This window comes from Syngnathus typhle, linkage group LG19 (genome assembly GCF_033458585.1).
Source record: "Syngnathus typhle isolate RoL2023-S1 ecotype Sweden linkage group LG19, RoL_Styp_1.0, whole genome shotgun sequence".
NCBI classification, from domain to species: Eukaryota; Metazoa; Chordata; class Actinopteri; order Syngnathiformes; family Syngnathidae; genus Syngnathus; species Syngnathus typhle.
This window is the reverse complement of record NC_083756.1, coordinates 9,267,501-9,730,174: the sequence shown is the minus strand read 5'-3', so window position 1 is coordinate 9,730,174 and position 462,674 is coordinate 9,267,501. Positions and strand designations below refer to the sequence as shown.

Here is a 462,674-nt window from a genome sequence, read left to right as displayed (position 1 = left end):
AACCCTAACCCTAACCCTAACCCTAACCCTAACCCTAACCCTAACCCTAACCCTAACCCTAACCCTAACCCTAACCCTAACCCTAACCCTAACCCTAACCCTAACCCTAACCCTAACCCTAACCCTAACCCTAACCCTAACCCTAACCCTAACCCTAACCCTAACCCTAACCCTAACCCTAACCCTAACCCTAACCCTAACCCTAACCCTAACCCTAACCCTAACCCTAACCCTAACCCTAACCCTAACCCTAACCCTAACCCTAACCCTAACCCTAACCCTAACCCTAACCCTAACCCTAACCCTAACCCTAACCCTAACCCTAACCCTAACCCTAACCCTAACCCTAACCCTAACCCTAACCCTAACCCTAACCCTAACCCTAACCCTAACCCTAACCCTAACCCTAACCCTAACCCTAACCCTAACCCTAACCCTAACCCTAACCCTAACCCTAACCCTAACCCTAACCCTAACCCTAACCCTAACCCTAACCCTAACCCTAACCCTAACCCTAACCCTAACCCTAACCCTAACCCTAACCCTAACCCTAACCCTAACCCTAACCCTAACCCTAACCCTAACCCTAACCCTAACCCTAACCCTAACCCTAACCCTAACCCTAACCCTAACCCTAACCCTAACCCTAACCCTAACCCTAACCCTAACCCTAACCCTAACCCTAACCCTAACCCTAACCCTAACCCTAACCCTAACCCTAACCCTAACCCTAACCCTAACCCTAACCCTAACCCTAACCCTAACCCTAACCCTAACCCTAACCCTAACCCTAACCCTAACCCTAACCCTAACCCTAACCCTAACCCTAACCCTAACCCTAACCCTAACCCTAACCCTAACCCTAACCCTAACCCTAACCCTAACCCTAACCCTAACCCTAACCCTAACCCTAACCCTAACCCTAACCCTAACCCTAACCCTAACCCTAACCCTAACCCTAACCCTAACCCTAACCCTAACCCTAACCCTAACCCTAACCCTAACCCTAACCCTAACCCTAACCCTAACCCTAACCCTAACCCTAACCCTAACCCTAACCCTAACCCTAACCCTAACCCTAACCCTAACCCTAACCCTAACCCTAACCCTAACCCTAACCCTAACCCTAACCCTAACCCTAACCCTAACCCTAACCCTAACCCTAACCCTAACCCTAACCCTAACCCTAACCCTAACCCTAACCCTAACCCTAACCCTAACCCTAACCCTAACCCTAACCCTAACCCTAACCCTAACCCTAACCCTAACCCTAACCCTAACCCTAACCCTAACCCTAACCCTAACCCTAACCCTAACCCTAACCCTAACCCTAACCCTAACCCTAACCCTAACCCTAACCCTAACCCTAACCCTAACCCTAACCCTAACCCTAACCCTAACCCTAACCCTAACCCTAACCCTAACCCTAACCCTAACCCTAACCCTAACCCTAACCCTAACCCTAACCCTAACCCTAACCCTAACCCTAACCCTAACCCTAACCCTAACCCTAACCCTAACCCTAACCCTAACCCTAACCCTAACCCTAACCCTAACCCTAACCCTAACCCTAACCCTAACCCTAACCCTAACCCTAGCAGCACTTTGAGCAAAACAACAGCACTTTGCATGAGCAAAACCCTAACCCTAACCCTAGCAGCACTTTGAGCAAAACAACAGCACTTTGCATGAGCAAAACCCTAACCCTAACCCTAGCAGCACTTTGAGCAAAACAACAGCACTTTGCATGAGCAAAACCCTAACCCTAACCCTAGCAGCACTTTGAGCAAAACAACAGCACTTTGCATGAGCAAAACCCTAACCCTAACCCTAGCAGCACTTTGAGCAAAACAACAGCACTTTGCATGAGCAAAACCCTAACCCTAACCCTAGCAGCACTTTGAGCAAAACAACAGCACTTTGCATGAGCAAAACCCTAACCCTAACCCTAGCAGCACTTTGAGCAAAACAACAGCACTTTGCATGAGCAAAACCCTAACCCTAACCCTAGCAGCACTTTGAGCAAAACAACAGCACTTTGCATGAGCAAAACCCTAACCCTAACCCTAGCAGCACTTTGAGCAAAACAACAGCACTTTGCATGAGCAAAACCCTAACCCTAACCCTAGCAGCACTTTGAGCAAAACAACAGCACTTTGCATGAGCAAAACCCTAACCCTAACCCTAGCAGCACTTTGAGCAAAACAACAGCACTTTGCATGAGCAAAACCCTAACCCTAACCCTAGCAGCACTTTGAGCAAAACAACAGCACTTTGCATGAGCAAAACCCTAACCCTAACCCTAGCAGCACTTTGAGCAAAACAACAGCACTTTGCATGAGCAAAACCCTAACCCTAACCCTAGCAGCACTTTGAGCAAAACAACAGCACTTTGCATGAGCAAAACCCTAACCCTAGCAGCACTTTGAGCAAAACAACAGCACTTTGCATGAGCAAAACCCTAACCCTAGCAGCACTTTGAGCAAAACAACAGCACTTTGCATGAGCAAAACCCTAACCCTAGCAGCACTTTGAGCAAAACAACAGCACTTTGCATGAGCAAAACCCTAACCCTAGCAGCACTTTGAGCAAAACAACAGCACTTTGCATGAGCAAAACCCTAACCCTAGCAGCACTTTGAGCAAAACAACAGCACTTTGCATGAGCAAAACCCTAACCCTAGCAGCACTTTGAGCAAAACAACAGCACTTTGCATGAGCAAAACCCTAACCCTAGCAGCACTTTGAGCAAAACAACAGCACTTTGCATGAGCAAAACCCTAACCCTAGCAGCACTTTGAGCAAAACAACAGCACTTTGCATGAGCAAAACCCTAACCCTAGCAGCACTTTGAGCAAAACAACAGCACTTTGCATGAGCAAAACCCTAACCCTAGCAGCACTTTGAGCAAAACAACAGCACTTTGCATGAGCAAAACCCTAACCCTAGCAGCACTTTGAGCAAAACAACAGCACTTTGCATGAGCAAAACCCTAACCCTAGCAGCACTTTGAGCAAAACAACAGCACTTTGCATGAGCAAAACCCTAACCCTAACAGCACTTTGAGCAAAACAACAGCACTTTGCATGAGCAAAACCCTAACCCTAACAGCACTTTGAGCAAAACAACAGCACTTTGCATGAGCAAAACCCTAACCCTAACAGCACTTTGAGCAAAACAACAGCACTTTGCATGAGCAAAACCCTAACCCTAACAGCACTTTGAGCAAAACAACAGCACTTTGCATGAGCAAAACCCTAACCCTAACAGCACTTTGAGCAAAACAACAGCACTTTGCATGAGCAAAACCCTAACCCTAACAGCACTTTGAGCAAAACAACAGCACTTTGCATGAGCAAAACCCTAACCCTAACAGCACTTTGAGCAAAACAACAGCACTTTGCATGAGCAAAACAACAGCACTTTGCATGAGCAAAACAACAGCACTTTGCATGAGCAAAACAACAGCACTTTGCATGAGCAAAACAACAGCACTTTGCATGAGCAAAACAACAGCACTTTGCATGAGCAAAACAACAGCACTTTGCATGAGCAAAACAACAGCACTTTGCATGAGCAAAACAACAGCACTTTGCATGAGCAAAACAACAGCACTTTGCATGAGCAAAACAACAGCACTTTGCATGAGCAAAACAACAGCACTTTGCATGAGCAAAACAACAGCACTTTGCATGAGCAAAACAACAGCACTTTGCATGAGCAAAACAACAGCACTTTGCATGAGCAAAACAACAGCACTTTGCATGAGCAAAACAACAGCACTTTGCATGAGCAAAACAACAGCACTTTGCATGAGCAAAACAACAGCACTTTGCATGAGCAAAACAACAGCACTTTGCATGAGCAAAACAACAGCACTTTGCATGAGCAAAACAACAGCACTTTGCATGAGCAAAACAACAGCACTTTGCATGAGCAAAACAACAGCACTTTGCATGAGCAAAACAACAGCACTTTGCATGAGCAAAACAACAGCACTTTGCATGAGCAAAACAACAGCACTTTGCATGAGCAAAACAACAGCACTTTGCATGAGCAAAACAACAGCACTTTGCATGAGCAAAACAACAGCACTTTGCATGAGCAAAACAACAGCACTTTGCATGAGCAAAACAACAGCACTTTGCATGAGCAAAACAACAGCACTTTGCATGAGCAAAACAACAGCACTTTGCATGAGCAAAACAACAGCACTTTGCATGAGCAAAACAACAGCACTTTGCATGAGCAAAACAACAGCACTTTGCATGAGCAAAACAACAGCACTTTGCATGAGCAAAACAACAGCACTTTGCATGAGCAAAACAACAGCACTTTGCATGAGCAAAACAACAGCACTTTGCATGAGCAAAACAACAGCACTTTGCATGAGCAAAACAACAGCACTTTGCATGAGCAAAACAACAGCACTTTGCATGAGCAAAACAACAGCACTTTGCATGAGCAAAACAACAGCACTTTGCATGAGCAAAACAACAGCACTTTGCATGAGCAAAACAACAGCACTTTGCATGAGCAAAACAACAGCACTTTGCATGAGCAAAACAACAGCACTTTGCATGAGCAAAACAACAGCACTTTGCATGAGCAAAACAACAGCACTTTGCATGAGCAAAACAACAGCACTTTGCATGAGCAAAACAACAGCACTTTGCATGAGCAAAACAACAGCACTTTGCATGAGCAAAACAACAGCACTTTGCATGAGCAAAACAACAGCACTTTGCATGAGCAAAACAACAGCACTTTGCATGAGCAAAACAACAGCACTTTGCATGAGCAAAACAACAGCACTTTGCATGAGCAAAACAACAGCACTTCGCATGAGCAAAACAACAGCACTTCGCATGAGCAAAACAACAGCACTTCGCATGAGCAAAACAACAGCACTTCGCATGAGCAAAACAACAGCACTTCGCATGAGCAAAACAACAGCACTTCGCATGAGCAAAACAACAGCACTTCGCATGAGCAAAACAACAGCACTTCGCATGAGCAAAACAACAGCACTTCGCATGAGCAAAACAACAGCACTTCGCATGAGCAAAACAACAGCACTTCGCATGAGCAAAACAACAGCACTTCGCATGAGCAAAACAACAGCACTTCGCATGAGCAAAACAACAGCACTTCGCATGAGCAAAACAGCAGCACTTGTGGCACATAGAAAATAAACAGCAGCACTTGTGACAAGAAAATAAACAACCGCACTTGTGGCACGTAGAAAATAAACAACCGCACTTGTGTAGAAAATAAACAACAGCACTTGTGTTGAAAATAAACAACAGCACTTGTGGCACTTGTGTAGAAAATAAACAACAGCACTTGTGGCACTTGTGTAGAAAATAACCAACAGCACTTTTTGCACTTGTGTAGAAAATAAATTACAGCACTTGTGGCACTTCTGTAGAAAATAAGCAACATCATTTGTGTAGAAAATAAACAACAGCACTTGTGGCACTTGTGTAGAAAATAAACAACTGCACTTGTGTAGAAAATAAATGACAGCACTCGTGGCACTTGTGTAGAAAATAAACGACAGCACTTGTGGCACTTGTGTAGAAAATAAACAACAGCACTTGTGTAAAAAATAAACAACAGCACTTGTGGCACTTGTGTAGAAAATAAACAACAGCACTTGTGTAGAAAATAAACAACAGCACTTGTGTAGAAAATAAACAGCACTTGTGGCACTTGTGTAGAAAATAAACAACAGCACTTGTGTAGAAAATAAACAACAGCACTTGTGTGGAAAATAAACAACAGCACTTGTGTGGAAAATAAACAACAGCACTTGTGTGGAAAATAAACAACAGCACTTGTGTAGAAAATAAACAACAGCACTTGTGTAGAAAATAAACAACAGCACTTGTGGCACTTGTGTAGAAAATAAACAACAGCACTTGTGGCACTTGTGTAGAAAATAAACAACAGCACTTGTGGCACTTGTGTAGAAAATAAACAACAGCACTTGTGGCACTTGTGTAGAAAATAATCAACAGCACTTGTGGCACTTGTGTAGAAAATAATCAACAGCACTTGTGGCACTTGTGTAGAAAATAAACAACAGCACTTGTGGCACTTGTGTAGAAAATAAACATCAGCACTTGTGGCACTTGTGTAGAAAATAAACATCAGCACTTGTGGCACTTGTGTAGAAAATAAACAACAGCACTTGTGGCACATAGAAAATAAACAACAGCACTTGTGGCACATAGAAAATAAACAACAGCACTCGTGTAGAAAATAAACAACAGCTCTCGTGTAGAAAATAAACAACAGCACTCGTGAAGACAATAAACAACAGCACTCGTGTAGACAATAAACAACAGCACTCGTGTAGACAATAAACAACAGCACTCGTGTAGACAATAAACAACAGCACTCGTGTAGACAATAAACAACAGCACTCGTGTAGACAATAAACAACAGCACTCGTGTAGACAATAAACAACAGCACTCGTGTAGACAATAAACAACAGCACTCGTGTAGACAATAAACAACAGCACTCGTGTAGAAAATAAACAACAGCACTCGTGTAGAAAATAAACAGCAGCACTCGTGTAGAAAATAAACAACAGCACTCGTGTAGAAAATAAACAACAGCACTCGTGTAGAAAATAAACAACAGCACTCGTATAGAAAATAAACAACAGCACTCGTATAGAAAATAAACTACAGCACTCGTGGCACATTGGAAAAAAAACAGCACTCGTGGCACATTGGAAAAACAACAGCACTCGTGGCACATTGGAAAAACAACAGCACTTGTGGCACATTGGAAAAACAACAGCACTTGTGGCACATTGGAAAAACAACAGCACTTGTGGCACATTGGAAAAACAACAGCACTTGTGGCACATTGAAAAAAAACAACAGCACTTGTGGCACATTGAAAAAAAACAACACCACTTGTGGCACATTGAAAAAAAACAACACAACAGCACTTTTGGCACATTGAAAAAAAACAACACAACAGCACTTTTGGCACATTGAAAAAAAACAACACAACAGCACTTTTGGCACATTGAAAAAAAACAACACAACAGCACTTTTGGCACATTGAAAAAAAACAACACAACAGCACTTTTGGCACATTGAAAAAAAACAACACAACAGCACTTTTGGCACATTGAAAAAAAACAACACAACAGCACTTTTGGCACATTGAAAAAAAACAAAACAACAGCACTTTTGGCACATTGAAAAAAAACAAAACAACAGCACTTTTGGCACATTGAAAAAAAACAAACACATTACTTTTGGCACATTGAAAAAAAACAAACACATTACTTTTGGCACATTGAAAAAAAACAAACACATTACTTTTGGCACATTGAAAAAAAACAAACACATTACTTTTGGCACATTGAAAAAAAACAAACACATTACTTTTGGCACATTGAAAAAAAACAAACACATTACTTTTGGCACATTGAAAAAAAAAAAACACATTACTTTTGGCACATTGAAAAAAAACAAACACATTACTTTTGGCACATTGAAAAAAAAAAACACATTACTTTTGGCACATTGAAAAAAAAAAACACATTACTTTTGGCACATTGAAAAACAACCATTACTTTTGGCACATTGAAAAACCAACCAGCACTTTTGGTACATTGAAAAACCAACCAGCACTTTTGGTACATTGAAAAACCAACCAGCACTTTTGGCACATTGAAAAACAGCAGCACTTTTGGCACATTGAAAAACAGCAGCACTTTTGGCACATTGAAAAACAGCAGCACTTTTGGCACATTGAAAACAGCACTTTTGGCACATTGAAGAAAAAAAACAACAGCACTACTTTTGGCACATTGAAGAAAAAAAACAACAGCACTACTTTTGGCACATTGAAGAAAAAAAACAACAGCACTACTTTTGGCACTTGTGTAGGAAATAAACAGCACTTTTGGCACATTGAAAAAAACAACACAACAGCACTTTTGGCACATTGAAAAAAACAACACAACAGCACTTTTGGCACATTGAAAAAAACAACACAACAGCACTTTTGGCACATTGAAAAAAACAACACAACAGCACTTTTGGCACATTGAAAAAAACAACACAACAGCACTTTTGGCACATTGAAAAAAACAACACAACAGCACTTTTGGCACATTGAAAAAAACAACACAACAGCACTTTTGGCACATTGAAAAAAAACAACACAACAGCACTTTTGGCACATTGAAAAAAAACAACACAACAGCACTTTTGGCACATTGAAAAAAAACAACACAACAGCACTTTTGGCACATTGAAAAAAAACAACACAACAGCACTTTTGGCACATTGAAAAAAAACAAAACAACAGCACTTTTGGCACATTGAAAAAAAACAAAACAACAGCACTTTTGGCACATTGAAAAAAAAAAAACACATTACTTTTGGCACATTGAAAAAAAACAAACACATTACTTTTGGCACATTGAAAAAAAAAAAAAACATTACTTTTGGCACATTGAAAAAAAACAAACACATTACTTTTGGCACATTGAAAAAAAAAAAACACATTACTTTTGGCACATTGAAAAAAAACAAACACATTACTTTTGGCACATTGAAAAAAAACAAACACATTACTTTTGGCACATTGAAAAAAAAAACACATTACTTTTGGCACATTGAAAAAAAAAAACACATTACTTTTGGCACATTGAAAAACAACACATTACTTTTGGCACATTGAAAAACCAACCAGCACTTTTGGCACATTGAAAAACCAACCAGCACTTTTGGCACATTGAAAAACCAACCAGCACTTTTGGCACATTGAAAAACCAACCAGCACTTTTAACCAGCACTTTTGGCACATTGAAAAACTCAACCAGCACTTTATTGGCACATTGAAAAACGAGCAGCACTTTGGCACATTGAAAACAGCTTGGCACATTGAAAACAGCACTTTTGCACATGAAGAAAAAAAACAACAGCACTTTTGGCACATTGAAGAAAAAACAACAGCACTACTTTTGGCACTTGTAGAAAAAGCAGCACTTTGGCACATTGTAGGAAATAAACAGCACTTTTGGCACATTGAAAAAAACAACACAACAGCACTTTTGGCACATTGAAAAAAACAACACAACAGCACTTTTGGCACATTGAAAAAAACAACACAACAGCACTTTTGGCACATTGAAAAAAACAACACAACAGCACTTTTGGCACATTGAAAAAAACAACACAACAGCACTTTTGGCACATTGAAAAAAACAACACAACAGCACTTTTGGCACATTGAAAAAAACAACACAACAGCACTTTTGGCACATTGAAAAAAAACAACACAACAGCACTTTTGGCACATTGAAAAAAAACAACACAACAGCACTTTTGGCACATTGAAAAAAAACAACACAACAGCACTTTTGGCACATTGAAAAAAAACAAAACAACAGCACTTTTGGCACATTGAAAAAAAACAAAACAACAGCACTTTTGGCACATTGAAAAAAAACAAAACAACAGCACTTTTGGCACATTGAAAAAAAACAAACACATTACTTTTGGCACATTGAAAAAAAACAAACACATTACTTTTGGCACATTGAAAAAAAACAAACACATTACTTTTGGCACATTGAAAAAAAAACAAACACATTACTTTTGGCACATTGAAAAAAAAAAAAACACATTACTTTTGGCACATTGAAAAAAAACAAACACATTACTTTTGGCACATTGAAAAAAAACAAACACATTACTTTTGGCACATTGAAAAAAAAAACACATTACTTTTGGCACATTGAAAAAAAAAAACACATTACTTTTGGCACATTGAAAAACAACACATTACTTTTGGCACATTGAAAAACCAACCAGCACTTTTGGCACATTGAAAAACCAACCAGCACTTTTGGCACATTGAAAAACCAACCAGCACTTTTGGCACATTGAAAAACCAACCAGCACTTTTGGCACATTGAAAAACCAACCAGCACTTTTGGCACATTGAAAAACCAACCAGCACTTTTGGCACATTGAAAAACCAACCAGCACTTTTGGCACATTGAAAAACAGCAGCACTTTTGGCACATTGAAAAACAGCAGCACTTTTGGCACATTGAAGAAAAAAAACAACAGCACTTTTGGCACATTGAAGAAAAAAAACAACAGCACTTTTGGCACATTGAAGAAAAAAAACAACAGCACTACTTTTGGCACTTGTGTAGGAAATAAACAGCACTTTTGGCACATTGAAAAAAACAACACAACAGCACTTTTGGCACATTGAAAAAAACAACACAACAGCACTTTTGGCACATTGAAAAAAACAACACAACAGCACTTTTGGCACATTGAAAAAAACAACACAACAGCACTTTTGGCACATTGAAAAAAACAACACAACAGCACTTTTGGCACATTGAAAAAAACAACACAACAGCACTTTTGGCACATTGAAAAAAACAACACAACAGCACTTTTGGCACATTGAAAAAAACAACACAACAGCACTTTTGGCACATTGAAAAAAACAACACAACAGCACTTTTGGCACATTGAAAAAAACAACACAACAGCACTTTTGGCACATTGAAAAAAACAACACAACAGCACTTTTGGCACATTGAAAAAAACAACACAACAGCACTTTTGGCACATTGAAAAAAACAACACAACAGCACTTTTGGCACATTGAAAAAAACAACAGCACTTTTGGCACATTGAAAAAAACAACAGCACTTTTGGCACATTGAAAAAAACAACAGCACTTTTGGCACATTGAAAAAAACAACAGCACTTTTGGCACATTGAAAAAAACAACAGCACTTTTGGCACATTGAAAAAAACAACAGCACTTTTGGCACATTGAAAAAAACAACAGCACTTTTGGCACATTGAAAAACCAACAGCACTTTTGGCACATAGGGGAAAAAAACCAACAGCACTTTTGGCACATAGGGGAAAAAAACCAACAGCACTTTTGGCACATAGGGGAAAAAAACCAACAGCACTTTTGGCACATAGGGGAAAAAAACCAACAGCACTTTTGGCACATAGGGAAAAAAACCAACAGCACTTTTGGCACATAGGGAAAAAAACAACAGCACTTTTGGCACATAGGGAAAAAAACAACAGCACTTTTGGCACATAGGGAAAAAAACAACAGCACTTTTGGCACATGGGGAAAAAAACAACAGCACTTTTGGCACATGGGGAAAAAAACAACAGCACTTTTGGCACATAGGGAATAAAACAACAGCACTTTTGGCACATAGGGAATAAAACAACAGCACTTTTGGCACATAGGAAAAAAACAACAGCACTTTTGGCACATAGGGAAAAAAACAACAGCACTTTTGGCACATAGGGAAAAAAACAACAGCACTTTTGGCACATAGGGAAAAAAACAACAGCACTTTTGGCACATAGGGGAAAAAACAGCACTTTTGGCACATAGGACAAAAAAACAACACTTTTGGCACATAGGACAAAAAACAACACAGCAAATGAAGTAACATGAGATCTATTCTCATCTACACATAGCACACACAGACTGTGTTAATACTAGGTATAAACAGAAAATCTCCTGCACAAAATGCCCAGTTTACTTGTTTGAAAAGGTGTGTGAACAAGTAATCTATCTAATTTAAGACAATTGTAGTTATCTCTAACAATGTGTTACTTTAGCTATTGTTCTCTTTCCCGTGAATAAAAAGGAAGGAAGGACTCACCGGAGACGTCTTCGCCAACGTGCAAACGTTGTACTTTGTATTTGTATCCTTCAAACATACAGGCAACGAACACTGTGGAACCTAAATGGAATGAAAGAAAACTTTATCATTTGGCCTCAACCAATAATCGCAGATACGGCACCAATGGCACCAATGGCACCAATGCGCCTTTAGCTTGCTATGTGCTAAAGGTGCTTTTTATAGCGCACCTTTAGCAACATAGCAAAATAGCGCACCTTTAGCAACATAGCAAAATAGCGCATCTTTAGCAACATAGCACATAGCAAAATAGCACCTTTAGCAACATAGCACATAGCAAAATAGCACCTTTAGCACAAAGCAACATAGCGCACCTTTAGCAACATAGCGCACCTTTAGCAACATAGCGTACATAGCAACATAGCGCACATAGCAAAATAGTACACATAGCAACATAGCGCAGAGCAACATAGCGCAGAGCAACATAGCAAAATAGCGCACATAGCAACATAGCGCACATAGTAACATAGCAAAATAGCCCACATAGCAACATGGCGCACATAGCAACCACCAACACCGCATCACTGACAAAGAAAGCCCAGCGCCACCTGTACCTCCTGCGGAAACTCAGGCGAGCGAGCGCTCCTCCGGCCGTCATGACTACATTTTACTGCGGCACCATTGGGAGCGTCCTCTCCAGCTGTGTTGCTGTTTGGGGTGGCGGCTGCACTGATAGTGAACACGGCTGGTAAGATTATTGGTGCTTCGCTCCCCTCTTTGAAGGACATTTACACCTCCCATCTCACCCGCAAGGCGACCACGATTGTGAATGATGTGAGTCACCCCGCTCACTCTTTGTTCGAGCTTCTGCTTTCTGGGAAGAGGTACAGAAAAAGCACAAGAGCACAGCGCGCAAGGCAGCACACAGCGCGCAAGGCAGCACACAGCGCGCAAGGCAGCACACAGCGCGCAAGGCAGCACACAGCGCGCAAGGCAGCACACAGCGCGCAAGGCAGCACACAGCGCGCAAGGCAGCACACAGCGCGCAAGGCAGCACACAGCGCGCAAGGCAGCACACAGCGCGCAAGGCAGCACACAGCGCGCAAGGCAGCACACAGCGCGCAAGGCAGCACACAGCGCGCAAGGCAGCACACAGCGCGCAAGGCAGCACACAGCGCGCAAGGCAGCACACAGCGCGCAAGGCAGCACACAGCGCGCAAGGCAGCACACAGCGCGCAAGGCAGCACACAGCGCGCAAGGCAGCACACAGCGCGCAAGGCAACACACAGCGCGCAAGGCAACATAGCAAAACAGCACCTTTAGCACATAGCAAAACAGCACCTGTAGCACATAGCAAAACAGCACCTTTAGCATTTTTAACACATAGCAAATTAGCACCTTTAGCACATAGCAAATTAGCACCTTTACCACATAGTAAATTAGCACCTTTAGCCCCTTTAGCACATAGTAAATTAGCACCTCTGGCACCTTTAGCACCTAGCAAAATGGCACCTCTGGCACCTTTGGCACCTAGCAAAATGGCACCTCTGGCACCTTTGGCACCTAGCAAAATGGCACCTCTGGCACCTTTGGCACCTAGCAAAATGGCACCTCTGGCACCTTTGGCACCTAGCAAAATGGCACCTCTGGCACCTTTGGCACCTAGCAAAATGGCACCTCTGGCACCTTTGGCACCTAGCAAAATGGCACCTCTGGCACCTTTGGCACCTAGCAAAATGGCACCTCTGGCACCTTTGGCACCTAGCAAAATGGCACCTCTGGCACCTTTGGCACCTAGCAAAATGGCACCTTTGGCACCTAGCAAAATGGCACCTCTGGCACCTTTGGCACCTAGCAAAATGGCACCTCTGGCACCTTTGGCACCTAGCAAAATGGCACCTCTGGCACCTTTGGCACCTAGCAAAATGGCACCTCTGGCACCTTTGGCACCTAGCAAAATGGCACCTCTGGCACCTTTGGCACCTAGCAAAATGGCACCTCTGGCACCTTTGGCACCTAGCAAAATGGCACCTCTGGCACCTTTGGCACCTAGCAAAATGGCACCTCTGGCACCTTTGGCACCTAGCAAAATGGCACCTCTGGCACCTTTGGCACCTAGCAAAATGGCACCTCTGGCACCTTTGGCACCTAGCAAAATGGCACCTCTGGCACCTTTGGCACCTAGCAAAATGGCACCTCTGGCACCTTTGGCACCTAGCAAAATGGCACCTCTGGCACCTTTGGCACCTAGCAAAATGGCACCTCTGGCACCTTTGGCACCTAGCAAAATGGCACCTCTGGCACCTTTGGCACCTAGCAAAATGGCACCTCTGGCACCTTTGGCACCTAGCAAAATGGCACCTCTGGCACCTTTGGCACCTAGCAAAATGGCACCTCTGGCACCTTTGGCACCTAGCAAAATGGCACCTCTGGCACCTTTGGCACCTAGCAAAATGGCACCTCTGGCACCTTTGGCACCTAGCAAAATGGCACCTCTGGCACCTTTGGCACCTAGCAAAATGGCACCTCTGGCACCTTTGGCACCTAGCAAAATGGCACCTCTGGCACCTTTGGCACCTAGCAAAATGGCACCTCTGGCACCTTTGGCACCTAGCAAAATGGCACCTCTGGCACCTTTGGCACCTAGCAAAATGGCACCTCTGGCACCTTTGGCACCTAGCAAAATGGCACCTCTGGCACCTTTGGCACCTAGCAAAATGGCACCTTTGGCACCTAGCAAAATGGCACCTTTGGCACCTTTGGCACATAGCAAAATGGCACCTTTGGCACCTTTGGCACATAGCAAAATGGCACCTTTGGCACCTTTGGCACATAGCAAAATGGCACCTTTGGCACCTTTGGCACATAGCAAAATGGCACCTTTGGCACCTTTGGCACCTTTGGCACATAGCAAAATGGCACCTTTGGCACCTTTGGCACCTTTGGCACCTTTGGCACCTTTGGCACCTTTGGCACCTTTGGCACCTTTGGCACCTTTGGCACCTTTGGCACCTTTGGCACCTTTGGCACCTTTGGCACCTTTGGCACCTTTGGCACCTTTGGCACCTTTGGCACCTTTGGCACCTTTGGCACCTTTGGCACCTTTGGCACCTTTGGCACCTTTGGCACCTTTGGCACCTTTGGCACCTTTGGCACCTTTGGCACCTTTGGCACCTTTGGCACCTTTGGCACCTTTGGCACCTTTGGCACATAGCAAAATAGCACCTTTGGCACTTTTAGCACGTAGCACCTTTGGCACCTTTAGCACATAGCACCTTTGGCACCTTTAGCACATAGCAAAATAGCACTTTTAGCACATAGCACCTTTAGCACATAGCAAAATAGCACTTTTAGCACATAGCACCTTTAGCACATAGTAAAATAGCACCTTCGGCACATAGCAAAATAGCACCTTCGGCACATAGCAAAATAGCACTTTATAGCACATAGCACAATAGCACCTTCAGCACATTGCACAATAGCACCTTCAGCACCTAGCACAATAGCACTTTTAGCACCTTTAGCATCTAGCACAATAGCATTTTTAGCATCTTTAGCACAATAGCATTTTTAGCATCTTTAGCACAATAGCATTTTTAGCATCTTTAGCACATAGCACAATAGCACTTTTAGCACATAGCACAATAGCACTTTTAGCACATGGCACAATAGCACCTTTAGCACATAGCACAATAGCACCTTTAGCACATAGCACAATAGCACCTTTAGCACAATAGCACCTTTAGCACCTTTTGCACATATGCACCTTTAGCACAATTGCACTTTTAGCACCTAACCACATCAGACCTTAGCACCTAACCACATCAGACCTTAGCACCTAACCACATCAGACCTTAGCACCTAACCACATCAGACCTTAGCACCTAACCACATCAGACCTTAGCACCTAGCCTCTTAGCACCTAGCCTCTTAGCACCTAGCCTCTTAGCACCTAGCCTCTTAGCACCTAGCCTCTTAGCACCTAGCCTCTTAGCACCTAGCCTCTTAGCACCTAGCCTCTTAGCACCTAGCCTCTTAGCACCTAGCCTCTTAGCACCTAGCCTCTCGCACTTTACTTGTTTGAAAAGCAGTGGGAAGTAAGACTTATTTCATTTATTTAAAGGGAAGAAGACGTCTTTATTTAATGGGAAGAATGGATTTGCTGGGATTCCAAATTTCCAAAATGGTTGAATGAAGTAATTTCAAATGTGATTTCTGATAAATACTAGGTGTGAACACAAAAACTACTGCACAGGATGGCCAGTTTAATTGTTTGAAAAGGACTGTGCAGAAGAGAGACTTATTTCATTTATTTAATGGGAAGGAATAAGACTTATTTAGTTTGTTTAATCTATTTTTGTTCCCAGGCAAAATTGGATTTGCAGCAATTGCAAATTTCAACAAAGCACAGTGCCAAGCCTTGACTTGAGACCTGATAGGACGTATTAAACGCTTGGATAAATTGATAGAAGTTGGTCGTATGAGCGAATGGAGTAACATGAGATCTATTCTCATCTACACATAGCACACACAACTTTGGATATTTTGAATGAATGAGTGAGTGAGTGAGTGAATGAATGAATCTTATTTGTTCATTTAAATGATGACTGTATAAATACTAGGTATAAACAGAAAATCTCCTGCACAAAATGGCCAGTTTACTTGTTCGAAAAGGTGTGGGAACAAGTAATCTATCCAATTTAAGACAAATGTAGTTACCTCTAACAATGTGTTACTTTAGCTATTGTTGTCTGTGACTTTCCCATGAATAAAAAGGAAGGAAGGACTCACCGGAGACGTCTTCGCCAACGTGCAAACGTTGTACTTTGTATCCTTCAAACATACTGGCAACGAACAGCGTGGAACCTAAAGGAATGAAAGAAAACTTTATCATTTGGCCTCAACCAACATTCACAGATACAACACAATGTGACGTGCGAGGTTAGGGTTAAAGATTGAGGGAGGGGCCCTCGTTTTAAACTACTTTTTTGAAAAGGAGTGGGGAATAGCAAGACTTATTAATTTATTTAATGGGAAGAAGTAAGACTTATTTAGTTTATTTAATTTATTTTTGTTCCCTGGCAAAATTGCATTTGCTGCAATTGCAAATTTCAACAAAGTATGGTGCCAAATCGTGACTTGAGACCTTATAGGATGTATTAAATGCTTAGTTTAATTGATAGACGTTGGTAATAAGAGCGAGTGGAGTCACGGTGGTTGAATGGATGAATGAATGTTGAAAGTAATTTAAATTATGACTTTGTATAAATACTAGGTATTAACAAAACATCTACTGTGCAAAATGGGCAATTTACTTGTTTGAGAAGGAGTGGCAAGAAGAGAAGTAAGACTTATTTAATCTGTTTGTTCCCAGGCAAAATTGGATGTGCTGCAATTCCAGATGTTACCACATGATGGTGCCAGATTTTGACTTCAGCTCTGATAGGCCATATTAAACACTTAGTTGAATTGATAGAAGTTGGTAATAAGACCGAGTGGAGTAACATGAATGTTCTGAATTAGACAGTTTGAATATGCTTTTGAATATTTTTAGGTAAACAGTTTAGGTTCGCTTTGAGCATCATTTGAGTAGTCTGATAATCAACCAAATCTTTGAATTGAAGAATTTAGGATTTAAGAAATAGCTTGTTATCATGTTCAAGGTAATCAGATTTGTTGACAATTCGAATGGCCTTCTTTTCAAAACTATTCTGGATTACTACTTTGGATCTTTCTTGAATGGATGAATGAATGTTGAAAGTAATTTAAATTATGACTTTGTATAAATACTAGGTATTAACAGAACACCTACTGCGCAAAATGGGCAATTTACTTGTTTGAGAATGAGTGGCAAGAAGAGAACTAAGACTTATTTAATATGTTTGTTCCCAGGCAAAATTGGATGTGCTGCAATTCCAGATTCCACCACATGATGGTGCCAGATTTTGACTTCAGCCCTGATAGGCCATATTAAACACTTAGTTGAATTGATAGAAGTTGGTAATAAGACCGAGTGAAGTAACATGAATGTTCTGAATTAGACATAGTTTGTATATGCTTTTGAATATTTTTAGGTAAACAGTTTAGCTTCGCTTTGAGCATCATTTGAGCAGTCTGATAATCAACCAAATCTTTGAATTGAAGAATTTAGGATTTAAGAAATAGCTTGTTATCATGTTCAAGGTAATCAGATTTGTTGACAATTCGAATGGCCTTCTTTTAAAAACTATTCTGGATTACTACTTTGGATCTTTCTTGAATGGATGAATGAATGTTGAAAGTAATTTAAATTATGACTTTGTATAAATACTAGGTATTAACAGAACATCTACTGCGCAAAATGGGCAATTTACTTGTTTGAGAAGGAGTGACAAGAAGAGAAGTAAGCTTTATTTAATCCGTTTGTTCCCAGGCAAAATTGGATGTGCTGCAATTCCACATTTCACCACATGATGATGCCAAATTTTGACTTCAGCCCTGATAGGCCATATTAAACACTTAGTTGAATTGATAGAAGTTTTTTGAATATTTTTGGGGTAAACAGTTTAGCTTCGCTTTGAGCATCATTTGAGCAGTCTGATAATTGACCAAATCTTTGAATTGAAGAATTTGGGATTTAAGAAATAGCTTGTTATTATGTTCAGGGTAACCAGATTTGTATATAATTATAATGGCCTTCTTTTGAAAACTATTCTGAATTACAATTTTGAATCTTTTCTTGTATTACTTTGCAACAATATACTCGGTGACAGATTACACAGTATAATCACATATGTTCATTTGAGAGTGCCCACACTCAATTTACTTATGGTTATGTGTTACATTAATTACTGTTAGACATGAAATAGTGTTGAACATAAATGGAGGAAGAAAGGGGTACTCACGGTTGTGATCAATGAAGCAAGCCTCCAATTGATTTGTATAGTCATTCTTCTTACATTCTTTTTCTTCTTCTTACAGTGGAAAACATACAGCAAACAACGTTGAACCTAATGGAATAAAATTAAACGTTAACATTAAACCTCAACCAACATACGCAGATACAACGCAACTACGTTTCAAATAGGGTTAGCTACTCAGCTACACATAGCTATTACACTGGACGCTAGCTACATCGACAACTTTAGTCAAACTACACAAGAGTAAATCTCTTTAAACACTACGGCCATCTGCTCCTGGTTCGGCCCTCCGATCCAAATTTAGAACCCGGTTCCGCCGGCGAGTCAAAAAGTTTGCCCACCCCTGCTCTAGACGGTCCAGTTGCAAGCAGAAATTAAAGATATTTCTGTGGATAATCGCCGAGTTTGTATTCGCGCCCACGAATTATAATCTCGGCGGGAGTAGCGCCAATTGAAGTCACATAGGCGTCACATGACTGCAACGTAATATTATCTAAAATGGTAAATTAGAGTTAAATAAAGTTCACTTTTTTATTCAACGCGATCATTTACAACCGTTGACCAGGGAGAATCGTCGAAATTCGGCCTCTGTGGTAGGCCGCAGACGCAGAGTTCGACGTAGCCGGCGCACTCACTCGCTTTTCAGGGCAACAAAAGTACTTCTTTTTAAAACCAATGAGTTGTATTTACCGTGTACGCTCTAGACGGTCCAGTTGCAAGCAGGAAATAAAAATATTTCTCTTGTTAGTCGTCGCTGTGTCGCGTTTCTCGGCATTGCCGCCTTCCTACGTCCAGCTGCAAGCCGCGTCCTCGGATTTGAATTTTGGCGGAAGCTCCACCCACCAACGTCACGTCCGCGTCACATGACTGCGGCGTAATATTATCTAAAACGGTAAATTAGAGTTAAATAAAGTTCTCTTTTTTAATCAACGCGATCATTTACAACCGTTGACCAGGGAGAATCGTCGAAATTCGGCGTCTGTGGCTGAAAGCAGACGCCGAACTCGACGTCCCCCCCCAACCGCCACACTCACTCGCTTTTCAGGGCTACAAAAGTACTTCTTTTTAAAAACAATGGGTTGTATTTACCGTGTGCGCTCTGGACGGTACAGTTGCAAGCAGAAAAAAAAATATTTCTCTTGTTAGTCGTCGCTGTGTCTCGTTGCTCGGCATTGCCGTCTTCCTGTCGCGAGCCGCGCGCTCGGATTTGAATTTTGGCGGAAGCTCCGCCCATCGACATCATGTCCGCGTCATGTGACCACAACATGGCTGACATCCTATAGCAACCGCTGTTTTGTTTAGTAGACTTACAGTTGTTATGCGTTGAAATAATGGCGCAAACTCAAAATAGATTTAAATACATTAAAAAAGTCTTCCTATTTAATGACCAGCTCAGTGGCAAGATCCGCCCTTCAACGTCACGTGACCACGGTGTGGCAGACGTCATGACATGAAAAATGATGAATCATAACACACACGACATGTCATATTGTACCAATACATCAGAATGATGAGTTAAAAGTTAAATTCCCAATGATCGTCACACACACATCTGGGTGTGGTGAAATTTGTCCTCTGCATTTAACCCATCCCCGTGTGATCTTAATCCATCCCCGGGGGAGAGGGGAGCAGTGAGCAGCAGCGGTGCCGTGCTCGGGAATCATTTGGTGATCTAACCCCCCAATTCCAACCCTTAATGCTGAGTGCCAAGCAGGGAGGCAGTAGGTCCCATTTTTATAGTCTTTGGTATGACTCGGCCGGGGTTTGAACCCACAACCTTCCGTCCGTCTCAGGGCGGACACTCTACCACTAGGCCACTGAGCTGGTCAAATAAGATGATCCTTTATTATTCCCTCAATGGGGAAACTCCTGTGTAAGCAGCAGTACACTTAACATATACACACACACACGCATGTGGAGAAGGGGGTAAAAGATTTTAAAAAGTAAAAGATATATATAATTAAAAAAAATATGGACAGTATATACACAATATAAATAAATATTAGATAGAAAAATAGTGCAAAGGAAGAAAAAAAACTGTGCAAAAAATAAAGCAGGTAAAAAGAGTATGAGGTAGACAGATATTGCACGTTAATATTCTTTGTGTGTCTTGACATGTGAAGAGATTGACAATAAAGCTGACTTTTGACTTTTTTGACTTTTTGATTATTGCACGTAATTATTGTCCGTTAGCTACAGTGATAAGCCTGGTTGTCCAGTCTGATGGCAGCAGGGAGGAAGGACCTGCGTGCGATGCCTCTCGGTGGGTCATCGTGGGTGACGAAGCCGGTCACTGATGGAGCTCTCCAGGGCTCTGACAGTCTCATGAAGGGGGTGGGAGATGTTGTCCATGATGGAGGACAGCTTAGCCACCCTCCTCCTCTCCCCTACCACCTCCACACGGTCCAGACTGCAGCCCAGGACAGAGCCGGCTTTTTTCACCGCCTTGTCCAGCCTCTTTGTTTGCTACTTGGCACTATGATCATTTAGTAACTGCGTAGCTAAATTCCCTTGTCTCCTAAACATACGCATGGGTCACTGTTTATCTTGGCAATTGGCCGCACATTGCTGCAGGCCGCATTTTGTGTGTGTCGCTGGAATTACCAAAGCCGTGTGTTATTATTTAATAAATGCACCCTGTGTTCTATTTCCTGTCTTACAGTCTTAAGTCACCGAAGCGGAATCCAAATGTGAGAGACCTCCTCTGCTTGCGGTTGGAAGTCACGTTATGAAGACGTCACAGCTTGGCTTTGGCCAATTGATCCCTCAGCTCCAGCCAGGCGAGGGTGGAATAGCTGCAACTGATACTGAGTCCGACGTCAGCGCCACATATACTCCCTGAGTCGACAGCGGCGGAGGCCGAAGATTTCGATGCATTTAATGATTTGGAGTGACGCGGATGTTTTGATCAACGTGTTATTTATGTTATATTTATTTGAATAACTGTTAATTTTACGTCAGTTCCTCGTTTGTGTTTATGTAACGTTACAATACCGTATGCGTATCGTTTAGGCTGTTGTTGCCTATTCGTGTCTGTTCTTGATGTTGGATTTTATCGAATTAAGTTCCGCCAAACATGCGACTTACGTTTTTTTTCTTTTTTATTATGCATTTTATGGCTGTTGTTGCGACTTGTACTCCTGAGCGACGGAAAACACTGTAGTTAGCAATCAGTAGACCAGCTTAAAAAAAATGTATGTTGATGTAACAGAACATATGTCTATACACGCGGTTGAAATGAAAGAGTGGGTTGTTAACACAAATGAACATTGAAATATTAAACATTTCTTTGTAGTTATGGACCTTGTGCGTTCTCCATTGAGCCTCTGACCTGGCCAAGCTGTTTCAGAACTCCAGGTCCCAGCCTGACTCGTCATCAGGGGGAGGGCCCTCGGTGTCCAGGGGGAAGTCATCAAAGTTGCTGTTGTCCAACGGGCCGTCCACCTGATGGCAAAAGCGTACAGCGCCGCAGAGCAAAACACCTTCAGCGGCGGGCGGTTTGTCACGCTCGGCATGCCGCGTCTTTGACGACGTCACAGTTGCTCAGCTGTGATTGGGTTAACTGAACAACCGTGACATCATTTTTCTGCAAGCAGCAGCAAAATGCACAAAGCCCTCCGATGGATCAAAGATTTGGCTGTCGCGTCATATTCTTCGAGCTGACTGCCTCTCGGAGCTCACGTGCAATCTTGGCTGGGGCTACCGTGGCGAGCCCTGCAGACGGCAAAGCGCTTCCAGCCCACGCAACCGAGGTGCCTCTAAAGGGGCGCCAACTCACCCTTGGCATAAAGGGACAGTCCAAGGTTCCCTGGCGGAGGCCATCCCAGTTGAAGCCCTCGAACCACCTGATTGCAGGAAGAAGAGGAGGGACAATGAGGGCGCGGACGACCGCCGGCCTGCACGTTATGTTACTCACTTGTGCTTCTGAATGTCCTTTACGCCGTTCTTCTGGTTCCCGAGACGTTCCGAGGGGTTGTCCCTGACACACACACACGCGCTTGCTTACGACGGCCATATTCAGCACTCGAATTCTATCATCTCCTCTACGTCTGCTCCCTTCTCGCCCAAACAGCTCTGACGTGAGCCGACTGTGAACGAGCCGCAGTCGACACCAACTGGCGCCCCGATGAGCAATTGGACGTCAATCCAAACGGAGCGCGGCGGGCGAGAAGAGCGCCCTAAGTGTGCCTTCTGTGAGCGCACAATTTGGGGCCGCTGCGCAAACTGGCCCTCTTGCGACCCCACCTCTCTTAACTAAGAAGGGCAAATACTTGGTAGCCTTTGCTGGGCCACAACCTGCAGAGTCTCTTGATGAGGTTTGCGGCACTCTTGGTGATCTTTTTGGGGAATTCCACCATGTCGATCCCCCTCAAGATGATGTTGTACGTCTTCATGGGGTCCGAGCCGGAAAACGGCGGACTGCGGGACCGACCGGGAAGGGATCAACGCGCTGCCGAAGCCCGCACGATCACGCCAATGCGCACAAGACCGCCCGCCCACCTACCTTCCGCTGAGAAGCTCAAAGACCAGGATCCCCAGGGACCAGCAGTCGGCCGAGCTGTCGTGACCTTTGTTGAGGATGATCTCGGGGGCCACGTACTCGGGGGTCCCGCAGAAGGTCCAGGTCTTCTTCCCCAAGCCCACCTTCTTAGCGAAGCCAAAATCCACCTAGCGGCCGGACGCACGCACGCACGCCCGCGCCGCGCCCTCCGTTAGCGTCACGCCGCCGCTGTTGACGAGCGCCTTGAAGACTCACCAACTTGGCGTAGCCTCTGTGGTCAAGGATGATATTCTCCGGCTTGAGGTCTCGGTAGATGATCCCTTTACAGTGGAGCTCCGCCAGAGCCTCGATAACGCACGCCGTGTAGAATCTTGTGGTCCCGTCGTCAAAGGAGCCCCTGGTGGCACAGAAAGGGACAGCACGCTTGCGACGTCGGCGTTTGGGCCCATCTTTGTGACTTTCAAAGAACGCGGCCGGCGGTGCCTTCGCACACAGCGACAACGTGCTCATCCCGACCCGACACCCACCTGTCTCTTAAGAGCGTCCACAGCTCTCCGCCAAGACAAACCTCTAGCAGCATATACAAGTATTTGGGGTCCCGGAAGGTGCGGTACAACCTGCGGACAGGGACGCATTACTGTGCTTCAGAACAGCTGGCGGCGGCCACTTATGAGTAGGGGTGTGACGATGCATCGATATAATTCTCTACGATTTGTTGGCATCGATGCTAAACGTAAACATCGATCTATACCGCCCGTTTTTGACCTCAGACATTAGACGCGACTTTATTTTGAAATCCAGTTCATTGTTGCTTGCTTCCTCTTTCCGGGAGCAGCGCGCGGCGTGTTGTGTTGTGAGCAGAGCAGGCACGTGAAAGGGGAGCCGACAACTACGCGGCTCCTGGGCTGGTGCTATGGCTAGTGTCCAAGAAGACAAGGACATTCGTTCCCCTTTGGGCTTCAAGTCATTCATTTGGAAGCACTTTGTAATTTCCTAAATAAAGAGTTTGCAGTACCTTGTTGATTTTGCGTATGAATTGTTATAAATCAGGATATTGTTCTATATTTATCGTAGAGCACTATATCGTGATGTATCGTGAATGAATCACAGCAGGCTTTAAGATATGAATTGTTATAAATCAGGATATTGTTCTATATCGATCGTAGAGCACTATACCGTGATGTATCGTGAATGAATCACAGCAGGCTTTAAGATATCGGCAAATATCGTATCGTGGTTCTTTGTATCGATATATCGTATCGTGACAAAACCCGCGATTTACACCCCTACTTATGAGGGGAAAAGAAACAATGGGCTTGAGGCCGCTGGCACGCGGGCACCTCAAACCTGCGCTTGGCACCCCACGAGCTGGACTTGTACTTTGCCTGCTTTGGACATGAACGGAGGGACTAAACAGTGACCTGATGATGAAGGGGCTGTTGACTTCCATCATGATGCGGCGTTCCGACAGGATGTGCTCCTGCTGCCTGGTGTCCAGAATGTGGCGCTTCTTCAACACTTTGAGGGCGAAGGAGCGCCCGGCGTCTCTCTTGAGCTGCACCTGAAGGCGACGCGGCCACACGTCACCACGCGTCGGCACCACGGCCGCCGGCGCGGGGACCCACCCACCAGCTCCACGCGGCTGAAGCCACCCATGCCCAAGGTGCAGACCACGGCAAGGTCGTCGAGCGTCACGCCGGAGAAGAAGTCGTCCTCAGCCGGGCACCTGCGCACGTGCGTTAGTGCATCGTTGCCTCGACGTCAATAGAGAGTTCGTCGGCGATGTACACCACTTACTTGGCTTTGACGTGCTCGTCGTCTCCCTGCTGGCGGTCCACTTCCTCTAAGCCGCCGATCAGCTGCTTGAAGGACCTGCGGAACAAAGGAGAGTGCCGTGAGGCAGCAAGAACCCGACTGAGGAGCGGCCTCACTCCTTCAGATGACTCTAAATATTCTTTTGATTTTGCTTTGTGTTGAGCAAGTTTCTGCAAGTTTCTGCCGCATTTGCTTCCGTGAAGGCATGACAGTGGCTGCTGGGATAAACAATGACTACTCAGGCATGCACGATGTTTGCCTTGTCTGATGTGAAAGGATGGAACTTGGGGGGGGGGGGGGGGGGGGGGTTGTAGCCTTTGCATTGCCTGTCTGGAAGAGGGGAATAATGACAGCTGGAGGGAAATGTTCATCTCGGATTCCCAGCCCTGGCCACCCCGGCTTCAAACAAAACCACCAATGCTCACTCTCTGTCTACCACCAGACAGGTGACGGCGCCCTCTGCTGTCACGCTGGCCGTACGCACATCTTCCCTACGAGACAGGAAAGGCAGCACGTTAAATGGATGGCGGGAAGGCACGGGCGACAGCGACGTGAACGGCGTAGCGCGCTTTCACCCTTTCAGCGCTTGCTCGCCAAACCAGTCGCCTTTGGACAGCGTCTTCACCGGCACCTCCTGACCACTGGGGGCGGTCTGCTGCCATACCGTCACCTGCACATGCTCACAAGTGAGATTTTGCACGAAGGAAGCCAAAAGTCATACCTTGTGAGGCCGTGCAAAGTAAAAGTGAGCAGACTTTGCCCAATCCACTTTGGCAGCGCACCTTACGGGCAGGCACGGAACGAGTAGAAAAGCTCACCTGCCCTTCACTGATAATGAAGAAGGTGTCTCCCGTGGCGCCCTGCCGGATGATGTAGTCGCCATTGCTATAGTGAGTCTGATGTGCGCAGACACACACACACACACACGGGGGGTCAGATGACCAGAGAGTGACACGTGCAGGCGGGTCTGGACTCACCTCCTCCAGAACATCAGCCAGCTTGCTGAGAACGTCCTCTGGAAGGGCCTGGAAGGACGGAACGCTAGCGACAGGGAGACGCCACGTCATTTGGACGTCAGGCTGCTGCCATGTCACGACGTCAAGGTTACCTGCGCAGGAAGTCCGTGTACTGGGAATGCTTGATGAGGCCGGTCCTCATCATAATGGTCTGAAAGCCCTGGCGATCAATGGCCCACAACTTGATGTCGGTCAGAGCTGCACACACGCACATGTGCATGCGCGCACACGCACGCACGCACACGCACACACACACGCTGGAAGATGACGCCTGGACTCCGGTCCTAGCTTCAGGGGGCGCTGTCGTGTGCACTGTGGTGTACCCGTCACTGTAGCCGTGCGCGTGCAGTTGTACAAGATGGCGAGCTCGCCAAAGACTTTGCCGGGGCCGATGGTGCACAGCTTTTTGCCTTCTTTGCTCACCTCCACCATGCCCTCTGTGGACGGACGCAAAAGGGAAAACGGGAGCCGTGACTCGGAAGCAAAAGCTGCAGTGACCCACCCTCCAGAACAAAGACGCTAGATCCGTCGTCGCCCTCCTGGATGACGCAGCAGCCTTTGTCCAGGCTGGTGGGCCGCATGCAGTCCAAGATGGTGAGGATCTGGAAACGGGGCGGACGTCAAAGCGTGAGCAAAACAGACGCCAAGTGGGGGGTGAGGGTGGAGGTGTGGTGGTGGGGGGGGGGTCTTCTCACCTGTCCATGTTCCAGATGCTTCATGAAGTCATTGTCCATCAGCGCTCTCTGGATCAGCTCGCTGGACCTGCACGCAAACACACCCTGGCTCCAATGGGGCAGGCACCTTTCTCAGGGCCGGCCTTCTCGGTCTCCCACGACCCCGACCGAGAGGCAGCCTCGGCTTGAGGTAGGAAGCGTCGCCTCTGCGCAACACACACTCCTCACGGCTCTTTTTTTTTTTCACAGCGGAAAGGAATGGTCCGAACCGCAGATGTAACGATTGAAAAGAGTCTGCAAAACACAGAACAAAAATAACATAAGCTCACTCTTTGCTCTTGCAGTAGCTGGTGAGCGTGACGTCGGTGAGTCGGGCAGGATCCAGAGCGCTGGGTTCTGCCGATATGGCCTGTCTCTTGGTGCGCTGAGGCTCATCGAGTGACGGTGCTGGCATTGCTGGAGCGCCACCTGCTGGATGCAACAGAAAAAGGTGAAGAAAATGTTAAAAAAAAACATAACCTCCGCCCGGGCGGACCTCAACAGTTCAGTGACTCAGGAGAACGTTTTGTCACACCTGCGTCGGGTGTCTGTGCAGCGGCAGTATCGTCGGTGCCCGGCATCAAACTACGATGACGGTCCAGCTCGGCCCGCAAATGGCCAATCAGGAGATCTTTGGCATCCAGTTCTGACTCCAGCTCCTCAATCAGCGCGTCTCGCTCCGTCAGCTCCTCAATCTTCCGCTGCAACGCCACCTGCAGGTCACGCAGCATGCCGCCGCCTCTCTTTGTTGCCGCCATCAGCCGAGTGCTCGTGCCCTACAAGAAAGAGACTCTTTGTTGCCGCCATCAGCCTAGTGCCCGTGCCCTACAAGGAAGAGACTCGTGTGCAGTCAGACGCGCGCAGACGTGGTTGCACAGGTCAATCCACGGTTTCCATACAAAGGAGCTGATGAGGAGAGCTTAAGTGTGGCTCGGAATAAAACAACTTAGTGTAGGCGCAAAAATAATAAGAATGCATTCAATTCATATAGTGTTTTTCAAGGATCCAAAGACGCTTCAATGCTCTGTCTGTTGGTTTTCATTCAGCCTGACCAATTCCGGCTTAAAAACAGCCCAGTTTGGTTCTAAATTGGACCAACCCAAGTACAGTGAAACCTTGGCTTACGAACATCTATGTATACTTGGCAACTTTTTGGGGTCTTGAGATGGTTTTCCCCCTCTGAGTCATTGTCTCCTTTTGTCCTCCCTCTATCGTTCACAGAGTCCTTTGACCATGTGTTGGTTGTTGGGTTTCACTTTCAAAGAGGACTAAGTAAAAAAAAAAAAAGTTTTTTTAAAGAGGACGAAACAAACGCCTGCCTTACCTCCTTGTTGTGACTTCAGCACGCTTCTGGAATGAGGATTTGGAAGAATGTTCTGTCGGCGCGTCCTCGGATGAGCTACTCACACGTGCATGCGCACAGGTGACTTTGACAGCTCCTCCTCAGAAAAAAGAGAAAAAAAAGAGCAAAGAATCTGCCACAAATCTTTGCGTTGAAGAAACCGAAGAACTGTGAGCGAAACATTTAGCTTGTGTCAGAATTCATCAAAGATACAAAGCGTGTATGATTTGGCAAAGGATAAACATATCAACCCACCCCGAACTATAGGCCTGGGACCGAGGTCCGCCACAAGCTCACACAACTTCATAGTACATACATTTGTGGTCGGTCACTCAACCGCGCAGAAGAAATAAATATCCTCCGAACCCGATGGTCGACTTTTGTGCGCTGTCTGCTCTGCCGCTAGGGGGCGGCCGCGCGGGAGGGCGAGCAACGAGTGTGCTCCGATTACTCGGACGAAGAAGGCTTCCGCAGACAAATAACATGGCGGCGCCCGAGAGCGGCGAGCAAGCGAGCCAATTGGAATTGTATCCTTGGATTGCAGTGATGTTGAAGCGTCGAGAGTTCTCTTTGCAGTTTCAGCCAAACTAGCAATAAGGTTATCGCGTCTCCGACGTCTCTGGGCCTGATTCTCCGCGAGCGAGCATGGCTTCTTTCCTGAGCGCTGACGTCGAGTCACTCGCACACGTTTCCTTGACCCTCCCCTTTTCTAGCTCGCTGCAAGTTCCCTTCCAGTCGGCGCGCCAGGCCACTGTGGCTCTGCGCTCGCTGAGTCCCGACCGCGAGCCCCGGCGAGGAGGCGTCCGCAAGCGGCTGACGCTCGCCGGGAGTGTGCTCAGCGCGTGAGGAGCCTTCGCCCGGCCCCGCTGCCGTCGCCCGCACGCCCACCCGCCAGTGACCTCTTGTGACCTTTTCAGGAAGTGGCGTGCAGAGCAAGCTCGCGTCCTTCGCGTATCCGTCAACTCCTTCCTGGAGCACCTCGGCCTGGTCTTGGAGACCATGCGTGCCTTTCCTGCCGACGTCGGACAGGATCCTCACAGCGTTCTTGGTCGTCCACCTTCGATGGACACGCGAGGGCCCGCCTTCATGGAAAACTTCAGCGAGCCGATGCTGCGTTCTTGATTTAAAGTTTTTAGCGTTAAGCATGTTTATCCTTTTTTTTCCTAAGTTGATTTCATCGCGCGCTTGATTACTGGCGTCAGCTATTGCCCAAAATGTCGCCACGAGCTGCTGTAGACGCAAGGCAGCCAAGCCAGCGCTCCGTTGGTTTTGCTCTGACCATTGTGCTCGTCTGCGTTGGGGCAGGGTATTTTTGGTTCTTATTTAAATGTTTTTCCCCTGATCTCACGTGTGCTTCATGTGTAAATGTACGTATCATTTTGCTTTGAATAAAAACAGAAGTCGCCTGCCTTTTTCTTTTTTTTTCTGGTTTGCTTCCTTTGTTCAGTTTGTGTCAAAGTACAAATGAAATCGCAGGGGTGTGACGGACCTGCCGAACCGCAAAAGGTGACACCTGGCTTCACTTGAAGTGTCCTGCCGTTTCTTCCTTGGGTCCTTCCCCGTTTCCTTCCGTCCTGGATCAAAAGTCGTCGTCGTTGCAAATGTCCAAGTAGACGTCAAAGGCTTCTCGGTTGCAGTTTCCGTCGGGCGTGAAGACGTACTTGTGGAAGGTGCCGTCCACGCAGATGGCTGCCATAGAGAGCAAAGGAAATGTTAGAGGCGAAATGTGGCCGGTGCGCAGCAAACAACGACCCCTCCCTCGGACTGATGACGGAGTTGACGTTCTTGGATGTGTTCTTCCCGAAGGCGCAGATGCAGGCGCACTCGGCGGGCACGGTGAAGCTGGCCAGCGACCACTGGCTGTCCACGTACTGGCCGATGACGGGGCCCACCTTGTCCACGCGCGCCAACCTGGCAGGCGCACACGCACGTTGAAGAGGGAGTGGGCGAGGGAGCGGGGCGGCGGCCTTACGCGGAGCGGCGGTCTTACGCGGAGCAGCGGTTAAGTTTGGTGTCTTTCAGGGCGAAGATGTGGACCGTCCCTTTGTCACTGGATGCGCACAAGAAGGACGAGTCGTGACTGAAGTTGAGGCTGTGCAGGTGCGGGGAGGGGACATGGTCAGCGGTGAGCAAACCGACAATTAAAAAAAATAATAATAAGGGGGGGGCACGCTTACCAGTAGAGCGTGGCAGGGTCGGTGCCTCGCCGCAGCTCCACCAGTTTGTCGCGGCTGCTGGTGTCAAAGAGGCGTATGAGCGTCCCCTTGCGAGAGGCCGAGGCGGCCACGCTTCCCGGCTGGTTGAGCGCCAGGCAGGCGATCTCGCTCTGGTGCGCGTTGATGGTGAACGGCGCCGACGACGTCCCGGGCTTGCTGTTGGACAGGTCCTGGAGGGCGGGAGCGGACTAATGACGGCGACGCAGGCTCTCCCGCGTACGCTTGGAAGTGTGAGGGGCAATTTACCGCCAGCTGCAGACTTCCACATTTGTGTCCCGGGAAAAACAGCAGCTGCTTGTCCAGACTCGGACACAAGTCGCACAGACCTGGTGGAAAAGCAGACGCTAATAAAAGGAAGCCGCGCGACTGACTGGCCGAGCGCTCGCTGGCTCACTCGCTCACCTTTGGGGTTGTCGCGCGTATCAAACTCAAAGAGCTTGAGCGGCTTGTCGGGAAAGCTGTACACATAGATCCTGTTCTTCAACACCATGACGATCCTGGGAGGAGGCAGCCCGCCAATTTGTTTGCTTTCAACGTTTGCGCTCCTCTCGGCCAGTTTAGCGAGCCGCCGCCACTCACTTGTCGTGTCGCATCCGGACCGCCAGCACCGGCTTGGTGAAGGTGAACTCCAGGACCAGCTTGTCTTTGGCGTCTCGGGAATCGCACGCGTCATCCCAGATCAGCACTGAAAAGTCACACCGGTTGGCTTCATGGTCGTGCTCGCCCAATTCAAAAGGCACCCACCGGATATCTCAGAGAACTTGGGGCTGACTCCGCCCCCGACCACGGCCAGCAGGTTGGAGCGATGCAGCATGGAGCACGACGCCACGCTGCCCACCTGCTCGTGATCTGCAAAGCAGACGGCGGGCCACGTTAGCAGGCGCCCGGCCAGCGCCGAGCAGCAAGACGCTCACCCAAGTGGCCCTTCTCCATCAAAGTAAATGCGCACACCAGACTCCATGGAGCAGCAGAAACAACCTAAAAGCAAAGCAACGACTGTCACATCTCCAATCGGGTCATGCATTTTCAACATGGCGTGTGGCGTTCAGGACTCTCGGCCTAAATTGTCAGTCTGTGGGAATGGCCCGTTGTCTACTTGGTTTCCAGTCCTTGCCCAAAGACAGCCGGGCTAGGCTACAGCGATACCTGTTCTGCGGATGGACGAGTAGGGGGCACACTGCAAACGATTTTGGAGCGATCTGGCAAAAAATGCCCGTCGCATGTTGATCAAATTTTCTTTGAAACATTGCTCGTGCCTGCAAAGACTGGCTGGAAGCGCGTTACGATTTATAGACCAGAAATAGACGTCTAAAATAGGTTGATTTTTAGATCTAAAATAGGTTGATATATAAGACCTAAAATAGACGCCTAAATTAGGTTGATTTATAGACCCTTAGGTTGATTTATAGACCTAAAGTAGACGCTTAAAATAGGTTTATTTTTAGATCTAAAATAGGTTGATATATAGACCTAAAATAGACGAATTATAGACCAGAAATAGACGTCTAAAATAGGTTGATTTTTAGATCTAAAATAGGTTGATATATAGACCTAAAATAGACGCCTAAATTAGGTTGATTTATAGACCCTTAGGTTGATTTATAGACCTAAAGTAGACGTTTAAAATAGGTTTATTTTTAGATCTAAAATAGGTTGATATATAGACCTAAAATAGACGATTTATAGACCAGAAATAGACGTCTAAAATAGGTTGATTTTTAGATCTAAAAGAGGTATATATATAGACCTAAAATAGACGCCTAAATTAGGTTGATTTATAGACCCTTAGGTTGATTTATAGACCTAAAGTAGACGTTTAAAATAGGTTTATTTATAGACCTAAAATAAGTTGATTTATAGACCTAAAATAGTCAAAACTAAACTGTCGAGGTAGGGTCATTCAACAAAGTTTCCCAACCCTTATTAATTTGCAAAATCTTGATCTTGGCTCAATTTACTAGACGTTTAAAATAGGTTTATTTATAGATCTAAAATAGACCAGAAATAGACGTCTAAAATAGGTTGATTGTTAGATCTAAAATAGGTTGATATATAGACCTAAAATAGACACCTAAATTAGGTTGATTTATAGACCCTTAGGTTGATTTATAGACCTAAAGTAGACGTTTAAAATAGGTTTATTTATAGATCTAAAATAGGTTGATTTATAGACCAGAAATAGACGTCTAAAATAGGTTGATTTTTTAGATCTAAAATAGGTTGATATATAGACCTAAAATAGACGCCTAGATTAGGTTGATTTATAGACCCTTAGGTTGATTTATAGACCTAACGTAGACGTTTAAAATAGGTTTATTTATAGATCTAAAATAGGTTGATTTATAGACCAGAAATAGACGTCTAAAATAGGTTGATTTTTAGATCTAAAATAGGTTGATATATAGACCTAAAATAGACGCCTAAATTAGGTTGATTTATAGACCCTTAGGTTGATTTATAGACCTAAAGTAGACGTTTAAAATAGGTTGATTTTTAGATGTAAAATAGGTTGATATATAGACCTAAAATAGACGCCTAAATTAGGTTGATTTATAGACCCTTAGGTTGATTTATAGACCTAAAGTAGACGTTTAAAATAGGTTTATTTATAGATCTAAAATAGGTTGATTTATAGACCTAAAATAAGTTGATTTATAGACCTAAAATAGTCAAAACTAAACTGTCGAGGTAGGGTCATTCAACAAAGTTTCCCAACCCTTATTAATTTGCAAAATCTTGATCTTGGCTCAATTTACTAGACGTTTAAAATAGGTTTATTTATAGATCTAAAATAGACCAGAAATAGAAGTCTAAAATAGGTTGATTGTTAGATCTAAAATAGGTTGATATATAGACCTAAAATAGACACCTAAATTAGGTTGATTTATAGACCCTTAGGTTGATTTATAGACCTAAAGTAGACGTTTAAAATAGGTTTATTTATAGATCTAAAATAGGTTGATTTGTAGACCAGAAATAGACGTCTAAAATAGGTTGATTTTTTAGATCTAAAATAGGTTGATATATAGACCTAAAATAGACGCCTAGATTAGGTTGATTTATAAACCCTTAGGTTGATTTATAGACCTAACGTAGACGTTTAAAATAGGTTTATCTATAGATCTAAAATAGGTTGATTTATAGACCAGAAATAGACGTCTAAAATAGGTTGATTTTTAGATCTAAAATAGGTTGATATATAGACCTAAAATAGACGCCTAAATTAGGTTGATTTATAGACCCTTAGGTTGATTTATAGACCTAAAGTAGACGTTTAAAATAGATCTAAAATAGGTTGATTTATAGACCAGAAATAGACGTCTAAAATAGGTTGATTTTTTAGATCTAAAATAGGTTGATATATAGACCTAAAATAGACGCCTAGATTAGGTTGATTTATAGACCCTTAGGTTGATTTATAGACCTAACGTAGACGTTTAAAATAGGTTTATTTATAGATCTAAAATAGGTTGATTTATAGACCAGAAATAGACGTCTAAAATAGGTTGATTTTTAGATCTAAAATAGGTTGATATATAGACCTAAAATAGACGCCTAAATTAGGTTGATTTATAGACCCTTAGGTTGATTTATAGACCTAAAGTAGACGTCTAAAATAGGTTGATTTTTAGATCTAAAATAGGTTGATATATAGACCTAAAATAGACGCCTAATTTAGGTTGATTTATAGACCCTTAGGTTGATTTATAGACCTAAAGTAGACGTTTAAAATAGGTTTAATTATAGATCTCAAATAGACCAGAAATAGACGTCTAAAATAGGTTGATTTTTAGATCTAAAATAGGTTGATATATAGACCTAAAATAGACGATTTATAGACCAGAAATAGACGTCTAAAATAGGTTGATTTTTAGATCTAAAATAGGTTGATATATAGACCTAAAATAGACGCCTAAATTAGGTTGATTTATAGACCCTTAGGTTGATTTATAGACCTAAAGTAGACGTTTAAAATAGGTTTATTTTTAGATCTAAAATAGGTTGATATATAGACCTAAAATAGACGATATATAGACCAGAAATAGACGTCTAAAATAGGTTGATTTTTAGATCTAAAATAGGTTGATATATAGACCTAAAATAGACGCCTAAATTAGGTTGAATTATAGACCCTTAGGTTGATTTATAGACCTAAAGTAGACGTTTAAAATAGGTTTATTTTTAGATCTAAAATAGGTTGATATATAGACCTAAAATAGACGATTTATAAACCATAAATAGACGTCTAAAATAGGTTGATTTTTAGATCTAAAATAGGTTGATATATAGACCTAAAATAGACGCCTAAATTAGGTTGATTTATAGACCCTTAGGTTGATTTATAGACCTAAAGTAGACGTTTAAAATAGGTTTATTTATAGATCTAAAATAGGTTGATTTATAGACCTAAAATAGTCAAAACTAAACTGTCGAGGTAGGGTCATTCAACAAAGTTTCCCAACCCTTATTAATTTGCAAAATCTTGATCTTGGCTCAATTTACTAGACGTTTAAAATAGGTTTATTTATAGATCTAAAATAGACCAGAAATAGACGTCTAAAATAGGTTGATTTTTAGATCTAAAATAGGTTGATATATAGACCTAAAATAGACGCCTAAATTAGGTTGATTTATAGACCCTTAGGTTGATTTATAGACCTAAAGTAGACGTTTAAAATAGATCTAAAATAGGTTGATTTATAGACCAGAAATAGACGTCTAAAATAGGTTGATTTTTAGATCTAAAATAGGTTTATATATAGACCTAAATTAGACGCCTAAATTAGGTTGATTTATAGACCCTTAGGTTGATTTATAGACCTAAAGTAGACGTTTAAAATAGGTTTAATTATAGATCTAAAATAGACCAGAAATAGACGTCTAAAATAGGTTGATTTTTTAGATCTAAAATAGGTTGATATATAGACCTAAAATAGACGCCTAGATTAGGTTGATTTATAGACCCTTAGGTTGATTTATAGACCTATTGTAGACGTTTAAAATAGGTTTATTTATAGATCTAAAATAGGTTGATTAATAGACCAGAAATAGACGTCTAAAATAAGTTGATTTTTAGATCTAAAATAGGTTGATATATAGACCTAAAATAGACGCCTAAATTAGGTTGATTTATAGACCCTTAGGTTGATTTATAGACCTAAAGTAGACTTTTAAAATAGGTTTAAAATAATTAAACATTAAATATGATCATATTTTGGAATTTTGAAGTCTGAACAAGCCGTAAGTTGTATAAATAATGCACAGAAGTTGTTTGGGTTTAACAAGCATATTGATCCGTACATGTGAATTGGTGATTCCTGTACCACTGATAAAGATAAAATTAAGTTCATTTTCAGACCAATAATAGACGTTTAAAAAAGGTTGATTTTTAAACCAAAAATTGACTAAACAAGGTTGATTTTTAAACCAAAAATAGACGTCTAAAATAGGTTGATTTTTAAACCAAAAATAGACATCTAAAAAAGGTTGATTTTTAAACCAAATCTAGACGTCTAAAATAGGTTGATTTTTAAACCAGAAATAGACGTCTAAAATATGATGATTTTTAGATCTAAAATAGGTTGCTATATAGACCTAAAATGGACACCTGAATTAGGTTGATTTATAGAACCTTAGGTTGATTTATAGACCGAAAGTAGACGTTTAAAATAGGTTCATTTATAGATCTAAAATAGGTTGATTTATAGACCAGAAATAGACGTCTAAAATAGGTTGATTTTTTTAGATCTAAAATAGGTTGATATATAGACCTAAAATAGACGCCTAGATTAGGTTGATTTATAGACCTAACGTAGACGTTTAAAATAGGTTTATTTATAGATCTAAAATAGGTTGATTTATAGACCAGAAATAGACGTCTAAAATAGGATGATTTTTAGATCTAAAATAGGTTGATATATAGACCTAAAATAGACGCCTAAATTAGGTTGATTTATAGACCCTTAGGTTGATTTATAGACCTAAAGTAGACGTTTAAAATAGGTTTATTTATAGATCTAAAATAGGTTGATTTATAGACCTAAAATAAGTTGATTTATAGACCTAAAATAGTCAAAACTAAACTGTCGAGGTAGGGTCATTCAACAAAGTTTCCCAACCCTTATTAATTTGCAAAATCTTGATCTTGGCTCAATTTACTAGACGTTTAAAATAGGTTTATTTATAGATCTAAAATAGACCAGAAATAGACGTCTAAAATAGGTTGATTTTTAGATCTAAAATAGGTTGATATATAGACCTAAAATAGACGCCTAAATTAGGTTGATTTATAGACCCTTAGGTTGATTTATAGACCTAAAGTAGACGTTTAAAATACATCTAAAATAGGTTGATTTTTAAACCAGAAATAGACGTCTAAAATAGGTTGATTTTTAGATCTAAAATAGGTTGATATATAGACCTAAAATAGACACCTAGATTAGGTTGATTTATAGACCCTTAGGTTGATTTATAGTCCTAAAGTAGACGTTTAAAATAGGTTTATTTATAGATCTAAAATAGGTTGATTTATAGACCAGAAATAGACGTCTAAAATAGGTTGATTTTTTAGATCTAAAATAGGTTGATATATAGACCTAAAATAGACCCCTAGATTAGGTTGATTTATAGACCCTTAGGTTGATTTATAGACCTAACGTAGACGTTTAAAATAGGTTTATTTATAGATCTAAAATAGGTTGATTTATAGACCTAAAATAGGTTGATATATAGACCTAAAATAGACGCCTAAATTAGGTTGATTTATAGACCATTAGGTTGATTTATAGACCTAAAGTAGACGTTTAAAATAGGTTTATTTTTAGATCTAAAATAGGTTGATATATAGACCTAAAATAGACGATTTATAGACCAGAAATAGACGTCTAAAATAGGTTGATTTTTAGATCTAAAATAGGTTGATATATAGACCTAAAATAGACGCCTAAATTAGGTTGATTTATAGACCCTTAGGTTGATTTATAGACCTAAAGTAGACGTTTAAAATAGGTTTATTTATAGATCTAAAATAGACCAGAAATAGACGTCTAAAATAGGTTGATTTTTAGATCTAAAATAGGTTGATATATAGACCTAAAATAGACGCCTAAATTAGGTTGCTTTATAGACCCTTAGGTTGATTTATAGACCTAAAGTAGACGTTTAAAATAGGTTTAATTATAGATCTCAAATAGACCAGAAATAGACGTCTAAAATAGGTTGATTTTTAGATCTAAAATAGGTTGATATATAGACCTAAAATAGACGATTTATAGACCAGAAATAGACGTCTAAAATAGGTTGATTTTTAGATCTAAAATAGGTTGATATATAGACCTAAAATAGACGCCTAAATTAGGTTGATTTATAGACCCTTAGGTTGATTTATAGACCTAAAGTAGACGTTTAAAATAGGTTTATTTTTAGATCTAAAATAGGTTGATATATAGACCTAAAATAGACGATTTATAGACCAGAAATAGACATCTAAAATAGGTTGATTTTTAGATCTAAAATAGGTTGATATATAGACCTAAAATAGACGCCTAAATTAGGTTGAATTATAGACCCTTAGGTTGATTTATAGACCTAAAGTAGACGTTTAAAATAGGTTTATTTTTAGATCTAAAATAGGTTGATATATAGACGTAAAATAGACGCCTAAATTAGGTTGATTTATAGACCCTTAGGTTGATTTATAGACCTAAAGTAGACGTTTAAAATAGATCTAAAATAGGTTGATTTATAGACCAGAAATAGACGTCTAAAATAGGTTTATTTTCAGATCTAAAATAGGTTGATATATAGACCTAAAATAGACGCCTAAATTAGGTTGATTTATAGACCCTTAGGTTGATTTATAGACCTGAAGTAGACGTTTAAAATAGATCTAAAATAGGTTGATTTATAGACCAGAAATAGACGTCTAAAATAGGTTGATTTTTTAGATCTAAAATAGGTTGATATATAGACCTAAAATAGACACCTAGATTAGGTTGATTTATAGACCCTTAGGTTGATTTATAGACCTAACGTAGACGTTTAAAATAGGTTTATTTATAGATCTAAAATAGGTTGATTTATAGACCAGAAATAGACGTCTAAAATAGGTTGATTTTTAGATCTAAAATAGGTTGATATATAGACCTAAAATAGACGCCTAAATTAGGTTGATTTATAGACCCTTAGGTTGATTTATAGACCTAAAGTAGACGTTTATAATAGATCTAAAATAGGTTGATTTATAGACCAGAAATAGACATCTAAAATAGGTTGATATATAGACCTAAAATAGACGCCTAAATTAGGTTGATTTATAGACCCTTAGGTTGATTTATAGACCTAAAGTAGACGTTTAAAATAGATCTAAAATAGGTTGATTTATAGACCAGAAATAGACGTCTAAAATAGGTTGATTTTTAAACCAAAAATAGACGTCTAAAAAAGGTTGATTTTTAAACAAAAAATAGACGTCTAAAATAGGTTGATTTTTAAACCAAAAATAGATGTCTAAAATAGGTTGATTTTTAGACCAAAAATAGACGTCTAAAAAAAGGTTGATTTTTAAACCAAAAATAGACGTCTAAAAAAGGTTGATTTTTAAACCAAAAATAGACGTCTAAAATAGGTTGATTTTTAAACCAGAAATATATGTCTAAAAGAGGTTAATTTTTAAACCAGAAATAGAATTCTAGAATAGATTGATTTTTAGATCTAAAATAGGTTGATATATAGACCTAAAATAGACACCTAAATTTGGTTGATTTATAGACCCTTAGGTTGATTTATAGACCTAAAGTAGACGTTCAAAATAGGTTTATTTATAGATCTAAAATACGTTGATTTATAGACCAGAAATAGACGTCTAAAATAGGTTGATTTTTTAGATCTAAAATAGGTTGATATTAGGGGTGTAAATCGCGGGTTTTGTCACGATACGATATTATATCGATACTAAGAAACACGATACGATTATTGCCGATATCTTAAAGCCTGCTGCGATTCGATCACGATATATCGCGATATAGTGCTCCACGATCGATTTTTTTTTTTTTTTTAAATAAAAAATATAGAACAATATCCTGATTTATAACAATTCATACGCAAAATCAACAAGGTACTGCAAACTCTTTATTTAGGAAATTACATTTAGTAGTATACAAAGTAGATAAAGTGATATGATAAAGTTATGATAAAGTGCATTACTGAACAAAACAAAAACAAGTTCTTTATAATGAAAGTAGTAAACATTACAACTTGACCATCCAACTCTTTACTCTTTGAACTGTTCAATATGGCCAATAATACAACATGTAGTAAAAAATCAAAAGTAGTTTGTCACATGTTTGCTCAGTGCATTGGAATTTATGATAAAGTGCATTACTGAACAAAACAAAAACAAGTTCTTTATAATGAAAGTAGTAAACATTACACTTTGAGCACCCAAATGCAAAAAAAAAACCTTTGCAATACCAGAGAACTATACATAGATAAAATATGTATGTTGTCATTTAACTCTTCTATGAAACAAAAATAACTTAATTTATAACTCTTTATATAGAATTTTAACATTACACGCTGTTTACTCTTTGAACTGTTCAATATGGACAATAATACAACATGTAGTAAAAAATCAAAAGTAGTTTGTCACATGTTTGCTTAGTGCATTGAGATTTATGATAGTGCGTTCTTTGTTAGGTTCTTCTTCAAGAAAATCAAGTGATCGACATGCTCAGGTGTCAAAACACTACGTTCTGAGCGGACAATGTCACCTGCAGTGCTGAATACACGCTCGGAGGGCACGCTTGTTGCAGGAATACAGAGATAGGTTTTGGCTAGATTTGCAAGGAGGGGAAACTCCATTTCATGACTTCCCCACCATTCTAACAGATTACCTTTGAGTGTTAATAATTCAGTCTCTTTGTATCTATTTACTTCCATCTCTGCCAGCTGCTTGGATGTTTTCACGAAGTTGCTGCTCGCAGTGTATGTGTCCCCAAACAGATCCTCCATTGCTTTGTTTTTTTTTGAGACAGGAACATATTCTAAAATGACACAAAAACACAAACATCGTTTTAGGGCTCAGGTTTATAATAATTATGCAGAAAACAAACACCGAATTACTTACAATAATTAGGTGTTATTTAATTATGCAGAAAATACACACCTGAAGCATGGAACTCATCATCACATGCCTCTTCAGATGGGTGTGTTGTGTGAGTTTCCTCCATTGCAGTGGCATCATGAGCCTGTGTGTCTTCCTATGAACCGATAAAAGATGTGCATTGTTAATAATTATCTGGTAATACGTTTATCATGTGCTAGTATTTAATCTTACTTACTTTTTGGTCCCACAAGTGTGCAGCCTCATTTATGATATTCTTGAATGTGGCATCCCTCTCCTCTTTGCACAGAAAGGGCAGGGTCTTGAATCTTGCATCAAGGGCAGCTGCAGTGTTTAATACTTCTTGGACATCTGTGTAACGATGCTTGAGCTCTTTGGCCATTGTTTGTTTCATTTCTTTGATCAGTGGCATGCCATCCTCACAGAAACTGAAATGTTCAATCAATTTACTTTTCAGTGGAGCAATGACTGAGATAGTTGGTTGTGCCTCCTCACACATTATTGTAGTTGCAGTTTTCACAGGCCTCAGTAACTGTATAATTTCTTCAGCTGTGGATATGTCATCTTCATTTAGTATTTGTAAATCATTCTTCATGGACTTTGATTTTTTGATCAAGCTGTGCAGCACACACAGCAGCCTGTTGCTCCAAAAAACGCTCCACCATATCAAACGAGCTGTTCCAACGTGTGATGACATCTTGGATGAGTTTGTGTGGTGGGAGATCAAGTAGTTTTTGTTTCTCTTTTAACACAGCATTGGCCAGCGTGCTGCGGTGAAAAAAACTCACAACACGGCGTACTCTACCTAAAAGACAGGCAGCATCATTGCATTTGAGTCCTTTTTGAGTTGCCAAGTTGATAGTATGTCCAAAACATTTTATGTGCGGTGACAGATGCGCCTCTATTCCTGCTACGGTCATGTTCCTGGCATTGTCAGTTACAAGAGCTGGGTTTTTATCTGCAATGTGCCATTCTTCACATGCTTCGTTTAGGACAGAGGCTAGGTTCGGTCCTGTGTGAGAGTCACTTAAAACGCAAGTCTGAAGCACGTAGTTTTTTAGCGTCCATGCTGTATCAATGTAGTGGCAAGTGACCTTAATGTAGGCTTCAGTTGAGCGAGAAGTCCATCCATCTGCAGTGATAGCAACCCGTCCTGCTTCCTTTAGTTCGTGTAATACCTCCGCTTTAACACGGGTATATAGACGTGGTACACATTAAAGTACTGTCTCGATGGTATTGTATATCTGGGCTCTAGCGTATTCATTAACTCGGAAAATCCCTCACCCTCCACGCTACTAAACGGTCTCAAGTCTTTACAGATATGATATGAAATTGCAGCAGTGATGGATTTAGCTCGTTTAGAGTTTTTACTTAGCATTTGGGGGAAAAATGTGCTCACGGAGGGCGTCGTGTCTGTGTTGTTTTCGCGGCCGCTGCTTGAGGGAGAGATGTCGTGTTTTCTTTTTAGATGTGCGGCGAGATTTGTGGTGTTCCCAGAGTATTTTATCACCGCATGGCAGTATTTGCAAACAGCACGCCTCTTGTCCGTTGATCCATCTTTTTTCTGAAATCCGAAGTGCCTCCAAACGAACGATTTTAAGCCTAAGGGGGAGCAAATGTTCTCGTCACTAGCCATTGTAGCACCAGGCCAGGAGCCGCTTACTAGCTAGCGCCTCCCCTTTCACCTGCCTGCTCTGCTCACAACACAACTTGCCGCGCCCTGCTCGCGGAAAGAGGAAGCAAGCAACAATGAACTGGATTTCAAAATAAAGTCGCGTCTAATGTCCGAGGTCAAACACGGCGATATAAATCGATGTTTACGTTTAGCATCGATACCAATATATCGTAGAGCATTATATCGATTAATCGATGTGTATCGATGTATCGTTACACCCCTACACATTACTTTTGGCACATTGAAAAACACATTACTTTTGGCACATTGAAAAACACATTACTTTTGGCACATTGGAAAAACAACATTACTTTTGGCACATTGGAAAAACAACATTACTTTTGGCACATTGGAAAAACAACAGCACTTTTGGCACATTGGAAAAACAACAGCACTTTTGGCACATTGGAAAAACAACAGCACTTTTGGCACATTGGAAAAACAACAGCACTTTTGGCACATTGGAAAAACAACAGCACAAGTTATAATTGTGTTGTGTATTGAGTTACTTATCAGGTCTTGCTCTTCTTCCCCCCCCCCCGCCAACAGAGACTCTGACCCCACAGAGTCAAGCTCCTTTTTCCCCCAGAACTCTCCGAAGTCCACAAGGTACAGATTTATTATGGATATATCATTAAATGTTGATGTAATCAATATTGTTTTGAGTTAGCTTTGCAAAGTGATATTTTATTTATTATTTGAATGTATTTCAATACTTATGTTAAATTTTACAATCCAACACCACCCTTCCTCCCCCCGCTCCCAGAGACTCGGGCCCAACAGAAATGCATCCGTCCTTCCTTGCTTTCTCCAACAGGTACATATTTACTTTAGGATGTTTCATACTTTTACAAAGTTTTTGATAATTGGAAAATGTTTTACTTTTACTGATATTTTTGTTTTTGTTTCATTCTTTGACAGTGAGAAGGTTGCAGAGATATCCTATGTCGCTGCAAAGTAAGAAAATAAGTTATTTGAAGGTATGAAACTAATTGGTGTCTCTGACTAGGTAATTTTTGTATATTATTTCTGTTTCTGTTCATCTCAGAGTTTGAAAAAATTATGATTGAGAGTATGGTGTATTTAATACAAATAGTGTCAAACGTCCACAATGTTGTGGAGACACATAAAACATGGAACTATCCGATTGCCTCAAAAGACGCCCTAATCTTAAGGCAATTTGAAATAAACCAACCGCAAGTACGACGGTCCTTGGTAAGTAATAATGCTATTTGCTTTCAACTGGGATATAATCCACTCTTAATTCATATCATAATTTCTGTTCATAATTTGTCATATAATAATAATAATAATAATAATAACTGGGATTTATATAGCGCTTTTCTAGGTACCCAAAGTCGCTTTACATGCGTGTGTGTGTGTGGGGGGGGGGGGGGGGGGGAAATAAGAAGAACAAAGAAACACCAAGGGCAGGGTCAGTTAGGAAAGGCTAATGTGAAGAGGTGGGTTTTTAGGGTGGTTTTGAAGGTAGGGAGGGAGGGGGCATCTCTGATGTGCCTGGGGAGAGCGTTCCAGAGAGAGGGGGCAGCCACGGAGAAGGCCCTGTCGCCCCAGGTTCGGCGCCTGGTCTTGGGGACCTCCAGGAGGCCGGCATCACTCGACCTGAGGGAACGGGATGGGACGTGTGGCTGGAGGAGGTCAGAGAGGTAGGGTGGAGCCAGGTTATGGAGTGCCTTGTAGGTGGTGAGGAGTATTTTAAAGGTGATTCTATATTTGACAGGCAGCCAGTGGAGGTCATGAAGGACAGGTGTGATGTGCTCTCTGGAGCGGGTTCCGGTGAGCAGGCGGGCAGCGGAGTTCTGGACATATTGCAGTTTGTTGAGGGTTTTGGAGGTGATGCCGTAGAGGATGCTGTTGCAGTAGTCTATTCGGGATGAGATGAAGGCGTGGATGAGGGTTTCGGCAGCAGAGGATGTGAGGGAGGGCCGGAGACGGGCTGTTAGGTTTTTACAGACAGAGTGAATAAATGTTAAGAGAAACGCACCAACGGACAGACCACAAGTGAGGCAGAATATTGAGTCGTAGCTTGCGCAAGGAGTGCAGTACAGACAGCTTACAATGCCCAACCTACACTAAAGTCTGTCTGCATCCTTGCTCTCTTTATTTGGGGAATTTTCCTCATCACATGTGTAGCAGAAACCAAATAAGGGTAGGGGGAAGCGCAAACGGTTTCTGCTTTTGGTAAGCGCAGGAAACTTCTGGTGTGTGTAGATTACTGCAAACGTTATGCTAATGTGGCGACATAGGAAAGAGCAAACAGAGTTCATCAAGTTCAATGGGTTCAAGCAGTCTTATCAGCAAGGACCAGGGGCGCTCCCAGCGCTCCATTTCTTGAGGGTGTGAGGTGCCGAGTCAGCCACTTGAGGAAGGCTGACACAATGTCGTTGCTGCTGTCTCTCGCTGACCGAGACAAGACCTCACACCTTGGCTGATGTGGTATTCTGTGGTGGACATAAGAACAGCAAAGCAGAACAACGAACGCACGTACGCAGATCTAATCTAACGGTAGATCTAACGAGACATCATTTACTGTAATATAGTAATATAGAAACTAAAAGAGAACGCATGATAACATATATATACAATTTTCCAACAATTCCCCCCTGTTTATCATAAGTTCTCAGAGACCCTCAAATCACCCAAAGGCTACTTCAAAAGATTTTCAGCCGCAGGATCATACGTCATAAGAACAAATTTACACCCGGGAGGCGACCGAAGCCAATCAGACAACGTCGGACTCAGGAAAAAGGTCGGACAGGTCCACAGCGGGGGCCTCATCAATGGAGTCAATGCGAAGATGACAACTCGGGGGCCGTGGGAGCTCAAAGTCGTCCTCAGGGAGCAACGGAAAAGCGTCAGCCGGCGGAGAGATAGCGGTCGTAATCAATTTATTAATTAGGGACCGGAGACACGGAATGCAACAACATCCACACAAGGTCAAAACAGCAGAAAAAACGGCAAGGGAGACTAGGACCGAGGAAACCAGGGTGCGGTACTTGCCGAACACATTCAGCCAGCTGTTCCAAACCTCCGTGTTCACACCACTGTGGTCCTTCATCTTCCCATTCAAGGTCCTCAAACCCTCAAGGGCCAGGGACAGGCTTCCGCCGGCTGCAGTGTTATTTGGGATAAAAGTGCAGCATTGCTCACCGAACATGGCGCAGACACCGCCCTCCTTAGCGAGTAGCATGTCAAGGGCCATCCGGTTCTGGAAAGCCATGAGGGAAGTCGCGGCCAGCTGGGAGTGGACCGCTCTGAAGCCCGCCTCGGTCCAATTTCCAAGCCTCTGCACGTTGTAGTGGATGTAATTGATCCTGTCAACATTTTTGTTAAGGGTGCACCACCAACAAATGGAGGATTCGAAACCAGCTGCTATCTGGTTCACCAGCTTATACTCATCCGGCACTCCTCTGGGAACTCCAATGGCATCTATATAGGTCGGATCCGCCGCGCCTTGCCACTCGGCACTCCGCTTAGCCCTCGACCAGGGTCGGGGCACAAAAGAATCAATAAAAACGTCTAGCTCATGAGTAGATGCGGGCATTAATAAAACGGGAAGCAAAAGGGTCACCAAAGCGCAAGTACCAGAGCTATTAAAAGGGAGACTATCATAAAGTTTGTCAGTGTTGCACCAAAACCAAATATCACTACGAGCGATGGGTGAGAAAAGGCAGCGCCATAGAACAGGGAAGTGCACAAAGGAGCTGACAAAACGCCTAGGCTTGCGCCGGTACCGGGCAACTTGATGCACGTGAAATTACCTTTAGCAACATCAGTGGAAAAAAGGGGTTTGGACTTTGCCAAGGAGGAAACGGGATAGACCTTGTCCCAACTGGAGCAAGGATGAGCAGACGGAATGGAAGGGGTAGACATCACAAAAATCGCACATTCAGGAGCCACACTCGCGGGAATGATTCTCAAGAGGGGCCGTGGGCCCATACACACAACGCAACTGGTGTTAGTCACATTAGCAGCTTGCTCGGCCATGAGGAGCCAATTGTTAGTCTGGCCACTCATACCTGTGGAGGCCACAAAGTGACTGTCTACATCGGTGAGGGCCACGCTCGTAATCACCGCCCCAGATGTTTTGGAAAAGTCGCTCAACACGGGACTGTCAGCGCCCCGCATAGTTTTGTTAACGCAAAGGACAATAGGAAACTGAGGATCCTTCCCAGAGGACCAAGCCCACAACTGAAAACCCCAACAGGAAGTATTGAGCAGGGTAGCGTGAGGGGGCCGAACCGTGTCATCAGGGAGTGTAACGGTCAAAAGAAGGCTTGAGCCTTGGTTCTTCAAAGTGATACGTTTAGCAAAAAACACAGCTTCTTCACTGGAGCCAGGAGGCCAGTAACCTGGTACCTGCGAGGTGATGAAGGCGCTCCAGTCCGAAATGTCTGGATTGACAGTCAAATACCACCAATACCCAGGCCATTTGTCACCCGTAGTGAGCCAGCCTTGTCGGGTACCTTTCAAACTCTTCAAGGGCACGGTGATAGTGGAAGCCGTGTTTGGGGCCACGGTGAACGCCAATGAATGTAGGTACGCGTTGGCTATGCGCCATGGCACGCAGGAAATACCGTCGTGAACGAGAGCAGGCGTGCAGTGTTTAAAGGTGGGCCTAATGGACGAGACCTCACGCCTATGTCTACGCGAAGCAACATCATCCCATGGACAATATCGGGAACCAACGGAACTATCGCGACTGTGCCTAGGATCGTTATCCGTCGAACAAAGTTTGTAAAACTCATAATCAGAAATAGTAAAAACATCAGGTGAATCAGAAACAGCGGAAACTACAGGTAAATCAGGAACAGTGGAAACTCCAGGTGAACTGTCTGGAGTCGTGTGTTTTATAAAAACAGGGCCGATGCGCATATAGCACACTGTCCCAACTACAGTGAAACCAAAAATGACAAAAATCCAAATGAATGCTTCCCAAGGTTTGCAACCATCCCGCACCTTCGCAAGACATTGTTCCAACGGCATTTTAACACCTAGTTTTAGATCTCCTCAGAGTCAACTCCCTGAGCTTCGGGTTGGTGGCTTGGAATGCTTCTGCTGGCTTTCGTGTCAACCCTGGATCTTGGCACCAGAATCAGGCACTATTACCAGACTTGCACACCTTCCGTACTTAGGTTGGGTCTGCGGAGATCACCTTTTTACAGTGTGACAAATGAATCCACGTGTTACGTTCGGCTATTTTTAAAGCGTTAGGTGTTGTGAGAAGCACTAAAAAGGGACCTTCCCACTTGGGCGAGTGCCAATTCTTCTTCTTGATGCTCCTGATCAAGACCCAGTCTCCCGGAACCACTTTGGGGTCCTCCTGCGGAGAGATGGGTTGGTCAGTAATGTTACTGGTCTGATTTTTAGCATGTTCCAACATTTTTCTCATGTAGTCGGCCAAAGTGGCCTCTTCCGGCACGTCCCAAACATTTTTAAACTGAGGAAGCCTGTACGGCCTTCCAAAGATGGTTTCATAGGGAGTCAACCCAGTCGTACTTGTAACATTCATGTACATTTTCACTAAATCTAGACACTGAGTCCATGGTCGTTTAGTTTCCTCCATGCATTTTTTTAGTCTATTTTTTATAGTACCATTAAAACGCTCAATCAAGCCAGCTGACTGTGGATGGTAGGAACAATGGTTCTTTATATTTATGTGGAACAATCTCCCAATGTTTTGCACCACTTGATTGACAAAATGTTGACCATTGTCACTATAAATTTTTTCTGGAATGCCATATCTTGGAATAATGTCTTTGCACAATGCTTTTGCTACTGTTAGTGCGTCCGCATGTCTAGTGGGAAAAACTTCTACCCATTTAGAAAACGCATCGATGATGACCAAACAATATTCTTTTCCCTCGCTCTTATTTAATTGGATGTAATCCATATGTATTGTGTGAAATGGATACAATGGAGTCGGAAATTTTCCTCTCCGAGGTCGCAAGTTACCTTGTGGATTGTGTTTAGCACAAATCAAACATGCTCTGCAAAATTGTTGCGAAAAACCAGCAAACCCGTATGCTGTGTAAATGGACTCAATCTGTTTCACCATCCCCCCTGTCGAGACATGGGTGACCCCATGACTCGAAATAGCAGCCCACTTATACAAGTTCCGAGGCAAGACAGGCTTGCCCAGAGGTCACACAAAAAGGCCATTGTCATTTTTAATGGCGCCCCGTTTCTCCCAAGAGAGGCGCTCCTGGGAGGGGCTTTGAGATTGCATGTCAAGCAGCACGTCAGGAGAAACGTGAGACACGGAATCGCTATCAGTACAAGAAGAGAGGACATGGAGCACGCCTTCAGCGGCAGCCTTGGCAGACCTGTCCGCGAAGGCGTTACCCAAAGAAACAGGATCAGTCCTAGTAGTATGAGCAGCACATTTGCAGACCGCCACCTTGGAGGGCAGTTGGACAGCGTCCAAAAGTTGGGGAAGCAATGTCGAATGGGTGACGGGCTTGCCTGTAGATGTTACCATGCCACGGTTGCTCCATTGTTGAGCAAAGACGTGCACTGTGGCAAAAGCATACTGACTGTCAGTCCAAATGGTGACAGGCTTGTTCGCGAAAAGAATGCAAGCTTCCGTGAGAGCAATGAGTTCAGCGGCCTGTGCCGACATATGGGAAGGCAGTTTCACAGCTTTCAAAACCTCGTCAGCTGTAACGACAGCGTAACCAGAGAGGGTCACGCCAAGAGCATTTTTCTTCGAAGATCCATCAACAAAAACCACGTGACCGTCAGACAAGGGTGTGTCCTCCAGATCGGGCCGAGCCTTGGCTACTTGTTGGGCCGCATCGACACAATCATGGAAATCACCGTCATCCGGAAGAGGAATGAGAGTAGCAGGATTGAGTGTTGTGCACCTCTCAACGGTCAGATGCGGTTGGGAAAGCAAAGTAGCCATGCACGACAAGTGACGTGCAGGCGACAAAAAGGTCATGTTTGTTTGTAGCAAAAGAGCTGACACTGCATGCGGAACTTTCAGCGTTAAAGGATGAAACAACACAACGCTGGCGCTGCTTTCCACAGCCATGGAGGCCGCCACCACGGCCCTCACACATGGTGGGAGAGCGCAAGCAACACTATCCAATTTAGAAGAATAAAAGGCAATAGGGCGAAGTTTCAAGCCATGCGATTGCATCAAAACAGAGGTCATATAATGACCTTTGCAATCAACAGTCTGGACAAACGGTTTGTCATAATTGGGCAAGGCTAGAGTGGAGCTAGAGACCAATGCCTGCTTGATCAACACAAATGCATCCTCCGCCTCAGGAGTCCATTTTAGTGGAGTGGACATCGAGATGTCCTCAACATACATTAATTTGGACAGAGGAGCGACAATTTGGGCATAATCAGGCACCCAGCTCCTGCAATAACCAGCAAGACCCAGAAAAGACATCATTTGTTTCTTAGTGAGTGGTTTAGGGGCCTGCAAAATGGAAACTTTCCTGCTCTCAATTATAGTTCGACCTTGGGAACTAAGATTGTGTCCTAAATATTTAATTTCCTCGGACCACAGTTGGAGCTTGTTTTTGCTGACCTTGTGGCCTTCCTTCGCCAAGTGATGTAACACTGCAAGTGTGTCCGTCTGACAAGAATCAAAATCAGGAGAAGCAATCAAAATGTCATCAACATAGAGCAAAATCTGACTTCCCTTTGGCGGGACAAATTTTGCCATGCTGGCCGCCATCACCTGCGAATAGATAGTTGGGCTTTCGCAGTACCCTTGGGGCAGTCTGGTAAAGGTGTACCTCGAGCCAGCATAAGTAAATGCAAACCAAAACTGGCTTTCTTCAGCAACAGGAACAGAGAAGAAAGCGTTGCTAATATCAATTACTGAGAACATCTTTGCATCAGGCGTCAATGAATTCAACAAGGTGTGTGGGTCAGGGACACAAGGTGCCCTCTGAATGACGGCGCTGTTCACTGCTTGCAAATCTTGCACCATTCTCCACCCGACAGAAGGAGGCGCTTTCTTCACAGGAAAAATCGGAGTATTACAAGGAGAATCAGGACAGAGAATAATGACACCGGCTTTTAGCAAATCCGAAATAACAGGTGCGATGCCTTGCAGGGCATCGGGTTTCAATGGATACTGTCGCACACAAGGACGGTACTCAGTCTTAGGTCTAATGACAACAGGAAGTGCACTTTTCACCAACCCAACGTCAGAGGGCCCTGTTGACCAGAGATCAGTCGGGACCTCAGCGAGGACCTGCTCATCTCCTGGTGACAACACAAAATGTCAAGCTGAGGGTGCATTCTCAGAACAAGTTTTAGCATGCACACCACAAGAAAGGAAAAAGATGTGGTTCAAGACACTTCTGAAAAGCTTGGTAGAAGGACTGTAAAGAACACCAGAACTATCTCGAGTCCAGTCAAGGGCAGCCAATCCGTCTTTGGCCATGAATCCCACGCTTTGCCATGTGGATGAAAAAGGTCGGAACAAAGAGATATGGAGCGGGGTGGCCGTCTTGTGTAAATTTTCGATTCTAGAGGGAGCTGGCTGCATGACTACACAAGCGCGGCTTTCACCATCATGTAAGAGGAAAGCTGCTCTCAAGATGATAGGCGTAGCAGCCTTAAGCATGGCTTCGTAGTTTTGGTCAGGACCGGGCGTGTCCTTGTGCCACAAGGTCACGTGCAAGTCGTTTGGTTCCATTGCCTGCTCAGGGCATCGCAAAAGGCTTCTGGCCCGTGCCAAAAGAGGAGACCCAAATTGTCTCACCTCGGGGTCAATTAAATCCAATGAATAAAAATAGTAGCAATGAAATTGACCAAATATTTGTAATTGGTGACGCCTTTTGACAACGATTTTGTCATCAAGAGATACTAGAGAAAGACCAAGAGCAGTGAGAGCATCTCTTCCAAGCAAGTTAATAGGGCAATTTGGCATCAGCAAGACAGGAATGCAACAACTTCCTCCTTCAGGGTCCCGTATCCAGACTGGATGAGACTGAGGAACTGGAGTTGTCATTCCATTTGCTGCCCTCACCCAAAAGGATCTCCCGCCTTCTCGCACATCCGCAGGAATGTCGTGACAAGTAGTGATGCACGCTCCTGAATCACACAAAAAGGTAATGGGAGTACCATTCACAAACAAAGTTATCACAGGTTTCTCTACATTGTTCATCAACAAGTCCTGAATGTTCAAATCTGCATCAATAGGGGGAGCTGTTGTCAAAACAGCTCCTTCAGTTCCATGCTGACTGTCGGTTAGTCACAAGGGAGGGACAGCCCCGCTTTTATGGGGGTCCGGACAATATTTTGCTATGTGGCCCTCCTTGCCGCACGCCCAGCAGACAGGAGGCTGAGTGCTAGGTTGCTTCGGTTGACCTGTCGGGCCATAACCGAGAGCACCATGCCGGTAGCCTCCCCTGCCCTTGCCGCGGAAGTTTCCACGACCATGCTTCTTCTGGTAAGGTTCAAAAGTTTTGTTTTGATAAAATGCATCATGTGAGTCTTTATCAGCAAAAAAAATGGTAGCCACTTTCCCTTTTTCTTTTCCTTTTTTCAAATTAACAACTTTCTCAGCATGCATGGCATGATCAATAAATTGTGGCAGTGTGGAAGTAGGGAAAGTGATCATATGTTTCACAACCCAGTTTTGAATTGCTGGTCGCGAATTTGTATGTAGAGCATTTTTGAACTGCTGGTTGTAAACCTCAGTTCCAGGTACCAAGCCGCTATTGGCTTTGAACACTTTCTCCAATCTGTGTCTATAATCTTCAAACAATTCATCCTCTTTTTGTTTGGTTCGACCAATTTCTGCATAATTTGCTCTACGTTGAAATTTAGTTTTTATCCTGCCCAAAAGTTGCTCAATTTGATTTCTCAATGGCAGCCCATTATATTCCAATGGGCGGCCATTTTCATCAAAAGGATCCCAATTGCCCTTGACACTGGCCCAGTCTTTGGTCAAAGTTGCCATAAAAACTTGTTGCACCTCATCTCCTCTTAAATTATAAGAAGCAATGAGTTGCATCATGTCAGTACAATATTGCTCAACATCTTCAGACGGCACTGCTATTCCCTCAGTGGCTGATTTTACATCAGCATGAGTCCACGTTCTGTAGACTAAAATAGTGGGCCCTCCGTCATCATGGGGGTTTGCCACTTGAATCATTGGGTAGGCCTCGGTTACTCCTGCGCCCATGTAGTTCGGGCTGCCGTCTGCTACGGGGGCCGATGGAGAGGGAGCTTCCGCTTTTACGCGGCTCCGCGTAACCATGGCGTGAGCAAAATCACTATATTTTGGAGGGTCATCTACGACCGGCAATTGTGGGTACAATCGCTCGCGCTCCACAGTACTTCTCCTAACAATCTGTTCATCTTTCTCATCTGAATCCACCCCCTCCTCGGGCACGGCTCTCAAGCGAGGCCGCGCTACCGAAGTTTCATCATCTTCTCGTCTGTGCAATAAAAGGCTCTCTTTGGAGACGGACTTTTCTTCGCTCCTTTTGTTCTTTAATTTTTCTTTTATTTGTCCACATTTTCTTTTTTCTGCTTCCAATTCCCATTTCACTATTAAATGATACCCATCTTTATTCTTTTTATTTGCACCATGTTTGGCAATAATCGATTGTTTGAGATTGTTTAATGAGTTTGCACTCAATTGACCATCGAAGTTATAATTCGTTATCCATTTATCGAGATATTTCACATTTTTAGGGTCGACCCATTCCATTAATTTCCAATCTTTGCATTTTAATTTATCTCGAGGTAAAGAGTTTCGTTTGCTGTTTAAATTTCCCATGGTTTTATTTTCTAAATTTCGGAGTTGGCGGTTCGAATGGCACCTACAGTGTCCTAAAGCCAACTTTATTCACAGGACAGTGGTTAAATATTCGATGTGGAGTAAGTCTCCTTTCACCTTCCCAGCAGGGAAGCGGAGAGTTCTCTAGCCTCTGCACCTCACACAAAGCCACTGTTTACAATCCTGTGTTTTTATATAGAGGAGAGCTCAAATGAGATCACTCTCAGTCAAACCGCACACAAACACACCACACGCGTTTTTCACCACTTTTAGGAATAACAGAGGAGTCCGCACCTCCTTGCGGAATTTAACTAACAATTAATCGCTAGGTTTAACTAACAATTAGTTAGGGGGCTCCGCACCGCCCCGCGGAATTTAACTGTTCCTATTTCACTTGACAGGGTCTAGAATTCCCAAGGTTTTAGTGACTTCTCGTCACTTTTCTCTTTAAGTGACCTCTTGTCACCGCTCATTCATTCCTTTTAGTAGAATCAATATTCCTACTCACAGTCCGCTGGTCCTTTTCCTCGGGTGATTTCGGCAGTCCCCCCAGCGTCCAGCCGAACCGCTCGAGGCAGTCCCGTCAAAGGGCTTTTGTTTACCTTGGCCAAGGATTTTTCCTGCGTCGAGGAGTCCCGCCGGAGCCGCAAGGACGTATAGAAATCCCGGACGAGCCCCCAATTTCTGTTAGGTTTTTACAGACAGAGTGAATAAATGTTAAGAGAAACGCACCAACGGACAGACCACAAGTGAGGCAGAATATTGAGTCGTAGCTTGCGCAAGGAGTGCAGTACAGACAGCTTACAATGCCCAACCTACACTAAAGTCTGTCTGCATCCTTGCTCTCTTTATTTGGGGAATTTTCCTCATCACATGTGTAGCAGAAACCAAATAAGGGTAGGGGGAAGCGCAAACGGTTTCTGCTTTTGGTAAGCGCAGGAAACTTCTGGTGTGTGTAGATTACTGCAAACGTTATGCTAATGTGGCGACATAGGAAAGAGCAAACAGAGTTCATCAAGTTCAATGGGTTCAAGCAGTCTTATCAGCAAGGACCAGGGGCGCTCCCAGCGCTCCATTTCTTGAGGGTGTGAGGTGCCGAGTCAGCCACTTGAGGAAGGCTGACACAATGTCGTTGCTGCTGTCTCTCGCTGACCGAGACAAGACCTCACACCTTGGCTGATGTGGTATTCTGTGGTGGACATAAGAACAGCAAAGCAGAACAACGAACGCACGTACGCAGATCTAATCTAACGGTAGATCTAACGAGACATCATTTACTGTAATATAGTAATATAGAAACTAAAAGAGAACGCATGATAACATATATATACAATTTTCCAACACGGGCAATGTTTCTGAGGTGGAAGAATGCAGTTTTGGTGATGTGGTTTACGTGGGGGAGGAATGAGAGGGTAGGGTCGAAAATTACACCTAGATTGCGGATGTGGGTGGAGGTAGTGACAAGGGAGCCGTCGATGTTTAGTGAAAAGTCCTGAGTGGAGCGAGTGAGGGAGTCGGGGCCAATGATGATTATTTCAGATTTTTTGCAGTTGAGTTTTAGAAAGTTATTTTGCATCCAGGTTTTTATGTCTGTGAGACAGGTGGTGAGGGTGGAGTGGGTGGCTGTGGTGATGGTTGTGGTGGAAAGGTATAGTTGTGTATCGTCGGCATAGCAGTGAAATTGAAGGCCGTGGTGGCGGAGGATCTGACCGAGGGGTAGGAGGTAGATGGTGAAGAGTAAGGGGCCAAGTACTGAGCCCTGGGGGACACCGTGGGTGACTGGGGCAGTGGAGGAGGTGCAGTTGTTGATTGAAATGAATTGCTGACGGTCAGAGAGGTAGGATTTCATCCAGGAGAGGGCAGTGCCGGATAAACCAAGGGAGGAGTGGAGGCGAGATAGGAGGATGGAGTGGTTGATGGTGTCGAAGGCAGCACTGAGGTCGAGGAGGATGAGGATGGAGAGGGAACCAGAGTCGGCGGAGAGGAGGATGTCGTTGGTGACCTTGAGGAGGGCAGTTTCTGTGCTGTGGAGTGAGCGGAAGCCGGATTGGAACGTTTCGTATAGGTTGTTGTGGTGAAGGTGGGATTTAATTTGGGAGGCAACTGCACGTTCGAGAATTTTAGAGAGGAAGGGGAGGTTGGAGACGGGCCTGTAGTTGTTGGGGGAGTTGGGGTCGAGACCGGGTTTCTTGAGAATGGGGGTGATGGCAGCCAGCTTGAGGGCAGGAGGGACAGAGCCAGTAGATAGGGAGGAGTTAATTATAGTGGTGATGAGAGGTGAGAGTGAGGGGAGGCAGGCTATGACTAAAGTGGATGGGATTGGGTCGAGGATGCAGGTGGAGGCTTTCATACCAGAAGTTATGGAGGATAGGTCAGCTGTGGCGATTTCGGAGAAGAAGTTGAGTGGGTGGTTGGAGAGTAAAGGGGGGGCATGGTCGGGGGTAGGGGAGGAGGTGGGAGAGGAGGCGGCCAGTTCAGTGTGGATGGTGTTGATTTTTGATTGAAAAAATGATAAAAATTCTTCACATTTGCTGGTAGTGAATGAGGTGGTGGTGGTGTCCATGGGTTTGAGGAGTTGAGTTACGGTAGAGAAGAGTATCTTGGGGTTGTTGCTACCAGATTGTATGACGGAGGAGTAGTGGGAAGTGCGTGCATTGTTGAGGGCATCTCTGTATTCCTGTTGGTGTAGTGTGTAGATGTCCAGGTGAACAGTGAGACCGGTTTTCTTTGAGAGCCGTTCAAGCTGCCGGCCCTTGGCTTTAAGGTGACGGAGGTGGTCAGTGTACCAGGGGGCGGTATGGGTGTAGGAGACAGTTTTGGTTTTTATGGGGGCGAGTTGATTGAGACAGGAGGAGAGTACACTGTTGTAGCTGTTAACCAGTTCAGTGGGGGAGGCGTTCAAAGTGAGGGTGTGATCGGAGATGGTGTTAGTCAGTAGGGCGGAAAGAGAGGGGGGGTGGATTGATTTCGTGTTCCGGTATGACATGGAGCGTTGCTGCTTGATCAGGGGGGTGGGGATGTCTATGTCCAGGGTGAGGGCCAGGTGGTCTGAGAGGATGTCTGTGAGGTTGAAGCTGGTGAGGTTGCTGATGGAGAGTCCAGTGGTGCAAATTAAGTCCAGGGTATGTCCTTTTTTGTGGGTGGGGAAGTCAACGTGTTGAGTGATATTAAATGAGTTGAGAATGTCCAGAAATTCAGTGGCAGTTTTGCAGGTGGTGGAATCGACATGAATGTTGAAATCTCCCAGTAGGATGACTGAAGGTGAGATGGCACAGAGTTGGGTGAGAAATTCAGAGAGATCGGAAAGGAATGCAGGGTTGGGTTTGGGGGGGCGGTAGATGATTGCAGTGACCAGGGGTTTGGGGCCAGGCAGCTTGAATGACTGGTGCTCAAAGGAGGAGGGGGTGGTGATGGTTACAGCAGTGGGTTTCAAGTGTTGGCGGTATATTGTGGCTATACCGCCACCACGACCGTCACGTGGTTTGTCCATGTAGGTGTATCCTGGGGGTGTAGCTCTGTTGAGGTAAATGTATTCCAGTGGTTTTTGCCAGGTTTCGGTTATGCTGAAAAAGTCTATGTTGTTGTCAGTTATGAATTCACTGAGTATTGGTCCTTTTTTATTGAGTGAGCGGGTATTGAGCAGAGCGAATTTGAGGGATGGGTGAAGTTGGATGGGTGGGGGAGCTTTGGTTAACGGTTGTAGATAGGCAGAGCGCACATGTGGTTTGTTATTGTGATGACGTGTGACGTCACTGGGGGTGGATCGGTTGCGTGACCAGAGTGATGGGATGCAATGTTGTTCAGTCCGGGAGTAAATAAACTTTCTGCGGGAGCTTCTGTGGATGTATCTGGGTCGGCGAAACAGTCCGTGTGTTTTGATGGTTGCTGTGATGTCTGGAGGTATGGTGGCGTGGTTGTTGAGTTTGAGGAGTTGCAGAGCGGAGTATTTGAGTAGCATGCTGGCAGTGGTGGATGTTAGCCTGGGATCGTTGGCCGACGGCTGCACACTTGTTGGCCAGAGATGGAGAGACAGGCACAGCGCGACGATCCACAGCATGACAGAGGAGAGGAGAGAGGAGTTGGTGGAGGGACAACGGTCCGTGATTTGCGGGAGTTAGCAGGGAGCTAACTGTGGCTAGCTGTTAGCCACCAGCTGCGGAGCGGCGGCTAGTTAGCAGGGTAGCAGTCGGCGGGTAGTCAGGAGGGCTATCCGCGGTGCGATCCGGGATAAAAGTCCGGGAAACAGCTCGTAGCGGCAGGTTGTTGCTGGGCAAAGGTAGCCAGGGGAATCAATGGAGAAGCGGGTGAGTGAAACATCTGTGTCTGTCATAAAATAATCTAAGCTGAGGCCAGGTGACGAAGTGGGTAAAAGTTGACAAATAAAAAGCTACACACTTAATACACACTTAGTATAAAACAAAACAAACAAAAAAAGATACTAAATCGCATAAAAACTAGAACTAAGGAAGGAGAAGCGGCGAACAAGCGAGACGCCAGCGTCCTCTCAGACCGGAAGCCAGGTGAGGTTGGCTTATGACGTCATCGGTTTCATATACAGATTAGAACGCTGTCTCTAACTGGAGGAAAGAATTTGAGGGCATGCACCAACACCCCTAACCCCAACCCCCTAGCCCCAAACCCCTAGCCCCTAACCCCGACCCAAACCCTGACCCTAACCCTTTGATTAAGAAAATATAAAATAAAAAATTAAAATTTATACAATTTAGTTGATTGGCATGTCGTACAACCACGACAAAGAGTGGACGGTTGTCCGTCGGGGACGACAGCGCCAGCTGTTTAACCAGAGTCAGAGTCAGAGTCAGCTTTATTGTCAATTCCTTCATGCACAAGACACACAAAGAAATCGAAATTCCGTTTCCTCCATCCCACGGTGACGAGACACAGTACACGAGTAACATACAAGTAAACAACGGGGGAGAGAGTTCAGGACGCCAAAAGCCTGAAGATCACAAACTTCGCCAGAGGCGAGCAGTGCTTGCATCCCACCACAGAGTCCCGGCACCATTCGTCACGGATGTAGACACGCATTCCACCTCCTCGCGATGTTCCCCCTCGTACAATGGCCCGGTCCGCCCGATAGCACGCTAGCCGCTCCAGATGCACAGCAGTTACGCACTGTCCGTTTCATAGATCTCAGCAGGGGGGGGGACTCAACGATCCAATCCTAAACCTAACCCCTAACCCCAATACTTATGTTAAATTTTACAATCCAACACCACCCTTCCTCCCCCCGCTCCCAGAGACTCGGGCCCAACAGAAATGCATCCGTCCTTCCTTGCTTTCTCCAACAGGTACATATTTACTTTAGGATGTTTCATACTTTTACAAAGTTTTTGATAATTGTAAAATGTTTTACTTTTACTGATATTTTTGTTTCATTCTTTGACAGTGAGAAGGTTGCAGAGATATCCTATGTCGCTGCAAAGTAAGAAAATAAGTTATTTGAAGGTATGAAACTAATTGGTGTCTGACTAGGTAATTTTTGTATATTATTTCTGTTTCTGTTCATCTCAGAGTTTGAAAAAATTATGATTGAGAGTATGGTGTATTTAATACAAATAGTGTCAAACGTCCACAATGTTGTGGAGACACATAAAACATGGAACTATCCGATTGCCTCAAAAGACGCCCTAATCTTAAGGCAATTTGAAATAAACCAACCGCAAGTACGACGGTCCTCGGTAAGTAATAATGCTATTTGCTTTCAACTGGGATATAATCCACTCTTAATTCATATCATAATTTCTGTTCATAATTTGTCATATACAGATTAGAACGCTGTCTCTAACTGGAGGAAAGAATTTGAGGGCATGCACCAACACCCCTAACCCTAACCCCAACCCCCTAGCCCCTAGCCCCAACCCCCTAGCCCCCTAACCCCCTAACCCTAACCCCGACCCAAACCCAGACCCTGACCCTAACCCTTTGATTAAGAAAATATAAAATAAAAAATTAAAATTTATAAAATTTAGTTGATTGGCATGTCGTACAACCACGACAAAGAGTGGACGGTTGTCCGTCGGGGACGACAGCGCCAGCTGTTTAACCAGGGGCGGGGGCTGGGGGCGGGGTATGGCCACGGGTGGAAGGACCGTGCGTTGTCCTCTTCTGCCGGGGGGGGGACGTCAGTTCCCCAATCCTGGCAGGGGGTGGACTCAACGGTCCAATCCTAAACCTAACCCCTAACCCCAATACTTATGTTAAATTTTACAATCCAACACCACCCTTCCTCCCCCCGCTCCCAGAGACTCGGGCCCAACAGAAATGCATCCGTCCTTCCTTGCATTCTCCAACAGGTACATATTTACTTTAGGATGTTTCATACTTTTACAAAGTATTTGATAATTGTAAAATGTTTTACTTTTACTGATATTTTTGTTTTTGTTTCATTCTTTGACAGTGAGAAGGTCGTACAGGTATCCAATGTATATGAAAAGTAAGAAAACAAGTTATTTGAAGGTATGAAACTAATTGGTGTCTCTGACCAGGTAATTTTTGTATATTATTTCTGTTTTTGTTCATCTCAGAGTTTCAAAAAATTATGCTTCGGGGTATGTCGTATTTAATTAAAATAGTGGAAAACTCCCACAATGTTGTGGGGACACATAAAACATGGAGATATCCGATTGCCTCAAAAGACGCCCTAATCCTGAGGCAATCGGAAACAAACCAACCGCAAGTACGACGGTCCTTGGTAAGTAATAATGCTATTTTCTTTCAACTGGGATATAATCCACTCTTAATTCATACTTAATTCATATCATCATTTCTGTTCATAATTTGTCATATACAGATTAGAACGCTGTCTCTAACCGGAGGAAAGGATTTGAGGGCATGCACCTACAACATAATGGAAAGGTTTGAATACACATACAAGCTTAATATATATAGCATATATTGGAACGGACAACAGTGGACTTTAACAATGTGGCGGTGCATTTTTTTTTCTTTTTCTTTTTTCTCCTGTTGCAGACTTTTCACCAAAGAAATAATGGCGCTTTTTAATATGCAGGGTGGTGGCCGTCATGGGAAGATGGCCTTCCGAAAGACGGCCTTCTTTGACATTGTGAAAGATAACTTCAAAAGAAATAAAAATCTCGATTGTTATTAGAATTGTGTCATGTTAGTGTGTGACTGAACTGGGTAATTGTCCCATTCTGACAGGAACTTAATTAATATGGTTTGTCTCATTAAAGTTCTATATAGTCTGACTTTATTTCTTAATTACTTACAGCGTAACCCAGTCAATAATGGGCGGTGCCATTGAGCTAGGTCCCTTGAAACCATGTTTAACGTTAGGCTTACATTGAAATGTTATATACATCAAAATGTGGTCGCAAAAATGCCTTGAATTGTTTTTCTGTGGCTTAGCAAATTTCATGCGTCATCTAATATTAATATCGCTAATTTACCCTTTATCCTCGGTCTGTGTTTGCAGAAGCAAACCAAATAAACCTGGTGGTGGTATTCTATTACTAGTATACAAACTATATGCACACACAGTAACCCCAATCACAACAGAAACTGAAACAATGCAACTGGTCATCAGCTTTACCAACCAACATGCAATCACAGTTATTGCCAGTTACAGGCCGCCAAACTCAAACCCCACAGATTATATTAAAAATCTATCCAACATTATAAAAAATATAAAAACAAAGGAATATATCATAATTGGCGACTTGAACCTAGACTACAAAGACAAATCATCCAAACCGCTAAAAAGCATGGCAGAAAAATTAAGACTCCACCAACTGATAAAAGAACCAACTAGAATATGTCACACTCGCAGCTCTAGTCTTGATCTCATCTTCACTAATCAACCCGCAAAATATAGCATAACAGGAGTCATCCACGTAGCTGTATCAGACCATTGTCTCATATACACAGTTAGGAAAAACCCGAAACCTCGGAAAAATCATCAACAGTGCACTATTTCAAATATACCAAGATCTAAGCTACCACAGTATGAAACCGAAATAAAGAATATTGATTGGAGCAATCAACTAGCACTCACCGACCCAGAACAAATCTCAGCAGATTTCCAGAATCTTATAGAAGCCATACGGAAAAAATACACTACTACCAGAAAACTCAGTCTACGACGGAATAAATTACCATGGATAAACTCAGATATTCTCAATCTAATCGCACAGAAAACCACTGCACTGAAATTGTATAGGTCAATAAAAACTATTGAAAATAAAACAGCTCTCACACATCTTAGAAATAAATGCACCTTAGAGATAAGTAAAGCTAAAACCACTTACTTCCAGAAGCAAATCACTCAGGCCGCCACGAACCCCAAAATCCTCTGGCAGACACTAAAATCCATCACTGGGCAAATTTATGAAAATACAAATAACAACATACAAATATCTTTACAAAATACACTCACTACTGATCAGGAACAGATTGCAAATGCATTTAATAATTACTTCATCACCTCTATTAAAGAACTAACAGAACACTTTGATCCTCCGTTTCCACCCACACCTATAACTCCCTCATCAGACAAGCTAACCTTTTCTGAGATTACGCTCTCAGAGTTATCCAGTATTCTCAGCTCACTCAATAACTCAAAGGCCAAAGACATATATGAACTAAACACAGACTTCTACAAAACCCATGCCAGTAGCTTCCTACCCCTAATCCTCCATTTAATCAATCTCTGCATAAGACATTCCATATTTCCGACTGCGTGGAAAAAAGCAAAAATTACCCCCATATTTAAATCAGACGACCGAACAACCCTATCCAACTACCGTCCCATATCAATCCTCCCACCTATATCAAAACTTTTAGAAAAAACCCTGTCAAAACAACTTATAGAACATCTTGAAACAAACAACCTTCTCAACAACTCACAATTTGGCTTCCGATCAGCTCGTTCTACACTATCTGCACAGCTACTACTCACAGAATATATACGCACTTCTCTTAATAAAGGCCACATCACAGGAGCAGTCTTTGTCGATTTCCGTAAAGCCTTTGACACAGTTAATCACCAAATACTCCATAACAAACTAGCTTCCTTTCATCTCTCCCCCTCAGCGTTAACTATACTCTCATCATACCTCGCGGATAGAATCCAGGTTGTTAATATTGGTCAGGCCACATCTACTCCGTTACCATCTCCCACGGGTGTCCCCCAGGGCAGCATACTGGGCCCATTATTATTCATCATGTACATCAATGACATGCCTAACATATGCAAACAAACTCAAATCATATTATATGCTGACGACAGTTATTTTCATCTCAGATCCGAACATCGAAACCATAAACTCCAAACTTACTTCTGATCTCCAGCTCCTACATGACTGGCTAAAAGTAAACCATCTGACGATCAATATAAAAAAAACTGAAATAATGTATTTCCACTCACCTAGGAAAAACATCTCCATAACTGTCCCCATTACTCTATCCGATCAAACTCTAGTAGTCACAAACACATATAAATATCTTGGAGTGCACTTAGACTCCCACCTCACCTACAAAAAACATGTTAACACTCTCACTAATAAGCTCAAACAGAAAATGTATGTCTATAACAAGATCAGGCCATATCTCACCCATAATGTCTCAAATATTTATCTACATTCTATCATACTGTCTAACCTATCATACTGTCTTCCCATTTGGTCTCTAACCACAAAAGAAACTCTGGATCCTATAGCCAGACTATACAATAGGGCATACAAAATACATGGCAGACTATCAATCTGGACCCATCACTGCAAGTCACTTGCACGCTCCAATGCACTAACCTTTCAGAATTACACAATTCTCATGGCAATAAAACTCTTCCATCAACTACATATAAATTCTTTCCCACCTATAGTTAATTCACTCATCCCAGGCCGTAATGAAAGACAGGCCCGCATCACCCGCTCAGTTACACAGGACCTCATCCGAATCCCAGCATACCAAAACAATTTTGGTCATAACTCATTTATCCGCACATCTATTTTAATCTGGAATAAGATACCCCTTCAAATCAGATCCGCCACCTCTATTATGCAATTTAAACGGCTATACACATATTTCTTAATAACAAATCAAACTTGCACCCATTAACAATAAGATATATATATATATATATATATTGTATATATTGTATATATTGTATTGAAATGTATGTAATGTTATAGGAACCTGCTGTAAAACAGTTCTTGAACTGAGTCAGGCCAGTCCATGAAACTTTGAGGTTACATGTCGACCTTTCCTTTGAATAAACAAAAAAAAAGCAGTCCAGGTATCGTACCCGGCGGCAAAGGAGGATTTGTTGAATAAATATATTGCGCTGAAACTTAAACAGGCCCCAGGGCGTTGTGGTGGGGGTCATGTTAAAAAATAAACAAAAATAAACAAATTCTCTGTTGAATATTTACTTTTTTGAATTTTGGCCTTTATGTAAATAAAAATATATTTTCACATTTTGTTTTTGATAATGTTTTCAAAAATGCATTTATTTGATCCAATCCTAAGCCTAACCCCTAACCCCAATACTTATGTTAGATTTTACAATCCAACACCACCCTTCCTCCCCCCGCTCCCAGAGACTCGGGCCCAACAGAAATGCATCCGTCCTTCCTTGCTTTCTCCAACAGGTACATATTTACTTTAGGATGTTTCATACTTTTACAAAGTATTTGATAATTGTAAAATGTTTTACTTTTACTGATATTTTTGTTTTTGTTTCATTCTTTGACAGTGAGAAGGTCGTACAGGTATCCAATGTATATGAAAAGTAAGAAAACAAGTTATTTGAAGGTATGAAACTAATTGGTGTCTCTGACCAGGTAATTTTTGTATATTATTTCTGTTTTTGTTCATCTCAGAGTTTCAAAAAATTATGCTTCGGGGTATGTCGTATTTAATTAAAATAGTGGAAAACTCCCACAATGTTGTGGGGACACATAAAACATGGAGATATCCGATTGCCTCAAAAGACGCCCTAATCCTGAGGCAATCGGAAACAAACCAACCGCAAGTACGACGGTCCTTGGTAAGTAATAATGCTATTTTCTTTCAACTGGGATATAATCCACTCTTAATTCATATCATAATTTCTGTTCATAATTTGTCATATACAGATTAGAACGCTGTCTCTAACTGGAGGAAAGAATTTGAGGGCATGCACCAACACCCCTAACCCCAACCCCCTAGCCCCAACCCCCTAGCCCCTAGCCCCAACCCCCTAACCCCGGCCCAAACCCAGACCCTGACCCTAACCCTTTGATTAAGAAAATATAAAATTAAAATTTATACAATTTAGTTGATTGGCATGTCGTACAACCACGACAAAGAGTGGACGGTTGTCCGTCGGGGACGACAGCGCCAGCTGTTTAACCAGGGGCGGGGGCGGGGTATGGCCACGGGTGGAAGGACCGTGCGTTGTCCTCTTCTGCCGGGGGGGGACTCAACGATCCAACAGGAAGTAAGATGGCGGCGCGGCCTCTCTCTGTCCCGAACGGTGTTTTGTTTTGTCGTTTAATGTGGTTTTGTCCGACACTTTTGTGTGTTCGTCTCGTCGCACCGGGTTGTGCTACAAGTACAGCGGGCTGGTTCAGCTCGACATCGGCGGAAGCGAGTTTTGTGGCGATCTGGACTTTGAAGCAGGGACATTAAAGGCGCTCGGTCTGCTCCGTCCTGAAGCGAGAGCGGGGGCGTCCGGGCCAGGCTGGCGGCCAACCCAGCTCGACCGGCCGTGCCTTCCTTTCTTCGGGCGAACGTTCGATCGCTGGACATCAACATGCCTGCTGAGATCTGTGAAACGGACAGTGCGTAACTGCTGTGCATCTGGAGCGGCTAGTGTGCTATCGGGAGGACCGGGCCATTGTACGAGGGGAACATCGCGAGGAGGTGGAATGCGTGTCTACATCCGTGACGAATGGTGCCGGGACTCTGTGGTGGGATGCAAGCACTGCTCGCCTCTGGCGAAGTTTGTGATCTTCAGGCTTTTGGCGTCCTGAACTCTCTCCCCCGTTGTTTACTTGTATGTTACTCGTGTACTGTGTCTCGTCACCGTGGGATGGAGGAAACGTAATTTCGATTTCTTTGTGTGTCTTGGCATGAAGGAATTGACAATAAAGCTGACTCTGACTCTGACTCTGACTCTCTAAACCTAACCCCTAACCCCAATACTTATGTTAAATTTTACAATCCAACACCACCCTTCCTCCCCCCGCTCCCAGAGACTCGGGCCCAACAGAAATGCATCCGTCCTTCCTTGCTTTCTCCAACAGGTACATATTTACTTTAGGATGTTTCATACTTTTACAAAGTTTTTGATAATTGTAAAATGTTTTACTTTTACTGATATTTTTGTTTCATTCTTTGACAGTGAGAAGGTTCCAGAGATATCCTATGTCGCTGCAAAGTAAGAAAATAAGTTATTTGAAGGTATGAAACTAATTGGTGTCTCTGACTAGGTAATTTTTGTATATTATTTCTGTTTCTGTTCATCTCAGAGTTTGAAAAAATTATGATTGAGAGTATGGTGTATTTAATACAAATAGTGTCAAACGTCCACAATGTTGTGGAGACACATAAAACATGGAACTATCCGATTGCCTCAAAAGACGCCCTTATCTTAAGGCAATTTGAAATAAACCAACCGCAAGTACGACGGTCCTTGGTAAGTAATAATGCTATTTGCTTTCAACTGGGATATAATCCACTCTTAATTCATATCATAATTTCTGTTCATAATTTGTCATATACAGATTAGAACGCTGTCTCTAACTGGAGGAAAGAATTTGAGGGCATGCACCAACACCCCTAACCCCTAACCCCAACCCCCTAGCCCCAACCCCCTAGCCCCTAACCCCCTAACCCTGACCCAGACCCTAACCCTTTGATTAAGAAAATATAAAATAAAAAATTAAAATTTATAAAATTTAGTTGATTGGCATGTCGTACAACCACGACAAAGAGTGGACGGTTGTCCGTCGGGGACGACAGCGCCAGCTGTTTAACCAGGGGCGGGGGCGGGGTATGGCCACGGGTGGAAGGACCGTGCGTTGTCCTCTTCTGCCGGGGGGGGACGTCAGTTCCCCAATCCTGGCAGGGGGTGGACTCAACGATCCAATCCTAAACCTGAAAAAAAAAGATACTAAATCGCATAAAAACTAGAACTAAGGAAGGAGAAGCGGCGAACAAGCGGGACGCCAGCGTCCTCTCAGACCGGAAGTCTCCAATGCCAATGTTTTTGTTTCATTCTTTGACAGTGAGAAGGTTGCAGAGATATCCTATGTCGCTGCAAAGTAAGAAAATAAGTTATTTGAAGGTATGAAACTAATTGGTGTCTCTGACTAGGTAATTTTTGTATATTATTTCTGTTTCTGTTCATCTCAGAGTTTGAAAAAATTATGATTGAGAGTATGGTGTATTTAATACAAATAGTGTCAAACGTCCACAATGTTGTGGAGACACATAAAACATGGAACTATCCGATTGCCTCAAAAGACGCCCTAATCTTAAGGCAATTTGAAATAAACCAACCGCAAGTACGACGGTCCTTGGTAAGTAATAATGCTATTTGCTTTCAACTGGGATATAATCCACTCTTAATTCATATCATAATTTCTGTTCATAATTTGTCATATACAGATTAGAACGCTGTCTCTGACTGGAGGAAAGAATTTGAGGGCATGCACCAACACCCCTAACCCCTAACCCCAACCCCCTAGCCCCAACCCCTAGCCCCCCGAGGGCAACTTTAGCACATAGCAAATAAGCACTTTTAGCACTTTTAGCACATAGCAAATAAGCACTTTTAGCACTTTTAGCACATAGCACCTTTAGCACAATAGCATCTTTAGCACAATAGCACCTTTAGCACAATAGCATCTTTAGCACAATAGCACCTTTAGCACAATAGCATCTTTAGCACAATAGCACCTTTAGCACCTTTAGCACAATAGCACCTAACCACATCAGACCTTAGCACCTAACCACATCAGACCTTAGCACCTAACCACATCAGACCTTAGCACCTAACCACATCAGACCTTAGCACCTAACCACATCAGACCTTAGCACCTAACCGCACCTAGCCTCTTAGCACCTAGCCTCTTAGCACCTAGCCTCTTAGCACCTAGCCTCTTAGCCTCTCGCACTTTACTTGTTTGAAAAGCAGTGGGAAGTAAGACTTATTTCGTTTATTTAAAGGGAAGAAGTAAGACTTCTTTATTTAATGGGAAGAATGGATTTGCTGGAATTCCAAATTTCCAAAATGGATAAATGAAGTCATTTCAATTATGATTTTGGATAAATACTAGGTGTGAACACAAAAACTACTGCACAAAATGGCCAGTTTACTTGTTTGAAAAGGACTGTGAAGAAGAGACTTATTTCATTTATTTAATGGGAAGGAGTAAGACTTATTCATTTAATGGGAAGAATGGATTTGCTGGAATTCCGAATTTCCAAAATGGATGAATGAAGTCATTTCAATTATGATTTTGGATAAATCCTAGGTGTGAACACAAAAACTACTGCACGGAATGGCCAGTTTACTTGTTTGAAAAGGACTGTGAAGAAGAGAGACTTATTTCATTTATTTAATGGGAAGGAGTAAGACTTATTCATTTAATGGGAAGAATGGATTTGCTGGAATTCCGAATTTCCAAAATGGATGAATAAAGTCATTTCAATTATGATTTTGGATAAATACTAGTTGTGAACACAATAACTACAAAATTGGATATGCTGCAATTGCAAATTTTAACAAAGCACAGTGCCAAATCTTGACTTGGGACCTGCTAGGACATATTAAACGCTTAGCTAAATTGATAGGTTGGTCGTATGAGCGAGTGGAGTAACATGAGATCTATTCTCATCTACACATAGCACACACAACTTTGGATATTTTGAATGAATGAGTGAGTGAATGAATCTTATTTGTGCATTTAAATGATGACTGTATAAATACTAGGTATAAACAGAAAATCTCCTGCACAAATGGCCAGTTTACTTGTTCGAAAAGGTGTGGGAACAAGTAATCTATCCAATTTAAGACAAATGTAGTTACCTCTAACAATGTGTTACTTTAGCTATTGTTGTCTGTGACTTTCCCATGAATAAAAAGGAAGGAAGGACTCACCGAAGACGTCTTCGCCAACGTGCAAGCGTTGTACTTTGTATCCTTCAAACATACAGGCAACGAACACGGTGGAACCTAAAGGAATGAAAGAAAACTTTATCATTTGCCCTCAACCAACATTCGCAGGCAGATAAAACACAATGTGATGTGCGGGGTTAGGGTTAAAGGTTGAGGGAGGGGCCCTCGTTTTAAACTACTTTTTTTGAAAAGGAGTGTGAATTTATTTAATTGGAAGAAGTAAGACTCATTTAGTTTATTTAATCTATTTTTGTTCCCTGGCAAAATTGCATTTGCTGCAATTGCAAATTTCAACTACCGTATTTTCCGCCCTATAAGGCGCACCGAAAAACCTAAAATTTTCTCAAAAACCAACAGTGCGCCTTATAGTCCGGTGCGCCTTATATATGGACCAAATTCCTAAATTCAAACTGGCCCGAAGTATTGTGTCATGAAATCAATCATAAGTGGCCCGCTGAAGACTATGAATCATGACTCAAAAAGACTATGGATCATTATTTTATGATTATAAAGTAATTTTTTCCGTCTGAAGTTGAAATAAAAAAGATAAAATGGAGAATGATTTGATTTGGATTAAAAATCTGACATGATGCAATAATGGTGCGCCTTATAGTCCGGTGCGCCTTATATAAGGATAAAGTTTTAAAATGGGCCATTCATCGAAGGTGCGCCTTATAGTCCGGTGCGCCTTATAGGCCGGAAAATACGGTAAGTATGGTGCCAAATCTTAACTTGAGATCTGATAGGATGTATTAAACGCTTAGTTAAATCGATAGAGGTTGGTAATCAGAGCGAGTGGAGTAACAGTGGTTGAATGGATAAATGAATGTTGAAAGTATTTTAAATTATGACTTTGTATAAATACTAGGTATTAACAGAACATCTACTGCACAAAATGGGCAATTTACTTGTTTGAGAAGGAGTGGCAAGAAGAGAAGTATGACTTATTTAATCTGTTTGTTCCCAGGCAAAATTTGATGCGCTGCATTTCCAAATGTCACCACATGATGGTGCCAGATTTTGACTTCAGCCCTGATAGGCCATATTAAACACTTAGTTGAATTGATAGAAGTTGGTAATAAGAGAGTGGAGTAACATGAATGTTCTGAATTAGACATAGTTTGAATATGCTTTTGAATATTTTTAGGTAAACAGTTTAGCTTCATTTTGAGCATCATTTGAGCAGTCTGATAATCAACCAAATCTTTGAATTGAAGAATTTGGGATTTAAGAAATAGCTTGTTGTCATGTTCAAGGTAATCAGATTTGTTTACAATTCGAATGGCCTTCTTTTCAAAACTATTCTGGACTACTACTTTGGATCTTTCTTGAATGGATGAATGAATGTTGAAAGTAATTTAAATTATGACTTTGTATAAATACTAGGTATTAACAGAACATCTACTGCGCAAAATGGGCAATTTACTTGTTTGAGAAGGAGTGGCAAGAAGAGAAGTAAGACTTATTTAATCCGTTTGTTCCCAGGCAAAATTGGATGTGCCGCAATTCCAAATTTCACCACATGATGGTGCCAGATTTTGACTTCAGCCCTGATAGGCCATATTAAACACTTTAGCAGTTTAGCTTCGCTTTGAGCATCATTTGAGCAGTCTGATAATCGACCAAATCTTTGAATTGAAGAATTTGGGATTTAAGAAATAGCTTGTTATTATGTTCAGGGTATTACAGATTTGTATATAATTCTAATGGCCTTCTTTTGAAAACTATTCTGAATTACAACTTTGGATCTTTTCTTATATTACTTTGCAACAATATACTCGGTGACAGATTAGGCAGTATATATATATATTATACATATGTTAACTTGAGAGTGCCCACACTCAATTTACTTATGGTTATGTGTTAAATCAATTACTGTTAGACATGAAATAGGAGGTGTTGAACATAAATGGAGGAAGAAAGGGGTACTCACCGTTGTGATCAATGAAGCGAGCCTCCAACTGGTTTGTATAGTCGTTCTTCTTACAGTGGAAGACATACAGCCAACAAATACCGTGGAACCTAAAGGAATGAAATTAAACATTAACATTTAGCCTCAACCAACATACACAGATACAACGCAACGCAACTACGTTTCAGCTAGGGTTAGCTACTCAGCTAGACATTGCTATTACAGTGAACGCTGGCTACATCGACAACTTTAGTCAAACTACACAAAAGTAACTCTCTTTAAACACTACGTCCATCTGCTCCTGGTTCGGCCCTCCGGTCCAAATCTAGAACCCAGTTCGGCCCACGAGTCAAAAAGTTTGCCCACCCCTGCTCTAGACGGTCCAGTTGCAAGCAGAAATTAAAGATATTTCTGTTGATAATCGCCGAGTTTGTATTCGCGCCCACGAATTCAAATTTCAACGTCACGTCCGCGTCACATGACTGGACGTAATATTATCTAAAACGGTAAATTAAAGTTAAATAAAGTTTTCTTTTTTAATCAACGCAATAATTTACAACCGTTGACCAGAAAAAATTGTCGAAATTCGGAGTCTGTGGCTGGAAGCAGATGCAGAGTTCGACGTCGCCCCCAAACGCAACACTCACTCGGTTTTCAAGGCTACAAAAGTACTTCTTTTTAAAAACAATGAGTTGTATTTACCGTGTACGCTATAGATGGTCCAGTTGCAAGCAGAAAATAAAAATATTTCTCTTCTTACTCGTCGTGTTACTATCCGCTGTGTCTCGTTCGCCGCCATCGCAGGTTTCGGATTTTAATTTTGGGGGAAGTTCCGCCAATTGACGTCTATCAAATGTAAATTAGAGTTAAATAAAGTTATCTTTTTTAATCAACGCGATCATTTACAACCGTTGACCAGGGAGAATCGTCGAAATTCGGCGTCTGTGGCTGAAAGCAGACGCCGAGTTCGACGTCCACCCCCAACCGCCACACTCACTCGCTTTTCAGGGCTACAAAAGTACTTCTTTTTAAAAACAATGGGTTGTATTTACCGTGTGCGCTCTGGACGGTACAGTTGCAAGCAGAAAATAAAAAATATTTCTCTTGTTAGTCGTCGCTGTGTCGTGTCGCGTCGCGTCGCGTCGCTCGGCATTGCCGCCTTGCTACCTGTTGCGAGCCGCGCTCTCGGATTTGAATGTTTGCGGAAGCTCCGCCCACACGTTACGTCCGTGTCACGTGACCACGACGTGGCAGACGTCTATAGAGGTGATTTTATCACGTGATTTTGTGTTATGCCGCCATCTTGGCGGTCAACCTGTCAGCTCGTTCCTACGTGTTCGTACGGATTCAGTTTGATTTCGGCGCTACATTTTCACCGATTTCATCCGAATTATGGCTGATTTGCTATCCAATGAAGAAATCTTACCAAATGCCAGGTAAAATATGCATAAGTTGACAGTAAGAGGTCTAGCCTTGTATATTATATCCAAATTAGGGACTGATAATAATATAAGGTATGTGATATTATCTGTTTCAGGTCAAACACTCTCAACGGATGAATGATCCTCCCCTCAGACCTTGGGTAGCAATAGCGAAAGATGGTCAGATCCTGTGATGCCACTGTACCTGCATGGCTGGATTGGGTGAAACATGTTCACATTCAGCAGCATCATCCCTGTTCGCCCTGGAGACATTAATACGTATGAAGACGGCCACTTCATGCACATCACTACCTTGTCAGTGGCTGAAACCATCCGCGTCGCACATAGAATATGCTGAAGGATGCAATATCGATTTTGCCCGTCCAGCCCAGAAACGAAAGTCAGAAGTTTCAACTCCTGAGGAAAGTGCTGCGAGAAAACTGCTGAATGTTCCTCCACCAACTGAAGAGCAGAAAGCTGCCTTTTACAAGGCTTTGTCTGAATGTGGTGGAAGACTAGCAATTTTGAGCATTGTCCCTGACTATGCTGACAACTTTGTGCCAAGGGCAGTGAAGCGAAAGCTTCCTGTACCTCTCTCACAGCTGCACGATTCTGGCAATACGAAACTCAGCACAGATGAACTTGCACTAAAATGCCGGTCAGAGGTGGGAAAGTTACATTCCATTACCAGAGAGCAGGTTTGTATTTTTTTCGCACTTAGTAATTAATATTTATATCATAAATAATGGATTGTTCTCCAACCTGTTACAAATAATCTAATCATAGTGACAACAATTTTTATTCAAATGTTTTTCAGATATCTGCGGTTGAAGAAGAGTCCAGGGGCCAAGCAACATCAACAACTTGGTTTCAACAAAGAGCTGGGCGAATTAGTTCATCAAGTTCCGCACGCAGATTTTTACACTCTGCAGTGAGGGAATCCATTGCTTCCCCAGTGATATCCGTCTGTGTGGCAGTAGTCACCATGCCTTCTTTTCGAATCTCAGCGTGCACCACATCTTCACCAGCGGGTAGTTGATCATTTTCACAAGGGACAGACTGGGAAATATTGACAAGTGCTGCTGCTGCTGCTGCTGCTGCTGCTGCTGCTGCCAATGCCCTCTCGCGGTCACTATTGCGCTGCTTGAGATTTTGTCTTCTCTCAAAGATCTTCATTGATCATTTGAGTTTTGGTTTTTGAAGTGACTGGGTATCCTCAAACATACTTGGCACATAGTCTGGGGATAGTGGATCTTCGCTTTTTGCACCTGAAACAATTAAACAATAACATTATTCATAGTGACTACCATAAATAATTAAGCACGTTGTTGAAGGGGATATACCCAGTTCAATTTGTTTCGTAATGGCATTTCATGACTTGACATATTCAAAAACTGAATAGAGTGAAATCATTTAGATACTGTACCTGTCTGTTCAGGTTGCTATCATTTTTATTTTTTGTTTATTTTTGCATGATGCCTCATCTGATTGGCTTGAAAATTTTTAACCTTGTGCCAATGGCTTAAATTTTATCAATGTGGATTTTACCTTGTGCCAAATGAAGTAACAAAAAGCCTCTTGTTCAAAAATGCTTCATTAAAAAAAAATTGTTTCACAAGGTTCATAATTTTTTTTGAAATTTCCTAATGCATTCACTCATGAGAATTAATTGTTAATTCCAATATGAAGTTCAATATTTACATTGATAACGTTTTCAAGCCAATCAGATGAAGCATCATGAAAAAATAAACCAAAAATAAAAACGGGGGGGTGAACTGAAGAAATCATCCCATTCCCTGCCTTGCTGCTCTTGCTGCCTTTCTAAAAATGCACGCAGCATTTTCAACAATCATATTTGTATCATCCCATATTGTATTATTTCACATTTTGTGAAACAAATCAAGGGTGAATAGTTTGTTTACATACCTGATATGAAGTGCTCATTGCATATCCTTGTGTAAATCGTAGGTTTCCATTGTTCACGACGAATCGCCCCGATCCATTTATCGCCTTTTTGGATGTTTGCCGGAAATCTATAAAAGCTAAGATTTGGTTTATCAAGCTCAAATAGCAGCAGATGTAACAAGAAAGCGTGTGAGTCGTTGACCGGCAAGATGGCCGCCAAGCTAATGTGCGCGGCTGCTGACGTCAGCTGCAAAGCAACTGCTGTTCTGTTTATTATACTTACAGTTGTTATGCATTGACATAATGGTGCGCACTCAAAATAGATTTAAATAAATGGAATCGTTTTTCTGCCCACTCCCTTTTAAACAAGCTAACTATGCCCACGGATTTGAATTAGGGTGGACGTTCCGCCCATCGACGTCACGCACACGTCACGTGGCCACGATGCGGCAGACGGCATATAACCACCGCTGTTTTGTTTAGTAGACTTACAGTCACAAACTTTATGCAGAGGTGAGAGAAACTTGACAAAGTACAGCCCAAGGGCAGGTCTCGACACTGGGCAAACAGCACAAAATAAGATTATGAATCATAACACACACGACTTGTCATATTGTACCAATACATCAGAATCACTGGTTTGCTACTTGGCACTATGATCATTTAGCAACTGCGTAGCTAAATTGCCTTTTCTCCTAAACATACGCATGGGTCACTGTTTATCTTGAGAGGTCACAGGAAATTGGCCTCACATTGTTGCAGGGCGCATTTTGTGTGTGTCGCTGGAATTACCAAAGCCGTGTGTTTTTATTTAATAAATGCACCCTTTGTTCTATTTCCTGTCTTGCAGTCTTAAGTCACCGCAGCGGAATCCAAATGTGAGAGACCTCCTCTGCTTGCGGTTGGAAGTCACGTTATGAAGACGTCACAGCTTGGCTTTGGCCAATTGATCCCTCAGCTCCAGCCAGGCGAGGGTGGAATAGCTGCAACTGATACTGAGTCCGACGTCAGCGCCACATATACTCCCTGAGTCGACAGCGGCGGAGGCCGAAGATTTCGATGCATTTAATGATTTGGAGTGACGCGGATGTTTTGATCAACGTGTTATTTATGTTATATTTATTTGAATAACTGTTCATTTTACGTCAGTTCCTCGTTTGTGTTTGTGTAACGTTACAATACCGTATGCGTATCGTTTAGGCTGTTGTTGCCTATTGGTGTCTGTTCTTGATGTTGGATTTTATCGAATTAAGTTCCGCCAAACATGCGACTTACGTTTTTTTTCTTTTTTATTATGCATTTTATGGCTGTTGTTGCGACTTGTACTCCTGAGCGACGGAAAACACTGTAGTTAGCAATCAGTAGACCAGCTTAAAAAAAATGTATGTTGATGTAACAGAACATATGTCTATACACGCGGTTGAAATGAAAGAGTGGGTTGTTAACACAAATGAACATTGAAATATTAAACATTTCTTTGTAGTTATGGACCTTGTGCGTTCTCCATTGAGCCTCTGACCTGGCCAAGCTGTTTCAGAACTCCAGGTCCCAGCCTGACTCGTCATCAGGGGGAGGGCCCTCGGTGTCCAGGGGGAAGTCATCAAAGTTGCTGTTGTCCAACGGGCCGTCCACCTGATGGCAAAAGCGTACAGCGCCGCAGAGCAAAACACCTTCAGCGGCGGGCGGTTTGTCACGCTCGGCATGCCGCGTCTTTGACGACGTCACAGTTGCTCAGCTGTGATTGGGTTAACTGAACAACCGTGACATCATTTTTCTGCAAGCAGCAGCAAAATGCACAAAGCCCTCCGATGGATCAAAGATTTGGCTGTCGCGTCATATTCTTCGAGCTGACTGCCTCTCGGAGCTCACGTGCAATCTTGGCTGGGGCTACCGTGGCGAGCCCTGCAGACGGCAAAGCGCTTCCAGCCCACGCAACCGAGGTGCCTCTAAAGGGGCGCCAACTCACCCTTGGCATAAAGGGACAGTCCAAGGTTCCCTGGCGGAGGCCATCCCAGTTGAAGCCCTCGAACCACCTGATTGCAGGAAGAAGAGGAGGGACAATGAGGGCGCGGACGACCGCCGGCCTGCACGTTATGTTACTCACTTGTGCTTCTGAATGTCCTTTACGCCGTTCTTCTGGTTCCCGAGACGTTCCGAGGGGTTGTCCCTGACACACACACACGCGCTTGCTTACGACGGCCATATTCAGCACTCGAATTCTATCACCTCCTCTACGTCTGCTCCCTTCTCGCCCAAACAGCTCTGACGTGAGCCCACTGTGAACGAGCCGCAGTCGACACCAACTGGCGCCCCGATGAGCAATTGGACGTCAATCCAAACGGAGCGCGGCGGGCGAGAAGAGCACCCTAAGTGTGCCTTCTGTGAGCGCACAATTTGGGGCCGCTGCGCAAACTGGCCCTCTTGCGACCCCACCTCTCTTAACTAAGAAGGGCAAATACTTGGTAGCCTTTGCTGGGCCACAACCTGCAGAGTCTCTTGATGAGGTTTGCGGCACTCTTGGTGATCTTTTTGGGGAATTCCACCATGTCGATCCCCCTCAAGATGATGTTGTACGTCTTCATGGGGTCCGAGCCGGAAAACGGCGGACTGCGGGACCGACCGGGAAGGGATCAACGCGCTGCCGAAGCCCGCACGATCACGCCAATGCGCACAAGACCGCCCGCCCACCTACCTTCCGCTGAGAAGCTCAAAGACCAGGATCCCCAGGGACCAGCAGTCGGCCGAGCTGTCGTGACCTTTGTTGAGGATGATCTCGGGGGCCACGTACTCGGGGGTCCCGCAGAAGGTCCAGGTCTTCTTCCCCAAGCCCACCTTCTTAGCGAAGCCAAAATCCACCTAGCGGCCGGACGCACGCCCGCGCCGCGCCCTCCGTTAGCGTCACGCCGCCGCTGTTGACGAGCGCCTTGAAGACTCACCAACTTGGCGTAGCCTCTGTGGTCAAGGATGATATTCTCCGGCTTGAGGTCTCGGTAGATGATCCCTTTACAGTGGAGCTCCGCCAGAGCCTCGATAACGCACGCCGTGTAGAATCTTGTGGTCCCGTCGTCAAAGGAGCCCCTGGTGGCACAGAAAGGGACAGCACGCTTGCGACGTCGGCGTTTGGGCCCATCTTTGTGACTTTTGTTAGGATACGGATTTTAGCTATTGATCTGACTCCAAATTGGGATCAACACTTAACACATAAATTGCAATGTCCTAATCCACACACTGGCGCACCTAACAATTTTGCAAGTTCGTTCTGTCAAAGAGAAGACCAGTAGATCAATTAGACCAAATTTACCAATTATTTATTCCTGACAAAGCGCACTAATACAGGCCTGGGTCCCGGGTCCCTCACACTAAAACTCGTGCGTTTTTGTGACCACCAAAAGACGACACATTCTTCCGGGTTGCCCAGTTTTAAAGAAACACAATATGAATATTAAAGCATGCAAAATATTGTGAGATGATTGGTGGATGGCCATCTCCTCCCCGTCCAGGTGTCGCTGAGGTCAGACGGTTTGGTTTTCCCCTCGAAGTCTGGTTTCATATAGTTGCTCGTTGTTCTCGTAGCTCACCGACCTTGAGATTATCTCGTCCGGTACTCCCTGTCTAGAACTATACACAACACTTCCGAGAAAACAAGTTCATACAGTTTGCCTGCACATTCCTCGGCCCCACCAATCCACACGAGCACTCCAATACTAGATATTAATATGATTATAAGTTTAACACAACCTTAAAATATGTTTGCAAACTCCCAAAAGCACATTTCCCTTTATTCCCTCTCATGACCTCATTTATGAGGTCATCACCCGTTACCCTAGCAAACAGCCACCAGCGTGGTGTCGATCCTTCCTTCCCCCTGCGGCTCATGTTGAGTCAACAGGACATATTGCCCCATCGGTGGCAACGGGCCAACGGTTTTCTCGATCAACCGGACAGTGAGTGATCTAATACATGGAATACAACAACAACCGCATAATATCATGATTGTAGTGAAAATAGCCACAGCAACAAGCACAGACATGATGAGCCCTTTCCAGTTTCCAAACGCTTTCATCCAATCATACCAAATATCGGTGTGTACACCTGAATGATCTTTCATCTTTTTGTTCAGTGTCCTTAGTCCTTCCAACGCCCTGGTCAGTCGGCCCCCTGGTGCCGTGTTGTTTGGGATAAAAGTACAACATGCGTCACCAAACATTCCACATACACCATGTTCCTTAGCCAATAGCATGTCCAACGCAATTCTATTTTGGAACGCCATTAACGACGTTGCAGCCAATTGTTCATGAACTGCGGCGAATGATTCAGCTGTATAATTACCCAGTCGTTGGACATTGTAATGAACGTAATTAATGCGGTCTACATTTTTATTGGGGGTGATCCATAGGAAGATACTTTCGAATCCCGAAGCCACTTGATTAGCGAGTTTATACTCATCTGGTACACCCCGGGGCACTCCTATAGCGTCAATATATGTTGGATCGTCGTCGTTCAACCACGGGGGCAAAACGTCTCTTTTGGCTCGCTTCAGGAGCTCCGCCAGTGGGAACTCCAGGTCCCAATTGAGATTCTGTATTTCAATGGGGACAACCACCACAGGCATTATCAAAGACACGAGGGCACAGATACCTGATGCGTTCTTCGGCAAGCGATCATATAATTTGTCATCACCACACCACAACCAGATGTCTGCACGAGAGAGAGGAGAGGTTACATTCAGTGACAAATTGACTTTGCACCATGTGGGATCTATTGTCCCAATACTTATGCCGGTTCCGTTTAACTTTAAACATGTCATATTTTGTTGAGTCACATGGTTGTCAAAAATAGGCTTTCTTTTTTCCGAGCCTACGACTGGGAAAATATCCTCATAAATAAAACAATTACCACTAGTACTGGGCTGGGTCAACACCTGTAGGATACAAGATGATTCTACTGCCGCTGGTACAATTTTCAACACTACTCTTGCCTTAAGACAGACCACACAATCTTCACCAGTAGTATTAGCAGCTTGTTCTGCCATCAAAAGCCAATTATTATTTATAGCAGTGACTCCCGTGGTGATCCTAAACCAATCATCTACGCTCCTGACTGCTTTTGCGAGGATTCGAGGGTTTGTCGAGGGACTCAAGGATATTTCTTGTTCGGCATCCTCACCTTGACATAGGAACACCTGCCAATACGGGTATCCATACATATATATGTTTAACTGGAAACCCCAGCATCCAATTGTGCGGCTTCCCAAATGTAAATCGTGCGAAGTATTAACCCACAAGGTGATGCCTGTCTGTGTTTTGTCCCCTCTTATCATTTGCTGATGCTGTTTCGCTTGGACACTAGTCCCCCATGATTTATACCAATCTTTGGTGTCCCATACCAAATTTTTCCAACCCCTGTTTACCAACTCATTGGTCAAATACCAATCATAATCCCGATAATCTTGTCCTCTAATCTGCCCGTTGACCAAACTATCAAACGGTATGGTAATTTGTACTGTCACATTTTTAGGGATGCAAACCTGGATCCCCCATTTGAATGATTGAACCGGTTCGCAGAGCCCGCGGTGTGTCTGAGTGACTCCAGTCACCACTTGTCTTTTGGACCGGATGTTTAAATGGTACTCAGACACATTGTAATATGCTGTGGGGCACCCTGTTCCATTACAGTACCACAATGGTTCCTTGATTGGGGCGGGGTTTTTCAATTTATCGTTCAACCTCCCTTTACTTACCTTCACCGCCATCTGCGTCATCTGAGTGGATAATTGTATGCCGTGACTCTCCAATGCCCTCTCAACCGAGAACAAACCAAACTCATTCTCTGAGCATTGAGAATAAAACAACCACATTTCTCCATATGTTAACTTCTTTTGTCCATGACACGAAGCAACAACAAACTGTCCATCTTCTTTACATTGGTAAATACATGTCCCTTCTCTATCGGGTGGGGCTAAATCCAATACTCTCTTTACTTGTTGAATTTGGTTCCTCCACACCCTTCTCTGGTACTTTTCCAATTTGTCATGTAAGGTTTGGTTGGTCTCTGTCCAATTAGACAACGTGACATACGTTTGCCAATTTTTGCTGTCACATCTCTGTCTCAAACCTTCCTGTTCCTCTCGTGAGAGCTCTTCTGTTGTGTTCACCTCAGCTTCATAGACTACTTTTCCTCTGCATCGGTATTGTTTGTTGGTGGGTGAATTTTGAATTTGGGACGTTTTCTGCTGGATGGTCTCATCAATTGTCATCAATGCCCACACAAAAAGACAACTCACACATAGCACTCCTACTAAAAATAATTCTGAAAATTCCCAAAAACCTTTCCTTTTCCGTATTGTTCCTTCTGTTCCCCCCCTTTTGGCCGGGTCCGGGACACGGCCAAACAGGAATACCTTCATCCTGACGGAACAAACTCTGGGGCCGGACGGAGTTGTGAGTAGTGATACCACCGGCGTCCTTTGAAGTCGAGCTGGGCCGCGTGAGACGTCCTGGCCAAGACACGAAAGGGGCCCTTCCACCGGGGGTCCGTCCACTTTCTAGAGATGACTCGGACGTACACGTACGGCGTGAGCTGTTTCTCCGCTGACACGCCTTCCTCCGCCGCAGCCGCAGCGGATTTCTCTCCAATCTGTGCAGAAACACTGGACACCAAAGCAGACAAATAGGACCAGTATGCTGCATGAGACAAATTTGGTACCGTAACATCCTCTGGTGGGACGAGCGTCGTTGCTGGTCCCGGCATTAGACGACCCGTCATCAATTCAAATGGTGCGAATCCAGTGCGCCTGTTAACGGATTGCCGCACAGACAACAAGGCAAGCGGGAGCGCTTGGAGCCAATTCATTGTCGTTTGAGCCATAATTTTGGCTAATTTCTCCTTCAGTGTTCGATTCATACGTTCAACTCCGCCCTGACTCTGAGGATGGTAGACACAGCCGAATCGATGCTTCAACCCCAAAATTGATTCTACCTTGGCCAAGGCTTTGTTGTTAAAGTGTGTACCATTGTCAGAGCGGATCAGGGCCGGGAAACCATGCGTGGGGATGTAATGGGTGATCAAAGCCTTGATCACAGCAGTAGAATCTTCTTTCGAGCACGGATATGCCTCAGGCCAGCCTGAGTAAGCGTCAACCATCACAAGCAAAAAGCGTTTCCCATTCACTCTTGTACTCATGTCGGTAAAATCAATGATCACCTCTGCCCCCGGCCACGGGGCCGGCTGAAACAGGCCGGGCTTTGGTTTCAACGTAGGGCGTGCATTGAACGTCTGGCAAGACTCACAATCTGCAACGAATTTCCAGACCACATCCGAGAGTTTGGGATGCCACCAACTTCGAAGATGGATCATCATGGCATGGGGACCCACATGGGAAGGTGTGTGAGCCTGTGTCAGGATCTCCGACATCAGCCTTCCCTCCGGAAGAGCTGGCTGTCCTTTGGGTCCTACCCACAAGCCATCTGATCGTTTGACAGCCTTTGCTGCCAGCCAAACCGATTTTTGTTCCGGGGAGGTGGCACCCTGGGCGGCACACAGATCGGCATGCGAGAGTGACAGAGGCAAACAGGAGTCGGGGTGCTCCCCGTCCACAATTAGTGGACCGCGGGACACCATCATGTCCTCTGCCCCGCCGTACCCGGCCGTCTGCTTGGCCAATTCATCAGCCGCTCGATTCCCCCTAGCCACTAAAGTGTCAGCTTTGGAGTGACCAGGCACTTTGACAATGGCCACCTCGCTCGGGTACTTCAACGCCTCAAACAACTGCAACATCAAATCCTTGTGCGCAATCTCCGAGCCTCTGGCCGTCGTGAACCCATTCTGTAGCCACCCTACCAGATCGATCAAAGCCGCCGACACCGCATAAGCGGAGTCAGAATAGATGGTCACGGCCTCCCCCTTGCATTGTCGCAAAGCTAACACCAGAGCAAAGACTTCCGCCGCCTGGGCTGATGGGTGGGTGTTGAGCTTCATCACTTTAAGAGGCTGGAAGGAGCCATCCCTCCACTCGACCGCCGCCGCGGCCGCATGGAGGGAGCCCATCCTGTCTCTCCAACAGCAGCCATCTGTAAACGCCACCCGACCGTGCCCGAGCGGAGTGGAATAGAGGTCAGGTCGGACTTTCGTCACCGTCTGGACCTTTGATGCACACTCATGGGGTCCCACCAACAATTGATCGGCCATGTTCACACCGGAATGGACATAGTTGACATTTGGGGCAGTCAATATTTTCAACAATCGTGTTTGTCGCAGCGGAGTCAACGTGAATGCCGCCGATGCGACAAACGAGGAGACCGCATGATCAGTTAACACATAGACTGGATGCCCCATGACCGTGTGGGCTGTTTTGAGTAAGACCTTCGCCAGGCCAGCCGCATACCTGGAACAATCGGGTTGTCGTTGCTCAATGTTGTCCAAGGGGACGCTGCAATACATCAACACTGCACGTCCATGCTGCATTTTCTGGTACAGAGCTCCATTCACAACTTTCCCTGAAATAGAGACATCTAGATGGAAGGGCAGAGTGTAGTCAGGAGTGGCCAAGGTCGCAGCAGAGGCCAGCTCCTGCACCAGTGACACAAAGACCTCGGTAGCCTCCGGTGTCCAGACCAGGCAAGCCTTGAGATTCCTGGCCCCCTGTTCGCGGATCAGGGCTCGGAGGACACCAGTTTTGTCGGCAAAACAGGGTATGTAATGTCTGCTGTAGCCACACAACCCCAGGAATGATAGCATCTCCTGGACGGTGGCGGGCCGTGGGTGCCGGAGGATGGAGTTTCTATGTTCAGGCGACATGGCGAGGCCACTAGGGGTCAACACTCGACCTAGAAAAGTGACCTGTTGGCGACAGCATTGCAGTTTCTTCCTTGACACCTTGAACCCTTTCTCTCCTAACCACAACAACACTTTCTTTGTTCCTGCAAGACACGCCTGCTCGTCCTTTGCTGCAATCAACAAATCATCGACATATTGCAACAACAATGTGCCATCCGGCATTTGGCATGGTTCGAGGAGTTCTTTGAGGACCTGATTGAACAATCCTGGCGAATTTTTGAATCCCTGCGGCATGCGAGTGTATTGTAATTTCATCCCTTTGTAAGTGAATGCGAACACGTGCCGCACTGAGGGGGAAAGCGGAAGGCAGAAGAAGGCATTAGCCAAATCAATCACGGTGAACCACTGATAGGCAGGGTTCAATGATGCAAGGATTCGGTGCGGGTCTGGCACAGGAAGAACAGGAGTTATAGTGACATCATTTACTGCTCTCAAATCATGCGCCATGCGCCATGTTTTCCCATCTGCTTTTTGGACTGGCCTTAACGGGGTGTTCCATTCGGAGCATGACACTTCCAACACCCCTGCGTCCCAGAGGCCGCAGAGAGTGTCTTCCATGCCTTGGTTCGCCTCACTCGGCCAACGATATTGGGGTCGTTTGATAGGCTGCGTCTCATCCATTTGGAGATCAATAGGGGCCATCGAGTGACAAAACCCGACATCAAATGGACCTTGGGACCACAAGGTGTCGGGCAAGGCCGCGAGCATTACTTCAGCGTCCTCATGATCAGTTAATTCCCTGCCATGTGTGCGAGATACCAACATCATCTCCAGCAGCCCTGAGTCTACCATGGGTTGTTTAATTTGGTAAGCTTTCTGAGACTCTGACCAGTACAAATTAGGGATGTGTGTCTTCCGCCAGTCGGTTTGCAGCAACAAATGTTTGACCATTGAGCCCAATTCTCTGGCTTCATGACCTGGGGCAAGAGCTAGTGAAATGTGTGGTACCCCTTTTTCTGTCATTTTGAACCACTGCATTTGTTCTGGTGTTAATTCAGTAGCTGCTGCAACTCCCTCTTTACCAATCAAAATGCATGATGAAGTTAAATCCCACATGTGCCCTTCAATTTCTTCAAACAAATCCCGATAAACATCATCACTTTTTCGGTCATAATATAGCGTGCAATGCAAAGGATCAACAGGTGGGTGGTATGGCGCCAGTGAGCAGATCCAGGGCTTCCACAGTAGGTAGGTCGAGAACACACCGCCACCAGCAGGGGTCTCTGGCTCCAGCCTGGCCCAGTAGATGGTTGCAGTTTCTGCTTCTGCCGGTAGGGGCGCCATCAGCCACTGACCATGTTGTTGTAGCTGCTGTGAGCACTGGATGCTGATGCCATCTGGAAATTGAATAATCACTCCCTCTGGCCCACACAGAATTCTGGCTTGAACGGCTGACAGCAAGTCCCTTCCCATCAAATTGATCGGAGTGTCTGTGGAATGGATGTATTTGTGCCACAGTCTACACCCTGTTCGGGTGATCACAGTTTCAAGTGGTTTGGTGAAAGGCAGAGTACGTGGTTGTCCCGAGAAGCCGACTAAAGTCGTTGTTTTCTTTGACAGTGAGGATACAGGAAGGGCAGTGTTTATTGATGAATAAGTTGCTCCCGTGTCCACCAGCATCTTCACAGGTTTTCCTTCCACTGTCACATGAAGCATTGGCTCCGCCGGGCCACTGCTTTCCTGGCTCCCCGGGCAGCCCTATTCAAATTGTCCACACCAGAGATCATCATGTTGGTAGTACTGACCTCCGTGCGTTTGTGGCTGTTGCCAGGGCCGTCCACCGGGTGGAGCTGTTCCTGCCTGTTGCATCGGCGCTCCGGGTTGGTATGGCGGGCCTTCGGCTGGGTGGGTGGCTCCGCGTGGTCGATACTGTGGACATCCTCTTGCCCAGTGATCGGTTTCGCCGCAGATGAAACATGCATTTGTTGAATGGGGCTTGTATGTTGCCCTCCCCGGGTAAGCAGGTGCACTCCCTCCCCGGCCTCTGTATCCGCCCCGGAACTGGCCCCTTCCGCGCCCCACCACCTGAGGAGCCTGTGACATTTGCATTTTCCTTTTTTTTGTGATTTAGACTGTTTAGCTTCACCATGCATTTTTGCCAACTGTAATTTCAACAACTGTTTAGATAATGCATCTGTCTCGTTTTCAACTTTAGCTTGTGACTCAGTGAACATTCTGCAGTGATGCAAAAGATGACGTTTAAATCGTTCTTCGGTACAAACCAGAATGTCAGGATCTGACATTAGCTGCTTCTTCACATCTGGCGGAAGTCCATCCAGCAGCGCCGTTCGGAAGAGCACCTCTGCCTCGTGCGTGAGAGCTGGATGTCGACCTGTGGTTTCAATCCAACTTTCCACACATGTTACATAATGTTGTGCAGGTGACATTTTCACATCATAAGGAAACATAGTGGGGGCCAGATCGGTGGGTTGTGGGAAAGTCAATTTAATGTTTTCAAACAGGGGCGCTGCTACTTGTGGCAAGGGCACCTCCCTCCCCAGCCTCGCTGTGCCTGCTGCTTCCTCAATTGCCTGCAATTGCACTAGAGAGCATGCTCCTGCCAACATCTGGCGCATGTCACCGAGTGTACAGCTCTGCCCACTCATCAGAGCTAAAAATTTGTTCAGCCACACCTTGCCTCCTCTGTGAAGTGGGGGCATCTTTTCCATCATCGCGGTCACATCACGGAGCACCATGGGCTCGTAGTGCTGACCGCCCGATGTGGTCACCAGCGGACACATCAATTCATTTTTCTGCACCTCGGCCTGTGTCATCTGTCCCTGACCACTCCGCAAATTATATTTTCTCCGTGTCTCTCTCTCTCCCTGGCTGCACTTCTTTCTACTGTCCTGATTCGCGCACTCCAACATTTTTCTCTGTTGCATCACAACATCATCTTCTTCCTCCTCACACGCCCGCAACCACACATGTACACATAAACGCACACACAGCGAGCGCGCACACAACCGCACATACACACACGCATCCGCACGGCACGCACGCCAATACACAAAGTGCTCGCGCAGAGCTCAGACGAACGACGATAGACTGACACAAACTTTTACAGAGATTACGCACATACACAGAACACACAGACAAAGGGATTCGAATCCATCTCTCATGTAGCTCACAATTTGCACTTCCAGCATACATTCCTCTCAATCTCACTCCATTCATTCCTCTCATCACACACACACTCCCCCCAATTTGGTTGCACATTTTGGATATTTTAGCGGTCTGGTCTCTCACAGGAGGAACTGTTACCACCGGATATTTTTTGAGGAGGCCTCACTTCCCCTCGGGGATCTCTTTATTAACCCCAGCTATCTGAATACGATCGTCACCGTACCCTTGTCCGCCACGACGAAGCACTAGGTCCCTGACCTATCCGTAGTACGCGTAAGTCCCTGACTTTACCGTACACGTTACACACGTAAGTTCCAAACTTATTCACCGTATGTATATTCACTTCATGCACACCTTATTTGATCTGAACGACAGTCTCCTCTTAAATTTCCTCTTTCAATTTGCAGAATTTCGACATATAGTAACAGGTATTCTGCTTACCTTATCATTGATGAGCTCAGGGTTTAGGAGACGTCGTACCAGCTCAACGTTGTGCGCTTATTCCTTATTCAAACGGTACGCCGACCGGGAGACAGCTGTCCCAGACTAACTGTCCGATGACTTGGACACAGACCACGAGTTTGTCAATTACCCTTCTCTTGACATCACGTACGGGGTCACCAAGAAACTGTTAGGATACGGATTTTAGCTATTGATCTGACTCCAAATTGGGATCAACACTTAACACATAAATTGCAATGTCCTAATCCACACACTGGCGCACCTAACAATTTTGCGAGTTCGTTCTGTCAAAGAGAAGACCAGTAGATCAATTAGACCAAATTTACCAATTATTTATTCCTGACAAAGCGCACTAATACAGGCCTGGGTCCCGGGTCCCTCACACTAAAACTCGTGCGTTTTTGTGACCACCAAAAGACGACACATTCTTCCGGGTTGCCCAGTTTTAAAGAAACACAATATGAATATTAAAGCATGCAAAATATTGTGAGATGATTGGTGGATGGCCATCTCCTCCCCGTCCAGGTGTCGCTGAGGTCAGACGGTTTGGTTTTCCCCTCGAAGTCTGGTTTCATATAGTTGCTCGTTGTTCTCGTAGCTCACCGACCTTGAGATTATCTCGTCCGGTACTCCCTGTCTAGAACTATACACAACACTTCCGAGAAAACAAGTTCATACAGTTTGCCTGCACATTCCTCGGCCCCACCAATCCACACGAGCACTCCAATACTAGATATTAATATGATTATAAGTTTAACACAACCTTAAAATATGTTTGCAAACTCCCAAAAGCACATTTCCCTTTACTTTCAAAGAACGCGGCCGGCGGTGCCTTCGCACACAGCGACAACGTGCTCATCCCGACCCGACACCCACCTGTCTCTTAAGAGCGTCCACAGCTCTCCGCCAAGACAAACCTTTAGCAGCATATACAAGTATTTGGGGTCCCGGAAGGTGCGGTACAACCTGCGGACAGGGACGCATTACTGTGCTTCAGAACAGCTGGCGGCGGCCACTTATGAGTAGGGGTGTGACGATGCATCGATATAATGCTCTACGATTTGTTGGCATCGATGCTAAACGTAAACATCGATCTATATCGCCCGTTTTTGACCTCAGACATTAGACGCGACTTTATTTTGAAATCCAGTTCATTGTTGCTTGCTTCCTCTTTCCGGGAGCAGCGCGCGGCGTGTTGTGTTGTGAGCAGAGCAGGCACGTGAAAGGGGAGCCGACAACTACGCGGCTCCTGGGCTGGTGCTATGGCTAGTGTCCAAGAAGACAAGGACATTCGTTCCCCTTTGGGCTTCAAGTCATTCATTTGGAAGCACTTTGTAATTTCCTAAATAAAGAGTTTGCAGTACCTTGTTGATTTTGCGTATGAATTGTTATAAATCAGGATATTGTTCTATATTTATCGTAGAGCACTATATCGTGATGTATCGTGAATGAATCACAGCAGGCTTTAAGATATGAATTGTTATAAATCAGGATATTGTTCTATATCGATCGTAGAGCACTATACCGTGATGTATCGTGAATGAATCACAGCAGGCTTTAAGATATCGGCAAATATCGTATCGTGGTTCTTTGTATCGATATATCGTATCGTGACAAAACCCGCGATTTACACCCCTACTTATGAGGGGAAAAGAAACAATGGGCTTGAGGCCGCTGGCACGCGGGCACCTCAAACCTGCGCTTGGCACCCCACGAGCTGGACTTGTACTTTGCCTGCTTTGGACATGAACGGAGGGACTAAACAGTGACCTGATGATGAAGGGGCTGTTGACTTCCATCATGATGCGGCGTTCCGACAGGATGTGCTCCTGCTGCCTGGTGTCCAGAATGTGGCGCTTCTTCAACACTTTGAGGGCGAAGGAGCGCCCGGCGTCTCTCTTGAGGTGCACCTGAAGGCGACGCGGCCACACGTCACCACGCGTCGGCACCACGGCCGCCGGCGCGGGGACCCACCCACCAGCTCCACGCGGCTGAAGCCACCCATGCCCAAGGTGCAGACCACGGCAAGGTCGTCGAGCGTCACGCCGGAGAAGAAGTCGTCCTCAGCCGGGCACCTGCGCACGTGCGTTAGTGCATCGTTGCCTCGACGTCAATAGAGAGTTCGTCGGCGATGTACACCACTTACTTGGCTTTGACGTGCTCGTCGTCTCCCTGCTGGCGGTCCACTTCCTCTAAGCCGCCGATCAGCTGCTTGAAGGACCTGCGGAACAAAGGAGAGTGCCGTGAGGCAGCATGAACCCGACTGAGGAGCGGCCTCACTCCTTCAGATGATGTGGAAAACACACAAGGACGCCAAAGACTCTGTTTTTTAGGACTCTAAATATTCTTTTGATTTTGCTTTGTGTCGAGCAAGTTTCTGCAAGTTTCTGCCGCATTTGCTTCCGTGAAGGCATGACAGTGGCTGCTGGGATAAACAATGACTACTCAGCCATGCACGATGTTTGCCTTGTCTGATGTGAAAGGATGGAACGTGGGAGGGGGGGGGGGGGGGGGGTTGTAGCCTTTGCATTGCCTGTCTGGAAGAGGGGAATAATGACAGCTGGAGGGAAATGTTCATCTCGGATTCCCAGCCCTGGCCACCCCGGCTTCAAACCAAACCACCAATGCTCACTCTCTGTCTACCACCAGACAGGTGACGGCGCCCTCTGCTGTCACGCTGGCCGTACGCACATCTTCCCTACGAGACAGGAAAGGCAGCACGTTAAATGGATGGCGGGAAGGCACGGGCGACGGCGACGTGAACGGCGTAGCGCGCTTTCACCCTTTCAGCGCTTGCTCGCCAAACCAGTCGCCTTTGGACAGCGTCTTCACCGGCACCTGCTGACCACTGGGGGCGGTCTGCTGCCACACCGTCACCTGCACATGCTCACAAGTGAGATTTTGCACGAAGGAAGCCAAAAGTCATACCTTGTGAGGCCGTGCAAAGTAAAAGTGAGCAGACTTTGCCCAATCCACTTTGGCAGCGCACCTTACGGGCAGGCACGGAACGAGTAGAAAAGCTCACCTGCCCTTCACTGATAATGAAGAAGGTGTCTCCCGTGGCGCCCTGCCGGATGATGTAGTCGCCATTGCTATAGTGAGTCTGATGTGCGCAGACACACACACACACACACACACACACACACACACGGGGGGTCAGATGACCAGAGAGTGACACGTGCAGGCGGGTCTGGACTCACCTCCTCCAGAACATCAGCCAGCTTGCTGAGAACGTCCTCTGGAAGGGCCTGGAAGGACGGAACGCTAGCGACAGGGAGACGCCACGTCATTTGGACGTCAGGCTGCTGCCATGTCACGACGTCAAGGTTACCTGCGCAGGAAGTCCGTGTACTGGGAATGCTTGATGAGGCCGGTCCTCATCATAATGGTCTGAAAGCCCTGGCGATCAATGGCCCACAACTTGATGTCGGTCAGAGCTGCACACACGCACATGTGCATGCGCGCACGTGCATGCGCGCACACGCACGCACGCACACGCACACACACACGCTGGAAGATGACGCCTGGACTCCGGTCCTAGCTTCAGGGGGCGCTGTCGTGTGCACTGTGGTGTACCCGTCACTGTAGCCGTGCGCGTGCAGTTGTACAAGATGGCGAGTTCGCCAAAGACTTTGCCGGGGCCGATGGTGCACAGCTTTTTGCCTTCTTTGCTCACCTCCACCATGCCCTCTGTGGACGGACGCAAAAGGGAAAACGGGAGCCGTGACTCGGAAGCAAAAGCTGCAGTGACCCACCCTCCAGAACAAAGACGCTAGATCCGTCGTCGCCCTCCTGGATGACGCAGCAGCCTTTGTCCAGGCTGGTGGGCCGCATGCAGTCCAAGATGGTGAGGATCTGGAAACGGGGCGGACGTCAAAGCGTGAGCAAAACAGACGCCAAGTGGGGGGTGAGGGTGGAGGGGTGGTGGTGGTGGGGGGGGGGGGGGGGGGGGGGGGTTGGGGTCTTCTCACCTGTCCATGTTCCAGATGCTTCATGAAGTCATTGTCCATCAGCGCTCTCTGGATCAGCTCGCTGGACCTGCACGCAAACACACCCTGGCTCCAATGGGGCAGGCACCTTTCTCAGGGCCGGCCTTCTCGGTCTCCCACGACCCCGACCGAGAGGCAGCCTCGGCTTGAGGTAGGAAGCGTCGCCTCTGCGCAACACACACTCCTCACGGCTCTTTTTTTTTTTCACAGCGGAAAGAAATGGTCCGAACCGCAGATGTAACGATTGAAAAGAGTCTGCAAAACACAGAACAAAAATAACATAAGCTCACTCTTTGCTCTTGCAGTAGCTGGTGAGCGTGACGTCGGTGAGTCGGGCAGGATCCAGAGCGCTGGGTTCTGCCGATATGGCCTGTCTCTTGGTGCGCTGAGGCTCATCGAGTGACGGTGCTGGCATTGCTGGAGCGCCACCTGCTGGATGCAACAAAAAAAGGTGAAGAAAATGTTAAAAAAAAACATAACCTCCGCCCGGGCGGACCTCAACAGTTCAGTGACTCAGGAGAACGTTTTGTCACACCTGCGTCGGGTGTCTGTGCAGCGGCAGTATCGTCGGTGCCCGGCATCAAACTACGATGACGGTCCAGCTCGGCCCGCAAATGGCCAATCAGGAGATCTTTGGCATCCAGTTCTGACTCCAGCTCCTCAATCAGCGCGTCTCGCTCCGTCAGCTCCTCAATCTTCCGCTGCAACGCCACCTGCAGGTCACGCAGCATGCCGCCGCCTCTCTTTGTTGCCGCCATCAGCCGAGTGCTCGTGCCCTACAAGAAAGAGACTCTTTGTTGCCGCCATCAGCCTAGTGCCCGTGCCCTACAAGGAAGAGACTCGTGTGCAGTCAGACGCGCGCAGACGTGGTTGCACAGGTCAATCCACGGTTTCCATACAAAGGAGCTGATGAGGAGAGCTTAAGTGTGGCTCGGAATAAAACAACTTAGTGTAGGCGCAAAAATAATAATAATGCATTCAATTCATATAGTGTTTTTCAAGGATCCAAAGACGCTTCAATGCTCTGTCTGTTGGTTTTCATTCAGCCTGACCAATTCCGGCTTAAAAACAGCCCAGTTTGGTTCTAAATTGGACCAACCCAAGTACAGGGAAACCTTGGCTTACGAACATCTATGTATACTTGGCAACTTTTTGGGGTCTTGAGATGGTTTTCCCCCTCTGAGTCATTGTCTCCTTTTGTCCTCCCTCTATCGTTCACAGAGTCCTTTGACCATGTGTTGGTTGTTGGGTTTCACTTTCAAAGAGGACTAAGTAAAAAAAAAAAAAGTTTTTTTAAAGAGGACGAAACAAACGCCTGCCTTACCTCCTTGTTGTGACTTCAGCACGCTTCTGGAATGAGGATTTGGAAGAATGTTCTGTCGGCGCGTCCTCGGATGAGCTACTCACACGTGCATGCGCACAGGTGACTTTGACAGCTCCTCCTCAGAAAAAAGAGAAAAAAAAGAGCAAAGAATCTGCCACAAATCTTTGCGTTGAAGAAACCGAAGAACTGTGAGCGAAACATTTAGCTTGTGTCAGAAGTCATCAAAGATACAAAGCGTGTATGATTTGGCAAAGGATAAACATATCAACCCACCCCGAACTATAGGCCTGGGACTGAGGTCCGCCACAAGCTCACACAACTTCATAGTACATACATTTGTGGTCGGTCACTCAACCGCGCAGAAGAAATAAATATCCTCCGAACCCGATGGTCGACTTTTGTGCGCTGTCTGCTCTGCCGCTAGGGGGCGGCCGCGCGGGAGGGCGAGCAACGAGTGTGCTCCGATTACTCGGACGAAGAAGGCTTCCGCAGACAAATAACATGGCGGCGCCCGAGAGCGGCGAGCAAGCGAGCCAAATGGAATTGTATCCTTGGATTGCAGTGATGTTGAAGCGTCGAGAGTTCTCTTTGCAGTTTCAGCCAAACTAGCAATAAGGTTATCGCGTCTCCGACGTCTCTGGGCCTGATTCTCCGCGAGCGAGCATGGCTTCTTTCCTGAGCGCTGACGTCGAGTCACTCGCACACGTTTCCTTGACCCTCCCCTTTTCTAGCTCGCTGCAAGTTCCCTTCCAGTCGGCGCGCCAGGCCACTGTGGCTCTGCGCTCGCTGAGTCCCGACCGCGAGCCCCGGCGAGGAGGCGTCCGCAAGCGGCTGACGCTCGCCGGGAGTGTGCTCAGCGCGTGAGGAGCCTTCGCCCGGCCCCGCTGCCGTCGCCCGCACGCCCACCCGCCAGTGACCTCTTGTGACCTTTTCAGGAAGTGGCGTGCAGAGCAAGCTCGCGTCCTTCGCGTATCCGTCAACTCCTTCCTGGAGCACCTCGGCCTGGTCTTGGAGACCATGCGTGCCTTTCCCGCCGACGTCGGACAGGATCCTCACAGCGTTCTTGGTCGTCCACCTTCGATGGACACGCGAGGGCCCGCCTTCATGGAAAACTTCAGCGAGCCGATGCTGCGTTCTTGATTTAAAGTTTTTAGCGTTAAGCATGTTTATCCTTTTTTTTCCTAAGTTGATTTCATCGCGCGCTTGATTACTGGCGTCAGCTATTGCCCAAAATGTCGCCACGAGCTGCTGTAGACGCAAGGCAGCCAAGCCAGCGCTCCGTTGGTTTTGCTCTGACCATTGTGCTCGTCTGCGTTGGGGCAGGGTATTTTTGGTTCTTATTTAAATGTTTTTCCCCTGATCTCACGTGTGCTTCATGTGTAAATGTACGTATCATTTTGCTTTGAATAAAAACAGAAGTCGCCTGCCTTTTTCTTTTTTTTTCTGGTTTGCTTCCTTTGTTCAGTTTGTGTCAAAGTACAAATGAAATCGCAGGGGTGTGACGGACCTGCCGAACCGCAAAAGGTGACACCTGGCTTCACTTGAAGTGTCCTGCCGTTTCTTCCTTGGGTCCTTCCCCGTTTCCTTCCGTCCTGGATCAAAAGTCGTCGTCGTTGCAAATGTCCAAGTAGACGTCAAAGGCTTCTCGGTTGCAGTTTCCGTCGGGCGTGAAGACGTACTTGTGGAAGGTGCCGTCCACGCAGATGGCTGCCATAGAGAGCAAAGGAAATGTTAGAGGCAAAATGTGGCCGGTGCGCAGCAAACGACGACCCCTCCCTCGGACCGATGACGGAGTTGACGTTCTTGGATGTGTTCTTCCCGAAGGCGCAGATGCAGGCGCACTCGGCGGGCACGGTGAAGCTGGCCAGCGACCACTGGCTGTCCACGTACTGGCCGATGACGGGGCCCACCTTGCCCACGCGCGCCAACCTGGCAGGCGCACACGCACGTTGAAGAGGGAGTGGGCGAGGGAGCGGGGCGGCGGCCTTACGCGGAGCGGCGGTTAAGTTTGGTGTCTTTCAGGGCGAAGATGTGGACCGTCCCTTTGTCACTGGATGCGCACAAGAAGGACGAGTCGTGACTGAAGTTGAGGCTGTGCAGGTGCGGGGAGGGGACATGGTCAGCGGTGAGCAAACCGACAATTCAAAAAAATAATAATAATAAGGGGGGGGGCACGCTTACCAGTAGAGCGTGGCGGGGTCGGTGCCTCGCCGCAGCTCCACCAGTTTGTCGCGGCTGCTGGTGTCAAAGAGGCGTATGAGCGTCCCCTTGCGAGAGGCCGAGGCGGCCACGCTTCCCGGCTGGTTGAGCGCCAGGCAGGCGATCTCGCTCTGGTGCGCGTTGATGGTGAACGGCGCCGACGACGTCCCGGGCTTGCTGTTGGACAGGTCCTGGAGGGCGGGAGCGGACTAATGACGGCGACGCAGGCTCTCCCGCGTACGCTTGGAAGTGTGAGGGGCAATTTACCGCCAGCTGCAGACTTCCACATTTGTGTCCCGGGAAAACCAGCAGCTGCTTGTCCAGACTCGGACACAAGTCGCACAGACCTGGTGGAAAAGCAGACGCTAATAAAAGGAAGCCGCGCGACTGACTGGCCGAGCGCTCGCTGGCTCACTCGCTCACCTTTGGGGTTGTCGCGCGTATCAAACTCAAAGAGCTTGAGCGGCTTGTCGGGTAAGCTGTACACATAGATCCTGTTCTTCAACACCATGACGATCCTGGGAGGAGGCAGCCCGCCAATTTGTTTGCTTTCAACGTTTGCGCTCCTCTCGGCCAGTTTAGCGAGCCGCCGCCACTCACTTGTCGTGTCGCATCCGGACCGCCAGCACCGGCTTGGTGAAGGTGAACTCCAGGACCAGCTTGTCTTTGGCGTCTCGGGAATCGCACGCGTCATCCCAGATCAGCACTGAAAAGTCACACCGGTTGGCTTCATGGTCGTGCTCGCCCAATTCAAAAGGCACCCACCGGATATCTCAGAGAACTTGGGGCTGACTCCGCCCCCGACCACGGCCAGCAGGTTGGAGCGATGCAGCATGGAGCACGACGCCACGCTGCCCACCTGCTCGTGATCTGCAAAGCAGACGGCGGGCCATGTTAGCAGGCGCCCGGCCAGCGCCGAGCAGCAAGACGCTCACCCAAGTGGCCCTTCTCCATCAAAGGCTCCACATTGTAAATGCGCACACCAGACTCCATGGAGCAGCAGAAACAACCTAAAAGCAAAGCAACGACTGTCACATCTCCAATCCGGTCATGCATTTTCAACATGGCGTGTGGCGTTCAGGACTCTCGGCCTAAATTGTCAGTCTGTGGGAATGGCCCGTTGTCTACTTGGTTTCCAGTCCTTGCCCAAAGACAGCCGGGCTAGGCTACAGCGATACCTGTTCTGCGGATGGACGATGTGGTAGATTGGAATCGAGCACTCGGTGCTCGGGGGTGTGGTCTGTCTGTATGGCGGGTCTAGGAGATGTTGACTGAGCGGGCAGTAAAGATCGACTCGTACTGCATCCTTGCCTCCGTGTATTATTGGTGAAACAACCAGTAAGCAACCCACGGTTAGTGACAACACTACAACAGTGTATCAGAGCATAAAGCCACAACATGGTGTCAGAAGACGGAGTTACGGAGTAAGTCAAGGACAGTATTCAACACGTGTTGACCGAAGATAAGCGGCAAGCTAACGGGAGCTAACACAGCCGACATGGAGCAGTTCAGGCCACCGTCTCCGTTGATAATCACGGGGAACCTCGCTGAAAACTGGCGCAGGTGGGAGCAGCGTTTCCAGCTCTATATGGTTGCTTCTGGCGCGGTGGATAAAAATGAGGGGGTTAAAATTGCCATCCTGCTCCACACTGTCGGCGAAGAGGCGCTGGAAGTGTATAATACACTTGCCATTACCCCAGAAGGGGAGGAAGCAACGATGGAGGAAGTTTTGGAAGCATTCAGAGGCTACTGCAGTCCACAAAAGAACGTTGTTTTTGAACGCCATCAGTTTTGGTCACACACAATGTCATCAGGAATATCGGTGGACAGATTCATCACAGAACTACGTCAAAGGAGCAAGAACTGTGAGTTTGGAAGACATGAAGATGACATGATAAGGGATAAATTGGTGTTCAGCATTAGTGATACTCATCTGAAAGAGAGACTGTTACGTGATAATGCACTTACTTTACGCAGAGCAATGGAAACATGTAGATCAGCAGAACTCGCCAAGTCACAAATACAAGCGATGCAAGCGTCACCTGTTGTCCATGATGCCTCAGTGGATGCATTGAATAGAGCAAGAGTGCAAACACGCAGCTGGGACAAGAACAAACCAAGCTACAAGAAGCAGGTAACGACTGTGTGCCGTAAATGCGGAAACAAGCATGAGCCTCGTCAATGCCCAGCTTACGGCGCTGTGTGTCATAAATGTGGAAAAAATAACCACTTTTCAAAGGTGTGTAGGGGTGGCTATGAGAAAAATAGCCATTGTAAGACAAAGACTGTAAACAATTTAGAAAAAGAAATGGACTGTTTATACATAGGCATGATTGGAAATGGAACCAAGAATTCAGCACACCAAACAAGGGACACTGTATGGCACGAAACAGCCACGATCAGAGGTGTTGCAATCGACTTCAAGCTGGACACTGGTGCTGACGCTAATGTGCTGCTGTTAGGTCTAAATACCATCAGACATTAAACCACACACTGGAAGGAAGAGGAGAAAAGAACCAGAACAGGTTTACTCGCGAGGAGAACGATAGAGAGAGGAAACTCGGTTACAATCTCCATCAATTCTGAGTTCTCCCTCCACGTGCTCCTCTATTTAATGTTTTGGTTTCCCTGGTTACAGAGGCGTTGCTACACTAAAGGGAGGGGAGATTGTGTCTGTAGCAACGCTGATTAGCAAAAGAATGTAGTGTGGTGTGAATTAGCACTTCATTGTCGACCCGTGACCCCCGCAGAGTTTGCCCGTCTGTTCTCTTCCAGTTGTTGGCCGAGTCGTCTCCGAGCGAGATCAGATAACTCCTGTGGAACAATGCAACTAAACCTTGGCTAGACTTTATCTACTTAGTAAAGTAACACGCAATAAGAACGAGTGACTTGTCCTAAACACTTTAACAAACATTGAGTAAATATGGGATAACTTGTAACCATCTATGAACCAAACCTACAGTTAACTAAAAGGAATGAAGTTTCTTTCAACCAAATAAGAACATTTCGCCTATGTAAATAAGCTCTGCTCATTGTTAGTGAAGGCCTCTTACAGAAACAAAAACACACAGATAACATAAGGACAGGAAGGATAAAATCCACAGGGATCAAAAGGAATCCCTGTCACTCAAGAGAAAAACCTAGATGAAAGTATAGCCATAAACTAATAAATGACAAGGCTTTACTTAAATTATTCCAACATTTCCCTCCTGTTTATCACATATTTGCTCAATATTTACATCACCAAAAACAACCACTTTTCGGTTGTCGGATCACAAGTATGGCACAAATAAGTTTACACCAAAAAAAAGATAAATGTTGCGATATTATCATTCGGAAACACACAGATCTGGGAAGAAGTCTGTAAACTCAAGTGCAAAAACTGCATCATCATCATCGTTATCATCGACATGTTGCTGTTCAGACATTAGGCATACCCGGGCCATCTCGTCGTCCATGGGCGAGATTGCTGTAGTGATAAGACGATTAAACAGAGCACGGAGACATGGAATATAACAACATCCACACAAGGTGAGTATAGCAGTAATTGAGGACACAAGGGCTTTATACTTCCCAAAAGCAAGTCATCCACTCGTTGTGCTCTTTCATCCTCGTGTTGAGGGCTTGCAAGTTTGCAATCATCTTCGTCAGGCTCCCATCAGGGGCGGTGTCATTCTGGATGAAGGTGCAGCATTGTTCCCTGAACATTGCGCAGACCCTTCCTTTCCCAGACAACAACATAACAAGAGCATTGCGGTTCTGGATTGACATTAGGGAAGGCGTGGCTAGCTGTTCGTGCACCGCCTCAAGTCCCGCTTGTGTCCGTTTGCCCAATTTCTGCATGTTGCAATGGATGTAATTTATCCTGTCAACGTTCTTGTTCATCGTCCACCAGCAGCAAATGGAGGACTCCCATCCCGCTTCAATTTGGTCAATTAATTCTTATTAATCAGGAACTCCTCTGGGGACTTTAATTGCATCAATTTTAGTCAGATCATCGTCGCCTCTCAAATTTAAAGACATTATATTTTTGTTTTTTCCAGCTTTTTCCCAGATCTTGGCATGTCGATACATATACAATTTTGGTTGACTACTTTCTCTAAAAACAATGGTTTCTTTTCTTTTTCTTCCATTCAACGGATATTATATAGAACACTCTGTCACACATTTCACAATCAGTAAACAAACTATCCACATTCATTTTCGAGATATTGATTCCATTCTTCATTCATTCATCTACAGCAGTTGTTGACAAACTATTATTTCTTTACATAACGTTTTTGCCACTGTTAAGGCATTCAGTGTATATTTTGAAGCCAATTCAATCCATTTTTAGAATGCATCTATTATGACCAGGCACTATAACCCTGTGGATTGCGCTAAGCACATGTTAAACAAGCTCTTCAAAAAAAAATTTTTATAACTGTTTAACTGTTTTGAATATGAATCAAATTCACATGATGTATAAAGCTGACTGAACTGCCCCATTATCCCTCCTCTTGAGCCATGCGACACACAACCATGGCTCAATATTGCCGCCCACTTGTATATGTTTTTTGGAGGATAGGTCAGTCTTCTGGTCATTTATAGATACCATTCTCCACTCTTGCTCCTCTTTTCGTCCATAATTGAATTTCAGTCGATGGATTTTGTTGCTGCACATCTTTAAAAATATTTCAGTAATTTAATCTGCTTCTTCTGTGTATAAAATTTGAAGCGTCTTTTGCACTACAGCCATGCAGTTCCGTCTGCAAGCTTGTTACGTCTTGGCACCTAATCAGTCTCGTGTGTGCCCTGCACACGTGCATATAGCTATTTTCGTGGCAATTGGACTGCTACTAGCTTAGTTGTAGTTTCTTTTCAATCATTTTCTCATCGTTTATCACAAGAATCTTAGCAATTTGAATAAAAATCAAAATGTATGTTTTATGTAACTCAATAGTACAATTTAGGGAATCCATATGTAGTAAAGTGTTGTATTACTACATATGATTTCATCTCCATTCAATTTGACACACCTTTCAAAATGCTTCTCAGTGTCCCAGTGCACACATGTTTTGCGTGTGTAACTGGTTGTCTAAACCCGTGTTCCACATCCTAATCTTTCCTTCCTCAAGGTGTCAAACCAATCCACTAATTGGAAAAGATAAAAATCAACAAAATAACCGTCGGTAAATTAGTATAATAGTTAATTGTTGTTGTTTCTTAACTTCAACTCGATCGCTCTCTTATTCTCAAATGTAAAAACTTAAAAGTCTTGACACAACCAATTGACTATACCCTTTAAATTTAGCTTCAAAATGTCATTATTTTATAATTTTTCTTCATCCAATTCCAGAAAGCAAGTTCTTTCCATCTCTCAAATTTTGTTTCATCAAGGCTAGGCATTAATTCCTAGCCTTAATGCTAGTTTCTAATTAAGTTTCATTAATATAGTTTCTGCCCATAACCTAATTGCTTGCTTTTTTTTTTACTTCCTATTTTTACAAAATCGTTTTTGTTTTGCGGTGCAAGTCAGATAGACTACAGTGTAGGAAATTCTTTTTTGCACCTATATTAGCCAATTTCCCCCTTTTAACACATAACACCTACAGCACACAGACAACACAAAAACAGTAGAGACACAGCTCACAAACAATACCAACAAACAACGCTGCGCAAACGTCATCCTCCTCTGACGTTTTGGTTATACCTTTTTTTTTTAATCAGTGCCTTTCATCCTTAATGCAAACATTGTCATGTCTTCCTTAAGCATCACCCTGCTTCAAATATTCAAACATTCTCTGAGAAACGCACACTTTCTCTGCTTCGTCCGCGGCCATAGCACCCCTCGTGCGAAGGGGGGGCGCAGCATCAATGTTGATTGGTCACAGGCTGGCCATTTCCTGCAACAATCATGATGCCGGCCCACCACCCACACGAGCATAGCACAGGCCCATGCGGACAGCCCCGCCCCGCGACAACGCGCAAGCGCAGGCACGCTTATCAGTCTCACCTTCTCAAAGGGCAGGCCAACTTTGCTGTTGCCCCCTTCATCATGTTCACCTTCAACATCTTTCAGTCTTCTACACAACATTTGCTGTCTTTTATCCTCGTCCTATCAACCCACCATTCTAGTCACTTTCTGCCAAACACGTCTTATTTTCTCTACTTCCACACACTGCTCATCTTAGTTTCTCCAACCACCTTAAACACACCATCATCCACTTCTCAATTTCCCTATTATTGCTCAACAGCCTCCAGAACATTCTCCATGACTGATTTCTTCCATAGAACACACCTCTCACTCGCACTCGTACACACCCATTCATGAGGATCCTCTGCGCGCACACGCACACACACCAGCACAAAAGCATGACGCACAACATATAAGAACACATAGAAGCACTAAGAACACCTTTTTGCTCGTATTACTTGTCAGATTTATTCTCTATTTTACTTTTAAAAGCTATTTGTAATTCCTTTCCATTTATTTTGCAAATTTTAATTTAAGTGTTACTTTGTATTACTTTATCCTTTCAACACAAATATCTCTTGTATATTTAAGATAATTTCTCTTTAATTTTGGCAGCCAGGTTCCCACTTCATTACATGGAAATCTGATTTGATTTGATTTTGGCCTCGTCATAACTGTCTTTGTTCATTTGTGCAGTCACGTGTCATGTGACCGTTTTCTCCGCAATTCCAGCATTTTATTGGAGGTTGCACAACTCCTCTTCCTCGGCCTCTAAAGCCTCCTTTAGACATTGCTCGCCCTCTCTGGCCTTTCTGTCCTCTGCCTGCATTTTGGTAAAAAGTGTCACTATCCTGGTCTACCAGAAAAGTGTGTTTTGAAGCTTTCATTTGTTTTCGTTTTTGTTTGTCTATTACTACTTTTTCCGCATGGAGGGTGTGATTTATGTATACCTCCCGCTATGATCTTTAGTTTTGAATTTGTAGCATGTGTTTTCTCTACATGCTTCTCTACTTTCTCTAGACCTCCCCCTTCTTCTCTAACTCTCTGTAAATTTTGGTTTTCTCTTGCCTGCCTACTGTTAGGCCCAGTCTCATCATCTTTCTACCTGCAATACAGTGCTTTCTGAGCTCTCTCTCTCTCTCTCTCTCTCTCTCTGTCTCTCTCTCTCTCTCTCTCTCTGTCTCTTTCTCTCTCTCTCTCTGTCTCTCTCTCTCTGTCTCTCTCTCTCTGTCTCTGTCTCTCTGTCTCTCTCTCTCTCTCTCTCTCTCTCTCTGTCTCTGTCTCTGTCTCCCTGTCTCCCTGTCTCTCTCTCTCTCTTTCTGTCTTTCTCTCTTCTCTTTCTCTTTCTTTTTCTCTTTCTCTTTCTCTCTTCTCTTTCTCTTTCTTTTTCTCTTTCTCTTTCTCTTTCTCTCTCTCTCTCTCTCTCTCTCTCTCTCTCCATCATCAGATGCCTTCTTTAATTTCTTTAACATTTCTTTTTGTTGTTTCGTTTATGGCACCTCTAAGTCCTAATAATTTGGTTGTTTTTAGTTGTCCCTCAAATTTATATTCTTTTTAACCCATTTATCGAAATTTCTAAGTTGGTCGAGATCCTGCCTTTCAATTATTTTCGAACCGTTACATTTTAGAGTATCTCGGATTTTAGTTTTACTCTTCTCGTTCCCCATTTTAATCAATTTGGTCCCAACTGTAAAACCATAGGGGTTTCTAAAGTCGGGTGTTTCCAGTGGGATAACGAAAAGATCCTGTGGTGATTCTCACTTCTACCAGCGTTCTGGTGGCTGGTGGAGAATCCTTGCCTACTGCGTCCACAGAACCACGTTATGTGTTCCCCACTGCTTTAATATGGAGTACTATATCTAGTGATACGTATTCCCATTCACACTCTCAATCATTCAGTATTGCGTGACTTTCGGTTTAACTTCCTGTTTCCCGCGGACTACGCTAATCCTACAAACGGACCTCTCCGCCGGACACCTCTGTCCTCTTATTTAAACGGACCTTTCCGTTTAGTTACTTCTCCGTTGAGTAACTCTTATTTAAACGGACCTTTCCGTTTTGGTACCTTTAGAACGGACCTCTCCGTTCTGTCCTAGGACTCTTATAGGGCGACGAGCCCTCGGCCGCTCATTCTTTTAAAAAACAAAACAAACTCACCCTCTGGTTCTCCTCACCTCTGCACCTCGGATTGCCTTCAACCTTTGGACTCCAGCTGGCGGAGCAGACAGCCAGCCCTTGAAAAGGATTCTAGGACCCCACCTAGGGAGGTCCTGCCACGCGCAGTCTTTCTGGATCTCCGCTGCTGCCCGCTGGAATCCTCAGGTGTTTTGGCATCCGGCTTGAAGGACCAATTAAATGTTAGGTCTAAATACCATCAGACATTAAACCACACACTGGAAGGAAGAGGAGAAAAGAACCAGAACAGGTTTACTCGCGAGGAGAACGATAGAGAGAGGAAACTCGGTTACAATCTCCATCAATTCTGAGTTCTCCCTCCACGTGCTCCTCTATTTAATGTTTTGGTTTCCCTGGTTACAGAGGCGTTGCTACACTAAAGGGAGGGGAGATTGTGTCTGTAGCAACGCTGATTAGCAAAAGAATGTAGTGTGGTGTGAATTAGCACTTCATTGTCGACCCGTGACCCCCGCAGAGTTTGCCCGTCTGTTCTCTTCCAGTTGTTGGCCGAGTCGTCCCCGAGCGAGATCAGATAACTCCTGTGGAACAATGCAACTAAACCTTGGCTAGACTTTATCTACTTAGTAAAGTAACACGCAATAAGAACGAGTGACTTGTCCTAAACACTTTAACAAACATTGAGTAAATATGGGATAACTTGTAACCATCTATGAACCAAACCTACAGTTAACTAAAAGGAATGAAGTTTCTTTCAACCAAATAAGAACATTTCGCCTATGTAAATAAGCTCTGCTCATTGTTAGTGAAGGCCTCTTACAGAAACAAAAACACACAGATAACATAAGGACAGGAAGGATAAAATCCACAGGGATCAAAAGGAATCCCTGTCACTCAAGAGAAAAACCTAGATGAAAGTAAAGCCATAAACTAATAAATGACAAGGCTTTACTTAAATTATTCCAACAGCTGCCCAGGCAGCTATACCAGCAGCTACCAGGTCCCGTTCAGCTGCGTCCAACAAAGACTATGTTGATAGCTTTTGGAGGGGCACGCCTGACAGCAGATGGTGTTGCATCTTTAGAATGCAGAACGTCTAAACGCAAGGCTGTGCTGGACTTCCACGTGAGTAGCCAAGCAGACAAGCCAATTCTAGGAGGGGAGGCTTGTGAAGAGCTGCAACTGGTGAAGAGAATGGGGTCGCTCGCGGCAAAGGCTCCACAACAACAACAACCGCCAGCCACCAAAGAGGAGCTACTACTGAGATATGCTGATGTATTCACAGGACTGGGGGAATTTCCTGGAGTTCATCACATACACGTTGACCCCAGCGTCACTCCTGTGATTCACGCATGCAGGAATGTACCCCTCTCCATCATGGATGCGCTGAAAGTGACAATCAAAGACTTACAAAACAGAAAAGTGATAACACCGGTGAATGAACCAACAGAATGGGTGAACAGTCTTGTTGCCACTAAGAAAAAGAACGGGTCGCTGAGGGTGTGTTTGGATCCTTGCAACCTGAATGAGGCAGTCAAGCGCCAGCATTACTCCATTCCTACTCCTGAAGATGTGCGCAGCAGACTGGCTGGAAAATCCATCTTCTCCATCTTGGATGAGAAGGATGGGTACTGGCAGATCAAGCTAGATGAGCCATCATCTAAGCTCTGCACCTTCAACACGCCGTGGGGACGCTTTCGCTTCCTCAGGCTACCATTTGGGATTAAGTCGGCCAGTGAAGTCTTTCAACAAAAGAATTGTGAGACCTTCGGCGACATTCCAGGTGTGTACGTCATAGCAGACGACATGATTATAGCAGCATCATCAGAGCAAGAACATGATGAAATCCTGCAGAAAGTAATGGAGAGAGCAAAGTCTGCCAATGTGAAATTTAACAAAGACAAAATCCAGTTCAAAGTGAACACAGTAAAATATATGGGACACATCATCACGGCAGCAGGACAGAGGGCTGATGACGCCAAGATCAAAGCGATTGTCGACATGCCGACCCCGGACGACAAACAAAGTCTCCAACGCCTGCTGGGAATGACAAAATTCCTGGCGCAGTACATACCAAATGAAGCCTCACTCACGGCACCCCTCAGACAGCTGCTAAAGAAGGACGTAGCATGGCAGTGGTGCCCACACCACAGCGCAGCACTACAGACGCTGAAGTCTACCCTCACACAAGCGCCTGTGCTGAGGTACTACGATCACAAGCAGCCGCTGACTCTGCAAGCAGATTCCTCAAAGGATGGACTGGGAGCCTGTCTGCTGCAGGATGGCCACCCGGTGTGCTATGCATCAAGAGCGCTCACGGACACTGAAAAAAGATATGCGCAAATCGAGAAAGAGTTACTTGCCATAGTGTTTGCTGCTAAAAGGTTTCACCAGTATGTTTACGGAAGAACAGTAACAGTGCAGTCTGATCACAAACCTTTGGAGGTCATTGTGCGCAAACCACTGAGCAAAGCGCCAGCACGGCTGCAAGGGATGCTTCTACAACTGCAGAGGTATGATTTGAATGTGACATATACACCAGGCAAACACATGTACATCGCGGACACGCTCTCACGCGCCACAGCGTGCAATGACAGTGGCAATCTCAATGAGAACCCTTGTGATGAGAGAGTTGTATATGCCTTGGAAGCCACAGACGCGCTGAGTAGCGAAACACTTAGCCAGCTGAAATCAGCAACGGCAGCGGATGGCGTGTTACAAGCTGTATGTGAGAAACACTTGAAGGGTTGGCCCATGAAAAAGAAAAGTCTGGACAGTAAACTACACAGTTACTGGCCAATGAGGGACAATATCAGCATCGTGAATGACATTGTGATGGTCGGAGACAAAATCATAATACCCGAGTGCTTCAAGAGAGTGATTTTGGAGAAGCTGCACCTTGCACACCAAGGCGTGCAGCGTACTAAAGCTAAAGCGAGAAAAGTCCTTTACTGGCCTGGCATGACACGAGACATAGAGACAATGGTGGAAAAATGTGTGCAGTGCCAGCAGCTACAGCCCAAACACCAGGCTGAGCCACTAATTCCACACCAGGTTCCTGAACTGCCATGGATGAAAGTTGGAGCTGACATCTTCGAGCTGCATGGTCAGTCATACCTGCTGTTGGTGGATTACCTGACAAAATATCCAGAAGTGCTCAACCTGACTGATAAAACAGCTCGCACGGTGATTCAGAAGATGAAGTCTGTCTTTGCCAGACATGGGATACCTAAGGAGGTAGTGAGTGATCATGTCCCATTCGCCAGCTATGAGATGCAGTCATTCGCAGCTTCATGGGAGTTCAAGCTCACACACTCCAGCCCAGGTTTTCCCTCTTCGAATGGAATGGCGGAGCGGGCCATTAAGACAGTAAAACACGCGCTGAAGAAAGCAGTGCAGACTGGCACTGACCCACATTTAGTGTTGCTGTCGCTGAGAAACACACCGGTGACAGGACTAAACCTGACACCTGCACAAATGTTGATGGGTAGAGTCCTGCGCAGCACACTTCCATGTTCCAGTGCTGTGCTGAAACAGTCATCCCCACAGCATATTCTCGAAAGAATACAGGACTTGCAGTCCCGGCAAAAGCAACGCTACGACCAGCGTGCAAAGCAACTGCCAGTGCTGACCCCAGGAGACACGGTGCACATGCAGACGCGACGCGGCTGGGAGCCAGCGGTTGTCATCAGGCAGCGAGATGAACCACGCTCCTACACTGTACAGACGCCGGCAGGGAGGACACGCAGGAGGAACAGGCGACATCTGAGGAAGATACACCCAAGCCTGTTCAAAGACTCTCACCCTGATGAACATTTGGACTCTGAGTTTCAACATACTCAGGCTACTGCAACAGTGGACTCACCACCACTGGAACCGGTACCACGCAACCCTAGTCCTGTGCCTGTGGACGGCATGCCCACATGCTATACCAGGAGTGGCAGAGCAGTTAGGCGCCCTGCCAGGTACACTGAATGACAAAGTGATGTTGTTACTCCATGTTAAGAAAGAAAGAGATGGAGAAATTAAAGTGTGGATGTTTTGTGTTTATCGTGAAGTGTTATAAACTGTTATAGGTTCAAAAGAAAAAAAAAAAGAAAAAAGATTGTTGAAAGCCATTTGGGTTGTTGAAACATGATTTGTTTGTAATTGATATATGCATGTCAAAATTGTGATCAATGTTGATACCAAAGAGTTAAGGTAACCGATACTAGATAAGCTACTTCTCAGTTGGAAAAGAGGGATGTGGTAGATTGGAATCGAGCACTCGGTGCTCGGGGGTGTGGTCTGTCTGTATGGCGGGTCTAGGAGATGTTGACTGAGCGGGCAGTAAAGATCGACTCGTACTGCATCCTTGCCTCCGTGTATTATTGGTGAAACAACCAGTAAGCAACCCACGGTTAGTGACAACACTACAACAGTGTATCAGAGCATAAAGCCACAACAGACGAGTAGGGGGCACACTGCAAACGATTTTGGAACGATCTGGCAAAAAATGCCCGTCGCATGTTGATCAAATTTTCTTTGAAACATTGCTCGTGCCTGCAAAGACTGGCTGGAAGCGCGTTACGATTTATAGACCAGAAATAGACGTCTAAAATAGGTTGATTTTTAGATCTAAAATAGGTTGATATATAAGACCTAAAATAGACGCCTAAATTAGGTTGATTTATAGACCCTTAGGTTGATTTATAGACCTAAAGTAGACGCTTAAAATAGGTTTATTTTTAGATTTAAAATAGGTTGATATATAGACCTAAAATAGACGATTTATAGACCAGAAATAGACGTCTAAAATAGGTTGATTTTTAGATCTAAAATAGGTTGATATATAGACCTAAAATAGACGCCTAAATTAGGTTGATTTATAGACCCTTAGGTTGATTTATAGACCTAAAGTAGACGTTTAAAATAGGTTTATTTATAGATCTAAAATAGACCAGAAATAGACGTCTAAAATAGGTTGATTTTTAGATCTAAAATAGGTTGATATATAGACCTAAAATAGACGCCTAAATTAGGTTGATTTATAGACCCTTAGGTTGATTTATAGACCTAAAGTAGACGTTTAAAATAGATCTAAAATAGGTTGATTTATAGACCAGAAATAGACGTCTAAAATAGGTTGATTTATAGACCAGAAATAGACGTCTAAAATTGGTTGATTTTTAAACCAAAAATAGACGTCTAAAAAAGGTTGATTTTTAAACAAAAAATAGACGTCTAAAATAGGTTGATTTTTAAACCAAAAATAGACGTCTAAAATAGGTTGATTTTTAGACCAAAAATAGACGTCTAAAAAAGGTTGATTTTTAAACCAAAAATAGACGTCTAAAAAAGGTTGATTTTTAAACCAAAAATATATGTCTAAAAGAGGTTGATTTTTAAACCAGAAATAGACGTCTAGAATAGATTGATTTTTAGATCTAAAATAGGTTGATATATAGACCTAAAATAGACACCTAAATTTGGTTGATTTATAGACCCTTAGGTTGATTTATAGACCTAAAGTAGACGTTCAAAATAGGTTTATTTATAGATCTAAAATACGTTGATTTATAGACCAGAAATAGACGTCTAAAATAGGTTGATTTTTTAGATCTAAAATAGGTTGATATTAGGGGTGTAAATCGCGGGTTTTGTCACGATACGATATTATATCGATACTAAGAAACACGATACGATTATTGCCGATATCTTAAAGCCTGCTGCGATTCGATCACGATATATCGCGATATAGTGCTCCACGATCGATTTTTTTTTTTTTTTTTAAATAAAAAATATAGAACAATATCCTGATTTATAACAATTCATACGCAAAATCAACAAGGTACTGCAAACTCTTTATTTAGGAAATTACATTTAGTAGTATACAAAGTAGATAAAGTGATATGATAAAGTTATGATAAAGTGCATTACTGAACAAAACAAAAACAAGTTCTTTATAATGAAAGTAGTAAACATTACAACTTGACCATCCAACTCTTTACTCTTTGAACTGTTCAATATGGCCAATAATACAACATGTAGTAAAAAATCAAAAGTAGTTTGTCACATGTTTGCTCAGTGCATTGGAATTTATGATAAAGTGCATTACTGAACAAAACAAAAACAAGTTCTTTATAATGAAAGTAGTAAACATTACACTTTGAGCACCCAAATGCAAAAAAAAACCTTTGCAATACCAGAGAACTATACATAGATAAAATATGTATGTTGTCATTTAACTCTTCTATGAAACAAAAATAACTTAATTTATAACTCTTTATATAGAATTTTAACATTACACGCTGTTTACTCTTTGAACTGTTCAATATGGACAATAATACAACATGTAGTAAAAAATCAAAAGTAGTTTGTCACATGTTTGCTTAGTGCATTGAGATTTATGATAGTGCGTTCTTTGTTAGGTTCTTCTTCAAGAAAATCAAGTGATCGACATGCTCAGGTGTCAAAACACTACGTTCTGAGCGGACAATGTCACCTGCAGTGCTGAATACACGCTCGGAGGGCACGCTTGTTGCAGGAATACAGAGATAGGTTTTGGCTAGATTTGCAAGGAGGGGAAACTCCATTTCATGACTTCCCCACCATTCTAACAGATTACCTTTGAGTGTTAATAATTCAGTCTCTTTGTATCTATTTACTTCCATCTCTGCCAGCTGCTTGGATGTTTTCACGAAGTTGCTGCTCGCAGTGTATGTGTCCCCAAACAGATCCTCCATTGCTTTGTTTTTTTTTGAGACAGGAACATATTCTAAAATGACACAAAAACACAAACATCGTTTTAGGGCTCAGGTTTATAATAATTATGCAGAAAACAAACACCGAATTACTTACAATAATTAGGTGTTATTTAATTATGCAGAAAATACACACCTGAAGCATGGAACTCATCATCACATGCCTCTTCAGATGGGTGTGTTGTGTGAGTTTCCTCCATTGCAGTGGCATCATGAGCCTGTGTGTCTTCCTATGAACCGATAAAAGATGTGCATTGTTAATAATTATCTGGTAATACGTTTATCATGTGCTAGTATTTAATCTTACTTACTTTTTGGTCCCACAAGTGTGCAGCCTCATTTATGATATTCTTGAATGTGGCATCCCTCTCCTCTTTGCACAGAAAGGGCAGGGTCTTGAATCTTGCATCAAGGGCAGCTGCAGTGTTTAATACTTCTTGGACATCTGTGTAACGATGCTTGAGCTCTTTGGCCATTGTTTGTTTCATTTCTTTGATCAGTGGCATGCCATCCTCACAGAAACTGAAATGTTCAATCAATTTACTTTTCAGTGGAGCAATGACTGAGATAGTTGGTTGTGCCTCCTCACACATTATTGTAGTTGCAGTTTTCACAGGCCTCAGTAACTGTATAATTTCTTCAGCTGTGGATATGTCATCTTCATTTAGTATTTGTAAATCATTCTTCATGGACTTTGATTTTTTGATCAAGCTGTGCAGCACACACAGCAGCCTGTTGCTCCAAAAAACGCTCCACCATATCAAACGAGCTGTTCCAACGTGTGATGACATCTTGGATGAGTTTGTGTGGTGGGAGATCAAGTAGTTTTTGTTTCTCTTTTAACACAGCATTGGCCAGCGTGCTGCGGTGAAAAAAACTCACAACACGGCGTACTCTACCTAAAAGACAGGCAGCATCATTGCATTTGAGTCCTTTTTGAGTTGCCAAGTTGATAGTATGTCCAAAACATTTTATGTGCGGTGACAGATGCGCCTCTATTCCTGCTACGGTCATGTTCCTGGCATTGTCAGTTACAAGAGCTGGGTTTTTATCTGCAATGTGCCATTCTTCACATGCTTCGTTTAGGACAGAGGCTAGGTTCGGTCCTGTGTGAGAGTCACTTAAAACGCAAGTCTGAAGCACGTAGTTTTTTAGCGTCCATGCTGTATCAATGTAGTGGCAAGTGACCTTAATGTAGGCTTCAGTTGAGCGAGAAGTCCATCCATCTGCAGTGATAGCAACCCGTCCTGCTTCCTTTAGTTCGTGTAATACCTCCGCTTTAACACGGGTATATAGACGTGGTACACATTAAAGTACTGTCTCGATGGTATTGTATATCTGGGCTCTAGCGTATTCATTAACTCGGAAAATCCCTCACCCTCCACGCTACTAAACGGTCTCAAGTCTTTACAGATATGATATGAAATTGCAGCAGTGATGGATTTAGCTCGTTTAGAGTTTTTACTTAGCATTTGGGGGAAAAATGTGCTCACGGAGGGCGTCGTGTCTGTGTTGTTTTCGCGGCCGCTGCTTGAGGGAGAGATGTCGTGTTTTCTTTTTAGATGTGCGGCGAGATTTGTGGTGTTCCCAGAGTATTTTATCACCGCATGGCAGTATTTGCAAACAGCACGCCTCTTGTCCGTTGATCCATCTTTTTTCTGAAATCCGAAGTGCCTCCAAACGAACGATTTTAAGCCTAAGGGGGAGCAAATGTTCTCGTCACTAGCCATTGTAGCACCAGGCCAGGAGCCGCTTACTAGCTAGCGCCTCCCCTTTCACCTGCCTGCTCTGCTCACAACACAACTTGCCGCGCCCTGCTCGCGGAAAGAGGAAGCAAGCAACAATGAACTGGATTTCAAAATAAAGTCGCGTCTAATGTCCGAGGTCAAACACGGCGATATAAATCGATGTTTACGTTTAGCATCGATACCAATATATCGTAGAGCATTATATCGATTAATCGATGTGTATCGATGTATCGTTACACCCCTACACATTACTTTTGGCACATTGAAAAACACATTACTTTTGGCACATTGAAAAACACATTACTTTTGGCACATTGGAAAAACAACATTACTTTTGGCACATTGGAAAAACAACATTACTTTTGGCACATTGGAAAAACAACAGCACTTTTGGCACATTGGAAAAACAACAGCACTTTTGGCACATTGGAAAAACAACAGCACTTTTGGCACATTGGAAAAACAACAGCACTTTTGGCACATTGGAAAAACAACAGCACAAGTTATAATTGTGTTGTGTATTGAGTTACTTATCAGGTCTTGCTCTTCTTCCCCCCCCCCCGCCAACAGAGACTCTGACCCCACAGAGTCAAGCTCCTTTTTCCCCCAGAACTCTCCGAAGTCCACAAGGTACAGATTTATTATGGATATATCATTAAATGTTGATGTAATCAATATTGTTTTGAGTTAGCTTTGCAAAGTGATATTTTATTTATTATTTGAATGTATTTCAATACTTATGTTAAATTTTACAATCCAACACCACCCTTCCTCCCCCCGCTCCCAGAGACTCGGGCCCAACAGAAATGCATCCGTCCTTCCTTGCTTTCTCCAACAGGTACATATTTACTTTAGGATGTTTCATACTTTTACAAAGTTTTTGATAATTGGAAAATGTTTTACTTTTACTGATATTTTTGTTTTTGTTTCATTCTTTGACAGTGAGAAGGTTGCAGAGATATCCTATGTCGCTGCAAAGTAAGAAAATAAGTTATTTGAAGGTATGAAACTAATTGGTGTCTCTGACTAGGTAATTTTTGTATATTATTTCTGTTTCTGTTCATCTCAGAGTTTGAAAAAATTATGATTGAGAGTATGGTGTATTTAATACAAATAGTGTCAAACGTCCACAATGTTGTGGAGACACATAAAACATGGAACTATCCGATTGCCTCAAAAGACGCCCTAATCTTAAGGCAATTTGAAATAAACCAACCGCAAGTACGACGGTCCTTGGTAAGTAATAATGCTATTTGCTTTCAACTGGGATATAATCCACTCTTAATTCATATCATAATTTCTGTTCATAATTTGTCATATAATAATAATAATAATAATAATAACTGGGATTTATATAGCGCTTTTCTAGGTACCCAAAGTCGCTTTACATGCGTGTGTGTGTGTGGGGGGGGGGGGGGGGGGGAAATAAGAAGAACAAAGAAACACCAAGGGCAGGGTCAGTTAGGAAAGGCTAATGTGAAGAGGTGGGTTTTTAGGGTGGTTTTGAAGGTAGGGAGGGAGGGGGCATCTCTGATGTGCCTGGGGAGAGCGTTCCAGAGAGAGGGGGCAGCCACGGAGAAGGCCCTGTCGCCCCAGGTTCGGCGCCTGGTCTTGGGGACCTCCAGGAGGCCGGCATCACTCGACCTGAGGGAACGGGATGGGACGTGTGGCTGGAGGAGGTCAGAGAGGTAGGGTGGAGCCAGGTTATGGAGTGCCTTGTAGGTGGTGAGGAGTATTTTAAAGGTGATTCTATATTTGACAGGCAGCCAGTGGAGGTCATGAAGGACAGGTGTGATGTGCTCTCTGGAGCGGGTTCCGGTGAGCAGGCGGGCAGCGGAGTTCTGGACATATTGCAGTTTGTTGAGGGTTTTGGAGGTGATGCCGTAGAGGATGCTGTTGCAGTAGTCTATTCGGGATGAGATGAAGGCGTGGATGAGGGTTTCGGCAGCAGAGGATGTGAGGGAGGGCCGGAGACGGGCTGTTAGGTTTTTACAGACAGAGTGAATAAATGTTAAGAGAAACGCACCAACGGACAGACCACAAGTGAGGCAGAATATTGAGTCGTAGCTTGCGCAAGGAGTGCAGTACAGACAGCTTACAATGCCCAACCTACACTAAAGTCTGTCTGCATCCTTGCTCTCTTTATTTGGGGAATTTTCCTCATCACATGTGTAGCAGAAACCAAATAAGGGTAGGGGGAAGCGCAAACGGTTTCTGCTTTTGGTAAGCGCAGGAAACTTCTGGTGTGTGTAGATTACTGCAAACGTTATGCTAATGTGGCGACATAGGAAAGAGCAAACAGAGTTCATCAAGTTCAATGGGTTCAAGCAGTCTTATCAGCAAGGACCAGGGGCGCTCCCAGCGCTCCATTTCTTGAGGGTGTGAGGTGCCGAGTCAGCCACTTGAGGAAGGCTGACACAATGTCGTTGCTGCTGTCTCTCGCTGACCGAGACAAGACCTCACACCTTGGCTGATGTGGTATTCTGTGGTGGACATAAGAACAGCAAAGCAGAACAACGAACGCACGTACGCAGATCTAATCTAACGGTAGATCTAACGAGACATCATTTACTGTAATATAGTAATATAGAAACTAAAAGAGAACGCATGATAACATATATATACAATTTTCCAACAATTCCCCCCTGTTTATCATAAGTTCTCAGAGACCCTCAAATCACCCAAAGGCTACTTCAAAAGATTTTCAGCCGCAGGATCATACGTCATAAGAACAAATTTACACCCGGGAGGCGACCGAAGCCAATCAGACAACGTCGGACTCAGGAAAAAGGTCGGACAGGTCCACAGCGGGGGCCTCATCAATGGAGTCAATGCGAAGATGACAACTCGGGGGCCGTGGGAGCTCAAAGTCGTCCTCAGGGAGCAACGGAAAAGCGTCAGCCGGCGGAGAGATAGCGGTCGTAATCAATTTATTAATTAGGGACCGGAGACACGGAATGCAACAACATCCACACAAGGTCAAAACAGCAGAAAAAACGGCAAGGGAGACTAGGACCGAGGAAACCAGGGTGCGGTACTTGCCGAACACATTCAGCCAGCTGTTCCAAACCTCCGTGTTCACACCACTGTGGTCCTTCATCTTCCCATTCAAGGTCCTCAAACCCTCAAGGGCCAGGGACAGGCTTCCGCCGGCTGCAGTGTTATTTGGGATAAAAGTGCAGCATTGCTCACCGAACATGGCGCAGACACCGCCCTCCTTAGCGAGTAGCATGTCAAGGGCCATCCGGTTCTGGAAAGCCATGAGGGAAGTCGCGGCCAGCTGGGAGTGGACCGCTCTGAAGCCCGCCTCGGTCCAATTTCCAAGCCTCTGCACGTTGTAGTGGATGTAATTGATCCTGTCAACATTTTTGTTAAGGGTGCACCACCAACAAATGGAGGATTCGAAACCAGCTGCTATCTGGTTCACCAGCTTATACTCATCCGGCACTCCTCTGGGAACTCCAATGGCATCTATATAGGTCGGATCCGCCGCGCCTTGCCACTCGGCACTCCGCTTAGCCCTCGACCAGGGTCGGGGCACAAAAGAATCAATAAAAACGTCTAGCTCATGAGTAGATGCGGGCATTAATAAAACGGGAAGCAAAAGGGTCACCAAAGCGCAAGTACCAGAGCTATTAAAAGGGAGACTATCATAAAGTTTGTCAGTGTTGCACCAAAACCAAATATCACTACGAGCGATGGGTGAGAAAAGGCAGCGCCATAGAACAGGGAAGTGCACAAAGGAGCTGACAAAACGCCTAGGCTTGCGCCGGTACCGGGCAACTTGATGCACGTGAAATTACCTTTAGCAACATCAGTGGAAAAAAGGGGTTTGGACTTTGCCAAGGAGGAAACGGGATAGACCTTGTCCCAACTGGAGCAAGGATGAGCAGACGGAATGGAAGGGGTAGACATCACAAAAATCGCACATTCAGGAGCCACACTCGCGGGAATGATTCTCAAGAGGGGCCGTGGGCCCATACACACAACGCAACTGGTGTTAGTCACATTAGCAGCTTGCTCGGCCATGAGGAGCCAATTGTTAGTCTGGCCACTCATACCTGTGGAGGCCACAAAGTGACTGTCTACATCGGTGAGGGCCACGCTCGTAATCACCGCCCCAGATGTTTTGGAAAAGTCGCTCAACACGGGACTGTCAGCGCCCCGCATAGTTTTGTTAACGCAAAGGACAATAGGAAACTGAGGATCCTTCCCAGAGGACCAAGCCCACAACTGAAAACCCCAACAGGAAGTATTGAGCAGGGTAGCGTGAGGGGGCCGAACCGTGTCATCAGGGAGTGTAACGGTCAAAAGAAGGCTTGAGCCTTGGTTCTTCAAAGTGATACGTTTAGCAAAAAACACAGCTTCTTCACTGGAGCCAGGAGGCCAGTAACCTGGTACCTGCGAGGTGATGAAGGCGCTCCAGTCCGAAATGTCTGGATTGACAGTCAAATACCACCAATACCCAGGCCATTTGTCACCCGTAGTGAGCCAGCCTTGTCGGGTACCTTTCAAACTCTTCAAGGGCACGGTGATAGTGGAAGCCGTGTTTGGGGCCACGGTGAACGCCAATGAATGTAGGTACGCGTTGGCTATGCGCCATGGCACGCAGGAAATACCGTCGTGAACGAGAGCAGGCGTGCAGTGTTTAAAGGTGGGCCTAATGGACGAGACCTCACGCCTATGTCTACGCGAAGCAACATCATCCCATGGACAATATCGGGAACCAACGGAACTATCGCGACTGTGCCTAGGATCGTTATCCGTCGAACAAAGTTTGTAAAACTCATAATCAGAAATAGTAAAAACATCAGGTGAATCAGAAACAGCGGAAACTACAGGTAAATCAGGAACAGTGGAAACTCCAGGTGAACTGTCTGGAGTCGTGTGTTTTATAAAAACAGGGCCGATGCGCATATAGCACACTGTCCCAACTACAGTGAAACCAAAAATGACAAAAATCCAAATGAATGCTTCCCAAGGTTTGCAACCATCCCGCACCTTCGCAAGACATTGTTCCAACGGCATTTTAACACCTAGTTTTAGATCTCCTCAGAGTCAACTCCCTGAGCTTCGGGTTGGTGGCTTGGAATGCTTCTGCTGGCTTTCGTGTCAACCCTGGATCTTGGCACCAGAATCAGGCACTATTACCAGACTTGCACACCTTCCGTACTTAGGTTGGGTCTGCGGAGATCACCTTTTTACAGTGTGACAAATGAATCCACGTGTTACGTTCGGCTATTTTTAAAGCGTTAGGTGTTGTGAGAAGCACTAAAAAGGGACCTTCCCACTTGGGCGAGTGCCAATTCTTCTTCTTGATGCTCCTGATCAAGACCCAGTCTCCCGGAACCACTTTGGGGTCCTCCTGCGGAGAGATGGGTTGGTCAGTAATGTTACTGGTCTGATTTTTAGCATGTTCCAACATTTTTCTCATGTAGTCGGCCAAAGTGGCCTCTTCCGGCACGTCCCAAACATTTTTAAACTGAGGAAGCCTGTACGGCCTTCCAAAGATGGTTTCATAGGGAGTCAACCCAGTCGTACTTGTAACATTCATGTACATTTTCACTAAATCTAGACACTGAGTCCATGGTCGTTTAGTTTCCTCCATGCATTTTTTTAGTCTATTTTTTATAGTACCATTAAAACGCTCAATCAAGCCAGCTGACTGTGGATGGTAGGAACAATGGTTCTTTATATTTATGTGGAACAATCTCCCAATGTTTTGCACCACTTGATTGACAAAATGTTGACCATTGTCACTATAAATTTTTTCTGGAATGCCATATCTTGGAATAATGTCTTTGCACAATGCTTTTGCTACTGTTAGTGCGTCCGCATGTCTAGTGGGAAAAACTTCTACCCATTTAGAAAACGCATCGATGATGACCAAACAATATTCTTTTCCCTCGCTCTTATTTAATTGGATGTAATCCATATGTATTGTGTGAAATGGATACAATGGAGTCGGAAATTTTCCTCTCCGAGGTCGCAAGTTACCTTGTGGATTGTGTTTAGCACAAATCAAACATGCTCTGCAAAATTGTTGCGAAAAACCAGCAAACCCGTATGCTGTGTAAATGGACTCAATCTGTTTCACCATCCCCCCTGTCGAGACATGGGTGACCCCATGACTCGAAATAGCAGCCCACTTATACAAGTTCCGAGGCAAGACAGGCTTGCCCAGAGGTCACACAAAAAGGCCATTGTCATTTTTAATGGCGCCCCGTTTCTCCCAAGAGAGGCGCTCCTGGGAGGGGCTTTGAGATTGCATGTCAAGCAGCACGTCAGGAGAAACGTGAGACACGGAATCGCTATCAGTACAAGAAGAGAGGACATGGAGCACGCCTTCAGCGGCAGCCTTGGCAGACCTGTCCGCGAAGGCGTTACCCAAAGAAACAGGATCAGTCCTAGTAGTATGAGCAGCACATTTGCAGACCGCCACCTTGGAGGGCAGTTGGACAGCGTCCAAAAGTTGGGGAAGCAATGTCGAATGGGTGACGGGCTTGCCTGTAGATGTTACCATGCCACGGTTGCTCCATTGTTGAGCAAAGACGTGCACTGTGGCAAAAGCATACTGACTGTCAGTCCAAATGGTGACAGGCTTGTTCGCGAAAAGAATGCAAGCTTCCGTGAGAGCAATGAGTTCAGCGGCCTGTGCCGACATATGGGAAGGCAGTTTCACAGCTTTCAAAACCTCGTCAGCTGTAACGACAGCGTAACCAGAGAGGGTCACGCCAAGAGCATTTTTCTTCGAAGATCCATCAACAAAAACCACGTGACCGTCAGACAAGGGTGTGTCCTCCAGATCGGGCCGAGCCTTGGCTACTTGTTGGGCCGCATCGACACAATCATGGAAATCACCGTCATCCGGAAGAGGAATGAGAGTAGCAGGATTGAGTGTTGTGCACCTCTCAACGGTCAGATGCGGTTGGGAAAGCAAAGTAGCCATGCACGACAAGTGACGTGCAGGCGACAAAAAGGTCATGTTTGTTTGTAGCAAAAGAGCTGACACTGCATGCGGAACTTTCAGCGTTAAAGGATGAAACAACACAACGCTGGCGCTGCTTTCCACAGCCATGGAGGCCGCCACCACGGCCCTCACACATGGTGGGAGAGCGCAAGCAACACTATCCAATTTAGAAGAATAAAAGGCAATAGGGCGAAGTTTCAAGCCATGCGATTGCATCAAAACAGAGGTCATATAATGACCTTTGCAATCAACAGTCTGGACAAACGGTTTGTCATAATTGGGCAAGGCTAGAGTGGAGCTAGAGACCAATGCCTGCTTGATCAACACAAATGCATCCTCCGCCTCAGGAGTCCATTTTAGTGGAGTGGACATCGAGATGTCCTCAACATACATTAATTTGGACAGAGGAGCGACAATTTGGGCATAATCAGGCACCCAGCTCCTGCAATAACCAGCAAGACCCAGAAAAGACATCATTTGTTTCTTAGTGAGTGGTTTAGGGGCCTGCAAAATGGAAACTTTCCTGCTCTCAATTATAGTTCGACCTTGGGAACTAAGATTGTGTCCTAAATATTTAATTTCCTCGGACCACAGTTGGAGCTTGTTTTTGCTGACCTTGTGGCCTTCCTTCGCCAAGTGATGTAACACTGCAAGTGTGTCCGTCTGACAAGAATCAAAATCAGGAGAAGCAATCAAAATGTCATCAACATAGAGCAAAATCTGACTTCCCTTTGGCGGGACAAATTTTGCCATGCTGGCCGCCATCACCTGCGAATAGATAGTTGGGCTTTCGCAGTACCCTTGGGGCAGTCTGGTAAAGGTGTACCTCGAGCCAGCATAAGTAAATGCAAACCAAAACTGGCTTTCTTCAGCAACAGGAACAGAGAAGAAAGCGTTGCTAATATCAATTACTGAGAACATCTTTGCATCAGGCGTCAATGAATTCAACAAGGTGTGTGGGTCAGGGACACAAGGTGCCCTCTGAATGACGGCGCTGTTCACTGCTTGCAAATCTTGCACCATTCTCCACCCGACAGAAGGAGGCGCTTTCTTCACAGGAAAAATCGGAGTATTACAAGGAGAATCAGGACAGAGAATAATGACACCGGCTTTTAGCAAATCCGAAATAACAGGTGCGATGCCTTGCAGGGCATCGGGTTTCAATGGATACTGTCGCACACAAGGACGGTACTCAGTCTTAGGTCTAATGACAACAGGAAGTGCACTTTTCACCAACCCAACGTCAGAGGGCCCTGTTGACCAGAGATCAGTCGGGACCTCAGCGAGGACCTGCTCATCTCCTGGTGACAACACAAAATGTCAAGCTGAGGGTGCATTCTCAGAACAAGTTTTAGCATGCACACCACAAGAAAGGAAAAAGATGTGGTTCAAGACACTTCTGAAAAGCTTGGTAGAAGGACTGTAAAGAACACCAGAACTATCTCGAGTCCAGTCAAGGGCAGCCAATCCGTCTTTGGCCATGAATCCCACGCTTTGCCATGTGGATGAAAAAGGTCGGAACAAAGAGATATGGAGCGGGGTGGCCGTCTTGTGTAAATTTTCGATTCTAGAGGGAGCTGGCTGCATGACTACACAAGCGCGGCTTTCACCATCATGTAAGAGGAAAGCTGCTCTCAAGATGATAGGCGTAGCAGCCTTAAGCATGGCTTCGTAGTTTTGGTCAGGACCGGGCGTGTCCTTGTGCCACAAGGTCACGTGCAAGTCGTTTGGTTCCATTGCCTGCTCAGGGCATCGCAAAAGGCTTCTGGCCCGTGCCAAAAGAGGAGACCCAAATTGTCTCACCTCGGGGTCAATTAAATCCAATGAATAAAAATAGTAGCAATGAAATTGACCAAATATTTGTAATTGGTGACGCCTTTTGACAACGATTTTGTCATCAAGAGATACTAGAGAAAGACCAAGAGCAGTGAGAGCATCTCTTCCAAGCAAGTTAATAGGGCAATTTGGCATCAGCAAGACAGGAATGCAACAACTTCCTCCTTCAGGGTCCCGTATCCAGACTGGATGAGACTGAGGAACTGGAGTTGTCATTCCATTTGCTGCCCTCACCCAAAAGGATCTCCCGCCTTCTCGCACATCCGCAGGAATGTCGCGACAAGTAGTGATGCACGCTCCTGAATCACACAAAAAGGTAATGGGAGTACCATTCACAAACAAAGTTATCACAGGTTTCTCTACATTGTTCATCAACAAGTCCTGAATGTTCAAATCTGCATCAATAGGGGGAGCTGTTGTCAAAACAGCTCCTTCAGTTCCATGCTGACTGTCGGTTAGTCACAAGGGAGGGACAGCCCCGCTTTTATGGGGGTCCGGACAATATTTTGCTATGTGGCCCTCCTTGCCGCACGCCCAGCAGACAGGAGGCTGAGTGCTAGGTTGCTTCGGTTGACCTGTCGGGCCATAACCGAGAGCACCATGCCGGTAGCCTCCCCTGCCCTTGCCGCGGAAGTTTCCACGACCATGCTTCTTCTGGTAAGGTTCAAAAGTTTTGTTTTGATAAAATGCATCATGTGAGTCTTTATCAGCAAAAAAAATGGTAGCCACTTTCCCTTTTTCTTTTCCTTTTTTCAAATTAACAACTTTCTCAGCATGCATGGCATGATCAATAAATTGTGGCAGTGTGGAAGTAGGGAAAGTGATCATATGTTTCACAACCCAGTTTTGAATTGCTGGTCGCGAATTTGTATGTAGAGCATTTTTGAACTGCTGGTTGTAAACCTCAGTTCCAGGTACCAAGCCGCTATTGGCTTTGAACACTTTCTCCAATCTGTGTCTATAATCTTCAAACAATTCATCCTCTTTTTGTTTGGTTCGACCAATTTCTGCATAATTTGCTCTACGTTGAAATTTAGTTTTTATCCTGCCCAAAAGTTGCTCAATTTGATTTCTCAATGGCAGCCCATTATATTCCAATGGGCGGCCATTTTCATCAAAAGGATCCCAATTGCCCTTGACACTGGCCCAGTCTTTGGTCAAAGTTGCCATAAAAACTTGTTGCACCTCATCTCCTCTTAAATTATAAGAAGCAATGAGTTGCATCATGTCAGTACAATATTGCTCAACATCTTCAGACGGCACTGCTATTCCCTCAGTGGCTGATTTTACATCAGCATGAGTCCACGTTCTGTAGACTAAAATAGTGGGCCCTCCGTCATCATGGGGGTTTGCCACTTGAATCATTGGGTAGGCCTCGGTTACTCCTGCGCCCATGTAGTTCGGGCTGCCGTCTGCTACGGGGGCCGATGGAGAGGGAGCTTCCGCTTTTACGCGGCTCCGCGTAACCATGGCGTGAGCAAAATCACTATATTTTGGAGGGTCATCTACGACCGGCAATTGTGGGTACAATCGCTCGCGCTCCACAGTACTTCTCCTAACAATCTGTTCATCTTTCTCATCTGAATCCACCCCCTCCTCGGGCACGGCTCTCAAGCGAGGCCGCGCTACCGAAGTTTCATCATCTTCTCGTCTGTGCAATAAAAGGCTCTCTTTGGAGACGGACTTTTCTTCGCTCCTTTTGTTCTTTAATTTTTCTTTTATTTGTCCACATTTTCTTTTTTCTGCTTCCAATTCCCATTTCACTATTAAATGATACCCATCTTTATTCTTTTTATTTGCACCATGTTTGGCAATAATCGATTGTTTGAGATTGTTTAATGAGTTTGCACTCAATTGACCATCGAAGTTATAATTCGTTATCCATTTATCGAGATATTTCACATTTTTAGGGTCGACCCATTCCATTAATTTCCAATCTTTGCATTTTAATTTATCTCGAGGTAAAGAGTTTCGTTTGCTGTTTAAATTTCCCATGGTTTTATTTTCTAAATTTCGGAGTTGGCGGTTCGAATGGCACCTACAGTGTCCTAAAGCCAACTTTATTCACAGGACAGTGGTTAAATATTCGATGTGGAGTAAGTCTCCTTTCACCTTCCCAGCAGGGAAGCGGAGAGTTCTCTAGCCTCTGCACCTCACACAAAGCCACTGTTTACAATCCTGTGTTTTTATATAGAGGAGAGCTCAAATGAGATCACTCTCAGTCAAACCGCACACAAACACACCACACGCGTTTTTCACCACTTTTAGGAATAACAGAGGAGTCCGCACCTCCTTGCGGAATTTAACTAACAATTAATCGCTAGGTTTAACTAACAATTAGTTAGGGGGCTCCGCACCGCCCCGCGGAATTTAACTGTTCCTATTTCACTTGACAGGGTCTAGAATTCCCAAGGTTTTAGTGACTTCTCGTCACTTTTCTCTTTAAGTGACCTCTTGTCACCGCTCATTCATTCCTTTTAGTAGAATCAATATTCCTACTCACAGTCCGCTGGTCCTTTTCCTCGGGTGATTTCGGCAGTCCCCCCAGCGTCCAGCCGAACCGCTCGAGGCAGTCCCGTCAAAGGGCTTTTGTTTACCTTGGCCAAGGATTTTTCCTGCGTCGAGGAGTCCCGCCGGAGCCGCAAGGACGTATAGAAATCCCGGACGAGCCCCCAATTTCTGTTAGGTTTTTACAGACAGAGTGAATAAATGTTAAGAGAAACGCACCAACGGACAGACCACAAGTGAGGCAGAATATTGAGTCGTAGCTTGCGCAAGGAGTGCAGTACAGACAGCTTACAATGCCCAACCTACACTAAAGTCTGTCTGCATCCTTGCTCTCTTTATTTGGGGAATTTTCCTCATCACATGTGTAGCAGAAACCAAATAAGGGTAGGGGGAAGCGCAAACGGTTTCTGCTTTTGGTAAGCGCAGGAAACTTCTGGTGTGTGTAGATTACTGCAAACGTTATGCTAATGTGGCGACATAGGAAAGAGCAAACAGAGTTCATCAAGTTCAATGGGTTCAAGCAGTCTTATCAGCAAGGACCAGGGGCGCTCCCAGCGCTCCATTTCTTGAGGGTGTGAGGTGCCGAGTCAGCCACTTGAGGAAGGCTGACACAATGTCGTTGCTGCTGTCTCTCGCTGACCGAGACAAGACCTCACACCTTGGCTGATGTGGTATTCTGTGGTGGACATAAGAACAGCAAAGCAGAACAACGAACGCACGTACGCAGATCTAATCTAACGGTAGATCTAACGAGACATCATTTACTGTAATATAGTAATATAGAAACTAAAAGAGAACGCATGATAACATATATATACAATTTTCCAACACGGGCAATGTTTCTGAGGTGGAAGAATGCAGTTTTGGTGATGTGGTTTACGTGGGGGAGGAATGAGAGGGTAGGGTCGAAAATTACACCTAGATTGCGGATGTGGGTGGAGGTAGTGACAAGGGAGCCGTCGATGTTTAGTGAAAAGTCCTGAGTGGAGCGAGTGAGGGAGTCGGGGCCAATGATGATTATTTCAGATTTTTTGCAGTTGAGTTTTAGAAAGTTATTTTGCATCCAGGTTTTTATGTCTGTGAGACAGGTGGTGAGGGTGGAGTGGGTGGCTGTGGTGATGGTTGTGGTGGAAAGGTATAGTTGTGTATCGTCGGCATAGCAGTGAAATTGAAGGCCGTGGTGGCGGAGGATCTGACCGAGGGGTAGGAGGTAGATGGTGAAGAGTAAGGGGCCAAGTACTGAGCCCTGGGGGACACCGTGGGTGACTGGGGCAGTGGAGGAGGTGCAGTTGTTGATTGAAATGAATTGCTGACGGTCAGAGAGGTAGGATTTCATCCAGGAGAGGGCAGTGCCGGATAAACCAAGGGAGGAGTGGAGGCGAGATAGGAGGATGGAGTGGTTGATGGTGTCGAAGGCAGCACTGAGGTCGAGGAGGATGAGGATGGAGAGGGAACCAGAGTCGGCGGAGAGGAGGATGTCGTTGGTGACCTTGAGGAGGGCAGTTTCTGTGCTGTGGAGTGAGCGGAAGCCGGATTGGAACGTTTCGTATAGGTTGTTGTGGTGAAGGTGGGATTTAATTTGGGAGGCAACTGCACGTTCGAGAATTTTAGAGGAAGGGGAGGTTGGAGACGGGCCTGTAGTTGTTGGGGGAGTTGGGGTCGAGACCGGGTTTCTTGAGAATGGGGGTGATGGCAGCCAGCTTGAGGGCAGGAGGGACAGAGCCAGTAGATAGGGAGGAGTTAATTATAGTGGTGATGAGAGGTGAGAGTGAGGGGAGGCAGGCTATGACTAAAGTGGATGGGATTGGGTCGAGGATGCAGGTGGAGGCTTTCATACCAGAAGTTATGGAGGATAGGTCAGCTGTGGCGATTTCGGAGAAGAAGTTGAGTGGGTGGTTGGAGAGTAAAGGGGGGGCATGGTCGGGGGTAGGGGAGGAGGTGGGAGAGGAGGCGGCCAGTTCAGTGTGGATGGTGTTGATTTTTGATTGAAAAAATGATAAAAATTCTTCACATTTGCTGGTAGTGAATGAGGTGGTGGTGGTGTCCATGGGTTTGAGGAGTTGAGTTACGGTAGAGAAGAGTATCTTGGGGTTGTTGCTACCAGATTGTATGACGGAGGAGTAGTGGGAAGTGCGTGCATTGTTGAGGGCATCTCTGTATTCCTGTTGGTGTAGTGTGTAGATGTCCAGGTGAACAGTGAGACCGGTTTTCTTTGAGAGCCGTTCAAGCTGCCGGCCCTTGGCTTTAAGGTGACGGAGGTGGTCAGTGTACCAGGGGGCGGTATGGGTGTAGGAGACAGTTTTGGTTTTTATGGGGGCGAGTTGATTGAGACAGGAGGAGAGTACACTGTTGTAGCTGTTAACCAGTTCAGTGGGGGAGGCGTTCAAAGTGAGGGTGTGATCGGAGATGGTGTTAGTCAGTAGGGCGGAAAGAGAGGGGGGGTGGATTGATTTCGTGTTCCGGTATGACATGGAGCGTTGCTGCTTGATCAGGGGGGTGGGGATGTCTATGTCCAGGGTGAGGGCCAGGTGGTCTGAGAGGATGTCTGTGAGGTTGAAGCTGGTGAGGTTGCTGATGGAGAGTCCAGTGGTGCAAATTAAGTCCAGGGTATGTCCTTTTTTGTGGGTGGGGAAGTCAACGTGTTGAGTGATATTAAATGAGTTGAGAATGTCCAGAAATTCAGTGGCAGTTTTGCAGGTGGTGGAATCGACATGAATGTTGAAATCTCCCAGTAGGATGACTGAAGGTGAGATGGCACAGAGTTGGGTGAGAAATTCAGAGAGATCGGAAAGGAATGCAGGGTTGGGTTTGGGGGGGCGGTAGATGATTGCAGTGACCAGGGGTTTGGGGCCAGGCAGCTTGAATGACTGGTGCTCAAAGGAGGAGGGGGTGGTGATGGTTACAGCAGTGGGTTTCAAGTGTTGGCGGTATATTGTGGCTATACCGCCACCACGACCGTCACGTGGTTTGTCCATGTAGGTGTATCCTGGGGGTGTAGCTCTGTTGAGGTAAATGTATTCCAGTGGTTTTTGCCAGGTTTCGGTTATGCTGAAAAAGTCTATGTTGTTGTCAGTTATGAATTCACTGAGTATTGGTCCTTTTTTATTGAGTGAGCGGGTATTGAGCAGAGCGAATTTGAGGGATGGGTGAAGTTGGATGGGTGGGGGAGCTTTGGTTAACGGTTGTAGATAGGCAGAGCGCACATGTGGTTTGTTATTGTGATGACGTGTGACGTCACTGGGGGTGGATCGGTTGCGTGACCAGAGTGATGGGATGCAATGTTGTTCAGTCCGGGAGTAAATAAACTTTCTGCGGGAGCTTCTGTGGATGTATCTGGGTCGGCGAAACAGTCCGTGTGTTTTGATGGTTGCTGTGATGTCTGGAGGTATGGTGGCGTGGTTGTTGAGTTTGAGGAGTTGCAGAGCGGAGTATTTGAGTAGCATGCTGGCAGTGGTGGATGTTAGCCTGGGATCGTTGGCCGACGGCTGCACACTTGTTGGCCAGAGATGGAGAGACAGGCACAGCGCGACGATCCACAGCATGACAGAGGAGAGGAGAGAGGAGTTGGTGGAGGGACAACGGTCCGTGATTTGCGGGAGTTAGCAGGGAGCTAACTGTGGCTAGCTGTTAGCCACCAGCTGCGGAGCGGCGGCTAGTTAGCAGGGTAGCAGTCGGCGGGTAGTCAGGAGGGCTATCCGCGGTGCGATCCGGGATAAAAGTCCGGGAAACAGCTCGTAGCGGCAGGTTGTTGCTGGGCAAAGGTAGCCAGGGGAATCAATGGAGAAGCGGGTGAGTGAAACATCTGTGTCTGTCATAAAATAATCTAAGCTGAGGCCAGGTGACGAAGTGGGTAAAAGTTGACAAATAAAAAGCTACACACTTAATACACACTTAGTATAAAACAAAACAAACAAAAAAAGATACTAAATCGCATAAAAACTAGAACTAAGGAAGGAGAAGCGGCGAACAAGCGAGACGCCAGCGTCCTCTCAGACCGGAAGCCAGGTGAGGTTGGCTTATGACGTCATCGGTTTCATATACAGATTAGAACGCTGTCTCTAACTGGAGGAAAGAATTTGAGGGCATGCACCAACACCCCTAACCCCAACCCCCTAGCCCCAAACCCCTAGCCCCTAACCCCGACCCAAACCCTGACCCTAACCCTTTGATTAAGAAAATATAAAATAAAAAATTAAAATTTATACAATTTAGTTGATTGGCATGTCGTACAACCACGACAAAGAGTGGACGGTTGTCCGTCGGGGACGACAGCGCCAGCTGTTTAACCAGGGGCGGGGGCGGGGTATGGCCACGGGTGGAAGGACCGTGCGTTGTCCTCTTCTGCCGGGGGGGGACGTCAGTTCCCCAATCCTGGCAGGGGGGGGGACTCAACGATCCAATCCTAAACCTAACCCCTAACCCCAATACTTATGTTAAATTTTACAATCCAACACCACCCTTCCTCCCCCCGCTCCCAGAGACTCGGGCCCAACAGAAATGCATCCGTCCTTCCTTGCTTTCTCCAACAGGTACATATTTACTTTAGGATGTTTCATACTTTTACAAAGTTTTTGATAATTGTAAAATGTTTTACTTTTACTGATATTTTTGTTTTTGTTTCATTCTTTGACAGTGAGAAGGTTCCAGAGATATCCTATGTCGCTGCAAAGTAAGAAAATAAGTTATTTGAAGGTATGAAACTAATTGGTGTCTGACTAGGTAATTTTTGTATATTATTTCTGTTTCTGTTCATCTCAGAGTTTGAAAAAATTATGATTGAGAGTATGGTGTATTTAATACAAATAGTGTCAAACGTCCACAATGTTGTGGAGACACATAAAACATGGAACTATCCGATTGCCTCAAAAGACGCCCTAATCTTAAGGCAATTTGAAATAAACCAACCGCAAGTACGACGGTCCTCGGTAAGTAATAATGCTATTTGCTTTCAACTGGGATATAATCCACTCTTAATTCATATCATAATTTCTGTTCATAATTTGTCATATACAGATTAGAACGCTGTCTCTAACTGGAGGAAAGAATTTGAGGGCATGCACCAACACCCCTAACCCTAACCCCAACCCCCTAGCCCCTAGCCCCAACCCCCTAGCCCCCTAACCCCCTAACCCTAACCCCGACCCAAACCCAGACCCTGACCCTAACCCTTTGATTAAGAAAATATAAAATAAAAAATTAAAATTTATAAAATTTAGTTGATTGGCATGTCGTACAACCACGACAAAGAGTGGACGGTTGTCCGTCGGGGACGACAGCGCCAGCTGTTTAACCAGGGGCGGGGGCTGGGGGCGGGGTATGGCCACGGGTGGAAGGACCGTGCGTTGTCCTCTTCTGCCGGGGGGGGACGTCAGTTCCCCAATCCTGGCAGGGGGTGGACTCAACGGTCCAATCCTAAACCTAACCCCTAACCCCAATACTTATGTTAAATTTTACAATCCAACACCACCCTTCCTCCCCCCGCTCCCAGAGACTCGGGCCCAACAGAAATGCATCCGTCCTTCCTTGCATTCTCCAACAGGTACATATTTACTTTAGGATGTTTCATACTTTTACAAAGTATTTGATAATTGTAAAATGTTTTACTTTTACTGATATTTTTGTTTTTGTTTCATTCTTTGACAGTGAGAAGGTCGTACAGGTATCCAATGTATATGAAAAGTAAGAAAACAAGTTATTTGAAGGTATGAAACTAATTGGTGTCTCTGACCAGGTAATTTTTGTATATTATTTCTGTTTTTGTTCATCTCAGAGTTTCAAAAAATTATGCTTCGGGGTATGTCGTATTTAATTAAAATAGTGGAAAACTCCCACAATGTTGTGGGGACACATAAAACATGGAGATATCCGATTGCCTCAAAAGACGCCCTAATCCTGAGGCAATCGGAAACAAACCAACCGCAAGTACGACGGTCCTTGGTAAGTAATAATGCTATTTTCTTTCAACTGGGATATAATCCACTCTTAATTCATATCATCATTTCTGTTCATAATTTGTCATATACAGATTAGAACGCTGTCTCTAACCGGAGGAAAGGATTTGAGGGCATGCACCTACAACATAATGGAAAGGTTTGAATACACATACAAGCTTAATATATATAGCATATATTGGAACGGACAACAGTGGACTTTAACAATGTGGCGGTGCATTTTTTTTTCTTTTTCTTTTTTCTCCTGTTGCAGACTTTTCACCAAAGAAATAATGGCGCTTTTTAATATGCAGGGTGGTGGCCGTCATGGGAAGATGGCCTTCCGAAAGACGGCCTTCTTTGACATTGTGAAAGATAACTTCAAAAGAAATAAAAATCTCGATTGTTATTAGAATTGTGTCATGTTAGTGTGTGACTGAACTGGGTAATTGTCCCATTCTGACAGGAACTTAATTAATATGGTTTGTCTCATTAAAGTTCTATATAGTCTGACTTTATTTCTTAATTACTTACAGCGTAACCCAGTCAATAATGGGCGGTGCCATTGAGCTAGGTCCCTTGAAACCATGTTTAACGTTAGGCTTACATTGAAATGTTATATACATCAAAATGTGGTCGCAAAAATGCCTTGAATTGTTTTTCTGTGGCTTAGCAAATTTCATGCGTCATCTAATATTAATATCGCTAATTTACCCTTTATCCTCGGTCTGTGTTTGCAGAAGCAAACCAAATAAACCTGGTGGTGGTATTCTATTACTAGTATACAAACTATATGCACACACAGTAACCCCAATCACAACAGAAACTGAAACAATGCAACTGGTCATCAGCTTTACCAACCAACATGCAATCACAGTTATTGCCAGTTACAGGCCGCCAAACTCAAACCCCACAGATTATATTAAAAATCTATCCAACATTATAAAAAATATAAAAACAAAGGAATATATCATAATTGGCGACTTGAACCTAGACTACAAAGACAAATCATCCAAACCGCTAAAAAGCATGGCAGAAAAATTAAGACTCCACCAACTGATAAAAGAACCAACTAGAATATGTCACACTCGCAGCTCTAGTCTTGATCTCATCTTCACTAATCAACCCGCAAAATATAGCATAACAGGAGTCATCCACGTAGCTGTATCAGACCATTGTCTCATATACACAGTTAGGAAAAACCCGAAACCTCGGAAAAATCATCAACAGTGCACTATTTCAAATATACCAAGATCTAAGCTACCACAGTATGAAACCGAAATAAAGAATATTGATTGGAGCAATCAACTAGCACTCACCGACCCAGAACAAATCTCAGCAGATTTCCAGAATCTTATAGAAGCCATACGGAAAAAATACACTACTACCAGAAAACTCAGTCTACGACGGAATAAATTACCATGGATAAACTCAGATATTCTCAATCTAATCGCACAGAAAACCACTGCACTGAAATTGTATAGGTCAATAAAAACTATTGAAAATAAAACAGCTCTCACACATCTTAGAAATAAATGCACCTTAGAGATAAGTAAAGCTAAAACCACTTACTTCCAGAAGCAAATCACTCAGGCCGCCACGAACCCCAAAATCCTCTGGCAGACACTAAAATCCATCACTGGGCAAATTTATGAAAATACAAATAACAACATACAAATATCTTTACAAAATACACTCACTACTGATCAGGAACAGATTGCAAATGCATTTAATAATTACTTCATCACCTCTATTAAAGAACTAACAGAACACTTTGATCCTCCGTTTCCACCCACACCTATAACTCCCTCATCAGACAAGCTAACCTTTTCTGAGATTACGCTCTCAGAGTTATCCAGTATTCTCAGCTCACTCAATAACTCAAAGGCCAAAGACATATATGAACTAAACACAGACTTCTACAAAACCCATGCCAGTAGCTTCCTACCCCTAATCCTCCATTTAATCAATCTCTGCATAAGACATTCCATATTTCCGACTGCGTGGAAAAAAGCAAAAATTACCCCCATATTTAAATCAGACGACCGAACAACCCTATCCAACTACCGTCCCATATCAATCCTCCCACCTATATCAAAACTTTTAGAAAAAACCCTGTCAAAACAACTTATAGAACATCTTGAAACAAACAACCTTCTCAACAACTCACAATTTGGCTTCCGATCAGCTCGTTCTACACTATCTGCACAGCTACTACTCACAGAATATATACGCACTTCTCTTAATAAAGGCCACATCACAGGAGCAGTCTTTGTCGATTTCCGTAAAGCCTTTGACACAGTTAATCACCAAATACTCCATAACAAACTAGCTTCCTTTCATCTCTCCCCCTCAGCGTTAACTATACTCTCATCATACCTCGCGGATAGAATCCAGGTTGTTAATATTGGTCAGGCCACATCTACTCCGTTACCATCTCCCACGGGTGTCCCCCAGGGCAGCATACTGGGCCCATTATTATTCATCATGTACATCAATGACATGCCTAACATATGCAAACAAACTCAAATCATATTATATGCTGACGACAGTTATTTTCATCTCAGATCCGAACATCGAAACCATAAACTCCAAACTTACTTCTGATCTCCAGCTCCTACATGACTGGCTAAAAGTAAACCATCTGACGATCAATATAAAAAAAACTGAAATAATGTATTTCCACTCACCTAGGAAAAACATCTCCATAACTGTCCCCATTACTCTATCCGATCAAACTCTAGTAGTCACAAACACATATAAATATCTTGGAGTGCACTTAGACTCCCACCTCACCTACAAAAAACATGTTAACACTCTCACTAATAAGCTCAAACAGAAAATGTATGTCTATAACAAGATCAGGCCATATCTCACCCATAATGTCTCAAATATTTATCTACATTCTATCATACTGTCTAACCTATCATACTGTCTTCCCATTTGGTCTCTAACCACAAAAGAAACTCTGGATCCTATAGCCAGACTATACAATAGGGCATACAAAATACATGGCAGACTATCAATCTGGACCCATCACTGCAAGTCACTTGCACGCTCCAATGCACTAACCTTTCAGAATTACACAATTCTCATGGCAATAAAACTCTTCCATCAACTACATATAAATTCTTTCCCACCTATAGTTAATTCACTCATCCCAGGCCGTAATGAAAGACAGGCCCGCATCACCCGCTCAGTTACACAGGACCTCATCCGAATCCCAGCATACCAAAACAATTTTGGTCATAACTCATTTATCCGCACATCTATTTTAATCTGGAATAAGATACCCCTTCAAATCAGATCCGCCACCTCTATTATGCAATTTAAACGGCTATACACATATTTCTTAATAACAAATCAAACTTGCACCCATTAACAATAAGATATATATATATATATATATTGTATATATTGTATTGAAATGTATGTAATGTTATAGGAACCTGCTGTAAAACAGTTCTTGAACTGAGTCAGGCCAGTCCATGAAACTTTGAGGTTACATGTCGACCTTTCCTTTAAATAAACAAAAAAAAAGCAGTCCAGGTATCGTACCCGGCGGCAAAGGAGGATTTGTTGAATAAATATATTGCGCTGAAACTTAAACAGGCCCCAGGGCGTTGTGGTGGGGGTCATGTTAAAAAATAAACAAAAATAAACAAATTCTCTGTTGAATATTTACTTTTTTGAATTTTGGCCTTTATGTAAATAAAAATATATTTTCACATTTTGTTTTTGATAATGTTTTCAAAAATGCATTTATTTGATCCAATCCTAAGCCTAACCCCTAACCCCAATACTTATGTTAGATTTTACAATCCAACACCACCCTTCCTCCCCCCGCTCCCAGAGACTCGGGCCCAACAGAAATGCATCCGTCCTTCCTTGCTTTCTCCAACAGGTACATATTTACTTTAGGATGTTTCATACTTTTACAAAGTATTTGATAATTGTAAAATGTTTTACTTTTACTGATATTTTTGTTTTTGTTTCATTCTTTGACAGTGAGAAGGTCGTACAGGTATCCAATGTATATGAAAAGTAAGAAAACAAGTTATTTGAAGGTATGAAACTAATTGGTGTCTCTGACCAGGTAATTTTTGTATATTATTTCTGTTTTTGTTCATCTCAGAGTTTCAAAAAATTATGCTTCGGGGTATGTCGTATTTAATTAAAATAGTGGAAAACTCCCACAATGTTGTGGGGACACATAAAACATGGAGATATCCGATTGCCTCAAAAGACGCCCTAATCCTGAGGCAATCGGAAACAAACCAACCGCAAGTACGACGGTCCTTGGTAAGTAATAATGCTATTTTCTTTCAACTGGGATATAATCCACTCTTAATTCATATCATAATTTCTGTTCATAATTTGTCATATACAGATTAGAACGCTGTCTCTAACTGGAGGAAAGAATTTGAGGGCATGCACCAACACCCCTAACCCCAACCCCCTAGCCCCTAGCCCCAACCCCCTAGCCCCAACCCCCTAACCCTAACCCCGGCCCAAACCCAGACCCTGACCCAGACCCTAACCCTTTGATTAAGAAAATATAAAATTAAAATTTATACAATTTAGTTGATTGGCATGTCGTACAACCACGACAAAGAGTGGACGGTTGTCCGTCGGGGACGACAGCGCCAGCTGTTTAACCAGGGGCGGGGGCGGGGTATGGCCACGGGTGGAAGGACCGTGCGTTGTCCTCTTCTGCCGGGGGGGGACGTCAGTTCCCCAATCCTGGCAGGGGGTGGACTCAACGATCCAATCCTAAACCTAACCCCTAACCCCAATACTTATGTTAAATTTTACAATCCAACACCACCCTTCCTCCCCCCGCTCCCAGAGACTCGGGCCCAACAGAAATGCATCCGTCCTTCCTTGCTTTCTCCAACAGGTACATATTTACTTTAGGATGTTTCATACTTTTACAAAGTTTTTGATAATTGTAAAATGTTTTACTTTTACTGATATTTTTGTTTCATTCTTTGACAGTGAGAAGGTTGCAGAGATATCCTATGTCGCTGCAAAGTAAGAAAATAAGTTATTTGAAGGTATGAAACTAATTGGTGTCTGACTAGGTAATTTTTGTATATTATTTCTGTTTCTGTTCATCTCAGAGTTTGAAAAAATTATGATTGAGAGTATGGTGTATTTAATACAAATAGTGTCAAACGTCCACAATGTTGTGGAGACACATAAAACATGGAACTATCCGATTGCCTCAAAAGACGCCCTAATCTTAAGGCAATTTGAAATAAACCAACCGCAAGTACGACGGTCCTCGGTAAGTAATAATGCTATTTGCTTTCAACTGGGATATAATCCACTCTTAATTCATATCATAATTTCTGTTCATAATTTGTCATATACAGATTAGAACGCTGTCTCTAACTGGAGGAAAGAATTTGAGGGCATGCACCAACACCCCTAACCCTAACCCCAACCCCCTAGCCCCTAGCCCCAACCCCCTAGCCCCCTAACCCCCTAACCCTAACCCCGACCCAAACCCAGACCCTGACCCTAACCCTTTGATTAAGAAAATATAAAATAAAAAATTAAAATTTATAAAATTTAGTTGATTGGCATGTCGTACAACCACGACAAAGAGTGGACGGTTGTCCGTCGGGGACGACAGCGCCAGCTGTTTAACCAGGGGCGGGGGCTGGGGGCGGGGTATGGCCACGGGTGGAAGGACCGTGCGTTGTCCTCTTCTGCCGGGGGGGGGACGTCAGTTCCCCAATCCTGGCAGGGGGTGGACTCAACGGTCCAATCCTAAACCTAACCCCTAACCCCAATACTTATGTTAAATTTTACAATCCAACACCACCCTTCCTCCCCCCGCTCCCAGAGACTCGGGCCCAACAGAAATGCATCCGTCCTTCCTTGCATTCTCCAACAGGTACATATTTACTTTAGGATGTTTCATACTTTTACAAAGTATTTGATAATTGTAAAATGTTTTACTTTTACTGATATTTTTGTTTTTGTTTCATTCTTTGACAGTGAGAAGGTCGTACAGGTATCCAATGTATATGAAAAGTAAGAAAACAAGTTATTTGAAGGTATGAAACTAATTGGTGTCTCTGACCAGGTAATTTTTGTATATTATTTCTGTTTTTGTTCATCTCAGAGTTTCAAAAAATTATGCTTCGGGGTATGTCGTATTTAATTAAAATAGTGGAAAACTCCCACAATGTTGTGGGGACACATAAAACATGGAGATATCCGATTGCCTCAAAAGACGCCCTAATCCTGAGGCAATCGGAAACAAACCAACCGCAAGTACGACGGTCCTTGGTAAGTAATAATGCTATTTTCTTTCAACTGGGATATAATCCACTCTTAATTCATATCATCATTTCTGTTCATAATTTGTCATATACAGATTAGAACGCTGTCTCTAACCGGAGGAAAGGATTTGAGGGCATGCACCTACAACATAATGGAAAGGTTTGAATACACATACAAGCTTAATATATATAGCATATATTGGAACGGACAACAGTGGACTTTAACAATGTGGCGGTGCATTTTTTTTTCTTTTTCTTTTTTCTCCTGTTGCAGACTTTTCACCAAAGAAATAATGGCGCTTTTTAATATGCAGGGTGGTGGCCGTCATGGGAAGATGGCCTTCCGAAAGACGGCCTTCTTTGACATTGTGAAAGATAACTTCAAAAGAAATAAAAATCTCGATTGTTATTAGAATTGTGTCATGTTAGTGTGTGACTGAACTGGGTAATTGTCCCATTCTGACAGGAACTTAATTAATATGGTTTGTCTCATTAAAGTTCTATATAGTCTGACTTTATTTCTTAATTACTTACAGCGTAACCCAGTCAATAATGGGCGGTGCCATTGAGCTAGGTCCCTTGAAACCATGTTTAACGTTAGGCTTACATTGAAATGTTATATACATCAAAATGTGGTCGCAAAAATGCCTTGAATTGTTTTTCTGTGGCTTAGCAAATTTCATGCGTCATCTAATATTAATATCGCTAATTTACCCTTTATCCTCGGTCTGTGTTTGCAGAAGCAAACCAAATAAACCTGGTGGTGGTATTCTATTACTAGTATACAAACTATATGCACACACAGTAACCCCAATCACAACAGAAACTGAAACAATGCAACTGGTCATCAGCTTTACCAACCAACATGCAATCACAGTTATTGCCAGTTACAGGCCGCCAAACTCAAACCCCACAGATTATATTAAAAATCTATCCAACATTATAAAAAATATAAAAACAAAGGAATATATCATAATTGGCGACTTGAACCTAGACTACAAAGACAAATCATCCAAACCGCTAAAAAGCATGGCAGAAAAATTAAGACTCCACCAACTGATAAAAGAACCAACTAGAATATGTCACACTCGCAGCTCTAGTCTTGATCTCATCTTCACTAATCAACCCGCAAAATATAGCATAACAGGAGTCATCCACGTAGCTGTATCAGACCATTGTCTCATATACACAGTTAGGAAAAACCCGAAACCTCGGAAAAATCATCAACAGTGCACTATTTCAAATATACCAAGATCTAAGCTACCACAGTATGAAACCGAAATAAAGAATATTGATTGGAGCAATCAACTAGCACTCACCGACCCAGAACAAATCTCAGCAGATTTCCAGAATCTTATAGAAGCCATACGGAAAAAATACACTACTACCAGAAAACTCAGTCTACGACGGAATAAATTACCATGGATAAACTCAGATATTCTCAATCTAATCGCACAGAAAACCACTGCACTGAAATTGTATAGGTCAATAAAAACTATTGAAAATAAAACAGCTCTCACACATCTTAGAAATAAATGCACCTTAGAGATAAGTAAAGCTAAAACCACTTACTTCCAGAAGCAAATCACTCAGGCCGCCACGAACCCCAAAATCCTCTGGCAGACACTAAAATCCATCACTGGGCAAATTTATGAAAATACAAATAACAACATACAAATATCTTTACAAAATACACTCACTACTGATCAGGAACAGATTGCAAATGCATTTAATAATTACTTCATCACCTCTATTAAAGAACTAACAGAACACTTTGATCCTCCGTTTCCACCCACACCTATAACTCCCTCATCAGACAAGCTAACCTTTTCTGAGATTACGCTCTCAGAGTTATCCAGTATTCTCAGCTCACTCAATAACTCAAAGGCCAAAGACATATATGAACTAAACACAGACTTCTACAAAACCCATGCCAGTAGCTTCCTACCCCTAATCCTCCATTTAATCAATCTCTGCATAAGACATTCCATATTTCCGACTGCGTGGAAAAAAGCAAAAATTACCCCCATATTTAAATCAGACGACCGAACAACCCTATCCAACTACCGTCCCATATCAATCCTCCCACCTATATCAAAACTTTTAGAAAAAACCCTGTCAAAACAACTTATAGAACATCTTGAAACAAACAACCTTCTCAACAACTCACAATTTGGCTTCCGATCAGCTCGTTCTACACTATCTGCACAGCTACTACTCACAGAATATATACGCACTTCTCTTAATAAAGGCCACATCACAGGAGCAGTCTTTGTCGATTTCCGTAAAGCCTTTGACACAGTTAATCACCAAATACTCCATAACAAACTAGCTTCCTTTCATCTCTCCCCCTCAGCGTTAACTATACTCTCATCATACCTCGCGGATAGAATCCAGGTTGTTAATATTGGTCAGGCCACATCTACTCCGTTACCATCTCCCACGGGTGTCCCCCAGGGCAGCATACTGGGCCCATTATTATTCATCATGTACATCAATGACATGCCTAACATATGCAAACAAACTCAAATCATATTATATGCTGACGACAGTTATTTTCATCTCAGATCCGAACATCGAAACCATAAACTCCAAACTTACTTCTGATCTCCAGCTCCTACATGACTGGCTAAAAGTAAACCATCTGACGATCAATATAAAAAAAACTGAAATAATGTATTTCCACTCACCTAGGAAAAACATCTCCATAACTGTCCCCATTACTCTATCCGATCAAACTCTAGTAGTCACAAACACATATAAATATCTTGGAGTGCACTTAGACTCCCACCTCACCTACAAAAAACATGTTAACACTCTCACTAATAAGCTCAAACAGAAAATGTATGTCTATAACAAGATCAGGCCATATCTCACCCATAATGTCTCAAATATTTATCTACATTCTATCATACTGTCTAACCTATCATACTGTCTTCCCATTTGGTCTCTAACCACAAAAGAAACTCTGGATCCTATAGCCAGACTATACAATAGGGCATACAAAATACATGGCAGACTATCAATCTGGACCCATCACTGCAAGTCACTTGCACGCTCCAATGCACTAACCTTTCAGAATTACACAATTCTCATGGCAATAAAACTCTTCCATCAACTACATATAAATTCTTTCCCACCTATAGTTAATTCACTCATCCCAGGCCGTAATGAAAGACAGGCCCGCATCACCCGCTCAGTTACACAGGACCTCATCCGAATCCCAGCATACCAAAACAATTTTGGTCATAACTCATTTATCCGCACATCTATTTTAATCTGGAATAAGATACCCCTTCAAATCAGATCCGCCACCTCTATTATGCAATTTAAACGGCTATACACATATTTCTTAATAACAAATCAAACTTGCACCCATTAACAATAAGATATATATATATATATATATTGTATATATTGTATTGAAATGTATGTAATGTTATAGGAACCTGCTGTAAAACAGTTCTTGAACTGAGTCAGGCCAGTCCATGAAACTTTGAGGTTACATGTCGACCTTTCCTTTAAATAAACAAAAAAAAAGCAGTCCAGGTATCGTACCCGGCGGCAAAGGAGGATTTGTTGAATAAATATATTGCGCTGAAACTTAAACAGGCCCCAGGGCGTTGTGGTGGGGGTCATGTTAAAAAATAAACAAAAATAAACAAATTCTCTGTTGAATATTTACTTTTTTGAATTTTGGCCTTTATGTAAATAAAAATATATTTTCACATTTTGTTTTTGATAATGTTTTCAAAAATGCATTTATTTGATCCAATCCTAAGCCTAACCCCTAACCCCAATACTTATGTTAGATTTTACAATCCAACACCACCCTTCCTCCCCCCGCTCCCAGAGACTCGGGCCCAACAGAAATGCATCCGTCCTTCCTTGCTTTCTCCAACAGGTACATATTTACTTTAGGATGTTTCATACTTTTACAAAGTATTTGATAATTGTAAAATGTTTTACTTTTACTGATATTTTTGTTTTTGTTTCATTCTTTGACAGTGAGAAGGTCGTACAGGTATCCAATGTATATGAAAAGTAAGAAAACAAGTTATTTGAAGGTATGAAACTAATTGGTGTCTCTGACCAGGTAATTTTTGTATATTATTTCTGTTTTTGTTCATCTCAGAGTTTCAAAAAATTATGCTTCGGGGTATGTCGTATTTAATTAAAATAGTGGAAAACTCCCACAATGTTGTGGGGACACATAAAACATGGAGATATCCGATTGCCTCAAAAGACGCCCTAATCCTGAGGCAATCGGAAACAAACCAACCGCAAGTACGACGGTCCTTGGTAAGTAATAATGCTATTTTCTTTCAACTGGGATATAATCCACTCTTAATTCATATCATAATTTCTGTTCATAATTTGTCATATACAGATTAGAACGCTGTCTCTAACTGGAGGAAAGAATTTGAGGGCATGCACCAACACCCCTAACCCCAACCCCCTAGCCCCTAGCCCCAACCCCCTAGCCCCAACCCCCTAACCCTAACCCCGGCCCAAACCCAGACCCTGACCCAGACCCTAACCCTTTGATTAAGAAAATATAAAATTAAAATTTATACAATTTAGTTGATTGGCATGTCGTACAACCACGACAAAGAGTGGACGGTTGTCCGTCGGGGACGACAGCGCCAGCTGTTTAACCAGGGGCGGGGGCGGGGTATGGCCACGGGTGGAAGGACCGTGCGTTGTCCTCTTCTGCCGGGGGGGGACGTCAGTTCCCCAATCCTGGCAGGGGGTGGACTCAACGATCCAATCCTAAACCTAACCCCTAACCCCAATACTTATGTTAAATTTTACAATCCAACACCACCCTTCCTCCCCCCGCTCCCAGAGACTCGGGCCCAACAGAAATGCATCCGTCCTTCCTTGCTTTCTCCAACAGGTACATATTTACTTTAGGATGTTTCATACTTTTACAAAGTTTTTGATAATTGTAAAATGTTTTACTTTTACTGATATTTTTGTTTCATTCTTTGACAGTGAGAAGGTTGCAGAGATATCCTATGTCGCTGCAAAGTAAGAAAATAAGTTATTTGAAGGTATGAAACTAATTGGTGTCTGACTAGGTAATTTTTGTATATTATTTCTGTTTCTGTTCATCTCAGAGTTTGAAAAAATTATGATTGAGAGTATGGTGTATTTAATACAAATAGTGTCAAACGTCCACAATGTTGTGGAGACACATAAAACATGGAACTATCCGATTGCCTCAAAAGACGCCCTAATCTTAAGGCAATTTGAAATAAACCAACCGCAAGTACGACGGTCCTCGGTAAGTAATAATGCTATTTGCTTTCAACTGGGATATAATCCACTCTTAATTCATATCATAATTTCTGTTCATAATTTGTCATATACAGATTAGAACGCTGTCTCTAACTGGAGGAAAGAATTTGAGGGCATGCACCAACACCCCTAACCCTAACCCCAACCCCCTAGCCCCTAGCCCCAACCCCCTAGCCCCCTAACCCCCTAACCCTAACCCCGACCCAAACCCAGACCCTGACCCTAACCCTTTGATTAAGAAAATATAAAATAAAAAATTAAAATTTATAAAATTTAGTTGATTGGCATGTCGTACAACCACGACAAAGAGTGGACGGTTGTCCGTCGGGGACGACAGCGCCAGCTGTTTAACCAGGGGCGGGGGCTGGGGGCGGGGTATGGCCACGGGTGGAAGGACCGTGCGTTGTCCTCTTCTGCCGGGGGGGGGACGTCAGTTCCCCAATCCTGGCAGGGGGTGGACTCAACGGTCCAATCCTAAACCTAACCCCTAACCCCAATACTTATGTTAAATTTTACAATCCAACACCACCCTTCCTCCCCCCGCTCCCAGAGACTCGGGCCCAACAGAAATGCATCCGTCCTTCCTTGCATTCTCCAACAGGTACATATTTACTTTAGGATGTTTCATACTTTTACAAAGTATTTGATAATTGTAAAATGTTTTACTTTTACTGATATTTTTGTTTTTGTTTCATTCTTTGACAGTGAGAAGGTCGTACAGGTATCCAATGTATATGAAAAGTAAGAAAACAAGTTATTTGAAGGTATGAAACTAATTGGTGTCTCTGACCAGGTAATTTTTGTATATTATTTCTGTTTTTGTTCATCTCAGAGTTTCAAAAAATTATGCTTCGGGGTATGTCGTATTTAATTAAAATAGTGGAAAACTCCCACAATGTTGTGGGGACACATAAAACATGGAGATATCCGATTGCCTCAAAAGACGCCCTAATCCTGAGGCAATCGGAAACAAACCAACCGCAAGTACGACGGTCCTTGGTAAGTAATAATGCTATTTTCTTTCAACTGGGATATAATCCACTCTTAATTCATATCATCATTTCTGTTCATAATTTGTCATATACAGATTAGAACGCTGTCTCTAACCGGAGGAAAGGATTTGAGGGCATGCACCTACAACATAATGGAAAGGTTTGAATACACATACAAGCTTAATATATATAGCATATATTGGAACGGACAACAGTGGACTTTAACAATGTGGCGGTGCATTTTTTTTTCTTTTTCTTTTTTCTCCTGTTGCAGACTTTTCACCAAAGAAATAATGGCGCTTTTTAATATGCAGGGTGGTGGCCGTCATGGGAAGATGGCCTTCCGAAAGACGGCCTTCTTTGACATTGTGAAAGATAACTTCAAAAGAAATAAAAATCTCGATTGTTATTAGAATTGTGTCATGTTAGTGTGTGACTGAACTGGGTAATTGTCCCATTCTGACAGGAACTTAATTAATATGGTTTGTCTCATTAAAGTTCTATATAGTCTGACTTTATTTCTTAATTACTTACAGCGTAACCCAGTCAATAATGGGCGGTGCCATTGAGCTAGGTCCCTTGAAACCATGTTTAACGTTAGGCTTACATTGAAATGTTATATACATCAAAATGTGGTCGCAAAAATGCCTTGAATTGTTTTTCTGTGGCTTAGCAAATTTCATGCGTCATCTAATATTAATATCGCTAATTTACCCTTTATCCTCGGTCTGTGTTTGCAGAAGCAAACCAAATAAACCTGGTGGTGGTATTCTATTACTAGTATACAAACTATATGCACACACAGTAACCCCAATCACAACAGAAACTGAAACAATGCAACTGGTCATCAGCTTTACCAACCAACATGCAATCACAGTTATTGCCAGTTACAGGCCGCCAAACTCAAACCCCACAGATTATATTAAAAATCTATCCAACATTATAAAAAATATAAAAACAAAGGAATATATCATAATTGGCGACTTGAACCTAGACTACAAAGACAAATCATCCAAACCGCTAAAAAGCATGGCAGAAAAATTAAGACTCCACCAACTGATAAAAGAACCAACTAGAATATGTCACACTCGCAGCTCTAGTCTTGATCTCATCTTCACTAATCAACCCGCAAAATATAGCATAACAGGAGTCATCCACGTAGCTGTATCAGACCATTGTCTCATATACACAGTTAGGAAAAACCCGAAACCTCGGAAAAATCATCAACAGTGCACTATTTCAAATATACCAAGATCTAAGCTACCACAGTATGAAACCGAAATAAAGAATATTGATTGGAGCAATCAACTAGCACTCACCGACCCAGAACAAATCTCAGCAGATTTCCAGAATCTTATAGAAGCCATACGGAAAAAATACACTACTACCAGAAAACTCAGTCTACGACGGAATAAATTACCATGGATAAACTCAGATATTCTCAATCTAATCGCACAGAAAACCACTGCACTGAAATTGTATAGGTCAATAAAAACTATTGAAAATAAAACAGCTCTCACACATCTTAGAAATAAATGCACCTTAGAGATAAGTAAAGCTAAAACCACTTACTTCCAGAAGTAAATCACTCAGGCCGCCACGAACCCCAAAATCCTCTGGCAGACACTAAAATCCATCACTGGGCAAATTTATGAAAATACAAATAACAACATACAAATATCTTTACAAAATACACTCACTACTGATCAGGAACAGATTGCAAATGCATTTAATAATTACTTCATCACCTCTATTAAAGAACTAACAGAACACTTTGATCCTCCGTTTCCACCCACACCTATAACTCCCTCATCAGACAAGCTAACCTTTTCTGAGATTACGCTCTCAGAGTTATCCAGTATTCTCAGCTCACTCAATAACTCAAAGGCCAAAGACATATATGAACTAAACACAGACTTCTACAAAACCCATGCCAGTAGCTTCCTACCCCTAATCCTCCATTTAATCAATCTCTGCATAAGACATTCCATATTTCCGACTGCGTGGAAAAAAGCAAAAATTACCCCCATATTTAAATCAGACGACCGAACAACCCTATCCAACTACCGTCCCATATCAATCCTCCCACCTATATCAAAACTTTTAGAAAAAACCCTGTCAAAACAACTTATAGAACATCTTGAAACAAACAACCTTCTCAACAACTCACAATTTGGCTTCCGATCAGCTCGTTCTACACTATCTGCACAGCTACTACTCACAGAATATATACGCACTTCTCTTAATAAAGGCCACATCACAGGAGCAGTCTTTGTCGATTTCCGTAAAGCCTTTGACACAGTTAATCACCAAATACTCCATAACAAACTAGCTTCCTTTCATCTCTCCCCCTCAGCGTTAACTATACTCTCATCATACCTCGCGGATAGAATCCAGGTTGTTAATATTGGTCAGGCCACATCTACTCCGTTACCATCTCCCACGGGTGTCCCCCAGGGCAGCATACTGGGCCCATTATTATTCATCATGTACATCAATGACATGCCTAACATATGCAAACAAACTCAAATCATATTATATGCTGACGACAGTTATTTTCATCTCAGATCCGAACATCGAAACCATAAACTCCAAACTTACTTCTGATCTCCAGCTCCTACATGACTGGCTAAAAGTAAACCATCTGACGATCAATATAAAAAAAACTGAAATAATGTATTTCCACTCACCTAGGAAAAACATCTCCATAACTGTCCCCATTACTCTATCCGATCAAACTCTAGTAGTCACAAACACATATAAATATCTTGGAGTGCACTTAGACTCCCACCTCACCTACAAAAAACATGTTAACACTCTCACTAATAAGCTCAAACAGAAAATGTATGTCTATAACAAGATCAGGCCATATCTCACCCATAATGTCTCAAATATTTATCTACATTCTATCATACTGTCTAACCTATCATACTGTCTTCCCATTTGGTCTCTAACCACAAAAGAAACTCTGGATCCTATAGCCAGACTATACAATAGGGCATACAAAATACATGGCAGACTATCAATCTGGACCCATCACTGCAAGTCACTTGCACGCTCCAATGCACTAACCTTTCAGAATTACACAATTCTCATGGCAATAAAACTCTTCCATCAACTACATATAAATTCTTTCCCACCTATAGTTAATTCACTCATCCCAGGCCGTAATGAAAGACAGGCCCGCATCACCCGCTCAGTTACACAGGACCTCATCCGAATCCCAGCATACCAAAACAATTTTGGTCATAACTCATTTATCCGCACATCTATTTTAATCTGGAATAAGATACCCCTTCAAATCAGATCCGCCACCTCTATTATGCAATTTAAACGGCTATACACATATTTCTTAATAACAAATCAAACTTGCACCCATTAACAATAAGATATATATATATATATATATTGTATATATTGTATTGAAATGTATGTAATGTTATAGGAACCTGCTGTAAAACAGTTCTTGAACTGAGTCAGGCCAGTCCATGAAACTTTGAGGTTACATGTCGACCTTTCCTTTAAATAAACAAAAAAAAAGCAGTCCAGGTATCGTACCCGGCGGCAAAGGAGGATTTGTTGAATAAATATATTGCGCTGAAACTTAAACAGGCCCCAGGGCGTTGTGGTGGGGGTCATGTTAAAAAATAAACAAAAATAAACAAATTCTCTGTTGAATATTTACTTTTTTGAATTTTGGCCTTTATGTAAATAAAAATATATTTTCACATTTTGTTTTTGATAATGTTTTCAAAAATGCATTTATTTGATCCAATCCTAAGCCTAACCCCTAACCCCAATACTTATGTTAGATTTTACAATCCAACACCACCCTTCCTCCCCCCGCTCCCAGAGACTCGGGCCCAACAGAAATGCATCCGTCCTTCCTTGCTTTCTCCAACAGGTACATATTTACTTTAGGATGTTTCATACTTTTACAAAGTATTTGATAATTGTAAAATGTTTTACTTTTACTGATATTTTTGTTTTTGTTTCATTCTTTGACAGTGAGAAGGTCGTACAGGTATCCAATGTATATGAAAAGTAAGAAAACAAGTTATTTGAAGGTATGAAACTAATTGGTGTCTCTGACCAGGTAATTTTTGTATATTATTTCTGTTTTTGTTCATCTCAGAGTTTCAAAAAATTATGCTTCGGGGTATGTCGTATTTAATTAAAATAGTGGAAAACTCCCACAATGTTGTGGGGACACATAAAACATGGAGATATCCGATTGCCTCAAAAGACGCCCTAATCCTGAGGCAATCGGAAACAAACCAACCGCAAGTACGACGGTCCTTGGTAAGTAATAATGCTATTTTCTTTCAACTGGGATATAATCCACTCTTAATTCATATCATAATTTCTGTTCATAATTTGTCATATACAGATTAGAACGCTGTCTCTAACTGGAGGAAAGAATTTGAGGGCATGCACCAACACCCCTAACCCCAACCCCCTAGCCCCAACCCCCTAGCCCCTAGCCCCAACCCCCTAACCCCGGCCCAAACCCAGACCCTGACCCTAACCCTTTGATTAAGAAAATATAAAATTAAAATTTATACAATTTAGTTGATTGGCATGTCGTACAACCACGACAAAGAGTGGACGGTTGTCCGTCGGGGACGACAGCGCCAGCTGTTTAACCAGGGGCGGGGGCGGGGTATGGCCACGGGTGGAAGGACCGTGCGTTGTCCTCTTCTGCCGGGGGGGGACTCAACGATCCAACAGGAAGTAAGATGGCGGCGCGGCCTCTCTCTGTCCCGAACGGTGTTTTGTTTTGTCGTTTAATGTGGTTTTGTCCGACACTTTTGTGTGTTCGTCTCGTCGCACCGGGTTGTGCTACAAGTACAGCGGGCTGGTTCAGCTCGACATCGGCGGAAGCGAGTTTTGTGGCGATCTGGACTTTGAAGCAGGGACATTAAAGGCGCTCGGTCTGCTCCGTCCTGAAGCGAGAGCGGGGGCGTCCGGGCCAGGCTGGCGGCCAACCCAGCTCGACCGGCCGTGCCTTCCTTTCTTCGGGCGAACGTTCGATCGCTGGACATCAACATGCCTGCTGAGATCTGTGAAACGGACAGTGCGTAACTGCTGTGCATCTGGAGCGGCTAGTGTGCTATCGGGAGGACCGGGCCATTGTACGAGGGGAACATCGCGAGGAGGTGGAATGCGTGTCTACATCCGTGACGAATGGTGCCGGGACTCTGTGGTGGGATGCAAGCACTGCTCGCCTCTGGCGAAGTTTGTGATCTTCAGGCTTTTGGCGTCCTGAACTCTCTCCCCCGTTGTTTACTTGTATGTTACTCGTGTACTGTGTCTCGTCACCGTGGGATGGAGGAAACGTAATTTCGATTTCTTTGTGTGTCTTGGCATGAAGGAATTGACAATAAAGCTGACTCTGACTCTGACTCTGACTCTCTAAACCTAACCCCTAACCCCAATACTTATGTTAAATTTTACAATCCAACACCACCCTTCCTCCCCCCGCTCCCAGAGACTCGGGCCCAACAGAAATGCATCCGTCCTTCCTTGCTTTCTCCAACAGGTACATATTTACTTTAGGATGTTTCATACTTTTACAAAGTTTTTGATAATTGTAAAATGTTTTACTTTTACTGATATTTTTGTTTCATTCTTTGACAGTGAGAAGGTTCCAGAGATATCCTATGTCGCTGCAAAGTAAGAAAATAAGTTATTTGAAGGTATGAAACTAATTGGTGTCTCTGACTAGGTAATTTTTGTATATTATTTCTGTTTCTGTTCATCTCAGAGTTTGAAAAAATTATGATTGAGAGTATGGTGTATTTAATACAAATAGTGTCAAACGTCCACAATGTTGTGGAGACACATAAAACATGGAACTATCCGATTGCCTCAAAAGACGCCCTTATCTTAAGGCAATTTGAAATAAACCAACCGCAAGTACGACGGTCCTTGGTAAGTAATAATGCTATTTGCTTTCAACTGGGATATAATCCACTCTTAATTCATATCATAATTTCTGTTCATAATTTGTCATATACAGATTAGAACGCTGTCTCTAACTGGAGGAAAGAATTTGAGGGCATGCACCAACACCCCTAACCCCTAACCCCAACCCCCTAGCCCCAACCCCCTAGCCCCTAACCCCCTAACCCTGACCCAGACCCTAACCCTTTGATTAAGAAAATATAAAATAAAAAATTAAAATTTATAAAATTTAGTTGATTGGCATGTCGTACAACCACGACAAAGAGTGGACGGTTGTCCGTCGGGGACGACAGCGCCAGCTGTTTAACCAGGGGCGGGGGCGGGGTATGGCCACGGGTGGAAGGACCGTGCGTTGTCCTCTTCTGCCGGGGGGGGACGTCAGTTCCCCAATCCTGGCAGGGGGTGGACTCAACGATCCAATCCTAAACCTGAAAAAAAAAGATACTAAATCGCATAAAAACTAGAACTAAGGAAGGAGAAGCGGCGAACAAGCGGGACGCCAGCGTCCTCTCAGACCGGAAGTCTCCAATGCCAATGTTTTTGTTTCATTCTTTGACAGTGAGAAGGTTGCAGAGATATCCTATGTCGCTGCAAAGTAAGAAAATAAGTTATTTGAAGGTATGAAACTAATTGGTGTCTCTGACTAGGTAATTTTTGTATATTATTTCTGTTTCTGTTCATCTCAGAGTTTGAAAAAATTATGATTGAGAGTATGGTGTATTTAATACAAATAGTGTCAAACGTCCACAATGTTGTGGAGACACATAAAACATGGAACTATCCGATTGCCTCAAAAGACGCCCTAATCTTAAGGCAATTTGAAATAAACCAACCGCAAGTACGACGGTCCTTGGTAAGTAATAATGCTATTTGCTTTCAACTGGGATATAATCCACTCTTAATTCATATCATAATTTCTGTTCATAATTTGTCATATACAGATTAGAACGCTGTCTCTGACTGGAGGAAAGAATTTGAGGGCATGCACCAACACCCCTAACCCCTAACCCCAACCCCCTAGCCCCAACCCCTAGCCCCCCGAGGGCAACTTTAGCACATAGCAAATAAGCACTTTTAGCACTTTTAGCACATAGCAAATAAGCACTTTTAGCACTTTTAGCACATAGCACCTTTAGCACAATAGCATCTTTAGCACAATAGCACCTTTAGCACAATAGCATCTTTAGCACAATAGCACCTTTAGCACAATAGCATCTTTAGCACAATAGCACCTTTAGCACCTTTAGCACAATAGCACCTAACCACATCAGACCTTAGCACCTAACCACATCAGACCTTAGCACCTAACCACATCAGACCTTAGCACCTAACCACATCAGACCTTAGCACCTAACCACATCAGACCTTAGCACCTAACCGCACCTAGCCTCTTAGCACCTAGCCTCTTAGCACCTAGCCTCTTAGCACCTAGCCTCTTAGCACCTAGCCTCTTAGCCTCTCGCACTTTACTTGTTTGAAAAGCAGTGGGAAGTAAGACTTATTTCGTTTATTTAAAGGGAAGAAGTAAGACTTCTTTATTTAATGGGAAGAATGGATTTGCTGGAATTCCAAATTTCCAAAATGGATAAATGAAGTCATTTCAATTATGATTTTGGATAAATACTAGGTGTGAACACAAAAACTACTGCACAAAATGGCCAGTTTACTTGTTTGAAAAGGACTGTGAAGAAGAGACTTATTTCATTTATTTAATGGGAAGGAGTAAGACTTATTCATTTAATGGGAAGAATGGATTTGCTGGAATTCCGAATTTCCAAAATGGATGAATGAAGTCATTTCAATTATGATTTTGGATAAATCCTAGGTGTGAACACAAAAACTACTGCACGGAATGGCCAGTTTACTTGTTTGAAAAGGACTGTGAAGAAGAGAGACTTATTTCATTTATTTAATGGGAAGGAGTAAGACTTATTCATTTAATGGGAAGAATGGATTTGCTGGAATTCCGAATTTCCAAAATGGATGAATAAAGTCATTTCAATTATGATTTTGGATAAATACTAGTTGTGAACACAATAACTACAAAATTGGATATGCTGCAATTGCAAATTTTAACAAAGCACAGTGCCAAATCTTGACTTGGGACCTGCTAGGACATATTAAACGCTTAGCTAAATTGATAGGTTGGTCGTATGAGCGAGTGGAGTAACATGAGATCTATTCTCATCTACACATAGCACACACAACTTTGGATATTTTGAATGAATGAGTGAGTGAATGAATCTTATTTGTGCATTTAAATGATGACTGTATAAATACTAGGTATAAACAGAAAATCTCCTGCACAAATGGCCAGTTTACTTGTTCGAAAAGGTGTGGGAACAAGTAATCTATCCAATTTAAGACAAATGTAGTTACCTCTAACAATGTGTTACTTTAGCTATTGTTGTCTGTGACTTTCCCATGAATAAAAAGGAAGGAAGGACTCACCGAAGACGTCTTCGCCAACGTGCAAGCGTTGTACTTTGTATCCTTCAAACATACAGGCAACGAACACGGTGGAACCTAAAGGAATGAAAGAAAACTTTATCATTTGCCCTCAACCAACATTCGCAGGCAGATAAAACACAATGTGATGTGCGGGGTTAGGGTTAAAGGTTGAGGGAGGGGCCCTCGTTTTAAACTACTTTTTTTGAAAAGGAGTGTGAATTTATTTAATTGGAAGAAGTAAGACTCATTTAGTTTATTTAATCTATTTTTGTTCCCTGGCAAAATTGCATTTGCTGCAATTGCAAATTTCAACTACCGTATTTTCCGCCCTATAAGGCGCACCGAAAAACCTAAAATTTTCTCAAAAACCAACAGTGCGCCTTATAGTCCGGTGCGCCTTATATATGGACCAAATTCCTAAATTCAAACTGGCCCGAAGTATTGTGTCATGAAATCAATCATAAGTGGCCCGCTGAAGACTATGAATCATGACTCAAAAAGACTATGGATCATTATTTTATGATTATAAAGTAATTTTTTCCGTCTGAAGTTGAAATAAAAAAGATAAAATGGAGAATGATTTGATTTGGATTAAAAATCTGACATGATGCAATAATGGTGCGCCTTATAGTCCGGTGCGCCTTATATAAGGATAAAGTTTTAAAATGGGCCATTCATCGAAGGTGCGCCTTATAGTCCGGTGCGCCTTATAGGCCGGAAAATACGGTAAGTATGGTGCCAAATCTTAACTTGAGATCTGATAGGATGTATTAAACGCTTAGTTAAATCGATAGAGGTTGGTAATCAGAGCGAGTGGAGTAACAGTGGTTGAATGGATAAATGAATGTTGAAAGTATTTTAAATTATGACTTTGTATAAATACTAGGTATTAACAGAACATCTACTGCACAAAATGGGCAATTTACTTGTTTGAGAAGGAGTGGCAAGAAGAGAAGTATGACTTATTTAATCTGTTTGTTCCCAGGCAAAATTTGATGCGCTGCATTTCCAAATGTCACCACATGATGGTGCCAGATTTTGACTTCAGCCCTGATAGGCCATATTAAACACTTAGTTGAATTGATAGAAGTTGGTAATAAGAGAGTGGAGTAACATGAATGTTCTGAATTAGACATAGTTTGAATATGCTTTTGAATATTTTTAGGTAAACAGTTTAGCTTCATTTTGAGCATCATTTGAGCAGTCTGATAATCAACCAAATCTTTGAATTGAAGAATTTGGGATTTAAGAAATAGCTTGTTGTCATGTTCAAGGTAATCAGATTTGTTTACAATTCGAATGGCCTTCTTTTCAAAACTATTCTGGACTACTACTTTGGATCTTTCTTGAATGGATGAATGAATGTTGAAAGTAATTTAAATTATGACTTTGTATAAATACTAGGTATTAACAGAACATCTACTGCGCAAAATGGGCAATTTACTTGTTTGAGAAGGAGTGGCAAGAAGAGAAGTAAGACTTATTTAATCCGTTTGTTCCCAGGCAAAATTGGATGTGCCGCAATTCCAAATTTCACCACATGATGGTGCCAGATTTTGACTTCAGCCCTGATAGGCCATATTAAACACTTTAGCAGTTTAGCTTCGCTTTGAGCATCATTTGAGCAGTCTGATAATCGACCAAATCTTTGAATTGAAGAATTTGGGATTTAAGAAATAGCTTGTTATTATGTTCAGGGTATTACAGATTTGTATATAATTCTAATGGCCTTCTTTTGAAAACTATTCTGAATTACAACTTTGGATCTTTTCTTATATTACTTTGCAACAATATACTCGGTGACAGATTAGGCAGTATATATATATATTATACATATGTTAACTTGAGAGTGCCCACACTCAATTTACTTATGGTTATGTGTTAAATCAATTACTGTTAGACATGAAATAGGAGGTGTTGAACATAAATGGAGGAAGAAAGGGGTACTCACCGTTGTGATCAATGAAGCGAGCCTCCAACTGGTTTGTATAGTCGTTCTTCTTACAGTGGAAGACATACAGCCAACAAATACCGTGGAACCTAAAGGAATGAAATTAAACATTAACATTTAGCCTCAACCAACATACACAGATACAACGCAACGCAACTACGTTTCAGCTAGGGTTAGCTACTCAGCTAGACATTGCTATTACAGTGAACGCTGGCTACATCGACAACTTTAGTCAAACTACACAAAAGTAACTCTCTTTAAACACTACGTCCATCTGCTCCTGGTTCGGCCCTCCGGTCCAAATCTAGAACCCAGTTCGGCCCACGAGTCAAAAAGTTTGCCCACCCCTGCTCTAGACGGTCCAGTTGCAAGCAGAAATTAAAGATATTTCTGTTGATAATCGCCGAGTTTGTATTCGCGCCCACGAATTCAAATTTCAACGTCACGTCCGCGTCACATGACTGGACGTAATATTATCTAAAACGGTAAATTAAAGTTAAATAAAGTTTTCTTTTTTAATCAACGCAATAATTTACAACCGTTGACCAGAAAAAATTGTCGAAATTCGGAGTCTGTGGCTGGAAGCAGATGCAGAGTTCGACGTCGCCCCCAAACGCAACACTCACTCGGTTTTCAAGGCTACAAAAGTACTTCTTTTTAAAAACAATGAGTTGTATTTACCGTGTACGCTATAGATGGTCCAGTTGCAAGCAGAAAATAAAAATATTTCTCTTCTTACTCGTCGTGTTACTATCCGCTGTGTCTCGTTCGCCGCCATCGCAGGTTTCGGATTTTAATTTTGGGGGAAGTTCCGCCAATTGACGTCTATCAAATGTAAATTAGAGTTAAATAAAGTTATCTTTTTTAATCAACGCGATCATTTACAACCGTTGACCAGGGAGAATCGTCGAAATTCGGCGTCTGTGGCTGAAAGCAGACGCCGAGTTCGACGTCCACCCCCAACCGCCACACTCACTCGCTTTTCAGGGCTACAAAAGTACTTCTTTTTAAAAACAATGGGTTGTATTTACCGTGTGCGCTCTGGACGGTACAGTTGCAAGCAGAAAATAAAAAATATTTCTCTTGTTAGTCGTCGCTGTGTCGTGTCGCGTCGCGTCGCGTCGCTCGGCATTGCCGCCTTGCTACCTGTTGCGAGCCGCGCTCTCGGATTTGAATGTTTGCGGAAGCTCCGCCCACACGTTACGTCCGTGTCACGTGACCACGACGTGGCAGACGTCTATAGAGGTGATTTTATCACGTGATTTTGTGTTATGCCGCCATCTTGGCGGTCAACCTGTCAGCTCGTTCCTACGTGTTCGTACGGATTCAGTTTGATTTCGGCGCTACATTTTCACCGATTTCATCCGAATTATGGCTGATTTGCTATCCAATGAAGAAATCTTACCAAATGCCAGGTAAAATATGCATAAGTTGACAGTAAGAGGTCTAGCCTTGTATATTATATCCAAATTAGGGACTGATAATAATATAAGGTATGTGATATTATCTGTTTCAGGTCAAACACTCTCAACGGATGAATGATCCTCCCCTCAGACCTTGGGTAGCAATAGCGAAAGATGGTCAGATCCTGTGATGCCACTGTACCTGCATGGCTGGATTGGGTGAAACATGTTCACATTCAGCAGCATCATCCCTGTTCGCCCTGGAGACATTAATACGTATGAAGACGGCCACTTCATGCACATCACTACCTTGTCAGTGGCTGAAACCATCCGCGTCGCACATAGAATATGCTGAAGGATGCAATATCGATTTTGCCCGTCCAGCCCAGAAACGAAAGTCAGAAGTTTCAACTCCTGAGGAAAGTGCTGCGAGAAAACTGCTGAATGTTCCTCCACCAACTGAAGAGCAGAAAGCTGCCTTTTACAAGGCTTTGTCTGAATGTGGTGGAAGACTAGCAATTTTGAGCATTGTCCCTGACTATGCTGACAACTTTGTGCCAAGGGCAGTGAAGCGAAAGCTTCCTGTACCTCTCTCACAGCTGCACGATTCTGGCAATACGAAACTCAGCACAGATGAACTTGCACTAAAATGCCGGTCAGAGGTGGGAAAGTTACATTCCATTACCAGAGAGCAGGTTTGTATTTTTTTCGCACTTAGTAATTAATATTTATATCATAAATAATGGATTGTTCTCCAACCTGTTACAAATAATCTAATCATAGTGACAACAATTTTTATTCAAATGTTTTTCAGATATCTGCGGTTGAAGAAGAGTCCAGGGGCCAAGCAACATCAACAACTTGGTTTCAACAAAGAGCTGGGCGAATTAGTTCATCAAGTTCCGCACGCAGATTTTTACACTCTGCAGTGAGGGAATCCATTGCTTCCCCAGTGATATCCGTCTGTGTGGCAGTAGTCACCATGCCTTCTTTTCGAATCTCAGCGTGCACCACATCTTCACCAGCGGGTAGTTGATCATTTTCACAAGGGACAGACTGGGAAATATTGACAAGTGCTGCTGCTGCTGCTGCTGCTGCTGCTGCTGCTGCCAATGCCCTCTCGCGGTCACTATTGCGCTGCTTGAGATTTTGTCTTCTCTCAAAGATCTTCATTGATCATTTGAGTTTTGGTTTTTGAAGTGACTGGGTATCCTCAAACATACTTGGCACATAGTCTGGGGATAGTGGATCTTCGCTTTTTGCACCTGAAACAATTAAACAATAACATTATTCATAGTGACTACCATAAATAATTAAGCACGTTGTTGAAGGGGATATACCCAGTTCAATTTGTTTCGTAATGGCATTTCATGACTTGACATATTCAAAAACTGAATAGAGTGAAATCATTTAGATACTGTACCTGTCTGTTCAGGTTGCTATCATTTTTATTTTTTGTTTATTTTTGCATGATGCCTCATCTGATTGGCTTGAAAATTTTTAACCTTGTGCCAATGGCTTAAATTTTATCAATGTGGATTTTACCTTGTGCCAAATGAAGTAACAAAAAGCCTCTTGTTCAAAAATGCTTCATTAAAAAAAAATTGTTTCACAAGGTTCATAATTTTTTTTGAAATTTCCTAATGCATTCACTCATGAGAATTAATTGTTAATTCCAATATGAAGTTCAATATTTACATTGATAACGTTTTCAAGCCAATCAGATGAAGCATCATGAAAAAATAAACCAAAAATAAAAACGGGGGGGTGAACTGAAGAAATCATCCCATTCCCTGCCTTGCTGCTCTTGCTGCCTTTCTAAAAATGCACGCAGCATTTTCAACAATCATATTTGTATCATCCCATATTGTATTATTTCACATTTTGTGAAACAAATCAAGGGTGAATAGTTTGTTTACATACCTGATATGAAGTGCTCATTGCATATCCTTGTGTAAATCGTAGGTTTCCATTGTTCACGACGAATCGCCCCGATCCATTTATCGCCTTTTTGGATGTTTGCCGGAAATCTATAAAAGCTAAGATTTGGTTTATCAAGCTCAAATAGCAGCAGATGTAACAAGAAAGCGTGTGAGTCGTTGACCGGCAAGATGGCCGCCAAGCTAATGTGCGCGGCTGCTGACGTCAGCTGCAAAGCAACTGCTGTTCTGTTTATTATACTTACAGTTGTTATGCATTGACATAATGGTGCGCACTCAAAATAGATTTAAATAAATGGAATCGTTTTTCTGCCCACTCCCTTTTAAACAAGCTAACTATGCCCACGGATTTGAATTAGGGTGGACGTTCCGCCCATCGACGTCACGCACACGTCACGTGGCCACGATGCGGCAGACGGCATATAACCACCGCTGTTTTGTTTAGTAGACTTACAGTCACAAACTTTATGCAGAGGTGAGAGAAACTTGACAAAGTACAGCCCAAGGGCAGGTCTCGACACTGGGCAAACAGCACAAAATAAGATTATGAATCATAACACACACGACTTGTCATATTGTACCAATACATCAGAATCACTGGTTTGCTACTTGGCACTATGATCATTTAGCAACTGCGTAGCTAAATTGCCTTTTCTCCTAAACATACGCATGGGTCACTGTTTATCTTGAGAGGTCACAGGAAATTGGCCTCACATTGTTGCAGGGCGCATTTTGTGTGTGTCGCTGGAATTACCAAAGCCGTGTGTTTTTATTTAATAAATGCACCCTTTGTTCTATTTCCTGTCTTGCAGTCTTAAGTCACCGCAGCGGAATCCAAATGTGAAAGACCTCCTGTGCTTGCGGTTGGAAGTCACGTTATGAAGACGTCACAGCTTGGCTTTGGCCAATTGATCCCTCAGCTCCAGACGGGCGATGGTGGACAAGTGCACCTCATCTGGTCCGTCAGCAACACGCAGAGTTCTTGCGTAGGAATACCTGGAAAGGGAGGGGGGGGGGGGGGGGGGGGGTCACTATACAAATTAACTTTGGCTGCTTAATCAAAGTACAAGTTCACATCTGCGCCAGAGGGAAGTCTCCAGAAACACCGGCACCCCCAAACACTTGGATGGCACAGTCCACCACTTTGCACGCCATTCTGCCCGCTGCCACTTTGATCAGCGCAATCTGCACAAATGAAGGGAATTGAATGGCTAAATGGGGAGGGGGTGCAAAAATTCTCCCAAAAATATGTAAAAAAAAAAAGAAGAAGAAATGAACGTCGAATAGTGACTTTTCTTTCACCTGCTTGCGTGCGGCACGGCTGCCGAGCGTGTCGAGCGCATGTGCGGCACAGAGTGTGAGGAGGCGCGTTTGCTCAATCAGGAGTCGGCACTCTGCGATCCAGTGAGCGACCACTTCCTGCACGCACACACGTCATGGCACGTGATGTCCACTAGGGTGCGACAGAAGCTTTTAAATCAGCATCGCTGGCCTACGTGTTGATAGAGCTTCTTGCCAAAGGCTCGCCTGGAGGCTGCGCGTTGGCACAGCAGTTCCAGCGCCCGCTCCGCCAGGCCCACGGCTCTCATGCAGTGATGCAGCCGGCCCGGACCCAGACGTCCCTGAGCGATTTCAAAGCCTCGACCCTCGCCTGCCAACAAGATGACATTCAGAGAGAAAAGCACACATGACGGCAGCAAATATGACAGGTGGCTTCATTTATGTCCATTTAAAAACTACAGCCATACTTGAGTCGCCGCCACTTACCGAATATAATGCTGGCGGCGGCTACGCGCACGTTCTCAAAGTGCACTTCAAAATGGCCCCCGTGGATCGCGTCTTTGGAAAAAGAGACGGAGATATCCGCTTCATAAAAATCCCAGCGTCGACATTTCACTCACGCTGTGCATTTGTCCAGCGAGTGGCCAACACGCAGTAGCGGTTTTTGGTCCGGGCGCCACGCTGTGTTCGTACCCTCTTGTCCAAACACTGTGAGAGGCCTGATCAACTTCACGCCCGGCGTGTCCATTGGCACCAGGATCATAGTGTGTCTGGCATGTCTGCAACAAGTGTTAGACGACAGGAAACAAAAAACATCCATTATCTCTTAGCCTTAGCTCTCATCTCTGAGCACCAAATAATGACATTTGACAAAACAATCGGGGGGGGTGTACTGGGAAGACGATGAATGGTCCGCCGACCTGCTGCCGGTCTCCTCGGGGGCGCTCCTACACATCACAATGGCCACTTTGCATCGAGGATGCCCCGCACCTGAGAACCACACAAACAATGATGAATGACTGTCTCACCACTGTGACCTTTCTACAAGTGCTAGGAAATGCGGCCCCAGCTGGAAAGCACAGCCGAGCCAGTCCGTGAGGGACTGCTGAGCGACTAGACGCTGATTCATATTTCCTGAAATGTTTCCATTTTGTCGCTCGGGGTGACAAAACAAGACTATTTGAAGGGGTCAGATCAGGGCATCTTGACGCAGATTGGATTCTGGAAAAAGGCCCGTCTTCCTGTTTCCACTTCCATGAAAGGGGCTCCGCCTAAAGACGCCTAAATTACCGTTTTTTTTCCGTGTATAGTGCGCCCCCATGTATAGTACGCACCCCTAAAAATGGCATGCTGATGCTGGAAAAAAGCTTGTACCCATGTATAATACGCACCCAATTTTTATGAGTTTTAAAAAAAAAATATATATATATATATATATATTTTTTTTTTTTAAGTCCCAATGATCGTCACACACGCAGGGAGGCAATGGGTCCCATTTTGATAGTCTTTGGTATGGTCTTAACTAGGCTGGATGTAATTTTTTTTGGTTGGCGTTGATTTCTCCGACTGCCCGTAAACGCACCACCGCGCTCCGTGCGCATGGAGCGTGTTTGAAGTGAACAGCAGAGAAGAAAGGAACAAGGCAAAGTGTTGTGAAATAAAATATTACCTGTAATACGGATTTAGGTAGAGAACTGAACTCTCGCTCTTTATATAGCTGACGTGTCTTGCTCATCCGTTCTGCGCATCTGTAATGGCGGCCTCCTTATGATATCCGGTTTGCGTGTGTGCGAGAGCGAGAGAGAGCGAGAGAGAGAGCGCGCGAGAGAACGCTCAACCGTAGCGCGCCGCCGACCGCCCAACTGCACCGGGCTGGTCGATTATTGTGACAGAGCCGTCGCTGAAATTTAGAAGATATTTTTAAAGTCCTGATGTACTTTCTAAAATTTAAGTGGACCTCAGTGCGCACTGCGCAGGGAGCTTAATTTGGTGCGGTCGCGCAACCGCAGCGCGCCGGGCGCTCACTGTCGCATTGCTTAAAGAGCGCCTTTGTGTTTTAGGATGAACAGCAGAGACCAAAGGAACAAGGCAAAGTGTTGTGAAATAAAATATTACCTGTAATACGCATTTTGTTATTTGCTGATTGAAACTGCTAATTAAACTGTGAGTTGAAACTAATAGGAAGAAAACAACTCTCGCTCTTTATATAGCTGACGTGTCTTGCGCATCCGTTCTGCGCTTCGGATCCATAGTGCGCATGCGCAGTCATACTGCCTCCGTATGACGTCCGGTCCGCGATGGAGATTAAAAAACAAACAATATTTGACAATAACACACCATCAAGGATTGCACCATCGCATCAAACGATGTGTCGTCAATTATGAATTTTACTGACTGTGTTGGGCAGGATGGCTGAATGCGATGTGCGATTGACAACAAAGAAGAAAGGCTATACAAATAAACTTGACTTGACTTGACAAATTGCGCGTTGAAGTCCACCTCGTTCACTTTCACCTCCGTTGGCTGCAAACGGAAATGATGAGCACATATTCATGTAAAAGTGACATTTTAATGGTTGGTTTAAAAATTGGAGGGTTTCTAGACAAGTGATTCCCAACACCTCAGGTGTGATGCGGCTCCACTTTTACATAATTGTTCTACAAATTATTTAGTTACTATAAGTAATGTATTTGTCCGTCTATCTAGGCTAGGGTCAGGCAAAACGTTACTTTTATATACTATTCGTCGCTAAGCAATGCGTACTCATATTTTCAGGAGTTACGACCGTTATGTGTAACTTACTTTAATAATATGAATAACAGCAACCAAAACAAATAGCAAGCGGGGTCTATTGCGGTTTGTTAATAGTAACAGCAACCAAAACAAATAGCAAGCGGCGTCTATCGCGGTTTGTCCCGCTTTCGGTTCACGTTATTTTTTACCTTGATTAGCAGCGGGTATCCGTTGGTGACGCCCTTGACGTGAGAAGTCAGCATGTTATGCGTAAGAAGCTTCATGTTAACGCAAATCAATTTTTTTTAAGAGATAACGTTGAATAAATTCAGTAGTATGTCGGAGTGAAGTCAGACATGTGGACCGGAAATCACGTCGCTTATACGTTTCCCATGAACATTTGCTCGTATAGAAGGTTCCGTGTAGTAAATTAAATAACTGACAAAATGAAATTATAAAAGAATAAATGAATTGGATTATCACTACACACATCAATGTGAATCACAAAATGGTAAAGAAACGTAAATTACTTCCAATAAATCTGTTAAGATTTTGTAGCAACAACATTTCGACGTCTAATAGACGTCTATATGCTAACCAGACGTCTCGGCTAAATTTAAAAGTTTATTGACTGACTGACACTATTAGACGTCTAAAAGACGTCTATATTATGGACATCTTTTATGTGAAAGTTTTTTAGACGTTTATTGAGTAGACGTTCGAATGATGGCTAATAGCTATTAGCGCGATTTGAACATCTAGACGTCTATTCAACTTCAATACATTTAACCTGTAATCCTCTCCTTCGTGTAGTTCCAGGATGTTTTGGAAAATATACAGTGTGTTTTTGGACTTCTAACTTCATTTCAGTTACAGAGATATGCATATATTGGTGCTAACTGCAAATCTAAATAAATGCATTTTTGAAAACATTATCAAAAACAAAATGTGAAAATATATTTTTATTTACATAAAAGGCCAAAATTCAAAAAAGTAAATATTCAACAGAGAATTTGTTTATTTTTGTTTATTTTTTAACATGACCCCCACCACAACGCCCTGGGGCCTGTTTAAGTTTCAGCGCAATATATTTATTCAACAAATCCTCCTTTGCCGCCGGGTACGATACCTGGACTGCTTCTGCAAACACAGACCGAGGATAAAGGGTAAATTTGCGATATTAATATTAGATGACGCATGAAATTTGCTAAGCCACAGAAAAACAATTCAAGGCATTTTTGCGACCACATTTTGATGTATATAACATTTCAATGTAAGCCTAACGTTAAACATGGTTTCAAGGGACCTAGCTCAATGGCACCGCCCATTATTGACTGGGTTACGCTGTAAGTAATTAAGAAATAAAGTCAGACTATATAGAACTTTAATGAGACAAACCATATTAATTAAGTTCCTGTCAGAATGGGACAATTACCCAGTTCAGTCACACACTAACATGACACAATTCTAATAACAAATCGAGATTTTTATTTCTTTTGAAGTTATCTTTCACAACGTCAAAGAAGGCCGTCTTTCGGAAGGCCATCTTCCCATGACGGCCACCACCCTGCATATTAAAAAGCGCCATTATTGCTTTGGTGAAAAGTCTGCAACAGGAGAAAAAAGAAAAAGAAAAAAAAAATGCACCGCCGCATTGTTAAAGTCCACTGTTGTCCGTTCCAATATATGCTATATATATTAAGCTTGTATGTGTATTCAAACCTTTCCATTATGTTGTAGGTGCATGCCCTCAAATCCTTTCCTCCGGTTAGAGACAGCGTTCTAATCTGTATATGACAAATTATGAACAGAAATGATGATATGAATTAAGAGTGGATTATATCCCAGTTGAAAGAAAATAGCATTATTACTTACCAAGGACCGTCGTACTTGCGGTTGGTTTGTTTCCGATTGCCTCAGGATTAGGGCGTCTTTTGAGGCAATCGGATATCTCCATTAAGTGTCCCCACAACATTGTGGGAGTTTTCCACTATTTTAATTAAATACGACATACCCCGAAGCATAATTTTTTGAAACTCTGAGATGAACAAAAACAGAAATAATATACAAAAATTACCTGGTCAGAGACACCAATTAGTTTCATACCTTCAAATAACTTGTTTTCTTACTTTTCATATACATTGGATACCTGTACGACCTTCTCACTGTCAAAGAATGAAACAAAAACAAAAATATCAGTAAAAGTAAAACATTTTACAATTATCAAATACTTTGTAAAAGTATGAAACATCCTAAAGTAAATATGTACCTGTTGGAGAAAGCAAGGAAGGACGGATGCATTTCTGTTGGGCCCGAGTCTCTGGGAGCGGGGGGAGGAAGGGTGGTGTTGGATTGTAAAATTTAACATAAGTATTGGGGTTAGGGGTTAGGCTTAGGATTGGATCGTTGAGTCCACCCCCTGCCAGGATTGGGGAACTGACGTCCCCCCCCGGCAGAAGAGGACAACGCACGGTCCTTCCACCCGTGGCCATACCCCGCCCCCGCCCCTGGTTAAACAGCTGGCGCTGTCGTCCCCGACGGACAACCGTCCACTCTTTGTCGTGGTTGTACGACATGCCAATCAACTAAATTTTATAAATTTTAATTTTTTATTTTATATTTTCTTAATCAAAGGGTTAGGGTCAGGGTCTGGGTTTGGGTCGGGGTTAGGGGGTTAGGGGGCTAGGGGGTTGGGGCTAGGGGCTAGGGGGTTGGGGTTAGGGGTGTTGGTGCATGCCCTCAAATTCTTTCCTCCAGTTAGAGACAGCGTTCTAATCTGTATATGACAAATTATGAACAGAAATTATGATATGAATTAAGAGTGGATTATATCCCAGTTGAAAGCAAATAGCATTATTACTTACCGAGGACCGTCGTACTTGCGGTTGGTTTATTTCAAATTGCCTTAAGATTAGGGCGTCTTTTGAGGCAATCGGATAGTTCCATGTTTTATGTGTCTCCACAACATTGTGGACGTTTGACACTATCTGTATTAAATACACCATACTCTCAATCATAATTTTTTCAAACTCTGAGATGAACAGAAACAGAAATAATATACAAAAATTACCTAGTCAGAGACACCAATTAGTTTCATACCTTCAAATAACTTATTTTCTTACTTTGCAGCGACATAGGATATCTCTGCAACCTTCTCACTGTCAAAGAATGAAACAAAAACAAAAATATCAGTAAAAGTAAAACATTTTACAATTATCAAAAAGTTTGTAAAAGTATGAAACATCCTAAAGTAAATATGTACCTGTTGGAGAAAGCAAGGAAGGACGGATGCATTTCTGTTGGGCCCGAGTCTCTGGGAGCGGGGGGAGGAAGGGTGGTGTTGGATTGTAAAATTTAACATAAGTATTGGGGTTAGGGCAGTGCTTCTCAAATAGTACTCAAAAGTACTTCTTTTTAAAAACAATGAGTTGTATTTACCGTGTACGCTATAGATGGTCCAGTTGCAAGCAGAAAATAAAAATATTTCTCTTCTTACTCGTCGTGTTACTATCCGCTGTGTCTCGTTCGCCGCCATCGCAGGTTTCGGATTTTAATTTTGGCGGAAGTTCCGCCAATTGACGTCTATCAAATGTAAATTAGAGTTAAATAAAGTTATCTTTTTTAATCAACGCGATCATTTACAACCGTTGACCAGGGAGAATCGTCGAAATTCGGCGTCTGTGGCTGAAAGCAGACGCCGAGTTCGACGTCGCCCCCCAACCGCCACACTCACTCGCTTTTCAGGGCTACAAAAGTACTTCTTTTTAAAAACAATGGGTTGTATTTACCGTGTGCGCTCTGGACGGTACAGTTGCAAGCAGAAAATAAAAAATATTTCTCTTGTTAGTCGTCGCTGTGTCGTGTCGCGTCGCGTCGCGTCGCTCGGCATTGCCGCCTTGCTACCTGTTGCGAGCCGCGCTCTCGGATTTGAATGTTTGCGGAAGCTCCGCCCACACGTTACGTCCGTGTCACGTGACCACGACGTGGCAGACGTCTATAGAGGTGATTTTATCACGTGATTTTGTGTTATGCCGCCATCTTGGCGGTCAACCTGTCAGCTCGTTCCTACGTGTTCGTACGGATTCAGTTTGATTTCGGCGCTACATTTTCACCGATTTCATCCGAATTACATTACATATCCTTGTGTAAATCGCAGGTTTCCATTGTTCACGACGAATCGCCCCGATCCATTTATCGCCTTTTTGGATGTTTGCCGGAAATCTATAAAAGCTAAGATTTGGTTTATCAAGCTCAAATAGCAGCAGATGTAACAAGAAAGCGTGTGAGTCGTTGACCGGCAAGATGGCCGCCAAGCTAATGTGCGCGGCTGATGACGTCAGCTGCAAAGCAACTGCTGTTCTCTTTATTATACTTACAGTTGTTATGCATTGACATAATGGTGCGCACTCAAAATAGATTTAAATAAATTGAATCGTTTTTCTGCCCACTCCCTTTTAAACAAGCTAACTATGCCCACGGATTTGAATTAGGGTGGACGTTCCGCCCATCGACGTCACGCACACGTCACGTGGCCACGATGCGGCAGACGGCATATAACCACCGCTGTTTTGTTTAGTAGACTTACAGTCACAAACTTTATGCAGAGGTGAGAGAAACTTGACAAAGTACAGCCCAAGGGCAGGTCTCGACACTGGGCAAACAGCACAAAATAAGATTATGAATCATAACACACACGACTTGTCATATTGTACCAATACATCAGAATCACTGGTTTGCTACTTGGCACTATGATCATTTAGCAACTGCGTAGCTAAATTGCCTTTTCTCCTAAACATACGCATGGGTCACTGTTTATCTTGAGAGGTCACAGGAAATTGGCCTCACATTGTTGCAGGGCGCATTTTGTGTGTGTCGCTGGAATTACCAAAGCCGTGTGTTTTTATTTAATAAATGCACCCTTTGTTCTATTTCCTGTCTTGCAGTCTTAAGTCACCGCAGCGGAATCCAAATGTGAAAGACCTCCTGTGCTTGCGGTTGGAAGTCACGTTATGAAGACGTCACAGCTTGGCTTTGGCCAATTGATCCCTCAGCTCCAGACGGGCGATGGTGGACAAGTGCACCTCATCTGGTCCGTCAGCAACACGCAGAGTTCTTGCGTAGGAATACCTGGAAAGGGAGGGGGGGGGGGGGGGGGGGGGTCACTATACAAATTAACTTTGGCTGCTTAATCAAAGTACAAGTTCACATCTGCGCCAGAGGGAAGTCTCCAGAAACACCGGCACCCCCAAACACTTGGATGGCACAGTCCACCACTTTGCACGCCATTCTGCCCGCTGCCACTTTGATCAGCGCAATCTGCACAAATGAAGGGAATTGAATGGCTAAATGGGGAGGGGGTGCAAAAATTCTCCCAAAAATATGTAAAAAAAAAAAGAAGAAGAAATGAACGTCGAATAGTGACTTTTCTTTCACCTGCTTGCGTGCGGCACGGCTGCCGAGCGTGTCGAGCGCATGTGCGGCACAGAGTGTGAGGAGGCGCGTTTGCTCAATCAGGAGTCGGCACTCTGCGATCCAGTGAGCGACCACTTCCTGCACGCACACACGTCATGGCACGTGATGTCCACTAGGGTGCGACAGAAGCTTTTAAATCAGCATCGCTGGCCTACGTGTTGATAGAGCTTCTTGCCAAAGGCTCGCCTGGAGGCTGCGCGTTGGCACAGCAGTTCCAGCGCCCGCTCCGCCAGGCCCACGGCTCTCATGCAGTGATGCAGCCGGCCCGGACCCAGACGTCCCTGAGCGATTTCAAAGCCTCGACCCTCGCCTGCCAACAAGATGACATTCAGAGAGAAAAGCACACATGACGGCAGCAAATATGACAGGTGGCTTCATTTATGTCCATTTAAAAACTACAGCCATACTTGAGTCGCCGCCACTTACCGAATATAATGCTGGCGGCGGCTACGCGCACGTTCTCAAAGTGCACTTCAAAATGGCCCCCGTGGATCGCGTCTTTGGAAAAAGAGACGGAGATATCCGCTTCATAAAAATCCCAGCGTCGACATTTCACTCACGCTGTGCATTTGTCCAGCGAGTGGCCAACACGCAGTAGCGGTTTTTGGTCCGGGCGCCACGCTGTGTTCGTACCCTCTTGTCCAAACACTGTGAGAGGCCTGATCAACTTCACGCCCGGCGTGTCCATTGGCACCAGGATCATAGTGTGTCTGGCATGTCTGCAACAAGTGTTAGACGACAGGAAACAAAAAACATCCATTATCTCTTAGCCTTAGCTCTCATCTCTGAGCACCAAATAATGACATTTGACAAAACAATCGGGGGGGGTGTACTGGGAAGACGATGAATGGTCCGCCGACCTGCTGCCGGTCTCCTCGGGGGCGCTCCTACACATCACAATGGCCACTTTGCATCGAGGATGCCCCGCACCTGAGAACCACACAAACAATGATGAATGACTGTCTCACCACTGTGACCTTTCTACAAGTGCTAGGAAATGCGGCCCCAGCTGGAAAGCACAGCCGAGCCAGTCCGTGAGGGACTGCTGAGCGACTAGACGCTGATTCATATTTCCTGAAATGTTTCCATTTTGTCGCTCGGGGTGACAAAACAAGACTATTTGAAGGGGTCAGATCAGGGCATCTTGACGCAGATTGGATTCTGGAAAAAGGCCCGTCTTCCTGTTTCCACTTCCATGAAAGGGGCTCCGCTCCCTGAGGACGGGGGACATATGGACACCAGACAAGACTGGCAGCACGGTGCGACACGCTCAAGCGTTCATAGTACCCATTGTCAGTATTTTACCAAACGAGCCAAGCGTAGTTACACTAGACGGAATGTCAGAAGCTGTCAGGTCCAAACGTGTTCCAGCTGCACCGGAATGCAACGACAAACTTGCCGACATATTTTTTTGGTTGTTTTTAAGACACTCCTCTCGTCTGCTAGACCTTTTCCCTTTTAGGTGATATTCGGTCGCTAAACGTAGCCTCGTTTTTCTGCGCCGCCCAGGAATGTCATGTTGTGTAAACTGGCCAGCCAGAGTCGCAAGTTACTGTTCTCTACACACACACACACACACACACACACACACACACACACACACACACACACACACACACACACACACACACACACACACACACACACACACACACACACACACACACACACACACACACACACACACACACACACACACACACACACACACACACACACACACACACACACACACACACACACACACACACACACACACACACACACACACACACACACACACACACACACACACACACACACACACACACACACACACACACACACACACACACACACACACACACACACACACACACACACACACACACACACACACACACACACACACACACACACACACACACACACACACACACACACACACACACACACACACACACACACACACACACACACACACACACACACACACACACACACACACACACACACACACACACACACACACACACACACACACACACACACAAATCGCTAACGGTGGGACGCCCTCCAACAGAGGAGGGGTGGTGTGCGTGTTTTTTTTTTTGCGCTCCGACAATTTGCCTCCACAGACACACAAGCGTTGCAGTGTGCGTGAACGCTGGACATTTGATTACTGGGCATCAAAGAGAGCATAAAAAGAAAGAAGGTAAGACTTTTTTTGTTTTTTTTGGCTGAAGTTGGTATGCCCATCGTATGTTAAGTCTATAAATGTTTATTTGGCTTCTTTTGTAATGTATTCTGTACTTTCCTGTTATGCTATCGAAATGGAATTGTTGTTTACCCCTTCAGAGTTTAATAAGTCAAGGTCAATTTTTACAATCAGATGTTAACACGTGAAGGATAAAATTTGCTTATTTGTTCACATACAAAATGAATGTATTAGAGAGATGTTAATTACATAATGCTATTACATTAAGAGAGATAAAAGGAAACATTTAGAAATTGCATGAAAGCCTAAAACGACTTGTGGTTGATGTTAGGCTCTTGTTAGATTCTGCTGCAATTACAACATTTTCTTATGCATTCCTTGAACAAAATCCTCTTCAATCAGTCATCTTAAGGTCTCGTTTCCAAGCCATATTGGCAAAAACAATGAGCGGTCTCGCTTATCCCAACCTTGAAAACGCGGCTGGGGAAATTCTTGTCTTGTGTTTCGGAACGTTCCGTCCGTCTCATCTATTGCGTCGTAAACCTGGACTCGAAGGCGCTAAATCACCGGTGGTGCTTCGCGGTTACTTTCTATGTTTTGACAACGTTCGTGTTCTGATGAATTTCCGGCGGTTGAACGCTGCTCGTCACTGCGAGGAGAAAGGATGAGTTAAAAATGCACTAGCTCATTGAGGGGTTGTGAGGATTAAACCGTTAGGGAAGCCACGCAGGAGACATTCCGCTTTCCCTGTTCAATTCTTCATTCCCCCACCCCCACCCCCCACCCCATGCAGACAAAGATGGAGGATTACTCGTACCATGACGATGAGGACCTCGGCCACAACGACAGCTACGACTACAGCTACGACCACTCGGTCTGCGACAAGGAGGCGGTGCGCTCCTTTGCCGGCGTCTTCCTCCCGGTCATCTACTCGTTGGCTCTGGTGGTGGGCCTGGCGGGCAACGCCCTGGTGGTGGCGGTGTACGCTTCCCGCTCACGCCTGCGCACTTTCACCGACGTCTGCATCCTGAACCTGGCCGGGTCGGACCTGCTCCTGCTAGTCACCTTGCCCTTCTGGGCGGCTGACGCCGTTCACGGCTGGAGGTTGGGGCCGGCCGCCTGCAAGCTCACCTCCTTCCTCTACAGCGCCAACTTCAGCTGCGGCATGCTGCTTCTGGCGTGCATCGGCGTGGACCGCTACCGCGCGGTGGCTCACGCCGCGACCGGCAGGTCCAGCAGGGGCGCCCGGCTGCGGAGGCAGTGGATTCTGGCGTGCTTGGCGCTGTGGGGGGCGGCTATCTTTCTGGGGCTCCCGGAACTGCTCTTCTCCACCGTCAAGCATTCCCATTACAGGATGTACTGCACCGCCGTGTACCCGGCAAGCATGGGACGGCCCGCCAAGGCTAGCCTGGAGCTGCTGGAAGTGAGTCTTCGCTTTGCGCTGCCGTTCCTGGTGATGGCGGTGTGCTACTGCCGGGTGGGCCGGGCCCTGGCCCGAGCGCCCGGGGTGCGGCGGGACAAAAAGTGGCGGGCCTTACGCGTTCTCTTGGCGGTGGTGGCCGTCTTCTTGCTAACGCAGCTTCCCTACAACGTGGTGAAGCTTTGCAGAGCGCTGGACATCATCTACATGCTGGTGACCAACTGCGAGGTCAGCAAGGGCCTGGACCGTGCCTTGCAGGTGACTGAGAGCCTGGCGTTGACCCACGCCTGCGTCAACCCACTCCTTTACGCTTTCATCGGGTCCTCCTTCAAGGGCCGCGTCCTCAAAACCGCAAAGCAGCTCGGACGGCGTTTCGGGAGACGCGCCGGACGAGAGGAGGGCGAGCCGGCGGTAGAGATCTCGCTCAACGTGCGCAACCAAAACCAGTCGCAGTCTGGTTCAGAGGAACCGGACACCAGCACATTCAGCGTGTAAAGGTACGACAACGGCTAGTTGCTAATCAGCAACAGTTGTAGCGCTTTAGTCCCGAAAAGGATAAATACTATTATGCTCCCAGATAGCTGGAGCAACGTGTTCAAGTAATACATATGACCAGGTAGCCATAGCTGAAGTGGTAAAGCCCGTACAGTTAACCATCGCTACAGATGGGTTTTGAAAACCACACCAGATGCGCGCGCACGTGCTACATGCAACCGCCACTAACAACCCAGGCTGAACTTCTCCCCGGCATTCCGCTACCCATTCGAGATGTATTAGTTACGCAATACTACTTCCTTTTCAGCCAGGGCTTTGGCGCCATCTGTAGAGCACGACAGAAAGAGCGCACAAATTCATGAAAAAGGTGAATAGCGAACCGCAAATAGGAGGGCAGTCATTGTACACATGAATTCTGATTATGTCAGAACACACAAAATCACTGCACAGCACACACAAAGCTAGCTGTTGAGGCACAGACCTGCAAGAGGCAGAATTGTTCCACAGTGAAATGTTATGAGATGGATGGATGGATGGATGCAGGCTATCTAATGTGGAACATTTGACGTCAAGCTTTTGTGGGCAACCGCGTATATTGGTATTTGATCTTGTTTGTACATTAACTTGACTGAATTAAAAGGACATTGCTCTACTGTGCTATTTCAATGCTTTAGGTTTGAGAAAGAAATATTTTTAAAGCTGTTTACATAAAAAAATTAAAGAAAGCCGGAGTCTGCTCAAGCCTAATGCCATTAGATCAATTTTTCCAATGCTCAGTACCTGTTAGTCATCCTCTTTCCACCACACTGGCTAAACAACAAGGGGAGACCGCAAGCATTTGGAAGGAATCATCTCGTGTCCTGCGTGCTGTTTACGGCAAGACAATGGAAACAAAGCTGCCGGGTCATAACAGGGGACGTCATTCTTGAAAGCACATGAGGGAGGACCCATTTGGGGGAAACCCCCTCGAGACGACGCTCGGTCATTGTCAACAATGTCTACTTTTGGGTTGTTGTTTTCTTTTTTTTTTGATTGGGTCGGATTGAATAACAGAGACGTTATGACTCCCTGTGGACCAAGGGCGGGGTTAGGGTACAAGTATCTATCATTAGTTGTCATCAAGTCTCTCAAGGGCCTCGAGCGATTTCACAGAGCAAGTGAGAAAAGGATTACTCCGATTCAAACACTTCCAATAAACAAAGTATGTTTGCGCAGCCAAGCTGCGGCGAGGCAAAGCACGCACGGGACGGCACAAGTGTGCAAGCATGTCATCTGTCCAGGAAATAAACCCACGTCACGTGTGGCGCGGTCACGTTCAATGACTCATCTTCTGAAGAAAAGAAAAGAAAAGAAAAGAAAAGAAAAGAAAAGAAAAGAAAAGAAAAGAAAAGAAAAGAAAAGAAAAGAAAGAAGGGTGGACTCACCGCTGCTCCACCACTTCTTTCCGTTGATGACAAACTGGTCCTCGTCACGGTGGAGACTGCAAGCAATGTTGGTGGCATCGCTGGACGCCACCTCAGGCTCTGAAGAAGCACAAGTGCCTTTTGAGTCTCACAGGGTGTGTTGGATGGCATTTGAAAAGTTGGTACACTTGCATTCTTTTCTCCTCACTTTCATTGTGTTGTAGTGAGTCACTTTTACAAGGTCCTTCCAAACATCAAGTCTTGTTTGTACACATTGTTCTTACGTCATGTTCCTTCCCTCTCGAAATTTGGCAACATGTCCGGCAAACGCCAGAGGCAATGGGAAAAGCCCGAGGGGCGGGTCCACGCCCACTGTCATTATCTCTGGCCTGCAGCTGTTTGCACGCAGCATAGCAAGCGCACACTGGGAGAAATGACTCACCGCCGCAAAGCGAAAAGCTTAGCCAAAGAGAGCTCTGCTTTATCCTCCTAAATAAAGGCGCCACTCTGGTGTGCGTGGAGTGTACCTGTCATGCAGAAGCAGGAGCGTATCTCTCCTCTGAGCAGAGGTTCCAGCCACGTCTTCTTGTGTTCCTCGCTGCCAAACATGTGCAGCACCTCCATGTTGCCTGTGTCTGTTGACAGGAGAGGGAAAGTGTGACTGGTGGGAATATGCAACACGCAAGGGACTGCCAGCTTTGTGTAGGTAGATGGCTCCTCCTGTTGAAAACGGATGCACCTTGTTTGCGTTCGCCTGACCCCTGGAATTGAGCCTCAAATGACAGACTTACTTCCTGCGTCTTTTCAGGCAAGCCCCAACCTCGAATAAGAACGACTACTTGTCAGTGAGCAGAAGGGCGGTGAAGGGGTTAGGTTTACCCGGCGCCTGGCAGTTAAATACTTCCGGAGCAAAGAAGCAGCGTCCGGTCTCCTCGGCGATGTGGGCGTAGTCCAGCTGAGAGAGGCCGCTGGCCGCCGGCAGGAAGAGATTCCATAATCCTGCCTCTCGAGCTTTCACCTGGCCACACCCACTTCCAATGTAGTGCTCTGAAGATTGCTCCGAAGTGAGGTTCCCCTCTAAAACCTACCTTTAGAGCTTCGATTATTTGGGGGGTGTTCCACCTCAGGGGCGAGTGAGCATACTTGATGTAGTACTCCGCTACTTCCTGCAAAAACAAAGCTGTCGTGAAAATCTTCTATTTGCTTTCCTTTTGACAAGCACAACAGAGAGACAGCGGGGCCAAAGGTGACAACTGGGCAATTTGTATGATATGTGAAATCAATAGAGCTTTTGTTCTTTCGCTCCACTAACCAAAGGTTTCGTGGGAAAACGGCGAGCGGACAAAGGGAGGCTTTGTGTCAGCGCTGACCTTCTGTGCGGGAAGCACGTGCTGCCTCATAAAGTCCTTCACCTGCTGGAGCACTGCCTGGCCTTTGGCCGTCTGCAGAAACAGCCGGGCTTCCTGCGCGGCCTCCGGAGGCCTGCGGAGAGGACGAGACAAAAGTCAGTCGACACGAGCGGCGGCGGCTGGATGCCGGATTCCAAAGGCGAGATTCCAACGTTTGCCGGCAAAGGCGAGATTCCAACGTTTGCCGGCAAAGGCCAGATTCCAACGTTTACCGGCAAAGGCCAGATTCCAACGTTTGCCGGCAAAGGCGAGATTCCAACGTTTACCGGCAAAGGCGAGAGTCCAACGTTTACCGGCAAAGGCGAGATTCCAACGTTTACCGGCAAAGGCGAGATTCCTACGTTTACCGGCAAAGGCGAGATTCCAACGTTTACCGGCAAAGGCGAGATTCCAACGTTTACCGGCAAAGGCTCCAAAGAGCAGGTGGAACTCATGTCAAATGGACTAGACACAACATTTATACTGGTGTGAAGGGAAACACGTTAACAGAAATAACCAACCTCTGCGCCAGCTGCAGGGCGAGCACAGCCAAGGGCTCGACGCACTGGCCTAACTCGGCGGCATTGGGAGCGCTGGCATTGCCCAGCAGGTGGCGGGCATAAACACCCTGGACAGAGAGAGAAAAACAGAGTCAATCACAGTGGCCTTCATATGATGACAGAAGGATTGTAATGATTTCAGATTGTCAGATTGATGAGGGTCAGATTGTGAATCTTAGTGAAAGTCATACAAAGGCTTTGATGCTTTTTAAACCTAGTTCAAATGTTTTTGAGCATTTGCAAACAACGATTGCTCCTGAACCAAAACCAGAATGCCGACTCACTTTTAATGCACACGCAGAAAGTTCCCATTCAAGCCTTACCTGAGCGATTCCTGCCATTTTGAAGAAGGACAGCGCCAAGTAGAAATTTAGGCAGGGCAAAGGTGACGGGACCCCCCGGCAGCATTTATAAATGGAAATCAAATCGTCCACTGAGGGGATACCTGCTCAACACACAGAAAGAAACGTCTCATAGGCGCAGGCCGGCCTTGTTGCTTGATTTCAACGTCGAGTGTTAGCCGAGATCACACCTTCTATTCCTTTCAAGCTACCCATAGAGCTCAATATGTTGAGGCTGAAGGGCCAGTAGTGAGGCATGAGGAAGTAGGCCAGGTCCGCCAGAGGCTGCCCGCTGGTGGACAACTCCCAGTCCAGCACCGCCAGCACCCGAGCCTAAAGGAGCCACGACGCACGTCACTCCTAACGGTCACGTGAGCGAAAGAGAAGGCGTACGGTACCTCGCTCGGATGGAATACCAAGTTGTCCACTCGGAAATCACCGTGGACCAGCGTGACCTCCTGATCCTCAACGGGCAGGTTGCTCATCAACCACGAGGAGAGCTCGTTCACGGCAGGGATGTCTCGGTGAGCCGAGGCCGTGTACTGCTTGGTCCATGTGGACACCTTGAAGAAGAAACACACCGCTAATGTCATTCAAGGGGACATATTGAACATTTGTTAATTGCTTAGGCCTCAAGAAGGAAAGCATGAATTTGCAAACCTGTCTCCTACAGTATCCCGCTCCTTTCCCGTAGCCGTCTAGCTTCAGGGACGCCAGGTCCAATGAATGCAGTTTGGCCAAAACTTCCACTGCTGCCACGTACAGAGCCGCCCTCTCCGCCGGGATCACTCCGGGCAGACGAAGATCCCGAAACACGCGGCCCTGCTCGGTTATCACTGCCGTTACCCGATATATCACACTTTATATTTCAGGCATACTTTTGCAAACTCACCACAACGTGCTCCATCAGGTAGAACTCTGTTCCCATGACGTCCATGTCGGTGCAGTGGAGAAGGGGCTGAGGCACGGGGAAACCAGCGGAATGCAATGCCTTCTGGACACGATATTCCCTGTCCACCTGTAAACAAATGTATATTTATCTTTATACTATCTCTTTCTGTTTAAACTCTCTCTGTCTTGAAAATCGAGCTCATGTAATATAGTAATTCGTTTCCTGAGACAGTAATTTTTGCTTTTCCTTTTATGTGAACTACAGCCATCAACTTGCAAGGGAAAAACGCAGAAAAATGTTCACTCTGTGTAATGAATGATATTGCTCTAATGCTCTGAAATGAGTGACAAAAATATTGAACTTGTATGTATGTATGCATGTTGCATTAAGTCAACAATGATGTGATGGCTCGTAATAGAAATAGGTTGAATGAAATGAAATACAGCGAAATACAGCGGTTTCGAATTAAATAGCTCTCCCTGCTGGACAAACATTAGTACTACATACCAAATAATTGGTGACAAAGTACGGTACTTTATGTCGTGCTTTTTTGAGTTGACTTATACCTTGTGTGCGCCAGGTAGCAACGCACCGGGTGGCTTCTTCCTTAGAACATAACTTTTGGAAGGTGTTTGAATCAGGAAAGTGGGATTCGACTGCCCCGCACTGGAAAGACCTTAGCATGTTAGCCCAACATAGTTGTCAACCTGTGACCCAAACACTAACTCACCTGTACTGCCTGACATCTAACGTGTCGTCGTTTGACACGAACAAATTGGTGCACAGATACTTTTTGAGTCTATGCTCGTTGAATTTATGCTGCGGACGCACGGGAGTCGTCAAGTCGTCCATGCTGAACAGAGTTGACTAATTATTTCCCAGCTGTTGCTCGCTCGCCACCTAGCTCGATGTCTAGGTCTGGTCGTTTATAAGATAAGATAAGAGGAACTTTATTAATCTCACGTATGGCGACGCACATTGGATCAAAACACAACCACAAACAGTCAATCAATCAATCAATCAATCAATCAATCAAAGAATTGGCGGTGCGCACAGTAATATTTGAACGCAAAAGAGTAAAAAAAAAAAAAAAAAAAAAACCTAATTTACTTGATATGTTTTGGCAAGTTATCTGAAACGTCCTACACGCCCACATTTCCACACGGACTGTGTTTGCTGTAACACACTTCCTGACAGCTGATTGGACTTGTGAAGACGTGTACTTTTTTTCCCGTGACAGTTGTTGCTGTCTGGGCTTTACGTTTTTACGCTTTTTCTTTCTTTCTCTCCATTGTTAGTTTTAGCGTGACCTTGACCTCATGGCGACGCTGGAGGAACTGAAGCTACGGGTGAGGGAATTGGAGAACGAACTGATAAAGTGTCAGCAAAAGCAGTGCGCCGCCGAGCAGCAACACAGACCCAAAATCGAAAAGATGAGCGCAGAGGTTGTCGATTCCAACCCTTACAGGTAACGTTTCATGAGAATAATCGAAATGTATTTCGAAGGGTGCCGCGCCCATCGGGAGACGAGTGACTCGTTTTGTATTTTTGCTGTTCTTGCAGTCGCCTAATGGCGCTGAAGAGAATGGGCATTGTTGATAACTACGAGGTAAGCTCACGTCGCCAATTGACCTAAATGATTCATGGTTTGTTACCATAGTTTTCTTCGTTGTGTGTGACAGCGCATCCGGACGTTCACGGTAGCCGTGGTTGGGGTCGGGGGAGTGGGCAGCGTGACAGCCGAAATGCTCACTCGGTGTGGCATCGGTAAGGTAATGATGCAAAACTATTTTCCTAATATAAGTTGGTCAGGATATTAGATACACCTGCACCGTTGAAAAATAGCCGTAAGTCCGGTAGGTATGTGAAACGTGAAAGCAAATTGACTTCTTTGCAACAGGAGAATTTGACACATTTTTACAGTACGTATTTTACCTACCTAATACTGTTTCCACAGCTGCTGCTGTTCGATTACGATAAGGTGGAGCTCGCCAACATGAACCGACTCTTCTTCCAGCCGCATCAGGCAGGCCTCAGCAAAGTGGAGGCCGCGGAACACACGCTAAGGTAACACTTGTTATTGGCCTATTGGACAAAGTAGTAGTAATAATCGTAATTGCTTTTTCTTACTGATCTGTTGACCAGAAACATCAATCCGGACGTGCGGTTTGAGACCCACAACTACAACATCACCACCTTGGACAATTTCGACCACTTCATGGAGCGTCTCAGGTGGCTTTTGCTCACTCTTCCGCACTCAGCCAAATTGTCCTTCCTCACTTCTCCTCTGTCTTCTCAGTCACGGAGGCCTGGACGACAGCAAGGCTGTGGATTTAGTCCTGAGCTGTGTGGACAACTTCGAAGCCCGCATGGCCATCAACACAGTGAGGAATGACTTTTTTTTTCTTAAGCTTTTGTTACTTCCTGCGTGTGATCGTTGCACTCTTTTTTGCAAAGGCTTGTAATGAGCTCGGACAGACCTGGATGGAGTCTGGTGTCAGCGAGAACGCCGTGTCGGGACACATACAGCTCATCAACCCGGGAGAGACGGCGTGCTTCGCTGTAAAGACACACAAATGCAACACGCGCGCTTTTTTGCGGAGGCTTATATCTGCATCACTGCAATTGTTTCTACCGAGTCAGTAATTGACGTGTCCTTGCGCAGTGCGCGCCTCCTCTGGTGGTGGCTGCCAACATCGACGAGAAGACACTCAAGAGGGAGGGCGTGTGCGCCGCCAGCTTGCCCACGACCATGGGCGTTGTCGCTGGCATCCTGGTCCAAAATGTCCTCAAGTAAATTTTACACACAGCTCCATCAAAAATGAGCGTTCGCTAAAAAAAAAAAAAAACTCTTGTTGTGGAAGATTATGAGAGTAAAGTATTTCGAGTAATTAGTTCCAAATGTTATTTTATAAGCAAATTACAGTCCATTTCCTTCATTTGGAGATGGATTTTGTCGGTTAAACGTGACTTTGTCGACGTTGCAGGTATTTGTTGAAGTTCGGTCGCGTCACTTATTACCTGGGCTACAACGCCATGCAGGATTTCTTTCCTAGCATGGCTATGAAGCCCAACCCGCAGTGCAACGACCGCCACTGCCGAAGACAGCAGGAGGTGTACGAGGTCAAGTTGAACTCTGCGCTGGTTTCCAATTTAATATCTACCATCGCAACATGGGCTAGCTAACATGGCGTCCCAATGTGTCATGCCAGAAGCGGGAAGCCGAGCGACCCAAGACTGAGGTCGTCCAGGAAGAAGAGGAGGTGCTGCACGAGGACAACGAATGGGGCATCGAACTGGTGGTGTCAGAGGAGGCCAACGGGGAGGAGGAGACGGCGGCCGTCGCCGACCTCCCCGAAGGCATCACCCTCGCCTACACCGTCCCGGCGGCGGCAGCGGTCAGTTCACAACTAACAAACGATTGAGGACTGTTGCGGCTGGCATGTTGTCAATTTAGGCTTTTCTTTTTCATTGTCAACGACCAGGGCGACGGGGAGATGGTGGAAGAGACGGAACAGAGTCTGGAGGACCTGATGGCGCAGATGAGAAAGTTGTAAGCTGCACGGCGGGCAAATTGAAAGAAAGGTTCATGGCGTACATTGGATGACAACCCACGACTGACCATCAATAAAAACACAAAAAGCTGCATGCATGAACTAAGCTTACAATGCTTGGCTAACATTAACATCTCAATAAAGTATTTATTAGCAAGAATACATGCGCAATATTGAATGGCAACGAAGCGAACACTATATTACGACACATACGTACATATCAAAACACAAGTCACTACAACTGCTGCTTTTTCAGGAATGTAAGTGAGTGACTAGAATTGGACATTGCTGTGAAATTGGACTTTTTTTGGTAAAGCAGTCATATTTTAGCATTAAACATACTTGGGCTGAAGAGCTTCTCTAGACCGGTAGAAACATAACATTTGTTTGGTTCGGTCATTGCCAACTTTGCAATAGAAACATTACACTGGAAGAACAGATTTCAAGAAAGCCTGTGTCGAACACATTATTTGGCAAAGTCACATCTTACACAAATAAGAGATTTTCGCACTTGTTAACACTTCACTTGTATCCAAAATACTGCAATCATGTCATTAGAACTTATTTCTTTGCAATTGATCTCATCTCTCCAACATAATGCTTTTGTTCTATTGCTATGTGCAATTATCTGCAGTATTTATGAAGGAGTTATCGTCGTTTTGTGGGACAAATGACAGCATATTCTTATGGGAATATTTCATCCAACATTTTACTATTCCAACATACGAAGTAGGTCCCGGAACAAATGAAGTTTGTACATCGAGGTTTTCTTTTTCCCAAGCCATAGTGTACCTGCGCGTACTCACCTGGGGCCTTGAGGAAGGGGGGCCGGTCCCCTCAGGCCGAAGGTGTCGGCAGTGGACGAGTGGCGCGACGGCGCCGCGTTACCGCACGCCGACGGCGGCGGTTCCGTCTCTTTGATCTCCATGGCTCGCTTGTACAGCTCGGCCGCCGTCTCAAAGTCGCCCTCTTCGTAACTGCAAAATGGAGAGCGTCGCGCCGAGAAGAAAAAAGCGCTTGGAGGAGAAGTGTTTTTCCAGGTTGCGTACCTCAGCACTGCCAGGTTCTTGAGCGTCTCGCCGACACGAGGATGCGAGCGTCCCAGGCTGTCCTCATACACTTTGAGCGCTCGTTCGTAAAGGGGCAAGGCTTCGTCGTGCTTCTTCTGACAAACCAACCCAAACGCAGCCTCTCGTGACCGTGCGCAAGAAATATATATACAGATGTATGTATTGAGGGGAAAAAGGGGCGTTTACCAGCTGACAGTAGATGACCGCCAGGTTGACCAGTGCCGTCGCCACGCTAGGATGTTTGGGCCCAAAACTCTTTTCCCGGATGTCCAGCGAGAGCTCGTAGAGGGGCACCGCCTTCTCCAGCTTCCCCTGCGTAGACGGAATGTTTGATTTGACTCTCTGATTTTCTGTGCCAGCCACAACGTCTTCATCCCTCCCTGGCATTTGAAGTGAGGCATCTTATCTCAGCTGGGAGAAACAAGCGCCGAAGGAATGTTTCCGCCTCACCCGGCGCTTGTAGAGCATGGCCAGGTGTTTGAGCGTGTAGGCGAGCGAAGGGTGGTCCGGCGAGAGGGCCCTCTTGCGGATGTCCAGCGCCCTCTCGTACATGTCCTCGGCCGCCTGGTAGTCCCGCCTCTCCGTGTGCAGCGCCGCCAAATTGTTGAGGGACTGCGCGCAGTCGGGGTGCTCCGGGCCCAGGACACGCTGGCGCATCTCCAGCGAGCGCGTCAGGAACACCTTGGCCGCGCTGGTGGTCAGAAGACACAAAGAGGATGGGAAGCGCTTCCGGAAGGATCCACGTGCGCTAAACGTCGGCGGCTGAGACTGACTCCAGGTTGTTCTGGAGGTAGTAAAGCACTCCTAGTTCATTGAGGGTCCGGGCGCAGTCGGCCGAGTCGGTCCCAAGGGTGAGCTCTTCCAGCTGGAGGGCCCGGCGACGCAACAGACTGAAGCCGTACTGCAGTGCGGAGAGCACGCAAGTCTTGTGACACAATCTCACCTACAGTGTAGTATATGGATATGGAGAGGCCCGTTATATCTATAGTCACCATGTGGCCTTTCTGGCGAGCTGTTTTCTGCCTTATCTTCATGGACCTCTTCCTGAGTTTCTCCGCCTGATCGTACCTGACCACGACAGTGATAAAAAGTAGATGGCCCGGCTGCGGCAATGACGGGGGCAACGACGGCAGCACTTTTGTACTTGTTTTGTTTCTGGTAGAGGGCGGCGAGGGACTCCAGCTCTCGGGCCACGCTGCCGTGCTCGGCCCCGTAGGCGTTCTCGCTGATCTCCAGCGCCTGCTTGTACAGCTGCTCGGCGTTGCCGTACTTCTTCCACTGGACGTACACGGCGGCCAACTGGTGCAGGGAGCGTGCCACGCTGGGATGGTCGGGGTCCAGCGCCGTCTCTCGGATCTCCAGCGACCGCTGGAGAGGACCCACCGCCTGGCGGAGAACCAGCTGGCTTTTACGCTTCTTACAAGCCACGAAGCTAAAACCCATCAGCTCACCTGACTGGGCAGGCCCAGGTCTTTGAGGAAACGTCCCAACGTCTCATAGAAGTCGGCCAGCTTGGTCACGCCGTCCTCCCTCTCGCAGTTCTTCTCGTAACGCTTGAGCGAGTCAAAGTACTCGGTGGCCATGGAGCTTTTGTCCTTGCCCACGTACTGCCAGTAGGCCAGCAACTGGGAGAAATGACCCCTGGAAATCCAAACTCAATTAGCGGAAAGTTTGGCCGAGGGCCGCCTCGGCCTGGGGTTTACGACCTCTTGTACAGGTTCTGGGAGACAAAGAGGTTCAGAAGGCTCAGCTGCAGTTTGCTGCGGTCCTCCTGCTGCTGAAGCAACCAGGGCAGCTCGTCGGCGACGCGCCACGTCACGCCGTCGTGACTAGCACCAACAAGACATCCCGCATCAACGGAGGGAACGGGGGAAAAAAAGAAAGACGGACGTCCGGCCTCGCGGCCGGCCGCACCTGAGCTGCCGGCTGAAGTAGTGGATCAGCTTTTCTCGGTAGGAAGCGCAGCCGCGGCCTCCGCTCAGAAACTCCAATCGCACTGCTTCCCATGCCTGGTGAGGAGACAAAGGTCAAGACTTTTCCCACTAGGCAAAAATCATTCCAAATACCGGATCACATCCTTTCAATTTCCTCCTGGGTACCTAATAAAAAGGTACCTGCAGATGGCGGAACCTGATGAGGCCGCAGCGGAGGGTGAGCACGCAGAGTCGACTCAGACCAAAGAGCAGCGACGCCAGCGCCGGAAATTGCAACTCCGGGAAAAGGTCGAGAACCTCCGACTCGCTCACGCCATTGTGGCTGCAATACACCAGGCAGAGTATCTACGCGCCAGACAAAAAAACACAAGAGGTGTGTCACGTTCCCGACGAGTGCCCGTTTGCCACTTTCCGACCTAGTCGTTCGGGCACCTCTCTGGCGACGTGTCGCTCTTTGTCCGAGCCGAGGGAGTCCAGCGTGGTTTTGAGCGCCAGGCGGTACAGCGACAAGGTGTCCTGACACTGCAGGCACCGCTCCAGGCTCTTCTCCAACCACCATCCGCTACACACAAAAAACAAATAGGTGACGTCAATTTTTCAAATCCTAACGACACACACACAGACAAAAAAAAAAAAGAAAAAAGGGAGACATCAAAGGAACCTGGCGCTCATCCTGGCGAGCAGCGTGACGTATAGAGCGTTGCAGGTGGACGCTGAGCGGCAGTGCTTTTCCAGCTTCTTCTCCTTGAGAACAAACGGTCAAGTCACTCCCACAGCACTCAGATGATGACTTGCTCCTTCCTACCTGATCCTTGCCAAGTTGGAGGTCCGCGCTGAGGCGCTCGGCGTTCACCACACTACCGACTTCCCTGGGACTCAGCGGGTCCAAGTGGAGAGTGGGCCACAACCTGGTTATCACAAATGCGTTGAGAGGCTCATCGCTGCTTGCGATGATTTGTGCAAATACTGAATGGATGTCCGCCACGTGGGACCCACCGCCACGCTTGAGGACACGTCTCCACGTTGACGGACACAACCACTCTGACGTTGACGGGCAGCGGGTCGATCAGCCACTTCATGTGTCTTTCCGCGTGCTGTGGAAAGATGACGCCAATGTCGTCGTCGTCAACTGCAATCGCCGCCCTCCCTCACCTGTATTTGGTCGATGGAGTCAATGATGATGATGATATTGCCCTGGTGGCGCGCCGAGAGCCTCTCCAGCCAGCGTGGGAACTCCTCCAGGATCTTGCTGGGCTCCATGGACAAGCCCGAAATGGACCAGAAATGTTGCAGCAGCTGCATTCGGAGGACCAATGAAGTCACGGGGTTTGACTTGAGACAATTCAACAGAAGGGAAGCCATCTCTCACTTTCACGGTCAGGCGCTTGATGATGAGCACGGGCTCAGAGCTGGAGGAAAAAGGTTGCCCGACGAAATGGGAGAGGAACAAGGTGTTGGGGGACTGCTTCTGCTGCAGCTCCATCCTACCGAGGAGGACGGCAAATAGTCACGCTGCTTTTCTCACCGACAAACATGACAGCCGCAAACAAAAAGGAGAATTACACTTGCCATTTGGCGAGGAGAAGGGACTTCCCCGAGCCCGGACCGCCCGACACCAGCAGAGGCGGAGTCGGAGGAGGGGCGGCGATCATGTCGTCGAGCCGCTCCACGTACTGAGAAGAATAACCTCGTGGGGATTCTGAAGTTGACCAGGTAGGAGGTAGAACTTGGCAAAGAGGGTGGGAGGGAAGCTCACCTTTTGGAAGCCTAGCTGGGAGCCGGTGCTGCCGCACGCCTGCTGGTAGGACTCCAACTGCTCCTGCTCGTCATGAAGGTCCCACAGGACGTCGCCTGCGTCTTCCTCGCGGCCCTCCTCCATCCCGGAGTCCTTCGGGTCGCCGTCCGCTCCTTCCAGACCGAGTAACTCCTGCACCGGAATAATCAGCGCGACTTGAAAACGAGACGTGCGTACCAAGGCAGGCATGGGTGGCCAAGAATGGAATAGAATAGATCTTTATTTGTCATTGTCACATGTCACTGGAGGACCTACACAGAACTCGCTGAACATCAACTCAACTCAACACAGAACATTCTGAAGGACACTTCGCACCCTGGCCACTCCCTTTTCGAACTGTTGCCATCAGGCAGACGCGACAGAGCAATTAGGTCAAGGACTAGGAGATTTGCCAATAGTTTTTACCCTACAGCGGTAGTCGCATTGAATGCAGCTAAACGTAAATGATTATGTCTGTGTATGTTCTTCCGTGGGTTTTAGCTTGTATTTTTTTTTTTATTCTATTTATTTTTTATCTCATGCGCGGATCGGTTGGCACTTTTTAAATTTCGTTGTACATGTGACAATGACAAATAAAGATCTATTCTATTCTATTCTATTCTAAGTACCTGCTTGATGACTTTCTCCAGCTGAGCTGAAATGAGGCTGGCTCCATCTTCAGCAGAACCGCTGTGATCCAAGACCTGCTCGCATGTTCAACACAAGTATCAAGGTCTGCATGTGCCAATACTGACAATGCGTCAGCAAATGGGACCTTAATTTTAGCAGCCTTGTCCGCAACGTTGACCCTTTCCAGAAGCTTCCTGGTGGGCCCGGACAGGTTCCCATCTCCTTCCGTCCTGAGGTAGAGCACTAATGGATGGCCATCTGGATTCTTCACAAAAGCCTCCTCACAATCCTCCACCACGGAGCTGTGACGTCACAACAGCAAAGGGAAGCTTCAGCCCGAGCGGGAGGGAGGGAGGGAGGGAGGGAGGGAGGCAGGCAGGCGCGTGACCTGTTGACGGTAGATTTGAGAAGCAGCACGCACACGGAGCTCCTCTCAATCTCCCGTTTGCGTGCCGACGCAAACGAGGCGGCGGCGGCGTCTTCGTGGAAGCAGACGTTAAGGTAGAAATGTCCTAGACCTTCACACAGCCTCCTCAGCACCAGAGAGTGCTTCTGCATTCGAGTCATTTGTGCAAGGTTTTCATTTTACAGATCATTTGAATGCAACCGATACCATACAGGTTATCTTTTGGGGCGACATCATCAGAACACTCGTCGCACCTTGGTAAAAATGTCCATCTCAGCTTTGGTCTCCGGTGCGCAAATGAAGTAGCAGCGTACCGTGTTGCTCCACAAGGCCTGAGGCACGTGAGGCGACACCTGCAGCAGACTGGCCACCGCAGCATCCCAGTCGTCTAGCATTTGACAAGTTCTCGTTAGCAATCTGCTTTTGCGCTCTTTCCACTGAAGTCGCTGTGGCGTCAGCACACCGACTGCTAGCACGCTACCGCTTGAACACGTGCTACGCTACTGGTGACATCCCACTCGCTCCCTTACCTCGGCTCACGTTTGCGAAGGGGCCCTCGACGTCGATGAGGCTATGGGCCAACTCGGGTCCCCGGAAGGTCTGCTGCAGCTGCATCATGCTGCCCATAGAAGGCTCGCTACCCAGCACCCCCCCGGTCCAGTACTCGGACTGGGTTCCCGCAGCTAGAGACGTGAAACGTCACTGGCTACAGAGAGCGCATCTTGCTGGCAGCTTTACTTTTTAGAATTCAACTTGGGTTCCTTACCAGTCACAGTCGTTTGGTTGTCGTCCGAATCGGAATCGTCGGGAGAGTACACCTGGATGCCCTGGGCTTGCAGTTGTTGCATTTTGGACTCCAAGTCCCTCTTAGCGCGAAGGAGATCCTGGATTTCCTTTTCCTTCGTCTCTCTAAAAATCTGGTGAACAAATCCAACAAGATTAACGTGACGGACAATATCTGAATCACTGAGACGTACCTTAAATTGTCTTTTCACTTTATCCCGGTCGTGCTCAAAAGTGGAAGCCCTCTCCATGGCTTGGTATTTGGCCTCCAGGGCGCTCTCCTTTTCTCTCAGGATCTTTTGGTAGGTCTTCTGCAAAGCCTGGGGACACATGGAAGACGCTTAGAGCAAAAGAGCAGATTTCTTCAGAATATTATAAGGACTTGCTACGTACTTACAAATTATTATTTGTTTTCTTTTTTAAGAGTTAAGCACAGAGCTTCTACTTTCTTTCAGCAGTCTTGTAATACCTGCAACTCAGCTCTCAGCCTCTTATTCTCCTCGTCCAGCTTGGACTCCTTCTTCTGCATGGACGTGATCTCGTTGTTCTTGCTTACGCGGAAGATCTCGTACTCTTTCCGCAGCCGCTCGTACTCGGCGGCGTACTCGAGGTCCACGGAGCCAGTCGACTTGAAGCTGGCCCCAATCGCCCGAGGTCCCCGGCGGAAGGAGCTGCGCAAGAGTCGGGCTTTTGGCTTCACCTCTACGGGAATCTCGCACGCTTCGCCGCCCTCGCCGCCGTAGCCATCCTCGATCACCTCCCCGGGGCTGACCAGGGAGGAGGCCGTTCCCATGTTAGCAAAGGGCCCCCCGTTAGCCTTTTGGGGGAATATGTTGCAAATTGTTGCCGTAAAAATGTCATTAAACTAAACTTGTCTTAAAATATTCCACATACACAAGTCCCCACTATGCTACATGCTAATTAGCACCTACCGTTTATACAACCTGTTGCTGGTTTAGTTAGCGTTAGCATCACGAAGATGGCTCTCGAAGAAAACAGTAATGTCACGAGTGGAAAATATTTTTTAGGATAACGGGGGAGAGCGTTTTATCTACACTATAGCGTCCGCAACGTTGTCACGGTGAAAATGTTGGGTAAAATGTGCGTTCTGCAATCAGACTCACTTGGGCTTCTTCTGGGCTACCTTGGTAACATAAGGGGACTCGTAAGGGACAAACCGTGTAAAAGTCGCATACGGGGAGGCGCCAGGGACACACAGTGTAGAAGGCGCTTTTTAAATTAAAAAAAAAATCCACTGGGTAAATTGCCACTTTTGATTAGAATGTGCTTATCTTTTACCTACAATGTAACTTTAATTCAAGTATTAAGACGCAAAATTGACTTTCTGGTCATTTTCTCACCTGTGAGGCCTTGATGCAGAAGTTTCAGGGAGGACAAGTCATGTCGACATCTTTCACTCCTGGACAACCTTTCTTTGGCATAAAAATAACACGCGTGCATGCACGGACGCACACACGTAAACAAAGACAGACAGAGACTGACAGAGACAGACAGACAGAGACAGACAGACAGAGACAGACAGACAGAGACAGACAGACAGAGACAGACAGACAGAGACAGACAGACAGAGACAGACAGACAGAGACAGACTGACAGAGACAGACTGACAGAGACAGACTGACAGAGACAGACTGACAGAGAGACGGGACTTTTTTTTAAACCTTTTATTTAGAGAAAAACAACAACTATGGAAGCTCACAATCCAACAAGAGTGGGGAACCTTTTTCCTTATTTAAATGATGAAAACATAAGATGAAACAACCTTTACAAGGTTATAGAGATGACAAGAACGTTTGTGAGGCGTTTTATGACAGGTTGCCCACTCCTGCTTTATAAACAGGCTTCAATGTCTGTGGCTACCCAACATTGAGATATGACTTAAAGCTTTACAAAAACAAAATATATTTACAAGGTCTCTCTGTGCAAACATTTTTCTCACACCACTCTCCTATAATGTCTGATGAAGTCAAGCAAAAAAACTTTGGTGTGCTAACAAAACTTCTTACTACTTACTTAGTACACCGATAGGCTTTCACTGTTTACAGCGCCCGCTTTGATTTGTTTCGAGTAGTTTCCGTGGTGGTACACGAGTCCACAACCTGGACAACTTTGGCAAATAGGCACACTTTCTTTTTTTGTCCACGTGTTGCTACTTTATCGATCCCCCCACAAAGTGTTGTCAGTTGAGACGCGTTCACGTTTATGAGAAAATACTCGATCTGTATACAAGGCATTTACAAGGGTGAATAAACATCAACAGATTAAATATACTACGCTTACCCAAAGTTCTGGTACGAAAAATAAAACAATCTGTACACCGTCTGTGTAATACACTACATCTGATTTGAATGCCGTTGCCTTTTTCAAAGTGCCCGTATATTGTTTTACTTTTCTATACGTACAAATGAGGATGAAGCAAGGCAGACTAGAAGAAAGCGACAAGAGACGGGACAGCGGGGTCACTCGTTTCTACTGCTCTGTAGCGCTGAAAGCAAGATTCAACTTTTTTTTCTTTTTTAAGGCAGTAGTTTGCCAGGAAGGCAATCGCTGCTGGTTGAAAACGGATCTTTTTCAAACTTATGAATTCCAGTCTATGGTCAATGGACTATTGGATTTACAGTATTCCCTACAATCTACTTTTTTCATTTTGGACATTTCTTTTGGCTACATTTTATTTGTCCAATCACATTTCCCAGGGCCTTCAGCAGCAGGGGTGCTTGCTGATGTAACTTTAACTATGGGGAATTTTGTGGGGTTTTTTTGTTTTTTGTTTTTTAACCAATCAGATTTCAAATTTGCTTCGCAATTACATGATGTGATTGTCTTAAGAGGTGGGTTAGTCCATGGCCACCCACTAAAAATGTTGATGCGGCCTTTTCACCTGGTCTCTGTGTAAAAAAAAAATATATATATATATATATATATATGATGGGGGGCCGCGGGGAGGCTAAAGCGTGGCTAGTCCTTAGCCGCCGAGGCTGTCGGGATGCAGGATTTGCCGCCGCTGCCGTTGTGGGCCCTGTAGCTGGTGAAGCTGGGGGTGTGTATGGTGCGGATGCTCTTCCCGCCCGGGCCCAAAGGTGACAGAGGGGAGGTGGAGGAGGATGAAGAAGAGGCGAAGGAGGAGGAGGAGGGGGAAGAGTGCACTCGACCATTGGGGGTCTGCGAGGAGGAGGAGAAGGAGAGAGCTTTAGCCGCGTGCTGCGAGGGGGGCTTCAGGGAGCCGTTGGACAGTGAGGGGATGTGCGAAGAGGGCAGGGAAGCCGAGCGAGCGTTGTGGGGGGGAGGGAGGGAGGACTTGGAGGAAGATGAAGAGGAGGAAGATGAAGAGGAGGACGGGTTAGCGGCGTCTTTAGTAGCGCTAGGATAAAAAGCGGGGATTTTAGAGACAGTGGGGGAAGTGCTTTTATGATCCCCTCCCACTCTTTTAGTACTTCCGTTAGCCTGTGAAAAGAGATGCCAAAACACAAACTGATTGTCAAAAGAAAAAAAGGTTCAACTATACACATGAAAAGTCTATACAAACTGAAACACAACAGCGAAGACGAAGAATGCTACGCAGACAATGAACACTATCGGTCTACTTGGATTGCATGAGGAAAGACAGCAGTCACTCTTGACATCTGCACACGATCATCTTTTTAGGAAGTTTGAAACCAAGGCAACTGGACAACAAGGGACTTGGAGAAGGATTTTGGGCATTTTGAAGTGCATCACACTCGCGCTGCCTAAACGTTGCTCGTTTACTGCTAATGCTAGCTCAGTATTGCTAGCACCGCCGAATTGTCCTTGCAGAATTGTATCTCGTCCCCCAGCCGGCCACTCAATGGAACATTTTTGACTGGCGTGCTCCAACTGCAATTAAGTAGTCCAGTTGCCTTTGATTCAACTCCTTGTCCGGTACGCATCACTTGATCCACATGGACACTTGGAACAGAGAGACGTTACCAGGAAACAGGATGCAGCGTAGGTTAGACTGGAAGGGGCATCTCTTCAGCTTCCTTTGTTAGTCAGAGTGTTAGGTTAGCTGTACGGAAGGTTTGGGGGGGTGGAGAGATAACCCAGTTAAGGGCTGTGTTTGTGCGTGAGCAGGCAGGACGTGGTGAGTTGAGTTTCAAAATTGGATAGGGGAGGAAACCAGTCGGAGTGAGGTTAAGAAGTTGTCAAAGCAGTTGTTTGGGGGTGTACAGTGAGAAGAAAGGTTGGGGGCAAGTGTGAAATGGAAGCATCCTGGAAGGGGGGTGGATGGCGGGGTTCGGCGACACTGTTTAGGAACTCAGCTGTGGTGGGAACTGGAGATGCGATGAGCATTTTGCAGGTGTGTTCCGCTTTTGGTTTTTTTCAAGTCACCAACACAGTGAACACCATGAGCAGTGTGGACATGCAGAAGATGTTATGGGGTAACAGTCAAGAGTCAATCATGCCTTCCCGTGAAAGCGGGGGGGGGGGGGGGGGGGGGGTTCCGCAATAGAAACACTTTGGTCGTGGTGTGGCCCTAGAGTAAAACTACCTGTCGGAACTGCCTTTGAGCGTCCTGCAGTTTTTGCTGTTTTGTTGCTTTGTCAGTAGTAGCCGGCGACTGCCTGGACTTGGCCGACAAAGGGACGGGCATCCGACTAGTGGGGGAACTGGTGTTCTGCAGGGGGACCCAAACGGAACAAAAAAAAAAACAAACAACAAATAAAACAAAAGAAGAGTGAGGGAGGGAGGAACAACAAAACACGTAAGAAGAGTCAGACATTAAGGCACCGAGAGTTGGAGCAAGAAAGAAAAAAATACAACAACAACAACAACAACAACCACCACCACCACCACCACCACCACCACCAGTGACAGATCATGCAGCCATGTTGAACCTCACACTCATGCAACCATTGAGATTGAGGTGTCTTTGATTATTGATTGCTGAAAACCTTTCAGCAATGAAGTAAAGGAGTGAGGTGGGAGGCAGGAACCCAACACAAAGCCAAGGTGGACTTTTCCAACATTTCCTGCGGAGTGGATTAACGCTTTTGTCATTTGAGCGAGGAAGCGCGAAGTGAAGGGGGGTGGGGGGAAAGAGAAGGACCCGAAGCCTTTGTGGAGCGGCAAGAGCTAGAGAGAGACCTGTTGGATGGTGCCGGGGGCACCGGGGGAACCCACGGTGCCGCTGCCGGTGGTGGGGATGACGACAGGGCGCGGGAGGAGCAGAGGTTTGCTCTTCTTCTGGAAAGAACCTTTGCTGGCTAGCTTAAGCGCCGAGGCCTTGGAGGTCGGGAGCGAGGCCGACCTCCTCAGGCCTTCGGACACTTTCCCGTTCTCTCCCTTCTTCTCCTCAGCGGAGACGGGCCCTATCTCGTTAATGGTGCTCTCCAGCTGCTTGATGGTCTGTTCTAAGCTGTCCAGCGTCTTGTACGTGTTCTTGCGGATCTGGTCGGTCCTGCACAGCGGCTCCGAGTTCGGCCTCTTTAGCGGAGCGGGGCTCGGTGCCTCCGCTGAGGGCTTTGGGCGCGAGATCTCAAATCTCTTGGCCTCTTTGTGCCGCTTGACCGTTCCGTCCGATTCCTCCTCGTCCTCGTACACGACCACCTGCAGCGTCTTCTTTCCCGACTTGGTGCCCGCGCGGATGGCCTGCGTGAGAGCCGCCAGCTGCTTCTTGGGGAATTTGAACTTGAACTTCTTCTTGCCGTCCTGCTTGGCGTCTCCGTTGGACGCTGCGGCGTCCGCGGATTCCGGAATTAGGGACGACGACAGGCTGGTGCGATCTCCTGCGGCTCGAGGGGACGCGACCTTTTCGCCTTCGAGCGCTCCGGCTATCCCCTGCGGCCCGCCGCTCCCGTCCGTGTCCGATTCTTCGCTCTCCTCGTCGATGCGCTCCGCCGCTAGCATCCGGTCCAGCTCCTCCTCGCACTCAAAGATGGTGGAGAGGCGCTTGTAGGCGGCCCGGATGTCCATGGGTTGGTCGAAAATAATGATGACGGGCTTCTTGTTGAAGCCGTTGTCCAGCGGCGTGCGGGGATCCCCCGCGTTGTTCCCTCCGCCGACAGTCACGGTCTGGACGCTTCCTTTCTTGGCATTGACCAGCTCCTTGTACTCCCCGCACGAAAGGGCTTGAACCTTGGTGTTGGTGATCATAAAGGCAATGTTGTCCGGCGGAGGAGGTGCCTCCTCCCCTGGCAAATCAGGACTAAGAGTGGCTTCTTCGTCAAAGGTAGCTTGGGCTGGATGGTGCTCCTCACTTGATGAGGACCTCCTCTGCGGCAGCGGCGGCGGAGTGGAACTTTTCGAGCCCTCTTTGGCACCGCCGGCCTCTGTTTTGACATGCTTAGTAGGAGGAACGGACTCCAGGACGGTCTGACTCTTTTTCTCTGCCTTCTCAATTTCCGCACTGGTCTCGGAGGACTCCGAGCGCTTAAGGGCCTTCCCGGGCAGTGGGAACGCAGACAGTCCCACGGGCTTGGGCGAAATTGGCGGCGGGGACTTGAGCGCCGGTGAGTTGGACGGCCGCTGCTCCTGCTGGCCTGGGGAATCGTCATTAAGAGTGACATTTGACACCTGTGTCGGAGACTGGGCGGGCTCCCGGTGTGCGTGGCTTTCCTCTGTTCCGGAATGGGGCGGATGCTCTTTGGGAATCTTTCCGGTCACGTAGTATATGACCTGCAAAGTTTGCCGTCGTTAAAAAGGAAGGGCCCGGCAGCATTTGGAAGTCAGCCAAAGGTGACGCGGTACGTACCCCTTGGCTTTGCCGCCGCACCGTCGTGTTTCCATTTTCGTCCGTGTCTGGATCTTTTTCGTCCCGTTTTGGCTCTGAGCTCTGCAGTTTAGGAAATGATATCACCGTGTTGTAAGCTAGGCTCTACTCTCGATTTTGGAACCTACTGTACCTATCTTCACCGTGCCGGCGATTATGATTGAGAGGTTGAAGTCGTGAGGCCGAGAAAAGTTAAGCAGAGACGGGGAAAAAAGGCCAAGCGACCGAGGTGAGAGAAGCATGCGCGCCAGGCCGCACGGACAGAGTCTGCACGACGAGGTTTTTGTCCAATTGGGGATGATGATGATCAAAGTGCACAGTTTTTTTGTTTTGGGGTCGATTTGGTGAAAGCAAGGTCGGAAGACATTATCCGTGTTGGCGTCCAGAGGCTTCCTGTCATGCAGACTTCATCCTTTCAAGCGGCAGAATCCAAAGAGGGAAGCATGATGAGGAGGCAGCAGAAGGAGGCTTGGAGGTTAAAAGTGTCGGCGACGCCCAAGTGAGTGTTAGGAGGTGCAGGCAGCGTGCACAAGAGGGGGGTGTTACCTTCTTTTCAGCTCTTAGCTCTCTGATTTGAGCTTCCATGTGAGTAGCGGGCTCCACCGTGTTTGGCGGGCCTACTTCTTGAATAGTGCACTTCTGGAAAACCTGGTGCAGGAAAGTTGCAGGGACAAGAGATTTGAGGGAAAACTGGATTTGTTGCGATGACCAGCACTCACCGCATTGGGAAGGAAGGCAAGCCCGACACCAACAGTGTGGAAATCAGCCACCCAAGTCAAATCACACGAGAAAGAAGTGTGTGCGTGCGCGTGTGTGTGTGTGTGTGCGCGTGTGCGCGCGCGCGCGTGTGCGCGACCAACCTCAAGTTGTGCCATGATCCTGTCACTATCGTCCTCCTCCTGCCTGGCAACAACAGGAGGTGAGGTGGCGGCCTTCTTGGGTTCCGGCGGGGCGCTTTTGTTGGGCTTGATTTGAGCGGCGGGAAGGAGTCCTTCCTCTTCACCCTCCTGGAAGAAACAAAAACAAAAACTTCAATTGTAGCATTTGTGCTTTTTGCGTGCTTTGAATCTACAAGACTCACCTGAGAGTCCCTCTTGTTGGTGTAGACCACCTCTCCAGAACGCGTGGTGGTCATGCCAGAGGTGGCAAAGGTCTTCCTGGGAGGGGGCGGCGGCGGCGGGGACTTGGCGGCCTTTTCAGGTCCCGGCTTGTTCAAAGAATCCGGGGATGCGGGTTTTGCGGCACTCTTGGAGGGTCTTTCCGGTGGCACTTTGGCAGCGGCTTTCTCCATGGCCGGCTTGGGAAGAACCCTCTGGGCCGGTTTGTCCGACCGAGGCTCAGGTTGCGACTCTAAGATGAAGCAGAAAAATGTTTATTAGTCACTGAACATCATACGCGTTGATTATTGCAGACACCTGTTGGGGACTCCAAAGGGCTTTTCGTTTGCTCTCTGCAGACAGCAGGGGGCAGTATTGGGTTACTTTCCACCTCAGCACTGGGAAGGCCCTTGATCATGTTGGCCTCAGCCTCCTGCAGGAGCTTTTCAAACTCTTTCTCATCATACTGCCCCATGTTCTGCCTCCTCTCCTCCCACTCTTTCTCTGCTGCCTACGGGGAGAAAAAGAGAAAAGGCTGAAACGTAGAGCACCAAGGCTGAACATTAGTCATAAGGTTTGGAATTTTGACAGCCATTAATACACCATTATTTTTTAAAAACAAAGGGATGAGGAAAAAAATAATAATAATCAAGCCCGACTGCCTCGAGCATTTATTCTGTTTTTTATGAGATGATTACTTTGGACTGTTTTAAAATCGAATTGGAAAAAGCCTTTCAGTTGTTGCCTGCTATTTATTCATCTGATAGTTATCAACTAGGGGTGTGACGATTCATCGATACACATCGATTAATCGATATAATGCTCTACGATTTATTGGCGTCGATGCTAAACGTAAACATCGATTTCTATCGCCGTGTTTGACCTCGGACATTGGACGCGACTTTATTTTGAAATCCAGTTCATTGTTGCTTGCTTCCTCGTTCCGGGAGCAGTGCGCGCCGCGGCGTTGTTGTGTCGTGAGCAGAGCAGGCACGTGAAAGGGGAGTCGACAACTAGTACGCGGCTCCTGGGCTGGTGTTATGGCTAGTGTCCAAAAAGACGAGGAAATTTGCTCCCCTTTAGGCTTCAAGTCATTCGTTTGGAAGCACTTTGGATTCCAAAGAAAAGATGGCTCAACGGACAAGACACGTGGAGTTTGTAAATCCTGCCATGCGGTGATCAAATATTCAGGGAGCACAAATCTCGCCGCGCATTTAAAGAAAAAACACATCAAAGTTCAGTGTTAAAATAAGGGCCTTGTATACTACAATACTCTTGTCATTTCCTAAATAGTTTGCAGTACCTTGTTGATTTTGCGTATGAATTGTTATAAATCAGGATATTGTTCTATATTTTTTATTTAAAAAAAAAAAAAAAAAAATCGATCGTAGAGCACTATATCGTGATATATCGCGAATGAATCGCAGCAGGCTTTAAGATATCGGCAAATATCGTATCGTAGTCCTTTGTATCGATATGATATCGTATCGTGACAAAACCCGCCATTTACACCCCTATTATCAACATATAAATTCATTTGAAAAACAATAGCTGCACGTACCTCGATGGACATTGCTCTGTTTTTGCATTTGTCCTTACTATGCTGCAACTCTTCAATGACCAGATCCTGTCTGGCGGTCCCGTTGCCGTGGTTCACCGGGCTCCCGTGCGCCCTCTTGGGGTGGGCCGGGCTGGGCGGGTCCGCGGGCGTGAGAGGCGAGCTGGGCTGAGCCACAGACAAGCTGGCCGACTGCCGCACGGGAACCGGGGGGCTCTGGACGTGATGGATCAGCGGCGGCGAGGAGGGCTTTGCGCTGGAGCTCTGGGACTCTGGCAGGGCGGCTGTGACTACCGACTTCTCCGCTGGAGATGGGATGTTGTCCAGCAAGATGTTAGAAGAAGGATGGCCTACTCTCTGATTGTTCTCACTTGCAGATCTGCAACCATGAGAGGAACCTACTGAACGACTTATACGCAGCTCCTCGGTAAGTTCCAGCCGTTCTTGGCAGAGGATAAAGAATAGACACCTGCGCGTGCGTGCGTGCGTGCCTGCGTGCGTGCCTGCGTGCGACAGACCGACCGACCGACCGAGATCACTCCTAATTCTACTCCGTACAAAAAAGGAAAGGCGGCGCTCGTGCATCCACCCACTGAATTCAGCTCATGCTTGAGCAGAGGTGATGGAGACAAGTCGCGCTTTGTGCCTACGGCCGGCCGGCAAGTCGCCCTGCCAGCTCAGTGGCTTTGTTTTCCACTTGTCACTTTAGCCCCCCCCCTTACCTTCTCAGACCGCTCAGCGTGTCAGTCAGGCTCCTGACCCTTTTCAGCATGCTGTCCAGTTTGTGAGGCTCCTCCTTGAGAAACTTGACGGCTTCCACCTCCACGCGGAGAACGGCGCGCATCCTGGTTTGCAGGGCTGGAAACTCTCCTGGTCCAAGACAGAAAAAGAAAGACATTGTTGTCGACGATTTGAGAATAATTGTCCATTTCTGTCTATGTGAAGCCCTTTGAGACTGCTTGTGATTTAGGGCTATACAAATAAACTTGACTTGACTTGCCGTACACAACATGGCGGCGTGCAAATCGTGCCATTTCGCATTGAGTGATGTCATTTGTAGGTGCACTGTGAAAGAGCAAGCCAAGAGTCACCTTTAAGCCCTGCGAGAGACTCTCCGACCTTCCTCAGCCTCACCGCGCCATCCTCCACGCCCTTGAGGGTCGCCGCCGCTCGGTGAGGGCCCGGCGAGTCCTTCTGCAGCGTGCCCACGTATTGCTCCAGATCCCTAGAGACCAAAAACATTGGAAATGACACACGGTGTTCAAAGAGGGCCCATAAAACTCAGACAATTAGCGTTGCACTTTCCAGACTGCTTCGACCTGTTTTAGTGTCAGACCTCACCCGCAAATGTTTACACGCCGATGGCCAAATTGTGCTCGTCAAAAGGCTTCAGCTGTCCTAGGCAAGACAGCGCACGTGGAAATAAGAGCTCGGCATAGCTTACCTGTCCTAACCTGCGTCTTGAAAATCGGGGCTCGACATAAATCAAGCTTCGGAGATATTTGACCGACAACACGAGCGTGGGCGTGCGCGCGTGCGCGCTCGGCGCGGCCTCCTTACCCCAGTTGCGTTAGTACACGCTCCTCCAGGCCCAAGTACTTCTGCCGGTCCTCTTCCACCAGAACCCTCTGCTTTTGGACCGGGTCCTCCAGGCGTCGCACGGCCTCCGCCAGTTTAGCGCCGAGCTCCTGCTCGGTCCGCTTCAGCTGCACTCGCATGATCTCCTGGTTTTGCAGCTGAATGGGAAATATTGAAAAACGTTGGGGATGGGTTTTTTTTCATTTTCACATACAGTTGTTTACCTGCAGCTGCCTCATCTGATGCAGCTGCATCCGGAGGTCTGACACATTCTTCCTGAACTGCAGCAGGTTTGCTTTGAGAGGAATCTGGCTCTGCTGGTCTTGCGTTGCTGCCGCCGCCGCCGCCGGAGTGGAAGCGTTGCACTTGGGTGCCAAAACGGGTGAGCCACCTGAAGCGGGAAAAATCACAAAATAATAAACAAACATAACTTAGGACACTTCAGGCAAGTTATAGTGTGCTTCTGAAACTTCACCGGGATATCTTTCAGAATTGCGCTAGCAATGAGAACATTTGCTCAATATTGTACGTGACAATTGACAGAGCAAATCCAAATTTTGGCCAGCACTGCGACCTGTGTTCCGCGCACAAAATGACTCCAGCACACAAACCTGCTGCAATAATAAGGCATTCTTTTTTTTTTTTCTCAAAGCAACACTGATGAGCACCATAAAACAATGTTATCTCCCTGCCCAGAGGCAACACAATCATTCAGGAAGTGGGTTGGTAAAATCTGGCTCCGTCTCTGGGGAATAAACTCGTGTCTCCACCACAGATGATGCCCGCTTATCTGCTGACTGGCTGACAGCCATCCTGACTTGAAGTGCAGGTTAGCGTGCGCACGAGCTCACCCGGTGTCAACCAAAGTTCAGCCGCCACTCGAATGAGAGAGGGTGACCGCAGTGTTGGCTCGTAGGCGACGAGACCACTTGCAGATTATACAGGCCCTGATTTGAGCTCGATTGTCGAGTCACATCATCACATAATCACTGTTGGCAAGCAGTTTAAAAGGCGCGCACGCGCGCGCACACACACACACACACACACACACACACGCACACACACACACACACACCTAGAAAAAGTCCAAAGAAAACGTTTTGGATACTCACCGGAGCTGTGCGCGCTGTGGGCTGGAGACGACGTCTTTGAGGGTCTTTCACTGTGACCACAAAAAGACATTTGTCAGCAATTTTGAAAGCAAAACATTTGCAGGCATTTCGAAGGCATGGGGGGTTAGTCAGGACACGGCAAGACCAAGGATGACGGGCGGGAAGAGTCGGACAAAGCCGGGTTAAAATGACGCGCGCGTCTGTCTGCCGAGCAGGCAAACGTCTGCTTGGAAAGCGTTACAGCCAAAGGATTTTCCAATTTCATTTTGAGCTATTGATTCTGGTGGTTGCCTTTTTTAATGCCCTGATCCCCGTCCTGATGAGTCTTCTACTTACCTGAGAGGCTCCTTGTCTGGCCCCTTTAAAAGTGCATGCTGAACAAGACCAGTCAAGCTGGCAATCTGTTGCTCCATTGCCTTCATTCGCTCTCTGCAGAAGACAGCAGAAAATTCTACTTTCAGCGCCTGAGGCCTGAGATGCGGGAGGGAGGAAAGAAGGAAGGGAGGGAGGGAGGAAGGAAGGGAGGGAGGGATCGAAGGGAGGGATCGGAGGGAGGGAGGGAGGGAGGGAGGGAGGGAGGGAGGGAGGGAGGGAGGGATGCCCCCGCCTTAACCCCCCCCAACTCAGTAGGCTTGGTTTTGAAATCACTTTTCCTTACGGAAAGACGCCGGGCCGTCTTGACAAAGCAAACTATGTCAAGTCTCAGGAATACAGGGTCAAAGCCAAGTAAGAGTCTAAGCCAAGAACTACAACGAGCTAGACAATTGAATGGATCCGAGTCTCCCGCTTCTGTTTTTTCCACAAAGCAAAGTGACGATCCTGCGCATTAGCCGGGGCGGCACCTCGCACATCTCGGGCGGGTGAGGGAGAAGACGTGACGTGACATGACGTTAGCTTGAAAACTGGGATGCAGAGTTAGTTAGCCCATGCTGCGGCCGGCGCACCCTTTTGCTTTACCGTGTCTGAATGTCACTCGGCGGCGGGTGGCCCTGCGGCTCTGACGGCGCCACGTTATTCCTGGCTTTGCTCCCCGCCGCATCCTCTTTGCGGAAGGACTGGCGCAGCGACGAGCTCCTCTCCACGGGAACGTGGATGTCGACGAGCCGCGCGTCGGCCATCCGGTGAGGGGACGGCGGCGGCGTCTTGGAGCCCAGCGTGGGAAGTTGGCTGTTTCTCGACTTCTGCCTGTACAGGGAAGGGTGGTCCACCGAGTCCGTGGGGCTGGGCCCGCTGTAGGAGCCGGTGGAACGGATGGACACCCGGTGGAAGCCGTGGTCGGGACCGTCGGGCCCCGGGTTGGGGTGCGCTCCGTGGGCCGTGCGTCCCTCCTGCAGAAGGTACGGGTCAGCGTACGAGCTTTCGTTCCCCCTGGTCAGGCCGTGAGCCTTGCCGCTCACGTCGCTGTCGGGCTTGACGTCCCGCCTCTCCAGGATGGCGCTGGGGCAGGGCGAGCTGGAGCGGGCCGGGGGGTTGGACAGGCGCTCCCTGGGCACCGTGCCGTTGCCGGGCAAAGAGCCCTGCCGCGGGCTAAACGGGATCCGGGAGGGCGAGTGCGGAGAGGGCGGCACGGCCGTCTGTAACGGGTGCTGCGCCGCCTGTAACGGGTGCTGCGCCGCCTGTAACGGGTGCTGCGCCGCGGTGGGAATCTGCCTCAGAGGATTCACCATGTCGCTGTGCATCTGGACAACAAAAATGTGGAACTTCGGTGGAATGTCACAACAAGGCAAAATGAGAGTGCAAGAAAATTGAGACTAGTTTGAGTAGTTTTCCCTCCCACTTTTGTCAACCCGTGATTGATTCACAAAATTCTGCCTGCCAGTCGGCGCCCCTCCAAATTCTGCTCCTTACGCTTGCCGAGTGCCGCTCTGGCTTGTGTCCCGTATAAATCCGGAGTTTCCGGAAACTGCCCTTGAAACAAAAACATTCACCCAGCTCATTTTTGACACTGTTGCTTTTTACGACAAAAGCGCTGTTGTCAGCACATTTTCCAGACACGCTGGCAAAGCTCCCAGCGGCCGGCCGGGTACGCGCTCGCTCGCTTGCGCCCACGGGCCCCGGCCAAGCAATAACACCGCTGCGGCCCGAGAGGTTAATCTGCGACAACATTTCAGCCGTCAGCTAATTTGGGGCCGCCGGAGTGAGGTTGCCCTCAAACAGGGCAATAGATCACACCCCGTGCTCGGGCTGGTAGGGGTAAAAAAAAAAAAAAAAAGGGGGTCGATTATGGGCGGGAACAAAATATTGAGCAGATGGACCTGAAAAAAAAATACAGCAAGTCTTCATGTGAAACTTGAGGGAAGTTATGTGGAGTGCCGAGCAAAAAATAAATAAAAAAAACTAGAATTGTGTCGCAGTGCAAAGTCAACACTCTTCCTGACAGACAGACAAACAAACAAGCTATTAATCACACATACTAAAAGCCCGACTCATAGGAAGCCAAAGCCAAATGCAAAGTTCACTTGGGCTCCAGGTATCTTTTCGGTTTTGTTTTTTGAGGCCTCCATTTCTCATGAGATTGACAAAAGGGAGAGGTGTGACGAGCACAGCGGCCGACGCCTTTTAAGTTGCTGCTTTTACCAGCCTTGTTTTCCATTTGTTTGTACTTCAACTTAAGTGCTTTTCAAATTGTCAGGAAAACTCGCATGCAGGGAGAGAGAGCGGACAACACATAGAACACAACAAATAATGGTAAAAAAAAGATTGAATTTCCGAGCCGTGTTTGGCTACCTCGCTGCACAATACGCATAAATCTCTCAAAGCTTGGAGATCACAGAAAGGAGCAGCGCTTGGCAAATGACAAACATTTGCTTTCAATTAGGGCTTCTCTTTCAACTTACCAGTGTCCCCTTGGATGTACGACTGTACGTGGTACGAAATGCCGGTTAGTATCATGATGCAATGCATTGACACACACGCACGTCTCATCCACACGTAACTTTTGCATCTGGTTCAAGCGCACACGGGTTAAAGAGTGACAGAGCTATCGCGACACCCATCTTCCAGTGAATGAGGATAAGAAAGTGTTGTTTGCAAGCTGCCCTACCTACCTGCCTGCCTACCTGCCTGCCGGCCTGCCCGCCTGCCTTTTACGTAACCATTACTGCCTGCTGTAAAATATAGTATGCAATTTTCTTTCACAATTTAAACTTGCAGGACAAGAGGAAAGGAGTACAGACACCATGAAATTGATCACATTTTCCGACTGAAATGAATTGAAATGGCGATCCCACCCCTCAAAACAACAAAGAAGAAACAAGCAGCGTATTGTATCAAGATACGTATGAAAGGATCAGAAAATCAGTTCCAGGGAAGAAAATGGGCCGGGCGGGCGCCCGCTCACCCTGGCGTCGCCATTGGCCGGCCGGGGCCCGTGGCTGAAGGCCTGCGCCGGGTCCTTGTGGTACACCTTCAGGCAGGAGTGGTCCGTGATGTTCCTGTAGGGGGAAGAGGCGCGCAAGGGTAAGAAGGCGGCCCAGGCGTCGCCGTCGGAATAGGGCCGACGCGGTGGCAACGGCCCGCTCCTCCTCGTGACCAGCCCGGCCAGCGGCACGTAGCCCGAAACGTGCGCAGACCATCGGCCGCTGCCGCCGCCGCCGCGCTCCATGGTGCTTTCAAATGCAGCCCCGACACCTCGGCTCCGCTCCGCTCCCTACTGTCACTATGTGGGGCGGAAGGGACACCTGTGCCAACCTTCAGCAAGCGCAAAAGCCATTTTACAGCACCTGATAAACGTGTCGGGCCCAAAGTACACACGGCCTCAAAGGTGGAAGCGCTTATCGTTTGGAGATAACAAAATGGCCGCTTACGGAGAGTGGGCCGGTGCTGGTGCGCTCCGAGCAAAGAAATTGTACAATAGCTTCTTTGTTTTGAAATGTCAATGAAAAATCGGATGAATTCTTTTCAAATCATTCTCACGGTTACTGCCGGAGCCCGACTAATGGCTTGTTTTTTAAGGCTATATTTGGCAGAATCAAACGGCGACTGCCCATCAATCAGCCAATGATTCCAAACCCCGTTTCATTTCCGGCACACGTATCACCTGACGTCGCTGAGCTCGTAGTAGACGTTCCTCATGTCGTCCTTGACGTAGACGGCCACGCTGGGCGACTCCAACATCTTCATGGTGAGCATCTGCGGGAAGGCGCCGACGAACAAGGCTCGCACCGTGTCGATGCCGGTGATCTCGTTGGGCATGCGGATCTGCTTAGTTTCGTCGCCGTACTGCAAGTAGAGCACGCCTGAGGGGGCGGGCGGGCGGTCGTCCGGCCGGCCCGGGGTGGCCGGCCAGAATCAAAGTCAGACGTGGGAGGATTTTGGAAAAAGCAGCTGCAGTGCGACTGTCTGGACACGGCCACTTGTGCAAACAATAGCGGACAGAAACAAAATGTCTGGTGAAGATTCCACGCCAAAAGAAAGTAGCTGAACTGACTGCAGTGACATATTTCCAGACGAAAAGATTTGGCGCGACAGGAGGACAGCAAACAAAGCGCGCTTTTACTTGGTGCGAGCTGGTAAAAGCTACCAGATGTCGGTGAGGTTCCCCTTCCTGGCGGCTAAAGGCTTCCCCCCCCCGAGAGCCGCTCTGTCGGTCGGCACTCTGCATCCAGATGTTTGACGGAATAGGACAAAGGTGAACGAACAGAGTCTGCTTGCCATCGCAAATGGCCTTGCGACTTTACATACCTCCCATCCAAGTTAAAAACACAAAAGCTCCATACTCACATATTCTCTCTCAGAGCAGAAGTCGTGCAGACATTTTTCGATGAGCGTTTTGTGTGCGTGTGCGTGCGTGCGTGCGTGCGTGCGTGTGTCATCATGGGAGGGACAAGGCAGTAAAGCCCCGCTTCACTCCGCCCCTCCCTCTTGTCACGCCATTACAACCCCCCTGCCCCCCCTCCCAAATGACGTAGAGCACCTCTTTGACAACTGTCAGAGGTAATAAAACTACTACCGTTTTTTTCCGTGTATAGTGCGCCCCCATGTATAGTACGCACCCCTAACAATGGCATGCTGATGCTGGAAAAAAGCTTGTACCCATGTATAATACGCACCCAATTTTTATGAATTTTTTTTTTTTTTTTTTTAAGTCCCAAAGATCGTCAATGGGTCCCATTTTTAAAGTCTTTGGTATGGTCTTAACTAGGCTGGATGTCATTTTTTTTGTTGGCGTTGATTTCTCCGACTGCCCCTAAACGCACCACCGCGCTCCGTGCGCGCATGGGCTGCGGACGTGAAAAAGGCGGCTCTGTATGGGAGAGACGTTGAAGAGGAATAAAAACAACCTTGGAAACCAAAACTTGCCCCTCGTCGTGACTCGGAGCCGCAACAAATGTTTCGGATTTGTGTAGGGTACATTGTGACAGACGGCAAAATAGCAGGTGATCGAGCGAGCGTCTGATACAAGAGCATTGCGGTCGTATGGAGCGTGTTTGAAATGAACAGCAGAGACGAAAGGAACAAGGCAAAGTGTTGTGAAATAAAATATTACCTGTAATACGCATTTTGTTATTTGCTGATTGAAACTGCTAATTAAACTGTGAATTGAAACTAATAGGTGGAGAACTGAACTCTCGCTCTTTATATAGCTGACGTGTCTTGCGCAACCGTTCTGCGCATCTGTAATGGCGGCCTCCGTATGACGTCCGGTCCGCGATGGAGATTAAAAAACAAACAATATTTGACAATAACACACCATCGAGGATTGCACCATCGCATCAAACGATGTGTCGTCAATTATGAATTTTACTAAGTGTGTTGGGCAGGATGGCTGAATGCGATGCGCGATTGACAACAAACAAGAAGAAAGGTGAGTTTTATTTCGGGGGAGATTTGTCATGTCTCGTCCCCAGTTTTGCTATGTGTCTAGGTTGCCATAGTTTCTGTTCGTGTCACCCCGCTCTTCCTGTGTCACCTCAATCGATGTAACGTGTTTTGTATTTAAGTCCTGTCTGCCCCTCGCTCACCGTTGGATCATTGCATGTGTTACTGTCATTCTGTTCCTGTCTTTGGTAATGTCACCCTGTCTTTTTGTTCCACGACTTTGTCGGTCAGTCCTGTTGTTGGTTTTGTTGTACCATGACTTTATTTAAAAAAAAAAAAAAAAAAAATTTAAAAAAAAAAAAATTTTTTTTTTTTTCTTTGTACCCATGTATAATACGCACCCCAGATTTTAGGACAATAAATTAGTAAAATATTGCGCACTATACACGGAAAAAAACGGTACTCAAACGCAAAAAAAAAAGAAAAGAAAAGAATGATTTTGGTCAAAGCATACAGATATCGCCAACGTACCGAGCGAGCGATCTTTGGTCTGGTTGGCGGATCGCACCACGGGCAGGCTGGCGCGGACCCGGCTGCCCCGGGTGAAGCCCATTGGCGCGTCTGCCTCGGACATGGCCTCCAGCGAGTCCAAGGAGGTGAGGGAGAGGTGGTCGGCGTCCACGCCGGGCTGCGGGCTGGGGCAGTGCTTGGGGCTTCTGCTCTGGAAGACCAAAAAAAAAAATGCAATGTAAGAATCTGGAACAAAAGTTACTATTGTAAAAAAAAAAAAACAATAGATCTAACTCACGCAGTGCAAGTTTGTCAAGCCGTGCTAGAATGTTAAGTCCCATTCCGACTCTGTCGGCTCTGCCTTCGTCAACATGCGATAACATCGGACAAACGATGCATTAAGTGGCAAAGTTTCTCACGCACACAAAAAAAAAAGCCGCAGCCAGTCCTCGCGGAGTTACGAGACGTGACCGTCGTTTGAAATCGGATCGGGCCTCGGTTAAGCGAAGCTTCCATACGGCCGTGTGTGGGACGGGACCAAGGAGCTCGCCCAGCTTTTGTGCCGTCGGTAAGACGATCTGCGCCGCGAGGACGAAGTGGGGGGGGTCGTGGAACAGTAGGCTCTTTATGCACTGAACCTCTATTGCTCCCATTAACCATGCTGCTACTTTGTCACACATGTTTGCATTTGAAATGTTTGTGATAAAATAGCCATTCGTTACAAGACACACACACGCCACACGGCAAAATGCAGAGACCCCAGACGAGCCGAGCCGACTAACTGTGCGAGCGGGCGAGCGGATGGTCATCAGGTAGCTCTGAACGTCCAGCTCCGAGCGCAGGGAGGAGAGCATGGCCTGCAGAGACTGACGGGAAGGAAAAGGAGCAAATTCAAATGCCGGCGGGAGGGCGGCCCGAGATTGGAAAACAAGGCGCTCATCGGACCAAACGGGGGGCGCCGTGGCGACGACAACAACAACAACAACAATTTGATGGGGGGGGGGGGGGGCTGGCGAAAAGTGCTTCGCCTCACGTTTAACAATTTGGTCACTTGGAATCATCCCTTCCAGCTCCATTTGTTTGGCTTTGCCAACAGAATCCATGACTCCTTCAAATATGGGATTAAAAACATGCTCTTCTGCTAAGAGGAAGAGGCGACCCCGCGGTCCACGGCTCACCCGAAACCACACGTGCGATGCGCTTTGAAAGATTCATGTGCGTCCATAGCAACGCCTTGGAATTTTCTACAACAGGCGGGCGTCATGGAACCTTTTCTTTTGGGTGTGCATTGCTGCTAGCGTCTCTTCCCAAATTCACGGCCGGCCAGGCCTTGCCTCTTGCTCGGAAAAAAGGGCATCTGGTGGCGGTAGCCCTTGTGTGGGCTGTCGCCAGGTACATTACACTAGAATAACCTCGCAGCGGGCTACTCTCGGCAATTTTCTTTAATCGCGCCATCTCGGCCGAAGGCTGACGGGTCGTCGGCTTGAAAGCTTTTTTTCTTTTTTCTCATGCGCGTGGCGATATGTGCTCAAAAACAAGCCCTTGCGCTGACCTGTGAGATTTGACTAGCATACAAATAAGGCGGCGGAAATGTTTCCAGGATGTCCTGGGCTGGGGTCACATTTTCTGGAACAATGGTTCCTACTCCCTCATGCGTGTCCTTCTTTGTGAGCCTCCTCGCTCCAAAACACACACGGGACGAGACGGGACGGGACGGGACGGGACGGGGTGCATTGCAAAACACACATTTTCGCTTCCTTTGATCTGCTTTCCCTTCAGGCGCATTTAGTTGTCTTTTGCAAAGAACTCAATAATGGAGGTGTCTTTTTCCAAGGTAGCGCCAAATCGCTTACTTTCAGCACATCACAATCTAAAAAAAGATTTGCATGGAGCAGAGCAGTAGAACGTTTCTTTCTCTCTTCCTTAATGGACGACGGCCATTACGGCCCCGGTCGTCCATTCCCTCCTCTGATGCATTCCTCTTTGAAACTCCGCCGATGAGTTTTCTGACTTGCGCCAACTCGTTCATTTAAGCGGGCCGGAATGACTCTTTGGTCAAACGTGACTTTTGGAGGCTCCTTTTGTTTTTATTTTTGTCCTAGCCATACGACATCTGAGCAGTAACAGCTAAGACAATGAATGACGTGCCCGTCCGTCCACCTGGCTGACATTTCTGACGTCTGAGCGGTCCGATCGATTTCACCCTCGCAAGCGTATCCAAATGAGTCGCGGTAAGCACGGGCAGACATCAAGCGCGCGCTCTTCGCCGAACGAGCGGCGTTCAAGAGTCAACTAACTTTGCCTAAGCATCAGACACGGCTGTCGTCGGGAACAGCGAGCACGCCGTGGCTCTGACATTTTCATTTTCTGCTTTTCTATTCAAATAAAAAGTTCATCAAAAAGTACAAATGGATGACTTGTTAACACTCTCGGCACTTGACACTGCAAGTTACGTCTCTCTCACACGCTAAGTCAAATTGTTCAAATGCTAACATGCTAATAACATTTACACACAACAGCACAGCACTCAAGGGCTCTGCTATTTTCATTTGGGGTTTTCTATTCAAATTTGCTCATAAAAGTTGATAAAAGTTTTTGTCTCCTGAACAGAGCAAGACAGTAACTCGAGTTGCATCTCATACACTATGTCAAATGGGGAAAATGTTGACATGCTAACATTGGCTATTGCTTTAGCATGACAAAATTCACATCAAGAATAGAGGAAAGAAAGAAACATGAAACTCTGCAGCATTTACCGTATTGGAAACGTGTGGCACTCCAACCAACATGTGCAAATGGAAAGCCCCTGGTCCAGAGGAAAGCAGTTCTTCCTCTGGGTGTTGTTTTAGCCCTTGTAGCACTTTCTCTGTACAACTGTTCCTGACTCTATTCCTTTCTGGTCCACCTCAACCCGCTGCCCTGCTCTGCTCTGCTCTGCCCTGCCCTAACCCTTCTTATGCATTTTCAAAAGGCCTCTCAACACTCGTGCCCGCCTTCAGATCTCCCGTGTCGGAAGATAAAAAGATACTACTCGGAGATAAGACGGCAGTCTATGCAAGACACTCAGCAGGTGATGGACTAAACACACACGCACGCACACACACACGCACACACACGCACACACACACGCACACGCACACAGGCTTTGGTCCAAACTGCCTCTCTTGCCACCTCCAAACTATTTGCTGACGGGGTAACACTGCTCCAATCTGCCCAGACTTGCCCTTTAATCGGCCAGAATAACACACAGCACCGATGGCGGAACACAAAGAGGAGGAGCGCTTCTATCCAGTCAGACTGGCTGAAGATCAAATTTCACGTGGGTTTGTTGATGTGAAAAGGTCTACTCAGGTGAGAACATCTCAAGACGCTAGAATAAGGACTCCTGCAGGAAACAATCATTTATTGTCCTCCTGGAAGGATTGTCACTGCAGTTCCTAGCAGAGCTTCTGTTTCCAATCATCGGCCAAATTCGTAGCCGAGGCCGTCCGTCTTAATGACTCGGAACGAGCGAGCTAGTTGGCGGCGTGCACCGTGATTAGCCCCCCCCCCCCCCCCCCGTTGGAGTTTCGGGGGCAAGCGGCGCGCGCAGTGGCGCCGATGCCCCCTCGTCTCGTCTAATCCGCCGCGTCTCTCGGGTTAAGCGCCTCCCGACAGAAGGCCAGATGATGGCCTGCATCTGATCGCCGCCGATAGCCACAAAAGCCAGGCGGCGCTTTTCATTGTTTTTAACACGACACAATACAAGTGTCTTGATCAGAGCAGCTAACCGGGGCTGAGCTACTTCCAGCGGGCGCTTTTTTACACTCTTGATAGCCCGACTTAAGCTTTGCAATACAAACGGAGATGAGCTGACCTTGTGTCTCGGGCAGTTTGGAGGCAACCGACAACAAATTAACTCGACAGCTTTCACTGGAGACACAAAAAGCGGTCCTACCTAAGTGACGTTCATACCCAACGCATCGATATTTGATCATGCAAAGTTACAAGGAAATGTGAAACGGTGGCAGTTTGCAGGAGGGAGGGAGGGAGGGAGGGAGGGAGGGAGGAAGATAGGAAGGAAGGAAGGAAGGAAGGAATTGTGCGCGCGTGTGTTTGCGAGGGGTCAATGTTGCCAGCGTAGATGTTATCTCATCTCCAGCGATCGTGTCTTTCACGGCCCCGGAAATGAAACGACTGGCTTTTGTGAGGCAGACAGATACAGAAATGGCATATTCAGTCAAACACTCTGGAGGTGACAATTCAGGAAGTTAGGCATGAGATAATATCTTGGGCTTTTCTCAATCTCTCCGCCTCCAGTAACTCAAACCTCCTGAGAGCATTTTGTTTTTTGACACCCGCGAGGCACGCACTCTCGCCAGCGGGGTTTGCTCTTCCTGTATGGTGGGGGGGGGCACAGCGTGGGAAAAACTTCCATTCAGTCTTGCTTGAATACCACTTACTGCTGTCCAATTCGTTTGGAAGATGCATTATTCTTTTAATTGATTTCATATCAGAACAATATAAGAAATAATGATAAAGTGGAAAAAAATAAACATGATAGTATTATAAAAATATAACTGCACAATATATGAAATAGAATACAAAAAAGGTGACCCACAACTAGCATATCACAATAAAATGATTTTATGATTAATCACGCAGTGAAAGGTGACTCATTTCAGCCCACCCAAATATCCGCAAAATTCGGAATAACGTGCAAAAAGGCCAAGAAGGAAAAAGAATGAGACTATGATAATTCTACTTCCAATGTTGCAAACTATAATACAAAACAAGTCGATAACATGCATTTCTGCCACTAGGAGGTCATTGAGCATAAGAGCATTACTACGGCACAACACAAAAGCATTGCCACCCAACAGTCAAAACAAATATTGAGCTTGGCAATGGCAGACACAACTATTAAATATGACTTCCAAAATATTTCTTCAACAAGTAGGACTGTTGAAAGGACAGCGCATTGGATTTCACTTCAAATGGCAACACTGTCGCAATATTGCCAAAACACATGAGAACAGGCTCCTTTCTTTTCTTGAACCGATGCAAAACAATTTGCGTAAAAACGACGCCCTTATCAAACGATTAAATAGATTATGTTGCAACACCCACAAGCACAGTTTCCCCACGAATAACCCCAAACAACTTTTGTTTGTTTTCTTGGTTGTTTTGCAATGGAGCCAACAAGCACCTGCCCAGCGTGCAAGTTGCCAAACGAGTCTGCACACGTCTAACAAATCCAACTTGGACTCAGAGGAAGGGAAAAGACTCGCAACCTACCTCAGTGGTAAACAAATAATTGTAGTCGGAGTGTGGAAAAAGTTGTCGTGCGCATTTCAAAGAATGCGATAATCCACGCGCAAGCTCTGCCGAGCGACCGTGGCTCGGCTCAGTCTCGACATCTCTTTCTCTTGCAGGCAGGCAGGCAGGCAGGCAGGCAGGCAGGCAGGCAGGCAGGCAGGCAGGCAGGCAGGCAGGCAGGCAGGCAGGCAGGCAGACAGGCAGCCAGGCTGCTGCAACTCAAGCTCCTAACCAGCGAGCCCCCTCCAGTGGTGACATCACACGGCGTCGCCATGGCGACCGGCCGTGACTCCACCCATCCCAGCCAAGCCAAGCCCAGCCCAGCCCAGCCCAGCCCAGCCCAGCCCAGCCCGGCCGGCCCAGCCAACCCAGCCGGGCTGCAGCTGACTGAACCTACCTGTTTGACAAGGTCGCGACAGCAAAGTGAATTTTGCCAGACACTAGGTGATGCAAAACAAAGGCAGCACTAAAAAAAAAACACCTTCATACCGTATTCTTCAACAGTTAAGATTTGCTCTCTTGCTTGGGAAAAAATACGATGTCAGATTTATGACGATGGGATGCTACATCACAATCAGAGTGATTTATTTAGTGTTTGCCGCGTACCACCAGTGGCTCCCCCTTGTGGTAGGTGAAATAATCACTCAATTCAATGTTCAAACTGTACAATTGTTTTACATCCAGTGCACTGCCTGCTTATGGTTAACTTGCATGCATGTCATCTTTTACAAGTGTTTGTTGTCAAATAGTAAGAGGAATTGTTTTATGACACCGTGGGCACCGAGTGCTTCGCAAGCCACCACCAAGGGGTACACGGCCCGGAGCGTCCATCACGGCCCGGAGCGTCCGTCGTGGCCAGATGCCAAAGTCGCCATTACCTTCATTGTTTTGCCTACACACAGTCCCTTTGTCAGATTTCTTTCATTTAAGTATCGGTGCACAGCATCGGCAGCCTCCACGAGTCCCCGATGCAATTTCAGCAATAGTCAAAAGTCAAAGTCGGCTTTATTGTCAATTTCTTCACATGCCAAGACGCAAAGAAATCGACAATACGTTCCCACTATCCCACGGTGACAAGACATAGTACAATATGCCCCCCCCCCCCCCCCCCACACACACACACATACACTCACATTCCAGAGCCAATCTTACCTGCTCCCGCAGCCTTTCCTGGTGGCCCAAGATGGCCGACGCGTGGTGGGGGTACTTGTACTTGAGGTGCTCCAGGAAGGCCTCCCTCTTCTTGTCCATGTCAGGCGGCTGCATGGCCAGGATCTCTCGGCTACCGCGGGCGCCCCCTAACGTGTGTCTCCGCGGGACGGTGCGATCTTTGGCGTCTGCTGCCCTGGAAGCGGGCAGCCCATTTGGCGAGGCCTGCCTGCGCGCGGCGTCCTCCGGGGAGGTGACCCTGAGGTTGCTCTTGGTCTGCTCTGAACGTACAAAACACACAAGGTCAAGACACATGAAAGGGGATATACTACTACTGCACACAACAAATCTGTCCGTCCGTCCGTCCGTCCGTCCGTCCGCCCGCCTATGGCATTGCACCGTTTGGCTTAGAAATTTCACATCAAATCTGCTCTGCACCGTATACGGTGTATGCTCTGTTTGACTTGTTTTATTCATCTCACCATACAATGACAATAAAGGCTTCTTATCTTATCTAACTGTCAAGTGGTGCTACTCAGGGAACAGATGCTATTTCTCCTTTTTCTGTTTATGACAATTGTCACCACAGAGCGCCACTTGAGTTTTCCACTTTTGTAGCGCCGAGTTGTCTCCTCGCAGTCGTCCGAGCGTTTGCGCGCATAAACAGCGTCTCCGCTTGACAGCGCAAGAAACACATCATCATCCTCATCATCATCATGGCCCATTTCTCCAAAAATACCAGATGTGGATTGATCCTTGTAAACACAAAATGTCAAAGCATAGAAAGGGGAAAATAAACTCAAGATGACAGAACGAAGCGAACGTGCCGATGGGTTCAAATTTACATTTGCAGAGGTCAAGTGGTGTACGGGGAAATGTTTTGCAGACGCCATGCCGTTTGCGCTCAAGCAGCCTTTGAACTCAAGCAAATCGGAGGAAAACCTGATGCAAATTTGATGATCCCGCTTCTAACTGCAAATCTTTTGAGGAATCCCAGCTTTGATGGGCAAACACACAAAAAACAGACACGACGGTGCACAAGCATGCGGCGTCTGTTGCCAGCCGGCCGGCCGGCGCCGTGGTCCCGAACCCCCCGCGCAGCACCTCCCGCCCGACTCCCTGCTCTAATTCGGGGCCACGGCACGTCTGGTGCACTTGGAGTGCTATTTTTAACACCCAAACACTTCCCCCTCACCGCTCACTAAATTACACTCAGCAGACAAAAACAAAGTCAAAGTGTACCGGGCTCACCGGTAGGTGGCGCTGGCTGGCTGGCTGGCTGGCTGGCTGGGGTGCTATGGGAAAATTCAAATAACAACAACTCATTACCTTCCACAAAGGAACAATCTTCATCGGGCATTTCTTCCTCCATTGCGGGGGCACGGATCTCCGGTTGACCCTCTGACTGGCTGCTCGCTGGCTGGCTTGCTTTGAGATTCCAGGAGCAGCTCACGTGGACAAAAAGGGGGGGGCTTGAGATAGGCCCTCCCCCCCCCAGCCTCCCTCGCCCCAGGATAGACTGCTGGGGGATTTAGAAAGTCAACTGCATTCCAGGACAAAGTGCGACCGGCCTCCTCGCGCTCCTCGGAACATCTACGGCGTGTCAACACCGCCAGAGCACTTGCGACAACAACAATAATGAACAAGTGTCATGTTAAATCCTTGGACTTTGATTCTCGAGCCCTATCCTCTGAGCTAGAACCGAGCCTAAGCAAATCCTCTCCCAAGCCGACAGCGCTTGTTCCCAATTAGGAACCCACCCGGTAGGAGAAGAACCCAGCCGCTGCCGTTTCGGTCACGTCTGGTCTTCAATGCAATATTATCTTTCTCTGCCAACCCTCATGAACTCATTGGCCCGTAGCGGCTGGGAATCGATCCGACGCCGCGACATTGGCGCACCTTCACGGTGGTCCGTGGAAAGCAACGCGATCAATAGGAGGGTTGGGTTGGGGGGGGGGGGGGGGTTGGCCGAGCCGTTTAATTGGGAGCGCTGGTCCCAGCGCACGGCCGACCCGACGGCTAATGTCCAAATGCGAGAGGGCGCGTCCGCTCCGGCGCCACTTTCAGCCCCGGCGGGGATCTTTGCCAAAGTGTTTTTGTTGGCCATGGAGTCTTGCAATGCCCTTAAAAGCTCCGGAGAACAGGCTCCGACCTGTTGCTTTGCAGATGATGCCTAGCTAGCATCATAAAATGAGCTTCACAGCTTCTAGGTCAGAGCGGGCTTACAGAAACGTTGGGATTTTGCTCTTGCTTTTGTTTTGGGCCTTTTTAATTCAGTCTTAGTTTTTAGAGCAGATTGGATTTTTTTGCTGAGGTATGCTTTTAGTTAAGTTTGTATCCGTTTTAGTATCAGTTCTAGTTTTTTCGAGGGAGGCACAGTTTTAAATGCTAAACTATAAAGACCTTTTTTTTCTACCCCAGTTTTGACAAGCGCTGTCCTAAAGAGTAAAATGTATCCAACCACAACCAAAATTACAGCCTGTAGTCCAAAATCTCCCCTTAACATTCCACATGTTAACCCCCCCCCCCCCTTTTCTGACAGCATCACAAAGGTTCCACGAGTAAATTATGCAGTTTGAACATCCAGCTTGGCGAGCCTCCACCTGTCGGCCGGCCGGTCGTACGCAGGAATGAAGCCAGGCCCGTGCTCGTGCCAAACTCTGCCGTGCAACTAAGCCTCTAGATAAACAAAGTGCTGAGTCGGACCTAAAAAAACAACAAAAAATGCTACTCAATGTTTTAGCTCAGAGGAAATAAAAAAAACAAACAGCCCTATTATGATGAGGATTTATTTTTACACAGCTGAATTGCTCTGTATGAAATAAAAGCTTGAAAATGAGCAACCTGTGCTACAATGCAGCAGCTCCAATGTGACTTTCAGTCAGTTTGGGCACAGGTAAGCCACACCGGAGATGTCGCAAAGCCCAATGCCAAAGGCCGCATTCATTTCTTACACTCGCAACTTGCAAACCCTCCTCAGTCCACGCGCTTTGAAGCGATCAGGGAGTCGGTCCAGTCCGTCTTTTGCCGTTCATTAACTAAGCCGAGCCGAGCCGAGCCGAGCCGAGCCGAGCCGAGCGTGTGTTAATGTGCACTTCATTAACTTGGTCTCTGAGTGTGTGGAGGGAGACTCGAATGCCTCGCCGGTCTCCCGTGGCAACGGCGCTCTCTGGGCCAACTAAGAGGGGGCGTTAAATGCACGGAACAGCTGCCGCCAGGTGAAGGAATTGGAGCCCAGTTCTCTCACCTGAAGTCTTCCTAAGCTCCTCAAGATGGAGGGCTGAAGCTTGATATCCGGATCTTGGGGGGGGAGGGAGTCAGCTCGGTGTAGGAAAATGCCTTTAGGAAAAGGTCAGAACTTCTATGCTACCAACAGCACACACAATAATTAGGATGTTTTCAAATGTTCACATTTTCAAAGTGTGATCTTAGGGGCTCCGCAACTCAGGAACAAGTCTCCTAGGTATGCTCCGATTGGTTATGGATGACATCATCCTCAGGGGACAGCCCCACCCTCCCAAAACTCCACCAGTGATGTCATTGGGGCTGCCGTTCAAGTGGCCTTTCTTTTCTCCCTCTTCTTCCGTCACAAGTCACCTGATGTTGTGATGTTCCAAATGGGTGGCAAGGCACCAAAAGTTGCACACGTCAGCGTTAGGTCACTTCCGATTCCAACTTTTTCTTGGGTGCGGCCTGTGCAGCTGTTTTTTTAATCACAAGTCTGTGTGTCCCGGGGAAACATCCACAGCTCAAGAGGATTAGCGACGGGACTCAAAGCGGCGGTGGCGGCAGCGATTTCAGCTTACCGAAGGGAGGACACGACGCGGCCTTACGAGCCAGCGCTGCGCAAACACGTCACAGCGAGAACATGTCAAGTTAGTTTATTTATTTACATCTCGCTCCAGCGAGAACATCTCAATACAAAACCTCAATTGAAACTTGGCACACTTGCACCCGCTTGCTGCACTCGCCGAGCCGATTGGAACAAAATCGCCACGTTACGATGCAAGCAAATGCTCCTTTGACATCTGGCAAAGCTATCAAAGAAACCATTTGTGCGTGTTTTCATAAAAGGCAGGAAAGTAGAACGCCACCGTCACTCTTTAACGAGGTACGCCTCTAAGCCCCAAGCTGGTCTCACCGCTCCCAATTCAATCCATTGTTTCTTGGAATCTTGATGTCTTTTGTCGGCGCGCCGTCCGACACGTCCTTCCCTCCTGGTTGTCCGAAAACCATCGGCCCGTATTGATAACGATCCGATTATTCTAACGACAGGCCGATCTGTGTACAAATGGCTTTGCTTGCGCTCACCGGAAACGATGGCCGGCCGGCCGGCTTGGCTTCAAGATGGACAGCGCTTTAGTACCTTTGGGCGGTTTTACGAGCCACGACTTTGCCTCTAAAACACGTGGCTCATTAAGCCTCGCCAGCTGTAACAAGCAACCCGCCCGAAAACAAAGCAGCAAGCAATGGATTGAGTCTCCATACGGACAGAAGAGTTGAGCAAAAAAAATCTTCCGGAGGTCAAATGTGGCCGCCACCGGTTAGTTTGCCGTGACTCTGCAATTACGCGCCCCCTAAATGGGATTTGGGAACAACGGCGACTTTGGTTTTGGCGTAGCGACACCGCGCGTCGGAAAGACGTGCCCAAGCTCGCGAGCGTGATTGCGAGGAAGCCATGCATGATGGATACGCTAAAGCCAAAGTGCGATAGCGACTATATAATGAAGTCTGTCCGCCGCCCCGCACAGCAAGTCCTATCCGTCGAGCCGTCAGAGCTGACCCTGGGATACGTCGATTACCAAAAGCTCCTCTTCAACGAGCCACGACCTGAACGGACCGTTTGTTTTGCTGGAATTCAATGATCTATTTTTAGAGGTTTACGTGCCATTTTCTTTCCCATAACCCACAAATTGGATTAGGCATACATATTTGGCGGCTCAGGACTGGAGTAGTTCAGCAGCTGCACTGCTGCCGAGAAGACCGTTGCGGACGGAAGGAAGAAAACCTCGAAAACAAAGGTGATAAAGTACACCGAGATCCCGTGATGTGTTTGCGAGGCCTTTTTCCTGCCATTCTGAAAATGAACGGAAAGGTTACGGAACGGACTGTTGCGTAAGGTAGCGCCGTCGCCATCTTGGGGGAATGAATGGAGACGCCGAGCCGGGGTCTTGGCTTTCTTCCAAGAATCCTAATGAGCCAATACCTCTGGGGTACACTTTGCCAAAACGTCTCGTGAGGGAAAAGGTACGAGAAGCCCGTCTGGGTTCTGATCTCAGTTTGCGCCCGCAAAAAGCAGACCTAAACATTGACACGCTGGGGAATCGTTTCGCTTTTATTAGCGCCGGGAACTGTAGCGCGAGCGGGTGAGGCGAGGCGGGAATGGCTCAAGATGTGCTCTGGGGTGCCGTCTGGACTTGGAGAGCGACTTGGAGACCGCAAACGCCTACTGTGGAAACAAAGTGGAGAGCCCCCAGAAGAAGTGAGGCTCAGCCAATGGACGCCATCTTCTGGCGCCCAGGTCTTTACGTAGCGCCCACTCCAAATAAACTACTGCGGCGCTAGCTACGTGGCGACGCTAAACACCGCCGTTCTCTGGAATGCACGAAGGCGCACAAAGGCGCAGCTGCGCTTCAGGGCTTGCTTTGGCCTTTGAACGACACGTTTCTGGGCTGGCCGCGTGCGTCAAAACAGACGGGAAGCCAAGAGGTTTGTATATACACTATACTTTGCATCAAGTTGGGTATTTACACCATGCTGTCTGTCCAGTTATCAGTCAGAGCAGGAAGGAGTTCTCCAAACACATCGCGCTCAGACACAAGGCAGCCTTGGCCAAAAATAGCTCTCGCGAACAAAAACATCCCCGAGTCGGCGGAAAAGGGACACTGCATTCCAATGGTAACTTTGCTGAAGATTGTTTCCTTGACCTTCATCTGTTTGCGAAGAGGCGAGCAAGAACTACTCGCTACGCTTCTAAAAGGGGCTGGCTTCGGTTTACACTCCAGGAAAAAGAGCTTGGCAGGTTAATAGCGCCAGAAGAGCGCCAGGCGGGCCACCGTCCTTTCACGCCCCAGGACATTTGTCTCGGACCTCCGTTCCCGTCAAAGGCAAGCGACAAAGGAGATGAAGTCTGAGAAGCAAGTGGGTGGCGGCCGAGCGAGCGAGCGAGCGAGCGAGCGAGCGAGCGAGCTCATAAAGATCCAAAGAAAGCGCAATGCTAATCCAAGTATCTACTACACAAGCTAATTCAAGCAGCTCCAGAAGCAGTGATGCGATGTGAGCGCGAGTTGGCTCGGCGCCACGATGAGAAACAACAGCGCAGACAAACACCTGGACTACCAGCCACCCCACCCCCACGCAAGACAGAATCTGCTGCCGTTTGCTCATATGATGGCATTTCAAGACAGGCTCGGGCGGACGGCTTGGCCGAATACCACTTGCAGCCGTCGCCTTCCATTTCGTAACATCAGCTCGCAGGAAACTCGGGAGAGACGACCACGGCCAATGTTCTGTGTCATTGATAAGAAGAGACCGTCCTGCATCTGCAAATCCACTAAAGGGTGGAAAAGAAGCGGAAATTTGGAGATGAGTTTAATTGACAGTAGCGGGAAAGCGCTCGGGCCAAAGTCCCTTTCACAGATTGTGGCAATAAGTAGAAAACACAGGACATTGCTGGAACTTCCGTAACGACATCAGTGCCGCCGTCAGAGAAGGAGAGAGCGAGTCTCCCCTCGTGGGAAAAACCTCGCTCGCCCCCCTGAGCAAACTCGGACGTCCAAATCTCACGCGCGCCTGAGCCGCAGTCAGCCGTTGACTGTGGGCTTCCTCGTGATCCACGGAAGGAGGGAGGGAGGCAGGGAGGCAGGCAGACAGGCAGGCAGGCAGGCAGGCAGGCAGGCAGGCAGGCAGGCAGGCAGGCAGGCAGCCAGGCAGCCAGGCAGCCAGGCAGGGGAGGCAGCTTCTCAGGAGGGATGACTATGCGGCGGCCGACGCATGCACAAAAACGCTTAGTTGACTTCGCACAATCGCTTGTTTGGAGCCCCCCGCCCAACAACCCCCCTTTAGACACAGCCAGAAAGCAGCGTCACTGAACAAACGGTTGGCTGCAGTTCAGATCAAGGCAAAATGACAACAACCCAAATGCAAAACAAGCTTTCAGCGGCAGGTATATGGAAGCACGGTTGCAGGGAGAGACAAAGATCCCCAAAGGAAATGACAATGAGTCATGTTGCAAGATGTAGACAATTGACGGTAGCAGCGAGGTGAGGCACTCACCTTTAAGATTAAGCGTCCAAACGCAACAGTCCCAAAAACTTTTTCCGCTTCTTTTCCCAACTTCCACTGCCTCCCCTCTCTCTGTCTGTCTCTCTCTCTCTCGCTCGCTCGCTTTCTTACTTCCTGGGCTGCTGCTTATGCTCCAATCAGGTCATCCATACAAAAGTGCTCACCCCCCACCCTCCCTTTCGCTCGGCCATTGTTTTGGCAAAGGCTTGTCACATGTATGCCCGCAAGAGAGAGCGCGCACCAAAAACGGTGCTTGACTCCCAGCTTGAATGTCTGACGAGGACGCATCGTTTTTTTGAATTAGGAGGGGGGAGCACACTGAAGATTTTTTTTTTTTTTCATGCATCTGGAAATTTCTCTCCAAAGCCAGCAGTTTGCTGTTACAAACCTCAAGTTGAGAGCTGCCCTATTCCAAAGACAAGGCGCCTGCTTGCTTGCCTGCCTGCCTGCCTGCCTGCCTGCCTGCCTGCCTGCCTTTTAGCGGCTTTTCTGCCTCCACCCAAGCGTAAGTCGGGTGGCCAGTTCCGAGGTGTGATTTGGGGCTGCGGGACCGGGAGGTGACGAGTGGGAGGAGGCAGTTTGACGGGAGCACACTGAGCTTTTGTTTGCTCTCGTCAACACCTTCATCATTGCGCCAACACCTCCTGACCTGACCTGACCTGACCTGACGAGAGTTCAGCTCGAACCTGGTCCCAGTTCAGCTCAGATGTGCTCAGTTATGACCTCATTTGTAATTCACTGCAATTATCTTAGCGGTGAAACCAAAAAGAGCCTCTCGTTATCTTTTCGAGCCACGTTTTTGTTCCAAAAGCCGTCCTTAATTGTTCCCGAGCGCACGTCAGCAGAGCCACGAGGCCCATCGCGCCACCTCGCTTTCCAACTTGGATTCTGCAGACGTTCGTCTTGGTGTTTAGTCTGGGCACCACATGTTGGAGTGAGGAAAGGTAGGGGGGGGGGGCTGTACCCTCCTGTACAGACCCTCTTCTCGCTACACAAAATGCGCTTATTCCTAAAGATGCTGGTGACCCCTTAGCAAGCTGGAAATCCTTCCTCGGCTATTTGTGTTTCATACCCAAATAGATTTCAAAGGCGTGAGAAAGAGCCACAAGTCAGGCTCTACCTGGCTCACGTTAGCATTAGCTTGCGGGCCATGTTCTTAGCAAAGTGATATGGAGAGTGAGAGCGGGGGGGGGGGGGGTCGGGGGCTAAAAGGCCCGCCACCCCCCCCTAGAGCTGCCGTTTCCGTATATTGAACCTCCGATGGGCCAAAGCCCAGAGTGAGCTGCTCTCCTCTGCTCTAAAGCCACTTTTGTAAAAAATGACATCACCGTATGTTTCTCAGTTTTCTGAAGCAATTTAAAGCCCCGGCAGGCTCAGCAGAACCCCTCCCACCCCCCCCATCCTCTCCCCCGCAGCTTAGCGACGCGGCCGGGCTGAGCCGTCTCGTTGACAAGCTCGAATGTCTAACCGCTGACTTCATCGCCGGGCCAAAGCGCATTATTCCCTTTCTCCAAAAAAATCCCCCTGATCTGAGAGCAAACGGAAGGGCGGCACTTATCCCCAAATCAATGATTCAATCAATGATTGGAGCGGTTTATACAAAAGCCATGAGAGAAGCCAAACCATCTGGGCATTAAGTCAGAAATTCCTCATTGAACAAGTCACGCTCGGAGGGATAAAAGTGGAAACGTCACGTGACTCACTGACGTAACGCCCGCCACATGAGTCAGATGAAGGGTTCAAGTTCAAATCCCATGGCCTTGACAGCAGGGGGCGCCAGCTGCCTGCCAAGTGCTAGAAGAGCAAGGAGCCTCCAGGAGCAATTATGTGAAGGAGCTGACAAAGAGAGAGATTCAAAGGTGGCCGGGAAGTGGATTTTGCTCCGAGTGCAATGCGTCGGGAATAAATCTGACGCACAGCCCTGCCTGCCTGACTGCTTGCCTGCCTGCTTTGACGCATCCCTTTTGGTTTTCTCAGCGGCCTCAGGACTTGTAAAAACTTGTTGGCTTTTTGACACCAGCTTTGGCGCCCAGAACAGTTCAAGGACACTTTCGCAGGCAGGCAGGCAGGCAGGCAGGCCGGCAGGCAGGCAGGCAGGAAGGCAGGCAGGAAGGCAGGCAGGCAGGCAGGCCCTCGTCTCAGGTGGCTTTTTCCCCCCCAACTTGCTATCAGAGAACCAACGAGGCTGTAGTCAATACTTGCAGATTCCGACATTGGATCAGACCAAACAGAGGCGGTGACGAGCATGTGACGAGCAAAAGCCAAAAATTAAGACAAAACGCCTGCAGTCCAAAAAACCTTAAGCGGTTCTCTGAAACCACACGGTACGTGTGAACAATGTTCACAAGTCCGCAGCCAAAATAAAAGGTTACGGTGATGGTCCCGGTGGAACCCCAAACAAATTCTGGGACTTCCTTTTCAGTTTTAATGAGACTGAAGAAAAAGAAGCAATTGAAGAGCTGCCTTTGAAGAACAAACACAACTTTTGACAATTCAGAAGATGAAATTCAACAAATGGAGCTGCAACACCATGGTGGTCTTCCGTTAGATGACCACTTTTCTTTTAATTCATTGTCCAGCTGCATCCAATCACCTCAACAGGCTCCCGCCTCTGCAGCCGAGGAGCAGAAGGGAAGAAAGAAAAAGACTGGAACTTATACCCACGGATGAGAAAAAACACTGCAGTCAGTCCCTAGTGGGAAGAATTTACAATCCACACTTGTTTGGAGGGCTGAGTGAGGTCCGCTCATTTGCAAATGTGAGACTGCGGGCCACCAAGCAAGCAAGCAAGCAAGCAAGCAAGCAAGCAAGCAAGCAAGCAAGCAAGCAAGCAAGCAAGCAAGCAAGCAAGCAAGCAGGCAGGCAGGCAGGCAGGCAAGCAAGCAACGCACCATTAGTCCGTTGCGTCTCCAATGACTCAGAGGGGTCGCATTTGGAATCAAAGCTTTTTAAAAGGTCTCCTTTGTTGCACTCCTCACAGGTAGTGCTGAAGATGTGGCCAAGTCAAAAGAATTGTCCAACAAATTCAAAGAATGCAATTCATCTTCTCATTTTCATTCTCTCCCAATATTTGTCCCAACAAAATTAAGGAATGGAAATCCTTTTGTCATCTTCTTGCACAAGCAAGAGCTGGTATCGCGCCGCGACACGCTCGCTGAGCTTTTCGTGAGTCATCACCCAAAGAGATGGCGGGCCCGGGTCTCGTGAGCATGACGGGGCACGCGTTTTCAAACGCTACGAGCCAAGCGAGCGTGAATGAAATGAAAAGCCAGATCCTTTGGTCAAGGTCCTATTCTATTGGATTCCACTTGCAGGTGTGAAATTGGGCTCAGTGCGGAGCGGCGGTCAGTTCCGAAACTTCGGTAGGCCCGGTGCAAATGTCACCTGTCACGCACGCTTATCGTCTTTGCCTCGTCTCGTCCCTGACCCCCCGTGGCCAGGGTTTGGTTCTGGCTCAGAGCCTCACAAAGAGACAGCCACCTAATTTGCCTTCCCACAAACATCTGGTTTCCAGTAGAATGCTGCCCAACCCCCACCCTTCTTGTACCCCACAAGCGGGCTTTTTTTTGGGCCTGTTGATTCCCCAGCATGCCCTGCTCGCATTCCTGACCTCCTTGTGTCAACTCTCTTCACCAACTAGTAAGTTCAGCCCCTTTTGGCCGGCCTCTCGGAGCCAAAGACTAAAATGGCCCTTCCTCCGCTGACAGGAAGCTATAGCAGACGTTTGGAAAGGCGCTACCATTCCCGACGCCAGCGTGAAAGTCGGCGCCCCGCCGAGTCGAGCGAGAGTCAAAAGGGAACGATGAGAGTCCTTTGTTCGGTCGGACCTATTTGCCGCTAGTTCTCGCGACAAAAAAAGCAATTGTCTGTTGCGATTTGTAAAGGTAGTATCTTGGAAGAACCCGGAGCAGCAAGTGCCTTTCCTTCGGGCTAAGAAGATGGCCAGAGTTAAAGGTAGCCTTCATGCCCAGATTGAAGCAACAAGAAAAGAACACGTGAAAGACGAGAAGGCCCCACTTCAAAGTGAGCCAATACAAGTTGAGGATTCCACTTACTGCTGTGATGGCGGCTCCACGCTTTGCTTCCACTCTTCCCAGGGACGACGGACTCCACGGTGTCGGCGGCTCCGGCCTCACCCGGCGGGCCCTTTTGGCTCGGCGCTTTGTGTCTGCTTAAGAGGCGGCCGGCGCCCGCCTTCGTCGGCTTCTCGCCCACGCTCTGCGCTCGAGCGGCCGTGCCGGGGCATTCCTTCCTGGGGGAGGGCAGCTCGGACCCGGCCCCGGTCGAGGGGGGCCGGGCCGGCCTGGAGCTTTTGGACATCATCTGGAGTCGGTCTGTGCGCCCGCGTCCTCTCGGAACTCCCCGCGGCTCTCCGGCGTGTTGTGACTGGCGCAGGCAGGCAGGTAGGCAGGCAGGCAGGCAGGCAGGCAGGGGGGAGGGAGGCAGGGAGGGAGGGAGGGAGGGAGGGAGGGAGGGAGGGAGGGAGGGGAATTTGGGGGTGGGGGATGATTAGCTCTGTGGAAGGTGCTCTCCTCTCCTGGCGTGGCCTGCTGGGCTCATTCTCCAAAACAAACAACGGGTGTGTGCGCGCGTAAACCTGCGGAGCAGCTTTGCCAAAACTAACAGAATGTTTCTAGCCAGTGACTCTTGATTCGTCCTCCTTCAGCATCTCATTCCGACCTTGCAACTTTGCTTCCTCTTCTTTTTCTGACCAGATCCCGCTTTCAAGAGGTCAATGTGGAAAAAGGAGCCAACGTCCCGGTTCAGGTGCAGCCGCCCAAGCTGTTCCAGATGTGCCGCTCGGCGTCATCGGCCGGCGCGTGCGTGGCTCGGGTTCAGTGGCCGGGCTCGGTCTCGTGCCGCTTTCTCTCCTTCCGCTTGCTTCCCTCCCTCCATCATCTACTCTTTGGTCTCTTGTCCCCGGAGACGCTTTGCGCTCCTCCGCAAATGTCAGGTGGCGAGCAGCGTCGGGAATGGCGCTCCGGCGAGCGAGCCGAGAATGAAAAAAAGGAGAGAGCGGAGCGCGCGTGTGCGCTGGCTGTGTGATTTGCTGCGCCCGAAACATCAGCTGTGACAAGGGGGGGGGGGGGGGGGGTGAAGGAGGGGGGTTGCAAGCACAAGTTGGCTCACAAGGAAGAGAAGATGACAGCTTCTCCGAGAGGGGGAGAAAAATGACAACACCACATTTGACTGGTTTGACAAATTGCAATGAGCCAGCGACACGCAAAGCCACGCTTGCCAAATGATGTGGCTTTCCACGCCAAAAGAGGATTTCATAGCAGTGGCTGGACTCTGGACGGACGGGTCGTGACAGGAGGCACCTGGATACCTCTCGACACTTTGCTCATGTGCTACATTACACGGGCGACGCCGTTGCTGTGCGTTGCTTTGCTTTGCTTTGCATGCTCGCTGACCAAACGGGAGAAAAGGAGTTAACCTCAACACTTTGAGAAGAGCCACATTTTGTGTAAGCGATTTATCAAGCCAAGTTTATTTGTATAGCCCTAAATCACAAGCAGTCTTAAAGTCAAAGTCTGCTTTATTGTCAACGTCTTCACATGCCGAGACACACAAAGAGATGGAAATGACGTTTTCTCTATCCCACGGTGACAAGACATATTACACGATAGACATACAAGTAAACGATGCAGTAATAATAAATAAACCGATAACACAACAAATAAGAGCCAGTGTGCATACAGACAGTAAAAGTACAGGACGCTACGCAGAACGGGGAAGCGAGTTCAGGATCCTAACAGCCTGGAGTATGATCCTGAACTCGGTCGGGCTTCACATAGACAAAAATTGACAATTCTTCTCAAAGCATCCCCTGATCTTATTTTCCAGAATGCGCAACAACTGTACGGATGTGTCATATTAATATGATGGCCACATACGTGTATCTGCATGGCTTTAGATGAGGCAAAGCAGATTGACCTACATACGTTGGTTCCCTGGCCATGACACACTGGGATTCGAAAAATGCCAGCAATTCATGGGACTTTTTTTGGGAAGCAAGAGGATAGAGCCACGTGCGCGCCATTAGCGAGCCGTTGGATAGCGGAAACGGATTTGGGCGCGTGCGTCACCGGCGGGGATTGCTTTTGCTGCGCTAGCAACATGCTAGCTAGCGGGGATTAGCTCCAAACTGAGGACTGCATATGGGTTTTACGCCGATGGTTAGCTTGCGCTTTGTGGGCGTTACGAGTAGATGAAAGCGCTGCGTGCCGTGCGCTGGAAGGCTCCCAGCCACCTCTTACTGTACAGTATAGGAAAAGTCGGGCAGAGCCCACTTCAAATCCTTTAAATAGCAGCGCCTTTTGAGAAAGAAGCTTGTCATTTCAGCCTTCCACACAAGACTGTCGACAGATCGTGAATTGGATCTTGACGGCAAATCATACAGGCTAGTGTTGACATATTACTCCAGCCTGCCACATTACGGTGTGTGTATTTAGTTTTGAATTGATTGTACGCCAGTCGATTTTTTAGCTCCGTGCTTATTTTTGAAAATGCGAGTTTTTGTTGTTGTTGTTGTTTTTCAACTACTCATACCGTGTTTGTCCGCACATAACTTCCAAGTTATGGGGATAAGATGTGCCAATAGCACTTTCATTTCAAATCTTAAAGGTACGCAGAGCTGCAGCGTTGGCTTTGATTAGCAACGGCGTCAGCTTGGGACACTTGTAAATACCGCCGCGATGTTGATCAAAATAAGTTAGGGTTGATGTTTTGGTATACGGACATGGGAAAGTTTGGAAACCACAACCAGAGTATCACAAAATAACTGCGAGCGCGATATGTAATTAGCGTGATGGGCTTGTGTGTTGTCAAGGGTGCCAGCGCGGCATTCCTGTAACTGACCTTTCAGTCGGTGAGTTATCAGCTTCTAATTGACTCGCCCCTTACAGACAAAGGAGAGGAGAGCAAACAGAACATCATGTGATCAAAGAAGCTGAGCTCGAGGTTCTTCAAGATCGAGAACAAGACGGCTGACTCGTGTCAACTCGAGTTCACTCGAGTCCTCAACCATTTTTGTCATGAAAACTTACTTTGAGCAAAGCCCAGGCTAACAGGAAAGTAGTAGCAAGGGTCAAGGAATCGTGCCTCGGTTGTTAGTGGAAGTGTTGGATGGTAGGACGTGGCTCGAGGAAACAGTCTGCGGCTTTTCCAGAGCCAACATAGCAAAAGCGCTATGTACGTACATCTTTGGTGTCCTACTCCAGTGACAAGCCCCATTGTAGCTGGTAAAAAAGGTAGCTTACTTTGTGAGCATGTCAAGGAAGCATCTGGATGTGCGGGTGGGGGTGCTCGTCTGGAGGCGCACGGTCCCCGCTGAGGATTCAAGTCGATGTTTTGCCTGCCCCCGGCCGGAGCAGACATTCCATCCCTCAGCCATATCATGAGTCATTGCTCACCAGCAGCCACTCAAACAGTTAAAGATGGCCAACGACAGTGCTGCGTCTAAGACGACAAAAGTTTCAATCGCCGTCGTTCCCTGCGATGCGCTACGGCAGGAAAAATAAATAAAAATCGATACTCTAAAGACGCTATGGGAAATTGCTGGCTGATGAGGTCATTTGATTTGATGCAGCGGCAAAACAACTCTCCAGAGCACCTACAGTTTCTCAGCAGAACAAGCAATCAATATTCTATCAGCGACTTTTCAGTGTACACTAACTCTCTTTTTCTTCTTGTTGTTGTTGTTTTTAAATACCAATTGGGTCACGTTCGCTCAGTCACAGTCGTGTCGCCGTTTGAATCCAAAGTGAAACGGGCACGTGAGAGTCATTTCCTGCTGACTGAACAGAAACTGGAAGAAAATCAAGTTGCTGGGGGGACTCTCCCAGTCTTGTCAATGAACAGTCAGCTGATAGCCAGAAGCAGAGCAGGAAGTAAGACCATTGTAGTAGAGGATAAACAAGAGCATGTGGAAAAGATAAACATTGATGTTTGGATGGCATTGTCCTTTCAATCCCTAATTGTGTGTCGCTGTCGCTGGCATCTCTCTCTGGGGCCCCCGTGTGGCCTGATTAGTCACTCCTGCCTGCACCGCCTCCATTTGACATGGAAATGACAACGCGAGTGAAATAAAGACATTACCACACGAGAACGAAAGAGGAACACTTGGATGCTGGGAAGCAAAGAACAAGCGACCCCGCGGCACCGATCACGTGTCAAGTGCGCCGACAGCAAACGCGGGGCATCGGTGTCACAGGGAAGGACAGGAAGTCCAGCAAGACGCGCAGGCAGGCAGGCAGGCAGGCAGGCAGGCAGGCAGGCAGGCAGCAGCCAAAATGTGCTGAGCCAACAGCGATTGGGTTCGGTCGGGGCCTACGCAGGACAGGGCAGGGCAGGGCAGATAAGCATCTGACGGGGGAGGAGATTTAAAAGCGCTTCTCGGATAGATTGACACACGCGCGCCCCAAAGACCCCTTTTTCCACTTGCCTCCATTATGATCTCTGGTGGTTTAAGGCAAAGAAAGGAATGAAGAGCGCTCGACTTGAGGTGGATGGCGACGGACGAAAGACGGTGTGGGGAACAGCTGCAGCGGGCTCTGCTTTGGCCGCCCGCCTGCTTCCTCAGGGGAAAGCCAAAAGACTTCATTTCTGCCCTCGGCGAGTCGTAACATCCGAAGACAAATCCAAAATGAGAGAAAAGCCGAATTACCCCCATTTTTTTTTTTCATCTATGCTATTTCCCACCACAGTGGCTCTTTGTTCCATTCCGTTAATACATCAAATGTGTCTCGGGAAAAGTCAAACACACATGTTACTTATTCACCTTCAAAACCTGGGTCAGGGATTAGTCTGGCCCGCCCCTTGCCTGACATCTGACCTCATCACAGATTTGCGTACACACGTTTCTCCGGCTGGCCCTTGCGTCCGGAGCCATACGAGACCCCTCCCCCGGCCGGGTGAGTTTTCAAGGCCAAACCTTATCTATGTGCTGAGGGCCGGAGGAGGTCCCTCCAAAAAGTCTACAAAGCCCGACTCATAGCCACCGACGAAGTGGCCGGATGACGCGGAAGGCGGTGAGAAGGCCGATTGAAGACAAGCAAAGAGATGATAAAGCTTTAAAGCGAGGGAGGCGAGCCTTTTGCCCGCTGAGGTCCTTCCACCGCCGCTGGCCGCTTTGGCCCCAACCTGAGCCTCGTTTGGAACATCAAAGACCAAGCGCAGAGCTCCATCAGTCAGGAGCAAGCCACTTTCCTTGCCACATTTCAACTTTAAGAGCTGAGCTTAAGTCATGACCGCAAGGTGCTTGCCTCCGAGGCGCAATGGACAAAGTGGGGGATTGCAGGTACACCTCCCAGAACAACATTTTAGTCATGCAAATAAACGACGGCCTTTTATTTCATAAATCCGCATCATGCTCAACCAACCAAGCCGTTAGCTAGCTAGCTAACTGAAACTTATCTCTTATCAGGTTCTACCACAACAAAGTGTATTTAGCGTACACATTTCCCTGCTCCAAATATGCATTGAGTTGAATGAAATGTGATACGGTTCTAATGGGGTTAGAAAAGCCTCGTTGTCTTCAGATTAGAGTCAGGAGTGATGGATCAGCCAGCCCTTAGCATGCTGCTCAGTAGCAGACTTTCCAAAGTCCTACAAACTTTGCCAGGAGGTGCTGGATATTAAAAAATAAATAAATAAAAATGAGTGATTTTGTTTGCCCATTTTTACACATTGCTGCGAAAAAGTGCTACGAATGACTGTGCCACGGCACTGCTGGGGTTCAAGGGGTTCCTCTCAGGGCGGAAGAGAAAGTGGGCCTTTTCTCAGCAGCACACGTCTTCCCACACACGTGCGCCCGCCTGCTTCCTCATGGTGAATGAACCTCATTTGTACTTCATCGCTGTCACTAACCCGCATGTTTGCTGACTCAGCAAATGTCTGTATTCTGTCTGTCATGTCAAACGCATAGCACAGCCGTCACGCTCTCAGTAGAGAGCAAAACAGAGAGCAAGCCAGGACTGCAAATGTGGGAGGGAGGGAGGGAGGCAATTCTTTGGTGTCTGACCTCTGTGGCGGCGACCCAGATCTTTTGATTGATTTGGAAAGTCATTAAAAATCATGGTGGGCACCACGCTGGCCAATGTGGCATTTGAGGACATGCCGACGGTAGTCCTCGTTCTCAGCTATCATCTGGGGCGGCGTCAAGTCATCGACGGGTTCGCACGACAACGCAGTTGTTGCGCAGGCGGCGGACTTCCCTCCCTATCCAGACACAAATACAACCTGCTCGTCTCTAATTGCCTATAAAGCGGGCCAGGTATTTCAGGGCTACGGCTCGGAGGCCAGACGGCATCCGTCACTCGCGCGTTAACAGGCTTCGGATTCTCTCGGTCTTGAGGCGACCGTAAACGTGATAGAAGAGTTTGTTTACTCCTCTGCAAATCCCGCCGGCAGCCGGACTGCGGCGGCCCGGAGCCAGAAACATTTTTTTATAAGTCACTTGTTGCTGGCTGAACAGGTGAGCTTCATCGTTCCCCTGACATGGCTCGGAGGGGGACTAAAGCATCTGGTTCCTCTCAAGCTAGCTGTTGACGCCGCCCGTCGTCCAATCGCTGGGCGAGTGTCTGGGGCTTGAAGCGGGTTTAAGCGGGCGGGGAAAGACATCATAGCCGCTTTGCTCAACACACGCGCAGATCTAAAGCCCGTCGATCCCCCGCCCAAGCGGCGCTTCCGCGCCAAGCCAATCGTTCACCTTTACCGGACGAGCCAGAAAAAAGGTCCACTCTGGCACCTTGCTCACAAACGCATTTGACGTTAACGAAATATTACGAACAATACATCAATATTGACTCGCTTCTTTCATTTCCCACTCGACGGCTAAGCGGGCACTCCGGGGAGCCGAGAAGTCGGAAAGGAGCAATCCAAAAAGTCCGCACCTCCATTTTCTATACCAAGACCGGCCGCTGTGTCTCATTTCACATGTTTACTTTAAAGGCTGGAAGTGAGATGGCAGTATGATGTCAGCTCACCTCAGCCATGAAGCCAAGCGCTGCATGACACACAAACACATCCCTGCCGCCGGCCGGAGATGACATCGCGCTACGCAATTTTCCATTGCGTCGCGGCTCAACCCGTCACCGTGGAGACGGACGGGCTGGGCCCAGTTGGCCCGTTGCAGCTATGCTGCAGCACGGGGGCAAAGATCACGTGCGCCTCGTCCAAAACACTTAAGACATTTGGATGGCTGTACAGTACGGAGGCGACGGTCTTGAGAGGAACGTCAACGTGAGAGGACACCTGAGGAAGGCGGGGGGGAGGGAGGGAGGGAGGGAGGAGCACGTAAAGGCCAGCTGCCACTTCCGATGAGCGTGCATGTGCACCGTGCATCCGGGATGCTTGCGCCAGCCAGTGCTCACTTTTAAAAGGATGGCGAGCAAGGAAGATTCTCCGCTCGGTGGCCTCCAAACTTGAATGATTTGATTGTGCTGAGAAGATTGCACTTAGATTAACTGAAAGATGCAAGTGCAATTTAAATCAAAACGTCCATCCCTAGTACCGAACGCAACATCATGACTATTTCACCTCAATGGACAAAGCAGCAATCAAAGATGTCTCACTTTATATTTGTCAACACCACACAGGGAAGAAAAAGAAAAAAAGGCCAGAATTGAGATTTGAACCCCGCAACTGCGAGGAACATGTGCCAACTAACCACCGAAGCACCCCGAGGCCAAGGATAATACAACCATCATTAAAACACTGCCTGTTTAGTTCATTAAAGGTGTGCCCGGTGAACATTCATTGACATACTAATTTCTCATGGGAGACATCAGAACGAGTTCAAAGTCAAGCAGCGCCCCGTGACTCGCTGCATAATTATATATACTAAATATATCATCCCAAACATTCATTTCCTCTGGTCTGCCAAGAGCAGCATGATTGAGTGCATGCGCTTCAACCAAATGAATAGGATTTCACATGATTGCCATTAGGAGTCTAAAGCTCAGAAGAGATTTGTTTTCACAGGGTTGATTTGATTGGTGCATCTCGAACAATCCACAAAGTATTAGCGGATAACAAGAAAAGCAGTGGCTTACTGTAACATTTGCCGTCGCCGCCGCCGCCGCCGCCGCCGCCGCCGCCGCCGCTTCCTCGGTGCTCGTTCGTGGCGGGGACGTCCGCGAACTGCACGCGGTGCCGCGACATGTCCACTGTCTTCTACCGCCGGCTGCTTGCTTGCTGCTCTTGGTGTCCCTCTCTCATGTCTTTCACCGCCGGCTGCTTGCTTGCTTGCTTGCTTCTCTTGGTGTCCCTCTCTCTTCTTTGGAGACAAGTGAAGTTCGGCAGCCCAGCGCAACTGCGTCGCGGGGGCGGGCGGGTGGTTGGCTGCGTTCCAATTAGCTCGATCGCCGCCACCAGTGTCTCGCCGCTCCAAGGGGGGGGGGACGTCGCTCGTCCTGCAAATACAGATTGCACGTCAGACTTTTTTTTATATATATAAAAAAATATATAAATATATATGTAACGTTCACGCAACCAAATATCTCACTTATCCAATGACAAAAACTTCCCAATTGACGCAAAAGTTTGAAAAAGTCTACGCGGCCCACTTTAATTGTGAAACGATTCTTTTTAATTCAGTACATTACTTTCAGAACAGTTCCGTTGCCTTTTAATTTAAGGTACAATATATTTCAATGTAATCATTCGAACGTGTTTGTTTAAACATTTGATTGGGGAACAATTTGATTGACACTTTCTTTGAACGGCTGCTCTGCGCATCTATTATCTGGGGTCAACAGCACCATCTAGTGGAAGGACAGTAGAGTGATCTGATGGAGTCAACGGTTGCCAATGCGTTGGTTTGATTGATCATTCATTTCTCTCTCGGCTTGGAATTGTTTTTCATCCAGAAAAAAATGACACCAGATCGAATCCTTGTCCCTCTAAATATTTCACCTTTGAGGAAACCTGGAAAAAATTGATTTGTTGATGGATTTGTCACAGACAAAGAGCACTCCAAGTGAACAGCAATTTGTCAATAAAGAAATAAATGAGTGAGAGTCGCCAAACGTTTTCTCGCTTTGTCACAAGTTGCTTTTTTTACCCCTCTTTTCTTTTGTTTAAATACAGTCGCTTGAGTTTTTCCTGGCCCTCTTGGGAGTTTAAGATCAGTGGAGGCTGTGATTTCCCCAAGTCAAATTCCTTGTTTGGCATGCTCAAACATGGCAAATAAAAACTCTTGAATCTTGAGCGTTTTGGGAAAAGTGGCCAAGTGCTAAACTTGCACCAAAGAGGCCAATCGCAGAATTGTGGCATTATCCAAAAGCTTTTCAGTGGCGTCTTAGCAGAGTCCCCCAGGTTGGCAGTGTTTATTCATTGAGGTTAAAAATACACACACGAACAAAAGCCTCAAACTTGACAAGCAGTCTGACCCAAAAACCGCCTGCGAAGATTCCACGGAGACACGCAGTGAGTCACATCACGTGGAAGGACACTTTTATTTTTTGTGCAACAATTGCAGAAAAAGGCTTTCTTGAACTTCTGCAGCTCAAGACCCCCATTGGAAGTGAATCTTTGCAAAGTACAGCAAATATATCTATATAGTATTGTATATACACATTGAATGTATTGCAACAAACCTGAATACCAAAATGCACTTTGCCACAAAAAGGCGCACTTGCTTGGTTGTCATCTGTGTTTTAGGTCTCAAGCATTACGTAAAACAGTGCAGCAATAAGGCCATTCTTTCTTCCATTCTCAACTTTCTACCGAAGAGCAGACTTTTTTTTTTTTTTCTCCTCTCCAAAATAAGACATTTGCTTCTACTTTGAAAAACAACAATGAGCATTTTTAGTGCTACTTGCAGTAGCAAAGGAGTGATTGAGAACACAGCCACACTAGCAACCACTAGAAAGAGTCAAGTATGTGCACAGCACTTGGTTAAACATTTTATAAAAATTATATGCGTCCGTCCATCCATCCATCCATCCATCCATCCATCCAACCAACCATCCATCCATCCATCATTTAAGGCACAAAGCAAAAAAAGTGCTTGTGTTTACACTGCTCCTTTTTTCTCAATGTACATTTTTGACAAGGACGCTGCCATGGACTTGGCCAGCTCCTCGTCCCGCCTCCTCTGCATCCGGGACCGTCGACACCAATCCTCGTACTCGGGGTTCTCCACGCGGGCGTCCACGAGCACGTCGTAGTGTCCGTTGCTCAACCAGCTCAGCCAGACGGCCGGCTTGGACGGGTCCTCCTCGCCTAGAAAGTGCACCATGGTGGCCACGGTGGGGCTTTCGGCGCTGCCCCCTGTGGTCAGGTGGATGTTGACGTTGAGCATTTGGCTCATGGCCAGAAGCTCGGGGTAGCCGGCCCAGGCGCCGTCCTGAGCCGCGTTGATGAGGAACTCGCCGGCGTCGCCCTCGATGATGGGGTTGAACTGGTCCAGGCGGTCGGCGATGTGGTGAACCGTGCGCTCCCGCAGCTCGCCGTGCCCAGCCTGCTCGCCGTAGGTGGCTTTGCACACGGCCCGGTACAGACAGTTCCCGTCCGGGATGATGTGGTAGCGGAACTTGTGTCGCTCCCGGAGATACTTATTCTGAGTTTCCACCTCGGCCAGGTAGCGGGCCACCTTGTCATCTTTTGCCACCTGGTTGTGCTCCTGTAGGACGCTCAGCTCAAAGGTCGCATCTGACGGAGGCTCCTCTTCAGGTACCAAAATGTTACCCCTTGCCCCATCCTCCTCACACAGAAGACTCTCTTCCGGGTAGAGACCTTCCGTCCGGTTCCCGAGATCGTCGCTAAAGTCGTCAGGGGACGGAGGCTTGAGCACCCTGCTGATTTGGACCGGCACCGTCCTCTCCACCCTGCGCACGAGCAACTCGGCAGTAGATGAAAAGTAGACAGGCCTCGGGGACGAGGCTTCGTAGCAAGAAAAGGCAGGCATGTTTGCGGAAGTCGCGCTCGCCTCTGGCTGGCTCGGATCCGGGGCGTCTTCGTCAGGTGTGCTGGCGCTTGGGCGGGATAGAGTGACGGTTAGTCTGCTGGATGATCTCGGGTAGTGCGTCAAGGCGCTGTTGTAAAGCTGCATGTCGAAGGCTTTATAGCGAGCCCGCCCGCCCGCGGCCAGCCAGTCACAGCGCGATGACGGCCACAGCTAAAAATACCGCCGCTTGTCACAGACATCGACGCGGCCGAGTTGCCGAGGAAGTTTCGGGGGGGTTCTTCCGCCGCCGGCGCCCATCTGTTCCCGATGGCAGATAGGGAGGGAGCGGGACGGGACGGGACACTATAAACGTCGCTCCGACACGGGGTGCCTACCGACAAGCTGACACGGAAGTTTGGCTGGCTCTTGTACAACACCGTCAAGTAGGACCGGGTGACGGCTGGGGGTTTCCCTTTGGCGAGCCTTCAAAAGAAAAGATCCACGGCTGAATGGAGCGAACTGTTTCTTAGCGAAAGGTTTGGCAGCTTATTCTGCGTATTTCCAAAGATTGACCTGGCAGACCCCGGACTTGCCTTGTCATCGAAGCAACACTTCTCCAAACGACACTTGATTCTGGAGAGTTATTTCTTTTGAACGCATGACTGCACAAAGCCTCAGGCACTTGACTTCCGCTCCAGCGGGAAGGAATGCCAAAGTATGGGGCCAATGTGAACTATGTGATACGTTACGGCACTCTGGGTGTGGAATAACGCTTCAAATAAAAACCGCTTGTTATTACAAACTTAAGCTCTTAGTTATCCATTACTTCAGCGATTGAGTCGTTGAAAGTGGAACTAGTAATTGGGCACCTTCTTTCCGTGTCCTAATTTGAAAGGAAACCGTTTTTTTGTGTTTCTATCTCTATAGTTAGAGACCATTTTCCAGGACATTAACTGGTTGCATGACACGCGTACCAGCTTTAACCGCACAGTCCGAGATTGAATGACAGCTCGTGTTGTACAGACACGTCTTCTAAATATAGAAGTCACCACATTCTCTTAATAATACATGGATGTGCTCATTCCCTTTTCGTAAGAGAAATGTAATATGTACTACGGTTCACTCCAGAATAACTATGACATCTTTACATGTTGCACTGACCGCATCATGTGGATATTTGTTAGCATTTCATCGGGGTGTATCTGGGTGTTCCAGTAACGCGGTAGTTTCACCCGGTCTTAATTAGAGTGAATAGTTGTTCACAAAAGAATAAGGCCAGGCATATTTATCAAATAATACATCGCTGACTGACTACAACAGATGCAAGTAAAACACCTTCAGAAACATAAAACAATCAAGTACAATACGGATACCCCAATTGTACCTTAGTTACGGATTGGTCATTTGTAAATACATTGTACTGGCTTCCCTTGCACCTCCACAATTATCCACTAGAGGAGGACGTTTCGCTGCAAAAGAGCTCGCCGCCAGCTTTTCGGAGCAGCTGTCGCATCGCGGACTCTGCGGCGCATACAAATACAGGCATTGATCTTTCACGGTGTTTTTTACGTGTTACGTGTTGACGATTGCACCAACCTCGACTGCACACATAAACGCATACTTGCCAATAGGATTCGAGAACAAACCAAACCCTCAATGACATGGGGTGAAAGCGAGAGCGCGAGAGAGAGCGGAAACAAAATATCCCTAATGCTGGTTTTTCCCTTCTTGCTTTTGTTTTTGTGCGTCAGTGGAGCGCGCTGAACTGATGTCAGCGGGCGGTGGGGAAAGGGAGGGCGCATCCTCCGTGGGTTGAGTCACGCAGCTGTCAAAGATAGCTGTCACCCAGTTCCCCCCATCAAACACGCAACGCAGTCAATGAGCAAAAAGCCTTGCGGAGAAAGAGAGAGAGACATCTCAGGTGACCCCCCCCCCCCCCTCTCTTCGCCCCCCCCCTACCACCACCACCACCTCCTCCTTCACACAGCCTGCTTACTTACCTTCGCTACGGACCAGCAAACGACCCCCCATCCCCCCCCCCAAAAAAACGGGATACATTTTCTCTCGTTTTTCCTCCCCGTTTGATGCGTAAGTTTTCTTCCTAAAATTTGGATACACGCTGCGAGGCTGCAGATTACCAGCGCGCGGACGTTTGCTTCTTTTCTTCCACGCGAGGATTAAAAGCGGGTTTTTAAGGGTCGCGATGAAGACGAAAAAAGGTAAGACGTGGTGATGAAATACAGCTAGCCTATACTGGCCGTAACTGCGATCATTCTGTTGCCTTTTCCCTCCTCGGAGTCTATTGTCTGCGGTGCAGACGTGACAGACAGGCTGCGAGCGAGTGCCATGTGCTGCATGGCGAGACGTGACAGCCGGATTGCACTCGTTTGTTCTGCGCTTATTTACAGCCGAATTGACCAGCGGAGCGAGGCGAGAATAACGCAGAATGTTCCACCCGTCCTCCCTCGACTTGAACTCGTCGTCCACGCGCGGGTTTAGCCACTCTTTGTTGGGAAGTTTGGAAGCGGTGCGGGAGTGGGCCACTTTTCCGTTGAAGTTTGGTCGAAAAGTTGTTCCGATTTTTCTCCGTTAACAATGAGTTCGAAATATCGCTTGAATGGGTGTATAACACTCAGCGCTTGCGGCTTTTCTTTGTTAAAAAGTGTCACGGGGCCACTAGAAGTCGTGTTTTGGCGGGGGGGCTGACCTCATTGTTGAAGTTTGTTCACCGCGTGTTCTCCACGCACACACAAAAGAACACAAGTTTTAAGTTGCCTAACGTACACGAGCCAAGTGTCAAATTGTGTTTTAACGTGTTTTCTGGCTACTATGGGATTAGGCTTTTGCCTCGGAGAAGCGCGGGAGAAAGGCGTTTGTTAGTTTTGCTGCAAAGCGTATACAAAGAAAGGCGAGCAGCCCCAGATTCTTTTGTTTAGTCTGGAGACGCTGATTTGCAACAGGTCTTCCTCCCTCTCCCCCCCCTCTCTCTCTCCCTCTCTCTCTCTCTCTCTCCCTCTCTCTTCCTCTTCCTCCTCCTCCTCCACTCGCACCACCAACATCTCCCCAGCCCACGTAATTACCTCATCCTGTTGGCTGCTCCACACTTTTCCCACTCGAGTTCGGGCCCCACGGCTGTCCGCGTGGTGAAGCTTTATGGAGGTTAGCTGTGTGTCGGGCGGACCCCTTCACCTCGCTCTCGTTCCCGTAAAACCTCCGCATTAAGGTGAGCAGCTCACGTGACCAGGGGCCATTTAAAAGAAGAAACCCGGAAATGGCTTTTTAAAGGCCTCCCAAGATGGCGGACGTTTGACCCACATCTGTCAAACAACGTATCAATCCGCAGTGTCCTATATTGACGCTCATGGATTGTAGTTATTTTGGGGGGTCAAAAGTAAAGTACCGAGAATGACACTTTTTGGTTTTAAAGATAAAAAGAAACGCACCTGCTTGCTTGACGCAACATAAATGCTATTAAGCCATTTATGTTGTGATTTAAAGCTTACGTATCACGTTAATCAATTCTTCTGTTTCAGGTTTTACTCATTCAGTTGTGGTCTGTATAAAGTGGATCAGCGATGCTTTTGTTTTTTAGCCCAGGTAGCGTTTACTTGCGCCGCAAACCTTTCATACAATAAGCTGAGAAGAGTTCAGGAATCTCAAGGACCAATATATTTGTCCATCTTGCACTGACAACGTGTTTTCCATACAAGTTTTTACCATGACGTTTCAGGGTCGTGACCAACACTATCAACTAGTTTGTTTGGCGGTATAAGAATACGTAAAGCTGCGGCACAACACGGCACGCTGAGTTACCACACAACTTAGTCTTTCATTTGTTTTGTATTGATGGCCTACAAGTGTTTTTCATACAAGTATTTACTGCCAACGTGGCGTTTCGAGGCTACACATGGCTTGTCGTTGAATCACTGTAAATATGAAACGGTGTACTAAACGATTGGTGTAAGAAAATGTCATCTGCCATCGGATGGTGTTTGGTGAGACTTTTGAGCTTTTGCGACTCCTTTTGCACACGTTCCGTCAAACGACGGGGCCTGGCGCGGTCGGTCATCCTGAGTCACACGAGCCAAGCGTGCGAGTGAGGTGCCATGTGCGCGAGCTGCTTTGACGGCCGCCGAGCCAGCAGCGCCTTTGTGATGTCCTGGCGCCCGCTCGCACATTTCCCGACTCCGCGGATGAATCACGTGGCAGCTGGGAAAACCTAGCTCCCTCATTCCTTTCCTCTCTAAGGTTTGATGATGCTGTCCGGAAGCGAAACGGATGACGACGACGGCGTGGATGCACCGCTGGACTTGTCATCCGGCGGCGGCGGCGGCGGGAAAAGGAAGCGCCGCGGCAACCTGCCCAAGGAGTCGGTGCAGATCCTCCGGGACTGGTTGTACGAGCACCGCTACAACGCGTACCCCTCGGAGCAGGAGAAGGCTCTCCTCTCCAAGCAGACGCAGCTTTCCACACTGCAGGTACTTAAACGCACACACAGACAAAGGCTACACTCCAAGCAGAGGGAGGTGGGAGGAGGTAAGGGCTGAATCATTTCCTGTCAAAACATGACACTTTACTGCATTGGAGGTCGTCTGCTTTTGTGGAGCAACTCTGCAGTGACTGGGGAGGAGGAGGAGGAGCGAGTAAGTGAACGCTGAGGAATTTCCCTCCCCGCAGCCGTTCCCAGCCCAGCTGTCTGGGAACAATGCGGAGTCATTTACATAGCTGCAGCCAGTTACGACTGGCCTGCCCGCGGAAGCAAAGAAAACAAGGCGGTTGACCCCCCCCCCCCCATTGTTGCTATGACAACCAGCCTTTTATTGCCGCGCTTTTTTTGCCGCACCCGAGTCAAAATCGAACCTGAATCACAACATAGAGGGAGAGCGGCGGTAAAAGTGCACTCGTCAGCAAAATAACCTTTCATAATCGCTAGCGCGGCTGTCGAATGGCTTTGAAATGGGTGTGCGTCCAATTCAACTACTTGCTTGTTCCGTTTTCCAGGTATGCAACTGGTTCATCAACGCACGCCGGCGCCTCCTCCCCGAGATGTTGCGGAAAGACGGCAAGGACCCCAACCAGTTCACCATCTCCAGGAAGTGCGGCAAGGCGGGCGACAGTTTCTCTGACAGCTCCCAGTCGCCCAAACACAGTGGTGGTGGCGGCGGCGGCGGCGGCAGCAGCGGCAGCTGCAGCCCGGCCGGAGGACACCACGATGACGGCGGCTACGACAAACGGGTTCTGCACCCTTCCTGCTTCGAGCCGGGCATCCTGAGGAAGGTGGTGCCGCCCTCGGCTCCCTCGCCCACCTGTTGGTCGCCCTCGACGGGCGCCGCGCCCACCCGGCCGTCCGTCATCTGTCACACCACTGTCGCCAGCCCGAGCGGGCCGCACCCGTCGCCGCTGAACTCTGACAAGGGGGCCGAGCGGCTGCAGGCGGCCCAGGCGCTCCTCAGGTGTCTGGATAGGGGGGCGGGCACCCGCCTCCCCGCCGCCAGCACCGTCCTGGAGGGAAACCTGAGCCCCCGCAGCGGGCTCTTCAACACCCCTCCCCCGACCCCGCCGGACCTCACGCAGGACTTCAGTGGCTTCCAGCTCCTGGTGGACGTGGCCCTGAAGCGGGCCGCCGAGATGGAGCTGCAGGCCAAACAGTTAGTCTCCTAAAAGGGGGACCACCAAGTTCACAGACTGAGAGCAAGCTCATGGTTTCTATCTTTTCTAAACCAATCAAAATTGTTTTGTTTTGAATGACAAAAACAACAACAACACAGTATCACGGTGCCTTGGCTCAAAGATGTTTATCCATTTCATATTTGTATCCACTTGTATCTTATTTGCACCCCGGGGACCAAAACTACAGGACCAATGCTACCCACCCGTCTTACGTCTTTTCATCCAAACGCATTTCAGGTCCTGACGGATGTCAATGTCTTAACACTTTGTTTGGTTTGGTTTTGCTCTCGGCCTCAACGTATTCACTACTGTAGTTCATGTTACACTATAGTTTGTCATTTAGCTGTTTTTACCTCCTTATTGCCCGCACAAGGGACATACGTATTCCAGATGAAAAATGTAGCAGCAGGTGAGGCCAGTGGACTGGACGACGACGACGACACTACATGGTGTTTTTTGTTGTTGTTGTTTTTTTACGATGGCCAAAAACAAGCAGAATCATGTACAATAGGACCATGTGTATAGTTATTGTGACGACATGACGCCCCTCTGATGTGATTTCTTTCCATTCTGTGCAATGTTTGTGGCGAGCAAGAGGTCACACGGGACTTTAATAAAGTTTTGGATTTTTTTTTTCTACATTTCATGGCCTTGTTGTGGCGTGTCAGCTAATGAGCATAATCCTGCATCAATTAACAACGATCGTGTGTGTTGAGTCACGCCCCGGCACGGTCGTGCGAGGGAGGCCACTTCCAGTCTGGCCCCGACAGCTGTTGCACGGGCAAAGCCTCTCAATAGGATTTGTCGTCTGTTTGCCTCTTTCATTCATCAGTCCGCCGCGGCGTATTTATGCTTGTATGACAATCGAGAATGTCAAAAAGTCATTGAAAGACCCCAACCTGCACCCGAATCATGTCAAAGCGTAATTGCGGGTCCAGCCACGCAGCGAGCGGCCTTTCCACCTCGGCGTGTTTCGGATTGCGGCGCCATGAAAAACATAGGCGGAGAGAGCAGACAAATGGCCACAGGGTTCACTTTAATGCTCGCGCGCACGCGTGCCGCCGTCACATCCGTTAAACACGTAGCAACATTAATTACAAAAAAGGTCTGCTTCATTAACTTATCGGATTCCGTTTGCACAACATTCATTTAAGTACAATTGAAGGACGTCACGCACTCCCTGCTACACCAGGAGTTGATGTGTTCTTATCAAGATGATCAAGAGTGTCATTTTGGGGACGGGACGGAACGCACACACGCACACAATTCAATCCATAAAAATAGAAAAACATAAAAATGAGCAATGGCATCTAAAACACGCACTCTCTTTCGGAACGTCAGCGAGCCAAAAGCCCCGACCGAGTTCAATGGCACAAAACACGAGCAGGTGAGTTCCAACAAGCCGACTAGTCACGCCTCCTAAGTGATGGCAAATTCCACTTGAATGACAGCAGAGACAGCGTATGCAGTCACACGCGCGCGCACACGCACCGGCACCGTCGCCTGAGACGCCCTTTGGGCTCGACTGTCCAAATTAAGGCGCAAAGGGAAAAGCCAAAAGACGAAAACACAGTAAAAGGGCCTTGAAGTCAGTGCGCCGGTTAACAGTCCCCCTACTCAATAAATAGTTAAAATATATATATAAAGAAAATATTGGAAAAAAATGATGTGAGGAGGAAAATGTCCAGTTGTCTTGTCTTAATACTGTCAATCAAGATGTTATAAAATGACATTATAAAAAAGATACAAGCAGTTTATTAAAAATAACCCGTCAAACTCATCTGAGGGCGCCTGACTCAGTGTCGACCTTTTCTACACCCACAATATTAGGTACACCCAAACAATCATATCCTGTGTATATTCTGCCTAAACAATGACAAAGGTATTAACTTATTATATTAAAGTAACACAAACTATTAAACTGAGTGAACTTGAACTGAATCCCCCGTCAAGGACTAAAATTTGCATAGTTATAATTGGATCATCAAAAAAGCGACTACAAGAATAATCCTGTGTTTTGAAGCAATAGATTAGGGTGCAATCAAATGATTGTAATAATATACAATAAAAAATAGAACAGAGTGGAATTAGACAGAACAACTTGACTTTTAGGGGTTTGCTCAATTATGTAAATACTTGTCCGTGGATCAACAACTGTCGCCGACAGAAGTTTAGAGCAGTGCGGTTGTACGAAAGTAAGACTCAAGGTAACATATTCCGTTCAACTACAAGGCAAAGGCAGGATCGTCTTTGTCGCTTTAAATTGTGCGGGTGTACCTATTGTTTTGAATGGGGCTGCTGACTCTCATAGGAAGGACTTGACTGAATGATGTCAAAACACGCACGCACGCACGCACGCACGCACCGCACGAGGGGTGTCTTCAAAAACAAGACAAAACAAAAACAAACAAACAAACAAACAAACAAACACGATTTCATTTTCCGAATAAGCTGCACAACAGCGCAAACAAAATGTAACCTCTTGACCACTGCAAGAGACTCATTTCATCGCACCATCGTACAAGGGTGAGCCGCCAAGCCAAAGACCTGCGCTTTGATTTCACCATCTGTTGTTACGCTACAACGCCGACAAGCTCATTATATAGCCGAAGAGGTCGTGTACAGACAGGTGACATGGAATATTAAAACAAATATATCATTGCCATGAACAACTTGGAGGTCTGGTTATGCGAGGACCGCTAGCTACAGCGTTGCAGCCTTGAGTTTGGCCACAATTCTATAAATAAGTTTATCATGTCTGCTGCTGCCTAACCTACGTATAAAGGACACATCACGAGTGAGAGCCATTGTGAGCGTTTGGACTTGAGGGACATGGGCGCTACATAAAAGCTGAGGTGGAAAGACCAGGGAACGGGTGCTCCGTGGTGAATCAACGGAGAAATAAATCATCCACTTCTTCCCATGGCGACAGTGATGCGGTAAAGTTTGTTAGCACCCTTGCCATCTCCCGCTACTGCGGCCGGCCGGAGCGTCTCATAATCGCGTCTGCGCCTCGGGGATGTAAATCTCGATGCTGTCGGCGCTCTCCGTGGCGGAGCTCTGGCGCACCGAGGCGGCCCGCTTGGCGGCCAGCAGGCGCTTGCGGGCCTCCAGACGCTGCCGCTCGGAGCTCTCCAGAGAGCGGTCCCTCGCCAGCGGGGCGTGGCCCTTCTGGGACCTCTTTGGCACGGGAGGTGGCACGCCTCGCACCTGGACAGGTGGGAAAACACACTTCAGCGCAGCCACCTCATCCGTGAGCCCGAGCCAACATTTGGGGGGGTAAAGCTGAGAAAATGACCTTTCTTTGAGGGGGGCGGGGAGCGAGGAGCATGCAGTGAATGTTTCTGCTGTTACGGTGGACGTAGGCAGCCATTTGTGAGGTTAAAACAAAACAAAAAGCACGAGTGGAGATAGGCAGGCTCTCCAAAATGGCGGCTCACTGTCAACAAAGCAAAATAAAACATAAAAACAGTGTAGCAACATCAGAATGAAATTCATGCAAACGGCTAATGGCGCTCTCATACAAACATTTGTATCCTTGTTTGACGTTTCCTCATAGATATTGTGACTCCAGTAAACGGCACAAACGCAACGGCAGCAGGGGTCTCGCGGCAGCCACGAGCCCTTCCCAAAGCTAAAAATAAGGGGCTCACCTGGATCTCTGGAGGCGTCAGAGGCTTCCAGTCGTTGGCTTTGAGCTGGTGCAGCTCGTCAAACTTGAGGCTGATGTTCTCGATGGACAGCTGCAACATGTCCCAGAAGCCCGCCAGGTCCTGGGAGACGGGCCGCGGGTGCGCGTCAGGATTCTGAAGGACGGCAACGCAGACCCAAAACAATTAGCAGCAGCAGCAAGAAGAAGATCAATGAATGATGTTAGTACTTATACCAATCTCTGATCAATATCAATGATGTATCGTCATGAATATGATGCACTGCTAAGCAGGACTTCATCAGCTCCGTTTCTATTTGACATTTGCTTGCTTTGTGAGCAAAATAGCTTTGACCGACCGCCACGTTCCATCTGCAACTGCCTCCCCGAGACAGCTTGGCTGGCTGCATGCATAGTCAATCGGCGCCAGCCAGCCAGCCAGCCAGCCAGCCAGCCAGCCAGCCAGCCAGCCAGGCAGCCAGGCAGCCAGGCAGCCAGGCAGCCAGGCAGCCAGGCAGCCAGGCAGCCAGCCAGACAGCTAGCCAGCTAGCCAGCCAGCCAGCCAGCCAGCCAGCCTCCCTCCCTCCCTACATCCCAGCCCTCCCTCCCTCCCTCCCTCCCTCCCAGTCGGGGTGAATTGTGCAGGATGACGTCAGTGTCGCCATCGTGGAGGTGGGGGGCGTGCAGAGGATGAGGTGACATACCAGATTCTCCTCACACAGCTCCCGAAACTGCTGGAACTTCTGGGACATGAGCAGCTGGGCGCTCCCCACTGCACTGCGGATCTTGCCCATGACTGCAGATGCACACGCACGCACAATTACTCACACTACCTAGCGCACACTGCAGGCATGTTGCAGCAGTGGCAGGGAGAACGCACGAGTGAAGCAGCAGCGTGACAACGGCAAGGCGATGACATCATCACGGGAAATGCTGCTCCATCCACATCCTAACGCAGCAGTGATGTCATGCACTTTTCCAAGGTCACCTTTCAATGTGCAACTACTCCACACAAGGGTGGCAAGTTACGTTCAAATATATCTTTCATTTCGTTTACTTGTATGTCTATCGTGTAATATGTCTCGTCACCGTGGGATAGAGAAAACGTAATTTCGGTTTCTTTGTGTGTCTTGACATGTGACGAGATTGACAATAAAGCTGACTTTGATTTCATACGACGATTCATAATCTACATGTCATATCATCTAGAATTCGTATTCCTATTTATTTAGATAGAATGGATATACGTATTCTTCATGATACTTTCCAAAAGGAAGCGCGACTCACCGTCCTCCGGCAGTTGGTTGTCCGTCTGGTCCCGCTCCATCTGCCGACACCATCCCTGCATCCGTTCCGTTTCCGCTTGCAGCAGTTTGAGGAACCAGCGGCCATCCCGAGGGCAAACCGAGCGGCTGACGGCCTGGAGGGCCGCCGGCTCCGGCTCGGTCGCGCCGTCCATCCACGGGTCCGGAGGGGGCAAGATGGACGGGTCCAATCCCGCCTCGCCCGAGTCGCAGGCGTGGTAGTGGTTGCCCGAGCCTTGGATGCGGACCGTGGAAGCGGCGGCCGAGGCGTCGCGGGAGTGTTGGCGCGGCATGGTGGCGCAGTGGCGGGGCGGCGCCGGCGGCCCGTCCGAAGGGTCGTCCAGGTCGGCCTGGACGGCGGCGGTGACGCTGTTGGAGCGGGTCATGCGGCGCTGACTGCCGACATAGAGAGCAATGTCACCAAAATGGTTTGTCTCAACTCTATACTTGCTTACAAGTCAAAGCAAAAACATCTCAAAATGGGGGGTTAATTGTTTACTACTAATGAAGAAGAAAGAGGCTGTAATCTTGGCAAAAACATCTCAGACGACCCTCAGCTTGACCTGCCCGATAAACGCACGCAGAGGCCCGTCTCGCCTCGCCTCGCCTCGCCTCGCCTCGTCCTCCTGAAAGCTCCTCATTCATCACTTCCTCCTTATTCATCTCTCTTGTTGCGTGGAAGGAGGTGCACACACGGGAGTGGCGTTTGCCTGACATCAAACGCAGCAGCGCCGTTAACTCCTCCGACCGAGCAGGTGTTCAACCATAATGACCTCAGGCTATCGGCCGCTCGCTAACAACACTTGAAAGGCCCTAGAACCTTCAATATTTTGTCTTTGGACCTATTCAACAAGGGCGGCTAACCGAGGCCACGGCGTGGAAAGAGAAGCGTGTGCTGTTTGCTCAATGGCTCCTTCCGCTTCAAACAAGGTGACGCAAAGGCTCTTAACTGAGTGCATTTGTCGTGCTTCAAATTCCCCAGGTGGAAATTTGCATGCGGGACGGGGGAAGTCCCCCAGCCCCAAAAGTGTCCGACTGCAACAGATGGCTGTCAAACGGCGCCCCCACCCTCCTCCTCCTAGTCGTACCTCCACCTTCCTTCCCACTAGCTGCACCACATCCTCCGGGCCCAGCTGTCCCTTTGGGGGCCCCTTGTTTGAGGAAGACCAAAAAAGGGCAGGGGGGGGGGGGGGGGCTTTTCTCTTTGACGCCAACCATCAGTGAGCTGAGACAGCTGCTGCACATTGGACACAACAAATCCTTCTCTGTTTTGCTAGCTTCTCTTCCCGGAAAAAAGGCAACGCAGCAAGATTTGTTTCCGGTCCGCAATGGCCTTTCACTCCATTGTCGCTCACTCACCAGCGCTCATCTTCCACCTGAATTCCTACGGAGTGGAACTTGGAGCGCTCCTCCGCCGGCCCCTCCTCCTCGGGCTCCACCTGTCGGCAAGGGAGCGGCGGTCAATCAACGCGCCAAGCACGACAGACGGGGTGGCGATCTGGAGACGCGTTTGCGCGCAGTCAGCTAAGCGCTAAACGGGAGCCTTCTCGCTCAGGTCAAGTTCCGACACGTTCTATCGACACTTCTCGTGGCGAGAAGTAGGATTCCCAATGCTGCCTGCGTTCTTGAGCCCCCCCCATCTGAAATTCCAGCGTAGCACGTATGGGCTGCTTCTTTTTTGAGCCCACCTGGATCCCGATGGAGAGGCACTTGCGGAGCGCTTCTTTCGGCGCCTTGGTGTCGGTGGAGACGGCGGCGGTGACTTGCTGGCTGGCCGGGCCGTGCACCTGAGCGTTGGCCGCCTCGATGGCCGCCGTCAGGGCCTTCATGCTGTCGATGCTCTCGGTGGAGTTGGACAGGGTCGGCTGCGAGCCGATGCCCTTGCGCGGGCCCGAGCCGCCGCCGCTGCCGCCGCCGTCCATGTAGGCGTCCTGGGCCGACTCGGTGCTGCTTTGCGCCGTGATGGATATGAAGGGCTTGGACGGGGTGCTCCGCGGGGGCACCGGCGGGGGGGTCTTCTTGTAGGTGCTGACGCATGACGACACTAGAACAACGACAAAAACAGGGGGATGACTGCATGTAGAAGAATGAAGCCATCAAATGGCCAAGCGTAGTGTCATCTTTGCCAGCACAGTGACACCAAGGGACAGTCGGCAGACGAGGGCCCTTTTCCCCAAGAGGAATTAGCGCGTTTAGTTTAGTTTCTTGATCTAAGTGGCTGAGCCCGACTGCACAAAAAACTGTCGAATCCAGCGCGTCACAATGGAGTGATAGGGAGGCGCTTGGAGTTACACTTAAAGGAGCCTTCACACGAGTGCTAACATGCTAACAAACTCGGTGGGAGTATTTTCAAAGCTTTGGCACAATGTTGTCGCTTCATTTAAAGCTCTTGACAAAACTAAAGACATAACGTTTGTTTTGTTGACGGCTTGTGTTGGTTTTGGAAAATTGTTCAGCCCGACTTTTGAGTCAATCGAAACAAAAGAAAGGCTGCAATGCGATGCCGTTCAACCACAGCCATGCCCAGAAAACCATTAGAGCGAGGCCCGCCCGCGCTCTCTCCAGAGGTCAACCGAGAGGGTGACATCATCCTCATCCGCCGTGCCGCCGCCTCGCCCCATCCAAGCCAGCTCAGCTCAGCTCAGCTCAGCTCAGCTCAGCTCGAGAGGCCAGCGGATCTTCAAACGGGACGATGAACGGCACGGCGGCGGCTGCAGGCGGGCTGACATCAGCGCTCTGAAAAGAACACGCGCATCACACGCGAGCCACAAAGCAGATGGGAGACAGCTGACTTCCTGCGTTTTCCTGTCAGCCTGCTTTTGCTTTTTAGACTCACCAATAACATTGGCTTCAAGCATTGACTCCATTTCATCAAAGGCGCAGGCAGCTACAATCTCCACCAACGGTCCAGGGGGAATAAGACAGACGCCATCTGGCTGGGCAAAAGGTCAGCGAGTACACGTCCACGAGGGAGAGGCGCAGGGCCAGGTCCTGCCCCCTCCATTCGCCGGCCGGCCGGTTCAACGGATAGAATGTCAGACGCTTTCGGGGCTTCAAGACATCTAAAAGTCACTCCGATAACAAAGCCGGAGAAGCTGCCAGCCAGCTGTTTGGAAAGCCCAGACAGGTTAAGTCAACACAAAAGCCAGCCAAGCAGCCAAGCGGCCAGCCAGCCAGCCAGCCAGACCCATAGGAAGGCACTAACCCACATCAATGGGGACCACAGACTTCCTGCCGCCGATACGCTCGCCAACCTGCACCGGTAAACCAGATACTACTACGTTCATCAGCAACAGCACGTGGATTGGCATTTGAGAGAGAATTTCACTCGGCTCTCATACATCACAGGCCACGGAAACGATAGTGTTATGTTAGCTCCATCAAAATGGCCTCCTCCCGCAAAAGGGAACTTATGGACTCCCAGTTTGGGCTGCAGGCATTTTGACCAGTGAATGACCAGTCTCCTGGCTTCAAACGCCCGCCCACGCATGGGTGTCAACTCCCCCTGGCCTCTTGCGCCGGCCTATCAAAGAACGAGACGGCGCATTTTTTACACTTCCTCTTCTTTGAGCCTCAACCGAGTGTGTCGGTGTTCATGCTGGTGCGGCTTTGTGATGGGCCACTTGAAAAAAAATGCTAGCAGATGGCGCAGCTCCCTCGTGCGGGGACCGAGGGAAAATCCAGCCCTTCCGAATACAAAGTGTGTGTGTGTGTGTGTGTGGGGGGGGGGGGGGGGCGTCGAGAGCCCAGCTGCACCATGTTTGGGCTGAGGAACCGCCATTTGCCCGTGTCACACAAACGCATCCATTTGTACGTCCCTTTCTGCCGCACGTAAACACGGCCCGGGCCAGCTGGACGGCTTTTGTGATAGCGTCGCCGTGGCGACAACGTGAACTTTGCCAGCGGGCTTGGCGTCACAGCAGAAGGGCGGGCGGGCGGTCTTCAAGGGGCGGGGCCGAGCTTCTGTTGGCCATTTGTTTACCTTGACGCAGCTGCAGCCGGCGACACCTCAACGGCAGGCGGCCAGCCCGTCAACCGTCACCGAGGGAATAATAGGGCGTTCAAAAACACACGCACGATAGCCATCGCCGGGGAAACGCGCACGTCGCTGCTTTTTCTCGGGGCATATAAAAAGCCTGAGAAAGTCCACCGACAGCTTGGGCAAAGGCGTGGGTGGCTTTCCCGAGCTGGGCGGTTCACGGCGTGTGACATTACACGGCCACAATGCAGGCCCGGCCGGGGTCCGTGTCACCCACAACAAAAGACGGTGTGGCGACATCACAAGTCTGGCTTTTTGTCTATCTATGTATTTAAGAGCTATTTCTCCACAAGTCCAAAGTCACAATGGCCCGCTCTATGCCACTATATTTAGCTGGTGGGCCGGAAAGCACGTGTAAAAACACACGCTGCTGCGACTTGTGGATTTACAGTAAGTGTTAGGCCTTTCTTCCTGCGAGGCTCTGTGATTTCTTTTTCTCCCGACCATGACAGGCAACCGGAGGGACACGTCAGGCTTTTGTTGGCTGGGCCGCTGCCCGCAGGAAGCGAGCGGGAGGGAGGGAGGGAGGGATGGTGGGAGGTACAGCGTTGCTCATTCCACACAGATAAGCAGGAGGTGAAAGGAGCAGGAGGGGACTTTTGCAGCCTCCTCAATGTCCTTGCGCATTCCAGCTGTTTTGTGGTGCGGAAACCCGAGCGTGAGCTAAGCCCACGCGTCCGTCCCACGCATGCTTTGTCGACGTCGGCGACAATGCCGCAGCCGTGACGCGGGGTAAAGTCAGCCAAAGTGAATGCGTGACTCAGCGCTGACTCGGTTGTCGTCGTTGCGTGAGCGATTGATTAACTACATTTCGATTCATCAACCTTAAAAAGGTTCCTTTCGAAGAAGATTTGGAGGCTGTGCACACTTTTGTGACCACTTTATCTAACTGAACATGTTTTTCCAAAGAAGTTGTAAAGATCATTAGTCACCTAATGGCGGAGTCGCTGGACCTTTAGGTGCAAATTGTCACGTGAGGGACAGATGGACGGCCTGCTATTTCCATTTAAGAGCATGTGGTCAAAGGTTCATAAGTCTCCACCCCCCTTCCAACTAAAGAGCGCTCTCGTGATTCAACTGCCCCCCCAAAAACATCCTCAAAAGGAAGACTTTTTGGACAAAATTAACAACAGTCATTGAGGAATGCAGCTCAACATCAGCCTCAACTTGTTGCAGCCTCCCCCCCCCTTCATCTTTTTTTCGGGTAGTCTTGACCACTTGCACATGGTGCTGAGTGGGGGTTGTAGAAAGGAGACACTGCAATAGCGGCTTCTTAATCCACAGCCGGAGGCACTTGAAAAAAAACATCTGGGCCTGTGACATCAGAAGGCTGGCTGGCTAACTGGCTGGCTGGCTGGCTAACTGGCTGGCTAACTGGCTCTTTGTGTGTGGACAGGATTGGGGGAAATAACCCACCCACGGTGGTGAGGGGGGTCCGGGAAAGTTGAAAAAGCCGGCAGGGGCTGCGTCTAGCCACTTTACATCCTGCTCACAGGATAGAGTACGTCAGCCTCTCTCAGGTGTGACTTTTGGCACCCACTTTTTTGGGGGAGGGAGGGAGGGAGGTCCCAGAGGAGGACAATGTTCTCGCCGGCCGACATTCCCACTCTCCTGCCGAGAGCGCTTGTTTGTCTCCCGCATTCCTTTGCCCATTCATCTCTTTCTCCTTGGACAGGGAGGTGGGGGTCTTCAAAACTCCCTCCCTCACACACACACACACACTCGCTTATTTTTCCCCTCGCTTGGTTAGTGAAGCAGCAAAGTGGGAGGAGGAAGGAAAAAAAAAAAAAAAAAAAAAAAAAGGAGACGCATTCTTGCTTGCTGGGGCTGGCTCTGAATGTGCAACGGGGGTGAACTGTGGCTTATTTTTAATGATGGGTTCAAAAAGAGAGAGGGGGGAAAAAGAGGGCCGGGCTCACCCGAACACCCACACACGCACGCGCACACACACACACACACACACACACACACACACTACTGTGAGCAAAGTGTGGGACCTTGACAGAGAGGTCTTTAATTTGCCAGCCCTCCCACACTGCGACGGCTCCAAAGGAGCGACTAGAGATCTCTCCAGACCAGCGGAGAGGCAACTTTGTCACCAGAACAAAGTCTGAAAAAGTCGAGTATTGTGTACAGGTTCCAAGTGCTTGAAAATAGAAACCGTGCCGACTGGGCTCGCCGCTGTTTACTTGGACTTCCCTTAATCCGTGTACATTTTTAACTCTGAGTCAATACTATTAGCGCTCCTGACAACTTTGCTGCTGTCCAGAGGAAATCCTTTGTTTTTCCTTTGCCAAAACATGAGCGAAAGACAAGGGGGAGGAGGAGGAGGAGGAGGACCAGATCCAATGCAACATTTGTTTTTTCTTTGGCAGGAAAGCACCCTGCAAAGCAATGCGGGCAAAGAGCGACCGTTCTTTTGTGTCAGCTCCCTCCCCCCTCCAATCTGACAGCAAGACAGAGCGAGGGAGGAACAAGGATGAGTGACGTTGCGCTTCCTGTGTCAAAAGACGTCCAAACGTCAGCCTCCCTCCCTCCCTCCCTCTCTCCCTCTCTTAATGGCTGGCATCAAAGTGCAGGCCACGTAAAACTTGAAAAGCCAACAGTCTGGATTTTTTTCTCTATTCCTTAATCACAGACAAGTCTCAAAGGGCTTCACATGGGCCAAGTTGACAATTACTCTCAACATCCCCTGATCTTAACTCTAAATTGTAACTATTGATGCTTGCTTTTAGCATGTGAATGGGCTTTTCCACGATGATGTTAGCATGAAGCTAGCGGGCAAAATTGTTCACTTGTTTTAAATACTGTACAATGTTGATTAGTTCCTTAAGTTGAATGTTTAAGTTGGCAACTAGAAGGGGCGCCAAAGAGCTCCATGCCTCTTCTGAATGTTTCGGGGCTGTTGATTTCATTGTATTAAAAGAAACTGTTGGAAGAATTACTCGGCTCAACTTTTACTTGACTTTAAAATTGCACGCTAGGTTGCACGCTGCTGGTGAAATCATTTAGTCTTGCATTTTCGTGTCCTTTCATTGAAAAGTACAGTTTGTGCGCGAGTTCCTGTGTCCCATGGCTTTTATACCAAGTTGGCCACGGCTGAGGCTATATTGACCTCTACTGGAGGAATCGATCATTGCAGGTCAGGTCAGGTCAGGTCAGGTCAGGTCACAACACTACATTGAATTGGAAGCCTGGCTAAAAAAGACAATAAATAAACAATATGCCCGATGCGGTCATGGATCTGGCAGCAAAAGACGTGCCGATGCCGAGTGTGAATGAATCCAGGCCACTGCAAGTTCCCACTGGCTCGCATTCTCACACTGCCGTGACAGGCAGGGCGACGTCATTACACAGATACACATGCGCACGCACCAGCGTAGGACGAGGGTTTATCTCCACAAGCTTCCCGTTGAGGCTTGATGCCCGCAGCGACAAACGCAAACACCAATGGAGGTATTTTGATGAGGGTTTTTTTGCCGATGACGCAAAACCTACTAAAAGCTGTTAGGAACTTTTGTATTGTGCATCAAGTGTGAACACCCCTGTGGACTTTTCTTTTTTTTTCAAATGCTGAAGAATGAGGATTGGAATATTGTCTGTCTCCACGTGTTGCTTCACCACTTGTGTTCATGTACAGGAAATATTCCTACTACTTTTTTCTTTCAACGTGCAGTATTAACATTTTGTAAAAGGGGTTGCACACACATTTGTTTTGTTGCTGCTCCTCTATATTAGCATTGCTGCATGCCGATCCGATGTGCTTTTCTCTTCTCTCTCTCTCTCTCTCTCTCCCCCCACGTGTCTTCACCAGGCCCCTTTTCTCCCCTCACACCATCAAAGCCAACGGAATGACAACATTAAGCCGGTGTGATTGGAAGCGAGCTGTTTAATTCTTGCTTTGAATAATAATTCCACCCGGGGGGCTTTGATGGGCTGACACACAGGTGCCGCTCGCTCACATGTACGGACGGACGCCGCTGAGATCCGGCCGGGCCTGTAATTAAAGTCAGACGAGGAAGTGAGAGGGACTGACTGCAAGGGGGAGGGGGGGAGCGAGAGAGCGGTGGAGGGACAAAGACGTACGTATTCCTGCACTGCGCTATTGGACGCCGTTTGATGTGAATGACTTGCAGCTAGTTGCTCTACTCGTGTCTGTCCACCACAGCGTGACGTGTTGGCGCTTGGCAGCCAGCACACCAAAGTCTTGAAGTTTGGCGAGAGGCGTGACTTGTGCCATGTTTCACTGACTATGCTAAAATGTTCAAAGTGACGTTAGATTTGTGTTGAAGTCAATTCTTCTGCCACTAGGTGGCATTAGCGTCTGATGTTGGACATTGGACCGGACCACTAGAGTTTTCTTTTCAACAACCAGAGGACTGACTATAGTGTATTGGAATCACTTGAGTGAGTCAGACAGATCAGTGGCAATTTTGTCATGCTGAGCTAGGATGTGTGACGCACGCGCTAGCACACTTCTTCCTGGCACCTGTCACAGGCGCACACCAAAATAGCAGCAGGCGGAGGCTGGAGAGGCCGCTCAACAATTCCCAGCAACCACCACGTACAAAGCGCAAGTAGGTTGAGCAAATAAATCAGCTAGTCATATTGTTGGACTTTTTTTTATCTTTGCTTGGTTCTAATCAGATACAATGATTGGAAAAATAGGCGGTTTAATAATGTGAATATTTGATATTTAAGATTTAACGATGCTTTCTCATATTTTAAATAGTTTAAGGTGCCATTATGCCCAGTTTGAGGATGAACGAGCACAATAAAACAGGGATGGGCACGGCATATGTGAGGTTTGAAGCCAAGCACAACAACACATCCGTGCGTTTGTTTTCGGAATAAAAGCATGAAGCGTTTAACTACTACGGCAGCGCTCTGTAAAGCACGACACCCAGTAGCAAAGTGTACCATGTTTAGAATGCTGTTTAGTCAAAAAGCTACCTTAAATTGTTAAATAAACTGGCGAGCGGCCAAGCCCACGTGGCTGCCTTTTACTTTGAAGGCTGCGCGTCACCCCGCTTCCTGTTTTCGTGTGCTCCACGCCGGCAGCTAGCCACATCAACAAGCAAAACAGAGCGACTCGCTCGTCCCATTTACTTCATTTTTCTACTCACAATAGCGAACCCAGTCATCGCACATGCCGTAGAAACAGCTGAAAAGGGCCATGGTGGCTTAGCTCTCGGGGCCACCGTCTGCAGCGACCAACAGAGTCCTGACCAACAGAGTCCTGAGTCCAGAGTGGGACGGACCGACCGACGGACGGACGGACGGGGAAGTGGGCTCATGTGTCAGAACTCGGGACGCGGTACCTAACCCAACCCCCTTCACCCCCCATCCCTTGAGGCACGGACCCGGATCACAGATTCGACAAGAAGGATGCACGCCAGCCTAAATCTGAATGATTCTAATTATTTACATTCAGGATTTATGTTTGACCAAGGACACCTTCTTCATAACCCTAATGCCAAAGGCACTTCAACACTAAAAGATGTTGGGTTTTTTTTTTCCGGCTTTGAACGACGACAAAGCATTGAGAAAACAGAAACGACATCATTTCTAAAAGCGAGCTAATAAATAAATGGGGGAAAAGTGAGGGTTATTTTCATCGTGGTACCCATGCTCCCTCCAGTGGTTTGAAAAAGAATCGCAGGACAAATGCAAACTGAATTGTATTGAACGTTTTCATAGAATCCCTTGGCATTTCATTCTTAAAACGTAACGAGGTTTTACTTGTGGTTTATCTCGATTTGATTTTGTGATTATTTTTCAGTCCTATAGTATTGATATACAGTATCGATCTTCAAACTGTGTATAATGTCGGAATCCCTGAACCTAAAAAGTGCAACAGAACATGAGCAAAAACTTACTGTGCTGTTACACATAAGCCCTGTGAGGGGCGCTGTTGTCCAGGTTAGGGTTTAAAACTCAACGAAAGCAAGAACACGCAATGAGGTGAATTTCCTCAAATAAACAAAAGTTTCATGAGAATAATTTTCGTTGTTGTTGTTGTTGTTGTTCTAAAGAGTTTGTGAGTGTGTTGAAGGAAATATTTCTGACTGCATTATATTCAGTATGCTTTTCGAAACCTAAAATAGATATTAAAATGCATTTTACCAACTGAATGATTATATGATTTCATAATGTAGGTCGTATTTCTATACTTAATCCATTGATTGACTTCATTCTTCATTTCTGACATTTCTTTTGTTATCGCTTATATTTTTGGGGTGGACGACCGATGCAAGCTGTTTGCATTTTTTACCTTTGAGTCACTGCACAATGAAAGGAAAGGAAAGCACATCAAGTACGCCGGCGCGCAGCCACACATGCGTGCTCCTAATATGATAATTTGCCCATCCATATATTGTACATGACGTTCCTGAATAGACAATTGGGGCTTTCTGTGCAAAAAGGAAAACACTCCTCAGACTCCACTTATATTTTGATGTTTTGTCTTTCTAGTTTTTGAAGCGACTTTGATGGTTGCTCTTTCGACGTCAAATGGACAAAAGTATCGAGACAGCTCTCGGCGGCGTCGCCGTTCTTACATCATCTTCCTGAAATCTTTCTCGAGCTGACCACGCATGAACGTTTAACCCGTCTGTCCGTCCGTCCGTCCGTCCGTCCGCCCGCCCGCCTGCCCGCCCGCCCGTCCGTCCGTCCGTCCGTCCCTGGAGAGTGTTGAAGACCAACCTGTGCTGCTCTGGATGGTTCTGACAGTGGTGGTGCGCGGGGACGATCCTGCCTTGCGGTTGGCTCCGCCTCCTCCACGCCCCGGGGCCTCTTCCTCCTCTTCGTCCTGCGAGCAGCCCTTCTCGATGGCGCGCACGTAGCTGTGGCTGCGCACGCGGAAGCAGCCGGCGGGCACGGGCAGATCCAGCGCGTCCACCGCCTGCGACTCCATCTCGCTGAACACCGCCTCGCACAGCGCTTCGATCTGCCCGTTCACCTCCACTTCGCTCAACTGTCAACCACGAGGACAGAAGAAGCAATAACGCAACGATATTACTTGTCAGTGACTTCAGCATGCGCAAACAATAATCGAGTGGATATTCCTGGGTTATTATAAAAAGGTTCCATTGACCGCGTTGAAAAATGCAAGCCCCTGGCCGTACTCGAGCATCTTCACGACGGATGGCGCACTTGGCTTTGTCACCCGAGGCTCCGTAGGTGCCAACGTACGTAATTGGCGTGAAAGCTGGCGTGCATTTAGCAACCGAGACTCTCACCATGTCACTCTGCCACCGGGACCGCCGGGTACATGTCGACGCTTTGCGTTCGGACGCCCAGAACACTGCATGCACTTTTGGTCACAAATCAAAAAGAACGCTTGGTTATCAAAGAAAAACTTTTCTTACACTTGACAGTATCTTTTATCAGCCCTCCATCGTGTAATCAAGGCCTATGCTCATCACAATTTGGATTCCATTCCAGTTTGAATTATTCATAACCACAAGACTGCTTGGGTTTTTTTCCATGTCAGTATGTTGGCCATGGAAAATTCCAAAGAGAGGGATGCGGAGGTAAACTAGGGGCCTTCCGTGCATCTTGTCTAATTAGCCATTCCAAGTTCCAGCAGGGCAGCACATACGTGCACACGCACGCACGCACAAAGGGTCCAAGTGGGAGATGTTAGTTTCTATTCAAACTTTGTGGAAAGATGACCTGATTGTGAATTCAAGCCTCGGGAAAGCTTGCGATGGGGAAGATAGCATTCCCGCCCTGACTGGATATAGCAAAAGACAGCAGCTCGCTTGTAGGTCCAGGGAGGATTTTCCCAAGGATCCAACATCTATTAAACATGAGTAACATGTGTAAAGACCAAATGAATTCCAAAAAGTGGTGCCAAGAAACCAAATTGAGGAATTGCCGTGGCCTTTTATTGGCGCCATTTGTCACTGAGGACTTTTCAAAGGAATTCGTTGCAAAGGATTTTGTGGACCCCCCAATTTGAGAACCAAATGGCGTGGGAGGACGACGTGCGTAAGTGTGTGTGAGTGGGCGCGCGCGTGCACGTCTAACCTGGCTGATGGTGCTCATGGCTCTCATGTAGCTTTCGTTTCGGGAGCGGAACTTGGGCGAGGCCAGCAGCCCCGCCGGGTCCAAGCTGTCCAGGCTCCTATTGATAGAAACCTGGCTCACCGCCCGCAGATAGCTGTGACTCCTGATCTGCAGCTTGGGCGAGTGCTCCGTGGAAATCCTGAAGCAGGAAGAGAGCAGAAAAGAAGAAGAAGAAGAAGAAGGAAAACAAAAAAACAAAAAGGCATCAGTACACAACGGCTTGATGAATCCTTTTTGAAACATTGGGGTCCTTCAACCGAAATGGTTTTCTCCATAGCCAAAAGGATGGAAAAACGTGTTATGAGAAGGATGTACTTTGAATACGGACGGCGGGGCTTTTCCTTCTGGTGGACAATTGGCCATTTTCTCGCCCGCTTTTCTTCTCTCTCCTGATTTGATTGACGGAAAATCAGGTCAAAGAAGAATCGATCCAGCGCCACTGATTATGTACGGGCCGGCCCAATAATGTCCATTGAGGCCACCTGCATGGCGCCAGCGCTGGACAATCACCTTGGCCTCAGCCGCTCGCAGTTAGAGGGGAGGAGGGCGGGGCTGGCTGCTCTGCGGACGGAACAAGTGGCGATGAGGAGGATCGGCCAATGGCAAATCAAGCTGGCAATTTGTGGTCCATTCAAAGCCCCAAAGGGGAGGCAAAGTAGGCGCTTACTTGAGCGTGGTCATCTCGGTGAGCGACGGCTGCGTGGCCTTCAGGTAGCTGGCCCGCCGCGCCTGCGCCTTGGGCGAAGGTTCGGGGCCGCAGTCCGAGTCGTCGCCGCCGCCGTCGTCGTCGTCCTCCTCCTCAGCCATGGCTTTGACGTAGCTGCCGCTTCGCATCCTCCGGCAGGGGATCTGCTGGTCCTTGCCCAGCGGGCAGAAAGCGCCCCAGTCATCCTGAGGCACCTGCGCGCGCGCGCGCGCAGCGGGAAGGATGGCATCAAAATCCCATCGATGCTAACCCGTGAGGCCCCAACTAACCCTGAACACCCAAAAGTATTTTGCTCATAGTTTTTGCTCCGTCCTCCCAACGCGCTTCAATTATTGATGGTCCTCGGGCGCCGTCTCCCGCTCCACTGACAAAGGTAAGCCAGATAACCAAGGACAAAGGATGGGGAGGAGGGGGGGGGAATAAATGAATCAAAATAACCGCATTGGCAGTGTGAGCGAGTTTCACCAAGTCAATGAGACGCTGAGCCACGAAGATCGGAGCTCGGCTAAGACTCCACCGTCGGCTAAATAAGGTCCACGCTCGGTAATCAGATCGACACGCCGTCCGAGCGCAGCCTGCAACATCTCGGCTCAATTTCTCTGGTTGCCCGAGTGACTTTTGTTCCCTGAACCGGGCTCTTAAAATGCGGTTTCCCTCAATCTTTTCAGACGTCCTCCTCAGCGGCCGCCCTTTGCTCTTTCTCAGAGAGCCGCCGCTAAGGTTTTCATCTTCACCGCGCCTTTGTGGTTTTGCTCAAGGCCCGACGAGCACACTACAAACGGCCGCCGGCGTATGAATAGCTCCTTGCAAAGAGATACGCGCGCTTGCACGAGAGGACAAAACAATGAGTTTGATGAGAAACGTCCTGATGACCATGAGGTCGAAAGACGACTGGAGACATGCAAGAGGGGCGTCGCCCGCCCGCCCGCCCGCCCGCTCGCTCGCTCGCTCGGTCCTACCTGCAGGAAGTGGCAGGAGGCGCGTCCCCGCTCGCCTTTGGCTAGCTCTTGATCTAGGTTGACAGAGGCCTTCTGGTAGACCTCCCGTGCCCGGCTCACCGTCAGAGTGGAAGACCACGAGCTCTTCTCCGTTAGCGGGAGTGGCGGGCGGGAGCAGGACGAGCACTTGACGTCGTTGTTGCTGCGGGACGTCTCGAGAGATTGGGCGCTGATGGTGTTGTACGACTCCATAAAGTACTGCGACCGCGACTTTTCCGGGCAGCGGCGCCCCACCGTCATGACGCCCGACGGTTGGTAGAGGCGCATCTCCCGGTCCAGGGTGTCATCTGAGCTCCAGTAGCCGGAGATGGCGCTCCGCATCTTTGGCTCCGACTTGGAGCGGTCTTTGTTTTTGCCGCGCTTGTTGTGTTTCTGGGTTCCCGACGAAGACGGCGGCTCGTCGGGGCTGGATTTGCCGCCGCCGCCGTTCAGCCTCCCGCTCGGGGCGGATCCCGAAGGCCCCTCCAGGGAGTGGGACTTGGTGAAAAGCTTCTGGACCGTGTGAACCAAGTGGCGGATTCGCCCGGGGCTGTCGCTGCGTTGGTGTTCCACCACGGCCGTGCGCTTGTACTGCAGCGTGTGGTAGCCTTCCCGTCGCACGGAAGCTCGCTGATCCGACTGCTCCGGCGGGTTACGGGAGAGCCGCTCGTTGTTATTTTTGCCCTCCTCGCTCGCCGCCGCCGCCGCCGCCGTCATCGTCAGAGCCCCGCCGCACTGCTCCTTCAGCTCGTGATGGGAGCTGTAATGTCTGCGAGGGAAGGTGCAGCTGGCCAGGTCCGGCGGGTAGCCGCCGCCACATTCCGACTGGAAGGAGCTGCGCTGGGTGTAGCACGGGCGAGGCTCGCCGGCCGGGTTCAGGAAACGGGGCTGACCATCCAAGCGAGCGAGCGTCACCGAGTCGTAGGAAGCGCCGCCGCCGTGATGGTGAGCGTGGCTGCTGGACAAGCCTTTCGTGGTCATGGTAGCTGGATTAGGGTAACGATTGAGGAGGACACAGAAAGCAGAGTTAGAAATATCAAAACAGGACATCCTGTCAACTTTTTATTTGTGTCCTTCCACACTTCAACATAGCGCAGATTGATCTGCCTCCCCGTTTCCGCTCCAGCGTGTTTCGCCCGGGTCGAGGAGCATTCCTTATTTTCCAACAATTAACAATGCACTGAGGAAAAAAAATGGCCTCACCTCGGGTTCATCCGAGCTAAAATCCGCCGCTTTTTTCGGAATAGCGTCTTGCTCTCTCGCTCTCTCGCACACGCACGCACGAAAAGGCATTTATTTTTCCGCTCCTCCAATCCACCTTCTCTGAGCGCACGCAAGCAGAGAAGATAATCACTTCGGCGGTGGTTTCCGCTCCGAGAGAAAACTAATAGGCCAGCAAAAAGCATCTGACAGGGTCCCCGACCTGGCCAGGCACACCCGGCGATAAACGACCCCGGCCGGCCTCGCCACGACATCCGTAGCCGACTGGAAGCTGTGCCGGGCTAACGAGACAATGACAAGAAGGTCATTACCCCCATTTATAATGGCCTTTTGCTTGGCCACCGTGTTACGGCGAGGAAGCATAAAGAGGGCAAAATGAGACAGAGTAGGGCAATAAAAGACCCTGTTTTCACAAATAGCGAGCGGCTGGCTGACTGGCTAGCTGCCTGGGGACACTCACTTGAGCAATTTTGGCTCTCACCCCGAGATGGTGCCAAATCCAATCCAACAAGTCAAGTGTTGATTAGCAAAACCAGTCAACTAGCCAAAGGAATAAGCGGAACCGTTTGGTGCCGTTTTGTGGCATTGTCGTGGTGCTGAGTGGAACTTCATTTCGACAAAAAGAGTGCTTTGTTCCTGCTGGCATTTACAGGTCATAGGCCTACAACCTGTACAATTCACAAAAACAAACTGAGCTGCCTGCACAAGTGTGCGCAGCACCCCCTTATCGCTGGGATGTTCTACCCGTCGTGTTCCATCCCTCGCTCTCACACACGCACACACACACACACACACACACACGCACACACACGCACACACACACGCGCACACACACTTCTAGCGCGGCGCTAGCTACCGAGCATGTCCGGCCGAAGGTATTCATTGCGGTGGACAAGGGCTCCCTCCCTTCTGCTGGCCGCTGGAGCGGAGAATGTGACCTAAATAAAAGGGCCCTCACGGTGATCCGCCAAGCAGCTGTCCGCACACCGCTGCGCTAAAGCTGAAAAGCTGAAGGTGGGTCATGCTGGCGTTACACACACCCACACACACACGCACGCACACACACCAAGGCACAAACTGCGATGGCCCCTCCGCCTGGTAAAGTTGCTCAAGCAGAAGAGGAGGACCTGCTGCTTGCGTTGCGCTCGTCATACAGCCACCGGTGACGGACTGGGCGGACAGCTGCGCCTCCGTCTATGGGACGGATTCACGCAGGCGTGAAACGAGAAAATCCTCGAGAGCGGCCATTCCCAACCACTGTGCCGCAAGAAATTAGCCGCGGGAAAATCCCCAATTGACTTCATTAAAAATGATTGTTTATTTACTCATCATCGCCATGCTGCTGCTGTTAATAAATGCATTTGTTTTCAAAAAACTTGTTTGGAATATCCATGCTTTACTACCTACCAAAATCTTTTATGCAATGACCTTTACAGGTCGCTTATATTACTTCACACAAACACTACGTCCATCTGCTCCTAGTTCGGCCCTCCGGTCCAAATTTAGAACCCAGTTCGGCCCGCGAGTCAAAAAGTTTGCCCACCCCTGTGATAGCATCATCGCCATGCTGTTAGCATCATCGCCATGCTGTTAGCATCATCGCCATGCTGCTAGCATCATCGCCATGCTGCTAGCATCATTGCCTTGGATCAACATCTCCCGCCGGCCAAGAGGGCAAAAAGCTAGAGGCAGTCATTAGCATTTCCGAGGCCTCAGGCCACAGCGAGGCAAACTGGCCAGTTCGAACGCCACGTGGTCACGGCCGCCGTTTGACACCTAGCGCACGCACGCACGCACGCACACACAATCTGGTCACGTCGCCTTCTCTCAGTGCGGAAACACTCGGTACTAAATCATCTTTTAGACTTTGTTTGTAATTAGCGCGCCAAATGCACGGGACCGACGGGGGCAAAATTGTGCGTACGGAGCAGAAAGGCAACACTAACGCTAAATGGGTCCCCCAGTGAATATATTTGCATGGATTAGTGTTCTACGTGGATTGCCTTTAAAAAGTAAACAGCAATCAAAATGCAGAATTGGAAAAGGTGACTTTTCACACCTGATTAGGGAGCCTTTTCAAAGCATAGCAATCTCACCGCACACACACTGACCTGCGTCAGCGTCTCAACTTGGGCATCTTGTCGTTGAATTGTGCCGCCTTTGCTCAGCGCTCGCTCATCTCTCCACCTGCAAAGCCAACCAAAAGACCAGAGTGGGTGACTGAGGAAGCCGCCAGCGTCAATCAAAACCACACGTGGTGGTGGTGGTGGTGGTGGTGGTGGTGGCGGCGGTGGCTTGTTTTCTTTCAGCTTTCCCGCTGTTGAATTCTCATTTGGAGGATTAAAAAAAAAAAAATCCCAGACGAAAAGAAATCAAATCGCTCCGTTTTCAAAGTGGTGAGATTAGACCACCTGAAAATGTGGCTGTGAGAAGAACGAGCAAAGAGCAGTCCTGTTTGGCCACGGCGCTTTTGTTCTGTTCTCAATATCCAAGCAATCCACAGGCAGTTTGCGGGAACAACTGTACCAAACCAAAACAAAGAGAGATGTAACAAACTCCACCAACTAAAAATCAGGGCAAAAAAAATGAGTGCAGGATAAATAAGTACGTGTGTGTGTGTGTGTGTGTGTGTCTCCATATGCTACAGCACGATACGAAATAGGCCTCTCTGTATTCATAAATCTCCTGAGGCACAATCAATGGTTGAAAGCAATACATAAAAGATGAGCTAGTTTGACCTCTGCTCTGGAAAGGAGGAGGACACAGAGAGACAGACAGACAGAGAGACAGACAGAGAGACAGACAGAGAGACAGACAGAGAGACAGACAGAGAGACAGACAGAGAGAGAGACAGAGAGAGGGCGCGCTTTGAAGTTGAGGCACATGAGGATGGATGGATGGATGGATGGATGGATGGATGGATGGACGGATGGATGGATGGATGGATGGATGGACGGACGGATGGACGGATGGACGGACGGACGGGGGCTGCTCGCTATGAGTCGTCAGCAAGCGACAACAGCCCGGCCCGGGGCCCCGCCCGGCCCGGCATGATGCATCAGGAGAATGACACAGAAGCGCAATTTCAGAGCTCCCGACCTTGGCGATGATGTAGAAATGAGTTCCACTTGCAATGACACTTTGGGCTGATTTCATTCATGAATTTGAATCCAAGTCCAAAACATCCGTACATTTGCTCTTACCCTGGCCAGTGAGCGATCTGTCCCTGGATGCACATGAAGCCTTGCCAAAAGCAAAAGTGCCCAGCAGACGTGGTGGCAGAAGCGCATGACGTGCAGCTGTGTTCATGTTAGCCAAATGGATCCCAACAGCAATGAAGGAGTTCCAAAGACGGTGGCCCGCTCGCTCAGTTCTTAATGATCTGGCGCTCGCCGTCAGTGGCGCCCGGCAGCTCGTAAGCTAAGCTAACTTGAGCCTGGCTTGGCTAAAAAGGCGCCATTGTGGCACTATTCAGAATGGCGCAGGATTATAAATAATGGCAGAGAATGCTGTCCAGCTTCAGCAAAATAGCGCCGTTAGCCATGCTAAGCTAGCATTAGCGCTGTAAAGTGCTTTATTTCCCTCCTCCTCTTTGCAATAATATGACGAGTCTCTCTGTTCTGTTCCTTTGTCCCACCCCATGCTTAATCGGTGTTCCTCGCCTCCCTCACTATATCTGTATCTATCCTCCCTCCCTCCCTCCAACCCATAGACAATCTCGCCGCATCTTTCCACGGCTCATCACTCTTGCCGGCTCGGTCAAAATAACAGCCGCTATCTATCAGAAATTTTTTTATAACAGGGGGACAATTTTGCGGAGGAGCCGGGCGGCCGGCTGGGCCTCTCGCCGTCTTGTAGTGCAGCCAAGCGCTGTCATTTTAACAAGAAATCTGATGCGGGCCGGGTCGGCCCATTCATCTGAACACGCGGCGGATGAGGGAGGGCTGTACGCTAAACAGGCCGGAAAGAAGGAAGCGGGCGAGGCGGGGCGAGGCGGGGCGGGGCGAGGCGGGGCGAGGCGGGGCGGGGCGAGGCGAGGCGAGGCGAGGCGAGGCGAGGCGAGGCGAGGCGAGGCGAGGCGAGGCGAGGCGATGAAGCCCGCTCACAAGCTCATCAGGCCAAATCAATGCCAACTAATCCTGAGCCAATTACGCAACGTCCTCCGAGCGGCTGCAACCCGTATCAATTTCTTTCCTACTTGTCGCTGTGAACTCATTGATTTGAGCGCCCGGCGCGGAAGGCAGACAAATGAGGGAATGTGCTTTGGTTGGAAGTTGTTGTTTTTTTTCTTTCCCATTTCTAAAACCTCTTTCAAAACTACTTGGCCGGGGATTTGCACAAGATGATGAAAAGGTTCAAGGTAGTGGAAACAAAAATGGCGGATTGTACTTTAGTCTCCTGTTGACAGTCTTAATGAGATGAACATTTAAAAAAAAAAAAAAAAAAAGAACACTGAGTTTTTTCCAAAAGAAGCACAATGTTAGTGTTCCAAAGGTATTTGATCAGTTGAGAGTGTTGAAGCTGGCTGGGCTGGCTCCCGCAACCCGCAAGGCAGGGCAGGGCAGGGCAGGGCAGGGCCAACAAAGGAACAATCGGATTGAAGTCAATGAAGGAGAGGAGAGAAAAAGGAGCATCAATCTTGAGGGATTTAGCTCAGATTTAGGGGGGGGGGGATGCTTTTATAATCTGTATTTAAATACAAATCAGAAGGGATCAAGCTGAGCGACTTTAAGAGCAGAAGCAAGCCAGCCAGCCAGCCAGCCAGCCAGCCAGCCAGCCAGCCAGCCAGCCAGCCAGCCAGCCAGCCAGCCAAGAGTCGCTTGCTAGGAGATTCAAAACACGGCCGTGCGAGTTTGAGCCCGGAACGGACAAACTCCATCGTCATGAGGCGCTGCCAAGGTGAGCCGGCTCAGATAGGGCGGCACGGCCCGGCCGGCCGTGCCGGCCTATCTGAGCTGGCCGAGCGAGAGCGCTGCGCAAGGTTAAAAGTTCACGGCGTACTGCTGCCAGGTAAGCAGATTAATAAAACATGAGCGCCCATTTTCTGGCTGTGCTGAGGTTCTTTTTTTTGTTTTGTTTTTTGCACTAGACCACAAATGTACTTTGTACAGTGGCTCCAGCCTGGAGCGGCGCAGTCCTGCACGCCTGGCTTCTTATGTGGAGCCTTTGACAGCTCCTGGGACGCAAAGACACGCACAGTCACAAAGGAGGGAGGGAGGGAGGGAGGGAGGGAGGGAGGGAGGGAGGGAGGGAGGGAGGGAGGGAGGGAGGGAGGGAGGGAGGGAGGGAGGGAGGGAGGGAGGGAGGGAGAAGTGGGGGGATGTAAACATCATTTGGATGCGGAGGCACGTTCCTCCCTCCATCTGCTCTCACATATGAACATGAAAATGATTCTCGTTTCAAAAAGTTCTTTTAGCACGCTCGAAACATCCGCTACGTGGTGATCTACATCGAGCACGGAGAAACATCTGCATCTCGAGCAAAGGTTGTCAAAATGAGGCTGAGAGGGACAACGCTGCTGCAAAAATAATGGCACCAATTAACATGGAAAGGGATGGAGATGATGAGGATGATGAGGATGCATCCTTTTTTAATTGAGCAATTTCAACTCGTCTCGCTAGAGTATGATCTGATCTAAAAGCAAGCCATCCGTCACTCCATTAGGGACATTTGCGCCCTATTCATAGAACTAACAGAAATAAGTTGTAGAATTGTCAATTGTGGAGGTTCACTCCATTTTCTACGTCACATTCCTCCGTTGTAAAAACGTCAGAATGAAGAGTAGCCAGCCGCCTGCCGTCCATGCTTAACACAGGCGCAAGGACGTACTTGCGTATGCGCGCGCGCCGCTTCTCCCGCCTACACAGCAAATCATGATGACAGTGACTGCTCATCCCGCCGGCTGCCGCGAGCGACGTCAACGCTGGCCCAGATTTCATCCGATTATACAAATGACATCATCAAGTGTGTTTGGCTGCCCCGCCCACTCGCGCAAGCAAACATGTTTGCGTCGCTCCACATCAGGGCTGTGGACTCGGTCGGATTTTTGCACCGAGTCCGGCTGTCCATTTTTTCTGTTAATTCATGTGACTGCTTAGTCTTTATTCAAGGCTAATTTAGATCAAAATCCAAATAATTACAACAGTTTTGTGATGGCTTTGTCTTTATTAAACATATAAACGAATACAATATACAGATACTTTCAAGTTTTAATCATTAATTACACCATTATAGCTCAGACATTTATCTAAACACAAATAATTAGTGACGACCCCACAACTATCGAAACACATCAATGATATAAGCTGGGGGACATAATCGTCCTTGACATTGGTGCATAATGTAAACATTAGCCTAAGTGCAACTCAACGTGGCCGCATTGATCGTAACTTACGCTCCGTTTCCCCCCCAAATCTAGAGGCAAAACATTGTTCTCGCGCTGCTTCCGGGTTCTTCCATCTTGGCTGCGCGCAGGGCATTGTGGGTCTTGTACGTGCACGCACGGAGGCAGGCAGGCAGGCAGGCAGGCAGGCAGGCAGGCAGGCGCGGGCGCGCACGCAACAACTAAATTTGTCTTCATAACAAGCAAGCAGGGCTGTGGACAGTATTCCTACGCGCATTCTCAGCAGCGTGATGAAAATAAAATTGAACGTATTTCTTCGGTGGACTCGGTCAAAATCAGCACCGAGTCCGAGTCCGCCAAAAATGACCGAGTCCGACCGAGTCCGAGTCCCCGAGTCCACAGCCCTGCTCCAAATCTATTGTAAAAAGCACCCGAGTGCGTGAAAGTCACCAAGAAGCGAGCGAGCGAGCAAGCGAGCGAGCGAGCAAGCGAGCGAGCGAGCAAGCGAGCGGCTTTGGCCCTGCCTGCTCACAGAAGGTGGCTGCATCTGCTGATCTGCAGGCCGCTCCAAGAACGTGGCCGTGTGCTTCTTCTGCGTATCTATCTGTCCGGGAGAGACAGGCAGAAATGAGCCTCCCTGCTTGCTCTGCAGTATAACAACAGGGATTGGTGCGCTGCGCTGCGCTGCGCTGCTCAGCTTAGCTCAGCTCAGCTTAGCTCAGCTCAGCTCAGGTGGCTGGCGTGCGTGCGTGACTCCCACTGTCACTGAAAATTAGCACACTTTGATGATCTTTACTGTCATGCCAAGACAACTTATCCTGTATGTTTGGAAATCGGTCAACCAAATAAGACGGGGAAAAGGCTAGTGATGGCAAAATAGAAATATATTGACTTTTTTTTTTTTTTAACATGGCGTTCAGCAAATAGTATGAAAACAGTCCAAAAATGGATTTTTTTTTGGGCTCGGCAGCGGACTTGCGTACAGGAGGCGTCGTCGAGATACTACAATCGCCCGCCACCATAAAAACGATCATTACAGCAGACGAAGCCTTGAGGGAGGGAGGCAGTTTGGCGTTCACAGCCCTCCAAAGCTATTGGCGGCTGCCGACCCTGACTAAGCCCTCTCCCTCCCCCCGCCCGCCTGCCTGCCTGCCTGCGCACTCTTTTGTCGCTGCTACGCCGGTTTGAATGTCCTCACGGTTTTCATGCTTTCACGGTCTGGCAGGGGCTGGTGAGCATTTGGAGGAATGAAAACAAATAAGGGCATCTTCTCAACCACGCGCCAATTGCGCAATAAAGGCCTTGAAATGACACACGCCATCAATTTGGTGCGCGGGTGGGTCGGCTTGGATTTGAAAAAGATTTCTTTCAAAGTTGCATTTCAATGGGAAGGTGCTCTTCAGAAAGGAAGAGACAAAGTATTCACCACTTTTTCTTCTCGGAATCCGAGCGGGACACCAGTTGAGCTCCCACCTGAGCCCGGATGTCAGCTTCAAAGCTTGTCCCGGATGAAAATGAATATTGGATCGACATTTGAAAATGATCTGCGCCGATCTCGCGTTAGTGCTTTGATGTTGTCGTCAAAGCTACCGAGTCTGATGGCGACCATCAACGCAACGCCTAAGGCCGTTGGGAAAGGAAGAAGAGAAAGAAAGAAGCAAGTGCCGGCCAGCCTGGATGGACAACAGATTGGATGTGCCAGCCAGCCAGCCAGCCAGCCAGCCAGCCAGCCAGCCAGCCATCCGCTATGTCAACTGTAGTAAGATAACTTGGCTAGGGAATCTCAATGAAAAAGGAATCAAACCTGCACACAAACACGCAGAGCAGTGCAAAGGATGGGGCGCTGTCCTTGGTCCTGAACTCGTTTTCCAAGTTCATTTGCCCCTTGATATTTGAGACACGCAAAAAAGGCACAAAACCTGCTTCCCCGAAATCTCTTGTCCTGAACTCAATCCAAAGACACTTTCATCACGTAGATGGAGATTATCCATCCTAAAAATGCCGCATGTCTCAGTGAAAGCACAGACAAAAGCGGTGAATGAATCTATTTTGTTAAACAATAAGCCGGCTAATTGCCAACCTGCTCGCTCAGGACACAGACGGAAGGAAGCCTGACCTCCAGATGTCTATTTTCTGCTTACATTTTCAAAAGGTATCATTCGTGTGCGAGTCTGAAAGTAGCAAAAGGGACCTTGATGGCACCAGAAGAGAACATGAAGAAGATTGCCAGCCGTCTTTTCGTCAGCGAGAGCAGCAGCAGCCACCCTCCCTCTCCCTCCCTCCCTCCCTCCCTCCCTCCCTCCCTCCCTTTTGCCGGGGAAGCAAAGAGGAGGGGTGGGGAAGAAAAAAAAAAAAAAGTACTCTCAGAGGATAGCCCATGTGGGAAAGACACTCCGTGCAGGTGCAAAGTGAGCCATTGCACCAATAAGACAAGTTGGCTTTCAAGCCAATGAACGGATGCTCGGGGGGGAGGGGCCGCTCCCGATTCTTCTGTACAAAATACAAACAAAACAATGCATACACCAATTAGATCTTGAGACCTTAGCGTGAACTGATTTGCTGGTGGTGGAGAGCTAAGGCTGAGGCTCATAGGAAATTGCGGATGGCTAATGCTATAACGATAGCTGCTATACGCGCGAGGCTATTTCGTGTCAAAATAGGCTGCTCTGTTAATGTTTCGAGTAAATCTACGGATCGATATGGAAGGGAAACATAGGTAAGTAGTACCAATGCGTTAGATCGAACTTTAGTCAGTTCCAATCATTTTATAGGAGATTGTTTGAGAAACGCGATTGTTTACGTTGGTTATTGGCTAGTGGGTGCATACCGCAACCCTAGTCAACCTCAGTTTGTTGCAGTAAAGCTTCTATTTTATGCGCCTTATAGTCCGGTGCGCCTTACATATGGACAAAGTTTTAAAATGGGCCGTTCATTGAAGGTGCGCCTTATACCCCGGTGCGCCTAATAGGGCGCAAAATACGGTAATTGATGGGATTTGCTGACGGAATGAACATTGGGGATGTACGCGCGCGCTCGCTCGCTCGCTCCCTCCTCGGCGGGCCGACCGGCGCCTTGGGCCCGCAGCAAAGGCGACAGAGGCCCATGTAAATGTCAGCGTCTCTGAGGCGCACCTCTGCCGAGCGTGAAATGAAATCTGGCAGGCAGAGTTTGGGGGGCCTGGCCTTCCATCGCGCTTGCCCAATAACAATCTGGACCGGACCCCCTTCCATTATTGCCAATCCCAGCCAGCAAGCCCCCCAAAGCTGGCCTTTACTTTCAAATCAAAAAGCATTATTATTATTGCTGCGGTGGAATCTGCTATCTTTGATAATGCCATCTAATCCTTGGGGGGCTCATACAATCAGGATTATTGTATGTAAAACAATCAATATACATAGGTGACTGCTTTGGGCTTTTGCTGTGATAGGGCAGTTGGAGTAAGGTTCCCAACAATCTTTACTGCCGCACAGAGAGCGAGTCAAGAAGAGCCACACTGGGCGGATTTGACAGCGTGCCGTCAGCATCGGTGTTATTTCCCGTTGAAAAAGTCAAGGGATCAATGAAATGGCTGCCATTGCAAAAGACTTGCCTTTAGTCATTGTTAGCAGCCAAGCGCTTACTACAGCAAGGGCTCTTCGTCCCCTTCGTCCGTTCCATTGGGGGGCGGCGGCGGTGGCGGCGGCAGCTTAACTCAGCTAAGGGCTTCTTAAATAAAACTCCTGGCTTTAAATAAACCCGAGCGGCGGACGCACACGGCGGTGACTTTCTAGGATGCTTGCGCACGTGACGGTCCGGCCCTCCCGTGCCAATGGTAGAAGGCCGCTGGAAGATTCAACATTGTAGCTTCCGAAAAAAGTCAGCCCTGTGGATCGTGCAGTGTCTTTGCCAAACGACACTTTGGAACTGGCAGTGGTGCCGCCCGCTCGCATGCCCGCTCGCACGCCCGCTCTCACGCCCGCCCGCCCGCCCGCTCGCTCGCTCGCACGCCCGCTCTCACGCCCGCCCGCCCGCTCGCGCCCGTCCGCCCACAGCTCACGTCAGGCCTCTGCTTCAGGCAGATGTCTGTCACGAGCCCAATGGATTGATCAAAGGCCTCCTCGTCGTCCAGCAAGAGCCGGCGAGGTATTTGAGGCCTGGCTAATTAAAGGGACATCCGGCAAGGGGAAATCTAGCGCATCTGCTCGTCATACAGAATCTGTTGCCACTCAATATGACTTTGCGTGTATCCCGGAACCTTTATGAGCTGCTGTCAAAAGCGTTAGATCCCGTCAGCGCCCTTTCACCACAAATGTCAGCCATCTCCGACCATCACGCTCAGGAGAGGAGACAGGCCAATCTCAAGGCTTCCTAGCGCTCGGTCGGCTCTGCGTGGAGATACGTAGATGCGAGCCGGCGGGCGGGCGGGCGGGCGGGCGGCTCTAAACACGCAAACGGTGTCGGAGCCAAAGAAGTGGAACAAAGCGCAAACTGCTCGCTCCAAATGCAAAGGGAAAAAGGAGTCAAACCAGGAATATTGACTTGCGCCAGGAACTTCTGCAATGGCTTTTTTCTTCTTTCCTTTCGCCGTCCCGTTGTCAATAAGGCCGAGCCACCGAGCCACCGAGCACTCGCACGAGCTTCAAGTGCTGTGGCAAAAGTGCACTTAGCATGCAGCAGCTGATACACACGTGGCCTCCCGCCCCTGGTGGATTGGCTTAGCTAGCCAACAATGCTAGCGGCCTTTGGCAGTCAGAGCATGCTCCAGGAGCTGGAGGCAGGGCAAACAAACACGGCTGCCAGCCATTAAAGCAGCCTGCCGACAGCTCCCGTACGACCCGTCTGAGTGCGCCCTACGTGAGCCACGTCGGTCTCAACAGAACGCGCCCTGTTGTCGGCCGCTCGCCACTGCAAATGCAGCCAAAGTAGGGAAGAGACCCGGAAGCTCGGCCGGCTCGCTGGCACTCTGGTCCGGCTGACTCATCGATGCTGTTCCCCTCAGCATCATTACAACACCGCTGCGACTCGTGGCCTTGAGATAATCAAATCTGAGGCCGGACAAGTTGTGACTAATGACTATAACGGGAAGCAACAAAAAAAAAAAACCCACAGATGTCGGTCAATAGCATCTCTTCAGCCGATTCAAATGTGATTGATGCTGTGCAGCTTCTTTGACAATAAAAACAGGATAAGAAGAATTATTCTAACCATCGTCACTGATGGCGGGCTGCTTTTTTCCCATTTAAAAAAACAGGCAAGAAGAAGAGGCTTGTGGCTCCACACCTCATTAGCCCAAATGTTCAGTTCAGCGTTCCCGCTATGTACAACTGCAAACGCGCGCTTGCCTTTGCTAATCTACTCGAGCTTACGCGGCTGACCCCTTGGCCTCCGGCTGACCTCTTGGTCTTCGTCCTTCCTTGACCCCCCATGCGCCATGTGAGCTCATCGGGTACGCTGTGGGAAATGATCCGATTTCACTTAAGTGGTCTGAAAATGATTTTGTTACAGCAAATGCCGGGTACATACTAAAAGGCAGAGCCATTAAATGGCCACCTTTGCCTTTCAACTCACAAAAGACATCCATTTTCCGTCACAGCTGGAGTCTTTTTACAGATGTGGCGTTTGCGGGCGCTGGTCATTTGCGCCTGATGAATTTCCCACGCTACCCCTAGTTTTTTGTCTTTCTTTCCTTCCTTTGACAACGGGAATCACACGAGATGCATGGTTCAGGCAATTGACAAGGCCCGGGGCGCTGGTGGGAGATGAAAGGGGGATTTTGCTTGACTCAACATCACAATCTGTGCTCTGTCACAAGGCAAGCGGCAAAACTACCAAAAGAAACGGACTTCTTCCACCAGATTAAAAAAACAAAACCCTGAGCTTTTTTTCTGTTCTTAAGTGCCAAATCGCCAAAACACACATTTCGGACCAAAAAGCGGCAAAAAGAAACATCAACTTGGACTTTTTTCTGCTCTGCGATCAACACCTAAATTTCTACTGCAATATGATTGAAGTATTAACTGTATGATTCATATTATGTTGTATCGGTGTGACCTTCTCAACAACCCCCGCCAGGCAGGCAGGCAGGCAGGCAGCACATCCATCCCTCGACTGCCCTATCCATCCATCTATCTATCCATCTATCCATCTATCTATCTATCAAATTCCCGAAGCACGGCTTGATTGGACGGATGCATTTAGTCGGTGGCTCATTATGGCTTCACACTTAGTGGCTAATAGGGAGGAAATGAAACTTTCAGGCATGCATGCATACGCGCAAAAAGCTGCGTTCGCACGTGCACACTCGCCCTGAAAAGGCTTTGCGCGGCGGCGGCGGCGGCGGCGGGCAAACATTTGGCGCATTTGTCTTGCTTGCTTCTCTTACCTTGGCAACGCAGCTCGGCGGCGTCCGTCTGGCGAGCAGGAAGCCCCGCACGATATTCCTTCGCACTGACCTGACTGCATGCGGCGTGGATGCGGTAGTAGGACGTCACTCGTGTGGCCGGCTCCAACACGCCGCCGTCCAAGTGTCGCCCAGCATGGCTCCGTGTGTTCGGCTGCATTGGCATCACGGAGCACGTGCGTGCCGATGTGTTTGCATGCGTGAGGGCGGGAGGGAGCGAGCGAGCGAGCCAGCGAGGGAGGGAGCGAGCGAGCCAGCGAGGGAGGGAGGGAGGGAGGGAGGGAGGGAGGGAGGGAGCGAGCGAGCGAGCGAGCGAGCGGACACAAGCGGCACATGATGGGGAGGAGGCAAACCCTGGCTTGGACTTCCGGCTCAGATCCAAGCAAGCCTAAGCGAACGTCAAACTGACCGACCGACCGACCGACCGACCGACCTACCGGTCAAGTGGTACTGGAAATTGGAAAATCAAATGCAATTGGAAGTTATCTTTTCATTTGTCTTAAACTGGAGTTATCTGGAAAACCAGAAGCGAGGCCTGCCCGATTCAAATCCAGAACCCTAACCGCTGTTAAAGCTGACTTTTCTCATTCCGCTGACCTTGTAAAGGTTAAGAAAAAGGAAAGACCCAAGGATTGTCACACACGCAACTGGGTGTGGTGAAATTGGTCTCTGCATTTGAGCCATCCCCGAGGGGAGCAGTGAGCAGCAGCGATGCCGCCGCTGCCCGGGAATCATTTGGTGATGTAACCCCCCAATTCCAAGCCTTGGGCCGGGGTTTGAACCCACAACCTTCCGGTCTCAGGGCAGACACTCGACCGCTAGGCCACTTGTGACACTTGATTCAGGGCCGCCAGAGATGCTTTTCCGTCTGGCCCGTCCGTGGGGGAGCTGCGATGCTTCTTGAGTCCCCCCCCCCACACCCCCAGTTTGTGTTGCGCATCCTGCGGCAAAACATCATCAATGTGTGTCTGTGAGCTGCAGTATTGGAGTGGTTCTCCGCAGACGACAAACAATACATGCCGGCACTGGGTATTGTTTTGTTGACATGGCACGTTTGTGCTTGGATAGCTGTTGTTTGAAGCGTCATAGCATTGCGACGCCGCGCCGATGCCATTTGTGTTTTGCATGCTTAGCTAGCAGGAAGCTAAATGGATGAATTGACAGTAAAGCAAGCTATGGCTATGGCTATGGCTATGGCTATGGCTATGGCTATGGCTATGGCTATGGCTATGGCTATGGCTATGGCTATGGCTATGGCTATGGCTATGGCTATGGCTTTGGCTTTGGCTATGGCTTTGGCTATGGCTATGGCTATGGCTATGGCTATGGCTATGGCTATGGCTATGGCTATGCGCTTGCTTGTGTCTCCACGCTTCACTTTGATTCGCAACCCACTCCGTATTTTGAATGTGACTCTGGCTCAGCATGCAACAGCCGGCTCGCTCTCAATAATTCAGATGAAGGAAGGCAGTTGAAAACACATGAAAGGTGACATGGTAGTGTTGGCAGTAAGTGGCTGCCATAGTTCCAATCCAATTGAGTGGCGGGTTTGCTCTATTGTTTATAAGAGAGCGTCGTCGTCGTCACAGCTCAGATGTTTGCTTGGCATCGGGTGGGTGCAGCGCGATTGGCCGGCTGGCCGCTGACTTCCCGAGTTCCGAATTACCTACTTGGCTGTTTGGAGGGAAGCTTCTGCAGGAGACGTATGAATTATGCATCGTCCTGCCTTAATCGAGAGACAACTGCCTGCCTGCCACGCACACACGCACGCACGCACGCAGACAGACACATCAATACTGACTGACTCAATTCATTATGAGTCCCGAGGTGGAGAGAGCAGCCAAATTAAGCTTATGCTAATTCAAATCTTGCTCGACAACCACTCTAAAATGTTGTGATAACGTAACAGAAAAGGAAGGCGAAGTACGCCACGCACACACACACACACACACACACACACACACACAAAACATTTGCATTCGCAGGCTGAGATCTTGGAGGCTGAGACGAAATGACAGCGCATGCCTGCATTACACTTGATAAAACCCAAATCAAAATAACAATATTATCAACCCCGCCTCTTAACAACCGCACGTATCAAGTGTTGGCCTATTTTCTGTGAAGACAACGACTGCTCCATTTTTTGGTGATTTCAAAACTGATCAAAGAAAAACAAGCTTGTTTTGAATGTTTTTTTCCTCTGTGGCTTTCACACGTTTTACTTTACATGTGCTTGAGTGCGAAAGGCAGGCCCCCCCCAAAAAATTGCCCAAAACACTTCCTCTGCAGGGGCAGCGATGCACGATGCTTAACGCTTCCTACTCGCCGAATGCTCCTCCGGCCGGGGTCCTCTTTTGCTTTTCGCATGCACCTCTCTAAACTTGACAAAGGAAGGTCATGGGGAAACACGAAATAGGTCGTAGGATGTATGAATTCAAGCAAACGTGCATGGGCGGCATTTGAAATGTGCAAAATGAGGTCAACTAGAAGAAGACAATTGGTGGAGAAGGCTGACCGCTCGCTAGAAGGTGTTTGGCATGAGCGAGCCCCCTCGGCATGAATTTCAACATTTCTTCTTTTACCTGGCTGAGTCGCAGCCCAAGTGACAGGTGTCATAAGGGCTCCGCTGATACTGGCTAAAGGAGCCGCCGACCCCGGAAAACCAGTCGCCTCGCGTTACGTTGGCGGTGACAGAGCGGGGAAAGGGGGGGAGGCAGCAAGGAAGCAAGCAAGGAAGGAAGGAAAAGCCGCGCCTTGGGACGGACGGATGCGCACTTGTCCGTTGTCATGACCTTTTCGTTTTGCTCGTTTCGCACTTCCAGTTTCAAAACAGGAGGCCCGAACCTCGGAGTCATTCCTCGCCACGACGTACCGATGACTCAATGATGAGTCAAATCAAACATTTCATTTGGGCCTACTTTGTCATTCGCTGGAGTTGCCACTAAATGTGGAGTCAACGTGCTGCGCTCGTTCGTGTCTTTTTCGTACATTGCGAGCGTGCCGTTTGAAGATCTCTTTTGTGGCATAAATCAGACTCGCTGGCACACACACTCAAACATGCAAATTGAACAAATGGCCAATGGCCTCTCTTTAGTACTGGCACGGAATCCTCCTCAAATGAAAAAGTGGCTCATTTCAAGAGGCTGTCGTATGATTATGATGGCAATGGCAAAATGGTGTCACCCACGTTGTCCGTTTCAGGAAGGTGATGTTTGGGGGGGGGGGGGGAAATAGTCGCAGGAGGGCTCACTTTTGACCGCTTTTGTGAGCTAGCTCTTCAAGTACCGATGACTGTCAATGACTGTCAATGTGATGTAAGTAGCGGAATGGCTAATGAAAACTGACATGAAAGGCCATCCGAGTGTCTCCCTGCCTGCCTGCCTGCCTGCCTGTCTGCCTGCCTGCTTGCCTGCCTGCCTGCCTGCGTGGCTGCCTGCCTGCCTGCCTGCCTGCCTGCCTGCCTGCCTGCCTGCCTGCCTGCCTGCCTGCCTGCGTGGCTGCCTGCGTGTCTCCCTGCCTGCCTGCCTGCGTGGCTGCCTGCCTGCCTGCCTGCCTGCCTGCCTGCCTGCCTGCCTGCCTGCCTGCGTGGCTGCCTGCGTGGCTGCCTGCCTGCCTGCCTGCGTGGCTGCTTGCCTGGCTGCGTGCCTGCCTGCCTGCCTGCCTGCCTGCCTGCCTGCCTGCCTGGCAGCCCGCCCGCCCGCCCGCCTGCCGAGGGTTCCCCAGCCTGCCTTTATCCAAAGTTGACTTCATTATCATGCTAATCCTGGCATCTAGTGAGACCCTAGCATACTAATGGAGTCTGTCTGCGACTTTCCAAGCACGTCGTTGAAGCGCCGCCGCCGCCGCCGCATGAATAATGAGAGCGCGAAAGTCGCCGTTGTCCTGCTCGAGTTCCCGTCTGACTTGAATGATCAACGAGATGACTAAAGGCACATTGACAAGCTAACGGATACATTTAGCATTTTTCCCTCTCTGAATTACACTCAGCAAATGGCTTCTCTTTTTTTAACAGCACGGCCATTTAGTTTGATTTCCTCTTTCAGTTTTAATGACCTCGCGACAGCGGCACAATCGATTTTGTTTCAAAGAATCGACGCTCCCTACCTCCCTCGCAAACGACATCATTCTGATGTCAATCTTGACGCGTAAGCTACTCAACGGGAGCGATTGAGAAGGGGATCGATGGCGATTACCGACGGCCTTACCTCTCAAAAATGCCATTCCATGGTCCGATGCTCCGCCGTCGGCGCCGCCTCCCTCGGCACGCTGGCTGCATCCGAGGCTTGAGTGACAGCTGAGAAGAGGCCTTGACAATCCAAACAACAACATCCAAAGAGAGAAAAAGTTCACCCTGATCTCTCACCTTCCTCGTCCTTCATGTTCATTTGTAATCTATCCAGAAGCGGCCGCGGGTCGCCCGCCGACGTCCGGAGCGCCTGCGACGACGGGCCACAAATACAGCGTGAAAGTCACTCACACGGCCTCAGCGATAAATCCACAGAGAGAGTACAAAGAGCTTGTTAGTCACGCTCCCTAATTACGTTGGTAAAGGAAAGGCCAATGAGGAAAGCGTGCCGGGAAAACGGCGAGCCTTTCTCCCGGCGCATATTTGCATTATTGAGGCCAGTCACGTTACGTGACGCGTTCATGGTCTTCTTTTGCTTATCTTTGGCTTCAAGGTTATTGTGTTTTCTCGGGCAAATGCAACGCTAACGTTAGCACGCTAACTATGCTGACTCAGGCGGCCTGGCTTGGGCGCAATCATCTGACGTTGATTGTTCCTAACACACCCATGAAAGACGGGCAGGGCAGGGCAGGGCAGGGCAGGGCAGGGCAGGGCAGGGCAGGGCAGGGCAGGGCAGGGCAGGGCAGGGCAGGGCAGGGCAGGGCAGGGCAGGGCAGGGCAGGGCAGGGCAGGGCAGGCGGGGCGCGTCTTTGATTGTTAGGACAACAAATTGTCCCCTTATCGGACAGATCTCGGGTGCAACAGGGACACTGTGTGGAACAGCCGTGTGACTGTCAACTCGTTCTGAGGCGGCGAGATTTGGTGCAGGAATAAAAGGGCTCAGACCTTGAGCAGAACTTGAGAGACCCCATCAGAGTCGGCAGGAGACGTCCGTCCTTTGTCATTCCAATTTCGTGCTCACTCTGGGCCTCTTTAATTAGCTTGATTAAGCACGGCGGCCCCGAGTACCGATGAAAGTGAGGCCCAGCCGGTTGGGGTCCTGAACTCTCTCCCCCGTTGTTTACTTGTATGTTAATCGTGTGCTGTGTCTCGTCACCGTGGGATAGGGGAAAGGTAATTTCGATTTCTTTGTGTGTCTTGGCATGAAGGAATTGACAATAAAGCTGACTCTAACTCTGACTCTAACAAATAAAGCCTTCATAAACAGCGTGTTTTGTTGTGGCCTTCTCCTGCGTCACGATGCCAGATCATCCGTGTCCACTGCCTAGTAATGGATTTTTTTCTTTTTAAAAAGGTCCATGAATCAAGTTGGAAGTTTGTTTATCAAACAAAAAGTCTGCTGCCCGGAGCAGCTTCTCTTCTCTTCTCTTCTCTTCTCTTCTCTTCTCTTCTCTTCTCTTCTCTTCTCTTCTCTTCTCTTCTCTTCTCTTCTCTTCTCTTCTCTTCTCTTCTCTTCTCCAAATAACTCCCAGACTCATCAAAAAAAACACACTCTCATGCAAACACACACAAAATGTCTTTTTCACCCAAAAGGCTCGTGCTGAAACAAAAATAAATAAATAAATAAATAAATAAATAAATAAATAAATAGATAGATAGATAGATAGATAGATAGATAGATAGATAGATAGATAGATAGATAGATAGATAGATAGATAGATAGATAGATAGATAGATAGATAGATAGATAGATAGATAGATAGATAGATAGATAGATAGATAGATAGATAGATAGATAGATAGATAGATAGATAGATAGATAGATAGATAGATAGATAGATAGATAGATAGATAGATAGATAGATAGATAGATAGATAGATAGATAGATAGATAGATAGATAGATAGATAGATAAATAAAGCTCGTACAGTCAAAACCCAACAACTCACACACCAAAAGTCCGCTAAAGCAATGTCCGAACTAGATGAGAGGAAAGTCCCCTTATTTGCATCCCTTGATTCCAAGTGTGCACCCCACGGTATCTATCAAAAGGGGGCAGCATCAGTTCACTATACGCCGACAATCTCAAATGCTCGTAGTTTGCCACTAGGTGCCACTGTAACTCAAGCAGCTCCAAAGTTCAAATGACGTTTTCATGTGCGTGATTGTGTATTGGAGTGCTCTTGCGGAAATTCAATTCCTAGCTGACAAGTGCATTGGTTGTTGTTTCAAAAACAAGTGCGACAATACAGTGATTGCTAAAAAGGGGCGCTTTTTGCTACGGCGCTAAGCATGAGCCTATAAATGATGTCTTCCATTCTTTGTTAGCACGAAGCAAAGTGGGCTCACGTTTGTTGATTGCATTTTGGAACTGTTGGTTTTGCAACATCCATTCTTTCCTTTTGAATCTACGGACGTGCAATGCATTCCAATTGACTGCGTGAAAAAGTTTGACAACCGCTGCTTGTGTGAAGGCACTGAAGTTTGAACATAAGTGCAGGCAAGTTTGCAAATGAGACGCACCATGATGACATCTGCTGAAATCACAGAATGGGGGCGAAAAACCTTGATTGAAAACCTTTCTTATGAGGCAATGAAGGAATGAAAGCGTCCACGCTTGTTTGTGCAGATGACTTTCTGTATTCTTTGTTTCCGGCGGAATGACTAAAGCAATTGAAGGCAGAATGCTTCTCCGGGGGCAGAGGACAGACTGCTCTTTCACAATTGCTTGTCTCATTTAATAGCTTGAGGATCAGTGGTAGAAATGCAGCGAGCCAAACAAAGAGCATTTTTTTCCCCACATTTGCTCAATTGTTAGTCTGGTCTTAGCAGACAGGCAGGCAGGCAGGCAGGCAGGCAGGCAGGCAGGCAGCCGGGGGTTGATGTCCCAAAGCCTGATCATAAATTCATATTGGCAATCGACACAGCGGCGGCTGCTGCCGCTGCTGCCGCTGACTCGTCATTATCACCGTTTTCATAAAAAGGATGCGTTTTCCAGCACTGAGGGAAAACAGGAGTGGAAAATCATTCATTACAAATCAGAATCATTTCCTGTTGCCTTTTGATGTGAACGGATTGTCGACACGCTGCCAAAGCACACCGGGCAGGCTACTTTAGGAATACTGATGTGACGGACGGATGGATCTTCAGTAGAATCCTCAGTACCGTAGCACATTTTCCCCCCACATTGGGGGAAAAAAGAGAAATAGCAGAGCATCTGATATTGATCTGGGGTTAATAGGTGGCAGTTTAAATGGTGGCAGGGGAGCGCTGGCTTCCATTTAACATGACCGCTTCATGAAAGTTTGTTGCCTTTAATTTGAAGTCGAAGGCTAATATTAGCCTATATGTATATATATACGTGTATATATATATATATATATATATATATATATATATATATATATATATATATATATATATATATATATATATATATATATATATATATATATATATAGCAGCTAGATAAAATCCCATTATTTCTTTTCCCAAGGTGCTGGGACCAAACCCTCCCGCTGAGAAAGGGAAAAAAAAATCAGGCAGACGTGGAGGAGTCGGACTGTCTGACGCCTTGTAATCATTTCTTGCCTCCCGATAGACTTTTACAGAGAAATAACCCAGATATGCAAATATGCGAGCCTCAATTAATTGAATTCATATAATTACGCGGAGAAAAGATTGGCTCGGAAAAGTCATTTTACCTTGTGTCAACTTATCCTCCCACTTTCGGGGCCTTCAATTCACTGCCAAACATCATTTATCCAAAATGTCTCTCACGTATGGTCAAATAGGGGACAGAGTGGGATTTTCTTAATGCAAAAAAAAAAGAAGGGTAAATGAATCAGCCCAAGAGCTGTTTTTTTTTGTTTTTTTTTACCCGCATTGTAAGCAGGCAATAGTGACGCAATACAATGAATTGAAGTTACCATGTCATTGGATTGAATTCAATGATAATAGAATACGACCCGAGGAACTCAAATTACGATTCGCTTCAATTGCAATGGAACACGATGAAATGCAATTAGGAAAAGAGTCGGTCATTACTATTTATTTGAATTTGGACTAGGTACCATTGAGTGGTTTATGCACTCTGACAAGACGACTGACTCATTTGGTGTCAATAATAGATTTGCAATCTGTTTTTTTGCATGGTGCCTGAAAATTCTTTCAGAGAAATGCAGCCGCACGTGAGTGAGTGAGTGAGTTTATCCTGCCAGGCCAGCCCGGGCCGGGCCAGCCCAGCCCAGGCCAGGCCAGCCCAGCCCAGGCCAGGCCAGGCCAGGCCAGGCCAGGCCAGGCCAGGCCAGGCCAGGTCAGGTCAGCCCAGCCCAGCCCAGGCCAGCCCAGGCCAGCCCAGCCCAGCCAACAAACAAAACTAAAACAAGGGAGACGAGTTGATGCAAATGAGCCTGCCACTGTGACAATTAGGCAGCAGACATGTAAATGTGCCCAGTTAATTAATCCAGCAGCCGCGCTAATTAATCCCCAACTCCTCCGTATTTAAAACAAGAACGCTCGCTCGCTCTCAGTCCACATATGACGGACGGCCCAAAAAAGTGAAATAGATGTCTGAAGAGTAATTACAACTTTGAACTGACAATGCGCTGAAAATGCAGATGGGCGGGCATTAGAAACAGCCTGAGCAGGATCATGGCAGGGCAATTCAAAAAATGACTTGCACTCCTAATTACGGAATCATTCAGGGGGATGTTTCAGTAAATCATTTATGACTTTGCGCCACATTTGGAAGCAGTCGGTGGAACCCCGTCAGGAAGTCCCAAGACGCCAATAAATCACTTTACTCATGCTGAGATGTGCAAAAAAAAAGACAAATCCAATGTCGAGTGCACGGCTTGAGAAGCAGCCCTCGTGCATTATGATGAACGATCCAAGATATGACTTTTACAAGTGTGGCGCCAAATCACGGCCTGGTGCGGTTCAGTCGCATTTTTTTCACCCTTCAAAAAAGCACTTTCCAAAAGCAGGCAAACATCTTTGGGAAAAACAAAATCCCCCCAAAATCATGATGGTAGGTGACAAAAACATTTCAAGCAAATATTCAGAAAACATATGTTGGTTAAAGAGAATAAAATGCTTGTTTTCAGGAGAGGGAGGGGGTGCTCACCTACAAAGCAGAGGACAAAGCGGGGCAGGAAAATGCGCACCCCCATTGCGCCATGCACGCAATTTCAAGATGGTTGACGACGGCCACGGCGCTCTGATTGCGGCCTTAACGAGCACCTCGGAGCTCCCCCGTCCGTCCGTCCGTCCGTCCGTCACTGGACACTTTTCCAAGCAGACTACACTGCTCTGTCACATGTCACATTCATGGAAGTCGTGGATTTTTGGAAAACACAACGGCATTCTTTTCCACACAAAGCGTACTCTGTCGCTAGCCATCAACATCAACACTGGTACGCCAATGATCCATTTTTGCGGATCTAACCTTCACCTGCGTCAAGCAAGCGCTATTCAAGAAAGATGGCTGTCTCTCCAGTTGCACGATGGAGCGGCTCCTCCAGCCCAACTTTCTCGCTCGTCGTTTGTCCTTGAGCGCTTCATTAATTCCCCCCCCCCCCCCCCCGTACTTTTTGGAGGACAGCACCTGGAGGCCATGGGCCCTACCAGATGAGTGCTTTGAAATTGCTGCAATTCCCAGTTAAATCTACGCTCCCATTGGTTATTAAGCTTTTCAATTAGAATTCATCAAGAAAGAAAATTAATGTGCATTTGAGGAATAATTAAATTATAATGATCAAATGAGATTTTTTACGTTTAACGAGCTAACTAGTGATTTCAATTATTCCAATTCTTCATTGTCATTATTATTTAATGGATTCAGTCCTTCCAGTTGACATGTGCTGTTCCAACTGATTGATCCTATTAAATCTATTTGGGGGACGGATGGATGTTGCCTTTGAAAGCTTGCTAAAGACCGTTCTAATCATATCCGGAACGCTTCGGGGGGTTTTCTTTTTTTTTTGGATGGGTCATTTCAATCAGGAGTTGGTTTTTGCTCATTTGCTCGGTTTCTTTGTTCGGGGTCTTTTTTTGGACGGGTCATTTCAATCAGGAGTTTCTTTGTCCACTGCAAATGGCATCTCGTATATTGTCCATTTGTATTGATTTAAAAGCCCTTTTCTTTTTCTATTCCTATGATGCTCCACATCATCGGCGCCAAGGAAGTCTTTTGAAATAAATTTAAAAGAAAGAAATAAACTTGAACTTTGAAGCGACTAAACCGTGAGGCGTTTGACTACTACTGTCATGCGGGCAAGCTTCCACAGGAAAGGGTCCATTTTTTGGACACCCTGGAGTCTTTTCGAAAAAGAAGTCACTAGATCACAACCCTCACGACTATGAATGATAATAAGACACTTGTTGTTGCTCCAATTGAAGACAAGCAGAGTTTGGATTCCCATTTTTCACCCGAGAGCCTCAGGCAGGGCAAAGACGTCGGTCGGAGTGTCGTCGTAAATCGCCGGGAGGAGTACGAGCTTCTGGGCTATTTGCGGCCCAGGCGTCGAGAGAAAGAGAGCGCGAGCGGGACAAGGTCGCCGTTATAAATTACTGCGGTGAATTCGATGTAACGACCACGACGCCTCGGGCCGGCGAGGCGAGGCGAGGGGCGGTGCGGCGCGGCGCGGCGCTCGTATTTCACTTTTTCTTAAGTAACGCGGCGCTGTACAGGACTGGCTGTTGAGCCAGAAGTGCCTCACTGCCTGCCGCTATTTGGCCTTTTTATTGTTGTTGCCTCAGACGCTAAAAAAACTCTTGCCTATATACTCCTAGCAGATGGCATGGTATCTGGCAAAACAGAAAATCCACATCATTTTGGCTTTGGTTGGCTTGTCCCTCGGTTGAAAGGTTCTAGAAAGGAGGATACACGCTTCAGAAAATGAATGGATGAATGGAAAATAGTAGCATTCCAAATAAAAAGATTGCTGTACAACACACTTCCACAACAGCAAGAACATGGGGGGGGTACCGTTGCAGGGCAATGACAATCTAGCGATTTGAGACTCGAGTCTCCTTGACTCGGTTAAAGCAAATCCCTCGGATTAGCCCGGGAAGCCATCATCAGGCAATATCGCTTAAGTGAAGGACCATGTTAACAGTTGAGTGGCTTTATTTGGCATCTTTTCAAATTGCTGCAGCAACTACGTACATTGGAAAAAAATTAAAAAATCACAACTACTAACTGCTCCCTTTATGATTATTTTTCAAAAAAGCAGCAGGCATATTTAGTCATGTTTTCAAGTAAGCTCGGAATGAGCTTGAGTAAAAGGGAGCCAATGTTAACCCAGCAAGAAGGCTGGAAAATCAGCCAGCCCAGCATTGTTTTGTGACAACAAGCGGCCACGTGCGCCAACAGCGATCTACAGGAGACCCCCCCCGCCCCCCCCCCCCCCACTAAAAGAGGCGTCAACGTTGTCTAAGAAACAAGCTGAAGACGTCATCTGCATCTGCTGTTGCATCCTTGCTTGCCTCCGATAACGCAGCGAACAAAATCCGTGCATCCTTCTTCTCTCTGCTCAGAAGAAATGGACTCAGAATCCCCCTCCCTGCCTCCTTCCCTCCCTGCCTCCCACCCCCTCCATGCCAACCGACCGACGGGGTTCGTCCCTCACGCTGTGTATGTGTGTGTGTAGTCAAGCCACAGCAACACACTGAGCCATCAGTCGCCCCCCAGGCGACGATGGATGCAAGCAAAGCACGCACGGAGGAGCACCTTCTGCCGCACTATTACTTGACGCTGGATCGCTAAACGGGGTGAGTGTGCACCTTTCTCGCTCCTCTCGGACCGACCGACCGACCGACCGCTGTGGACTCAAACATGGAACAAGTGTCTCGTGGCACCCACCGGAGCGAGTGTTGAGGAATCCTCGCGGGGACGCCGAGGAATCCTCGCGGGGACGCCGGCAAACCGCCGGGATTATTTTCAAAGTTGTCGCGTGGCAACTTTTGCTTCCATTTGGGGGAGGGATTGGGAAAAAAAAGGAAAAAAAAAAAAGAGAAATGAAAAGCATCACGCCGGCAGCTGCGCGAGGTGACGAGAAAACTGCGCTGCAAGAACCAAAAGACCGCATTTTAGAAGTCAAAGGAAATCTTCCCTTCATAACTGCTTTGTGAATTTGGCTTTAGGGCGATTGAAAAGTCCAAATTGTCCCAAGGACTGAATTGGCTTGTTTGGCTGTGCGCCGCTCGCTCATCAGGACAAGAGCTCTCAAAACGGACGCATGTGCACTTGGCAGCAGTCAACAAGTGCAGAGCATTCCGCTTTACAAATAGCGATCAAAAGCCTCCACCTTGCGCCCGCCATTACGGCCGTTTGCGGACAATACCGCCGTGGCATAGATTCGTTATCCTCTGCAAAAAAAAAAGAAAAAGAAACACTCACCACGTCACAGCAGCTTACTCGTCTTTCGGGTAAAAGGTATTATTTGTCATAGTGACCCCTGGTGGCCAAGAAAAGGAATGATCTTTACGTAGCCCAAAGAAGAAAAGGCGTCTAAGAACGGCGCCTTCATCCAATCCAAAGAAGACAGAGTCGAGCTTCCGATTGGCTATGGTTCCGTTTCTCCGTCCGACGAGCGATCCGTCGTAAGTGCCCCCTGGAACATTTACGATTGTTTGCCCTGCCTGTTTTGTCGCTCACTATTTGGGAACAAATGGCCTTTTGGTGTCTTTTCACATCAGTGGCCGGCCCAGGGGTCCCCGTATGCAAAGGCGTGGACCCGATTACGAGATAGGGACAGATTCTTTTACTGTCGGCTTCTCCCCTCACGCCACGCACGGCCGTCTATTCTTAATACCCCCTTATGGACGAGGCCCACTGAGCGATAGCCAACAGATCAACGAGCCACCTGAAAGATACATGAAGCTTCACCTCAGGGAGCCAGCCAGCGAGAGCGACTTTAGAATTTTTTGCCAAAAATGATTCTCCTGATTTGACATTCAGCGCGGGGGCCAACAATTATTGGGTAACAAGCAAAACAATGAGACCCGATTGATGCCAATTCGATCCAAACCAAACCTGATGAGAATAACACCCAGTGGGGCTCGTTTGCAACAAACGTGTTTGTCAGTCCAGTTTTTGCGTGTGGCGTTTGGTTCACCGAGGCTATTCTCTTCTACTCATTTCATTTGCATGGAGCGGTTGGCGACATTTGAACGGCCTCTTCCGACCTCCTTCAACATTTGAGCCATTGACTTTCAGGGGTAGGTGGGTGCTCATGGAGGCTGCAGACACCAGACAAAGGCAAACCAAAAAATCGGCTTTTGTCGTCGGTTCCATAAAGCACGTTCACAATCAATACGTATGTCGTTGCGTTCATTGAAACGTCAGGCAGCCAATATAGCCTAGTTGCCATCATGAATAAAACACGCTAGCTGTGTAGCTAACAGCTAGTGAGATGGAGACGGCGTTCCAATACTTGTCATTCTATTTTGGCTTTTCGAAAAGGTCTGCCATTGTCTTCAGCATTACCCCAATACGCTTAGGTCTCCTAAAGGACAACTCGTAAACCAATAGCCACGTCAATGCAAACGTGGTGGGATGATAAATAGGAATGTTGCTTTTGGTTCCCATGGTAAAAGAAGTCCCCCCGCCCGAGTAGCGCCGCCAGGCATCTGAAATTGCACTCGAAAGCCCGGCGGATGAGACGCTCGAGTGGCTTCTCCGTCATTGCGAGATCATGGCTAAACGGCCTCTTGAGCCAACGCGTGTACTTCAAACAGCCATGCGGAAGGTACCGTTGGACCTTCGCTGGCACTTTGTCATACCATCCGCTCGGAAGGCCACCGTTTCACGTCGCCCGAGTAAACGTGCAGCATTCAAAGCGGCGAAGCCTGGCGAAGCCTGGCGAGCTTCACGCTCATGCGAATCCACGTCAAGTCATCGAATATTAGCGCCGTACTGACGAGGCCCAGACGTTACCGTAGAGCCTACTTTCGCCAGCGCCATCCCATCCACTGCATGTGACTTACTCCAGCCTTTCTTCCAGATGCAGAATGACTCGACGGCCATTTTGGAATGGTCAAACATGACTTATCCCAACGTCAGCGCGGCCGACGTCAGCGCGGCCGACGCGGGCGCGGCGAACGTCAGCGCGGCCGACGCGGGCGCGGCCGACGCGGGCGCGGCCGACGTCAGCGGGCCCGCCGGCTCGGCGTATCGGCCGTACGCGCTGTTCAGCGTGCTGACGCTGACGCTGTTGGCCATGCTGGCCGTGGCCACCTTTGTGTGGAACCTGCTGGTGCTGGTGACCATCCTGCGGGTTCGCACGTTCCACCGGGTGCCGCACAACCTGGTGGCGTCCATGGCCATTTCTGACGTGATGGTGGCGGCGCTGGTGATGCCGCTGAGTCTGGTGCACGAGCTGAACGGACGGTTGTGGAAGCTGGGCCGGGTGCTCTGCCAGGTGCGCACGATGACCACGGTGCTGATGATGCTGACGATGATGCTGATGATGATGAGGATTTTGCCAGGTATGGATCTCCTTCGACGTGCTGTGCTGCACGGCCAGCATCTGGAACGTGACGGCCATCGCTCTGGACCGCTACTGGTCCATCACGCGCCACCTGGAGTACACGCTGAAGACGCGCAAGAAGATCTCCAACGTGATGATCGCCCTGACGTGGCTGCTGTCCTCCATCATCTCGCTCTCGCCGCTCTTCGGCTGGGGCGAGACGTACGCCGAGGGCATGAAGTGCCAGGTGAGCCAGGAGCCTTCCTACACCATCTTCTCCACCTTCGGCGCCTTCTACCTGCCGCTCTGCGTGGTGCTCTTTGTCTACTGGAAGATCTACAAGGCGGCCAAGTTCCGGATCGGCTCGCGCAAGAGCAACGCCGTCACGCCCATGGCGGAGGTGAGCAAATCTCGAGCCGCTAACGAGCCGGGTTATGGCGGTCGGTCGGCCGACTCCATTCGAGAACGTTGCGCCGCCCTTTGCTCCTCGCGAGCCTCAAACGGACAGAAGAGCGCTGGGCTTTCGACGCCCGACCGACCGACAAATGTCCGGCATCCAAACGGGGAGCCGCTCAGCAGCTCGCGCACGTAGACGAGGAAGAAGGTCATTGGTAGTTCTTTCCGTCCAATCCCGTATTTGACCCGTGCAGGCAAAAGAGGAGGCCGGGCGGCCCCAGATGGTGTTCACGGCGCGCCACGCCACCGTCACCTTCCGGACGGACGGCGACACGTGGCGCGAGCAAAAGGAGAAGAAGGCGGCGCTCATGGTGGGCATCCTGATCGGAGTCTTTGTGCTGTGCTGGATCCCGTTCTTCATCACCGAGCTGATCGTGCCGCTGTGCTCCTGCGACATCCCGCCCATCTGGAAGAGCATCTTCCTCTGGCTGGGCTACTCCAACTCCTTCTTCAACCCGCTCATCTACACCGCCTTCAACAAGAACTACAACAACGCCCTGAGGAATCTCTTCTCCAGGCAACGTTGAGCCAATGTCCTCGTGAGGAGGGAAAAAGTGCTTTGGAAGGAAACGCTGGGACGCAAGCGGGAGGGAATCCGATCAAAGGAGACATACGTACGACGACCACGGACGTACTGCGGGAGGAGGGAAGCCTCCGCCCGGAGAGGGCAGAAGCGCTGGTGGCTGGCGTTTACCAAATGGCTTGGACTGGCGCCGCTTCCGAGGCAATTAGCCGCTGGGAGCTGACGAATGAAGGAAATCGGACGCCGCTGGCAACTCCGTGAGATCACAGCTGGAGGTACGCCTGCACTATCGGAAAAGTCTGGCAAGCAGACTCTAGGCAAACGCTATGTTCCCCGTCAAATTGGAGTCGCCTGACTGACTGACTGACTGACTGACTGACTGACTGACTGACTGACTGACTGACACTTTTCCAAGGGTCCAACCTGGAGAGATTTTGCCTGATTCCTACCAAACAAATGATGAACACTTGCGCCTCCTGAGGTCACTTTTGGCATGCGTGGCGTGTAGTGTACTCGTCTTTGACGAAGCGTGGCAAGGTGCAGGTGTACTTCATGTTGGGACGGGCTTTCGGGGCTCTTCCGATCAAACGTACGTCATCGGATCGGAGATGAAAGAAAGTCTAGTACGTCCCGCAGACTGTGTTCATCCGCTTCACTTTGTTATTCCCAAGACGGTCTTTCTCTCTCTCTCTCGCACACAGTTAACTCTTTTGCAAGTCACGGGAATTTCCCATGCGCCCTGACTGATTAAAAAAGTTTTGCATGCTGTTTCAAATGACTCCTCTTTCTTCTCGTTCTAATCTGCCATTGAGCCTAACAGGGGCAAGTCGTTGGACAGCAAACGTCTTCGTAGTGGGCTGTGACGACAGCATTCTTGGAATTGGCGCGCTGAGCTTTCAGATGCAGTTTTGCGCTAAAGCCACCCACAAAGCTTCCCCTGGAATCCTTCCATTAAAATGAGTCGCCCAAGGAAAAGCAAGGTGCACACAGTGCCGAGCGTTTAAAAGAGAGTGGCCGATTTGGCTCGACGTACGCGACGTGACGTTCGGCCACATGAACGTCAACATCAACCCGTCACAGATCGAGGTAAACGGACCAACACCTCGGATCTCTCCTAACAACAAATTTTACTCCAGACTATGAGGCACGAGCAAAAAAGGGAGACCAACAACACTGTTCCCACTGAATATGAAGGGGAGGCATTTTGAATATGATTTGTACACATAGCAGGGATTGAAACTAGCGACCATCCTCATTTTCAAACAATGCAGGATGCTCAAGGAGATTGATGCCCCACCTCTTCTTTGTCATCACCGACACAATGATGGAAGTCAACCCGCCGTCGCGGCGCAGGCAGGTGATTGAAGATGAGCTTACTCGGGCTTCGTTGCCATGGCACCGGGGCGACAGGAGAACATTCTGTAGGTAGGTAGGTAGGTAGGTAGGTAGATTGATAGTGCTGTGAATTTTTATTCTGGTATCATGCAATGTATATCTCACTAGTAAGCCTAAGTGTGACCGGGTCATGTTCGGGTCAGGTTCGTGTGGGATTGTTTGGGGCTTGGTCCAGGAATGTAGGCTCATTGGCACCAGACACATCTGCTTTCCATTAACAACTGCTAAGATATGCACCGTGTAGAGTTAGGGAGGCGGACTGCGGGGTCATAGGTCACCCAAGAGCCCCATGTGCGCTTGGAACGTCCAGATAGCCGACCGATTCCAATCATCGTGGGAGCACTGAGAACGTCTTGCGACATCTCAACCTGTCAAAGCAGAATGTCTTCTCATGGCACGGACAGATCTCAAGCAAGCTAGCAAAAAAGAGAGCCGAGCAGATTCGCAAGGTGAGTGAAAACAATTGGCCCTGGCTGACGCATTTCCCTAATGAGCACTTCCATCTCACTTAGAGCACTTCACGGTTGGTAATGTCAGGAAGGTAAGGCGCCCCATCCCATTTGATTTGGCCATGTAGCGTCAAAAGCTCTACTCCGGCCTGTGTCCTCGGGGGGGCATGTTGGAGAGTACAAATTCTGCCGTTCAAAATGATGAGAGAAATTTCTATCTTTATATTGCATGAACTTTGCGTGGTACAAACAAGGAGCCTCACTGGCAAGCGCGCTAATTCCAAAGATGAAAAGTCATTCGATTCAAAGCCGTCAAATGAGGAAAAAGCAGAAAGCAAACGTAAGATGTTTCGCTCCAAATGAACACGTTGCCATTTGATGCAAGCTTTTATTCAGCTTTGAACAACGAGGCCAATGCTACAGCAAACACAATCCTATTCAAAAAACTGTTGAAAAAATAGAGTTGGGGAAATTCCACTTTTATTTTGCCATCCAAAACAAGTCGCTTAAAGATGCTAACGCTTTAAGAAACGGCGCAAACGCCAAGCCAATTAAAAGCACAGCAGTTGGTAATGTTCAGTGAATGTCAACAGCCAGATGTCTGTCGGTCTGTCGGTCTGTCGGTCTGTCGGTCTGTCGGTCTGTCGGTCTGTCGGTCGGTCGGTCTGTCGGTCGGTCGGTCTGTCGGTCTGTCGGTCTGTCGGTCTGTCGGTCTGTCGGTCGGTCGGTCGGTCTGTCGGTCTGTCGGTCTGTCGGTCTGTCGGTCTGTCGGTCTGTCGGTCGGTCTGCTCACACATCAGCCATGATAGTCAAATATTTTGAGTCCGTTCATGTTTGACAGCTACGCTGCGTTTTATGGATTGCACATTTTCGGGTGACAATCTGGCATAGCTTTGCCCTAGTTCTGCTCAGCACAATAATGAGCTAGCAGCAACTCCAAATTCTTCATTAAGCCATTGGCAACCCATTTCGGCCTCAGGCTTTTTCTTCTAATCCGGCCGGGAACACCAAAAGGAAAATGGAGAAGCAAACAATGGATGTTTGCGACAGCAGCAGATTGGATGCTGAAAAATTCACCGTCAATTTCACAAGTCGCCGACCAGAAACAAGATGAGAACCTAGTCAGGGAATGCAATTTTTTGCATGTGCAGATACTCGCGCTGGCAATTTTGCCGCTAATGAGGCTCTCTCATGCACATTAGCTTGCTTCTCCTGATGTTTGTTTTGCTCCGAGCAACAACCAATATCGGCGTGTTTCTTTTTCTGTCTTTCGGGGACTAATTCGACCGTGGCGAGGCGGCTGGGAAAAGCCCCTCTTAATCAGACGTGTTTGTTGGGGAGCTGGCCTGGAGAAAGACGGCCACGCCGCTCGCTCGCTCGCTCGCTCGCTCGGCCACTCAAACCACCGCATAGATCTTTGCCTGTCCTGCCGGATCAATTGCTGCGATGCCTCTTTGAATAAAAGAGCACGCGCCCGTCGTCCGCATAGGTGTCCTTGTGAATACGAGCCGGGGCGATTAGATGGCGCCGAAAATAGACGCCAGGTCGGCGGAGAATGAATCAAAGGCGGGCGAGCTTGAGATCATCGCAGCAAGGCACTCTGCGTGGAGATCAAAAGTAGAATATTTCTGCACCTGTTGCGGGGCATGCTGGGAAGCTTCCCCACAAGCTAATAATAATGCAGACGCTAAATCCAACAACCTTTCCGAGTTTCCCAAAAATCCCTCCCAATGTCAATTCATCTTATAAACGGATGAAAATTTGAACGGGTGGGGTGTGGATGGATGCTACCTGAACATTTTCAAAAATGTTTGCGTGTCAATATGAAGCAGCAAAAAAAAAAGAAAAAAAGCCGCAACCGTGACCAAGCAACATCCACAAATGCCAGGCCGGCCTCCCACTTGAACTTTTGCGGCAAGCGCAAATGTCAAATCCATGACGCGGATTCGTTTCGGATGAGTAAATAGTCATTGAGCCATTGATTTGCTCTTCTTCTTTTATTTCCTTTTCCTGCGGGCGACAAATAACGACACATTCTGAGGCGTCAGTTACTTGCATTTTCTTTCTTTCTTTCTTTCTTTCTTTCTTTCTTTCTTTCTTTCTTTCTTTCTTTCTTTCTTTCTTTCTTTCTTTCTTTCTTTCTTTCTTTCTTTCTTTCTTTCTTTCTTTCTTTCTTTCTTTCTTTCTTTCTCTCCTCGCAAACAACGCACCTAAATGGATTAGCGTTCTTAATAAAATGATGAGGAGTTCCGCCTGCGCCATTTCTCCAGACTAAATCGTCCATCTTGTGAAATAATTGCGTTACTAGGGAGAAGAAACTTTGATTCCCAGTCTAGTCCTTAAGGCTATTTGATGGCATGGCATCTTTTTTCAAACAAATGCATCTTTTTTTCAAGCAAATGTGTACCAAAGCTTCCAAGAGGATTTTTCTAATTGACCCAGTTGGCTTTCGAGAACAAAATACACGGCGGCAAAGTGTCAAACATGAGATGTAAGAAGCCCAGTTGTGCTCGCTTGATTGTTCTTTGTCATGGGAGGATTTGTGCTCATGTTACTAAGAGCTCTTTTCCCAATCAACACGGCAGACGTCGGCAGACGTCGGCAGACGTCGGCAGACGTCGGCAGACGTCGGCAGACGTCGGCAGACGTCGGCAGACGTCGGCAGACGTCGGCAGCCGCACTTCACGCTGGCTGGCTTTTTCATATGTATATCATTGTCAATTATCATCCCGGTTTCACTCTGCCATTATCCGCAATTAGACCATAAGAGAACTTTTGTCATAATTGCCCGCCTCGCCGGATAGATGAATTTGCATTTTGGCTCATGATGCCCCTGCTAAGCGTCAACTCGGAGACAATTGCTTGGTTGCTGATGACCGAGTGCTTGTACTCGTTCCTTCCTTCCTTCCTTCTTTCCTTCCTTCCTTCCCTCTTTCCCTCCTTCCTTTCTTCCTTCCTTCCTGCTCTCTATGTGTGTTTAGCTGTAAATGTGGCTGTGTTATAACATGACAAAGCGTGGCGAGCACATGACTGACTAGAGAGGGACACAGACTGCCAAATGCAAGTACAAAAGTAAGACATCAAAAGCCATTTTTACCGAGAATGACATCAAAGTAAAACTCCTCCACTCACTTTGGTGTATTTCACCAAGATGCCACTAGGTGGCAACATGTACAACAGGTTTTCTTGTTGAAGTAACTGGCAGTGGGAAAAAACTAAGTTCCAGGACTACTGCCATAAACAGTGGAGGCGGCGGCGGCGGCGGCGGCAGGCGATATGTGCCTTTTCTGAAATATGTGCCTTTTCTGATAATGGCTATTGATTACAAAAGCACGCATGTCGAAGGCACTGTGCCCTCCTGTGGCTTAAGTTGGCGTTGGCAGCCTCTCCTGTGCGCGCGCGCACGCACGCACGCAGGCACGCGCGCAGACACCCACACGGGGCCACATCCTCCTCCTCCCTGACCATTCTGCCATGTTTTTGTCAACAAGCGCACATGATGGAATCTTTACTGGGCACTTATAACAAATGCAGGCACGCAAACACGCACTCACTTACGCCCAAAGTGTCCTCGTTTTGATTCCATGTGTCATCTCACACGCTGTTGGAATCATTTGTATTGTTTCGATACGTATAACTCATCTATATTTTGCATTTTTATTGAAATCTTCTTTTGATTATGTTCTTCTAGTTATACAAAACTGACTGTCAGTATTTCTACTAATAGATGACAAGTTTTGAAATAATTCAATCTGGGTTTTCTTGAGTCTATTTCCATTGCTTTTTTTGAATACAACACAGTGTTATTGTTATTAGTCTGGCCCGGTATGTATTTATTTCATGTGATTTTTCATCAACCTTTTTCTGCCCTATTTTTATTTATGAATGTGTGTGTGCCCTCTGCTGGTGGCTTGTACGTTGCTGCACACTGACTGCATTGGCGTCACAAACCGCAAGTTGCTTCAAGTTGATAACCAAAGTCCCCATGAAATGCCCTTCTTCCTAGTTGTACTAGGTTCATCTTGTTTTTTCTTTTTCAATTACTTCTCTGGTTCTTCTATATCAAACAAATTTGTTTTAGGTTCATTTACCTGACATGTTTCGGCGGAATCTTCCGCCTTCATCAGAGTGTCACTGATGTGTTTGTGACGCGTCTTTATCAGCTGATGGATGAAGGCGTGGCTCACCTGTCAGATTTGACAGGTGAGTCACGCCCTCTGCTGTCAGTTCACCTCTCCAAAACACTGTTCCAGGTTGTAGAGAGCATGTATGCTCCCTCGTCCCTGTTGATGGTCCTCGGGCCCCGCTTGCGGATCTCAATGGCCTCCCTGATCCAACGCTGATGTTTGTTTTCTTCAGTGCGGATGACTCTGGCCTTCTCCCAGTCCATGATGTGGTTTTCCCTTTTACAGTGGTCGGTGATGGCTGACTTGTAGTGTTCCTGTTCTGCTTGTAGTTTTATTGCTCTTGTTTGTCTTGTTGCTGTCTCCTTCTCACATTCCTTCTTGTGTTCCATTTTTCTTGTGATGAAGTTCCTCCCTGTCTCCCCGATGTATGATTTATTACATGATTTGCATGGAATCTCGTATATGGAATTGCATTTATTTTCCGGATTTACTCTGTCCTTTGGGTGGACCAGTATCTGACGGAGTGTTATATGTGGTTTGATAGGTGTGCTTATGTTGTATTTTTTCATGGTTCTTTTGATGCGTTCCGTAATTCCTCTCACATACGGCAACGTCACCATTCCGCTGGGTTCCTGTTTCCTTGTTTGTTTCTTTCTTTGCTCCTGTGTTTTGTATTTTTTGTTTTTTACCTGTTCTGCACCTTTGGTTATTGCCCATTGTGGATACTGACATTTTTTGAGTGCGTGTTGTATGTATTTTTCTTCCTGTGTTATGTCGTCCGGATCTGTGATTGTTGTTGTACGTTCGTATAGTGTTCTGACTACTGACAGTTTGTGTATAGTGGGATGTTCTGATGTCCAGAGGAGGTATTGGTCGGTGTGTGTGGGTTTTCTGTGTACTTTTGTTCTTATGTCACCATTGTCTGTGTGGTGTATGTTAATGTCTAAAAAGGCTATGGATCGAGCTGTTTCCTCTTCATGGGTGAATTTGATGTTACCCGTGGTGTCTATGGTGTTGAGATGGTCTGTGAGGTGTTGTGTATGTCCTGTTTTTACTTTTTCCAGAATGTCGTCGACGTAACGTTTCCATAGAGTGGGTTTGTATGTGTCCGGGGCTGTTAAGAGTGCCTTCTGTTCTAAATCTTCCATAAAAAAATTGCACATGATGGCAGAAAGTGGGTCTCCCATGGGGAATCCCTCTTTTTGCCTGTATATTGTGTTTCTGTATTGAAAGTATGTGGAGGTAGCGATGAAATGAAGTAGTTGGGTGATGTCTTGTGCTGTTAGATTTGTCCGTTTCTTGAGTGTCTTGTCTGTTGATAGTCTGTCATGTACTATGCGTATGGTAGGTTGTGTGGGCGTTTTTGTGAAGAGTGAAATGACGTCGTGTGATATGAGCATTTCATCTTTCTGTACTTTTATGTGTGTGAGTTCCGTGGCAAGCTGTCTTGAGTTTTTGCAGTGTTGATCCGTGTGTCCTAATAGTGGTTTTATTATTTCTATGAGTGCTTTTGAAAGGTTGTATGTGACTGACCCTATGCTGTCTACAATGGGGCGGAGAGGTGTACCTGGTTTATGGATTTTTGGTGTGCCATAGATTCTGGGGATGATGTTTGCTGTGGGTATTAGGTGATTGTATGCCTGTTTGTCTATTTTATTTTCCATGAGTAGTGGTTTGAGTAATGCTTTGAGTTTATTTTTCTTGTCTTCTGTTGGGTCTTTTTTTATTACTTCATAGGTATCGTCCTGTAGTAACTGTTGCATTGATTCTTCGTAAGTGTCCGTGTCCATAATCACTGTTGTTCTGCCTTTGTCCGCCGGGAGGATTGTAATGTCTTTATTTTTCGCTAGTGTGATCATTGCGTTTGCTTCCTGTTTTGTAATATTACTGGGTGGTGATTTAGCCGTTTTTAATATCCCTGCAACTTCATTGCGTAGTGCTGCTTTTTGACCTGGGTTATGTATTTTTTCGCATGCTAACTCCGTGGCTAAAATGAAATCATCGTGGGGTATGTTTTTGGGTGTGATTGCGTAGTTGAGTCCTTTTGCTAATATGCTGCGTTCTGCCTGGGTGAGTTTATGGCGTGACATGTTGTGAATCCATTTTTCGTTGATGTGTGTGTGATCCGGTTGTGTCTTCTTTTGTGCAATGAGTCTGTCCAATTTCCCGATGTGTCGGTTTTTTGTGGCGACAAATTCCTGTTCGTGTATATTATCGAAATGTTCGTGTAGTGTTGTTTCCGTGTCATTGTCCAGGACATACCGGTGTTTGAATTGTTCCGTCCGTCGCTGTAGTTCATCGTTGATATTGTTGAGTTTGTTGTTTGTGCAGCGTATCCTTTCTTTGGCCAGAGCCATCCGCACTCTCCTTACAATCCTTTCCGCATTCCTGGTCGGAATTGGGTTCTTGATTGTCAGGCTGGCCGGCGTTACTTCTTCATCTCGGCAGCGTAGATTGAACCTCAGGTGGTTCCTATAGCGAGCTCGTTTTTTCGTCAGTTTTTCAAGGAGGCGAAACTCTTTGACGCAGTTCTCTCCATAACTTCTTCGTAATAGTTGTACTAGGTTCATCTTGTTTTTTCTTTTTCAATTACTTCTCTGGTTCTTCTATATCAAACAAATTTGTTTTAGGTTCATTTACCTGACATGTTTCGGCGGAATCTTCCGCCTTCATCAGAGTGTCACTGATGTGTTTGTGACGCGTCTTTATCAGCTGATGGATGAAGGCGTGGCTCACCTGTCAGATTTGACAGGTGAGTCACGCCCTTCTTCCTCTTCGGCTTCTTTTTGGAAATGACTTCTTGTTCTTTTCATTGGCGGCCGATAGACAAAGTGGATAGGCAAAAAGAGCCTTTCCCACAAAGCGGCCACAAACAGCAAGTTGTTAAACATTAAACCGGACAAGGCCCATTCGACGATCACGCCAATATGGCTCGGTGAATATGACTTGTGTTGCCACAGCTGCCTTGAAGGGTAATCTTATTACTCTTTACTCCTTGAAAATATCAAGTGAGTTACTTGACTGATTTTAAAAGTGCCTAACTTACTTTGTTACTTGGAATTTCAAGAAATCGTTCGAGTATCAGCACATTCAGCAGCCGTCGAACGTAAATCAAGCAACGTATTAGCAGGCACAACTTCCATCCAATAACACAATAAGAGCCAGAATGAGGTAAGAATTACGGAGAAATGGTAGTACTGGCAGTCTTGGCAGCATGCTAACTTAGCGCACGACAAGCCATCATTTTCAATCTTAGCATCCAGCTAGGTGAAGCAGGATTAAATGACAGCACATTGAGCAGTCGGCCGGTGATGAGCCAGGATAAGCATTGGCCGTTTGGGAGGCGTTCCGTTCCCGTCTTTTACGTCCGTGCACTGGAATAGAACGGAGCTTTTGTGTACACAGGCTGCGCAAACTCACAGAGGTTCCTGATGGCATGTATCAGCTGCATCTTATGCAACACTTCGCTCGCACAGGAACCACTTTCGGCATGGGCGCTCCTAAAAGCCGCCTCTCTCCATTCAAATGTAGCTTTGTTGCCAGAAGAAAAATGCTTTTCTCTTCAGGCATCAGACGCTCTGGGAGACGAGCAGCTTGATGTTTCGCACCGAAATCTTTCCGCAATTTACGATGCAAACGATAAGATAAACAGCTGCTACCCATGTTACACTTCACACAGTGTGAAAAGTACCGCAACGAAATAGGAGATATGGTATCACTAGTTGCTGTCGTCTGCCTGTCTGCCTGTCTGCCTGTCTGCCTGTCTGCCTGTCTGCCTGTCTGCCTGTCTGCCTGTCTGCCTGTCTGCCTGTCTGCCTGCCTGCCTGCCTGCCTGCCTGCCTGCCTCCAACATTTCTGTTTTCAAAATAGCAAGCTAATGAAAGGGAAATAGATATTTCGTGAGATTGAGCCATTTTTTGGTGTCACGCAAGCGTGAACACCAAGTACAGATGACACACTAATGTGATACAATATGATTGTGTTGTTTTAAAACTAAGAACTAGCTAGCTCGCTAGCTAGCTATCTTAGTGCCAATGTACCCAAAGGATGGATCATCTTGACACCTGAGTTTACTAAGACGTTTAGTAATCCACCACGCTTCACGACGGATTAGGATGTTTTCCTTCCCAGTTCACTCGCAGCGTTTAGGTGGAGAAAAAAAATGACTTTGATAGATCAATTTAGCAAAGCTTCCTCGGCAGGCAGGCAGGCCGGCTGGCAGGCAGGCCGGCAGGCAGGCCTCCCTGCGTTAGCGACATCTCAATCCCCTGCTAGTCTTGGCCAAATTGGACATGCTACCCATTCCAAGCATGCCGTCTTCCTGCCTTATCTTTCTCTTGTTGATCACCCCTAAGGGTTAGGCGCAAAACATTGAGCATTTTCATGCTAATTGGAATGTAGCATGAGATCATTGGGTCCTCAGCCACCTTTCCATATTCTTATAGCCATTCTATATTTTGCACACGCTTTTGGTTGCTTTTGAGGCCGTTACAGTCAAATGAAATACTTGACACATAGTCTACATGCGCCAACACTGATAAGCAATCATTCTCCGAACTGCCAAGTAGAAGAGCGAGGGAAACGGATTCATGAGGGCAACACTTACTTACCCTTCCAGTCCAAACACATTTGGGTTGGATCGAAGCTTTTCTCTCGCGATGCACCACATTTTCCACCTTTTGTCAGGCTCCAGCGAATAATCCGAGTGAGCACACGGGCAGCTGAAATGGGGGCAAGAAAGGAAATATGAGCGACATGGAAGATTTACAAGAAAAGTAGTGTTTGAGAAAAGGCACTGCCAAGCATTTCTCTCATCAAAGCTGAGCCATAAGAGCTGAAAATAAACCCGTTTGTTTGGTTAAAAGAGCGTGTATTCAAGCAGCACAAAACGGCGCCATTTATAGTTGAGCTCCCGTTTCAAAGAAAAGTCATTGGGTTGGGCCTGGAACAAATCGAAAGCGCTCCAACCAAATGAGACTCCGGGCTCGTCGGCTATGCGCCGCAAACATCCAAAATTCCATTGGGAGAGCGAGCGTACCGCACGGAATCAAATGGCAGATTTATCTGGAAAATGGAGTGATGACACGGTTTACGACTCCAACGACAAAGGTTGGCAGAGTGAAAGAAGCTCCCTCCCTGCCTCGCTTGAGCAGGCAGCCTCCTTTGAGACCCCATATCCTCCAATGCTAATACGTGCTCGGCTAAAAATGGACACACTTCCACGCTTACGTTTGAACTTTGAAGTGGGAGTTATCTTGACTCTTGCTCTTCAAGCCTCTGACAACAAACACCGTTTTATTGAGGTGCTGGCACGTAGGCACTGTTTGGGGCGGGGCAGTGTCTTGTTATCATCTAGAAATGGGCCATCGTCGTCGGGAAAAAAACACCTTTCCATGTTATTGCTGAAAAAGGACACAGCCTGGGCATTGAACTCGTGTGTGGCCTACGTTAATGTTATCAAGCTGACGTGCGGCTTAACACGCCACGCCTCCCCGTGAACTTTGGTTCAACAACACGGGCAGCTTGACAGCACATCGTACCACTGACCTCGTTCACAAAAGGCCGCTAGACTATAAAATGACACGCAATAGTTGCTCTGCAGAAGGATAGGACTGTCTTTACACCGGTAGGTGCACTCTTTCTCTGTTTTTAGCGCAACTTGGCCTAATTCATTGTTTGGGAAAAGAATTGAAAAAAACAAATGATACGGGTATTTCTCAAATTTTGCAAATGTACAATATGATTCAAGTACAGTACAATTTCAAGTGGAATGATTCAGTGGTCGGGCGGGCGCACCGGTTAGCACGACCGCCCGCCTCACAGTTCAGTGGCGTAGCCAAGCCGGGGGGAGCCGAAAAATCGAGCTTTTTCGATTCTTCATTTTCATGCCGTTTTTCTCTTTCGGTCTTGCGCGAATGTGCTTGCGCTATGCTATGTGCGCGATGTTATCCGTTCACCGTTTGCCTCCCGGACCCGGATGTTGTTTTAGCGATCAGCGAACGGCGTGGGTGATGTTCGATTTTTTTTCCTCCCGGACCCGGATGTTGTTTTAGCGATCAGCGAACGGCGTGGGTGATGTTCGATTTTTTTTCCTCCCGGACCCGGATGTTGTTTTAGCGATCAGCGAACGGCGTGGGTGATGTTCGATTTTTTTTCCTGTGGGCGCGCGCCCCTACTGGAAAAATTCCTGGCTACGCCACTGTCACAGTTACACCACAAAACTCACTTTCGCCGATGTCGAGCAGAACCAGCCCGCTGTACTTGTAGCACAAACCAGTAGGACGAGACGAACACACAAAACTGTGGGACAAACCCACATCAAACGACAAAACAAAACACCGTTCGGGACAGAGAGAGGCCGCTGCGTGTGCACGTGCCGCCATCTTACTTACTCTCTCCCCCCTTCTGCGTAGCGTCCTGTACTTTTGCGCTTTGTTCTGACTGTCTGCTGTGCACTCTTGCTCCGTTTTGCTCCTCTATTTACTGTGTGATTATTTGTTTATTTAGTATTTATTCATCACTCTTATTATTCCTTATTCATTGTTTGTGCCTTCTCGTTTTTATTTTGCGTTGTTTGACTTGTATGTTTATCGTGTGCTGTGTCTTGTCACCGTGCGATAGGGGAAACGTAATTTCGATTTCTTTGGGTGTCTTGGCATGAGGGAATTGACGATAAAGCTGACTCTGAGTTAGGAGGGTGCGGGTTCCATCCCACCTCCGGCCCTCCCTGTGTGGAGTTTGCAGGTTCTCCCCGAGCCCGCGTGGGTTTTCTCCGGGCACTCCGGTTTCCTCCCACATCCCAGAAACATGCTTGGTAGGCCGATTGAGCACTCCAAATTGTCCCTAGGTGTGAGCGCAAATGGTGTTTGTCTCTGTGTGCCCTGCGATTGGCTGGCGACCAGTTCAGGGTGTCCCCCGCCTACTGCCCGATGACGGCTGGGATAGGCTCCAGCACATCCGCGACCCCCGTGGGGACAAGCGGTACGGACGCACGGATGGATGGATGGATGGATGGATGGATGGATGGATGGATGGATGGATGGATGGAGGAAATGTTGAACAGAGGGTGTGTTTTTACCCAAGTCAAATTCCTTGTTTGGCACGCTCAAACATGGCGAATAAAAACTCTTGAATCCTGAATTACAATTCAATTCGATATGGTACGGCTGTAGTTTTTATAATTTCAATGTGTAACAACTGTACTGTATCTTCCTTTTTTTTTTTTAAAGTGGGAAATATGAGAGAACTCGTGGTGTTCCCGCTACTGCATTTTCATAGTCAAACTTTTCAGGAAAAATCTTACTTTTAGCAACTTTTGAAGGAACATTTTTGCATTGCATTTGGTGGCGTGTCGTGACTACTTCCGCTTCCCCCGCTCGCTCGCTCGCTCCCTCGCTCCCTCCCTCCTGTTGTTGTGGCGCATGGGGAGGTGGGGTGAAGTGGCGTCATAAGACACACCGCCCTCTGATTGGCCGGCGAGTCTCACCCGACCCAGCTGTCTGGTTGTTGTGTTGTCTGTCCGAAAGAGAAGCTGTTTAGCTATTTAGACCGCGCCGGGTTTTTAGCTCCCTCTTCTCTGCTCTGCTCTGCTCTTCTCTTCTCTCCTCTCCCTGCCAGCGTGCTGATAATAATGTGAAGAAGCCACTCTGCAGTGGTGGGGCGTAAAAAAAAAGCCAAGTGACCGGTTACACCATCTGGCGAGTGGGAGATTGGAGCGAGCAAGCGAGAGAGAGCGAGCGAGAGGTAAAGTAGAGACGGTGACGTCACGGCTTTTTTCTAACCTTTTTTTTAGTGCCAAATGTCCGGCCTGGATGAGCAGTATTGGAGCTGCTCCCGTGCACCGCAGTTGGAACGCAATCTTACGTCGTCGTCGCCGCCACCGCCGACCAACTGGTTGGTGTCCAAAGGCGAGGAAATGATGTCCATCATCACGTCGGTGCTGGGAAGCGCCTACAGCTCGCTGCGCCGCCACCGGACATTCAACTTGATCCGTCGCGGCTTGGTGCTTTTCGCCGTGGGGGTAATCCTCGCCCTGGTGCTCAACTTGCTGCAAATTCAGCGCAACGTCACACTCTTTCCGGAGGAGGTGATGAGCACCTTGTTCTCGTCCGCCTGGTGGATCCCGCCGTGCTGCGGCACTGGGGCAGGTGAGCGCCACCGAAAACAACTGCACATTCCAATCACCTGGCTGGCTAGCTCGCTTGCTTGAAGTGTTGTTTTACATGTAAGTGGGCCATTATTCAACAGTGTGCGTGGGGTGGGGGCAATCGTATGGGAATGATTCATTCGTTGGCTATGATATCACTTGTCCCTGCGGCGGCGGCGGCGGCGGTGGTTTATTATGGTGGGCTTCTATCATGTTTATGACACACGTGAAGTAAAGGGTTCAATGGAGCCAAGTTTGTGCTGCTTCAGATATCCTCGCGCGCGCTCCCATTGGCTGCCAAGAGCAGGATGCGAGGCGAGAGGAGCCGCGCTTTCATTGGTCTGAGTCATAACGGGTGACTGGAGGGGCGGGGCTTTGAGAGGAAAGGCTTTGTTTGAAGGAGACGTGACGGCAAGTGGGATGGGACAAGACGAGAACATTTGAACGCGTTGAAAAACAACAACAATTAGTGGATCTGTTTTAAGTCCCTATTTAAACATGTCTATTCAAGAGATTTTTATTAATTGCTTCCCTTTTGTCAAACTATACTAACATGAAGCTTTTTAAAAAGCATGAATGTATTTCCTCCTTTCATGTGTGCACCCTCAGCCAAATAACAGTACTTTTTTTTTTGTCTTTTCTTGTCTCTCCTCGCCGGCCGGCAGCGGTGGTGGGCCTGCTGTACCCGTGCCTGGACAGCCATCTTGGCGAACCGCACAAGTTCAAGCGAGAATGGGCGAGCGTCATGAGGTGCATCGCCGTCTTTGTGGGCATCAACCACGCCAGCGTTGTATCCTTACAATAACTGCCAATCAACCGGAATGTCCTACAGTCGCCGTAAGTGTCCAAATAGTTGAGGATCAACTTGTCCCTAACTTGGCACTTGAAACAGAAACTGGACATTGACAACAGTGTGCAGCTGTCGCTCACCCTGGCCGCTCTGTCGCTGGGCTTGTGGTGGACCTTTGACCGCTCGCGTAGCGGCTTCGGCTTGGGCGTCACCACCGCCTTCCTCGCCACCGTTTTTACTCAGCTGCTGGTCTACAACGGCGTCTATCAGTACGTAAACGCACCGGGAGGCACATTGTGACATCGTCATTTCTGAGCAGAAAACACACAGTAGAGCTTTGGATTTTGCCAGAAGAGAACGCGCAGGTGAACGCCACAGATAGTGCAGGAAGGGAAACAATCTCATCGGAATTCGAAAGATGCTTGAGAAAAGAGCACCGTCACGTCACAAGTTGAACTTTATGAGAAGAAGAAAACACATTTACCACCAGGTGAACGTAAATAGCAACATCATCGGTGACAAGAGACAGTACGAAAAATGTTCACATTTGTGAGGAGGAGGAGGAGGAGAAGAAGAAGACACGAGACAGGTTGAAATGTAGAAACTGCACAGCCAGAATTGTCAGTCATGAGAAGTCAATGGCTTTCAGCAAGTTTGGAATTGTGTGATGCAGGTATACGTCTCCCGACTTCTTGTACGTGCGCTCCTGGCTGCCGTGTATTTTCTTTTCTGGCGGCGTCACCGTGGGAAACATCGGACGCCAACTGGCCATGGTACGTCCACCATATTTGTTGAGACCGACATACGTACGCTTGCTTGTCCATTTAAATTGAGAACGCCACTCGCCTTCAAGAAGGCCTTTTGGACTCCATCAATTGAGGCACTGCATTGCACATTCAAATGATTGCAGTCGTTTTTCAAAGCAGTTGCTAGAGCTGCGAGTGGCAGGCACGGACGGCGTGGCGTGCGCGTTTGCCACGTGACCATTAAGTGGGAAACATTTCAAGTTGAGGATTTGACCTCGCTCATTTGTCAACGTGCAATGAAAGGTTTAACAGAGCAGCCGAGGGGGAAAGAAAGAAAGAAACAAACAAACAAACAAACAAACGCTGGCCATTTTCAGTCTTTTGTCTGGGTTTTAAATAGAAGACCAGGTGAAACGAACACGCAAAGACACTTAGTATGACTTGGTTCTTTCTTCATGACCACATTTGAATGTCCTCCCCACAGGCTAGTGTTGAGAAGCCGCACAGCGACTGAAGGCAACGGACCCCGTCCCGTGGCCACCCCAGCAGGACAGTGTTTGCCTTTTTTCTTATTTTGACTTCATCGCTGGTTTGACTTTGACTTTTAAGACAACAGTCTTTTGAAAGGGAAACTTTGTGCATTTTTGTTATTTTAGCATGCCGTGAATTGAGACCCTCCCCCCCCCCCCTCACTTTTTGCCTGCCTTCTTTAAAGTGACTCTACCGCATTGTGGAGGGAGGAATGAGGAGCAACAGGAAATGTCCCCGGGAGTGCCAATTGGGCTAGTTGCTAACTAGCATGACGTCCGCAAGATATGATTATCTTCCTTGTGTGCTTAAAGCTAATGAAGCCAATTAAGCAATGGAATTAGGTTGCCACATTTCTGTTGTCAACCAACTGACAACATGTTCTTCTCATAAATGGAAAACAACTTAGATTTTAATATCTGATTCTGGAGAAATAATCAGCTAGTGTCATTGTCATTCAGACACCAGCAATTAGCCAGTATTAGAAGAACAGCCTCCAGAATTCCTCCAGTATAATCCAAACAGGAGTCAGAGCAGAAAAAAAACCCCGAATTGAACCATTACCAGCGCCATGAAAGTCATGCCTTAACAGGTCTGGGCGTCACGGAAGCCCCAGATATGAATTAGTATCAAGATGCAAAATGCAAGTCCGAAATGAGCTCGTGCGGCAGTTGGGAGAGCAAAAACTCCGGGAACGAGCCAGTATCCAAAGAATGGACAGACGGAGGAATTGGTCTGTCTGTCTGTCTGTCTGTCTGTCTGTCTGTCTGCGTGCGTGTCAAGCGTTTCGGGAAGGGGCCGAAGAGGAGCTTTGCAATCTGTGATTGCCCGTGTATTGTCTGTCACATTGTATTTTTGCTTTTGTCGCTATCAAGCATTGTGTGGGGGTTGTATAACAAATGACACTAGCATACATACATACATACATACATACATATTCAGGTGTTACGACTGTCAGTATGGGGTTAACTTGGGGAGAGGTGAAGTGCAATCAGGACATGCATGCGCAGGCCAATTCTTATTTATTATCATTTCTGATATGTCAGAAGTCGGGATGCATAATTGATCCGCTCGGTGTCAAGGTGGATTCAGAAGCTTTACTTTGGTTTTGAGGTGATGAAGCACCTCGTTTGTGATTTAGCCTTTTTTCAACTTTACCGGAAATAAAATACGTATGGAAATGATGACTGCTGTGTTTATCGTGGGATCCTGGATGGGGGAATGAGGCGGATGATCAGTGCAGCTGCCTGCCTGCCTGCCCGCCTGCCTGCCTGCGTGGCTGGCTGCCTGGCTGCCTGCCTGCCTGCCTGCCTGCCTGCCTGCCTGCCTGCCTGCCTGCGTGCCTGCCTGCATGCCTGCCTGCCTGTCTGTCAGGGTCCCCACTCACTTTTGTGGAGCTGAAAGTGGATAGGAGGAGAAAATACTCAGGGTTAGCTAGAGCGAAGAAACAATCACATGTAGTGATGTGCTATTACCACAAGATGTCAGCATCGATCCTTAGCTCGGCCCCTGACACTTAACGCGGCCCTAGTGGAGAGACGAAGAATAGCACACAATACATTGACTTTACAATACAGCATCCACATGTTTTGAATGCATCAGAAGTGCGACTGTAAAGATTTGACCCTTGCTGTATGATGTGACTAAAGTGCTGCTTCAGAAGCACTCTTAAAAAAAATCTTTTTCGTGTCTAATGACACCATACGGAATGATTTCACTGTGTGACATCATTTTATTTCTTTTACCTTGCTTGCAGTAAATGTTTCAAACTTCATTTAATTGACTTACCCACATCACTTATTTGATGTACGATAGCTCCATTTTTGCTTTCTTATTGACTTGTGCCTATTAATTGACTTTACCTAGGGAGATTGTTAAAGTAAGTATACAGTTACAAGATCATTATTAAACATTTATTCCAACAAGGGTATGTATGATAAGAGCATCATAATCCATTATTCAATTAGACAGCAGTTTTCAAAGAACCAGATGTTGCTTGACAAAAAACGTCACATCAGGAACGTTTGCAAAGGCTCTTTTCAAAAACTCTACACAACTAATGTGGATTGGTTTTCATGCCGCGCTCAATTCAACCTGGCAGAAGTGAGCACGCACGCACGCACGCACGCACGGACGGACAACATATGCGCCGCGCCCGGTGCAGCCAAGGTGGAAGGGCCGGCCGGGGGGGGCTGCATGCGCTTGAAGGGAGGGAGGGACGGAGGGAGGGAGGTGGCGACCCTATTTTAGCCGGCAACGAGCGATGCCACACAGGGAGAGCGCGGCTCAGGTGACCGAACGCCCTAACGCCCTAACGCCCGCCCTGCGACGGAGGAGGAGGCGCCACCGCCACCCGGCCGGCCGCGGCCCGACTTCCAGCACGCAAATAACATAAGACGCATTGTTGTCATCCCATACGCCAAACAAGGTCACATCATTAGAGCCAACACCTAACTATTTGTTTTTCGCAATGGGGGGGGGGGGGGGGGGGGGGGGGGAAGCCGGTATTTTTAGACTAGAATGCCATTCACAATGGATGAATTTCCGTATCAAGTTCATATCATTTTATTGCGACTTCATCATCAGTATTTTCTTGGTTACTGCAAAACACCAACCCTTTTCAAAACGAGAACATGATCATTTTGTTGAATAATTTGCTGAAAATCGCTGGCTTTTGGCATACCTTTAGCCACTTCATAAGGTGCAGTCCAAGAAAGGAAACGAGAACTCAACATTTTCCATTATATTAACAACTAAAGGTGGGCAATTTAACCGACACTAGTCGGTACAATTGAATGAAATCCCCCAGCCAGAAACAAGAATCTGCCTGGCAACAGCAGCTAAAAATAAACACGAGTGTAGAATGTTATTTTAGTTGACTTTTGTCACTGTTTTTCTATTCCAAATTCCATGATGCACACCTGGCCTGGCGGGTGCAAAGTTTACGTGAATGGAACAAGTGCTTTTCCACCTGCCCCGCCCGCCGAAAACGGGGCGCAGGAAGTGGGGGACAGACAGGTGCACGAGGTATGCGGACCATCCCAATCGCCAAAGCTCCAAAACTCCAAAACTCCAAAGCTGCAAAGCTGCAAAGCTGCAAAGCTGCAAAGCTGCAAAGCTTGGCACCCACCACCACCGACCGACCGACCGACCGACACACAAGCATGCACGCACGCCTCACGGGCCACAGTGCAGCGCTGCAAGTGGACTTTGGACATAGAAATGAAAAAAGAAAAAAAAAAAAGTCACTATTTTTTGTTTTTGACTCTTCGAGAAATTAAAAAAGTAATTATTTTGGGGTTGTGACTCAAAGTCCTCGATTTCTATTTGTTACAATAAAAATAAACTTGTTTTTCGATGTGTAATGCATCAAAACTTAAATACAATAGCAATCGTTACATGTTTCACTATCAAGTCGTTTTTCCACTGTTAATCAATTCTGTTGAGCTCGAAGGGTTTTCTTCTTCTTCGGCCATGTTCTCTTAATAATGCACACACTTGGTTGGTTGATTACTTTGCCCGTTTATTTTATTGTCCGCAACACAGGAGGGTGAACATATTCGCACATCGCGATTTGTATGCAGTTTTCGCTACATAACCCGGAACAGGAAGTGAAGTCTTCCATGACCACAAAACAAAATCACCTCCAAAATAAAACGACAATTAAGAAGAACATCTTTCCACAACAAAAGATAAACCAACACATTCACACAGGAGAACATAAATCCAACACCCCCCCTTGTTCTCATGCTGTTAACCCATAGCATCTTGTGCATTTCCAAAGAACCATTTTTGAAACTTTTTGAGTCTCACTTTTGTAACTGGTTTTGTTAGTATGTCTGCAGCCATTTCTTCTGATGGACAGTATTCAGTGTGGATTTTTCCTTCATTCAACGCTTCCCGAATGAAGTGATACTTCACATCAATGTGTTTCGACCTCTGTCGGTTCACTGGATTTTTACTCAAAGCAATGGCCCCTTGGTTGTCCCCAAACAGTTTGACACACGTGTACCTTTTTCTGTCCATCCCGTTTAACAGTTGGATTAAGTACATGCATTCTTGAGTAGTGGTTGCAAGACCAATGTATTCGGCTTCACATGTCGAGAGTGCCACTGTAGGCTGTTTCTTTGACTTCCAGGATATTACTGGTCCCTCTTTAGTAAGTGCAAAACAGTACCCTGTTGTACTGCGTCTATCTTTTACAGAGGATGCCCAGTCAGAGTCACTGTAAGCAATTAGATCTAGATCCTCACTGCTTTTCTTAAAGATCAGTTCAAAATCATTTGTACCTTTTAGGTATCTGAGGACTTGTTTTGCTGTTACTAAGTCCTCTCTCGTGGGTTGAGCTAGTGTTTGAGATAGTCTGCTAACAACCCAGCTTATATCTGGTCTCGTACACGTCATGGCATATATCAGACTGCCCACTATTTCTCTATACTCCCTTGGGTTAACTGTCCCATTTGTATCACTTCCTCTACATATAGTAGTGTCAGTTTTTAATTCACACGGTGTGGATCTGGGTTTACATTCTGACATCCCAAAACGTTCCAACATTCTTTGAATGTACCTCTTCTGACTCATCCTGATTTCAGCCCCTTTTTGTATAAACTGGATACCAAGAAAACTGGATATTTTCCCCAGGTCTTTCATGTTAAACTTTGACCTCATTGTTTCTTTGAATATGTTCAACATGTTAATATTGCTAGCCGCAATGATCAAGTCATCTACCCAGATGATAACCAGCAGAGTTTCATGGTCAATGTCTTTCCTGTATACACAGTGATCAGAAAGGTTTCTTTCAAAGTCATTTTGTTCAAGGTAGTCATTCAAGAGTTTGTACCAATTTCTCCCTGATTGTTTTAACCCGTAAAGGGATTTCTTTAATTTGCACACCAAATTTTCTCCTGACTCTGTTTGCTCAAAACCTTCTGGTTGGTCCATGTATATTTCTTCCTCAATGGGAGCATGCAAATATGCAGTTTTAACATCCATTTGGTGGATAATAAGATCATTCTGGACTGATATTTGCATTAGGGTTCGTACAGATGTCATGTTTGCTGTTGGTGCAAATGTCTCTTGGTAGTCTATTCCTTGTGTTTGGTTGTAACCTTTTGCTACAAACCTGGCTTTAAATATTTGTCCTTGTTCATTTTCTTTGAGGGCGTAGACCCATTTTCCTCCAATGGTATTTCTACCAGTAGGTAAAGTAGTCAGTTCAAATGTGTCATTCTCTTTCAGAGATTTGATTTCTTCTGTCATTGCCTGTTTCCACCTTGTTGCCTCTGGTGACATCAGTGCCTCTTTATAGGTTTGGGGAATTCCACATGTTGCTCTGTAACAATAATCAACACTTAAAGAATTTACATTATCTAGCACTCTGCAGTTAGATATGTAATCCTCTAAATATTTAGGAGGTTTTCTTTCTCTGTTAGGGTATCGTTCAGTTTGGTTTTGATCATCACCCTCATTTCTTTCTGTGTCAAGGTTTGGTTCATTTGTGTTGATTTCTTCCTCTCGAGGAGTTCTATTCTCTGCTGCATTTTCATTTTGCTGTTCTGTACTTTCCTTTGAAGGCACTACATGCTCATAAGTCTGAATTTCTGTGTCACATTCATCAGTCTGTGTTTGTTGTTCAACCGTGTTCTTTTTGATAAATCTCACGAGTCTGTGTTTTGACACTTTTCCGGTGTGGGGGTAATAAACCAGGTATGCTGGGCTATTTTTACTATACCCCACAAATATTCCTTTTCCACATCTGGGATCAAGTTTCTTGTGATCATGTATGTATGCATAACAGTCTGACCCAAATATCCATAGTTTTGAGAGATCTGGTCTTTTCCCTGTTAACATCTGATATGGTGTACTTTTAGTCCTGTTACTGTAGCATCGGTTGCGAGTGTGTGCTGCATTTTGAATGGCATAAGGCCATAGTTCTTTTGGCAGCCCCTTTTCTAGTAAAAGACACCTCCCCATTTCAAAGAGAGTTCTCCATTGTCTCTCAGCTGTGCCATTCTGATGAGGAGAATATGGTGCAGATGTCTCATGCTTTATACCTTTTTCCCTTAAAAGAGACTGGAAGGAACTGCTTGTGAATTCAGTGCCATTGTCAGATCTAATGCATTTAACATTGCCATATGGTGCACAGTCAGCTAGAAACTTTGCTGTGGCCTCTGTGGTGTCACTTTTCTGTTTTAGAAAGTAAACTGACACTGCCCCTGAATAATCATCTGTGAATATTATAGCATATTTGTGACCACTTTGGCCAATTGGTTCAATGGGGCCGGCTAGATCAGTGTGCACCAACTGTAATGGCACACTCGCTTTTGGGTCACTTTTTCTGTTTCTGTCGTTAGTGAATTTCCCTTCTGTGCACACATTACAATCTAACATGTCACTGCCTGTGATTTTCATGCCCTTCACAACATCAGGTAGCTTTAACACATCTCTAACATTACAATGTCCTAAAATTTCATGCCATGTTTTCACATCACAAGTCAGATTAACAGTGTCACAGGACATCATGTCATTGAATGATGTTTCATTATTTACCGTTTTCAAATAGTAGAGTCTGTTGTATTCTTCGATGTAGAAGACTGTCCCATCTTTGTTCACCAGTTCACTCTGTCCCTTCTTGAAGATCACCTGTGCTCCATAGGTTGTAGCTGCCTTCACTGAAAATATGCTCTGAGGGTAGGATGGGATGAACAGAGCATCTCTCAACGTGATGGTGGTATAGTGTCCTTGTACGTCCTGTAGAGAGACGTTGGCATCTCCCCTCTTGAGTGCGACGTTATTTGTCCTGGATCCATCAGCAAGCTCCATGTAGTGTTTCTCAGGATCAAAAGTCTCATCAAACTTTATGAACTTGTTCTTCTCCGTAATGATGTGTGAAGTAGCACCACAGTCCACCATTAGTCCCTCTCTTATTATGTCATTAGGCAGAAGTCTTTGACTAACTTTAAATACAAAAGTCTGCTCTTCTTTCTTGTCCTCTTGTTTTTCTACAGTTAGTTTTGCATCATCTGTGTACTTGGTTTTTCTTCTACATGTTTCATCACTGTGTGTCGAGCTTCTATGGTAGCTACACCATTTAGGTGTTCCCTTTTGGCGACAATCTTTTACAAAATGTCCTCGGTTTCCACATCCATGACAGACGATTGAGGTTAAATTAACCTTCATCACATTATCTGTTTTTACTTTGTTGTCGAATTTCTCGGTTTCCTCATAACTTCGCAGGTTGCTTTTGAACTGTGTGAATGTTAAATCTTCACTGCTTTGAGTTGTGTGAATAGCAAATGGCTTGTAAGCTTCAGGAAGCCCCTTTAAAATCATAGCGATAATAAGTCCATCACTGATGACTTCTTTTGCATTTCTTAGGGAGGTCACTGCTTTTTCAGCTCGGATAACATAATCTATCACTGTCTCCTCAGGTTTCTTTTGTAAAGACGTTAGCTCTGTGTACAGTGCGATGATTCTAGGTTTGCCTTTACTATCGTAGTGGTCTCGGAGTATTTTTAAAGCTTTTCTTCCGTCGTCAGTTGCATCTCTCATTACCAGTGAAAGGCTTTTATCATCAAGGAACTGAATCAGTTCAGCGTAGCATTCAGCATTCTTCTCTGCATCTGGATTAGTGTCCGATAATATAGTGTCCTTTAGGCCAATTATCCGCATGTGGCCTAGCAACTTTGTCTCCCAGAGTTCGTAACCGTTTTCGTCTCCGTTGAACACTAACCTCTGCCATCTTCCTCCTGTTGTGTCACGCCTGGGCCCATAACCTGTTGAGCTCGAAGGGTTTTCTTCTTCTTCGGCCATGTTCTCTTAATAATGCACACACTTGGTTGGTTGATTACTTTGCCCGTTTATTTTATTGTCCGCAACACAGGAGGGTGAACATATTCGCACATCGCGATTTGTATGCAGTTTTCGCTACATAACCCGGAACAGGAAGTGAAGTCTTCCATGACCACAAAACAAAATCACCTCCAAAATAAAACGACAATTAAGAAGAACATCTTTCCACAACAAAAGATAAACCAACACATTCACACAGGAGAACATAAATCCAACAAATTCAACGTGTTTTTCGATGTGTAATGCATCAATGCATAAAAAATGTGTCAATGTATAAATTCAATGTGTTTTTTCAAATGAATGAAGCCACAATGTTAAATTACAAGATACGAATGATACGTATTTTTCCTCTTAGAATATTGTTAAAACGTTTAGCATGAATTGAGATTGATTGTTCACAATCATTAAAGTTTATTTATTTTATTTTTTTCCATTGATAGATTTAACGTTGGGATTTTGCCATAAATGATGGGTGTACACAGCAACACATTAAACATGTTAAAATACATATTTATAGAGTGATATTTAACTTCCATTTAGTATATTTACGTTTTTCCAACATTATAGTTCACAATTTCAAAATGTTGCAGGACAGTCGAAAACTGTTTATATATAATATATTTCTCTTCCGGTACATTAATATGTTGACTCAAATAAGTCAAATCACTTTTTATCATTTAAGTACATTACTTAAACACTTTAAATAGGCATTTTTCATTATTTTCTTTCAACCTTTCTATACTGCTTCAAAACGTGACCACTTTTCTTTTTTTTTAAATCTTATTTTAAATAGCATCACATTCTGAATCTAAGTTTCCTTTTCCAACGCTTAGACTGCGGTTCGCTGTTCATGCTCTTCGCTTATTGGCTGGAAACTCTCACGCGGTTCCCCTGCCTTATCTTGACCATGTTGACTTCGTTGCACTATAAAGCTGGAATAAAACGATTTTTTCCCAACGTAGTGACGTCACGACTGTCTGATGTCTAAATATGCACGAGCGAGTTTGCAATACGGTAAGCGGAGAGGGAGGGAAAAAAAGGCAATTCCTTCCGGCCCTTTCCGTCTTCTGATCATTTTTGAATCCCTGTGATTGCTGTGCCGCCGTGGTGGCGGGCGAAATCGAGATTGTCACTTAAGTGCATGAGCACAAACGCCTGCCTGCCTGCCTGCCTGCCTGCCTGCCTGCCTGCCTGCCTGCCTGCCTGCCTGCCTGCCTGCCTGCCTGCCTGCCTGCCTGCCTGCCTGCGTGGCTGCCTGCCTGCCTGCGTGGCTGCCTGCCTGCCTGCGTGGCTGCCTGCCTGCCTGCGTGGCTGCCTGCCTGCCTGCGTGGCTGCCTGCCTGCCTGCGTGGCTGCCTGCCTCCACCATCCATCCTGCACGAGCAATTAAGGCCTTGTTGGGAAAAAAATAAATAAATAAGGAGCCTCGCACAGCAACAGCAGCACAGCGTCACTAATGACGGCACAAAACAATCATTCATTGTCGCTTCCAAAATAAATGGCGTGACCTTTTATCTGTTTGAGATACTTTTGTCACATTAAATCGATGTTTGTACTAAACGAAACAAATACGTCATCATATTTTGCTAAGAATGCTAATTTGCAAATCATTTATTTTCATATTTTTCTTTCCTATTTTTTCTTCTTCCTAATGATGATGGGTCTGACCCCTGATCGTCACAAAACTTCCAGGTTTGAACAGGCACAAAAACAAATCATACACGAGGGTCAACCATAGAGAGAGGGGTGATGGGGGGCTGTCTTTCACACTGTGTCAAAGGCACCGGAAGCAGCAGGATCTGTGTGCGTGCGTGTGTGTGTGTGTGGGACTGAAATGGGGATATCTTACAGACCCCCCCCCCCCATTTCTTTAGCACGGGGTGGGGGAAGGATTCGCCCTGTGATTTGGCACACATGGCGTCCATTCACAAATCTTCCTTGTGTGCATCATTTGTCGTGTACCGTTACTACAACACACACACACACACACACACACACACACACACACACACACACACACACACACACACACTTCTGAAAGTGGGTTATGGGAGCTGAAGGACACCGCACATGCGCACGAGATGTGTATAGTATCGCAGCGAGTGGGGCTGCATGCCAATTGGCTGCACCCAAAAAATATTGGAACGCACATTTGGAGGCGCTGACACACTAACACACACACGCGCGCACACACAGACACACACACACACACACACACGAGAATGTCACTCTGTATTATTTTTAACAATCACTTACAAATGCTGCAGATTTAACTAAAGCTAATAGTAATAATAATTCAACCAAGCGTGAAAAGTGGCAGTCTTGCACTCATAATGCTTCATTAAAGACTGCGTGTCTTTATCAGGTTGTTAAAAAAATAAAATAAACACACCTTAGATTTCCAAGTACTAGCATAATGATCAAGATTAGAAAGCAATGCTAAGTGCTGAGCCAAGAGGTTTTATCCCAACAAAGGCTATTTTCTCATGAAATCACCTGAGTGAGATCATTTGTACGTAACTAAACATTGGACATTGAAAAAATGACTAAAAGCCATGCAGAATGGAAAAGAAGCCATTTCAATGTCAGATTTTTTTGCTTTGCCATTATATTCCTTTTGTGATTCAAAAGTCTACTTTTGGATGACAAATTTCTACCTTGACAAATAGACGTTTCAAGTATACTTTGGAGTCTTTATGTTGACACCAAGTTGAGCTATTCAATTTAGAATAGTCCTGCTGTTCTTTTTGTTTTTCCACCTGGCTAGAAATGAAAGTGCATGTGTGATTGTAGCAATATGTGCACTGATGAAAAACGGCGAGGTTCAAAACTGGACTAGCAGAACATCATGTGCATGTGTGTGATTCTCTTTTCTGTGGAAGCAAGCCCGGCCCGCCGGCAGCTCGTCCCTCTATTGTGTCCTGCTCATTTAGCGCCTTCCTTCCACTCACAGCATGACAACGGTGTGTGTGTGTGTGTGTGTGTGTGTGTGCGTGTGTGTGTGTGTGTGTGTGTGTGCATGTGTGGTGTGCAATCAGAATTGAAATGGCGTGCTCGTATGGCACTATTCCACATTATTTTGGCAAATTCCAGGCCCCAAAATACAACAATTTGTTTGGTAAACATCCACAGGTCCTTGAAGATTAATAATAAAATAAAAATAAATAAAAAGTACAATCCAGTGATAGACACTCACCACCCTCCCTTCCTTCCTTCCTTCCTTCCTTCCTTCCTTCCTTCCCCCGAAGTGCGCTCTCTCCTCGGCTCCACGGGTCCGGTGCGGCCCCCGCCCCGGGCGAGCATGTGTCGTCTGTCCTGAGAGGAGAGGAGGAGGACGAGGACAAGGACTCGGTCGGCACAGAAAGTTGCTCAGCAAAAGTTAGGCCCAAAAGTTTTGTCTTTGGCGGGGGCCCCCCTCCCCGAATGTCGGTGTGCATCAGTGGTTTTCTTTTTAAAGGGGATATGGACCACAGGCCAGCGTGGGAACACTTAAAGGAGAGAGAGAGCGAGAGAGAGAGAGAGAGAGAGAGAAAAAAAATAGACACATGTATATTATACTGAGAAAGAATATTGCACAATATACAACTGCGTTGACTATATTTATCAAAAAATATAGAACCGTGTTTTTCCATCCATCCAGTTTTGATTGGCCATGTTTGAGCGTGCCAAACAAGGAATTTGACTTGGGTACATCACAGCCTCTGTTCAACATGGACGTGATTACAACACTCAATTGTACCCAATTTGGCTTTATTTCACTTATATATATTTGCCTTGCTGTCTCGCCACTATTTATTTAGCCCAACGTCAATCATCGATAGACAGGCCATGTATTTAATTCATGTGTATTGTTTTGCAAAGCTTTCAAAATGCAGGTGTCCTTTAATAGGTTCCTGTTGTGCTTCAAGTAAAAAATGCATAATCTGCAGTGTCTTAGTCCAATTTGAATTGATTTGGGATATTTTGGTTTTCTGTCCTGGACTATTTCGGTTCATACATGACATGAAAGCTGGTGGGCCAGATAAAGCGCCCCCCACCAAGCTACAGAACCATGCAATTTTAAAAAGAAAAGCTGCCAAAAGTTTCTATTTCAGTGCATTCAAATGCAGAATAAAAGTCTGATATTAAGACAGGCTTTTTTGTTCGTTTGCCCCTTCCTGTGTTTTGAGGGAAACATTTTCCTATTTCAACATCCTAAATTGGGTACAACACAGGTTTATTATTGGATAGATAGTATATCTACTAGTGTAAGAATCGTTGGCGAAATAATGATATTTGACTGCCATTTAATCTTGTTATGAAGACTGTTGAGAGAAGGGACTTGGATGACTTTTTTGGCACCTTACTGACATTTTTCCATCCTTAGTTTATGTGATCCAACTTATGTGTAATAATACATAAAAAAAGAAAAGAAGTATTTCTTCATATATTTAAGTGCTTACAATATGATTGAATGAATATACGTTTAGCGAAAAGAGAGCCTGGAAGTGCAAGAAAGGAGGGAGGCGTGCGCGCTGAGCTTGCGAGCCCACGTCACGTGGCCTGGCTCCTGGCCTGCTATTGGTCGGAGGCACGTGTCTGGGAGGACGGGGGGAAACGTCACTCAAGGGGGCTTCTCGTATGGAAAATAAGAAGCAAACTCCAGAGTGAGTATTAAGCGCATCACTTTTTTTTCCTCGAGCCTCTTTATTTAGTTTAGTCGAGGCTGTTCGCCGCGCGCGGACGTCTCCGTTAATGTGCGCTAATGTCTCGGGCGCACTTATAAGGGCAGCAGCGCCAGCGCCAGCGCGGGGGGCTACTTATGTCCAAAAAGTATGCTTTTTTCCCTGGACGCTACCGCGAGGCTGTGCATGCCGCTCTCTAGCCATTGTTAATTTGTCATTTTTCTTTTTTTTAACATTAAATCGCCCCCCGAACTTGCGCGCCGCCGGCCGAGGGAGCGCGACAAAGGGGTTAACGTGAAGAGCGCATATAAAAAAAGAAAAAAAAAAAAAAAGACGAGATGGAAGAGAACGAGCGCGGCAGCAGAGACGAGGCGGATCGCCACGAGTCGGCGGAATCGAACAGAGCCATCCTGCCGCTGCTGCAGGTGCAGGGCATCGCGCAGAACCCGCACCGGGTCACCAACTTCTTCATCGACAACATCCTGAGGCCGGACTTCGGACGCAAAAAAGACACCGGAGCGATCCAGCAGCACCAGCACCGGCGCGGGGAGAGTACTTTGTCGCCGCCGCCGCCGCCGCTGCCACCGCCGCCGCCGCCGCTGCCACCGCCGCCGCCACCGCCGCCAGAGCGCCTCGGCAGTCCCGCAGCGCCTCAGACAGAGCCGGTCGGCAGCACGGTGCCCACGGAGGGCACCTCCACGCCCCACGCGGACACCGGCGCAGCCATAACCGCCGAGGAGCCCTTGAAAGCCCGCGCGGAGAGCGGAGACCAGTGCCTAAGCTCGGACTCGGACAGTTCCCAAGCCAGCGCCAACGCAGCCCCGGTCCAGCAGCCCATGCTGTGGCCCGCCTGGGTGTACTGCACCCGCTACTCGGACAGGCCCTCTTCAGGTGGGTGCACACGCGAACCCCGAGCAGCCCCGGAACGCTGCCCGCCGACATCGCGCTATATGCGTTAGGGCCTCAACCCAGCCGTGTTTACCTTTTCGATTTCTTCCAACAAAACCAGATTTTTTATTCGATTGAAAAATATATATATAGGGCGTCGGGGCATAATACACGCGAGTCGCCTCTCTCTCTTTTTTTTTTTAACAATTTCAACACGAATTATTGCGCATTCCTTGTCTGGCAAATAATTCAGCAAGATATTTTTTTTTCCTCTCATACATGCGTTATTTGATCATCGTCCACTTTTTTTTCTGTGTCAAGTTGCGTAGAACAAAGTTCACTGAAAAGCAAACTGTATACGAGTGTCGTGCGTGGATCAAAACGAGTGTAGTACAACTTGTTCTCATGCATTATGTAGCTGGAGGTGGCGACTACTACGAGTTGTAGAGTTTGCGTGCGTGCGCGCGCGCGCGCGCGAGGAGACACATACATCGTGATGTGATGTATGCGTGTTTAATATTTAGCATCAGAAAGAAAGCATTGCGCCACAGCACCAGTAGAATATAATCCTCTGAAATAAAGTACAAATTGAGCGCTAAATATGTGCATGTGAATGATTGCAAATAAAATAAATTTGCAACATGCATTCCAAGCGCTTTGGCTGGATTATAATCCAACATAAGCGGTAGATTGCTTGGGTTGCAGGTCCCAGATCCCGTAAACCAAAGAAGAAGAGCACCAGCAAGGAGGACAAACGACCGCGCACGGCCTTCACCGCCGAGCAGCTGCAGAGACTCAAGACCGAGTTCCAGACCAACCGCTACCTGACCGAGCAGCGGCGCCAGAACCTGGCCCAGGAGCTGGGCCTGAACGAGTCCCAGATCAAGATCTGGTTCCAGAACAAGCGGGCCAAAATCAAGAAAGCCAACGGGGGCAAGAACACGCTAGCCCTGCACCTGATGGCGCAGGGCCTCTACAACCACGCCACCGTCACCAAGGACGACAAATCCGACAGTGACTGAACAGCGACCGCCCTCCTCTACACTGTTGAAAAAAAAAAAAATACAATTTGTTTTTAGGCTAAAGCAATCATTTACCTTGGAACAACTTTCAAATATGGCTTGATGATGAGCACCACAAAAAAATGCTTTTGTTTTTTTTACTTCAAGTGACAATTCTGCAAAGTGTCAAATGGCCCAGTTCCAAACTCACCCAACGTTTTTTTTTTTTTTTTGGCAGTGTAGGGTTAGGGTTGAATTTTGAAATCTACACAGTATAGAGAAGCCAGTCCACATGATCCCACTAAAGAAATATTAAGATGCAATAATATCAGCCAGCAAACAAGGGCCAGTTTAAGAGAGACTATACCAGCATAAATCCAGAGTCAGCAATATCACGTCGATACACAAAGATGCTGTATAAAGTTGTCACTGTCCCCCCCCCCCCCCAACCAAACAGGAGCTCCTAATTAATCAATTACTTATGAATGCCAGTACACAGTATACATATATATGATGTAATGATTGTCATTTTTACATCCGGCACTTCTATGAAAAGTAACAAGTCCAAAGAATGTTTTTTTGTTTGTTTGTTGTTGTTGTTGTTGTTGTTGTTCCTGCTGCATCAAGGCTACTGTGAATTTATAATCAATGCTAACTAACATCTTGTTTTTAAATCATGTATAGATATGAAGAGACAGACAGACAGACAGACAGATGGCATTATTTTCTAACATATGTGTGCGTGTTGTTTTGATTCTTATTTTAAATAGCAATATCAAATGACTGCTGCCTGGATAGTGACCGTGTAGCATTCAACCGCAAGCGCTCGCTCACGCGGCTTGTGTTCCCGTTCATTCTTCTATGAGGACTTATCGTGCGTGGCAAAAGAAGGCATCCGTCCGTGACTGTATTTAAAAAAAAAAAAAAAAAAAAAAAAAAAGAAGAAGAAGAAAAGGACTTTGTGTATTTATATAGATTCTATTGAGGAAAAAAAATGACTATTGTTGCTTTAGAGTAGGTATCAGAGGTGTTTTACACTGCTTGTTTATCTTGCAATAATTGTTTTTTTTTTTTGGTGAATGGAAAATGTGTCTACGAGGCCTTTTGCATGAACGCTGCAATTTTTATTTGTGGGAAAAATGGACAGAACAAATGTGAGCGAGCTATTAGGCTGTATTTGGGTTTCGGGGCGGGGGGGTGGGTGGGGGGTTAATCAGGGGCCAGGCAAAATGAATGCAAAAGTTATTATATATTATAAGCATTTTTTTTGGGAGGGCTTTTTATAACACCGTTTGTAGAATTGCTCTCGGGCGGTCTGCGTACGGGCCGCCGGTCGCAGGTTCCCCAGCCCTGCCATGCACCAAATTTCTTTTTGTTTGCCTTCCATGTGTTTTCGCTTGTGCATCTGCAGGGGGGGAAAAAAGTGTGTGTGAATTAAAAACAAACAGAAAATATGATGACCGAAACACACTTTGCCTTAAAAAGTCCCCACATGGACTTTTTTGTGAAACATAACTGTGCCGAATCAGATAAGCAGTATTCCTTCAACAACAACAAAATGCAGACTATCCTAGCTGAATGCCTTTTTCAAACACTGCTGGTATACGACGTCATGAATTTACTCATCAGCGTAGAGCTATCTATATCTATATAAAAATGTTGAAATAAAACCACAGCACAGAGTTGTAGAATACAATGCTATTTTTTATTTTACGTTGGATGCTATCTATCCTTTGGTAAGGAAAATCAAACTCAACAAAAAGTGTACATAATTTGTATCATGTATTGATTGTGTCATTAACTGCCTCCTGGAAATTGCAAAAGAGTAAATAAACCTTGAAGATTATCAACACACAAAAAAAAAAATAACCCAGCATTTGTTACATTTTGTACGAGCCGGGATGTTTCGTGTTCAACGATGGGAACAAAAAGGTTTACGTTTTGATTGGCACAATAATCCTCCCTGCCACGCAAACACCCACTCAGCAGGCAGGATGAAATTCAGATGAAAACATTGGCCCGAGCGGTAGAACGTTACGCAAGAGAAAGCCTTGGACTGTCCCCAGCCGTGTCCCCCCCCCAACACCGCCCCGACTACAACAATGGCCTATCTGCATTTTCATACTCGAACCGCGACTCTTTGTTTGCGCGGTCGCTGGCCTGTCTTCGCCACGGTCGGTCTTCCTCGCACCCTGCTGGAAAAGAAAGAAAAACTTCCATCCAGAAAAAGGGTTAGTGGAAGGAGAGAGAGAGAGAGATAGAGAGAAAGAAAGAATGAGAGAAATGAAGGTCAAAGCCTGTCATGGCTGCAGGTGGCTGGTTTATACCTCCCCTTTCTTCCTCCGCCCACCCTTCGCTAACCCATTCTCCACACGGAACCTTCCCACCCAAACTCGCTTCCCCTTCTCTCACGCTCACACACATCTTACTATCACCCGCCTTTATTATTTTGCTTCTTGCCTGACACACACACACACGCGCGCACACACGCACACGCGCACGCGCGCACGCGCGCACACGCGCACACGCGCACACGCGCACACGCGCACACACACACACAAAGAAACACTAAGACACACACTCACACACGCACACTTCATTCATTTGTGCATGCTCTCGTGCTGCGTGAAAATATCCACAGGGCACAGGAGGCTCCCAAAAAGTTCAGGCCGGGACGCGTCGTCGAAGGAAAACCCGATCGGTTCGGACAAGTCGGTTCGACGTATGTAAATGCGACTTTAAAATCACGCCAGGTGGGTAAATAAAGGTGCAATTGTTTTCAAAAATCCATTGTGGCGTTTATTGTAACTCTGTGACAAAGACTCGTCGCGCCTTGCTTTCTATCCAAATAATCAATCAATCTAGTTTAAAACGATCCCTTTTCACAGACACAAACTGGTTAACCGTGGGGAGCTGTTGCTAACCACAACAGCAGCACCCGCAATGGACAGTCTGGATTTCATAGGAAATCACCATTGACATGTGGTCAATACAACAGATCAATGGTGAGAATTCTGTTACTAACTAAAGCAAGAGCATCTATTGAGGCACTCTGATGAGTTGATTGGAAATTCATTCCATATAACTTTTTCTTTCCCCTCAGTCCAACTCTTTGCTTCCAAAAGATTTTGGTCATTTTTGGTAAGTCCCCCTTTGGACGTTCCATTGTCTGTTAAAAACCACTAAAGGCCCGGCCGGGACCCCCTGCTCCCCAATCCCCCCTCCACGGTGTCATTTACACACATGCTTGGCGGTGGAATCTGCTCCGAGGTGCGCTGTGGCGGAAACATCATTAAAAGTGGTGAAAGACGTAAAAAGGTGAAGAATGGGGATGACATCAGGCCAATTTCACACTTGGCACTCGGACGGCCAGGTCCAAGCCAGGAGGACTTTGGCCTCGCAACGCAGATCAAAGTCCACTGTGGCGAGGTGAAAAGACACCAAAGTATGCTAATCCCCAGGACCAATATATTTTAATCTTGTTAGAATACAAGTTAATGCCGCCGCCGTTCAGTGGCAAGAATGAGAAGCGAACTTGCGAGGCGCCTCCGTTTGGTGCCGGATAAAAAAAAACATAAAAATGCCTACTGTACAAGCAGAAGATGGCGACGAGGTTGTTTGCATTCGAGACGGAAACGGGGGGGGGAACAAACCCGTGTCGGTGACCCCGACTGAATCCCCACTCCAACAAGCTAGCGTGCAAAGGAAATGAGTATTTTGTGGCTGGCATTGAGGCCCGGGTTCCGGCAAGCACCTTGGTAACCCTTGATCTCTCAAGTATGGCCGGCCAGGGCAGGGCAGGGCAGGGCAGGGCAGGGCAGGGCAGGGCAGGGCGCTGGTGCCTGGCTGGCTGGCTGGCTGGCTGGCTGGCTGGCTGGCTGGCTGGCTGGCTGGCTGGCTGGCTGGCTGGCTGCCTGCCTGCCTACCTGCCTACCTGCCTACCTGCCTGGCCATAATAGACATTATGATTGTTATTATTGTTAGTGTGGTCATTATCATCATTATTGTTGTTGTTGTTATCATAACAATAGTGAAGCATTGTCATGTGTTGATGTTAGCATGATAAACATTGCATTTACTTTCTGGAAAGTATTTTGGTGGGGGTGGAAAAGTGGAGCATGTTTGTGGTTAAACGCTCTCCCACATGGATCGTTTCTTGCTTTTGTTTTACAAATGAAAATGTAGAAAAGTTGTGGCCATTTGGCGAGTGAGGGTCAAGGATGGATCAGAGTCGGTAGGTTGTCGCCACTCACCTGGTGCTTCTGCATCACGGCTGCATGAGAGAAGCACAAAGCGGGAGCTCGGTGCTGCTGCTGCTGCTGCTGCTTCTGCTGCTGCTGCCACGGTGGCGAGAGCATCGGCACGCGCAGCAGCCCATCCCGCGCATGACATCTTTCTCCAAGCCTTCTCCCAGCTCTCTGCACTGTGAAAAGGGAAGGGAAGGGAAAAAAAAACCAACAAGACGTTCATCACGGCAAGGGCCAATGGCAAAGTGTCACTCAGCATGAGTAGGTAGGGCTAAAAATAGATTGTTTTCTTCCTCAGCAAACAATTGACTTGTTGTCAAGTGTGAGAGTCATCTGAAAGTGAGTCAACTCATTTAGTGAAATGGGAAGCCAGTTCACCGAGAAGGAAAGCGCTTCAAATGGCAATCAAAGATGAGCGAGCGCTTAAGCGGACAAAGCAAGCTAGCGCAACAATGGGGCGTGTGGATAGTGAGCGTGTGTTCAGGGCTAAGCACGGGCTCCCATCATGCGTGGGCCTAAAGCTGACTTTAAAACGGCAGCCGGCCAAAGACGGACGGGCCTTTAAAGACGCTTAATGCTGGCCAGGAAATTGCAATCAAGACAAGCGGCACTTTTGCCTGCATTTTGCACACAGAGCTGGGCTGGAGAAATAGTCACTTTTTCGACAAATCAAAATGGCTTTTATAACAGCAGTAGCCTGGCTGGGGTGCAACTGGTGGTCCATTAGCTTGCTATCTTTTGGATTTAGATCCAAGTGGCGCAATTCAAGAGAGGTCCATAAAAATAAGCCAAAAAATAATCGGGCATACAAGGAAAGTCCCAGCTCAGTCGAGCATGCCCGAGCTCAGCGTGTCGGGCGTCTCCCTCCCTCCCTCCCTCCCTCCCTCGCTGCCATTTTAACCGCTGCTGAGTGACGGGCCAGAGAGGGCGGGGTCAACGGCAGCCATGATGGCGGCGGCACAACACTGGCAAAAAGAAAAGAGAATGCTTGATGAGGAATCCACATAGAACAAGACAGACAGAGTAAATATTTCTAAAAACAAAGATTTGCAACTGACATATGCTATTGAATCAAAAGTGGCTGTCCGTGAGAACATTAAATCACCACTTTTCATTGACTGATATTTAAAAAGTCATCAAAAGCAGCTCTTAAGCAACATGATTGTCTGAAAATCTAAACTTGAAATTTCAAACAATCCTGCGACTCGTGTTTCTGAGCAGGTCAGCGCTGACTGACCCACTCCGCTTGCACCTCGGCCTCTGAAAATATATATTTAAAAAAAAAAAGGGAGCGAGGGGGAGAGCGAGAGCACAGTGGCTCCTTTCCAACTATATTTGAGGTCAGAGTTCACCACGTCCTCTCGGCAACGCCGGGGCAACGGCCGAGGGCGTCTAGACAGGTCACGGTATCAAACCGGCTCCCTGCAGTTGCTTCCGGAAGGAAGGCGGGAGGGAGGGAGGTAGGGAGGGAGGGAGGGAGGTAGGGAGGGAGGGAGGGGTCAGCCATAGCTAGCCAAGTGCGGGCAGGGTAAACACGGATTCGGGCGCCTCCACCCTCCGCTGATCAAAGAGCGGGGATCTTCCTGGGAGAAGAAGAGAAGAGGGGGCTGGCTCGGAAGATGAACTCTACGTTTGTGTAATCGAGACGTGTCCGAGACCCCGATTGTCTCCTTTCACACCCCCAAACGGACCCTTCCGGTGCCACTGATTACATTAGGCAGGACAGACGCTTTTCACAAGGGGCGCTCGGACAAAAGAGGCGCTTCCGCGGCCCTCGCCATCTGCTCCCCAAATAAGGAAGCTTGAAGGAGAGAGAGAGCGAGAGCGAGAGCGAGAGCGAGAGAGAGAGAGAGAGAGAGAGAGAGAGAGAGAGAGAGAGAGAGAGAGAGAGAGAGAAAAAAGCCCAGCCAGCGAGAGAAGAAGCTGAATAGAAGGAACGCTGTTTGAATAGACACACGGGATGGATGGATGGATGGATGGATGGATGGATGGATGGATGGATGGATGGATGGCCAGCCGGACAAATAAGCAAACATACAGTGAAGCCTCAAAGACGGCCAGCGCAAATAAAGCCATGGAACGCTGACAGATACCTATAGGCCGAAACGCAATAGTCATGTCAATGGAGCCCGTACACCTACCTACCTACCTACCTACCTACCTACCTACCTACCTACCTACCTACCTACCTACCTACCTACCTCATGATCAGATCTGTGACCCAGAAAGAAATCATCAGAAAATAGCAATTGTTTTTAGTGAGCGTCAGTGCACATACTACGTTAGCACCCAAAATATTTGTTTTGCTTCCTGACTCAAATCTGTTGATTTTCTTTCAAATGTTCCAACAGGGAAGTCAGTCAGGTATGTTTGAAGACGGCGTTCCGCAATGCGTGCGTGGCAAGGCAAAAGCTGGGAGGAAATGAACGGGCGCATTTGTGGCAAAGGCCCTTGATGTCAGGAGATGTGCACGTGTGTGTGCCAAGTTGGTCCATGTGGACAATAATGAAATGAACGATATTGTCAAATACATATACGTAGTATATTGTGAGCATAATTGCCATTCATTGCGAACTGAATATCCCAATACCAATACTGGAGCGAGTGGCTGATTTCTGAAAAGATTCCAAATGAAATCTGCTACGAAGCAAAGCACATGCTAACACTTTCCATTCTGTTGCCATTAAAAAGACCTTATTTCAGTGTGGTGAGCACCGTATTTGGATTTGTTGAGCCCCGTCCGTCACAGACATGATTACGAAAAGAAAAGTCTCCACCCAAACCAAATGGAAAGCGATTCATGAATGGGAAAGAGCACAGACGGCTTGGTAGAAAAATGGCATGAAAATGCTGGGGGGGAATTTGACAAGTCCCGAGGGGCGCAAATAAGTCCGCCTTTTTATCTGCTCTTTTACGGTCTTCGCAACGCAACGCAACGAGCGTCTCGGCAGTGATGCGCAAAGATGGCTGCGGCGTTTGACGTGAAGCTTTTCATCCGTCAGTCAGCGTTCCGCCAATCAGGCTCACCTTGTCCAAATAAAAGCAGATCATATAGACTGGCGACGTGACGCCTGCCTCATTGTACACATCCCAGCCTGCCCGCCTCCGAGCGAGTACAACGCGCACAAGCGTGGTTGCTGCGGCGTCCGTCATTAGCCATTGAAGCTTCCGGAGGCAGGAGCAAAATTGGACAGCTCCACTCAATGGGTCATTGCTGTTTTAGTCGACACCGTTATTATTCATTATGTACATCAATGACATGCCTAACGTATGCAAACAAACTCAAATCATATATGCTGACGACACAGTTACTATTTTCACCTCAGATTCGAACATCGAAACCATAAACTCCAATCTTACTTCTGATCTCCAGCTCCTACATGACTGGCTAAAAGTAAACCATCTGACGATCAACATGAAAAAAAATGAAATAATGCATTTCCACTCCCCCAGGAAAAACATCTCCATAAGTGTCCCCGTTACTCTATCCGATCAAACTCTAGTAGTGACAAACACATATATCAATATCTTGGAGTGCACTCAGACTCCCACCTCACCTACAAAAAACCTGTTAACACTCTCACTAATAAGCTCAAACAGAAAATGTATGTCTACAACAAGATTAGGCCACATCTCACCCATAATGTCTCAAATATTTATCTACATTCTATCATAGTGTCTTCCCATTTGGTCTCTCACCACAAAAGAAACTCTGCGTCCTATAGCCAGACTATACAATAGAGCAGCGGTCCCCAACCTTTTTTGCGCCACGGACCGGTTACGTGTCAGAAATATTTTCGCGGACCGGCATTTATATAAATAATACATTCATAATAAATATATAAATACGTTGAAATAAAATGATATGACTGACATAAAACCAAGTACAAATGACAAAAATAAAACTCACCATTACGTTGAATTAGTGGGAGCACTGAGTTTGTTTCTCAGAAACGAGCTGGTCCCATCTAGACGTAATCGGAGACAATGACACCCGGAGTGATTAAGGTTCGTCTTTTATTGCAGGATGCTTGGTCTCCATGTGCGGCGGCCCGGTACCAAGTGACCCACGGACCGGTACCGGTCCGCGGCCCGGTGGTTGGGGACCACTGCAATAGAGCATACAAAATACATAGCAGACTATCAATCTGGACCCATCCCTGCACGCTCCAATGCGCTAACCTTCCAGAATTACACAATTCTCATGGCAATAAAACTCTTCTATCAACTACACACAAATTCTCTCCCACCTATAGTTAATTCACTTCTCCCAGGCCGTAATGAAAGACAGGCTCGCATCACCCGCTCAGTTACACGGGACTTCATCCGAACCCCAGCATAGCAAAACAATTTTGGTCTTAACTCATTTATCCGCACATCTATTTTGATCTGGAATAAGATACCCCTTCAGATCAGATCAGCCACCTCTATTATGCAATTTAAACAGATATACACATGTTTTAATAACAAACCAAACTTGCAACCATTAACAATAATTATATATATATATATATAGTATACATTGTATTGAAATGTATGTAATGTTATAGGAACCTGCTGTAAAAGAGTTCAGGCCAGTCTGTGAAACTTTGATGTTACATGTCGACCTTTCCTTTAAATAAAATGAAACTGACAAACTGAACTGAATACTTAGATCCAGTTTGAATTGAATTGAAAATCTATACTGGGCAACAGAAGGCAGGCTGTTAGGATTGATAGATTAGTTTGATCCTATTATGATGTTGGAAAAGGGCATACTGTCTCCCGTGTGGTTCTTGCAAAAGAAGTTAGAGTGAGCACTCGAACACAGGCTCATATGGAGCATTCAAGTGGAGTGCGCCGCCCGCTTCCGTACCAACGGCTGCTGTCATGAGTTCTCGGTCGGTCTTCGGGTGATGTCATCAGGGCCTTGCTCATTATTTCGAAAAATCCAATCCCAGACTAGACGAGAGCGAGCGAGCGAGCGAGCGAGCGAGCGCCGCCGCGTGAATCCGAGGAGAAGCGAGCAACACCTGGCGTCTCAAAGCATTGCGGCTGCTTTCACTCCCACGTGACTTCTCTTTAACAACGTCGCTAATAGCTACGACCTATTCAACCAAAATGGACGCTGGCTAACGCTTACAGACGTCATTGACGGCTAACGGAATCAGCATCCGGAAGGAAGGAAGCGCTTGCGCTAAGGAACGGACAGAAATAACGAGTGTGACAAATGCCTCATATTATTGCAGCCAAACTCATCTTTGTATATTTGTTGGATGTCTCTTATGGTGGCCAAGTGGCGCCGCACGCCAGCAAGAAGACGCTCCATGGGCAGTGGAGCATGAAATGAACTGAAATGAGTCAGCTTTATTTGTACAGAATGTTTATATTGCTCATGGCTCATTGTCCTTACTTGAAAACTTTTGGCAGCAAACGCAGGCGTGAGCCCCTAAAAATTGCCACCCCCACAGCGAGTCTTACTCACATTTGGGAGACAGCTCGACCCAGTAGATTCAACGCAAGGCACAAACGATGTCATTTAAGTTTGAAGGGACCACGGTATATACTTGGTACCTTGGTGGTTATTATTTGAAGATTCCCACCCGCACAATGTGGGCGGAGCACGGCAGCGGCTTGTCACAAAGGCCAAAATTCAAGAACGCTTTTCTTCAATCTGGCATGAAAAGTGATTTAAGTTAAGGAAGGCACCTGCGGCGACTTGAGAGGCCTCGCCGCGTTCACACGTTTGCGCTCGAATGGCAACCCAAATGCTCCGACAGAGGCTCATTAGCTAGCAGTTAGCCAAACAGTCTTGGGCCAGCCATGAAGATGAAAAGGACCCGAGGGAAAACGGTACTCTGGTGGAGTTTCCGGGGGTCACGTGCTAAGTCCCGTTAAGAGCCTCAAAGCGCTCTTCAGAGTTAAGCACACACAAACAAATGTGGCAGAATATCAATTTCACATTTGGCCTAACGCTTTCACACTTGGCGTTAGGAGGAGACAAAACACAGCTCTTGGATAAGGATCATGTTAATGCCTATCAATTAGGATCAAACGGGGATTAAGCGGCACGGTCGCGGCGGCCGAGGGACGGGGCCCGCGCCGAGCTACTGAATACCAGGGGTCGCACCCCCCGACTTCATTAGGGCTGACCTTTCCACGCCATTGTGTGAACTCATCCAGCCTGGACGGAGGCTCAAATAAATAGCAAACGTCCGGGGAGCGCCAATAAGGAAGCGTTGCTCGGGCCAGGTGCTTATTAGCCGTCAAGCACGCTTTCACTTCAGAGAGATGTATGATTTACTAATTAGTCGTGGGGTCAAGCGGCTCCAATTCTGCCCACCCATCTAAATTGACTCAAAGGTCAAAGAGGAAACAGGTAGTCCAGGTGCCCAAATAGGAGATTTGCATGCAAAATGATGAAAATAGGGCAAGGAAAAAATAAATTCATCCAAAGAAAAAAAAAGAAAAAAGAAAAGCCACTGGGACCTCTAAATTGAGGTTAACAACATTTTGAGGCGCCACATGTTTTAGTGAACCACAAATCACAGCACGTGCAGGATTTTGCCCATACAATAGAAAAAGGAAAAGGGCCAAAGGAACAAAGAGAGCCTGGCTTTATTAGCAATGATTGCAATTGTGCATTTCGGTGACAGACTTTCTCTTCACGCTTTGCTTTTTAGACACGGGTTCAAAACAGCGATTCAGCAAGCTTTGAAAATAGGAAGGAAGGAAGGAAGCTGCTCTACTTTCCTCCAATCTAAAGGTGCTGGAACGTTAACACCCAAAGTTGCCCAAGTTCATCTGAGGCTAAAAGTTTGGGCGCGCAAAGTAAGCGGTGTCAAAACCGAGCAGGGAGCCAGGGAGCAAGAGAGCGAGAGAGGAGTCAAACAACGCTCGCTCGCTCGCTCACTCGCTCGGGCCCGCAGCCGTCTGTCGCCGTGTTCTCGATGAGCTCACGGCATTTGCAAGGAGTGGAGTTTGGGGGCTCGGAGGTTATTTGAAGATGAGAACAGGAAGTAATACTGCGGCTGTGTGCCGTATCGTGTTCCGCGCGCAGCTCCGTCGCAAACAAATAGAGTGAAGAACTTGAAGTGAAGCCAAGCTTTTCATATGTACACACACTTTCATTGACAAGTTTGGGCAATATTTCATGAGCACAGGTCATTTTTGGCACAGGCATGTAGTGTCGGAGCTGAAAACCATTGTCTTCATTTCCGTTTCCACTCTTTCAATTGAAGTCAATTAAAAGCTCTAATCTATTCTATTCTAGCGGCTTGCAATCCGCCGATCAATTCAGTCAATTTTGGACTCCTTAGGAACAAAAATGCAATACAATTTCCTCTTAGATTACTAAACTAATAACACCTCAATTATATGTGACCAACATAATACATTACATGGGGAATATATCCTCCCCATTTTTTTTTTCTTTGCAATCATACTGAATTAAAAAAAATATGTAAACAGGTTGGCACATAAAATTAGCTTTGCATGAAGTAATTAAATCAACAGCTAAAAGTTTGCAGTTTTATACACACATTCTCCTCTGAAAATATGTACAAAAATATTTGTCATAATAGCAGGGATGGAAAACGCGACTATCAGAAGAATCTAAACACAATTGATTGACAGTAGTATAAATTGAAACATTTGGTTACACTATGCACACCCTGAACAAGTACAATGTCATTGATTGCTTGTAAAAATAAAATAACAAACGTATGCATTGTACCAAAAAATAGTATCAAGCCTCTCCCTGTAGTAATATATGCAGAAGAGAATTCAAATGGCTCTGCACGACAGCAAAGAAATTGTGGAGAAATGATTGGAATCAAACTTTCACGTGTGGAATTTATCTCATGTTTTGAGATGCAGAAAAATTTGGTTGGAATATTCAGTCAAATGTACATAAATTAACAATCCACTGATAACGAACGACTTTGCCAAATAACATCTAAATCGTCAGGTTTGAGTATTCACTCAAATGTGTAGAAATAAACACCACCTTGCCAAATGACATCTAAAATCCAACTGACGGCTCAAATTCCAAATGCAATATTGACATATCTTTTGAAGCCAATTTCTGAATTAAAAACACACACACGGAGGGAGTTTTAGTTTGAAATAAAAAAATGAACGCAATCAGCACTCGGAGTCTTTATTTTAGGGTTGCGGCCTTTTGTTTTCCCTTCTTGTCTCCAAACTTAAAATGGAGGCCGCCTGTTTTTTTTCCCGGCACCATCAACAACACGGCGTAGTCGCACAATACAAAAAGTAAGAGCAACAAATGGCCGCCTGCCGGGCGGGAAACACCGTAAAATACAGAGCGGGCCTTCATTTCAAATGAGCAATAGCGATTTCTTAAAAAAAAAAAAAAAAAAAAAAAAGACAGTGACAGACAATGGCAGCTGCAGCCGGGGGAAAAGAAAAAAAAAAAAAACACATTGAAATGTGCTCTTGTGCTGTAACTCAGCTGCTTTCATCCAGACACCATTATGGCATCACACCTCGTGACTGCACCGTGGGCGGAGACTAAAAAGACAGCGGAAAGACCCAGCGTTTTGGACGTGAGCCTCCAGTGCAATTGGCAAAAAAACAACAACAACGAAATACAGTTAAAATTCTCGGAACGGATGCAACTGGGGAAAAGACACACCTCCAGCAAGGCCAAACAAACTAGACACTAAAGTGCCATCCATCCATCTCAACATTTCTAAGCAATGTGCGGTCATCAGGTGCACAATGGGAAATGATCTCATTTCACTTAATTGATCCAAAACTGATACCACCTGTGGTACGCAAGCACCCTCTAGTGGTACTGCCCAAATGTAGTACGATTGTATTGCTAACTGCTTGCTAAGTTGCTTGTTGTCGTTTCAAACTTTCATTTTGGTACACCCCGAGATTTAAGTAACAGCGTCAAAGGAGACAGATTCATCGGCCGGCCCATTATATTTTTCTTTTAAATCGGAAAAAAAAGAAACTGTCGTCGAAAAAGTCCAAATAAATCCCAAGTACACCAAATGTCATTTTTGCAGCCAGTTTTACACGGTGACACAAAACTTCAACGAGAAGGAAATGGCTTACATAACGTTACTTGAGCAATGGGCAACACAAAAACATTTTGTCAGCCACCCATATTTTTGGCTTCCGAGATGAAAGTTTGAGAAACTCTGCAGTGGAGCAGCAACTACCTACCTACCTACCTACCTACCTACCTACCTACCTACCTACCTACCTACCTACCTACCTACCTACCTACCTACCTACCTACCTCCCTCCCTCCCTCCCTCCCTCCCACGCCTGCCTGCCTGCCTCAGGCAATCATTCCTGGAATTGCTTCTCCCCACTTTACATGTAGCCAAAATGCTCTTGAAAGAACGGACGGACGGACGGGTCAGCGGAGCTCTTACCAGACGTAAGGAAGGCCGGGGCCAGGTAGATGCCGAGCGATGCCCGTTCCAGCGAACACGCCGGCTTTTCCTGAAGATAAAATGGAAAAACATGAAAGAAACTTTTGACAAAGAGCAATCTCTGTGGGTGGAATTGAAAGCCAAATCAATGAACCTGAAGCAGCCGCGCCCTTTCTCACCTTTTCAGCAACTTTTCAAGCGCGTCGGCCATCGCCAAGTAAAGGCCTATTAAAGGAACACCACCGCAATGTGCGTATGCGCGCTAAGTAAGTGATAATCAAGCGATCCTGTCTGGGCCGGTCACCGATACGGCAAACAGATAAACCTCAGCAGAGAGCCGCTCGCGGGGCATTGGTGACAACATGTTTTGTTGAAACAATTCACTTTTCACACGTGTTGCCAAAATTAACTGTCAACCCTTTTTTGTAACGGTACTGGACGTGATAAAGATTAGACATAAAAGTAAAAAAAAAATAACTAAGAAAATACTAGATGACTAAACAAAATGTCATTCTAAAAGCGACATGACTACAGTCTATGTTGGCTATCTGCTGTTCCTCCGCATATTGCAAAGAGCAAAGCAGATATTATTTTTAGCCAGACTTCTACAGCTTATTTTCAATTTGAGTAGTGATGGTAAAATGATATCCCTTTGTTATTTATTGCGCCCCCTTAAAAATAGTATAGTAGTTACCTGAAATTAGCAGAATGAATTGAATAACGTTTCACTAAAAAGTGCCGCACAAATGCTGAAGCTAATTTTGTTGGAAAATGTGTTGAATTAGTTTGACATTTTTCACAACAACGCGGCCGGCGGTGGCAGAAGCGACCAGTCAAAACACTTTGCCGCATATTGATGTGGTCGAAAATTGCGTACGCAGAAATCCGAGCGCATGAGACAAAACGGCGACGTGGATGGCGTTTTTAGCTACAACGCGGAGTCGGCCATCTTGGCCCCCTAAAAGGAGGGAAGACTGCAGTGGTGGAGCACAAATGTCTAGACAGGCCTGAGGCGGCAGACGAGCAGTGGGGGGGTTACACATTACACTCTTGGATCCTGTTCTGGGCAAAATACTGCATGCAGGGAAATGTTAAATAGATTCCTTTGAACCTTATTTGTGCCCCGTGGATGGAAATTGTGCATAAAAGCTGTGAAAGGCTACAACAATTGTCAAACTATACTGATCATTGGGTAACACGCTGGCATCGTGGCTTAGTTAGCTAGCTCGTTGAGGTGTTTGCACGCTAGCTTCGACTAAAAACACGAGAAAGATTCTATGTTGTACTTAGGTGTGGATGCGATGGAAAAGCCACCAAGCCAATTTGAGGACACGTGATATAGTAAATGGATGGAAGGATGGATGGAAGGATGGAAGGATGCATAAATGCTGATGGAGTTCATAGACTCTTCAATGACTCAAGAGGAAATTGTGTTTGATGAAAAATGTATGCATGTCAACGTAAAAAGGTTTGTTTGTTGATTTCGAACATTAAAGAAATACAAGAAAAAAAGTAAAAAATACAGAAAATGATAACTCCATAGTACAATAGAACATAACAAGAAAGAAGAAAAAAATATTGCATTATAATTTTCTCTTGATCGTAAATTCATATTTGTTCAAAAGGGAGTAGAAGGAAGCCTAAGCTTATTTGACTCCACCCCTTGTAAACTACATGTTTCTCTTTGATTCTGTCAAAAATTTGACCATAGTCGAGTGTTTGGGGACATCTTGTTAATTGCAATAATTAATGTGGAAAGGTTTGGAGACTCAACGTGGCAGACTAAATTGTGTATTTGAAGAGAAATACACAATATTCTCTCACTCCAAAACAGGTTTCCAAACCAAACCAAACCAACCCAACCAACCTTTTCTCCATGGTTGCTGCAGCGCTGCTCTTTCCATGAACCCTGAACGCAACACGCAGACCCTCCTGAGCATAAAGAAACAGACAAAAGACATAAACGTTCATCGACAACTCTTGAACACCATGGCCGAGAACACTCGGTGACACAAAGCGTGTTCTAATTGCTAGGAGGGACATTTTGGCTTTACGCGAGGAGATGAGAAAAAGTTTGAGTGGCGTGACGTGGACTTGCGTGGGACGCAAACGTGCCATCTCGCACCTGGTTCGCGGGAAGTCAATTAGCGCCAAAGTCCGTGTGCTCATTAAGCGTCGTGTTCGTGTAATTGGGTTCGTTAAAACTCCATTCAAGCGTCGTCCAAAAGACCATTTGCTCAAATGGAGCATTCCAGCGGCGCCGTGTTGGTGGTGCACGTTAGCTAACTCACCTACCTGTCAGTGCATTCAGCGAAATCTGCTGACGCACCAAACTTTCACGTCTCTTCCTCCTTCGCCACCAAAAATACCATTTCGCACAAAACCACAGTCCAGTGGCAGTGAAATAAAATTCCACATTCCACGGCCAGGTGTCCTCGGTGAAAGGAGTCGAGCTAGAAAATGGGTAAAGCTCGGGGGGGGGAGAAATCCGTGTCCTATTTTGTCAATTTCAGACACACTCCAGACAGTCTCAGAGCGGCGACGTGCGCGTTCCCTTCCGCGCGTGCACGTCGAATGGCGCGGGAAGCGGCGACGAAGCTTGATTGACAGCGAGTCGGGCCAGTGGCCGCGCGAGCCACGGCGCGTCGCCCAATCGCGGGGGTGGATGTTAAAAGGTCTCCGCCCACTCAGCCTCCTCGCTGGTGATGAGCTTGAATAAAACAAGCAAAAATGTGGGTCACAGACGAGCTAAATTGTCTCCCGGCAAAGAGGATGAGCTGTACAAGGCGCCATATACCGTTTGGAAATAATACATACACATTAAGAAACATAATATACCTGCCCACCAAAATAAATAAATAAATAAATAAATAAATAAATAAATAAATAAATAAATAAATAAATAAATAAATAAATAAATAAATAAATAAATAAATAAATAAATAAATAAATAAATAATCACATCGAGGGAAAAGTATTGCTATTTGTCTGTCAGGTTTCTTCAAGCAGTATTTATACTAAATGTTAGGCTTATTTCACAATAGTTACCATATTTTTTCACTCTCGACACTTTTGTTGTAATACAGATAAAACAACACTAGGCCGCATTATTGCCACCTGTCTGCCATGTGTCTTCAAACAATGAGTATTTTTACTATTTTTGCTTTGCAGAGGTTAACTTGCTTACGATTTTGTGCAGGCAACCATTTTGAGCCTGAGTTGAAGGGATTCACTTTCCTATGGGAAAAAAGGCAATTGTCTCGCGCATAAAACCACTTCAAAGACGTTTGGATTTCGTCAGGCGTGTTTTTCCGTCCATCGGGGGAAAATAACAAATCTTGTCCGCTTTGGCTCTGCACCCCTTTTCTTTTTTATTTGCATTGTTATGGAAAACCGCTGGATTTGGACAGGCCATAATAGAGTGTGACAGCTCTCCCTTTTCACCATTTATTTGGGAGAGAAATAAAAAATCCTGGGAAAGTGAATCTAGAAAGGAGGGCGATAAATACACTATATTGCTTTCAGGAACAGCTGTACGGAGTGAATATGTACATATGGTATCCATTGCCACGGACAGTCACAAAAAACATATTAGCAAAACAACTGATTGTCTTGAACGCTGTTTTTCTTGCATGCCATGAATATGCATCATCTGCTCCCTTGATCCCCTCCATCAGCCATCTTTGCAGATATTGACCTGGTCGGTGCCACAAAATGGCTTCGTCCTCACAGCGGCAGCTCATAATGAGGCAATACAATGAGGTTTCACTTCACTGCTCACCTCTCTTTGGTTGTCTCGCACCTTCTTTGTTGACCTTTTTCAGCCAGGGAGGAATTTCAAGGGGGGCTAACGAATCGTCTGATGGAAACGACGAATGATGGGGAAGAAGGATGGATATGCGCTATTGTGAATTGTATGACTTGAATTACCCCAAATATTCCGCATCAACGTTCTATATATTCGTGACCGCTTTGTATTGCGGATTGAATGATTAAACAAATGCAGGACTCCATCCTTCTACCAATCAATGCTCTGTACAGTGCCTAGTCTTCCATTGGTACTGTGGTTGAACAAGTGTGCACGCACACACCCTCTTAGAACTGAGAATAATATGGCTATGTTCATCATTGACTTGCCACGTACATTCCATACATTCATATAAAGTGCTTCTGATTAACAAATAAACGAAGAGTTGTTTCAATGGATTTTTCCTTATAGTTGTTATTGATTCATTCCAGCAGAAGACGCCAACTTTTGTTCGGAAAACAGTTGTTTTCGGTCTTGTATTTCCTCACCTCGCCGAGCGAGGTCACTGTTTTTTTTTTTCCTAACCCGCAATGAGAACGGATGCGCACAGCGCTGCCATGTTTGTGCTCGGCTAGTTAGTTAGCTAGCTAGCAACTTAGCGCGGCGGAGGGCACCGAGCAGCCGCGCGCTTGTTCTTTCCTTCGTTGCTTCGAAAGCACTACTTGCTCAAATCGCGCATTTCGCCTTTCCGACCTTGTAATCAGTTGCAAATGTTCCCCCGAGCCCCAGTCTAGTCGCACTCCTCAAACGGAAAGCGCTCGCGCACCATGTCGGCCAATGACGAGGGTAAGCGGCTCTTGCTTTCCTTACTGGTGCTAGGCTAACTAATTTAGCCGAGCGGCTAACGTGAGGCGTGTTGGCTCGCTGCTTTTGTACATACCCCGAAATGGAGGTTTTCCCAATCAAACTGTAGTCGGACGTTTGGGTGGCGTGTAATTGTTTGGATTTTGCTTAGCTGATTCAAGTGGCTGGCCGAGATTTGGCTTCGTGTAACTAATCTCGATTTCTTAGTTTGGGTTAGATGCGTCGCTAAACGCGAAGGCTACAGCGATCAACCAAAGTGCAATAACATGACTGTATGGCAACAAATCCCCCCCCGAGGTCGTTGTTTTGTTACCTCACTGCCGCATGTAATGATCTCGCTCCGGCTCACAACTAAATGGTATTTAATTTGCACTGACACATGTTATTGTTTTCTGAACGCGATGTCACTACTGTTCGCTGTTTTTGTGCTCGTTTCAAAATGCCGTAAGATGCTTCTAAAGCTTGATCAAAGTAGTAGAGTACATGGCAAGGAAAATCGCTGTCACCTTTGCAGTGTTTTATTGACCTATTCACGGTTTTGTGCTTAGGCATCCATCCCGGTGTTCAAATACTGTTGGCGTTGAGGATCTTTATTTAGACTAAAGTAGTTCTTCGCCGCCCTCTTGTTATCTGTCTGCAATTAGTGTAAAGTGTTATCGAATAGCAGTGGTTTCTGTTAGTGATGCTAATTGCTCCAATTTGCAGATCGGGTCAAATTGGAAGCCTTTGGATTGTCACGGTTGTGAACTCTTGATTTCCCGAAGGGATATTGCATTCTTCTTTTCTCTCATAGATTATACCTTTGATGAATACGACAAGCCTGGAACGGAGCGTTCGCGGAGGAGGAGGGGCGAGGATGATGATCTAGAGAGGTAAGTCGTGCTCCCGGTTTAAAAAAACAGTCGTACAAATCCGAACCCACCTGTGTTTTCTGAGAAGTGTCCAAATACTTGTCTTTTCTCCTCCAAAGCGATTTGGAGGAGGATTTGTTAGAAGAATTTTCACCGTCGGGTAAGAAGGTAAGTGGTCCTCCCAAACATAGTCACCTTTTCTTTCCATGTTTTGACTTTTCCCTCTCCCCTCCAGAATCTGTCTGAAGATGAGGACGAAGAGCTGAACGATGCTCTTCTACAGAGCGATGAGGAGGAACACATGAGGTAAGGCAGCTCAGCAATCCCTCCTTTTGCTTCTTCATGACGTGAAGTGACGTGTGTGCAGTGGTCAGGAAGTGAGCCTCAACGCCACGTACGGATTCAACTACTCGGATGACGCTGTCAACCTGGGCGCCGACGACTACGATGACGCGAGCGCGGAGCCGGGCTACCCGCGGGACCGCGACGACTACTCCGACGACTACGCCCGGGACATGGTGGCCGAAGAGCAAGTAGATTACGCCGCAGACGAAGTGCTCGACATCCAAATTACTGAGCCCATTGATGGAGAATTTCAAGTGAGTTGAGAGACTGCATCCGTATCAATTAGTCAGCGATTTGACCCATGACCTTCACCATCCATCTATTTTCCATGGTCTGCATCCTCCTTGGGGTCTTACGTTTGTATATTAGGATGTCCCGCCGCCCGCCTCTTTAATGACCTTCTATATAGTTGACCACTTTGGAGTTCTATTGTGTCCGAAAGATATCGCTTCCCTTTTGGTGACTGTGAGAATTGGAAATCTGTTCAGGGAGAAAGAGATGTAGGTCTTTTTTTTTTTTACAACCCCTCTGCTATCGCATCATTTCTCCATCACGCTGACAACATTTTCGCTGACGGCTTGTTTGGCGGGAGGCGACGCTCCGCCGAGCGCCATTGTGACCTTGGGCCTCGCTATCTCCGGGCGATTACGGAGACGCTTTGTGCTGCCACTCGCCGAGGTTAACGCGTGCAGGCTGGGCGTCCGGCCGGCCGGCCGGCTGTTTGATGGAGGCTTTTATCCGCCGCATCTGATAACGGCGTCGTGCAGGTGAAAAGATTATTGACCTTCCTGAGGACAGTCCTATACACGTCCCTGGTGATTGATGGTGAGCTTCTCTTTATTTGCTGGCCTCAACGCTAAGAGGATCAAAGATAGGCGTCGGCCAACGTGCCATGCTGTTGGGCACCTGATAGATATGGACAAAACTATGGGGACACCTGGCCTTCACGTGGGCACGCGTGCGTCCGTCCCATCCAACTGATTTTGTGGCTGGCCCTCCACTGTTTGTTGCTTTGACCTTATGTTGCCAACCGGAGTCAGATTCCTTGTCTGGCATGCACAAACTTGGCCAATGAAGTTGATTCTGATTTTTGTTTGAATTATAAGCAAGCAAGCCGTACGCCACTTGAATGGCGCTCGCTCATTGTGGCGCCTTTGCCACGTGGGGGTGAAACACGCATTTCAAAGTGCTTGTCATCCATCTGCTACCGTTTGCGTGGCAACGCGTTGGACTCGCTTACGCAGCGAGCACTTGCTTTTACACAGCGATGCCACGATCAGATCGTTCGATCAGTGTTCCCCCTCACTCGTATGTGGTTGGAATAGCTGGCTCTAATATGGCCAAAATGGATTTGATTGAAAAAAATCTGACCAATGAAGTCAGTTTGCCCCTTCGAATCATCATATCACAGTTATTTCATATTGGAATCAATCCGTCTCCTCCTTTACCGGGAATTATCGGCAAATGATGGCATCTTGAGTTAGTCTGCGATTGTCGTATGCGGACTGTGATGGAGTTCTTGCCCACGTTTCTCTATACGATCATGTCCATCATTTACATCTCATTGACTTTCAAATGCTGTCAGGCATAGTAATGAAGCCATGCTCCCACTGTTATGCTAATTTGCTAGCAGAAGAGGGGGTGCTTGGGCTTTCCCCTCGACACCATTTGTATTTGCCTCTCTGCAATTAGTTCATCTTGTTTTTTGTCCGATGTAGACTTTTGAAGGACGGACCGAGAGACCTTTTCCGTTGGCACAAATTCACGACAGTCCCCCTTTTCGACCTTTTTGGCCGCCGGCCGACAGGACAATGAATATCAAACCTATGAGGATGAAGAAGGAGTGGAGCAGGAAGTGGCCCCCGAGGAGGAGACTTTGGGGGATGAACAGCAGGCCGAGGCGGAAGGCTCCCAGCTCTTTGAAAGGCAAGAGGTACAGTGCGGGCGGGATATGGTAGCAGTCATGAAGCAGAAGCACCTTTCTGCTTCTTTCCCTTCCATTGCCAAATGTTTTGCCCCCAGGTCGGAAGCGAAGCCATGCCCGAAGAAGCGCCAAAGGAGGATTCCGACGACGACGAGGAAGACGACGGAGACTCCGGTCGTATCCGCTTCAAGTCGGAGAGGAAGGACGCCGTTGTCGTGCGCCTGGCCGATGCCGGCACTAAGCGGAGGAATATCCCCGAAACGCTAGGTAGCAAAAAGGCCTTTTTTGAAAATTGCCACAAAAGCTTCAATTGAGTGCTTTTATTTTGCAGAACTGTCGGAGAAGGCCAAAAGGGATCTCATCGAGCTGGAGCAGCAAGAACGGTATAAACGGCAAAATCGCTACGGGGGTCGAGGAGGAAGAGGCGGCGGCGGCTATGCTGGATTCGGAATGCACAACGTGAGAGGTGGACACAGAGGACGAATGAATGAGCACAACTTCCACCCAAGGGGCAACATGCGGGTAAAAGTCCAAAATAGCATTTGTATCCCAAATTCTGCCTGAATGCTTTGCTATTAATTGACTGCTTAGTAATGACACAGCTTACGGTCTGGTTCTTTCCTCCTCCATCCCATCCTAAACATCAGCAGTCCTCTCGAATGCCTCTCCTCCATTTTCCCCACCAACAGCAGCAGCAGCAGCCGCCGCCGCCGCCGCACCACCCTCTGTCCCGGCCGCGGGGACCCCACCCCTTCCAAGAGCGCTTGCACGGGCACCGGCCCCTGCAGCCCCTCATCACCACGCACCGCTCACCGCTGCAGCCCCAGATGGACGCGCCGCCACGACTTTTGGGCTCCCCGCCGGCCACTTTCGGCCATCAACACGACCAACAGCAGCAGCATCACCACCACCACCACCACCACCACCATCAGCAGCAGCTGGCGCACCCCAAAAACATCCACATCAACCCCCATTTCAGAGGCTCGGCACCATCCACTGGGCCAGGTTGGTTCCCCAAAGTGGAAAAATCATGTTTATGCAGGCGTCAGAGCGTGCTGTAAAGATGATACATGACTACATTTCTGCCGCTTGAGCGGGAGCGAAGCAATTCCTCCTTATTATATCTAGCGGCTGCCTCGGGCTCTCTGCCGCCACGTTTTGCATTGTAAATGGACCCCGCCGGATCACCTTTTTTTTTTTTTTCTCCCCCCCCCCACGCAATTTGAAATCTGGCTGCCGGTTTCCCGCTGTCCGCACAAGCTGTCTGGATTCGAAATGTCATTTTGTCGGCAAGGCGAGTGACAAGTGAATAGCCCTCGCTACCATTAATAGGGTCGGGTTTTTTGGGGGGTCTGGTGATATTTCATTCCCCGCGATGGGTTTATCTGGCCTGTCTGTCCGGTAAAGTTTTGCTCCAACCAAAGCATGTTAGGCTTATTTGATTGATTGATTGATTGATTGATTGATTGATTTGCTCCTTTCCTCGCCTTCCCAACACAACCTCGGTGTTACTCGATTGAAGAAATGGTTGTAAAATTCCTTGTAATGATCTGGTTCTTGTCTTCCTTTTCATCGCAGTGCCCTTGATGCCTCCTGCTCCGAGCCAGCCTCGGCCTGCGCTGGGCCCTCAAAGGTTCCCTGTAAGTAGCAGCTGCACTTTGCCGCCGGCCGCCACCGCTCCACACTAGCCAGCTTCTCCGTGCAAAAGTAGCATCAGTCCGAGCAGTGCCAATTTGTAAACACCGATGGGCGCGGTGGCGGCGACATAACTGGGAGGGCGCGATAGGAGCCGGAGGTGGGAGCGGCCGGCGGGACTCGGTTAGCGGCGGCTCGTCACGCTCGCTCGGGCTGGGGCTCAGACCGGCCGTCTCCACACATAATGGAAGTGGGGTTACGCCGCCCGCCGGTTCAAATTCCCTTTTCTCAAAGTCCTATTTGACTTAATGAAACATGGTGGTATTTTCACGGGGCTGGGTGGGCCTCTCGCCATCACGTATTTGTTCCCAAGCGCAATTTCACGTCGAGTCTTCCTGGCTTGATTTCACTCTCAAAGGATCTGAGCCAGGGATGACTCTAAAGTCATTACGCTTCGGGGAGGGAGCGGCTCGCCCGCTATAGTCGCTGATTGGATTGGCGTCTTTGCTCCTTTTTCTACACTTATCCCAATCCATCCATAAGTATGTTTTGATGTTCATTTGTGCGCCGTTGATAGCACAGCAGCTGTTTATTTCTTTTGCCAGTGGTGCCGGCCGGACGGCCAGGCTCAAAAAGGCGTTTTGTTAAAGAGCGCGGTGTCCATTTTCCATGCTCCAATGAAATTGAGGCTGCGGTTGCCACGGACACCGTTTGAAATGCACGTGGACGTGCGCTGGCTCGTGATTATCATACATTATCATCCCATGGCAGGCGGGTAGGGGCTTTGGCCTCCAGAGTTATTGAACGGAATTTTCATGAGTGCTCTTGAAATTCCTGCTGCTTAATTATCGGGCTCAAATTAGACATTTGCTTCCTCGCCGACACCCAAACATCTCCACACGCAGTACATAAGTGATAAAGATCACTAGAGGCGTGAATTTCACGCAGCTGAATACGGTTAATTGACAGGTCGGTCGGTCGGTCGGTCGGTCGCAGAACAATAACACAAACGCGACGCCGTTCCTTAAACTGAGTTGACGTTCACCGTTTGCATTCTTTTTTTGACCTCTCATTACGATTAGTCTGTTATCCCTGGGGTGGCGAGGGCTCAGCATCGGCGGCGCATTGAACAGCCCCCCAAGCCAATTTATGGAAGATTAGAAGCGAGAGGATGAGCCGCGCTCTTCCAGTCGTCATTGTGAAATGGTGCCTGTCTTGACCTTTTCAAACACTCTCCCCTACCTCCCTCCCTCCGGTCCTTAATCCATCTTCGGCGAGCCAGTCCCCAAAAGTTGCTTAACACAAAGTTAATCAAAGAGGCTTAAGCCTCGATAGCATCTTAAGTAATTGACAATGAGCTGGGAGGCGGCGGGCATCCCATTTGTGCAAGTGGCACGTGTTGAACAGCAGGTTCATTTTTCAACAGAGATGAAGGTTTGGAAGAACAATGCAGGCGCTTATGAGAGCTAATTGAATTCCAACGAGGGAGGGATTAGACGCTTGTTATCAGCTTCTCCGACCAAGCTAGATACCAGATGGAAACGTATGCAATGGACGGACCGAAAGCTTAAGTGCTTGAAACGATGATGAGGGCACTTTGAAATCCTCCCGCCCTGTTAGGCTCGACTTTATCAAGGCCCAAGTCGCATTAACGTGGCTTAGACTGATTGGCACGCATGTTCAATTACAAGGAGCGGTTGGCAACCTACCCAAAAGTCCTCACAGCTTTCTTCAACGGAGTGTGAGTTTTGCAAATGATGGCCCCGGGTGCATTTATTTACTCATTTACACAGGAGGAGAGTCATGGAATCATTTTCAGCAATTAGGCTGCTATGTAATGAGGGGGAAGAATGTACCCTTACGGAGAATGGCAGAGTAGTAAAGCAGATCAAATAAGTTGCGTAGTTCCCAGAAAACATTGTTATCGATCGATCGATCGATCGCCTTAGCGTTAAACCCAGCACGGACGGACGGACGGCCCATTTGTCTGATCCTCAACGCGTTGTTTTTTGCAAGGCACCGGGAGACTTCCATCATCAGCAAATGGCGAATAATTTTGGTCAGCCCCAGCGGCCGCCTCATCACATGGAGCCCTTCAGGAACCAGCCGCGTCAAGGCCCCCCGGACAGGGAACCCCTCTTTATGGGAGGTGAGTCTGGTGCCAAGCTCGCACAAAGGTCACCGTGCTTTAATCGTATTGCACATCAGCGGTGCCCAGCGCTCATGTTAAATGCATGTTGGTCCATATGCTTTGCATTCATTTCAAGGAGCTGTGGGAAAACGCCAGTCAACACCTATGTACATTCTTTTTTATTTACACTCAGTAGTGCTATTTTAGCCTTTCACTTTGATAGCACGTTGACACACCTGCAGAGGGATTTACCTAGCCAAGGTTCAAAATTCTGACATCTGTGTTGTTTTCTCGCTTCTGCATGTCACGCAGGCCCGGAACGCGCGGATCCGACAAGCTTTCCAGGGCAGCTCATGTTTGATCCCAACCCGCTCCTGAACGCCAGCCTGCATCAGCAGCAAATGCCCGCTCAGGGTCACATGAGTTTCGGAGCGCCGGCCTTCGGCCAGCGGGGCCCGCTCGGACTGTTCTCCAGAGAGCCGCCGAGACCCGGCCTCCCCCCTCCCCAAGGCCACCAGGGGCTGGTCAGCTTGAATCAACCAGCTCCCCCTCCCAACCAGTCCAGGCCCTTCCTCAACCCTCGTCAGCCCTTCAGTCAGCAGGGAGGCCTCTTCCCTCCGCCGCAAGCCCAATTTGGCATGCAGGTACGAGTGAGAGCGACCGACATTAGTCTGTTGTTTTTTTGCTCTGATAAGATCCGCTTTTCTTATCATCATCAACAACAAAGTTTGTGATAGTCATCTTTGCACTTGATTATTTAACTGATTGCTGTACCTGAGCAGTATTTACACCATAACAACACCGGCAATGATATTCAGTGCAAGTGAAGCGGAAAGGCAAAGGCTCCAGGATTAATGGCACATTTGCAGTCTGTTGAGACTGAGACAAGAGCGCCCTCTAGTGATTGAAGCACTCACCATTAACGCTCACATCGCATGGTGGTAAGGCAAGGATGGATGGATTTGTAATCAATCAACCTTGTTGAAATGATTTGTTATAGGGCTTGATACCCGGGCCCCCTCAGCCTCCAATTCAGGACTCGCTACCCTCCCACCAGCCCATCCACCAACAGCACCACAGGCAGGAGCTCCTCCACCACCATCATCATCAGCAGCAGCAGCAGCAGCATCATCAGCAGCAGCAGCAGCAGCAACGGCTCAACCTCAACGAGCCTCCCCGCTTGCTGCACCACGGACAGAATCTCTTCCAGCAGCAACAGCTGTCGCACAGCGGTCCGAGGCAGGCCAGCCCCCGCCTGCAAAATGTACAACAGCGCAACATGGCCAACAGGCAAAGGATGGTGAGACTTTAGTTGTGTGTGTCGCTGTTTGCTGACCCCCTGATGCGTAGTAGCAAGAAAATGGTTTGTTTTCTCCTTTCTGCAGACCGCACCTGCTTCCAAGCAAATCCACCCTCAGCGCAACAGCAACCTACGGGAGCTCCCCGTAGCACCTGGCAACGCAACCGTGGCTTCCCTCGGCGCCAATGTCAGGCCCGTTACCAAGGCAACGCAGGGGGTGCGTCCCGTGCAGCGTGCTCACGCGCTGCTGCCTGGAGGCGGCGGCAGAGGAAGGGGCCAGGTTGCTGACAACAACGCCAGCCCGCAGCCCGCGGCGGCCCCCGGCAGGACGGTCATTTGCAAGGAAAGCCCTAGCAGCGCCGAAGCGCAGGTCAGATTTTTCACCCAAAAAGCTTTGGACTTGAGTTCGATGTGTAGTCAGTCATCTTCCCCCACGGAATTTGTTTTGAGCATTTCCTCAGTCTTCCTGGCCAAACTACTAAATGATTGTGTAAGTAATGAGCTCCATTGGCTTTCTCTCCACTCCCGGCCGCCATCAGTCAAGCACATTAGCGACTCCCATTCATTCAAAAGCTAATCGCATGGTCGTTAATGACAGCAGCCTGGGGAAGCGATCGATACGATCGCTTCATCGTCCGGGGTTTTATCTCTGATTACATTTCAATGTCACGACCTCGCCGATACTCCACGGTAATGTTTGCCACGCGGCGTTCCTCCCCTCGCGACGCAGGACGAGGACGAAGAGACCCGGCAGTACCGTCTGAAGATCGAGGAGCAGAAGCGCCTCCGAGAGGAGATCCTGAGGAGGAAGGAGCTGAGGCGGCAGATGCAGGCTGGCGTCAGGAAAAAAGAGCTCCTGGACAGGATCAGCACGCCAGCGCCAACACAAAGCCAAGCGCCTTCACAGCAAGAAAAGCAGCCGGCAGCGCCTCCCCCGCAGGTCCTGCTTTTACCGCCGTCGCAGCAGCAGCAGCAGCAGCAGCCGCCGTCGCAGCAGCCGCCGCCGCAGCAGCAGCCGCCGCCGCCGGAACAACGTCAGCCTCCTCCGCTGCAACAGCAGAGACCGCCGCGACCCCAGCAGCCCTTCAATCAGTCGCTCGGTAATCCCAACGGCGCGGCGCCTCGCCCCAACGTCAAGTCACGCTTACAGATGGGAACGGCAAATAACCAGCAGCCACAGACTCTCCGGCCCGGTCCGGAGCAGCAGTGGAGGCAGCCCCCCCCGCAAAGCCCCCTGCTGCAGCAGAGAAGGACGAGCGGGCCGCTGAATGTCAACAAAGCCGGCGCTCCCGACCAGTTGGCTCAGATCCCTTTAAAAAACATTCCCGCGCTGGGGCCTGGCCAGCCCCAGGCTCAAGGACTTAAACCTGGGGCGAAAAGAACGGTGATGCAGCGCGCCAAGCTCGCTGACGGCGAAGGCCAGCAGTTGCCACAAAAAGTCCGAGTGGTGAAACTTTCCGGCGCGGTGAGCAAAGCTTTTCCATTTACTTGCTCCCAATTTGACACGCACGCACGCACGCACGCCCACACAGTTATGTCCAGACACAGAAAAGCCCCGCAATTCACGGGGGACAAGGCTAGGTGGGTTTTTTCGACTCAAAAGGTGAGGATGATATTTAGGGCACTGCGTCTTAACGAACACCCGCTACGGCGACGCGTAAAGGAGAAACTCGTGTGACATTTATCTGCAAACTTGCGGGACACCTCGTCACGGCTCTTAAAGGTTGACGTCCTCTTATAAGGGCAACGTGTAGAAATTGGGGGGGGTGGCCTTGGAGAGTGACAGTAACCCCAAGAAAGCCAAGCAGCATTAGCGCCATTTTCCGCTCGCTTGAGTGCCTTTAATTAGCCGGCAATCTTTATTGAAAACTCACAAAAGGCCGGCATGTTTAACACTCATAAGCTCTCCCAATCCTCCTCCCCATCCCGGAGGATCACGCTGGCTGCAGATGAAGATAACCGCGTGTCAGCGCCTTAATGGAAACCCGCGTCGCGGTTATCAGACGCGCCGCCGCATCTTTGGGAGGGAGGGAGGGAGGGAGGGAGGGATGGATGGGGTGATAACGAGAGATGGAAACGGCGAAAAGATTCTCTCCCTTCCTCATTGTTCCGCTGTCATCAAGGAGAGCTTGACAATGTTATCTGGCGCCTTTTCCTCCTTGCCGTCATCCCTCCGTCAGCCGCCCCCCTCGTGGAGCCGTCCCTCAGGTGCGAGGCGACAAAGGAACGCCAATCCAAGACCCTTGTAATTAATCTTTGCTGCTCGAAAAAGCAAAGAGGCGGCGGGGGTCGCCGGATGTGAAGCATAATACCTGTGCTAAGCAAGTTGCCACTTTTGAGGATTTGGATGGCTTAGGCAAAGTGATAGGAGGCAAAGTATATTTTCATCAGGGATAGTACAAAGCATGGCATGCCATGGCAAGACACAAAGGAGGCGGCGGCGAGGCGAGGCGAGGCGAGGATGTGAAGGGGGGGGATGGGCCGCGCATCCACCTGCTGTCGTTCCAGTGTAATGCAGTTTAGGATTTGATGGGCACCATCGCGAGCTGGGATTTCTAATCCGTTTACTCCAGTCGGGGCGGGTCGCAGATAGGGCCTCTTTTCTTCCCGCGTATTGATCTGTCACGTCTCGGCGTAGAGTCCCGCGCAGGAGATGACCTTCAATTCCTCCCCGCGCGTCAAAGCTGCGACTCGATTTGCTAATGAGACCATCACCTTGCCGAGTCGATGGTTCCGCAGGAGCGGCGACACGGCGTGTAAAGTCATCTTTATATTCATTGGGTGGGAGCTTTTCAGCTCAAAACTTCCCACAAAATGCCGCCAAGGCCCTGCTGCCCTTTTGGCTTGCGTGTGAAGCGTGATCAAATAGTGCAAGTCAACTTGGAGAAAAAGAATGAAAAGGAAGCTTTCAATGACATGAACGTGTCAATGGGATGGATATAAGCAATGAGGCCGTTTCTCCTGTTTGCACCAGGGCTCAGTCCCATCCCGTACCTGCAGCTTCTAAACTCAATGTGTTGTGTGTCATGCATTGCCTTGCAGCCTGGGAAAGGCCCGGAGGCCACGGCTTTCCCTATGCAGCAGCAGCCGCCGCCGCAGCCGCCGCCGCCGGGCCCCTGGCCAGACAACCCTTTCCGGCAGAGCATCCAAAGGAAAGTCACCATGGCGGGACAACAAGTGCACGGCGCGGGAGGGATGCAACATTTGGGCCCAGGGGGCATGGGCTACCCGCAGCAGAACAGGGTCCGTATATTGTTCACGTTGCCTTTTGAATCCAACTGATGATTGGAAGCAAAGCGTCGACCGAATGCGTGCCCGGTGCAGTGACAAGCAGAAAGGCGTGTTTCACGGGTGGGGGCCGCCTGGGATCCCCCGGCCTCTCTGCACGCCAGCGGGGCTGTCAGCGCCAGCCAGGCTGCCGACACGCTCGCTGATGCTGACAGGCTGAGGCAGCCACCAGCCCGCATCTGATGCAGTATACCTTTCGCTCACGGGCTCGTCGTCGTACGAAGACGGGTGCCGAGGCGTGCGTGCGCTGACGTTGATGTTCTCTGTAGAAAAATGATAAGTCAATCACAGGAAAGTCAGCCATGACTGAGGCGTGCACGCCCAAGAAAGACTCTCCTTTCACCGTTGCTCTTCTCCACGCTGTTGGATTCAAGATTGAAACGTCAGCGTGGCTGAGAGCAAAGCGTTTTAAACTCCGCCTGCGCCTCCGTCCGTCGCAGGTGGTCGTGTCGGGCCGAGGAAGAGGGGGCGCCCCTGCCGGTCGAGGAGGTCCCGCGGGGGCCCGACAAGGCCAGAGGGTCGGCGAGAGTCTACGGCGCACCGTCACCATCGAGGGCCTGTCGTCGTCCACCACCGACGTGCAGCTGCAGAGCCTTTTAAGATCCATCGGTCCGATCGAGGTAAGCGTTTGGAGATGATGTGGATTCTGCGTTTGTTATATCGGATGAAAATAGAAGAGGTCCTTTTATGGTATAAACCCTCATTGTTTCTGCTTCTATAACAACCAATCCAACCTTCAATCGTTGAGTAATGACGTTTTCCTGTGCGGTCTCACAGTGCCCCCTGTTGCTCATTTAGTAGCTCTACATACATCCAGCCAGGAAGCCAGCCCCCCCCCCCCCTTCACGGAGGGGAGCTTTTTGCCCTCTTGCGTGGGTGAAGTGAATCTTCATCCCCGCCCCTAACCTATCTGTGTCACTGCATCTATCTATGGCAGATGTTCCAAATGATACCTCAGCAAAGGAAAGCAATCGCCGTCTTTTCAAGTCCCCAACACGCTGCAAGTTTTCAAATGAGCTTCCATAGGTAATTTGCTTTCTTCCTTTCGTACTCGTCGAGTGGAACCTCCGCAGTCAGAGTTTGGCCGAATGATCAGGGGACCTTGCCGTGAATGTATTGTAGATTGATAAGAATCGAGTCATCAAATTGTACCTGTGCTCGTGACATAATTTTGCCACTTGAGTCATTCTTGCGTGTTTGACTGCGGAGGTTCAGCTCGCCGCCCGCCGCCATATGTTGTTAATATGTTGCCGTGCAATTTATTTTGTCGGAAGCCCCTAAACACCATTGTTACGCTCGCCACACAGGCACATGATTGATTTGTCCCACATTGACGTGAAGCTGATTGACTGATGAGGGAAGCGCGCCGCTGCCGCCGCCGCCGCCGCAAAGTCAAGGAACGTCAACGTTCTACCCGCCCGCACCCCACTTCGTGCCCCCCCCCCCCCCTGTCGTACGATACGCTGCCGTTTCGGCGGGCGGTCGGTCGGCCGGCCGACCGTCTCGTTTGCACGCAGGTGTCGGCCTTGGAACTTGGAACAATCCAACACTACACCGCATGCTTGATTAGCCATTTTCATATAGTAGGACGCCCAAGATGAAAGTTTGTGTTGTATGGTACACGTGGACACTAAGACTGGATAATGGTTGACCCCCCCCGAACGTGACCATTAGGTTATGACATGGAGTTTAGATTTAGGAAGAGAGCTCGCCGCTCATTTGGTTGTCCCGGCTGAGGTTGCAGTAGCGTGGTCTCCGCTCTAGGTGGCAGCATCGCATGGCGTGGCGTCAATGATTTGAAGCGAATGGCTGGCTCAGTGTCTGTCCTCGTGTCCCTTGAAATTGCGGCCAACATGCGTGCGGCGCTGGTCACTTTGATTCCGTTTTAACTGACTTTCCACACCAAGAGAGCGAGCGAGCGAGCGAGCACCTTTTGCGATGTCAATTTTAGTTCCACAGAAAGTAAGCGTCATGAATTGGTACTTTTTTAATTTCTTGCTCTTTTTTGTCCAAATGTGTTGAACCCTTGTCTTCCCTCCACTCGTCAGGTTCAAGTGAAATGGACCAATTGATGAACGCCTGGGGAAAGGCCCTTTTTAACATTTTCCTTCATTTAAGGCTCAGAATAGCGACGTCAGCTGCTAGCAGCAGTTTTTAACCGACCTACCTGTAAGGTTCCTAATGATTTCAGGCAGGGGTCTCGCAAATGCGTACTTAAGTAAGTACCATTCAACCTCAGTTTTGTTTTGTTCCGCAGACTTTCCAAAAGTGTCACTCACTTTGAGGGGGCAGCCATTATCCGTGTAGAAATAGGAATGACGTACCGACCGGGCTGGGCATTGACGGGTGAAGAAGGCATTTGTAGGTCAAATGTCCAGGCGTCGTAAATAGCTTTTACTATGAGTTTGTGTCTGAACGTCAAATGATAAGCGCATTTGTGTTGGTGAGTGGGGAAAAGCAAAAAAGGATTGCTTGAGGGTTAAAAAATAAAAAAGATGGCCAATATAACCGTGAGCGAGCGGGTATGTGAAGCCGCTTCAACTTTAGCCTGTGTGACGTCCATGTTTGTCCTGCCTTTGAGCAGGTACCTGCTTGTTCTATATTTGTGTTCCCTCCCGTGCATTTTTGCCTAACTCTGGGACTGTTTGCCAAATACTACCTCACAAATTGGAAGGGAAGTGCCACTGAATGTTGCAAATTGAAATACTAGCAAGAGTGCTCAGCTCGGAGAGCCCCGCAGTTCATTTGTACGTTTCACACAGGAAACAAACGGGCTGACCCGCGAAGGACACAAATATAATCGGTCGCTCCTTACGTACGCTAACGAAGGATGCCCGCGTCGCGGCGATTGGGCCAGATTTGTGCATTTCAGCTCCTTTGTCAGCCGCCCGCCTGTATCCAAACGATTGTCTTGTGCCGTGGGAAGGCTCGAGTTCTTTACGAGCTAAACATAAATCTTGGCCAATCTGGATTGGGTGTGGCAACGTACGGACGGGTGGGTCCCTCTTGCTACTCCAACTGATATCTTGCTTGCTATGTGTCTATGTCCTTTTAAAGTTAGTCAAGGCACTTTGCCCGTCGTGCCTGTGTGAACCGACGTACTTTGAGCTATGAAGAATCAATTGGCTTAAACAATTTAGTGGTATTTCCCCTCGGTTACAAAAAACGCGCGCGCGCGCACGCACGCACGCACACACCGAAGAGCCTCAACCCAAGTGCAGCGTAGCCAAGTTGATACAATTGATTTGTGGATTGTGCATGCAAAAGTTGACTTGTCTGTTGTACATTTGTTGTCATGAACTGAAGCCTTCTTTTTTTATCTTTTCTATTGCGTTTGTTTTGGGTTGAAGTGACATTCCAAAGGTTCAGCCCCCCCATCGCCGCCCCCACCCCCCCTTTGTTCTTCTGTTGAGTGTTTGTGCTAAATCCAGTGGATTTTTCTTTTTTATGATCAAGTACTGACCATGCCAGTCGTAATACTTAAGAATAAGTCAGAAGCTCAGATTCACATTGAATCTATTTGCACCTTGTTTATTGAGGTATTGTATTTGTGTTTTTATATGTACACACACACACAAAGCACTTTTTAAATGTTTTATTTTTTTTGGAAGATGTTCCACATGAGCAGAGAAACGCTACCTCGTAAGGTTTTTGAAACGGAATGATTCAAAGGTTGCACGCAGCGTTAACACTTTGAAGTTGATACAATGTGCTTTAACTATTTGTTTTCACAGGGCCATTTGATGATGTGAAATTTTGCTGAACTATTAATCCATATTTGATTTCTTTAGGTGGCTGTCCCGCACAGATCGGCAGGCTGCTGGTCTGGTCTTTGAGATACCGTATTCCCTCAAATAGTGAGCCCCCCCCAAAGGTCTCCCTTTTTTGACATGTAGGGAGTTAACTGAAAGCTATTTGCATTTTTCGATTTGTTGCTCATCAGAAGAGCAACCCTTTTTGCAACATGTTAAATCTCTTGGATGAATTAGTGATGTCAATACCCCCCCAAGCCACTATATGAGGAGTTACGGTAGTCATGAAATGCCTCATTTCAATGTTTTAACAATGATTTAAACTATGGGTCATCAATTGTGCTAGTAACACACTTGAGCTTTGTTCCAAATTTGTAGTCACATCACCACATCAAAAGTTGCTTTAAGATGCACTGAACTATCGGACGTAATGTTTGTTAAAGCGAGACAAATGTTAAAACATTTGTTTGGTGGTTTCCTAAATTTACGATGAGTATTTGACGCCCCGCTAAAAATGGTCTTCGTTGTTAAAAGTAAGTGTCCCACAAATGCCAAAGCAATATTAAACGCAACATTCCAAATAAATAGCTTTGATTTGATTTTGAAAATGCCAGTGCGAATCAAATAGGCATTAGGATGGACGCATTTGAAATGGCTTCCAAATGATTTGATTTCCTTAACAGCAATGGAGCATTTCCTGGGCTTACAGCAGCCCCTCTCTCACTACTAACAACCCAGGCTCAACTTTGTGGCATCTTGGAGTATTATGCAAAACTAAAAGCAGATCGTTTAGCCACGTCATTTTGCATCTTTTCTCATCATCTCTTTTTGATGTGATGGCATGCATGGAATGTTGACAACCCAAAATCCCAAGTGATGTTGAAGGCAGCTTCATTATTGGCAATCAAACAGAAGCATAAGATGTGTTTTTCATCTTGCATTTTTTCCCCGGCCTAACCCTTCCTCACTTGAATTTACGGCCTGTGGCCACAGGTGTCGCCGTTTCCTCGCCCTCCAATAATGTGACCTTTTCCCTCAGCCATTTGCACTTTAGTCATCTTAACCGTGCCGTGCCACTCGGTTGACAGACAGCAAAGCTTCGCCAGCCAGCCAGCCAGCCAGCCAGCACCTGGTGTGAATCGACGATGCACTTTTAATCTTTCACTCCTTCCTTGGTTTCTTTCCTCCCTATCTCCCTCCCTCGCTCGCTCGTCGTTGTCCTTGTTCAAGACTTGTATTGAGCAGGGTGGCGGGCCCGCCGTGGATGGCCACACTGGATTTGGAGCAAGCCACTGAGCGAGCGCTTGACGCACGCACGCACGCACCTTTTGATATTCGGCGTTAGGGTGGTTGGATTTTTTTCTTCTTCTTTTTTTGTGAACCGTAACACACACCTCACTTTGTGCAAAACCAACTCTGAAGCATCCCATTGCCAAAGCGGCTTGCTGTGTATGTTCAAACTGTGATGTTGTGACATGCAAAACATCAAATCGAATGTACCCATTTTTGAATTGTGGGGATTTGGCTGTAGCCAAAGATGTCTCTTTTTAAAACCAGATGGGGAGATTGTCAGTTTGAAATAACAAAGTGGAAACAAAAGAATTAAAAGGCTTTGACACAAGAACATTTGCAATCATGAGCTTTATTAATCACGCCGTGTGTGTACTGTGCTCAATGGACGACGGACGGATCTGTTTTTGTACTTTTTATGGTCTTTTCTCACACAATAAATGGAAGTAGCAACATCAACATTTTTCTTGCTCAACAGTCAATTTTAATCAGAGATGCTTCTTTCCTAAATCTATTCCAAATGACTTGTTAGCAAGTTGACTGGTTGTGCCGCCGCCGCCGCCGTATCTAAGGAATTTCAAGCATGCACTTTATCATTGATTTGCTTTATTATCAATTGTAAGGGTTAGGCTGGTGCAAAACGAGATAAAAGACACAAGAAGAAACGTGCATCATTGCAGTTTTCCGGCGCAATGTCTTTCCTCCAAAAAAAAGTCCTCAACATCTCTCTCTCTCTCATCCTAGCGACCCCTAGCTCGGTATACGGAAGGGAGGTTGGGCAAAGCGCAAAGGAGCTCTTTTGTGACACTCTGCGTTTGCAAAAGTCAACATTTGTGACAGTCTGTGGCACTCAATTTCTCGTTGAGCTGCGAGGCAGACTCCAGGGCCCCTGGAGGGATTAGACGGGAGGGAGGGAGGGAGGGAGGCAGGGAGGGAGGCTGTGTTTACCTGCGCCCAGGAATGCCGCCTCTCGTGCGCGTACGCTTTTGTATCCGCATGCAGGGACCCCGGCCGGCCGGCCGGCCGGCCGGCCTCGGCGCTGGAGACGGACCACCTCGCCCCCACCCAAAAAAAATCCCACCTCACAATATCAACAAGTACACACAATGTGGGCCAACTTAGAGCAGGATGTGGAATTCCTGCTCGTGTTGCAACACTTCTTGGTTCGAGCCTTGTCTTCAATCAATCATTTTAGGAATGCTCCTTCCATTACTATTAAAGCTGACTTATAATGTCAACCCAAAAGAGTCGTCGAGCAAAGATATTGCTTTTGAAATTTAGAGAGCAAATGTACACAGCGTCGCTTGTTTTTTTGTTATTCGTTTTATAAAATGTTATTTTTTCCCCCATGTTGCACTACCATTATCTTCCACATGGTGTCACGTTCGGCAAACTTTTAACGCCATACGCTCCTCAACGCAACGGCCCTTTCATCGACTTTGCAGCCGATCTGGTGACGTTTGAGGTCGTCACGTCGGTTTCAAAGAGCCCGTAAAGCGTTCCGACGGATCCAACAAACACGCTTTGTGTGTGTCGGGAGGGAGGGAAGGATGGAGGGAGGTTATTTGCAGAGGGCAAAACTCGTCACATTTGACGAGAGCGCTCCACATTTCACAAGCACGCGAAAGGTTTCTCCAAGTGCAATATGTCCATTTTTGGAAGCCACACGTAGTTGTTGTTGTTGTTGGCTTCTTTTATTTATTTATTTATATTTATTTCTTTATTTATTTGCCCTTTCTCGCAGACCACCGTTCCGACGTCCATTCAAACAGAGACATATAACAACTCCCAAGTTTGAACACGTTTTCTTTATCATATCTTTGTAATAAACATATAAATAATAAACTCTAGATATTTGTTGTCAACACATTGCCCTGTCATCAAAGTTGTATGCGCTGTCTATATATATATATATATATATATGTGTGTGTGTGTGTGTGCGCGCGCATATATTTATATATATATATATATATATGCACACACACACACCATCGGTAGAAAACTATTTCCCTATGATCACTATTGAAAATATGGTGGAAAATAATCAAACTACATTTTAGTACATGTACATGAGTTACTTATGAATTTATTCAATGAAACAGTACGACTTGTAACTGTTACCGAATTGTCAGAATCTGCATTTAATGGTTCTTTTTCCACCAAGGAAAACGAACATGATAAGAATAAAAACAAAAATGGTTGCAACACAAAATAAAGAATGCAGACACGAGGCAGAATATCTGCCCCTCTCTGACAACCCCCCCAAAAAGTTTTTTTTTTAGTCTTCCAACACTTCCCCAATACTACTGTATTTAAATTAAAATATATTCTCATATCTTTACACTATTTCAAATTCGGTAGCGATCTGTCAAAATCTAATTTACAATTCTGTGTATAAAAATATAATTTATGGAACCCCAGCAAGTTTGTTCTTCCCCCAAAATATAACAGTCAGTGGCGCGCACACACACACAAACACACACACATACTCGTATATATATATATATATATATATATACATATATATATACATATATATATATATGAACATTACAACCTGTCAAGAGTTAGCGTCATCTTCTTTCTCTTTGCTATTATTGACTCTGTTTTTTCTTTTCTTGTTTGTTGGTTTTGCATTGGACACTTACAAAAATAGATTATGCACTTTTCACCGCAGCCATCAGTTCATGTGAGAATAAATTATTCAAACGTTTTTATCTCTCTCTCTCTCTCTCTCTTTCTTTTTAAGGCTCCGTTCGTTCTTTGAAAGGGGGGGCGCGTCGTCGTCGTCATCATATAGAAAAGTCACAGAAACAATAATAATAAATATCCCATCATCAACTCCAACTGCATGGGGCCTTTGTCGAAGTTTTTTTTTTTCTTCTTCTTCTTTTTTCCTTCTCTTTTAATCGTTATTTCATCTACTGAAGAGTCCTACGTTTATTTTGACTTGTATTTATGTTTTTGTGTGTGGAAAAGTCTGCTTTCAGCTGGACACGCCGCCGCCGCCCCCGCCGCCCCCGCCGCCGCCGAGTGGATGCAAGGCGCGGGGGTCCAAGAGCCACGTTGCCAAGTGATAGAGCACTTTGGAGTACCAGTGCACGCCGTCCTCGTGCGTAGTGTTCGGGGCCTGCGCGCAGGAGAGCACCGATGACAGCCAGTAGGTGAGCCGGAGCGGCGCCAGGGCCCAGTGCGCCAGTTCGTGGCTGTTCACCACGGCGTAGCAGGAAGCGAGCACCCGGTCCACCACCAGCGTGCCCTGCGCGGTCACCGGCGCGTAAGAGCCGACGTGTACCTCGGTGGAAATTCGCGCCACGGTTGCCGGTCGGAGCCGCGCGCCGTCCGGCACCAGCACCTCCTGACCCGGCCGCACCTGGCTGGCGAACACCGCCGAAGCTCCGCGTGTGGAGTTGTCGACCACGAAGAGGAGATGCGCGGCGGTCAGCGTGATCCGGTGGCCGGCGTCGGTCTCCACCACGTGGAAGAGACGCCGCGTGCTCGAGTCTCGGTCGATGAACGTGAGGAAGTCCGTGAAGAGGAGCTTGCCGCTGGCGTCCGCCGCCAGGACCTTGTCCCCGCTCTGGAGGTCCTCGACCGGCTTGGTGGAACCGTCCTGGAGGCTCACCGTGGAGGTAGCCGGGAAGCAGCCTCCGGACTTGGCCGCCACCGAGTTTTCTGTCAACGTGCACACCGTTCGTTGGTTGGTTGGTTGCTTGGTTGCTTGGTTAGTTGGACATGACTTTGAGCGTATTTGCTACATTTACTCAACTGCAGATGGACGGAGGGAGCACTTTGGAAAGCACATGATTTATTTATCAAGTGAAAGCAGAATGTAGCCCGGGGCGGGGCGGGGCTGGAAGAGCTCATTGACAGCATAGCGCGCTACGCTTTGCAGAGTCGCTACTGCTGTTTTGGTTAGCAAGAAAATAGCATCAACAGTAAATCTTGAATCGCCAAAGACCTCGTTTCGATTCCCATGAAGCGGCTCTCGTGCATGGTAAAAGGTACCTGGACCTCCTGAAAATCACCTCTGCTCAATTCAACTTCAATTTGAACATTTTCCCCTTGAAGCCGACACGCAAGGTTTATGCGCAATGTTCCTGAATAAAGTTGAAGAAAAAAAAAAAGAGCATTCCCTCCCTCCGTGCACGATGCGTATTGGCCCGCTCCACACAGTCTGAGCCCCCAAAAGCCCAGGCTCATCTATTCTTAATTAAAAAGAAAACCAATAAAGAGCAGCCATTGTCATTCAAAATGCGCTTCCCCCCCCCCCCCCCGCCCCCTCCCCTTCTATATTTGCTCAGGTGCAGGGACCTCTATGTGACAATTCACACAAACAGGCGACTCACCACTGACTATTTACCCTGCGAGGCTCCCCACTTGTAGATTTGAATTTAAATGAGGGCCCCCGGACTCCTTAACTGCTCGCGCCCATGTCCCCCTGCCTGCCTGCCTGCGCGGCTGGCTGCTTTGTGACTCGTCTTGATGACAATCATTTTGGCCTTGGTGGGAGCTCTTCACATACCAGTTTCTAGGAGGAGGGAAAGTGAGGGGGTGGGGGGGGGGGGCTGGAGTTGTGCTCAGAATTTGGGGGCCTTTTAATCTTCTTTGGAGATTGCCAGACACGAAATAAGGTGGCAACCCGCAAACCAGATTTGGCCCTAGCGATTGGACATTGTTGGATAGATGGCAAGTGGCCTGACCCCCAAATGACACGTTGGTGCCCCGCCCACATTATGATCTCACAGAGTGTGTTCTGAATGATTCATAGGGGATCCATCAGGTCAGCAGGTCAGTTCAAGACTTCAGACAATGAAAAAAACAACAGAGTATTGGCCATTTTCTTTTTTCACCGCAACCGCAGTGTGAAACTCCGTGCTCCTAATGATAACAACAACGACGATAAGAGTTTGGTGCGATTTCAAACGCGTGCGACGTACCTGCTTTGACCGAGCAGTGAATGTGGGCTTTGGATTCGTAGTAGACCCAGTCGAAGCCGGCCTCCACCGCCAGCCTGGACAGCGTGCCGTACTTGCTCTTGTCTCGGTCCGACGTTGTGATGTCCACCGCCCGGCCCTCGTAGTGGAGGGACTCCTCGAAATGGTGGCCGTCCTCGTCCCAGCCCTCGGTGACCCGCAGCTTGACGCCGGGCCACTGGTTCATCACTGAGATGGCCAGCGAGTTCAGCTTGTCTTTGCACCGCTGAGGACGAGACAAAGGATGGATGGATGGATGGATGGATGGATGGATGGATGGATGGATGGATGGATGGATGGATGGATGGATGGATGGACGGACGGACGGACGGACGGATGGATGGATGGATGGATGGATGGATGGATGGATGAGTTGTCTTTATTAACCTGAACCTTCAAATGTCAGCATCTGGAGGAGCCCAAATAGGCACCCACCAGCTGTGCCCTATAGTGTATCATACCGTAGCGTCGCTAGCTAGCCTCTTTGGGGTTTACAGCTTGGGAATGTACTTACAGAAAAGGGGCTGTTGGTAGCCTTGTCATGCCTGTAACAATTTGGACTGGAAAATGAAGCTTGTGCAGTTAGAAACCCGTGCATGCGTGAATGGTATCCAAAAGATGTTCCTTTCCTTCCCTTCTCTGTCTGCATGGATGAGCTGCTGGTGTGATGTTTAAATGTGAGCTTGCATTTTCATTTCTCGGCGTCAGAGGGCACATCTCGGATACAGGGGCGGGGGGAAGCCCACGATGAAATATTGATAAGAGCCCACATTCGCTTCACTGCTCTATAACGTGTCGGTCTGCATGAGAAGGTGCGAGCGACCTTTTTTTTTCTTCTTCTCTATTTCCCTGTTTATGTGCCACTGAACGCGGCACGACTCGTTTTATAAGGGCAGCAGGTATACATTTATAATCAATAAATAAAGGCGAGGATGCTTCTCCAAGACAACTCTTTCTTCTTTTTTTTTGCATAGTCGAACGATATGTCAAATTAAAACATCACAAAGAGGCTTTTCAGGGACCACTTTTATTCTTCTGGCCGGGGGGGGGGGGGGGGGGACGCGCCTCCTTAAGTCGCCTGCTGACTGACAGAGTGTCCACAAGGTCCCTTTCTCTCCAACAGTCCGCACACTTCTATCACCTTTATGAGCATATCACACTTGTAGAATGCACTGCATATAAACGCAGAAGGGGGGGGGGGGGGACACATTCCCTATTTATTAATTCATCAGGTCGTGTGCCGCAAATCAAGCCAAATTCTGCTCAGCCACCGTAAGGACTTTGCGCTTGCATGGGAAAGGAGGGGGTTCAAGTTGTCCAACAGCCAAGCTCTTAATCTGCTTGACAAATGATTTGGTCGGAGGAAACCCTTCTCAGCTATACCTGTCAGCGCAAACAGCCGTTTTGACAAGCCGGGCGAGATGATCTCACGCTTAATTAGCTCCTGTCAATGAAGCTCGACTTGATCATAAAACAAGAACGCAAACGAACACTTGTGTATAGGCTGAATGACTGATGACTTCATTTAGTGCGCTCCTTGTGTATAGGCTGAAAGGAAGCGACTGATGACTTCATTTAGTGCGCTCTGTTCAGCAAGCTTACGATGACCGTTCCGCTCGCGTCCGTCCGCGAGCGAACACAAAATGCACTGATAAGCTCTCCTACGTTCATGCGTAAATTCCTGTGCATGCGCAAACGTCCCACTGCGAGCGGCTCCGTGCGTAAAGCCGCGCAACACCGCCACTGTAGCCTTAATAATCCCCATGTGACCGCGCTTATGCCGCGGACAAACAAAGTAGCTCCTTTTTGCTCTTGACTGCAACTATTCAGCGGGAGAGGCCCACTCGCGGCTTTAGTGGCTGGCTTTCCACCGCAAAAAGCGCGAGAACACGCAAAAGCGACAGATATCGCAACCGTCAAATACGCCCAGCGTGGAGTTGTGCTCTTCTCATCAATGATCGCAGACACTCAGATCGTGGGCCACAATTTTGCGTCCGTCCCGGGATGGGGCGTGCGTGCGAGCGTGCGTCCGTGCGTGCGTGCGTCCGTGCGTGCGTGCACGGCTCCTGCGCCGAGAGGAGTCGCGATGATGGGGGGGTAGAACCGCGGGAGTAAGACTAGAGGGAGCGACCGAGCGAGCGCATGCACGCACGCACGCACGCACGCACAGTGAATATTTCATCTCGACTCCTTAGCTCGCGTGTGGCCCTCATCAGGACCATCAGCATCCCCATCAGGACCACGACGAGCCAAATCGACCTCGTAAATAATTCACCAGCAGGAAAAACACGTCCCCAAAAAATGTCCTTTTCTATCAATTTGCGCCTTGATGCATGGTGACCCGGACCCGAGAACCGCCCACCCCCACCCGTTCAAATGGCGCAAAAAAGGAAAAGAAAAAAAAAAGCCACCTTTACTCTAAATCTCCGCGCATTTGACTCCAAATTATGCCCACCTTGCTTTTATTTTAATAGGGAGAAGCTGGAGGAGGATACAAATATAGATACGAGGAACAAGGCTTGCGCATGAATATTTTAAGTCCACTGTCACCAAGCATGAAGGCCGAGCGTCCCTGACTGTCTGCATGCGCGTTGATACTTTTTTTCATCTCTCTCTCTCTCTCTCTCTCTCTCTCTCTCTCTCTCTCTCTCTCTCTCTCTCTCTCTCTCTCTCTCTCTCTCTCTGTCTCTGTCTCTCTCTCTCTCTCTCTGTCTCTGTCTCTGTCTCTGTCTCTGTCTCTCTCTCTCTCTCTCTCTCTCTCTCTGTGTATATATGAATATATATATATATATATATGTGGGGAATAAAATGAGATATGATATAAATAAATAAAAAGTGCGGGGTCGGTTTCGGCTGCGCGTAGCCGTGGATAATGCGTAGAGTTCACCAGGGGGCTAAAAGACTTCACTTTGGAGGTGCGCAATCAAGCTGACAGGGGATGGTGCGTTCACGGAGTGGGGAGAAAAGGCGGCTCGGTGGCGCCGCGCCGCGCCGCGCTGCAGCGTGCGTGCGTGCGTGCGTGCAGCAGGGCGCGCGCGTGCACCCACCTTACCTGAGTCATGAGCCGGTCGGCGCCGGTGTTCTCCTCATCCTTGAAGATGATGTCCGTGTTGTAATTGGGCGTGAGCTCTTTGAATCGCTCCGAGTTGCGCGTGATTTTGCCCTCGTAGCGGCCGCTCGCCCCCAGGGTCTTCTCGGCCACGTTGGGGATGAACTGCTTGTAGGCGAGAGGTGTCAGCTTCTTGGGGTGCCTCCTGCGGCCATAGCCCCGGCCCGGTCCGCATCCCATACCGGGTGACACGGCCAAGGACGAGCAGACGACGGCGACCAGGACTATTCTGATCCACAGCAGCATGTTGATGAACAGGGTGGGGAGGGGGGGAGGGAGGAGGAGGGAGAAGGTGTGTGTGTGTGTGTGTGTGTGTGCGTGTGCGTGTGTGTGTCCTTCAGGAGGTGGCCGGCCGCCACTCGGTGCGCCTTTGCCGGCTCTCTCGGTGCCCTTGTCGCTCGCCCCCCTCCGGTTCTCTTCTACGGCAGCAGGTGCGGAAATGAATGGCACGGGAAGGGGAAGAACATCCAAGGAGGCTTTTTTTTTTTGCCCTCTTCTTCTTCTTTGCTCTTCTAAAGGAGCAAGCTGAAACCAAATGAAATAATGAGGAAAAAAAAAACCAAACCCGTCGGATGTTCAAGTCGAGCTGCAGCCGCTTGTGTGAGGCGACCCGCTTTTTACTGCTTTGTATTATAGCAGCGATCTATAGCAAGGGAGGGAGGGACTTGATTGGCTCGCCCTCTGCATGTTAGCCCACACCAACCCACTCACAAAAAGCAAAGATTCCTTCCTTCCTTCCACCTGCGTGTTGCGTCGCTGGGAGGGAGGGAGGGAGGGAGGCAGAGAGGGAGGGAGGGAGGGAGGGAGGGAGGGAGGGGCTCCTCCATGGGAAAACAGCAATTATAAAAAAGCGCCATTTTGCCGCTCTACCCCCGTGAACCTTCACGCACGGCTCTTTTTGGAAAGCCCAAAATGTTCCAAATGTTGCAAAAGTGGCAGAACGGGACAACTCCAAAGCTGCGCGCGCCCTCGTTGCGCACGTACGCGCGTCAAAGCCACCCAAAAAAGCAACCAAGTCTCTCTCTCAATCCCCATTAGCGAGCACTTGATTCATTTGCTCTGAATTCTACTTGTGGTCTACACCAGTAGTTGTCCTCCTCCTCCTCCTCCTCCTCCTCCTCCTCCTCCTCCTCCTCCTCCTCCTCCTCCTCCTCCTCCTCATCATCATCATCCAATTATCTCAAAGCAGATTAAAAGAACATTCACAAAAAGACTTTATTTATTTATTGTAAAAGCCCATTGAATTAAGGATCTTGACTCAATGTAAGCCAATACTTATAGGCTTGGCTATAGCCAAGCTATACTAGCATAACAGGAAGCGTGTGCATGATTTGGATGGCAGTCTTTGCGTCTCATTAAAGCTCACCCTGGCCGACCTCCACGTTGGCTCGCCGACCAACCTGCCACTCGCCCACGTAGTCCGCCGCCGCCGCCGCCGCCAAAAGATGGCGCACGCTTGGCAAGCGGTGGCTGGATTGTTGGATTTCTTATTCCCCTCCCTCCATCCCATTGAGACGCTGCAGTGATGATGCCCTGGGGGACAATGGAGTGGAATGAAAAGCAATTTCAAAATGTTCATGATGTGATGAATCCATTGGCGTTTTCCTTCTGCCTTGGCGGAGGTCTGCCAGGTTGTGGCCACATTCGACCCAATGCGCTACTTCTCCTTAATATGAAAGTTAGTGCTGGCCGCCTGGAGTAGAACCTTCTTTATTGTAACGTGTGACTACGTCCAAAAAGTACATAGCAAATGCGCCTGACCTTTGAAGCAAAAAGTGCTAGCTCACATTTATCTCCTGGAGTTGGAGCATGGGTGTAATTCCAGTGCTCATTGTTGCCACCTATTGGGCTGGGGTGCAACCCCCACTTTTGTTTTGGAGGCTGCTTCCCCACAAACACTCGTTGAGGGATTGAGGTCGGATTATTACACCGTTTGTGTGTGTGACGGCTAATCCACTTTTGCTTCTTTTCTCTGAACGCATCTCTTTTCAACTTTTTAACAATCAGACAAGCAAGCATAGTATCAAGTCAACCAATGAACATTTGAGAGGGCATGGTATGGAAACTGGAGAAACTCGGCACTGTCATGGCCCCCACACGCAGTTTCTCCGCCCGTGATCAGCTCGGTCGGGTGAAGATCCAAAGGCACTTTCGAGCAAGCGCGGGGCGGGGAAATGCAGAAGAGCAAAGGTAAGAAGAGCTGCATTGAAATGTGTCCTCATTAGCATTGGCTAGCAGTGTTGGCTTGTGATTGCCCGCCCGGTGCGGTGGCTGAGCTCGCTGACATTTTGAGCAATCATTTGTTTGAAGCTAGCGCTGTTGACATGACTTGAGTCGTCTTCACCTCCTCCTGCTCCCAATTAGCACCTTAAAGCCTCCTCGTGTCGGAATGTTTTGGAACATTGTTAGACGGATTAGGAGTGCGGCAATAATGGCGCGCAAACATGGTAGTGGTATCGGGCTTTCCGGGTTGTTTGTCTTGGCGGCAAATAGGCTTTCCTCTTTGTCTTGTGAGAAGTAACCGAGTCGAAATACTGTACTCTTTCCAAATGAGCATTTAGCAAAGCCGTGGCTATTTCATTTTTCCCTCATTTTGAATCGAGAAATCAAATGACATCACCCATTTCTTTTTAACATCTGCCGTGGAGTTTGAGTTGCCGCTTCTGCTTTTCACCTTGCCCGAACATTCTTTTGCCCCTGGAGAGTTGAAGGCAAAAAGGACGGCGGCGGCGGCGGCGGCGGCGGCGGCGGCGGCGGCGGCGGCGGCGGCGGCGGCAGCAGCGGTGTGCGCGCGCCCCTCACAATGGGAATGTCACAATACAGTAAATGTTGGAATCACAGCTATCCGGCATGTGTAAAGGCTTTTTATTTGCTCTCCTCGGGGCCGCTCCCAATACTTAAACATTAAACGCCAAGGCTAGACAGCCACAGCCACTTTGAACCCAGGTGAAAGAGGGCCAGGGGGTTGGGCTACAGAGTGTGTGTGTGTGTGTGTGTGTGTGTGTGTGTGTGTGCGTGTGTGCGCATGTGTGTCTGTGTGTGCACATGTGTGTCTGTGTGTGCACTCTGTAAGTGAGTCAGCCCATGACTGACACCTGTTACATTTGACAAAAAACTCTCAAACATTCAAGAGTAGAATTTTCACCAAAATGTACGCAATCGAAAATGTTTCTTGGTTCACAAGCTAGCCAGCGTTTCGTTAGGTAGGCTCCATATGAATCGTCAAAATCCTTTAGGAATACGCAAAGTGTTTTATCTATAGACATTTCATTTTTACAGTAGAGGGTAAATATGACTGGGATGTTCTATTCAAAGTCAAATGGTGCTAGGTAGCAAGCTCCCGCGGGACAAAATGCAACCGCATATTTATGATCTGGAATTGATGTTGATTTTTTTCCAAATAAAAAAAGCCAACACATGTGAAAAGGCAAATGCTAGGCTAGCTCACACGCTAGCCACATTAGCCGCTCACCTGCACTATTATGAGGCTTAGCGAACAATGTTTTAGCCACAAAGCAGGAGCAATCTTTGCAAGCTTCCAGGGCGCCCTAACAAAACATTGCTTTTCGTGGCTTCCAATAGCGGCGGTGGCGGCGGCGCGTCAAAAGGATGTTGACTCTAAATTAGTTGTAACACGCCGTCTTGCGAGTGTTTTTGCTTCAGCGTTGCGCTCTGTAAAGCGGCACTAATCCCAAAGCGGCTTTCCTCCAAAACAACACACAAGCTTTTGAGAAGTTGGTACAATTCAAACAAGAAATTGCGGCTACGCGAGGCGCGCTAGCTGGGACGGACGGGGCATGTCGGGGCAAGTCGCCATATTTGTTGGCGTCATCCGCCAGAGGTCAGCTACAGCAAATAGGAAGGAAGACGAGGGAGGGCCTCTTCATCTCGTCTTCAAAGTCGCTCCAATGCTGACATTTAGCCACGTAGCAACGAGTTGTGATCGTTACATTGGAAATAGGCTCGGGTCTGGGCTACGCTGGCAGCGAGCGGGCCGATAAGAAACGCCCGCCCTGTTTCGGACCAGGTGAACGTCTGCTGCAGCTGGGAAACTCCTCACACGCACCCTTTATCTTTCCTGCCTCCAAGCTAAAGAAAGAAAAGGGGAAGAAAAAAAAAGAAAAAGCTCGAAGGTTTTCCCGACTGCAGGGCAGGGCAGGGCAGGGCAGGGCAGGGCAGGCCAGGGAAGTTTAGCAAAGGCAGGCAGAGGACATCAGAAGCCAGAGGTAGGATCACAGGAAGGCGGCCGAGCACGTGCAGGTGTTTGACGTCGTAAGGTGATCATCAAAAGGTCATTTCTATTACATTGCCAGACTTTGCCTGATTCAGGATTACAGCCTAGAGCGCCACCCTGCTGGTTGGGCATGCAGCGCGCACGTTAGCATCCGCTTCTTTTTTTGCCTGCCCTGGGAGCTGCTGAAAAGGTCAAAGGGTTATTTCCCCCAAAATCCCCCGTTCAGCATTCGGTGCCTTTTTGCAAAAATCCTCCCGCTTGCCCCGAAAAGTGACACGGGGGTGCATAAAAGCTCACCCGCTTGCTAGACTGGAGGCTGAGCACACAAAAACCTGTTGAATGTTCTGACTTTGGTGCTTTTGGAGAAAAGTGCTCGCTGGGTCGGAATGCGGCCAGTGACAGTGAAAACGCTGGCTCTTGAGAATTGTGATGGCCAGTCGCTACGTTGAATCATATCATCTTGGACTTTCTGCTTGCGCTTTCCCTCTTATCTGCTCGTACTCTGACCCCGGCCGGGCGCTCTGCCCGTAAAAAGAGGAATTAAGGCCGCCGCCGTCGTCGCTCGTCATTGAAGTGGTGCGTGTGCGGGCGGCAATTTCTTCTTCTTCTTCTTCTTCTTCTCCTTCTTCTCCTTCCTCCCGTTCTGTTACGAAACGCTATCATTTTATTGCTGATGTTGAATTGATCTGTTGACACTTTGTTTCATGATTATTTCTCCGTTTGTTTTCATGACGCTTGCTAGCAACACATTCGAAGCCATCGAATGACTATTTCAGTTAGCCAAGTGCGATTTTCTTTGGGTTGCCGACTTTTATTGAGAAAAAAAATGATATCATTTCCATTGCTCTTCAGTAGCAGCGCCGTATTGGTAAGCTTGACACGGATCTTAATATACGTGCCGTTCGATTTGTAATTTGTGCGCAGTCGAAAAGGAGCGTTGGTCGGCTGGCTATGTAGCCCAGCCCACGGCCACTAGGGGACATCGTTACACATGCCCATAGATCTGAGGCTTGCTTGTTGTGATATGTTGTGATGATTCTCATGGCCATTCCGTTGAAAATGAGAGAGCACGGTATTTGTTCGTGTCAAAGGGTGCACGGGGTCCGTGAGGCTTTTTGTCTTTATTGCAGCGTGAATGCTAATTGCGGCTCAGCACTCAACTATGTTAAGAGCATTAGCGTGCCGTAGAAGGAGAGGCAATTACCGCAATGATAATATTCCCATATTTTAGACTGCATGGGTATGCAAAGTCTACACACCCCTGTTCAAATGCCACATTCTTGTCATAAATCAGATGACATTTCACAAAGGTTCAGAGTTTCAAAAATAGACATTCCCTCTTGTAAGAGGGGGTGTACACTTATGCAACCCGCTTATTCCTGCACTCGTTTTTCTGCCTTTTTCTACCGCGCTCTTTGTCGGAAAAGATTTTGCCCTGACTCATATTTTAACATAGCAAACGCCCAGGCGTGTGTACGAACGAGGCGAGGTAGCGAGTGACTCGATGACGCGCCTGCCCGGACGGACTCTCGGCAGATAGGTACATCTTCCCGGGTTAGGCCTGAGCTTCCGGTGGCGTTTCTGTCCAGGCACACCATGGAAGCAGAAAACCATCAAAGTGTCTTAAAAGACAGGGATGTGGTATGTCGCTCCCACGCAGATGATTTGGGGGGCCTATAGGGGGCACCGGGGGCCCAATTTAACGTCCTGCTCCTCCCGTGCGCTTTCCTTCACATCCCGAGAGTCAAAGTGAAGTAGGCTTTTTTTTTTTTTTCTTATTTTTCCGCAATCAAAAAAGAGGCGAGTACTAGTGAGAGGTCCGCCTGCCGCCATCAGCCAGCCATGTCTAATCACGGCTTGATTGGCACCCCGCGTGGAAAGGGCCTCGCACTTGAGCAGCATGCAGAATAGGAATCACGTCAATTGTTCTTTTGCGTGGTGTTTTGTTTTTTTTCTCTCATGCTCTTCCTGCAGCTTTTTTCCCCGACTCATTGCCCTGCCTGCCTGTTATTTGTACTATCAAAAGCGGAATGACACGGCTTGTGTACGTGTTTGGAAGGCACACGTTTTGAAAGACTTTTGGGGCGCTAACTTTATATTCCGTACCTCGATATGGATAGCGCATGCGCTTGCACGAGAATGGAGCATTGGTTTGCGATATGCTAATGTGTCGTTTTTTGATCGATTGTGCAACCCTAATAGATATGTATATGTGAGCGTATGAGCTCAGGCAAAAGTAGCCACGCTCCGTAAGCCAACAGAAGCAAATGTCATCAAGGCACGTAGCAAACTATTTGTCGTGGCCGCCGCCGACGAGGCGAACTTTGCTCTTGCTCTTGCTCTTGCTGAGCTTCGGCGGCGCTCACCGACGGAAACCAACATTGAGCCTCACCCTTGTGTATGATTCATGGCACGGGGAGGAAAGAGATGAACAAAGGCCGCCGCTGCTGCTTGTGTGCACGCTAATGCAGCGTGCCGCCAGTCAGCGTGACAGAGATGAACGAGCCAACGAAAGAGGAGGGGACGCTTCAGCAGCGGCCGACCCTCCGACACCAATTAGCCCATTGATTACGCGCCTGAGAGACGAGCGGACGCGTGTCACTCGGCACCACGCAAGGCGAGCCACAGGAAGGAGGCCCGGCTTTTCTCTCTCTCTCTCTCTCTCTCTCTCTCTCTCTCTCTCTCTCTCTCTCTCTCTCTCTCTCTCTCTCCTCCGTGTACCTGGAATGTTAAAGCCGGGCGGGGAACAAGAGGCTGCTCCAGGCCAGCCTTACAGAGGCGCTGATCCGTGCGGCGGTGGCGGCGGGCGGATGTAGAGCGCCACGCCGACAGTCTGAACAGGAAGAATGGCAGCATATGTGCCTAACGAATCTTGCTTTTCCAAAAATACATCTGGAAGGTGTGAGCAAATCTGCCTTTTTCTGGCTCTGCTCATCATAGACAACCAAAAATGTGGCTAAACCAAAGCCGACGACTCTTCTCGGGCCTCGGCCTCAAACCCTTTTGCAACCTGGACCCATATGGAAAAGCTCAATGCAGCGTTTTCACGTTTCTGCGGCTGGAATCGGGTAGCGAGCTGTCGGACTCGCTCGGGAGAGAGCGCCGTGATTCGATTTGGGAACCATTAGGTGCCGCTTCCATCCGTCCGTCCATCCCGTACCATATACGGCGTGGCGTGGTGGTGCCTTGCTAAGAGGATGAGACGGTGACATCACCTCCCGTTCCGACCGAGTGTGTGAGAGAGAGAGAGAGCTAGAGAAGACACTCGTGGGCGGAAAAGCAAAGAAAGCAATTTGTGAGATTAAAACATTTGCGGCGCGTGATTTAGAAGGTCTGTCGTGTGACGCAGCACACACACACACACGCACACACACACGCACACGCACACTGGCGCTGTGACTTTCCTATTGTAGTCTGCAGACAAGGTCAAAACCCCAGCGTTAACGTCGCCACCAGCACCTCCTCCCGGCTGGCAATTATTTGCCAAGTCATGACGGAACGCTGAGCAACGTTTCTGATGAGTCACGGCCCACTTGCGCCTTTCCGCAACTCGAGTCACACCCAGATCGATCAATTGGAGTCAGTCAGTCGGTCGGGCTTGATATTCATTTGAAAAATGAGCATTGTTTTTGTTTTTCGCCAGCTGTGGCTAATGATTTTTTTCCCTCTGCGTGTAAGCTAGCCTGCAGACACGGCGAGAGGTGCTTTTATCAAATGAAGGCTTCTTCTCATTATTATGATTGAGGATGGCTGTTTTCCTAAGAAGAAAGTCAGTTTAATTGCAAGGCGCCTGCCTGCGTGGCTGCCTGGCTGCCTGCCTGCGTGGCTGCCTGCCTGCCTGCGTGGCTGCCTGGCTGCCTGCCTGCGCGGCTGCCTGGGTGATTGTCGGTCGGGGGATTGCCGCCGCTAAACTTTGCTACATGTGGTTTCTTCTCGCTGACGTCAGATGGTCACGGCGGGTGAATTATGAGCGTGCTCTTTCTTTAAGTGGCAGCGTGGCAGCTCGTCCACACGTCGAAGCGCTGTCCCGAGCGACCGCCCGAGCGCCCGACCGCCCGAGCGACCGAGCGGGTGCCTTGCCTGCGCTTTCCTGCGATGTTCATTTGTCTTTCCGGCGCTTGAGCATCTTGTGATCATCACTGCTTATGTTTGACTTGAAATTGTAATCGGTAATCTTTTGATGTAGTCTTCCATGAAGGAGGGAGGGAGGGAGGGAGGCAGGTAGGGAGTGGCCCAATTACAGGAGGCCTCCTCCTGCACACCGTCAGCCACACTTTTCTTTGGGGGGTGTTTATTTTTTTTCTTTGAAGGGCCGCTGTGAAGTTTTCACACAGATGATCATTTTTGAAGCGCCAGTCTTTTGAAGACAGGATGCGTTTTGGTTCGCTCGGGGCACTCAAAACTCTCATTAGATGTTGCGCGATGACAATAATTCAACAACATTTGCAGGAATATATTCTTTATCCTCCTGTTTCACCAAGTTGTATTTCTGTATGTGTATTACTGCCCCCTAGTGGCCAAGGTACAAACATCAGCTAGAAAATCACAAGACGCAAAAGACTATATTTGCGACATTTCATTTGTTTGTAGTCATTTTGAGCAGTGCTATTTGTCTTGTTTTTTTCTTCTTCATTTTTCACCATTGGCTTTGCTACTTATGAATATTTGTGATGAAGCCTGTCGTCCATCAGAAAACTGGATAAGTCACATTTTGAATGACATGAACATTGTTACCTGTCATTCCAAATGACTCAATAGGGGCCCCCGGACCATCCTTTGGAGTCATGGGACTCTCTCTTTGCTGGTTCACTCGTCTCCACCTCGCTCGCTCGCTCGCTCGCTCGCAATGATGTAATGCTCATCTTGAGATAAAAACAGTTTGGATATTACATCATCGCCTCTTAAACCTGAGTGCACATGCGCACCACACACACACACACACACACACACGCATTTGGTATAATTAAGCATCTCAGCCTCCATTGTTGCAATTCCGCAACCTTTCACAACTTTTGAATGTGGCGCTAATTTAGATTTTTTTTTTCATCATTTTGCTTCACACTCTAAATGTGCATCTCGGGATGGTCTCCCTTTTTTTTTTGCATCAGGCTGCATGCAGGAAAGAAGCAATTACAGAGCGTCTTGGTCTCCATCCTCCGTATCACACATCTGGCTTCCTGTGGAACTCGCTCAATAATGAATGTTGTGCTTTTTCTTGGGCAGTGGGCTGGGAAATCACGGGAGGTTGCCAGCTCTGCCGTCACAAGGAAAGCCTGTGTTTTCATAACACCCGACGTGTCCTCGCACGCCCCCCCCCCTCCCCTTATGACACACGTCCAACATCTTTGATAATTCTATATTTGGCTGGGTGTAATTACAGGTTAACTGCCTCCCCGTGATGGCGCGATGAATATTGACTTGTCTTATTTGATTTTATCCGCCAAGGTATTACATAGATAGCGTTTGATTGACTGAGCGTTTTTGGTTGCACGAGGAAATGAAGCCATATGTCATTTGTGTGCGTGTATATGGACTAACTCAAATGTCTGTGCACTCGCCCTGATGAAATGTATTGGCGGGCGAGGAGGTGCTTTTTGCAAGTAGTGAGAGTGGGCCCGGCCCGGCCCGGCCCGGCCCCGTAATATTAGTCGTTGTCACCGGCAATTAGAGATTCCCTCAATGACAGGCCAGCGTTTTACGAGCCTAAAGTGCTGATATTGACGGCGGGGTAATGCTGCTTCCGTCCCGTCCCGTCCCGTCCCGTCCCGCAGTGTAAATAGCATTTGAGCTAATGAGCTGAGGTAACGCTTGGGAACGGAGAGAGAGAGAGAAAGAAAGAAAGAAAGAAAGAAAGAAAGAAAGAAAGAAAGAAAGAAAGAAAGAAAGAAAGAAAGACAGAAAGAAAGAAAGAAAGAAAGAAAGAAAGAAAGAAAGAAAGAAAGAAAGACAGACAGACAGACAGACAGACAGACAGACAGACAGACAGACAGACAGACAGACAGACAGACAGACAGACAGAAAGACAGACAGACAGACAGACAGACAGACAGACAGACAGAAAGAAAGAAAGACAGACAGAAAGAAAGAAAGAAAGAAAGAAAGAAAGAAAGAAAGAAAGAAAGAAAGAAAGAAAGAAAGAAAGAAAGAAAGAAAGAAAGAAAGAAAGAAAGAAAGAAAGAAAGAAAGAAAGAAAGAAAGAAAGAAAGAAAGACAGAAAGAAATTTGCCAGCATCCAGGTCCTTTTTAGAATGAGCTGAATTGATATCCCAGACAAGTTTTTCGTACAAGCGATCCTCAGGGCTCCATCCCGAGGCCCCTGTATTTCCCTTCGTTATAACAATACGCACCAAATGATATTCTGTGCACGCTATAAATACCATTATTGTTTCATATTTGGATGACGTTGATAATCGAATTGTCTTTTCCAAAGATATCGGCTGCTCGAGTGCTGACTATCAAACGATGCGTTTATGTTTGTAGGTAATTCCACCGCTCTTCCCTCTCTCTCTCTCTCTCTCTCTCCCTCTCTCTCTCTCTCTCTCTCTCTCTCTCTCTCTCTCTCTCGCGCTCTCTCGTGAACAACTTTTTGCCCCATTCGGATTTCCTCCTCCTCCTCCTCCTCCTCCTCCTCCTCTCTCGTGTGTGGATGCGAGCGTATGGCTGATATCTTTCAATCGAGGGCTCCGCCGGCCGCGCTCGCAATCACAGTGTCATTGTTCGTCTCATGTTGTGGAAAGCTCCTTTGACAGAGCGCCGTGATGAATCACCTGCGCCGAGGCTTGTGGGAAAACGAGGCCTCTGATCCCATCGGCCCTCCTTTCCTTTCCTTTCCTTTCCTTTCCTTTCCTTTCCTTTCCTTTCCTTTCCTTTCCTTTCCTTTCCTTTCCTTTCCTTTCCTTTCCTTTCCTTTCCTTTCCTTTCCTTTCCTTTCCTTTCCTTTCCTTTCCTTTCCTTTCCTTTCCTTTCCTTTCCTTTCCTTTCCTTTCCTTTCCTCCTCCTTCTTCAATGGAAAAAACAACAACATTCAATTCATTTGCGCGGCTCTTTCATGTCATCCTGCGCACACACACGTTTTGAAAAGTCCTTTTTCCCTATTGTGGCAAAACAAATAGGAGGCGGCTTTAGCTCATAAAAGCCAAATGCTTTTACTCGCTCAAGGTGCTGATGGCCCCGCCGCACTTTGTTGTGTTGGCGGCTTAGACAAACAAAACCATGCGCGAGTATTTCAAAAAAGAAAGGCAAAAAAGGCGGCCGGCCGACCGGCCGGCAAATGAAGTGGCAAAGGATCCCGATTCCTTTCCCAGCCGGTGGAAAAACCGATCCCAAAACCCCTCCGCCCTTTTTTGTCCCGGAACTCTTTCAAGTCGCTGGATTTCTCCCGCCGTCTTACTTCGGGATCCCTTATATCAACTGGAAAGAGGCAAATATAAACTTGCAGACATGTTGGCGTGTGAGCACACGACCTCCTCCGAGATGTTTTGTTCCCAAGCCGCGACACTCCCTCCCTCCCTCCCTACCTACCTACGAGTGACTAACATTAGCATTTGGGTGAACACGCTAATAGCAGCATGCTATAAATCCACTGACAATAGAAGCAGATAGACAGACAAGGCTCGAAAGCAACGGTGCGGCGGAACGCGTGGCTTGCTCGGTGCCAATCGGCGCCATCTTGGCCCCAAATGCTTAGCCAAAAAAGGCCAGACGGAGTTCAGGGACAACCACCAAACAAGCAGCTGTGTGTGCAGCCATCACTCAGCCCAGTGCTCCAAATGCAGACATAACAAGCAGCCTAATACGTGCACACACAAAGCAAAGAGTGAGAGCGCCGTCAAAGCACGTTTATTTTTGATCGCGACCTCCAACAAAACACACCTTGGCTAGCTAGCTAGCTAGCTAGCTAGCTAGCTAGCTAAAAGCAACAACCACAACACGAGGTACATCTGCACAACCTGTTACATCCTAATTGACTTGCCAAATAGTGAGCTTGCATCATGTCACAAAGGACTGCACTATTTATAAATAGTTTAGCGGCTAACGAATGGCAATGACTTTATAAAGTTATAGCGAGCGGCTACACAATAACACGGACAGTCATACCCACTTGCCAAATAGTGAGTCAAGTGGTTTCTGGGGCATTTTTAACTGATCAGGCCACGAAAAGTGTAATAAGCACATTTTTGATAGTTATGGACTCATTGTGAAGGCTTAATAATCCAATGAAATAATGAGGCTAAATCATAATTCATCATGCCATACAAATGTGCAAACTTATTTAAGCAAAGTTGCCACGTAGCGAGCGAGTCTTTTGTGGAGGAGAATCATGGCATAAAATGGAATAGGCAATTTATTAACAGTTTAGAAAAGCCTTTTATAAGCCATTGCGGATCCTGTATTGGATGGAGGTGGTTAAATAGTGCAGGTGTGCCTAATGAAAAGGCCGCTGAGTGCACATCTTCCTTTGGTCTTCCACTGAATGCGCGCTTTTCCTTTTATTGCTGCTGCTGCTGCTGCTGCTGCTGCTGCTGCTACATCACTTGAATGCAGGGGGGCATGTTTCAACATCTCAACAAGGGGCGCCGCTATTTAGTCCCCCGTCCGATGACTTTTTTCGGAATTCTTTTCCCAGCCGCCTTGAATGAAGGCGCTGTGTACAATTAAGGCCCTTTTTTTTTGCCGTGCGCTGTCTGCAGAGCGGGGAGGCCTGACACCTGGGCAAACACGCGTCTGTCAACGGCCGCGGAAGCCGCCGAGCAACCTGCTCGTTCCTTTTTCTTTTTTTTTGTCAGCGCACAAAAGAAAATGCCTGAAATTAATTTAGCACTCAGCATTCATCTTGCGGCGAAGGGCTTAAGGCCTCATTGGGAGCTTGCGAAAGAAGCAGAAAAGGGGGCTTCACGGAAGAATTCGCAGCCAAGCGCGGCTAAGACGTGACATGTCAGCCAAACTATGCGCATCCTGTTAATTCAGACGTGGGAGCCTCCCTCCTCTGATCTCTCGCCGGCCGACTCAATGCCAGGCCTCTCCAGCCAGCCAGCCAGCCAGCCAGCCAGCCAGCCAGCCAGATAATTGTCAGGCCACCGATCCGACACGCGCTGCTTCAGACGCTTCGCCGTGGCGCTTTGGGATGGAGCAAATATTCGGAAAATGTCCGACCAAGCCGTTACTAGCCGAGCAAAATTGCATTCAGAAAAATGCAATATATATATTCAGAAAGCTTCTAACGTTGAGGCGCTGGCTGAAACAAATGCTAGATCAGAACGCGTATTAGCCACCCTCTGAAAATATGATCATTATTAGGATATGAAAAACAGCGTGAGAAATGAATGAACAATATCTTTTTACAATAGACAAAGTATATATATATATATATACATATTGTTTTTATTGTTTGTCACTCGCTGATTTTTCTATGCTCACGTTTGGATGCAGAGCTAGCCAATGAAAAGCAGAAAAAAAAGAGACACATGTTAGCCTCTCTATGAAAACATTAGCATGATTAGCATATGAAAATAGCAGCATGAGAAGCCATTGCCATTTGTCGGCTCCAAAAAACGGCGATAGGAAGCTTAGCGAGGATTCGCGTCATTGTCCGGGAGGTAATTGACTAATTAAGAATTCTGTCCTTCAATGCGCCACGTCCGGGACCCCCTTTAGCCAGATTAAGCCCCCCTTCCCGGCCGATGGTGGGCTAATGCGGTCCGCTTGTATGGAGCCCATGTCGGGTCGGGCCTGTTGAATGGTGGCTTACGGCGGCTAAAGAGCTGGAGAGGAGGGAATCCTCGGGGGATTACTCTTCACCTTCTCCCTCAAGTGGGAAATCAAAACAGTCTGGAGCGTCTGGGGATCATCCCCAAACACATTCCACGACATCTCAACTTTTGGGCAATATTTGACGCTCCCACTGACACTCGGGATTCTTTGCGGACGCTTGCGACAAGGGCCGCTCACTCGGAGAGGATTAGTGCCAGTCAATGAAATCGGAGAGGATTTTCATACAAAAGAGATCCCGATTACTTTTGCTTTTTGTCTCTTTTTTCTGTTGCTCTCGATTGGTGAGAACGGAAACAAGAGCATGAAAACGACGCAATCCAAAAGAAGTCCATTGTTTGCAGCTTTAGTATTGGGGAAAAGAAATCACATGGTTTTGGTGAACAAAATTATTAAGAAAAAAGAATTGATATGAAAACCCTTTTTAAATGTGTTGTTGTTGTAATATGCCACTTTAGTGACACTGAGCTCTCATTAAGAAGCATGTGAATAGCCAGCCAGGCAGGCCCTCTCCTCAGGGTGGGGTGGGGTGGGGTGGATTGGACGTCACCCCCCCCCCCCCCCCCTTCCTCCCTCCCTCCCTCCCTCCTCCCATTCGTGCTCTCCTCAGCAGCAGCGGAACACATCTTGGTGGCATTAATGTGCATCTTCTCTTTAGGATTACACACACACGCATTTAGTGTCCCATGTCTTCATCATGTGTTTGGTGCTTTGATTTGGCTAGGTTTCTACTTCCTGTTGTGCTATAGCCAAGGCTAGGTGTCGCTAATGACTTCCTTCCTTCCACCTCACAATGTGGAGCTTCAGCAAGTTGGCGTGGCATTCCACAGGTGGGCTGGAGCGCCAGCTCCGAGGAATGTTTGCAGCCCGCGCGCGCAGGATTAATATTTAACACTTAGCAGCAGCAGCAGCAGCAGCAGCAGCAGCACCATAACACAGTAGTTGTGGCGGTCGCGTGCGTGATTGATGCGTGTTGTCGCCCGCGATCACGCTCAATGTCACGACGGAATATGTGTCACCACCACGTTCAAAAGCAACCGAAAAGCTTTCTTTCTTTTTTTCTTCTTCAATGATAAGCTGAACAGAAAAGATCATTTAGTGCTTCAAAATGTGTATTATTCCCCAAATATATATTTGGGAGGCAAACAAGACCTTTTATTATGAAGAGCAAATCTTTTATTATTGATTTTTTAATACAAGAGAAAAAGAATAAATACCCTAATCCCCCCCCCAAATATATATTTCCATGATTCCAAATCTATAACTCTTCTAACGACATCCGGGATCTCCCCTTTCCCTTTTGAATTGAAGATAATTTGACAAAGAAAAGCAAATCTTTTGCAAAGCCACAAAAGCGAATGCTCTAAGTCAGAATAAATGAGGCGAGGGCTTGCAAACGTAAGACGGAATGATGAAAAAGAGGCCTTTTCAAAACGGATTCCCCCCCCCTCCTCCATTGCCCCCCAATCCTAATGTTTGCGCTCCGTGTTGCCCCGGGTGCGTGTGAAATGCTTGGCGTGGACAAAGTAGAGCGCGGCCTGTGCCCATGCGCCATTGTCCCGCCGGGCCGTTAAAGGGCTCTCTTCACGGGTCCGGCAAACACGCTCTCCAGACTCTTGGCATATCTCTGAAGATCCTCCTTTTGTGTGCCAAAACACGAGTCTCTCAAGGAGAAACAAGGCAGGGCCGCTCCAAAGGCTCAAGTATCTCACGGAGCCCCCCCCCCCAACGCACACCTCCTTGCCGCATGATAATTGGGCCCTGAGACACTTTTCTCTAATTCACTGAGTAAATTGCAACACAGGGGAAGAAAATGAATGACTGACTGAATGGGTGGACCTTACCTTTGTGCGACGCCCACAAAAGGGAAATGTTCTGTTAATCAGCATTGTGGAAAAGGATTCATTAAGCAAGCAAACAAACAAAGCAAAAAGTAGAAATCATCTGCTAAATGGGTCTAAAATTCAAATTGCGGTACAAGAAGCGGAACCGCCGATAACTGACCCCGCCCCCTTCACTGCTGCAAGTGAGGATTTGGCAAATGTCTTATTTGGCTGAGCTGCCTGCCGCCGTCCGATGCACGATTCAATCCAAACAAGAACATTTGAAATGTCAATCTGGGATTCTCTTGTCACATTTTGATCCGACTACCTGTTAGCTGCTCGGCAGAACGCATAGCTAGCCACCTAGCATCTCGGTTACAAGTGACGTATCCTGCAACTTTTCCATGTCCGCACGTGTGCTAATGAGCTAGTTAGCCACCTCGCGTGACATTCCCGAATGCAAGTTGCAACAAATTCAAACAAATATTTTGCCGCTTTTCATGAACGAATGTTAGCAAAGCAAGCGCGCTAATGAGATAGTTAGCCACCTAGCGCTTGTTTCTCGCTTCCCCCAGTGGTCACCGTAATCTCCTTGGAATTTCCTCGGCATGTTTGCCTTACAGAGGGGAGCGGGAAAGCCGGACAGTGGAGTTGAAAGGTCAAGGGGGCCAGTTTGTCCAGGCCCATCTGTGGCACACACACACACACACACACACAGCCATCTCTGTTCACTTAGAAAGCGCTTTGGTCTTCCGGCAAGATTTCAAGTCATGAAAGACAATTTGTCTTTCCGCTATTTTCATCCAACATCAAATAGATGTGACACGGATTGCGCTAAAAATAGACAACTCCCCCACTTACTTAGGCTAAACCATTTCAAAGAAGGCCAGTTGTTCTCATCCACGCACGCACGCACGCACGCACGCACGCCGTCTGTCCGTCCGTCTATGACGACGCCGTTTAATAACACCGTGAGAGACAAGATGGCTGCCGGCCGCTACTGCAGCTCCCACTGAAGTTCAGCCATTTGATATCATAATACTGGAGGGGATTTTTTGTTCTCTCTCTTTTCTTTTTGCCTTAACATGTAAAAAGAAATTACAGCCCTGGCTATGTGTTTAAGTTCATCTTAATGAAAGACCACATTAAAAGGCGAGATTAGAAGACGAGGCTTAGAAAAGAAAACCTTTGTCACTTTACATATTAAGATGAGTGAGTACACATTTGTTTGCCTGATTTATGAACAAAGAAGACACAAATGATGAGAACAAATGGGAAGGAGCCCACCTTGTCCCATAAATCTCACGTCGCACCACCGGAGCCTCCGACGCAACTCGATTGAGCGCTGACAGCTTGACGTCAAAACGACCATCGTTGCATCTCGTCATTAGCTAAGCCGTGAAACTTTGACGAAAATATCAATTGGCGCCGTCACCTTTTTAAACGGGGCCTTCCTTCGGAGTTGCCCGTGCCACCGGCGCCGACAAAAAAAAAAAAAAACACGTCAAACAATAGCAACTTGTTTGAGTGGAATGATTAAGTCTCAAGCACATTTGTTTGGCTAAAGCGGCTTAAAAGTCAGGAGCGGGCTTAGGAAATACCAAAAGTGTGACTCAACAAACATGGTCATGTGGAAAAATGGCTTTCATGCAGAAATTCTCCTCGACAACACTGCCCTATCTAATATGTCCCTTCCTTCGTCGAGCGAGCTGCAGTATTTGGTAACCTCATCGCTGGGCCGTGCCTCGTGCCTGTTTACTAAACGGCGGCGGCGGCGGCCAGGGAGGGAGGGAGGGCGACGCTGCCGAGTGATCTGGGGCCTGCCCGCTCCAAGATGAAAGCTCGGCGAGATGCTCTCATCCAAGCTGGACAGCTGGAGCTGCTCCCGTGGTGGTGTGCAACTTGATTTGCGTTTGATACACTTTGATTCAGCCAAGCGCCGAGTGGTGGGCGATGAGCAGCGACTTGTCAGGGGGCCGCCGTTTCTTTATTAATCACTAGGTTGTGTGAAGTGTCTCTCAGCACGCCAACAGGTATAATTAAGCTTTGAAGGCCACGCCGAGGCGAGGCCAGGCGAGGCCAGGCGAGGCGAGGCGAGGCGAGGCGAGGCTCGATGTGTCTGCATTTGCTTTTTTTTTTGCTTGGTATTATCTCCTTTTGAAGGCGGGCGGGCGTGTGCTTGCGCACTTGAGCAGTACAGCCAAGGCGCCCGTAATCACGCCTGCGTGGTCAGGGGAGAGATTCCGTGAAAATGTTCCCACCTCACGAAACCTTTGAGGTGTCTGCTGACACGCCATCTTGTTTTGCTTTTCTTTTTTTTCCTCATCGCACAAGTGACAGTTCAAAGGTTGGCGGGTAAATAGTTTGTTTCTTGTGTGACATGTTGCCTTTCACAGCTGAGGCAGCTCACTCTTTTCTTTTCTGTCAGCTTAATACGCCTTCTTCTGCTGAGAATAGTTCTCATGTTATGAAAATAGTATCTGCGTGTATACGTCACGCACGGGGGGGGCAGTTGTTTTCATCAAATGAAGCTATTGAAATGCGTTCCACTCGTCTGTCGTCACCTTGATGCGGGTGGGCGCGAGGCAATTAAGTGCTTGACAATTAAACATCACTAAGTTCAAGCTTACACTTAACAAAATTATTTTGCGCCGCGGGACATAAAAAAGCCACATTTGCAGCAACGTCTCATTACGGGGGGGGGAGCATTTTGACATAAATAGATGGTGGTGGTGGTGGGTGGGGGGGGTTACGTATACGGTGTGGATGTTCTGTAATTATTATGACGCGAGGGCTATATTGCGGTTGGAGCGTACAATTGATTTATTTTTGCAAATTTTGAAAAAATGCCTTGTCACGTCTCGTCCCCAGCCATTTTGCTGTCTTGGTTTGTGTCTGTTTGCTCGCCCCTCCCCTCACCTACGTTGGAAGGGCCGGCAAATTAGCACCTTCATCCCGCCGGCAAATTAGCGCCTTCATCGCAGCGGCCTGCAATGCGTTGAAGTGACAAATGTCTGGCTGCCAGAATAAATCCGGGCTTTCCCCACGTCGTTGCCTTCATCCAAAGTCGGTGGCCACTTTTGGGACGACTGTACATCAATATCTTTGTAGTTACCGACAGCTTCTTTCCGGTTGCCATTTTTCCAAGTGGCAGGTGGAGGGAGCGCTGTGAGGTGATTTGGTACTTTTTGCTGACGCGCAATGGTGGTTCACTCCTGGCACGGGCGACAGACACTCACGCAGCGTCGGTCGCTCGGTCGGTCGCTCAGTCAGTCGGTCGCTCGGTCGCTCGGTCGCTCGGGTCCGGCAGCAGTCAGCACAAAGCGGACCTAATTGAGTCTGCCCTCCCCTGCTGATATTAATCACGCCGGATCAATAAGTTCTCAAGTGCTAATAAGCGCTGGCACATTTTGTGATATGTGAGCCCCTCCGTCATTTCAACCCAGCCAGCGCCGATTTATAGCAAATCCATTGTTAGGTCTAACGTATGAGGTCATGTAGCACTTAGTAAATGAAGTCCAAGCCAAAGGCCTGCTGGGTGATTTGTATTTCATTTACAAAAGGACGCATCTCGTCAGCGGGCGGGTGGGCCATCGGGCGGGCGGGCGGGCAAGCGGGCTGGCTGGCTGGCTGGCTGGCTGGCTGGCTGGCTGGCGGGAGCTCCGTCTCGCCGACAAGCCGGCGAGGTGCGCTAATGACCGCGCCGCGCCGCGCCGCGCCGCGCGCTTCTTTTATAGACGCAGACTGGAGTCGGGACTCCACGTGAGCCATTAAAGTCATGTTAGGGGAGGCATTATAGGTCAAGTCATAAAATAATTGGATTTACCGATTGGCCGCCTGCTCATCTCTCCGGCTGGCTGACATAATTGTTCATTAGCCGTTACAGGCCGCCCTCTCGCATCTATATCTCGGCGCGGGGACTCGCCTGACAACAATCCGAATGATGATTGTGGAAAAAGATCAATTCGTTCAAACTACAAACTTTAAAACCGACACACGTAACTTTGCCTTAAAGTGAGCTAGCATGGGCTAATGAGTAGCATCCATGTTGTGCTATTCTGTATATTTGTCTGCGATGTTTTTTTTTGACGTCATCGGCTCCTTACACGTGAAGGTGAGCCGTCTTGAGAAATACCAAAGATCAGGTTAAGAGAAGCACGGGGGGGGGGGGGAGAAAGTTAAATAAAAAGCCCTTTAAAAATGCTAAAGACAAACACGCTGGCTGTTGAAAATAAAAGCACACACTGAAATCCATTCTGATGACAGTTGGAAGAATGGAGGAGGGGTCTTGAGCCCCATCTTGGTCATATCTTTTAAGCGTGATTATTTACTTAAAACAACAAGGCAAAGCCCCAAGTCTGGCAGGGTTGGACGTCGAGGCCTTTGATTGAGCCCTGGGCTGGAATTCTTTGCTAATAAATTGTTCCGCGCCTTTGTCTGCGGCATTAGCGCCAGTGGTCTCCGTTTTTCTTGCCCTAATCTCAAGAATGCGGCAGGCTCTTGAGAAGCTTGCCGCTTTCCTTCACCCGCGTGCGTGCGTGCGTGCGTGCGTGCGTGCGTGCGTGGCGTCTCGGCTTTTGTTTTCTTAGGACGGACGGACGGACGGCTGCACGGATTGACAGGCCTCACCGTTCGCCGTCTTGCGCCTGAGCACATCAGCGGCGCAGAGCAGCGTCCGTCAAGTGTTTCAAAAAAAGGTGGCACGCCGCACTCGATATTGAGCAAACCTTTCATCAAGACCTTTTCGGTAGGGGGTGGGTGGGGCCGTAGCTGTTGCTGCCGCCGCCGCCGCCGCCGTGGACGCTGTTTGTGTGTATGAGTTTTTTTTTTGTTTGTTTTTCCTCTCTCTCTCCAATGTGAAGGTGACCTGGGAGGGATCCCTGAGCTCACTGCACAGGTATGAGCAGCTTAGCTTTGTTCTGACGACAGCTGGCCGGCCGGGTGAGTCACATTGACTAGCCAGCCCCCTTTGGTCAGGTTCCAACTATGCACTGCCAATCAAATAATCATGATCGAGTACCAAACTACGGCATTTCTTTCTACAAATCCCAAATACATACACGAGGGGAGAATAGCTCCCTCCTTGATATGATGCTGAATTTTGCTCACTTCCAAAGAAGCGTTCTGCAATACATATTGCTGATGAAAATATGCGTATAGCTCCATATAACTGCCTTCTGACTGATAGTATGACAGTTCATAATGATTGAAATATAAGTGTCCCAGTTTGACCGTCTTATTCTTTGACTTTTGACTCTTTTATTTTGAAAGTGCTTTCTGAAAGCGTGACAAAGGGATACCTAGCAACCGCTCCAAACTCTGCGCTGACAGGATGGCAATGAGGAAGGTTGGTTTGGCTTTTGCCTCCAAATGATTTTTTAGGGAAAACAAATAGAAAGTTTGAAGAAGTGGTTGAAAAGGCCTCGCGTCTTTGTGTATTGCTACTAAAACTTTAGCTTGAAACAAATATGTTGGCTACTCTGTACCGCCAGTGGGTTTAAACCTTATGGGATCATTTCATGAATACGATGCAATGTGCGTCGAATTTCAGTCATATCAGACATGATGCAAGTATAATCTTCCTGTGAAAAATCTAAAGTTTGGAATAATGCTGAAACCATTGAGCGATCAACTTCTTTAATTGTTTTCGGTGTGACTTTCTTATTTCTTACTGTCACGTCTTGAAAGGTGAGCTTGCAAATGTTTCTCTATTTGACAGGATTCCAAAGTAAGCAGCAGGTTGGTGATCACCTCGGTGGCCCTTCAGGATCACATCACCAGGAACCTTCTGGAAGCCAACTTTTCCCTTTTGGACCCGCTGTTGACATTCAGGAGCAAAGCGCACGCACTTCATCACGCAAAAGAGAGAGGGATCCGAAAGGATGTTCCTCGGTGCCTCGGAGAAGAGCGAGAGTATGTGCTGGATGCCGCGCCGCCGCCTCCAACGTTAGGTAGGTGGCTCGCTAGGAATGAAAAAAAAGAAAAGAAAAGAAAAGAAAAAGGCAACCTAAAGTCTACAATTGGAGCCACTGTGTCATTTTTGTGTTGGCTGGCCAGCTCAGAGGATGGGCTTGGTGGCCTTGCCCCCGGAGAGGCTGAGCGAAGACGAGTGGGCTCTGGTGAAGGCCAGGTGGCTCCAGCGCCGGGAATCCGAGCAGCCTTGCGCCATTTGCAGAGAGGCCTTCTGCCTTCTGCCTCAGGTAGTTAGTTGTCTTTATTTCTTTTCCATTTGGAGACTTTTTCCAGCCACTGTCGGTCGGTCTAGGTGTTGCTATCGTGCTCGCACGTCTTCCACAAAAGCTGCCTGCGGGCCTTGGAGAAGTTCTCCGGCCGCAAGCGCTGCCCCATGTGCCGCCGGGAAGCGTACCAAACGCGGGTCATCCACGAGGCCGCGCGCCTCTTGCGGAACCGCTGCGCCACCAGGTGATTGGTCTCATCTGGTGACCTGTCAACTTGTATGAATAGTTGCTGATGTGAGTCTATGTTCAGAATTCAAGCCTTCTGGCGAGGCTACGTAGCCCGCAAGCGCTACGGGAACATTCGGAGAACCGTCTGCCCCAAAGACAAGCGTCTCCGGCGCAAATTCTTCGAGGCCAAGGTGAGATTTGGATGACATGGTCACAATCACTTCTCTTATGGGACACATTCGAAATAAGGAACTTGATTTCACCATGGACAAATGTTGCATCACAGACAGACTCTCTGACCCAAAAGGACACGCACGCACGCACGCAACCACACCTTCACCCGCGTTCACCTTCTGGAGCCCCTTTGATGCTTTGTCAACTCCTCCATGTTTGTTCGCTAATACGGAGAGAGTTTTTGTGTGTTGTGTCAAACAGTGTGAACATTCCAGACAAAAGCACAATGCCACCCTCCCTCCCTCCCGCGCTTGTTTGGGTCTGCCGTTCCTTCATCGATTAATGCCGTCTGTGTGTGTGTGTGTCGACTGTAGTGTTTGGATACTTGGCCCAGGGAGCCGCGTGCGGGTCACATTCTGACCCGTGTTGAATGATGGCGTGGTCTTCAGAGGTGCCTCGTAGCAACAAGGGAACATTGCCACCTAGTGAACTCCACCGGGGCCTTGGAGGCGCGTACTTCTCCATTGACGCGGTTAACTTTGAACTTAAGGAAATCACAGTTTTGGGGGTGGGGGGGAAAGTCAGGCCTACTTTCCAGACAGGGTTTGGTACGACCCCACACGTAACCAACAAGGGCACTTGGCAAGTGGCAGAGCAAGCGCGAGTGACAAGTGGACGAGGACTGTCCCTGGCGTGGCCCTCTTGTTAAACTCCGCCATTGACTGAGTCAATTAAGTGGGCCGTGACACATTAGGCCCCTCCCAGCGTCAGTCACCGATGTGATTCAGCCGTGGTGTGGGTGGTCATGCGATTCTCGTATCTTTTGTCACGTTAGGGATGATCTTCAAGAACACGCCACTGACAGGTCACCGGGTGGGTGATTGGTGGGGGCGAGGCGGTGCCGGGCCGGGATCCTGTTTGCTTAGCTGACTGTAATGCAAACAGGCGTGTCGGTGCCGGGCCGGGCCGGGCCGGGACCTGTGCGAGCCTTCCCCTGGAGATCCAGCAAGCGTGTAGAACGGAGACAATCCAAGGAAATGGCCAATAAAGTTGTTGAGAATACAAATGTGACTTTTTCCAACCCAGAGTCAACGCAGCAAGGCTGGCTCTATGTCTTGCATGACCTTTGCCCCTCAAATGTTCTTGTGGATGGTCATCACAGAGCAGTTTGCTGGCTTGTCTTGGTGACTGACACTTTTGCAGCCCATTGAATGATGATCAATTTGCGTCTATTCAAATACACACCGTGACTGTGTGTCTCCCGGCAATGTCTCGAGTGCTTCCCATTAGTCGTCCTTCATTTCATGGCAGGCGATACACAAATCCACGTAATTAGTCTTCGCTGGAACACACACACACGGCGCCGCACTGCCGACAAAATGCTTTCTTCTCATCAGCTGCAGGAGCTGAGCGACGGCTTGGTGCGACGCTGCCGCACCGACGCCGAAGCTTTTCTCAGCGATATCGACCGCTCGCTGTCATCGAGCCGCCGAGTGTTGGGGCAGCCGGAGAGAGAAAAGCGCGTCGCCGAGCCTCGGGAGGACGACGACGATTGGGAGCGCATACAGAGTCAGGTGAGGGGAGAGAGAGAGAGAGAGAGAGAATAAGAAAGAAAGAAAGAAAGAAAGAAAGAAAGAAAGAACGAAAAAGCACCAAAACCCCTAACACGTGTGCTTGTGCCTGCGCCTGCCTGCCTGTTTTCAGGTGAGCCAGCGAGGGGCCGGCGACTGCCCCATCTGCCTGACGGCGCTGTGGCCCCCGGGAGCCGCGCCGGGGTGGTCTGCCTTCCAGCTCCATCGGCGGCGCTCGGTGCTCCTGTCCTGCTCGCACCTCTTCCACCAAGTCTGCCTGGACGCCTTGGAGGCCTTCGTGGCGGAGCGCAGTCCCGCGTGTCCACTCTGCAGGTCCACCTACCGCAAGAAGCTCATCTGAAGCAGGTAGCGACACCCGGTTAGAGATAGGGTGCAAAGAAAGGATGTCGAATCGTTCAATTAGCCTGGCCGTCATCAATCCAAGTGCTATTGGCGTATCCATCGGAGCGAAGTCTGAGCCCGCCTTTTCCATCATCATCACGAGGGCGATATGCTTCAACTTTTATTTGCAAACACAACAAATAAACACACATAGCTGAGTGAGAAACTCTTTTCAAAAAAAGACATTCACAAAACACGTAACCCTCCTCGTCCCCTTTGCATCTGATCATTTGTACTTTCCAAAGGGCTGGCAAAAGTCTTTCAAAAAGCAGATCTTTGGTCCTCTTTTGCATTTCACATCCAATTTGAGCTGCATATTTAACAAAGTAGTCCCTGCCTCAAACAAATTGCAATACACTATGCGCGCACGCACACACACACAACTTCCTTTTTTGACATCGCGAGTCGTCATGACAACACATCCTTAGTATATGACACCGTAATGGGTCAGCGGCTTTTACAGGCCTGCCGGCTGGCGACCGTTTCTATGACAACATTGACGGCGAAAAGAAAAGGGAGGGAGGGAGGTAGTGCGCGTCGTACGTCGCTGGCTTCAGACTAACCTGGCTAGGATCACAGTGGAAATGTCGAAGAGCGAGAAAAAGAAAAGACGCCACCTTTAACGCTGAGCCCCAAGAGACGGCCGGCGGGCTCCTCATTTAAGGCATTTGCGGTGCTTCCGCGGACCGAGCGAGGGTGACCCATTGACGCCAGTCCAAGCTGCACGCCGTTTTTGTGCATTGGCTTGCTTGGAGGCAATATGTACACATTGCGTGGTGCGCAATGTGCCCACCACCTTTACTTCCGAATCATGCAAAAAGAGCTATTCAACATACTATATACAAGTCAATACAGAAACAGACAGTGGCCTTTTTAGAGAGGGCAGTTGTGTGTGTGTGTGTGTGTGTGGGTGTGGGGGGCAAAATAGTCCAAAATGTAGAGCACCTAAAAAGTTCTATCCAATGACATCATCTGGCTCAATTTTCCATTTGATACCATTTTGAATCTATCCTTTTTTGTTTCCTATGGAAAGCTTTGCTGATGCGCTCGATGCGGACTGTTTTTTTTTCCTTTTGCGAGCACAAAGGGAATAGTAACGCTCGGCGTGGTGATTTTTAGCTATCAAAGCCTGGCTGCCACCTCCTGCTTTTGTTGTTCAGCTTTACAAAATATTGGAGCCAGCCGGCCAGCCAGCCAGCCAGCCAGCTCCTTTTTTGGGAGCCAGCCAGCTCATTTTTTGGGAGCCGCTTCATTGGCCCAGACAGTGCAGCATTAGGATCCACCTGATCTAAACTTGACCACTTGGTGGAAACCTGGGCAAAGAGAGGAGGGGGGGGGGGGGGGGGGAGGTCTTCTCCATCTCACTCCTCAGCCTCTTCTGGGCTGCGTCCCAACTACCATAAAGTAGTTAGGGGAGGGCTCTACGCTTTCATTTGATGGCACTCGGGTTCATGGAGTTGCCCGCCTGCCGCCGATCCCTTTCCCTTCCTTCCCTTCCCTTCCCCCCGTCAATCCTTTCACAGAGTCTTCTGATGGCCGTTGGCCGAAAGCTTCCCCGATTCCGGGTCCGTGGGGCTGTGCGACAGTTGCAATTTATCCAAACCTGCCCAGGGATAAGAAATAAGGGATGAGAGACATTGCATGGAGTGACAGCGGCGGCGGCAGCGGCGGCGGCGGCGGCAGCCACTGTCCAGTGCAACTTCTTACCTAAGGCCTTGAGGAGTTCCTCTCGCACGGCCGAGGTGAACTTCCTCACCAGACACAGCGTGGTCACCACGGCAAACAGCATGTTGTACGACAGGACGATGTAGAAGTTCCCCAACCAGTTGAACCTCCCGAAATCTCCCAGCAGATCGAACCTGGTGATGCCTGCCGACAGACAGACAGACAGACAGACAGAAAAGCCCAGTCGGCGGCGGGCGGGCGCACGTGATTAACAGCCTCTGCGCTGCTTTGGAAATGGGCGAGTTGGAGGTGACTAAGCATTGCAGTTATGCAGGAAGACTCATCGGCCCACAAAGAGCTGCTTGGGACTAATGAAGGTGCCTGTGGTCGGTCTCGTTCAAACTTGGCATCCTGGCCAAAGTGGACACCTTGATGAGCAAAGTGGGTCGTTACACTAGGCTGGTCTTCATTGGCCGTGACCTTGGACTCACTCACAAGGCACGCTCGCAGAACTATCGTTCTTGAGCAGAAGCGCTCCAATAACGTTTCCTCTCCGTCATCTGAATGCAGAAATGAGACTGACGGAGGGAGGGAGGGAGGGAGGGAGTCGTGTGACATCTTCATAGCCTCTCTGGTCAAATGGATTGGCCGATCGATTGGGTGTCTGCAAAGATCTATTTACAGCCACAGTAAGCACTTGGGAGGCATCAAGGACCTTTAACCAAATTGCCTGCCTGATGATGGGGGACCCCAGCCCATAGAGCTTAGCGCCGTTGACTTTCTCATTCTTTTAGCCTGACCGCCAATTCATTTCAACTTGCTGTGGAAATCCAATGGGAATGGATAGAAGACCACAGTCAGGCCCCACCCCCACCCCACCAATCTTTTCTGTCTGTCTTTCTTTTTTTATTCTAAAATTTTACTCTTCGACTCAATCTCAGGCAATGGACTTCTTTTGACAAAGCACAACCTGTTGATATTTTGTAACGCTTCCAAGTGAGTCACTGCATGCGCTCGCTCGCTCGCTCGCTCGCTCCCTCCCTCACTCACTCACTCACTCACTCACTCACTCACTCACTCACTCACTCACTCACTCACTCACTCACTCACTCACTCACTCACTCACCCACCCACCCACCCACTCACTCACTCACTCACTCACTCACTCACTCACTCACGCACACACACGCACGTTATTTGAACAGCTGTGCTTTGCACTCAGCATGTTTATTGGTACCTTTGTAACGTGAAAAGTACCGCCTCTGTAAATATTTCTTTCTTTCTTTCTTTCTTTCTTTCTTTCTTTCTTTCTTTCTTTCTTTCTTTCTTTCTTTCTTTCTTTCTTTCGTTCTTTCGTTCTTTCGTTCTTTCGTTCTTTCGTTCTTTCGTTCTTTCGTTCTTTCTTTCGTTCTTTCGTTCGTTCGTTCGTTGGTTCGTTCCAGCACTCCTTTCATTTGCAATGTCACTATGGGAAGCATTAGGAGAATTGAAGTGTGACTGAAAGAAAAGTGTAAGTCACCTAAAGTCCTGGACATCACCGGCAGAGCTGAACTCAGCACCAGGATGGACACGCAGCATCCGATAATCTACAAAACAGGACGGATGCATTAGTCATTTCTAACCGTGTCCAAATCAATTGACAACTCATTGATGTCACTTTGATTCATGGATTGATGTGTTCATGGGTAGCAAACAAAGCGGGGCGGGCACTAATTGACGTGGCCACACACATGCTCGCTCGCTCGCCCGCCCGCTCGCTCGCTCGCAGCACTTGATGCTTAAATGGGCTTGGCATATTGTACAGTTGGTGCCTGTGAAGTTGCTCATTACCAGGTTCTCTGTCCTTTCACCGGAGCCTTGCGGCTAGTTAACAAGCCTCACCACTCCCAAACTCATTACCAAGTGAATAGGTGGCACTATGGCCCAAAAGAACCCACATCCTCTTGGAGGTGGAAAAAAACCAAAACAAAAAAACAATTCCCACCCTCTGATGTACAAGAAAAGAGCTTGCACTTTGACAGTGTTTGCGCAGCCCACAAACAAATATTGGAGCCATCGACTAAAGCCATTGAGAGGCCCGGAGGAAAACATTTGTGAGCAGTGGGAGGGAGCAGATGAAACGGACCTTTGGAACATTCTCAGCACCCTTGCCCCCACTTCACCCTAACCCCGACCGAGCCTGCTTTTTACCGTTGTCATGGTTGTATCATCCTTCCTGGGCGTCAGGCCCTCAAACAGGCGCAGGCTGTAGAAGCCGACCACAGAGGAAGCCATCAAATAACTGCCGACAGTCAAGGAGAAACTGCAACAACAAGGAAAGGAAAAAAATGCCCATCCTACCAAATGGTTTTTTTTTTCTTGGGTTAACAGACAAAACCAATCAGGTTTTTATAAAAGGTGATGAAGTGAGCGGCACACGACATGTCTTCCGGAAGGTGTCCTGAGGGGGGGCAGGGCTCAGGATACAACATGAGGATGATCTCCAACACGGCCTGGACCGCACCAAAAGTGGACAGAGAGGTGTTCCCGATACCTCCTCGGTCCTGGGAAGGAAGGAAGGAAGGAAGGAAGGCGCAAGAACTGGATCAGTCATTGTAGTCACGCATCAGCAATCAAAAACATGAGCGCAATTTAGGTGCAATTGACATGCACGTGAATTCCTCGCGTGAAGATAAATGCGGTGCAATCAGATACGGCTGACTGAAAACGTCAACAGAAATGAGAATGTGCCAAACCGGAAGATTGTGCAAAGTAAAGTTGCGCCCAGCACAAAGAATCCCCCCCCCCCCCCCACCCCACCCCACTTGAGCGGCGAGCCAATCAAAATCATGAATGGAACAAGATGAAAGAGGTTCCTTTTCAAATGGCGGGCCTGTCGTACAATATGTCAACAGGTGTTTCAACCAAAAAAAAAGAAAGAGAATCTTTTGCTTCAACTGAGCGTTGGGGTCGGCGAGCGAGCGTCCCAAAAACAGAAAAACAACACAACAAATAATCATTGCTCCAGTCAGTCACTTGCTAAATATTGGCTTTTTCAACACTTGGCAGCAGCATTTGCTCTTTGGGAGGAACACTGGACAAGCAATTCACACGGATGAAAAATAGAACGACATCTTTGAGCACACCTACGGCTCGGGAATGTCCGTCCGTCCGTCCGCCCGTCCAAGCCGGCTAGAATTATCAGCTTAGTGACGGTGTCAATAAAAGGTGCCAAATGACAGCTTGCATAAAAGTCCAGCTCATGGCAGGCAGGGCAAATTCACTTCTGACTTAGGCTTCACAGGTCCAACTTTTCCATGATTCTTTCTAATTCTGTTTTATAGCTTTCTAGACACCTTGAGTGTCATTATCTTGATTTGTTTGGGGGAGGGAGGGAGGTAGGTAGGGAGGCTCTGGCAAGTTCTTTCATGCCTTTTTATGCAACTGTCATCCCTTGGGAGCTCACTGCAGAGCCATCCGTGCACTGTGCAGTGCTGTTACACGGGGAATTAGCAGACACCATGTGATGTCATCTATTAATGGAGGGAGGGAGGGAGGGAGGGAGGGAGGGAAGCTTGTATGTGTGTGCGCGCATATGCCGAGGACAGCAAACTTTCTTTCACTTCCTTTCAAGCCGTCTTTTGGGCTGACGGTCAACGGGGGCAGGTGGCTTAGGGCGTCACGTCAAGGCATTGTCTGCAGACAACGACAAGGTTGGGGCTACTAATGTCCTTTTCGGTCGCTCATCTGTTACTTTGTGCATAAAGGCATTAGTAGCGCTCGACGTTCTCCATCCGCTCGCTGTGTGATTTACGAGAACGGGAGCCGGTCCAAATGCTCCTCCGCGCCATCATTCACAGGAGAGAAGATTTGCGTTATCTGCGTCGTCAGACCTTCTCAAATTTATGACGGCACAATTTGTGACTGAGTGACATTTGATTTCTCTGATGCTATCTAGAATGCTTTGAAATGTGACAGTGAAGTCAAACGCTAAATTGCTAGGTGGTATCAACAGCGCCTCCGCTGGCCAAGTAGCTAGCGCACTTGAGTAACGAGCGCTTGCTCGTTGTCGCATTGTGGCGCTCGGGCTGGCCGTGTCGCTATGACGTCGGCAACCATGCCAGGGAGGGGAGGGGAGGGGAGGGGAGGGGAAAGGAGGAGGTGAGCCCGCAGCTAATAGTCCACTTAAGGAAATACAGTGTCAAGTGTTGGACTCGCCTGCAGTAAGAATTTTATTCGCCGCTCTTAGTGCTTGTTCATCAGGCTGTAAAACAAGGTGTCCTTTGACAGACTTTGCTCCGCTTCCTCCTCTCGCCCTGCGTCCACCGGCTGGCTCGCTCGCCCACAAACCCTCCGCCCGCCCGCCCGCCCGCCCGCCCGCCCTCTGCTTCATCATCGCTAGCGTCATGGCGTTTGGCTGTGTGGCCCGCTCAGGATGGGTTGTCGGGAAGGCAAACATTGACAGGGCAATTCCATTGTGCTACATAACAATCAGCCCCATTTGACTTTCCCACAGTCCGGACGGATCTCTTTGACAACGCACTCTCTCGGCCTCTTTACATCATTTAGATGCGCGGATAAAACGGGATACGGGCAAAAGTTTAAGGACAAGCCTCTTCACTGATGGCTTGCATCCTTTGTAGGAAAAAAAGGTCCATTTGGATTGCGTGTCAATCGAAAGGCAACTAATACTTTACAAGCGGCTTCCAGATGTTCTTCAAGATGTTTGTGCCTGTCCGTAAAGCGAATAGATGGAGAAGTCCCACGCACGATGTTGCCCCGGCCGAGACAAGAATGCGACCGCTCGCTCGCTCGCGCGCACACACACGCGCACACACCTCTGTCAGTGTAGATGAGAGCAGATAAGGGCAGTTTAACACACACGGCATGGCATGTTAGGCGACGATGAAAATCTCCCTCCCGAGCCAGCGCGGCTCTTTCAGCCGTGGCGGACTTGAGACGTGCCGCCGCGTGCGCTGCCTTTTTCTTTTTGCAAGTGCTGCGACGTGCCTCTTCCAAAACAAAAGCAAAAAGAAGTCGGTCGGGGCCCCGATTACCATCTGCCTGAGGCTTTTCTTCCGAGCGCGCACCTGAGCATATCCGGAATTTGATTGATGAAGGTGGCGGGTCAGATAGGACCGCTTCGCCATTTTGTGCGCGTGAGGGAGGCTTAAAACGCGTCACTTTAGCCAAACGCCCGAGCGCTCGTCTCGGTCGTTGAAAATAGCGGAGACGCAAAGTACCGTGGAACCCTTGGGCATGGCCGTCTCGTCCACCAGAAGGTAGAGGATGTTCAGCGCCACCAGAAGAACTGCGATTGTCTGCGGACACACACAAATGAAAAGGCTTTAGACCACCACGGGCACCATGGGCACTGGGCGCACGCGCTCACCGTTCCTGCCAGAAGGATCAGCATGACAATAGGATACAGCAAGTTTTTCTCCCAACCAGACGCTTGCTTTCTTCTCTCTGGAGAAAATGTCAAGTTTCAAACCATCGTAAAGGGATTAAATCAACACATCCTCTAAACTTTTGTAACTATCTTGACTGGATCCCACCAAGTTCCTCACCCACCGCTGGCTGGCTGGATCATTAATTCATCGACGGACCAAACCTCAAGCTTAGCATATCGTCAGAGGTGTGTGCTCCTCTCTTATCAAAGCCAGCCAGCCAGCCAGCCGGCCAGCCAGCCAGCCAGCCAGCCAGCCAGCCAGCCAGCCGGCCAGCCAGCCAGCCAACCGGTGGCGCTCATCATCACTTTGTCGTCACTCGTAAATCTCGCCTGAGATGATATGGAGTGAAGGGAGGACGTATATTTGGCGGGCTGACACCTTTACGCAGCGGCCGACCGTCACGGGTCACGTGACCAGCCCGGTCCGTATTGACTGGCCGCGCTCAATTTGCGACCTCGTCGCTCTTTATTCTCAAAGTGCGCAAGTTTGCCAGCTGCACTTTATAAGCGCCATCTTTCTAAATGAATGACATCACTAAAAGGCTGGCTAGAGGATCAAGTTTGCCAATATCCCTAAGTGCCCCCCCCCCCCCCCTCGCTGCTGCTGTCAGCCTGCTCCCCAAAAGCCTCATTTATAATATCTTAAAATGGATGCAAAATGATCAGGCAGCTCTGGTCCACGTCCAAATGAGGGAATTAAAAGCAGACGGAGAGAAAGGGAGTGCCGGTCAGCAATACGTATGTCCCCCCCCCCCCCAAAAAGAAAAGTCCCACTCTATTCAATTCAAAAATACGTACCCAGTTTATTCTTCATGTTTCTGATGCTGTCCAGTTCTTTAGTGAGTTGATGAGTGAAGCCCAGTCGGATGTACGACCCTAACCGCCGACACAAAAAACACATTTGAGCACATGATTGAGAGTGAATGGGATCCAATCCTCGGCATTTTATCGACGTCTCGACATTTCTCATGTGCTTTCAAAAGCCAGCAAACGCCAAAGTCATTGTCACGGCCCATTCGTTTGTGGCTCGGCGCGGCGCGTCACCCGCGGCAGATCACTGCTTCGTGGCTTACAAACGACGCAAACAAAGGGCGCCAAGCAGTAATGGAGCCTTGGCACCGTGTCAACCGCAGTAGTGACGTCGTTCGAGTTAAATATATCCTGACAAATGCTGAGCCGGGCTTCTGGCGCCCCGAGTCACGCCAGCTAACCTCGCTAACCTTCGGGAGAATGGCGGGGGGGGGTATGCAAACGAGCACGCCGAGGCAAGGTCGTCGTGTCGCAGAGCATCTGGACCGACCCACCGAGCGAGCGAGCGAGCGAGTGCTGTTGTCTGTACGTCCCACTTTCAAGGACACTCTTCTCATTTCTTTTCAATAGTCTCCCAAGCAAATCTCCGTTAAGTTCAATTTCAAACATGCGCTACCAGTGAGCCAAAATAAGATTGATTTGCTCTCAAGCGGCTGGCACCCGCCCACACGCTTGGCACGGCTCGGACGTGTATCGCCACTAAACATACGCTTGGCCTGATGCGGCTCGTCGGTGCGTATCTGTCAACACAAAGCGGTCACGTGAACTTTCCCCGAACTGCGTTTTCGACCAGAAAGCCAGCAGAAATGGAGCGGCTCGGACGGACGGACGGACATACGGAGAGGCTCTTTTGAATAGATCAAACGGCTCCCGATAAGACGGAGATTGCAATTATTCCGTGGTTTGCTTCAAAGCGCGGGCGGCCGCGCACAACGCTCAGGTGGCGGCCGTCATCCCGTTTGAAAAGAGCCGCTATCGCGCCCGTCCATCTCCCGTACCTCCCTGGCTGGTGTGAAAAGACTCTTGCTTGTACTCTTGGTTTTCGCGCTTGACTTGATATTAAAGTCCCTTTTGGAAGGGGGCCAAAACTTCCTGTCTCTTTTCAAGGAATTTGCAAACAGAAGAAAAGGAAATGCAGGTGACCGGGCACACCTTCCCAAACTTCCTCCACTTTCGCTTTGTAGCAAAGTCGACCGGGGAGGGAGGGAGGGAAGTATGGAGGGAGGGAGGGAGGGAGGGAGGGCGGTAGGTTGGGCGCGGCAGGACCTCCGCCCTCCGCCCCGTCTTCTTTATAGATTTCAGTGAAAAGTCAATTCAAACATTTTTTCTTGGTCTGAGAATGACAACGAAGAAGAGGGCCTTTGCCGCCAGAGGCTGATTTGCCCTCAATCGGTGTGTCTGTGTGTGTCACCGCGCCTTCCCCGCTAATTGATTCCAGCGCAGCGTGCTCCATCACAGCCGATAGGGCCGCCCTCCCTCCCTCCCTCCCTCCCTCCCTCCCGTTTAATGTGCCAACACGTCTCGGACAGCCGTACCGTTTAATCTCCTTTGAAGGGCTTCCTCTTGCAAATGGATGCAGTAAATCTGCTCATCCAGGTCCTCCAGGATCTGAAGAGTGAAGGAGAGGAGAGGAGATGGAAATGGCTTCTAGTAATTAGGCCCCAAGTGGGACCGGAGAGATGAGCACCGCCGGCTGACGTATTTGTAGTCGGCGGATGGATTTGTAAGGAGCCCGGAGAGAGACGAGCAAAATGTGCGATATGCCTCGACCTACCGTCGGCTTGACAAGTAACTGGCCCATGACGGCGAACATCCTGGACAATCCCACCGGAGTGCACACTAGCAAGCAAAACAAATGAGAAGGTTCCAAAAGATCAAGTGAGGAGCATTTGAAATGGCTTACTGAGTAAAAGCAGCCCTCCCATCAGTGAAATACACGAGTACAGGTAGGGTAAGTAGAATTCCCACAGGTCTACGGAGAGAGAGAGAGAGAGAGAGAGAGACAAACAGAGACAAATGTTCTGGTGCTTGACAAGCCATTGAATTTGTGGCGAGCGCTCGTACCATAGAGCGACTCCATACTGGCCGCGTCGTTGTCGATCAGCGCCGACGCCACCCACACCATGCCCAAGATGAGCAGGGCCAGCAAGAAGAGCATCACAAAGGTCTCCAAAATGCGCGCCCTAATACCCTAAAGTGCACAAAAAGAGCAAAGGTCTCGCCACAGCTCTTAAAGCATTGGTTTGGAAACGGGCCTGACTTTGACGTCCCGTTTCCTCTCGTCACGCCACACACGCGACATAAAGGCTGGCTGGCCGGCCCAGCCCGCCAGCCCGTGATTGCGTAAAGCGGCACACGTATTGCTGCGCTCTGTAAACGGGGCACTGGCAGAGGTTGAAATGAAAAAAGAAGGGGGGGGAGGGAGGGAGGCAGGGGGGCCAGGTCAGCTACTGTCTGCGATCCAGAGCAGGCCTCCCTACCAACCATCTGGGCCCGATTAGGAGCTCCTCTAGCACTGTTGTATCCTGGGCGGCACAGACGGCGGGATTTTGGGCTAATTTGGCTTTTCCGGGTCACTAACCGCTGAGTGGTTCATAAAGTCTACCTGTTCACACAGAGCCACGCTGTCTAGCGCCGCAAGATAGATGTCAGCTTGGTGGGTAACAAGGGGGGAGGGAGGGAGGGAGGGAGCTGGCAAAATTGGCCGCACAGGGGCAATTTGTTAGCGGCTAAGAGGGATGGCGCTGTGGCGGCTGCTCAGCATTGGCCAACAGGTACGCAAAGGGGGTCTGCCTTTGAAAGCGCTAATCCACAGCTAACAGTTTGCAAATGAAATGGGGCCCGCATGGGCGTATTTCAAAAAGCCGGACGCCGCAGCCAGCGCAATCGGACTGATCGAGCCTTTCATACGTGAGATAGGTCAATGCTGCAACAATCGAGGCAATGGGGCGGCTCGGATTGCAAACTCAAAAGGTGTTGCAGAGAGCGCATCTCCGTGACTCTCGAGGCAATGGGGCGGCTCGGATTGCAAATTCAAAAGGTGTTGCGGAGAGCGCATCGCCGTGCCTATCGAGGCAATGGGGCAGCTCGGATTGCAAATTCAAAAGGTGTTGCAGAGAGCGCATCTCCGTGCCTGCCTGCCTGCCTCCCTCCCTCCCTCCCAAGAGAGTTGAGGGAGCGCGCGCAATGCTTTCAGGTCCGCTCTTAAGGAGCACCGAGCGCTCCACCTCAGGAGTTGCTATCCTGAAGGTGTATTCCCTTGAGATAGATGGGCTCTCAATCATTGATAGGCAGGCGTTCAGATCATTTAGGGCAAAGGCAACGCTCGTCCCCTCCCTCGCTCTGGTTTATTCTTGTCGCAGAGCTTTGTTTCTTCCCCGAAGCCGGGAAGGCGAGTGAGCTTTCATTTGAAACGGTGCTATATAAATAGGCAGGTCCCATCAAAAGAATTGTCAACTGGCGGAAGGCATCAAATAAAGAAATCATAGACACTCAAAGTTTCTATTCTCAACGTTCTAATTGTGTAGCTTGCTTTGGGCTAAATATAGGCGCTCTGAAATATTCAGCACGCCCCGATCCCCACCGCCGCTTGGCTCGCGCTTGAACTGGAGCCACTTTCGAGAAACACGACACGACACGACACGGCGTGCACTGTGCGCTGTCCTATCTGTGACGTGAATGTGTGTGGCTATAGAAGGCGGGGATGGGGCCTAGCCAGAGAGTCATTGAGAATGCAGAGTTGGCGCTTGTGCTAACTAAGAGAGGGAGAAAAGGCCCCCGCCAGATGCCCGGGGACCTTATTAGCGCGTGGTTGAAGGGCCGGCCGCAATGACCGCTGCCGTGTGGGGAGACGCAAAGCAGAGGAGAGGACACGACACGGTGAGCCCGGCCGGCCTCACGTCGTATCGTTCAAACAAACGGTGTTTACGGTCGGTGGCCGCAAAATGACCGACGGCGAGCGCAACATACATTTCCATCCACGCCATCCAATGACCAAATACAGCAGGTCGTAAACTGATCACCCCTTGTATATTGTCTGCTTAATGATATCTTAATTACAACAACAAAAAAAGAAGCTACTACACGGTTTAGAAAACGACGTCAATCGAGGAGGAGGGGGGGGGGGGGGGACAACTTGAGCAACTTGCTTGTTCTTTTTTAAATTCCCGGCTGGAGCTAATATGTTCCCATGGCAACCCACATTGCAACGGACAGCTTTAGGGAGACATTGTGACCTCAAAGGAAGGTATGCAAACATCGCTTTCTGTTCCCGGCCCAAAGAAGGCCTGGGAAAAATGTCTGCATGTGCAGGAGATTTGAAATAAATATCCCAGCCCCCATTGTGGAGGCGCAACAAAGAGCACGAGTATCTTAGTAACACCGCGCGCACACGCGGGCTCGGGCTGCTGGGCTTTGCTCGCTCGCTCGCTCGCTCGTTGAGACGTTCTCCTGCCCCCCCACCCCCCCCCCCACACACACAATAAACACACTCCTCATCATCAGCTTAGGATGAGATTGATGAGGAGTTTCTTTAACGGCCAGATGAAACCTGTTGGCCCTCTGCTGGGTCAGTCAAGGGGTCAGACTGATTGCAACTCATTTCAAGATCAAACACGTTTCCACACGGCGGCCAGGCCTTATTTGTAACACGCCACTTTCTCGCGCTTTCTCGCAAAAATCATCAGTGGAACCTTGAAAGTCGAGCGGGATGCTAGTTCCAGAACAACTGAATGATCTTTTAATGATGGATACCACTCCACTCCACTTCATTTTGGATCACAAATGACAAAGAGCGCAGGTTAGCGCTTCAAAGCTAAACGATGAGCGTGCGTGCGTGCGTGCGTGCTTGTGCGGGCCTAGCAGCTTGTTTGGAGTAAACATAGCTCCGAGAGATTCCACTCGTCACGTCTGCAAATGAAAGACTTTGGTTAATTTCGGGAGATAAATACACTTTGTCGGAACACGCCCGTCGTGCCGTGCCCTCTTCTGGCGGTCGCGAGGTGACCGAAATTTAGTCGAAAGATCCAATTGCGAGTCAGAATTGATTGCGGCCATAAATCTTGAAAGCATTTTCCTGAAAAATGACAAACATGGAATTCTCAGTGGCTGGATGATAATGTGTTATTTCACACAAAAAAAAAAAAAACCCTGCTGAACCCAAGATTGACCTGTGAGCGATGCAGCTCCTCTGCGAGGATTTGAGTACCGGCCGTAAAAGGGGGAGACATTTTACAGCGGCAAATAAAGCTCGGATCATAACATCACAAGTCAGGAGCCTTAAGCCGCTCCGATTCATCCACAATTTGGACAATTTGTTACACTATGAATCACCGGGCTGACACCCCCACCCGACAACGAGCTGAACAGTTAAATCTGTAAAAAAAAAAGGAAAGAAAACTTCCGCATTTCCATCTTTTTCTCGCTGCCGCGTCTTTTAGTGCGTCGTCAAAGGCCGGCGCGGCGCGGCGCGGCACGGCGCGGCCACATGAAAAGGCGGGCCCGGCCTGCGACATTAGCTGCCAAGTTCATCGCTGGCTTCATTTCCGCACTCAAAAGGGAGCTGCTGCTGCTGCTGCTGCTGCTGCTGCTGCTGCTGCTGCTGCTGCTGCTGCTGCTGCACGAAGGCCGCTTTTGTTCTTGCCATTATTTATGCTTCCAGTGATGATCGAGGAAAAGGTTCCTGCACTGGCAAATCCCTTTACTCGTACCTGTGAATTGTATTCTTCCTCCTTGTTTTTTTTTTATTTGACAAAAAAAAACCCCAGCATGACTTTGACTTTTGGGGCCTCGATATATATTACACGGACGGACGATGCTGGAGCGAGAAAGCAGGACGAAAAGGCAAAGAGGCCCTCCCTCCCTTCCCGACCAAATTGCGCCTCAACAAATGCCTGGCTTGGCCTGGCAGTTGGCCTGGCGGCTGGCCTGGCCTGTCCTAGCCCTGCGGCTCCAGTACGCAGCCATTTTTATGTCCTTTTTGCCAGGCAGGAGAGACATAACACAGGGGCCTTTCAAACGGGATGGAGGTGTATTAAAAGTCAATCTTTTTCCTTCCATTTGGCAAGCTTCTATTGTGCTGTCGTGCGTGTTGCTGCCACTTTATGGATGCTTGCAACACGAGCCCCCGGCCACCCCCACCATGGTGGGGTGTAATCAATTAAACTAGGAAGTTCGCCGAGCCTTACAACTCGATTATTAGCCTCTCCTTTTGAAGTTTTATTTTAGGGGGTTAGCGGGGAGGCTTTTTTTGGGGGGGGGGGGGGGGGGCGACGAGGAATCAGGCTTTAAATCAGTGGGGCCGAAGCGGTCGCGTTGAAGCGGCCTTATTGCGAGGCCTTGTCAGGATGTGGCGTGGGGCAAAGACCAGATTCCCACTTTCATGGTTAATGAGCTTTGGGTCAGCGGCGCGAGTCAGCGAGAGGCCACGCAACGAGGCACCTGCTGCTGCTGCTGCCGCCGCCGCCGCCGCCGTTTACTGTACATGCAGAAATGTGTTGTCGTTTTTTTCTTTCCCCCTACCTTTTTAGATCCAGCAAAGCCCTCCGACTCCAGGAAGAAATAGGCGAAGGGCATCAGGACAAAGAGGCAAAGGTTGGAAAAGAGCGACACCAGATTCCACAGACCTGGAGAAAGTCAAGTGATGGCAAATTCATTCTTCACACAAGTATCTCTATAGAATCTGAATTGAGTTTGACCTCTGTGGATTGCAAAATGCACACTCCCCTTTCAATGAGTTGTAAAATGACACCCAATATCTAAAATTGACGATGAGCCTTGATGGCAGCCTGAGACGGGTGGCATATGTGATGGACTCACACGCCCTCTAAAGGCCATTGCAGCACAGAGCAGATGACATGACAGCTGGCCCTCCGGGAGGTCCGGTGCATCAGTCAGTCAGTCAATCAGTCAGTCAGTCAGTCAGTCAGTCAGTCAGTCAGTCAGTCAGTCAGTCAGTTTGAGAGCACAGTTGAAAGGTGTTTGTCAAGCAGATGCGATGCACACTGACCGTGGATGAGGGAGCCGTTAAGCCACTGGATGTAGTAGTTCTTGGGAAAGGACAGCAAGATCTCGTTGCTGATGATGGAGAAGGGCAGCAGGAAGACGGCGCCGCCCGACACGGCCAGCGTGAACGTGCACAAGTACAATCTGGTGGTGGGGGGGGGTCATTCTTAATATTTTCCTTCAAATACAACTTTGTGTTACTGTGTGCTTCTCAGAGATCAAAACAATCCCCCATCCTTTATTTTGCATGATTCTGGCGTAACTTTGAAGCGCTGGATGTCATCCTCAGAGGCGGTCGGACTGCACACCCTTCCGCTTGAAATTTGCTCCTTCCTAAATTTGGATCATATTTCTATTGGGAGTGTATACAATGAAAGACTCACGATATTCTGTTGACAACAGCATCTTCGTCCTCGTGGTCATCTAGAAAACGAGAGCATTTGCATTTTGCACACATTTCTTTGTGTTTTACGACGGTGTCATGCTGCCTCCCGCCGGTCGGTCTTGGTACTACAAGAGGTTTTCGAGTGAACACGAAACAGTGCGTTTTTCACTCATGTATGGGGTCACGATGACAAATCGGTGCTTCCAAGATACACTTACCCGTCTTCCTTCTGTATCGGGTGATGATGACGTAGGAGACAATGTAAAGTACCGCAAACAGGAGGAAGCATATCTGAAACGGCAACGTGAAGAATATTTATTAGTGGTGGGTGGTCACTTTGTAAATGAGCCTTGAACACTTTCAGAACACGTTGACTCGTGCAAAAGTATAAACAAGCTATTCATTTCAAAGCTCGTGTGGCCCAGGGTGTTTATTTAGTCCGCTCGCTGCTGCAAAAAGTACCTGGCGTTAAATGAGGGTAATGCGTTTAGCAGAAGTCTGCCTCTTTAGTTTAGAGAGAAGACCTTTGGAAAGTTACTTTCATCAGTTCTGACTCAATTTCAAATGGTCATCATATCCTATTACTCTATAGCTCTGACTAAAGGGAAACAAAATCTTTATGACATGAATTAGGCCAACACACATGCTTCTCACTCATAATGTGTTTGTCGAGTCTAAATATGCCGACGGACAAGATCCCGTTCCACATTCCCTCCTCGTCCTGTGACAGAGAGCGAGACGCCACTAATAGAAAGTCGAGAAGCTGCCACTTCAGCGCTTGGCGCTGTGTCAGCATCACGACATGACTCAGCCTGTGCGATGCCGCCAAAAACACGGGGGACGGGATCGGGTGCGCACAGCTGATAAAGCTGAAAGAAGAAAAACAAAAAAGGACAACACCCTGGCCTGGCCTGGCCTGGCCTGGCCTGGTCTGGTCTGGCCTGGCCTGTCTACATGCAATACTACATGCGGGATAGTCCACACAGCGAGACACTATTTCACACCTTAACGGGGCATGGAGTTGTAATGGAAGTGGAGATGTGCAGATACACTTATTTATTCATTGTTTGTGCCTTCTTGTTTTTAATTTTTTTGTGTTGTATGTATATTGTGTACTACGTCTTGTCACCGTGGGCTAGTGGGAACGTCATTTCGATTTCTTTGTGTGTCTTGGCATGTGAAGAAATTGACAATAAAACAGACTTTGACACTTTTAGCTTTTTCACAATATGAGCCGTTTTGTGAAGTCACTTTCCACACGGAACACACAAGCAATACTTATTGAATTTTGTACTCTTCTCGTTATCCCATCACTTGATGCGATCCACATTGATTTTGCATTGTTCAGTTGAAGGACAGGGATCACCATCCTCACGTTCTACTGTAGCATCTGTGACTTAGTGTAAGGATTCTACAGTAACGCTAGTCTGCGCTTCCTGTCTCTCATATATATTCTTAGCTCTACCGGTGACAACCTGATTACTGGCTGTAATCCAATTTCTGGGAAAGACAACAAACTTGAAAGTTATACATATCAGTGTCATGTTTAGCAACTGTGCAGCGCAATACTCGCTTAAAATGATATTGCTGTCATTCCTAAATGATTCAATCATGATGAATTAGCCGTTGAGTTGTGTATGTTACAACACGATTATTCTTTGTTGTGCTTCGCGTGACATCAGACGTATTTTCCTGTTATTAGCAAGCTATTACATTTAGAATGAAAACAGGTTCTTCCATTCCATTGTGAGTGCCTGCTGGAATGTGAACGTCACCGCCCAAAAATCAAATCAAATTAAGTACCGAGTGAACATGTTGAAATTGGGAAATTAAGGGCGGTCTATAGGACAGTTCCAGCTATTTAGCATTAGCCCCCCCCCCTTTCTTTTAATTATGAGGACGTCGCTAGCCGCCTAGCGGTCGCTTAGCCGCTTCCGTACTCACAATGTACTCTCGGACTTGACTGTGGAAATTCTGCTCCCTGATAGTAACATCGTCTGCTTCCATTCTTCATATTGCAAAATTTCCAGAGGGGCTCCAGACTCCACTACATCGTAGCTCAAAGTGCTCAAGGTCTCCTACGCCTTTTCTCTCTCTCTCTCTCTCTCTCTCTCTCTCTCTCTCTCTCTCTCTCTCTCTCTCTCTCTCTCTCTCTCTCTCTCTCTCTCTCTCTATCTCTCTATCTATCTTTCTTTCTCTTAACCCGCCGTGACTGGATAAAAAGAAGCTTAACGTCGGAGGAGTAGGGAGCCCGCTTGGAGGTGAGCGAGAGAAAAAAAAAGAAAAATACAAAATAATCGACGTCATCACGAGGCGCCGATCACCCTGGCTGCACCGGAAGCACAACATCACGTGATCCTGTGGACGGGGATCGCACGTGTACGCGTTCCTAGCTTTTATTCGCCGTAATTTTGTTCTCTTTTATTTTGTTGGCTTCCTAACGTCATCGTCAGGGAATGTTAGCGTTTTAGAATAGATGCTAGCTTTTTCGCCTTGCGTATTTGAGCACGTTTAGCGGGTACGTTAGCACGTTGGTGCCATGAAAGGCAAATGGAAGTCGCGGGGCAAAGGCAAAAACAACGGCAGCACCGTCTTGCAGAAGTACATGGTGGCGTTGGACGAGTTTGTCAAAAGCAAAAGTGGCGCCGAGGGAACAGATGATGACGCCGGCTTGAGGTCGGTCAATCGCAAAAGCAGGAAGGAGCTGCGCAAGGAGAAGCGAAAGTTGAAGAAAGCCAGGATGAAAAATCACTACGAAGGTCAAAAGACAAATGTGCCTAAGGGCGATGCTGAACAGGCTGTAGCATCTCCTGAACAGAAGGCAACGGGAGGCAACAAGAAGGTCCGAGAAGTGCCCACAACGAGTGCAAAGAAACAAGAAAAGCCCAAAGTGGCACCTAAGAAAAGCAACAAGCTTCAAGAGTCGAGGAAGAAGGCACTTTTGGAGGCCAATGAACAGGAGGACCGTGAGATAAAGAAACTCGAGCGCTATTTGAAATTAAACAAGAGGAAAAACAAGAAAAGCATACCTCAGTCATTTGTGGCTGACGGCCTGGACTACATCCTGGGTGCTCTCCACTCGGGCAATTTGGCCACGGGGACGTACGACAGCGACGACAACGTGGACCTGGCCAAGGACAACTTTGAACGGCTGGACGAGGACAATTCAGATGAGGACTTGGCGAGCGAAGGAGAAGACTTCAAAGATGATGAAGGAGACGACGGAGGAGGAGCTGTAGAAGAAGAAGAGGAGGAGGAGAGGGAAGGGGAGCATGAAGTATCTAGCGAAGAAGAGCCCGAGGACGAGGACCTGGAGAACGAGAGTGACCCAAATGACAACGATGAGCCAACAGAAGAAATGGCAGAGCCCACTACCGACATTGTGAGTTAGTTCACACTACATGTTAAGATCATCACCATCATCATGTCGTTGATTGTTATGGAAATGCTTCGTTTCTGTGATTTAGGCAAAGGGCAAGTACGTGCCTCCTCAACTGCGTGACGCCGGAGGGGACCAGCGCAAAGCAGAGTTGGAAAAACTGAAGAAGAATGTTAAGGGCCTTGTCAACAGGTAACAGCCAAGATGGTGCAAAACCTGCACGCTCGCTGCATTAAAGACGACCGCAACGCCAACAATCCGCCCGCCAAAGTAAGAATGTCGTCATCGGGCCTTTGGCCCGAGCGCAAAAACAGAAAGTAGATGGGATGATGTCGGAGGACAGGCGCCGCGACTTGATGTGCTTTCAGCCGTACGTTCTCAGGAGGTTGGTTCGAAATTTGGGTGTGCTATCGATGGACTGATTTGGGTGGGGCTTCTTTAGGCTGAGCGAGCCCAACATTGCGTTGATCAGCCGCCAACTGGACGCGCTCTACATGAGCCGCAGCAGGAACGACATGAACGAGACCTTGACGGAGGTGCTGCTGGCCGCCTGCGTCACGCCCGCACTGATGCCCGACCGGCTGCTGATGGAGCACGTCCTGCTGCTCAGCATCCTCCATCACACCGTGGGTTTGGAGGTAGGCAGCCAGCACCAAAACAACTTCTTCAAAGCGGCGGGCGCTCACAAACACGCATTCCAGGTCGGAGCCCATTTCCTGGAGACGGTCGTACGCCTTTTCCACGACGCGTACGAGCGGCCGAGCGAGGGCAAGGAGTGCGACAACCTGCTGGCCGTCGTGGCGCATCTCTACAACTTCCAGGTGGTGCACTCGCTGCTCATCTTCGACATCCTGCGCCGCCTGCTGGCGGCGTTCTCCGAGAAGGACATTGAGCTGGCGCTGTTGGTGCTGCGCAACGTGGGCTTCTCGCTGCGGAAGGACGACCCCCTGGCTCTCAAGGAGCTCATCGCCGAAGCCCAGCGCAAGGCGGCCGACGTCGGGAAGAAATTCCACGATCGAACCAGAGTATGTTGACAACCAAAGCCAAGTGTATTTTGTCCGCCTGACGGAAGCCGACCGAGTCGCTTGCCGGGTGCCTTATCCCGCCACTTGACACGCCATTGACATTTGTAGGTGCGTTTCATGTTGGAAACCATGCTGGCCTTGAAGAATAATGACATGCGCAAGATTCCGGGCTACGATCCCGAGCCTGTTGAGAAGCTCAAGAAGGTGCAAAGAACTTTGGTGGGTGAATTTCTAAAATAAATCCTGTCCTTGACAGTGATTCATTCCATCCATCACAGATACATACAATAATGTTGTCGTCTCTTTTGTAGTTCACTCTTTGGCCACCCACCAGGTGGTGACAAAGAGCTGCCTTTACAGACGCCCTGCAAACTGGCTGGCTGGCGGGCGGGCGGGCTTGATTACAAAATCCTTCTTTTGAGACAGTCGCTCCTCAGATGACTTTTTTGAAGGGCTGAATGTTTACAGATCCAACGCAACACGGCAGGCGGCGACCTGAAACTGCGGGTGTCCCTGGACAACCTGCTGTCGGCCGAGCAGGTGGGCCGCTGGTGGATTGTCGGCTCGTCGTGGAGCGGAGCACCCATGATTAGCGAGCAAGCGAATAAAAGCGGCGGTGAAGGACAGGTGAGTGAATTGTGCCCTTCCTGATTGAATTGGGGGGGAGGGGGGTACATGTCAGACGCCTTTGCCATTTTTTGTATTGTTAAACTGTTTCAGTTCACCGCTAAAGTTCTGGAACTGGCCCGAAAGCAGCGGATGAACACAGAGGTCCGAAGGAACATCTTCTGCGTGCTCATGACCAGCGAGGACTATCTGGATGCGTTTGACAAGCTGCTGAGGTGCGTTGGAAGGCGGGCGGGCGGGCTTACGAGGTTGTCTGGACGCTGAAACCTCTTTGGGTCGTGTGAAGGATGGGGCTGAAAGACAAACAGGAGCGGGAAATCGTCCACGTGCTGATGGACTGCTGCCTGCAGGAGAAAACCTTCAACGGCTTCTACGCCGTGCTGGGAGAGAAGTTCTGCGCTCACGACCGCCGCTTCCAGGTGGCCGAGACGTAGTAGCTCAGCAAAACCTCGCGTTGAGGTCCCGTGTGATGGTGTCGCTTTCTTTCATGGCCCTCAAAAGCATCAAAGTGGCGAGCCTTTGAGTGCTAATCAGTCTGCGTGCGAATCGTACTCCTCTGCGCGCTGGGATCTTCTCGCACCCCTCAAACTGTGACCGCAAACAACACTAGTTCCTCCGCGGCCCGACCGCATCGGCCAGCGCCACTTTATTGTCCTTCTGAAAGAGCGCGCCGGGAACGTTTGCGTTTCGCGCGCCAGCTCGTTAGCTTTTTGACACTTGCCGTGTTTATCCACAGATGACCTTCCAGTTCAGCCTGTGGGATAAATTCCGGGAGCTTTCCAACCTTCCCGCCAGGACTTTGAACAATTTGATCCAGCTCGTGACGCGCTTCCTCCAGAACAAGTGCTTCTCGCTCTCGCTGTTCAAAGTAAGGAAGCTGGAGAGAATGCTTTTTTTTATTATATATATATATTGAGAGAGAGAGAGAGCTCAGCCCTCCTTCCTTTCTCACTTCGATTCTTTCTAGTAGCTATTTTATTCCTTCTTTTTGACCTAGAGATTGCCCTACTCTATATATATATATATATATATATATATATATATATATATATATATATATATATATATATATATATATATATATATATATATATATATATATATATATATATATATATATACATACACACACACACACACACACACACAAAGGTGTCAAGTGTGTTTGCTTCAAGCTCTTTATTGTATTGACCACGTCGCTTAATGCTAACGCATAATGCGAAATAGCTGAGAGCGGCTCACAAAACTAGCATAGTTCCACTACCGGAGCCATCGTCATGCAAATTGTGTGCTAATGGGTCAAGCCTTAGTGGGGCTCTGCGCTCTACTGGTTCCCGTTTTCACACGGGTGTGATTTTCCTCTTTTAGGTGATTGAGTTTGGCGAGCTGGACAAGCCCAAGGTGCGCTTCCTGCGTCAAGTCCTGACTCGGCTGCTCACAGACACGGAGCCTGAGGATCTTGCCGGCATTTTTTCCAGGTGAGAGAGCGCTTGCTGCTTTGCTGACTTAAACAGCACCACCGGCCAAGTCAAAGTCAGGGGGAGACGAGTTGAAGCATGAGCATGAAGAAAACCCAACCTTTTCTTGCATTATACTGGCTAGCGTGGAGATGGTTGTGCTATTAATAATGGTGGAGCGAATCATCCCTTCCTTCATTTGTTGCCCACCTGCCAGGATTTCTGGAATTCCCCAACTGGGAATGCTGCGCGAGGGCCTGAAGCTTTTCATCAGCCACTTCCTGCTGAAAAGCGCCGGGCCGCAGGACGCCGCCGCCGCGCTGACGGAGCGCGCTCGCATCGCCGTCAAGGCCATGGAGGCCAAAGAGGCCAAAGTCAAACTGTAACTCCAAACCAAACAAGACCTATAGTTGTCATAACCCCCCAAAAAAAATCACCATGTTGACGTACTAGATTGTGGCTGCTGAGACTTTATACGGGTCTAGAAAATGGGTCATCAAATCCAAACCTTTTTATTCAGGGCTGTAAATGATGAGCGCTTTGAAGCGCAGTGTGAAGAAGTGACACGGCGTGACTAAGCGCCCACCGAGGTGTATACAGTGGGATCAATGGGCTCACTGTGTGCACTCCACACCCTGACTGACCTTTGCGCGGCAGCCTTTACCTGCCCGCTCGGCTCGGCTCGGGTCTGACCCGGGCCTGAACTCGTAGCCGCCGAGGCAAACACGGCGAGAAGATAAACGCCCCGCCGCCCGGGTCCCTCACTAAACAGCCTGTGATAAAAGAATCCAATTGACCCAACTTTATATTTCCTAGATCTAAAAAGTCTGCACACCCCTCTTGCAATGCCTGGAGTCATCTGTTTGTCATTGCGAGACTGAGACAAATACAATTGTTTTCATTGGAATGATATGACAAAATCAGCGGTTATGTTGATCTAGGTTCCCAATTACAACGGTCAATTGAGTCTCAATAGAAAGTCTTTGGGTTTTTTTTGTTTGTTTTTAACAGCGTGTCTCAATGCAAGTCCATTGGTGGTGTGGCGCGAAATGTTTCTTCTTCTTGCTGTTTGCTCACACGGCACGTTTGCACACATCCGACAGCGCCATTAACAGTCATTCCCATGACCCCGGCCTGTCAACGAACAAGGCCGCATGTGTCCTGCCTGCGCTATAAATCAAACCGTCGCTCCAACTCACACGCACACGTATTTTAAAAAACAAAAAACAATATTTATTTGACACTGTTTGCGCCACAATTCAGCATGCCTTGTGTTCTTTTATAAATACAGTACAGTATAGAAAAATAAACGGAACTTTTATTGACATAAGGCGTAACATAAAACAAGATTATTGCTGTCAAAGCAGATGAAATGGAATTCCCCCCCAATGCCAATTTTTGCATAGACATCAAAAGTGGGACAATGCGTATAAATGAGATGAGGATTTTTTTTTTTTATCATAATAGGAAACAAATGAATACATCCCATAGCGATGCCTAATTTGTTTTTGTGTCGTACTATGTTGGCAAAGAATTCCAGGTTACCTGGCAAGTGACAGACTTAATTGCTTGGTTAGATTTGATAGTAGCATTTCAATGGTAATACTCCGATAGAAATGTTTTTGGGCTTCTCTGCACTTTTTGACCTCCACTGATATCACAAAGTAAGGTCGTCGCCTGTGTTGGTAAAGTTTAGTGTTAAATTGCTTCTGTATTTTTTTCCTCAAAATGTCAATGGTAAAAAGTCTCTCCATGCAAAGTCCTCCGCGCGCGCACTCAAGTTTGCGGGCTGAGCTCGCAGGTCCGATTGCGCTCGTCATCCGAGGAACACTCGGAGGAGTTGTAGAGAAAGCGGTCGCCCTCGTCGTCGCTGTCCTTCAAGTCTCGTATCCTGCCGTTTTTGCCCATCGTCGTCTTGCCGCCCTCATAATCCGACTGGTCGCCGTCTTGCTCGCCCTTGTCGCCGCCGCCGTGCGCGCCCTTGCCTCCGCCCTTCAGCTTCTCGGCCTCCTGCGCCGCTTGTTCCTTGGCCTTCTTGCTCCGCTTCCACTTCATGCGACGATTCTGGAACCAGATCTTCACCTAGGGGCGTCATCATTACAATTGGAAGCTTTTTTTTTTTTTTTTTACACCCCCAAAAGCAACCACAGTGGACGGGCGGATGGATGGGTGGATGAACAGACAGAGAGCTATGGATTTAAATCATGGCTTCAAACCTGAGGCCCGGGGGCCATTTGAGGCCAGCAGGATCTTACTTTGCGGCCCCAAACTTGAGGTTTCTTGTTAGTACGGTTATTTTTGACCTCGGAAAAGAGAATGGCGAGATGTGCGCTACCTGCGTTTCGGTGAGCATGAGGGAGGTGGCCACCTCAAAGCGTTTGGGTCGAGACAGGTACTTGTTGAGTTTGAACTGGTGCTCCAGCTCCAGCAGCTGTTGACTGGTGAACGCTGTCCTCGGCCGCCGGCACTTGCCCAGCAGGTTGGATTGCGCTTGGGCTGCTTGTAAACACACACACGAACGCTCTCACTTTCCATGATCGGATGGAATTTTAGAAGTCGTTTTTTAATTGAAAGACTTTGTGTAGGTCAAATGTATCCCAGGTAAGTATGAAAGTGTCCTCCGGATAGAAGATGGACTCTGCCGGCGGGCCGGCTGTTCTTTTTTTTTTTTTTTGCCCCAAATCTGTTAGAAACAAGCGTGGACAAAAAGGGCAGTGTGCGCGCTGAGCAAGTAGCATATCCCCTGTGGCTTTCACAGCCCACCGACACTTTCCCACTGTCCATTATCTGTCCATTTTAGTTCCTTTCCCAAAAATCAGCCATCTGTGTCACCTTGTATATCTCTGCACGCCGTCATTCGCTTCCAATCCCCATTTTTTTAAACCACCGCATAAACATATTTTTTTTAAAAATACAAAACAACAACAAAACAACAGACTGCTTAGTTGTTTTTCAATTCCAGTTATGATATCATTGGGCAAATTCTTCATTATCACAGTCCAAAGCCATGTTCTGTCTCCAAAACATAATGTTAATCTTAAAATGTTGTCCAAGTCTGTTGTCTTGAAATTTCACTCAACTTTGTTTTACATTATTATTATTATTGTTATTATTATTATTATCATCAACATCAAATTTCAACTCCAATAACAAATCTGTTTGAACACAAATAGCGATTATTAATGCAGGGCAAATCAAAAGGTAAATGATGATTTCTTATTCAAATGTGGAACAAGTAACATGAGTCATTTTTACAATTGGGTAAACAGCACATTGTATTAGGTGGTCAGTATAGGCTCAGAGTTGAACCAACCAATTCAAAATAAAATCTTTAAACTTTTATTAGCATTTATTTATCCATTCAAACGCTTAGTTTATTGTTGTATGATTATCCAAAGCGTGCCCTCTTTGCTCAACATATTTGAGAAATACGCAGTTAGTCAATTCCTTATTTTTTGTTTTAGGACAACGGCAGCGCGCTTAAGCTGGACCAATAATAAAAAGATAAGGACATTTATTTTGTATATGGAACCTAGACAAAAAGCTCAAGTTTAATGAAAGCATACCATATACTATTTATTTTCTAAAGAGCAAATTGACACCATAAGTCGCAAATGCCATTTTCCAAGTGCAGGAAAACAGCCCTTACATTCATATTGTAGTTGGGTGCTAAAAGTGGCCTCATTCCATGCAGGTAATCGTCAAGTTAAATAGAGTATCAATTAGCTTTTATAATTTCGTTAGGTAATTGTGCACAAATCAGGGGCTTTATTCCAATTAAGCATGCAATACTCACAGTTAAAGTCTGCCATTTTGGGCAGCATCAACCCGGCGGTGGACACCCGCAGCCAGTGGTCCAGCTGGAAGGTGCTGGCCGTCAGTTTGATGGGGTCGTGGTGGTGGTGGTGGTGGTGCTGCTGCTGCTGTTGGTGGTGGTGGTGGTGCTGATGCTGCTGCTGATGCTGGTGGTGGCCGTGCGGCGGCGGCGGCGGCGGCGGCGGGTACGACGCGTAGGACAAGGCCGCCGGGTGCTGTGCGCTCAGCGCGGCCGCCGAGTATGCGTACATGGGGTGGCCGTAGAGCGCTTGAGCGGGGATCCCTCCGCCGGCGCCGCCGCCGTGAGGGCCGCTCAGGAAGCCGGGCTTTGGAATGAGGCCGTGGGCGGAGATCCGCGGAGGGGACGGCGTCTCCGCGCGCAGAGCGTCCCCGGGGTTGAGCTCGGAGGATGCGGTGGTGCTGGCCGCTCCGGTTCCAGCTCCGCCGCTGCCGCCGCTGCCGCCGCCGCTTCCCGGCGACGTGACCAGGGCCAGCGGGGAGGTCTGCACTTTCGGGGTGTCCGCCGCCAACAGCGCGTCGATGCGAAAGTTTTTCGACTTCTCCATCTTGGAGGGAGACAGCTAAGAGCGACCGCACCAAAGTTGGGACGGGACCGGGACCGGGAATGGGAGCATGCAGCGACGAGCTTGGCGTGACACTTAATGCTCGTCCCGCTTAGACGATTGGCCCTGGCGGGCGGGCGGCCGGCCGCTTGGCCTGCGGGCGGCCTGAGGGAGGAGAAGTAAGCCCTCCCCTCCCCTCCCCTCCCCTGCCCTCCCCTCGTCATTTCCATTAGCGCTCGCGTGCAGTCACGCCTGCATCTTCCAGCCAAAAGACGCAAGCAACATCGTCAAGTCATTCTAACGAGGCGCCGTATTTTACACGAACAGCTTCGTCGTTAATATTCGTTTAAGGAATTAAAGTGCAGCACACTGGAAGGATTTCACACCCCTCAAGGTCACCCGAGGCGCCTTTTTCAAGACACATATTAGTATTATGCATGCATGTCATTATTAATAGGATTTGAAATAGGCTTTCGAATATCAAAAATAAGCACGCAGAAATGGCCAAGTCGTTTTTCCTGCAGGAAACAGCTAGTTGGCAAGCTTTTTAGATTGATCAAATCGATTTGGATGTGCAGGACTTCCTTGTTTTGTTTTCAGTTGATCAAATGAGTTGCAATCCTCTAGCGGATGACCCTCCGAAGGCTGAGCCCAGTTCTTGTTTTATTTCGATTATTTAACATTTGAATGATTTGATTTGGTTACAAATAAAAAAAAGATTGCTTCCTGGAACGTGACCATGCACAGGAAAAGGTTTTGACATACGTACATTTGATTGCAGCAGAAATATGAGGCGGATTTTCATCCATGATTATGGATGATCACATGTGTAATATATGTTGCCGTTTTGTATGTGCTCGGCTGTGAGTTTTAGACATTTTCATTTTGAATATATAATGGTGCTTTATACTGACCAATCACATGTGCAATATATGTTGCCGTTTTGTATGTGCTCGGCTGTGAGTTTTAGACATTTTCATTTTGAATATATAATGTTCAAATGGTGCTTTATACTGACCATCTCGTTTTTATTTCTCGGATTTTCGTTTTTTAAGTGGTTGAAAACAAAACGGAACATTTTTCTATTCCAACCTGAATTATGAATGAATGAATACAAATGAAGAAAAAAAAACTACAAACGCATATACATGCTTACAACAGAAAATATGAATTGAATTTCCAACGCGGTTTAAAATGGGCGACGGATGATTGAGACGGTGCATGGCAAATGATGATTAGAGGCATGGTTTCATGTTCAAATATTCCTTTTCAAAACCAAATGATGAATCATGCTTCAATGTCACATCCCCCAATTGGATTTAGATGACAAATGAAATAAAAGTGCACACACGGGGTAATTGGCCAATGATTATTACCATCCTATAATAACCGTCAGCAGCCGGTGGAGAAAAATGGCATGCATGGACGCGCGAACATGCATGCGAAGGTGACGTGTGAGGGCCCGAACGCATGGCAAATTCAAGTGAACACCGAACCATGCGGACTAAATGACTTAGCCGACGGCCTGCTCATATCAACACGTTGAAAAGAGAACAAATGGAGCGAGGCCATGCAGCGTCCAAATGAATCCAATTCCAATGGCGGCGATTGTGCTGCGCTTGGAATGGAGCGTGCATGTGCAAGGTCTAATAAGCCACTTAAAGTTAATGGAAGAGGGAGGTCACCGCGAGAATTATCGACACCCCCGTTGGCCTTAACCTGTCTACCAATAAAGTGGATTAGTTTTGCACCATTCGTCAGCGCCATGGCCGACGTTTTATTTGCTCGGGGGAAATCAACAAGTCAGCGGCCGCTTTGCAGCGAAAGGATCGCCATTTAATTGCCCACCTCCACGATAAGCGGTAGCTATAGAAGGACGACGACCGACGAGAAAGCTGACATGCATGGATGGATGGATGGATGGATGGATGGATGAGAGAGAGAGAGAGAGAGAGAGAGAGAGAGAGAGAGAGAGAGAGAGAGAGAGAGAGAGAGAGAGAGAGAGAGAGAGAGAGAGAGAGCGAGCAGGAGGGCAAAAGAATATGACTCATTTTTGCAGAATATCTTAATTCAAATGTTTGGGGCAGATAACCAAAACAAAAGCAACTTGGGAAATTGGTTTTCATTTCATCGAATATTCGACCCCACTTATATCGATCGAAAGTATTGAAGCTCTTTGTGACTTTGATGTTGAGTATTTTTTTGTTGTTGTTACTTTGAATATACATTTTCTCGAGAGTAGCTGTCTAGTTTTTATGATTGTCATTTTTATTTCAAAAAGAAACCCCAATAGCATTAATTAAAGTGATCCATTTGGCATTATTATTCGACTGATGCATTTATGTGTTTTCTGTTTTACAATAGAATTCTTTTATGAAATTATCTTTTATTTATGAAATAAAGATTACTGTCTGTTTTCATGATTGTTTTTTAATAATCAGATCTAGCTGCGCATGATGATTGCACAGCCGTCTGCATGCGCCTGCCTAGCTGCTTTAATTTTATTAAATGCACTATGAATATTTCAATTAACGCTGCGGTGAAATATGGAGCCATTTACAATTGGCCCTTACAGATTTATGCCCCCCACCACAGCCACTCACTCGTCTTTTCTTTTCTTTTTTTTACCCATGAGCCAAGAAGAAGAGAAAGGGGGTTGTCTCAAGTCCCTCCACGAGTAGCCCCTTAATGACTTGGACAATTAGATACAATACAAATCAACGTGACATATAGGCATAGTTTACAATGCTTTAATTACAATATGTGCTCATTTTGTAAAGCCAATTCCCACAGTCTCTTTTATCGGCATTTTCCCATTTGAAGCCACAGTTAAATCCTCGTCTGTCAGTTGAGTTTCGTGATGCTCCCGTAAATCTCGGAATTTCATATTTGGACATTCACTGCATACACCCACGACGTTTTCGATCAAATGTTAACTTCATTCAACTTTCATTTTTAGATGATTAAAATCCATCAAAGGGAAATTTGGTCAAAGGCACATTTAAAGACAAAAATAGGAAAAACGTTAAAATGCCAGTAATGTAATCATGTACTACGCATGTACAGAAATAAAATCTAAATTAGAAGTATTCCGTATCATGTTTGATTCCAATTCAATGAACGATCAAATGTAATTATCGATTTGATCCATATTCCTCGATGAGAGTGCGCTTTCATCGGTGGCCCCGTGATGCATTCGGTGTACCTCGAAAGTTTGAAAATTCCAGTCTTTGCAATTGTTTAAGAGTAGCAGTGAAGCGCGCACACACACGTTCGTTTGAATATTATAGAACTATGTTCACCCGTGACAATGATCTTTTCGATTAAAGGGATGACAAGGTTGGTCCGGTTTTATGGTTTCGTTTGTATTACGGCACTCCATTCACTATTTGCATATAGAAAATCCGATTTGAACTGTTTAACTGGAATACGGCTTACGTCTGACGTAGTATTGACGTTCCTTTCGTCCAATTGGCTTCGCAGACGTACAGGAAGCGGAAGTAATCGGGTCTCCGCTTTTCCCGGTGGTGTGTTGCGCACACAGGGAAAGAAGTCGTCCGGATTCAGCTCTAAAACAGCTCACCGCAACCCCCACGCAGTTCACACGCCAAAGGTAACCATTGCACATGCTGCCAATGTGCCACCTAGAGTTCCGCTCCGTTCCGTCTAACTATAACAGATGTCTAAAAGGGGCACCCCGCCGTGATGGTAGCCCTTATCAGTGCTAGCTCCTCCGCTAGCGTCTTAGCTCAGTCGCTAACGTCAACAAAGTCGTTCTACGCGAACACGGGTGTCGAAACGTTGCCCCAATATGAGCATTTCCCTCTCAATTTTTGCTATATTTGATTTTTACAACCTAGACGGTTTGGTTCGAAGCCTGCTTGCTGAGTCATTTGCTAGCTCAGGAAGCCGGTTGAACTGAGTGTGGTCGAAGCCGAATCATAACAAATGACGTTTGACTTTTAAATACGACTGGAATAAAACGCTCAAGTGCTGTGTCATTCATTAGCGTCCTGTATTGTTTCTTACTTACAACTGTCAAGCTTATTTTTGACAGCTCTCCCACTAGCTTTTGGTTACACCTTGCTTTTGCTCTTTTTTTGGCTGCAGGAATAAGTGTCCATCTCGCCATCAGTCAATGGGAAAGAGGTGAAGATGTTTAGCTTCGAGGGTGATTTCAAGACGAGGCCTAAGGTGTCACTCGGAGGAGCAAGTAAAAAGGTAAGGCGTGGTTATTGGTCCTATCCCGAAAGGACAAGGTCAGTCATATATTGTATGCTTTTCGCAGGAAGCGAAAGCATCCCTGCTGCATCGTACTCAAGAAGAAAGAAGAAAAAGAGAGGTGACTGACTTTTTTGGTTGACACACTTTAGAAATGAAAGATTCTATGAACCATATGAATGATGACCACAGTGTCAGAAATGGGCTTTCTACAGTAAGATTGTTTCCTCACTTTTCTCCCCCCGTCATCTCTCAGGATGATAGAAAACGGCTGAAGAATGCCATCCTCATTCAGTCCTATGTACGTGGCTACCAAGATTTGAAGCGACAGGTCGGTCGGTTTTCACGCCAATCTCAAAAAAGGACTTCTTGCAATATCACATCTTTATTCTCAAAATGATACAACTTTAATAAATAGTTGAAACATCTTTTATTAGATCTTGGAAATAGTCAACTTCTTCCCACTTCAAGATGCTACGATTGAATCTCAAATCTCGGCGATTCTTTTCTTTCTAAAATGGATTGATTGATTTTTTTCTTCAGTACGCAATCCAGAGGGCCCATTTTGACGTCTGCGCCAACCAGACACAGCCCGTTTTGGAAGCCCCGACCCTAAGCCTGCTTTCGAGGCAGCTCATCTTTTTCTACCGACAGAGCGTGGATGCGCACAGATTGGTGAGAGGACAGCTTTGATTCTACTCGCCTGCCTTTGTCATTTCTCTCTACTCCAAGGTCGTTTTTGTGTGTGTTTGATTGCAGATATGGCTGTGCCAGAACCTGGTGAAACACAACTGTCAGTTTGTCAAGCTGCTCGTGGGTCCACACAGGCAGACGTGTATGTTTCAGATCAAGAGGCTGTTGGGTTTTTGCTGCAGGTACTTTGGCATTCTAATGAGGAGCTTTGCACCGAATGTCGTCGTGCATTAGTGCTCACCAAGTTCGACATTCCGGTTTTGAATCTCTGCTCTAGGCGTTTTTTTTCTTTTTTTCTTTTTCCCAAATGAATGTGCAACTTCATTAAAACCACTCGATAATATCTCCAATGTTTTCCCAACCAGACTCCTGCAGAACTGCGGTGACGACAGCTTAAATGTGGCCGTTCCCATGCGCATGTTGGAGATCTTCTCGTCGGAGAGAGTCTACTTGCCCGTCTTGGCTGACGCCAACCGTGTGGCGTCAACGGTGGAGCAGATTTTGCACTATATGATCCAGAAAGGTAAGCAAGCGGCGACAGTCCCGTCCATCCGTGCGTGCGTGCGTGCGCCAACTACCCGAAATGAAATCTTTGTAAACATCTCATGTGTTGTCGTCCTTTCTCAGGATATTACAGGTCGCTGTACATTTTGGTGACTCACCGACTCCCTCCGAGTTTGGAGTACAGTGACTCTCCTTCTATTCCCTTGGCAAGCACACTATTGGAACACATCCTCAAACCTTTGCACTTTAGCTACTCCTCCTGCACAGCGGGCGCCAGGTACGACAAGCTGGGTGGGGCTTCTTTTTTTCATATTCTTTTACTCCTGGAGTCAACACTTAAGTCCATTTACAACAAGCTGTAAAATTCACCCCCCTGCCCTCAAGTCGTCTCGCGACTGTTTGCCTTGCGTCGGAGACATTCTTATGAGCAAACGTCCAGGGTTCTCCTTTTCTTCTTTGAAGAAAAGCAAGGCGGGAGCGAGAGGAACTTGTGTACACACACACGCAGTCCGACAGCTCATTATGTGACTTGGGAGTGACGGGGGCTCGCCAGATGTGAGCCGCACAAAGCAGCTCCGTTTGCTGACATAATAGCCGAGCGCTCGCTTAGCAGACTGATCAACCTGGTCCGCACATCATAAAGTGTGCCCCTCATTTTCATTCCCAATTGGTTCTTTTTTTTTTTTTGCTGGTCCAAGCAACTTTTTAAAGTGGAGCTCATCTGCCATTGTCTTGCAGGCACTTTGTCTTTGCCGCCTTCACTGAGGAGTTCATTTCGGCGCCCTTCACGGAGCAGATCTTTCACTTCTTCATCCCGGCCCTGTCCGACCCCCGGCTGGCCTTCCCCTTCGAGGCCTTCCTCGGCTCCCTCCGGAACACCGTCGCTTCTTCCCCCATCGCCCAGAATCGCGCACCCTGGATATTTTACTTTGTCCTCTCTGCAGGAGAGAACTGCCTGGGTGCGTAGCCGTCGAGTGGATTCCGTCAGCCGTCGTCACATCTGTCCGTTGACCTGCCACCGTTGGTTTGGCAGGTTCGCTATCGGAGGAAGGCCTGCTGCTGTATTTAAGCGCTCTGCGGACATTGCTGCCCCTGTTGCCCGTGAGCGAGAGCTGCAACCGGCCCGAGGTGGGCAGCGACTCCGAGGATGACTCTGACGCCGATATCCACCCGCTGCCCGCGAAGGTACCATAAGCACACGGTGTGCGTGTGGCACGCACGCGGCCAACCTTTGTCAACTTAACCGGAACGAACTCCCTCTTGGCCCCTTAGGATGACAGTCGCATCTCCGTGCAGCTGATCACTGAGGAATGCGTGCGCAAGCTGGACACCAAACAACAGACCAACACGCTACTCAACCTGGTGTGGAGGGACTCGGCCAGTGAGGAAGTGTTCACCATGATGGCGTCCATCTGTCACACGCTCATGGTGCAGCATCGCCTCCTGGTTCCCAAAGTCAGGTGAGTGAATTTGCAGTATCCCACAAAAGGTTCAAATGGGTGTCTGGGACTTCTGTTTTTTCCCAACCTGTAACGGAATGGTCAATATTCAAACCTTTTTTTCCAGTATTAAGAAACGCTTAAACGCCATTTGCATTTGTACAATTAGCACCGTAACATGTAAGTGTCATTTGAGAGAGGTAGGGCATTTGTCCGCTGGCCGTTTGCAAAGAGAGCGCAAGGTAGGGCATCCATCCGCCCGCTGGCCGTCTGCAAAGAGAGCAGAAGGTAGGGCATCCATCCGCTGGCCGAGCGCATCTCGCTGGCATTTACAAGCGGCGACAGGAAGCAGAAGATGTCCGCCAAGCTGTCAGGGCTGGATGAGGGCAATTACCTCTTCTCGGGAGGCTGATTACATGAGGGCCAGGATGTCAGAGGTGCTGGTTGCCTGGCTGCCTGCCTGACCTACCTGCGTTTGAGGCTTCGTGCTTGGTCAACCTGCACCGGTTAATCATTAGTAAAAGCCCCCCAATTTGTAGGTGTGTGCTTTAGTTAAACTGTGCGCACTTAGTCGAAACCAAGTGAGGATAAGTGTGTAGAGGGATGCGGATTCAGAAAATTTGAGATAGGGAGAAAAAAGAATATATATATATATATATATATATATATATATATGAATATATATACACACACACACACATTAATATTGAGAATATACATTAACTAGGGGGAAAAAAGTTTTTAATTTACAGTAGCAGAACCTGACTCAAAATGGAGGCCAGGAAAAAATTGCCTAAGCCGTTTTATTTCTTTTTTTTCCCATTCCATCCGTATGTTGAGATAGTGAAAAGGATTACGACAACGATCGTATTATGTGTCCGCGCTTAAAATTTACAATTTGAGCAAGACGGTCGACTCCTAATTGTAGATTTTGCCTCTCCGGTAGAATTTCAAGTGCGCTCCGTTAATGCCTTTAATTTTTTTGCCATAAATCCCGCCCTTGGTCTTTCATCATTATTGGATATCTGTACAAAACAATTAGCTGGCCGAAGAAGATGAATCACTGCGAGAGTGGACGGGATAGCTTTACAAGAGGCTAAGGGGAGCAAATTGCATCCTGCTCTTGATTTACTGTGCTGATCCACTAAAGGAGGAGGAGGAGGAGGAGGAGTGGCTTTCTGAATTTGTCTTGCCAACCTTGCGTTTTTCATCAAATATGCGCAAAGTCGCAGCGCGATTAAAAGCCGATAATAGATTGGAATTGCTTTTCTAATGATCCCCTCGCCCGTTCTCTAATGCCATTTTGATGGTTAGCATTGGATATGAACCGCTTTGAAAGCCCGAGCGGAGAGAAAAGCAAACGGCGGTTTCTCTTCGACACTTCCGACCTGTGGAATAAAAGGATCTCTCCCGCCGTGATTTATCACGCTGTTGTTTTTTTTTTCTTTCTTTCTTTGCCCCTCCCCACCCCTTTTTGACTTTGTTTATTAGTGGTTCATTCGGTGATTGAAAAGGGGCTTTGGGGGTTCGGGCGGGCTGTAAATCAGCACGTCAGCTGGCATTTAGTGCTTTGTTTCCCATTTCAATCAAACACCCGTGCCACGGCTTGTTATGAGCCCGCCGCACGCATCACTCTCCTCCCTGAGCTTCTCTCCAGAGCCTTGTAGCGTAGACAGATGGCGCGTGGCGGGCCGCGGACCATTTTTCAAGCCCTCCTTATCGGGGTCAGCTCCGAGCGGCCATTGAATCGCTTGATGGGAGAGGGGGAATTTGAGCAGCGTCATTTCGATCAACACCTGTTCTCGCTCCCTCTACACTGAGAGAGATGATCTGAAAAGTCTCCACAGCCCTGTTCAAATTCATCCATTGTTGCCTGCACAAATGGAATTATCGATTGTCTTTTGGGGCTTTTACTTCTACAGTCTGAGGACGAGAATAATCCAAGCTTCGGAATGCAAGTATTTGACGGCTGACCGAGAGGCCGTAAATTAGCTGGAGGCACGCCTCTTCAATTTGGCCTGCTTATATGGTCACCTGCTCATGACATGCCATGCACTTTAGGAGCGTACACACGCAGGCCGTGAACAATGAGCCGCTTCACACCTCGGCGCGCGAGGTATGCGGGGGCCCTCCTCTGTGTTCTCATGTCATTCTCCGCGAGCGTGAGGGAGGTCACGGCAAGGGCCTTCTGCTCCGGCCTCCATTGTCTCCAATTGATCCCCCCGCCCCCCCATTGGCCATTAAGTGAAATGGGGCTCCAGCAGGAAGCCGCAGAGGCTGTTTATGACCGCCAGCAGCAACTAGTTTACTAATGGAAGGTGCCTCGCCGAAATAAAGCTTAATGGCTCATTTCATTTCCCTTTGGAGAGGGGAGGCCGAGAAGATTCCACGATAGTGAACAATGTCATTTATTTCTCGGCTAAGCGAGGGTCTCTTTACAGTTGTTCTGGCCGGCTTGTTAAATGATGAATGTTGACATTGAATGCTTGAACCCCCCCGCCCCGCCTTCCTTTTGCTCTCCCGCAGACTTCTGTACAGTTTAGCCTTCAACGCACGGTTCCTACGGCATCTCTGGCACCTGATCACCTCCATGACGACCAAAATGATTACCGGGTGAGCTTTGGGAGCGGCCCTAAAATCCCAGCGCAATTGCGGCAAACTGAGATGTCCTCTCCGTCTGTCCTTCTTCACCAGCTCCATGGTTCCGCTGCTGCAGCTGATCTCCAGAGGCTCGCCCATGTCCTACGAAGACTCCAACCGCATCATTCCGCTCTTCTACCTCTTCAGCTCCCTCTTCAGCCACTCGCTCATCTCCGTGCACGACAGCGAGTTTTTTGAGCACGAAGCGGAAGGTGCGTGTTCTCTGACTCGCCGCATTTTGCACGATCTTTGGCAATGTTGTCATGATTGGAAAAACGCTACAGGTCAGCAGACCCAGTTGTCAACGATGCCTTTCACACTTTTGGAGCTGGTGACTCTGTCCCGCTGCCTGAGGGACGCGTGCCTCGGCATCATCAAGCTGGCCTACCCGGAGACCAAGACGGAGCACCGCGAGGAGTACATGGCGGCCTTCCGCAGCGTGGGCGTCAAGACCAACGCCGAGGTGCAGCAGCGCATCCAGGCCGAGCAGAAACGCTGGGTGCAGCTCTTTAAGGTAGAAGCGGCACATGTGCGCCAGTGGAAATCAAGCAGAAAGCAATGAATGGGGGAGCAGCTGTAAAGGTCGTGTGCTGGCTATTTACCTCAAGCAAATGAGATGGAAAATATGCCCTCCCCTTTGCGCCTCGCTCACTCTAATTACGCGAAAAAAGTCATTACGCGACCTTGCCGCTGGCTGGCAATGTAGAAAGTGACTCCTGGGAAGGAAGGTGGACGAATACCTGAGAAGGGGCTTGGTTTTCATAAAAGATCCGCTCAAAGGCCTCTTGTCAGCTAAAAGGACCCATTAAAAAAGTGCATTTTCCAAATTGAGTGCTGGGATTTACAGTGGCCGCCGACCCCTAACACGCTAATGTTTGCTTGGTGTCATCGTCCCTCCCTCCCTGCCTCCCTTCCTCCCTGCCTCCCTCCCTCCCTGCCTCCCTCCCTTCCCATCTTTTATCGCCCCCATTGTCGAGCTATCCATTTAATTGAAAGAAGCTAATTGAATGAAAATGATCAACTAAGCTTGTATTAATATTGCTAATGGAACTTTCCTCTTGGCCATGTTTGGAGAAGCGTGTCATGACGGAGTTTGGGAAAGGCCCATTAAGGCTGGCACTTAACCCGATGGGCTGATTAAGGAATGCTTATTCATTGTGGGAGTCGGGGGCTAGCCACGGCACGCTCCGTTGACAGCGTTTTGCACTCTGTACGATTGATTGGCGTCCTATGAAAATGACGCTCTTTAGGGGAGAACTCTTCCATTTGCCTTCTATGGAAATGCTCCCTTATGGCGGGACGGAAGAACTCGTTAAAGGGGCCTTTGTGCGCTGAGGTGAAACGGCGGTTGTCGTCAACCTCGATTGCAGGAACCTTTAGTTGGCCGTACTTTTGTCTTTGCTGTGGAAGCAAATAGCAAACGAAACAAAGCGAATGACAAACCAGCCAACTTTGACTCTACCTTTTTACTGCAACGTTTTCCAACTCTCATCGTTCCATGTATGCACTCAACCAGGTCATCACAAACTTGGTGAAAATGTTGAAGGCTCGCGACATCCGCCGACCCTTCTGCCCATCGGAACACTGGCTCTCTCAGGAGGTCAACATTCGAGCCGATAAGGTAGCGTTGCTTTGATCAAAAGTCATTTCTTTCATTTTTGTTTGAGAAAATCACGCCAACGGTCACGCTCATTTCCACGCTCAGGTCACGCAGCTCTACGTGCCGTCTGCTCGACACGTGTGGAGAACCAGAAGGATGGGTCGCATCGGACCGCTCCAATCAACACTGGACGGTACTATGTTGTTGTTTTTTTCATCTGAACTGTAAATACACCAAACCTATCCTTTCAGGCCCACATTGCATTTACATGACATTACATTGGCATCTTAGGGAGAGGATTCATTGAATGCCAATCCAAATGCATTAGGCATTGTTGCCACCTAGAGGCCTGGAGTGGAACAGCAGAACCGTTTCTTTAGAAATGATTTCCCTTTCCAGAATTTTATCAGTAAAAATATATGAATTATTTGAATGGATCATATTGAGTCTTGTCTCGTTACATAGGGTCACGACAACATAGCCAGGCCTCTATAATAGTAAGAAAAGTGCCCAGATGTGTGTGTGCGTGCGCGCGTGTGACGACTGCATTGTGTGAAAACAAGCTGATAACAATGTGTGTATGAGCTGCCTAATGTCACTCCCAGGCTGTATGGCCTCCATTCAATTAGCCTGAAAGTACCTGCTGAACTCGGCCACATCTGCTCCTGCTGTTTGCTCGCTCCTTTTCTCATTTTCTCAAATGGATACCCCCCACCCACCCCCCCACACACACACACACTCTTGGTCGTCCTCCCCCGAGCTGATGTACGAGCGATATATCGAGCGCCCTGACGGAGGCGGTATTTCTACTCAAAGACAGAAAATGCAGATTGGACTGACTAATTGAGCTGGAGTGGAGTCCAAGTGAGGAGTTTTGCTATTTTGGCTTCTAAATGTGGAGGTTGGTTGAAAACAAACGTCACTTTAATGGATGAGTGGCGGATGGACAGCTCCATTGAAAGCAGCACACGGGCCGTACACAGCCGTGTACTTTACGTAAGTCAATGTTATTTTTCCTATCAAATGGGAATGATTGTTCCTATTTTTGCGTGCACTTTGCAGTGGGCTCTGAGCCTCCACAGCTGTCCGTGTCGGAGGAGAGACATCTGGCTATCCTCACCGAGCTCCCTTTTGTCGTTCCGTTCGAGGAGCGAGTCAAGGTAAGGGCTATGCTATCCGTCCGCCCGTACGGCTGACGAGAAAAAAAAAAGAAGTCACCATCCGGTATTGTGCGTTAGATCTTCCAGAGGTTAATCTATGCCGACAAGCGGGACGTCCAGGGGGACGGGCCCTTCTCCAACGGCATCGTCGTCACCATTCGACGTAACTACATCTACGAAGACGCCTACGACAAACTCTCGCCAGAGAACGGTAGGGACGTATTGACAATATGAGGGCAAGCGCTGTCAATATTCCCACTCCTTTTCAAACTTTTCTTCGGCCCCCGATAAAATCTTTATATGGAGGTAAAAATGAAGGTTAGCTTCTCCTCTCGCCCACGCTGCCACGTGCGGAACGGTGCTTGCGATTATTCTAATGGAAGGCATAAAAGGCGGAATCAATTATTTTAAGTCACCTCTTTTGTCTTTTCAATTGAAAAGGCCACCCGAGTTGGGCCCCAGCACTCTGATTAAAATGAGTAGTAGGCTCAAGACATGATCTATATCATTTATGTGTCTATAAGTTGGAGCTGCCTGATTTAGCGCCTTGCCTTGCCTTGCCCTGCCCTGCCCTGCCCTGCCCTGCCCTGCCCTGCCCTGCCCTGCCCTGCCCTGCCCTGCCCTGCCCTGCCCTGCCTTGCCTTGCGTTCATTCTTCGGACATTATTATTTATGGAGCTTGATTCGAATGTATCCAAAAATATTGCTTTGGATTATCTACACGTACAGAGCCAGACTTGAAGAAAAGAATCCGGGTGCACCTGCTGAACGCCCACGGCCTGGACGAGGCGGGCATCGACGGCGGGGGCATCTTCCGCGAGTTCCTCAACGAGCTCCTCAAGTCGGGCTTCAACCCCAACCAGGGCATGTTCAAGACCACCAACGAAGGCCTGCTGTACCCCAACCCCGCCGCCGAGACGCTGGTGGGGGAGTCCTTTGCGCGACACTACTACTTTCTGGGCAGGATTCTGGGGAAGGTGAGCGGCCGGCCCGAGCTCGTCCCAAATTGGAGCCTTTGCGCGCCGCGCCAACTTTAATCGGATGGCTCTTAGACGATCGCTTGACCTGAGCGTTCAATCCAAAGATTCGCTCATCCGCCAACGCTAATGGTGGTGGAAATAGATGTGAGTTTGACTTTCAATTAACCCTACCTCCAGTTCCTCCCTCTCGCCATAAAAATGGACGTTTGAGCGGCCATTTTGCACGGCCCCGTCGCTATTTGTTTAGCGGGCAAAGCCTTTATATAGATTGCATCACCGGCCGGCGGCGGGCGAGGCTCAAAGGACACGGGAGATTAATATAGTTAATTAATGTAGGAGGCGTGCCATTGTTGCGCTGATGCATTACGGCCGCGGCGAGTGGCTCGTCTGCTGCGGGTACTCGCCTGATTGGGATTGAGCATCACCACCACCACCGCTCCTCATCCTTCTTCCTCACTTGTCTACCCGAGTGACGGGCGGGAAGATTGAAGGCGCAAACACGGAAAGTGGTTACAGCGGAAGCCCCGTTGATTGCGGAGGATACATTTCAAATCAACTCACAATAGTTGGAAAAAAACATCCAGCATCGGGCGTTCTCTATTATTGCATAACATCACTTGGGGAACTACACAGGACACGGAATTAGTTGTTTTTTTGCCCCCTCCTAACTAACTATGAAGGTGAGCGCAGTGAGCTGTACAGGTGCCCCCCCCCACCCCCCGCCCCCCTCTTTGATAGATGCTGATGCCTTTTAAAGGCATTATCATTTTATTGATGGCGATTTATTTGGCAGCCAACAGAATGCACCTGCAATGTTGCTGGCATTTATTCCACCTGATGGCGCCTCGATCTGCTTTAATTGCGCTGCCACTGCACTCACTTAAATTAAATTAAAAGGCCCGAGGGCCATAATAATTAATTCTTAACGTCCCCAAGTCATTTTGGCACAATTTCTGGCAATAAACACTCGTAAATAAAGTAAGTGGCGTTGTTGAAAAGAAGAAAAAAAAATACGATGGGAGCCCCCCCTTCCCCCATCCATAAACGTAGCCTCTTCCCGGCACCAGCGTTATTGATAGGTTTCCGGGGGCCGGGCGGCACATATGGTCCCCAACGAGCGCTGGCCACCGGCGAAATACTAAGTGGATTATTTTGCATAAAAAATAGACAATGTTGGAAGTTGCGCAATTAAGCCGTGTTTAGAAAATAGGCGTGATTTACGAGTCGGAGCGTGTGTGTTTAAGATGCACGCATTATGGAAATCCTGGAGATTTATAATCCATTTAGCTGATGCGCTCAGGGATTTTAGCACTATCATTTATAAAGAGCTGCATATTTAGGGCTCCTTTTTCCGACGATTCCAGTACATTAGCTTTGGAGTTTTATGAGTCGCCTGCCCGCCCGCCCGCCCGCCTGCCCGCCCGCCCGCCCGCCCGCTGCCGCTGCTCCTTAATAGCGTCTCAGGTCAAGGTGAGACTTGGCATTTAGAAAAGTTTGAGATGGATTGACTTTTGCTCTCAGTTGCACCAGCATATTTACAATCTTGACAAAATGGACCGAGCATCTGTCGGGACTTTGAAGCGTCACCTGACTAGACCTGGATTTGGTTCCCCAGGCTCTTTACGAGAACATGCTGGTGGAGTTGCCCTTTGCCAGTTTCTTCCTGTCCAAGTTGCTGGGCACCAGCGCCGACGTGGACATCCACCATCTGGCCTCTCTGGACCCAGAGATGTACCGGAACCTTCTCTTCCTCAAGAGCTACGAGGGCGACGTGGAGGAGCTGGGTCTCAACTTCACGGTGGTCAACAACGATCTGGGAGAGGCTCAGGTGAAACATTTCCTCCATCCAAAAATGACAGAAGCGAGCGGCATCCAAGCTAAGAGCCGGAGCCCCGGGCGGTTTACTTAACCGCGTCTTATTAGCTCTGGTCAAACAGCGGCCTGAAAAGCGGCCGAGTCGGCAAACACCATAGGGGGGGGGGGGGACCATTTGCGGAAGATTAGGCACACCCGGCTGCTCGGGCGGGAGCAGCCTGCCCTCCGTCTGCCCCCCCCTCGGCGAGATAGCGGAGAGAGAGCCAGATAAGAGCCGTAATTCTCGTACATTAGCACATAATGGCACTCTCTGCCAGAAGAAAAATTTGAGCAGCAACTTTCATTGTGACTCCACGGTCTCGGGAATCTTATCACGATGCGCTTTTTGTTGGAGCCACGGCGTCAGAGAGGCCATGCTTCAACTCTGGTGTAATGTCTCAGCGGCGAGTAAACAACCTGTCCAAAGTGTCTCGCTCGCTCACGAGAGAAATAAGAAATGACAATGGGCGCAAGTGACAAAGTTGCCATTTAGCGGGGCCCTTCTTGTCCTCCCGCAGACACTGTGATGTCATCCTAAAGCCGCCTTTATGAAGCGCCATGAGCACATTTGATCAAGCGCTAACTGCTCTAAAGCTAATGAAAAGAGAGCCCGGGGCCAAATTGTATTGGAGCAGATGTTCATTGGCCGCGCTATATTTAGCCGAGCACTTAACTGCGGGCACTTGACGGGGCTGACGCACCTTTAATCAGAGTGCTACGTTTTAACGACCTGCCCGTGATGGACTTCCATCCACCTGGCGCGCATTTACGCCTATTTGCACGAGTTCACCGTTGCACTTTTTGTGCCCAAACCTAGCTGATAGGAAAGTAGTCATTCATCAAGGGTGTATTTGGGCTTTCGCTTTGTAACTGACGGAAGGAACGTCCCAAAACGTCCATCCGGGTAGGTGGTGGAACTGAAGCTGGGCGGGAAGGACATTCCCGTCACCACGGCCAACCGCATCGCGTACATCCACCTGGTGGCCGACTACCGGCTCAACAAGCAGATCCGGCCGCACTGCCTGGCCTTCAGGCAGGGGCTGGCCAACGTGGTCAACCTGGAGTGGCTGCGCATGTTTGACCAGCAGGAGATCCAGGTGAGCGAAACTTAGAACTGAGGAGGATAGGTGCCTTGCCTTCAGAAATAGTCAACTTTTGCTTTTTAAACAGGTGCTGATATCCGGCGCTCACGTGCCAATTTGTCTGGATGACCTGAAAAAGTTTACAAACTACTCAGGTAGGTGGCCTCACCGTTGGCGGTCCAATTGAAGTGCACTACTTGGCCACTCAACTCATTTGCCGTCTAGGTACCATTGGTCAAATAAAAATGCAGTTAGTCAATGTAAAAGATGGTTGAAAAAATGATTTCCGCTCCATCTTTGCCGCGTCCTTAGGGGGCTACACGGCCACGCACCCCGTCATCCAGATCTTCTGGGAGGTGGTGGAAGGCTTTACAGACGAAGAGAAGCGCAAGCTTCTCAAGTTCGTCACCAGCTGCTCCAGACCTCCTCTGCTCGGCTTCAAGGTTGGACCTTTGCGTCTTTTCAGTCCCGCCAAAAGCGCTCCCGCCGACCGAGTATGTGAAAGGCAGCAGCGCTGTGCCATTAAGCCCAAACGTGGCTTTGATGGCTTTGGGATGCAAATAAAGGAAGGAAAGAGAGAGAGAGAGAGAGAGAACTTTTTGAAAACAGCCACCCACCGACCGACCGACCGACTGGAGCGATAAGGCCGCCCTGATAAACCATTAAGTGTTATCGGGCCCCGCCGGTTCACGACCCTGCTTTGCTCGCTCTGGACAAATATTGTCATTTTTATTCAAGAGTTTGTAGCCAGCTGAACTTTCGAACTTTTCACGCAATGTTGCTGAATGGCAGATTCTTCGGAGCGTCTCCGTTGGAAACCGCTTCCATCATTTGTAATGCGCCTTACGAGGAAGCAATGTCATCAATGTAGCGTTTGACATTTTCGGTCGGGGGCTGCATTTTTTTGGTGCTCATTTTTAATTCAACATCAATTTGGTCTGGTCGAAATAAGTGGCGACGTGTTAAGCGCTTGACATGAGCGCATTTCTAATTGGGGCTAAAAAGGTTTGGGAAGTAGCAACGATGTCCATTGGGATTGTATCTTTTTATTAGCCTCATTAGCTTTCGCCAACTTTATGGCTGTCCCGCCCGTGCTCGCATGGAGGATCCAAATCCCCGCTGTTACCTCCTCTCGCCACCTCCGTTTTTAATCCATTTGACTTTGGCCAGCCCAGCACGCGTGGGCGGTTTTCTCTCTCGCTCCCTCTCCCTCCCTGTCCGGGCGTTAATTTGTGGTCGGCCAGGGCAGCCCCCCTGACACGGCCCCCCGGCCGGAGCCAGCTCCGCCTTAATTAGCTGTCGTGAAAGGAGCCCGGGATTCATTAGCGGAGATATAGGTGCTGTCAAGCAGAGCCATTTAAAAATGATGATGGAAATTGCCCCTTTTTTTTTTCCTCTCTCACCTCCCCTCTCCTCGGGAAACGACACGTTCTCAATAAGCAACGATAGTTTAATACGGTAATTGTCGGAAAGATGGGGTCGTTGCGGCTGAGACCCCCAAGAGCCATTTAATCGGGATGATGGGCTATTTGCTGACTTGGAATAGCGGAGAGGAAATCGAGGCCGCTTGCGATGGGAAGGCTCAATGTCACGGTCGGCAAAAAAAAACGCAGGCTAGATGACATGAAATGAGCGTTTGCTGCCAGGTCAAAGTGCACCCTGCTTTCTAAGCGTATCCTTGCACAGGCTGGGATTTTTTTTTCTCCCTTCTCAATGAATGTACTGAACTGGTGGACTTGAATCCCCCCCCAGGAGTTGTACCCAGCCTTCTGCGTCCACAACGGCGGCACCGACCTGGACAGGCTGCCCACGGCCAGCACCTGCATGAACTTGCTCAAGCTGCCCGAGTTCTACAGCCAGCATCAGATGAGGAACAAGCTGCTCTACGCCATCGAGTCGTCGTCCGGCTTTGAGCTGAGCTGAAGCTACGGCCTGCACTGACTTTTCCTGCTTTTTGTGTGTACGAGCGTGTGCGTGCTGGATGCGTGTTGAGCGCCCGGGGACAATGGGCTTCACGTTAAGAGGCCGTGGCCTCTGTTTTAAGCACGTTTTATTTTCTCCAGTTAAAGAAACAAAAGCATTTTTCCTCACAGCTATTTCTGCGACTTTGAGGTCTTGAATCGCTAATTGAGTGCAGTAAAGTCATCATTACATTTATGATTATTTTTTTTAGGAAGAGACAGGGTAGTAAACGAGGCCATAGATATAAAACAATCAAATATCAAGAGAAGCAAGGATCCCCTCCCTGGATTAGAAAGGTTAGACATGTCCACCAAATGGCGCTGCTTCAGCCACATGCAAAGCATCCAGTCATTTTTTCCCAATCAAGTCGTTTTGGTGTGAAAGTGTGGAAGCCGACGCATAAGACTCCTGTTGAAACACACACCTTCCCCATTGGATATTAGAACACAAACAGTTCAGATAATGGTGCTTGTAGTCATTTATCCTCTGCGAGGACCATAAAGGAGCTGCCATCTTGACTGCACAGACAGACTGCTGTATGTTGTTCTTATACTGCCTCCTGGTGGCCATGGCGGATAATTATTTTCTTGGTGCAGTTAGACAAAAGAAATGTGGTGGGTGGCAAACTGACTAGTGAGCCCCAAACCAAGACGAGTAGTGCTGAGCAGTGGAAAAGCGACATTAGCGCGTATACCTTTTGAAAGATAACGTGGCCTCATATAAAGAAGAGTGCGCCGTGCGCCATTCATTTTGTGATTCCGTCAATTAGTCCTAGCCGTGGAAACCAACGTTTTTCTTAATGCGGATTGATTGGGCAGGGCGATGCATTTGTGAATATGTACATGTTCTCTTGAACGATTCATTATTTCTTCAGTATTTGTACAGGTATTCGTCAGTGCGTGTGGGAGAGAATGTGTCGTGGCTGCAATAGTTCCGTGTAGCAACAATCGAGTGTATGGCAATAAATCCACGTTTCTTTTTTCAGCTTTCTTTCCTTCGTCATTTCAAGTAATGGTAGCGACGCAAAGCAAGAAAAGGGGGAGGGGGAAGAAAGTCCTGGCTCTTTATGGCCTCTGACATATCATTAAAGAGAGATCCAGTTAAGAAACAGTGAGCATGAGCAGAACTACTCTGGCCTTGAGATGCATTACCTACCGGACGGACCATTGCAAATGAGGCTTGTGTGCGTTTGTCATCAATCCACTATTCATGGCTTTGTTGGAGCCATGCCATCTCATCTCTCGGCAACACCGCTTATCTTCAAGTAGTAATTGGCTCTTAAAAAAGCCGACTTGTCATCGAAATGAGGGATTCATCTCAATTATCCCGAGATGTATGACTCGGTGATGGATTCCAACTGACAGCGTTAATGCGGGATGCTGTGAATCATCAGCGGCAGGCATCGAATACACTTTGGAGCCGAGGTAAGCGTTTGAACGGCAAATGAAAGCTTTGATTTTAGTCTTTGTGTTCAAGCAAATCTTTTTCGCAATCCACAGCGCTTCATCCTTCCTTCCAGGATCTTATCAAAGGAGGGAAAAGGACGACATTTTCTCATCGTTTTTTTGACACCAGGAAAGTTCTTCGTCTTTCCCAAAAGCAAACAGCCCAAAAGAATCACAAGGCCTGAGAATCCCAATAGAGGAGGTTCTTTTCTTGGGTTGTGCCTCCCTCTAGTGGCCATGCTTCCTTTATTTGTGCCCTCGGGCGAGTATTTCCTTCAATGCTCCACAGGTGGCGCAGGTGCACTTTCGACCCCCTGGAGATACCCGCAGGAACATGGACCTCATGCCGTGTTGTACCTTAGCTATTGCTACTTTTCTTTTTTTTTTTTTAACTTGTTGCTACGTTCAGACGTTAAATGCAATCTAATTGCGTCTTCACGTCATGCGTCATCGCTGATCATCCAAAAGCTCAGTCGACGCTGAAAGGTGTGCTGCCTTCGCGTACCCCTCGTAATAAATGGTTTTGTCGGATGTGCTTCAAGGTGGTGACATCGTGTGTGAATAAAATAGAAACTCAGACTTGTTCATTTTTAAATCGATTCCTTTCCCTAGCTATTGACTGTCTACGACAGAGCGAAGCCACCTTCGCTGTGCGTTTCCGGCTATTCTCCGACGGTTGGTGAACGCAACCGCAGCAGCACATTTCCTGGAGGTCGCACCAGGCAGGCAGGCAGGCCGGCCGGCCGGCAGGCAGCACCAGCACCACCACCACCACCAGCGGCACCAACACCATCACCACCAGCACCACCAGCAGCGGCAGCTGAGCGGCGTTATCTACTGCTGATCGCCGTCCGTCCATCCGTCCGTCAGTCAAAAGAAAGCGGCCACAGGAGTTTCGTCGGGTCGAGACAGATCCCACCAACCAACCAACCAACCAACCAACTAACCAAGTAAGTGCTGCTACTTTTATGGCCAATCAATGCCGCATTTTTTACATAAAAAAAACCCAACTATTTTTGTAATCAACGTAAGACATTATTGTTGGTACATTTTTCGCATGCAGTGCACGTGGAGAGAAGTGGAAAAGCTGCAAAAATGAACGAGGGAAGTTTTGATCGAGCCAAACAGTTGTTCATTGATTCAAATGTTGTAGCACAGTAATTATTTCAAGAAAAAACGTTTCCTATTCAAGCTACTCGACTGGTCACAATTTCTCGTGACGTTTGCATCCGTTACGTTTTCCACGAATAATCGTCAGTAGTGAATTAATACACAACTAAAGTAGTCCATCGGCTTTCTCAAGACTTTTTATATGTTCATTTGAATGTTATTGAGTTCCAGTGCTTATTTTAGCCAACTTGGTGTGACATATGGATGGTGTTTTTTCGTTGACGTAATCGGCCAGAAATTTCTCGTTAGCGTCATATTATACAAAATGGGTGGTGGTATTAGGGCAGTGCTTCTCAATTATTTTCTGTTACGCCCCCCCTAGCAAGAAGAAAACTATTCGCGCCCCCCCTCCCCACCGTGACTATCCTAAATTGTCTTGTAAGTCGTAAAATGTTGCACTGTCGCAAACGTGACAGAAGTAACAATGAGAGCGCCACTGCCCCCTGCTGTAGCAAACGCGCAATTACACTTTATTCTAGTACTGCCAAAAAAAAAGCCTGTTCCCCAGGGTCACACGCGCCCCCCCAGGAATAGCACCGCGCCCCCCAAGGGGGGCGCGCCCCACTATTTGAGAAGCACTGTATTAGGGGGAAAAAAAACTCACATTTGGAAAACAATTAGCATTTTTCATTGGAAAAAAGTCGTCATTCGATGACAATGTCCTGAATGTTGTTAGTCACCTAAATGTTGAACAGAGGGTGTGTTTTTACCGAAGTCAAATTCCTTGTTTGGCACGCTCAAACATGGCCAATCAAAACTCTTGAATCTTGAATAAATCTTTTTTTTTTTTTTAATAAAAATTTAGAACGGCATTAAAGAAAATGAGCAAAGCGGAAAGCCATTCTGTTCGTTGATTACGTACTGGTGGGGAATTTGAAATTCACTTGTTAAGACGCGACTATCATTTTTATCTTAGTTCTTGTTAGATTTGGACAAAGCCAACCCCCCCCCCCCTGCTCAAAACACAAACACAAGCGCAAAGGCCACTGCTATAAATAGCCAGCAAAACAGGGCCCACCAAGTGTAAACAGTCCTACCTTGTGTTTTCTTTCACCATGGCAACCGCTGGCAGGACGTGGAGGAAGATGCGTGTGGGGATGTTGTGCTATTTCCGTAGGGTCAGCGACGCTTGCGTATCGCATGACATCAACACGTCTTGTTTATTTTATGCTCATGTCTTTTGTGCCCTGTACAATGCTGCAAATAATCATTTGAATGCATTTTTGCCTCTTGCCTGCTGATGGAAAACTGGCAACAGGCTGCTCCCTCTAGTCTATGCGAAGAAGCTTGCTACAGCATACTGCAGCAGACATTTACAGTCAGATGTTAAAGCGCCCACCGGGCCAAAGTTTCTTTTTTAAATCAAAGCGGTTGTATGTTTGGAAGAGCTCAATCCTAGTCTGTGGAAGAGCAACAAAAAGCATTATGTTTGTTTCACAAAAAGCACTGAGTCAAACAACACGACTCCCCTTTTGGATACGATTGTGTCATTTGACCAACTCAATTCAAACAAAGAAACGCCAAAGAAAGGAGTCACTACGTGATCTGTTTTGAACGAACAAACTAAGACCTAAACCGTAGCAAACGAACATGACATTTTCAGTCAATCCAAACTATGTTGTAATTGTCTCCACTCACTGTGTGTGTGCGTGCGTGCGTGTGTGCGTGCGTGTGTGTGTGTGTGCGCGTGTGTGCGTGAATATGAGACCTGTTGCAACCTGTTGTAAGCGCAACACGCTTCATTCTTGGGTGTGCTCGCTCGCTCGCTTTATTAGTTATTGTTTGTGCTTTCTTGTTTTTATTTTGTGTCATCTACTTGTATGTCTATCATGTACTAAGTCTCGTCACCGTGGGATAAAGGAAACGGAATTTCGGTTTCTTTGTGACATATGAAGGGATTGACAATAAAGCAGACTTTGACTTTGAACATGATTTCTTCTTTGATAGCCTGAGGGTGAGCTTTAGCTCTCGGTCGTCACATTGTAAGAAGAGCGAGCGAGCGAGTGAGTGAATGCCCGTTGTGTTTCTGCTTGAACACGGCTTGCCCTCTGCTCTCCCCGCCCGGCCGTGTAGGAGCCTCTGCTTGTGAGCCTCTGCTTGTGAGCCTCTGCTTGTGAGCCTCTGCTTGTGAGCCTCTGCGTGTGAGCCATGGTGGAGTACTACCAGACGCTCGGAGTGGGCAAAGATGCGACGCAAGCGGACATCAAGAAAGCGTAAGTGTGCTCCCTCCCGCTGCGTCTGTAATGACAGCTCTCCGGAGAGGAAACGCTAACGCAAGTTGACTGACTTTTTTCTGCTAAACGTCTGCCAAAGCTCCTTAAAGGTCCACAAAGTCACTTTATGAAATCGCGAGTCGTGTCAAAAAACAAAGAGCAAGTCTACCATTTTGAGTCGGTCTGGCAGCTTGAATTGGTTTCTTTTTTTGTTGCAGCTACAGAAAACAGGCGCTCAAGTGGCATCCGGACAAGAACCCCGACAACAAGGAGGAGGCTGAGAAAAGGTTCAAAGAGCTGGCCGAAGCTTACGAGGTGCTCTCGGACGGTGAGAAGGACGTCGAAGCAAAGGGGCCTGACCACGCGTTGTTTGCTCAAACCTTTGCGTCTGTCTGCTCGTAGAAAACAAGAGGAATATTTATGACAAATACGGCAAACAAGGGCTGTCGTCTGCAGCGGAAGGAGGAAGAGGCGGCGGCGGTGGCGGCGGCGGCGGCGGCAGTAAGGAGCTGAACTCACTGTCCACCAAGCAAATGATTGTGTTGACCGACTATATAGTATATTCAGACACATTCAATGGACACGCAATGACATTGTTTTAGTACAGACCTATTTTGCAAGAACATCAAAGAAATGGCGCAAATTGCTTTCTTTTTTCTGTCGCGCAGGAGGCCGTAACAATCACTTTGGCCACGGCTTCACATTCCGAAAACCTGAGGATGTCTTCCGGGAATTCTTTGGCCGAGATCCCTTTGCGGATTTTTTCCGTAAGTGGCCGACGAGACCCAAACATTTTTTTGAAACAAACAGAAGCCATAAACTAATCCGTGAGCAATATGACAATTATGTTTTGCTCTTTCAACGCTAAAAATCCCCAAAAATTCCTCCCTGTTGAATTGGTGGAAAATAATGGAAGCAGCAGCAGCAGCAGCAGCAGCAGCAGCATCCATTTGACCCGTGGATGCGACTTGACGGCTTTGGCAGCCTTCCCAACTCAACTCTGGGACCTGTTGTGAGGATGCTGCCAAAGTAGCTGCCATTTCATTTGCCTTGGCTTCAAATCATCCCTGGCCACCGCAGGCCGGCTGATGATGTCGCGTATTAAACGTGGTTAGGGAGGCTGCCGCATGAGGGAGGGGCCGCCTCCCAGGCATGTGCGCTGGACGGCAGAGCAAGCAGGGCCCAGCTCTAAATATGGAGCTGAATGCGAGCGTCGACATCATCCGGTTGGAATGCTGTCCAAAATAGCCACCCGTAGTCGAGTGCGTGCAATCGTGCCGGCGCGTGGGGAGAAAAAAAAACCCAACGCCAAAAAATCCCGTCTGACGCGTTAAGAAGAAGAAAACATGTTGGACGTGTTGAGAAGAAATGACGCCTAAAATCAACTCATTTTGGAGCAGTTGAAAGTGGCACGTCTCTGGCGCCCGCCCTTCAAAGGCGGCAGGTCTTTTTAGTTTGGAGAGGTCGCGTGTCTTTCGGCTTCCGTTTGTTGAAAACGAGCTGAATTCCAAATGTCCAAAACTCAACACTACTGTATCTCAAATTTGAAAAGAACACCAAAGCGTTTGTCACGTGACTTTTGTTTGGTTTTCAGACAACCACCCTTTTGACAACTTTATCGGGCACAATCGCCACTTGGGGGATCCCCGTTCCCGGACAAGAGGCGGGAGCGGCGGCGGCGGCGGCCCCTTTGATTTCAGGGGCTTGTCGTTTAACTCGGGTGCGTATATCCCAATGGCAGAATCCCTTTGAATGTTTTAACGTCTGTCCCCCCCCCCCCAACCCCCCACCCCCCGTGCCAAGGTTTTAACGCATTCGGCGACATGGGCAACGCCAACGGCGGCTTGGGCTCCTTCTCCTCGTCCTTTGCCGGCGGAGGAGGAATGGGCAACTTCAAATCCGTGTCCACTTTCACAAAGTTTATCAACGGCAAAAAAATCACCACCAAGCGGTACGTTTGCATCACATCGTTTTTTTTGCATCACTTGGTGCGACGCGAGCCCAAACGGCGTGCTGCTTGGTGTACAGGACGGTGGAGAACGGACAGGAGCGCGTGGAGGTGGAGGAGGACGGCCAGCTCAAGTCGCTAACGGTTAACGGTGAGGAACAAGACAGACTAAGACTGGATAACAATTAAAAAAAAAGCCGTGCCACTCAGCCGTATTTCCATGTTCTGTCATGTAGATTTCTATCCCGTACGGCCCGATGACATTGTTGGCATGTCGAGAGCTTCAACGCATTAAGTCAGGGTTGGGCAACCTGTGGTGGGTGGGGTAGTTACATCTACCCCCCCCAAAAGCCAAGCCTCCCCACCAATGGTTCCTCAGCGCTGTCTTAAGTCTTCTAACTGCACCTTTCTAACCCGTTAGCCGACGTCATGTGGCGTGTGATGAATGAACATGTGAATAACGTTACGTTTGGGTTTTCATGATAAACACAGTGCATGTTGAAATTCCGCTCGTACCTGGAACTCCGTTGATTAACACCAGGACCAGAATGTTCAATAAAACTTCATTTGATGTTTGCGTTGTCGCTAGTTGCACTGTGTGTGTGTGTGTGTGTTTTCTTCTCACACTTTGGTTTTGTCTGACACATTGCTTGAAACACATTTGCCAAAACGACACTCATTGTTTGCTTCTAATGCTCATCATCATCATCATCATCATCATCATCATCATCATCATCATCATCATGTGTGAGTGAGTTGCACAACATCACTCATTTGTTCATCTCACTCGAGGTGACTCACCTTCACCGCTTGGCCACAACTTTGACTGCCTGCACTTTCTATCCCACCCAACAGCCACTTTATTAGGTACACGGCATACAGCTGTCCAACAAACTAGTTGTAAATCAATTTGTGAATGAATCACTCGCCAATTTAATAGTTGTCCACCATTGTTCAAGTAAAAACTGCTCGCCCGTACTACATAGTGGTTCAAAGTAAAGGAGTACAAGTCAATACTGGCAGGCAGTATTTTCAGTAACAGTTTGAACTAAGTAAAAAAACTGTCATTCCTATATTTTCCTGTCTACGAACTGAAATAAACTTTTGAAGAGCTGTTGATTAGAGGAGCAGAAATGGCACACTGACGCCTAGTGGCGATTTATAGGTAAAGCTGGCTTTATTCAAGTGCGCTCTATCATCTCGGTAAAGCAAACTATTACCTTCGTAAAAAGCACCGTTTTTTTCTCCCCGCCCGCCAAGTATTTCAAGTCATTCAAGAGATAATTGCCACGAAAACGAGCGCGATTGTCCTGCTTTGTGTGGCTGCGCGTGTGTGGAGAATGTGTGCATGCGTGTGCTTTCAAGGTCACTCGCAGGCAGGCACATAAGATGAGCGAGGCGAGGCGAGGCGTGGCGAGGCGGCGTGGCGTGGCGTGTAGGTCAGCCTGGCCAGGCCTGGCCTGGCCTGGCTCAGCTCAGCTCAGCTCAGGTGTGTTGTCACATTCCTCCCATACTAAGCAGCGCTTTAGTTTGGAGGCACGCATGCGCATTGCCAGCCCTGCAAAAACGGGTTTTCTAAATGATCATTTGGAATTCCACAATAGTGATTTATTTCAAAGACTATTTGATCTCCTTTTTATTTGCCATGATGGATTGCTGTCGAAAGCCATCTCGTTACCCGGGTAACCACATTGTGATCAAGAATATATTGATCCGGTAGACCCAAGGCATAGTGAGCGAACTTGAGAGGAAAAAACTAAAATTGCAAATCAAACAATTGTCCAAAGTGAGCTCGGAGATGATCACAACCAACTCAGCCATGTTTAATATGAATAGACATGGACGAGTTTACAACGAAAAGTATGCTTTTGCTAGTTCGAGTTGTGGGCATCAAGATCCATCAATCATCATGAAAGATGACCGAAGGTATTTCTATCTTTTGTTGTTCCAAAACAGATGTCCCAACAGACGACGACGACGACGACGACGAGCATCGCCGCCGCAGACACAATCTTCCCGTCGCCTGCTCACACCCCCAGCGCTATCTGAGGAGCTTCGCCCAGAACCCGGCTGGCGATGACGACGAGGGCGACGACGAAGGAGGAGAGTACGGCCTTAGCCGAGGTGACAAACAAGATCGTATGCATTGTGTCACGTTTGAAAAAGCCAAATGCAAATGACGACGGCTTGTCTGGCTCCCCCCAGGTCACGCGGACCCCAAGAGGAAGAAACTTTGGCGAAGGGAGTCGAGACGAAGAAGAGCGCCACCACCCCGACTCTTCTTCCCCACATTCGGAGGCTTTGGTCCTTTTTTCTAAAATGCTCATTACTTTGAACTTGACGTAATGTCCAATACGGATCGGAATTCTCCATATTTTGCAGCACAAGTCCTCAAACCAAAAAGAAGTGATGAAGACAAACCTCTCCCCGTGTATTTGAACGAACATATGGATGCGTTATAAAATATCTGTTTATGAACTTTTATGAAATGGCAATAAATGCACAAATATGACTGACTTTAATACGTTCTGGAGACTCCATGTGTAGAAGCTATTTTTGCACAAGTCCTTACTTTGTTCTCGTTCCTTGTCTGGACAGATTAAGAAAAAGTCCAAGAGTGATTTTTAATTGGGATTTCTACAAGCAGAAGACACAAATGGCCATTGAGATTATATGATGTGTTTTCACAATATTTTTTCGGGGTAAGATATTTGTAGACGGACAGCAAGGACTTTCTTCCTGTGTTCCTGTCGCCCGTCATTCAAAACAGACCGAAGCCAAACAGCGATGATCTGATTGAAAGGTTCCATTCATGTTATTTAGCCTGCTAAACAAGTCATTTATCACGGGGCTATCATCACTTAACGTTTGGAAATGACAATGGCCATTGGAGACTGACTATATGATGCGTTTTCACAACAATATTTTTTCGGGGGAAGATATCCCCCTCACCTCCTGATTGGCTGTTTGATCTGTGACGTTAACACGGACACTCCATTGGGTACGCCTCCGTTTTCAGGTGGACCTGATGACAGGCCACTTCATTAGGGAAAAATCATGCTCAAAGCTTAACTGAAAGTCACCCCCACCTCTTGATTGGCTGTTTGCTCGGTGACGTCAGCGGGACACGCCATTAGGTACACCGCCATTTTTAAGTGTACCTAATAACAGGCCACTTGATTAGGGAAAAATCATGGTCAAAGCTTAAGTGAAAGCGGAAAGTGCCACACCCGCCCTCACCCCCACTTTCTGATTGGCTGTTTGAGCTGTGACGTCATTCGGACACTCCATTAGGTACACTGCCATTTTCAAGTGGACCTAATTACAGGCCACTTCATTAGGGAAAAGTCATGGCCAAAACTTAAGTGAAAGTGAAAAGTGCCACACCCGCCCTCACCCCCACTTTCTGATTGGCTGTTTGAGCTGTGACGTCATTCGGACACTCCATTAGGTACACCGCCATTTTTAAGTGTACCTAATAACAGGCCACTTGATTAGGGAAAAATCATCGTCAAAGCTTAAGTGAAAGCGGAAAGTGCCACACCCGCCCTCACCCCCACTTTCTGATTGGCTGTTTGAGCTGTGACGTCATTCGGACACTCCATTAGGTACACCGCCATTTTTAAGTGTACCTAATAACAGGCCACTTGATTAGGGAAAAATCATCGTCAAAGCTTAAGTGAAAGCGGAAAGTGCCACACCCGCCCTCACCCCCACTTTCTGATTGGCTGTTTGAGCTGTGACGTCATTCGGACACTCCATTAGGTACACCGCCATTTTTAAGTGTACCTAATAACAGGCCACTTGATTAGGGAAAAGTCATGGCCAAAACTTAAGTGAAAGTGAAAAGTGCCACACCCGCCCTCACCCCCACTTTCTGATTGGCTGTTTGAGCTGTGACGTCATTCGGACACTCCATTAGGTACACTGCCATTTTCAAGTGTACCTAATAACAGGCCACTTCATTAGGGAAAAGTCATGGCCAAAACGTAAGTGAAAGTGAAAAGTGCCACACCCGCCCTCACCCCCACTTTCTGATTGGCTGTTTGATCCGTGACGTCACATGGACACTCCATTAGGTACACTGCCATTTTCAAGTGTACCTAATAACAGGCCACTTTATTAGGGGAATAGCACGGTCAAAGGTCACAGGTGTCAAGCTCTCTTCTACGGGCCGCGTTCCAACATGTTTCTCGAGATTCCCTCGTTAAGCGCACCTGCGTGAAAACTTTTAGCTCCTTTCACGTTCTGCAGTGGCTAAAACTTTTCACGCAGGTGCGCTTAACGATGGAATCACACGGACACTCCATTAGGTACACCGCCATTTTCAAGTGTACCTAATAACAGGCCACTTTATTAGGGAAATAGCACGGTCAAAGGTCACGGGTGTCAAGCTCTAGTCCTCGGGCCGCGTTCCAACATGTTTCCCGAGATTCCCTCGTTAAGCGCACCTGCGTGAAAACTTTTAGCTCCTTTCACGTTATGCAGTGGCTAAAACTTTTCACGCAGGTGCGCTTAACGAGGGAATCACACGGACACTCCATTAGGTACACCGCCATTTTCAAGTGTACCTAAACACAGGCCACTTTATTAGGGAAATATCTTGGTCAAAGCTTAACTGAAAGTGAAAAGTGCCACACCCGCCCTCACCCCCACTTTCTGATTGGCTGTTTGAGCTGTGACGTCATTCGGACACTCCATTAGGTACACCGCCATTTGTAAGTGTACCTAATAACAGGCCACTTGATTAGGGAAAAATCATCGTCAAAGCTTAAGTGAAAGCGGAAAGTGCCACACCCGCCCTCACCCCCACTTTCTGATTGGCTGTTTGAGCTGTGACGTCATTCGGACACTCCATTAGGTACACTGCCATTTTCAAGTGTACCTAATAACAGGCCACTTCATTAGGGAAAAGTCATGGCCAAAACTTAAGTGAAAGCGAAAAGTGCCACACCCGCCCTCACCCCCACTTTCTGATTGGCTGTTTGAGCTGTGACGTCATTCGGACACTCCATTAGGTACTCCGCCATTTTTAAGTGTACCTAATAACAGGCCACTTGATTAGGGAAAAGTCATGGCCAAAACTTAAGTGAAAGCGAAAAGTGCCACACCCGCCCTCACCCCCACTTTCTGATTGGCTGTTTGAGCTGTGACGTCATTCGGACACTCCATTAGGTACACTGCCATTTTCAAGTGTACCTAATAACAGGCCACTTGATTAGGGAAAAGTCATGGCCAAAACTTAAGTGAAAGCGAAAAGTGCCACACCCGCCCTCACCCCCACTTTCTGATTGGCTGTTTGATCCGTGACGTCACATGGACACTCCATTAGGTACACTGCCATTTTCAAGTGTACCTAATAACAGGCCACTTTATTAGGGGAATAGCACGGTCAAAGGTCACAGGTGTCAGGCTCTAGTCCTCGGGCCGCGTTCCAACATGTTTCCCGAGATTCCCTCGTTAAGCGCACCTGCGTGAAAACTTTTAGCTCCTTTCACGTTCTGCAGTGGCTAAAACTTTTCACGCAGGTGCGCTTAACGAGGGAATCACACGGACACTCCATTAGGTACACCGCCATTTTCAAGTGTACCTAAACACAGGCCACTTTATTAGGGAAATATCTTGGTCAAAGCTTAACTGAAAGTGAAAAGTGCCACACCCGCCCTCACCCCCACTTTCTGATTGGCTGCTTGAGCTGTGACGTCATTCGGACACTCCATTAGGTACTCCGCCATTTTTAAGTGTACCTAATAACAGGCCACTTCATTAGGGAAAAATCATCGTCAAAGCTTAAGTGAAAGCGGAAAGTGCCACACCCGCCCTCACCCCCACTTTCTGATTGGCTGTTTGAGCTGTGACGTCATTTGGACACTCCATTAGGTACACCGCCATTTTTAAGTGGACCTAATAACAGGCCACTTCATTAGGGAAAAGTCATGGCCAAAACTTAAGTGAAAGTGAAAAGTGCCACACCCGCCCTCACCCCCACTTTCTGATTGGCTGTTTGAGCTGTGACGTCATTTGGACACTCCATTAGGTACTCCGCCATTTCTAAGTGTACCTAATAACAGGCCACTTCATTAGGGAAAAGTCATGGCCAAAACTTAAGTGAAAGCGGAAAGTGCCACACCCGCCCTCACCCCCACTTTCTGATTGGCTGTTTGAGCTGTGACGTCATTCGGACACTCCATTAGGTACACTGCCATTTTCAAGTGTAACTAATAACAGGCCACTTCATTAGGGAAACGTCATGGCCAAAACGTAAGTGAAAGTGAAAAGTGCCACACCCGCCCTCACCCCCACTTTCTGATTGGCTGTTTGATCAGTGACGTCACATGGACACTCCATTAGGTACACCACCATTTTCAGGTGTACCTAATAACTTTATGCATTTTTGTGTACGTGTCAAGAATGTGTATTTGACTACTTGCTCTGTATTTCTGGGGACACCAACTCATATTACACAACGTAAAACACATCTACATATTGTCATATAAAGCACTTACCCAAATGTCAGATTTTTATGTTTTAATTGGCGAATAAAGAAACAAGGAATAACACACCAGACAAGTTTTAACATAAATGTTTATTAGAAATAATAATAATATTAAAAGTAAATTTCAAACCAGCAATCCAATGTGAAATTGCAGTAGATATATTGGATAACAATATTTAGGCGTATATATGCATATACGTTATTTAAAAACTACTGTAAGTGTTGTAAAATTAAGATGACCGAAAGAGAAGCATCATCTCCCCGTTGTTGCATAACGGCGCATTCCTTCATGCACTAAAGTTAGATATTAGCTTGGAGAAAACGCGCATAAAAGAAGTGGTGTCATTTTCTTCTTCGTTTTGGTTTACGGCGTGGTGGCACCAGCTTCAATGCACTTTACCGACACCTACTGGTTGAAGTCATATGAACTGAAAAAAGAACGAATCACCTTAGGAAGTGATTCATTCGATCTCGTTCAATGAAGGAATTTGTTCTTTTGAACGAATCTCTGTCTCTGTTGTAAAGTTCTTATGCTCCTTAAATAAGGCTTCAGTTGAACTTTATACTAGCTTCAGCTAGTTGTTTATTTAATCACTCGCGTAGTCTCATGCTAACACTCTTCTTCTGCTGCCTGTGCATACATTCCGTCCTACAGAGTTCCCTTGAGGCTATACAGCCCTCTGTGGGTGATCGTCTGCAACCACATATCATTACATCTGTCTCCCTCCTTCCCTCTCTCTCTCTCTCTCTTTCTCTCTCTCTCTCTCTCTCTCTCTCTCTCTCTCTCTCTCTCTCTCTCTCTCTCTCTCTCTCTCTCTCTCTCTCTCTCTCTCTCTCTCCTATTGACCCGCAGAGGGCGACACACGGTACACCTTTGCTATCTTATGGTCAAATTCCGGGAATACAAAACAAATACATATGCGTCATTTCTCCTACTGACCAGCAGAGGGCGACACACGGTACACTTTTGCTATCTTATGGTCCAATTCAGGGAATCCAAAACGAATACATGAGTCATTCCTCCTGCGTCATTTCTCCTACTGACCAGCAGAGGGCGACACACGGTACACTTTTGCTATCTTATGGTCCAATTCAGGGGATCCAAAACGTATACGCACGCGTCGTTGTATTTTCATTTGTTTCTCGCGATATGTTCTATTTTTGTTTTAGAATCAAATTAAACCGCTCTTTTACTTCTTTTAACCTATATCTAACGATATGATGTAAGTGTAGGCTTATCTTAGTCTTTTGTTTTTTTGTACAGCTCATTTATTTCTAAAGAAAAGCTTTTTTTTTTCTTTATTATCAGATGTCGGAGCTGTGATTGTTTTTCCAAGCACCTCAGATAACATTTGTCAAATGTCTGGCTTCATCACTCATTCTTCTTGGCTATGGAAACAAGCGGACGGTTCGAACCCAGCTCTGTCCGAGTCACGTGCCGTGTTCCACACGCACGCATTGCTTCGCCTCCAGGCCGTCATTTTAAAGCAGAAATTGTCGTCAACCGACCCACCTGCATGGTGAAGAAAAAAGAAAAAGAAAAAGGCTGCCGACTGCAGTCAGTGCGCAGGTGTGGCAAGATTTTCAGCACACGAGCAAATGTTTTTCCTGGTGAGCCTCTGACATGGCAACGGTCCTAGTAACAGTTGCCTAGCAACAACAACCACCACTCCCACAGCCAATCAGCTAAAAGGTGACGACATTGTCATTGTCGTTTCTAGCCTCGTACTCGTCTGAGCCCGCGTCGTCCACCGATTGCAGGCCGAGTGAGCGAGCGAGCGAGCGAGCGAGCGAGCGACTCCGCCATTTTCCCTCCATCCCGTCACGACGCGTTCATCGGCAACAATGACGCAATAAAGCGTCGCACCCTCAGCCGAGCAAAAGAAATCAATCTGGCTTTGACAATTGCACAGTGCGCCTGGCCAGATAGGTGTTGAGGCCAGGCCAGGTCAGGTCAGGTCAGGTCAGGTCAGGCACACGCTGGGCTTTTCTTCTTCTTCTTCATCCCAAGCACTTTTCCAAACAAGCACAAACACTCGGGGATGGCCCCACTACTAATTAATAATCTGTGACGTGTGTGAAGTCATCGCTAACGACTGAAGCCTCCTCCCTTGTGTGTTAAGTAAGAGCAACGACAAAATGAATGAGCATTTTGGAAATGGGACTCTGCATTTTGCTTGCACTGGGACTGGAGAAGGTGGAAAAAAAGACAGGAGAGTTTGGCTTTGAATTGACCTTTACTATCAATGAAGGTTAGTGCAGAGCAAGAGCGTCATATCATTGTCATGTTGCACAGCATAGCACAATGCATCCGCAATACAGAAATACAACAAGCACGTTACTAGCAGAGCACTTGGTAGCCATAAGAGGACAAAACGCGACTTCTCGTTCTTATTGGTGGTCACGCGGTGTCGACCGGCGACGGACGGACGGACGGACGGACGGATGCAGTTGTATCGCGAGTTGACTTTTTAGCACGTCGATATTTACGCCAATGCTCGGCAAGGAGCGGTCTCATAAGTGTCAAATGGTTTGAAAAAGAAAGGCGTAATATACGTACGAGGAGAAGAGTCGGTGGGAGATGTGTTCTTGTTTGGCGCTTCCCTGCTAATTGCTTGCTCGAATTGTTCCAAAAATAATGACGCAATATTTCAATCCGTATAGTCAACTGTACATATCCATACAAGTGTATATGTTGGATTCTTTTTAAATATATATTTCTTTACATCTCTGGAAGTGTTCACTCGACATGACGGCAAAGCTCGCCAGTGGCACGAAAAGGCTGCATTCGGGTCCCTACCGTTGATTACTCGAGCGTCCCCTCCTAGCCCGGACCGACTGCCCGTACCTGAACGCAATCTTTGGCCACTGCGGCCCGCACACCCAATAAGAGTGCTCAGCTATATCTATATATATATTGATGAATCTAGATCTACAGAGAGACAGCTTGAGGAAGCAGATGAATAAGAGCAGAGCAGAGCAGTCAACTCATTGAGGCATGGCTTTGAGGATGGCGTTCACCTCCTCGGCCACGGCCGTCAGCGCAAACTCAAACTGCTCCTGGGTGGCGATGGAAGACAAGAGGCCGCCGCAGCATATGTGAAGAAAGAAAGAAAGAAAGAAAGTATTTGTAGCCACGCAGGTGAGCCAGCCCACTTTTGTTTGTCTTTTCTTGCTTCTCCCCCTCCAGAGCAAAGCAACAGCGGGATTGATGTTGACCCCCAATGAGCCGCCGCCGCCGCTGCTGCTGCTGCTGTTTTGCACTCTTTCACTCCCCAGGCTCAGGGGGAGGAGAAGAAAACAAAAAAAGCAGCAGCGTAGGAGTCCGCAGGCCTTTAGATGCGTCAACACACAGCCAAGGCCCAAAGGGAGATCGATATGCGGCAGCCGCCGGTGGCCGATCGCATTTGTCTATTTTTGAAATTGTCCGAAATATCAAGCCATCTGTCTCGGCCTGCCTGGATTTGGGGGGCGCGATTTTAGGGCTAGGCTAGATCAGCCCTCCCTCCCTCCCTCCCCATCGTCGGTGGGACACGGTCTGTCTGTGAGCACCCTGAAATGGTGGCCTCAAAGCAAAATGGCCAACCTCAGCTTGTTGAGATGCTCGTCTCATGATCTTACGAAAGGAAAGCCGCTTCAGTGCAAAATGGCACACGCTCGTCAACTTCACTTGTAAAAGAACTTGAAATTTGGACTAAAAGCAGGGCTTATTTGCTCATATTTGACTGTTTGAGGCAAAAATTGTCGCTGGCATCCAATAAAACTCCCTTTGTATCAAACAATGGAGGCGTGTTTTCTTTTCATCTGACCCCCCCTTCCCCACAAGCACTTGAGCTCAAAGGCTTGGAAGAGGGACAGGACGGGACGGGACGGGACGGGACGGGACGGGGGTCTTACCTTTGTGTGGACCATTCCGGCTCTCTGGTCTCTCAAGTGCTCCAGGCTAGCGGCAATATCAATCTCTTTAGCACCTGCAACGCACAACATTGGAAGCGCTTCAAAGCAAGCGGGCTAATCCAGCTCACATCAGCTCTCCTCTTTTTCCACGCAAGGCCAATTGCAAATGATTGCATTCATCGGCGGAAAGGTTTGGACGACGGCCCGCCGACGCGTGCGTCTTGATCAAATATGCAGGGGGGGGAGGGGGGTCACGCCGTCTGCACGACTCGCCGAGCGAGCGAGCGCCTTTCATCGCCACCGACTACGAGGGACGCTCCGAGATCCAGCTGCGGACGTGACCTTTTCTAATGAGCGGCCATTTTGAGTTGGGGAGAGGGCAAAGTTGAGAAGGCAAAGGTCGGCGGGCAAGCAGAGCTATGTCTTCAAATTGACGCAGATTGACCTTTGGGGTCACGTCACCACCATTTTGACAAGGCGCCTCTTCGATAATATTACTGCACTACTGCCCCCTGGTGTTCGTTTATATGTTGCTTTTCTCCAGAGTGCAAGATTTTGTACAAAATGTATGCAAGAGTTGTTTTTATTGGTGCTTATGGATGTCAACTGTATTAGCAACCGGTACAAACTAAAATGTTTGAAAAATAGAATCATCTTTTCATGAAAGTTGTTTTAATCAAAAGGTTATTCGTTCAATCTGATGTATTTTTTATGATATCAATTTAGACTCGGAAATAAAGACTCTGTCACGGCCCTCGGTCCGTGCAAATGGCGAGCCTAAGACAATAATGCGGCGGCTGAAAAATCAAGGGGAGGGAAAAAGAATAATCCAATGCTTCAACACATTGCTTCTATGAAACATTGATGTTGAAAGCGCAAACAAATTCCCTTTCATTGGCATGCATGCGCCATCTAAATTCACGCGGCAATTGCGACGCAGCTCGTCGATACGGCGTGACAGCGGCACAAATGACGACGACTAAATGACCAATGTTCAAATCGCTTTTTTTTTGGTCCCCTTGATTTCTCATTTGCGAGCTGAGCTGGGGGCTTTTGCTCCCCCTGCCTGCGCCGCATCACGCCTCTATGGAAAAGCCACGTGTTGCTATGGCAACGCGAGCAGGGAGTGGAAAAAGCCAAGCAAGCGTTTACCTTTTGCCATCCGGTTGAGGACCATGTCAATCAGAATGTAAGTGCCACTCCTGCCAGCGCCGTCGCTGCGGTGAGACAAAGACAAGGAAGGAGGACAGACACACTCCATTCAGAGACGGACGGACGGACACATCCAATGCAGCCGGCGTGAATATCATGCTTGAGATTTTTTGCCCTTCATCATCTTGCATGTGTGGTCTGGCCAGGCAATGGCAAAGGCAAAGGGGGAGGTGGGTGGGGTTGGTGAGTTGAGGGGGAGGACAAAGGCTTTTCAAATGGTGCACCTCGGGAGCACAGGAGAAGGTTGAGAGACCAGGGGCGCTTTGAAGAACAGCTTTTTCATTTTGGAGGGCCTTGCTTTTTCTCTCTCGCTCTCTCTCGCTCTCTCTCTCTCTCTCTCGCTCTCTCTCTCTCTCTCTCTCTCTCCAGAGATAGTGTGTTGAAAAGCCTCCCTTTGTGCCCCCTGGCCATTCAGCGGCACTGCATGTTAATTGCAAACAAGGTGTGCACGTCTCTTCCATAAAGGCGCAGGCCAACGGAACGGGGTGGGGGGGGGAGAACGGCGGCTTCATTAATCCACGTACGCATGCATGACTTCACAGCGTCAAAGTGCTCAGGCGGGACAACTTTTTAAGCCTGCCGTGCACTGTCATCATGTCCCTCCCTCCCTCCCTCCCAAATAAGAAAAACTAAAGTGGAATTTCAAATGGAATGTTTGCGTCTTTGATGTGCTTGGAATACTTGCCTGCAGTGAACAATAATGGGGCAAGATCGACCTCGGTAGCACTTGTTAACCTTTCTGGAATAGAAGAAGAAGACAAAGAAAAAAAAAGAAAGTGGGTTATTGAACACTGATCAAGTGAAATATTTTCACAATAATGATCAGGTCTTGACAATCCAGACATTCCATCCCAGGTACATATTTATTCTTGAAAAAATGGAATTCACATGATAACATGTAATGACAAAGAGTGCAGCACAAGGACGGCCCAAACGTCCCATGCAAGTAAAGCCAGAGGGTCGAGACAGCAAGGAGAGGAGGGCGAGCGAGTGAGCGAGTGAGAGCAAGAGAGAGAGAGAGTCAGGTTGTGCGCAGGCCTGGCTGAGGAGACACAGTTTCCAATGATCACTTTTGTGACTATGCAACTGGGCTCATATTACTAGCTGCAACATCACAAAAATGACACTGGCAACCGCAAAATACGGCCCAAACCTCAACAAAAATACACACACACACAGATGGAAAAAAAAAAGTGCACTCTAATGCATACAAGCTAATTGGAAGGAGGGGCATAGATACGTAGCAAAGAGAACGCCATCCCCTCCACTTTGCATGAACAAGCACGGACACACACACACATTTCCATCCCCAAATCCGATGCATCCATTCTCATTTGTTGTCCCTCCACGCGGCGAGGTTATCCGCTCGCTAACAAACGTCAAGCATTTTTAGTCAGGCAGGCAGCCGCCACTCGTTTAATTGGCTCTTTGAATGAGGTGTTTTCTTCCCAAGCCAAGCCAGGCAGTGCGGGGCTGTTAAGTTGCTGCATCGAGGGGGGAGGTGGGGGGATGCGGGGACACCAAGGTTGTTAGATTTCAAAAAAAAAAAAAAAGATCACAAAAAATTTCAAAAGCATCTTTGTTTGGAAAAAAATCTGGTATCATTAACAAACGTTTCAGAGAAAAAAAAATCTGGTCCGAGTCAAAACAAAATCATGACACATCCCAAACTAGGGGGATAGGAGAGAAACCTTGTTAGAGCCAGTGAAGGGGGAAAAAAGAAGGGAGGGAGGGAGGGAGGGAGGTCGAGGGTGAACGAGCTGAGCGGCCATGAGGTCAAAGGTGGCCGCGCTACAGTACCTGCGGAAGTCCAAGAGGCTACGTGCCGAGCTGGGGACGCCGTGATCCATCCAGGAGAGGAAGTGGAACTGCGTGACGGTGCGCGTCTCATTGGTGTGCAGGTTCTTCAGGTAGAAGCTTCGGACCAGGAAGTCCTCGCACCAGATGTGCTCGGAAACCAGGTTGACCTGCGCGGGTGCGCGCCGCCGTTAAGGCCGAAGACAAGGGTGCGCTGAAGTTGAAAAAGACGCCTACCTCGTAGAAGTGGTAGACGTCGGAGCCTTCGTCCGGCCAGTAGCGGTGACACTGCTTGACGCCGTTCTCCGAGACGGGGGTGAGCATGAGCACCACCACGCAGCCGCTCTCCCACACCATCTGCAGCGGGAGGGAGGGAGGGAGGGAGTTAGGGAGGGAGGGAGACGCCATTGTTCAAGGCTGACAATATTCCCCATCAAATGGATTTCTCAATCCGGGTCCAGGAGGCACCAATAAAGCATCATGCGTGAGTGTAATGCGCGCTCGGGAGAAACACGCCAGCAAGCCAGCACGCCAGCACGCCAGCAAGCCAGCACGCCAGCCAGCCAGCCAGCACGCCAGCCCACGGTGACCGTTAAGGCAAATGGGAAGGAAAAGAGCATGCACACTACCTTTGGCAAATATCTACACAGATATTTTTCCTTTTTGGAATTTGTCAATGTTTTGAATAACTCTTTCGAGGCCCTTTATTAGCAAAGAGTCCGTTCCGTGTCTGACATGAATTATTTGCTCCCTTGCCGTATTAGCACAGATTGACTCGTTTTTGCTCAGAAGGGAGAAAACACCATTTTGTCCCTTTTTGGTTGTTCTTTTTTCCCTCCCGCCTACGTAATTAGAAAAAGTGCCGCGCATCTATAATAGATTGGCAACTGCCACGAAAAAGAAACAAAACAAATACCAAACAATTATCAGTGTTTGATTAGAGCCACTCAACACGTTCGAATAGAGAAAGAGAGGCGGTGTTAAGGTTAGGGTTGCGGGGGGGGGGAGAAAAACAAACCAAAAACCTTCCCGCACAATTAGGATGCACTTTGCAGTTAAAAGCTAGCAAGCCATTGCGTTGTTAATTAAATGCGAGCCGATTGTCGGCCATGAAAAGGAGCCAACTTGAGAAAAGGTTGACGTCGGAGGGCAAAGGGGCCGGCTGCCGTGCCGTGCCGTGCCGCTCGCTCGCTCCCGTCACGCAACGCTCCGCCTAATGACTACGGTGGGCGTCTTATTAACACACGGGGACGCCATTTGGCCAGCATGCATCATTTAGTGCGCAAGCGGACCGACGGACGGACGGCTGTGTTTAACAGCGGCTCGTGATTAACGGTGCTCCGGGAATGCATTAGCCTCGTTATCGGCAAATTGCGTTTGTCACTCGGCATCTGCTGCGTCTGCCTTGCCCACCCGAGGACGCCGTTGGTTTCTTTTCAGGCCTCGATCAGCGTTGCCGTCCAACAATAGGTTCAGCAAATCACTTTGAGCGATGGGACGAGACTTACCTGCCAAAAGTCAGCCACGGTGGAGGGAAGCGGGCCCTGCGAGGCGATGTAAGTGGGGTTGCGGGGGTCGTGGTCCATCTGGGAGGGAGAAAAGGCAGTGTGACGCCGTGTTGAGGCTTCAAAGCGCTCACTGAAATATTTGTTCTCATTTTCACTTTTCAAAGCTTCGCCTTGCATCCGAACGAGGGATCCGTCCGTAAAGGCAGCCTCAGTTCTCTTGACGTTGAAAAGAACAAAACAAATCTTGTACACCCACCTCCTTAAACATCACACGCGTGCAAGAAGGAACATTGTGGTACTTCAGCCAAACTTTTTTTTTTCTCTTCATGCTTCCTGGTTAAGATTCCTCCCATGGTTTTTGCTTAGAAGAGGGGCGGGGCGGGGAAGGGCAGGGCAGGACCTCCCCCTCGTTGAAATGAAAGGCGAATGAATGCGAGCGCCGCTGTTTGGTTTTGCCAATCTCAAGGACACAGACGCGCTGCCGCCGCCGCCGCCGCCGCCGCCGCCGCCGCCGCCGCCGCCGGAATACTAAAAGGCAAACATGAAAGAGCGGTCGGTCCTGCGTTTTTTGGGCCCGTCTTTGCTCGCTGCCGTTGTTACGAGGCGATTATGACAAACGCCGGAGGTCGCTCTCCTCCGGCTCCCGAAAAATGCAGGCGGGCGGCTTTGCCGTGACGGCCTGGCGCCTTTCTATCACAAAGACACCTCACTTGCAGCCTCACTTTTGTGTCGTGACGTCAGACGCATGAGAAAGTTGCGTGCGGACGGAGTGCTCCTTAACGGAGTGCTCCTTAACGTAGCTTCTATGAAGTAGCCCCATTCTTTTTGATCGGACGCCGCTGCCTCGGAGCTAATGAAGAGGAAGAAGCCACATTGACAGACATAATTATCAGTTTTGCTAGACACAGCCGGGGGGGGGGGGGGGGGTCCCTATTGTGGAGTAATTACCCTGCTTTCATCCGCCCACTCCTCCCTCCCTCCCGAGCCCGTGTCCTGCCACTTCCTCGCCCACTCGCAAGCCTCCAAAATGCATCCAACACGAGAGCACATCCAGCATGATTGTTTGTTTGAGAGTCAGGCGTATCGAGCTTTTAGCGCCGCTCCCTCGTTTATCTGTTGGGAAAATTGCGGCTCGTGTATTTGAAATGCATAGCTTCCTGTTGCTTTTGATGCAGGAGCCTCGGGGGAAATCACAAATGTGCTGGAGGTGGGGGGGAAAAAAACCCAAACCCCAAAAAATAGCCTCAGCTCTCTCCCGCATACTTTGGGGTATATCCGGCCGCAGATGTATTTGCTTGTAACAAAAGATGCGTGTCTTTTGTTACTTTTGTATAGAAGAAGAAAAAAAGAAGGTTCTCTCAAAGCACCGATGGATCCGATCCGCGAGTTGTGCAAAAAAAAAGAATCAATGCTTAGTCTGTCTTAGATCGATGACAAAGCAAACACCGAAAGAGCAGATAGGAGCTGGAAAACAGAACCATTGAACCATACTCACGATTGGACTGGCGTTGATGTAATCGGAGCCGCTGTGGTTATTGTCAGCTTTCAAGGTGATTCTGGAATGATCATCTGTAACAAGGACGCATCATTCGTTAGCGTATTTCCCCGCACGTCCGTCCGTCCGTCCCAATGGCGCTGGCAAAATGAAATGGAGAAGAAGAAGAGCGCTTTCATCACTCTTTCATCATCACAGGCAAATCTCTCCAGCTCCAAAAAGAGAAGGTCCCTGCAAAAAGCCAGCACTCGCTGTTCCCGTTGAACGCGGCGGCGTCCGTCGCCTTGAGTGACGGCGGCCAAGCTTCTAATCTCGGCCGTTCCAGTCGAGAGTGGGTGTTTGCGTCATGGGTGATTGACAGTTACTCTAAAAAAAAGAAAAATCAAGCCAACTGCTAGTTGGCATCAAGTAATTGGCCTCAACCTTTTGGAACACGCCGAACAGCGACGGTTGTGCTGGGGATTACAATTGCTAACTAGCCAAGGACTCTTTTGGAGGGACCACCTGAGGATTGTTCGGGATTCACTTTCACACGATTAGCGTGGTGCCTGAACGTAAAGAAGCCAGCACTCACACGCTAGCACGGCGTCTGAGCGGTTCTTCCCGGTGCTCTGCTCGCTCCGCGCCACGCTGCAGGTGCCCGGTTCCGCCTGGTACGAGCGCAGGGCCTCCCACTCGCGCTCCAGACGGTTCTTGTTCTTCAAGTGGTCCTCCATGTACGACTGAGGAGAAAACAAGAGTTTCAGCTTGGAAGGAGTCCAGACGGGCGTCAGGTGGCAGCTAATATTTCGGACTTGGAAGGGGAGGGGAGGGGAGGGGGTGGAGAACACAATTAAGAGTCCCCAGAGGTTTGTCGGCTGCGGAAATACTCCAGGCGTCTTTCAGTGAGGCCTTTACCGCTTGCACCGCCACTGATAAGATTGTGTGCGTTTAAGCCGTCGCTCGCTCGCTCGCTCGCTCGCTCGCAGAGGACAAAATTGAATTCGCTTGAGAGACAAAGATGGCAAAAAAAGAAGTGGGGGCGCGCTCCGTGCGTGTGTGTGTGTATACTCCCAAATCAGGGCAAGTCTTGGGGAGCTTAGAGGATGTAGCTGGCAAGGCGAGGCTTTTTTTTTTTTTTTAAGCAGGCGTCATATTCCCCCCATTTCTGCCCTGTATCACGGAGCCCGCCTCCCGACGGGGGTTAAATGGTTTAGGCCGCTATTGTGCGGGGCGGCAGATTACAGACTCATAAAGTGATGTCAGGGATCAGCCGGCTGATACAATGAAAGTGATAGCCACACGCGCTGCGGGTTTATCCCATATTAAAAAGTGGCGTAGGGAAGAGGAGCGCCTTCATTGTTAGAGTCTGTCAAATGCTAAAGCACATCTTTGTGGAGTAAAAGAGAGGAGAAAAAAAAAACCGGGGCAGAGATGCTAATCACAGATAGGCCTGGTCCAGCACACAATGGGTAATTAGCCTTTGATGGCTAATGAATTCAGCAGGCCTTACAAATGGAACTAATGACGGGAATCAAAGTTTATTGTTAGCTATGCAAACTAGTGCCACCGAGGTCCTAAAATCAAGCGCTGTGATTAATGTCGGGACAGCACAGCGTGTTCCACCTCCACCTTTAATGGCAGTCTCCTATAATCGAATTGCTGTCTGCTGTTGCCGGGAGATTTTCATTTTGTCATTATCATCTCAGTCTGTGTCTGTCTGTCTGTCACCTGTCACCTGTCATGTCAGCATCACATCTTCCCCCATGCAAGTGCATCTCAATCCATTCAAACGACATGCTGAATTGTTTGCCTTCGACATTCCTATTTCTGCCTGTTTCGGCTGGGCCGGGCCGGGCTGGGCCGGGCCCCCTTATCAAGGCGGCGAGCTCCCGGCGGGAGCGCGGCTTATTGCGCAGACGAGCTTTCGCGAATGAGGGGAGGATTAGGTGTGCCAATCAGGGGGATTTGGGATGGGGGAGGCCCAGATGTCAGGGAAACAATGTCTAATCCCATAAGCAGCCTCGGCCGCTAGGTGAAACGGGGATGAAGGCGGACGGCACGCAACAGGTAATACCAAATTCAAACAATTGAAGAGGTGATAAAGCACAAGTAGGAAAAGTAGGCCTCACACGCTCTTCTTCAATACCACGCAAGTGAGCGCGGTCATATTTGTTGAATTAAATGAGCTGTTTCCCTCCAATAATTGCTTAATGGCACCTTTGAGTTGGTGCCCTGTTAAAGGCTGGCTCTTTGGCGCTGTCCGTGGTGCTGAACGGAGGTACTGAGGTCCTTTCTGAAACAATGTGGATTTCTTTTCTTACCTTTACGTCAAACTTGGAAATGAAGGCACCAGTGTACATTTTAAACACTTCAAAAAGCAAGAATTATGATTTTTTTTTTTTTTTAAATCAGCCGTACACTACAATGGAGTAGAGGGAAACCTAAGTAGCCATTGTGGCTATTGTTCTCTGGGAGTCCAGTATGCAAAAAGCAAAGGGTGTGTTGAAGTAGTTCCAGCAGGGTCATAGCAAAGACTATAAAAATGGGACCCCTGCTTGGCACTTAGCATTAAGGCTTGGAATCGGGTTAGGCTTAGACCACCAAATGATTCCCGAGCGCAGCGCCGCCGCTGCTGCTCACTGCTCCCCTCTCCCCCAGGGGAGAAAATCAAAATTACGCGGGGATGGCTTCAATGCAGAGGACAAATTTCACCACAGTCAGATGTGTGTGTGACCATCATTGGGACTTTACCTTTAACTTAAATAAACAACAAGCTGCCGACTCAGCACAAAGAGGCTTCCAATTTCGCTCGAAAAGACTTTTGCAGTGCGAGTGTGAGCTTTGGAACGTTGCGTATTCATCATCAGCCCTCTCCACACGGCGCGCCGCTTCAAATAGCGACGCAGAGATGAGATGAGATGAGATGAGATGAGAAGGGCAAATATAGGCCCCGAGATGAGCGATAAGAAGGCAATCACACACATGGTTTGACGGGAGATGATGGCGGAATGTTAAGGAGAGACCCTTGTGAGAGCCAAAACCCAGACATCCCCAAACAATTGGCTTTCAAAAGCAATAGCGCACCCACGGAAAAAGAGAATTCTCAATTCACAGCTTAGAAGAAATTCACGCGAGCTGTGCTAATTATCAGTCGTTGACGTACAGCGGGGGGTCACGTTTGCTCCCGATATGGACTCCAATTTCTAATTTGGACGGAAGGAGAAGCCTAGGCTAAGAGTAATAAGAGGGCACCTGGCCTCCTCCAAATGATTCACAGCAGCGTTGTGAGCACTATTGTCGCCGCGTTCAAAGGGGAGACTTGACGAGTGGAAGAAAAAGCCATCTGTTAGCGGCGCTACAAGGCATTGCTCACATTCCTTCTGGTTCATTACAGAACCAACCGCTATATTTGTGTGTGTCTATATATATATATATAAAAAGTGGCGTAGATATATATATATATATAAATGTATACTATGTGGCGTGTGATGAATGCGTCCGCCATGAATGGAAACACTGCCGGGCATCTATCCGTCTCTTTATCAAGCTTGTCGCCGACGAGTGACGGACTGCAAAATTAAAACGATCCATTATGTAGAAGGAAATGCTTATTTCCAGCCCAAAAGAAGAATTACAAAGACCCCAATGAGAAAATGCTATTTCAAAATGAGCACTTCAATGGTCTTAACGATTGACATGCCAACCCCCCCCCCAGATGGCTTTCATCTGGTCCTCGTTTGTCGTTCTAGCAACATTTGGCGTAAAAGCATCTCATCGCTCACCAGTATCATGTGACCTGTGGAGATGTCCATGTTGGACAGCACGGGCTCCTCGCACCAGGAGGAGGTGCTGCTGCGCGTGGACGGGCTGCCGGCCCCGGGGCCGTCGCTGAACTGGGACGACACGCTGTTGAGGCGCGAGTGGCGCAGGGTCTCCGGACGCTCCGACGCCCGGACGGCCATGCGCTGGCGACACAGCTCCTATCCCGGCACAAAAAAAGAAATCAAATTGGCTGCGGCCGGCCGTGAGATTGACTCGTGTGCACCTAACGTCGTACCTATGTCCTCTCCCTCTCTCTCTCAAGTCGCCGCTACTTAGCCATTCGCACCTGCGTGCGTGCTATTGATTCCGTGCTTGATGCATTATGCAAGATATTTGCGGATGATTGATTATTTGATGTTATTAGTCTCTAATTTGCTGCCGTAAAAGTGGAATGGCCCCTCTGCGCTCCTCTATTGTAAGAAGCAGGGTGCTGATTGCGGGGTTCTTCAAAAAGAAAACCAATATGGCCCTTTTGTCAAACAAATCAGACATTTGAAAGATGGATGAAAGAACCTTTCCCCCAAAACAAAGCAGCGGAGATCATCCATCATTCAAATAACCAGTCAGGAGTGACTGGGATGCATTCATGCATGATATACTGATGGATAGATATCTCTGCTGTGTGTGTGTGTGTGTGTGCCAACAAAAAATGCTTCCCCCTACTTTTATCAAGACGACAACTTTTCAAGTGACTCAGCTTTTTTTTTTTCTTCTTTTTTCGGATGGTGCAGCTATAATATGAAGACAGGCCATTTTGAAGATCTATTTGTCCGATTTTTTGTTATTAGTATTCGTGTGTGCCTTCACTCACCACTAAAAAATGAAAGAAAAAGAAAACGTAATTTCCCCGTTGCCCGAGTAATAAAAGCTTATTCGATTCGATTCGATGTCTGACACGACGTCTCGTTTCTTATCTGTTCAAGTCACCGCAATCTCTAAAAAGCATCATGCAGCGTTTGGGCCAGACACTTCCTTTCAAATTCATTTCCATGCTCAATAAGAGCGGAGGGAGGACACGCGCTATCTGCTGATCTATCGACGGGATATTTCCCCGAGGGTTGCAGGGCAGGGAGCTAAGCCCTGCTCCTGGACCCCAGCACCCTCCACCGTCAAGACTTTAATGATTAGAGTCATGAAGCGGCGCCTTGGCCTTGGGGCAACATCCTAGTCCACCTCATAATTCATTCCACTTCTTTCTCTGCCACAGTGTGGGAGGATGAGCCCGAGTCCAAGCCCGAGTCCAAGCCCGAGCCCGAGCCCGAGCCCGGTTGGATGCAGAGGGGAGATACGAGCGGCCTTTCACGACCGACCCCAAAGCACTTTTCAAAGTGAGAATGGCAACGGGAGGAAACACGAATCCACACTTTGGCCATTTGGACTAAGCTAAGTGGACATAGCGTTGCCTCAGGAAGGTCTGATGGGCTTCGTGCTAACAAAGCACTGCCATGCTAACAGTTTGCAAGAGCAAGACAAAGATAGAGGCAAATGTAAAAAATGACTATTATTACTTTCTTCTATTATTTGATCCTTACTTGTTGAATATCACTGGCTTACTCGGGATGTCATGTATGACGACGGAAACGATATATGAACGAGTCATCGTGGAGAATAGCAATTTCAAAGAAAACATGGTCCTCGGTTGGTTGGGATGAAAAAAGCTTGGACTTCATCAGCCCTAAACCTGATGAAATATTGAAATGTTAACAAGCTAAATGTGCCCGCCCAGCTGAGCCCCAGCGACCGCGCTCAATCAATCTTCTCCAAAGGCGTAGGTCACACTGGCGTGCGTCTAACACATTGGGACAATACCATAGAACGCGCACGCACACATTTTCATCCACAACCCAAGTACAATTTAGTTGTATTTAATTTTCAAGTTCAATACATTTGCCTTGAAGAACTTAACCAATTTTGATTGCTTTTCTTCTTTTTTTTAGATTTGACCATGACTTGAAAATAAGTGAATTGAATTGACGCAGTCACATCTTTTGACTAGAAAAGGGAATTCAATTGAAAATCGTGGACAAAAATGAGGCTGTGTGTGTGTGTGTGTGTGTGTGTCTCCAATGGCAGATTAGAGGTGGCAAACGGCGGCTCCCGATTGGCCGACGGCGAGCGCAAGAGGGGGCGTCTCCAAACCTGATAGGTTGCCGTGGCATCGCTGCTGGCGTCAGTGCCCAAACCGGAGAGTTTCTCCTTCATGCGCAGGTGGGAGCGCTGGCGAACGCAGAAAAAGATGGCCGACACGGCCAGCACCACCAGGATGAAGAGCACGCACAGCACCGACAGAACCACCAGCTGACCCGACTCCACCCGGGTCTCTTTCACCACCGGGATGTGGTTCAGGCTGCCCCTCTGCGGTGGACACAAAAAGGGGGGGGGGGGGGGGGTCAAAAAAGCCCAGCACAGCACAGCACAGGTAGACAACCTGTGGCCCATTTCAAAAATCTAATCAAACTTTGTAGCCAAGATTTGAAGCAGGGGTGGGTAGGCAACTGCTTCATATTTAGCCAAACAAAAGCATTTTGCTTGCATTTCAAAAAAACATGGAAAAAAAAGGAGCTGCTTGCTATACGAGGCCAGAAGCATTTCACCCGGACATGCCGTTATCATTTTCACCCTTAAAGGAACAAAAATGAGATTGTCCGGCTCAGTCCATCAACCCCCTCCTCATTAGCCAGCTCATAATGTGCATTCAGACAAGCCCCCCAACCCCAGCCTAGTCCACTAGTGCCTCCCACTACAGACATTCCCAATCCCATTTAGAGCTGGCGAGGCCAGGCCGGGCCGGGCCGGGCCGGGCCGGGCCGAGCCGAGCCGAGCCGAGCCGAGCCGAGCCGAGCCGAGCCAAGCCAAGCCAAGCCAAGCCAAGCCAAGCCGGGCTGTGCAGCTGCAAGAGGGAGGTCGGCAGCCTAAAAGCTTGCAGCTTGTAATTAGCTCCTGGCTGGATTAGCTTGTTGAAGCAAGCAGAAGTACGGATTAAAAAGAAAAATGTTTTTGACATATAAAATTGTTTAGCCAGGGATTGTGCTTTTCAATTTTTTTAATCTAATAAAAACAGAAGGTCTTAAGATGAACACCGCAGCTGCTTTCATACGAGGAGCTGGCCATTCTAAACATACAATGCTCGGTGCTTTTTTTTCTTTTGAAAAGGTTAAATAAGCACAGAGCAGACACGGACGCACGGACGGACGGGGCAGATGCTTCGGGAAAGTTTACGAGCAAAAAGAAGGCCAGATGCAGTCAGCCAGCGAGCCAGCCAGCCAGCCAGCGCAGCTCTCGTAACACACAAATAGGAGTGAGCACAAACATACAATTGTTTCACTGAAACTCCTTTTGGTCTATTTTAAAAATGGAGCAAAAAATCTTTTGCCTGGATGACAGATCAATCACTAATTATTAAGCACAAATGAAATGGAATTGAGAGGGTTCTGATTCTATTCAAACTCTGTCTGACATCATCATCACAAATACATACATGATGTCGGGGACTCAATCGTGAAGAATAAAATATGTTTCAAAAAAACAAAATAGAGCAAGACCTCTCATTATTTGGACTAAAAGCAAGCAGCTGAAATGGAAATTTGGAAGAATAGCCTAAAAGATGCATCCTTATGGCTTCATTTCTGAGGGCGTGCCGTGCGTGGCGAAAAATGACATTAGACTGAATGCTTTAATAGTCCACATTTGGGGGCTCGAGATGAGGTCTTCAAATGTTTGAGGTAGGACTGTTGAAATCTTCTCAATGATTTTGCTTGGTTGTGTTTTTTTTCCCCTGCTTCATATTTTTCGGGGAATGATTTCCAAATGTGTTTTTTTTTTCCCGCCATCGATTAATTCATATTTAATAATATTAATCATAATATTTGATCAAGACTGCATTAGACTGAACGTTTTCGGCTTCTACAAGTGGGGTGCGCCGACCGGATGTCAAAGGGGATGCACGGCTGAAAAGCTTTCAAAGTTCAGGAAGCCTCAACATTTAACCACGTCTGTGCTCGTGTAAAAACCCAATCAAATGGATAAAAGCACATCCCTCTCTCGCGCTTGGCCGTGTTCAATTTGTCAATTGAGAGAAAAAGATCCGGGCCAGAGGGATTTTTTTTTTTTTTGGGGGGGGGGGGGCTGCTTTGGATTATTCAAAGAAGGGAGAGGAAAGGTCAGGCTGTGGTGTGTTGACTCACACCAAAATGTTTTTTTTTTGTGTGTAGAAAAAAAGATCTACAGCAATGTCGCACATAGTAATCCAATACTCTGGAAAGTTACTTTTATTTACGACGGAGTAAAAAATGAATTTGGATTCGTCGTCGGCAACGATTGATCTCACCGAGCCCAAATTCAGAATTTGGGTCGTTTGACTTCATTCCATGGAAGATAAGCAGCAATGGAGTTGAAGTCCCTGCTATGCGGATTTGTTATTCACAAAATAATGCTTGCATTTTGCACAAGCCAAAATAAATTGTGGTGGTGGTGGAGGGGGGGGAGCTCAGGGACGATCACCAGGAATGGCACCAACACAACGTGAAGTTTTCCAGCATCGTTCCTCAGCGGGATGCAAAATTTCACACACGACATTCGGAATACACCAAAAAATAATTACCCAAATGCATCTCGGTGGGCAGGATGGACGCCGCCGGCGTCTTCTTGTATTCCAGAGGCGCGCGCGCGCTTACTACACACTGACGCCGGTGGCGGCTACGAGGTGCGTTTATGCGTGCCCGGGCCGCCCACTCCCTAACCCCCACCGGCGGCGGCGGCGGCAAAAAAAAGAAGTTCCCCAGTGAGGGTCTCTCAACAAAGGAGCGAGAAAAGAAGGGGGGGGGTATTAGAAAAAGGGGAGAAGAATGCAGGATATGCCCGCCTGATTTTCCGAGCCGCGGAAGAATGTGCAGAAGCCCCCGAAGAGCGAGTCCATTCAGCACCGCCGCCGTCCTGGTGAAAAGAGACTGGGAGGTGCTGAGCTCCCTCTTCTCTATCTTTTTTTTTTTTTTTTTCTCTTTCTAGTTAAGGCTGAGCCCCTCCTTATATTCAGCCCCCACTCTGTCGCTCGCACATGTCATATGCAGCGGTTGCCATGGTGACGCCTCCACATGTTGTCGAGGTGAATGTTGGAGGAGCGATGCCTGGCTAATAGGCTTGCGGGCCGAGGTGGGTGGATGGGAGTGGGGGGAGCGGGGTGAATGGACACAGGGGCTCGTCGCTCATTTGTTGAGCAAGCGGGGGTCTCTGTGTTTGCTGCGCTGTTTTCTCAGGCTTCTTCTTGGTTTTTTTTTTTTTTCCCGGGGAAGCGCTTGATTCCTCAAAAGTGGCGCCTTTTTCTTTCTTTTTTCCACTTTTGGGGATTTGAGGGGTTCAAAGTACCGACATGCTATACTCATGCAGAAGGACAGATACTACCGTTCCATGAGGAAAAAGATGAAATGATTTTTTTTCCCCCATCATTTATGTCCATGCAGTAGCAATGTTTCCTTATTAATAAACTTACTTGATATAAAATTCTAAAAATGATATCAGATGGCACGTTGCTGTTTAAGCGCTAGCTAAAGCTTCTCACAGCGCCAACGATGTGAAAAAATATCACCGAGCTCATTTAGTCGTTTTTCAGATGAGAAGCTTCACCACAAATGATTGTTAGCCAACATCTAACACTACCTCCTATGTTACAATTTGATCCATTTCCCCCCCCAATCTATACTATTATTGCACACATCTTGGTGTTTTTTTTTTTTTTTTTTACAATTTTCTAACCATGCTTAAGGGTTGCCATTGGACGATGTAATGTTAATTGTTGAACAAATACGTCATTCGGGGGTCTCCTTAAAAATGTTGGAGAAAAGCACAGGCATCATTTAAAAATAAATCCACTAAAGTACTTTGTTGCTTCGTTCCGTCCCAGCACACTTGAAACCCGCTAACCCTCCTTTGTCAATGCACGTCGGGCCCAACATCTGCCTGCAAGAAAAAGTGCACATTTGCAGCTAAAATGCTATCCTAATTAGCAATCAGCGTGTTTAAAAAAAAAAAAAAAAATGGGGAAAAAAGAGCTCTCCAATGAGGAGCAACAGCTGCACTTAGCAGAGAGAGAGAGAGAGAGAGAGAGGGGGATTATGGAGAGTACAGAGAAAGAAAAGGGGCGGTGAAGAGAGGAGAACAGGGGTCCTGTCAAATGCAGATGACAAGTCTTTGGGGAGGGGGGAGGAGATGGCGCTTGGAGTGTGGGGGGGAAGGCTCTCCAGTTTATTTTTTCCATTCAGAGAGCACCCCCACCTCTCCTCTATTGTCCCTCTGTGTGACAGCTGGAGGTGGCAATGTGAAGAGAAGAACAAAAAAAAAGAGGGAAAAAAAACAAAAAAACAACCGCGCTCGCTGACCAGGCCGCAGTGTCATGCAGAAAAAAAAAATGCACGCAACAACTTTGGAGAACAACATTGGAGGATTCCCAAAGTGCGAGCGAGCGAGCGAGCGAGCGGCACTCCAATGCACCTCAGAGGTCGGAACCGACCGGTACACTTGGCAAATATGCTATTATAGTCAAATGCCTTTTTTTCCCCCATAAAAATATGATTAGGATCATCGTAATGATACTTTTTGCACGACTTTGCGCAAACTATATTGTGAAATTGGGCCTTTGCCGCATAACATTCATTTCAATCATTTTTCATGAACCTTATTTTGGGCTATGAAAACATCCCATCCATACTTGTTTTTTGCCGCCTGCACACAAAGGTGGTCCGGAGCAGGCTAATTAGCTGAGGAGACGAATCTGGTAGAGATTCAAGCGTATATGATGAGTGTGAGTGACGTACGTAGGGAGGCTGGAGGAAAGAAAAATAATAATCCAAAGCCATCGTTTGCGTTCTCAATTGTTCACACCCCCTGTCAGCACAAGATGACAAGATTTGACCATTGCCAGGTGTGCCAAAGAAATGAAAAGCCTCCCCTCTCTCCAAGCAGACACTTTGCTTTCCCGTCGAGACAAAAAACGCAAAACAACAGGCACCGACCGGATTGACATCTCCTCATGTCAATCTCAACTCTTTTGCTAGCCAAAACAGCAGCAACCTTCCTAAATCCTCCACAGTGGTGCCTCGCTTTGCATCCTCATCCCTTCCAAACAAATCGATGATTCCCTTTTCTTGAGATGGACCGGAAGTGGCCGTGACCAAGCTAGAAATGTCCGTCGTATTTGGCAGAATAAAATGCCATCAATTCAAATGGATGAACGGACTACGCACAACCAAAAGAGCAAATGGAGGGATTCTGAGAGGGCGTGGCCTAGCAAAGGGCCAATCGAGATTTGGCGGAAAGATTCCGAGCCCAGGACCAGACATGGCGAGCTTCGGCGCTAATGGCTCTCACGCCGGCAGCCTTTGACGTGCGTTTGGACAAAAAGCCCGGCGAGAAGCCACTCCTACGGTCAGCGCTCGTAAAAAGATAGATATATTTACGGCGTCACGGCCGCTTGATCCGCCCCGCCACCAAGTACTTTTTCAAAGTGCCGCCTGTTCCGACAGTGGCAGAGAACCCGGAGAGGCTTATCTGCCTCGACACTCCGCGCCGGTCTTTGCCTCCGTGACACGTTTCATATTTCTAATCATGAAAAAGAAGAGGGGGGAAGAAAAAAGACAACAAGACAGATGGAGAAGCAGGTGGACATGTTCAAACAATAGTGAGGGAAAAAATGTCAGGATCAAGTGCACTTCCTGGGATGCTGGCTGGCGCTGGCCACCGAGAAGGGATCAGGAGACAATAACCAGTTGGATTGTTTGCTTTCACCTTCGCCGACTGTTTCCAATGTGAACGCGCGGCCGTTTCCGTGTTCCGCTGCTTCCAAAAACACATTCATGGATTAGTGCCGTACCGAGGAGCTCGATGAAAAGTAGATCTTGGAAATTGTAACGGTTACTTCCAAGTGAAATGGCCGGAGATGGGATTTACTACCACTTTGAACCGCTGGCACGGCGACAAGATGCCCGCCGACCGACCGACCGACATGTTTGAGAGGCAGAGTGACACGCACAAACATTCAAGCTTCGTGACGAGCGACGTTGCGATTCAGCTAAATTGGGACCTTTTCCAGGTGTTTGATCACCTACACCTAACGCAGTCAAGGCATTCGATTCAATTCTTTTGTTTTTCTGCTGATGATTGCATCTAATGGCGATGTCAGCGATGTCGTTTTTTTACATTTGATCTGCGTGTAAGTTATGCTTCAGCACCGCAAGGCAGCCAGCGAGCGCCTAATGCTGCCATATTACATCAGTGGCGTGCGCATCGGAATAGTTTCAAATGAAAGCGGATAAGCAACTGGCTTGAAAATAGATTTCAAGCCCAGAAGGCGCACGGCAGCATTAATATCACATTAACACGACCTAGCAGCTGATGGATATGGCTGAGGAAAAAATCAAAATAGATTTCTTTACCACATTGTAGTTCAAAGCCAAATCCTCTATCACCTTTCCAAACGGAGCCTCGGCACGCATGGTGTTTTTTTTTTTTTTGGGATGAATCATTTATTGGAGCCAGTTTGAAAAAGCCCAGCTGAATCTCAACTATTTTGGTCATGTTGCAGGTAGATCTTGTGTGAGACTTTGGTTATGTGTTTCCTGCTAGCGTAAAAACATGGCGGCCGATTGTTGCCGTCGGGGCCTGATTATTAAAACATGACCCAATCCAAAAGGACATTTTGGTTCATGATTAATTCTATTGTATTACAGATAAAAGAGGCGCCCGCCGCCACTAAAGGAATCTCGTCGGACGGCAAAACAGGCAGGGAGCCTTTCATTGTTTTGTTTGAATAAAATCCACGCTACTTTTAAACTATTATGTTCTCGGCAGGCTCGGGGAGAGATAAAACTGCAATTAATTTGAAAAGGGACGCAAACGGCGAGACAATACATCAAGTCGTGGAGTAGTGGCGGTGGCGGCGGGCTGTAGAGGAAGGTAGCGTGGAAAAGGCTGATACTGAGAGCCGGTCGGCCGGCCGGCCATGTCAGGAAATACTGATTGAACTTGACTGCCTGGGTCCCTCCACCCTCCCATGCGTGTACCTGTTCCTGCACTCGAGACATATTGCGAGCACGCGGCCGAGCATACATCTTGGTGATCAGCCGGCGACGCCACGGATGTCCAAACGCAGGGGTCGAGAGTTTTCTCAGCTTGGTCCTCGGGACCATGGCAACAGCAGCGTAGGGGGCGCTCGGGGGGTAAAATTGACTGCCGATGCTAATTTGACCTGTTGCCAATTTATTGTCTTTTACGCCTAAATTGGCCTTTTTGAATACATTTTGAACAGACTGCGCATGACTTTGAGAGAGCTTCAACAATTGGCGACTTTGGTGCTGGAGTTTGGGCCGAAAATCAAAAGCCAGCTCATCCTGCAAAAAGCCAATCAATCCCCTCAAGAGCGCAGCTCCAGTCGCAGCCGCCGCAAACAAAACGTAGGGCTGATCGCAAACAGAATTAATGATGACTTACGTCAGTTTTTTTCTCCTTCTCGATAGCTATGCAACGCGGCGATGGATTGACGGCTCATTGTTGCAAAGGCATACAATCAATCTGGCCTATTTTCACCCACGAGCATAATTACAGCGAGCGAGCGAGGCCTCGGTGCCGCCGCCGCCGCCGCCGCCGCCTTCCCACTCCCTCTCCAACGTAATGAACTGTGACTGGCGTGTGATTGCATGCATTCAAGGACGCCACTTTCCAAGATCAACAAGCAAGCGGCAATTAAATACAATCCTTGTTCTGGATATTGACCGGAGCCTAAGTACGACATTTTGCGTCCACAACGGGACACAAAATCAATCTTTCAACGGGTTTATGCCGGCCGGCCGGCTGGTGTCGTCGACTTTGGCTAACCAACAGATAATCCCATTTGGCGGTACAGCGAAGGCCCGGCCCGGCTTTCGCTGGCTGCGAGAAACTCCGGCCCGCGCAACAAAAACCTAGCTAAATTCAAAGCGTTCCTTTGAAAAGAAAGTTGAGTATTGATTGATTCAAATGATTGTAATCAAATGCGATATCCTGAGGAAGAGAAGCGGTCTTAGCCTTTGAGTCGACGGTTTGCGTCTGAATCGGCAATTAGGCTCGTCGGCATACTAAATCAAAAATGAAAAGACGTTTGATTCTATTCAATTGACGGGCTAAGCGAGCGCTAATTAAAGCTCCCGCTCAGCGTCCGCCGCTAATCCAAAATGCGCAGTTCCGACAGTTAGGTGTTCACTTAGCGCTAATTTTAACTTCCGGGCAGACTCGAATGTTTTCATTAAATGGCCGACATTGTTGTAATTCAATTGACATACACCGTTCTAAATGTAAAGTGGATGGAGGGAGCCGGTTGCCATTTTGCGCCAGCCATGGGCCTGCGGCGAGGGCTTTTCCACCGTGCTAGCTAGCGGTCGCTTAGTGCCAGATGTGCTAGGCCAGTAGCTGCATGACAAATGGCAGGGGGTGAGCCCCCTGCTCTGTCGGCCCTCGGCATGCAGCTTTGGGGGCCAAATGGCATCCCGGCTGACATTTAAATCCTCTGCCGTGCTAGCCCAGCTGTGGGCACCGCAGGTTGCCCCCGTGGCCCCAACCCTTCCTTCCTTCCTTCCTTCCATCGGGCCCCGGTGCGAGCGGTGCCAGTCGACACATTTGCAGCTATCTTTGTAAGATTGTACTTTACGATCCAGTCGTTTATGGCATTAAAGCTCCGTGTCTGTCTGTCTGTCTGTCTGTCTATCTACCTGTCTGTCTACCTATCTATCTATCTTTTTGGATTGTTATCAAATGAGCCATTTATTTGGGTGGTCCAAGAAGGTTTGAAAACCTCCAAATCGTGGCCAGCACGAGAATATATCCATATATTTCATTGGTTACATTTGTGCAAAAGATGAGATTCTTTTTTTGTCGTCGAGTTCTTTTGATATCAAACGCACAACAAGTGGAAGTTTATAAATAATACATTTGTATTTTGTTCGACTTGGAAGATTTAAAGAGCTACTGAATATTTATCCCTGGCATCTGGCTGTTGTTCTCAGTCCCATTTTGTTTTGCTTTAATCTAAAAAAAAGGGGGAAAGATTGCGGCCATAATACTAACAAGCAC

The 462,674-nt window shown here is 47.4% G+C and overlaps 28 protein-coding genes, 6 long non-coding RNA genes and 1 pseudogene across 103 annotated transcripts in view; 17 read left to right on the top strand and 18 right to left on the bottom strand.

Moving 5' to 3' along the window:
• Positions 1-20,415: 20,415 nt before the first annotated feature.
• LOC133143460 (cGMP-dependent protein kinase 1-like) lies at positions 20,416-28,076 on the bottom strand. Of its 9 annotated transcripts, XR_009710421.1 has the most exons (23): positions 27,959-28,076; positions 27,170-27,410; positions 26,925-27,066; positions 26,617-26,683; positions 26,424-26,523; positions 26,245-26,358; positions 26,014-26,119; positions 25,883-25,946; positions 25,724-25,801; positions 25,481-25,575; positions 25,331-25,396; positions 24,888-24,962; positions 24,720-24,816; positions 24,512-24,651; positions 23,618-23,707; positions 23,346-23,487; positions 23,094-23,257; positions 22,886-23,008; positions 22,506-22,568; positions 22,368-22,434; positions 21,893-22,033; positions 21,250-21,427; positions 20,934-21,183 (listed from the first exon to the last, which is right to left on the bottom strand). XR_009710421.1 is itself a non-coding variant. In XM_061265341.1 (22 exons), the coding sequence occupies exons 2-21, from the start codon at positions 27,390-27,392 to the stop codon at positions 21,935-21,937; spliced, it is 2,115 nt and encodes a 704-aa protein (XP_061121325.1). In that variant the 5' UTR covers positions 27,393-27,410; positions 27,959-28,076; the 3' UTR covers positions 20,416-20,999; positions 21,893-21,934. The 9 variants fall into 9 exon arrangements, 8 of the variants coding, with proteins under 8 accessions (XP_061121325.1, XP_061121327.1, XP_061121324.1 ...); XM_061265341.1 differs by lacking the exon at positions 21,250-21,427 and having other exon boundaries at positions 20,416-20,999; XM_061265343.1 differs by lacking the exon at positions 21,250-21,427 and having other exon boundaries at positions 20,416-20,999; positions 21,921-22,033.
• Positions 28,077-28,380: 304 nt separating this feature from the next.
• LOC133143461 (EKC/KEOPS complex subunit LAGE3-like) lies at positions 28,381-29,386 on the top strand. 2 transcript variants are annotated; one of them, XM_061265347.1, is made up of 3 exons: positions 28,381-28,503; positions 28,690-28,818; positions 28,894-29,386. In XM_061265347.1, the coding sequence occupies exons 1-3, from the start codon at positions 28,460-28,462 to the stop codon at positions 29,096-29,098; spliced, it is 378 nt and encodes a 125-aa protein (XP_061121331.1). In that variant the 5' UTR covers positions 28,381-28,459; the 3' UTR covers positions 29,099-29,386. The 2 variants fall into 2 exon arrangements, with proteins under 2 accessions (XP_061121331.1, XP_061121332.1); XM_061265348.1 differs by lacking the exon at positions 28,381-28,503 and having other exon boundaries at positions 28,622-28,818.
• A 169-nt stretch (positions 29,387-29,555) lies between these two features.
• Positions 29,556-31,414, bottom strand: LOC133144019 (WD repeat domain phosphoinositide-interacting protein 4-like; annotated as a pseudogene).
• A 7,894-nt stretch (positions 31,415-39,308) lies between these two features.
• On the bottom strand, positions 39,309-41,998 carry LOC133143971 (E3 SUMO-protein ligase ZBED1-like). The gene is made up of 3 exons (XM_061266303.1): positions 40,533-41,998; positions 40,358-40,451; positions 39,309-40,235 (listed from the first exon to the last, which is right to left on the bottom strand). Exons 1-3 carry the CDS (start codon positions 41,010-41,012, stop codon positions 39,865-39,867), a joined length of 945 nt encoding a protein of 314 aa, XP_061122287.1. The 5' UTR covers positions 41,013-41,998; the 3' UTR covers positions 39,309-39,864.
• Positions 41,999-42,023: 25 nt separating this feature from the next.
• On the top strand, positions 42,024-111,052 carry LOC133143976 (uncharacterized). The gene is made up of 4 exons (XR_009710525.1): positions 42,024-42,599; positions 110,262-110,304; positions 110,462-110,512; positions 110,617-111,052. It is a non-coding gene; the product is annotated as an uncharacterized LOC133143976 (long non-coding RNA).
• Positions 71,111-74,649, top strand: LOC133143974 (uncharacterized). Of its 2 annotated transcripts, XR_009710522.1 has the most exons (4): positions 71,111-71,269; positions 71,371-71,952; positions 72,072-72,285; positions 74,010-74,649. It is a non-coding gene; the product is annotated as an uncharacterized LOC133143974 (long non-coding RNA). The 2 variants fall into 2 exon arrangements; XR_009710521.1 differs by having other exon boundaries at positions 72,072-74,649.
• Positions 72,038-91,013, bottom strand: LOC133143966 (cGMP-dependent protein kinase 1-like). 11 transcript variants are annotated; one of them, XR_009710520.1, is made up of 23 exons: positions 90,896-91,013; positions 90,107-90,347; positions 89,862-90,003; positions 89,554-89,620; positions 89,338-89,437; positions 89,159-89,272; positions 88,914-89,019; positions 88,783-88,846; positions 88,608-88,685; positions 88,365-88,459; positions 88,215-88,280; positions 87,729-87,803; positions 87,561-87,657; positions 87,353-87,492; positions 86,459-86,548; positions 76,096-76,237; positions 75,852-76,015; positions 75,644-75,766; positions 75,264-75,326; positions 75,126-75,192; positions 74,651-74,791; positions 73,652-74,185; positions 72,038-72,522 (listed from the first exon to the last, which is right to left on the bottom strand). XR_009710520.1 is itself a non-coding variant. In XM_061266285.1 (22 exons), the coding sequence occupies exons 2-21, from the start codon at positions 90,327-90,329 to the stop codon at positions 74,693-74,695; spliced, it is 2,115 nt and encodes a 704-aa protein (XP_061122269.1). In that variant the 5' UTR covers positions 90,330-90,347; positions 90,896-91,013; the 3' UTR covers positions 73,633-74,185; positions 74,651-74,692. The 11 variants fall into 11 exon arrangements, 10 of the variants coding, with proteins under 10 accessions (XP_061122269.1, XP_061122271.1, XP_061122273.1 ...); XM_061266285.1 differs by lacking the exon at positions 72,038-72,522 and having other exon boundaries at positions 73,633-74,185; XM_061266287.1 differs by lacking the exon at positions 72,038-72,522 and having other exon boundaries at positions 73,633-74,154.
• On the bottom strand, positions 76,451-86,391 carry LOC133143964 (uncharacterized). Of its 2 annotated transcripts, none has more exons than XM_061266277.1 (2): positions 84,217-86,391; positions 76,451-84,028 (listed from the first exon to the last, which is right to left on the bottom strand). In XM_061266277.1, the coding sequence occupies exon 2, from the start codon at positions 83,648-83,650 to the stop codon at positions 79,562-79,564; it is 4,089 nt and encodes a 1,362-aa protein (XP_061122261.1). In that variant the 5' UTR covers positions 83,651-84,028; positions 84,217-86,391; the 3' UTR covers positions 76,451-79,561. The 2 variants fall into 2 exon arrangements, with proteins under 2 accessions (XP_061122261.1, XP_061122262.1); XM_061266278.1 differs by having other exon boundaries at positions 82,477-84,028.
• On the bottom strand, positions 90,895-151,167 carry LOC133143967 (WD repeat domain phosphoinositide-interacting protein 4-like). Its single transcript, XM_061266295.1, has 13 exons — positions 150,911-151,167; positions 149,880-149,968; positions 147,929-148,003; positions 94,030-94,104; positions 93,860-93,964; positions 93,695-93,800; positions 93,518-93,612; positions 93,362-93,441; positions 93,077-93,285; positions 92,886-92,987; positions 92,679-92,824; positions 92,403-92,602; positions 90,895-91,010 (listed from the first exon to the last, which is right to left on the bottom strand). The coding sequence occupies exons 1-12, from the start codon at positions 151,009-151,011 to the stop codon at positions 92,493-92,495; spliced, it is 1,293 nt and encodes a 430-aa protein (XP_061122279.1). The 5' UTR covers positions 151,012-151,167; the 3' UTR covers positions 90,895-91,010; positions 92,403-92,492.
• Positions 91,382-92,323, top strand: LOC133143973 (EKC/KEOPS complex subunit LAGE3-like). 2 transcript variants are annotated; one of them, XM_061266306.1, is made up of 3 exons: positions 91,382-91,440; positions 91,627-91,755; positions 91,831-92,323. In XM_061266306.1, exons 1-3 carry the CDS (start codon positions 91,397-91,399, stop codon positions 92,033-92,035), a joined length of 378 nt encoding a protein of 125 aa, XP_061122290.1. In that variant the 5' UTR covers positions 91,382-91,396; the 3' UTR covers positions 92,036-92,323. The 2 variants fall into 2 exon arrangements, with proteins under 2 accessions (XP_061122290.1, XP_061122292.1); XM_061266308.1 differs by having other exon boundaries at positions 91,440-91,755.
• LOC133143970 (E3 SUMO-protein ligase ZBED1-like) lies at positions 107,015-110,592 on the bottom strand. Its single transcript, XM_061266302.1, has 3 exons — positions 108,238-110,592; positions 108,063-108,156; positions 107,015-107,940 (listed from the first exon to the last, which is right to left on the bottom strand). The coding sequence occupies exons 1-3, from the start codon at positions 108,715-108,717 to the stop codon at positions 107,570-107,572; spliced, it is 945 nt and encodes a 314-aa protein (XP_061122286.1). The 5' UTR covers positions 108,718-110,592; the 3' UTR covers positions 107,015-107,569.
• On the top strand, positions 151,155-154,244 carry LOC133143975 (uncharacterized). 2 transcript variants are annotated; one of them, XR_009710524.1, is made up of 4 exons: positions 151,155-151,294; positions 151,396-151,977; positions 152,097-152,210; positions 154,035-154,244. It is a non-coding gene; the product is annotated as an uncharacterized LOC133143975 (long non-coding RNA). The 2 variants fall into 2 exon arrangements; XR_009710523.1 differs by having other exon boundaries at positions 152,097-152,310.
• Positions 153,658-157,586, bottom strand: LOC133143972 (acyl-CoA dehydrogenase family member 11-like). 2 transcript variants are annotated; one of them, XM_061266304.1, is made up of 8 exons: positions 157,446-157,586; positions 155,397-155,493; positions 155,197-155,282; positions 154,990-155,061; positions 154,719-154,873; positions 154,525-154,641; positions 154,298-154,407; positions 153,658-154,218 (listed from the first exon to the last, which is right to left on the bottom strand). In XM_061266304.1, the coding sequence occupies exons 2-8, from the start codon at positions 155,456-155,458 to the stop codon at positions 154,110-154,112; spliced, it is 711 nt and encodes a 236-aa protein (XP_061122288.1). In that variant the 5' UTR covers positions 155,459-155,493; positions 157,446-157,586; the 3' UTR covers positions 153,658-154,109. The 2 variants fall into 2 exon arrangements, with proteins under 2 accessions (XP_061122288.1, XP_061122289.1); XM_061266305.1 differs by having other exon boundaries at positions 155,424-155,493.
• Positions 157,587-161,558: 3,972 nt separating this feature from the next.
• Positions 161,559-182,739, bottom strand: nphp3 (nephronophthisis 3). 4 transcript variants are annotated; one of them, XM_061266283.1, is made up of 46 exons: positions 182,025-182,737; positions 181,750-181,875; positions 181,539-181,689; positions 181,303-181,455; positions 181,027-181,160; positions 180,755-180,918; positions 180,512-180,668; positions 180,366-180,440; positions 179,719-179,889; positions 179,532-179,635; positions 179,332-179,446; positions 179,115-179,258; positions 178,959-179,056; positions 178,768-178,870; positions 178,624-178,706; positions 178,395-178,524; positions 178,143-178,307; positions 177,943-178,037; positions 177,735-177,857; positions 177,480-177,669; positions 177,173-177,414; positions 177,021-177,096; positions 176,802-176,929; positions 176,479-176,719; positions 176,215-176,340; positions 176,008-176,123; positions 175,765-175,935; positions 171,971-172,070; positions 171,405-171,530; positions 171,173-171,334; positions 170,911-171,075; positions 170,704-170,845; positions 170,495-170,616; positions 170,133-170,239; positions 169,594-169,705; positions 169,312-169,389; positions 169,103-169,241; positions 168,751-168,858; positions 168,245-168,343; positions 163,569-163,638; positions 163,342-163,427; positions 163,135-163,206; positions 162,864-163,018; positions 162,670-162,786; positions 162,443-162,552; positions 161,559-162,363 (listed from the first exon to the last, which is right to left on the bottom strand). In XM_061266283.1, the coding sequence occupies exons 1-46, from the start codon at positions 182,346-182,348 to the stop codon at positions 162,255-162,257; spliced, it is 6,084 nt and encodes a 2,027-aa protein (XP_061122267.1). In that variant the 5' UTR covers positions 182,349-182,737; the 3' UTR covers positions 161,559-162,254. The 4 variants fall into 4 exon arrangements, with proteins under 4 accessions (XP_061122267.1, XP_061122266.1, XP_061122264.1 ...); XM_061266280.1 differs by lacking the exons at positions 161,559-162,363; positions 162,443-162,552; positions 162,670-162,786; ... (14 more) ...; positions 171,405-171,530; positions 171,971-172,070 and having other exon boundaries at positions 175,081-175,935; positions 182,025-182,372; positions 182,488-182,739; XM_061266281.1 differs by lacking the exons at positions 161,559-162,363; positions 162,443-162,552; positions 162,670-162,786; ... (14 more) ...; positions 171,405-171,530; positions 171,971-172,070 and having other exon boundaries at positions 175,081-175,935; positions 182,025-182,372; positions 182,680-182,731.
• ackr4b (atypical chemokine receptor 4b) lies at positions 164,744-168,229 on the top strand. 3 transcript variants are annotated; one of them, XM_061266300.1, is made up of 3 exons: positions 164,744-164,902; positions 165,699-166,822; positions 167,598-168,229. In XM_061266300.1, exon 2 carries the CDS (start codon positions 165,705-165,707, stop codon positions 166,818-166,820), a length of 1,116 nt encoding a protein of 371 aa, XP_061122284.1. In that variant the 5' UTR covers positions 164,744-164,902; positions 165,699-165,704; the 3' UTR covers positions 166,821-166,822; positions 167,598-168,229. The 3 variants fall into 3 exon arrangements, with proteins under 3 accessions (XP_061122284.1, XP_061122285.1, XP_061122283.1); XM_061266301.1 differs by lacking the exon at positions 167,598-168,229 and having other exon boundaries at positions 165,699-166,583; positions 166,659-167,473; XM_061266299.1 differs by lacking the exon at positions 167,598-168,229 and having other exon boundaries at positions 165,699-167,473.
• uba5 (ubiquitin-like modifier activating enzyme 5) lies at positions 172,724-175,118 on the top strand. 2 transcript variants are annotated; one of them, XM_061266297.1, is made up of 11 exons: positions 172,724-172,872; positions 172,968-173,013; positions 173,087-173,176; positions 173,362-173,471; positions 173,550-173,636; positions 173,704-173,788; positions 173,862-173,966; positions 174,070-174,197; positions 174,461-174,527; positions 174,617-174,802; positions 174,890-175,118. In XM_061266297.1, the coding sequence occupies exons 1-11, from the start codon at positions 172,724-172,726 to the stop codon at positions 174,959-174,961; spliced, it is 1,125 nt and encodes a 374-aa protein (XP_061122281.1). In that variant the 3' UTR covers positions 174,962-175,118. The 2 variants fall into 2 exon arrangements, with proteins under 2 accessions (XP_061122281.1, XP_061122280.1); XM_061266296.1 differs by having other exon boundaries at positions 174,392-174,527.
• Positions 182,740-184,029: 1,290 nt separating the features above from the next.
• On the bottom strand, positions 184,030-225,919 carry si:ch211-285f17.1 (sickle tail protein homolog). Of its 16 annotated transcripts, none has more exons than XM_061266261.1 (23): positions 217,708-218,010; positions 206,372-206,649; positions 200,704-200,787; positions 199,943-200,132; positions 197,691-197,889; positions 196,992-197,085; positions 195,049-195,330; positions 194,609-194,979; positions 193,988-194,080; positions 193,652-193,701; positions 192,764-192,930; positions 192,522-192,697; positions 192,053-192,186; positions 191,684-191,831; positions 190,965-191,340; positions 189,722-189,914; positions 189,388-189,656; positions 189,167-189,313; positions 188,853-188,954; positions 188,289-188,369; positions 186,683-188,212; positions 186,087-186,212; positions 184,030-185,020 (listed from the first exon to the last, which is right to left on the bottom strand). In XM_061266261.1, the coding sequence occupies exons 1-23, from the start codon at positions 217,973-217,975 to the stop codon at positions 184,535-184,537; spliced, it is 5,844 nt and encodes a 1,947-aa protein (XP_061122245.1). In that variant the 5' UTR covers positions 217,976-218,010; the 3' UTR covers positions 184,030-184,534. The 16 variants fall into 16 exon arrangements, with proteins under 16 accessions (XP_061122245.1, XP_061122251.1, XP_061122252.1 ...); XM_061266267.1 differs by lacking the exon at positions 217,708-218,010 and adding exons at positions 207,698-207,890; positions 213,644-213,764 and having other exon boundaries at positions 194,609-195,330; XM_061266268.1 differs by lacking the exon at positions 217,708-218,010 and adding exons at positions 207,698-207,887; positions 213,644-213,757 and having other exon boundaries at positions 194,609-195,330.
• Positions 225,920-227,093: 1,174 nt separating this feature from the next.
• On the bottom strand, positions 227,094-229,471 carry LOC133143888 (OTU domain-containing protein 1). The gene has a single exon (XM_061266139.1). The coding sequence runs from the start codon at positions 228,708-228,710 to the stop codon at positions 227,673-227,675; it is 1,038 nt and encodes a 345-aa protein (XP_061122123.1). The 5' UTR covers positions 228,711-229,471; the 3' UTR covers positions 227,094-227,672.
• Positions 229,472-230,505: 1,034 nt separating this feature from the next.
• Positions 230,506-234,856, top strand: tgif1 (TGFB-induced factor homeobox 1). 4 transcript variants are annotated; one of them, XM_061266142.1, is made up of 4 exons: positions 230,506-230,764; positions 231,613-231,768; positions 232,794-233,023; positions 233,547-234,856. In XM_061266142.1, exons 3-4 carry the CDS (start codon positions 232,799-232,801, stop codon positions 234,204-234,206), a joined length of 885 nt encoding a protein of 294 aa, XP_061122126.1. In that variant the 5' UTR covers positions 230,506-230,764; positions 231,613-231,768; positions 232,794-232,798; the 3' UTR covers positions 234,207-234,856. The 4 variants fall into 4 exon arrangements, with proteins under 4 accessions (XP_061122126.1, XP_061122124.1, XP_061122125.1 ...); XM_061266140.1 differs by lacking the exon at positions 231,613-231,768 and having other exon boundaries at positions 230,507-230,764; XM_061266141.1 differs by lacking the exon at positions 230,506-230,764 and having other exon boundaries at positions 230,777-231,768.
• A 374-nt stretch (positions 234,857-235,230) lies between these two features.
• dlgap1b (discs, large (Drosophila) homolog-associated protein 1b) lies at positions 235,231-294,894 on the bottom strand. Of its 4 annotated transcripts, none has more exons than XM_061266136.1 (15): positions 294,684-294,894; positions 293,068-293,178; positions 271,112-271,212; positions 256,296-256,371; positions 252,946-253,949; positions 251,948-252,180; positions 251,791-251,841; positions 251,242-251,419; positions 249,913-250,183; positions 240,857-241,212; positions 240,528-240,607; positions 239,152-239,564; positions 238,569-238,660; positions 237,869-238,021; positions 235,231-237,425 (listed from the first exon to the last, which is right to left on the bottom strand). In XM_061266136.1, exons 5-15 carry the CDS (start codon positions 253,942-253,944, stop codon positions 237,210-237,212), a joined length of 3,042 nt encoding a protein of 1,013 aa, XP_061122120.1. In that variant the 5' UTR covers positions 253,945-253,949; positions 256,296-256,371; positions 271,112-271,212; positions 293,068-293,178; positions 294,684-294,894; the 3' UTR covers positions 235,231-237,209. The 4 variants fall into 4 exon arrangements, with proteins under 4 accessions (XP_061122120.1, XP_061122121.1, XP_061122118.1 ...); XM_061266137.1 differs by lacking the exon at positions 294,684-294,894 and adding an exon at positions 293,496-293,620; XM_061266134.1 differs by lacking the exon at positions 294,684-294,894 and having other exon boundaries at positions 293,068-293,377.
• On the bottom strand, positions 241,864-248,473 carry LOC133143892 (uncharacterized). Its single transcript, XR_009710504.1, has 3 exons — positions 248,334-248,473; positions 242,005-242,166; positions 241,864-241,904 (listed from the first exon to the last, which is right to left on the bottom strand). It is a non-coding gene; the product is annotated as an uncharacterized LOC133143892 (long non-coding RNA).
• Positions 247,296-249,341, top strand: LOC133143891 (uncharacterized). Its single transcript, XR_009710503.1, has 2 exons — positions 247,296-247,784; positions 248,339-249,341. It is a non-coding gene; the product is annotated as an uncharacterized LOC133143891 (long non-coding RNA).
• Positions 278,635-283,219, top strand: htr5ab (5-hydroxytryptamine (serotonin) receptor 5A, genome duplicate b). The gene is made up of 5 exons (XM_061266366.1): positions 278,635-278,671; positions 278,729-278,808; positions 281,043-281,459; positions 281,527-281,907; positions 282,158-283,219. Exons 1-5 carry the CDS (start codon positions 278,635-278,637, stop codon positions 282,488-282,490), a joined length of 1,248 nt encoding a protein of 415 aa, XP_061122350.1. The 3' UTR covers positions 282,491-283,219.
• On the top strand, positions 293,931-299,851 carry insig1 (insulin induced gene 1). Of its 2 annotated transcripts, XM_061266145.1 has the most exons (6): positions 293,931-294,083; positions 296,250-296,604; positions 297,269-297,393; positions 297,496-297,662; positions 298,067-298,166; positions 298,624-299,851. In XM_061266145.1, exons 2-6 carry the CDS (start codon positions 296,256-296,258, stop codon positions 298,651-298,653), a joined length of 771 nt encoding a protein of 256 aa, XP_061122129.1. In that variant the 5' UTR covers positions 293,931-294,083; positions 296,250-296,255; the 3' UTR covers positions 298,654-299,851. The 2 variants fall into 2 exon arrangements, with proteins under 2 accessions (XP_061122129.1, XP_061122130.1); XM_061266146.1 differs by lacking the exons at positions 293,931-294,083; positions 298,067-298,166 and having other exon boundaries at positions 295,908-296,604.
• Positions 299,852-311,519: 11,668 nt separating this feature from the next.
• On the top strand, positions 311,520-313,091 carry en2a (engrailed homeobox 2a). Its single transcript, XM_061265917.1, has 3 exons — positions 311,520-311,733; positions 311,809-312,072; positions 312,775-313,091. Exons 1-3 carry the CDS (start codon positions 311,520-311,522, stop codon positions 313,089-313,091), a joined length of 795 nt encoding a protein of 264 aa, XP_061121901.1.
• Positions 313,092-316,684: 3,593 nt separating this feature from the next.
• Positions 316,685-329,399, bottom strand: LOC133143769 (uncharacterized). Of its 2 annotated transcripts, none has more exons than XR_009710480.1 (5): positions 329,004-329,399; positions 328,580-328,644; positions 326,713-326,782; positions 321,228-321,285; positions 316,685-317,493 (listed from the first exon to the last, which is right to left on the bottom strand). It is a non-coding gene; the product is annotated as an uncharacterized LOC133143769 (long non-coding RNA). The 2 variants fall into 2 exon arrangements; XR_009710479.1 differs by having other exon boundaries at positions 329,008-329,399.
• Positions 329,400-331,062: 1,663 nt separating this feature from the next.
• On the top strand, positions 331,063-348,174 carry rbm33a (RNA binding motif protein 33a). 6 transcript variants are annotated; one of them, XM_061265592.1, is made up of 19 exons: positions 331,063-331,306; positions 332,118-332,196; positions 332,295-332,343; positions 332,411-332,481; positions 332,543-332,774; positions 334,328-334,453; positions 334,543-334,711; positions 334,776-334,966; positions 335,143-335,449; positions 336,023-336,084; positions 338,096-338,228; positions 338,523-338,854; positions 339,211-339,510; positions 339,596-339,880; positions 340,241-340,975; positions 342,553-342,753; positions 343,239-343,418; positions 343,736-343,824; positions 344,106-348,174. In XM_061265592.1, the coding sequence occupies exons 1-19, from the start codon at positions 331,288-331,290 to the stop codon at positions 344,149-344,151; spliced, it is 3,606 nt and encodes a 1,201-aa protein (XP_061121576.1). In that variant the 5' UTR covers positions 331,063-331,287; the 3' UTR covers positions 344,152-348,174. The 6 variants fall into 6 exon arrangements, with proteins under 6 accessions (XP_061121576.1, XP_061121574.1, XP_061121573.1 ...); XM_061265590.1 differs by having other exon boundaries at positions 335,137-335,449; XM_061265589.1 differs by having other exon boundaries at positions 335,134-335,449.
• A 1,498-nt stretch (positions 348,175-349,672) lies between these two features.
• On the bottom strand, positions 349,673-356,552 carry shha (sonic hedgehog signaling molecule a). Its single transcript, XM_061266213.1, has 3 exons — positions 355,869-356,552; positions 352,781-353,042; positions 349,673-351,515 (listed from the first exon to the last, which is right to left on the bottom strand). The coding sequence occupies exons 1-3, from the start codon at positions 356,169-356,171 to the stop codon at positions 350,827-350,829; spliced, it is 1,254 nt and encodes a 417-aa protein (XP_061122197.1). The 5' UTR covers positions 356,172-356,552; the 3' UTR covers positions 349,673-350,826.
• A 20,530-nt stretch (positions 356,553-377,082) lies between these two features.
• Positions 377,083-380,263, top strand: rnf32 (ring finger protein 32). The gene is made up of 7 exons (XM_061266365.1): positions 377,083-377,097; positions 377,470-377,701; positions 377,808-377,950; positions 378,016-378,173; positions 378,240-378,348; positions 379,729-379,905; positions 380,036-380,263. The coding sequence occupies exons 1-7, from the start codon at positions 377,083-377,085 to the stop codon at positions 380,261-380,263; spliced, it is 1,062 nt and encodes a 353-aa protein (XP_061122349.1).
• Positions 380,264-380,412: 149 nt separating this feature from the next.
• On the bottom strand, positions 380,413-397,683 carry lmbr1 (limb development membrane protein 1). 5 transcript variants are annotated; one of them, XM_061265276.1, is made up of 17 exons: positions 397,542-397,683; positions 395,816-395,888; positions 395,596-395,722; positions 395,217-395,356; positions 394,730-394,833; positions 390,275-390,401; positions 390,114-390,182; positions 389,985-390,049; positions 389,746-389,818; positions 388,199-388,276; positions 387,341-387,417; positions 387,192-387,269; positions 384,436-384,512; positions 384,160-384,250; positions 383,489-383,555; positions 382,012-382,173; positions 380,413-381,907 (listed from the first exon to the last, which is right to left on the bottom strand). In XM_061265276.1, the coding sequence occupies exons 1-17, from the start codon at positions 397,602-397,604 to the stop codon at positions 381,822-381,824; spliced, it is 1,557 nt and encodes a 518-aa protein (XP_061121260.1). In that variant the 5' UTR covers positions 397,605-397,683; the 3' UTR covers positions 380,413-381,821. The 5 variants fall into 5 exon arrangements, with proteins under 5 accessions (XP_061121260.1, XP_061121263.1, XP_061121258.1 ...); XM_061265279.1 differs by having other exon boundaries at positions 395,596-395,635; XM_061265274.1 differs by lacking the exons at positions 380,413-381,907; positions 382,012-382,173 and having other exon boundaries at positions 382,855-383,555.
• Positions 397,684-397,973: 290 nt separating this feature from the next.
• Positions 397,974-403,064, top strand: nom1 (nucleolar protein with MIF4G domain 1). The gene is made up of 11 exons (XM_061265273.1): positions 397,974-398,979; positions 399,065-399,168; positions 399,419-399,614; positions 399,678-400,001; positions 400,110-400,220; positions 400,470-400,628; positions 400,722-400,843; positions 400,915-401,047; positions 401,365-401,496; positions 401,997-402,106; positions 402,303-403,064. The coding sequence occupies exons 1-11, from the start codon at positions 398,137-398,139 to the stop codon at positions 402,469-402,471; spliced, it is 2,403 nt and encodes an 800-aa protein (XP_061121257.1). The 5' UTR covers positions 397,974-398,136; the 3' UTR covers positions 402,472-403,064.
• Positions 403,065-403,336: 272 nt separating this feature from the next.
• On the bottom strand, positions 403,337-406,617 carry mnx1 (motor neuron and pancreas homeobox 1). The gene is made up of 3 exons (XM_061265280.1): positions 405,882-406,617; positions 404,421-404,581; positions 403,337-404,167 (listed from the first exon to the last, which is right to left on the bottom strand). The coding sequence occupies exons 1-3, from the start codon at positions 406,465-406,467 to the stop codon at positions 403,862-403,864; spliced, it is 1,053 nt and encodes a 350-aa protein (XP_061121264.1). The 5' UTR covers positions 406,468-406,617; the 3' UTR covers positions 403,337-403,861.
• A 3,332-nt stretch (positions 406,618-409,949) lies between these two features.
• Positions 409,950-425,582, top strand: ube3c (ubiquitin protein ligase E3C). The gene is made up of 24 exons (XM_061265553.1): positions 409,950-410,077; positions 410,575-410,685; positions 410,753-410,806; positions 410,942-411,016; positions 411,229-411,360; positions 411,445-411,560; positions 411,744-411,901; positions 412,006-412,159; positions 412,621-412,841; positions 412,916-413,067; positions 413,155-413,342; positions 415,848-415,934; positions 416,016-416,173; positions 416,246-416,475; positions 417,478-417,582; positions 417,667-417,754; positions 418,624-418,721; positions 418,800-418,932; positions 419,450-419,697; positions 421,316-421,528; positions 422,463-422,651; positions 422,725-422,791; positions 422,949-423,079; positions 424,389-425,582. The coding sequence occupies exons 2-24, from the start codon at positions 410,620-410,622 to the stop codon at positions 424,557-424,559; spliced, it is 3,234 nt and encodes a 1,077-aa protein (XP_061121537.1). The 5' UTR covers positions 409,950-410,077; positions 410,575-410,619; the 3' UTR covers positions 424,560-425,582.
• Positions 425,583-426,558: 976 nt separating this feature from the next.
• Positions 426,559-433,896, top strand: dnajb6b (DnaJ heat shock protein family (Hsp40) member B6b). Of its 5 annotated transcripts, none has more exons than XM_061265555.1 (10): positions 426,559-426,585; positions 426,656-426,993; positions 429,645-429,754; positions 429,829-429,927; positions 430,095-430,193; positions 431,021-431,146; positions 431,230-431,377; positions 431,455-431,525; positions 433,331-433,498; positions 433,580-433,896. In XM_061265555.1, the coding sequence occupies exons 1-10, from the start codon at positions 426,574-426,576 to the stop codon at positions 433,690-433,692; spliced, it is 1,284 nt and encodes a 427-aa protein (XP_061121539.1). In that variant the 5' UTR covers positions 426,559-426,573; the 3' UTR covers positions 433,693-433,896. The 5 variants fall into 5 exon arrangements, with proteins under 5 accessions (XP_061121539.1, XP_061121540.1, XP_061121541.1 ...); XM_061265558.1 differs by lacking the exon at positions 426,559-426,585 and adding an exon at positions 429,287-429,426 and having other exon boundaries at positions 426,853-426,993; XM_061265559.1 differs by lacking the exon at positions 426,559-426,585 and adding an exon at positions 429,316-429,426 and having other exon boundaries at positions 426,882-426,994.
• A 6,192-nt stretch (positions 433,897-440,088) lies between these two features.
• ptprn2 (protein tyrosine phosphatase receptor type N2) overlaps positions 440,089-462,674 on the bottom strand; it is a 56,556-nt gene continuing 33,970 nt past the window's right edge. For 2 of the 4 annotated variants that reach the window (XM_061266054.1, XM_061266055.1), the window contains 11 exons: positions 453,723-453,938; positions 451,544-451,741; positions 448,354-448,501; positions 447,780-447,853; positions 446,285-446,362; positions 445,014-445,133; positions 444,780-444,946; positions 443,665-443,718; positions 442,920-442,984; positions 441,768-441,841; positions 440,089-440,930 (listed from right to left, as the gene is read on the bottom strand). In XM_061266054.1, the coding sequence (XP_061122038.1) occupies positions 440,859-440,930; positions 441,768-441,841; positions 442,920-442,984; positions 443,665-443,718; positions 444,780-444,946; positions 445,014-445,133; positions 446,285-446,362; positions 447,780-447,853; positions 448,354-448,501; positions 451,544-451,741; positions 453,723-453,938 (1,266 nt within the window). In that variant the 3' untranslated portion in view covers positions 440,089-440,858. Of the gene's footprint in view, positions 440,931-441,767; positions 441,842-442,919; positions 442,985-443,664; positions 443,719-444,779; positions 444,947-445,013; positions 445,134-446,284; positions 446,363-446,439; positions 446,813-447,779; positions 447,854-448,353; positions 448,502-451,543; positions 451,742-453,722; positions 453,939-462,674 lie in introns of those variants that run through there. The other 2 variants (XR_009710498.1, XM_061266056.1) reach the window with 2 other exon arrangements.

What these genes read in the sequence shown, in the direction of transcription:
- nom1 (XM_061265273.1), top strand. Translation starts at nt 398,137, where the DNA reads ATGAAAGGCAAATGGAAGTCGCGGGGCAAAGGCAAAAACAACGGCAGC. An exon ending in AATTCCACGATCGAACCAGA is followed by an intron (nt 400,002 to 400,109) that starts GTATGTTGACAA and finishes TGACATTTGTAG; the next exon opens with GTGCGTTTCATGTTGGAAAC. An exon ending in GCGTTTGACAAGCTGCTGAG is followed by an intron (nt 400,844 to 400,914) that starts GTGCGTTGGAAG and finishes GGTCGTGTGAAG; the next exon opens with GATGGGGCTGAAAGACAAAC.
- tgif1 (XM_061266140.1), top strand. An exon ending in CGCAGCTTTCCACACTGCAG is followed by an intron (nt 233,024 to 233,546) that starts GTACTTAAACGC and finishes TCCGTTTTCCAG; the next exon opens with GTATGCAACTGGTTCATCAA.
- uba5 (XM_061266296.1), top strand. Translation starts at nt 172,724, where the DNA reads ATGGCGACGCTGGAGGAACTGAAGCTACGGGTGAGGGAATTGGAGAAC. An exon ending in GTCGATTCCAACCCTTACAG is followed by an intron (nt 172,873 to 172,967) that starts GTAACGTTTCAT and finishes CTGTTCTTGCAG; the next exon opens with TCGCCTAATGGCGCTGAAGA. An exon ending in CTCGGTGTGGCATCGGTAAG is followed by an intron (nt 173,177 to 173,361) that starts GTAATGATGCAA and finishes CTGTTTCCACAG; the next exon opens with CTGCTGCTGTTCGATTACGA.
- dnajb6b (XM_061265555.1), top strand. An exon ending in TCCCTTTGCGGATTTTTTCC is followed by an intron (nt 430,194 to 431,020) that starts GTAAGTGGCCGA and finishes TTTGGTTTTCAG; the next exon opens with ACAACCACCCTTTTGACAAC. An exon ending in AGAGTACGGCCTTAGCCGAG is followed by an intron (nt 433,499 to 433,579) that starts GTGACAAACAAG and finishes GGCTCCCCCCAG; the next exon opens with GTCACGCGGACCCCAAGAGG.
- rnf32 (XM_061266365.1), top strand. An exon ending in GCCGCCGCCTCCAACGTTAG is followed by an intron (nt 377,702 to 377,807) that starts GTAGGTGGCTCG and finishes TTGGCTGGCCAG; the next exon opens with CTCAGAGGATGGGCTTGGTG. An exon ending in GCAAATTCTTCGAGGCCAAG is followed by an intron (nt 378,349 to 379,728) that starts GTGAGATTTGGA and finishes TCTTCTCATCAG; the next exon opens with CTGCAGGAGCTGAGCGACGG.
- rbm33a (XM_061265587.1), top strand. An exon ending in CTAGCAGCGCCGAAGCGCAG is followed by an intron (nt 339,881 to 340,240) that starts GTCAGATTTTTC and finishes CTCGCGACGCAG; the next exon opens with GACGAGGACGAAGAGACCCG. An exon ending in GATCCATCGGTCCGATCGAG is followed by an intron (nt 343,419 to 343,735) that starts GTAAGCGTTTGG and finishes TATCTATGGCAG; the next exon opens with ATGTTCCAAATGATACCTCA.
- LOC133143888 (XM_061266139.1), bottom strand. Translation starts at nt 228,710, where the DNA reads ATGCAGCTTTACAACAGCGCCTTGACGCACTACCCGAGATCATCCAGC.
- LOC133143971 (XM_061266303.1), bottom strand. Translation starts at nt 41,012, where the DNA reads ATGTCATCACACGTTGGAACAGCTCGTTTGATATGGTGGAGCGTTTTT. An exon ending in CACACTTGTGGGACCAAAAA is followed by an intron (nt 40,452 to 40,532) that starts GTAAGTAAGATT and finishes ATCGGTTCATAG; the next exon opens with GAAGACACACAGGCTCATGA. An exon ending in TGATGAGTTCCATGCTTCAG is followed by an intron (nt 40,236 to 40,357) that starts GTGTGTATTTTC and finishes GTGTCATTTTAG; the next exon opens with AATATGTTCCTGTCTCAAAA.
- LOC133143967 (XM_061266295.1), bottom strand. Translation starts at nt 151,011, where the DNA reads ATGCCGAGCGACGCGACGCGACGCGACACGACACAGCGACGACTAACA. An exon ending in TCGCTTCATTGATCACAACG is followed by an intron (nt 148,004 to 149,879) that starts GTGAGTACCCCT and finishes TCATTCCTTTAG; the next exon opens with GTTCCACCGTGTTCGTTGCC. An exon ending in GAACGTCAACTCCGTCATCG is followed by an intron (nt 92,603 to 92,678) that starts GTCCGAGGGAGG and finishes TCTCTATGGCAG; the next exon opens with CCATCTGCGTGGACGGCACC.
- si:ch211-285f17.1 (XM_061266260.1), bottom strand. Translation starts at nt 217,975, where the DNA reads ATGATGTCCAAAAGCTCCAGGCCGGCCCGGCCCCCCTCGACCGGGGCC. An exon ending in CCGAGTGACATTCAGACACG is followed by an intron (nt 194,081 to 194,608) that starts GTAAAGCAAAAG and finishes TGTCTTCTGCAG; the next exon opens with AGAGCGAATGAAGGCAATGG. An exon ending in GTCTCTCGCAGGGCTTAAAG is followed by an intron (nt 191,832 to 192,052) that starts GTGACTCTTGGC and finishes GTCTTGGACCAG; the next exon opens with GAGAGTTTCCAGCCCTGCAA.
- LOC133143972 (XM_061266304.1), bottom strand. Translation starts at nt 155,458, where the DNA reads ATGTGTAGGAGCGCCCCCGAGGAGACCGGCAGCAGGTCGGCGGACCAT. An exon ending in GACCATTCATCGTCTTCCCA is followed by an intron (nt 155,283 to 155,396) that starts GTACACCCCCCC and finishes CACTTGTTGCAG; the next exon opens with ACATGCCAGACACACTATGA. An exon ending in GCAAGAAGCTCTATCAACAC is followed by an intron (nt 154,642 to 154,718) that starts GTAGGCCAGCGA and finishes GTGTGCGTGCAG; the next exon opens with GAAGTGGTCGCTCACTGGAT.
- LOC133143966 (XM_061266285.1), bottom strand. Translation starts at nt 90,329, where the DNA reads ATGGCGGCAACAAAGAGAGGCGGCGGCATGCTGCGTGACCTGCAGGTG. An exon ending in ACAGAGGCTACGCCAAGTTG is followed by an intron (nt 76,016 to 76,095) that starts GTGAGTCTTCAA and finishes TCCGGCCGCTAG; the next exon opens with GTGGATTTTGGCTTCGCTAA. An exon ending in TTTGAGCTTCTCAGCGGAAG is followed by an intron (nt 75,767 to 75,851) that starts GTAGGTGGGCGG and finishes TCGGTCCCGCAG; the next exon opens with TCCGCCGTTTTCCGGCTCGG.
- LOC133143973 (XM_061266308.1), top strand. Translation starts at nt 91,559, where the DNA reads ATGGCTTCTTTCCTGAGCGCTGACGTCGAGTCACTCGCACACGTTTCC. An exon ending in GCCGGGAGTGTGCTCAGCGC is followed by an intron (nt 91,756 to 91,830) that starts GTGAGGAGCCTT and finishes TGACCTTTTCAG; the next exon opens with GAAGTGGCGTGCAGAGCAAG.
- nphp3 (XM_061266283.1), bottom strand. Translation starts at nt 182,348, where the DNA reads ATGGGAACGGCCTCCTCCCTGGTCAGCCCCGGGGAGGTGATCGAGGAT. An exon ending in CCCAGCTAGGCTTCCAAAAG is followed by an intron (nt 179,636 to 179,718) that starts GTGAGCTTCCCT and finishes TATTCTTCTCAG; the next exon opens with TACGTGGAGCGGCTCGACGA. An exon ending in CCCGAGGAGACCGGCAGCAG is followed by an intron (nt 163,428 to 163,568) that starts GTCGGCGGACCA and finishes CACTTGTTGCAG; the next exon opens with ACATGCCAGACACACTATGA.
- dlgap1b (XM_061266136.1), bottom strand. Translation starts at nt 253,944, where the DNA reads ATGACCACGAAAGGCTTGTCCAGCAGCCACGCTCACCATCACGGCGGC. An exon ending in CAACCAACTGCCGGAGGACG is followed by an intron (nt 238,661 to 239,151) that starts GTGAGTCGCGCT and finishes GTGCATCTGCAG; the next exon opens with TCATGGGCAAGATCCGCAGT. An exon ending in AGCTGTGTGAGGAGAATCTG is followed by an intron (nt 238,022 to 238,568) that starts GTATGTCACCTC and finishes GCCGTCCTTCAG; the next exon opens with AATCCTGACGCGCACCCGCG.
- en2a (XM_061265917.1), top strand. Translation starts at nt 311,520, where the DNA reads ATGGAAGAGAACGAGCGCGGCAGCAGAGACGAGGCGGATCGCCACGAG. An exon ending in CCAGCACCGGCGCGGGGAGA is followed by an intron (nt 311,734 to 311,808) that starts GTACTTTGTCGC and finishes CACCGCCGCCAG; the next exon opens with AGCGCCTCGGCAGTCCCGCA. An exon ending in CTCGGACAGGCCCTCTTCAG is followed by an intron (nt 312,073 to 312,774) that starts GTGGGTGCACAC and finishes CTTGGGTTGCAG; the next exon opens with GTCCCAGATCCCGTAAACCA.
- shha (XM_061266213.1), bottom strand. Translation starts at nt 356,171, where the DNA reads ATGCTGCTGTGGATCAGAATAGTCCTGGTCGCCGTCGTCTGCTCGTCC. An exon ending in CCGACCGGCTCATGACTCAG is followed by an intron (nt 353,043 to 355,868) that starts GTAAGGTGGGTG and finishes TCTCGTCCTCAG; the next exon opens with CGGTGCAAAGACAAGCTGAA. An exon ending in TCACTGCTCGGTCAAAGCAG is followed by an intron (nt 351,516 to 352,780) that starts GTACGTCGCACG and finishes GCACGTTGACAG; the next exon opens with AAAACTCGGTGGCGGCCAAG.
- insig1 (XM_061266145.1), top strand. Translation starts at nt 296,256, where the DNA reads ATGTCCGGCCTGGATGAGCAGTATTGGAGCTGCTCCCGTGCACCGCAG. An exon ending in GCATCAACCACGCCAGCGTT is followed by an intron (nt 297,394 to 297,495) that starts GTATCCTTACAA and finishes CACTTGAAACAG; the next exon opens with AAACTGGACATTGACAACAG. An exon ending in GTCTACAACGGCGTCTATCA is followed by an intron (nt 297,663 to 298,066) that starts GTACGTAAACGC and finishes TGTGTGATGCAG; the next exon opens with GTATACGTCTCCCGACTTCT.
- LOC133143964 (XM_061266277.1), bottom strand. Translation starts at nt 83,650, where the DNA reads ATGCTTCATGTGACAGTGGAAGGAAAACCTGTGAAGATGCTGGTGGAC.
- LOC133143460 (XM_061265341.1), bottom strand. Translation starts at nt 27,392, where the DNA reads ATGGCGGCAACAAAGAGAGGCGGCGGCATGCTGCGTGACCTGCAGGTG. An exon ending in GCGCACGGCTACAGTGACGG is followed by an intron (nt 26,120 to 26,244) that starts GTACACCACAGT and finishes GCGTGTGTGCAG; the next exon opens with CTCTGACCGACATCAAGTTG. An exon ending in TACACGGACTTCCTGCGCAG is followed by an intron (nt 25,947 to 26,013) that starts GTAACCTTGACG and finishes CCCTGTCGCTAG; the next exon opens with CGTTCCGTCCTTCCAGGCCC.
- lmbr1 (XM_061265274.1), bottom strand. Translation starts at nt 397,604, where the DNA reads ATGGAAGCAGACGATGTTACTATCAGGGAGCAGAATTTCCACAGTCAA. An exon ending in CCGATACAGAAGGAAGACGG is followed by an intron (nt 395,723 to 395,815) that starts GTAAGTGTATCT and finishes AACCTCTTGTAG; the next exon opens with TACCAAGACCGACCGGCGGG. An exon ending in TGATCCTTCTGGCAGGAACG is followed by an intron (nt 387,270 to 387,340) that starts GTGAGCGCGTGC and finishes GTGTGTCCGCAG; the next exon opens with ACAATCGCAGTTCTTCTGGT.
- htr5ab (XM_061266366.1), top strand. Translation starts at nt 278,635, where the DNA reads ATGCCAACCGACCGACGGGGTTCGTCCCTCACGCTGT. An exon ending in GGGTTCGTCCCTCACGCTGT is followed by an intron (nt 278,672 to 278,728) that starts GTATGTGTGTGT and finishes GTCGCCCCCCAG; the next exon opens with GCGACGATGGATGCAAGCAA. An exon ending in ACGCTGGATCGCTAAACGGG is followed by an intron (nt 278,809 to 281,042) that starts GTGAGTGTGCAC and finishes CCTTTCTTCCAG; the next exon opens with ATGCAGAATGACTCGACGGC.
- LOC133143970 (XM_061266302.1), bottom strand. Translation starts at nt 108,717, where the DNA reads ATGTCATCACACGTTGGAACAGCTCGTTTGATATGGTGGAGCGTTTTT. An exon ending in CACACTTGTGGGACCAAAAA is followed by an intron (nt 108,157 to 108,237) that starts GTAAGTAAGATT and finishes ATCGGTTCATAG; the next exon opens with GAAGACACACAGGCTCATGA. An exon ending in TGATGAGTTCCATGCTTCAG is followed by an intron (nt 107,941 to 108,062) that starts GTGTGTATTTTC and finishes GTGTCATTTTAG; the next exon opens with AATATGTTCCTGTCTCAAAA.
- mnx1 (XM_061265280.1), bottom strand. Translation starts at nt 406,467, where the DNA reads ATGGAGAAGTCGAAAAACTTTCGCATCGACGCGCTGTTGGCGGCGGAC. An exon ending in CAAAATGGCAGACTTTAACT is followed by an intron (nt 404,582 to 405,881) that starts GTGAGTATTGCA and finishes GTTTACAAGCAG; the next exon opens with CCCAAGCGCAATCCAACCTG. An exon ending in TCATGCTCACCGAAACGCAG is followed by an intron (nt 404,168 to 404,420) that starts GTAGCGCACATC and finishes TGACGCCCCTAG; the next exon opens with GTGAAGATCTGGTTCCAGAA.
- ube3c (XM_061265553.1), top strand. Translation starts at nt 410,620, where the DNA reads ATGTTTAGCTTCGAGGGTGATTTCAAGACGAGGCCTAAGGTGTCACTC. An exon ending in ACGATCTGGGAGAGGCTCAG is followed by an intron (nt 421,529 to 422,462) that starts GTGAAACATTTC and finishes CCATCCGGGTAG; the next exon opens with GTGGTGGAACTGAAGCTGGG. An exon ending in AAAGTTTACAAACTACTCAG is followed by an intron (nt 422,792 to 422,948) that starts GTAGGTGGCCTC and finishes CCGCGTCCTTAG; the next exon opens with GGGGCTACACGGCCACGCAC.
- LOC133143461 (XM_061265348.1), top strand. Translation starts at nt 28,622, where the DNA reads ATGGCTTCTTTCCTGAGCGCTGACGTCGAGTCACTCGCACACGTTTCC. An exon ending in GCCGGGAGTGTGCTCAGCGC is followed by an intron (nt 28,819 to 28,893) that starts GTGAGGAGCCTT and finishes TGACCTTTTCAG; the next exon opens with GAAGTGGCGTGCAGAGCAAG.
- ackr4b (XM_061266300.1), top strand. Translation starts at nt 165,705, where the DNA reads ATGGAGGATTACTCGTACCATGACGATGAGGACCTCGGCCACAACGAC.